At 50.7% G+C, this 452,104-nt stretch overlaps 11 protein-coding genes and 1 long non-coding RNA gene across 43 annotated transcripts; 9 read left to right on the top strand and 3 right to left on the bottom strand.

Annotated features, from left to right (window-relative positions):
* The first annotated feature begins 5,165 nt into the window (after window positions 1-5,165).
* SCUBE3 (signal peptide, CUB domain and EGF like domain containing 3) lies at window positions 5,166-108,634 on the top strand. Of its 6 annotated transcripts, none has more exons than XM_030561304.1 (23): window positions 5,166-5,744; window positions 23,214-23,336; window positions 27,110-27,235; window positions 38,944-39,078; window positions 51,398-51,520; window positions 54,240-54,356; window positions 66,818-66,865; window positions 77,687-77,803; window positions 82,049-82,171; window positions 85,664-85,780; window positions 90,961-91,083; window positions 93,010-93,126; window positions 94,211-94,303; window positions 94,409-94,525; window positions 94,678-94,839; window positions 95,803-96,006; window positions 96,268-96,429; window positions 97,353-97,520; window positions 98,841-99,002; window positions 99,393-99,590; window positions 100,631-100,783; window positions 102,579-102,658; window positions 103,607-108,634. In XM_030561304.1, exons 1-23 carry the CDS (start codon window positions 5,561-5,563, stop codon window positions 103,754-103,756), a joined length of 3,102 nt encoding a protein of 1,033 aa, XP_030417164.1. In that variant the 5' UTR covers window positions 5,166-5,560; the 3' UTR covers window positions 103,757-108,634. The 6 variants fall into 6 exon arrangements, with proteins under 6 accessions (XP_030417164.1, XP_030417163.1, XP_030417166.1 ...); XM_030561303.1 differs by having other exon boundaries at window positions 51,395-51,520; XM_030561307.1 differs by lacking the exon at window positions 5,166-5,744 and adding an exon at window positions 18,374-18,429 and having other exon boundaries at window positions 51,395-51,520.
* A 3,244-nt stretch (window positions 108,635-111,878) lies between these two features.
* Window positions 111,879-117,055, bottom strand: RPL10A (ribosomal protein L10a). Its single transcript, XM_030561302.1, has 6 exons — window positions 116,940-117,055; window positions 115,665-115,739; window positions 115,383-115,463; window positions 114,839-114,987; window positions 113,846-114,018; window positions 111,879-112,079 (listed from the first exon to the last, which is right to left on the bottom strand). The coding sequence occupies exons 1-6, from the start codon at window positions 116,942-116,944 to the stop codon at window positions 111,909-111,911; spliced, it is 654 nt and encodes a 217-aa protein (XP_030417162.1). The 5' UTR covers window positions 116,945-117,055; the 3' UTR covers window positions 111,879-111,908.
* Window positions 117,056-118,657: 1,602 nt separating this feature from the next.
* On the top strand, window positions 118,658-146,055 carry ZNF76 (zinc finger protein 76). Of its 2 annotated transcripts, XM_030561301.1 has the most exons (16): window positions 118,658-118,816; window positions 123,084-123,273; window positions 124,790-124,980; window positions 127,203-127,283; window positions 128,862-128,939; window positions 131,803-132,005; window positions 136,583-136,657; window positions 137,469-137,585; window positions 138,707-138,782; window positions 139,155-139,280; window positions 140,386-140,565; window positions 141,353-141,586; window positions 141,916-142,043; window positions 143,945-144,097; window positions 144,190-144,303; window positions 144,968-146,055. In XM_030561301.1, the coding sequence occupies exons 4-16, from the start codon at window positions 127,211-127,213 to the stop codon at window positions 145,070-145,072; spliced, it is 1,662 nt and encodes a 553-aa protein (XP_030417161.1). In that variant the 5' UTR covers window positions 118,658-118,816; window positions 123,084-123,273; window positions 124,790-124,980; window positions 127,203-127,210; the 3' UTR covers window positions 145,073-146,055. The 2 variants fall into 2 exon arrangements, with proteins under 2 accessions (XP_030417161.1, XP_030417160.1); XM_030561300.1 differs by lacking the exon at window positions 124,790-124,980 and having other exon boundaries at window positions 118,661-118,816.
* Window positions 146,056-146,145: 90 nt separating this feature from the next.
* On the top strand, window positions 146,146-182,625 carry DEF6 (DEF6 guanine nucleotide exchange factor). 4 transcript variants are annotated; one of them, XM_030561296.1, is made up of 12 exons: window positions 147,849-147,915; window positions 159,113-159,198; window positions 163,814-163,954; window positions 166,726-166,911; window positions 172,741-172,968; window positions 173,947-174,093; window positions 175,556-175,664; window positions 177,065-177,363; window positions 178,292-178,458; window positions 179,067-179,265; window positions 180,972-181,062; window positions 181,635-182,625. In XM_030561296.1, exons 3-12 carry the CDS (start codon window positions 163,922-163,924, stop codon window positions 181,844-181,846), a joined length of 1,671 nt encoding a protein of 556 aa, XP_030417156.1. In that variant the 5' UTR covers window positions 147,849-147,915; window positions 159,113-159,198; window positions 163,814-163,921; the 3' UTR covers window positions 181,847-182,625. The 4 variants fall into 4 exon arrangements, with proteins under 4 accessions (XP_030417155.1, XP_030417156.1, XP_030417157.1 ...); XM_030561297.1 differs by lacking the exon at window positions 159,113-159,198 and adding an exon at window positions 149,948-150,013 and having other exon boundaries at window positions 147,881-147,915; XM_030561295.1 differs by lacking the exon at window positions 159,113-159,198 and having other exon boundaries at window positions 146,146-147,915.
* A 4,023-nt stretch (window positions 182,626-186,648) lies between these two features.
* On the top strand, window positions 186,649-237,791 carry PPARD (peroxisome proliferator activated receptor delta). Of its 8 annotated transcripts, XM_030561288.1 has the most exons (9): window positions 191,199-191,259; window positions 193,988-194,101; window positions 196,489-196,577; window positions 216,230-216,460; window positions 217,506-217,657; window positions 219,320-219,458; window positions 221,024-221,226; window positions 224,457-224,907; window positions 225,388-230,068. In XM_030561288.1, the coding sequence occupies exons 4-9, from the start codon at window positions 216,331-216,333 to the stop codon at window positions 225,633-225,635; spliced, it is 1,323 nt and encodes a 440-aa protein (XP_030417148.1). In that variant the 5' UTR covers window positions 191,199-191,259; window positions 193,988-194,101; window positions 196,489-196,577; window positions 216,230-216,330; the 3' UTR covers window positions 225,636-230,068. The 8 variants fall into 8 exon arrangements, 7 of the variants coding, with proteins under 7 accessions (XP_030417153.1, XP_030417147.1, XP_030417148.1 ...); XR_004000230.1 differs by lacking the exons at window positions 193,988-194,101; window positions 196,489-196,577 and adding an exon at window positions 237,560-237,791 and having other exon boundaries at window positions 191,180-191,259; window positions 225,388-227,129; XM_030561290.1 differs by lacking the exon at window positions 196,489-196,577.
* Window positions 237,792-237,830: 39 nt separating this feature from the next.
* LOC115650836 (probable E3 ubiquitin-protein ligase makorin-2) lies at window positions 237,831-245,401 on the top strand. The gene is made up of 8 exons (XM_030561294.1): window positions 237,831-238,075; window positions 240,069-240,188; window positions 241,120-241,424; window positions 241,731-241,825; window positions 242,458-242,666; window positions 243,320-243,430; window positions 243,627-243,759; window positions 244,390-245,401. The coding sequence occupies exons 1-8, from the start codon at window positions 238,002-238,004 to the stop codon at window positions 244,543-244,545; spliced, it is 1,203 nt and encodes a 400-aa protein (XP_030417154.1). The 5' UTR covers window positions 237,831-238,001; the 3' UTR covers window positions 244,546-245,401.
* Window positions 245,402-250,138: 4,737 nt separating this feature from the next.
* On the top strand, window positions 250,139-264,215 carry FANCE (FA complementation group E). 3 transcript variants are annotated; one of them, XM_030561283.1, is made up of 12 exons: window positions 250,139-250,365; window positions 252,722-252,955; window positions 253,630-254,302; window positions 255,062-255,106; window positions 255,713-255,772; window positions 255,926-256,069; window positions 258,753-258,876; window positions 259,645-259,720; window positions 260,254-260,320; window positions 260,789-260,914; window positions 262,685-262,785; window positions 263,074-264,215. In XM_030561283.1, the coding sequence occupies exons 1-12, from the start codon at window positions 250,340-250,342 to the stop codon at window positions 263,075-263,077; spliced, it is 1,680 nt and encodes a 559-aa protein (XP_030417143.1). In that variant the 5' UTR covers window positions 250,139-250,339; the 3' UTR covers window positions 263,078-264,215. The 3 variants fall into 3 exon arrangements, with proteins under 3 accessions (XP_030417143.1, XP_030417144.1, XP_030417145.1); XM_030561284.1 differs by having other exon boundaries at window positions 262,685-263,014; window positions 263,131-264,215; XM_030561285.1 differs by lacking the exon at window positions 263,074-264,215 and adding an exon at window positions 261,833-261,854 and having other exon boundaries at window positions 260,789-260,930; window positions 262,685-262,762.
* Window positions 264,216-269,214: 4,999 nt separating this feature from the next.
* Window positions 269,215-275,233, top strand: LOC115650833. Of its 3 annotated transcripts, none has more exons than XR_004000228.1 (5): window positions 269,239-269,291; window positions 270,710-270,857; window positions 271,404-272,026; window positions 272,689-272,870; window positions 275,042-275,233. It is a non-coding gene; the product is annotated as an uncharacterized LOC115650833 (long non-coding RNA). The 3 variants fall into 3 exon arrangements; XR_004000229.1 differs by lacking the exon at window positions 270,710-270,857 and adding an exon at window positions 271,044-271,097 and having other exon boundaries at window positions 269,244-269,291; XR_004000227.1 differs by lacking the exon at window positions 270,710-270,857 and having other exon boundaries at window positions 269,215-269,291.
* Window positions 275,234-286,831: 11,598 nt separating this feature from the next.
* Window positions 286,832-315,096, top strand: LOC115651605 (lymphoid-restricted membrane protein-like). Of its 6 annotated transcripts, none has more exons than XM_030562692.1 (17): window positions 286,832-286,986; window positions 294,343-294,528; window positions 299,914-300,023; window positions 301,581-301,641; window positions 302,500-302,577; window positions 303,070-303,145; window positions 305,214-305,289; window positions 306,705-306,732; window positions 308,232-308,372; window positions 309,274-309,405; window positions 310,278-310,425; window positions 311,220-311,269; window positions 311,911-311,961; window positions 312,337-312,419; window positions 312,540-312,677; window positions 312,924-313,037; window positions 313,656-315,096. In XM_030562692.1, exons 4-17 carry the CDS (start codon window positions 301,636-301,638, stop codon window positions 313,813-313,815), a joined length of 1,281 nt encoding a protein of 426 aa, XP_030418552.1. In that variant the 5' UTR covers window positions 286,832-286,986; window positions 294,343-294,528; window positions 299,914-300,023; window positions 301,581-301,635; the 3' UTR covers window positions 313,816-315,096. The 6 variants fall into 6 exon arrangements, with proteins under 6 accessions (XP_030418552.1, XP_030418551.1, XP_030418549.1 ...); XM_030562691.1 differs by lacking the exon at window positions 286,832-286,986 and adding an exon at window positions 291,399-291,625 and having other exon boundaries at window positions 299,914-299,996; XM_030562689.1 differs by lacking the exon at window positions 286,832-286,986 and adding an exon at window positions 291,399-291,625.
* Window positions 315,097-318,127: 3,031 nt separating this feature from the next.
* On the top strand, window positions 318,128-360,785 carry MICAL1 (microtubule associated monooxygenase, calponin and LIM domain containing 1). Of its 2 annotated transcripts, none has more exons than XM_030561281.1 (25): window positions 318,128-318,390; window positions 331,416-331,707; window positions 333,487-333,694; window positions 334,477-334,593; window positions 335,184-335,285; window positions 336,655-336,810; window positions 337,884-337,984; window positions 338,969-339,226; window positions 340,947-341,062; window positions 344,793-344,919; window positions 345,481-345,550; window positions 346,438-346,585; window positions 347,124-347,311; window positions 348,050-348,159; window positions 348,470-348,520; window positions 349,097-349,216; window positions 350,102-350,276; window positions 354,090-354,172; window positions 354,349-355,057; window positions 355,673-355,752; window positions 356,182-356,283; window positions 357,721-357,814; window positions 358,001-358,100; window positions 358,843-358,916; window positions 359,980-360,785. In XM_030561281.1, the coding sequence occupies exons 2-25, from the start codon at window positions 331,444-331,446 to the stop codon at window positions 360,141-360,143; spliced, it is 3,717 nt and encodes a 1,238-aa protein (XP_030417141.1). In that variant the 5' UTR covers window positions 318,128-318,390; window positions 331,416-331,443; the 3' UTR covers window positions 360,144-360,785. The 2 variants fall into 2 exon arrangements, with proteins under 2 accessions (XP_030417141.1, XP_030417142.1); XM_030561282.1 differs by lacking the exon at window positions 318,128-318,390 and adding an exon at window positions 322,920-322,939.
* A 1,521-nt stretch (window positions 360,786-362,306) lies between these two features.
* On the bottom strand, window positions 362,307-381,625 carry SMPD2 (sphingomyelin phosphodiesterase 2). 2 transcript variants are annotated; one of them, XM_030561279.1, is made up of 11 exons: window positions 381,546-381,625; window positions 375,242-375,366; window positions 373,557-373,653; window positions 373,315-373,391; window positions 366,608-366,701; window positions 366,394-366,483; window positions 365,675-365,757; window positions 365,245-365,377; window positions 364,769-364,873; window positions 363,563-363,716; window positions 362,307-362,899 (listed from the first exon to the last, which is right to left on the bottom strand). In XM_030561279.1, exons 1-11 carry the CDS (start codon window positions 381,609-381,611, stop codon window positions 362,556-362,558), a joined length of 1,368 nt encoding a protein of 455 aa, XP_030417139.1. In that variant the 5' UTR covers window positions 381,612-381,625; the 3' UTR covers window positions 362,307-362,555. The 2 variants fall into 2 exon arrangements, with proteins under 2 accessions (XP_030417139.1, XP_030417140.1); XM_030561280.1 differs by having other exon boundaries at window positions 375,242-375,464; window positions 381,546-381,617.
* A 4,630-nt stretch (window positions 381,626-386,255) lies between these two features.
* Window positions 386,256-443,851, bottom strand: TEAD3 (TEA domain transcription factor 3). Of its 5 annotated transcripts, none has more exons than XM_030561276.1 (14): window positions 443,715-443,851; window positions 417,639-417,893; window positions 408,816-408,880; window positions 404,631-404,693; window positions 404,443-404,505; window positions 400,740-400,751; window positions 400,020-400,157; window positions 399,537-399,580; window positions 398,289-398,350; window positions 395,997-396,130; window positions 395,444-395,617; window positions 393,780-393,920; window positions 392,986-393,138; window positions 386,256-391,416 (listed from the first exon to the last, which is right to left on the bottom strand). In XM_030561276.1, the coding sequence occupies exons 2-14, from the start codon at window positions 417,772-417,774 to the stop codon at window positions 391,303-391,305; spliced, it is 1,299 nt and encodes a 432-aa protein (XP_030417136.1). In that variant the 5' UTR covers window positions 417,775-417,893; window positions 443,715-443,851; the 3' UTR covers window positions 386,256-391,302. The 5 variants fall into 5 exon arrangements, with proteins under 5 accessions (XP_030417136.1, XP_030417133.1, XP_030417137.1 ...); XM_030561273.1 differs by lacking the exon at window positions 443,715-443,851 and adding an exon at window positions 418,920-418,987; XM_030561277.1 differs by lacking the exon at window positions 404,443-404,505.
* Between the last annotated feature and the right edge of the window lie 8,253 nt (window positions 443,852-452,104).

Here is a 452,104-nt window from a genome sequence, read left to right as displayed (position 1 = left end):
CTAATTGTGGTGTGAATTTTGTGGTGTGGCCACCCACCAGTCAAGAACTGGACTGAGACCAGCTCATTTCACACAGGCCTCCAAACACAGTGTCCGATTTTGCACCTCCATAGTTAGAGGCTCCTTTGGGAATTGTGTATGACTCATCCATCCCATTCCCACTGAGAACTTTGCCATGGGACATAGACCCCTCCACTGGGGGAAATCAGCGAAGCTCCAACAATCTACGTCAGCTGAAGATCTGGATCAGAGGGTCAAATTCATCTCCAGTGGAATTCCATTGGCTTCACTGGGAATGAGGAATTATTTTGGGGCAGTTTTCTGGCCTGTGTTTTGTGCAGGAGGTCAAAGGAGATGATCATGGTGGTCCTTTGTGGCTTTCGAATCTAGAAAACTATGAGCCTGGCCCAGCAGCTGGCCATGCCAGTAGCACTGTCAAACCTAAATTCAGTCCTGAGCATGTTGCTAATACTTAGCTTTTCATCCAGTGTTGTGCACGAGGCCCTATGGTGTTTTGGCATTTTGATTACATGTGATGCTGTGTATTTAAGGCTGGTTTATGGGTGTTTACACTAGTGCGTAAACCTGTAATTTATAACCTCAGTGTATAAATCAACATAGTTAAAGGTCTTGTCTCTAGTGCCTTGAAGTCTGTTTCCAGATTTAGAAGACAGGTTTTGGTTTTGTTTTTGTTTTTAAATAGTGTTTAGTTTTCCTCTAGTTATGGCGCTAAAAAGATCATCTGGTTGGAGAAGGACGGGTTCTGCTCTGGGTTACAGTGTCAGCTGGGGCTTGCTGATGTCAGTGAAGCACTGGTATGAGTGAGAAGAATTTCCATTTGGACTCAGGAGTGTGGGGACAGCGACTTGTAAGAAAGTCTGGTGTTTACCCGACAAACCCACGTCTGGAGGGAAAGCCATTGCATCCTTGCAGTGGGTGTGATGTCAGTAGCTGAATGCAGGTTTAGGAGTGTACTGGGCAGAGTATTTGTACGGGCAGTGCAGTGACCTGAAAGGAGATTGGGGTCCCATTGCGCTAGTCCCTGCTCAAAGACAGCCCCAGTCCCAAGAACTTACAGTCTAAACACACAAGAAGGTGTTGGAGCTTGTTAAACACTCGAGATGTGTTAGCAGAAAAATAAAATTAGAACAAAAGCAACTAGTTTAAAATGATACCGAGAAGAGTAACTCTTAAAGGCTTGGGAAGGAGCTGACTAAAAAGCCAGAGGATGTTCCCAGCAAAGTAGTTGTTATCCAGATCTATAATACTCAGAAGTGTGTATATGCACTGCTCCTCTGTGTGTCATGGGTCCGATACGGATAGGTATTCAAGGTGCTTTGCTTTCAGCTCATACTGTGGGGGCCTAGGTTTTTGGAGCAGAGTTCTGTCCCCGCTGTTGCTGCGAAATTCCAAGTGGCCATGGTGGGCGGCACAGTGACAACTGTGAAGTTGCTCGGTAACCACAGATTTGTTACAGCTGTTGTAAACATGGCCTCCGCTAGTAAGGATTGAGAATGATGCAACTCGACCCTTCTTCTGCCTTGCTTGGAGCCATTTTTGTGTTGTTTCTGCTTTAGAGTAGCTACCCTTGGCCCTGGTGCAGAAGCACTATTCCCATGCAACATAGTCCCGTAAATTACCGGGGTAAATCACATGGGTGCAATTCCTGTTTTGCACTGTCTATATTAGTGGTTTGCACTAGTGCAAACTGCCCTATTTATACAAGTCCTTACTCTAAATACAAAGGCTGGTGGCTGCCCCACTGGTACTCGCTGACCAGTAAGGGATGACAGAGGGGTACTGGAAAGGCAAATGTCTTGGGTCCATTTGCAGCCATCAATCCAGTGAGAACTTGTACCTTTGAGTTGTGTGTTGAGCACAGCTGAACTAAATGTTTGTATTAGGCTGGGAAGGGTGAGTGTAGTAACCAGGATGTCAGTGCTGCTAATGGAAAGAAGCTTTATTCATCCATCTTCCCTCATTTTCTCGTTCCTGTGAGTGTCTTTCAGCTCTTGCTCCCCTCTTTCTCACTGGAAGGGGTTGATTTCTGGGTTTATTGAAGGGACATCTCCACTTCAAATGCGTATGCCCCTGTTTCCATGTCAGTGGTGGCGAGAATCTGTGGATGGAGAGGAGAGGTTACAGTTACTCATGAGTTCTCCAGCGAGGGTCTTGATTGTGGTTAGGGAGGGGAAAGGAGGGGGTCCCAGTGGCAGGTGGCTTTTCGAAGATCCATTGTGCGGTCAAGGATATCGATAGCAATTTATACACCTGCTGCCATCTTGCCCCATCCACAATATCCAAAACAACCTTTCTGCTACAAACACTCTGATCATTAGTGCCCTGATTTAGCAGCCAGGGCTCCTGCTCTTGCGTGGGGGTTGAGGTTGTTCTGTACCTATCTTGCAGGACAGGTCCAGAATCCCCATATAGGGTATAGTAGTTCCTCTGTCATTCCCTGCCCTAGGTTAAATCCCTGATTGCCAGTACCTGGGAACAGAGAATTGCCATACTGGATCACACAAGGAGTCCATCTAGTCAAGATCCCGGTTCCAACAGTGGCCACCACCAGCTGCTTCCAAGGAAAGAGTAAGAAACCCTAAAGGAAGCAGTGATAGGATAACCTGCTTTTGGGGTCAATTTCTTCCTGACCCTCAATAGATAGTGGTTGGCTTATGCCCTGAAGCATGAGGGCTTAGATCCCTCCCAAACCCCTTTATTTATTTTCAGATTTATTGTTTTAACTTGGGTTAGCTTTGTTAGCCATCTCAGTGGATAACATTCAGTTTTGATTCCGAATGGACAGGGGACTAGACAGATTCTTGGATCTTCCAGGGGTTTGCTGGGTGATCTTGGGCAAGTCACTTCCTCTCTCTGCACCTCATTAGCTGTAAAATGTGGATGATGTTTTGAGATCTCCAGATGAAAAGCACTAAGAACTGGCTATTATTACTAAGCTCTTGGCCGCGGTGGTATCTTAAGGCAAATCATGGCTTGTGTGAAAGATGTCTTTCCTTTTATTGGTCTGGAATGCTGGGATATTTGTTTAGCCAGCCAGCACTGTTTTGCACAACTGATCTAATTTCAAAAGAGTTTTGCTCATAAAACGTGCCACAAAGCTTTTCCACCCTCACACATTGACCGAGCTGTCCCCCAAAACCGATACTGTCCATTTCCTGCTAGGTTCAGGCAAGCTGCCCCTCCTTTCACTGCATCTCACACTCCATCTCTCCCTCCTGCCAGATGCCTGGCTGGTCCCATCCAATTCCGCAGGATCACACGAGTGCGTTGCTGAGTCTCTTTCATTTCTTCGTCAAGGATGGCAAAAACAATTGCAGGTTTGCTCATGTCCTGCATCACTGTTCCCTGAGTAGGGAGAAAGGGTAGCTGCTTCTAGCGGTGTGGTCTAGCAGCAAGAGCACTAGACTGGGATTTAGGACCTGACTTAGGTGTTAGGCTTGACAGCTGCAAGCATTCAAAAATCGTTAGACTGGCTTAAAAATCTGAGCTTTCACAAAATAATGAAGTGGGGCTCTTTGTATTTAGCTACTAGTTTAGGAGCTTTGGGGGTGATGTCTCAGGATTTTCTCTGCAACCCAGAGGGCTAGAAACTTACTTCAAAGACAAGAAAAATGAAATTCTGCCCACATCATTTGTCTCCAGGAACTGAAGTTTAAGAAAGATGCTAAATATCACGGGACTTGGACTAGAACTGCCAGAGTTGGCAGCATTGGGGTTCTATCCCTTGCTCTGCTACCAACTTGCAGAGTGACCCTGGGGAAGTTTCTTCTTCTCAGTTTCTTGCCTCTTTCTCCCCCCCCACCCTTTGTGTGTCTTGTCTATTTATACTTTGGGGTAGGGACGGTCTCTTACCACGTGTGTACAGTGCCCAAGTCACTAGGGCCCTGATCTCATATGGAGTCTGTAGACCCAACTGTCATGCAAACAGCCGTTACTAATGCGTGGTAGTGGGAGTGCTTGAGATGAGTGATTTGCAGGGATGTGTGTCGGGATAAAGCCCTTAAAGGAAAGTCCTCCCTGCTGAATGTCATTGAAAACACATTGCCTTGGGTACAGAATGTCCGTGCTAAGAGCTTCTAAAGTACCTTTCATCTAGGGAGCTACAAACAGGAATTATCATTCCACGACCCCTTCCCCACCATTTCTGTGCGGGATTTACGATGACCCCTATTTTACTGATGGAGAAACTGAGGCACAGAGCGGTTGAGCTGATTTGCCTACATTCACACAGTGGAGTCTGTGCCTGACAGAGAGAGGGACTAGGACCCTGGATTCCTGCCTCCACGCTCTAAGCACTAGGTAGCACTGCCTCCCAAAACTGGGAATGGAACCCAGGGTTTTTCTTGCTCTAACCATGCTTTCCTGGAGATGGAACTAGTCCTGGCTCGTAGTCCCTGGTGCTAATGGTTAGCCACACTTCCTCCCAGAAAATTGGCTCTTCAGAGGTATCTTGAATAATTCAGGGAGAGAGAGACCCTTGGGCTAAGATGGTTCACGCAGCGAAGGGGATGGATCTCACCAGGGTAAGGCAGAGTCCCCACCACGCATCGTATATTCGTACACGAAGTGGCGGGGACTGGAACTGAGGAGAAGGGGGAAGCTGCTCAAATGCAGCAAAGATTCTAGATCATTTGCCTACCAATTCTTTTGCTATTTCCAATTCTCCCTCTCCCTGCCTACCCCTCCCCTACACCTACACAGCAAAGAGAAGAGAGCATATTCTTTGATCGGGAGTTTCCATTGATCCACAGAGTGAGGGTGCATAACATGCTCTCTTGTCTTGAGACCAGGCACCAAAGAGATGTGCTGCAAATCATGGGATCTGTAAACTGGTTTCTTTAATTCCCTTTTCTGAACACTCTATCCCTACCCCCCAACCCCATACACCTGCCCAACCCCCCCCCATTCCTTCTGAACATGGCAAAAAGGGATGTGGGAGGGGGGAGAGTGCACAGTGCTTGTTGGGTCTGGAGGTTGCGTGGGAGTCTTGCATTGATCCATTGATTGCACATGGTCTCTTGCCTGACCTCCTTGCTCCCAGGGAAGCTGTCTCCATGGCTACTGGCCCTGCTCCCCCAGTGGCAGACTGTAAATTCCTGCAGGCAGAGCAGAGCCTGGGGATGGGGGGTGTGTGGAATCAAAGAAGGAGTAGCCAAAGCCAAATAGAAAGAAAGGAAGAAAGGGCGTTGCTTGGATGGATCTCTCCTTTCCACTCCCCTTTCTCAGGTCCCCAGCTCTAGACCAAGGCTCCTTGTTTCCCCCTTTCATTGCTGCTGCTGCTGCTCTCTTGCAAAACTGGAATTGGCTGGGATTATTTAAAAAAAAAAATCGGAGGCAGCAGCCGGGAGAGCGATCAAGTCCACTTTCTTCAAACTGCCCTGGGTCTCCTTCTCTCACACTCGCTTCTCTTTAGAATCAAAAGCCTCAAGCTAAACCCAGAGCAGCGTTTTCCATCAGTTCAGTTCCCTTCCCTCCCCCAGTCCCTCTCACAGCTAGACGAGAGCTCCTTATTCCCCCCCCCTTTTTTTTTCTTTCTTGCATGTTTTGGCTGTTGTTGAAAAGCATCAGAAAATTCCCCCCCACCAACCATCCCGTAGCCTTCATACACACATACACACACACACACACGCAGACTGCAATGGGGGCTTTGCAGATTGCTGGATTTTGCATTCTCTTCTTTCTCCTCCACTCTGGAAACACGTTGGCAAATAAAGCTAGCCAAGGTAAGAAGAATCTTCCCTGTTCTAAGGTTTACTGTTCTGTCTGCATGCAGGCGACTTGTACCTTTCCTTTGGGTTTTTAATTCCGCCTGCCGTCTGAGAATTGAGCAGCATTTACAATAAATTGTGGAGTTGTTTGCAAGGTTGATCACAAAATTATCCTGCTCTCCCTTTAGTTTTTAGCCCTTTAATGAATGCGGTGTTCGTGTCTTAGAGCTTGGTTTAGACTTCCTTTGAGAGGCAAAAGGGGAAATAATTGGGTGGGAAAAGTTTTTGTTGTTGGTTTGTGGCTTTATTTTGTTTTTTAGCCCTAGAATCAGAAAGAGGAAGAAGAGAGCAGTTTTCTTCAGTGTCTCTATCTGTAAAATGGGAAGAAGATTACCTACTCCCATGTGGGTTGGGAAGACTAATTAGCTAATGGGTTTAGAGTTAATAAGTGATGCTGAGAGAGACAAAAAAGAGTTGATGTTGGTAATGATGGACGGTGTAAAGTCCATATTAATATTTATTTTTGTGTATATTCAAGTTTATTTAACCTTGGAAACATTTAGTTACTCCTTTGGTGATGGATGGTAGAGACAAACTTAAGGTAGATGATGTATAGTGCTTTGGATATATATATATATATATATATATATATATGCAGGCTACTTGTACCTTTTATTTGAGTTTTTAATTCAAAAGCCAAAACTGTGTGTGTGTAGCCAAAGCACTGTGTGTGTGTAAGTACTTTATCTGACTCAGGTTTTTCCATATCACCACTTCTATATTTACCTTGACTTTTTCTATATACACACATTTAGCTTTCTGCGTGGTTTATCTGTATTTTAATTTTTTATAGCACTTCTATATTTTGCTTAGACTTTTACACACACACACGCACACACACGCATGTGTGCATACACACACACACGGATATGTGTGGTCTGGCTAGCTATATCTTTTTTTTTCTATAGCACTGCTATCGGTATCAGTCTGTTTTTTCTATACACACACACACTTTTCTCTTTTTCTGTAAGTATAGATCATCTATATAAATCTGTCATGGCTTTTTTTTTATACTAGTATCTAAGCACCTATGGACATGCTGAGATTAAATAGTGAGTAGGAGAAATACGGGGTCAGTAGGGGACGTTTCTAAAGAGCATTAATGATAATCATAGTTCAGCCAAGGGTATTCTCCCTCTCATCCCCATCCTCTGCAAGGTTAGAAGGAATTTCAAGGCTATTGTCTTATCTCTTTTAAAGTGTTTTTAAAACAATAGAAGACTTTATGGGAGGACTGTCTGGGCAAGCGGATATTTTCCAGGGTTTGGAAAGAGAAAGTCCAGCTTAATGTAAAGCTTTATGATTTAGGCTCGGAAAGGAATGTTTCGGTTTTTATCCCGCCTCAAATTATCTTTGGTGTATACATTGCTTTCATTTCTTATCATAATATTTATTTATTAAGGCCTTTTGGTTTCCAGTTCCATTTAAGCCAGGCCCAGAATTGCATTAAAATAGCAAAGTAAAATTCCATCCTGCAGAGACTTGACAGATCCCTTCAGGGGAAGAAGGAGGAGGGGTGGGGAGAGACAAAACACTGAGCTAGATTCTCCACTGAGGTAAATCCAGAGATTTACCCCAGTTGATGATCTACCCTCTCCCCATTTTAATTAAAAGAACCTTTCTGATCCAATGAGCTGATAAATTGAATTATTCTTGCAACTGTAGATTAGCAGGCAACTCTTACAATCAATTAATTCTGTAGCATACAATAGTAGCTGTTCTCAGTGAGGACATTTCCAGTGAATTGTGAGTGAAGAGTAGCTGTGAAAAAGTTTGAACTTCAGGATTAGATCCTTCTGTATCACTGGAAAGACCCGAGGTTTTGAACTAAATGGTATGGAGAGAGGGAGAGACAGGAAAAATGTTGAACTTGGAAAGCATGGAGTATAAATTGCATATCACAGAGAAAATGTATCCTCATTGGGAATCCAGTATCCATTGGCTTTCAGAATGAACAAGTCACTGTAGGTCTCTGGGAAACTGACCTGTAAAAATTAGGGTGGTTAAGGCACATTTTACTGAGAGGTTTTGAAAAACAATGGGCCAGATCCGTGGCTGGTGTAAATCTATGAAGCTATGCTGTTTTACACCGGCTGAGGACATGGCTGTGTATAAAATATTTCCTTTTTTTCCTTTTTTTTTTAAAAGGGCTCTTTAAAAATCTGCTAACTTTGAAGCTTTTATCCTTCTACCACCCAGGCAACTGTCTTGAAAGCTGGAGGCAGTTCATCTCCATATTATGGGTTTGCCTTCATTTTAATAAACAATCTCAGCATTTGTAGGGCTTGCTGACTTATTCATAACTTTGAATTATCCGTTGGAAGTTTAGTCTGAAAGAAAGAAACAAATTTAGTACAATCATCCTCCAGGCCTCACTTAAGTGGAGCCAGTGTCTGGAAGAGCTTTGGCCCTCTGGGGAACTTGTCAGGTCTGTTTAGGCAGGGAAAGGCAGGGGAATTAATAGAAAACCAAATAATCTGGGTTTAATTAAGAGACAGACAAAAGAAGATGCTGGCAAGCCAAGAATTATATGTACCAAGTTGCTAGTGAGGTCTGCGTTCTTCCCATAAACCCCTGGATAAACTGGTCAAAGAGTATATTTCAGGATACTTTGGAAGCCAGAGCTATATGTCAAGTCTCCTTTTGTACTGAAAAGCTGATAAATTCACCCATTCTTGTTTATTCCTTTGTCTACCTGTTAAACCATTTTACAATCCATAAGAGCATGACATGGAAGCCACCTGCTATACTGCAGGGCTTCACTCTTGTAAATAAGCCACAAGTGCAAGCCAACCTCTAACTACTGGGGATCAGGAGAACATACGAATGGCCCTACTGGGTCAGACCAAAGGTCCCTCTATCCCAGTATCCTGTCTTCTGACAGTGGCCAGTGCCAGGTGCCCCAGAGAGAATGAACAGAACAGGTAATCATCAAGTGTCGCCCATTTCCGGCTTCTTTCTCCCAGGAAATCTTTCCTCGGGAGCAGATCATCCCATCACTGCCTCCTGCAGGGTGTCTTGCAGCTTCCTCTGAGGCAGCTGGTGCCAGCCTCTCTGAGACGGAATTCTGAGCCAGATGTGGACCCATTGTCTGATCCAGTCTGGCAATTCCTCTGGTCCTAGATAATCATGCTTCTCCTTTAGATCCTTCCTTAAGTCACTGAGCTGCAGACTCCACATTTTCAGAAGCAATGCAAAATTGCATTTGCCCTTTGATGGGAAAAATTCAGAAAGAAAATAAGGCAGGGGAGGGGTGAATATAGCATCTATCAAAGGATTCTGCTGCTTCGTTCTTAATACCAGGGTTGCAAACACTAGGTAGTGCAAAGTCTAATACAGACCCTGTGCAAATGCAGTAAAGCAAAATGAGATTTAAAATCTCGTGTGTGTGTGAACGCGAACGCGTGCATGCACATGTGTATTAAATAGAGACAGAATGCATAGCCTAAATAATTATTAATCTACAAGTAAAAGCATTAATTAGCCTCCTTTCTTAAATATCTATAAAGACATAATACTTTCCTGGCTCCAGTTTGCACTAGAAGGAAAAGATCTTTCAGCCTCCCATCAAGAATCTTCGCTATCTGCCCAGAGGCATTAATTTCCAGTGTTATTACGAAGATGCTGATTGCAAATGGGTTTCTGGAGTAATGGGTTGGGTTCTCTTTTAATGGGAGTGCACCTGCAGGGCCCACAGCATGGGGAATTTTCAAGAATATAATTTATATGATTGCAGAGAAAAGACGCTCCCCTCCCATCTCAGTGTAACCTTTTCCCCCCACTCCTCCTCTTTCCTCCTCCCCCTGCTTATGCCCTGGAAAAGCCAGAGTATTATAATCACGCTCCCCCTGCCGCCACGCTAAAATATGAAATATAAAACTGTAAACATTTCAACATGCAGCAGTTCAAAGGAGATCTTTGATTGAGGGCATCTAACATGCCTGTACTTAGATTTAATAAAAAGGGGGGTAAGAGAGAGGGAAGATGACTTTTTTTTTTTAACTGACGACTGGAGTATAAATATCCAGACACCTTGAATCTTCCTGTGCTGAGGTGCATTGCTGTCTCCAAACGGTAGAGGATTTTTATTTATTTATTTTTCTGAGCAGAAAGTCACACTGGAGTAATCTATTTAGGAAAAAATATGCATGAATAACTTTACCCTTCACTTTCGAAATTACAAGTCTCTAGACAGGCGTTCGGAAAAGCTTGTGATGATAAAGAAGGTTTGCTCTGTCTCACAATGTGAAACTAGCCCCAGTGCACCATCCAGACTGACTTTTAGTTAAGGCCCTTTTCCCTTCTGGAGATCATGTGATCATCAGTTTCTAAACATAAAATTTTTTAAAAGGAAGTTTGATTAGTTTAAAAAATCCACTGTCCAAACTGGGAGGGAACAAAAACCAAAACAAAAAACCCGTAGTAACGAACACTCTTATTTTCTTAAAGAATTAAGGGCTGGTGCACTTTAGAATAGTTGCATCTAAATGGATTTAAAATCGGTCTGTTAAATTGGTGCAAAACCCTCCTGGTGTAGACTGAATTGGAAGTAGAAGTGGGTTTAAATCGGCACAGCTTTTCCAATGCTGATCAACCCACAGGGACTGAGTGATCTCCTGCATGCTGGTGTGAGATTGGTATGAAGGAGAGGACCCAAACAATGATTAACGTTTGCCATCCTCTCCAGAGCAGAGCAAATTATTTAAAAAATAGCTTGGGGGTGTTGTAACATCTTAAAGAAACAAACCTATGGGGGGAGACAAGCACAAAAACCACAAAGAAATTTACAAAAGAAAGACCAGCTTGTAGCGAGGCATTTGAGATTGTACAGCACAAACTGTGGGGCCAGAATGGCATGGGGAACCATGGAGCCACAGGCTGATTATAAAAAGCCATGAGAACTCGTCAGCAATAATACAGAAGAGTCAGCAAGGTGTAATGGTGGAAAAACCTGATGAAAGGCCCAGCACTGACTCTTACCCCGACCATTGAGTAAGGGAGCCCAAGATTGGCCCTCACATGGGTATTATGGGGATCAACTGATGGCCCACTTGAAATCAGTCTGTAAAATTGTTGCCTTGTGGCCAAATTCAGCTCTGTTACATGGAGTTATCAAGCCATAATGCTGTCAAAACCACTCTGTAACTGAGAGCGGAATTTGCCCATTCATTGTCGCAAGTTACCCTCATAGGAACCTGCACACAAAAGAAGTAGCAGTGTACCATAAACATGGCATACAGGAGCTTTGCTGCCCCAACGTCGTCATTGAATAGTCTCTCTTATTTACATAAGGGGAGGTGTTATTGAGGAGGAAACATGGCTAGTAGATAGGATCCTGGACTAGGCTGCAGGAGACCTGGGTTCAAATCCTGCCAGTGCATCCTTGAGCAAGTCACTTAATCTCTCTTTGCTGACTGTAAAATGGGGGATAACCCCTCCTAGGGCTCTGTGAGAAGACAATCCCTTATTGATTGTGAGGTGCTAAGATGTGGGGATGAGAGTCACATGCTGTGAGATGGCTCCTTAGGTGTGATGAGAAAGCTGCTGCTGCCGCCCTGGGATTGGCTGACCACGGTGAATTCACCCTCCCTTCTGTGGCAGAGGCCAGGTAGTGGTGGAGAGCAGCCAGGGAGGAGAGGAGCACATGGCAGCATACATGCTAGCCAGCAAAGGGCCTGGTTTTGCTCAAGGGCAGATGTTAGGAATTCTGCCCACCTGCTGCATAAAATAGTGCTTACAACAAGCCTGTTACTCCTGTTCTCCAGTGGTGGCTTCAGTGGGTACGTCTACACAGTAGCTTAGTGGGTGTATTCCAGTGTAGGTAGAAAGACAAGCAGTATGAGCACAGTGGCACGGGTGGGCAGGCCCATCTGATCCCCAGGGTCCATCCTCGGGTGGTTAGCCCATGCTGCCATGGCTGCTCTGCTCTTTTTAATGCACTAGCTTGCGCAGAGCTAGCGTGTCTGTCTGCCCACACTGGGAAGCGCCCGGCCAGCTGCTGTGTAGACATACCCTATGGACCGACTCCTGATTTATGCCAGGGAAAGGGAAAGGGCCGTCAGGCCCAGAGCATCTCTGCGCTCTCACTCCCTTCCCCCGGTAGCACAACCAAGGATTTTGTCCTTAGAGATTGTGTCTGAGACTTTCATGGCCCTTTAATTTTAATGGGAACTGGGTGTCCAAACTGGAGGGCTTTGGGAATCTCAGCCTAGCAACAAGGGTACTTTCAAAGCGGTGCAGCCCCTTCTGATTGGTGTGGCAGGACAGTCTTGTGGGTAGAGCACAGGACTAGGAGTCAGGATACCTGAGTTCTGCCCTGACTTGCTGTTCAGCTGTAGGCAAATCACTCTTTGCCTCCACATGCTTCAAGTTCCCCTATCTGTGAAATGGGGATAATACCCCATCGGGGGGGGAAGGGAGAGGGGGTATGAAAGCATGAGTAGTGCTTTGAGCCACGGGCAAGGAAGGCCATTGCGAAGGCGACTGGCTTGTTGTCATCTATTGGAAGTGCACATAAATGCCTGCTCCATCTGCCAGATTTTCAGATGAGCTCAGAATGTTGGATGCTGGTCACTTGACAATCTGGCTCTATGCGTCTACTTGAGTCTCCAAATGCAGGGCCTGGCTAATACTGGAAAGTCCTGGGGGTAGTGTTTGAGATTTGAACTCCGAGTTTTTGACTGCACATGTCCATTGCCTGTGCGTGTCTCTTCCCTTCTCTCTTAACTTTGTAACCCACTGTGGCCTCTAAGATTGCCAGTTTTGTTTGGACATATTCCTGGAGGTTTTATCATGTGACATAATCTTTGATTCCCGGAGACTCCAGGACAATCCTGGAGGGATGACAACCCTATTGTCCTCTCCCAAAAATACAAGGCTCTGTAGAGAGTTGTCTGGGGAAGCGGTGAACTCTGAGGCCTCCTGATAAACCATTCCAGTACAAAGAGACTCAGCCAGCCAGCTTCTTTAGAGATGCCTCCAGAGTACATTCTGAGCTCCTGAGGCCTGTTTCTGGAGGAAGGGGCCATGTGTTCAGGCCGTTTCATCGTCTTCCAGATGAAGCAGCGCGTTGCCCTGTGACCAGACCTTTTAAGTGCAATACAAATTGCCCTCCCGAGTCCCTCTGCTCCCTGGCTGTGCTGTGCGCCAAACAAATGATTAATAAACTGCACCGCAGTGTCTGAGGTGGTTCTTAATACCCTGGTGAAAAGGGCTCCTGAAGTTATAAAGCTTAAATTTGGCATTAAGGCTGAGTGGAAACTTAATGAGCCTGCCAACAACTACACACACAAGTGTGCATGCACACACACACACGGAAAGTCTGTTAACTGTATTTTTATATAGTATATATATTTAATTTAAAAGAAAAATCTGAAGCTCTTATAGAGAGATGAAAATTACAGCATTTTTGTTTGTATTGGAGTTGTTTTTGCCACCACCCCAGCTTTGCAAATTGATTTGGTCTTTTAACCTAGAGATAAAAACATATTGGCACTTTTTTTTTGGTCTTAACACAAAAAAGGAGGAGGAGAAAGGACCCACAGCCAGTTTTTTTTTTAAATAAAAAAAAAATAAAGCTGGTAGCACGGATAATGTGGCCTAGTGATGAAGCACTGGACTGGGATTCAGGAGACCTGTGTTTTGTTCTTGGCTCTGCTACTAGCCTGCTGGGTGACCTTGGGCAAGTAATATCTCTTTGTGACTCGGTTTTCCCATTTGTAAAATAGGGATAATAATAGTGACCTCTTTTGAAAAGTGCTTTGAGATGTGATGATGGAAAATGGCCATATAAGAGCTAGGTATTATTATGTGTATGTACGGTGGAACCCTGGAGCGTCTAGCACCACTGCAGTACAAACAGGGTGGAGGTAAGGGACCACTGGTTAGGGTATTAGCCTGGGGTGCTGGAGATCTGGATTCAGTCCTTGCTCTGCCACAGACTTTCTGTGTCCCCTTAGACAAGTCACTTAGGGTCTGGCTACACAGGGATAAAAGTCTCATGGTGGGCCTGGGTCAGCTGAGTCGATCTCATGGGGCTTGGGCTGCAGGGCTAAAAATTGCTGTGTAGCCGTTTGGGCTCAGGCTGCAGCCCGAGCTCTGGGACCCTCCCCCATCGCCAGTTATTTAGGTGCCCAGATGGAAGCCAGGCTCTCTTGAAAATCCAGCACTAAGTGGGGACGCTGAGCCCTTCTGAAAATTCTGGCCTCGGTGTTTACACTTTTCCTATCTTTGCAGTCATAAGAGAGGGCAATGCTGGTTTTGATTTTGCCGACAGTAGTCTGCATTTCCTTTGCTAACCAGGTCACTGATCCTTGCGCTCCTGTTTTTTAGGAATGCCACACATCCTTGGATCTGCCAACATGGTCCTATGGCACAGCATCCTGTCTTACCTTCCTGCTCCTGTATGAAGAGCCAAGCAGACACTCTAGCTTGCTAGGTAGCTTAGGTATTTACAGGGCAGTATCTAGGTGCCTGGCAATTTCTAATGTCATTTTCCTTTTGACAGGCCTAGAAGCTATTGTCCTTACTGTGCAGATAAGGATTTGAGGCACAGAGACATAAGGCTACATTTTAAAATGTATTTAGGTGCCAAAAGGTGAAGATAAATGCCTAAGTGCCTAACTCCCTTTGGAAAGCCCACTTGGCACTTATCTATCTGTACCTTTGGGTGCCTAAAGACCTCTAGAAATTTGGCCCTAAGTGACATATCCAAAGTCTGTGATGGAGCAGGGAATTGAGCCCAGATCTCCCAAGTTAGCACCCAGATCACTAGATGATCATTTCTTGGTCGGCAGTGCAGAGCGGGATGGGTCCAAACAGCAACCCCTAGTCATGAGCTCACTCGGGTGCTGGGAGGGAGAGGGGAATTCCCAAAGGATAAAAAACAAGATGGGGTAAGAGAGGACAGTCAGAGTGAAAGTGATGGCGGGGAGAGTAGAAATGGTCAGGAGAACGGAGAGAGAGTGGCAGCTGTGCCAGGGAGCTGGGGGAACACCTGGGTGCCAGCTCATTGCAGTGAGAGAGCTCACAGCTAACAGAGGTTGAGGCTGTGAGCCTGAATAGGAGTTGGGAGAGAGAAGAGGTGGGCTGTGTCTCAAGAGGTGTGTGAGCACAGGGGGCCTTCCCCACCCCCCTACATTTCTCACTGTATTTATTTTTGCCTTAGTGTTTTGAGGCTGTTTGCTCCAGGAACCTCTGTCCTTGGTGTTTGTTTTTGTTTCTGACTGGCAGCTACCCCTCCGGGGCCATGTCTCTGCTCCTTTGGTGGGTGCAGAGGCCCCGAGTGTCCTCGAAAATGGGGGCTGTCCCCATGGCTAGGGAGCAACCCAAATAACTTCCCCTCAGCTTTTCCTTTTGCTTCTCCACTGCCCCGTTCTCCTCCTGAGTGACACACAAAATTCCATTTGGGGCAGGCCATGCCCTGGGCATGTGCTGTGGTTGCCACTTCCCAGAACCCTTTGCTGCTGCTGCTGCTGAGTGTCCACTAGCACCTGGCCACATGAAAGAGGAGAGAGAGACAGTGAAGAAGAAATTGTATCCTCACCCTCAGGTACCCAAATGCTTCTCCCCCCCCATCCCCTTAGTGTGGCTCCAGTCTTGGACCCATCCTACTGTGGGCTTGGTAGTGACAAGTGTTAATAATTTAGTCCTTGGTCAAGATCAGCGTAGGCACGGGCACTACCCAGAGGGCCCATGGGATTCACTCTACACATGTGGGTCCAAAATAGCCTGTTGGTCTCAATCTGCTGGTAAGCTGCAAAGTCTGCCCGTGTTCAGCAGGTGTTTGAGGAGGGCTGTAGGTGGGGGTCTGTCTCTCAGGAATTTGCAGGGTGGTTGGGGGTTTTGATCTGATCTGTGAGACGTTCCAGTGACAGTGGATGGGAGGAAAATGTGCTGGTGTGATTTTTTTTTGCATTGGATTTTTAACTTCTGTGTCCAGAGCCTGGTATAGGCGGTGCCCATGTTTTCCTTGCAATCAAAATAAGGCCTGGTCTGTGCTTAAAAGTTAAGTATCAGAGGGGTAGTCATGTTAGTCTGGATCTGTAAAAAGCAACAAAGAGTCCTGTGGCACCTACCCATGCATCTGACAAAGTGGGTATTCACCCATGAAAGCTCATGCTCCAATACATCTGTTCGTCTATAAGGTGCCACAGGACTCTTTGTTGCTTAAAAGTTAGGTCAACATCACTCTGGCACTCCCTGTGTGTTGTGGCTGTGCCGATCTAACTCCCAATGTAGATGTGTCTTGGTGCACCTAACCACCACTGCTTGGAGAGGTGGATTAGCTATGGCAATGGAAGAACCCTTTCTGTCACTAGAGGAAGTGTCTACACAATAGTGACTGCAGCGGCACAGCTACAGCACCCATAGTGTAGACGTGGCCTAAGTGAAGAGTGAATTGTCTTGTAGCATGGGCTGAGCTGGCGTCCAGATGAGTTGCTGTGTTCTAATTGCCGGGACGCGGCTGGGAACGGTCACATAGTGAAAGTTTGTGTCAGCTGGTTTACCCAGCACCTGAATATATCCTAATGAGGCTGATAAGTCTGGCTTTGCCTGGCGATGGAGCTGCACAGACGAGTGTGGGGCTGCTAGGCAGAGCTCCTCTGGGAACAACACTGTATAGTCTCTCTCCTCATGCGTAGTCACTAATTCTTAGTGCCTCCATTTTTGGATGGATTTTTGAATTCATCTGGAGGTCTAACAGCTCAGCCCCATTGCAAATCAGACCCATAGGTTCTCCAGCTGGGTTCCCATAATTAGTGCCCACTTCTAATCATTTAGGTTGAAGTAGGTAGCAGTGACTCCACACAAGAACAAATGACTCCAGCCATTTCAACCCCAAAATGTTGAAATCCTTCCTCATGCTCCTAATTATGAGCCCTACTCATGGTCCAGGATCCCCTTGTGCTATATAAACAAAACAAATGTCAAATGTCAAGTGCTAGTTGTGTCAGGAACTTCCTTCACCCAGAATGCTAGAAAAAACCTACGTCTGAGCCTGGATTTGAGAGCAGTGACTAAAAGGACTTTCTTTCATCAAGGGGCAGCATCACATAGGTTGTGTCCTACATTTGAGAGAGAGAGGATTTTACAAAAGCAAATATGAACGGAAACATCAATGGGATGTTGAAAACATTCTGCTCAGGTGGTCTAATAATCAAAACCCTCCTGCCTTCCATAGTGCTGGAAATGCAAACAGCAGTGTCATGCCTAGAGCTTGTCAAAATGTTTCAACTGACATTTTTTTCCTGCAGAAAAACAGGGTTGCATTTTCATGGGAAAATATTTTTTTTTGTGAGAAATTTTTGAAAGGAAGCAGTAAAGAGTCCTGTTCGATATTTTGTGGGAAATTTTCAATGTGGTTTTTGAAAAGTGAAGATGTTGAAAATGCCCCATTTTTGGTCATCCCCCCCTTTCTTGTCATTTTTTTCTTTTTTTGCCAGTGAATCCAACATTTTGTACCCCAACCGCAGGGGTATTCCAGGGGGTCTACGGGCCCCAATGACCAACTCTTCCCCCTCCCTTCCAGCACTTCCTGCATGGGATGGGGCGCACTCGGGGGAGGGGGTGGAAAGAGGCAGGGGTTGAGCGGAGGTGGGAAGAGATGGGGTCTTGGGGGAACAGATGAAGTGGGGACGGGGCCTGGGCCTCAGTATGTGGTTTTGGGGTCTGTGAAAACTTTTAAATCAAAATGACGGTCCCCAGGTTGCTAAAGTTTGAGAACTAGAAGATCTCATTGTCTCCGCGGAGTGAAAATGAAGCAGAGTAAATTAAATTAAATATTTAGAAATTTCAAAGCTAATGTGATTTTATTATCAGCACGGGTAAAGAAGCGTCTTGCCTCAAGAGCTGTTAAGTAGAGCGTCTGGGAACTGCTCCTGGATGCCTGTCTGTGTTCTAATTCCCGTTCTGACTCCGATTCCCTCAGTTGACTGTCCACAAGTCACTTATACCAAAACTTTCCAGCTGTGGTACCTAAAATTAGGCTCTTAAATCCAGATGTAGGTGCCTATGCATAAGTGGCCTCCTTTCTGGAAGTGCTGAGTACCCACAAATCTGACTGAAGTAAGTGGAAACTGATGTTACTCAGCGCCTCTGAAAATCAGGCTGCTTTTACTTAGGTGTTTAAATGTGGATCGGGGGGCCTCAGTTTAGCCTCCTGGGTTTGTAAATTTTGGCCAAAGGTCTTTTGTTCTCTGTATAGCGCCCATGGGCTCCTGGTCTGTGACTTGCGCTCAGAAGGAGGAGGGAGGTGATCTTGTGTTTTGAAGCATCAGACTTGGAGTAAAGAGATCTGGGTGCCTGTGACGTGAACACCCTGTGAATCTTTTGGGCCAGTCATTTCCAGCACTTTCAAGCACACACAGGGGCTGCTAAAGGCAGTGGAACCCCAAGTGCTCAGCACTTCTGAAAAGCCAGACCTTTGTGTCCGTGCCTCAGTTTCCTCATCTGTAAACTGATGCTTCACTACTTCTGCAAGGCACAATCGGTTAGTGTTTGAAAAGTGCTGTGAAGATGGCAGCCGTGCTTAAGTGCTGAGTCTTGCTATTCTTAGCATCCCTTTCAATGTGATGAAAAGGTTACATAGAGTTGAATATTCCTTTGAAAGTCTAATTGCAGCTGGACGTGATGCCAAATGGTGAGTTATGGTAATTCCAGCGCTTCCTCCTGCACTGAATGGCTCTTTGAGTGAAAAGTGTTTTAGCTGCAGCCTTGTGAATCCTTCCCTTCTCCCTCGTAGCAGGCACCACGCAGGTCCCCAACTCTGTGGTACCGTCTGAGAGAGTGTTTGAAACCCGTGCCAGTGGCGGTTTGCTGGGGCACAAGACGCCCTTGTCTGTACTAAGGGGCATCTCTGGCCTTTGCATAAGACTCCGGCGTCCTGTGTCTCCCCAGGGGCAGCCTGTCAGGTCTGCGGATTGGTGTGGGCAGCAGCAAGAGCCTTGAAGCGGAAGGAAAAGGTTAGGGGGACTCTGTGTGTCCTGCAGCGACCATTGGCCTTTAACTTGGGATCCCTTCACCACAGCCTGAGCCATGGGTTCCTGGCTCTGTATACCTGAGGGGTTGGAGCCGCTCCCATACTATGGCGAGCTCTCGGAGCCCCTCGTCTCCTTTAGGAAATGTGGTCGTGGAGTTCTCTGTGTGATCCTGTGTGGAAGTCTTGGCTCTGTTCCCGAGAGCTGGGAAGTATGACTCGGGGAGGGATGAACTTTAAGCTTTTGTGGGCTTTTGCAGGTTTTTCCATCTTGTTTTTATTTGCAGACATTTTTAATTTTAAAAGTGGTGCCTGTGTATTGTTGGGTGCATGCGCCCTTGGGGGCAGGGTGAGGTGAGGAGTGGGGGTATATTTCCACAATAAAATGCCTGGCTCTACTTGGGAGGAAATTACCTTCCCCCTTTCTCCCGTAGAACTGTAAGGAACTTTGAGCCAGATCCTGAACTCAGCTACGTTTGTGTAAATCAGGAGTAATTACATTTAAATCAGTGGAATTACCCTGGAGTTACACCAGTATGACTGAAAACAGAATCTGACCCTCCTTCCCTTCCGTCTGTATCTCAGACCCCTGTGTCCTAAGGGTTCCCTGTGGTGAAGTAGATGCTAGTTCTAAGCTACAGCGTTGTCTTTGGCTCTGTGGAAGCCCTTTCATCTTCATCTATTGTTGGAGAGTCTGCGGCAGTGGCTGCCCTGTTGGAAATACACAGTTTCATAGGAATAAGGGGGTGGGGAATCCCAGGAAGGTGGAAGGTTTGGACTAGCGAGGGCTTCCCTTCCCAGAAGGGTAAGCGATAGGGATGAGCAGCAGGGCAGAGACCAGGGTGGAAAGGCAATGAGAGGAAGGATGCAGGGAGTTGGGGCTGGTGACAGCCTTGATCCCAGCTTCAGAAAGGAAGGGAGGTGAGCAGAAAGCATCCCTGGGGAAGCTGGGCAGCTTTCATTGCACACAGGCTCTTTATTGCAGCAGATCGGTGAAGTGCGCGTGGCAGCGGTCGGTGGGGTGACGGACAACGGGAGCACAGGGTAAGTCTGTAGCTGGGGAAGTCTCACTGCCAACAGCTTTAACAGTGGGGACTGGCCCCTTCCTTGTGCCCAGCCCAATGCGAGCTGTCAGCGAGGCCAAATGCGCTCAGAATGTGGCTGTCTCCATGTGGCTGTTATGAGGTAACTGCTCGGGCCTGACAGGGTTCGCTACTATCCAGAAAAGCTGTGGCACAAAAAATCTGATTTCTCTCATCGCGAGCACTCTGTGCACTGAGTGGCTGTATTAACCTCGAGCCCTAGAGGGGTTTGAGCAGAGGGCTCCCTGGTGAATTTGATCCGAGCAAGTAGAGCCTGAGGGCAGGTCTACACTAGAAGCGCTCCAGCACTGATGCAGCTGCACCGCGACTGGTGAAGACGCTCTGTGCTGACGGGAGAGCGCTCACCCATCGGTGTGATTACTCCGTCTCCATGAGAGAGCATCTCCCGGCGATATAGCACCAATGTGGACAGCACTTAGATCACTGTAACTTACATCGCTCGGGGGAGGTATGCATTTTCACACCCCTGAGTGACGTAAGTTAGATCGACTCAAGCAGTAGCGTAGACCTGCCCTGAGTCTAAGAAGGCAATCAGGTCCCACGATGGCGACGTGGAACCGTTGCATTGTGCTCTCTTCCACCCTGTCTGGAGGTGCCTCTTCCGGCAGAAAGTTGGATCCGATTTCCCCACCCCAGACTGTAAATCTTCTGTTGTCTCCAGTGTGTTGGGTGAGGTTCTAATGGGTGATTAATGACCCGGGGGTTGCAGTAGTGGCTCCCGGCCATGATTAATGTAGGATAACAAATCTGAATGCATTGTGTAAATATTTATACAGTATACATGCATGTGCCCCCTCTGTGTTGCAAGTGAAAACCTCCCAATAGCAGCTCCTATGATCTCCCTGCAAGTGTGAGAATAAGAGGCAGGGTGAGAGAGAGTAACGGGGTTTTCTCCTGCTCGACGTGGGACTCCCTCCTTGGGATAACTCCCATTAGTCACGTTCACACATCGAATGGCGGCTTCCCCCACTTGGGAGTCTGCTCAGCTGCCCTTTAGATCTCCTGAAAGCAAAGATTTCCCACGCCAGCGGAATAGTCTCCCAAGAGAAAATTGCAGCATCCCGGCCACTCTGGGCTTTCCAAGGATCTGTGGGTTTCAATCTCTTTCCACTGAGATTAGCCATTTGAGAAGGACCAAATAGTCACGACCCCCAGGCTGAGAGCCTGTGAGCTAGATGGTGTATTGCAGGGAGCAGTCCTGCTGTGGGTCAAGACCTATTTTATTATCCCCCTCTCCTATGTCTTATACTGCCCCCGTCGCTGTAGTGTCTGAGCCTCACAAATATAAATGGACCTACCCAGACAACACCCTTCCTATGATCTCCACAGTACAGATGGGACACTGAGGCACAGAGAGGTCAAGTGACTTGACCAGGGTCACAAAGGGAGTCTGTAGCAGAGACAGGAATCAAACAGAGCTCTCCTGAGCCTGAGTCCCGTGCCTCAACCCAACCAGCCCACCATTCCTCTAGCTCTGTGAAGACATCTGTACAATACCTTGCGGTAGAGAGAGATGCAGCTACTGACTCTCTCTCCTTTTACGGTCTGCATAGTCGTTACAACCCTTTTAAATGCCTGCATTATTCTGCTCATCAGCACAGCTTCTGTGCCCTTCGCTTTTGTGAGAACCGGGGGTGAAAGCCAGCCTGAGAAGGAAGCAAAAGCAGAATAAGATGCCACAATAGCTCATCAGCCAGCTTGCAGCACTCGGGGTGGGGCCTGTACCTGTCAGTCCCTGGCTGGGGCTGAAAAGTCAACCAGTCGAGCTAATTGCAGTGGTGGCACTCTAGCTGAACGAATGAGACGTGAGCCGTAGACGGGTTTGTGCCTGCTGCTGCACATGAGGACTCTGTTATTCACTTAGGGTATGTCTACACTGCCATAAAACACCCTCCCACCTCGCAGAGTCCAGAGCCTGGGCACCAGCCTGAGCCCAAACGTCTACACTGCAGTTTTACAGCCCCGCAGCCCGAGGCCACTGACATGGGCCAGCCATGGGTGTTTAATTGAACTGTAGACATACCCTTAGGGAACCACATAGTGAAAAGCCAGAAGGGAACAAGGTGAATAGCCTATTACTCATAAACCCCAGTCAAGGGCTGTCTGTTTATAAATGGCCACTGTCATTAAAACCCCCAATAACTCTGCCTCCTGCTGTGTTAAATCTTTGCAGCCAGCAGACTGCATCCTCCTGGAGCCGGGGTGGTGGGGAAGCCAGGCCTTTCCTCCACCTCCTACCTGGTGCTTGTTCCCTGCCATCGGTACATCGCCTGCCAGCGTAGCTGCTGCTGCTGCTGAATTGCAACAGGGCTGGTGGGCACCTTCTAAAGAGTGAGCGAAAAGGGAGTGAGGCAGAGAGAAGAGGGCCGTGTGAAGCAGATAGATGGAGAGAAAGGGAGGGAAAAAGAGAGTGAGGTTAAGCAGTGGGAGCTGGGAAGGGAGACCAGGTTGGTGGGCGAAGGAGGTAGAAAGGGCCGGGGGGGGCGGGGGCAGAAGAAGGGAGAGACTGGCAAGAGGAGACCAGAGGGGAGAGAGGAGGAGAAGAAGCATTCCATTCTGGAGCAAGGAGTCAAGAGGATGGGCTACAGGTAAGGTCACAGACTGGGATACAGGAGACTTAGGTTCCGTTCTCGGATCACCCACCGTCCGACCTTGGGCCAGTCACCGAGTCACTCTGTGCCTCATCTGTGCAGTGGGGATCATAGCCCGGCTCTGCCTCACGCAGGGGTTGTGAGGATAAACCCCATTGCTGAAAGGGGGTCCAGCTGGAGACCTAGGTAGAGTGGAATGTCTCCAACAGGGCTAAGAACCCGCTTCCGGAGACTAGGGGAGTTTAGTCTCTAGTCACTGGGGGGCCTTGGTGCTGTCTGGCTGTGCCGGGGAGAAGGCTGGCTGGGGAGGGAGCGGCGCTCTCTTAACTGTGTGGGGATTCCCGGATCAAGCCCAACAGCTCATGATTGAACTTGTTTGTACTGATCCTGATCCAGCTCTTGGGTAAAGTCACTGGGAGTCTTTCCAATGATGTGAGTGCCAGCTGTGTCAGGCCTGTCATTGGCAGTCTCAGCAGAGGCCAAGGGCTGGAGGAGGCCTGGAGACTGATGGCTCGCCCCTAGCGGGGCTCCCTCCATGGCTCGGCTGAGGCCCATTGATTGGGCGTGGTCAGTACACGTGGCGAGCCTGCCTTGCTGCTGCCCGTGCTTCACCTGGTCTGTGGCTACACCAAGAATTTCAGTCTCTCAGGCTGATCTTTCACCCGCAGAGCGGCAGCAGTGGGCGCAGTATTGACAGGTGGGATGTTTTTAGTGCAGAGATTCGTGACATTGCTTTCTCTCTTCCTCCCCACAGATGTTGACGAATGTGTTGAGGGGACCGACAACTGCCACATTGACGCCCTCTGCCAGAATACCCCCAAATCCTACAAGTGCATCTGCAAGTCTGGATATTCCGGGGACGGGAAGCATTGCAAAGGTAAGGAGCGCAGATCAGTCCAGCTGGGCGAAAAACCAACCCAAGCTATGAATGTGTTCTTAAAGAGTTAGCAGTTGGAAGTTTTGTGAGTGCTGGGCTGGTTGGAGTGAAGGTCGATAGGTGGCTCTTTAAAGCCAGAGAGCTTTCTGCTATGGCTGCAGTCAGTTGTGCACCTTTACAGTCCTTTCCTGCCCAAATCCAGAGTTCGTTTTGGTAAATCCGTGGCACGTTATCCGTAAATCCATGGTGCTGCTATGGAGGGGCGACAGTGAATCCAAAGTGGTTCTGTTTATACTACTGTTGCCTTGACTACTCAGGCCAAAATGAGAAGCTCCAATTCTTAACCAATGAAGCTCTACTGCAGGATTGGATGACAGTCCTAAAAACAATCCTGTCTACACTACCGCAGCTTCCAGTGTTGTTACCAGCTGTGCCATTGGGGAATTACAGGTCCCGTTTTGGCCAGCACAGGGTCAACCTGTGCAATGGGAGCTTCTGGGCCAGGAGAAGGCTGGGTCTTATTTTTAATTGAAGGGTGGAGTTTGGCTCGGAATCTAGAATTTGTAAAAACAAAGCCGTGGTGGGCATCAACCCCACACTTTTAGGAAAAGACAGATTCCCGCAATTATATCTATTTAAATTCTAGTAGGATGCACTGGATTTTGTTTTAAAGAAATCAAACTTTTCCTGCCATTTTTGCAACCCAAACACTGCAGCCTTGTGCAGAAAACATGAAAAGGACTAGAACCCAGGAGTGAAATTGACTACCCATTTGGCGCTCTGCCCAGTTACCTCAATGCTGTACCCTCTGTTCTGTGACCCCTGTGTAAAGTCCCTTCCAAAATGATTTAACTGAAATGAAGAGCAACAATAAAATGATTGGGCTGGAATTTTAATAGTCCTAGCTTTTTGTTTGATTTGAAATCATGCTCTGGGGTCAGAATAGACTGGACACAAATAGCTGATGGATTCATAGAATCATAGGACTGGAAGGGACCTCGAGAGGTCATCGAGTCCTGTCCCCTGCACTCATAGCAGAACTAAATATTAGCCCATCCCTGACAGGTGTTTATCTACATACAATCTAAGCTCAGAGATGCCTAACTGTGGAAACAGAGCGCATTAAAAATCATCTTCAGCCATTTCAGGAAATCCATTTTTGACTTCTTGTGCCAGAGACTCCATGAAGTCCGCTAGAGACTTCACTATTGCTGTTGATTCTACATGGCACAGATGCTAAGATACTGTGATGGTGGGCAGCAGGGGAAAAGCTAGAGGTAGATATTCTCTGCTCTGAGCAATTATTGCCTCGGGACTCTATAACTGCTTACAACATAGAAGAGATTCAAGTTTGATCTCTGTCCCTTCCCATCTTTTTCATCTCTCTATGTTGTTGGCACCATTCATCTTCTATGCCCCAAGCCAGGGACGCCTGGTGGAATGCTATTGTAAAGATCACGAGAAACTTTCTGCAGTCATTTCTAGGGGTCTGTAGGATAGATACTTGATCACTAACCAAAAGTTGCTCCATAAAAGATGCTGTGTAAAGTGTTATGTCTGAGCATTACTGTGGCTCCTTGGGCCTCATTGTGCTAGGGGCTGTACCTATACACCACAAGAGACAGTTCTTACCCCCAACAACTTACGATCTAAATGTAGAAGAATGGAAGTATTGTTATTCCCATTTTTTAGTTGGGTAGTGGAGGACCAGAAAAATTAAGAGACTTGCGCAAGATCACACATGGGGAGTCTCTGGCAGAATCAGGCACTGAACCCAGATCTCTGTAGTCTGAGACCAGCGTTTTTGCCACAAACCCATCTCTTCTCTAAAGATGAGGGTTCCCACCCAATCGCACCTCACTTTTAGCTGTTGTAATCGCATTTGCAGTGCAAAGCAGCCACCATTTGCCCAGATATTAGCCCCAATGCAGTCCGTTGCTGGAAACGAGATGGCATGGACTAGTAGTGGGGAACCATTGTACAAGGTTCGTTTCCTGCGCTCTGATTACATTGCCTTCTGTAACGCTTTCCTCTTGAGCACGACACCCATTCCTTTAAGCATCAGAACCAACTCACTTGTCTCTGGAATATCTCAGCTTCCACTGACATGGTGAATGGTGGAGAAACAAACAAAGAGATTAAAGAGATGACAGCCAGTCAACTGAGGTCCAAAATCTAGCTTGTGTTGTGAGGGAAAGAAGGCATTTCTACACAGCTTAATAGGAAGAGACTCGCTGTGAAGTTCAACAAAAGAAAAGAAAATGAGAACCAATTTTAAAAATGCAAATGATGCCCTATATTTCCACTACCCCACACACAGCAGCCTCAGACTGAAGCCAAGAATTTAGCAAGAGCCAGGAAAGGACTGGGTATTTACACGGATAACAAGCATATCCAGACTTATCGTAATTAATGATGACAAAATTTGGAAGGGATATGAAGCCTCATCCTTCAGGGCTCTAATTATTAGAGAACAGAATGAGATCTGTGAGGTTCTTACAACTTTCTTTGAAGCAGTTGGTTCTGGCCACTATCAGAGATGGGATACTGGGCTGAATGGACCTTGGATCTGATCCAGTACGGCAGTTCCTATTGTTCCAGCCTTAGTACAGAGGGACAAACCAGGAGAGTGAAAAACAGGCTGTAAACAGAAAGTGGAAGTGGCCAGGCTAGACTTGCTGTTGCAGCTGAGAGAGATGCAGAAAACACAAACTGCATCAGCAGCGGAAAGTTAAACTGATTTTAAGAATCCTAGATGATTTCATTGACCCAAGTAATGACTTGTGTTTTTTTAATTAGATGGGGGTGTATCCGGAGTTGTTTTTTGTACTGTGCAACCCCATGGAAGTCATAGCCATAAGCTGGCAAAGAGGTCAGCCCAGCAGTTTTGTCTGCACCATGTTGCTTTAAACGCATCCAGTTCTTTACTAGACTAGCTTACTCAGTGACGCATCCTGCCCTCTGTCCTATGGGCCCTACTGTCCCACAGCAAGAGTCCTGCTAAGGAGGTGAGGGGAAGAGAGCTCCCCATGCAGGATGTTTGCATCCCAGGCCCACCATGAAGCTGAGCTCCATGGGAGCATCCTCTTTCCCCATGCACGTGGGTTGCTGGGGCAGAGCAGGGCTACACATTCAGAGTAATGGTGCATTAGCAGCAGGGGCAGCTGCAGGATCGGCTACTCCTCTGTGGACGCCCCCTGTGTCAAGCCCAGCTATCCTGACTTGGGTGGATTTTGCTCTTGGAGCCCACAGCAAAGGTCACGCTGTCTTTGCATGGCTTGTTCTGTTGGTCATGAGCCGATTGCTTCCTTAAAACTGCGACCGTATCTGACGTTTCAATGCGTGATCTCTGTTTTGCATCCCATGCCTGCTGACTCTTGGCAGAGGCTGATAACAGGCCCGTGGTTATGGTGCTTTGCTCCTGCCTAGCTGCTTTTGGCTGGTCTCAGTGTCAATGGCATGCCCATCCTTCCCCCCATACTGTTGCCATGGTGATGCAATGGGGAAGCCCCAGAGTATCTGGCGCAAGGAGCACCAAAATGCAAGTGAGTGGCACTAGCCCACACTGGGATGTGTGATGTTAGGGGCTGTGCATGTCACTCTGACCATAGCCAGTGTGGTGACCAAGAGCATCACATGTGTAATGAGTTAGCAAGTCTCAGTGAACCCCCTCCTACCTTGGAGGCGTGTAGCTGATCTGTGGTACAGCGATGGGCCTGGGGAGGGGATTCAGGTCTCTCACCGCTCTCCTCGCTTCTCTCCCCTCTCTGCAGATGTCGATGAGTGTGAGCGGGATGACAATGCTGGTTGCGTCCACGACTGTGTCAACATCCCAGGGAATTACCGCTGCATCTGCTACGACGGCTTCCGCCTGGCACACGACGGCCACAACTGTCTGGGTAAGGGTTTGGCAAGCTGCTCGGGGTTGCAGGGTGGAGGCAGGCAGGCAGGCAGGTGTTCCCCATGAGTCTAAAGCCAGGGAATCTGCTCCTGGCTGCAGAACTGTGCTCTGGAATCTCAGTGTGCATGTTAACCATAGGATCTATCGAAATGCTGGGCTGGAAGGGCCCTCGAGAGTTCATCTAGTCCACCCCCACCCCACCCCTGTGCTGAGGCAGGACCAAGTACCCCTAGCGTGCCACTGGCTGAGTCGTCAGCAGAGATTGACCCCACAGCTTCTGGATCTAAAATTATGAGCCTGAGCTAAAGGACCAGCTCTAGTGGCTTGAAGGCAGCAGCAGGCTTATCAAACCCTTATACGTGGTCTAATCACTGTGGGATGCACATAAAGCTGGGCTGTGTTAATAGAGGTTACTATGCAAAACAGGGTGTTTCTGGCTTTCATAGTTGCAGAGAAAACGTGACTCCAGTGTAGTTGATAGCTGGATGTTTTCCTGAGTCTGCAGGCAGCCTGAAAAAAGCCTGCAAGAGGAATGGCTTGTTCCATTCATCTCATTGGGGTGTTAACCCTGAATCCTGATTCTGGGCATGAACCTGGGATGTGCTCAGTGCTTCCTATGAGTTGTTGAGAACCTTTTGCTTCCACTGATATCAGTGAGGTAGGAGGGTGGTCAGACCCTCACAAGGTCAGGCCCAGGCCCATAAGCAGCAGGCTCACATTTCTCCAATCTTGCATTGTGAGGCTGGGCGCAGCAAATCAGCTCTCGTGGCTGAGAAGTCTCTGGTGGAGCAGCCAGTCTCCGAGCCATCGTGATGGATCACCTCCCCCCTCAATGTCCTGCCTCACGCGGGTCCAAGGAGGAGTGTCTCGGAGCTGCAGGGTGATCCATGTTCCCTCCTGTGCCTCCAGACACGCAGTATGGCATTGCACACATCCTCCAGCTGTGAGATTTTACTGCAGTGTTTATTGCTGCTGTGTCCCAGAGAGGAATGCAAGCTGCTCTAAGTGGCCAGTCCAGCTAGCAAAGTTAAAGGGCCCCCCACCCTTTCTCTAGGGTCAGGCAGACACTGCTGGGTTTCTTCACTAGGGGATTTATCATGGGAAGGATTTGTTGCTGTCCTATGTCTCTTTTTAAACAGCTCCTTGAAGATCTCCATTCTCTGTCCCCTTTATCCTGGTGGCAAACAAGCTTTGATTCTGGGCTGGGGAAGGATGAAGCAGGAGCTGATGTCTGGCTCAGAGCCTCTGTGCATGTCTTATTGATGAGACAGCTACAGCTATTTTGGGCATGGACCTGCCATTTATCCTATGCCTGTACAGCACCTAGCACAAAGGGGCCCAACCTGGAAATATTGCAATATTAATGGAGAGATAATAATACATGATTATTCTTTTCCTTGGATTGAGGATGATGTACCTTCAAGGAGGCGGAGCTCTGTGTCTCCAGCTGGTGGGAGGCGCTAAGCCCTGTCAGTAGAGCAGGAGCAGCTCTTGCACATGGTGCTGGTTATACTGTCCGAAGCTGAGTTTCCTTCCTACAATCACTACATCAGGCCAGTGATTGCCAGGGGATGTTCAGGACCCATAGACCTGATAAGTGGGGAAGCTGAACACCTGCAGGATACAAGAGTTGTTTCCCCCTACCCCCCCTATCCTAGTCTAAAGGGATGAGTGTGAATCCCAGTAAGTGAACCTGGACAGCTCCTGCCCCTCTGAATCTACAATCTATATTGAGCCCCCAATGCTGGGGGTCAGTGGAACAATGTACTTCATGGCTCGTGGTGTGAATCCTGGCTGGCGGAGAACCTGCAGCATGTCTAAGTCACTGCTGTAATTTTTGCCTCCCAAGAAGCATAATCAAGATGGTGCCAAGCTGGGTAATGACCATCTGAGACCTTCCCACACCCTCTGTTTCCATCTGGAGCTCCCAGGTGTCTGGACAGTGCTTTGCAAATGATCAGGACACTGGGAGTTCGCAGGGGGAAGAGGGGCAGCCTGGTGTCCTCAGTCAATGTCAGGTATGGGTATCTTGGAGGAAGCCCGTGTCGCTCGGCTCTTCCTCGCCGAGCCAAGGTTCCTGCCTCCTGCAGAGCTGGGATCCTCAGGAGGCCTTTGTGCACCAGCAGGGGAGATTACTCTGGCTCAAGAGCTTGGTGTAAGCTTGAAAGCAGTTGGTCCAGTAAAAGATATCACCTCACCCACCTCTCCTCACTAATATCCTGCAGCCAGCACGACCACAATACTTCAAACAAAAAAGAGAAAGTGTCACCTTTCTGCAGTATGGATGGAATCCAACTGAGATGAAACAGGGCCCCGAGGATCAGGTCCAGGCAATCGCTTGATGGCTCATTTTGTGCCTTCTGAAGAATCTTTTGAGCCCAGAAAACTGGCTTTGGAAATGTCAAGAGTCCTGTTCCACTATACAAGCTTCCCAGCTGGTGTGATGCCAGCAAGGCCATGCACAAGGTCTCATGGAATGAAACAGGGGAGGAGACTCATTCAGTACAACAGCAACAGTGTGGCCCATCCCCAGCCCTTGGCGAATTCAGAACCAAAATAGTGGTTCACTTTTCTGGTGCTGTCCTAAGATCCCCCTTCCAAGGCTCGGGTGCCATTGCCATGTAATCTCCCATGTAGCTGTGCAAAGGGCTCCATGCAGACAATCTTCAGGCCAGCTCCAGTGAGTGAGCAGTACATGTGTCACAGGTTTTCCCCACTGAACTGGGAAACAGCATTCCTAGAAATTTTGCTTGTCGTCAGCAAGTCCTGGCAGGTCTGCAGCACGACCAGCCAAGAAATGGGACTCCTAGCTGCTGGGGAGTCTCGCTGAGCCACTTGTACGGGGAGCGAATCCTGGAGTGACGGAGAGAAAAGTTTTAAGAGGCATCAAAATTGGGAAAGACACAGAAAATGGAGATGCAGGAGCCAGCAGAATGGATGTGGAGGGTGTGATGAGCTGCGATCCCCGCTCTCCATCCCCACTCTGCCATGCCCCCTTCCCTTCCCAGCCTCACGGTTCTCTTGCTCACCCATTCAGCCTTGTCATGCAGCATTACAAGAGCTCCCTAACAATCTGCTATCCCCATCTTCTCTGCTCAGGTCTATCCTGGAACATTCCAGGAGCTGCTTTGGCTTTCCCATCTCCCTGCTGTGCCCTCTCCCTGGCTTAGCCTGGCTTTGCATTATTGCATTCAGTTACCCAGCTCGGTCATGCCTTCACATCTCCCCCCATTGCCATGCCCTGATCCCTGGCCGAGCCCTGCCCTGCACTAGCACTACCCCTGATTTCTCGAGTCCTGCCTGTCCTCAGCTCTGCGGCATAGAATCCAGTGTGTTAGAAACCAACGCAAAAATGTATGTTGGGGGCAGATCTTTTCTTTAAAAAACCAGTTGTTGTTGTATCTGGATGTAGCAGTAAGAACAGCAGCAACAGCTGGGAACCTTCAAAGACTCATCCGAGTTCTTTAAACACTGACATATCATCAGTGAAATGCTGACTCCCGCCCACCACCCCTGCCCCGGGACCTCATGCTGAAAGATCATAATCTCCCAGTTACGTATTGCAGACATGTTATTCGGGAAAATTGCTGACAAGAAAGACATCCAGCCCTGGATCTCATCCCTGTGGTGGTATCTGTGAGCACGGAGCTGCTCAGGAGCTCTGAACTGGCAGCACCTAGCGATCAGTCCCTGCTTGGGCCTGGGGTTATTATTTCCCACGTAGGCGGCAGTGGTGTCCTAAGGCTGTTTCTCATTCTGCGGCGGCACCCCAGGAGTGCTGGGAAGTCAGCGGATCTCCTCATGCCAGGAGAGAAGATCTGTGCTTTCCAGCCGCTCCGTCCCGTCCTGGAATCCTCGGAGGGGCCACGGGTACCAGCACTAAGGGTTCTGAGATGCAGGGACAGAGCGTGAGCCACCGCGCCGCGTCACACAAGCAGAGGCTCCTTGCCAGGGGTGCTTCCTGGGAGTGGTGGGCAGTGGGTGGAGAGCAGGGCAGGTATTGCCCTGCACCAGGCTATGCAGCTAAAAATAATGCTCATAGCCTCCTTCATCCACATGTGGCTGCACGCCATGCAAACGCTAGCTGGGTTTGTCCTCCACCATCCTCTCTACAAGACTGGTTGCCTTTACAGATGGAGAAACTGAGGCATGGGGTGGGGGTGAGAAGTGACGTGCACAGTCACACAGGCAGCCAGTGGCAGAGCTGGGGGTGGAATCCAGGAGATCAGCCAGCCAGCTCAGCCTCGTGGGGAGAGGGGAGCCCATCCCACTGAGTCACCAAGTGAGATGGTCTCTGTCTGGGAATAGCCTCGCTTGGTTGTTGTGTGGCGAGTAGCATGAGGAGTCAGGAGGGTGGCAAAAGGGCAGAAGTCCCCCACGTGAGCGCGCACACATCTGCACACCCTGTGTTTTGAGAGCTGCAGACCCCCGCTGCCAGGAGTGCGTCTGTGTCTGTGGGGGAAACCAACATGAACTGCCTCTCCCATCGGCCCTGCTGGCGTGTGGGTGTGCGTCTGGCAGGGACGTTCTGCTCTTCCCCAGCTACCCGAGAAGGGACCAGCCTCCCTCAGAGGCAGGCGCCTCAGCTGCCCATTCCCTTTGCTTGTGCTTGAGGGTCAGCCCTGCACCTGCCAAAATAGATGAGTTAATAGCAAATATGGCAGGGATGTCAATCAGCAACCAGGGTGGGTAAATAATCCCCAGGCCAAGACAAACCCTGCATCTGCCTACAAAGGGGTCGCACATCCTGTCCCCTATTGTCACAGCACTGCCTCAACAGAACTAGCAGGCCACCTGCCCCCCTGTAGCATCACCACCCCTTCCTCCATTGGCACCCTCTGTGGGAGGAGGCGGGAATAGCACTGCACCTATTAGCACCCAGAGGTGGGGTAGAGAAGCCAAGGAGATGGAGCAATTTACAGTCCTTCTCGCATCAGATCTCCGCGGAAGAGGCGGAAGCGGCCCCAAGCTGATTTCACTCTCATTAGCACCTGCAGCGGGATCGGTAGTGAGCTCATCGCTGGGGGGTTATGCGCACATACGTTGTGCATTAAGCCTCATCACCGGGATCTTGCCGTCCTCCCTGTGAATAGCAAGCCCGAGATTTACACAGCTGGAACCAGAGGCGGGAGGGGTGGCCCTGCCTTCCTTTCCCGGGAGATGATGAGCCCAAGGAAAGAAAGCAAAGCCGGGATGAAGAGCAGAGGACGTCATGTGTTTACAAAGATCCTGGCTCCAGCAGGAGGGCCGGAATTCCACAGGCAGTGCAAAGGGTGGGTAAGAAGAGGCTGCCTGCAGGAATTGAGGGCCACTGGTGGTGGAGGGTAGTTGGCTTTAGTAGGCCTTGGCCTGGGGAAGGGAGATTATTTCACTGTTTCTTTCCCCTGCTCGTGAGCGTCCGGCTTTATCTTGATTCCTCCCAGTCAGGTGCCTCAGCCCAGGAGCTGGGTGTTAGGTAATGGGGACAGGATGAGGTGGGAAGCTGAGATCCTGCCTTCTTGTGCTGCTTGGGGCTTATGGGGTAGCGACCAATGCCGTAAATGTGCCCCCTACGCGAGCCTCACCCGTCCTCTCTCATGTGCACTTGGATGGTTGTTTTTTTGGAAGGGAGTTGTGGGAAGCAATATAGCCCAGGGGATGGGGAGGAGTTTATCAGACAGAAAAAGTCCACTTCCTCCCCACACAGATCTCTCTGCCTTGTCCCTGCTGCTCACCCAGGGACCATTGCTCTTTTCTTGCCCAGTGACATTCTGTTCCCACTCACTGGGGTCTGTCAATCTGATCAGCTTCCCAGCTGCTTACATTTCAGGCCATGTTTCCTTGGTGGGGAGCCCCCTGCCAGCCAGGACAAATTCTCCTTCCCCGTGTATCAAACAAACTCCCCCCAAAGTTTTCTTGGGCACCATCTCTGGTGGCTCTATGCTCTAGAGCAACAGCGGCCTTCTTGGTGGCGTGGAGAACCTGCTTCCAACCAATCTCCACCTCCTGTGTAATTGCAGCCAAGGTCAGGGCTAGACCAATGATTGGCAATACTCACTGCTCTTGGTTTACAGATGCTAGCTGTCCTCCCAGAAGGAAGGCCAAGGATTGTTGTCTACATTTCACAGAGAGGGTGTGGGCTCACCCACACCCTCTCTGTGAAATGCAGACCTGAGACTCTTGACCTATCTGATTATTCTTCTCTTAGACCAGTGGGCAGTTCCAGGCAACCAGCTGTTGTTGGCTTCAGGAACACAACTGCTAGAAAATAATCCTAGGTTGCATGTATAAAGGCATCTTTTGAACCAGGTCATCAGCGAGTGCAGGTGCTGTAGCTACACCAGTTTACACCAACTGAGGGTCTGGCCCTTTATCCGTGGCGCTCAAAGGAGGGTAGGTCTCCATTATCCCCATTTCACAGGCAAGTAAACTGAGGCTGTGTCTTCACTGCAAAAAATAAAAAGTGGTGTTCATTCCACCTAGAGAGTTATCCTGATGTAAAATCCTAGTGGAGACAAGGCGCAGATAGTTATTACCTAGAGCTGGCAAGTTAAGGTCAAAGCTATACCCCGCACCTAGGGTTTACCTTGTCTAACTGCATCCAGGTAAAAACTCCAGTGCCTTTTTTGGCAGTGAGAACCTAACCTAAGGCACAGAGAGGCCCAGTGACTTGCTTAGGGTGTTGCAGTGAGTCAGTGGCAGAGCTGGAAATAGAACTCAAGCATCCTGACTCCCAGCTCCATGCCCTGTACTCTGGACCATGCTGCTGCTGCCAGCTCATACCTACAGCATGAGGCACAAGCCTCCATGCCAGAGCCCTCTTCACCAGGCCACTGGCTTCAGCATGTCCTCTTCAGTGCCATGGGGAGGATGTGTGCGACAGCGAGGGTGGGATCTGAGTAGCAGGCAGAGCCTGGGGTTGCTCCTTCTGGGACTTGTAGAGGATTGTCTGCAACTTAGACGTTATTAAAAGAAATTTCACATGCAACCCTGCCACCCCCAAAAAATCCTGAGTGACCTTTTGAACCAGGATAGGAATTCAAGCACTCCTCCCGCCACAGCGGCCTTTTGGCTTCTGTCTCCTTTGCATTTAATAAAATAGGCATTAGGGGCTGCGGAGACTCAATTCAGCCCTTGGGTTTGAGCCGGTGCCTTGTCGTTCTTCTGCTGAGTTTGAAGGAGAAGTCGCAGGACGTTAAGCTCTTGTTATAAGTGAGGGATTTGAAGGGAGTTATTGGCCTGTGCAGAACGCAGCTCAGCTGGGACAAAAACTCAAGCTAAGGAAACAAACCTCCTGCCGTTGAACAGGACGTCCCATTTCTGTCTTGCTGCTGGCTTTCCAAGCTGGCTACTGCCGAAAAACTGGCTGGAGCTAGCTTGGTCCATGGAACAGCAAGGGCAAAGAACATTTCTGTGAGGAAAATTATGATGTGTGGGGACAAATCCAAGTGCCTTTTCTGAGATGATGTGGTCTTTTATTTTTCTCTCTGGCTTTTATCCTTGCTCAGTCCCTGGGTCAAGCCACCTTGAGCTGTGATCTTGGTTACGCTTCCTAAGCTGAGTAAGGTTAAGTTGGAAGTGCATGGCTGGGAGACGTCCCTGGAACACCTAGGTGGGAATGTTGTCTCAGACTGTGGGGCTCCTCCTTGGGTGTCAGAGCTGAGTCCTAGCGGCAGGAGGCGCTGGGCTGGACTCTGAGTTGAAACTGAGTGGTGCGAAGGGGCCAGAAGGAAGCTGTATCCTCCCATCAGAGAATTCCCCTGGTCTAGGGGGACTCCTTGTTGCCCCTGACCTGTGCCACTCCGTGCCCAGGTCTGGTGTGGGAGACTAGGGGGAGCCTGCCAGGAGTGGGTGATGCTCAGCTGGTGCATACTTCAGAGGCAGCTGGCCTAGGTTGGAACAGGGACTCAGGAGAATGCAAGTGTGCCTTGAGACGTGTAACTGGTTCTCTTTGCTCAGCGAAGAAGCTGGGTTGCTGCCTTTTGGGTTACGTGTACAACTGAGGTACGGGTCCATATGTTCAGGGCAGATCCCTTAGCCCTTTTTCTAAAGGTAGGGATGCTAGCCACAATATCCTGGGTAAATCCCAACTTGGGAATTTATGTTCTGCTAAGTTAAATTTCCCCTGTAGTTTCAATTGGCTCTGGTCAGAAGCTGTTGGGTTCCATCCCAGAGGTGGCTGCACTGCAGTGGTGGGTGAAGGGCCTTCATAAGGGCACTGGGAAGATGAGCAGAGGAGTGCTTTGGGACCCTTGGATGAAAGCCAAGCATTTGTGTATTCTGTTTTCACATCTCTTTCTCAAAATCAGTTTTGCACCTGTGCCCTTTCAGTGAGAAACACCATACCGATAGGCCAAATGAAGAGCAAACTCCTGAAGATGGGGAAGAAAGTTACTGGCCATGGCTTTGGACTGCAGGCTGTTTTCAGGAGATAGCAAGTCCTGCAAATGCCATGGGATGCTCCCCTGCAGGAAGCCCTTCCAGGGGGCAGCCTTTCCCTCCGGCTTCTCTTGACCATTCATGACCTTCCCATAGGGGTTCCCCCCCCCCTTTGTTTCATTCAGAGAAACAAGTGATTGTCCTGGCACCTGCCAGCAAGGATTGCACAAAGGAAGCTGTTTGAGCATGGGTAACTGTCCTGGGAGAGCCTTGCTTGTCCAGGTATGGGAGGGATGTAACACCGGGTGGCTGTGTACATGGTAACTCTTTCAGCAGGGCCAGCTCCTGGTGTTTTGCCAGCTGGAGCGTAAAACATTTTCGGCACTGCACCAGCCCAGAGTGGCTGCCAGCCAATGAGGGTAGGAAAAGGGGTGTGAGGGAGCAGCACAGCGCTGTGACGCACCCCCTGACAGTTATCACTCAGGCTGACCAGCTGCCCTGCTCACCTGCCCTGTGTCTCAGCATGAGTTTGTGCTTATGTGAATCTCTGTGTAAGTATGTATGTGTCCTCAAATATGTGTGTGTGTGTCCAGCTGTCTCTGTAGGAGTGTATGTGTGAATGTATGTTTGTCTTGGCATGAGAGGGTACATGTGTGCACATATGTGTCTGTCTGTAAGAGGCCATTTGTGGACTTTGTGCATCCTTGTGTATGGGGGAGCATGTGTGTATTTTAATTAGTTGCTCAGACATTTGCTCAGGTTTTCAGGCCTGATCTGGAATTCCTTCACTCTGCAGGCTGTCATCAACCTGCTAGTCCAGCTTTTCCGGAGTCCAATCCACAGCCCCTCTGCTGATGTCCAAGGGGCTCAGCTTTCCTCTTAGCTGCTGAGTTTGAAATGCTCAAGTTCACAGGAGGTTTTCTTTGGCACTGGGCCTCTCGCCTCTCATCCTGATGCTTTCCCTGCATGTTTGGATGGAAGAGGTCTGGTCACATTTCTCCTCTGCTCTTCACGGCTTTCTAGAAGAGGGTCCAGGGCAGGAAAAATCACTGGATGGAGAAGCTGCATCGCCCCACAGACCTAAGCATTTCAAGCCAAGGTGGTAAAAGGGGATCTTCAACTCTGTGATCTCACTGCAGCCCAGTCCAGCCCCAGCCATAAGCTGGCCTGGTGTCTCAGAGACAAGATAGGCCGAGAATTCTGTGCCCAGAACTTAGTATTTATACGAGCCTGGAGATACTGGAATCACTTATCTATGGGCACAGCTACTGGCCTGTTAGGTAAGGTTCAGAATGACAGAGTGAGCGCTCTGACATCCCAGGATTCCCCTCTGACAAAGCAACCATGTGTTGATTTTGGATAGGCAAGGGGCCAACTGAGACCTCTCTCTTTCTGCTAAGCCTGGTCTATTTTGCTATCTTCTCTTGCTCACCCCACTAGTCTGTTTTGTCGCCCTGTCGCATCCTGTCTGATGCCTAGATTGGGCTGATCTCGGGCAAGTCCCTGTATCCCTCTGTGCCCGGATTCTCCATCTGTACAATGAGCATAACAGCCCTGCCTTACCCCACAGGGCATGGGAGGAGAAATAGATCCAAGATTGTGAAGCACTCAGATATTAAGGTAAGGGAGGCCAGATAAGCACCTAAGGTAGACAGTGAGTTATCCGCAACAGGAACTGTCTTCCTTGTGACTTTTCTATACAGAGCCCACGACAATGGAGCTCTTGTCTTTGACTGGTGTTCCTAGGTACTATCGCAGTGCAGACAACTAATGATGGGAATCCTCTCTACCTGCAGCTGGTCCTATTGCCATCCTTCCCCTAAAGGACTGCGTTTCTTGCAGCTAGGAAGTGGATGAGCAAGTGCAGGTCCAAGGCAAAGCTTGCAGGTTCCTATTGATCCAGCCTTCATTTTTGACCCCAGGCTAGATCTTTGATCCTTGCTGTCAGGTCATGTGGCCTGAAGAACATCTGTGTGGATCGTTCAGAAGTGCAGTTCTTCACGTGCCCATTGTGTTTGTGCACTTGTGCCCATATCAGAGGCAGCTGGGTTCATGTGCTGTCCCCAGCGGCTGCCGTTCGTGTGTGTGTGTGTGTGTGTGTGTGTGTGTGTGTGTGTGTGTGTAACTTCCACAATCTCTGCTCATGTTGTACTTCGGCTGGGGGCACTAGGGGGCTGGGGGCACTAGGGGACTCCATTCTCCAGAGGGCAATTTGGAAAGCAATTTGCCTCCTGGCCAGGTTATGGAGCAAGGGAGGCTAGAGCTCTCCTTACAGCCAGGCTGATGCTAAGCCAGACGCACTTGACGAGCAAACAGTCTTTGAGCTTTGTTTTTAGTAAACCTAAATAGGCAAGAGAGCAGCGGCGAGATTAGGCTTCTGGGGATTTGAGTCTCCTCAGAATTCATTCTCCAAGCGAGCACCGAGCTGAGGTTTCCCTGCTCTGAGTAACAAACACCTGGCATTTTCAGGCCCGTAAAAGGGCCAGAGAAGTTGGCGGGGCAGCGTTGCGGCCCAGATGTTCAAACCCAGTACCTAAAGTGAGGCTCCATAGTGCATATTCAGGCACCGGCTGTGAATAAATGGTATGACTCTTCAGAAGTGCTGAGCACCCGCAGACGTGTCAGGTACAGGGAGAGGCTTCCCAGGGATCTAGCAGACAAAAACCCAGCCACTTACATATTCAGAGGAAGGGAATTGAGCTTCAGAGCCAGTGTAGCGTCTTGCAGCTAGAACAGGAACCTGAGAGTCAGGACTCCTGGGTTCTTTTTCTACATTTGCCACAGACTTCCTGTGTGACCTTGGATAAATCATGTTGTCACTCTCTGCCTCAGTTTCCCCATGTATAGAGCAGGGATTATACCTGCTAGAGAAGTTGTAAGTCTTAATTAACCCTACTATTAACATACTTAGTGCCTGTTCTGCAGTGTTTTACACGAGAGGGTAAGTACCCCATCCCCATTTGTACAGATGGGTCAGTCAAGGCACAGAGAGAGGAAGTGACATATTCAAGGCTCCACAGTGTATTAGTGGCAGAGTCAGGAACAGAACCCAGGTGTCCTGTTTCCCAGCCCAGTGCCCTGGCCACTGAGAGATCCTGCCCCTCATGTAACCGCTATGTGCCTCAGTTTCCTCATTGATAATACTGAGATGACTTTCAGCCATTTATCTAAAGCACTGGCAGGTCCCGCTGCATGCTCCTATGGGAGTCCCTAGGGACTAGAGCACAGTGTGGTACTCTGGTGTACTAGTGCCATGCTGCAGGGGGGTTGTCCTTAGACAGAGAGTGAATGCACGGTGGTGATGGCGGTGAACGTTGCACTCATTCCCTCTCTCACTTGCCCTGGCAGATCTGGATGAGTGCTCGGAGGGGAACGGCGGTTGCCAACAGACCTGCGTCAATATGATGGGGAGCTACGAATGCCACTGCCGAGATGGCTTCTTCCTGAGTGACAACCAGCACACCTGTATCCAGCGCCCAGAAGGTTGGTCTTTAACGGCTCTCGCTCCCAGCCCAGTCACTGAGCACTTCCCCCTGCCTCCAGCATCTCCTTTACGGACTGGAGTGTGCAAGCAAGATGGGCAATCGCTTGGACAATGGTGGTGTCTCAGGCTAGAGAGGGGCCATGATCTATAGGCCTTGTCTACGCTTGGGAGTACAGCCTCCGGCATAGCTGCACCAGCGCAAAGCCCTGCTGTAGATGGGCAAAGCCACCCTTTGCCCCCTCTGGAGCTACCTCGGTGGCTGGCCATTGATTGGGAATTGGCCCTGATTCCAACAATGTAAACAAGTTCTTAGCCACGATGACTCTCGCTCATGTGCAAAGAGTTGAACTGTTCCCTAGTGCAGGGCTGGGACTGACCCCTCTGCACATCAGCTGGGATGATGGGGTCCAGTCACCGTCTTCTGAGGCCCACAATGCGAATCGGCTATTGGGACCAGGTGAGCATCTATCGCCTGTAATGACAGAGGCTGGATATTGGCGAGCCTTGGTCTTCCCATCTTGCTGGGTGTATCCTAGCCCTGGCAGAGAGTTCGTTACCCACATTGTGGCAAAAGGCATGTTGTGAGCAGCTCATGTCATTTTGCATTAGCGTACCAGATTGGGGAGACCCATCTCTCAGCATCACAGGGTTAAAGCACCATCAGCTATCCTTAAACACAGGACTTCTTGGCTATTTCCTCTGTCTAATCAGTGTTGCCAGAACAATTTTAATAGTAGGGGGGCTGTAGGCAGAAACCATGTATTTGGGCTGTTATTACTACTTCAAACCAGGGGGTGTGGCAGCACGCCTACTTCCAGCACCTGTGTCTAATTTACTTTATCTGGGGATTTATACCATGCCCATCACCATGGTACCTGGCATCATACCAAGGCATCCGCCTCCTTTATGGCTTGCATTCTTCCACCACTGGGAATGGTTGTCATGCCAGGTTGTCATGTCAAGTCAGCGGGTGGAACAGCTGTTGCAGCCTAGCATTCTAGACACTTACTAGAGCAAGACGCCTGTCGTGCTGTGCCACAGCAGATGTTGCGCATGACCAGTTCGGTTTTACACCAGTGGGGCAGTTGTTCCCAGCAGCTGCTTTGGTGGGCACATGGGCTGCTGTGTTTGGATGCTGGCTGTTGAGAAAGTTTTTGTGGAGAGTCTGGAGTCATTTGCAGACAAAACTAGACCAGCTCTTTGATCCATGTATCAAAGCCCCTGTAGGCCCTTTAATAAGGCATCTGAAACAATAATACCAAACAGAGGATGTTAATCCATATCCAGGATGTTTTATTAAAGGAAAAGGTACCAAAAAACTCTGCACGCCAATCCACAGGACTCATATTCGCTTGCCAGTACTGTATTGATCCTGCTGTCTCCTTGTCGGTTCTAATTCCCTCTTGTTCCAAGTAGCCTCTTAGGTATGCTGGAGAACGGGGGTTTTTGTTTCACTAGGTTTTGTCTTTTCTGCTTAGCAAGCATCCATTTGGGTTTGCTCTTTCTCTCCCAGCTTCCCTGGCTGCAAAAGCCCACGTAGCAGCTTTTATCCTTTGAGTTTCCATGTGAATTTCACCCACCTGGTGCCAGATTCCAAAGGAGTAATGTGGTTTAGTGGGTTGAGCCGGGACCTCCTGAGTTCTGATCCTGGTTCTGACTCAATGCGTGTCTGCGGGTTAGAGCGGAGCATTAGGAGTCGGGAGCTGCTTTTCTTTCTCCCACTGTGACTCATGGTGTGAACATGTGTGAGTCCCTTCCCTACTGTGACCAGTTGGCTGAGACGCTGTCTACCATGCTCGGCATTTCCCTTCTTCAACCTAGCAAGCCCCTTCCGGGCAGAGGCGACCTATGTGGGGAGGAAGTTTAGCGTCTGTGCGCTGGATCTGGCCACAGTGCCAGCCTCCTGTTGAAAGTGTCTGAGCCTGGCCAACTTCCTGCAGACCAAAGGCCTCCTTGTGCTGTGAGAGCTGTTGTGGGGGCTCCACGCCCTGGTGATACACATCATTGCTGAATATCAGGGGATAGCCATGTTAGTCTGTATCCACAAAAACGAGGAGTCCAGTGGCACCTTAAAGACTAACAGATTTATTTGGGCATAAGCTTTCATGGATTAAAAAACCACTTCTTCAGATGCAGGGAGTGAAAATCATAGACACAAGCATAAATATACTGGCACATGAAGAGAAGGGAGTTACCTTACAAGTGAAGAACCAGTGCTGACAAGGCCAATTCAGTCAGGGTGGCTGAGGTCCACTCCCAATAACTGATGAGGAGGTGTCAATACCAAGAGAGGGAAAATTGCTTTTGTAGTGAGCCAGCCACTCCCAGTCCCTATTCAGGCCCAATTAATGGTATTAAGTTTGCAAATGAATTGTAGTTCTGCAGCTTCTCTTTGAAGTCTGTTTCTGAAGTTTTTTTGTTGAAGGATGGCTACTTTAGAATCTGTTATTGGATGTTTCAGGGAGATTGAAGTGTTCTCCTACTGGCTTTTGTACTTTACCATTCCTGATGTCCGATTTGTGTCCATTTATCCTTTTACGTAGAGACTGTCCGGTTTGGCCAGTGTACGTGGCAGAGGGGCATTGCTGGCACATGATGGCATATATCACATTAGTAGATGTGCCGGTGAATGAGCCCCTAATGGGGGGTCCTATGATGGTGTCCCTAGAGTAGATATGGGGACAGAGTAGGCAACGGGGCTTGTTACAGGGATTGGTTCCTGGGTTGGTGTTTCTGTGGTGTGGTGTGTAGTTGCTGGTGAGTATTTGCTTCAAATTGGGGGGTTGTCTGTAACAGAGGACTGTCCTGCCACCCAGGGTCTGTGAGAGTGAAGGATTGTTTTCCAGGATAGGCTGTAGATCGCTGATGATGTGCTGGAGAGGTTTTAGCTGGGGGCTGTACACGATGGCCAGTGGTGTTCTGTTATTTTCCTTGTTGGGCCTGTCCTGTAGTAGGTGACTTCTGGGTACCCATCCCACTCTCTCAGTCTGTTTCCTCACTTCCCCAGGTGGGTATTGTAGTTTCAAGAATGCTCGATAAAGATCTTGTAGGTGTTTGTCTCTGTCTGAGGGATTGGAGCAAATGCGGTTTTATCTCAGGGCTTGGCTGTGGACAATGGATCTCGTGATGTGTCCTGGATGGAAGCTGGAGGCATGTAGGTAAGAATAGCGGTCCGTAGGTTTCCGGTATAGGGTGGTGTTTATGTGACCATCACTTATTTGCACTGTAGTGTCCAGAAAGTGGATCTCTTGTGTGGACTGGTCCAGGCTGAGGTTGATGGTGGGGTGGAAATTGTTGAAATCCAGGTGGAATTCTTCAAGGGCCTCCTTCCCGTTGGTCCATATGATGAAGATGTCATCAATGTAGCGCACGTAGAGGAGGGGCGTGGGGAGGAGGGTGAAGTGAACGTGCCCAGAATCCTCCGGCCCTGCGGGAACCTTTCCACTGGACTCGTTCCCTTCCCTCTGTTGTCTTCTCCATCTCTTCCTCTTTCTTCCTTCTCTGCTTCTCATTCTCTCCCTTCCGCTCCAGTATACTGCTCTCCACCCTCCTCTTGCTTGGGCTCACCTATCCTCACTGTTCCTGCTGCTCTTTCTGCCGGTCTCTCTCCCTCCTCGCTTGATAGCTGGACTCCCCGTGGCCAAGCTGGGTCCAGCATAGGAACCTGTTCATGGGAGTATCTTGTGTTCGGGCTCAGCCAGCACTGATTCGAAGAGGCCAGCTTGAGACGCCTGGGGCCTGATTAATTTTTTGTTTTAATTTTTTTAGCGGAGGTGCTGCGCGCTTGCTACTCCTATTGGCTTGAGTTAGAGCTGTGGGCACTCAGGGCTTCTGAAAGCCAGGTCCACAGTCTGCTTAATGCTGGGCAGCCCGTACATGGAGGTGCCTCAAATCATTGACCCCTTGGTTACAGTGCTGCGGGCTGCTGCACAAGAGCCCCTGGGTATGTCATTGGTGGAGCTTGGGTCGGTGGCACTGTTGACTTATTTGGGGAGACTGCAGCCTCCTGTCAAAGCATTGGTGTCCAGCATTGAAGACAGCTGGGGGCTCCCACCCACAGGCGGATGGAGATCACTGCAGTCAATCCCAGCCACCAGCAGAGGGGAAGATAAGGAAATGCCAAATTCTGGGGCTCCTGTGTGTCTCAGCTGGACTGAACCCCAGTGTGATAACCCAGAGGAGTAATGCAAGCCCCTGCCTTCTGCCTCAAACAAATCAGCCTTCAGACTGGGCCCCAAACCTCCTGCCTCCTGACTTATGTTGGTCTCTGATTTTCTTGGCATCTCTACACTTGCTCAGCTTCTTTTGAATGGGTGGAAAATACCCAGCAACAGCTCACAGTCTGAGTTAAATCATCATTAAAGCTGCCCTCCCCCCTTCCTTCTCCCATCTGCCTCTTTCAGCAGTGGATTTACCTTTATTATCAGCCGGAGTTGCGTGTCTATAGATAAATGGTTCAAGGGGCAGGAAACATTGGCTAAAAGAGTAGGGGATTACTCGGCTGGCAGGAAGCAGAAGGTAAGTGCAGGAACAGGCAGGTGTGAGGTTTCTGTGGCTGATCCAGAAGGAATCCTGCCTTCCTGGCAAAGCTGCGCTCCTCAGAACCCTAATCCCGCTCTGGCAACGGAGGTGCAGAAGGAATGATTAAGAAACCCTGGAAGGCGGTCTGTGCAGTACAGGATCAGAACTGGCCATTAAGTCTGCTCTCCTGCCTCCAAGTATTGGCAATACCAGGCGATTCAGTGAACAGAGAGGAAAAGCCCATAATGCACCTGGCCAGTTGGACAATGCAGATGGTGAGGAGGCGCAGGAAGAGACCATCCTGACCTTCTATGGGTGATCAACCAGTGTCCCTGCAGCATGAGGTTTAATTGTCCTCTTTTTATGAGTTGCTATTACCTCGGCACTAGAGACTGGTAGCGAGGGAAGCCATAAAGCTGTGGCTGTGGCCGAGGTGTTCTGCAGATTTAGGAGAACCAGAATCTAGACACAATAAATGCATCTTCTGCAGCGAGTGAGTTCTAGAGGTGGGGGGGCCTTCGCTGAGAGCGGAAAGTGCTTAGGGGAGGGAGAATGACGGTGAGGTGTGAGCTTCAAAGAATGGATAGAATCCAGTAAATTGGCAGTCTGCACAGGGCCCTGCTGGTTTACGTGACAGAAGAGCTGGGCCTGCTGCATTTCAGTATGGCACGCAGGATGCCAGGGGAGGGGCATGACTGTGAGCTCGCGGACAGATGGCGCAGTGCTGGTGTGACGGTGCCTTGTCTGTGTTCCCCATGGGCATGTCTTGCACAGCTGTGGACAAGGGGCCTGGTTCCAGCATGGCATGAAGGAGGGGTGCAAGTGGAGAAGGCACAAGCCAAGTGGGGCTCAACTGGGAGAGACTTGAGCAGAGAGAGTCTCTGGGAGAATCTCGGCAGGGGAGACTTTTACACAGCGGGGTGAGATTATGCTGTTCAAGAACGTGGTGCCTGCTGTGAGACCCAAGGCATTGACGGGTCAAAGGTGATGAATCGGGAGGTGAAGCAGGGCAGCTCATACTAGCTCTTCTAGTGTGAATGTGCAGCATGGCTCCCAGGAGGCACCTGTTGCCGAAGGAGATGCCAGTTGCCTGTCCTGACTTCTATTGTGGCTGCCGGAGTCTTCTGTTAATAACCCTCCACAGTAGTGTGTGTATAGTAACTTACGTTCTCTATAGTGCCAAGCATTTTATAGGCCAGATGCAGGGGAACTGCCGACTCCCCCCTGAACGCGCAGGCATCCCCGGGATGGAAGGCAGCTGCTATCTAACAGCTCAGCAGGACGCTTTAGGGGAGCGAGTGGAGAAGAATCCTACGCCCAGGTGAAATTGCCAGCTGCAGCTCTCCTAACCTGGAGCTGGGCCAGCATGCCAGAACAAAAATCCTCCTGCTCTTACATGAAATCCTAGGGCATATTTAATGACGGCACATGTCCTGAAGATGCACCATCCTTGGGCATTGCATCAGTACTGACTTGGAGGAGAGAGTCAGCAACGGGCCCTCTTGGCAGCCCTGGGGTTATTTTTGGAGGTCTCCCAACTGTGTATTAACCCAGCTTAGCTGGTGAGAGCTGCCAGGATCAGAACCCAAGGTGGTATGGCTGCAGGTTGCATAAACTATGGCTGGTAGTAAATTGAAGCAATAAAAAGCAAGACAAGCCACCGTTTGGATGAGAGGCAAAGGGCTGTGGCTGCTTTTCCCACCAACAAACAGCTCAGAAGTACTGCGTGTGCAGAGCAGATCTCAGAGGGCAGGGGCTGGCCAGGCAGGCCTGGTACTTGGTATTAAAGGAGAGATTGAGCAGTAAGACCAAAGAGCGGAATCTCACTCCAGGGACGGAATTAGGGTCATTGAAGAGAAGCTCGGTTCTCAGCACAGTGGGGGTTTTCAGAGCCAGCGCGGAGGCCAGGACTGATGTGGTTTGAACACAGGATGGTTGTAATTACGGAGAGCTTGCCTGCCACTGCAATTAGAGATGATCACCATTATCTAGAGCAGAGCTGCGCTGGATATGCCATGTAGGTGATGCAAGGACAGCATGTGTAAGGCAGACAGGGTCCAGACCTAGCTGCTTTAACCCCTTCTGCACGGACAGCCAGTGCAGCCTCTGGGGGATCCAAAGAAGTGAAACGAGAGCGCAGGGTCAAAAAACCCAAGCGACTGTACTGCAGCCAGAGCCCTGGCAGTGCAGAACCTGCCTCCCCTAAGGCTGGCAACAGGCAGCCCATCTTTCCAAAAAACAGTTTCAGTTCCCATGTCCCCCAGCCTCTCACTCAGCACCCACCTGCAACCCCAGCTAGGTTTGGAGGGGGAAGTCCCTGAGAGTGGAAGAGCATGGCACGGCAAGCTCTGGAACCCTCGGTTCATTGCCATTAATACACTGTGGGTACACTCCCGCCAGCCCCACCCGTGTCCCTGTCCCCAGCCACAGCCGGAACACTGCCCCGTGCTGTGCTCCTCCCACACAGACCTTGGTGATTTGGGACACAACCCGGGTGTGAAGCAATTGGAGTCTAGGCCCCATGGACGTTGGCACTAATATGAAAGTGACCGCACAAGCCCTTGTCAGCCATGGATTTGTAATGGGGAAATCCCAGGGGCTTCCCTGCTTGTTCTGTGACAGTGGAGAGGCCCGGGTGCGATGGCGGATGTGAACTGTCCCCGCTGCTGTACAGCCAGACCCCTGGAAGGCAGTCGCTCCATCCAGCACTGCAGCTTGTCCCATGCATGCTAGGCAGAATGCGCCTTTGGGTCTGCCCCTGCATACTCACCTCTTCTTGATGCTGGTTCTCCCACAGCCCTGCTTTGATCTACCTGGGAAAGAATTACCCTGCCCCTCCCGTTGCCCTGCTCCAGTGCATTGTACCTATCTCCGAGTGCCCACCAGTGGGAAAGACATGGGCTCAGGGCAAGAAGACGGGCTTCTGACCGTGTTACAGACCTACCCTGGCTCCCCGGAGTGACCCTGTGTTGTGCATGGGGTCCTGTTTGCCTCTGGGTGCTGGATCTGCTGGGACCTGGAAAGGAAACTGTGTAGCCCAAGTTTCTAAAGAGAGACAATTAAAATGTAGCAGTAAAAGACGAGAGAAGCAGGATGGGAGCAGGCACCGTGGCAGGGGCTTTGGCCTTTCCCTTTGAGGAGGGATGGTCAGAGCTGGCTTCGGAAAGGCCAGGACACATCTCCCTATTCTAACAAAGTCCTGGGGGTCAGAGAGGAATGCTGAGCCATTTCATAAAGGGCACAGCCTCCTGCAGCCCTGCTCTTAATGGGCAGCTGCTTAATACTGTGTGCTGCCAAGTATGTCACACCTCGGCACCTCCATGTGTGGCAAAGAAGCACCGGGCTGTTCTTGTTTGAAAAATAGGTTTAATGGAGACACCCAGAGGGCTGACACGTTGGATGAGTGGCAGAAGTGGGAATATAGCCCAGGAGCCCTGAATCCCAGCGCCCCCCTCTCCTCCTGGCTCTGATCACTAGGCATCACTCCCTCCTCAAATCAGGACTAGAACCCTGGAGTCCTGACTCCCAGCTCCCCCTGCTCTAACCGGTGGACATCACTCTCCTCCCCAGGCTAAGAACAGAACCCCAAGGCCTGACTCTACCCCACCTCCCCTCTGTGTTTTTCAGCAGGGTGCCTCTTAGCATGTGGGACATTTCACTGACCCTATTGAAGGTACTCCAACCCCCTGAGGTGCCTTCTCCCAACACCTTGCCCTTGGGATCCCCCATTTTCTTAGCTGCTGACTCATTTTCCAGCGAGTTCCCTTTGGAAAGGCTGCCGTTGCTGACACTTCTAAGCCAAGCCAGTCACCTGCCCTGCGGCACCCATAAAACGTTCACACGGTTAGTTCCCCTTTCCCCACCATAAAGCACCCCCAAAAGGCCCTGGGTTTGCAACTCTGCATTCCCCAGAGGGAGCCAGAGCCCTCCCCTTGAACTGGCCGCCTCTGTGCATCACACGGCAGGAAGACTCGTAGGGTCTGAGCACTCAGCATGGAATCTCTTCCTGGAACCGGGCTGTGCGTGTACCCACCCCAGGTCTCTGCGCTCCCCTCGGCTGGCTGTGGGTTTTGTTAAATGTTATATAAACTCCTGTCAATGCTCCATTCAGCACCCACTGGACCCAGCTTTTTGCGGCTGAGGTTACAGGTGACTTTTCCTTGTCTCCTGTCTGGCTCTAGCCGTCAGCAGCTCCTCAGCCGGGGGGGGAGGGGGGGAGCGGAGAGGAAAAGGAGACCATCCTGGGGGAAGTTGGGGGGGCAGGGGAGGGGGGGGCGCATGGCTAAGATAACAAGAGACATAACCCAGCAGCTCCCCAAAGCCTCCCCCCCCCACCCTTTCCCCTGCAGCTCCTCAGGGCAGCCAGGATGTAAATCCTGCCTTGGTTGTCAACACTTCATGCAGCTTATGGGCACAGACAGAAGTTACGTTGCCGCCCACGCCATGCTGCTGCCTTAGGAATCCCCTGGGGCACTCGTTGAAATGGGAATGCGAGCTGCCACTGCCTGGTTCCTGGCTCCTTTCTCTTCTCTCTGGGCGCTTTATTACCCAGCATAAACAATGCTCTGATTATATGTATGTGTGTGGATAGGCCTCTCATCACAACCATACCCACCGTGTTCCCATCTCTTCGCCTGTGCATGGGGCATGGCTCTGGGAAGCTTCCCTTGCAGGCAGCCCTTGCAGGGCATTCCTGCAACACTAGGGTGTCTGCCCTGGTAGGCCCAGGCCCCATATGGCCCACCCTGAGATGATGCGTTACAGTTCTATTGTCCCTTGGCCCGAGCGCTTAGGCAATATTCAAGGCCCTTGGCAGGTTGTTTCCAATAGGAGGAGAAATGGATCGTCTGAGTCAAGTATTTGTTCGGTGCAATCCTATTGCTTAAGGCACGCAAAGTCCTGGTTCCCTGAACCCAGAACGGACCAGCAACAGCAAGCAGTTTCCTTGCTTGCAATTCTCAAGCCTGCCTTGCCGGCCAGTCCTGTGCCCCAAGGAGTTCTGTGTCTGCTCCCTCTCAGGGCCATGCTCATGACTGCTTCTCAGGCTTTCTGCCTCACACACCCACACAAACAGCTGCAACCAATCAATGTCCTCACCTCCTGCATCTGTAATTGGTCCCCAGGGAACCCCCTCTTATGTTCTCCAAGTTAGTGCATGTTCTGACTTGCCCATGCAGCCCAGCGCCTTGGGCAATGGCTTCTAATATTTGTTACCTTCCTCCATAAAAGAGCTTAGTTGCTTCTTCCATTGAGCTGGAATGAAAGGTAGGTGGCAGCCCCATCAGCGTCAGTGAGGTCTGCGATGTGGATGGAAGACACGCTTGCTGGCAGCCATAAGCAACTTCCAGCATAGCAGTCCAACACGTGTTGATCACATTGGGCCAGGCCTAGTTAAGTCTGAGATGCTCCGTCTTGGCTCTGAACTGGCTGGATCTCTGCTCTCCTCAGGGGCCCAGCCTTGATGAGATTGGGGATGCATCTTGGTCAACCCCACCCTGAGTGGGGGTGGGATGGGATGAGCTGAGCTGGAAGTTGGAGCCACCTGAGGGAGAGGGACCGGGAGGTTGATTAGACCTGTTTGGTTGCTCTCGGCCTTCAGCACTGGGAGAGGCCAATGCACTAGCTCTCCGACCGGATGTAGGTTGTGTTGGAGTAAAATTTTCCTCCGGATGTTGCTTTCCCCTAGTGTGTCTCTCTCTCATGGCCAGTAAGAATCTTGCTATGGGCTAATTCCCACCAGTCACTTTACAAAGGGGACGGGGGCCAGCGTCCCTCTCCGCAGTTTTACAAATGGGGAAACTGAGGCATAGCAAAGGGAAAGGACTCCCTGTAGCCAATTCAATGAAGCATTGGCAGAGCTGGGAATAGAACCCAGAAGTTCTGGCGCCAACGCGTGTGGTTTAACAGCAGTCTTCCTCCGTGAGCTGCGGAATAAGCTGGGCTTCTGCCCTAAGGCTCCGCTGGCAAAGTCTCCAGATGGCATTTGTGCCTGGTCATTACAGAATGCCCTTTGTGGTCTCACGTGCGGCTCAAGGCTGATCTTGTACAGCCTCTCCAGGAGCCGAGGCTTCGCGAGGGGAAACCAGGCCAGGCCATGCACTGGCGCACCAGGGCCGCAGGTCAGTGGTGGCAGCCTGTGTGGAAGAGGCTATTGCATGCCACTATCTGGCAGGGACGGCTCTGCAGGTGCAGAGTCGAGCCCTCTCCCGCTCCCACTCACAGCGGCCTGCCAAGAAGAACAGCGACAGCAAAGAGCGGAAGGGACCCGCACTGCTGCCGGCAGCAGAAATCTGAACCGTGGGCCTGCAGAGGATGCTTCGTGGCTTGGCCTCTGGGGACTCTTTCCCCCATGGTGTTCCATGGCAGAGAAAGTTCCATGATGGGGACGAAGTGCTCTGTAGGTTGTGGAGAGGTGCTGTGGGCAGACAGGGTGCCATGCACACCCCACCCCTGGCCTGGCTGGGAAGTGCTGCCACCCCACATAACCTCCACCATGGCTGAATGCTGCCCTGGGGCTGGCTGCTGTTGTCAGGCTGAGGCCAGGCTGTTGGGTCAGCACTGTGACATCAGGTGCCTGCAGCTCCTCCCACTCCCTGGGGCGGCTGGAGCTGGGCTGGAGCCAACATCAAGGCACCATAGTAACCCCAGCAGCTGCCCCATACAATGTGACAGATCCACCCAGCCCTGGCAGCCCCGAGGCCGCTCCAAGTCCTACCAGCACTGTGTGTCCAGGAGGAAGTCTGGCTTCAGCTCCTGTTGATGGCAGGTGGCCAATACAGGGTGATGGATGCTGTCAGGCTGGGGACATTGCTCTACACTCAGCCTCCATGCACCAGAGCAAAAGTCAAAACAATCTAGGGTCGTGAGTCAGCAGTGCCCTGTTTAGTTTGCAGCCTGGATAGCCCAGACAGCATCAGCAGCAGCTAATGCAGCCTCTGGCACGTTGACTGCCCAGCCTTCCTAGAGCTGTCCAGCCTCTCCTAGGGAAACAGCCCTGGGCACCTTGGCACGGCTCCTTGCTGCTGAAGCCACTGGGGAGCAGAGCAGAGCAGGCAGACAGGCCAGATTCGGGGAGGATAATTGGAGGGGGGCTATGGATGGTGGCGAGCTGGCAGAGTGGGGGTAGGGAAGGGGAAGAGAGGAAGGACCCTGGGTGCAGAGGGGTGCAGTGGGGCTGTACGGTGGAGGCTGAGCATGGGGAGGAGGTTGAGGGTGGGCAAAGCGAGAATGGAGGGGAAATGGGTACTGAGGGCGGAGGGAGAGTGGGCAGTGCGGCAGGAGGAAGAAGTGATGGTCCTGTGGTTGATGGAGATGGGGAATGGGCATGCCAAGGATGGGTGGTGATGGATGGCATATGTGGGAGGGGGAAGGTGGGGCTGGGTTTCAAAAGTGGGGGAGGCACGTCCTGGCTGGATCTGTCCCAGGCTGGCAAGAGGGGTTTGAAGGGAGTCAAAGGCATTTTGGGGTGGGGATGAGATGCATGTGGGGCGAGGAGAGGGTTATAGAGGGGCTTGTGTTACTTGGCTATGTGGACAACTGTCCCCGGAGAGCCCTAGGCAGGGCTGTGGGATGCTTCCCCCAGGCACTCACAGGCAACAGAGGTTTCAGTGCAGGCGGGGCTTGGCTCTAGACTGTGCCCAGGTAATCTGGCCCCTCTGAGATAGTGACCATCTTGTATTCAATCCTAGCCAGCGTGAAGGAAACTCACCCTTCATCCCAGACCCTCCCTGGCCCTATGGCTCAAGCCCTGCAGGGGAGCGGTGGAGCTTTTATGTGTTTTCTTCTCTCTTTTAGAAGGAATGAACTGCATGAACAAGAACCACGGCTGTGCCCACATCTGCCGGGAGACCCCCAAAGGGGGCATCGCCTGCGAGTGCCGGCCGGGCTTCGAGCTCACCAAGAACCAGCGGGATTGCAAACGTAAGAGCCCGGTGCCTGGCTGCTCCTCTCCCCGCCTTTGCTTGTGGCTTCAGCCTGGGGGATACCAGCCCAGCCTTGTGTCATGAGACCCACCTTTCTCGGGGGGCTTCGGGCCTTGACGCAGCTCCATGGCAATCACCATTCCTTTGTGAAGCTAATACATGGCTCTCCAGACTGCCACCCCCTGCTCTAGGCCGCCCTCTCCACCTACCCAAGGAAATGAACCTCAGACCCCTAGTGCCCAAACTTCCCGCATTAAGCAGTAGACTCAGGAGTCCTGACACCATCTCTTCCTTCTCTGAGCACTAGACCACACTGCTCTCCCAAGTCTGGGAGCAAAACCCCAAATCCTTGACTCCCAGTCACCATGCGTTAATCTCTAGGCTTCCCAGATCCAGATAAAGAACCCAGAAGCCCTGATGCCCATTCCTCGCCTCCCGGCTCTAACCACTTAGACCACATCACCTTGCCTGCTCTGCACTTTCCTCCTACCATCTAGAAATCAAACCAGGGAGTCCTGACTCCTAATAAAAGCTTAATAACACCCAGTTCCCAAATGGGTTGATTCTCTGAGGTTTAAGGGCCGTGTTTCCAGCCAGCCTCCTTCACTGCTCTTGCAGCATCTGTTGCAGACGCCATCTGCCTGCCCAGCTTTCCAGTGGTTTGCCTATGCCATTGTGTCCGTGAGCGCAGGCCGCTCCCTGCCCAGGCTGAGGCAACCCCAGATAATGCAGAAGTAATTAAAATGGGGTCCTGACGGCTCAATATCCCCCAGTGAGATCTCTACAAAATCCCATTGCTCCCTCTTCACAGAGCTTCAGAGCTGACTCTTTTGCAGAGACAATGGGCCAGAGTCACCTCTGGTAGAACGCTGCATGGACTTCACCACTTTTCCTGGGCCGAGCCTGCTGTCTGATCAGCTTTAGTCTTAAAGTAGAAGATTATCTCACTCTAGTGATTGGCACCAGAGAACCACAAGAATCATTTGCCTGGGGACTCGCTGTTGTCAGCTCCTCTGATCTCAGGCCAGGAATTCACTGCTGCTGGCAAGATTTTAATTTTTTTTAAAAAACATTTTATTTATTTGATTGTTATTTTATTTGTTCTCAGCAGTGAGGATGAAATGGAGCTTGAATCCAGCAAACTGATTCTCACTCTGGGCTAAGTTAAAAGAGCAACTTGCCTGCTTAAGAACATCGGGTCGGATTTTCAAAGCACCTAAGTGACATAAGAGTTTTTGAAAATCCCATGCATCCCCAATAACAAATTTTTTATTACTGAATAAACATTACCATGCTGGACCAGATCAGTGGTCTTTCTAGCCCACTCTCTGACATTGGCAAGTAGTAGATGCCTATGAGAAAGAAGCAAGAAACCCCATGGCAGTCATCTGCTAAGATTTCTGCAGCGAAAGTCACAGACTTAGAAATGGCTGAGGAGGATTTTTTTTTAACCATTGTGACTGAGACTTTCCAAGTTGCCTGAGGGATTGGGAATTGGGAAGCTAAATCTACTAGGTAGAATTACATTCAGCTTAAAAATTTCTGCAAACCCTGGATTTTAAATCTTTTCATAAATTTTAAATTTAAACCATCCAAGGTCTCCCGGAGCAGTCTTGGAACTAAACCCTGTTGTTCTGTATATTTGGGACTGTCCTGTCAGTTTCTGTTCCTGTAGAGTTGAAGGCCAAATGGGACCATTGTGATTATCTAGTCTGACCTCTTGCATAACACAGGCCAGAGAATCCCACCTGCTCCAAGCTAATAATTATTATTATTTTCATTTCTGCTACTTGTGTTTCCTTGGGGTTTGCACTTGGTACCTCCAGCACTATAGGCAGGAAGCCCACCACTGGGCCATGATGCCAGCTCCCTACTTCCCCTTTGAATTGTGTAAGGTATTGTCCTCAAAGTAGTGATGAAATGGCAACAACTTTCAGTCACTACCAATTGGGGCCAAGATTTTCAAAACTGACTAGCAATTTTGAGGGCCCAACTTGAGGTACCTTAATGGGCCCTGATTTTCATGGGTGGATGTTCAGCACTTTCTGACTTTCAAGCCCCTTTAAAGTGTCTGAAGTCGAGCACCCAGAATCACTCGTCACTTCTGAAAATCTTGACCCTAGGCTGGATTTGAACTTGCAACCTAGGGTGACAGGATCTAGATCTGACTCACTCTAGAACCGCTCGTTCCTCTCACCTTACCTCGGCTGGTTTTCTCACGCGGCTCTCAGCCTTCCACCTCTAGGACACCAGTTTAAACGTGGCCCAGCTGGGTATTAACTGAAAGTTGCTACCATGGGATGGTGCATTGGCCAGTGTGAATCGAGCTGGGAAGATGAGTTCCCAGTAGGCAAGTGTCCCCATGACAAAAATTGGGAAGAAAGGCCAGAGACAGAAAGGGCCATAGGGCTAGAGCGTCTCTCTCACATCCCTAGAGATGATCTAAATAGCTTGAACATCAGATACTGGGTCAGATGGACCAGTGCCTTGCTCAGGATGCCTGACTAAATGGATCGTTTAACCTATTTCATTGTGGCAGGAGATGGGATGCTGGCATAAAGGGACTGTTTGATGTGACCGTTCCAATCTCCAGACAGCCTGCATTCCCCTGCTCGTGTGCATTCCAGATCAAGAGCGTAGGATGATGATGTTTGGAACCTGCTCCCTGCTCTAGGCTGTTGCTGACTTCTTGACTGTGGGTTCTTTGCCCCCTGCAGTGACCTGCAACTATGGAAACGGAGGATGCCAACACACGTGTGACGATACAGACCAAGGGCCCAAGTGTGGCTGCCATGTGAAGTTTGTGCTGCACGCTGATGGAAAAACGTGCATAGGTAGGTGAAAGCTGTAGCTTAGATCACACCTGTGTGTATCTGTGTGTGTGCTCTGGCTGGCCTGTGGATCTCAGTGCACTTGCACTAAGACTACTTGCTTACCAGGCTGCTGCCCCAGACTCCACTGAAGTTTACTGAATGCTCCCTCTCCTACCTGTGACACTCACCGGCCAGGGATCCAGAGCTGTACAGAGAGGGTCAACACTGCTGTGAAGATTTATTCTCTGATCTGTCTCTGTACAGCCAAACAATTGGCTCTGGATCCCACTGAAAGTACCAGCTCTTGAGGCTTCCAGACATTGTGGAGTTTTCCCCCACAAGAAATCTAGGTATTCTAAAAAGCAGCACAGGGTGTGTGTGTGTGTGTGTGTGTGTGATAGATCCAACTCAGCTGCACATCATAAGCCCTGTACTGTTGTCCAGTAATTGGAGAGTCTCCTTTAGTTCAAATGGACCAACAATAATTGGTTGATTAATAGAGCTGGACCAGAATTGGACTCACTATGTTTGAGGATGTTTCTAAGTAATTTAGCAAAGGTGGGGGAGCCTTTTGTACAGGCTTAATTAATGCACAGATCTATATATATTACATGACAGCATGTATTCTAATTGCAGACAGCTGTACGGGGTATATGTGCATTCATTCGTTTGCTCTTGTGAACATGGTCAGGTGGACAGTTGCACGTGCATGCCCAGTCCTGTTCTCACACTCACACACTTTTGAGCAGACACATGGGAAAGTTCTCTAGGAAAAGAATTAGAATGCCTTGAATAAGGAATCTGAAGCTTTGTTCTGGGCTAGCAGTTATCTTCCCTTGTATTGTTATCCTCTAGTCTTTGGGGAAGGATGAGTGGGGGAGTTAAGATTTGGACGTGAGTCTGTTCCCAGCAGAAACTTGGCACCATGAGGTCTCAGCCCACCAACAATTGTCTTGCAAAAATGAAAAAAACAGAACCCAACAACCCCCCAAATCAGCTTTTTTTTTCTCTGTGTGTTTTCAAATTGTAAAACATCAAACAGAGATAGAAGTTTTACTAGTTTCAGATGCTTGCGCAGCTTAACAGCTGATTTGATTTCAAAAAATGTTACATTTGGGAAGTGATTAAGTCCACAGATTGCTGTAAACATGTTAGCTCTTACTGAAAAATAAAAAAGGAATTAAAAGCAACTGAGAGATTTAGCTTTTCAAGCTCCTGCTGTGCAGGCACAGAAAATGCCCTGCACACGAGGCAGCTTCGTTCTACAAGCTAGCACTGGGAAATCCCATCTCATCCCTCTCCTTGGCCTGTGATTGTTCCCTGTTTCACACACGTGATCTGTCCAGTCTAACTTTACCCCTCCCAAGGAACAGGGCTCCCACCCTGCCTCCTGGGAGATAATTCCCCATCCTCAGAGATCTCACTGCCAGGAAAACTTTTCTGACATTCAGACCCCAAGTTTTCCCTTCCTTAATTTCATCACATTATGCCTAATTCTACCCCCTTTTGCCCTCCTAAATAATCTCACTCCTTCCTTGGTGTTTACAGATATGTATATCCTATTATCCTGTTCCCCCTTAGATTTCAGTGAGCCAATCTCTGTGTATTTACTTCTATTCATCTCTCCCTCTTACCCCCCACCCCCCGAACATCTGTGTTACTCTCCTGTGCACACCTGCAGTTTGTCAATATCTTTCTGGTACCAGGGTATTTACTCCCTGGTGCTCTTGCACCAGAGCCGTATAGATCCTGTTCTCACACCTGTTGAAATCAATGGCAAAGCTCCCATTAACTTCAGCGGGAGCAGGATTGACCCCATGGAGAGGAACTAGTGCCTCCCTGCTCTGGGATGTGATGCCTCTACCTAGGCAGCCCCATGCTGCTTCTGTCTTTTTGGGGGGCAATATTGAACTGCAAATGCCTGTCTAAATTATTGGCCACCATCATCACCCCTAGACGTCTTCCAGCCCTGCTGCTTCTCCAGTCTCCCCTTCCCATTGCATAGCTCTGCTTGGGAAGCCAGTGCCCCTAGGTGCGTTAGTGCTTACATTTCCTCTGAGTTGAACCTCATTGTGTTTGGGTTGTTTTCTGATCACGTTTCCAGTCACTCTGGTTCCGCTGGAATTTCTCTGTCCTCCCTGATGTTTTCAGCTCCTCCGATAGAGAATTATCTGTAAATGTAATGAATGGGCAGCTTCAGCCTTGGTTCTGCATCATTAACGAAGAGATTCAACTAGACGGATCCTAAGCTCTCTGAGACAGAGACTGGCTTTTCATTCTGTGCCTGTACAGTGCCTAGCATTATGGGCTCCTGGCCCAGCACTAGGGCTCTTAGGCACTACCACAGTACAAATGATAAATAATCATTAAGCACGCTAGTCTCTGTGGTACCTCCCCTTGCTTTGATGCTCTTTATTACCCTTTTTCCATGGCCCTTTAGCCACTTTTCGATCCTCCTACCTTCCACTTTCCAATCACAGTTGTGTTATTCTAAAAACAAAAAAAGTGCAACTGAGTGACCAGATCTAGTCTTTATAAACCATTTTTCATGTTTTCATTATCTTCCAGCAGTTGAGTGATTTTTTCCCCCACCCTCTTATTCATTGAATCATTAAACGAACGGCAGTCATGGCCAGGACCAGCCTCCTCGCCTTTCTTTGAAGTTCAGTACCGTATTTACATTTCTCCACTCTCATGGCAACATCTCAGATTTCTACCAAAAAAAACCCAAAAAAAACCAACAGTGGTATGGTAAATTGGGTTGCAGATTCCCTTGAGAGAATCTTTCTTCTACGACAGCAGTTTTTTTCTATGGTCTTAACAGGGAAAAAGACGAGGGGGCAGATTTTTCAAGGTATTTAGGTGCCTAAAGATGCAGAATGCCTAGCAGAATTAGATGTGTAATGAATGGCCACTGACTTCAATTGCACTTAGTCGCCTAACCTGCTTAGAGCTTTGTAATTCCCAGTCGGCCCCTGTTTGCATCTTTAGATGCTCAATTTCTTTGTAAATATGTTGGATTTTTCCAAATATTCCCTTGCATTCTCTGTGTACAAGTCGGTCAGGGCTCCTTCCATCCTCTAGCCTAACCATTCCTGCTGTGCCTGGGAAGTCTAGTGGTTAGAGTTGAGAACTGGGTGCTCTGGACACCTGGGTTCCACTCCTAGCTCTGCCACTGACTTACTCTGTAACCTTAGGCAAGTCATTTCAGTGATATGTGCTTCTGTTTACCCACTAGTAAAATAGGGATAATACCTACCTTCCAGGGCACCAGAGCTTTAATGTCTAGCTAGTGTTTTGAGGTCCTCATTTGAGGCTGTACAAGCCTTCAGGATAATGTTTTGATGGGGCTCAACAGTGTCTAGGGATTTAGGACATATAGCTCATGGGGCCTGATTTTTAGAGGTTTTCAGTGCTCAGACATTTAAGGTATCTCATCAAGTTGAGGCCCAAAATCACCAATCTCTTCCAAAAACCTTGGTCAAAGAATCTTCTTTCATGTTTTCCCAGCCCCTTAGAAAACATTTTCCTGTGTGATTCAGTACATGTAATTTATATTCCTGCTAACTCACCTCCATGCATGAAATTAAATACAGCCACGAAGTATTTTAGTAGTAACATTGGCCAATCCTGACTAGCCGCTGATGCTCCACTCTGGACTCATCCCAGGGGGTCTGTTCACTGCATCCACTCTGCCGCTCCTTCCTCCCGCAGCCATGTGAGTTACAGACATAGCATCCCTTTCAAACTGGGCCAGCTTCCAGCATTGCCCAGCCCTTTGTCTAATGAGCCACGCTCTGCCCTTGGCTACACCTGGCTGTGCTGATCAGTGTGAGTGAAGCCAGGATCCAGCTCGGCACGGTTGGTAGCATCGGAGTGCAGCTGAGTCCCCTAACTGCGCCCGCCTCAAACAGTGCAGGATTGTGCTGCCATCTGTGACTAACAGACAGCCAATCTTGCCTTCCCTGCAGGGATGCCCGGACGACAGATTTATAGTCAGGCAGGAGGCTTAGGTACCTGCTTGGATATTTATAACTGCTCTTTTTTGTTCTACGGCCGAGTCTCAGCAGACAGCTTCCCTTGCTCGCCCCTGCCCTCCCTCGCCCTTCTCCATTTCCTCTGAAATACTTCATAATTTCAAGGGGAATAAAGTTTCCAGGGAGGGGAGTGCAAACCTGCTCCCGAGGCCGAGAGCTTTGAAATTGAATGCGGTGTGTTTGAAGGGCCGCTGGGAGCAGGCTCCTCATGCAGGTCTCCTTCAGCTCACACCAGCCGGCAGGAAGCGGGGTGGCTTCATTTGAATGACAGTTTCATTAGGCCGCGGCTGGTGTTTTTCATTTTTCTGCTTTTTATTGCTGCTTTTAAAAATGCAGATAATGAATAACATGCCTCTGAGCAGAGCAGGGGCCAGCCCTCATGACTCCCACCCTGGCTCCAGCATCAGAGGAGGGGAGGCTGATGACCTTATGTATTCATGTTTATTCTCTAAAGCAGCCTTTTCAACAGCTCCAAAACCCACCCCGCCCTGTTGATTAAAGTGCTTTGCAGCTCTTTGGGTCAGGTCAGCCTCACACTATGGGAGGGGCTTGTTCTGTCCGCTGTTAGAGACGCCAGAGGAAAGCAGCAGGCCGCAGTTGTGCGCTCAGCCCTGGACTTGAGGCTTTGTGGTTCCATATGGAGAAAACATGTCTGTGAGATGCACTGTCACTGGTGGAGGTGTCAGTCACCCTGCTAAAGTGCTCCCCAAACAGGTGATTTATGCTCCCCAGAAATGGCAACACCGATTTATAGCACGCTCCCCAGACGCGCCAGCGCTGCCCCCGCATTGCAATATAGCATGCTCCCTAGACGCGCCAGCACTGCCTCCCCATTGCAATATAGCATGCTCCCCAGACGCGCCAGCACTGCCTCCCCATTGCGATATAGCATGCTCTCCAGACGCGCTAGCATTGCCGCCGCATTGCGATGTAGCACGCTCCCCAGACGCGTCAGCGCTGTCCCTGCATTGCGATATAGCATGCTCCCTAGACGCGCCAGTACTGCCTCCCCATTGCGATATAATGTGCTCCCCAGATGCGCCAGCATTGCCTCCCCATTGCGATATAGCATACTCCCCAGACGCGCTTGCATTGCCCCCGCATTGCGATGTATCACGCTCCCCAGACGCGCCAGCACTGCCCCTATATTGCATTATAGCACGCTCCCCAGACGCCCCAGCGCTGCCCCCACTTTGCATTATAGCATGCTCCCCAGACGCCCCAGCGCTGCCTCCCCATTGCGATATAGCATGCTCCCCAGACATGCTAGCGTTGCCCCTGCATTGCGATGTAGCACACTCACCAGACGGCCAGCACTGCCCCGGAATTGTGACGTAGCACACTCCCCAGACACGCCGGCGCTGCCCCCGCATTGCATTATAGCACACTCCCCAGATGCCCCAGCGCTGCCTCCCCATTGCGATGTAGCACGTTCCCTAGACGCACCAGTGCTGCCCCTGCATTGCAATATAGCATGCTCCCCAGACGCGCCAGCGCTGCCCCCGTATTGCAATATAGCATGCTCCCCAGATGCGCCAGCACTGCCTCCCCATTGCAATATAGCATGCTCTCCAGACGCGCTAGCATTGCCACCGCATTGCGATGTAGCACGCTCCCCAGACGTGCCAGCGCTGTCCCCGCATTGCGATATACCATGCTCCCTAGACGCGCCAGTACTGCCTCCCCATTGCGATATAGCACGCTCCCCAGATGCGCTAGCATTGTCCCCGCATTGTGATGTAACACGCTCCCCAGATGCGTGAGCGCTGCGCCCGCATTGCATTATAGCATGCTCCCCAGACGCCCCAGCGCTGCCTCCCCATTGCGATATAGCATGCTCCCCAGACACACTAGCGTTGCCCTCGCATTGCGATGTAGCACACTCACCAGACAGCCAGCACTGCCCCCCGCATTGCATCATAGCACACTTCCCAGATGCCCCAGTGCTGCCTCCCCATTGTGATGTAGCACGTTCCCCAGACACACCAGTGCTGCCCCTGCATTGCAATATAGCATGCTCCCCAGACGCGCTAGCGCTACCTCTCCATTGCGATGTAGCACGCTCCCCAGATGCCCCAGTGCTGCCCCCGCTTTGCGATATAGCTTGCTCCCCAGACGCCCAGTGCTGCCTCCCATTGTGATGCAGCACGCTCCCCAGACGCGCCAGCACTGCCTCTCCATTGCGATATAGCACGCTCCCGAGACGCACCAGCGCTGCCCCTGCATTGCGATATAGCACGCTTCCCAGACGCGCCAGCACTGCTCCTGCATTGCAATATAGCACACGTGCCAGTGTTGCCCCTGCACTGCAATATAGCACTCTCCCCAGATGCACCAATGCTACCTCCCCATTGCGATAGTGCACGCTCCTCAGACACACCAACGCTGCCCCCGCATTGTGATATAGCACGCTGCCCAGACGCGCCAGCGTTGCCTCCCCATTGCGATAAAGCTCCCCCGGTGCCAGCGCTCCTTCCCCATTGCATCCTCTCTGTATTAGGCTGTTAGTGGATGCAGGGAAAGCGGGTTTGTGTCTAGGATGGAGCATAACTCAGCTGGCAGCTTGGAAGCCGGAGCCACGAGTTAGCAGGAAACATGACTGGAGAAGGAGAACGAAAAGTAGTTTGGCCTTTAGGGCAGCGGTTCTTGAGTTTTATCATATATTGAACCACACTCAGCCACCTGCAACGGGTCCTCCTCAGATGCTCCCAGAATCCTTTGCCTTGGTCCTGTGGGCTTATGGGGGCACTCCTGGCATCAGAGGTGGACCCAGATGGGCAGAAGGACAGGGACTAGGAAAGAAAAACATGCTCTGCCCCCTTCCCAGGCACCTTGAAGAGATGCTGAAAGATCCAGAGCTACTGAGCACGTGCGTTATCGAGGGCAATTGGTCTGCAGAATGAGCCATGCGTGGGGGATTTGGAGGTTGGGAGAAAAGATGGTCTGTGAAGGAATCTTGCTCTTGCAAAACATCTACAGAATGGAAGAGCCACTGATGTGGGGTGGATTTTTGCTTTTCTCTGAAGCATGGAGCAGAGATCCGATCAGGGGTGGCACACCCTGTGTTCTCGTGTCCTCAGCTTTGTGGCTTGTGGGCAGGGGTGGCTCCAGGCAGCAGCACGCCAAGCGCGTGCTTGGAATGGCAAGCCACGGGGGGCGCTCTGCTGGTCGCTGCGAGGGCGGCAGGCAGGTTGCCTTCGGCGGTATGCGTGCAGAGAGTTCGTTGGTCCTGCCGCTTTGGCGGACCTCCCGCAGGTGTACCACTGAATCCACGGGACCGGGGACCTCCCGCAGGCAAGCTGCCAAAGACAGCCTGACTGCTGTGCTTGGGGTGGCAAAATACCTAGAGCCGCCCCTGCTTGTGGGTCACCGGGAATCCCAATGAGCGTGAGTTCCAGTATGTATCAGTTTAGTAACTGGCTCCCCCTCTCTCTGGGGGAATGCCGATGGATTGCATGCTCTGGGGTCACTGGGTGAGTTGGCCCTTTAAGGCAGCTGGGGCTCAGTGGTTTGACTCCCGATGTGGAGAGGAGGAGGGACACAGAGTCAGGTGGGTAAGAGCAGGCCTGCTGGGAACTAAGAGCAGCCTGTGGGGCTGCTGACCCAGGGACTCCAGGGAGAGGAGACTGAGAAGTCAGGGCTCTTTAACGACCAGGAGGACCGGCACTGTAGGAAGAAGATGGGGCAACTTTGGAGCGCGGGGGTTAGATAGTCTGGCTGTATCGGGTCACCAAGCCTGAAAACCCATAGTGGAGGTGGGCCTGGGCTCCCACTGTGCTGCCGTCTAGAGACCTCTGCTGCTACCAAGGGGCTGATTAGATCCCAGGTGGGCTGGAAGATTGGTGGAAGAGGACAGACCTTCAGAGGGAGGAATGAGGCCCGGGCAAAAGATCTAGGTTTGTGTTGGTTTGGATTATTTGGGGTGAACTTTGGGACTTAGCCAGCAGGCTAAGTCGCTTCAGCAACTAATAGAGCCATCGGACACGAGGAGAAACTGAGGAAGGGTCTGACATTGGATATAGATCGTCCTTGCGTTTGGTTAGCTCTCTTTCCATCTTTAATAGCACGGATCCTGTGAGCCCCTCTACCAGGCTGCTCTACCCCTTCTGCTTCTCAGTGTGAGTAGAGGGGTGCACATCATCACACAGCTTTTCTGCCCCCTGTATTATCCATGGTGTGTGGGGTCGTGCCATGCAGGGCAGCATTAATAGGGAACTAATTCAGTCACTCCTTAGTCTGCCAGCCAGCAGGCCAATTGGTGCCAACTGTGACAGTGTGCTCTATGGCATGGACCTCTGTTCATGGGCTGAGACCCACCCAACTTATTTTCCATAGGATGGGGGCACTGACCAAACTTTGGATAGCAATAACTTTTGGTCGCTTCTGGGTTCAAGGCTCCTTATCCCATTATTGATTTCCCTGAGCCACTCCCAAAACTCATTGGGCAGCCCTGAACCAGGTTGCCAGTCCCCTGCAGCTGGATTCCCCCATCCTGCCTCACCTCCTGCCCATTCTGTTGGCCATAATGGGGTCAGCATATTACAGGCAGGTCTGCCTCCCTCAGAAGGCCCGTTCTTTCCCCAAGGCTCCAGTCTGTCCCCCCTTTACCCCAACATGGGGAGTGCAGACCTATGCCCAAGATAGATATATGACGTTTGCATCAGTGCAGTTGGCTTGAGCAGCTGTAAGATGTTACATGGTGTTCTAAGGTGGGAAGGGGCATGGTGGGGCTGGGGCAGCGTTTCCTGGTGCATCTACAAGATGTCATCTTCTGCTGAGTGCCCCCACAATCACAAGAGACTGACCGTACAGGAGATACTCCCTCTTTGTTGCTGCAGAGGAAGGGAGTGAAACCCCCTGCCCGTGTGCCCTGGGGGCATCCACCACCCCCCAACCGCTGGTTTGTCCAGCATGGACATTTGGGGCAAATCCTGGTGGCAGAGTAAGGTCCCAGGTGCCAGTTAGGATTTGCCCCGTACTGAGCACTGCAGAGAGCTGAGGACCTGAGGTGTCTGGGAGCAGATCGCACTCCTCTCTCTTTTCCTTCTCACCTTCCTCCTGTCTTCGACTCCGTCCTGGCCCCTCCGCGCAGTCTCACCTGCCTCTGGAGGTTATTTCTTGTTAAGCCCTTTGCTCAGACACTCTGATTGTCTCTCGTCGCCTCACCATCCCTGGGGAATAATCAGTTCCACATGGGCCGTGCATGTATGGGGGAAGCACTGCCCAAACGCTCACCTTCTCTGTGCTGCCAGGTTCCTGGTCCTTGGGTCCAGCCCATCTGCTTGGCTCTTCCTCTGTGGAGGGTTGAGGAATTGGCTCGGGAACCCCCAGGAGGCCCAGCGCGTGGAGAAATGACTCCCCCAGCTCCTTCGCCTGCTGCTGTGGATCCATCTTACTAGGCAGGGATCCACACAGTCATATAGCAAAGCCCAAGCCTGGCTCAGGCTCGATCCTGACCCTAGTGAAGGCCCTGGGACCTCTGCCATCGATTTTAATGGGAGCAGCAGCTGGCGCTTTGTTCCTCAGCCCCCCATCTCCCCTGAGTGCAGACGGCTCCAGACGGCTCATTGCCGGTGCTGCCTAGACCTGATCCGTTACGACCTGGCTGTGACTCCTCCCTTCACCTCCTTCATGCTGGCTCAGGCACCCGTGGGCCTTGCGACCACAGTGATCCCTCTGTGAGGGCAGGGCTGAAAGTGGAGGCAGGTTCTACGCAAAGGTCCTTGTTTCAACACTGCTTCCTCCCAGGCACAAGCTCCCCCTCTCACCCCCTCACTCCAGCTCTCAGGCTCCAGCCTCCTCATCTGGTCCCCCCACCCCCTGGCCAGGCCTCAGCTTTTCCAGAGCAGCCCCACCAGCACGTGTGACACATGCATGTACCCTGGAGCCCTCAGCATTGGGCCTTGGCTTCCCTGGAACTCTCTGTACCAGGCCTCAACCTCCCTGGAGCTGCCTGTCTCACACCCCCTCTCCCTGCCCCAGGTAGCAGCATACTGCCTGCTCCTGAAGCCTCTCCTCTAGGACCTCTCTTCCTCATACTTATCTTCACCTTCTGTGACATGTCTGTCCCCCCTGAGCCCCCAGCAGCCTGGCTCAGTGGGGCTGTGTGCCCCTTCCCTTTATCTCCCAGGAACTGCTCCAGCCCCTGCCAGGCTAGTTGGGTTCATTCCACGGGTGCTTTCCATGGGATTGCCCCAGGGGGGATATTTGCCATGCAGCTCATGGCAGAATACAGCCCCTGGCCCAGCTACTGACTTGAAGCTGGTGATACAAGGGCCAGATTCCCAGGTGATGGGCAGTTACACATCAGTAGGTGGGCCCTAGGGGTCTAAATTGCTATATGGTGAAGGAGCAGAAGAGGGTATATGTTAAAGTGTGCTGGGAGTTACTTGGGCTCACTCCTCCTTACACCTCCCTCCTGCTTGCGTTTCCTGCCACGCTCTTCTTTTGCACCCACGGAGCCTGATTCTTCTTTCACACCACTTTTACACCAGAGTCGCGTCTCATTTACATCAGGGTGACTGAGGGTGGAATTGGTCCCTTAGGGCTTGTCTACATCAGAAAGTTGCAGCGCTGGTGAGGGAGTTACAGCGCTGCAACTTAGGAGGTGTACACATCTGCAGGGCACCACCAGCGCTGCAACTCCCTGTTTGCAGCGCTGGCCTTACTCCCGTTTTGTCTCAGGTGTAGAGGATCCAGCGCTGGTGATCCAGCGCTGGTAATCAAATATAGACACTTACCAGCGCTTTTCTTGACCTCCGTGGAATAAGCAGGTATCCCAGCATACCTGAGGAAGCCTCTGGTAATCAAGCTGGTCTCCTTTCCCGGTTTGTTCTCGCGTTCCCCGAACCCCGAGCAAGCAGGTCTCCTTCCCTGAGGTTTGCTGGGTGGTTCCGGGAACGCGAGAGCAAACCGCGGCAAAGCTGGTCTCCTTCCCCGGTTTGCTATCGCGTTCCCCGAACAAGCAGGTCTCCTTCCCTACGGTTTGCAGGGTGGTTCGGGGAACGCGAGAGCAAACCGCGGCGAAGCTGGTCTCCTTCTCCAGCTTGCTCTCTCGTTCCCCGAGCAAGCAGGTCTCCTTCCCTACGGTTTGCAGGGTGGTTCGGGGAACGCGAGAGCAAACCGCGGCGAAGCTGGTCTCCTTTCCCGGTTTGCTCTCTCGTTCCCCGAACCCCCGAGCAAGCAGGTCTCCTTCCCTGCGGTTTGCAGGGTGGTTCAGGGAACGCGAGAGCAAACCGGGAAAGGAGACCAGCTTCGCCGCGGTTTGCTCTCGCGTTCCCCGAACCACCCTGCAAACCGCAGGGAAGGAGACCTGCTTGCTCGGGGGTTCGGGGAACGAGAGAGCAAACCGGGAAAGGAGACCAGCTTCGCCGCGGTTTGCTCTCGCGTTCCCCGAACAAGCAGGTCTCCTTCCCTGCGGTTTGCAGGGTGGTTCGGGGAACGCGAGAGCAAACTGCGGCGAAGCTGGTCTCCTTTCCCGGTTTGCTCTCGCGTTCCCCGAACCCCCCTTGAAGCCGCCCAACAGCGCTGCAGTGTGGCCACATCTAACACCACTTGCAGCGCTGGTTGCTGTAAGTGTGGCCACTCTGCAGCGCTGGCCCTATACAGCTGTACTAATACAGCTGTAACAACCAGCGCTGCAAAATTTTAGATGTAGACATGGCCTTAGTGTGTCCATAACACTGACTGCCTTAGCCCTTGCCTTTAGCCAGAAACCTGCAGTTAAATGGATTGGAAACTGATCTAGTTAAATGAGTGAACGACCTAACAAAGACATACTTAAGCCCATTTAACCCTTGCTGAAATTGGTTTAGTTTGGTACATCACTGGATTAAGCTAAACTGATTTAAGTGCCTCTCCATTAGGAGGTCTGCACCAGTTTAACTATGTGGATTTTTAAATCAGACCAGTGCACCTTTTCTCATACAGACAAGACCGTATGGTCCCAGATCCTCGTTGCCCTTACGCTTAGACTCCCTTGCACCCATCGCATATGCCTGCTGTAGCTCACAACCCCTTACATGTCCCCTGCTAAATTTGTGTGGGTGACACTCTGCTGCCCAGATAGTGAAGAGCTAGTCTGCAATAGCATCAAACCAAACGAGGGGAGACATTCAATACTAACCAACTAACGCTACTTCTCTTTGCAACTCTTGGTCTTTCATCCTCTCACCCCCAGCCTGTAGCATGAGAATTCTGCCTCTTTGTATCAGAGGATGTGGGAGGGGACCGCCCCAGCAGTCTGCTATGGGTTGTGATGGACCGGGTGACGGAGTGGTTTGCTGATACAAGCTCAGGCCTCTGTGCCAGGCTCATTGGGGTGGGGGAAAGGGAAGAAATCTTTGCAAATCGGAGAGGCAGAGAATAAGAAATAACTGAAATTTTTAAAAGGTAGGCTTCTTGCTGGACACTGTTTCTAAATCACTTTTTTATAATGTTAAACAGGGGAGAGGCACCTCCAGCAACACGTTACCCCCCAGACGTTTTCTAATGGTAAATATTTTTGTTCTCTCTCTATCTCTTCGAGGAGTTCTAACCGTAGATGCATCTTGTCTTGGGATAAAAACCGGGCATGGGGCCTGAGCCATCCACCTAACTGCATGCCACACTTCCCGCCCTAGCGCATGTGGCTCAGGGGTCATTAATGATGCACTTTTCATCTCTGATGCTTACTAACCTCCCCCGCCATTCCTACTTCTAAACCCGCTGCAGCAAGGCCAGCCTGGGATCTGGCCGTGAGTTGTCTCTGCTACTGGAGAAAGAGAGAGAGAGACAGGGCCATCCGACAAGGAGCAGACCTTGTGCAGGATGTGGGGCTCTGAACAGCTACCTGCTTTGCTTGTGCATATGGCCAGTGCTGCTGTCAGAAGACGTAACCGGCTTTCAAACTGAGAATTAGTGTCTGTAGGAGGGGCACTGAAACTTTGCCCATCTCAGCAACCTAAGGTCCTCTCTTCAATTTCCAGGCAATGGAGCAGATCATGGTTTCTCTTGTCTCTTAGTGCAGAGCTGCAGCTACCAGTTCCAGCATGCAATGTGCCTAGCTGCCCTGGTCAAAATGGAGCATTGTATTGTGGGAATTATGGTCTCCAACTGTTCAAAATAGATGTGGGCAAAATTTTTCACTCTAATAATTTGTTTGCCCAAAAATGCAGTTTCAGGGCAACTGAAACTATTTGCCAATTCAGGTCAAATTCAGCAAATAGATTTGGCTGAATAAGAAGTAAATGAAAAACAAAAAGTTTGAAAAATTCAAAATGACATTTGAGACTTTCAGAATGAAACCTTTTGACTTTTCATTTTGAAATGATGTTGTGTTTAGAAATGTAGCTAGATTTTGTTTTTGTTTTTTAATTAAAAGGGTAATAAACATAATGCAAAAAGCAAAGCAAACAAAAAAAATTGTTTTGTTTGATACCAAACAATTTATTTTTTATATTGGTATTTTGTTTTGGTGAGAACAACTGAAAAATGTCAGTTTCGACCCAAAATGAAATTTTTTTCTGATTTTTTTTGTTTTTTTGGCTCCCAGTCTGGAAAACCAGTGATTCCCTCCGCTCTAGTTGTGATCCCCACTGTAGGCCTGGCCTAGCCAGTGGGCAAGTGATGGACTCCAGCGTGGCTTTGATTTAAGTGTGGAAAGGTGATAGAGTGATCCTGTAGTTAACTGAGATGCCACGTACCTCCTTTATGAGGAGACTGTCCCAGCCCAGAGAAGAAAGGAGTTTGCTGCATGTGGAAGGTCAGTGCCAGGACCAAAATCCAAGTCTCCGGCTTTCTAGGCAATGATGTAACTTGAGCTGAAGGGTCAGTGGTAGCTAGGTCAAGTCCCCAGAGTGTCTCTTACTTTTGCCCATGATGCTGTTTTGCTGAACTGGCTGTGAGCTTGGATGTCAGTCAGGGAGAGTGATGCCGAGAGTCTGTCTGGAAAGAGCTTTCTCTGAAGCTGCCTTCCCCTCTACAGTGGGAATTGAGGGAATGGCTGGTGTCAGTTTGAGGCAGCCAATATACAAATAGGACTTTGCAGGAAGGAAGGAAGGAAGGAAACACAAAGCCGCTGGGGTCTCTCCCAGGGCCAGCATACTGGGCAGCTTCTGCAGTAGGTGAGGGTCCCCTCTGCATTCTAACTGGTCATGGGTTCCAAAGGGTTTAGCTGTTTGGAGGACAGGGCCAGATGTCTTTTCCCACTTGGTTTGCTGAAAGGGGATAGTGCATCAGTGATGGCCAGCTCCCTCTCCTCTTACAAACAGAGAGTTCCTCCAGCCAGGCGCAGCTTTGATCCCTGTCCAGATGTTAACTGGGAGCCTGGGGCGCCTGTTCTGTCCTATATTTCATCCTCCACTTGGTAAATGTTAATGCTCTTCTGTACATTGATTGGCTTTGCTTCTGGTTTTGACTCTGGGGAACATTCTCGCTATGTGCACTCCCCGTGGACCACTCTTCTTCCCCCATGCTCTGCTTCCTGGGCCAGTGACACCAAGCTGCAGGGTGTCCTCTTCCCACCATCCTTTTCCCATTTTCTCTCTCCCCCGCTCTCCCCTTACAACCGGGAAGGTGCGTTTGTTGCAGTGAGTTGTTGAGTTGTCAATGTCCAAACCTCCCAGTGTCTGTAAAAGGAGTTTGCTTCCAATCACAAAAGATCTGGTTGGCCCAGGATCGAGCAGATAAAAGTTCCCCTAACGGTTTGCCCACACTAGGTGTTTGCTGTGACACAAGCACCGCAAATGTGGCTAACAGTCACCAGGATTCAGTTCATTAACCACCTGTGAAATAAAGCAAAAGCTCAGATTTTTTTCCAGCCAGTCCCCTGAATTTCCCCCCGAAAACCATTGTTTCGCTTGTGCAAACTGGTGTTCATACACACAGTTTTCGCACGTGCAGACTCCCTGTCTGCTTGTGCACCAAAGCACAAGTTTGAAGCGTGCAAACCTAGACACATGTGCAAATACTGTGGGTACAATAGAGGTAGCTGTTTGAAAATTTGGCTGTGTGTGTTAGACAAGTCCTTGAAACTAAGGAAACAGCTCCCCAGACATAGGCACAAGGGGAAACACAATGTTATGGCAGCTTCTCATTGGGTTTGGCAGCTTTAATTGGCCCCTCCGAATTTTTACATAGGATATTTTTCACTTAGCACCTTTCATCTGAAGACCTCAAAACACATTAGAAAGGTATATAATAGCCCCACTTTACAGGTGGAGAAACCAAGGCACATTCCAGGTGAACTGACTCGCCCAAGGCTAGAACCCAGGAATCCCCAAGCCTTATTTTTCGAGGTGCTGAGCACCAGTAGAGTTGTGGGTGCTCAGCACCTCTGAAAATCATGCCCTTCCCTTGTTCTGAGCGCTAGAGAACACTGCCTGCTGGCCTTTCAAAGCGTGTCCCAGGGCCTTGGTGGTTTGGTTATGGAGATTTGTTGTTCATTTTGTAGGTTGTAATTTTGGCGTAATAGTTGCAGTTACACAAACTGCCGTCGTGAAGGTTTGTCTTTGGAGGGATGTGATTAGAACAGCAAATGCTGCTTTTGAGGGGAGGCTCTGCAGAGCATTACCCCAATTTTTTGACCACCTTGCATTGCATCACATATTTCCTTGCATCCCAGTGATCTGCCTTTACTCCCAGGCAGGCTTCAATAGGTCTGCCTGTAAATCCCATCAGCTCAGCACTACCCTTAGATCACCCAGAAAGATCCTTGTGATGTGAGGCAAAGGACTTTCTCTTGCTGTGGAACCTGCTGCCTCCGTGGCACCTCCTGGCTTGGTAGCCAGGGCAGCACCCTACCCTGATCCGACATTAAGAAGTTTTCAGTAACGTGATTCTCGCCTTAGACAGGCTGGATTAAACGCTCTCTGTGGTTACTGTATCTCAGCAGTACAGCAATAGCAATCGGTTCAGATTATCCAATGGCTCATTGGATGAAAGTCGCAGGATTAAATCCTTCAGCATCAGGTTTCAAGGCAGGTAACAGTCGGTTCATCTTGACTGGCCAAGGGCTTATCTACACTGGTACAGACTCATAGTATGGACAGGGAAGGCAGCCATAATAATAATAACACTACCTAGCTCTTATTTAGCCCTTTTCACCCACAGATCTTATAGTGCTTTAGAAAGGAGGTCAGTACCATTATTTCCATTTTACTGATAGGTAAACTGAGGCACGGGGAGGGTAAATGACTTGTCCAATGTTGCACAGCAGAGGAACTGGAAATAGAACCCAGGTCCCCTGAAATCTAGTCCATTGCACTCTCCACTAAGCTACACTGCCTCTCCGTAAGATGCACTTGTACAAAGTGTGGCTTATTCCAATTTCAAGCAGGGCTAACCTCCATCAGTGCCAATAGCAACTTTGCCTATCTGCACAGAGGGTTTGCACCAGTGCATCTAGTCTCTTCTGGCTGGAATCATCATGGATCTGCATAGACATGGCCAGGCCTAATATCCTTTCTTGCCCGCTCTTCCTTTTAAGGTTTTTGAAGAATTATTTTGTTCCTCCTTGGATGCTTTCATTTGGCAGAGTGCGGCTACTTCTCTCTTAGCCGCTGGGCCCAGCTCTGTGATATTTTAGTTGTGGTTGGTTTCACTTTTGTACAGTGCCCAGATACATTGTAATGGGCTCAGTAGGCATTAATTAAAACAGTCCCTGATAACGAGGGTATAAACACAAAACCCCTTGACCTCCATTTATTTAAGGCAGATGAGAAATCAAGGACAGCAGCGTGGCTTCTAAGATGGTGGCCCGATTCTGTTCTCACTCTCCCTGGTGCAAATCAAGTATAGTTCCTTTGAATTCAACGGAAACACCTCAATGTAAGTCTCAGAATCGGTCCCTTTTTTTTTTTTCCTGGTCCTCGGCGTGTGCTGCAGGGAATTAACCTTTCAGTTCCGTATGAGCCAAATTTATATGGCAACATTATTAGGAGTGTGCAGTAAAAATGCAGGCAGACACAAGATGCACGGAAAGCATGATACTGTGTTAAAAGGCTATAAACCAAGGACTTTAAAGGGACCAGCTGAGGTTAAAGACCATGGGCCCGATTTTCCATTGCTGTGAACTTTGTGTTGTTATTTACCTCTTTGCAGAGTAGGTGTGAAATGCTACCAGATCAGAATAGCAACACTTTACCCCACCTTGCACTCACGTTGCATGACGGTAAATGACTGTAAGATGCAAAGTAAAGAAAATCAAGCCCCACCTACTAAAAAATAATAATACCCAACAAGTAAAGTTCCTAACCTATTTTAGGCCTGGTCCACACTACACAGTTAAATCGATTTAAACAGTGTTAAATCGATTTAACTCTGTACCCGTCCACACTACAAGGCACTTTAAATCGATTTTAAGGGCTCTTAAAATCGATTTCTGTACTCCTCCCCAACGAGAGGAGGATATATTACTATATCGATTTAGGGTTAGTGTGGACGGAAATCGAAGTTATTGGTCTCATTCCTTTAATGTAGCTACCCAGAGTGCACCGCTCCGGAAATCGATGGTAGCCTAGGACCATGGACGCACATCACCGAATTAATGTGCCCTAGTGTGGACGCATAAAATCGATTTTATAATATCAGTTTTATAAAACCGGTTTTAGTAATTTCGATTTTATGCTGTAGTGTAGACGTAGCCTTACAGAAAACAATGCAGATGTTTAAAAGTGACAGAATTTTGAAAATCTCATGTACTCTGCGCCCCTCTTGTGGCTCACTTTAAGCATTTTCTTCAGCTCAGATTATGAAAACTGAGTAATTAGTTTAATTTGTGTTCATAACTGTTGGTCAATTTCACATGCCCTAGGGCAGATTCTGTTTTTCCTTACATGGGTGTAAATTAGAAGTCAGTGGAATTACACCAATATGAAAGGAGGATTGTGAGCAAACATTAGCACAAGGCTGAAAGGTATTGGTTGCCTACACAACAGAGGAGAGTTTGTGTTTGTTTTCTTTTTTGTTTTGTTTAAAAGCAACATCTTTTCAATTGCAAGGCACAGCGTATCATGACATGCTGGAGAATTTTCTCTTGGTCTTTGTTCTTGTCAAAGCTTATTTTTACAAAACTTAGCTCTGAAGACAAATTTGACTTGACGAGGCCTCTTTAATATTGGTAGTCTGGTTTTCTTTCAAAGAGTCTTTGATTTCGAACTGAAATCTCAACATAGTCCACTCAGAGGTCGAAGAGTAACTTCTGCTGGGGTATGAGTTTCTTGAAACCTTCCCTTCTGAAACAGACATATGTCCTGAAAGCAGGTTTGGAAACTGATTTCAGATGAGACATAAAAGCACTTGCAGTTAGTAAAGGTTTCATGGCACTTGAAGAGTATGGATGTTAACCCCATCATCCTCCCTAAACATCCACACTGCCTCAAAGTTTTATTTGGATACAACAGTCTTCTTCACTTCCCATCCTAAACTGTTGTGCAGTGTTGCTTTACACTGTTAACAAGATGCCATGTTCCACTCAGAGGTGGCCGCGTTGCAGTAGGGGGTAAATGATCCATATATGTTGATCACCATGGTCCCTTCTAGCTTTCAAATCTATGCATTTTTATAATCTAGATGTTTGTTTGTTGTTGTTTATCATTGAAAGAACACCCTTCTTAAAAAAAGACTCTTGGGATCCCTTGGGGGAAGCATGTCAAATGTACATGCTGGCCCAGGGAATGCAGGAAAAGAACCCAGGGTTATCATGGTTTCCTTGCCCCGATAGTTCCAAAGGTCAGTGCAATGGGGAGCAGGGGTGCAGCCGGGCGTAAGAAAAGAGGGTAAGGAGCAGTTGTTGGCTGCCTGGATCCCGTGGAGCAGAGGGGAAAGGTAATGTCGGGGCTGGTATCTGAGTTGTTGTTTTAATGCATAAGGCTCTTTTTGTTTGTTGGTGAGCTGTGCTGATTGCAGCCTGCTCCAGCTGCTGTGTCATGGTCAGGAAGTGAGACACCGGCTTTCTGGGGGGAGGCCGCTCTTGTGTCTTTCCTCCCCCAGTGATTCAGCCGGCACTTGCCAAAACCCTGTGTGGTTCGGGTGAGTCATGTTAACACACTCCAGGCCTGGAGAGCCACATTCTCTCAGCCACCCAGGTCTGATACCACCGCAGAACAGTGGATCCCACCCCACACTGCAAGCAAATTACTGTCTCCAGAGGCCTGAGACAGGCAGGGGTGAACCCAGGCTATAATTGGGCTTTGGGTGTTTTAGGAGCTGGAGTCTTGATTTCCAAGGCCATTTGAAAGTCAATGGGACTTTGGTTCGTAAATCACTTAAGCACCTTTGAAAATGTTGCCCTTTGTCTACCCAGGAGATTTTCCCTGATTACTGCCAGCTGCACCGGTGCTAAACCACAGATAGGCAAAGCTTCCCTTTGCACTGGTGGAACTTGACACCGGGAAAGTGGCACCAGTGCCAGTCCTGGTGTGTAGCAGCTTTGCCTGTCTCCACAAGGGTCCAGGCCCAGATCCTCAAAGGTATCTAGGCTCTTGTCTTTCAGTGATGGGCCCAGGTTCTTATCTGGTGTAAATAGGTGTAACTCCATTGAAATCCGTGGAGCTAGACCTGTTTACTCCAGCTGAAGGATCTATCTTCTTGCATGCACCACTGCAACTATCCCAATAGCTCAGTCTGGCTGACTAGGTTCTTGCCTTCCTCCGTGTTAACACAGAGCATCAAGGATTCAGATATGGACAATTACATGGAGAGTAATTGTCCATCTAGCCACTCGCTCTAGGGATGAGGACTTGGAATTATTCTGTGCAGGTCCCCTTGCTGCCAGTGTTTGTGCTGCCTCATAATAAGAGATGCTCTGGGTGGGTCTGGAGGCAGCATGCCCTAGTAGATTGGGTACTAGGCTGGAAATCAGGAGAGGTGTGTTCTAGTCCTCGTTTGACCATGGATTTGCTAGGTGAGCTTGTATTAATCTGTGCCTCAGTTTCCCTTCCAGCCATTTGTCTGTTTACGGCGTACGCTCTTTGGGGCTGTGATGGTGTCTGACTGTGTGCATGTACGGCACCTAGTACAATGGGGCTCTGACCTTGGTTGAGGCCTCTAGCTTCTACTGTAATGCAACCTGATGCTCTCGGTTCTGCACAGAAAGGTTCTAGGGAGGTTGACTAATCACTTTGATGAGGGGGATGGACCAAGAGCCCTGAGGCAGCCACTAGAGAGAGAAACGTCCTCCACCTCTATCAAATGTTGTCATGCAGTATGTTTTCTCTGCTCCTCTCAAGGACGGTCACCCTGATGTCTTAGTCCTTTACGGTCGCACTATTCCTCCGCTGAGCAAAAAGGCTTTGTGGGTCTAGAACCCAATAACCCCTACCTCCCTGCTCAGGAAACCGACTCAAAGCCAGCTCTGACCACTGTGACAATCATGGCATGAGACATGTCATTTGCTCACCTCCAGCTCTTGCATAGCTGCAGTTGTCCGTAATGGTCATAAAGTTATCCAGCCCTAGTATTAGGCTATCTGTTTTCCTGCAGAGGGGAGTTTCGGTGGTTGGCTGCATGCTATGTAAGCATCTGGTTACATAGATAGGTGAAGAAATATGTCCTTAGCATTACATTTTGTAATTCTACTGGCCATTAATTTCACAGAATGGTCCCTTTGTTCTCTTGTGATGAGAGCATAAAAATAGCAGCAGCAGGACATTCACAGAATAATAATCCCAAATCCCCAGCACAGCAGACAGGGGTTAGGCATTTCAGTCAATTACACTTCATGTGGTTCCCGCAAAGAGAGACAACCTGGAATTTGCTCTTTTCCAAAGACTTTCTTCAGCGGGTTAGCACATTAGGTTCCTTGAGCCCAAATGTCTCGGTCGTCCAAGTAGCTGATGTTCTGGAAGGGAAACTATTGGTCTTCATTAATGAATTCAAAGCAATGTTCTAGTGGTTAGTACAAAAAACAAAAGATTTGGTTTCACAGGGACATTGTGCAAGATGAAAATGTTGCATTTAAAATAATGCCTCTTCCTGTTGTAACAGCAATGGCTGAGTTTGATGACAGGAAGTAATTAACATTGTAAAAAATCGAATGTGCCCTTTGCCATTACTGCAGTGTGATTTTATTTTGCAAAGCTTCATTCAGCTTGGACAGTGCAAATAGATTTGCCATTTTCATTTCATGGAGCCAATCCCACTGTCCATACCTCTGTTTACTCTGCCAGGGAACTATTCATGAAGCAAGATGCTGCTGAGCATGGGTAAGGGTGGCCGAATCTATTCCAAATTTCAGAAGAGCCCAGCACACAGGTGATGGGCTTTTCTGAAAATCTGTGCAGCAGTGCCATGGTGGGAGCCTGAGGGCTTTTGAAAATCTGATGATGAATGCCAGGTAACATTTTCAAGTATGTCTACCTAATTGAGGAAGCTAAATCCCATTGATTTCAATGGGAGTTAGCATCTAAATACCTTTGAGGATTTAACTTCAAAGTCACGTTTGAAAATGGGGCTTAGGCATTTTTGATAATTATTCTCTGCTGAGCACTTGTAAATCTGACCCCATGTTTCTAGTTAGATTCACTTCTTGTTCCCCCCTCTAGCCCAGCGCTGTGATGTGTGGGTTGAAAACACTGACTCGGCATTGTGAAATCATCCCCAGAACTCTATTTTCCTTGAATTATAATTTTCTTTAAAGGGAAAAACCATTTCTACTAGCGTTAGGGTTTGCAAACATTTTATTTCACCACTCCCTGTGCCTAGCTTTAAGCACCTGAGGAGCCCCGTGGAACTTGTCACATGCTTAAAGACAGGCACATGCGTAAGTTCCTTGCTGGATGGGGACCAGAGCAGCCTGCTCCTTTGGGAAGCCAGAACCTCTTCCAGTCACAAACAAACTCCACTTTCCCAGTGCCTGGGAGTGAGAGGTGGCCTCCTACAGGGATTTAACTGGCTCACATATGCTCCCCTGAAACCTGCCAGCAAACTGCTGTGCCTCAATCTCATCTCAAGATCCATCTCCAAACATTCCTGAGCGGCCGCTCTGGCTTTTACCTGTGTTACTGCCTGACACGTTGTTTTAATAGAGAAATCGTCTCCTGATAGAACAGACCAGTTGCCCTTTCCTGTCTGCCACACTTCAACCAAGATATTCTGATGTTATTAATGAGCAGATTCTTTGAAGGAGAGAGGGTTATCTAGGGGGTAGAGTGGGGGACTGGGCACCTGGACTCCTGGTTCTTTTTCCTGCTCTGCCATCGACACACCAGAAGACCTGGGATTAGTTACTATAACCAGGATGATAATGCCAGTGCACCCCTCAGGATGTGGGGAAGGCTCTCGAATGTTGTCAAATGACTTGAAATCCTCTGAAGAAAGGCACGATAGAAATGCAAATCATTAGGAAGGCTGTGCTCAAGTGGGATGCTGCCAAGTAGATTTACACTCCACATTTGACCTGCCTTAAAATTTCTACAAGAGTGTTTTAATTTAAGCTAGTAGCAGTTGTCCTCCAGAACCTGAGCATCTATTAAACGATTCTGTTGCTGAGACATTAAAGACAACCAGTGGCAACAGCTGTTCAGTGTTTATGTAGGACCTACTCTAAAGTTTTGCAGTCTCCTGGTTCCTTTGTCGGCCCCTCAGCAGTAGGTCACTTAGCAGGCCCTGTGTGATCGACATGTGTGATGTTGGTGCACAAACAGATGTGTGTGTCTCTCCCACCATTCCCCGGCTTTCTTGAGAAACCCTCAGGCAAAGAATCAGTGCTTTCTAGATGAAAAAGCCAAACTCCATGTTTCCTTCCAAAGGGAGGTTAAAACTAATACAGAGAGAAAAGATCCTGCAAGTTCTGAATGTGTGTGTGTGTGTGTGTGTGTGTGTGTGTGTGTGTGTGTGTGTGTGTGTGTGTGTGTGTGTGTGTGTGTGTGTGTGTGTGAGATGGTGTCACTATTAATGATTGGTTGCTCTACTGGTGAGTCAGAGAAGATTTACTCTCTGCTCCCTAAGCACAGGTAGGCATCCTCTTCTCTTGTAGAAAGCCCTGCCCTGGGTTTTGTTGCTCTGTCATTACATTCAGACCGCCACTGAGCCATGTGACTAGACTTTCAAAAGGGATGCCCAAAAAAGGGGCTGGATTTGCAGAGGGCATTCAGCTCTTTCTGGAAATCTGGCCTGTTTGGGTATGTCTAACTGCAGCTGGGGGACCAGGCTGCCCAGCCCGAGTAGTGAGATTCATACTAGCCTGCTAAAGATAGCAGTGTAGATATTTCACTTGGGATCTCAAACATGAACCCAGCATGAAGCCACCTTAGCAGCATGTTTACACCTCACTTCTTGAGTGGACATCCTTTAAAAGCATTTATTGCTAACCTCTCTCTTTTCCCCCCCATGCAGAGACCTGTGCCGTGAACAACGGGGGTTGTGACAGCAAGTGCCACGACGCAGCCACGGGTGTGCACTGCAGCTGCCCAATGGGCTTCATGCTGCAGCCAGACAGGAAAACTTGCAAAGGTAAGAGACCAGCGAGCGAGGCCCTGGCAGCTTTGAGCCCATTTTACATGCGGGAGTGTGAAAGCAGCAGCTCTCCTGTTGGGGGATTATTCTCTGCTGGGAGCAACTTTTACTCCTGGGAGAATTCTGCGCCACTGCGCATGTGCAGAATTTATATCTCCCACAGATTTCTTTGCTTCCCTGCAGAAAAATGACTTTCTGATGGGGTAACAAAGGGAAGTCACAAAAGCGGTCATGTGACCCTCCCCAGCAGTATGTTTTGGGTGCCCAGGGCATAGGGTGACGAGACAGCAAGTGTGAAAAATCGGGATGGGGGTGGGGGTGGGGTAATAGGAGCTTATATAAGAAAAAGACCCCAAAATCGGGACTGTCCTTATAAAATCAGGACATCTGGTAACCCTACCAGGGCAGCCGGCAAAGAGGTAAATCACTGTGGGGCAGGAGGCAGAACTGGGGAAGACCCAGCTGGTGGCTCCTATCCTGCGCTGGGCTCAGCTGTTAGTTCCGTTCCCCACACACTTCCTGCACCCATCACTCCTCAGCTGCAACCCCCTCGTATCCAGATCCCCTCATACACAACCTCCTGCCGTGCACGGAGAAACGTTTCAGTGGCCGTGGAACGGATGAGACAGCTGCATATGTCTCCCTGGGGAGCTATGGTTCCTGCTTTTAGCGATAAGACCCCATCTTCCTCTCTGCCCCCCCCAGTCCCTCTCTCTCCCCCATCAGCCCCACCGCAATCTGATGTGCAATGGTTCAGTAAGGATTAAATCCCATGCAGAAGAGCATTGCTGTGCCATAAGAGAGCCTAGGTCTGTCCTCACTGCCATCTCGCTGGTGTCTCTGGAGGCTTCGTGGGCCAAGCAGAGCGCTGGTTTTTAAGAGCAGAATTCTTGGTGGATGTGGACCCTTGTACTAAGTCTTCCTCGTACGTGGGGATGGTGACCTCTGGGTGCTGCGTGCTAGACCCCGTGTTTGAGGTAGATCTATACTGAGGTCCTGTGGTGATGGGTGTTACACCGGAGATCTGTGCCTAGATACTATAGTGATGAGCACTGTGGTGTGCACATAGGTTGACAGGCTGGGGCTTGAGCATCTCAGGAGACTCCAAAGAGTTTGGGCAAGGTGTACAAAGGGATTTAGGTGCCTAACGATGCAGATGGGCGTTGAGTGGGATTTACAAAAGTGCCTAAGTGCATTAGACACTGAAGTCCCATCGACTTGTCTGGGAGTTAAGCACCTAACCTGCTTAGGCACTTTGTGGACAAAAGCACTTACCTGCATCATCTGGCGCCTAAGCACCTGGCCCCCTTGACAACATGAGGTGCTCTCCTCTCCTCCCCTGCCCTCCAACAGGCCAATGTGGTTAGGCCTGAGGATGAGGGCTGACTACCAACCAGCACAGAGGCCTCTACCCAGACTGTACATCAGACTATGGGAGATGAAACGCTCTTTTTCAGTCTCTAAGGTGCCACAAGTACTCCTCTTCTTTTTGCGGATACAGACTAACACACCTGCTGCTCTGAACCCTGTCGTTGGGAAACCAGTTCACCTACAAAGGAAGGGAGCTGTGTTTCCCAGCCGAACTGTCCCTGCTCCCTGAGCTTACCTGGGAAGGTGCACCGTACCTGGGATCGCTGGCGAGGCGGACTGCACCCTGTCCCCTGGGGTGCCTTTTGGAACTTCCGTCGTTCAGAGGCATTAAAATCCCACTTCCCAGATGCTCCCCCCCAGCTCTGCCTGGGAACAGCTTCCCTGTTGTTCCGATTCCTTTTGAGCCGGGAATTGTAGCTGCTTTGTGTCAACCCCGTTCCCTGTGAAATCCAGAGGCGGGGGAAAGTTCGGTCTGGCTTCAGTTATGCAGCCTGGCAGCACAAACACTGTGGTGGGCTAGCAGTTAGAGCAGGGTTCTCAGTGCCAGAACTTCTGTATGCCAACCCCAGTGACTCACTCCTTCACCTTCAGCACCTCCTGAACCTCTCTGCCTCGGCTCCCTTCCCTGTGAAATGGGGTTGAAACATCCAAGGGGGGACTGTGGGGAAGGCTGATCTTGTGATGAAACCAGAAGACTGGGAGCTGGGGAATCTGGATTCTGCTCCTAGCTCTGCTACAGACTTCCTGGGCAAGTCACACACTGTCTCCCTGTTTGATGTCTCATCTCTAAAACGGGATAACACGGCCCTGTGTCAGGGTGTTGAGAGGCTAACTTCACTCTTTGCAACGTTGAATCATATTCTTGCCAGTGGTCATGGTTGATTCATAATGTGTGGGTGCCAAGGAAATTGACCCGTTATCCCAAAGTCAGAGTGGACATAATGTTTGTGCAGTGTTTTGAGGTTCCTGGATGGCAGATCTAGAGGTATGTATGCTATTCGTGTGGTATTACTGAATAATAACCCGTGCACACCCTTAGTACAGCAGAGTTAACGTGCGGATGGCTGCCTTGCATGGGCTGTCTGGGTCTGTTTTCAGCTGTGTTTCTTGTTTCTTGACACAACTTTCACCTGTGAAATTTGGACCTACAAAATGAATTGTAGGAACAAATAGAAGTCTCCGTGCTTGCTGGGGCTGTACTTGAAGAGAAATGCTGGCCAAACGGCCATCAATGAATCATATTTTAAATTAGCAGCAAATTCCCTACGTTATTTTAAAGAAAAGGAGGAACATTTGGAAGAATTAGAGGTAACACCAACACATGTGCATAATGTTTGTGAGTGAAAGAGACAGATCCGGTCACACGCACACTCATGCACATACGAGCTTGGGGTTCCAGACACAACCGCACTGCATGCTGTCCCTTCAACGGGAGACCCTTGACTCGGCCAGCCTCCAGGAGAGAAGGTGAAGCTCCAGAAATGGAAGGTGCCTGCATTCTGTCTTTTGGCAGCTTGGGGTCCTTGACCGTAGTTGAAAGGAAAGAACCATCCTGCTGAAAGCCATCTACCTGCCTGACCGATTCCAGACCCCTCTGGGTTTCATTATTTTTGTTCAGAACACACCACCTTTCCCATTCTGCAGTTCCAGGAAAGCATCATAACCCAGAGCCGTATCCCCTGGGTCTGGGATTTTATTACGGTTGTGAGCTGTTTTATGGCTAGTTCACTCACCATAATAAAAGAAAAGCCACAACCCCAGAGAGCCGCAGCTGTTGTCGTGGAGCTGAAGGCAACACAGAAGTGGGGGAGGGATGCAAATGGAGCTTTGAGCAAGGTCTGCCCTGAGCATTTACCTGGGATTTGTCAGCCCAGCCTCCTTCTGTTTTACAGGTAATTTCCTAGCAGTAAATTTTCTGGCGAATACAAAACCAAACCCAACCGCTTAGCAGGTTATAGAAGCTCTTTGGAAGTGTGTGTGTGTGTGTGTGTGTGTGTGTGTGTGTGTGTGTGTGTGTGTGTGTGTGTGTGTGTTGTTTAGTGTCGCTTGTTGCCTAAAAGTCAGGAGGTTTTCGAAACCTGCGTGCTTATTTTGTCTAACTCCTGTTCTTCTGAGGGTGACTTTTCCCCTTCTTGTTTTCTGCCAGTCTCTCTATTTCTAACACATGCATTCCCCAAGAGCCCTCAGCCCCACTTGCCAGTGGTCTCTGTGCAGAATCTTTGTATCTGTGTCAGAACAGATGCTTTCCACCAAGGACATCCAAGCATTTTGCAGATATTCATTCATCCTCCTTCCACGCCAGTGATCTGGGCGCATAGTCTAATCCCCACTGGACAGCTGGGGAAACTGAGATGCAGCAATTCACCCGAGGACGCAGAGCTGGGAATACAGCCCAGGTGTCTTGAGTCCCTCCTGGCCTCTGACTGTAGCGTATCATCCTGTCCCATCACTGGTAGCCGTGCTCATCAAAGTCTCCAGTCCTTCTCCCGTTAAAATCAATAGCAAAACTCCCCTTGACTTTAATATCCATCTAGCTGAGGCACTTAGATGGACGCTCTTATAACTATAATATCAGAGCGTTTCTCAATCTATGCCACATTGAGCCTGCCAACACTCTGCACGAGAAGTCAGCGCTGTTCTCCCTAGTCTTCTAATGGGGAACCGAGGCACCAGGGATATCACACAGGGCGTCTGTGACGGAGTAGAGACTTGAACTCGGGTCTCCTGATTGTCGGGCTACTGCCCTAACTGCTGGGCAGTCCTTTCTTTACTTGGCAGCTGGTTCCTTCACCTCTAACCGCACCCCCCTTGCTTGTGTCACCGGATCCAGTCAGTCTGTGTAATGGGACGTTTTATGTCTCCCTGCCCCAGATATCGATGAGTGCCGGCTGAACAATGGTGGCTGTGACCACATCTGCAGGAACACAGTGGGCAGCTTTGAGTGCAGCTGTAAGAAAGGCTACAAGCTGCTGATCAACGAAAGGACCTGCCAAGGTGAGCACCGTGTGGGGCCTGCAGCGCAGCTGGGTTTCACGTCCTGTGGAGGGCCTCCAAGGCTGATAGCTGGTCCCAGTCCCCTGGACATGACGCAGTGTTGAATGGAGTCATGGAGGGGTGCTGTGTGCCTCCCAGTGAGGAGTTAGCCACGGGGGCACTTCTGATGGCTAACGCATGCTGTGCTGACAGCATCACCCCCGAGCGCTCTTGGCTTTTCAGGTACAAAGGACTTTGTCTTAGCATCAAAAACATCCCACATCTCCAAAGCAGAGGTGGCCAGGGTTGCTCAACCGCTCAGCATTGTTCTCAGTGGGAGCGTGAGGGGGAGGGGGGGCCCCCATTGTTCTCAGTATGTGTGTGCATGTGGGGGAAGGGGGTTCCTCATTGTTCTCAATGGGGGTGTGGGCATGGGGGAGGGGGTTTTCCATTGTTCTCAATGTGTGTGTGTGCATGGGGGGGTTCCCCATTGTTCTCAGTGCGTGTGTGCACATGAGGGAGGGGGTTCTCCATTGTTCTCAGTGCATGTGTGCACGTAGGGGAGGGGATTGTCCATTGTTCTCACCGGCTGTGCGGGCATGGGGGAGAGGGTTCTCCATTGTTCTCAAAGCGTTTGTGTGCATGGGCGAGGGGGTTCTCCATTGTTCTCGGTGTGGGTGTGAGCGTGTGGGGGAGGGAGTTCTCCTTTGTATTCAGTGTAGGTGTGAGCACGTGGGGGAGAGGGTTCTCCATTGTACTCAGTGTGGGTGTGAGCGCATGAGAGAAGGGGTTCTCCATTGTTCTCAATGTGGGTGTGAGCATGTGAGGGAGGGGGTCCTCCATTGCACTCGATGTGGGTGTGCATGGGGCGGGGGTCCTCCATTATTCTCAGTGGGAGCAGTCAGAGGTCACTTTTAAAAATCTGGCCCCAATTGTGGGTTCTGAGTACTTAAAAATCTGGCCCTGGGGGACTCCCTGAGTCTCAAAGTTCAGCTCCTAGACTTCTCCCAGGCCTGAGGCCATGAGGGAGACTCAGGGGCCCAGCAGTGAAAGCAGGTTCCTGATCCAAACCTCTTCACGCTTCAAAAGTGTTTGGATTTTGGGCTCTGGTCTGGGCCCGTCTCTTGAGTCTGCTCCAGGCATGGCTTTGTCCACAGTCAGCGGGGTTACTCGGATCGTCAAGCCACCGAGGGGATGGCTGCAGGAATCGCTGGGTGAGGTTTTTTGGCTGGTGCTACGTGGGGAGTCAGGCAAGATGATCATAATGATCTCTTCTGGCCTATGAATCAACTGACAACCTCACCGAGCGTGCCAGATAACATCTTAGAGACCACAGCTTACAACCAACACACGAAAGCCTGCGGGTGTTCAGTGTTATCACACCTTGGCATGTCTTTCTGCAGAATGTGCATATCTCTGTAACAGCGAGATGCATGGCCGCACGCACAGGCGTGCTAAACCCAAGGGATCTGACGACATGAGGCACGGGATGCCCTCTGAACCTAGGGGAATGCGTGCAAGCCTCATTTGCGCATTAACATACTCAGACATGTCACTGTTTTTACAGAGCACAGCAGTTGTTTATTGCACAAGACTTTTGCAGGGAATCCAGGGGATGAGTTGACATCTCATTGGCTACGGCACACATGTGCACATTCACACATGCGCGCACACACGTACACACCTGGGCACACACATGCCAGCCATTTCTTTTTCCGAGATCTGTTCTCTTCAGAGGCAGCCAGGACTCTCAGGAACCTTAACGGGAATAATAAACAGCCTGGCCCATCCCCTCCTGCCCTGTTCCCTGGGAATTCACCTTTGCCAAGTGGCCCAGCTGGTTGGAATGAACAGGGATGGAGTTATGGCATGTGCAGTCTGGGATTGTGCTGTGGTTTGTAATCAACCATATTTTGTGTTCACCGTGGACTATAGAGGTAAGGCAGGGACTGGCTGGGTGGGCACGAAGGGGTCAAACCCTCAGTCCCTAACAGAACACTTCTGTCCTGCTGCTGCTTTCAGCTTCCTCCATGCTCATGCGACTTGATCTGCCTGGAGCAGAGAAGGGAGGCAGTGTGTTGACTACTGGTTAGAGCAGGGGACAGGGAGCCAGGACTCCTGGGTTCTCTGTTCCCAGCTGTGCCATGGGCTCACCTCTCTCTGCTTCAGTAGATTCATCTGTAAAATGGAATAACCTTTACCTCTCTCCCTGGGTGAGAGTCATGGTTTGCAATCTTCTTATGAAAGGCCCCATGGGCATGCAAAGTATTATCCGTCTGAGGCAGACCAACTCATCTCGCTTGTGAACAAGACCAGCCTTGAGCTGAAGTATGCAGGGGGGCCGGTATCTGCGCCTCCCCTTCCCCCCAATGCCAACGTTCCCAGGCCTTCCCTGAATCAGCACTTGGGCCCTTCATCGCTGGGTGAGTGTCTGAAGCCATGAGTCGCTGGGGTATGACAGAGCACAGGTGTTACCTGCTGAGTGCATGGGGCCAGGCCCTGGGGAGGTCGGCAGGGGGGGTTGCTGTGCCTTTGGCTGGCACCTCTTTCATCTCCATCCAGGTTCTACATTCTTGGAAGTTTGAGCTGATCGTGGCAATTAAGTCAACAAAGCCAATGAAATAAAAACAAAGGTGGTGGGCCAGGTTCACCCCCGCAGACTGTGCCGCCCTCCCACAGCGAGGCCCCCCACAGGGCAGTGTGGGTGATGTTGGCACCTTCCTTGGAGGAGGCTCTGCCAGGAGATCGCAGCTTTGGTTTCCATTTGGGGTGGAGGAGGGGGGAGGATGTGCTGGATCAGAACATGTCCCATGACTCTTGGCATTGGGGAGCTTGCAGCTGCTTTCCCGCCCTGCACCCCACAAGGGACTTTCCATTCCAGGCTGGCACCTTGGGATTTAACCCTTTGTCGTGCAAAGCATCTCTGTGGCAGGGTAAAGGCTGGGCTTGGACAGGGGGAGGCGCTGAGAGGCATAATCCACCCGCTGTGGAGCTCTGTCGCCCTCTAGTGGTGGCTGGGCCACTGGTGGAGGTTGATGAGCCTGGTACATCCTTTGCTAACACAGACAGGTCGTTTAGCTCCAGCCATAGAGGCTCCTGCTGGGAGGTCCCAGATTCATTGCGCATAACCCGCCGAGGGGCACAGCGTTGCATAGGCCTAGGGAGGCTCAGCGTGGCAGTGGGCTGGGAAGGGGATGTGTTCTGGGGTGCCCCCATCCCCCGTCCTATGCAGGGTAAAGGAGCAGATGTTGGCATAGACCCCATTCCCGGCTGGCTGCCTCTCTGGAGGGCTTTGGTCTTGGACCACCCCTCTGGCACAGTGGGAGAGAGCTGTGCACGGACCTCACACGGCGGGAGTATTCATTTCAGTCTTTCTGGGTGACGCTGGAGGTGGGTGGGGAAGGAATTAAACCCTTGAGAAGTCAACCAAGCCCTGGGGCTCGAGACCCATGTGGAGCCCACCCCCTGGCTTGGCTGGGCCTCACGCTCTCTGCCTTTCCCTCTTCCTCCCAGATATTGACGAGTGCTCCTTCGACAGGACCTGTGACCACGTCTGTGTCAACACTCCAGGGACCTTCCAGTGCCTGTGTCACAAGGGCTACATGCTGTACGGGCTCACCCACTGTGGAGGTATGAGAGTTCCTGTCCCATTTTCCAGCTTCCTGGCTGTGGGATCTCTCTGGCAGGGGACTTGACTCCCCTGGGAAGGGCTGGGGGGCCCATCACTTGGGCTACCTAAGACTAAACTGGACCAGGCCCTGGAGAAGGATTGTATGGAACAGTCTTGCCTTGTTTCCTGGGGGGAGGAGAGGGGCTGGGCTAGATGGAGCCCAGTAGGGTTTTTCCAGCCTTAACAAGTACAATTCAGTAGAATGCATGGCTGGGCTGTGGAACTCATTGCCACAAGTTATCACTGAGGCCAAGAGCTGAGGATTCAGAGAAGGATATAGATAAGGGTTAAATGAACAAGTGGTCTAAAGCTTTCTGTGTCAGCAAGAAGCCAGTCTCGGACTATTGGGAGACAGGAAGAAACTATCCCAGGCAGATTTTCCTGGAACTGCTCACATCAGTGTTTCTTGCACTTTCTCTGGAGCGTCTCATACTTACTGCTGTCAGAGATGAGATCCTGTACTAGATAGATTGACGCATTCTGGCCATCTCTGTGCTTCTACCAGGGATACATTTCCTGCTACCCAGCAGGAGACAGGAACCGTGTGCGTGTGTTGGGGGGTTATGCGGGTAGCATACAGGTTTTCCAAAAGAGCTAGATGAGCCATGAAAGGGACTGCCGCCCGGGTGTCCCTTGAGGAGGAGTGGATGGCAGAGAGATCTTTGGGACGCAGACACTGGGATCACGGTTGTGGGGAAGTCCCATACTGCGCTCCTCTCCGGAGCAGTTGAGTCCCTAGTTTCCCAATCCGCTCTGGGACTTTGATTGCTTCTTTCCTGACTATTCCAATGGCTTCACCTCTTCGGATAGGAAAACTGGACCCCCGCTGCCACGTTTGCCTTCCCCTGTAAGCAGCTAGGGGGCTGCCAAGGGGGGAGGGGATTTCTCTCTTTCTGACGATTCCTCAGTAGCTGGAAATGGAGCTCCATAAGCCGAGTGGGTGCAGGGAGCCAGACAGTTGTGTCTGCAACTTCAAACAAAGCGACCAGAGCGATTTGCGACTTGTCCGCTCAGGGAGAGAGAAAAAATCCCCAGAGTTCTTGGCACAAAGCTGGGGGAGGGGACTTCAAAAAGGTTTTGAGTTGAGTTTCCCGAATCAGATAACTCCTGAGCGTGAGGGAAGGGGAAGCCTGTGCCCGAGGGAATAGCAGGGAAGATGAAAAGCACAGAGAGGTTTGTTCAGGCGTGTTATGGCAGTAGTGTGGTTTGCAGCGGTAGTTTTCAGTGCAAGTTACATATGTTGAGATATCCTGGATTACCTAGATTAAGGCTGGTGCACCACACAAAGAATCCCTCACACACACAATGTATGCACCCTACTGCATGACATCCCCACCCTTCCGTGCACACACAACATACACTTGCACAGACCAGTGCAAATGCCTCTACCTGGAAACCCGTTTGATTCTGTGATGGCCTGTGATAGCAGGGGACTGCACTCGATGACTCAGGAAGTCCCTTCCCATCCTGTGTAAACACAGTCCAGACTGAAAACTCGCCTCCCACATCCAGAAAACACGAGCGCCCATGATGGGGCATATTCTCTGCCGATGTAAAGTGGTGCAGCTCCATTGACTTCAGTGGAGTCAATGTAAATGCAGTTCATAGAATCACAGAATCAGGGTTGCAAGGGACCTCAGGAGGTCATCTAGTCCAACCCCCTGCTCAAAGCAGGACCAATCCCCAACTAAATCATCCCAGCCAAGGTTTTATCAAGCCAGGCCTTAAAAACCGCTAAAGAAGGAGATTCCACCACCTCCCTAGGTAATCCATTCCAGTGCTTCACCACCCTCCTGGTGAAATAGTGTTTCCTAATATCCAGCCTAAACCTCCTCCACTGCAACTTGAGACCATTACTCCTTGTTCTGTCATCTGCCGCCACTGAGAACAGTCTAGATTCATCCTCTTTGAAACCCTCTTTCAGGTAGTTGAAAGCAGCTATGAAATCCCTCCTCACTCTTGTCTTCTGCAGACTAAATAATCCCAGTTCAGTTCAGTTAGAGGTCATTGGCATGGCACGCTGGATTAGTGTTGTCAAACTCACATACCTAAATGTTCATGAACCCTGTACCCAGGAGCCCCCCTATTAGACATATAGTTCCTGCCTGCCCCCCCAAAAATCCTGGCCCTGCTGAAGTCAATGGGAGTTTTGCTATTCACTTCAATGAAGTCAGGATTTCACCCACCGAATGCAGCTCTGCTCCATCTTTCTTGCCAGGCTGCCTCTGTTTATATAGCCAGTGAGTCCTTGCTGTGATTTCATGCCCACTTGCATGCAGACACAAACACACAAGCGGGTGAACACAGACAGGCAGCCACACTTGTCCATGAGCGCTCGCTGTGCTAATCGCGCCAGACAGGGAAGTGCTGTCCCTCCCATTGGGAGCAGAAGAGTTCCTTGAGGTAGGAGGTTTATAAAAGCTCTCGTAAAGCCAGAGGCCAGCTTAAACCGCCTGCTGGCTGCGGTTTGCAGAGAGAGTGAGGCAGGATGTCGGGAAGGGCTCTTGGTTTGTGTCACACCGCTCAGGAGCACACATGTTACTGGGCGCAGTGCGGGACTCATGGTGTGAATTTCTCTGTCCTGGTGTATAGGAGGGTCGCCAACCCTCCAGGATTGTCCTGGCGTCTCCAGAATTAAAGATGAATCTTTAGCCAAATATTATGTCATGTGATGAAATCTCCAGGAACTCATCCAAAAAAAGTTGGCAACCCTAGGGTCAGACTAGGTGAGCTAATGGTCCCTTCTGGCCTGAAGCTTGATGAATCAATGAATGTGGGGTGGCTGAAATAGACGACAAACTGGGAAGCAGAATCCATTGGGGTTGCAAATTGAGCTTTGAGAGCAAAGCTGCTAAATGGAATCTAGTTTCTAAGTCCTCTGTCTGTCTGTCTCTATGTCTGGCTGGTCCCCCATCTAGCAGAGTGATTGGTTTGTCCACTGACGGAGAGATTTCACATTGAAAACAAAAAGAAGATTCTGTCGAGCACTTCAGCTGCCCCTGCGAGGCAATCTAGACAGAGGATCTAGTCCCTATGAGCCAAATGTTTGTCACCACCTGGCTGGGCTAGTTTATTTCCTTGTGTCTAGGGGTAAAGGTGGAGCCACACAGAAATTCCAGTTGGTGGAGAAAGCAGCCACTCCTTAGTGAGAAAAACCACCCAGAACACAAGGGTGGGACAAGGGTGGTGCTGGTGATTCTGAGTCAGTCCTGCATCCAGCACCCCAGCAAAGTTTGTGCAAAGGCTGCTGTCACAGAGGAGCTGCCGTGGTTTGGGATAAGAAATAAAACCCAGGCCCCGTCCTTTGGCTCATGACAAACTGCTCCACCAGTAGCACTTGGGTCAGGAGTCGGCGCGTTAGCCGTCGCATCCTGACCAATTTCAGTTGAGAAATTCCTTCCCACCTCCCTGTGGGTCGGTCGGCTACAGTATTTGTCTTCACTTCTTGAGATGCAGTGTTGCTGTGCATTGTAACATAGCTGTCACTTTCCACCCCAGAGACGGATGCAGTTCAGTGGTGAGCCCTAATAAGATCGGCCCATTTGGGTGATCGAAAGAGCTGTGAAGAAGGGAAGGCAGAGCAGCTCCCCTGCCAGTGCCATCCACTACGGAGCTTGTGAAGCAATTGACATGGTGGGATTGGGTCAGAAAGGCCAGGTTCACATTGGCAGTGCCTTCAGCCAGGACAGAATCCTCTCGCTGGCCTTGAGCCCGAGAGGGTGGGGTGGATGGTGAGAGCAGAGTCCCTTATCCCCATCTCTGGTCTGCCTCTCCCATCTAGCTGTTCAGTCTTAGATTGCTTCAGAGCACCCATCGTCATGGGCTCTTCACCCCTGAGGTTGCTCCTGGTCATTCACCATTCCCCTACTCTCTGCTCACGTTGGATCTCTGCCCAGCCCTGCATTCCCCCTCCCCTTCCCTTTCCCTCTTGCCCAGCTGGGAGACGCTGGGTCTGGCTCTGCTTGCAGACCTCCAAGGCCATGGTTGGAGTCCCAGTGAGGTGGGGGGATTGCTCAGCTCTGAATGGAGACCCATTCCTCTGGTTGCTTTCCCCAGCCAGTGGGCGCTCTGTTGGCTTGTGGGAGGAGTGATCAGAGGACGGCTCCTGATTAATAGAAATAGCTGTTTAAATTGCTGGTTGCAGGGAGCTCTTGGGGTGGGAATGAGGATGATTACGGGGCTGTGCTCACGCCCAGCCTGGCTGTCAGCAAGGGCACAAAGGTGAGAAGAAGCTTCAGGGAGCTGAGGAGCCTTAGGGTCATGAGGAGTTTGAGCAGGGAACATCATCTACATCCTACCAGAGAAGCTGCTGGCAGTTTTTCTCCTCTGACCCTGGCTCCAGGGAGAGGCTCTGAGAAGAGGGGTCTGGCTAGTGGTTAAAGCAGTTGCCTGGGTGCCGGGGCACCTGGGTTCTCTCTCTGGCTCTGCCCTGACTTGTCATGAGACTTTGAAAAAGTCTTTTTGCCCCTCTGTAGAGTGGGGTTGGGAGATGTAATGGGTTTCTGCTCACACAGGGCTTTGAGACCTTCACAGACAGTGCTGCTGGGTACGTGCCGGGTCTTGCTCCTGTTTGTTACCCTGGAGCAGCTTCATTTTCTGCCGTCCTGTGCGCCTTTCTCCAGAGTGTCCTTCCCTAGCTGCTATCTGGAACTGTGTGCCCTTACTTTCTCCCTATGGAGAGTGCCTGGGGCAGTGCTTTCCTGAGTCACAGCTGATATGCAGCAGGGTGCTGTGAAGAGGGGACTCATGTCCCTGCACGTGTTGGACTAAATTCTCCTCTTCTTTCACGTGACCTTCCCCACTGGTGCTAATTGGAGCTGTGGGAGCCCAGCTCCTCCGAAAACCTGGCCCGAGACATCTCAGGTTGGACACCCAGAATTACAGGCCACTTTGAAAATGAGGCTTTAAGAGATTTGGTCAGGACTGCGCAGTGAGTCAGTAGCAGAGCCAGGATTAGAACCCAGAAGTCCAGGCTGCCAACCTCTGCCCCACCAGCTCTAACCACTTTAACACTCCAAGAGCTAGAAATAGAATCCAGGAGTCCTGCCCCTGCTCAGCCTACTGTAACCTTTAACAGAGCTTGCTTTATGCAGCATGGCAATTCCAGTTTTCAGTAATCGTCTCGCTTTGCTCCCTGCAGACATCGATGAATGCAGCATCAACCGAGGAGGCTGCAAATTCGGCTGCATAAACACCCCTGGCAGCTATGAGTGTACCTGTCCGGCCAGCTGCAGACTGCACTGGAACAAAAAGGACTGCATAGGTGGGTAAAGAAAGCCCATGCTGCCATCTAGTGGGTGAGCATAGGTCAGCCGGCAAAGCCAGAACAGAGATCTGCATTTTTCTGTTCGGTCCTTGCCGGGACATGGTGAATAGTCTTGATCCAGGTGGATTTTGCTGTAAAGGTTTTGTAGTATGGGGAGATGGTGCAGCAGAAAGGGTGCTGCTTATGGGATGGATTTGGCCACTGGGTGCGCATTGACCACGCACCCTGGCATATAGTGTCCTCTCTTGGTCCTAGCGTCATGCCGGGTGGAAACCTTTTCAGTCTCGGCCTAGAGCTAGACCGTGTTTATTTTTGTGCGGATTCCCATGATCCCCATGCTGCCCCAGTGTTGTACCTTCTGGCAGACACAGGGAGTTCAGGCGCCATGCCCCAGTCTGCCTTTCACCACTCTGCTGAGACTGCTAGCACAGGAGACCAGATCATGCTGCCTGTGGAGCTGGTTTTCATGCTGTGGTCTCCTGATCTAAATACCTCTTTCCTCCCCCAAACCCATCTCTCCTGGGCCGATGGACTCAAGAAAAGAGAGAGTTTGGGAAGCGGTAGAGGAAATTCTGGCACCTCACCTAGAAAAGTGTGCATCAGAAAGTGTAGTCCTTCACTTGCCGAACTTCCCTTGGCTATTTCTGACCTGGTTCAAATTCTGTTTGTTCTTTACATTGTGCTCTTCTCCCCAAGGGATCCCAAAGCACTTTACTGATAGATATACCTATAAAAATCTCTTTACCTGCCCCGGACATGCAGCAACCTCTGGGGAAGGACACAGCAGCTGTTTTAAACAGCCCGCAGCAACACTGTGATGCCCAGTTGGTTCCCTTCCATTACCAGCCAAGAGAAGGGACGGGGATAGGCTGAGCAAAGCCTCCTCAGAATGAAGGAGTGAGTGAAACCCCAGCAAGTGCCTCTTACTCCTCAAGATGATCTGCTGACTCCTGGCCCCAGGTTGAGCATGTGAGTGTAAAGTTGTGCAGGAGAACCCAGAAGACCACACGCACCCCTGTCTTGCCAGGATGGCTCATGGCAGAAGCAGGTGGCTGAGGGAGGAGGATAAATGCTGTGGCGGGAATGGAGTTGGGAGCAAGGTTAGAGTCCCACTGTTGTATTAATTTGGATAGACTAAATGGGCTTTCAGCTGCCTCTTTCTGGTCACAGGCTTCCAGCAGTGTTGCAAAATAGGCAGTCTTGGCCAGCTAAGCCAGACTCTTCTTAGCCAGAAGGAAAAAGGAGAGAAAGAGAGGAAAGAGAAGAAAGACAGTGGGGAAGGAGAAGAACACGCCTGGGAGGAGAGAAAAAGTCTCTCATCCCAGTTGGTGGTCAGGATTCAGACAGTGGAGGTGGTGATGTCATGTGACTCCCTCTCTCTCTGGCCTAGTGTGCTCAGGACATCTCTCAGGGTCAGAATGATGAAGGCCCAGGGACACAGGAGATGGTGGGGGTGGCAGCCATGATGGTGAAACTCACTGCAGTCGCTAATTTGTCTCCCGAAGTCTCTTTCTGTAAGGACCCCAGAAGCAGTGATGGGCTGAGTAGCCCATCCCCTCACTGTTTTGCCCACCAATTAGGCCTAATTTCCAACCCACCAGTTTTGATTCATTGATGTTTCAGTCTCACAGTGCAGGAACGATCATTACGCCGTCCTTGAGCGATATCACAAGGTCTTTTTGTTTCTACTAATTCAGTCTCTCTGTCTCCCTGTTGCAACTTTCCTGATCACTATTGATGCTGATAGATTATCGTGAATGAAGTTTCACTCACTTTTTTCAGTTGCGCCCACAATTGCGATAAATTTGTAAGCCCAATTATGATAACTCCCCACTCCCAGTGCCTGGAGCAGCGCCTGCTTGGCTGGTTGGCCCTGAGTCGCCCTCTGCTTGTTGTCACCACTCAATGCTTGTTGTCCTTCAGAGCTGGTGAAATGCCTGACGGGCCCCATCTCTCACCGGGCCATGCTCACCTGCAACAAGAATGGCAAGAAGGACAGCTGCTCCCTCACCTGCATCTCCAAGGCCCGTTTCTTGCCAGGTACCAACCCTTGACCCCCACATCTCCCCTGAAACCTACCTGGGGCACTGGCCTTCTCCAGTTCCTTCCGTCCCAAAGGGCTTTACAAATATGGATCTCTCCCTGCCCGTTATATAGGTGGATGCTTAACGGTGCCCCCCATCGCCGTGCAGAACACCGTGTGTCGTTGAAAGCACAGAGGGGGCTTAGGGAAGCAGGATGTCTCTGCGCAGGCTAGATTTAGGCCTGGATAATGCTGAAGTCACCACACCGTAGGGTGCACCCCCCTCGGGGTGATTAGAGGACTTTTCGGGAGCCATGACTGGGGCCCGGGCCAGCCCCCACCAGGGCCAGGGAGAAAGCGCCACACAGCTCTGCTCCTGGCTCCGCGCCTGGGGCTCTACTCCTGGCCCCACACCCAGGGCCCTGGCTGCCAGTGTTGGCCCCTGGCTGGGTCTCCACTTCACTCCTGGCCCCATCCCCAGCTATGGCCCCAGCCTTGGGTCCCTTACCCCTGTCCGGAGCCCTCCCCACAGAGCCACAGCTCTGCTCCCGGCTGGGCAGAAAGGGGGCTTGGACAGAGAAGGGGAGGCACAACCCTGAAAAGTTTGTTGACCACTGGGATAATGACTAGATCTGCCCTTGGGATCATCTTCATACTTCAGAGCCACAGCTGGGACACTTAGCAGTCCCCATTCTCCTCCTAATGGGGCCCCCATCCATTATACCTCCTGCTTCCCCTAGCTCTGGACACTGTCCCCATTGCCCCTTTGCGGAACTGGACTCTCTTCACTGGAGCTAGGCTGGTGGGGATATCATGGAGTGGGAGTGGGGAGGAGGCTGTACACAGGATCTCAGGCTTTGCAGCTGAACGGCTGAGCAGGGCCCTGGCTTTGCCTGACTCTCGGGTTGTGCTAGCAATGAACCAGTCTCTAGAGCTTCAAAGGCTGGGGTCATATCAGCACACATGGGCTTCTTAGTGCCTGATTTCTTAGGGTGCCGAGCCCCCACTGACCTCCCTGGGCGATGCAGCGGAGCAACACTTCGGAAGCTAGCTGGGAGTGAGCGCCAGGCTCTGTCTGAATCCCTCCTTTCTCCTTCACAGAATCAGACAGCAGCTACACGGTGAGCTGTGGGACGCCCATCCTGCGCCAGGGGGCCCAGCAGAGGCCTGGCAACAGCAGCCATCACTGCGTGGGTAAGGTTGCTCTCCTGGGCTGGGCCGAGCCTCCCCTACTCCCAGCTGCCATGACGGGAGGCTCAGCTGGTGCCTCTGGTGTTTAACACCTGCCTTTTCTTTTAGAGACTGTCGCTGCTCCAATCAAACAAAAGGCTTCCTTCAAGATCAAGGATTCCAAGTGCCACCTGCACCCACGTGTGAAGGGGAAGCAGGACGAGTCGGGGAAGCACGGGGCGCCAGGTGAGATATACAGCCCCCTCCCCACTCCCCAACTAGCTGTGTAAGCTCCTCTATGGCTGTGTGGAGGGAAGTGGCCCCATTGACCACCTGGTTTTGGGTTTCCCAAGGGAGCTGTGGGGAGGATCCTGACTCTCTACCCTTCACCCTTCCAGGCGGGGCAGCCCCCTGCTCGGATTGCCAGGTGACCTTTGTGAACCTCAAGTGTGACTCATCAAGGAAAGGCAAAGGCCGCCGGGCCCGCAACTCCCCCAACAAGGAGGTGACGCGCATCACCCTGGAGTTTGAGGCAGAAATCAAACCGGAAGAGGTTACAGGTGAGGGACAGGGCTGGGAGGACCAGCTTTCCCAGAGTGCACTGGGCCTGAGGCAATCCCAAGTTGGGGGATATGGGACTGGGAGGACTGTTTCTCCCAGAGTGCATTGGGCCTGAGGAGAGAGGCCTGGCTGTCCCAGAATGCACTGGAACTGAGGTGAGCCCACGTAGCAGTAGAAGCCCTGGCTTTCCCAGTGTGCACTGGGCTGAACTCTCCAATAACATCTGCTTTGTGCTCTTGATTACCTTCACACCTTGCTAGGCAGCATGTTCCACGGCCTGTGTGAAATGAGCTTGGCCGTTCTCAGACCAGCTCCTTCTGGGCGGGCGTCTGTGTCATGAAAACCACTGTCCCGGCTTGTACTAACTAGCCCCCTTACCGGCGGTCTGGCCAGAGGCCAAGGACTCAGTAAGACCATGGAAACTGAACCCCTTCTGCACCTCTAGAAGGGGCTTGCCCAAGACGTAGATGAAGCAGGCTGATGGGGTAGAGTGAGGGAAATTTGCCCTGCCACTCCTTGCTGTGGTTCTAGTTCTCTGGCCAGTGATAATGTTGCACAGAGCCTCCTGCTGTCCACAGTACCGCTTTAACAGTTACATCCAGAGCCATCCCAGGCACTGAATGAGGCACTGAAAGAGGAGGGGGGTAGAATAGGCAGAGATGTATAGTCACCCCCAGCATGTGGAAATGCAGAGGTGGGCAGCAGCCCAGGCTCGGGCATGAGGAGATGGGATGAGTAGTAGGAGGAACCCTCTAATCCAGCTGAAGATACCCCTTTGCTGAGTGAGTCGTCCCCCCTCCCCCCCCGCCCGGTCCCTGCCACCCCACTCACACCTGATAGAAGATTGGTGAGGAATCACATTGCTAGCCCCTGCAGGGATGGGGAGGGGCAGTCTAGGAGGTCATCTGCTTTTCCTTTGCTCACCCTGATAGTCTACCCCCTCCCCCATCTCTGACCTCTAGCCAGCTGCAATATTAACTGCCTGCGGCAGAGGGTGGAGAAGAAGCTGAAGTCTGCAATCAAGGCCCTGAAGAAGTCCATAAACCAGGAGCGATTCCTGATCCGCTTCGCGGGCATGGATTACGAGGTGGCGCGGAAGCTGGGCATGTCCCCGGAGAGGCAGGAGAGCTGCGGGCCAGGGCAGCAAAGGCTAGGATCCAAGTGTGGTAAGGGAACAGCTGGGGGGCTAGGGCTGTAGGCCCTAGTGCTGAACTGCAACTCCCAAGCACCAGCGCTGCCAGCTCCATGTGCTGACTGGCAGTAGGTGAAGTTACCATGTGTTCTCCCTTTAGAGGTACTGACTTGTCAATATTAGGAGCTGGGGATCCTGAGGGCCTCTCACCTGCAGCCAGAATAAGGCATGTTAGGGGATAGCTTGATGAGGGTTCTCGCTACATGTGTCCCTAACGGCTCTGCCTTTCTCTTAGTTAGCTGCCTGCAGGGAACATATTACCACGGTCAGATGGAGCAGTGTGTCCCTTGCCCCTCTGGGACTTACCAGGAGAAAGAAGGCCAGCTGTCTTGTGACCTTTGCCCTGGAAGTGATGCGTACGGCCCAGCCGGAGCAACAAACATAACAACCTGTGCAGGTACGGTGCTGGGTCAATCGGTTGCTGTTTGTGACCTCAGAGAGGCTGGCGGAGGAACCAAGAGGCACCTTACAGCTACAACGTTCTTGATCATCTCTCCTATAGGGCCCGACAAGGGCCTTTGGGTGGGCTCGGCATTGTGGGATGGGGCTAGGAGCACCCACAGAATCAGTGCAGCGTGCAGCTTCCATTCTGCGCTGCAGAGAAACCATTGTAGACCTCATCCCCGTCTTGTTCAAGGCCCGGGCGTCAGGCATGAAACAGCTCCAGGGGTTCCACACCAGCGCTCCTTGCATTGCCTGGCCGCAGACAGGCCCTTGGAGCTGCCCCCTTACTCTCCATTCAAAACAGGATGGGAGAGAAACACAAGAGGGAAGCACAAGTGCCCAGTTAGGATGCAGGTGTGGCGGCGTGACTGCAGGGGACTGCCGCTTTTGGCTGTTCTTCCTGCAGGGTAAACCTGGATGCATCCCAATCATGAGCCAAAGGGGGTGGGAGGTTGTAAGAGCAGAACCATGGGGCAATCGGAACCAGTCCATTTTATCAGAGCCCCCAGAGTTCAGGGGAGAAGGGGACAGAGACCATTTCTTTGTCCTTTTTTGTACAGCACCTAGCAAAATGGAGTCCATTGTGGGGCTCCTCGGGCTGCTGCAGTAAATAATAAAGATCTGGCTGAATGGTTCTGATCCACCTGCAGCTGTCACCAGGAGGTCACACGGCAACAAGGTGGTAATTTCCAGGCTGCTGCAAGGTCCCTGCAACCAGTGGGGCTGCCCCACGGATCTGATGAGGAGCCACAGCTGCCTGTGGCTCCCCCTGTCTGGGGTTCAGCGCCAGTGACACGCAGTGGAGCTCAGGGCACCAGGAGGCTGCGTTATTGCACGACTGACCCACATCTCTCTTTGATTTCCGAATGGCCTTAGGTCAGTGTCCCCCCGGCCATCACTCAGTGGACGGCTTCATACCCTGCCAGCCCTGTCCCCGGGGTGCCTACCAGCCCGAAGCTGGGCGAGCTCTGTGCTTCCCTTGCGGTGGGGGGCTGACCACCAAACACGAGGGAGCGTTCTCCTTCCAGGACTGCGATACCAAAGGTACGTCCAAGCCAGCAGCTCCGTCGGCATCTGGGAGGGGAACAGCCATGGGAGATCAAAGCGGCGGGGCAGCTCCAGGGAGTGTTGGGGGCTGAGTTCCCAGGACTTAGCCTGCTTCATTATTGTTACATCCCCCAAACCCACCTCTGCCTCTTCGGCTCCCCAGGCCCCGTCACAACAGCGATATGGGCAGCGAGGCGGGAAGCTTTCATTTTGCCAAGTGCCTGGTGGGGCCCTTGCGTCACTGCTTCCTTTTGGCCTGCACATCCTTCCCCAAGACTCTTGGTTTCGATCTACGCCCCGACCTTTCCCGCCCTGTCCCATGTGTCCCGCTCTCCCGTTAGACTGCAATCTCCTTGGAAGATACATGCTTGTTGAGCTGCTTTGCACCATGGCTGTACGAATCCACCAGCCCAGGCACAAAATCCGCCTGCCCACCCTTTAAATAACGCTGCCAAAACGAACGAGAATTGGTGGCATGTTTGCAGGGCTGTTCTAATGCTGCACAGATGCATTTAGTACCCCAGAAATACTCTTGCAAAAGGAACACTCCAGCGTTGTCCAGTAATGGAGTCCGACTCTGCAGGGTTGCTGTTACGAAGCTGTGTGCGGTCTTGATGTTTGTTAGGGTTAATAATAACAGTGTAATAATTGGGTGCTTATTTTTAGGCTTAGCTTTACAAGGAAATCTGGTCTGCCAAGTTTTGCAGTTAGCAGTGCAGTAATGATGTGGATGCAATTTCTCCTCTTATTAAAGGGCTGTAAAGTGTGGGGATCGTTGAAGTTAATGCAAAATCCAGAGTTCAGCATGTTGCTGCCCCGGGGGGGGAGAGAGAGAATAGCCATTCTAAACAGGAAGGTGGTGCAGCCTTAATTAACACCTTAAAGGAGCCTTGAATGTGCTTTCCCCAAATTTCGCATGGGAATACTTGTGTCACTTAAAAAAAAAAAAAGAAAAATAGTCTCTTTGCACATAGCTTCCAGGGAGTGTGAGTGGGAGCTGGGAATCGGAACTCCTGGGTTCTACTCCCAGCTCTGCCACTGACTTTCTGCTTGATCCTGGGCAGGTCACCTAACTTCTCTGTGACCATGTTTCCCCAGCTGTAAAGCAAGGAAAATACTCGCCTCTCCCCAAGGAGTAGCAGAGCTGGGAATGGGAACCAGGAGCCGGCTGCTCTGATCCCTCATGTCTGCTTAATAAAACGTCTGATCGGCTGAGCTAGGAGAGCTATGGCCCCTAGACAGCTGGGATGACTCAGTGAGCTGATACCTCCTTGCCTGATCACTGACCGTATGTTTTCCTCTCCCCTCTCACCATAGTTCAGTGCTCTCCAGGTCATTACTACAATACCAGTGTCCACCGCTGCATCCGCTGTGCCGTGGGCACCTACCAGCCAGACTTCCGCCAGAATTACTGCATCACCTGCCCCGGCAACACCACCACGGACTTCGACGGCTCCACGTCCGTGTCCCAGTGTAAAAGTACGCGCTTCAGGCAGCCCGGGTGCTGTGTCCATATGTCGCATGTGCAACACAATCTCTGCTAGTCACTGTGTTTTCCTGTTAGTGTGATGTCCAGCCAGAGGGCCCTGGCAGAAGGCCACCTCCTCTTGCTGTTTCCCTTTATGCACACCCAATCGTGCACAGACAGCTGCATCTAACCATGCACGCAGTCACATGCACACATGAATAGATGTGACCATAGGTGCATCTGTAGGCACAGATAGCCCGGTGCATAGAGGATTGGAACATCCAGGATAGCCTGATCCAATTCTTCTGCCCGCTGATCATTGCCTAGTGCCCCCATGTCAGAGAAGCATATTCTCTAAGGGGACTAATTCCCAGTGACCACTGGTCCTTGTTGCCTTACAGACCGCCAGTGCGGAGGGGAGCTGGGTGAATACACTGGCTACATCGAGTCTCCCAACTACCCCGGCAACTACCCCGCCAACATTGAGTGCACCTGGAACATCAACCCCCCCCCAAAGCGCAAGATCCTCATCGTGGTCCCAGAGATCTTCCTGCCATCCGAGGACGAGTGCGGGGACGTCTTGGTCATGCGGAAAAACTGTAGGTAACCGATTGCTGTGGTGTGGCCATGCTGTGCAATGAGGGTCCTGGGTAATCCCATGAGAGCCCGCCTCCGCCACCTCCCAGGCTATCTGGTCTGTGGACACCTCTGGGAGGAGCGGAGTCCAGTACATGATGGAGCAGGCATGTGTGGAGGAGAGGGTGACAGTGCTGCAGGTGAACTCGATGCATCCCTAAAGAGCTGCCTTCACCCCTGGCTTGGTCCCAAGTAAGCACTTAGCCTAACGGGGAAGTCTGCATCCTTGGGCTGTGCGTGGGTAACTACTACGGAGAGTGGGGTCTGCAGGGAGTGGATCCACCCCACATACCTCACTACCTGGGGCTGGCTTCCTTGCTGCAGAGCTGGGTGAATGCCCATCAGTAAAGGCTCCTGGTGGTACATCACTCATGGCACCTGGCCCCAGGCAAGGAGATGAAACCACTCTCCCAGCTGCAGATTTGTCTCCATCCAGATGTCTTCCCAAGTGTTGCCCTGGTTATAGTGAAGCCATCCTGTGGCATGCGGGAACGGTTCCTGGGGTGCTATGAGGCCTGGAAGCAGTTCCTGAGGCTTTGCCAACCTAGTCCCCAGAAGCAGTGTTTCCATATGACACTGTTGTGCTGCATCACCCAGTGCTGACGCCACATCAGAATCTCATCACTCAGTCCCGTTGGGTGAAGGGGCCCCTGCTTCATGTTTGCGAAGGTAGCCATAGAATTAATTGAACTCCATGGTGCTCAACACCTCTGAACATTGGGCCCCTGGGTGACCGATGCTGGGCATCCACAATCTGTGCCCACCTCTGAAATTTTGCACTCAGGTGCCTCAGTACCCCTACTGAATGGTGGAGGAGGAAGGTGGCCCTGGAGTAAGGAGTAGAACCAGAGCCCTACAGTCAGCTCCTGTGTTCTCGTAACACAGCCCTTCGGCAAGGAGACCCCCGCCCGCAATATTGAAACAAAAAGATGTCTGGACCTGGGTGTTTGTGTGGCTGAATGATTCCAGGCAACACCTGGTCCTGTGGTGTCCCCCTTCACAGCTTCCCCCTCCTCCATCACAACCTATGAGACGTGCCAGACGTACGAGAGGCCCATAGCCTTCACCGCCAGGTCCCGCAAGCTGTGGATCAACTTCAAAACCAGCGAGGCTAACAGCGCCAGGGGCTTCCAGATCCCCTACGTCACCTACGATGGTAAGTGGGGGCGTGCAGGACAGATGGGCATAGCAAGAGCAAGTGAGGGCATAGCAAGAGCAGGGGTAGGACTGCAGTGTACATGCTTGGCCTGCAGGACTCAGACACCTGGGTTAACGTGGTCTTGGAAATCTCCAAGTGAGCATTGTAAAGAGATTGGAATTCTATAGATGATATTACACACACAAAAGGCCAGTGTTAAGGTTGCATAGTCAAGCACTCACAAGTTAGGAAATGCCAGAATTAAGTTTGTGTGTGCAATCTTAACCCAGCCCCTTGTGCCTATGTATTACGATACAGTTTTTAAAAACAATGAGGAGTCCGGTAGCACCTTAAAAACTAACAGATTTATTTGGGCATAAGCTTTCGTGGGTGCTTGTGCCCAAATAAATCTGTTAGTCTTTAAGGTGCCACCAGACTCTGCGTTGTTTTTGTGGATACAGACTAACACGGCTACCCCCAGATATTTGATAGTCTTTAATTACATGATCATCTGCTATTTTTTCCACAAGTACCTGGGCCCAGCAGGGGTTCATTGAAAGCTCAGAAGCGACAGTCTCCCTGCAGTCTGTTCAGGTGCCCGGCCCCAGACTCAGGAGAGTCTGCAGCAGTCCAGAGCGGCATTGTAGGGCAAGTCCTGCTCAACCCCAGGGTGGAGCATGCTCAGTGTGCCCGGGATCTTTGGGAAATTTAGCTACTAGAAATAAAGAAGTCTGCACGAAGTATGTGCAAGCTGCCAGGTGTAATTTGGCCAAATTTGGGATGACGAAAGGTGACAGTGCCATCCTCCTGCCAAATTTCAAGTCCCTGCTCCAAAGCACCAGGGCACTAGAGCTTTTCAAATAAAAGGTTGCCAGATTTTTTTTAAATGGGCAAAACAATATGTTTTCCCTAATTTTGTTCTCGCACGGCGGTGGCTGAACTTGTTGGGCTAAAAATTTTCCCAAAACAATTCAGCCTGAGACAAACATCTGGCATGGGAAATTTCAGTCCAGATGCTTAGCATGGCAAAGTTATCAGCAATTGAAAACAGGGTCTTACAATGGGAAGTCTCAGGCAGTCTTAATAGGCAGGGCTACCACCCCAGCTTAGAAAGGAATAAGGTACACACATCAGGAAGTTTGCTGCCAGTGTACAGTACTCGTTGAGATGCAGTGAAAGGAACTAAGGGGTTAGAAATGAGACTTAAGAAGTGACCAGTGAGTAGATGATCATTAATACCATAAATATTTGTAAAGTGCCAAATAAATCTGCCCCTTCTCTCCCAATCCGGGTGGGCTTTCCCTCCTCTCTCCCAGGTGGTTTTGTACCTTGCTGGATGATTAACTGCCTCACCCTGGTCCCACCTGCACTCCACCCTCCTGCATCTGCCCTGTGCTCAGTTCTACTGCTAGTCCCTGGGCCTCAGGCTGAACTCATGACCTAATGTCCTGCCTCATAAGGCTTTCTTGGCCTCAGAGTTTCCTCAACACTGCCATGCACCTGTCTGGGGCATTCTAAACTAACCCAAGTGTAAAGTGTCTTGCCTTGAAACATCTGAGTATACATGATTGGTAACATCTGTGTTTTGCGAGGGGCGGGGGGAATCACTCCAGCTTTTGGGGCTCCAGCTCCAGATATGTGGGAGACAAACAATAAGTTGTGGAGTGAAGCTTTTCGGCTCATGGCGGAGTACAGTTTAGCTGCTTTCTGAAGCCCAGAATTCCATCCTTACAATAGCATCCTGTCGCTGAATTAGCTGAGCGCGTGTGCCACCTGCTTCCCCCCTGACTGCCTTTCTCGCTTGGCATTGCAGAGGATTATGAACAGCTGGTGGAGGATATTGTCCGGGATGGCAGACTGTACGCCTCTGAAAACCATCAGGAAATATTAAAGGTGAGACCATCCGTGAGCGGGCCTGGGAATCGGGACTCCTGGGTTCTGTTCCCAGCTCTGCAACTATCCAGGCGAGTCACTTCCCCTTTGTGTTACCTATCTGTACAATGGGTACTCCTCCTAGTACTGCACCGTTCTGAAGGCCTTAATGCACTCCCAGTATTCATAGGTGTGTCCTGGGAGCCACAATAAGGAGCTCAGGATTAGAATTCACCTACTGAAATACAATGGCTTATCTTGTGGTCCTGTAACTCATCGCGTGCCCAGCCCTCTATCTAGTTCTCCCACATACACTCCTTGGAGTTTCTCTGTTGCTTGTTGTTTTAAAATTGACTGACTGAGACAGCCTTGTCTAGTAGCTACAGCAGGGGTCGGCAACCTTTCAGAAGTGGTGTGCCGAGTCTTCATTTATTCACTCTAGTTTAAGGTTTCGCATGCCAGTAATACATTTTAACATTTTTAGACGGAATCTTTCTATAAGTCTATAATATATAACTAAACTATCGTTGTATGTAAAGTAAATAAGGTTTTTAAAATGTTTAAGAAGATTCATTTAAAATTAAATTAAAATGCAGAGCCCTCTGGACTGGTAGGCAAGACCCAGGCAGTTCGAGTGCCACTGAAAATCAGCTCATGTGCCACCTTTGCCACGAGTCCCATAGGTTGCCTACCCCTGAGCTAGAGCAAGGGACTTTGAGTCAGGAGATCTGGGTTCCATTCCCAACCCTGCCACTGATACCCCTTGAGGCAAGGCTTTTAGATGCTTTGTTCCTCAGTTTCCCCATCTGTAAATTAAAGCATTTGAGCTTGTTGAATCCATGCAATAAGAACACAAAGTATGATCTTTTAGACCAATCATCAGTCAGACCACCTCCATTGTGCTTTCTTTAATTGTGAGTACTAGCTTTTACCTGGAGGTGATATGACTTTGCTTTGTTCCCCTTGAAGGACAAGAAGCTGATGAAGGCTTTCTTTGACGTGCTGGCTCATCCACAGAACTACTTCAAGTACACGGAGAAACACAAGGAGATGTTACCGCGCTCTTTCATCAAACTCCTCCGCTCCAAAGTCTCCAGCTTCCTCAGGCCTTACAAATAGCCCCCAGGCATTTCCACCCGCCCCATGGGCCTCCCTCCAGCCAAGGAAACTTTCTTTTGCTCTTATTTGATGGTTTTGGGTTTTTTTTCCCTAAACAGCTTTTTAAACAAACAGAATCCCCATCTGTCACTATGCAAACGACTCTAAACAATTTCTCCTTGGCTTTCTTCAAACTCATCTCAGCGCTGACTTTGTCTCCAGCAGGGGCCGGTCTGTAATCTCAAGGCATCCCATGCTCTGTTCTTTTACTACGGAGTTGCAACCCATAACGATTACCAGTCCCAGACGGGGATGCTCTTTCTCAGCCCAAGTGGCCTCTACATGCCGAGGCAGCTGCGACCTGCTCTGTTGTATGCAACTTAAGTGTAGCCACTCTGGTTGCCTTTGTGGCCCTTTGGATAGCCCTTGATTACTACACATCTGCGTACAAATCTGTCTCTGTTCCTAGGCGCCATAAACACACCTACAGTCGCCTGCACTCCTGGGATATAGTTTGGTATTTTTGTTCCTGCTGTGGGGCTTTCTCCAGCTGCCAAAGCAAAGGAAAGTTGCTGCAGCCAGAAGGGGCTGTTCCTCAAAGAACTGAGTGCAAAGGAAGCCCTGAATGTGGAAGGTAATGCCTTATTTATCGCAGTGTTGTGGTTTAAAAAATATATATATATCAACACAGCTTTGCAGGGGGGATCGGGAAAAAAATATACTTTTTTGTTAAAAAAGAATACTTAAAAGAAAAAAAAAAGACAACGCTGAAAAGCATCACAGCAAATGGCAGTTCCAGTGGGCAGAAGGGAGATCTGCATCTCTCCAGGGAGCTGGGTTGGTCTCTCTGCACTTGAAGAAAGCATGGCCAAGCCACGTTCTTATAGAACAATGGATGAATGGGAGAAAAAAGGTAATGAACAAGAAGCCTTTCAGATGGATTTTTTTCCCCCATGGACACTTGTGCCAAGAGACCAGACTCTCTTACAAGCTCTGCCAAAGAGTAACTCGTTGACAGAAAAGCAGGCGATGTGAAGAGCAGGAGTAAATGTTTGTGCACTAGGATATCGTCCTTTCTACCTTTTTCATATGTATTAAGTGCAATCATTTGAGTCTTCTTTATATTATTTAGAGGGAAGTTTTTTCTACTAGAAACTACAATATTTATACCTGCCTGAGAAATGAGAATGTGTGTTTGTAACAAAAAACAAAAACAAAAAACAAACCAAGGCTTCAATTAACAATGACCCAAACATGATGACGTTTTCAGACTTTGGAATCTTTTCTTCTGATATTGGTCCCTGATAAGGCAAATCCACTTGATGTTCCTTTTTATCATTAATGCTTTTATTCCCTCCTCCCCCTTAAATCAGTTGAATTTTTCCCTGATGACTGGAAAGCACAAGATCTTTTCCCATCCACACGTGTCTCCAGTGTGTCAGTTTGTGCTAGATCTCCGCTATTGAATGCAGAGTTACCAGTTTACACTCGGTTGCTGGTTACACTCCTTCGCTCTGCAGCATGAATTCTAGAATCTGGAATGCTACTCAAAAGATTCTCAAAATTCTGTCATTTGGGCTAACAGATCATCTCTGTTAGCTGCAGTAGTACGGAGGCTTATCTTGTCGTCGGTAGGTCTCCAGGCATTAACAGCCTGATTCTCCTCTCATTCACCGTAGTGTAAATCAGGAGTAACTCCACTGAAGTTAATGGAGTTACATCAACATAAAAACAGCATGAGGGGAAGAATGAGGCTCCAGACATAGATCGCAACACTGGAATAGAGCAGATTCTGTCCAGTAGAGAACAGGGACGAAATATAAGACGTGGAAGCTAGTTTGTTCCAGTGGAGATTCCCTTCACACTCATCTCCTGCGTCTCAGTGAACTTCAGTTTGGTTTGTAAGCAGCCCCTGAGGCTGATCTCACCAGCTTTAGCTGTTGCCTGTTTTATACAAGTGCTTGTTTATATTTTCATGAAGAAATTGGCTAATCTGTTTCCATTTCCCAAAGAGTTGGAAGAAGCAGGACTGGATATTGAGCCTGATCCTGGAGGCATAATTCCCATTGACTTTTGTGGGAGTTCTGTGTGAATTAGGAATCGACGAATGAGGTGCAAAGAAATTCAGTGTCCCCCCCCAAACATGTTCTCATGACTGCCCATTTTGCTGGGACATTCTTGTATTAAATCGCTTGGGAACCTAATGGCCAAAGCTGCACCAGACCCTTAGTTAATTCAACCTTGAAAAGTCACCATGTCTTTGTGGGAGATGTACAAGTGCCATTGGCATCCAATGAAATGTGCTTCTAAATCCCTTAGGTGCTTTTGAAAATCTGCTGCTTCCTGCAGGGGTTCTCAAACTTAGTCACAGTGCAGGCCACATCTCACTAGGGAGATTGTCTTGTGGCCAGCTCCCCTTCCATGTGCAATCACAGAGCTTCCCAGGGCCAACTCCAGCAGTTGCTGCCATGAAAAATACTAATGTTTAAGCCAGCATTTTCAAAAGTGGCCACTGATCTTGGGAGCCTCCATTTGGAAGCCCAACATGAGACATCTTAGGCCAGCTGAGCTCCTGCTGCTCCTTTTGATCTCAATTGGGCTTTAATGGTTGCAAGTATCACCTGTCTGTTGATGTCTTGCCAATCTCCATCTCTGCCATAGCCCCACATCTCATCTGATGTCTCATCAGCCAAAACTGAATGTAGCCAAAACTTCTCTCCCATTAGCACTTCTCCTTTCCCCGTCACTCAGAGTTGCAACCTTGAGATGCTATCTGGCTCCTCACTCTCTCTTGCCCCAGGCACCCAGACCATTTCCAAATCCTGCCACTCCTTCCTTGTGAATCTCAGAGTTGTTCTTTACTTGCCATCTCCGCAGCCAGATCTGTCAGGCCCTTATTAGACATTTCCTCTGGCCTCCCGTGTCCATGCACATCACCGTGCAAAATGCGGCCACTTAACTCTTCCATGCAGATTGTACCACTTTGCTGGATCTCCATCCGCAATCATATCACCTCTTTGTCCGAGGTGCTACCTAACTCTGCCTCTTCCTTCTTATCCTCTCTTGTCTGGCTTCATGTCGCCCCCCCAACCTCCACTATTCCTGCCCCATTGTTAGCCTCTAGCATGGTCACCTTTGTGCCTTCTTCTGGGCAGCCCCCTATGCCTGGTGCAATCTCAGTGTCCACATCCTGTCCACATTTAAGTCTCTCTTTACAGACCCACTTCTACTGTGTGGTGAATTTAGTTGACTTGTGTACAGGTTTCCTATTTGTTGCTCCACTTCCCGCAGTCTCTGTCTCCTTGTGTCCTTTGACTGTGAGCAACTTGGGGCAGGGACAGTTCCTTTTTGAACATCCAGAAAACACATAGCCCACTGGAGGCACCACCACCAGCTGATTGATTATTATGCAATACACTCTCATGGCTATTAGCAGATAGAAGGGACAGGGAGCTGGGTTCTGTCTTGAGCAGATAGCAGCTGATATCCCATATTTTCTTTTCTCCCAATGTCTGACTATACAGCTTTGTTCTACTGCTGCCCCCCCGAGTTCATTTGCTGTATTGTATCATCCCACCACGCTGCTGAGGGATACTCAGTTCTGTCCCCTTCATCCTGACTGCATCTCTCATGAGGGGTTGTGCTTTTTCGTATATTTGCCCCATGTCCTCAGATAAGATGAACACCTGTGCACTGAGATGCCTGTCACATCACTGGGTCTGCAGCAGACTCCCTAGGGGAAAAGGCACACGATTTATTTTTGGGGTTCAGAATGCATGCAGCAGTGCCTAGAGTATGTAGATGTTTAAAGGGACATGATCAAATCTAAAGGCCAAATTTCAGGTATGGTTTAAATAAAGCAATCCCCAAACCTGATGTACACAGAAGTGTTTCTAGGGCTATTTAAAACCATAGAGCCTCTTACATTTCAAAATGAGACTGCAGCATTCTGACCCCAAACACCACAGCGTGTAACCACTGTGAAACCAATGGCTCTGGCTTCACTGGCCCCCAGGGGACACATTATTTAGGTTCATCAGACAAGATTTTGATAAGTGATGTGTGATCTTGGGTGATTCCTGGGACACTTTAAAAGTGCCCTGTTTTTCACACAGGGCTGTGTACCCTCCCTCTGAAAATCAGACCTCAAGCTGATGGAAGATGAGCCCTCATTGGAAGTTCTTGGCCTTTTAAAATTTTTGTTTGTATAATGTGAGGGCCTGATCTTGCAGCCTTAGTGCTATGAACAGTCCTTTGACAGCAGACCTGTTGAGGTCTACAGCCCTGATCCTGTAAAAATCATATGTGCTTCGGTAACTAGCCCTTAATGGCTTCATTGGGTCTGTTCACTAATAAGCATTTGTAGGCATGGCACTACTCCCTTGAAGGAATTGCAGGTTCAGACCATCTAGCTGTGACTTACTCCACAGGTAAATAATTATGTCTTCCATAAGCTAGAGAGTGCTATGTTAACTAGTCACTTAAACACATTTATTGCATTGGGAAATCTTGATTGTATTATGCAGCCAGCTGTTAGGCCTCAAACTGTTTGTCCATCCTAATTCCTAGAACATGCCACTGACTGATGCCCCCTTTTGGGGACTATGAGGATGATCTTACCAGATGTTCTATACACCATCAAACCCTGTGTCAGTTCCTGCCCCAAGGCAAGAAAATAGAAAAGGTTTGAAAGGCTGAAAACTGTTACCCACTTTCTGATGTACTGAATGTTTCAACGTAGTAAACAAAGGGTTGGTTTAAAAAAAAAAGGCAAAAAAAGTTGGAATATTTATATCTGTCTTTTGCAGTGGGCCACAATTTAGCATCTCCCACAGAATGATGATTAAGTGATGAAAAAAGATGTAGTTCATAAAGTTATTTGCACTTGATTAAAAAAATTGTATCTGAACTTTGTAAAAAGAAATGTTTGCATTTTGTATTGTCTTTTTAATTATTAAACTGAATTTCTTGGTGTTGTGTTGATCTTTTAGAAATTGGTTCTACTTATTTTGAAGATTTTTAACGGGGACATGAGTGTTTTCTTTCAGAGATTAGAGAAGTTTCAAAAGCACCTAAATCCCCTTGACTTTGTCAGACTAAAGCACCAATACTGCAAACACACCTAAAGTAACTTTACCACGATGAGGAGCGCCTTTGAAATCTAGTCCTATCCCCAACGCTAGCACAGGATTCTTCTTCAAGGCTTAGGGTATATCTACACTACGGGATTATTCCGATTTTACATAAACTGGTTTTATAAAACAGATGGTATAAAGTCAACTGCACACGGCCACACTAAGCACATTAATTTGGCGGTGTGCGTCCATGGTCCAAGGCTAGCGTCGATTTCTGGAGCGTTGCACTGTGGGTAGCTATTCTGTAGCTATCCCATAGTTCCTGCATATCTCCCCCACCCCTTAGAATTCTGGGTTGAGAGCCCAGTGGCTGATGGGGCAAAAATCATTGTTGCGGTTCTGGGTAAATGTCGTCAGTCATTCCTTCCTCCGGGAAAGCAACGGCAGACAATCATTTCGCGCCCTTTTTCCCTGGATTGCCCTGGCAGACGCCATAGCACGGCAACCATGGAGCCCGTTCAGCTTTTTTTTTTACAGTCACCATATGTGTACTGGATGCCGCGGACAGAGGCGATACTCCAGCACTACACAGCAGCATTCATTTGATTTTGCATGATAGCAGAGATGGTTACTAGTCGTTCTGTACCATCTGCTGCCAGTGTAATTTGGTAATGAGATGATGGTTATCTGTCCTTCTGTGCTGTCTGCTGCTATCATGGGTGCCCTTGGTTGAGATCAGCCAGGGGCGCAAAAGCAAAACTGGGAATGACTCCCTGAGTCAATCCCTCCTTTATGGTTTCTAAAAATAGTGTATCAGAGAGTACAGCTGCTTTGTGTCAGATCCCGCAGAAATGATGAGCTACATGCCATTCACAGGGGGTGCCCCTGCAACAACCCCACCCGTTGCTTCCCTCCTCCCCCAACCTTCCTGGGCTACTGTGGCAGTGTCCCCCTTTGTGTCATGAAGTAATAAAAAATGCAGGAATAAGAAACACTTGAGGTTTCAGTGACATAAAATGAGGAGAAGGTAGCCTCCCGGTGCTATGATAGTCCAGGCAGTACAGAATCTTTTCTTTTCACATGAAAGGGAGGGGGCTGATTGAAGCTCAGCACCCAGTTGCTATGATGAGGACGGTTACCAGCCGGTCTGTACCATCTATTGGGAATGACCAGGAGTCATTCCTATTTTCACCCAGGCGCCCCCCAGCCAGCCTCACCTAAAGCCAGCCAGGAGCACTCACAGCTTGATAAGGACGACGGTTACCAGTCCTACTGCACCATCTGCCACGGGGGAGGGGAGAGGAGCAGATACTTCTCTTCACTGCTGCAGCATCGCATCTACCAGCAGCATTCAGTAGACATAGGGTTACATTGAAAGAAGTCAAATTATTTCTTTCCCTTTTCTTTCACTTGGGGGGGGGGGGTGTAAATTGACAAGCTATTCCCTGAACCACGCCAGACAATGTGTTTGAACCTACAGGCATTGGGAGCTCAGCCAAGAATGCAAATACTTTTCGGATACTGCTGTGGACTGTGGGATAGCTGGAGTCCTCAGTACCCCCTTCCTCCCTCCATGAGCGTCCATTTGAGTCTCTGTCTTCCCGTTACGCTCGTCACACAGCACTGTGTAGCCTGTAGATTTTTTTTTCCAAACTCTTTGGCATTTAGTCTTCTGTAACGGAGCTTTGATAGAACAGATTTGTCTCCCCATACAGCGATCAGATTCAGTATCTCCCGTATGGTCCATGCTGGAGCTCTTTTTGGATTTGGGACTGCATTGCCACCCAATCTGATCAGAGCTCCACGCTGGGCAAACAGGAAATGAAAATCAAAATTTAGCGGGGCTTTTCCTGTTTACCTGGCCCTGCATCCGAGCTGAGACTGCTGTTCAGAGCGGTCACAGTGGTGCACTGTGGGATACCACCCGGAGGCCAATACCGTCTATTTGCGGCCACACTAACCCTAATCCGATATGGTAATACCGATTTTAGCTCTACTCCTCTCAAGGAGTAGTACAGAAACAGATTTAAAGAGCCCTTTATATCGATATAAAGGGCCTCGTAGTGTGGACGGGTACAGCGTTAAATCGGTTTAAACGCATAGTGTAGACCAGGCCTTAGATTTTGTCCATCTGCTTCCATAGCAGCTGGGAGTTCTCTGCTGCCTATGAGGTATTAGTGACTGGTATGTGCATAGGGCAGTTCATGTTGGTGCTCCAACCTCCTCCACTCCAACTCTTAATCCTCTCCAGCACTGCACTACCCCATCCTGCTGCTGCTACTGCTTAATGTGTCTAGCTCCCCTCACTCTCCATTTCCTATCCCTCATTCCTCAACCCCCCCCCATCTCATTTCCCATTGCTGATCCATCCTCACTATCCTCAAAGCCCTAGTCTTAGCCATGATCCAGTGTGACAGTATAAACTACCACAAAGTCAGTCCTCCAAGCAACAGCTGTAAATAGTAGCTACACCCAGCATGTTAGAACAAGAGGGTGGCCCAGCGGGCTCGAACTAAACATTAATGGTTGCAGAGCCTGCTGGGAGAAATCAGGGGCTATATAAATCAGGCCCAGCTCAGCACAAGGGTAGAGTTCATTTCAGGAAGGGGATGCTGTTGCTGAAGGAGCTGGTGAAAAAGCTGGAACTGCCAAGCCCAGCAGCAGGGCAGAACTGACTACTGAAAAAACAGACCAGACCCTCAGAAAGGAAGGTACTGATTAGGGAGTCTGGGTACAGGCAGGCCAGGTTCCCCTTCATTTGAATTCCCCCCTCCCACCCCAAAGGGGAAGATTTTAATTGTACTTGTGTACTGAACATGCTTAGATTTAAAAGCTTCCCCCACCATGCACCACATTTAGCTGTTCTGGGGACAGACCTAGATATCCATTTAAGGGCTGTTTGAAATCTAGTGACCATTTTAAAAATGGTTTAAATAGTTAATGTTACCTGTACCCCTGTCATCAGTTGTAGAGAAAATAAGCCAATTCCCCCTTCTTTGTGGGTCTCTCAGTAAAAGACAAACTAATTGAATTTTCCACTCAACTCAGCAGATAAGACAGACAACAACTGGATACTCAAACCATTTATTACTGCCAGTTTAGTAGAGGCGCTGTGGCTTGCCCATGGTGCTTTTAATGTACAATGCACGCACATTCTGCCAGTTCTTCTTCAGCAAGGACACCAGGAAGTTGATGGCCAGGTGAATGTTGTAGACTAGCTCATCCTCTGTCATTTTCACATGGCCAACAGCCACAGCCAGACAGAGCACCTGGGGACATAGAAAGCAGTGTCACTAGACTAATGGTGTAGACTTTGCAAGGAACTGCCTTGACTGGAAAGGAATGTGTATTAAACAAGGACAGCAGGAACAAAACTTAACCAGCAGGGTTAAAGTCTAACCGGCAGGCAATTAACGTTAAGGGCCTGGCTTCTCTTTGGAATCTCTCTCGGACTGGGTTTAAGTCACAGCATAACTTTTCTTTTTCAAAGTGATAAATCAAAGGTATGTGGTTTAAAATTCCTCTGTTTTTCTGTGACCTGTAAATGCTGCTGTATACATTCCAAGCATTTTAAAAAGCGACTGACCCAGTAAATAAAAGATCTGTAAATTCAGACATTCCAGAGCTGAATAATGATGTTTAACAGCTCAAAACCTACTCTTCCAGTTTGCATAGCAGGAGCTAAAAGGCTTAAGAGCGCATGTTAAGTTTGCCAACTGGCTTCCACACACATTAACATGCACACTCAACATCTAACTGCAATGTACATAGGTGTTTCATCTTCTGTTCAAAGTGCTCTACAAAGACAGTAAATGTCATTCCCTATTTATAAAATGAGGCTAATCTAAGGCATACAGAACCAAAGGCACACCAAGGAACAGAATCCAAGTCTAACACCTAATCACAGGCCTGATTTATCACTATAATGTCTTATACACCCTTGCCTCCACAAATACTGCCCAGCATTAACCCATGCTGCACAGATTAGCTCAACCACCCTTACCAACTGCTTAATTTTTTCATATTGTAAAATACAGAGCTGACTTGTTTTGCCCCTAATCAACGAGTCTTTCTAGTCACCAAATAAAGAACATGCATCCAGACCAAGTCTTTGATGCCAAATTTGCTGAGCTGAAGTATACAGCCAAACTACAGACTGAAGAAAAAAGGACTTATAAAAAACATGACTTAGTTTCCTTTCAAATTGTTTTAAAGCAGGTGCCCTGTTAAGGTCGATCAGGAATAGTTCTCTTCAGATGGGCTGGAGTTGATTTAGCAGAGTACTTAAATGTGTGCTTAAGCCTTAGAAACAGACTTGTTAACTGAACTGAGTCAGGTTTACACCACCATAGTGCCCAACAGATAATGAATATGCATTTGAATTAGGGCTGCTTTGATTTAAAATACGATTCTGCTCCCTATAGTGACCTTTCTTCAAAGTCAAGACAGGACAACAGTCTAGAAAGTCAAAATTCTGCACTGCAGCTGCTGTGAAATTCCCCTACACGGCCTCCGGCCCAAAGCGTACACTACCCCCAAGTACTGACTATACAGTTCAAGCCTGCTCTAATTCCTGGCTAACAAACTGAACCACATCCTCACAGTGTTAGGAGCTCATCACACAGGGTGCCCATCTCTTCCTGCAAGATGCTAAATGCCCTCAACTCCCACCCACTTACTTCAGTGAGCATTTAGGGTCCCCAGCATTCTGCAATATCAAGCTCTCCTCCACTTTCTCTTTTCAAGAAAAAGAAACAAACACACACACACACTACTGACAAGTTACATTCTCCCCTCAGGTCAGCAGCTGAATGCTCTAGTTGTGTTCCCTAAATGCACAGAACGGGACTGACCAGATATTGATCACTAGCTTTATCATTATCTTAAGAAAGAAGCTGAAGGATAGCTGCAGTTCAGCCCTGAGAATAGAAATCCACACATCATGGCAGGCAGCTAGTTGCTTCATTAAATCCCACCCCGCACAGGCCACATAACTGACTTCAGAGGTTGGAGTTTGCTTTTTTTTTTTTTTTACCTTCTTCATTTGAAATTTGATAGTAGACTTGACCTCGTCAATCTTGGCCACCATGTTCTCATTGTGGGTGAGGAGAGAGGGGAACTTGCCAGCTTTGTTCAGCCCTGGACCCAGGATACGAGGAATCTGTTTGATCAGAGACTCAGAAGCCAGGAAGGCATCATACTTCTTAGCTATGGGAGAAAAAAATGTAATGCATGTGTGATTGCAGTTTTTGCTTATTTTAATTCTGGGCTTGATTTCCTCCTCACCTAGCAGCAGTCTGCAAGTTTCTCTAAGAGCAACTAATTAAAGCAGGGGATAGGCAACCTATGGCTCACGTGCCGCAGGCGGCAGACGAGCTGATTTTCAGTGGCACTCACACTGCCCAGGTCCTGGCCACCTATCCGGAGGGCTCTGCATTTTAATTTAATTTTAAATGAAGCTTTTTAAACATTTTAAAAACCTTATTTACTTGACATCCAACAATAGTTTAGTTATGTATTATAGACTCATAGAAAGAGACCTTCTAAAAACGTTAAATTGTATTACTGGCACGTAAAACTTTAGAGTGAATAAATGAAAACTTGGCACACCACTTCTGAAAGGCTGCTGACCCCCGAATCAAAGCGTTCACACCAAAGGCTCGTTGTGTATTTACAGTCTCTTCAGAGACTCTAGAAGTCAGTCACAAGGTAGGCCAAGTCTACACTAGGGCTTTTGCCAGTATATCTGTTAGGAATGTGATTTTATGATTTGATAGAAAATGACCTAGTGTAGGTGCAGTTATACCAGAAAAGATAAGACCAGACAATATGAGTAGATGGCTCAAGCAAGCAACCATACTTCAGATCTAGTAGCCAACTTCCCCCTAACAAGACAGCGAGCAGGAGTCTGGCTGCTGGGGGAACTCCACACTGGTCACATCTGGCACTGCAGGAGTGTTAACTATCTGTGACATCCTTCCCCCCTGGAGATGTTACAGGTATACTAGCCCTTCAGAATTCTACTCACCCAGCTTTTTCACTAGCTTCTTGTTCTTGTTGAGTTTCTTCAGAGCCTCGATGTCCATGTGAGGGATATCAACCGCTTTGGCCTCATCACAGTGTTGCTGGTCCCCCAGCACGCAGACTGAAAATTTAGGGCGTGGGGTGGACTTGAGCCTGTCAGGAAGGGAAGAGGACACCACATATTGTCACTATGCACTGCCAGCACCACACACCTTGAAGGGAGCAAAGAGCCACAGCAGAGAAACCTTACCACAGTCACCTGCAATTCTTCATCCACCAGCCTTTAATCTGGCTTCTCCAATTGGTCGGTGGGATCAGCACAGAAGCCTCACCACACCTCCCCTCATGTTTTAAGACCCAGGGTAGGGGTCCGTCCAGCCACACCCATGTAGAGATCTGGGGGGTCTGAACTACCCGGGCAATTCAGCACTGCACCCTCCTGCCATTGTATCAAGCAGTCAATGTGCTGCTCACAACACGTACATTTAAAGTGCCTGGAGGGAGTGGGATGCAGGCTGAAGGCTGGGTGGGATCAGAAAATGCCGAACCTGACTGTGCCAGAGAAACGCTTGTCCTTCTGTGGATCATAGTTTTTCAGACTGATCTGCAACTCCACAGTTTCCGTAAACCTAACAAACAGAAAAAAAGAAACAGGCCAGGTCAGAATTTAAGAATCCAGTAAAACAAGATGAATAGCAATAAACATGGGAAAAAACTGTAGTAACATCTAGAAGAGCACAGAGACACTGCCACGAACCCTTCCCCCTCCCTCTCTCTTCACCACAGATTTCCAGTCATGGAGTTGGCATTTGGGGAAGCAGAGTTCTTACTTGCGTGGTTTCACTTGAGTCCCTTGCAGGACCTCCTTCACTGCTTCGTACAAGGTGTCACGGGAAACTTTGCTGCTGTAGATGTGAAAGGCACAAAGAGCAGGTCAGGCACTTGAAAGAATCAACTGAATGAATCACTCTGGACAGGTTGAAAATGTAGGTACATTAGCATCTAAAACCACCTTTAATCCTGACAACCAGGGGAGCTGTTGAGCCCACAGCATTCTGGGGGAATGAAATGAACCATTGCCCTGTAATGATGTGAACTCAAATGCAACAGTCTGGGGCCAGTGCAGCACATATAAAGATGAAACTGACATGCCCAGGTTCACTGTGCAGGCCCAAAACAGTGCAAAAATAACTGAACAGCAACAATGGTGAACTGGAAGTTAGATCCATTGTTCTTTCAGCTTCACCCTCAGGCACTCACAGCAGGGTGGCTCCATTTTTAAATACAATAACCATTTCTCTTGTCAGCCCATTTCATTCCACAGCCCCAGAGATGCTGAAGCCAGAAACGCAGCCACAGTGAAGGTTTCTTCCTTAGTGAGCCTTAACCCCACCGTGGAGGGGCCCATTCTAGGAGCAAGAGTATAAAGAGTTGATAAAACATAGCTGGGTTCAAAGAATGAGCTGAGTTCACGGACAGCAAGTCCCTCACCAGCTATTAGCCAAGATGGTCAGGGACTCAAGCCCCTGCTCCGCGTGTCCCTAACCCTCTGCCAGGAGCCGGGACTGGACAAGGGGACACCCCGCTGCGTTCTCCCTCCGCAGCAGCCCGCCCCGCTTGATCCGACCAGCCCAGCGCTGCTCATGGCCGGATGGCTGCGCGCGGGGGCGCGGCGGCTCTTCGCCCCGGGGGACCGACCCGGGATGCACCTGCAGAGGGGCCCCCAAGCCGCCCCCGGCCTGGCGGGAACAGCTGAGCACGGGCCTGGCCGGTGCAGACGGTACCCGGTGGCGCTCCCCGCTCCCCCGTGTCTTGGCCCAGCCCGCCTGGCCAAGGGGCCCCACAGGAGGCGACCCTCCCAGGGAAGGGCCCAGGCAGGTTCCCGCCCCCCACATCGCCTCCCTGACCCCCCGCCAGCCGCAGCGCGGAGGGAGCAGAGACCCTCCGGGCCCACCCGCGCCTCGCACCCCGGCTCAGCCCCTCAGCGGAGTCAGTTCCCGCGGGAGGGCCGCACCGGGCCCCCCTCTGTCTAACGCGGGAGCCGGGCCCGCCGCCGGGGTCAGATGGGGGCGGATGGCACCGGATTGAGCCCCCCGGACACGCACCTCATCTTGGCACAGGCCCTCCCCGATTCCGGGAACCGCGGGTGCCGCCGGGCAGAAAAGGGCGGGACCGGTCAAATCACGCTATAAATAGTGCATGGTCTCGCGAGAGGTAGGGGCTGTGTGGGCGCCATTTTGAGAGAGGCTGGCTGTAGGGGAGGGGGCAGCCCAGCGTCAGGGGGAGAGCTAGGTGCTGTGGTAGCGGGATGCAGTTGTGAGCAGAGCGGCCTGTGCATCTTCAGAGCGCCTTTAATTTCCTTTAGGTGCAAACCGTAGCTTGACCGTTTATTGCACACTTTTTGCATCTTTCCTAGGAGCCAGTGGCTGATTACTGAGCAGATGGGGAGGAGCTCCAGTTTAGAGCCCGGGGTTGGCGTGGTGATGGAGGGATTCAACCTGTGTGTCTGCTCTGAGCCTGTAGAGTCCTTGCTAAACTCTGGAGTGGGCTGGATGCAGATGCTTCTGCACTAGAAGGTGGGTTAGGAGCTCTGGGCAGTCTCCCATGCTAGCTGCTTCACACCAGTGTGTGCCTGGGGTCAGATTTATTCCTTGTTACGTATCAGAGGGGTAGCTGTGTTAGTCTAGATCTGTAAAAGCAGCAGAGTCCTGTGGCGCCTTATAGACTAACAAACATAGTGGAGCATGAGCTTTCATGATTGAATACCCACTTCATTGGTGCTCCAATATGTCTGTTAGTCTATAAGGTGCCATAGGACTCGCTGCTTTTCCTTATTACGTTGGTAACATAAGTGTGTACACTCCCAGTGGGGGGAGTGGCTGTAATCAGTATCTCGATGGCATCTCATGGCTTTTAAGCTCTTATTTTGGTTTCAGGTGGAGTTGAGGGTGTTTGGCACTTTGCAGAATCAGGAAGGGGCATGTGACCAGCTGTGAGTCTTTTGTGGCGTGGAGCCCTGGGGGTTCCAGTACAATTTGCCACAGGTTTGCTTTTTAAACAAATAGTTCCCAAGATTACAATTGGCAGTGCCTTCACCCACAACTAAAGATTCCCATCAAACAAAATCTAACATAAAATTGCAGTTTAGGGCATGCCTACACTGCAATAAAAGACATGTAGCTGGCCCAGGCTTCTGGACTTAGGCGCTAAGATCCTGTGAGGAGGGTGGGTCCTAGATCCTGGGCTCCAGCCCAGGCTCTAACATCTACACTGCAATTTTATAACCCTACAGCGAGAGCCCTGCAAGCCCATGTCTACTCACCCTGCTGCCAGTCTCTTAGTTCAGTGTGGACATACCCCTAGAGTCTGTGGCATCAGACCTTGTGGTGGGAAGTACATATTTATGGCTACTGAGGTATTCTCCTTCATGCCAGTCAGCGGGAGAAGCAATAAAATGTATGTTCTCTGTCCCCCACCCTAATCCCACTGTTAGCTGTATTTTGTCAAACAGTGAGTGCCACTGGATTCAGTGTTTGCTAATCTGATGGCACAGCAACAGCGTTCTTCAGCAAGTTTGTCTCCTCCCCTCTGGATCTGAGGGTCATTGACAGTCCTGGGCCCCCTCGCTGGAATCAGAGGCCTGCAGCCGTCCCCACCCTGGCTTCACACTGAGTTGCACCTTCAAGACACTATTAGCTTCCCTGGCAAAGGCTGAGGGCAGAGGCCTCACTGCTGTTAGTGCGCATGCTCTTGATTTTCGTACATGCGCATTGGTGGCACAGTTGAGTGCGTTCCGAAGGCGCTCTCGCCGTTCCTGTTCCGGGGGCGGAGTTAGCAGGCCCCGGAACGTGGATGGGCGGCGGCGAGTGGTTGGAGCCCCAGGGCAGAGGCCGGGCCATGCAGGTTGCGGGGCGGGGCTCTAGGAGCTGGGCCCGGTGCATGGCGGTCAGGCGGCGGACTCGGCCCGCTAGGGCATCCTCAGGTGGGTGGCTATAGTGGGGGCGGCCCGAGGGGGTGGAGGAGCCGGGACTAGGCGGCTGCGCCCCCCGCCCGGGCTCGGTCCTGTGGTATAGAGACCCCATTTCCCGGCACCTTACCCGCCGCCCCCGGTACATCCCCAGGCCCTGTCAACCCCCCTGCCCCACGCCAACCCACCGGGCCTTGCCACCCCCATGGCCCCCCGCTAGCCCCCCCGGCCCCTCACTACTTCCCCCCGGACCCTGCCACCCCCTGTTAACCTCCCCCCGGCCCTGTCCTAACGCCTCCTCGGGCCCTGTCCTAACACCCCCCGCTAACACCCCCGGGCCCTGTCCTAACACCCCCCGCTAACACCCCCCCGGGCCCTGTCACCCCCATGCCCCCCCGCTAGCCCCCCCGGCCCCACACTACCTCCCCCCGGACCCTGCCACCCCCCGCTAACCCCTCCCAACCCTGTCCTAACGCCTCCTCGGGCCCTGTCCTAACACCCCCCGCTAATACCCCCCCCGGCCTTGCCACCCCCATGCCCCCCCGCTAACCCCCCTGGCCCCTCACTACCTCCCCCCGGACCCTGCCACCCCCTGCTAACCCCCCCCCGGCCCTGTCCTAATGCCTCCTCGGGCCCTGTCCTAACACCCCCCGCTAACACCCCCCCGAGCCCTGTCACCCCCATGGCCCCCCGCTAACCCTCCCCGGCCCCCCACTACCTCCCCCCGGGCCCTGCCACCCCCCGCTAACCCCCCCCTGGCCCTGTCCTAACGCCTCCTCGGGCCCTGTCCTAACACCCCCCACTAACACCCCCCCGGGCCCTGTCACCCCCATGGCCCCCCGCTAACCCTCCCCGGCCCCCCACTACCTCCCCCTGGGCCCTGCCACCCCCCGCTAACTCCCCCCCGGGCCCTGTCACCCCCATGGCCCCCCGCTAACCCTCCCCGGCCCCCCACTACCTCCCCCCAGGCCCTGCCACCCCCCCGCTAACCCTCCTCGGGCCCTGTCCTAATGTCCCCCTGCTACCACCCCCCCGGGCCCTGTCACCCCCACAGCCCCCTGCTGACCCCCCCCAGGCCCTGTCCTCCCAATAGTCCCCTGCCAACTCCCCCTGGCCTCGACCCCCTGCGGTGCCCCACTACCCTCCCAGCCCTGTCACCCCCATGGCCCAACCCTCGCTGCGTCCCCCTGGCCCTGTCTCCCCCATGACCCCCGCTAACCTCCCCGGGCCCTGCCATCCCCACAGCCCCCTACTAACCCCCACAGCCATGTCACCCCCATGGCCCCCGCTAACCCCACCAGGCCCTGTCCTCCCAGCGGCCCCAGCCCCACTGAGCCCCCCGGGCCCTGTCACCCCCACGGCCCACTGCTAACCCCTGCCCCCAGGCTCTGTCCTCACCACGGCCCCCTGCCAACACCTCACCCCCCCACACACACAGCCCCCTGCTACCCCCCCCCCAGCTCCTCCACCACCATGGCCCCCTGCTACACACACACACACACACACACACACAGAGCCCGGGTCCTCTTTTTTTTTTTTTCCCTTAGCCCACCCTAATCCTTTCAGTAACCAGACCCCAATATCTCCTTCTGGAAGTCTCAGCCCCTGTACTCAATTCCTCTGTCATCCCAAATTCCTAGCTCCCTCAACACCCCGTCACTGCCAGTTCTTAACACCCTCTTGTGCCCCAAATTCTGTCATTTCCATTTCCGATCCTCTCTAGTATCCCATTACCTTGCACCCTGATTCTTCATTCCCTTAATATCCCTAAACCCCAGAATCTTGTTGCCTTATCCTTAATCCCCACAACACCATCCCTATCTTTAATAACACCCAAACTCCCTGTCTCACCAGTCCTTCTTTTTAACATTCCCAGACATCCTCAACACTCCCACACCTTACCCCTGCCATGATCCAATTCCTAGTCCATTCACACACTGTTTGCTCTTTCTGATCCCCTTCAACATCCTCTAACTCTCTATAACCTTGTTGCTAATTCCCTTAACTCCAACTCCGCCACATAATAGCCCATTCCGAATCCTCATTTGAATTCCCCCAACTATTGCATTAAACTTCTTCTTAACTGACTTTAGGCACCTTAAATGTTGTTTTTGTCCTTGTTCATCAAGGGCTTGTTTTTACTAGAACACATGTCAACAAACACATTGTCAAACACAAGTTGACACAGTGACAAGGACGGTCACATTAACCACAACCAGCTGCTAAAATAGTCAACCATAGGATTACCCATGAATGGTTGGCACAGTGTTAAATGCATTGTGGCCTTCCTGTGCTTGAAAGATCTGTCTAGATGATAAACTAACTTAATTTCAAAGACCATCTTCTTTCAACATAGTTGGAAATCCCCATTAATGACTCTTTCCCGGTATCCCTTTTCACTCTGTCCTGCACACATAGGTGCCGGAGAGAGAGGACATGAAGTACTGGGGTGGTTGGGGGTTGGATGAGACTTAAAACTGAGATCCTGACTGCTTTTGATCATTAAAAGTCTAATGGCACTTTACTCAGTTTGGGGGGGGTTAATATTCCCATTCAAGCAATTACATTCTGCCTTCTGAGATTTCCTCATATCAGCTGTGTGTAGTATTCTTCACTGTCTTTCTGAACAGTCATGTAGTGTTCTGCACTATCAAACAGTTGCTCTGCTCCAGCACAGAGGTTGTTGCACTTTGGGGGTGGATGAAATAATGTTGAGGGTGTCTGTACATTATTAATATGCTTTATAGTGGTAAGAAAGGATTATTTAATTTGATAGCACCCACAGGTTCCAATCCTATTCAGGGGTCCACTGCAGTTACGGCTGCACAAGCATAAGAAAAGACAATCCCTGCTCCTAAAAGCTTACAGGAATGTTAGAAAAGATGATATATAAACATAAGATTCTATTATTAGAGACAGACTGTGGCTTAGTGGATATAGCACTGAACTATGAATCTGGAGACCTGGGTTCTATTCCCAGCCTTGCTACTGACCTGCTGGGAAACCCTGGGCAAATCACTTTTAGTTTTCCTTGGAGATAATGATATTGACCTCACTTGTAAACCTTTGAGATCTATGTATTATAAAAGCTACAGATAAGAGGAAAGTGGTGGTAATATTGTGGTATTAGTATTAATTATTATTATTGTATTATTCTTTCAACAAAAGTTACATTCTCAAGTAGAGTTAGTGTTTTGCCCCCAGAGATCTGATAATTCACAGGTAAAATGCTAAAGTTTTAAACCTATGTGCTAAATTTTAAGTAATTTCTAATTGCACTTCCCACAAGTTTCCTCTGCCGCCCATCATCATCAGCTGCTATCTTGGCTAATGCCACATTGGAACTCTTGGCGGTTGGAAACTGCAACACAATGATGCACAGTGGCAATACAGAGCGTGCTGCCCCTCCCATTGCTGCTGATCTGTGCATCAAGGTTTGATTTACGTTGGACATACTTAGATACTACAATGAGATGCCATTGAAAACCCTAAGACATGTGATCAGTCCCTCTCATGGTAATAAAGAGCATAAACTGCCAGGCTGCCCCAGAAATAACTTTTTTTTTTTAATCGCATAAATCTAGGGTTTAAAATAATTTATTGATAGAATGTTTCCTAAAACATCATTGCAGGGGATGGACAGCTTAGGGAACTGATCCTGGGATATGGAAGACTTTTTCCTCTAGGTCGCTGGTTCATATCCAGGCCAAGTTGTTAGTGACCCAAAATTGTTAGCATTTGAAGGCTATTTGTTGGCCTTCGTATGAGATTAGGTGGGTTTCATACCATTTGCTAGCTGGTATTTTGCCCGTATCACAAAAACTACCACATACCTTGATCTTATTTGGCCCTTTTGGAGATGATCTCAGAAGATAAGTCAGCAACTGCACAGACCTTTTGCTTCTATAAGGGCTTGTCTATGCAAGAAAGTTCTTCTGGAATAAGGTAGGGTGTGAATTGAAAGCACATTTCTGCAGTAGTTCCTTCCTCATGTGGGCGCACTAGTTCTAAATTTTAAAATGAACTGTTTAATTTTTCTCTATGGGTACACTGTAATCTGCCAATTCACTTGACAGCTGAGCTTTGTTCTCCCCATTTTTGGCCACAGAACTGGGCTTTGACCCACATGTTAGCAATCCACATGACAGACACTGGAAGGATTATGCACATTATCCGATAATAACTTTTCCCCAAACTGTAGTTTGACATCCACCCATTTTTATGTGCAAGCACAAGTGTGTTTTGGGGGAAAATATAGTTTGAAATGTTCTTTTTATCTAAGATTTGTAACAAAGAAGAAAACTCCTTGCCTGTTCCAAAAAGCTACTGCTTCCAACACTCTCCAAGTGTATGCTGATTACAGTGAAATTCATGTCTGAGGAGCAGTCATCAGGACACTATGGAGAGTTTGGGCCTGCAGGCAGTGACCCTTACTGATGGGACAACAGCCTACATTCAGCAGGCCATCAAAGGTAAGAGACCCTTTGGACTACTGAGCCTGACCTCTCTGATATGTTGAGTGACACTGCAGAAAATCACACCTGTTGGCATCATACACATAATACTTACTGTTTCCCTCGTTGACTTGGGCAAGGAGCTTATGGTTGTCTGTTAGGTTTCACTGACTCATATCGAAGAGGAAACATACCACTGATCTGGAAAATAACACACAGGAGCTAAGAGAGCTACTGAAACATAAACAGAAGATAGGTTCAGAATACAGTGATTGGCTTTCTCTCTGCAGGTTAATTATAGGCTGCAACTCCTGACTCCTGTTGGAGCCAAGCTAGGTGCTTCGTCTGACTAAGGAGCATAGAATTTGGTTTATGCCAGGAGTAGGCAACCTATGGCACACGTGCCGAAGGCGGCACACGAGCTGATTTTCAGTGGCACTCACACTGCCCCGGTCTGGACCACCGGTCCGGAGGGCTCTGCATTTTAATTTAATTTTAAATGAAGCTTCTTAAACATTTTAAAAACCTTATTTACTTTACATACAATAGTTTAGTTATATATTATAGACTTATAGAAAGAAACCTTCTAAAAATGTTAAAATGTATTACTGGCACGTGAAACCTTAAATTAGAGTGACTAAATGAAGACTCGGCACAGCACTTCTGAAAGGTTGCCAACCCCTGGTTTATGCTAACACCTTTCTCACTGAAATGAGTAATGCGTTAAGTGTTGGTTAGTGAAATAAAGCTGACACGAAATGCAATGCCTATTATTTTAGTTTGGGAGTTATAAAATGCAGTCCTCATGCAGTCTCTAGGAACTTACACAAAATACACACTCCATGCAGTATTGGATCATAGAATATCAGGGAAGGGACCTCAGGAGGTCATCTAGTCCAACCCCATAGTCAAATTCATAGTCAAACCCATCCATTAGATGCTTTGTGTGTCCCATAATCTCTTCATCTTGGGCAAAAGCCTGAGGGAAAAGATGGGCCTTGTGTTGGACCCTGAATGTCAGCAGGTGTGAACTGTATCCAACCAGGGGGTAGGTAGTGGGAACCTGAGCACAGAGTTCTCCACCTGGGACACCCAGCCCCAGGCATTCATTGCTATATTGTTAGCAGGAGCACCTAGGCTCCTCTCAACTGTAGCAAGAGAGTGCAGGGAGGTAAATGGTGTGTTCATTCAGTTTGATTTGCAGCATTAGAACCTATTTTATTAATGTACTTTGTTGGCCAGGACATTAGGATTATCCACACTTTTTTCAGAAATAGCTGCAGGATGTGTGTCTTCTCCCAAAGAGCCACAAAGGATGAGTACAAGAGACCTCCGCTTAACTCTCTGATGAAACATGGCGTCTCTTTATAATATACATCATACCTGCTGCTCTGCAATGTCAGCATTGGGTTTGAATCAGATCTTTGGCCCAGAGGTAAAGGTGCTGCCCCAGATGTACACCCAGGCACCGCAATGATTATTGCAGAAAACCTTCTCTTCTCTAAAGCTATGAATAACTGTATTTTTTAGTTAGAGCAGGCACTCTGAATCAGGACTCCTGGATTCTCTTCCACTGATCTGCTGTGTGACCCCAAGCAAGTTTCCTATCTTTCTGTCCCTCGGTTCTGCCATCTGTAAATGGGGATGATAATACCTCAACCACTGGCATGTTCTGAAGCTTAACTAATTGAAATCCTCACATGAGAAGAGCTGAATGAATCCAAAGTACGATTATTTTCATTATTGCTCATGTCCTCTGACAGGCTTCCAAGGGAGGTAGTGGAATCCCCATCACTAGATTTTAAAGAACAGTTTGGATAAAGTCTGTCGGGGTGGTTTAGGTTTACTTGATCCTTCCTCAGTGCAGGGGGCTGGACTGGATGACTTCTCGGGGTCACTTCCAGCCCTACATTTCTATGATTGCATAATTTCTCTACTTATTTGAATGACAGCAGTTTATTTGAAATAATTAATATACCACCCAGCATTTCTACATTCCTGGGGAATGACTTCTGGCAGAGCATAACATTTCCTTATAGAGAAAAATTTCCTTAGTGATCCTTTGATCAGTAGGAGAAGGCAAGCCCAGTTCACATAGTCCTCCATTTCTGATTTTCCTTCATTATTAATGTGCTGCCTGGAGAACCTCATTCTGTATGTTAACTGGTCAACAAGTGTGTAGGCAGAACACAATTGGTTTCTGCTTTGATCAAATCTATAATCTAAAAACCCTATTAATAAAGAAGTAAACAAATAAGAAATATTACTTAACAGCAGGCATACATTTCTTGGTCCAAATATATAATGGCCTACAACTGGGTATGTCATTTCCACATACTTTTATAGTTCTGTTTACAGTGAACCTTCTTAAATGCAGATAGGATTAGTTCTTGTGGCAGTTTCTTTCCCTGGTCATATACTGGAGCCTGGCAATAGTCAGAAATTATTGATTGATTTAAGGTGGTTTGAGGTTCGAACGAGATACAACCCCCACCTCCCTGGTTTTTTTTAAATGCTAGAGTAATAGTTCCAAACACTATTTCTTACTGTTGTGGTACTGCAGTGTTCTGAGTGATTTTCATAGGGATTGTGTCTATATCTGTGTTTGGAGTGCTCATGTGCTAGGAGCTGTACAATCCTGACTGGGCCCTGCTTCTGGGCCCTACCTACTTTCCCCTATTAATGCCAACTGATACTTATAGCAACTTTTCTAAGGAGTTGCCTCAGTTCTGATGGAAGATTAAGAGCATTTAGTAGCTCCGTGTCATCTGTATAAATATCCCAGGCATCCAGGTGTACATCTGGGGGCCCTGAGCTACATTTTAAAAAGTCTAGGGGCCCTGACCTTTCTGCTATCTGCTAGCTTTGTGCTGAGTCAAGGTCATTGATAAAGTTTAGTTTCTCCTGTCTGAAAACATAGAAATAAGTTGTAGGAGTATTGAAGCAGAGATCTGGTATTTGCTCTTTAGACCTGCAATACAGAGGGAGTAAGGACAGCTTTAAGGTCAGAAATCTCACAATTCACAAACCAAAATTGTGAGAGAGGAATGTTCCATCGCATGGATGTGTGTCATCCTGTGGCATACAATACATGCTTATAGCTCTGGTAAACCTGGCAAATCATGTTTTCTGGTTACCATCTTGTTTTCTTTTCCACTTGGATTCATCAAGTTTCTTTCTTTATTAGATTTCAATAAATGCTAAAAAGGGGGTGCTTATCCATATACTCTAGACACCTGTGACATAACTTAAAAATACACAGGTTAGCAGTCCGTAGCTTGAGATCCCCTAGGGCTCTAGACCCAAATGCTTTGCACCCTCTGAAAGTAGCATGGGCTTCCATAGTTTACTAAAATGTCACAACTGGAAATGTATTTCAGAAGCAAGATGGTAATCCTAATTATACGATTGTAAGATTCCATTTCTCACAACCTGCCAGAGATAGACACAATTAGTGCTTCAGGACCTGTAAAGGTTTACAGGAATTGGTCCTTGACCAAGTGAAGAAAAATAAGCATTCAGTCCCTCATTTACGCCATTAAGAGGCCCCATCGGTTGCTGGTTTAAGCCCTACTGGTATTTGCTAGAGCATTTTTGTTCCCTTTACTTCTCTTTGTTCACATGGCAGAGAGCTGGCAAAAGAATCCTGTACCCTGTAAATAAGTGATGGTTGAGATTGCCTTAGACTGTTTCCTCCATTCAGACAACATAGGAAAGGGAGATTTAAACTTCTCTATGGTATTCATAAGTGTAACCATTACTATGGTTCTGAATGCAAATAGGGGTTGATAAAATAATGGCCTCATTTGGTGACTGTGATCCCATGAGATTATTTCCCATTGGGGGAAATAGCAAAGGGTTAGGAACAAAGGGGAACAGTTCTGTGTGCTGGCAGGTTCATCAGTCTTGCAGTCAGCTGTGATGATTTTCTTTTCACACTGTTGCAGGAGAGAAGATGCTTGAAGGGCAAGTGATTGAGCTTGAGGATGGGACGACAGCTTACATCCATCAAGTGACAGTCCAGAAAGGTGAGGATGAGTTGAGCTCAGGTGACATTTGGAATGTGTCCCTATTTTGGGATGTTACTGGTGTGACTCAAGGCTGACCTCCTTGACAATTAGATCCCACCTCTAAATTTCTAGCCTCAAGGATTCCATCTGTGTGTGATTTATTCCCCCTACCTATTGTTTTAGTGCTGAATGAAAATACAGTATAGATGTTTTTTCAGTAATATGTGACTTCCTGTGAAATGTGCAGTAAACTCATCTGAGGCCAAATTTGCTGTTGATGTAAACAGATGCAGGTTAAAATAGTGTTGGCCTGTGCTCTCTGTCACAGTGTGTATCTGTCTGATCACAAATCTGATAAGTTCAGTTCACTATGTGTCTTTATACATAGCCTCTATCACGGAGTGTGGGGGAGTCAGGGCCCTGCAACCCCTCACTTCCTGCAATTCACCGTGACTCTCAGCCAGCCAGTAAAACAGAAGGTTTATTAGACAACAGGAACACAGTCTAAAACAGAGCTTGTAGGTACAGAAAACAGGACCCCTCAGTCAGGTTCATCTTGAGGGATGGGGAGCCCAGACCCAGGTTCTGGGCCCATCTTCCTAGCCAGCTCCAAACTGAGACTCCTTCCAGCCCCTCCTCTACCCTTTGGTCTCTTTGTTCTCCAACACCTTCAGTTGCCACCTTTCAGGGGAGGGGGCCCAAACCATTAGTTGCCAGGAGACAAGGTGTCAGCCATTCTCTGTGCAGACAGCCCTCTAGGGCTCTGCAACAATCACGCACCCTTATCCCACCACCTAGATACTTAAGAAATGCATAGGGGAAACTGAGGCACCCACACAGTATTCAGAGAAAGCATTAAGAACATTCCTACTTTGTCACAGCCTCTGTGTCCATGTGGTTTAAAAACAACATTAGGGCACTACACGTTTATCCGTGAACAGTCAGACATGAACTCTTTGTAAACTATTAGTTATATTAGACTCTGGAATAGTCTCCCAAGAAAAGTGATAGAAACCCCATAGCTTGGGTCATCAATAGATATGTTTTCCTCTCAGATTTGAAATGGGATGGTGTTAACACAGCTGAGAGGGGAAGGGAATGGAGCTACAGAGGATAAGAACCTTGCACCAACCATGATAAGGTATTGTAAAGGAACAGAGAGAAGTTAGCTGCTAAATAAATAAACCCATCCTCTGTCTCTAATTCCCTTTATGACTGGAATGGGACTCAGGATACTGGGGCTCTATTATCTGACCTAAAACTTGTTGTATGACCTTGGGCAAGTCAGTTAATCGTGTACTTCAGTTCCCCGTTCGTAAAATGGAGATAGTTTCATTTCCCCATCTCACAGGGATTTTGGGAGAATAAATTAACTAATGGTTGAGAAGCTCATTTCCTGCAGTGATGAGTGTTGTAGAAAAGCCAGTAAAGTAGGGGGCAGCTCAGGCAAGTCCATGGCAGGTTATAAAAATGAGCAGGACATTTTTGAACTAAGCCTTATATGTGCTCTGCTGTATGGGGAATTGAGCAAATTGACTCTGAGATCCAGACATGAAATTCTTCACTCTGTTATTTATGGGTTGCGTTGATTTACAGAGTCTATAGCTTTTGAAGATGGGCAGCAAGTGGTGTTGGAAGATGGCAGCATGGCTTATATACACAGCACACCTAAAGGTAATTATTTATTTTTCCATCCTTTCCCTCAGTCAAACATCTAATGGATTAAACAAAATGTTGCAGGTTTCTAAGGGAATGTCTACACTAAGAAATTAGGTCGATTTTATAGAAGTCGATTTTTTAGAAATCGATTTTATACATTCAATTTGTTTCCCCACTGAGCGCATTAAGTCGGCGGAGTGCGTCCACAGTACCGAGGCTAGCGTCAACTTTTGAGCGTTGTACTGTGGGTAGCTATCCCACAGTTCCCACAGTCTCTGCCACCCATTGGAATTCTGGGTTTAGCTCCCAATGCCTGATGGGGCAAAAACATTGTCGCAGCTGGTTTGGGGTACATGTCGTCAGGCTTCCCTCCCTCCATGAAAGCAACGGCAAACAATCATTTCTCACCTTTTTTCCTGGGTTACCCGTGCAGACGATATACCACGGCAAGCATGGAACCTGCTCAGCTCACCATCACCATACGTCTCCTGGGTACTGCTGGCAGACGCGGTACTGCACTACTACGTAGCAGCAGCTCCTTGCCTTCGTGGCAGCAGACAGTGCAGTATGGCTGCTAGCCGTCGTCGTCGTCTCCTGGGTGCTCCTGGCCGACCTCGGTAGACATGGGTGCTCCTGGCAGACCTCAGTGAGGTCGATCAGGAGCGCCTGGACATAAATGGGAGTGACTCCAGGTGATTCTCTTCTATAAGTTTCATCTCATGGAGATGGAGTCCTGCCTGGAATATCATGCAAGCTGGAGGCTTCTGCCTCAGGCTGCTCTCCCAGCTGGCAGCACCACACAGTCACACCTACCCCAGCCTACCCCTTGCTCCCATGGCTCATGAAGTCTGGACAGTACTAAGGGGCAGTTCAACTGTAGGCTGAGCAAGTGCAGAATGGTGGTAGAATGTGCATTTGGATGTTTAAAAGCATACTGGCGCAGTTTACTGACTTGATTAGACCTGTGTGAAACCAATATTCCCATCGTTATTACTGCTTGCTGTGTTCTCCACAATATCTGTGAGAGTAAGGGGGAGACGTTAATGACAGGGTGGGAGGTTGAGGCAAATCGCTTGGCCGCTGATTACACACAGCCAGACACCAGGGCGGTTAGAAGAGCACAGCAGGGCGTGCTGCGCATCAGAGAAACTTTGAAAACCAGTTTCATGACTGGCCAGGCTATGGTGTGAAAGTTCTGTTTGTTTCTCCTTGATGAAAACCCACCCCCTTGGTTCACTCTACTTCCCGGTAAACCAACCACCCTCCTCTCCCCCCTTTGATCACCGCTTGCAGAGGCAATAAAGTCATTGTTGTTTCAAATTCATGCATTCTTTATTAATTTGTCACACAAATAGGGAGATAACTGCCAAGATAGCCCGGGAGGGATGGGTGAGGAGGGAAGCACCGGGTGGGGTGTGGTGATAGAGGAGGAGAAGAGGGAAGGACAAGGCCACACTGCACTTCAAAACTTATTGAATGCGTGCTTTCTGTTGCTTGGGCAGTCCTCTGGGATGGAGTGGTTGGATGCCCGGAGGCCTCTCCCACTGCATTCTTGGCCATCTGGGTGAGGAGGCTATGGCATTTGAGGAGGAGGGCGGTTGGTTACACGGCTGCAGCAGTGGTTTGGAGACTTTTTCAAATATTTGGGCATTTCGTCTTTTAGAACGGAGTTCTGATAGCACGAATTCCTCTCCCCATACAGCAATCAGATCCAGTACCTCCCGTTCGGTCCATGCTGGAGCTCTTTTGCAGTTCTGGGACTCCATGGTCACTCTGCTGATGAGATCTGCACAGTCACCTCTGAGCTCGCCACGCTGGCCAAACAGGAAATTCAAAAGTTTGCAGGACATTTCCTGTCTACCTGGCCAGTGCGTCTGAGTTGAGAGCGCTGTCCAGCATCGTCACAGTGGAGCACTCTGGGATAGCTCCCAGAGGCCAATACCGTCGAATCGCATCCACACTACCCTAAATTCAACCCAGCAAGGTCGATTTCAGTGCTAATCCTCTCATCGGGGAGGAGTACAGAAATCGATTTTAAGAGCCCTTTAAGTCAATAAAAATGGCTTAGTTGGGTGGATGGATGCCGATCTAATGCCGTTAAATTCAACCTAAATTCGTAGTGTAGACCAGGGCTAAGAATATAGCTCGGGTGATGTAAAGTGTAGGAAATCCAGATGTGACCGTACTAGGGTGACCAGATAGCAAGTGTGAAAAATCGGGGTGGGGGTGGGGGATAATTGGCAACTATATAAGAAAAGGCCCCAAATATCAGGACGGTCCCTATAAAATCGGGACATCTGGTCACCCTAGACCATACCATCAACAGAAACACAGCGTGAAAGCCACATTCTGGCCCCTGTTGCTACTAATAAAAATCTGTCAGGTTCACTTGGATTAACCTTCAACCAAGGATTCTTAAAACTTTCTCTGCTAACTCTGCATCTTTTTTATACATTGAGATTATTGGCTCCTGTCATCATCTCTAGCTCTGATGTGGGTTATAGTCTAACAGAAAGAAGAGCGAAGAACTGGCTCAAGACGCTTACCTTCTAGCAGAGCTTACAACACAGGGAATCGTTGGTACATGAAATAAAAAAGATCATTCTTACTATTGTGAATGACTAAATATTAATAGCAGCAGATTGATAATGGGTACTGACTGGGTAATCATGTGCCTTTTTAAGAGTGCTTGCTTTTCCTGTACAGAATAATTACACACACAAAAATTAAGCTAAAAGAGCATTAAATTTGGAAAGTCAAGCTCTCAAAGGTTAGGGAATGTCAGGATTATGTTTTCCTGTGCCAATAGGTACATAGCAATTGCTAATAAGCATTCATAGGCTTGACTACAGCGTTTGATTTTTGTGGTCCCCTCCAGAGGGTTATGATGCCAATGCCCTGGAAGAGGTCCAACTGGAGGATGGCTCCACTGCCTACATACATCGTCCTGATGTCATGCCAGCTGGCAGCACCATCCTGGCCGTGCAGGCGGAAACAGGGCTGGAGGAATTGGCTGGGGAGGAGGAAGATGAAGCCATTGATGCTGATACCATTAATGCTCTCAAGCAGTATGCCAGCAAGGTAAGGATGCAGCACTCATTTTACAGTCTGGCATCATGGCTGATTGGCGGGCAGGGAGGAGCTGATTCCCAGACCAGATTAGGACAGGGGATTAAATAGCCACAACTGCCCGTCTCTTCTGTATACCAGCTTCTCAGTGAAAGTGTGGACTTTTAGAAGAGAAATTGCAGAGTACTCTTGTGGGAATGTAGCAACTGATATTAAGATGGGTGTTTAATGGTCCCATAATACTGTTAATGAACATTTAAAGGCTCCCATTAGTATTGCAGAATACCGTTCCCCAACCTCTCTGTTAGGTGACACATGGAGGGAGGTACCTAGCTAGAGGTGTGCTGCTGCTCCTGGGTTTCCCCTGTGTGTTGAGCTATTTACATACAATTGGCTGCAAATGCAGCACCGACCAATGAAAAGCCAGATTAGGAAAAAGCTGCTTTTTATGATCTGTTACAGGATGTGTTAACCAGGGTCCCAAAACGTGAAATCATAGCAACTTGATGCAAAGGGTGGAAGTAGCAGTGAGGGTCAGACAATGATGGGATAGCTCAGTGGTTTGAGCATTGGCCTGCTAAACCCAAGGTTGTGAGCTCAATCCTTGAGGGAGATGTTTAGGGAACTGGGGTAAAGATCTGTCTGGGGATTGGTCTTGCTTGAGCAGGAGGTTGGACTAGATGACCTCCTGAGGTCCTTTCCACCCCGATATTCTGTGAAAGTTATAGGCAAGTGTGGCGGGGATTTGGACATGAACCAGAATGGTGAATGATTAGTAGAAATTTGCAGCATGAACAACCTGGTGGTAGGTGTGAATAGACAATGTTTCCTCATGAAGAAATTCATAAAGTGGCCTGAAACTCCCCAGATGGTACTACAGAAACCAGATAGATCACCTCTGCATGACAAGAACGTTTTGCAGCTCATTGACAGATAGACATGTGTGCAGGGGAGCAGATGTGAGCAGTGATCATAACCTTTGTATCGCTAAATTGAAGATCAAAGTAAAGAGGGTGGTGCAGGTTAAAAGAAGACCCAAACACAAAAAATGCCTTTTAGCTTGAACTGAAGAGCAGGTTCAGTGTTCTGATGGCATGAACTGAAGAAAACTCAGACTGATGCTCTGTGAAAACATCAGTGTGTGCTATCTAGAAAGTGCAAAGAGCTCTAATAAGGAAAGCTGAAGAGGAAGAATGTATTTGTAATGCTACTTGGGCAGCAGTGAAAAGGAGAAGTGCAAAGCAATTTGAATCATGAGATGCAGGGCCAGCTCTAGGTTTTTTGCTGCCTCAAGCAAAAAACAATTTTGGCTGCTCCCCACCCCAGCCCTGGGCTCCCCCCCGCAATCCCCTGCTGCCCAAGTGCTGGGCTCCCCTTTTCCCCCCAAGCAGTGCCTTCCCCCCACCCTCTGCTCTCCCAGCCCTGGGTCACTGGTAACTTGCTCCCAGGGCAGGTCATTCAGCAGGAATTTTGGATATGCACAGAACACAGACAGGATTGGTTCCCATATGGTTACAGAGCTGCAGTAAAGTGGGACAATTTTCGGCTTGTGTGATTGGAGGATATCTGGATGCATATTGTAAGACTGTCTTCCATAAATGAGGAAAAGTTGAGGTACCTTTATTGTTCTTTTGTTCCACTCTTTCTTTCTATGAGGAATTTGCTAATGCAATATCACTGTCTTCCTTTTAAACAAATAAAACTTAAAAACAAACAAACAAACAAACAAACAAAAAAAGGTGGCCCATGTAAATCTCCTGCCCCAAGCACCTGCTTGTTTTGCTGGTGCCTAGAGCCGGCCCTGATGAGATGTGAATAGACAAGCAAGTTGCAAGAAGACTTCAGAGCACTAGCCGGAGGGTAAAAAGGAGTGCTAAGAAGAAATAAAAGGGCAACTTGATAGAAAATGTCAAGAGTCTGAAGATGCCAACCTCATATAAGACAATAAATCAAACAACTAACCAGGAACTTGAGCAGTATTGGAAACCCTATTAAAAATGCAGACGGAAAGACTCTAAACACCGAATAACAAAGAAAAAGATAGGCTGAACATTTTCTGGCTGTTTGAAATAGACTGAAGACCTACCACTAAAGCTTGTTATTGATGTAGTGTCTATACAATGGGAAAGGTTAGAAAAGCCATCAGTAAACTCAAAAATGGGAAAGCAGCTGGAGAAGATGACATTACTGGAAAGATACTTAAAGCAAATGATGAAACAGTCCTCCAGGATCTCCTTATGTTTTTTAATAGAAGATGGAATGAAGAAAAGAACCCAACCTGTAGAAGAGAGAGAGGCTCATTGTAATATTGCCAAAGAAGGATGACCTTACATACTGCCATAACTGGAGAGGGATCACATTGCTTTCAGTGGCTGGGAAAATCATGTGCAAGATTGTCCTGGAACTTGCCAAGAACAAATGGACCTTCAATTCAGAGAGGAACAAGCAGGTTTTAGTCCGTTGTTGTTAAGTGCAGACCATATTGTTCTCAGATAGAATGGCAAGCACCTCTTGTGATTAACAAATGTTGATTTCAAGAACGTTTTTGACAACGGACACAGAAACCATCTTTAGTATATTATGGAGTATCAGCAACAAGAATTAGAATAATCCAAGCTCTATGTGATAATACCAAATGTGCAGTCAGAGGTGGTGACACCATCAGCCAACAGTTTGCAGTGACAATTGGAGTAAGTCAAGGGTGTGTTATGCCCCCACTATTGTTTGCACTGGTCATGGTATCATGACGAAAGTGACTCCAGAAGGCAACCGAGGAATTTTTGTGGACAAATGATAAAGCACAATTAGGTGACCTCATTTTTGCTTTTGAGACTGTCTTGCTTAGCTCAACACATTGTTTAATGGAAAAAAAGACCCAGCTTTTGGCAGAGAGTGAAACAAGTTGGTTTGTTCATCAACAAGGAAGGGGAAATATATTGCTATCAATTTCCTAATAATAACCTTTAGAGTAGACGAAGAAACACTGGAAAAAGTCAGTCATTTTATCTGTCTAGGACGTGAGATGTGCAGTGATGGTGACATGCTAGATTTCAAGCAACAAATATCAAAAGCAGCAAATAACTTTCAGAAACTTTTGGATAAAGATTTGTAAAAGTATCATGATAGGCACTGACACATCAGTATGAATTTTTAACACTGGCATCGTGTCTGTCATTCTTTATGGAGTTGGGTCATGGAAATCTACAACAGAAATTGATATGAAATTGATTCCAAAATCAGATTCTATTGGGAAGAGTTTCTTAGAACATCAGAAATTCTAAGTAGAGCAAACCAACCTAAAGCATTGCATCTGGTAAGAAAAAGATGGACTTAGAGAAACATTACACAGAACAATAGAGAGAGAAGCCAAATCGATCAATATGACGCTTAGAAGCCTTAACGGACTAGCACAAGACCAAGCGAGAGAGTCCACCAGTTTTCTATTTATGGACCTGAGGATGCGGAAACATAAAGATAAAGAAAAGAAATGCAGCTGCAGAGGGAGCAATGAAATGCAGTGATCTCTATACAACTTGGATTTTGTTTCATTGCTTTTGTTCTTTTCCTCTGGCCACTTGTATGTAATTTCATTCTGTCTTATCTAAATTCCTTTTATAGTTTCAATTGGATACAATATCCTTCACTTCTTGGCTGAAAATGTTGTGAGGTGTTGCTGTGTGCTGTTAAACAAATGCCATCCTCCACACTAGAAATGGCTGCATTATAGTGGCAAATGAAATGTATCGTTATAAAGCATATGTGATTCTTCTGGATGGAAAATGTTATAGAAGTATAGGATACTGCGAGAATATGTTTCTAGGACCTATGAACCTGCTTTATACTCCTGATGAGCTGCAAATTTCACCAGCAACTTAAAGCAGCTCACAGGCTCTCCAGGTCCCAGCCTTTGTTTCTGTGGTAGAATCCTGCACTCATAAGCAGACATTTAAGTTCACTGTTAACTTTTCTCTCTCCCTTCCACAAACTATAGACTTTCCTGCTTTAATTACATCAGGTGATTGAGCAATACACACTCTTAATGTTTGCCAATAGAAGTAATCAATGATGCATGTTTCTCTTCATAAAGGGATTGTTGGTTGATATGACCAACGTAGCACACCAAGATCTTTAATATGGCCGTGAGACCCGTAACATTGCTAAGTCCCAAATGTGTCTGCTTGATCCAAGTGGTTGTGGAGATTACCAGTCCCAGCATGCAGTGCTCCATCTTAATTTGTGTGGCCTTAATATGGAGCATTGAGTGAAGGGACCTGTAGTCTTCATACAGTTCACTTTTATATTAAAGATGTGAACAGCTGCAGTCAACTCCATTTTATTTTTGGGAACGGTCTTCAGGCTCCCAGCAATTTACCAAGGCAGCCTTCAGGTAGGCAAAGATTGGCTCCCCTACTGCAGACTGTGCCAATGTGCCAAGAAATTCTAGCACCAGTAACAGCAGCTGTGGTGTCTAAAAAATAGCAGCCCGGGTGCACTCTGCTGGTGTGAATGTCTCATTGCTTTGTTATGGCTCACCTGTTCTGTGCTCTGCAAACGTGCATGAGCAAATGCTACAGTCTCTCTGCTTGCAGGTCTCTGAGGAGGAAGAGAGAGTGAATAGCAGCAGCTACTTGAAGAGTGAAGTTTCTAACAATGCCCCTTCCCAGGTTTGTACTTGTCAATGAGATGTTCCTTTGAATCAGCTCAGGCTAACTTGCCAGCTCACCACTTCTCAGGTGTGGGTTGGAGAGGGAGCCCTGAGTGTGCCTTGTTTGACTTCACCAGTTACATGGCTAATCTTTTTACTAGTATGGCTATTTTTGTTGATATCACCTTCTTATAGAGCTGTTTTCTTCTGGGCTTTTTCAACATATGAATGTTGTGGATCATACATCTTGTAGACTTGCAGTTTCATCCTAAAAATATACTAGCCCAGGCACAAAATCTACTGGTCCACCCTGGGCCATGAGGGCACTGGGAGAGCTAAAGATACTAATTCCCCTTGTCAGTGAATGGCTTATGGTGGGCAAAGAGGCCAGTAGAATTTTTCAAGGCTTAAAATTAGGATTATAAACCTGACATTTTTTTTTAGTTTGAGATATGGTGGATAATCATCAGAGTAATCCTTAGCTCTCCTGTAGCATGTTTCATCTGAGATTTTCAAAGTGCTTTGCAAACTCTGGTGTAAGGCTGGTAAATATTGTGAGCCATATTTTACGTATGAGTAAACTGAGGCACAGAGCAGTGAAGGGGCCTGCTGAAGATCACCCAGTGAGCTGGGAAATGGAGCCCAGAAATCATGACTCCTGCTCCCCTTGACTGTCCTGTTTATGCGCCACTGTACAGTTGTATCCACCTGAGACATATTTTCCAATGGTATCACTGTAGAAAATGAGGGTGCAGGGGTAAATTCGTGTTGGCCTTACACGGTCTCTTGTGGTGATTCTTTAGGTTTAGCCTCGCTGTGTTTCTTGGCAGGATCTGCGGGAAGAGGAGATGTGCAGCAGCAGGAAGGGGCAGCAGGTTGGTGACAGAGCCTTCCGTTGCGGTTACAAAGGTTGCGGCCGCCTCTACACCACCGCCCACCATTTAAAGGTAAGCCAGCTGATGCACTGACACCAAAAGCTCCAGCCAGAGGATCACCCCTTGCAATAATAGCAGCTCACAGGGCTCCCACGCAGGGGATTGAGAGACTCAGACTTGGCTCCATGAGGAAAAGGCCAGGATCCCTGGAGCATAGCACTCTGCAGTGACTTACTATGGCTATTTTGTGAGGTGCATCCAACTGTGAAGAGCCAGAGGGATGGGGCTTGTCACCTGGAGGAAGGGTGGTGTCTTGAGAATATGCACATGAGAAGAGATGAGGAACCTTGAGGGGTTTAGAGGAAGGGAGACTTCATCCTGATAGTTGACTCTTGTATCTTTGGCTGCTGAGCTGCAGTGTTTTCAGAGCAGAGCTGATGGCAGTCAGTGTGTCCTTTGCAGCAATGAGAGGGATCTAGATCTATCTAAGTATTAGAAACACTTGTCCCGCTATTCAGTGTGTAGCTTGAAGTAGAACCCAGCAACTGTATAAGGTTTTATCTGGGCTAGGATAAAAGATCTTTTATTGGACCAACTTCTCTTCTTGGGATGTACAGGCTTTTGAGCAACACAGAGCTCTTCAGGCCTGAGCAAGGAAGCAGAGTGTTTGAGCTAAATATAAGCTTGGTCACATTGTTAAGAAGGATTAATGCATGTTGGAGGCAGTCACTTAAAATGAAATTACCTCGCCTACCTTGTCTCTCTCACATCCTGGGACCAACATGGCTACAACAATACTGCAAACAACGTAGGGTCAAAAGTGTATTGTAAAAACGTGTTAGCTTGTGAGTTGTATTTTTACCACGAGTTAGTTGTTTGAAGTGAACCCTAGCAGGAAGCCTAGGATTCACCCCAGCTGGCTAACGTATCTTAAAACCCAATTTATTTTGTTACCTAGGGGTTTAAAATGTCTTCACTAATCCTAGCCTAGACCAGGCCTAACAGCACACTGCTGGTACATGGCAGCTTAGCACAGGAAGAGAACCCGTGTCTAACTGATGTGAGGATGGGTGGGTTGGAATGTAGGTGGCAAAGCGGCTGGAGAGTCCCAAGTGTGCTCCTTCCCCCAGATCTCCACATCCTGCTACCTCATCTAGTCTTGGCTTCACATTCTGTCCCTTCTCCTTCTCCAGGTGCATGAGCGAGCTCACACGGGTGATCGGCCGTACAGGTGTGACTTCCCAAGCTGTGGGAAAGCATTTGCTACAGGTAATGGTTGTAGATCGTGAGCCGAAAAACTCTGTCTTGTGCACATGAATCTCACTTCTGAGGCTGCCAGTTCTGTTGTTCTGAGGAAGCTCAGTTTTTAAGGCCTCATTCCTAAGACACTCTTTCTCTCCCCTTCCTCCCCATTGTAAACTGTTTGGAACTCAGTTTATCTAACTTGGAAGGGTGAAGGACTAAATGACCCCTGCTGGGATTTGAACCTGTGTTTCCAGGCAGTCCAGGTGTTCCATCCCTTGACCTTCCAGGACACAGGATAGAGCTTGGACGATCCATGGAGTGAGACGTTGCCCATCTATTCCCATTCTACGTGCAGCAGATGGCAACACATATTTCCTGTGACCTCTTCCCTTGCAGGGTACGGGCTGAAGAGCCACGTGAGAACACACACTGGTGAGAAGCCATACAAATGCCCCGAGGACATGTGCAGCAAAGCCTTCAAAACCTCAGGGGACCTGCAGAAACACATCCGCACACACACAGGTGGGCTGCATTGCCACATAGTAAGAGGTCTGAGCTCAGTCCTTCCCAGTCTGAAGGTCTTGATGACAAGGAAGCACGTGTCCATCTTGATTATTGTTCATTAGGTGTGTTATGATAGTTCCAGGAGCTCCCGTCCTGGACCAGGACCCCATTGTGCTAGGCGCTGCACGAATAGAAAGACGGTCCCTGCCCCGGAGAGCTTACAATCTAAGTATAAGATATGAGACAGCAAGTGGATATAGACGGGCGTAAAAGGAAACAATGAGACAATACTGTCTAAGCTGGTGGTTTTCAACCTTTTTGCATTTGTATTTGCAAAAAATTGTAAATGGAGGCAAGGACCCCTTTGGAAATTTTAGACATAGGCTGCAGACCTCAGGTTGAAAACCACTGTCTAAACAGACTGGACAGACATAGGTCATGGAAAGAAGATACAAGCAATGTGAACCATGTGACACTACCAAACAGCGTGTCAGTTCACTTATTTTGTTGTTTTTCTGATTTGCGTTGCTATATGCTTACATGTGGACAAAACTTCTGTATCCTTAGATCCTTCCCTGTAGTGCTGCATTGGTGCCAAACTGAGACAGACAAAAGTACCATGAACCTCAGCTTTGCGGTCTGACGTATGATAACAAAAAACAGTGGAAGGCACTTGGGGTGTTAGCTTGTTTCCTACAGAACATGTCTGCAATTGGCAGCCTTGTCAGGGAGAACTGAATTGGCCATGGAGATTTTGCTTCCTTTCTGTGCTAAGGAGTCCCCACCTGTGCTGTCTTCTTAGCACTAAACTCACCTAGTAGAAAGAGCTTTTTGGGGCACAGACATTGTCAAGCATTGGGTTGGGGGGAATATGAAGAAGACATGTCAAAAGCATGAAGCCATTGTGTATGCCTTGCATGCAGCCCATCCTTTCTGCTTATTCTTGTGCACAGTGCAGCCTGGATTCTCTGACTGCCCTAAGGCCTTGGAATTGAGGGACTCTTCAGCGTAACAGACATGGTGGCGGGGATGTGATTGATCTCTGTTTCAAACTTCGGGGCGTTGTGGGGAGCGAAGGTCGGTCTGACTCCATACCCTGCCATTCTTCTTTTTGTTGATGAAGGTGAGCGTCCCTTCAAATGCCCGTTTGAAGGCTGTGGCCGCTCATTCACCACCTCCAACATCCGTAAGGTCCACATCCGGACACACACAGGGGAGCGCCCGTACATGTGCCCGGAGCCCAGCTGCGGGAGAGGTTTCACGAGCGCCACCAACTACAAGAACCATATGAGAATTCACACAGGTAAACTGAGGGAGAGGGTATAATTTCCCCTGTAGGAAAGACAACTGAATCCATAGCCAAGTGACAACATTGCCTGTACCTGGCTGTGCAGTTCCATAGATTTCTATCACCTGGCCAAATTTTTCCTTTCCAGATTTTGAGGGTAGGTAAGGCAGTGAAGGTCATAGGACTCGCCTTATTGGGCCAGTTTATCGTTCCATCAACTCCAGTATCCTGCTTCCCGCTGTGGTGAGCAGAGGAAGGCAAAACAACCCTCTGTGATGGACCTGCATGGTTGTACTGCAGGCGAAAAGCTCCCTTCCTGACACTGACCTGTCAATTTATGCCCGGAAGCATGGCAGCTGATCACTCTTACCTTTTAAACTCTAGTTGTTAACTGCAGCGGGGCTGAGGTTCTGTAGCCCACTGCTCCCCTGTAAAATAGACAAATAAAATGCTCCATAAAGGTAGCAAAGGCTCTACAGATTGGTGTGTCTACGAGAGAGACACACCAGGCTGTGCAGAGTGGAGGGAGATCTGCGTGGAAAATACTTCACAGAGCCCAGGACTGGGAGGCAGAACTAATGGAGTCTGTTCTTGGCTCTGCCATTGACTCACGGAGTGACCTTGGCCAAATCCTCTGGCTTCTCTGTGCTTTGGTTTCCCATATGAAAGGGGATGAATCCCTATGCCACCCCTTGGCAGGGTGAAGCTGAATGTAATGCTTATGGCGACTCCAATGTTGACAGCATGTCTAGTGCTGTTGTGGCCCCACCCGGTTGCGTGACCGCCTCTCTCCCTGTCCTAGGCGAGAAGCCGTACATGTGCACTGTGCCGAGCTGCGGGAAACGCTTTACTGAGTACTCCAGTCTGTACAAACACCACGTGGTCCACACCCACTGCAAGCCCTACACCTGCAACAACTGTGGGAAGACCTACCGCCAGACCTCCACGCTGGCCATGCACAAGCGCAGTGCCCATGGAGAGCTGGAGGCCACGGAGGAGAGTGAGCAGGCTCTCTACGAGCAGCAGCAGCTGGAAGGTGTGGGCCACGTCCTCCTGCAGCCCAGGCAGGGCTCGGATTAGACAGTGCAGCAAAGGGAGAGACTGAGCCCCCCCAGCCTGGGCCTCCAGCCCTTCCCCTCGCTCACACCCACCTCTGCAGGAAGGAGCCCCCATCCTAGGCTCGCAGCCACTCAGACTGAGCCCCACCTTCCAGACCCACCTTGTGTCATTGTCATTACGATCCCATGCTCTTATCTGTTGTGCTGTCCTATCCAGTCAGAGAGCAGGCAGATCCTAGGGTCATAGAGATAGTGCCACATCCAGATGCTGCCCGTCTCACTGGCGCTTCCTTTCTCTTTTGCCCAGCTGCCGCAGCTGCAGAACAGGCCCCCCCGCTGAAGCGCCAGCAGATTGCTTTCCTTTCGGAGGAGGAGGAGGAGGAGGATGGCATACCTACCCAGGTTTCACTTATCTCTCAGGATGGAACACAGCAGGTACCGAGACCAGGGAGAATTCGAGGTGCAGCTAACAGAGCTGGTCACTGCCTCTAACAGCCACATATTCTCCATCCTCCTGGACAGCTGTCAGGTCCTTTCCTTTACTGTTAGGTAGACATGGTCGGTCGCTCGCATTGGGGTGTGCGATGTGGGCTGGGCTTCATCTTAGCTTTGACTTTAGGGTTCATTTTTGTCTGAGTGCCATGCTGCTGAAAGATGCTGGAGAGCAGCGGGCTGTAACCATCAGTCTGGTGCAGCCTGGGCAGAACCAGTTGAAGCTTCCTCAACGCGTCCCTGTCCTCATGCGTCAGTTTTGGCATGGAGGGCAAAGGAGGTTTCAGTTTCCTTGACCTCTACTGAGAGTGCCGCTAAGAAGGTGCTTTATTTGTCCTGTAGGAGCTGCCTGAGGCTCACCAAACACATTTGCCATTGTCCACTGAGCGTTCATCTGGTGGTAGCAGCTTTCAGTCTCTGTTGGCGTTAGCTAGATTTGGATTGTATTTTGCTTGTTATTTAAATTACATTCCTGTAACCCGGGGGTTGGCAACCGACGGCATGCATGCCAAAGGTGGCATGCAAGCCGATTTTTGATGGCACATAGGGTGGGCTGAGCCGCTCAGCCCGCTGCTGCTCTGGGGTTCCCACTGCAGGCCCCTTGCCAGCCGGGTTCCCACCGCTGGCAATGGGCTGAGACCCCGGTTGGCAGGAGCTGGTGGCTGAAACCCCAGAGGGGGGCTGGCAGAGACACTCAGCCCACCCTTGAAACCCCAGAGCTGGGTGGGCTGACTCGCTCAACCTTCTGCCACTCTGGGTTCCGGCTGCTGGCCCCTTATCAGCCAGGGTCCTAATCGCAGCCCCACTCACCTTGCTTCCAGTGCAGGCCCCCTGCCAGACAAGGTCCACGCTTCTGGCCCTACTCAGCCCTACCAGCCACCAGCTTCACTCACCTCAGCTGCCAGTCTGGCGTTCCAGCCACTGACCTCCTGCCAGCCGGTTATCAGCTTATAACTCAGAAGCCTGTGTGCAGCTTAAAGTATCTAAATAGGTGCCACCTGACATTGGAAAACTCAGCAAGGATAAGGATCACACTAAACTAATAAAATCTGCATTTTAATTTAATTTTAAATAAAGCTTCTGAAACATTTTGAAAACCTTGTTTACTTTACATATAACAGTAGTTTGGTTATATATTCTAGACTTATCGAGAGATCTTCTAAAAAATGTTAAAATGTATTACTGGCATGCGAAGCCTTAAATTAGAGTGTATACATGAAGACTCGGCACAGCACTGCTGAAAGGTTGCCGATCCCTGCTGTAACCACTGGCCATGTCCCCCTCGCTGATCAAACGCAGCCTTCTGCAGCAGGGCTTGAGGGCTAAATGTGGAAGCCTGTTTCTGCAGCACAGGGCTCAGGAAGTAGCTGCTGAGAATAGCGCCTCAATTTGCTTACGAGGCTGCCGCAGAAAATTGACTAACTGCCCCTCATGAGCATGGCAGAAGATGCTTAAAGTGGGAAGGAGATGAGGTCAGATGATGAGAGCTGAGGACTGGGAGAAGGACTCTTGGGTTCTAGTTCCGATTCTGCCACTGACTATATGTCACCTTGGGCAAGTCACGTCACCTCTCTATGCATTGGGTCATGCATCTGTAACATGGAGTCATGGTCCTTCCCTTCTTCATGGGAGTTGTGCTGCCAAGCTCAGGAATTGTTTAAGGTCTTGAATGGGAAGCACTGGAGAAAAGCAAAGTGGAATACAGAAGAGGGGCAGGCAGAGAGGCAGCTGGTACCCCCTCAGTGTCTCTTTGTCCAGCAGGACAGCCCCCTTGGAAACCCACCTGGGTGCAAACTGTGCCTTGTTATCCCTTCAATGGCTGACCATTTGTTTTCTCGCCACAGGTCAGTCTGTCCCACGAGGACTTACAGGCACTGGGCAGTGCCATCAGCATGGTAACGCAGAGTGGCACCATCACAATGCCACAGGAAGACCTTGCAGCTTCTGGCACGCACACCGTCACCATGGTCAGTGCGGATGGGACTGAGACGCAGCCGGTACGGGTTTCTTTCTGCTTACTCACTCAGGACTGTTCTGGGCATGAAGAGGCCTTTTGGGCATGAACTTTATTTGGTTGTCTGTTTTCCAGGTTACAATAGTCACCGCTGGGGCAGTGATGTCTGAAGGGTCAGCCATCGCATCTCTCCATCACCAGCAAGTGGCATTGCTCGCAACTGCCTGCGGCACTCATATTGCAGTGCAGGTACCATGTGACACCTTGTCCAGGGCTGAGCTTTGCTCCTGTGCAGTCACTCTGCTCAGATTCCCTCCCCACTTACATCTATTTCAGACCTGCTCAAGGTGCTTACTTCAGCACCTTGATTTCATGACGGCCTCTGTGTCCCTCTCCTCAGTGTTCTTTCCTTTTAACTCCCAGCTGTTTTCTGTGTCCACCTGTGTACTCAGCTCCCACATGCCTTGTCCTGGTAATGCCTTTCCTTGTAATGTTTCAGTAACATCTATTGCTATTTGTTATCTGCCTTTCCCCATCACCCATTATCTTCTCCCTTTCGAGGTATTGATAGTGCGTGCCTCACTCAGCAGTCTCCTGAGCACACAGCGCTCCATTACACCCCACTGTACCCCCTTTTTCTGTGTTCCTCCTACTCTGCACCCATTGCCCACTGATTGTATTCCTCTCACCTATATATGTCTGTCCTTTCACAGCACCTGTATTCCTTCCCCTCTGCTTTGCCCCAACACTTGGTATTCCTCTATCCTCTGCACCCATGTTCCTCACTCCTTCTCTTCTACCTCACCCAGCCCTCTTGCATCTCTGCCCCTGGGCTGTCCTGGTAAAATACAGATTAACTCAGTCTGTGCGTTTGGGAGAATGATACTATTCGTTCATGTGTCTCCTCTTGTAGCTGGAAGAGCAGCAGAGCCTGGAGGAAGCCATCAGCATGGCAACAGCAGCAATTCAGCAGGAGTCTGTAACGCTCCATGCATCCGTGTCTGAGAACGGGTGCTGAGGCACTGCGCAACCCGTGGACAGGGAGGCTTGAGTAGAACAGGGATGGCAATCAAACGGCCCCTTGTGTTCAGTTGGGGGTTTCAGGTTCTGAAACAGCCCCCCCGGCTGCTGCACAGAAGACAAACTGTAATGCGTGGTACAACCCGTGAATGCAGAAGGGGAGTCCCTGATAACTGTTACGTGCATCCAGCTTGTGTGTTAGGCAGGCAGCGAGAGCAGATACAGGAGCTCTCTGGCCTGCCAGAGTGACCCTGTTTAAAGGGCTCTCCTATCGCTTACAGTGACATCTTTCTAAGAAACCTGGCTGGAGGCTTTAAAGCTTTCCTGGATCCCGGGCAGTCACTTTGCTGCCATCCAGGACTATCCTGCTCATTTTCCAGGGACACTGACTTCCCCTGAGTCTGGAGCAGGGCAGAAGCTCTTGTGTTCCTTTGTGGCCAAGAGTTGGAATTCCAAGGCAAGATGATCTGCTACACCCCGCATGGAACTGCAGAGACCGTAGCTTCATGGCACCACCGGGAGGCAGCGATCATTTTGGAGAGGCAGTTCCTGCTCTCTCACACTAGGTGCTCCAGGGATGAACACAGATGGTCTGACATCCATACACACCCTGGAAACACATACACAAGTGGCACAGAAGCAGCATATGCACAGAAGCAATAAAGCCCCATCAAAGCAACCCCAGGCTGTCCTGGTCTCGGTGTTTTGGACAACGATCACTTCTTGACGCTGGAAGTCAGAGATTATCACCGGCACAAGCTGAGGGCGGCAGGATCCACGTTAGGCTGGATGTGACAGCACTTCTCCCTTTCTCCTTACCCCCCTTCCTTTTGACTCAACAGCCAAGTTCATTTCCAGACTCAGCTGCTGTGGGGAGGGTAGAGTACTCCACCTGGGCAGGCCAGCACTTGTTGGGGCACAAGCTAGAGTTAGATGTAAATAGTGAGTTTAAATAAAACTAATTAAAGTTTGGGTTTTTTTAATATCCTTTCCTCTCTTTCAATCCCTGCAGCCCCGGGGAGGGGAGGGGAAGAAAGAGAGGGGTTGACGTGTACTTAATAAAGCTTCTGAGTTTAAATTCTTTTTCTCTTCCCTGCCCCGTCTTAGGGGCTTGGTCGCCAAACCAGTAAGGACCTAAGCAGCATCCCCTGTGCCTCAGCAATAGGCGATTGTGCCAATCAGCTGAACAGCGTCTCCCAGACGTCCCAGGAGCTTATTTCTCTTACAGGCTAATGTTAGCATTTGAATCAAGTCAGATCCTCTAGTAGACATAAAGAATCTCTCCCTAGGGGGCTGTCTCCCCTTTTCTGAGCCTGGGCTCAGCTGAAGGTGTTACAATTTGTGTGCTCACTGGTCAGTTACTAGACACCTTCCCCACTCCCATTCATTTTCTGTTTATCTAGAAACTTACATGGACCTTGTTGGTAGTGTCTGAGCACCTCATTGGTCGATTTATCCACCCCACACCCCTGTGAGGTAGATCTGGATAATTATTATTTTACAGCTGGGTGGAGTTGAGGTTTAAGGAGATGAATTGACTTGTCCAAGATCACACAGGAAACCACCCAAAAGTAAGGAGTAGTGAATGAACAAAGGCACATGTGCCGCTGGCTTCGAAATCTTCACCATGGGTATTCCCAGGAGTAGAACCCAGATCTCCTCAGTTCCTGTCCAGTGTCTTGCCATTAAACCATTTTTCTTCCCCTAGGACTTGCGTAGTCCTGTTTGTCAGTAGGTCCTCTCTATCTCTGCGGAGGTTGTAAAAGGATTAAGATCTTGCGGGGGGCAGAGCCAGGGACACAGCCTCCTCTGAGACATGCCAATAACTCCACTCATCAGACGTAGATGCCTATGCCCTTCTCTGTCACCTCCCGTGTGCGTGTGTGTGTGAGAGAGAGAGAGAGAGAGAGAGAGAGAGCGTGAGCGTGCTTGATGGGAGTTAACAGAAGTTCCTATTGGGTTGAGTTCTGCTGGACTGCACCAGGCTGTGCTGGTGCTGGGGTGACCTGTCCCCTGTATTTAAACCTGCAAATGGGAAGCTACTTCTTGAAGTAGCCGGGGAGGGATTTCTTCCTCTGCCATGGATAAAAGGTTTTGGGGTAACCCTTAGGTCTCGTGGCTGAGTTGCTGCAGAGCTGGGACACTTTGCCAACCCCTCGGCAATTCCCACTAACTGGGATTCTCGGGCCTATTTCCAAACTGAGCCAAAAGCAAAATTTGTCTGCCCTTCGAATGACATTGAAGCAGAGGTTGTCGGCAGAATACATGCAGCAGACGTATGGGTGCTGGGAATCTGGGGAGCACATGCTGAGGCTGACGGTCGGAGTCCCACTGTGAGATCATTACAATGTAACTTACCAACCAGGCTGGCTTTAGGGAGCCAGCTAGCAGATCAATGTGTTTTACAGTGCTTTGAGTATGTGCAGGCTAAGTGCTAAGTATTATCCAGTCCCAAGTCCTGTGTTGTGCCTAAAATCTGGAGGCAGGAGGCTCACGAGGAAAGGGAATGCAGAGGTGAGCACGGTGGACTAATGCCCGCTGTCGAGGGCAGAAAGGTGAGTGTTGTCATCTAGGCAGGAAGATGGAGCATCGTGGGGCCTATCCGAGGTATAGTCAAGTAGGTGGCGCTGCTGCTCCTCTATTCTAATTGCAGGTTTCTGTGGACTGTTGGAGTGAGAGAGTCAGTTTCCTGAAACCGGATCCTCCTCGCTGACAGAGCAGGCTCTGTCATCTACGCCTCTAGCCATGGACCTGAGAGCAGAGCTTTTAAAATCCATCTGGTACGCCTTCACCGCCCTGGATGTGGAGAAAAGTGGCAAAGTCTCCAAATCCCAGCTGAAAGTGAGTACAAAATGAGACCCCCGAGCAAAGGGAGGGGTTTTGGGGTTTCTGAGTCTGGATCTGCTCTCTGTTTTGCCCTTGGGTGTCACAGACATGTTGAGAGGCACGAGGCAGGGCTGGATGCTGCTTTGCAGCTCAATGGACTGCAACAGAAATAAAAAACACCCACTGCGCACTCCGGTATAGCCAGTCCCGTGGCTTATCAACAGGCTCGGGCTTTGATTCGCATTCTTCTAAGCAAGGGTCGAGCAATGGGGTCTTCACAAAAAGATTAGTTTGAAAGTAACCCTTTTTGGGGGGTGGAAATCTTCGAATTCTAGCTGCTCCACAGTGTTTCTCACCCACCTTATCCCCAGGTAAGGAAACCAAACTCTTTATTTTTCTTTCTCCTTTTGATACGCACTTGTCTGCTTCCTGTTGCATTTCACCTCCTCTCTTGAAAGGAAGAGCATTTTTAAAAAAACCGCTTCTTTAGGGTTTTGACAAAAAACATTTTTGGTTTTTTTTTTTGGTTTTATCCTGATCACCCATAAGCTTCACAAAAGGCTCCTGAGTTATAGAGAATCCAAAACCCAGCTTGCCTCATTTTAAAAAATGTTTTTTCTACCTACAGTAGAAACAATTGTCTCGTACTCTGACGAGAATTGCGGGATTTCTTCCCCAAGCGGACACCCCGTTTTGTTTTAAAAGTTACAGCTAATTTAGACTGGCCCTGGAATTTGGGTTGGAAGAACTGGTTTGTTCAGAGGTTTTGTAATCTGGAACACAACCTGCGATGTGAGCACCCAAAGGAATGTGAAATATTGCACCTGAAGGAGAAGCCCTGCTTGGCAGTGGCTGCATGTTTGTGTGATGAATTTTGACATTTCCACAGACTCGTGCATGGAAAGTAACAAATCTTGAGACTCCCTCCTTTCACCTTTTTCTCTTCCATGTTAGGGCCGATTCACCCAACAAGTGAACAGCAGGGAAATTACCTCGTTCTTTCGGGGTCAGATTCTGCCAAACTCAATGGGAATTCTGCCTGGGGACAGGCTGAGAAACAAATGAGGGTTTGGGCTCTTCATGCTGTGATGCTGCCTTTGCAGAGGAATAGTCCAGGCCCAGAATAGCCCTATTCCACATGCTTCAAAGAAACGGATCTGACACTTGGTTAGGTGTGAATTTCGCTGATGTGTGTCCACCTTTGGCCTTTGTGAAATCAGTTAAAAGAATATCCAAAAGGAATGTCTGTCTAAGGAAATTGTGGGCCAAGCGATGTTTACCTGGGACTGCTAGCTTTGTTGGGTATTGCAATCGGGTGAAGAGTAAAACGTACAGTGACGTGCGATGATGACCGCTGCATTGTGATTTCCTTGCGTTACTGTGTTGAGAGCTGTCAGTGTGCCCAGACCCTGTATACGAAGAGAGATCCAGTCCTCTCCTGGGAGAGCAAATGACATAGTAGGGGCAGATCTCTGAAAGTGACTGTTACAAAAGCCCCTTATTACCCCACAGATCTGCTCCCTGCATGTCCAGAGATTTCTCTCTTTGCTTTAGTGTCAACAATACACTGGTGTTCCTTTGTTACTCCAGTTAGCAGGGCCCAGCTGACATAAGTCAGAAAGCAGGAGCTGAGTTCTCTTCAGCCTGATGCATCGTCTAGAGAATTGTTAACCAAGACCTGGGTCTTTGTGGCAAGCACAAGGCAGAAAAAGCCCAGCTTGACTCTCAGAGCCCCAAATGAATATGCAGGGCTGGGCACTGGAAGGGGAGGAAGAGGCAAAATACCATCTTGTAAACTGGGCTGAGCTGATCTTTGAGAGACAATCATGGAACCCTCATGGTTCCATTTTTCCAGATTTCCTTGTCAGAGCAGAATCCAGGCTTCCCTCCCCCAGCCGTTGCATCTCAAGCCATTATTCCCGCAAGCTTCAGTAACAGGGTGAGAACATTTGCTGGCCAGCGAGAGCAACAGCCGATTTGCGCTTGCCATAGTATGCCTGTGTTGCCATGTGCTATAAAAGGATGTTTTCATTTTGTCCCATGCTAGATCTTGCCACTCTGAGACTTTCAACCTGACTGTAGATGGGGAAGATCAAGTCTCCCTTGGTACAAGGTATCCACTCCTTTAGGCCTAGATTTGTTTCCATCCCACACAAGCCTGCTGCTGTATTGCTGCCGGTTCCTATATGCTATTTATATCAGAAATGCAAAGCCATTAAAGCTGAGGTTAGAGGAGACTGCATCAGAGCAGAGATTCCCCGTTATCATGAACTTCCCCTGTTGTTCTGGTGTTGTCGTAGAGCGAAGTGCCATGGGGAGGTGTATGCCGTTCCTTCAGCCTCGTATGCTGCTGAAAAAAGGCTCTCGTTCCAGGGAAGAAAAGCACCCAACAGGCTTTAAAACGACTGAAGTGACTAACGGCCCTGATTCAGCCCAGGCGCACTCTCTATGGTATGGGTGGATTAGATGAAAGCTAGTGGGAGCCAGGCACCTAACTCCTTTGCCACTCCCAGCCATTGTTTTTAAGCAATTGGACAGTGAAATGTAGTAGTCTCTTACGCTGCTCTCCTCCGCCCCAAGGCCTGGCAGCTGGGGATGTGGTAAACTGTTTGGTTGAGCATAGCTCTCTTAACACAGGGGCATGTTCATGTATCTGTGCAGGAAGGAAGGGTAGTCTTGCGGTTAAGAACTGAGAGTCAAGAGATCTGGGTTCTGTTCCCAGCGCTGTCATGGAGCAGGCATGATCTTTGGACAAGGCAGTGAAACTCCCTGAGCCTCAATCTCCAGATCTGTACAAGTGGGGGTATAATTTCCTGTCTCTTTGGGTGGAGACTAAGTGAATGTTTGCAAAATGCTCTGAGATCCTCAGCCAGACTGGTGGTGTGGGTGTGGGGTAAGAACCTAGACAAGATGGATGGCACCCTGCAGGTGCAATGTGTTATATGTTCCTGTTGCCTTCATGCATGTGATTCTGCTAACATTTTCTTGCCTCCTAAACCCAATGGCCCAGGGAGAGGAGAGGAGAAAAGAAATGTGTTGCCTGGGAATTTAAATAGTTCAGGTTTATAAAGGGGCTTCCGGCTATTATGAAACCCTTGTAGACCACAGGAAAGGAGCTGAGAGATTGCAAAGGTAGCCCGGGTTTATAAAATGGGAAGGCAGAGAGACCGTGGGGATTAAAGGCTAGTTCATAATACCTACCTCTTACAACAGTGGATCTCAAAGCACTTTACAACGATGGGTTGATGGGGAAACTGAGGCACAGAGCAGGGAAGTTAACTGCCCAAGGTCACCCAACACAGGCCAATGGCAGAGCCAGGAATAGAGCCTAGGTCTCTCTAGTCCCAGTCCAGTGCTCTGTCCACTCGGCTGCAGTGGGATGATAGGGGCCTTCTTTTCAGAAGTTCTGAGCACCAATAGCTCCCGTAAGCTTTGGCTGGAGTTCTGGGGCTGCAGCGCTTCTGAAAATCAGGCCCCAAGTCAGTGGCTCCATGAGGCATTTGAAGAAAATTTGCTACTGTGCACTAAGCCAGGTCAGGTCCATAAGCTGACTTGTTGTGATTTTTGTATTAAAAGACTCACTGACACCTCCTGGAAAAGGAAACGAATGCAGGACAATTCTGCTTTGATTCAGTCAGCTTCCTCTATTGCACTCCTCCAAAGTACTGGCTTGGAAATGGGGTCTTCCTGGCTTTGGGGTTCATTTCCTCCATATGGCCAGGTTTCTATGTCCAATCCTAGGACTCTGGTCATATCCTTTTGGGCTTGCTCCTAAGAGATGCTGGACACCTTCAACCCGCATCAACTTCAGCTGTGCCATGAATTGGTAGTTTAGAGTTGGGGAAACTGAGCCACAGGGGCTGGGATTTTCAAAGCAGCCTTAGGAGGTTGGGTGACAATTCCTTTCAGCTCCTTTGATAAGCCCAGCCAGAGAGTTTAAAGCCTGACCCACAACCACACGGTCAGTCTTCACTGCACAGGTGAAGCGATGGCTCTTTAATTGGGCGTTGCCCCTAATCCCCCACTCACTGGTAGCGCCAGTGAGGACATGGTAACTCAGGTGAGATTTGCAGTTGGTAGTTCACACCCAGGTGAGGCTAGCTGAGGTGCTTAGAGCCCAGCGCAGATCAGCTGCACTAACTCTGCAGTGAAGACAGAGTTGCACCAGTTTAGCTAAAGGTGTGGGGTTGTTGGTTTTTTTAATTGATTTAGTTAAACCAGTACAAAAATCTGTGGGGGGGGCAGGGACTTGATTCAAAACACCTGGCTTTTTCCAGTTGAGTGTGCATTGGTCAACTTACAGGTACAAGCTAAACCTACACGAGGAGGTTTAGCCCTGTATGGCTCCATGGGGGGGCAGAAAAAGGGGAAGGTTGCTCCAATTTAACTCAGACCTGATCTCTACCCCATTTTTATACCAGCTGTGTCAGTTAGGGGCATGCAGTTTTACTGATATGCCTCTATAACCTTTGTGTGGGTGTAGTTATATGGGTATAAAGGTGCCTAATCCCAGTATACTCCATTCCCCTTCCAAACAGGTATCAGCTATACACATTTATACCAATATACCTGCATCTGTCCCACTTTAACTGTACCAGTAGAGCTAGAGCAGTACAATTTTTGTATGTAGACAAGACCTCAGTTGGATTATCCACTCTTTGGAGCAGAGACTCTTTGTTTTGTGTTTGTACAGCGCCTAGCGTGATGGGGTCCTGGTCTATAACTGGGGTTCTTTGGCATTCCCGTAATAGAAATAAGAAATAATTTTAGCTTAACTGGTACAACTTGTGTGTGTAGCCAAGAGTTTTTAAAAAAAAAAAAAATTAAAAAGGTCCTGTAGTGAATCAGTGACAGAACCAGGAAGAGAAATCATTTTTCCTGACTTTCTAAGCTTTGGCCAGCACTCTATAAGGACTAGGGAGGAGGGAAAGCCAAGAATAGGGGATACAGCCCGAGCTTTGTTTCTCAACAGGCTGCTCTGCAGAGTTTTTCAAGAGGCTCATTAATATCGCTCTTTGTCAAGATTATAAGCTTGGGGGAGGACAATAGACGATTCTTGATGTTGGCAAAGGCGTTCAGTACAGCTCCCCATTCCGGAGTGGTAGAGAAATGTGGTCTAGCTGCAACTCCTACAAGAAGGATGGAAAAAATGTTGCCTAAGGCCCGTGTGTCATTGCTGATCATGTGGTGTTGAGGTGGCAAAAGGTTAGCAGACTTCCACAAAAATCTGCGCCAAGAGCTTGAAATGGGAAGTGCAACAGTTGGCTTGGCTGGCAGTACGGAACCGGTAAAGAGCAGCAAGCCTTCTGAGAGATGGAATGAACACATCTCAGAAAAGCACAGAAGACTGAAATGTAAATGATTGCAGGGCAGATTGGCCCATGGAGGGAAGAAGGAATGTGATGCAGAAGTGCGGAGTGGGCTGTGTGTGTGGGGGGGTGAATTACTAGTGTAGGTTTCTCTGTTGCTTTTCAGCCTGAGAGATCAAAGCACTTGACAAAGTGACACACGCAGGGATCACAAATGCAGCCATCTCTGGGGCGAGATCCGCCGGTCTTCTGGGACAAAGCCCATGTCAGTTTCATGGGGTGGGGGATCAGTCTGCCCACAGCAGAATGAGCGAGAGGCAACTCTAAGGGGAACTTTGACATGTTTTCTGCCTTCTGTGTGGTGTTTTCCTGGATAGGGAACAATCTTGCATGTAGTTCCTTTTACATTTGCTTCTCTGCTGGGGACTTAGATTGCACTGTGGGCAGATATGGTGCCTGGCTGCTTTGTGAAGGGGGCACCGTTATAATAGATCGTGAAGCAGCAGCAGGAGGAAGCTGTGTGTCGTAGGTAGGTGCTGGTTTGGCAGCGTATGGGCTTGGCCTGCTTTTGAGAAGGATGGAGACAGGTCAGTAAATGTGATTCTCAGACAGGCGATGGGAAAGGCCCAGCCCTTGGAAGAGGGGGGTTCATTCCATGTTGGGGAGAAAATAGAAATGGACAGGGCTTGAGAGAGCATCCTGGCAGCTCTCCGGAGAGCTGCTGGCCCATCTGATCACACTGCAACAGTTAGCCCCTTCCGAGAGTTTTGTTCCTACGGCAGGCAGAGTGCGTCCATTGCGGGCTTGCTGCTGGTGTTGCCTGGGGAGCCATCTTCATCCTGTGGCACAGGAGATACAGCAGTCCCAACCAGCCACATGGAGGAGGAGGATCGCATAGTTCCTTTCCCTTGATGATCTCAAGATGCTTTGCAAACATGCACTCACTGAGCCTGACCTCATTTTGCTGGTGGGAAACCCAGGCACAGAGCAGTGAAATGATTTTTCCCAGGATCACACACTAAGTCAGTGGCAAAGTCAGGAATAAAACTCAGAACCCCTGGCTCAGGCTTTATAACCATTAGGAAACACTCCCTCCCTCTGGGCTACACTGCTTGAATCTCCCAGTCCCAGTCCTGCCACTTTGGCAACATTGTCACCTTTTAACATGCAAGACCAGTCTCCGGCTTGGAGGATCCATTCCAAAACCTAGGATTGCCCCAGGCACAGCCAACAAGGGAGAGGAAAAGGAGCTGCCATTCTCTGTTGGCATTAACTATTCCACCCCCGGCTCACACTGGCGCCTGTTGCAGCATGTGCATTTCAAGCCACCCACAGACGCTGATTGTAATTCCACATTCAACTTGGTGAAAGGAGGCCAGCCTGCTGCAGATAAAGGATGTGGTTACGCTGGCACGTAGTCTGCATTTCTATTGCCTGTGCATCAGAACGCCCATCCTGAGTCAGATCAATGGTCCTTCTAGCCCAGTATCCCATCTTCTGACAGTGACCAATGTCAAGTGCTTCAGAGGGAATGAACAGAACAGGTAATCATCAAGTGATCCATCCCCTGTCGTCCACTCCCAGCTTCTGGCAAACAGAAGCTAGGGAGACCTGGAGCATGGGGTTGCATCCCAGCCCATCTTGGCTAATAGCCGTTGATGGACCGAACCTCCAAGAACTTACCTAGTTCTTTTTTGAACCCTGTTATAGTTTTGGCCTTCACAACATCCCCTGGCAAGGAGTTCCACAGGTTGACAGTGCGTTGTGTGAAGAAGAACTGTGCAGAGGTGGATGAGCAGGGCAGTGGTGTCAGAGGATCCTCTTTCCATAACCAGGACCTGAATAAAGGGCTGTGCGAAGGCAGGGGCAGAGGATGGGAAAATCTTGGACAGAGACCTTGGGAGGCTGGACTGGATGTAGCGCCCGTCCTATGAAAACGGCTGTAGGGGGAGAGATGACAGAGATTGCTGGTTACTGCATCTCATGCAAAGGCTGCGAGCACCGGTAGAGCAGTAGGTGGTGTCAAGGTTATAAAGAGGGAAGCTAGCTCTGATACTGCTGTGCCGCTGCTCTGAATCCCACCTGGCTGGGTGGCAGCCCATCTGATGACTGTTGAGGGGCTGAGGTCAAATGAGGTTAACAAGTCTTGGTGCGTTTCACTGTGTCTACGTCACACGATTCTGGCCTACGTGGGCAGCCTCTGTGCAGGTATTGACAGACCTCCAGCCCTCCAGGTGCCAGAGGTGGTCCTGCAGTGTTAGTGCCAGTCCTGTATGGTCGAGGAGGCACCTGTGGAACAGGAAGGGGAGCTGGCTTGTTCCCCTGGGGGAAGATTTTCCAAAGCAGAGCAGTGTAGAATATTGATGGATTTAGGGCCTGATCCTCCACTGGCCACTTTGCTTTACAGTGTCACTTTGCTTTACACAGCTTTAAAGTGAGGATAAGTGTGATTTGTGCCAGAGTGGTGTCAAGTGGCCTTGGTGTGAATGAGTATCAGGCCTTTATCTCTCTGGGATAACAGAGGCGGGATTTGTTTGTTAAAACAATCCTAAACTAGCACCTGTATGTCAGTGGGAACACAGAGCAGGGGTCTGGGGTAGTGACTAGAGCAGTGAGCAGGGAATCAGGAGGGATTCTATCCCCAGCTTTGCCACTGACTCGCCCTGGGACCTTGGGCTAGTCTCTTTGCCTCTCTGTTGTGACTTACCCCTGTGTGTAAGTGGGGTTAGTGATACTGACCCACTTGGCAGGAGTATGAGAGGTGTCATGAATTAATGATTGTGAAGCATTTTTGTGATCTATCCAGATAAACAGGCGGGCATTAAAGTCAGTCTTAACCAGTTGGGAATTAGCATGTGTCTTAAGGGTGGAAGTGGGCACCGCCGTGTCCCAAGACAGAGTGAGCTCCGTGAATGAAGGCACTGAGATTTAATAGCCAGGTCTCTGATTACGATCTGTATCAATCCTGTCTGCGCTACAGAAGTAGCCACATGTCACTCCCAAACTCCTGTACATGCCTGTCCTGGGCTGGATTCTGTGGAGGCTGGTCAGGAATTTGGAGGGGCTGTTCCTAGAACAGTACTACACGTGTTTGGACCGGAAACAAAAGAGGAATGAACCCCCTGGGATGTCTGTAGTTGCTAAGCTAGTCCAGTGAGCAGCATGTCTTCTAGGGGACTGGGTGAGCAGACCTGCTGCCATGTGCAGGACTGAATGATTTTGTTCGTCCCAGCTCATCACGTAGTGCCATAGGGGGCAGATGTCCTGACAGCCCTATTCCCAAAGGGAGGTGTGCTTTCAGGAATGCCACGGCCTGATGAAAGCATCAGACGCTGAGTTGCTGACCTGTGTAAACATCTAGGAGGGAGAGGGTGTGACTGACTGGGATGAAATGGAGCGATGGAAGATTATAGGCTGAATACGGATGATAGAAGGAGGGTATGACTCCCTAACTGCGAGCAGGGCCAGCTCCAGGCACCAGCTAAAGAAGCAGGTGCTTGGGGCGGCCAATACAAAGGGGCGACAGTCCGTCTGGTATTGGGGCGGCACGTCTGGGTCTTCGGCGGGAATTCGGTGGCGGGTCCCTTAGTCCCTCTCTTCCTCTTTGAGCTGCCGCTGAAGAGGAAGGAAGGGAGTGAAGGATCTGCTGCCGAACTTCCACCGAAGAACAGAGTGGCGCGATTGAACTGCCGCTGAAGAGCCGCTGATTGGCATTTTTCTTTTTTCTTTTTTTTTTTTTTGCTGCGTGGGGCGGCAGAAACCCTGGAGCCGGCCCTGACTGCGAGACCCTTGAGTTGGTGGAAGTTCCCAAGGGAAATGATGGAAGCTCCATCGCTTGAGTCTTTTCAAATTCCCTAGTGAGATCCTGCACTGGCTCCCAGACGATGGCCTAGATGCATGCAAATATCTGCAGTTCCTAAACGTCCCTCGTTAGGTGAGACGTCCCTAATACCGGACCCACATTTACCTTTGCCCCACACAGACCTGTTGTCACTTTTCTGGATATCGCAAACTATTGATGTTCGAAATACTGAGTCATGAAACCACCACTCCAGCCAAGGTGGCTGGGCGTGTACCACACTGGTCCTGTGTTGCTCAGAGCCCGCTCTGCTGGTGCTGGTTTTCTTGTATGCATTTTGGGGGCTTGGAAGTTTCTCCTTTCAGTAGCTGCCATTGCATGCTGGGCCTGGGTACCACAGTAGGGAATGTTGTCCAGTAATGAGAACTCAGGCCTGGGATCAAGGACATTCTGGGTCTTATTTCTCATAGGCAAGTAATTTTTTCATAGCAAATATCTTGCTCTGGCAGCCATTCCAGTAGTGAGGACACTGATCTAATGCATAGAGCAGGGGAACAGGGAGTGAGGACTTCTGGGTTCTCTTTCTGGCTCGACCTCTGAGTGTCACGTGACCTGGGACAAGTCACTTGCCCCTTCTGGAAATCAATCTGGCCAGTCATACCAGGGGATGACGACAGCTTGCAATGGGGTGGAGTGGATGGGACTTTAATGTTTTTGAATGTGCTTTGAGATCTGCAGATGAAAGGTGTTGTTAACATTCCTCTTGTTCCTTCCTGCCCTCGAAGCTAGGGTCACCAGTTTTGGTTGAACATATTCCCGGAGGTTCATCACATGACATAATCTTTAATTATAGACTAATTCCTGGAGGGTTGGCAATCCTACTAGGAGCACAGGTCACTATCACTCCAATCCCCACTGCCTCTCGCTCCTACTCAGCACTAGACCTGCTTTGTCCCTCCTTTTTAGTGAACTGTGACTTGTTAGAACAGTTCTGCTCTCTGATTGACGTCTGTCCTGGCCAGTGGCTTGCTAGTATGGCATCTCCAGAGGACATATTATGCACTTAGGTAAATCCTAAGAGTTTGGAGAAGCAACCAAGCTTTGGAGGGCTAATTCTCCCCTTTCACACTGTGCTCAGGTCTCTGTCACCCCATTTTCTGTATCCCAAAAGGGGCAGCACACATTGCTACAGGAGTGAACATGGTTACTCACCTCTTCTCGTCCCCATTCTCTCTATCACTACCCACCTTCCTGATGGATGCTGCGGGTTGATGGAGAAGGAGCCAGGTGTGCTTCAGGGGATGATGTCTCAGCACCTGACCAGTGCTTTTGCCCTTGCTGTGTTGCTGTTCCAGGAAGCAGCGTCTCTAGGAGTCAGCAGCAAAGAGTCCTGTGACACCTTATAGATTAACAGACGTATTGGAGCATGAGCTTTCCTGGGTGAATACCCACTTCGTCAGATGCATGTCTAGGAATGAGTGTTTCAGGGCTGGTGGGAAGTTGAGTGGTTAGGATTGTATTAGCATTCCAGAAAGTCACAGCATCAACGAGGTTTTGTGAAGTAAGAAGATGAAAAGGCAGATAAAATGTGGAGAGAGGGTATATGAGGGTCTATGGAATAGGTGAATAAAGAGAATTGGTTGGAAAATTGTCTTTGTTCTACAGAAAATTTGGATGAAAACAAAAAATCATTGTCAAAATTTTCTGTGGATTGCAGGCACTTTTCATGAAGAGTTTTTATAATACGTTTTCAGGGACTATAATACTGTTACGGCAGGTGTCAGGAGATGGTGCTGTTACACATAGCCTTGCAAGTTTTTCTTAGTGTGCAGGCGGTGTTCAGTCTTGGAAGAAAAGCTGTATTGTTGTTTTATGATACAGTTCTTTGGAGATGCTTTTGCAAACAGCTGGAGTGTTTTCTGGATGCCTTGATCTACTAAATTCTTATGGCAGAGTAGCTTCCTGATTTGGTATTTGGGCTGAGATGTCAGAAAGAGAGGACTGCCCGTATGCTGTTTGTGACCACTTCTGTTCCAGGACTGGTGTATAGAGTGTAAATAAAAGAAACTACCCAGACTAAGCATGAATAATTTTCTTTTCCAAGGGGAAACTGACCTTCACGGCCCTGACATCCACTATAGCAGAGGGGCTATAGGGAAATATAATTGGTGATTGATAGGTCTTCAATCGGTAAGTCTATTTATAGGTTCTGTGATTCTATAACTTGAACAAATTGTCTTGCACATTAACCAGTCCTGGGTTAGATAGAGAGCAGGAAGGGGAACGATTTATATCCAAAGGGTTTATGTCCCACCTACAGGGCCTAGTTTCCTGTCCCTGCTAGTGTTTTCCTACCCCCTTGCAAGGGGAGGGGTGTACATGGAGCAATTCCTTGGGCATGCTGATGCTGAACTGCAAAAGACTTGAGTAACTGGTGACTGCACAGTTGGGGTTAGGACTCTCCTCTGGGTGCGAGTCCAGCTACAAACATCCATGACTGTCACAGAGGCTCTTGGCTCTTTGGGTTGGACATGACTTTTTGCATCAGCATACAGACGGGGACAAGACTTGGTTAGAAACGTAGGAGCCTTGCTCAGGGAGGGGGGAGGAAGCTCCTAGGGCTTGTCACGTGCTGCTTGTGGTTTGATGGAGGGTTCTGATAAATGACTTAAACGCAGCGGGGGGGAAAGAAACATGGGGAACTGAGTGAGCTGCTCTTGGAGGTAGATTTGAGCCTTCAGATACTGCAGCTTGCACATCCCAGTGAAGGACAACAGAGACCAGGATCTGTGGAGCTGTGACGCCCCAGACTCTGCCCTTGGTTCTGTACTGCCATTGCAACCTCCATCTTGTTAGTTATCAAATCGCCCTTCCCACAAACAACCAGAGATACTATATGGGCCTAGGTGCACAGACACCATATGGAGCACATGCAAGCAGAGGCATCCGTGCTCAGTAACCCAGGTACATGTGCACTCTACCGCACTCTTGTCCTATCTCTCCAGGTTCTTATCTCTTAGGCTTGGCACCTGTCATGGCAGTTTCCCAGCTCTAATACTGACAATCGGTGAGGATTCCTTGCCTTCCTCCAGCTCCTTTCATCTGCAGGCTTCACAGTACTTTCTGGGCATTAGTGAATTTAGGCTCCTAACACACCTAGGGTAGGTAAGAGGTTTTGCTTCCACCACCACCCGCAAAATGCAGCTAGCTCTAGGGTGGAGGTGGCAGCCATGTAACAGCACACAGCAACACAACCAGGTAGTTTAGAACAGGCGGGAGAAGGGTGGATCTTTAGGAAGCCAGGATCTCATTATCCAAACTAGGAGTTAGTTAGGACACTGAGGCTAATGAAGTTTTTTTTCCATTCCTGATCTGAGCCGAGTGCTGTGGCAGGTACTTGTAATATATAATCCTAGGCATCAGCATAATACTTGTAGCTGTCGCACATATACTGTGCTTAAAAGCTGGATGGAGTCAATGTGTTACTGAGAATTTGATTGGTCAAGAGAGGCTCCAAATGCTGAGCTCCCCATATAACCTCAGACTGATAATTTATTAAACAAAGCCAATTTGAAAGTGAAACTCCATCCACTGTGCCCAGCCAGCTGCGCTTTCACAGAGTGAGCAGTGCTCCTGTGAGTAGAAGGGGGGACTGTATGGCTCAGGGGACCGGTAAATGGGAAAGCATGTTCAAATTTAGTGGACAGGGCACCAGGCTGGGAGTCTGGAGGCCTGGATCTCTGCCATTGACCTTGCTCTGTGACCTTGGGAAAGTCGCTTCCCTGCTCTGTGCTTCAGTTTCCCTTCACCCTTTGTCTTGTCTGTTTTCATTGTAAACTCTTTGGGATGGTCTCTTTCTAGGTGTGTGTACAGGACCTAGTACAGTGGGGCCCTGCTCTCAGTCAGGGTCTCTGAGGGCTAGTGTACTGTGAAACGAGGTCACTGCTTCTGCCTCCATGTTGCCTATGGTGTATCCACCAGCCTTGGTGCTCTTTAATGTCTCTGGTGGCCATCTCAGCAGACAGGCCAGGGATGTCTGGATCACAGAGGTGAATGCCCACGTTTGCAGATGGGCAAGCAGCTGTCCCATCCTTGCCAAAAGGGCCAGGTGCCGTGTTGGTGGGACGCCCTTCCACAGCATGCTCACCCAGCTGTCTCAGATGGCTGTGAGGTCTCAGACCAGTCTGCATTAAGCATGTGCTTTGCTCTCTCCTGGCTGCTTTCTCTAACTCTTTTCCCCTGCCTGCTCAGCCTTTAAAGGCATATTTGAATATTAGTAATGGCTTATAAATATTACTATTGCATGTATTCCTACCCACCCCCAGTGTCTATCCGTATCTCCCTCCCCTAGGACCTTCCACATGAGGAACTCAAAGCACTTCCCACACAGCCATTAATTTAGCCTCAAGAGCTTCCTAGGAGGCAGGCAAATAAATACAATCCCGTTGCATGGATGGGGAAATTGAGGCAAAATGGTGAAGGGATTTTCCCAAGATCCCGCAATGTGAGTCACTGGTGGACCTGGGAATCAGTTCTCCTCACTCCAGGGTCTTCAGTTTCCTTCCTTGGTGAAATGATGGGCGGAGTTGTTCTGCCAGCATCTCAACCTGCAGCTCCAGGGCCTGATTTGTAAAGGTACTTAGGCACCGAGTGGGATTTCCAAAAGTATTCAAACCAATGGGGATTAGGTGCCCAGGCCCTTCGGAAACCCCTAGAGTCACCTAAATACCTTTTAAAATCTGGCCTTAAGTAACTAAGCCAGCCCCTCTCAGTACATCAATGTCTGACACCACCCCAAGGTCTGGAAATGTCCCCTCCCACCCCAGCAGTGCTCTGCAGACTGAGTCACCTTATGGTCTGGGCTCTTCTGCAGCACTTTAATCTCAGCTCTTCTGCCTTCTAGGCAGGGCTGCTGGCACCTGAGCAGTACTGACCAACGTTTCTGTGCATCCACTTTGCAAACCGTTTGGCAAACAAACCCACCCGTCCTCTGCTCACTGACTGCAGGAGCACTGGGGAGCTAGACCAGTGGGGAGACTCGCACAGGAAACTGAGTACCATGGAGTTAATTTACTCTCCAAGGGTGGGGCACTCACTGAGGCCCCAGTGGGGAACTGTGCATCAAAGGTCTGTGTTTAGGAGTCATCTGTCCCTTTTTCTTACTCTCTGCCCCATCCCTGTTGCCAGGCTGGCTAACAACCTCGGTTAATATCCAAAGCTCTTAGCCCTTCCATGAGGCCCCCCACATACTGCACACCCTGTGCATGTCCCACAACATCAGGCAAAGATATCTGGGAGTTGTCTGTAGGTGGCATGTGATTATCTAAAATGCCTCTGTTCCCCACAAAAGAGCCTGTGACTGACGCTCATCCTATAGCTCAGTTGAGTATGGTTCTTTTTTAAGGTTTGAAATTCGGAATCTGAGCTGCTTTGGTTAGTTTTGACTGGAGGCCTAAGTCACCTGGTACGTTTCCGTACCCTGATTGGTTGAGTACAATTTTTTTTGCATCAGAATATGACTTGTGGTGCAAATAGTGTCGGTTGTGAATTGGAAATTCTCCAGTTCACCGTTTCTGCATGTATTCCTGCCGGTAAATGTGATTGTTGGAACACTCACAGAAAACAAACAGATGCAAACGGACCCAAAGCCATTGAAGTGTTTTATGTCAGTTAACATCCACAGAATATATTTTGAGGCATTCACCTATGTCTGCTGCAAAGTCTGTCTACCTGGGTGTTGCTAACATGCCCATCACCATAGCATCTAGGCAGCATATACCAAATTAAGAGTAGCAGCATTATGATTCAGCCTTTCCCATCCCTCTGATATTTATTTGTATTATTATAGCACCAAGAGGGTCTCAGTGATAGACCAGGATCTCACTTTGCTAGGCAAGCGCATAACCTCATCAAAGTATCTCTGAAGAGCATACTCCCCCCCGTCCTTCGGAATGGCCAAAACCAAATTTCAAAATAAAAACTCTCAAGGGAGGAACTCCGGGTCCCCCATTTCAAATGACACCCATCAAACATCACTATCAATATGCTCAGTGTATCTTCAGGGACACGTTCTAAGCCACTCCAGCCAAGTGCTGCTCAATGTCAGTTTATTTGCTCTATGGTTCTGCGCCTCCATCCTTCACTATAGTTATGAAAATGTGATTCGCTTTACATGGGGAAATAAACTATGAGATGCCCCGGATCTTTCCTCTGCTCCTTGCAGCCTATACCTACCTTTGGAAAGTGGGAGTTTATCCCAGGCTAAACTGGGATACTTTTGGGGACTCTGTTGTTAAACAATTAGCATATCACTGACTTATTGTTAGGACATCAGGATGCCTAGATAAAATAGAGACACTTGTATTCACAGCAGATAAACAGAGAAGTTAGATAAAATTATCAATATTTGTGTTGGAAAGTTGCAACGTAACATGACTTTATCTCTTACCATTCAGAACAAAAGCACACAAGGACTAAAAACAGAGAGAGAGAAAGTGGGCTGCTCCCTAAGGCAGCGATGTCCAATACTGCTTTGTTCTAGGCTGGTTCTTACCAGGCTGTCTGTGATTGCACACATCTCTAGAGCCCCTTAGCCTGCAAACCAGGAAACGCCCTACTCTTAAAATGATAACTTGCAGTTCCAACACATTCCCCAATACACCACAGCACTCAGTCACACCTGGATAGCTAGGTCGGTGTCTGCATGTCACTGTTCATATGTGTCTATGGAGTGCTGTAGGCTCGTTGTTGACGAGTGCTGTGCCTGGAAGCTGTAGAGTGCATCTGTTTTTTCTTCCTCTGCCAGGTGCTCTCTCATAACCTGTACACGGTGCTTCATATCCCCCATGACCCAGTGGCGCTGGAGGAGCATTTCCGGGATGATGACGATGGGCCAGTATCGAGCCAGGGCTACATGCCTTACCTCAACAAATACATCCTGGATAAGGTAAGCTCCTTCACTTTCTCCTTGCCCCTTCTGTTTGGTTGCTGGTGGAATGTCATTCTCCTTTCCCTACACCAAGGCCAGTCATCCCTTTAGAGCACCCCCATCTGTGGACTTAAATGTCTTTTCCTTAAGAAAGGACCATTTGGCTGGGATTTAGGAGTCGGTGTGTCTGATGGCCACCATCTTGGCCAACACACCAGGACCTGAAATAGGCACCTCCAGAGCTAAAAGCACGAGCTGTTACAGCCTGAGTTAAAGAGGCTGTAACGGATTCATATCCTCAGAGGAGCGGACACAGAAGGGGACCTGTAACACACACTCACCATTGGGTTACACTGAGAGAGAGGACAACCAGACGCCTTAATTCACCCTGCGTTGCATCTTGTCATCACTGACACCTGGGTAAGATAAAATGCTACCCAGTCAGAACGCTCCGCTTGCCCTGCTGGTGGCATTCTGTAACCGCTTTGCACAGGCGTGAGTGCCCACCCTGTGCTAGGCCTTTGTGTCCCATTGCCTGGGGGAGGGAGAGTTCAAAAGGCAGATAAGCGCTGAACGTTAGTAGTTGCATTGGCAGCTCTTTGCAAACAAAGTCACCCCTTCCACTCTGCCAGCCCTCCCTGCATACTGTGACTCAATGTTTCCAGAAGGGGCAGTGTAGCTCTGATAGACAAGACACCCAGCGGTGGAAAACCTGACAGGAAAGCTCAGGCTTTTCTCCTTTAGTAGGAATTTTTTTCACCCCATTTGGTGGTTTATCAGGGAGGACGAAAATAGAAGTTGGCACCGCAAGGGACAGGTATTTGGGGTTTTCTTGTATCTCAAAGGCATCTTTGTTTCTTAAACTGAAACGTGGCTTGTTGCTCTCTGGGCTGCTTCCTCTGGGCATGTGGGAAAAGGAAAGGTTACTAGCAACTTTCTTCCACTGTGCCCTTTAAAGAAGGGGGCCCCATGTCTAGTGCTGGAACACGTCCCCTTCTTGTCCCCCAATTTCCGAATAGCCAGACTGCCCTGCCCTAGATTGTGCCACCAGCTGGTGGAGTAGGTTACTGCTCACGGTGGATCAGAGCAGAATGGGGGCCACAGGGGTTCCGTGTGCCAAGATGAGGTGGTTGGACTGCCCCGTGACCGCGTGCACCCTGTCTCGCCTTTCATAGGAGGTGCCTCCCGATTGCCCTAGGTTGTGCCTTGGCCCATTCAGGGCTGCAGCTAGTAAAAGAAGCCACGGTGCTTGTTTGTGCAATGCATAGCCCCATGTGTCAACATCTCACCCTAGGTAATCAATGCAGCGAAGCGTGTTGCTGGAGCTTGGTGGGTGGCATAGCGGTCAAAGCCTCTGATATTAAACGCCCCTGCTCTGCAATGTAGTCAGCTGTCCATCTGGAGAGTTCTTAGCCCAAGACTTGGGGATCTTCTGGGTAGTAACTCTAAGCAGCACAGGCTGTTAGTCCGTCAGGGAGCCAGAGAGAGCCGCAGGCTCTGGCTATGTCCAGCAGCCCCAGTGAAGGACCTTGTTTATATTCATTACAGCTAAACCTTGTTCCTTGCCTCTGCCCTGCCATAGACTCCAGGGAATCACAGGTTGGAATCCTGACTAGGCCAGCCCAGCCCATCAGAAGTAGATAAATTGAGTTTCTTGTGGGTGGGTCTTTCAGAGGAGACATTTCAAAGCCCAGGTCTTGTCTGCATGGCCATGAAAGATCCGAGAGGGCATTTTGATAAGAGTAAGTGGTTTACCCTGGTATTTACGGCCAAAAAGTTTCCCTCCCACCCTGCCCCTGGGCAGTGTGCTGTTTGGATGCTGCCCCACACCCCAGCAGTGGCTGCATTTCACTGGGGGTGGCTGCGTGCAGCTTGTAAAGTACCTTCTGGATGAAAAATACTGTAGAGCTGTGAGATCTGACTGAGCCATTATAGTCACTGTTGTGATATCCCCTGTGTGTCACGGAGTTCTGAAATAATCACTGACACACTAAACCGACCAGCTGGGAAATCTCCTGGATACGGTCATGTCCAGGTCCATGTGCTCGAGGGTTAGGCCAGCGGTTGTAGTGCCTGGCAGCTGTTGAAACATCACACATCTTGGCTGGGGTTCGGGACTGGACATAGGAGAGCTAGGCTCTATTCGTGGCTCAGCTACCGCCCGGCTGGGTGACCTGGGATGAATCACTTCCCCGCTCCATGCCTCAGTTTCCCCATCTGTAAAAGGGAGATGCTGATACCAACCCTACTGCATAAAGAGCTTTGAGACTCAGAAATGGAAATGACTCTGTAAATGCCAGGTATTGTTTATTATCTATCTTATGCTGCCTTCTGTTACTTGGATGCAATGGCAGAATTGCCAGGTCTGTCTGAGAGGGGGAGGATCATGCCTCGCTGACTTACGAGGTAGGTGTCATAACATGATGCCCTAGGTACTCCAGTGCTGGGTGCGTTAATAAGAGACCGACAGGCAGCAATTCTATATCAGAGTCCCTACAGCTCTGGGTTCATGTTAGAGTGCTCTGGGAGTAGAGCAGGGGCCTGGGAACTGGGACTCCTGGCTTCTAGCCCCAGCTCTGCTGGTGATATACTGGGTGATCTTGGGCATATCATGTGCCCTCTCTGTGCCTCAATTTCCCCAAGTGTAAAATGGGGGTGACAAGCAGTTTGGGTTTGTGGAGCTCTTTGCACTCTTGAGATGACAGGCGCTATAGCAGGCTGTTGTGTTATTCCCAGTGCTTTGTAATGCCATGGCATCACCTTCACGGGCTCCCGGGCTGTGTTTGCAGGTGGAGGAAGGGGCTTTTGTCAAGGAGGATTTTGATGAGCTCTGCTGGACGTTGACGGCAAAGAAGAATTACAAGCCCGACCGGAATGGGAACAGTGTTGTGTCCCATAAGGACGCCTTCAAGCTCTGGTGTCTCTTTAACTTCCTCTCTGAAGACAAATACCCTCTTGTCATGGTCCCAGATGAGGTAGGAGCTCCTTGTCTTGTCATTTACAGTCAGTTCCCCAGCTTCCCCCTCTCTGAGGAAAACTCTGGCCAAGTGCAAGAGACTTTTATTGGACTGACAAATAACACAGTGATCCAATACAATCTAGTGACGTATCTACCTTGTAACGTTACAGCAAGGGATAGTGCTATAGGTTGGTATGGGAAAGCGTGAACTTTTCCCCCACAGCATCGCCAGTTCAATTCCAGCCTAGATCAGTGCTAACAAAGTTGTTTGCCGGCCTGTGTGGAATTAGTTTATTTCACCTCAGACCAGTCTCAGTGGGGCCAGAGATCACATCTCAAACTCCTGCCCCCACACTATAATTGAGACTAAGTGCCAGCTTTGTTGGCAGTCCCAGTGATGAGACCAAGGGTCGAATGGGTCATGGAGACTGAATTCCCTTCTTGGGCTTAGAGGAGGGTCCCTCCAGGACGAGGCTTCTGCACCTGGGCAGGCTGGGGTGAAGGACTGTGCTCTGCTTGTCCTGTGGCTAAACAGAGGGCTGTGGTGCAGGTTTAACTAAGCCCACGCAGCCGCTCTAGTCAGGAGGGGTGACGAGGTGATGGCCGAAGGGAAGGAAGAGGAGTGAAGCTGTTACTAGCAGCGGTATGGGAAACGCTCTCTAGGCTAGGCTGTTTCCTTGCGTGGCCACCATCCCCCTCAGATCTGAGAACTGGCTGTAACTGCTTGCAGAGCCGGAAGAGGGGTGGGTCAGAACTGTGTGCCCAAGAGGAAGGGAAGTAGCCGAGGCAGAGGCAGGAGACCAGACCGTTCTGCCAGTACAGCCGTGGAACCAGCTTGCGGGAGCCAGCCGTCGTTCCCCAGGGGACTGCTCCGTAGCGAAGGTCCTTGCCCGTGGCACAGATAGCCTGATGGTGTGGAAAGAGTGCAAGGAGACAATGTGTTCTGTCGGCTGGCTTGGATAGTTTGCAGCCCTGGGTGTTGAGCTCAGCTGGCCCTACCTCCATCACGGGGGCCATGCATTTTCAATCCCTCTTTACCAAGCCATGTCTGATGCTTGCTCTCCACTCCAGCTGGCTTTCGTGGTGCGGATGCAGCTATAGCAGAGAGGGTGGGGGTACAGGGCCAGCACGCTCGCATTGCACCTGCCTGATCAGCCAGCGCCATGTGCTGGAGCTGCATGAGCAGCAAAAGCTGTCAGTTGAAAACACGGAAGCCCAAAGCCTGCTATCGCAGGTAGCTTCAAGCCCCCAGGTTTGTAACGGGGATGGAAATGGAGCTGAGACCTCAACTATGCCAGGGACTCCCAACTGCGATTGCCATTATATCCGCTCAGGGGCTGGCTGAGTGGGAGCCAGCTGCCTGTGTGGACATGCACTCTCACCCTGCAAGGCCCTCCCTAAGTTTGCCCCCCTTTTCCAAAACGAACATGGAACAATAAGCCTCTCACAACACATTTAAAGCCACACAACCCCATAAGGTCAGAGTGCTGTCGGGGGAATGTTGCTGATCATTTAGCATCCCTAATGAGCAACTTTATGGGGGTGGTTTTGTCAATAGATTCTCCTGCATCACATGAAATAGTTGGATCCAGATGGATCATTGTGTGCTGGGATATAGTCTCCATGGGTGGCTGTGGAGTGACGGAGTCCGTGTTTTAGCCAGCAGGAAAGACTCTGACCACCCCGGATATGTGTGTGCATGCCGCAGGGTTAATTAAAAGAGAGGAATCCTGGCCGCTCAGCCAAAGCGGCTAATCATAATCTCTAAATTCCACGAGGCATGTGGGAAGAAAGGGAGGTTTCTATGGTCTCCCAATGCAGAACTAAAGTTCCCATCAGGTGGTTTGCAAATCCACAGACTCATGCGGGGAAAACAAACCCATTGCCGCTGGCTCCAAAGCTAATAGCGGCCTGGCCGGCAATAAGGGGATGGTCTGGGCCTGGCCTTGCCCCTCTGACTGATGGACTGGTGAGGATGGCCTCTGTCATGCCACCATGGCTGGGTGCTCTCTGCTCCCACCAGGCAGCTGCTGCTCTTGCTCCATCTCCCCTTTAGATCAGCAAAAACCAGGGCTGTGCGGTTGCTGCATATGCACACGCACTTCCTGTTCCCCAAGAGAGGTATTTCCTGTTCCACAGACCTTGACGCACTGAATCATCTTTCTGTTTGAGTGGCGATGCCTGGGGGCTGGGCGTTCGCCTGCTTTTTATAAAGGGGGCAGGGTATTGGGGCTTTTTCCTTCTGCTTTGCACTAGGCTGTTGGGAGCGGGGGAAGGACATCCAATCCAGGGGACAGAGTCGGTACTATCCCTTGCCCTGGGTCACACCACAATTGAACCACAGTGACTTCAGCAGGGTTGCATGGATGTCAAACTCGACCCTTCATGTCTGGGCTCTGGCTCAGCTCTTGGGAGATGAAAGGTGGCCAAAACCCTCAGTTAAAATAACCAAACAAAAACCAAAACTTTCTGATGGGTTTTTTTCACTTTTTTTTTTTTTTTTTTTTTTTAAATTTCAAGGTAATTTCCTGACATTGTGACCCACTTTCTGGGAGACTGTCTCTCTCCCTTCTTACAGTAACTTGCTCTGATCTCAACAGCAGCCAGAAATCCACAGCTAACACTGCGATTATGGCACTGGTATGCGACACCTGCCTCATGCCCTAGCTCTAGCACATGTGAGGTAGTTATCCAGCCCCTGTGACAGATTCTGCAAAATCTAAACTTTTTTTAAAAGAAGTTTATAGTCTTTACTGTTGCAAAAAAAAACCTCCCAAATGCAAACTGACTGTAGACAATGCAACTCTATCTTCCTGAGGCCTGGTCTAAACTACGAGTTTATGTCGAATTTAGCAGCGTTAAATCGAATTAAACCCTGCACCCGTCCACACAATGAAGCCATTTTTGTCGACATAAAGGGCTCTTAAAATTGATTTCTGTACTCCTCCCCGACGAGGAGAGTAGCGCTGAAATCGACATTGCCATTTCGAATTAGGGTGTGGCCACATTCGACAGTATTGGCTTCTGGGAGCTATCCCACAGTGCACCATTGTGACCGCTCTGGACAGCAATCTGAACTCGGATGCACTGGCCAGGTAGACAGGAAAAGCCCCATGAACTTTTGAATTTTATTTCTTGTTTGCCCAGTGTGGAGCGCTGATCAGCACAGGTGACCATGCAGTCCCAGAATCAAAAATGAGCTCCAGCATGGACCGTACGGGAGATACTGAATCTGATCTCTGTATGGGGAGATGAATCTGTTCTATCAGAACTCTGTTCCAAAAGACGAAATGCCAAAACATTTGAAAAAATCTCCAAGGCCGTGATGGACAGAGGCCACAACAGGGACTCAACACAGTGCTGCGTGAAACTTAAGGAGCTGAGACAAGCGTACCAGAAAGCCAAAGAATGAAATGGATGCTCATGGTGGGAGGGGCGACTGATAACCGTAGCTATTCCACAGTTCCCGCACTCTCAGAAAACCATTTGAATTCTGGGCTGAGCTCCCAAAGCCTGAAGGGTCAAAAACATTGTCGCGGGTGGTTCAGGGTATATGTCGTCAGCCCCCTCCAGCCCCCTGTGAAAGCAAAGGGAAAAACACCATTTCTTGCCTTTTTTCAATGTCACCGTATGTCTCCTGGATGCTGCGGGCAGATGCGGTGTTGCAGCGCTAAACAGCAGCATCCCCTTGCCTTGCCTTGCCTTGTGGACGGCAGACGGTACAGTAGGACTGGTATCCGTCATCATCGTCCCGTGGGTGCTCCTGGCTGGCCTCGGTGAGGTCGGTTGGGGGCACCTGGGCAAAAATGGGAATGACTCCAGGTCATTCTCTTCTTTAAGTTTTGTGTAATGGAGATTTCAGTCCTGCCTGGAATATCATGCCAGCTGGAGGCTTCTGCCTCAGGCTGCTCTCCCAGTCAGCAGCACCGCACGCCTACTCCAGCCTACCCCTTGCTACCAGGATTCACAATCAGATACTTAGACCTCTACATTTGGCTGCAAATAAAAAAAATTAAGCTGCTGTTTAGAACTGTCCCCCAACATACATATCCTGGGACATTTTGTATTTTACCAGTGTCAGCCAAAGGCCCACACACACATGGAGATTCAGTCCTGCCTGTGCTTCTATCCTAGTGCTTATTACAGATTCCCATTTTCAGCTATAGGCTGAGCAAGTGCAGAATGGTGGTTCACTCTACTTCGCTGTAAGCCAACCGCCCTCCCCTACCCCCTTTGACCTCTGCTTGCAGAGGCAATAAAGTCAGTGTTGTTTCTTATTCATGCATTCTTTATTACTACATGGGAGGATAACTGCCACGGTAGCCCAGGAGGGAAGCAACAGGTGGAGTTGTTGCAGGGGCACCCCCTAGAATGGCATGCAGCTCATCATTTCTGCAAGATGTCTGGGGCTCTGACCCGGAGCGGCCTTTTGCCTCTTTGGTTCTTTAGTAGGTTTGTCTGATATTCTACACAGGACTGACTCTCCATTAGACAAAACTTAAAGAAGAGAATGACCTGGAAGCCATTCACATTTTTGTCCAGGTGCCCCCGACCGACCTCACCGAGGTCGGCCAGGAGCACCCATGACAGCAGCAGACAGTACAGTATGACTGGTAACCGTCTTTGTCAACTTGCAAAGCAGCAGACGGTACAGTATGGCTGGTAATCGTCTTTGCTAACTTGCAAAGGCAAGTGGATGCTGCTGTGTAGCACTACAGCACCGCATCTGTCAGCAGCATCCAGTGGACATACGGTGACAGTGCAAAAAGGCTGAACGTGCTCCATGGTTGCCGTGCTATGGCATCTGCCCAGTCAATCTAGGGAGAAGGGTACGAAATGATTGTCTGATGTTGCTTTCACAGAGGGAGGATTGACTAATGACATTTACCCATAATCACCCGTGACAAATTTTTGGCCCCATCAGACTTTGGGATCTCAACCCAGAATTCCAATGGGCGGGAGAGACTGCGGGAACTATGGGATAGCTACCCACAGTGCAATGCTCCAGAAGTCGATGCTAGCCTCGGTACATGGACGCACACTGCCGAATTAATGTGTTTAGTGTGGCTGTGTGCATACAACTTTATAAAATCTGTTTCCAAAAATCGATTTCTGTAAAATCGGAATAATCCCATAGTGTAGACATACCCTGAGTCTGAATGCAGCCTGAAACAGCCAGATCTGAGCACTGTGAGCTTCACCCAGTCATCTGAAATTGTGTGTTTACCCTAAAACCTAATGATGGTGCTTCACAAGACAGAATTTAAAATACGTTAAGTGTATCACTGTGATTGTCAGCAGTTGTGTGTGCGTGTTGGGTCATTGCTATGTGAGTGAGGGATTGAAATAGCAACTTCATTCTTTCCCACTAAGCAAAACTGAGTGCAACAGTAACTGTGTTAAGTAAAATCATAGGCCAACACTTTCAAAACTGCTCACTGATTTTTGGTTGCTTTGAGTTTTGGGGTGGGCTACTAATGTCTGGGGGGGAGTCTCAGGTGGAAAGGAGGGTTCCCCTACTTCTTTTCAGTGAACACGGAGGTTCCCCCAGGTCCCTGGGGTGGAGGTGGGGGTGCCCCCAGCTCTCTGGAAGTTTGGGGGTGAAAGTAGTGTCTGTGGGGTGAAATAGGGTTGCTTCCAAGTCTCTGGGTGTTCTGGGGTGGAAAGGGGGCTCCCTTGGGTCCACTGGGTGGAGTGGCAGTGGCCTGAAGTCTCTGGGGTGGAAATGGCGGGTGGCTCCAGGTCTCCAGGGATCCCCAGGTTAGAAATGGGGATGGCGTAGGTCTCTGGGGGTCCCCAGGTGGAAATGGCTCTTGCTTTGCCCCCACCCCACCCCCGCCTGCAGGTGGAGTACCTGCTGAAGAAGGTCTGCACTGCCATGAACGTGGAGCTGAACTGCTGCGAGCTGGACGACTACCTCTCGCAGGATCCCCAGCACCAGAGCGGTATGACGGTCTGGCAGTTCCTGGACCTGGTGAACTCGGGAAAGCTCCTGCGGGGGATCGAGCGGGAGGCCGTCAGCATGGCCGTTGAAGAGGTGTACCAGGAGGTCATTGAGGACATGCTCAAACAGGCAAGGAGCTAGCAGGGACTCTGGGAGACAAGCTACTGGGAGAGGGGCTCAGGCTTGGTTTTGATCCCCATCAGAAATGGACTGTACCACATAATCTTGTCACTAAGCCCAGTGCTGTGGGGGCCTGCCCATCTCGGGGCAAAGCCGGGCCCTTCCCACTCACCCCAGGGACAGTGTGCCATCCCTCCTCAGTTCCATATGGACGAAGTCATAGGGCTATTACGAGATAACCCTACCTGCTGAGTTCATGGGGAGGGGTGAGGTTAGAGCTCTGGACAGGGGGGCTGACCCTCCCTCCTGCCAGAATCCTTCCTGGAAAGCTCGTGAGAATTGCATGTGCAAAGGAATTTCAAGCAGCCACCCCTAGACAACCAGGTGATGAGTCTGCCAGGCGCATCTGGCCACGAGGCAGGCTCTCAGCCCTTCTTATTAGCTACCAGGCCAGTTTTTGGACCTAAAATACTTCACTTAAGAGAACACAGACCCTCACTGGCAGCCAGCATCTCTGATTGTTTGTCTATAGTGACAGCGGCTCTAGCCGTGGCTTGTGGCCATGCCCGCCACGGCTGATGTGCAGTTGGTAACGTGGCAGTGCTGTTGGCTGACACCGTGTTTGGCACGCTGTGGATAGGGCCCCCGGCCTGTGCTTGTCGAACTGGTTTGGCAGGTCCTTCTTGCTCCCAGCAAGCTGTGTGCAGTATGACACCTTGGGGCACATTGCTCCATGCATGTCTGCTGGGCACTCCGTCCTTTCTGAGGCAATACGGGACGGGGGCCCAGCAGCTTTCCCAGCATGCACCAATACGTGCACAAGTAGGAAGCACGGTAGGTGCGGATGCACCGAGATGGTTCTGTTGCCTGGGCACAAACTGAGACAACCCGGGTGGGAGCCAGGTGCAAAACCCGCCTTGGACTCATAGCGCAGGGGCTCTCTGGCACAGCCCCTGGATTGAGACACCCGCTTCTGTCTGGGCGCAGGGCTACCTCTGGAAGAAGGGCCAGCTGAGGCGAAACTGGTCCGAGCGATGGTTCACACTAAAGCCCAGCGCCCTGTCCTACTACATGAGCGAGGAGCGGAAGGAGAAGAAAGGCAGCATTGCCTTGGACAAACACTGCTGCGTGGAGGTAACTGTGCCAGGCTCCAGCAGAGAGGGGCTGTGCTGGGCCATCGGCGTAATAACAGCTCCTCCCTTTCTCCCCAGGGGGTGTGCGCACCCCAAGTGCTACTGTTCCAGTGGGTGATAGACCCCAGGCAGTGCCTGTGGAAAGAGAGTAGGGGACATACAGTCAGACCGATTTCACCTTCGTTAACACAGGAGCCCCATGGCAACTCGAGGCTAGAAAAGCTCCCCAGATGCCATGGTGACGGGCGCTGTTCGAGAACCAGAACCAACCAGATTTTCACAAGCTAGGGCACAAGGGTGGCTTCTGGGTTGTCTCCACTCAGCATGCTGCAAAAAACTGATGTGTTCTTAGCTCGGGTTAAACCAGCAGGGCAGATGCAGCACTTGGCTTTTAACTTGGGTCAGCAGTGCAAGCTCCAGCCCATAGGGCAGCCTTGAACTGCTAACCCGAGTTCAAGGCCTCGTTGCTGTCTCTTAGTTGCTATTTTAACCCGAGTTCGCTAACACGTGCTAAGAAAACCCCTTTTGCAGTGCACTTACCCCTATGTGACATGAGCTTGCTCGTTCTCAGCCCAGCTTCCAGCCAGCCGGCCTCCCCGACCGAAAAATCACTGCTACAATTGGCGCTAATTAGCAGTCTGCAGAATGGGCCCTAGAGAGTGAGCTCTCTTGATCAGATCAGATGCCTATTGGGCAGGGGCGTGTTTGGGGGAAGTTTGTCCTGTCAAGCCCTGTACGTGGGATGGATGGAGGACTTGGCTCTCCCGGGCTGTCAGTCCAGCACCTTTCACCAGCGCTAAATCCACACCAGGTTTCAGTCAGTTTTACTGCTGGCTTCTCCACTCCAGCATTGCTGGCTGCTGCAGGGTCCCCCAGGGGGGTGCAGTGACATCACTGACACACAGGGCTATGCTCGAGGGTCATCTGATGTGACAGCCCTGGCGTATGAAGCAGCAGGAGACCTGTTAACCAGCTGTGTGCTGCCTGACATTCCACCTGCCGCATGCCTTTGTCAGTGTGGGTGGGGACTCACATCCATTGCTGGTACCTGGCCTAGCAATATCAGCTGGGTACCAGGCTGCCCTTCATCAGCATGCCGCCCCAAAGGCTTCCGTCCAGCAAAGGAGGAGTTAATACCAGGCCCCGATTTGTACAGGGACAGGGAGAGGCTGAACATAGGCGGGGAAGGAAAGAAACGTTTCTTTTCCTTGTAATTCCTGCCCCTTTATATCCAGAAGGAAAGGCCCTAGGGGAAGGGCACAGTGGGGTTTGGTGGGGAGTTGCCTGGGCCAAAGGAGGGAGGCTGGCAGGCTCGAAGTTGTGCTGTGGGAGGCTGTCCCAGACTGTATGGTAAGGGGGTGGGGGAGGGATTTGCTCCATTCCAGGAATGGGTTTGTGGGCGCAGGGGGCGATTTGTACTATTCCAGGTACAGGAGCGGTAACGCCTTCCCCTCTCCCCGTAGGTCCTGCCTGACCGGGACGGGAAAAGATGCATGTTCTGTGTGAAAACCTCTTCCCGCACGTATGAGATGAGTGCCTCGGACACCAAACAGCGGCAGGAGTGGACACTAGGTTTGTGCTGCAGCACCCACGCCAGGTTCTCATCCCGCCCACCCTCCCTGTCCGTCCTGCCTTTCTCTTGCTCCTGGGTCGCTTCAGTGGAAGGAAAAGATGAAACCCTGAGGTGGCAAAGGCAGCTTCTGCCCTTAAGCTCTGTGTACACCTCTGCATGCTCTTTCTCTGCACGCTCAGCACCCCTGGCAGGGCTGCCCCAGGCCCATAAAACAGAGACCCAGTTTCTTCCCACAGGGCAATAGCAATTCCCATTAACTTCAGTGGAGCTGGCTGCTTGTGCCCAATGCTGGGAGGAGGGGAATGCCAAGTCTGCTTCTTGGCATTCTCTCTCTCTCTTACATGTGAGGGGGTAGGACATTCCCTTGGTGTCCTTTGGAGTTCCCCTTTCCCTTGCTTGTGAGCTATGTGTCAATCAGCAGGCTCACTCCACCCCAGAGGTGGCCACATTTTGTGTTAGGTGCTGAGTGTATCTCATTGGTGAAGCACTTTGGGATGAAACTGTGAGAGATTCTTATTAACTAACCACTTAGAGCAAACTAAGTGAGGCACTACAGCCTAGTGGCTAGAGCATTGAACAGGGTCTCAGGAGACCTGGGCTCCTGGCTTGGTCACTGGCTGCTGGTTGACCTTGGGCAAGTCACTTCCCCTTGCTGGGCCTCAGTTTCCCCATCTGTAAAATGGGGATAATGTAAAGAGCTGAGCGATCTACCGATGGAAAGAGCTAGGGTTTTAGAATTAACCAGCTTTTCTTGTAAACCTCTCCCAAGATTCTGCTAGTGCCTGATCAGCTGGTACAGGTGCCCATTTCACAGAATTCAGGCCCAAACACTTTTTAAAAAATGTTTCAAGTTGTTTGGAGTTAGCATCTGGACTTTCCAAACATTGTGCTGCTGCAAACCAGGTCACTTTAATCAGCCTGACTCAGAATCTGTGGCGAACAGCCGCTCCCTCAAGAGGGCTATGTGTATAGCTGCCTTTCTTAGCACTGTACAACTGTGAAGTAATTAGCACCCTTGCAACACAGGTGAAGATTGTTGCACAGATTGAGAAACTGAGGCACAGGTTGGTCAAAGGCCTGATCCTGTTAAGTGCTAAGTGGCCACAGCTCCCATTGAAGTCAAATGGGTCTCAGCACCCTGCAGGACTGGGTCCAGAGGTCACAGTCAGTGGCATGGCCATATTAACCCTTCGGATGCTGTGGATGTATTTGACATACACATGCATCAAGAGGGGTCAAAATGCAGAACGTCGAACCCAGGAGTCCTGTCTTCCGGGCCCCCAGTCTCGTTCTCATAGGAGGCCATGCTCTAGCCATGTGGGTTGTGGCACGTTGCAGCAGCTGGATCTATGGCCCAGCCGGGTGTGGCCCTGCTGAGTTTCCTTTCCTTCCTTCCCAGCCATTCAGACAGCGATCCGGTTGCAAGCGGAGGGGAAGAAGTCCCTGCACAAGGACCTGAAGCAGAAGCGACGGGAGCAGAGAGAGCAGCGGGAGAGGCGGAAGGCCGCCAAGGAGGAGGAGATGCAGCGCCTCAAGCAGCTGCAGGAGGAGAAGGAGCGGAAGCTGCAGGAGTTGGAGCTGCTCAAGGAGGCCCAGCGGCAGGCAGAGCTGCTGCTGCAGGAGGAAGAGCAGCGGCGCCGGCTGCAGCACGAGGAGATGCAGAAGACCTTGGAGATCCAGCTGAAGGAGGCTGAGCAGGTTGGCGGGGAGGAAGGGGAGGTGGTGTCCATGCTAGGAGGTTTCCATTAGAGCAGGACACAGTTTCTCTCTTGGTCTCCCTTGTAACTCACCGGAGACCCCGAAGTTAGTAGCAATCTGTGTCGCTACTGTTGCAGCCTCCTGGGTCTTTCAGCTGGCAAACTCCAGACCTCTGTGCGCATCAGCTCCTGGTTTCTGACACAGACGGTCCCAGGCAAAGGCCCCTCAGCAGCACTGCATCCTGTTGAGGCTGCACTGGGGCTCTTCCTGCTTTTCAAGTCCAGCACAATACTTCCTCCCTTGCTTGGCTAGTGTTTTCCTAGCCCCAGACTGCTGAGCAGTTCTCAGACCCAGGGCTACAGGGCACCCCTTCATTTTTCCCATCGGAAGGGGCTCAGTTTGCAGTTTCACCGTGCATCTTCACATTGGCTGATTGAAATTCAAGCGCCTCAAAAGCCAGCTGGCTGGGGAAACACAGGGCTTCGATTTCACAGTCCCGTGCAGTCCGGGGCGCTATCGTGGCGTAGCTGGGACATCCAAGTGGCAACGGGGACAGTCTCCTGCAGCCCAGTTTATTCCCAATTCAGCAGGAAGACCTGCTCGGCGGCAGTGTCACATCTTTGGGGAGCAGGCTGAGGTCCCTGTTGCCTATTCCTGCATTTGCTGGTTAGCTGCTGCAGAGGGTTCAGGTGTATAGGCACCCCCCCCACACAAGCAGCTAGGGACAGGGCCAGTGAATGCGTCTCTCAGCGCCCCGTAGAACCGCAAGCCAGCTGCTAAGGGACGTCCATGACGGGGAATACGTTCAGCTGCATCTTCCTGGCAGTACAGAGAGGAGAGGCTGGATTCGGGTGGGGGCTGGGGACCCAGCACTTGGCTGTGTGCTGCCCATGCTGATCACCGTCTCCTCCCCGCCCCACGGCTCCAGGCTCGCGCCTCCATGCAGGCTGAGATGGTGCTGAAGGAGGCGGAGGCCGAGCGGCAGCGGAAGCGGATCGTGGAGCTGGAGGAGATGCAGGAGCGGCTCCAGGAGGCCCTGCATCAGGAGGTGAAGGCACGGCAGGACGAGGAGTCTGTGAGATACGCCCAGGCCAGGTATAACCAGGAAATACCATTCTTCCTACTGACTCCTCAGTGGACAATGCTCTAAAAACTGGCTACAGCTCAGCTGGGACTAGAACAGCTGGGAGCTCCCTCACAGCCACTCACTGGGATGCTTTTCCTTGCCTAGTGGTGGCTGGGTCACATAGAGAGGTTGATGTGCCTGCTACAGCCTTGGCTAACAGAGCTGGGTCCCTTAGGTCCAACAGTCGAGGCTCCTGCTTTTAGATCCAGAGGTCGCAGGTTTAATTCCCACTGCTGCTGACCCACTGGGGTGTGGTGTTACTCCAGCACTCCTCCACTATTCCCCACCGTGCCCCTCGCTGGAAGAGACGGCGACAGGGGAAACTGAGCACTTCTTTCAGGACCAGTGTTCCTACACCGTTCCTCATAGTGCCCAGCCTTCCCAGCCGGGACCCTTTCCCAGCCAGTGCGTTTACGCCATTCCGTACAGCAGTTCCCACTGGAGGAGATCAGAAGTGGAGCCCATCCCCCGGCATTCTTGCTGGGTCTGGAATAGCTCCAAGCCCCGCCACAGCAAGGTTGGGCGTGTTGGTCACTTGGAGGGTGGGGTGTAGCCGCCTCTCGCTCTTTCTCGGCAGGTTGCTGGCTGAGGAGGAGGAGAAGCTGAAGGAGCTAATGAAGCTGAAGGAGGAGCAGGAGGAATACATCATCCAAACCCAGCGGGAGAAGCAGGTCCTTAAGCAGGAGATGGAAAACAAGAGCAAATATTTGGAAGAGGCCCAAAAGCAGCTGGAAGAAGTGAGAGAGAACAGGCAGAGGGTAGACCAGGATGTCATGGTGAGCATCGTATCAGCCCTACTTCCCAGTCTGCCCCCCACCCCCACCCCGCCCAAGAGAGATTTACCAAGCCCATCTCCTGGAAAGAAATAGGATGGCTTTACTATCCTGGAGATCGGGGTTTCCTCTCAGGAAAGATCACGTAATTTACTTTTAGCATGTGATTCTCCTTAATACTAGAGGAGTGGGGCCCGATCCTGTTCTCACATGCCCTGCTGTAAATGTGGCGTAGCTGCATTGAAGTAGACGGCATTACACCTGTGTAAACACTGGTAAATCAAGGACATCGGGCCGATGGATTTCAACGGAAAAGAACTCCCCTATCTAAGCATGTAGAAATATACCCATCGCCATAGCCTCTAGGTGCTCACATTTCTTGCTAAAGGCACTGTTGGTGAATGACTGGCAGCTGCTCTGATGGGCAGAGTTGCATACTCTTCCGCAGGAGTGCTATGTTCTCCTCTGTATACGAGGGAGCAGTTTACTTTAGCTTTACGGTAGCTTTGTTTGCAGCAGCAGTAGTAGCCTCTGGGTGGCAGACCAGCCAGTAGAGTGGGAGATCACGGGGGTGGGCTCTCTGTGCTAACAGCTATTGGCAAGTCTTTCTTCTCCCTGCCAGCCAGGTAATTTGCATCAACACAAACACCAGCTTTTAACTTCTTAGCTGCTGCCCATTCCAATGCTGGACTCTGTTTTAAAGAGAGACCACACAAATCCAAAGGGTCTGAGGGTGAGAGTTTGCTTGCTTTCCCCTGCATCCTCAAGCATTCGGCCATAAAACTGTTTTGCTCTCTAGTAACCAAATCTGTCCTTAGACCCTGAAGCACAGACTGCTCACTCACAGAATCAGCATGGAGACATTCCTGTTCCAACACCATTGTCTTTCCAACAAGCTGGCCACACACAGCCTTTTGGTTATAGGGCTGCTCAACTTTCTTAACAGCTTTTACTTCATCTGAGACCTTCACTGAATGTTTTCTTCCATATGTTAAGAACAGGTTCCCAGAGAATATTGGTGGGAGGGGAGGAAGTGGTGGTTTGAGTGATGAGCAGTGGTTGTAAGTTTCAAGTCCACCGGGCTCGGCTGGCAAACTCTATTGTGGGAAATCTGCTGGAATGGCATCCCTAAGGGTGGGTCGCCAAACCACTGAGATGGGATTCCCTCGCTACCATGTTGTATATTGATTCATTTATTATCTGTCCGGCAGCATGTGCATAGGTGGGGCACTTTGTGGTGGTCATTTGAGGCCAGACTCCTGCCTTGAGGGTGACAATGGAACGTTTGCGGGTAGCAAAGGCATCAAGGCGTGGGGATGGAGGGATTAGGGCCGTGAGAAAGCAGAGCCGGGGTGGCAAAGAGCAGTCTGATTAGGAAGATGTTGGTAGCTGAGCACTGTTCTGGCTGTAGCAGACCCCATGCAAAATTCAGGACTGTCACACAAATCAAAGTGCCCCTCTGGCCCATGGGGCTTGGAGTCCCCAAAGCTGGCTCTGGTTTCCAGGCTGGTGCTGGTTCAAAGCCCTGCCAGAGCAGAGCCCAGGATAGGTCCGATCAATCTCCATTCTTCAAGGCAACATAAGGGCGAGGCCCAGTTTCTGTGCTGAGGAGATGGGAACTTTCTGCAGTTGGTCCAGGGCATGTGGCTCTGCACTAGGTGGATTGGCCGGCTGTGTGCATGTTACCTGCCTGTTCCTGTTCATTTCAGGCAGCCCAGAGGAAACTCCGACAGGCCAGCACCAATGTCAAGCACTGGAACGTCCAGATGAATCGACTGATGCACCCCATTGGGCCAGGAGGTGAGAGGTGGGGCTAGGACTTCGGGGCAAAAATATTCCTTAATGTGAGAGCTCATTATTTTGCAGCCATTCTGCCTTGGGATCCTTTCATATCTCACAAGCTAAACAAAGTTGGGCCTGGTCTTTACTTGGATGGGAGACTTCCAAGGAATATACATGATACTTGGAAACACTGGGCAGTTGGAGGCGCTCTCTTCCACACCAAATGTAAATACAAGATCCTAACCACTTGTGGTTATTAAATATTCCATTGTGTCCCTTTTCGCTGGGTTAGGGGGTGTTAAACCAAGTCTCCTAGCCAAACAACAGGGAGAGCAACTGCATCCTGACTCTTCTTTCACTTCCTGTCTTCAGTTGCCTAGTGTTGCTCTGTGCTGTTTAACAGCTGCCAGGCTGCACTCCAGAAGTAGCTGCATTTCAGGAGCAGGTGAAGTGAGAATATACAGCCAAGTTGGTGAAGTGCTTTGGGATGAATGGCCATTACATGACACTGAGAGGCTTATGACTGTGCTGCTTCTGTCTGAAACTGCACGTGCAATGGGAAATAATCCTCTGTTTACATCTGTTCCCAGAGAAGCGTATGACAGCGTGTGGAGGATTCCCCAGCATCCCGCCTGTGCTCCTCACTAGAAGGGAGTCGTCCCTCAAGCTCAGGCAGAGATTAGAAGATAAGAACTATGATCTTGAGAGGGAAGACAGCAAGAAGAACGTGAACAACAGCGAGACCAGGAGGCTGTCGCTATCTCCTGATATGGACACCACGGCCACAGAACCCTCCAACTAGCCTCAGCAGCATGGCAGAGCCCAGTGCAGAACTGTGTGCACCTCGGGAGTTCAGACTAGCAAGAGTAGTCAATGTGGTGATCTCTTTAGGGAGACAAGCTGTATGTAGACACATGCCAGAGAGAAGTACAGATTCTATAGGAGATGTATATAATTCATCTAGGGCAGCGGTGCTTCCACTTTATGCAACTAAAGTTTGGTTGCCCCAAGAGTCACACCTGCCTTGCGGAGATACTGCAGCTTCTACCATCTGAGTTGCATAGGTGCAGCCCTTGAAAACTACAACTCCCAGCATGCTGTGCTCCGTTTTGACCTGAGCACCCTGCCGCCTTCCATAGTAAAGCTGAGAGTGGCTGTGAATTGCCTTGTAGAATCCTGCAGACTGTTTGGCCCATGGACCCTGGTCTGGCTACCTCCTCGTGTTAGGATTTCCCAGTTGCTATTGCAACCACAGCTGTCTCGCACGCCGAGATGTAAAGTGCATGGCTCATGTCAAGGTGACATCCAAAAGAGACTTCAAAAATTGAGCTGTGCCCTATTTTGCTTATTTTATAAAGATGGCCAAGAAGGTGTTTGGGATTTTTTACCTTAAATATCGGCAATGTCAAATCTTCCCTACTTTTCCAGAAGGAGCCCTGGGTATGGTGTGCCTTTGCACCTTTATAGAGGGAGTGGGGAGGGGCTCGTTAACAAAGATGTGCTTTCTCTAAGGCAGGGGTTCTCAAACTGGGGATTGGGACCCCTCAGGGTTGTGATGGTATTACATGGGGGATCGCAAGCTGTCGGCCTCCACCCCAAACCCCGCTTTGCCTCCAGCATTTATAATGGTGTTAAATATATTAAAAAGTGTTTTTAATGCGTAAGGGGGGTCGCTCTCAGAGGCTTGCTGTGTGAAAGGGGTCACCACTAAAAAAGTCTAAGAACCTCTGCTCTTAAGGTCTTCATTAGTCACTGGAGTCAAATAGATGCTAACAAAAAGGAACCAGAAATAAAGCTTTTTAAAACAATGCGACTGTAAATCTCCTTCCCATCGGAACTGCTGCACTTCCTCTCTCCTCTTGACCCGTGCGATGTCCTACTTTCACTAGTTCTCCTTTCTCTGTAGAGTCTTCCTGAGCAGGCAAGTCTGAACTTCTAATGCAGGGAACAATCCATTTTAAAATAAATCCTCAGGTTTCTTTATCCATCGTCAAGACCTGAGAAATGGCATGAGCTGGTCATCTGTTCCTTTTGCGCGGGCCCTGTATCGAGGGCAAGAGTTCATAGAAAATCAGGGTTGGAAGGGACCTCAGGAGTCATCTAATCCAACCCCCTGCTCAAAGCAGGACCAATTCTCATCTAAATCAACCAATCCCCAACTAAATCAGTTGAGTGGGGATGCCATGGAAGAGTTCAGAGGTGAAGTCACCAGTGGAAACTTTGCTCTTGGCCCTGATGGGAGATGAATTACGTACATTTCAGGATGTTCTTCTGGCTGGAGCTGCATGTGAAAGACACATTCTAGTGTGGATCTTGCTGCTGCTGCATGGGATTGCTTCAGCAGGCGAATGGTTTCAGGTCTTCACAGGCAGACGTATGCAAACACCAGCCTGTCACCACAACAGGTGCCTAGGCCAGAAAGAACATGCAAGCCCATCATAGTATTGGCCAAGACCTCTTGATTACTAGTGTGTAATTCAGAAGATGCTGTCTGTCCTTTATGCAAACAGCATCAGGGCATCCAGAGTTGTCTGGTTTTATTTGGGAGCTGAGCAGAGGGAGCTAATGCTAGGACATGCTGGGAAAGGTGTAAAGATGATCAAAGGAAGATGCTGGGGCATAATTTCCCTGGAGAGAACCTTTAGTGTTGAACAAGATTCCACGTTCCACTCTGCTCTGCAGCGTCTCAAGCTGAATAAAGTGGGGGAGTGATAAGAGATTGTCTGTCTGGGAGGAGGCTGGGACATGCACCAGGGAACAGATGAACAAGCCGCAGCAAGGTGCTGGATGTTCGGCAGCCATCCCCCACCGCCTCTGAAGAATCCCGCTTGCCATTCCCAGACTATGTGGGTCAGCCCAGGGACTCCTGCTCTGGAAGTGCTGCCTGCAGTGACAAAAGAGTGGCTGATTTCATCCTCTGACTGCTGTGGGGAAGATTTGGGTTTGCCCCTTGAGTCCCCCAGTGATTTTTGTCCCTCTGGGTTTCATTCTGAGACATGGTTCATAGCCAGGGTAGCTAAGCTGGGCCTCCTAAAACGCATCTGCTTCAGGGCAGCTTTTAGAAATAAACCCCCTTTAAAATGAATATTAAATAGAAAAGTTCTGCCTGTTTAAGAAAAGTCTTGTTATTGGGAATTCCTGGGCATCTGCAGTGTATTGGTCGGTCTTCTGCCTCTTGCATACAGCCCTGGCTTCTCCTGGTGTGATCCTTTCCGGGGTGTCTTCCTTCCACAAGGGCCTTAACTGTGCTCAGAACAGAGTCAAGAAACTGTAACCAGCCCACATTGCCTCTGGCATTCCCAGCCATCAGCTACTTGGCATATCATGGCTTGTGATACTGACCTCCTTTTGTAAAGCGCTTGAAGATGTAAAGCTATATAAGAGCAGGGTATCATTATTCCACAACCACTGTGCTTTGAAAATACCGACCTCTCTCTTTTGAGCTCAAGGAGAACCCCCGTTCACTGCAGCAGGAGCAGCAGAAGGGCTTATGGCCTCTCTAGACAAGAAGCCCTTGGAGCGTGCAGAGAGAGACGCGCAAGTCTAACAGTCCATCTGGAGCAGGGTAGCAGCCACGTGTAATGAATGGGTCATGGGGGCTGAATTCCCCTCTCTGCCCTGTGGGGGAATTCCCCTCTGGGTTTGGATGGCGGGCATGGTGGTGGGCCCCGCTCAGGGAAGCCTGACCTGCCACTGCCTGTGGTGTACCTAATTTAAAGATAGAGGCGGGAAGGATGGCTCAGTGGTTAGGATGTTAGCCAGAGACCTGGCTTCGAGCCCCTATCGTGCCCCGCACTGTATGACCATGGTGGGTAAGTCTCTTGGTCCCAGATCCAATTAGGCTCTTGACTGAAAACAATGGAATTTAGGAGCCGAAATACTTTTGTGGATCTGGGCCTTAGCTTCTCTGTGCTTTAGTGCCCTATCTGTACCATGGGACTAACTGCCCTGCCTGCATCTCAGGAGTGCCGCGCGAATAAACACATTAATGATTGAGGTGCTCAGATACTACAGTAATGGAGGCATCTACATAGCTTCAGTATCTGCCTAGCTTTATAGGTCCTCTGTCTCCAGGACTGTCCAGGCATCCTCATTTCAGGGCCGGGCTCTGTCTACTTAGGGGGCGAGCCAATGCTCACTGAAGGCAAAGAAAAGCCTCCCATTGACTTCAGTGGGTGTCTGTGTTGCAAGCTCAGGAGCAGGTGCACCTGCTGAGACTTTAAAAGCTTTTGCCCGCATGTTGTCTATATCATCTCATTTCCTCCCTGGAAGATTAAGAACACGAGCCAAGGTCATGAAAGTGCCAACGCCAGCATCACTTTTTCCAAGCACCTCTGTTTAAATATAGTTCTACTAGCCTGTGGTTTGGGGCGCTTTATTACATTGGGCACAGGGCGTCCCCTCCAATAAAGAACATTTTGAAAGCTGGTGCGGATAGAAAATCATGCTGTAAAAGGCTAGGTCAGAGTGAGCGCCGAGGAGCTCTGCACAGCTTGGCAATAAAACTCCAATCTCTTTCCTACCTTGAGCTGCTCTGGGCAGCTCCCCACAGAACTCTGTATTTTAACGCCGTTCCTTTACTATGATGTTTTAATTAAACCGAGCGCGAGGGAAGCCATTGGCTGCGGCAGGTTTGTTTATGCTGGTTTGGGGCCACACAGATGTTCTTGAATAAAGAGACTGTGTGTGTCAGTGTCAGTGCTGATTTTTGCTGAGTGGCCCCTCTGTAAAAACACCACAGACCCACACTCGATACAAAAGCACCTCAGATGGAAGAGGATTTGTCTGCCCTGCATTTCTCCTGACCGCACAAAATAACCACGCTCATGTGATGTCAAGGGGCTGTCCACCTTTTCCAAACCTGGAGTCCTCTCCCATCCAGCAGCCCAGAGCCCACCTGCTCCTGTTTAGAAAGGACAGGGTGGTCATGACACATCCCCTGGCTCATGACTACCAGCTTGAGAACCCCAAAGAGGATGAGAACTGACCACCAAGGGATTGTGGAGTAGTGGATGTGGATCAGCTGGTAAGCCAGAGACACTGAAGCAAGGCATGCTGAATCCCTTGAGTCTTTCACACAGAAGGTGCTGGGGAGAGAAGAATGCTCTGATTAGTGGGTAAAGAAACATCCCTGTCACAGAGGAGCACTGGGGCCTGGTGATTGGACTCAGCTCGCTGACAGAGACTGGATTTTGTTCAAACGCCTCCTGGAGACAAGGGGCAACCGCTCTTTGTAGTGGCTGGTCTCTTGCAAAGGGAAATGCGCAGCAGTGCCGTAATGGGAGGTTACTTTTTCTGACCTGGCCGATGACGTGATGGCCTCAGTTGGGAGGCCAGTGGGAGTGAATGGTTCTCAAGCAGGGACTTATCTTTGCACCCAGAGAGGGTCTCCTCTGTTGGAGGATGGGTTTCTTAACCCTGGAAAGTGACAGGCCATTGACTCTGGGAAATCTTTACACTAGGGGCTTTCCTGGATAAGTCGCACTCTGCCTGAAAACAACAGGGAAGGGGACAAGCTTCAACCTCCACTGGAAATTCAGGGACTGGAGCCACAAGTCGTCTCCATCAGCCGCATTACGTGCTATCTATGCACTGATCTGCATTTTCCAGGCCTCCGTCATCGGGGTAAGTAGGGGCCGTACCCCACCACACCCGTGCTCTAAATTCCTGAGAGTCCTCCCCAGTGCAGGAGGAAAAGGTAGCTGTCAGCCCACATAGGGATTCACCTCCCCATTAGTTGGGAGCAGTAGCCATGATGCAACTGACTAGCTCGTGATTTACATCCTACAAAAGCGAGCCCTAAAAACCCAGATGGAATATCTGCCTCAAACCCCTTTTCTTTCCCCAGCAGAGGGGCTGCCCCCTGGATTATTTTTTTAAAATAGGTGTCATTTTTCACTTAATTCCTCTCCCATGCAGCACAAGAGGTTGGCATGTTAATTTCTTCAAGTGAGAACAGGCATTGAGTAAATAGACAGCTCTTGTGTCAGCACTTTCCTTTGATCAGTGGCTGACTTCAGATGCGTCTTGGTTGTGCTGCCTCCAACACAGAGCGGAAAGAACTTTGACTGCTGGCCGAGTCAGCAATTTTGGAGCCCTGATCAGCTACTGCAGAGACTTGAACTAAGAATAGTGTAGAACGCAAGGATCACAAGTGAGAAATCAGGTGAAAAACCATGGGTCTTCTGCATTTAAACATACCCTGCTGTTTCAACACACACAGACATCAGTTATTTTGCTGGGTCTCATCTTGTCTTAGTTGGATCCATGTCCCAAGCTGTGATCCTTAGTCCACTTTCCAGTGGGTTGCAGAATGCTGGCGGCCAGCCACGTGGGTGCTGGCCCTACTCCTTGCTTCTACCTGCTTGGATTGCATCACTGATAGTATTGTCCTAATGTTACTTTGCCAGGTCAGCAGTTACTGTTGCTGCTATGAGGCAGAGCATCCTGCTGTCCCCGCTGGGAGAGGCAGCGTTCAGAGGCTCATCGCTGTATGGGGACATGGGCCATGCTATGGGAAAATACAAGAGCTGCTGAAGTCGGCCCTGATCCTGGAAGCTCTTAGGCATCTGAGTAACTTTATGCCCATGTGGGCTCCTGTGTGAAACACCCTTTGTGTTCAAAGGAGGGGAAGTTGCTTCTGTGCATAAAGGTTTGCAGACTCAGAGCCTTGGCATGGAAACTCCTTAGGACAGTGGTGGTGGTCCTGATTCTGCCTCTGTTTTACTGGTGTAAATCAGAAAGACTGAAGCCAGTGGAGTTAGAACGAGCCCTTTGTGTTTTGCATCATGCTACCTGAATTGCTGCCTGGAATGCACCCTCTTCTGTTCTAGTTGCCCCCACACACACCTTTTTGGGCCAGGTTCTGAACTTGGTTACACCAATGTAAATCACGAGTGACTCCTCTTCATTTACACTGGGGTAGCCGACAGCAGGATCAGGCCCGACGTTTGTCATTTTTCCATCCACGACCTCACATCTCTGATCAGCAATCATTAGTACGTCCAGGAGGCCACAGAGGTAGGTAACGTGGCACTGTACAGCTGTTAATCTAGATCAGTCCAAGAGCAGAAATCAAAGCCTGAAGGAGGTCAGAATTTAGTTCAGCGCAAGGATGGGGCAGCTTGTGGCCATTCAGGGAATGGAAATGTGAGTTAGGAGACTGCTGGAGGCTGAGAATGGTAGCTGGGAATCAGTTCCAGAGCCTCCATGGTGGCCCTGCAGCTCCTGTTGAAGTTTAAATCTGTGGGAGGGGTGAGCGCACAGCTGAGTAGCTTCTAGGATCCATTCCAGAGTCAGGAATGGGCCTAGGAGTCAATGGGGCGTGCTCAGGAGAGGAGGAGTGTCAGGAGAGAGAGGGAGGCATGGGGTGACAGAGGTAGAGGCAGGAGCAATGCAGAGGCTCTGGAGTGGAGGCAGAGAAGCTGGTATTGCAGAAGCAGGGAAATGAATACAGTGATCCAAGACCACACCGAGGTGAGGACAGAAGAGACATCTGCATTGCATGCTAAGGCTCCATCTTTCGTTGTCTTGGGCAGGTAATTGTCTCACTATTAAGTATCTTCCAAGTGCCAGTACAGAGGGGCACGGAGCATGTATCTGATTGGTCAGAGCAGGGACTTGGTAACCAGGACTCCCAGCTTCTATTTCTTCTTCTGGTGGGAATGTGGTCCAGGGATTAGAGCAGGAGATGGGATGCCAGGACCCCTGGCTTCAATTCCTGGTTCTGCCACTGATGCACTGCATGACCTTCAACAAGTCACTTTCCTTTCTCCCTCGTTAGAGGGGGGAAATACCTGTCTTATGGGGCTTATATAGACACTGGCTGAAAAGTGGTTTGAGATCCTCCACTGCAAGCTGCTGTCCAGGCACAGAGTCCTAGTTTTAACAATACAATCAGCACAGCCCAAAAGCAAATTCACAAAGCAGGAGTCCTGCTGCAGGATCCTATAAAGATAGATAAGAAGCAGTACACTGCAGGGTCAGTTCAGAAGCAAGGGGCTACCCTTAGAACTAAGCAATTCAGGAGCCTTTGTAACACTTATCAGGGTTAGTGCTGATTGTTGAGCCTGTAAATTTCTTGAGACAAGGTCTGTTTATCCTTTTTGTTCTGCCTAATCTACAGCGTATTTACAGGGCTCCCAGCACCACAGTCCATCAGCACTAAACCTTCCAGTGCCCAGAATGCTGCTACTGCTCAGTAAATAATTTGTCACCATTAATAATTTCATGGCCTAAGATCAGCAGCAGCAGCTTGTATCATTTGGTCATATTCTTATTCTCATTCTCATACCAGTGCTGGTTGTGAGTGTGACCAACTCGCCCAGTAACCCCACTGGCCGGTCTCCAGTCTGTTGTGAGTGGAACCAGTAGCGCCAGAATTTCTTAATCACAGTGACTTTACTGATCAAATGCTCACCCGTTACAGATCTCGGAACAAACAGCAAAAGTCCAGATCTGCCCCATGCTCTCATCTGAGCTCGCCTTGTCTGGAGGCCGCGGTTTGTCAGCATTTCAGGCTGGGCCGAGTCCCTCCTGCCCCCTCTGCCCTGCACATCCTCCTTATATGTCTGAGGGCTGGCTCCCCTCCATGCAGCAATTCCTGACTCTGAGGGGCTTTAGCCCTTACCGGTCTTGTGGGTCCCCCCCTGTGTAGAGACTAGGTTCAGGTGGCTGGGCCAGCAGCTGAGGCAATATCAAAGTGGCTGGCCCCAGATCACTCTGTGAGGGCATAGGGACTGTCCATTGCTGAACTGCCTGCAATGCTCTTGGGCAGGTCCAGGCTTGTGCATCACAGCACCCTGTATTTCCCCATCTAGTATAAGAACAAGACAGCGTTCGGAGCTTGACACAGCCCCATCCCATGCTGTCACCGAGGGCTCAGGCCCTGATCCTCCATTGCTCACTGTCCCACAACCTGCTCAGCCAGCACTCCCTGCAGAAGCAGGGGCATAGACTTCCCTCAGAGAACCCACAGTGCACACGCTCTCTTTAGTCACTCACACTAGCCCTTTTAAAGAGCCAGTCTGCCCATGTGCGGCTGGCTCAGGCAAGAAATTCACAGGTTAACACACAATGGACTAGATCCCTCACTTGAGCCACTGCTGCAGACTCAGGTTTGCCAGACATCCGGGGGCGGTGCTGTCATCTGCTTAAAAGCATCGAAAGCTCATGCTCCAATATGTTTGTTAGTCTATAAGGTGCCATGGGACTCTTTGCCACTTTGACTTTCTCATGTTTCCCATATAATTATAAAATAAATCGACTGGAATATAAGTATTGTACTTACATATCAGTGTGTGGTATAAAGAGCAGTATAAACAAGTCATTGTCTGTATGACGTTAGTCTGTACTGACTTGGTTAGTGCTTTTTCTGTAGCCTGTTGTAAAACTAGGTAACTATCTCAATGAGCTGAGGTCCCCCCTGGGAGACCTCTGCGCAGGACCAGCGCTAGGGGTTTGAGCGCCCGAGGCGCACGACAATTTTGCCGCCCCGTGCGCTGGTCCCGCGGCTCCAGTGGAGCTGCCGCAGTGGTGCCTGCAGGAGGTCCACCGGAGCCGCGTGAGCAGCCGACCGTCCGCAGGCACCACTGCAGCAGCTCCACCGGAGCCACGGACCAGCGGACCCTCCGCAGGCACCACTGCGGCAGCTCCACCGGAGCCGCCTGCCGCCCCCTCCAGCAAAACGGCGCCCACCATTTATTCTGGCGCCCTAGGTGATTGCCTAGGCGGCCTGAATGGTAGCGCCAGCCCTGCCTCTGCGCACCCCAGGGGTACACGTACTCTGGCTGAGAGTGAGAACTGCTGCTCTAACAGACTCATTGCACACCCACTCCAGCAGGCCTTCCCTACCCAGCAGGCTTTGCTAACAGCCTACAAGTCCCATGAACCTCCTGGCAGAGTTTCCCCGCCCTCTCCCTCCCGCCGGCTTTTCCGGCTTCGCATTGTCCTGAGCGCCCGCCAGGGGGCGCCGGGCCCTGCTGAGGGCCGTGCCTCGTCCTGCGAGGGAAGGGAGTGAGGGAATGGGCTTGGGCCGTTGCTGTGGCGATATTCTAATATAGCCCAGGCGCTGCTGATTGGCGAGTTGGGGATGGGCACGCGGTGGCGTCAGGGCGGATGCGTGTGACGTTTTCGCGGGGGGGCGTGGTTAGGGGGAAAAGTTCTGGGCTGAGCTGGAGCGTGAGGGGGGGTCGGAGCCTCCGCGTCCGGCAGCAGGTGAGGGGGGGGAGAAGGGCCCCCAGCCCCCCCCGGGACCTCTCTGTCCTGAGCCCCACTTCGGGGAGGGGGATCCCTCTGCCCGGCACCCCAAGCCCCTCTCCGCATCCCCCAGCCCCTTCCGGGGGGACCCCTCTGCCCAAACCCCCAGCCCTGTCTGCGTGGGGGGGCTCTTCCGGGCGGGGGATCCCTCTGCCTGACACCCCCAAACCCTCCTCCGCATCCCCTAGCTCCTCTGCCCAACCCCCCAGCCCTGTCTGCGGGGGGGCCCTTCCCGGCGGGGGATCCCTCTGCCTGACACCCCCAAACACCCCCTCTGCATCCCCCAGCCCCTTCCCGGGGGGGACCCTTCTGCCAGCTGCCCCCAGTCTTCTCTCCTGGGGGGACCCTTCTGCCCCTAGCCCTCTGGGGGATCTCTCAGCTCAAACCCCCCAACCCTGTCTGTGGGGGGATCCCTCTGTCACCAGCCTCTACCGAGGGGGACCCCTCTGCTTGACACCTGCAGCTCTCTCCGGGGGGGACCCCTCTGCCTCCAGCCCTCTCTGCAATCTCTAGCTCTCTTTCCAGGGAGGATCCTTCTGCCTGACACCCTCTGTCCTCTCTGCCGCGGAACCCATCTGCCAGCCGCCCGCAGTCCTCTCTCCCGGGGGGACCCTTCTGCCCCTAGCCCTCTCTCTGGGGGATCTCTCAGCCCAAGCCCCTCTGCCCCCAGCCCTCTATGTGGGGGGACCCCTCTGCCCCCAGCCCCTTCCTGGGGGGACCCCTCTATCCTCAGCCCTCTGGGGGGGGCTGCTGTGCCAGCAGCCCCCAGTTTCCTCTGGGGGGAACCCCTGTGCCTGCAGCCGTCCCCCCTGGAGTAGTGGGAAAGGGGGAACACCTCTGCCTGCAGCTGACCTCCCCCTGTGATTAAGGGGGAGGGGGAACCCTTCTGCCTGCAGCTGCCGACCCCAGAGTAGGGAGGAGGGGGAGCCTCTCTGCCCACAGCTCCCAGCATTCTCCTCCTGCTCTATCTGAAGGAGGAGTGTGAGGGAAGTGGGACTGGCTCCGGTAATGGGGTGTTGAAAGGCAAGTGGAGGGTCTGAAGCGAGTGTCATCAGGTACAAGATTCTAGGGGGAGAGGTGTAACCATGGAGGGATTAGTGGTCAGAGCAGGGCATGGGAGAGAGAGGATGCCTGAGTTCTATCCCAGCTCTGGGGCAAGGGTGTGATCTTGTGGCTTGAGCAGTCGACTGTGGACATAGTGCAACCTACCAGTCCTATCTGTCTTAGTGACCTACCACAAATCTCATTTCCTCTCTGTGCCTTGGTTTTCCTGTCTATAATATGACGGTGACTCTTCCTTGTCTCTCTAGTGTAGTCTCAACACCCTTTAGAACTATATAGAGAGATCACACGGCCCACCTAGGAAATACAGCCATGTCTGGAGCGGGATCCAGTAGAAATATAACAACTGTGCATCAGTGCTGCACAGATGTTTAGGACAGCAAGTAAAGAAACTGGTATCTAGACAAAACTGCTTGTAGGTGAGGGCAGAAAAACAGCCCTTGCTTACTTCACAGTTAGGCTGCAAGTTTTAATTAATTGATTAATTATATGTTAAGTGCTTGGAGATTCTTGCATTGAAGGCAAAGGAATGTAAAGACACAAGACAGCCACCCAGCGTCCTAGGTTAGAGACTAGTTTCTTTCACCCCTCACCTCCTTACTCATGTATTGACTTAGTCTTGTTGCATCTTTTTTATTCCACACTGATCAGCTCCCAACTCTTTGCTGCAACAGCTGACTCCTTTGTATTACAGTGGTTGGCTCTACCTCGGAACTAGGGAGCTTTCCCCATCCAAGTGTACTGTAACAGCTGCTTTCCCTAGCAGGATTCCTCCTGCCTGTCTGCAGTGGAAAGGGATGGTCAATCTGCCGTCCTGAGCTTGCTGCTCTTTCGACAGCTGGTGCTGGGTGATTGCCCCTCAGATCATACAAAACTGCCCTCCTCATTTTCAATGTGAGGATCTCAAAGCACTTCAGACAGTAGAGAATTAAGCCTTGTAACCTTGATGTAGGTGTGTAGTACTGTCTATTTTATAGATGGAGGAACTGGGACATAGAGAGGTGAAACGGCCGGCGTCACCGTTAGTAGTAGAGCAGGGGCTAGAACCTGCATCTCTTGATTCCAATCCTGTGCTTTGTGCACAACTGTTTTTCCTCATTCTTATTATTAATAAATCCTGTCTTATTATTTTGTACGACTGTAGTTTAGTAGCTGAATTGCCTGCATTGACTTAGTCTACCATGGTAGACTAAAACAATGTAGAGTGACCCTTTAACAGCCCATCTTGTCTGATCAGACAGGCACATATCTTCCCCTCCAACTGCCGTGTCATGGGCAGAGCCCTTGTGAAAGGGGCTAGCTAGATAGCCATGGATGCTGAAGAGCTCTACTGTACCATAGAGCAGGTACAAGAGGGGCAGTGGCACAGCAGACTCTCCCCCACTCTCAGGTTACCATCAACGTACATCAGCGCTGATCTGGAGGGATCGTCTTAGCATGGAAAGGGAATTCAAGTATCTCTTAGTCCCTTGTTGGTAGGGAGGCCACTGGTGATTGTTCTTGTCACCAGACCCCTGTCCTTTAGAGGCTGGTCTGAGACCAACCAGTTTCATTTCCCATTGGCCTCTGGACGACTGTCAGATAGTAATGATTTCTGGCCGTTCCCCACCTGGATTTTGAATAGGTGACCCTGATGCGACCCTCCATATCCTGTTTCCAATTGCTGGAACCGACTCAAACTCATCCTCCTCTCAACACCCGGTTGAAGGCCTCCAGATCCAGATGTACTGAAAGCTAGGTGAGTTTCTTCCTTAACAGAGCCTGTCAACCTGGAAGAATAGAGGAAGCTTTGGGGAGGAGCTGGGATGTTTGTTGGGCTTTCTTTCATGCTCTGTTGAGTTGGTGCAAGTATCGCCTTGCACCAAGTGCCGACGGGGCATGTCCTGACATTTGGCTGAGAGCAGAGCAAGGTGAACTAATGACTTAATATTGGTTTTCAAATTTGTCTGTCTCTGTTGGCAGTCGGAGCTTGGACGGTGACATAAGGTGTGTGCAGTCAGGGTGTGACTTGCATTCTGATTGGCACTGTCTGTGCTGGGTCTCCTGCAGAGCTTTGTGTTACAGGGTCTGGGAAGGTTTTTACTGGTAGCGGAGATGAAGGAAGTGTGCTTGGGTTCAAGGCACCTGGGTGTGTGTTTATTTTACTACCCAGGAATAATAAAATGTGCAGACTTGGACTTACAGTACAATTGCTTTCCCTTTTAGGAGAAAGCGGGAGGAATATTCTGCAACCCTAATGTCTTGTTTACAAAGGCAATTCATTTTACTTAATTTTTAGAATAGTTGCTACAGCAGAGGATTGAGAATCAAGAATCCTGGATTCTCTTCATTGTTCTGCCACTGACTCACTCAGCCACCAAAGAGCAAATTATAAGACTACAGAAATGTAGATCTGGCAGGGACCTTGAGGTCACCTTGAAAAGTGAAATGATTCACAGAGAGAACGTTCATTTCACCTCTCTGTGCCTCAGTTTCCCCACCTGTAAGATGGGGATAATACTTACAGGGAGACTTTGAGTCTTAATAACTTAGAGTGAAGTACATTGAGATCCTTGCCTGGAGTCAGAACTACTGAGCTGCCTATTTAATGCCCTGTGCTGCTAATAGTTGATGGTGATTCTCCTTTAGGGGTCTATACTTTAGGAAGACCTGAGGATTGTCCCTGCTGTTGTTATGCAGTTCCAAGTGGTCATAAACTGCAGCATAGTGACAGCCATGAAGCTGTAGGTGGCTACAGATTTGTGACCGTATTAGGTATCATTCAAAGGTCTTTCAGACCTGACCAAGCAATTGCTAGTTTTCCTCTTTAAGCCAGCTCTCTCTAGTGCCTAGTCTACCCTGGGGTGGGGTATCGATCTAAGATATGCAACTTCAGCTATGATAATAGCATAGCTGCAGTTGACATCTTAGATCGACTTACCTCCCGTCCTCAAGGCGCGGGATCAACAGCCACAGCTCCTCCGTCGACTCTGCTTCCGCCTCTCGCCCTGGTGGAGTTCCAGAGTCAACTGGGAGCGCGTTTGGGGATCGATTTATCACGTCTAGACAAGACACGATAAATCGATCCCTGGTAGATCGATCATTACCCACCAATTCGGTGGGTAGTGTGGACCTACCCTTGATAACTGAACTGGTTTATTTGCAGGTACTCAGCTAGCTTGCGACACTTCTAATACTGAAAGATGTATTACTCTGAAATGGGGGCTTTCTTATTGGCGCGAAGGAGCAGCTGAGCCCATATAATACTGGGAAGGGAACAAAGGTTCAAGACGCATCTGTGTTCTCAACATCTTTGTTTAATCTCAGTGTTGGTTATGAAACCCAGTTATTCTGATGTGTTTAAAAATACGCCCTATTTTCTCTAAGTTCCCTAGTTGTGAATTGTTTGTTAGCTGTTTTCTCCAGAACCTGGTAGCTTGTTGCTCCACTCTTCTATGCTTGGAGTGGTTTCCCTGTGTTACGATACTATTTTCCAGGTCATCAGAGAAGCCCCTAGGTGCCGTTTCTCTATTGAATCTGTGAGTTTAAAGTTTAGTTTAACTTGGTTGCTCTAAATAGTCACCTGAAGAGTAAGATTAAGTATCGTTCTAATGCATACATCTTCTCACATCCAGTACTGAGAGGACACTCCTCAGCACCTGGGCTAAGGGACGGACGGACGGACACACGCACCCCTCTTCATGCCTAACATTTCTAAGAAGCATCAGTATCTTTAATACCAACTCTCTATGTTATCGTCAAGGTCCAATGTGTTCAGCCTGTAGTTTCTTATGGTGTAAGTCAGTGATGAGGATCTTCTAACATTACACCTGATCTTGGACCAATGACCAGTTGATATTTCAGCTATGATCTTATGACTTCCGTTGATGGCAGCTATAGTACAGTCCATAAAAACCATGAAAAAGTCTTTAATAAACATCTGCAACTGCTGAACAGTTCTGTTCGTCTCAGGCTTTTGCCTTCCGCAAGACCGGGGGCATTATCCTAGAGTACAGTCTGAGCATGCAATAAGGGTCAATATAAACTTCAGAGTCGTAGTTCGTTCTGCTCCTGTTTTTCCTGTAGCACAGAAATAGCTGGACTTCATGCACATCAGTGGTGATTTTGTGTTGTGTTCTCTTGCAGTTTTCTTCAATTTGCAGCTCTTTGTGCTGGTATAGTAACTACATGGTAGCTTTCACCAACAGGCAAACAGGGACAGCTGTTCCAAAGAGGTAACCCTTCCCTTTGTGTGCATGTGGTTTACAAAAACTTCTGCTCTATCGTGTTTTTAAGAAAACTCAGTGTGGGGTAAGTGTGTGAATTATCTTTAAGATCTGTTCCATGCTTTTTGGAGGTGGTCTTAGTGTCCGCAGAATTTAAGCTTTCCCTATTTCTTGAAGTCAGCTTCCATCCTTATGTTTATATAATTTTCTGACTGTTAACTTTATGGAGCTGCATAGACAGAATGACGTGCTCTGAGTGACATAGCCTGTTCCCACTCATCTCTGATGTATAATGAAGACAGGCTAAAAATGATTGTTAGCTGTTTCCAGTGACTGGAAGTTGAAACTAGACAAATTCAGACTGGAAATGAGATGTACATTTTAAACATGAGCGTAATTAACCATTGGAACAGTTTGCCTAGGCTTGTGGTAAGTTCTCCATCACTTGCCATTTTTAAATAAAGCTTGGATGCTTTTCTAAAAGATGTGCTCTAGTTAAGCAGTAATTATTTAGAGGAAGTTCTCTGGCCTGTATTATGCAGAAGAGTAGACTGGCTAATCACAATGGGCCTGTTTGTCCTTAGAATCTATGAATTTCACTGCATTTTAACAGAAACATCAGCTGTTCGGAGATTGTGGGTCGGACCTGGGGTTGTAGAAAGAGCTTAGATAAACTGCTATGACTATTTTTCCATCACTCTGCCTACTGCATCTGCAGCATGTGTTCTTATGTAACTGCCTCCTTTACATGAGACAAAAACAACTGAGTTAACTGCGGAGATGAAATGAGGTTTGTTAGGACATCATGGGACATGTGCTTTGAGAACTGTTGTTTTTTTTCCCCCTAGGCTTTTGAGTTGGCTCACAAAGTACAATGCAGTCACATGGCAACCAAAACATTGTGTGTAGGCTTGATTTCTTTCTGCCACAGCACACATCATGGTAACTTAGCTGAACGGGCTGCAGTTTGCTCGTGTAAAACAAAATGTGAGTTTTCCTAAAGCGTGTGCATCTGTTTCTGCTGGGTATTTTTAAGTATTCAAGACATGAGCCTCTAAAAATGTTTATGGCACGTGGAAAGGATTTTGTAATGATCCTGTATGAGGCTTTGATCATAAAGCCATTGTTATACAAAATAGCTTACCGCTGTTCACTGGTATCCTTTTTCTAGGATGCTGCTTGGGATTTCTTGTTGACAAAGCTGTGTTTATACAGTACAGCTGTTGTGCTATGGGCTTTTGAATTATGGATTGGAAATCTGCTTTCTTAGAAACCAAGTGACTAGCAGTAAAGGAGATAAGTGGAGGCCTTTACTCAGTAGATCCAACTGCAGTTAGCTTCTCTGTGAAATCCTTTAAATTAGGAAGGAGGAGGTCCCCACATTCAGGACTGAGAGATCATTCTGCTGCCAGTAAAACTCTGCCTTGCTCTGAATGCAGAGCTGTGAGGGGCTTGGTTTGATTTGTGATTTGGATTGTTGTCTACCCAGGTCACAGCAGAGACAAGCTTGCTAAAGTTCATGCCGCAGGTGGGAGGGATTCTTGGCTAGGTATGCAGCCAATTCATTGTAATGTACTTAGCAGCAGTGTGCTTTTCTACAAATTAAATGTTCAAAAATTACTTGCCCTTCTTGCAATAAGCTGTTTAAATCTTTTAAGTCATGGAAGAGTAGTAACGACTTCCAGAGTTAAGGATTAGCAAAGATGTCTGTTTAAGAGCTGATTTTTTTATTTATTTATCCCCCCCCCCCCAAAAAAAAAAAAAAGTTCTAAAATGCACTGGTAGATTACTTTGAAAATCCCTGTGCCACATCAGGATTCTGGGTAGAGTTAGTGGTGCAAATTTGGGGCCTTTGGGTCAAGGGACTATGAAATACACCTCCCTCAATGACTTGATTGTAATGTGGGTCTGTGCAGCACTGCTGAGAGCACGAAACAGATTGTGAGGCAGAGATGGGGGAGGCTAGAAGAGCATGTCAGTTTCAAGACCACTTTTCAAAATGCCGTAAAACTTACAGGTGCATGAAAAGTGGCTGGGAATGTGGTATGCCACTTGAGGGCCTGTAGAACAGTTTGTGGGATGAACTTGAGGCTGGTTTGGTCAGGCATGTTCTTGAGGTACAGCATCTCCCAACCCCCTCCAAATCGTTTTGTCAGTAAGATACTGAACCACATGCTGTACCAGTAACAGATGTCTGGAAGTTAATTGCTGGTGGCACAGTAAGGGAAGGGCAAGAGGCCTGCCGTGTATCATAATGTGTCTCTAGATACCGTGTTATGCCCGTGTGTCACGTTTCCTGAGTAGTGATAACTGAGTGGGGTGGCTGTATTATGTGGAAAGTATCACCTTAGTTCTGCGTGTTCTCGCTTGCCAATGTTTGTGTTTTGGCAACTCTCACGTTCTTGAGGAGACCAGGGCAATGCTGGAACTCCAAGTTAACAAAGCTTTTTCTAGGTGTGATGGGGATGGTTTGTGGAGATTTTCGCCTCTTGTCTGTTGTGTGCATTTGGCTCAGGTTGTGAGAGCATGAAAGCTGTTACCACCTGGTGACCGACATGTGATGCAAGTCAAATGAGTATGTGGATTTACTGTCCTTCTAGTAGATGCCGACAGAACAGTTGGCATTAATTGATATCCTTGTTGGCATTAGCGTCTTTGAGGGAGATTTATTGTCTGATGGCTTGAACTCTGAGCCATGCCACTGAATCACTATATGACCTTGGGCAGGGCACTTAACAGCTCTGTGCCTCCATTTCCCCATCTCCAGAATGGGGATAATACCTAAGTTGCAGAGATGTTGTGTGAGGTTTTACCAAGTGCTCTGTGCTTCTGGAAGGTATCATAGAAATGCAAACTGTCAGGAATGTACACAGCTGTGAGAATGATGTTATGTGACTGTTCTGATTGCCAAAGCTGCTTTTGCAGGAACAAGTTAACAGAAGAGTCTGAAACTGGTCAAACGAAACCTACTTCCCTGTTTAAAAATAGGGGAAGATCCCACTCCCCCAGACAGTGTTTGGAGAGAGACAGCAAGAAAACTGCCTTACCTTCAAGCTCCCTGAGAGAGGTTTTACACTAGTGCATATAACAAAGTAGTTAAAAACCCTCTCAGGAAATTTTTCTAATTGACTATATCCATATCCTTATGGCAAACATTAATGTGCTTTTTCTCTCCTGTGGTTTGAATGGAGACTAAATGAACACTGTGGTTTTGTTCTAACAATTTCAGTCTGTACATTCCCTAGCCCCACTAAATCATCTTTCTTTGAGTACAGGCATAATCAATCTCTGGGCTTGTCTACATCAGAAAGTTGCAGCGCTGGTGAGGGAGTTACAGCGCTGCAACTTTGAAGGTGTACACATCTGCAGGGCATCACCAGCGCTGCAACTCCCTGTTTGCAGCGCTGGCCATACTCCCGTTTTGTCTCGGGTGTAGAGGATCCAGCGCTGGTGATCCAGCGCTGGTAATCCAATGTAGACACTTACCAGCGCTTTTCTTGACCTCCGTGGAAGGAGGAAGCCTCTGGTAATCAAGCTGGTCTCCTTCCCCGGCTTGCTCTCGCGTTCCCGGAACCCCGAGCAAGCAGGTCTCCTTCCCTGCGGTTTGCAGGGCGGTTTGGGGAACGCGAGAGCAAACCGCGGCGAAGCTGGTCTCCTTTCCCGGTTTGCTCTCTCGTTCCCGGAACCCCGAGCAAGCAGGTCTCCTTCCCTGCGGTTTGCAGGGTGGTTCGGGGAACGCGAGAGCAAACCGCGGCGAAGCTGGTCTCCTTTCCCGGTTTGCTCTCTCGTTCCCGGAACCCCGAGCAAGCAGGTCTCCTTCCCTGCGGTTTGCAGGGTGGTTCGGGGAACGCGAGAGCAAACCGCGGCGAAGCTGGTCTCCTTTCCCGGTTTGCTCTCGCGTTCCCGGAACCCCGAGCAAGCAGGTCTCCTTCCCTGCGGTTTGCAGGGTGGTTCGGGGAACGCAAGAGCAAACCGCGGCGAAGCTGGTCTCCTTTCCCGGTTGCTCTCGCGTTCCCGGAACCCCCCTTGAAGCCGCCCAACAGCGCTGCAGTGTGGCCACATCTAACACCACTTGCAGTGCTGGTTGCTGTAAGTGTGGCCACTCTGCAGCGCTGGCCCTATACAGCTGTACTAATACAGCTGTAACAACCAGCGCTGCAAAATTTTAGATGTAGACATGGCCTCTGTCAGCAAAACCCTGAGAATGGGGTTTAACTGCTGCTGCACAGAATATTTTGGTAGTATCTACAAAATCAGCAGCCTTTTTTTGGTGAGATGTGTAATCTCAATAAAATCTACAGTCTGATTTCCTCATTTGTTAATGAGTGCCTAGGACCTAAAATGGGGACTGTTAGGTTAGCTGCTGCAGCAGAGGCCATGAGGGAGGGGCATATATGGAGGAAGAGAAAAGAAGTCGCCTTACCTTACAGGATTTTGTTGGGCCACACAACAATCGTGACTGTTAGGGCAAATGCCTTTGGGACTTGCTGGCGAGTGGATAAAATTGCCTGGTTTGCTCATGTAACTAATGGAACCAGTTCAGCAAGGTCAAAAATATACAGTCTCAAAGCTCTTAAAATGGTGACTGTCTTGGGCTTTGTGAACTAGTTTTTAGCTGTTACGGGGCCTGATCCTGAGAGTCGCTGTCCATCTACAGGCCTAGGGAAATGCCGGTACTCAACCCCCTCAGGATGACGCATGTGTTTAGAGAGGAAGAATGGGAGTCAGGACTCCTCGTGTGTTCTATTCTCAGCTCTGCTGCTTTGGCTTAGTCTCTTGTCTGCAGCTCAGTTACCCCCATCTGCAAAATGGGGATAATGTGGAGCTAAGACTTAAGAGGCTCTTTGAGATCCTTGGATGAGAGGGTTCGGAAATGCAGTGTGTGATTGCTATTGCCCAGCACTTGCTGTGGATGAGTTAGCGAGGGCAGTGCTCTAAGTCTGACCCTAACTGTGGTACCTCGCATTGCAATCTTTCACTCCTCACTCCCCAGCTTTTCCATTCAACTTCCTGCGCTCGTCATGCTCTGAATCCCCTGTTTGCCTCAAGAAATGTTGCGGCTTTGCTTACTAATGCCTCTCTGTCTTGTTCTATAATTACTGGTCTTGAAACCAGATCCTTCCGTGGGGTCCATTCAGATCTGTGAGGACAAGAGGATTGTAAGCATGCCAGTGCCTCGGATTAACACATGAGGAGCCTGCAGGAACTTCAGAAAGTTTGTTTGGTTCAAAATACCAGTTTTGTTGTATTCCTGGAGCCCCTTAGCACCCCCTCTTCCTTTCACCTCTCTAAGACTTTAGGAAGAGGCACGCATATGGTCCTCAACAGGTCTCATTGTTGCCCTCTCAAAGAGGACTATATCTTAAAGTATGGCTGCTAAAATTTGTAAAGCACTTTAAATATGTAAAAAACACCATAAATGTGAAATATCATTATAATTGGGGCTGGGGGGTTATGTGGATAGGTGAAGGAGAGGCAGAGGCTTGCCTTTGTCTAGTGGTCTAAGCAGAGGGCTGGGAACCAGGAACCCGTGAATTCTAATCCCATTGCTCTCACTAACACCTTCTGTAGCCTCTAGAGGCAAATCACTGAAGGTTTCTGTATCATGCTCCACTTTCCCCCTTCTTAGGAGTGAGGGGAGGGCTCATTGACATTTGCAAAGTGCTACATATAAAGTTGTGAATGTCTTATTCTTGAGGGTGTTGTAAAACTGCTGTCACTGGGAGCTCTGTGGGATGCTAGCCCTGTGACAGTGAGCTCAGTTCCATATTGCCTAAGTCGTCATCGAGTCCAGTGGGGAGGGCATGTTGCTTTTTTTGACTCGCTGACTAACACTGTTGGTCATACGCAGTGTGGGGTGTACGTCAGTTTGTCAGCAGAGGCTGTAGAGAAGTTCTCTGCCTCGCTGCTAGCGCTGTAGTTGGTTGAACGAATAGGAAGCACTGGAGAGACTGTGCAACCGGCTGGATCACTTGGCTGCCTGTGCGTTCCAGCACCTCTGACTAGACAGGAGCTGCCTGACCATGCCATGGAATTACTAGGGGACTGTGCCATCAGCACAGTTAATTAAGATCTTCTACAACATTGATATTTCTCTTTTATTTTCAAACACTGTTAAGAACCTTTGGTGCCGCTAGTCCAGGGGTTCTCAACCCTTTTCTCTCTGAGGCCCCCCTCAACATGCTGTAAAAACTCCAGGGCCCAGTGGGGCCTCGGGTAGGGGCCTTGGACATAGGCGTAGTTTGACTTCTATTGGTGTGGGGGGGTGAGGACAGGGGCCAGTGGGTGGCGGGGTCCAGGGAGGGAGTGCCACCTCCACCCCGGCTCACCTCAGCAGGCCACCCAGTCTCTGTGTTGGGGCGGGGAGGAGAGGAGGCGCGCAACCAAAAACTATAACTCAAAGGTGCTTAGCTCAGAGAGTTTGAAAACAGCTTAGGGCGCAGGGAGGGGGTAGTTAGGGGCTGTGTGCAGTCACGGGGGTAGCTCAGAGTGTAGGGAGAGGGTTATTAAGGGCTGTGCGCTGGGAGGATTCCCCTGCGGTCCCTGTTCCCAGAGGGGCCTGCCAGCCACAGAGCTGGATCTCCCAACCCAAAGGGATTCTTACCGGTTGCCTCTGCGGGAGCACAGGGGGCCGGGAGCTGAGGAGCAGCTTTAACCTTAGGCACTAGCAGGAGAAGAGGGCACACTGCTGCTGTCTGCTCCATGACACCAGCCAGAGCAACAGCTTCCCCGTGCTGCCCAGTTCCTGCTTCAACCTCCGATCTGGCCAGGGGACGGGAGAGGAGATGGCGGGGTGGAACTGTCCCTGGGACTGCCATGATCTTGCGCTGGCATTTTGATGATGAGACAGGAGGGGAGGGATGCCCTCCATGTCCCCGACACTGCCCATGGGCTCAGGACTTCTGCCCCACAAGGCATACCAGGTCTTGGGGCTTCAGCCCTGTGGGGGGCGCCGGAGATTAAGATTTCAGTCGCGGGGCCCTGTGGCCCCCTTGAATGGGCCGTGGGTCCCCAGTTGAGAACCGCTGTTCTAGTCAAATGCCTCTCCTTGGCAATGCCTCTCTTATTCTGGATATTCATTCTCTATTCCACCAAGACAGAACTGCCCAAACTTTCCCTCCCACCCCTTTCGCGCTGACTGCTCATGTGGTCACGCTCCTCATTGTGAGCAATGTTGTCAAGCACAAATACAAGAAGCAGCGAGGCTACTATTGAAACTGTATAACTGCTAACAGTGGCCCAAGAAACACTACTCTGTGTTTATAAAGAGGGAGGAGACTGTGTTGCTGGCGTTGCTGTCTACAACGATTTGGATATGATTTACCCCCTTGCACTTTCAAAACTGTGCCACTATTAACTAACCCTCACCTCTCTGCAGCGGAGCAGCGTTATCCTCACTCTTCACACACACACAAGTGAAGTGAAGTGACTTGCTTTTGAGCCCTGCACCAAGAAGTTGGATAAGGATTTGGAAGTGCTGGATTTCTCACTTTTTGCTTGCTTCATTCGCCCACAATGCCCCTCTGATACCACTCTTTGTAACAGGGGTGTTGTGAAGCTCGGTTTGTTATTGACTGGAAAGTGTTTAGAGATGGACGAGGGGAAATATTAGACTTTTCTAGTAACCGCCGTCTCAGGTTCTCACAGTACTTTATACTCCTACATTACCCCTCCCTAGGGTTAATTTATTATGATTTCACAATTGCAGTGGGGACTTCTAGCCTTGGCTGTACCGAGGGAATGCTTGGACTGCCAAGGCTCTTCTAACCACAAGGCAAAAAAGTAATTTCTGGCAAGCAGTGCAGTGGAATGTGTTTCTCGTGTCTGGGATCGTGGGTCCAAGAAGTCTTCTCTCTCCTCCTGCCAGCCCAGAAAACTCATTCAAGGGCAGAGAGCCCTTTCAGGAAGCTGTCCACTAGCTTCTCTCAGCCTAGAGGGAAATGCAGTGTCAGGGCCTTGGTGCCCATGTCAGTACCACTGTGAAGGAGGAGAGGGTCCAGTGTGTTTCACAACTTTTCAAAGTCTTTCAGGAAGTGGGTGAAATTTAAATAAAATAAAGCAAAACATACATCAGGTCTGTGACTCATTCTGGGGAGTATCTGCTCTGAATGAGTGAGGAAAGCTTCCCATGCCCCATCATCAAATGTGTCTTAACAATTGACAGTAACATGATCATTGCAATGTAGGCAGCTTCCTGCTTCTTCCTGTCTGGGCTCGTGCTTCACGACAACCAATATAAACATATCATAAAGCTGTACTGGGGAGAAGGTCAAAGAACTTGAGTGCACTTGTGGATGGAGAAGTGACTTTGCAGTTTCTTTGACCCCTCCCCAGTCTGTATGCGCTCTTGGCAGATTGCACTGGTGTTCGCCGTCTGCAGAGGAACAGATTCGAACACAAACTCTCGTGCTCTTCTGAAACCCCTTCGACATCTGGGCATAAATGTAGCGAGTTACGGGCAGAGTGAGAGCTCTGCTACTGATTCTCTTCATTAGCTGAGCATGTGACAAATGCTGCATGTTTTTGGGATTTGTTTTTTTTTTTTTTCCTTTTTACAGTAACATTAAAGGGAGACGAGTGTGGAGATTTCTGGCACAAATCTCTCTTGTGCACATAGTTGGATTTCTGCAGAGACGGTGTTGTCTGGAAATTGGAACAGGTGACTGAGCGTTGCGGGCTGGGGCTCAAATATCAGCTGTTAGTGCATGGTGTAAACTCCAGAAAGAGCTTGGAGCAGGGAGTTGGGAATTTCCTGAGTTCTAACTCTGCCAACTTACTCAGACTTGCGCAAGTCACGTGCAGGGATTTCTTTGGAAAGGCACTGAGCCCCCGTGGTGCTCATTGAAAGCAGTGAGAGTTATCCATGCTTGGGGCCTCTGAACAATAGACCATTAACCCTCCTGTGCACCGATCTGCCCATCTATCAGATGGGATAACGCTGACCTACTTCCCAGAGGTCTGGTGAAACTCACCTCCGTAATGTTTGTAAATTGCTTTGAGATTCCCTCAAGAAAAAACACCATATGAATGTAAAGAATTATTTTTCTTGATGGGCTACATTTGGATGGGGGGAGACGCCAGCAACCTCCTAGTATGTTATGCTGCCATTGGTAGGGTGGAGATGTCAGCAGTTTACAATGTTTGTGCTTGATGTACAACAAAGTTCACTGCAGATTTTCAGCCACTTGTCATGTCCAGTCCGTCTTTTTAAATATCAGTGGTGTTATGAGCAAGAGAAAACACCCAAAACTAGAATAACTTGGCTCTTACAACTTAAAATGTCCCAACAGATTCTTTTAAAGACTGAAAACTTGACATGCCAAGTAAGCTTCGTCTCTAGAGAGGGCTGTATAATAGAAATGCTGATGGAAGGAACAGTTCTAGTGACTGCTACTTAAGTGCCCTCTGTTGCAATGTGCAGCTTGCATGCCAGTGACTTCCAAGCAGGTGAAAGGGGTGACACATGCTAGACTCTGTTGAGAATTCATTAGATAATGAAGGTGGTGTTCTGGGCTTTCAGGACTGAAAGCCAACATACAGCAGTTTTGTGTTTGCACCTTAGTTACGTGTCCTGAGTCACCCTGTTAGCTTAAGGGAGTTTGTTTATTTGGATTTTACAACTCTGTGTGCAGAGAGGCAGGACATGTTAGCATGGTGTAAAGGTTTTATCAGCCTGGGATAGGCACCTTATTCAGTGGACTTCAAATCATCATTAACGAGTGCCAGCCAAACCCTTTTTATTCCACCACACGCCATTATGGACTCAGTACGTGCCATGTGTTGCAGAAACAGCTGTCTTATAGACGTTTCAGAAAAACCAAATGGCACACACTACGTGTGTCGTTATTGTCTTATCCTAGCACCTCAAAGCCCCAGTCCTGGACCAAGGCCCCACTGTGCTTGGTTGTGTGCAGACAGAGGTGGCCTCTGCCCCCAGAGAGCTTACATCTAAGTACACATGAGCTCTTTATGACTCTGTGTGGGATCTTGCTAATGGGTTTTGTTTGATTCAGATAAACAAAAGTGCCCAGCACTGGTTGGCTTCCATTTTAAACATGGATTCATCATATAACTCCTGGGTTGCTCCTTAGTGTCATGGAAGGAAATCTCTGCTGGAGAAGGGGAGCTTTCCTGCTGGCTCTGCTACCCTGCAGGAGGAGGTTGGGGTCTGACGTTGTCACCGGGCTGTGACTGGAGCCCCACATCTGTGGGGAATGGGGATAAGGAGGGACTTGGCTCTGACATGAAAAGCAGTAACAGGGTGACTTGCCAGGCATTGCATCTAACTTAGGTATGCATTCTGTAAATGTCTGAATTTAAAATAAATGCACACACCTTTAGGCTTACCCTCCTGGATGGAAACTTGTTTGTGTTGGGGTCTGCCTCAGTGAGTGCAGAGAAATTGCCCGTTGGTCGAGTTCATCAGCAACAAAACGGTATTGGGAGGACCTGAGTCATTAATTGTCTTTTAAATTTTCAGATGACGTTGTCATTATTAGTAGCCCTTCCTTGCCCCCATTGCTATGTCCGTCGACCCTCTGGCTTCCAACACTTTATATGTACGTGCCTGTATGCATGTACCTTTCTCATGATGACTTGCAGCTTATTTATTGGTTTACTGTTGGAAAGAAACTTGGACGTCACTCAATTCTTCCTCCTACGCTAGGACACAAGTGACATGGGCACTTCCTCATTGAACTTCCAGCTCCTGTGAACCTAGCCACAAGATCTGGATGCTAGTGAACTGGGACTAGCCTTAAGCCCACGTTTGTGAGCTGCAATTACTAACTACCGAGGTGAGAGCTTAATCCAGTTTCAAGTCAATGACAGTTTTGCCATTCACTACAGCAGGGTCAGGATTTCACTCTGGGTATTGGAAACTGCTTCCTCTACGTTGGAGCCCCCTCAGACCTTTCTGAATAGCTTATTACTCTTTGGAGGTGGAGCCCCCCTTTGATGGGTGGCCAGCTGTGCATCAGCGTCTGCGTTCCATGCCGTGGGCACAGCTGCATCAGGCTGTCTTTCTGCACATTTACTCTCCCGTTACCTGGCTCTGTTCCCTGTTCCTATGTTTGTTTGTTTCCTCGGTTTGCCCCCTGGTTTACCCTTTTGTCTTGTGCCTCCCTCTCCGTGCCCTGTACTGTTTGCAGTGTCATAGGGGGGTCCATGGGTGAGTTTGCATGCGCTGTTGCAGCTTAGTTGAGAGCAGCAAGAGCTCAGGAGAGACCCGTGGATCAGCAGGCTTGTACTTGAGCCCGCAGCCTTGTACAAATAGGAGGTGCTCCTGTAGCTGACTGCTTCAGGGGCTGCTGTGAAAACAGGAGAGAGGGTGGGTGGCTTTTGAGAATCCACGTGCTGCTTCAACTACAGCTACAGGAGCATATTTGAATTTGTGGGGTGGGGGGGGAAGAGGCGTGGCAGATCAGGAGTCATGTGACTTTTTCACCCTTTGCTATTTTAACTGTGGGTTTGTGCCCCCCCCAACTCATCCCACAGGCTAAGAAACAGCTTTAAGAGGAGTCTGATTTCCCAGAGAGGCTCAGGGAAGATTAAGAAGGAGTCTGTGACCTTCTCATAACCCCCGCCCCCCATTTTAGTACCGTGCCCTTGTTTAGTTGTTTATGTAAAATGGGTTTGTTCTCATGGAGGGGGATCTTCCCCCGACTGTGCCATACCCACCTCCCAGGCCTAGAATCCCCATCTGCTGGTCGTGATACTGCAATGGGAGCATATTAGGGCCCCGCCCTTGTTACCTCTTGTTGTCCCACAAACATACACAGGATCGTTTTAGGGGTTAAGACAAAGATGCCACATTTATTATTAATTCATAACTATTAGCAAATACCTTAATGCTTATACACATACACTCACACACACACACACACCAAAATGTTGTGCAGCTGCTGGATAGTTACCAGTCCTGATTGCAGTTTGAGTTCGCAGCTTGGGATCGGAGCTCGTGGCAGCTAACTGGCCAGGAAAGCTGAGCACGAGGAGGAGCCGGGTCTCTGTCGGGCGCGCACCGATGCTCCTTGACGTTGATAGCAGAACGTTACCCAAAGTCTCTCATCTCACCCTTCCTTTTTTATAGGAGTTTAGTTTGGATTCAAAGTTCCTAGGTCTCTCTGTGTCACGCCGCCTCTGGTTGATCACCCGTCAATTGCAGGCGTGACTGTCAGCCTGGGACCTGGCTTTGATCTTCCTTCTGTTGTTTCTTTTTAGGGTGGATGCTTCTTGCTTGAGTTAGGGCTGTTGTCTAGTTCTTCAGCCGCTGGTATTTGAACTTTATCTCATCAGGACGGGCTGGTGCTGGAGGTTGATTCTATCACCCATGCATACCTCATTCACACATCTTAACTAGACTAATAAAATTACAGTATGGCTTGCAAAAATGGGGGCTGCAGCACAAGCCTTCTACAAAATGGAGTCAGCATTTTAAAATGGGTTTTGAGTTACAATATTGCACAGAAGTTACAATGTAGGCAAAATGGCAAGTGTAATGAAATGGTGAACAGAAGTTACAATGGTACAGTGACTAACTAAAAACAATTTCATTCACATTGGTTCTACACTCTCACCCCCAAGTTCTTTCCGGTTGTGCTCTGCGTGCTCAGAAGCTAGACAGACACTAGCTTGACTGGGTGTCCCTTGTATGTAACTTTCTCCCTGGCTTTAATCCTTCCCCCTGGGAATAAACAAACTCAAGGGATCTGGTCAGGGGATGACCAGCCTGTTACAGGTTCCCTACTTAGCCTGGGCGGTGAAAAGCATGATAAAGTATCAGTGTTGCAGAAGTGAGCTGTTGATGTGGCACTCGTCTCTATCCAGGCAGGGAAGCGGAAGAGAGGTCCGGTTTCTGTGTTGCACTGAAGCCAGGTAAAACTTCCTCAAAGCCTGAACCTAAACTGCAGTTCTTGGAGAGAGTAACTTGTGCTGGAAAGAATCTGGAAGATGTGGGGGAGTAACTAGATTTTATTTGTTTATAATCTTTGTAATCCTAAACCAACAGTCCTATCAGCCAATACCATCCTTTGTGCTTTGAAGGGATTGTGGATTAGGACTTCATTCTGATTGTCCTACTGCCATGGGACCGTCTACAGAAAACATCTTTGGGGATGGAAACAATTGTCATCAGCTTGCTGGGTATTAAGGCTGCAAATTAACTTTCGGTGTGCGGTGGAAGATTCCAGTGCTCTGAGAAATCGAGAAGCTTGCTACTTTTCTCAATTAATTTAAGCAGACTTTGGCATTTTTTGCATGGAACTTCAAACCTTGTGTCTGAACCTTTCAAACTTGAGTGCCTAAAGTTAGGCATCTAAATCTGTATGTAGGTACCTAAATAAAAGTGACCTGAGTCTTCAGAGATGCCAAGCACCTGCACTGGGACTCATGGCTGCTCAGCATCTCTGAAAACCAGGTGACTTATTTGGGTGTTCTACGTAAGGTACCTGCATCTAGGAAAAAATTGGGCTGTGATTCTTTAAAGCTGGATGGAGAGGCAATTGAAAGGAGATTTGTGGTTTGTGTAGTAGTGCTTAGGGACCTTGATTGGGATTGGGGCCCCATTATGTTAGGGGCTGTACAAACGTAGAAAATGACTGTCCCTGCTCCAAAGAATTTACCTCAAGTTTTCCGTTGCTCAAATAAGTGAAACTCTGTGGATTTTACCCCCTCCCTTGAGAGGTTATTCCATGGAAGGAGTAAAAGATTATTAAGATTAGGCCCTGTGTAATCAACAACACATACCGAATGTGAATCGTCTGAGCAGGGCAAGCTCTGGGCACCTGTGCAGTGTAGAGGCAGCTTTTGAAGCATCGTCACGTTTGTTTCTTAAGTCACTTGTGACGAACACGCTTAAATATTTTAATGAAGCAACCTCTTCCTTAACGGATTGGATGCTGTGGCTTCTACTTAGTGGGAATGTATCCCACTGATGGCACTCTGACCATGGGACAGGTACAGTATAGGCAGCGGCACAGCAAGCTGCCCACGCTAACACATGACCTCTGGTTTTTGTTGCACCATCTCTAGAGATGAAAGGGGACCTCAGCATCTTGATGGTTAGTTAGCCATCTAAGCTGTGTGATGTCGACACAATCCCCTGGGAACTATGTAATCCAAGTCTTTCTTTATCCTCATCACACCCCTGTGAGGCAGGGCAGTGCTATTATCCCTGTTGTACAGATGGGGAACTGAGGCACAAAGACACTCAGGGTATGTCTACACTGCAGCAAAACACCCAGGGCTGGCCAATGTCAGCTGACTTGGACTCCGGCTGCAGAGGTATAAAATTGCAGCGTAGATGTTTAGGTTGGAGCTTGAGCCCTGGAACCCCACCATGGGGGAGGGTCAGCCTGAGTCAGCTGACATTGGCGAGCCACAGGTGTGTTGTTGCAGTGTAGATGTATACCCTAAGAGGGACTTGCCCAAGGTCACAAAGAGAGTCTGTGGTGGAGCAGAGAATTAAACCAGGGTTCCCGGAGTCCCCGGGTAGCATCCCAACCAGTAGGCCAACCACTATCACTAGCCTGAGCCTCACCAGTTCATTTCGTAGAGGCCACCAAACAGCCAGTCCCCCACTAACCGCACAGCGATGTAGAAGTCGGTTTTTCTATGTTGTTGTGCTCTGTGCGCCGATCATTCAAAACGTTTCACAGCTCTCTCTATCTTTGTGCCCCTGCTCCCCTCCACGTCCGTCACTCTGTATTGATTGCTTCTCTGTTAACAGCTGCTTTCCTACTTACCGCGTTAGCTTTCCTTTGGATGCTGTTTGGCTTTACTTTCAGCCAGTGAAATTGCTGAGGTTCATAAGTGCATCCTCCTTCCAGTAAGAAATTAATCTCTATTTTTATCTCCCTCGGTAATTGTTTAGAATGCAGGGAAAGGATGACGAGAAAATACAGGAGTATAAATAATTCTGGGGCACTTCCATTGATTAGGTTAAAGAGCTCCTGGCTTTTGCTGATGGGCTATAATAATACCATAATATTACATAACACTCATATAGGCATTTTCAGTCTATATGAATGTCAAAGCACTCTTCAGGGGGTGGGGCAGGAACGTTGGACCCATTTTACAGATTGAGGACATGAGGCATAGAGAAGAGAAGTGACATCCCAAGGTCACACAGCAGGTTATTGGCAGAGCGGGGCCTAGAAACCAGGTTGTCTTAGATCACTAAGCACATTACTGGGAATAATTTACAACTTCCCCATACGTTTCACCTCTACACTGGGCGTTCATATCCAGCCCTGACTGATAATGACCAAAAATTATTCTCAGCTCATCCGTGGCCTTTATGAAAATGGTTTCATGGGTCTCAGGGGCTGGGTCCATCTTACAAAAGCTGCCATTGCAACTGGCATTAATTGGCGGCAGAGAGACCAAGAACAGCATGGGCTGTGGAGACTGATCTATCTTCAAACCTAAAGAGATGGTGTCCCTCCCAGATGCAAAGTCCTGTAGAGAAGCAATGTGGGGTGAAGCTTGTAATATCGTTCTCTCTGCGTTTCCTGTGCTGTGGTTAAATAGTGGACTTCAGGCTTGTCAGTTCAACCCCTTTCACTATCCTAACATTCACCCCCCGAAACCTCCAGAAAATGAGCCTGGCCTATGTTGCTCTAGGCAAAACTGGCCCACTTAAAGCAATGGGTGAAGACGATGCTGTCCCTGATTCAGAGTCTAGGCAATGCCTACCCAGAGCAGCCAGCTGTCAGTCACGTACAATATTATTTTACAGCCTGCCAGAAGGTGTGAATTACTGCACGCCTAAAATCCATCTGGAGGAATGTGGCAGTGTTATTCCAATGGCAGCGTACTGTGAAGATGATGAAGCTAATGGGAACTACATAGACACTCGGTTTAAAATAAGTCCTCTATGCTTGCCCTCCCATATGGATCCCAGAGACAAAAGGTAGCTAATCAGAGGCTGAACAATGTGCTTGGGTGGGGGTTCCACTGTAGACTATTTGCTTCTCCTACACAGACTTTTCCTCCCAGTCCCTCACCAGATGTTCCAGGCAACAGGATTTTCCTGAAGCTTGTGCATTCATTTATTGAATAGATTTTGGGGGGAGGGGTGTGTGTGTGTGTGTGTGTGTGTATATATATATAATATATATATATATATATATATATATATGATACACACACACACACACACACATATATAATGCGTGTGGAGAGAGAGAGAGATAGGTATTAAAAAAAACAACAACAATTCAGCTCCTTACACACACACACTACAGTGAATAGTTTTCCCTCCGCGTGTACCACATCCTACCAGGCGGGTGTGCCAACAATAACACCGCATGTGAATGATCCCTCAGTATTCTTGAGGAGGCACTGAAAGGGAGCTCTCTGCACTTGTTTAAGACTGTACAGTATTCTGCCTCTCTGCCTGGCTCCACTGGAAACGAAAACAGGGTAGTTATGCTCACCAGGAGCCTGGAATGTACCTTGCCCAGACGCTTGAAATGTGTCAGTGCATAGTACTAAATCCCTGGGGAGGGAGAGTTCAGACTTTGCAATCAAAGCTCTCCTGCCTTCAGTGTCTTGCAATTCATAGATATGGGGAACTCTCACTGAACAGGCTCTGTGGGGTCTGGGACTTGTGCTCCAAGTGCTGGCTCTCTACGTGATTCGGACATAGAGCTTGATGTGCATTTGCCTTCATGCTCTAGTTTGACTTGTGATCTCTCAACACCATTTTGGGCTTTCTCTGTCTCGCAGAACTTTCTCCTTGCACGTGAGCTGTGACCTGCCCTGTGCTGCAAGCTCCCATGTAAATAAAAGGACTGGGATGCAATCTAAGTGCTCCAGCAGTGGAAGAAGGGTAGTGTTCATGGACATAGGCACATCTCCCAGGCATGTGGGATGCGGTGAGCTAAGAGGACTAGCAGAAGGAGGGTGAGGACAGGACTGTCTTGTTTCCTTCCTCTAAATGAATAATATGCCCAAGGCAATGACAGCATGGACCATATACAGCATAGGCAGTGTCAGGGCAAGTTTTGCTTCTACTGCCCTGCCAGTGTGTCTAATTCTGCTCTGGGAGGGTCACCGCTGCAGGGAAGGGGAGGTTCAGGCTCAATGGTCTGTCTAGGCTTCTCTGCCAAAGCTCTCGGCAAGGGGGGCTGATTAGTGCCAATTCCAGTGATGGGCCTTTGTGGTATGGCCGTCTAGGACCTGGGCTGAGATCCACCAGCTCACTTCCTGGAGGCCACCCTGCTGCCAGCAGATGACAGCCCACTTTCAGGGCTTGTCTGTGCACCAGAGTAGCACTGGTTTAACTTGAATGGGTTTAAAAACCAATGTAGTTCAAGTGATGCGAAGCACTCTGGGGACACTTTAAGGGATGTAAATGGTTCTATGGTTTAACTTATGCATGTAAAGTTACCCATTCAGGCCAATCTGAGGTAAGGTTTTGATTGACTTGGGAGAGCCTACATCCTGAGTCGCACCAGTGTAACACAGGCGGTTTGAAAAGGACACCTTAGTTGAACGGTGCAACTTTTCAGGTAGACCAGGCCTCTGTGGGTGCGCCTATGCTGCAATAAGAAACCGGTGATGCTGAGTCTCTGAATGTGGGTCCATTTACTCACTGTGTAGCCGCTCAGGCTAGAGCCCGGGCTCTGGGACCCTGCCCCCTCATTGGGTCTCCAAGCCCGAGCTCCAGCCCCACAGCCCAAGTCAGTTGTCCCTGGCTAGCCATGGCCCTTGCATGAAGCTTTGATTGCAACGTAGACATACCCTGTCAATGCTGACCTGGGCTGGAGGGTGAATGCGTTTGGGATATGGAGCCTATGTCCTGAACCGTCAGGGCTCAAGTCGGTTTTGACTTTGAAATCTAGCACTTGACAAGAGATGGGGAGTGGTGTTTGTGCACAGCTGTTAAAAACCTGCCTAGCCAAGGGGGCAAAGTATCCACACCTTAGCTACTGGGCTGGTGATGGAAGAGGTACCTGACTTACTCTTTGTATAACTTTTGTGACTGAGATTCATGTGACTAAAGGAAATCTTAGCCCTTTCCCCAGAGTGTCTTGGGGAGGAGATGGTGGCGTCAGAGGGAAGGGGAGGCAAGAGGCTAGTTTGCTAATCCTCCCAAAGGAAGACCGCGATTAAGACACTAGCTGGACTGTACAGCAGATTTTGTCGCTATTAGACTTTGTGGTGGAGTGCGGCTCGGCAGCTGCATGGAGCAATAGGAAACTATTTAAATGACTGATTTTTGGCAGAGCAAGGGGGGCTAGTTACAACATAAAGGAATAAAAAGAAACATGCAGCCATAGCAATGCTGTAACTTCTTGCAGCATGATTGAAACCAGTGTGATCCCAGAGGCCCACAGGAGGCTGTCACCCTAGCAAGTAGTCAGCAGAGAGACCTGCAGTATCTAGCCAGCCACTAGGTTTAGTGCTATTGCATTCAGCCTTTGTCTGGCAGTGTCTGTTGCATGGGACGCAACATTTGTTTCCCTGTTCCTCTCCTAGTAACATCATTAAAGCTGTCAGTTTAGTGGGTGTGGAAGGATCAGGCCTAATGAGTGGAATATAATATGTTCAGACAGACCTTGTGGTTCAGTGGACAGGGCATGGAATTCCCAGCCCTGCCATAAGCTCCCTGGGCAAGTCGCTGCATTTCTCCATGCCTCAGTTTCAGTCTCTGTTAAATGGGATTTGTGAGCCTGGCCTTCCCCTGTGAAGTGTTTTGAGAGCCTTGGAAGGAAAGTGCAATATAATCCAGAGTAGTGGTGACCTATTGTACGCCTTCCTATTTTCCTCCGGCCTCATCTGTGTTTGCACCTGCCTGTAAATATTAACAAACTAGGCAGTAGCTCCGGTGTAATTCCTCCATCTTGGCTGCTCTCTGTCCCCGGCTTCCACAATGTTGTTCTGGAAAGACCCAACGTGATGATATGCCCAGCTTCTGCCCTCCAGCTTTGGATAGGATTCTGCAGAAACGTGGATTGCTCTGGCCTATTCTCGTGCCTGATTTGGACAGATGTACAGACCAACAAATGTATAATTACCCTGAAGGATTCTGGTTTACTTTCCCCTTTCTTCTTTCACCCTCATCACACTATCGTTTTTCCAATGGAAAGTGATTAGCTACAGCTCCTTAGCCACCAACAGTGGTAGCTTCCTTGTGACATCAGACCCTCCGACTCTGAATTATAGTGGGACATTCCTTGTACCTGCAGTTCTGCAAATGGAGGGACGGGGCCAGCATCTTGGACTCCGGTCCCCTCTGCTGTGTTGCAGTGTGAGTTACCTCTGGGTCAGCATGCAGTCTGGATCCTTGCATCTATTGGGCTCTAAATGGGGACTGACCTAGATGACTTTGTGTGGATTTTAGAGTGGAAAAAATCAGCGCTTTCTGAATGAACTACATGAAAATGGACTGTTTGTACTGGAAGCTGGTAAAAATCAGGGTATGGAGAAAGAGAGAGAAGCATCTTTCGAAGGAGGAAGTAGGTGTCTTGGCCACAGCAATAACCTGCCAAAAGCCTTGCTTCCTTTTCTGGATAGACATAGAAGCCAGAGTGGGACTAGCAGGGTTATTGTCCCTCTCTCTCCTTCTCAGCTGCTGTGTGATAAAGTGGCAGTGGTGTACAAGCCCAGTACAAAAGCTGCTGATAACCTCTATTTCCCCATCTTTCCCATAGGCTAGCAGGAACAGCCTGGTAGGGGTCCATCTCCGGACAGACGCGGATGATGCCAGAGCTATGACAGGGGCTGCAGTCTTGGCACTGAGGGGTGATCAGTTATGGAACAGCTACAGAAGGAAGTACTTGAAGTCAAGACGGAGGAAAAGGAAGAGGCAGTGATAGCAGCAGGTGAAACCTCAGATCCAAGTGGAGGACCAGATTGTTCGCTGCCTTCTAGCAGCTATACAGGTAAGTGGGAAGGGTGCAGCTGGGCATCAAGCAGGTGTATCCAATGAACAATGGATGCTGGCTTAACAGGATGGAAACCATTTTTCCAAAGGAAAATGCCTGCATAAAGAAACCAATCTTGCAGCGTGCAGGGGAGCCAGAGTGGTACAGCCCTGTCAGGAGTAAGTTCCATAGCTCCAGGCTTTCAGCCGAGAGCGCTCAAAGAGGCAGAAAGTGACTAGATGTTTGTATAACTAAGAATAGAATTTTTAGCTTAGTGAGAGGAATCTTGCCCTGTGCCACAGCTTGTCTCAAGTAAGAAAGGAATTTTCTGCCCCATGGACAGTGATGTGAATGAAGTGCTGCAGGAAGCTTGCCTCCCTCTGAAGCAGCAGCTGTTGGCTCCTGCCAGATGTTCCGGACACTGGTCTGTTCCTATGTGCTGAGCTGCACAGGGACTTGCGTGTGAATGGAGTCTGGCTTGTTTTAATCTTTTCTTCTGAACTGATTCATTGGCAGCCAAGCTCCTGAAAGCCTTAATCATTTCACTAAAAGGAAGGTGATTCGCTCTGCTCAGCCATTCACTGAGAGTCAGAAGACAAAAATTAAAGGGACACTCAAGTAATTTTAGGCCCAGAATTTAGTATGTGGGTTTTAGTGGCAGGAGGGAAAGCTTGCTGTGAAGCAAATATTTTGTTGTTGCTTAAATCTTTCCCCTGCAGTCCTGAGGAGCCCAGCACAACAGCATTGGGCTACTGCCTAAGAACTGGGAATATGGAATTTACCCATTGGGGTTCATTGTCCAGCCTGAATCCAAATGCCAAAATGAAGAAAACAATGTAAATAAATGAAATTGTTACAATATGAAAACTCTTGTTTCCCATCAATAATGTGCAGAAGCCAGTAGCTTGACCCGTAGAGTGCTTCTGTCCTGGCTTCTGATGACCTGGAGAAGAGGTGCGATCTTCTCTGTTCGATCACTCTTCTGTAGGACTGTTAAATGCCCACATGCAACCTGCTTCAGCCTAGAAACACCTTTTTCCGTTTCCTCTTTGTATCCCTTTAGACCTCTCCCAGAGCTCTTCTCCATCCCTGTCAGACCAACTCCAGATGGGCTGCGAGGAGACATCTGCTGCAAGTCTAAATGTGGAATGCAGGGTCTGTGGGGATATAGCATCAGGATTTCATTACGGAGTGCATGCATGCGAGGGCTGCAAGGTACGGAGTGCATGCAATAGACACTGTCCATTGCAAAGGCATCAGAGCCAGGCTTTGGGCCCTTCTCTGATACCCTGGAGAACTAAAACTGAAACTCACTGAGTTCCTGATAGCCTGGGCATCTGATCTTGGCTTAACTCTGTGGGTCTGTGGTGTTAATGGATCATGATTGTGGGGAAGTGGAACGACAGACAGTAACAGAAAGGGCAGAGGCTCTGTCCTGGGAGAGGCAGGAGCTGCCGGGGGGGGGGGGGGGGGGAGGTGTCCTACGTCATGCAGGAGTTGAGCTCCGCAGGGCAAGTGCCTTTCCCAGCTGCACAGCAACATAGCTCTGTTCTTCTCCCTCACTGCGTTTCACATAGCAAAACTCCGGGACCACCGGCCTTGCTTCTGAAGAGGCTCCTTGGCTGATCTCTGCTGCAAGCCAGCAGTGGACCTGTGTTCTTATCGCCCTGTGAGCATGTGGCCCTTGCTTTAATGAGGCTATAAAATTCCTTCCCCCACAGCAGATGCTGGAGGGGCTGCGTTAGCAAGCTCCTGGGTCCTGCCAAACATTCCTCAGGGCTAGCAAATGCTGGAGTTGACAGCGAGGGAGTTGGGAAGTTAGAACTTGTTTTTTGGTCTCTCCCTGCTGGCTCCGTGTGGTATTGCAACCGCCTGGTTTCTCAGCTTGTGTACATAACAGCAAGGCCTTCCCTGGCCCTTGGCCAGGGCTGGTGCAAGGATGTTTCGCGCCCTAGGCAAAACTTCCACCTTGCGCCCTCCCCCGCCCCCCACTTCCCTGCTCTGAAGTGTTCCCCCCACGGCAGCTCCCCCCCTCTGCCCTGAGGTGCCCCCCTTGTGGCAGCTCCCCACCCTCTCCCCTGAGGCACCCCCCCTGCCCCAGCTCACCCCTGCTCTGCGCATGTGCACCCCGAGCACGCCGTGGCTGCTTCACTTCTCCTGCCTTCCAGGCTGGCGGCGCGTAAGCTGATTGGCGCTGCCAGCCTGGAGGTGGGAGAAGTGAAGCAGTTCACCCCTGCCCCGCCTCCTCCCCGAGCACACTGTGGCTGCTTCACTTCTCTCGCCTCCTAGGCTTGCGGCGCCTAAGCTGAATGGAGCCGCAAGCCTGGGAGGCAGGAGAAGTGAAGCCAAGGTGTGCTTGGGGAGAAGGTGGGGCAGGGTGAGCTGGGGCGAGGAGTTCCCCTGCGCACCGCTCCCACCTCTCACTTGCTGCAGGTGGCCCTCCCCACGCTCCCCTGCCCCAGCTTTCTCTGCCTAAATGCCAGCGACCACCGGGGCAGCCAAAGAGCCGGCCGCCGCAGTCACTGCCGAACAAAATGGCGCCCTCCAAATCCTAGTGCGGTCGCCTAAATGGTTGCACCGGCCCTGCCCTCAGCAATGCCTTCTGCATCGTCCCCCTTGTGATAGAGGCTCTGCTCGTTCCAAGAGGAATGAGTGGAAAGTTGTCTCTTTGTTTGGCAGCTTTTCTGCTTGCTACTGGTACCTCCTTTCCACCCCGAGTGAACCTTTAAGAGGGTCAGAGCAGCACGAAGCCTGGAGCACTGCAGGCAGTTTTTTGCAGGCATCAGCTGATGCTGTTCTGAGGCACTGTTAGTAAAGCTGTTTTTTTTTTCTCTCCTGGCTCCCTCTGCCACACACTTCCCCACCCACCGGCCACAGGGTTTCTTCCGTCGGACGATCCGCATGAAGCTGGAGTATGAGAAGTGTGACCGGAACTGTAAAATCCAGAGGAAGAACCGGAACAAGTGCCAGTATTGTCGCTTCCAGAAATGCCTCTCGCTGGGCATGTCGCACAATGGTGAGGGACGTGGGTGGCACTGGGAAGCCTGGTGATTGTGCATGCGGTACCCCATGTTATCAGAAAGGATTGGGGGCACCCAATTGTGACACCGCAGGGGGGCCTGGTTTCAAGAGGCCAGGTGCCTGGCACATTCTGACAATTGGTGCCCCTTTAAAACGTCTCAAGCTGAGCACTCAAAATCACTAGACCCTTGTGCAAATAGAAATTGTCCTGCCTGGCCAGACCTCAGCCAGGTCTGTACAGTGGTGCAGACAGAGGCAGTCTCATTCCTGAATGAAGCCACGCAACTGCGATGGTGCCTTCAAGTGACAACAAAGCAAAAGGGCATCCAGAGGAAAAATAGCAAACAGTATTTTACCTTCCTGAAGCGCCTTTCACCACAAAGGCTGTGTATGCACAGTGCTGCAGTGCAGCATCTTCTGGGGGGGAGTGGCAGCTGGGTGCACAGAATGCTGCACGGGGGGGTGGCGTGTGAGGTAGAGGGAGTCAGGAAAACTTTGAAAGGGGAAAAAACCACCAGAGTAAATCCTCTGCTCTCTCAAAGTTCCCTGGGACACAAAGGGCCAGATCCTTGTTTGCCTCAGCGACGTTGGATGTACTGGGAAGGGGCATGAGTGGGTGTAAGTGCTTTTCTGCCATATTTCTATCCTGAGAGGGGCTGGAGGCCAGTTCAAACCCAGAAGCAAATCAGAGCAGCTTCAAGGTTGCCTCAACCACACCCCTAGCATGTCCACCATGTCAGAGGGGACCAGGAGTGGGGGGCAAAGAACTGTCTCTGCCCCCTTTACACCACTCAGGGTTCTCCTGTGCATAGGGCCTCTTCACATCTCTGGAGCAGCACAAAGGGAATGGTGCGGAGGCCAGCATGTGGTTCAGAGTTGACTCACAGCAGAGAGGACCCACACAGTGTGCTGTATGCGACTCACTTTATCCTAAGGGCTGAATTGTCTCTGGATTCAGGCCTGTAGCTCTGGGCATCTAGTTTGTTCCAAACTCAGTGCTTGGTCTCAACTTTCCCCTTGGTCTCATTTGTCCATAGCAGCACAGGCTGTGGGCTGAGTGCCAAGCAACTACCTCTTATTGCTGTGTGTTCCTGGAATGTGTAGTGTGCATAGGAACGGACAGTGCACAGCTCTTGTGCTTTTATCCAAAACACAGTAGTTTAAAGCCTAACAATCCTCTGATTGAACAAAGAGCGGTGCCTGTCTGAGGAGTGGGTCTCTGTCTCTTGAAGGCCCAAATTACCACAGTGGAGAACTCGCACTGGAGACCTAAACTGAATCTTCATTGGAACATGAGGTTATAATGACCTCACACTGATGCACTAGGGCCGTGCTTAGCCCGGAGGAGCTCTGCACCATGGTGCCTTGGTGGTTCTGTCTCACTGAAGGCTTTAAACCAGAGGTTCCCATGGGAGCCAGGGTCCTGTACGCACAGAGTGCTTACTGTCAGGAGCTGGTTATTGATGCCAGTGCAGATGTGTGTGTCCTCTCAGGAGCATCCCTAGCCTCTTGTGGTTTCTCCCAGGACTTGTTGATCATGCCCGCTTTGTTATGTAACAGCAATTCGTTTTGGCCGCATGCCAGAAGCAGAGAAGAGGAAGTTGGTAGCGGGTCTGACGGCGAGCGAGATCAGCTGCCAGAACCCACAGGTGGCTGACCTGAAAGCTTTCTCCAAGCACATCTACGATGCCTACCTGAAAAACTTCAACATGACCAAAAAGAAGGCAAGAGGCATCCTCACTGGGAAGACCGGCAGCACTCCGGTGAGTGCTCCTCGCAGATGGGCAGACCAGAGGGCTAATAACAGCGCTGAGTACTAGCGTTTATTTCCAGGGCAGGGCATTTTGCTAGGGAAAGAACAGGTTAAAGAATATTTGGATAAGTTACATGTATTCATGTCAGCAGGATCTGAACTTCACACTACGGTACTTGAAGCAATCTCAGAACCATTAGCAATTGTCTTTGAACTCATGAAGGATGGGTGTGGACTGCAGGTGGGCAAATATAATATCGTTAAAAAGGGGAACAAAGAGGACCTGGGAAACTATAGAGCAGTCAGCCTAACTTTGATATTTGGAACAAATTATGAAACAATCAGTTTGTAAGCACCTAGTAATTATAGGGTTATAAGTAATAGCCAGCAAAGATTTGTCAAGAACGAATCATGCGAAATCAGCTCATTTTCTTCTTTGACGGGGTTTTTGGTCTAGTAGATGGGGGAAATCTGTAAACTTGATATCTTGATTTTTAGTAAGGCTTATGATGCAGTCCTGTGTCATTCTCATAAAGGAACAAGAGAAACCTGGTCTAGATCAGTGGTTCTCAACCAAGGGTATGCAGAGGTCTTCCGGAGGGTATGTGTAGCCCAGTGAGCCAGCTTACCTGTATTATATTCATTGCTTTATCCTGCTTTATTATATTTAGTAGTAATGCAAGGAACCTACAGGCTTTTATCCTGTAAGATTTGGCTTTAGTAGACAGTAGGAGGCTTGAGGCCTATAACCTTTGGCATAGATGAACTTAAGTAACTCATATGTTATAGGGAACTGAAAGTGGTATGCCAGAGGGGAGATTTTGTCCAGAATCCTGACATCAGCCACCCACAGAACATTGCTGACCCCAGCATCCGGAAGGTTCTACACACAACCTCCAATCACAAAGGTGCCATGACAACAAATACATATACTAACCTATAGAAAACAGACACCTTAAGGGGAGGAAATACAAATAAGGACCTCTGTTGAATAGGCATTGGTCATGGCAGCGTCAGCATAACTGACTATAAAAGTAACATCCCAGGGGCTGCAGATGGGTTGGAGAGATGTAGACCTTGGGAGGGGCCAGAATGATGGTCCCAGGGATGATGACGGTGATGAGAAAGAGATAAGGGTGTAAGTATGGACGTCCAAATGTACTTTCTGTATTATCTCTATTTGCCTTGTTGCGTTTGTGTGTGTATTTGCTAAATTATTAATAAATATATATTTGTGTGTGTGTAGCGAGAGGGAGAGTTCCTATGGTGTGAGTGTTGCACCTGTGCACACCGGGGGTTCCCAAATTGTATGATGATTTTACAATAATCTTACTGGGCTAGATCTTGGGACAAGAACCTGTTAATCCTCAATTTACAATTATATATACCTAGGCTGCATATGTCAACTCATCTAGATATTTGCCTAGTCTTACAACAGGCTACATGAAAAGCACTAGCAAGTCAGTACAGACTAAAATTTCATACAGACAATGACTTGTTTATACTGCTTTATATACCATATCAGTGTTTCTCAACCAGGGGTTGCGATTTGTTTTATAATTATATGGTTAAAAATGAGAAAGTCAGCAATTTTTCAGTACTAGTAGCTGTGACACTTTCTTGTGTTTGTCTGACTTTGTAAGCTGGTAGTTTTTAAGTGAGGTGAAGCTTGGGGATCCACAAGGCAAATTAGCCTCTTGAAAGGGGGACAGGAGTCTGGAAAGGTTGAGAGCCACTGGTCTAGATGAAATTGCTAAAAGGGGTCCACACCTGGTTGAAAGACTACTCAGAGTAGTTATCAGTGGTTTGTTGACAAAGTGGGATGACCTACTTAGACTGATAAGTCTTCAGATATGTTAAGGGGTGTTATAAAGAGAATGGGGATCAGTTGTTCCCTGTCCACTGAAGGACAAGCAGTAATCTGCAGCAGTGGAATTTCAGGTTATGTGGTAGGAAAAACTCACTAACAATATGAGTAGTTAAGCTCTGGGACAGGCTTCCAAGGGAGGTTGTGGAATCCCTGTCACTGGGGGGTTTTTAAGAACAGGTTAACCAGTGGTAAATTAATAACACTGACTATCAAGTGCATTCACACTAGTGATTTCTAGCACGTCCATTGCTGGCAATTGACGTCTTTCGGAGAATCTGAATCCTGATGCCAAGGAGTTAATGGTTTGCATATGCCCAAAAGGAATGTCTTTCTGAAATAGACAGTAACTATCGGGAATCATCTCGCTATACTTCTTCCTGCCTCAGTGCAGGGGCCTGGACTAGGTGACCTCTCCAGGTCCCTTCCCAGCGCCACATTTCTACTATCCTATCAAGTATTTGACATTGTTGATGAATTTCTTCATTACTTTTTCTTTTTGCAGGGTGGGGGGTAGGGGGGTTGTATTGGGGAAACGTCTTTCTAAGATAGATCCCCCAGCCTTGTTCATTGGGATGCAGTGGGGTTCCCTGTGGGGAAGCCCCCAGTTTAGAAGTGCTTTGCCATTCAGAGATGTTGTTATATCCCTGCACCAACACTCTATCTTCTGTTGCGAAGAACTGCAGCAGTTCCATTTGAAACCAGCTGGGGAATTCACTCTCTTCTCCTCCTTTCCCTGCTGACTTGACTCATGTACAGCACCATGCTCCCACCGTTCAAGGTTCCTGACACGCTGCAAAGGTTTCTCCAACAGCCAGGGCTAAAAGTAACTTAGACAGAGGAGTGATAGTTGCACTCAGCTTCCTGACGTGCTGCAGACCTCCTCTCGCTGTTGCAGTTCAACAGGCTTCTGGTGGCAGCAGCCCAGTGCAGCATAAAATGCAAACTCGCCAGGTGGAAGCTTGCCACAGCAGACAACTGATGTGCTGTTAATGTCTCTGATCTGGTGACTGTCTGGTGAGCTTTACTGCACTCAGCCTTGCTGCTGATGAAATAGGAGTGGAGGTGGCTTCAGGATCAGAAATGGAGGCCTTGATGCTTCCAGGCTTCCCCTGACCTGCTAGTAAGCACACAACCTTGGTTGCTCTCCAGTGCTTGCTGCTGGATTTCCAGGGCATAGTTACAGACTTCTTGCAGTTGGGAGGCCCAGAGCTGCATCTGCCACAAAATGGAAGGGAAGGTTGGGGACACATGGAGGGTTTTGAATGATCTTCTTCCACACCAGGGACAGGTAAAAGCGCAGTTGCTCAGTACAGCCGGCAGGTCGAGTCCCCATTGCAGAGATCCTAACTGTTCTCTTCTCTTCTATGCAGCCGTTCGTGATCCATGACATGGACACCCTGTGGCAGGCAGAAAAGGGGCTGGTCTGGAAGCAGCTTGTGAACGGGATCCCTCCATACAAGGAGATTGGGGTCCACGTCTTCTACCGCTGTCAGTGCACCACGGTGGAGACAGTGCGGGAGCTCACCGAGTTCGCCAAGAGCATTCCCAGCTTCCTCGGCCTCTACCTGAATGACCAGGTGACTCTGCTGAAGTACGGGGTTCATGAAGCCATCTTCGCCATGCTGGCCTCTATCATGAACAAGGACGGGCTTCTGGTGGCCAACGGGAACGGGTTTGTCACACGTGAGTTTCTGCGCAGCCTGCGCAAGCCCTTCAGCGAGATCATGGAGCCTAAGTTTGAGTTTGCCATAAAGTTCAATGCCCTGGAGCTGGACGACAGCGACCTCTCTCTCTTCGTGGCTGCCATTATCCTGTGTGGGGGTGAGTTGGGGCCCACCAATCATACGCACATTAAGAAGGTTGGGCGTAGGGTGTGGGTTGGGGAGAGTTGGTCTGAGGTCATTCCTGCTGGGGAACAGGGGCAGTGCACTCCAGAGTGGGTGCCCTGCTTCCTGGGGCTAGCAACCAGTGGATTAATAGGGGGAAGAATAGCGTACATCTGAAACCAAAGCCTTCTAGTGACTCCCAAGATCTGTGTGTTCCCTGGCATCACTGTGTGGTTGGGCCATAACAAACAAAGACAACAGACAGGGAAGGTGGAGGTGGAACCTCCCCCCCACCAAAAAAAAATGCCCAGTGAAGGGAGTTACCTGAACGCAGGGCTAGGGACCATGAACTTCTGATTCACTGCATGGCCTGGGGCAAGTTGCTCAGAAGCAGTGGTCTGTTTCCCTCCGGGTAGCACACAACAAGGAAGTGGTGTGGATAGTACTCTGACTCGTGTTAATCCTCTCCCTGTAGACCGCCCTGGCCTGATGGACGTGAAGCAGGTGGAGGGGATACAGGACAACATCCTCCAGGCCCTGGAGTTCCACCTGCAGGCCAACCACCCGGATGCTCAGTACCTCTTCCCCAAGCTGCTCCAGAAGATGGCTGACCTGCGGCAGCTGGTGACCGAGCACGCGCAGCTGGTGCAGAAGATTAAAAAGACAGAGACAGAGACCTCATTGCACCCACTCCTGCAGGAAATCTACAAGGACATGTACTGAGGAGCTTTAAAGCCATGGATCCTGAGCAAAACACTTTGTATGATGACCGAGAAGCCTCCCCCGCCCTCCCTCCACAACGTCTTCCATTTCTTCTACTTGGAACGATTTTCTAGATGACCTCTACCTATGGTACATAGGCCTATCTGCCATGAGATTTCGTGGCTACTGTGTGCTAAGCCCGGGCTTCCGTTAACGGACACTTATCAACCTCAAAGGCAAAACAAGCGAAGCTTCTGTTGCCACAGCCCAGCTGTCACGCCGCTCCCTTCTGCCTTCCAAGCTACCCACGTGTTTACGTGCATTGCAGAGAAGGTGGGATTACGGCACCAGCAGAGTAACAAGGGTATGGTCTGATGTAACGAGACCATTCAGTACCTTGATTATCCGACAGGTCCAGGAACAGCACTTAATCACTTGTTCATTGTGCATTGGTTTTGTATTGCACTTGGAAGACTCTTAGGCCTGCACTGTAAAGCCTAGGACATTGGAACAAAAGGAAGTGTATCTCTCTCTCGATGGATGGATGTGTCTCCCAAAGAAAGGCCTGACTGTGTGATGAAGGGTACTGATGCTTCATTGGGAGAGAGACCATGAGTTAGTCCCCTGGATTCACAAGACAGGCATGCCTTCCTCGAGAGATGTGCATTCTCCTCTGCCTTATGAAACACTCCTGTGGGTTGTAACATGGAATCCTATGTCTGACCCCCTGCCGGGGTGGAGCTGGTCCTTCTTAGCCCCTAGATTTCAAAGGGGAAGGCTACTTTTCCTCTCCCTCCTATATTTGCTTAAAAAATGGAGTGGGGAGATGGGCAGCAGTGGGCAGTAACTCTCTTTAAAAACCAGCTTAGTCTTCAGAGCAGATGCTAAAACCACAGTTGCTCGCAGTCTTTGATCCAGGGTGTCCAGAGGAGACTTGAAGTGTCGGAATGACAAGTTGCTGCTGATCTAGGAGGATGAAGGGTTGGCTGTGCTGTGAAGGGGACAGTAGTGAGCAGAGCAGGGTGAGGCAAGGGTGTCACAGAAACCAGTAATAGTAATTTCTCTGTCTTGCTGTTTCCTTTCCCACCCCATTGGTCAACCCGCTGCAGCTTGTGGCATAGCCAGAGGAGGCCTCTCAGTGTGAGGCCAACAATGGTGCCTTCCCCATCAACACACAGTATAATACACTGGTGTCCTCCGATCCCTGGGGTCCCTCCTCTTTCTCCTGTGGCTGGTTGCATCTGCACAGTTGGCGTCGGCAATGGCCAGAGCCATCACTAAGCTACACTGCAACATCTCTCCATCGAACTCTCCTGGCATGGGCTGCTGGGGTGACCCGGAGCCAAGTGTGACCCATGACTTACTCGTTTTGGGGGCTTAATTCATCAGACTGAGGCCATCCAGATCAGCCCAGCTGAGGGGCTGCTTTGGTAATTTGCCGAGAGCCTAAGGTCCACTGCTGCAGGTCCCACTATGCCACACTCCAGCTTGGTCAGAGCAGCTGTTGAAGGATGGGTAAGTGGCCTTTGGCCCCCAGGTCAGCTGCTCAGATCCAGCCCCGGTCTGTAGCGAGCAGGAAATCCGAAGGCTTTTGAGTGGCCTATATGCAATGAGTTGGTGATTCTCAATCCAGTTCCTAGCGGACAAGTGTCCACCTCACTACTCTCCCTGGCACTAATTGGCACTTTCGTCAGCAGTCTCAGCAGGGATGCCACGGCTTGACTGAGCTGTGGAGACAGAACTCACCTAGTGGGACGAAGGGCATGACCCCTCCCTGCTCAGAGCTGAGGCATGTTAATGAAACAGTACAGGGGAAGTTTACCCAGCCACCACCTGGGCTGTCCCTGCTCTGTGAACACGACTTCAGTCTCTGGTGCAGCCTAGACTCTAGCCAGCACTAAATTCACTTTGACTCTAGCTTCAGGTGCTGGTGGCGTGTGTAAAGCTCTCCACTTGCACCAGTCTGCTGAGATGGGATGGGTGTGCGCAGGGGCGGATCTCTCTTGGCAGGTGAGACCTTTGGAGGGATTAGGGCAGGTGGGTCATGAGGAGATCCTTTGCTTGCCAAGTGGTCTGCAGAATGAAACTGCTGGGGAGTCATTGGCATAGGGCAAAATGTAGCACCCTGCAGCTGTGCCATTCACTGAGCTCCGGTGGGGGCTGCAAGGCCTGTTCTCTTTGCAAAGTAAAGGGCAGCTGGGGAATGGGAAAAGCCTTAGTGAATGCACAGCTTGAAGCATGACTCCTGCTCTGCAGATCATAGAGTGCCTCCAGCCTGTGGGAAGGGACTAGAGCAGCATGGGGAGAGTCTCGTGGCAGCCAGGCCGATGCACAAGATGTGTGACCTGTTAGGTCTCTTCCATGTCGGATTTCTAGGAGAGCGGCAGGCACTGAAGCTGCAGTGTTAGGGAAACCTGCTGCTGGAGAGTGACTAGTGCTGGTCTGAGATGCCTGAACTCTTTGATCCTAATCCTGGCTATGCCGCGGTCTCTGTTTGGCCTTAGGGGAGTCAAACCGCTCTGCCTCAATTTCCCCATCTGTAAAATGGGACTAATAGTTGACTCTCCCTTGCAGGGGGGCTGTGAAGGTTAACTAGTTAGCATTTGTAAAAAGCATTCAAGCTGTAAAGTGTGATATAAATATCAAGTATTATTTATTTTGGGAGATGGGGAGCAAAAACGCTGCATTTATCATGGTGACAAACGGGTTTATGATGGGGTGGAGAGAGAAGCCTGTTCGAAGAGCCCAAGCAAGGCACAAAGCAGCTGGACCCAACCTAATGCTGCCTAGCGGTTCTCTGTTCATTGATGCCACGTTGGCAACTGCGAGTACCAGTTTAGCTTTCAGGCTTTGTGGTCTGACAGAAAAGGCCGGGCACCCTAATGAGCGATCTCACATCATGACTTTCTCGCAGCCTGGGGTTCCGCCTGCCTCTCCACAATGGAAGTCTCGTGTTCCCTCACTTCGTGTCCCCAGCGGATCGGGGCTGAGTCAGGTTTTCTGGCTGGGACGGTAGCAGCTGACCCAAGGTCCCGTCTGCATGCAGCACTTAACACTCCATCTGTGGCTTTTGGAGTCTGTCTGGTCTCAACATGAGACAGTTGGACCAAAGCCACCGAGCTCCAACTCAGGAACAGTAAAGGGAAGGATGAAAGGAAGAACGCTGCCTGCCCAGCAGTGGGGGAGGAGATTGTCCTGGTGTTTATAGAGCTCCCATCTGACCATGGCACTGAGGCCGCCTTGTGGCGGTGCTATTAGCACAACAGTTCTTAAGTCTTTGGTGCTCCTCTCCAGCTTTCTCTGTGTATCGGGGGCAGAGGGAGGCCTGGAAGCTCAGATGGCAGCCTGGATCTCTATCTTTGTGTCTCACGGATCCCAGAAAAAATGGGCTCAGCTTGACAAGTGAAGACCAGGTGGCTATGAAAGGACTGGACAGGGCACATCTGGTGTCCTGAGCAGGCTCGCTAACGGACCTGGATTACACTCCTTCCCTGCCCCTTTGGGGTAATGGGTTACCCTGGTGCAATAATGTCTTACAAATCTGAGGCAGAGGAATAATCTGCTTCCCTTCCATAACTGCTTGGTAATCCCACTGCTTCTGTCCTCCCTAGTAAGCACCCATATCAGAAGTTGGGACTGGTATAGATCCCCACCCGTCATTACACCAAAACTGCAGCCTATCCCACCCTTATGCTTGTTGTCTTCCCCCCCACGCGCACACTCCCCACAGGGGCGATACCCCTCCTAGGTATGGTTCATGGCTGCACATACTAGTACTGAGCAATGTACATTTAATTGAAGGAGGGTTGTGTAGTGCAGCAGTTCCCAAACTTCACTGGTTCCCTTAGCACCACCTGTAAAGATCATGGTGAAGTGAACAAATAGTCCATCAAGCTCACAATCTGCTGTTTGAAAACCCCTGGTCTAGTGGCTAATGCATGAAGAGGCTCCAGGTTGAGACCTTTGTGGCCTGTTCCCAGCTCTTTGCCAGCTTGCTGCGCTCCTTTGGCAAGTCACGCCTCCCCTCTTGCCTCAGTTTCCCCATCTGTCTCATCTGCCTAGTCTTTTTCCTTCCCTATGTCACAGGGGTGTCGAGGCCCATTTGTAAAGCACTTTGAAGTCCTCTTGTGAAAGGAGCCAGAGAAGTGTGAATGACGGACTGATGGGTTTGTGATTGGTACCTTTCCAAAGTATCTATACTGACCCTGTGGCCCCTGCTCTGGAGCGCTCCGAGGCTGTGAACGGAGAGGCTGCTGTGACTCCCGGCCAGCCCTGGCCCCCAGGAGATGCTAGGCTCATGTTCTCTTCATCGCTTGAGGAACTTTTGCTTGTTGTCAATGTAACAAGCCTCAAACTGAAATGTATATTTTTGCTAGAAGTACAAACCTCCAAGTGTTTTTAATATAAACAGTGTCGCAGACTGACTTACCTTTAAAATAAATCTGACCTAAATATTTAAGAATTTTTTAGCGCATTGCCATGCTTTCTTCAACGCTTTGTAGTATCTCCCAGCCCTGCCTGGGGGCAAAGTTTAAACAGCTCTTTCATTAGATGAGTCACAGGGACTTGCCGTTTTTGGGGGAGCTTTGCGGGGGTCTCTCAGAGCTGGATCCTTCCATTTGCAATGCATGGAGGGGTCCTTGCACCCACATCAGTAGGAACTCTGTGCAGGGGCAGTAGTCATCCACGCAAAGCTTGTCGCAGGACTGGGGCTTTGGGCGCCTATTATGTGAACACTTACTTGCTCAAGTAACTTTACTCCCACAGCTAGTCCCATTTCAGTAGGACTGTTTGCATGTATAAAGTTCAGCAGCTGGCTTGAGTTTGTGTTTCATAGAATCATAGACTATCAGGGTTGGAAGGGACCTCAGGAGGTCACCTAGTCCAACCCCCTGCTCAAAGCAGGACCAGTCTCCAACTAAATCATCCCAGCCAGGGCTTTGTCAAGCCAGGCCTTAAAAACCTCTAAGGATGGAGAGTCCACTACCTCCCTAGGTAACCCATTCCAGTGCTTCTCCACCCTCCTAGTGAAATAGTTTTCCCTAATATCCAACCTAGACCTTCCCCACTGCAACTTGAGACCATTGCTCCTTGTTCTGTCATCTGCCACCGCTGAGAACAGCCTAGATCCATCCTCTTTGGAACCCCCCTTCAGGTAGTTGAAGGCTGCTATCAAAACCTCCTCACTCTTCTCTTCTGCAAACTAAAGCCCAATTCCCTCAGCCTCTCCTCTGGAGGAGCAGGGATCTGATTTATTTTACCGTAGCATGTAGGAGCCCAAGTCATGGACTAGGCCCCCTTTGTGCTAGCAGCTGTAGGGAATTACTTCGTAATCAATTTTTTTCAAGCCTGTCCCTTGGTAGTTGCGGGACCCCAGTTGTGCTGAGGACAGTGCTCAGGAAAACCGACCACCTGCCGAAGAACTGTGTTCAAACTGTGTGCAAATAATATCTATCTCCACCCTGGGGATGTTGGGTAGGAGCAAATTTGCTGTGTTAGTGTAAATTGTGCCAACATGAGAGGCTTCCTGTGCTACTCTCCTTCTTCCAACTGTGCACAAATACAGGGTTGTGATGTTCCATTTTGTGTTGGGTTTTGATGGTTTAGTGACCAGGTATTTTGTGGAATTTTTTTAAAACCCTCTTTTTAAGAGAGAACTTGGAGCATCACCACGCACTCTACCCTAGGCGTTCCCTGAAAGAGCTGTGCCAATCTAAAATAACCTTAACTCATCTTGCCGGTGTAGCACCTCCGTCTGTTCGGTTCACAGGCTCCTTGAAGAAGAAAGTTCCTGAGCAAAAGGAAAATCCTCTGCTGTGTTTTCTCCTCACGGGCAGAAACCTCACGTGAGAAATGTTCATCCGCTTTCAAAAATATTTCTTATGGCAAGAATTCTTTCCATTCTGCACATACAAGAGGCCCTTAAAACTAACTCTGCAGGAGTCCCAAACACTCCCCTTTGCACAAAAGCTCCTGTTGACTTACGAGCCTGATCCTGAGCCTGTTGTGAGTGATCCCGTCTCCCACTGAGGTAATGGGAATGAAGGGTGCACAGCAGCTTGCAGAACTTGGCCCTTTACTACGCAGCTGGAAGAGCCCATGGGGAAATGCCCATTCAAACAAAGGGTGCTAATGGCCAGAGCTGTTGTAATAAACCAACAAGAGTGTCTGTCTGTCTCTTTTGAATGGAATTAGAGCTGGCTGCTCTGCTGTGTTACACGCCCCTGTGCTGCTGCTATCAGCGATTCTTTGTTACAGTGGTTACAGAGGCCTCTCTTTTGGAGCAAGAAGAACTGCGTTCCGTGTGTGGCCCTGGTACGTACGTACAGTGATGGCTAGGAAGGCCAAGGGCACCATGGGTTTGTTACTGTGCTGTGTAAACTTCTCACTTTAAGCAAGAGCATGGCAAAAACCCTCCCACTTTCCACGTTTGCTCTTCCACTCAGCACAACCAGACCCATTGCTAGTTGTGCTGTAACGAGCAGGGCACTTGCACAGCTCACAAGGCTTTTAGCCAAAGGGGGGGGAGTGGGTGTAAGCAACCCCATAAATCTTCAGCCAGGGCCCAATCCTGCTCCTGTCAATAATTCCTCTCTCTCTGGGCTCAGCTGTGCCCTATGGACGTTTTACTGTTGATTAAACTAGGAACAGGGGCAGGTTCATGTTTGGAGCAGATCCTCTGATTTCACTAAATAGTTTTGTCATTGAAACCAAGGAGGGAGAGAACGAGGAGTCCTTGTGGCACCTTAGAGACTAACAGATTTATCCGAGCATAAGCATCTGTGGGCTAGAACCCACTTCATTGGAAGCATGCAGTGGAAAATACAGCAGGAAGAGAGAGAGATGCAGAGAACATGAAAAAATGGGTGTTGCCATACCAACTCTAACGAGACTAATCAATTAAGGTGGGCTGTTATCAGCAGGAGAAAAAATAAACTTTTGTAGTGATAATCAAGTTTTCCAACAGTTGACAAGAAGGTGTGAGTAACAATAGGGGAAAAATTAGCATAGGGAAATAGTTTTTTGTGCTGCAGGCTTGAGCCTGACCTATGCAGATATCTGCCTGAGGCTGCAAAGAGCCTGAAACAATAGTTCTGTGTGAACTGCCCCATTCGTTCCAGTGGGTGCTAATGCCAATGTTAACCAGGAGTCTGAATGGCAACCTTTTTTCACTGCTCATCAGGGCATGTGGGAAAGGGGAGGAAGTGTCATACTGTATCTCGATGATCTGAAAATACAGGTAAGCCTCTAGGGGCTAAAAAGGGCACAATTGGCTTCATTTCCCTGAAGTTGAATTTTACATAGCACAGTAACAAACCTGTGGCGCCCTTGGCCTAAATGAAAGTCAGGGCTCGTCTACAGCGTGAGTTATTGCAGGGTAAGCCAAGGGCTGAAAACTACAGCATACTGGTATGCCATGCAGTAACGTCCCGCGTGGTCGCTGCTACAGCTAGTGAAAGTCCAACATGTGAAAATCCACAGAGACAGGTACTGTGCACTATGAAGAGGAGCTCTCGGCTTTGAAAAGTTTGGGAAGTGCTAACTGAAGGGATCTGTCTGTGTCTCTTCTATGGTGTTCCAGGGGAATGGGCTCTCTGTGGGGTACATGAGCTGATGGCAACAGCACCACCCCATCTGCAAAAAAAAAAAAAAAAGCCCTGAGCAGTGTTTTATGTTGCTAAAGGTAACTTAGGTAACTTTCAATCATTATGTAGCACTTGGCATTCGTATAGGTTTTGCAAATGCAAACTAATGAATCCTCCCAACAACCCTGTGCACTGGGGAACTTCTTAGACCCATTATAGAGTCTGGGAAAACTCAGGTAAAAGAGGTGAAATGACTTGCCCAAAGTCACCCTGGGAGAGTCAGTGGCAGGGGTGTTACACCTCCAGGCTCATTTCACTAGCTCGTGATGCCTCACTGAAGTTTTAGAAACCAGCACAACACTGTCAAAAGACAAGCCTGGGAACTTAAATTCACAGCTTTGCTAGGCACTAAAAATCAAGGACTGAATAAAGACACTGGATTTATGGCCTAGTGTAACAATCTGTAATCCACTAAAAACACGCATCACTATTTTTTCTTTTCTTCCATTTCTTCCTCTCCCCATGACTGGAGAGGTGTTAACAGGCCACTCCGCTTCCCCCTGCACCATTCCTTGAAAGGTGCTAACTACGTATGTTAATCTATTTCACCTTGTATTTAGCTAAGATCTGAAGAAGGGCTCTGTGTAAGCTCAAAAGCTCGTCTCATCCCTGCAGAAGTTGGTCCAACAAATGGTATTTATTCCCTTGTCTCCCTAAAGTTTTTAGAACTCAGTTTTTAGAACCTAGATCCTCAAAGTTATTTCTATTAATTTTGATGGACATTTGGTACCTAAATCCCTTTCAGGATCTAGGGTGCTGTGAATGGTTTAATGTATGGCCCTACTGGAGGTTGAGTGCCAGTTAACTTGGGGTATGGCTACACTTGAAATTTCAGAGCGCTGCCGCGGCAGCGCTTTGAAGTGTGAGTGTAGTCGGAGCGCCAGCGCTGGGAGAGAGCTCTCCCAGCGCTGCACGTAAACCACATCCCTTACAGGTGTAGCTTGCAGCGCTGGGAGCTGTGCTCCCAGCGCTGCAGCACTGATTACGCTGAGGCTTTACAGCCCTGAGCATGATAGTTGCAGCGCTGTAAAGTGCCAGTGTAGCCATGGCATTTAGCTAGGACGCGGTACGTTCAAAGTGCTTACAATCAAGGCCCTGCTTTTGCAAACACTTCCGGGGCATGCTTCAGTGCAAGCAGATGACTAGTACCATCAAAGTCAGTGGAGGGGGCTTGTAATTCCCTTAGGCCCTTTGGCACTACTTATGTGATAAGGTTAAGCAAACGTCTAAGGCCCGGATCCTCAAGGTATTTAAGGGCCTAACGCTCACTGAAATCAATGGGCGTTAGGCACCTAACGACCTTGGAGGATCTGGGCCTAAGGGTTTGCTGAACTAGGGCCTGGCTAATTTTCAGTAGTAGCAAACAGGCAGGAATAAAGTGCATGGGTCCTACCAGGCTGCAGCTTCAGGGATACACATACAATGTGCCTAGCTTCATTTTAATACACACAGTCATGCCTGTGATACGATGCAAGAATCTGAGGGCATTGCTGAGAATGCACAGATTGTAATGCAAGGTGTTGTGTCATGTTTTGCTTTGTGCCAGACCTGGGCTATTCCCTTCACAGACTAGTAGCCATCCTCTTACCCCCCGCCCCTCAAGCCACAGGGTTTTATGCCTACATAAATAAATGGGGACAAATAGCAAGTCTGATCTGAAAGGGTTTGGGGAGATAGAACTATAATGGTCAGGACAGCTGGGGCCCAAGGGCAGCTGCTAACAGATTACAGAACGGAGCAGAGAAAAGGACAGAGCCGAGTGTTCTTCACTGGTCTGTCCCTGGAAGCCATTATCCCATTTCCTTGCATTTACTCTGCTTTGTGTGCAGAAAAGGTGTGAAGCAGGAAGTGGCAGGGGCTAGAACTCTGCTCTATGTAGCCCCTTCCTTTGTGCTGTTGAAAATTCCAGGTTTCAGAGTGGTGACCGTGTTAGTCTGTATCAGCAAAAAGACCGAGGAGTACTTGTGGCACCTTAGAGACTAACACATTTATTTGGGCATAAGCTTTCGTGGATTAAAACCCACTTCATTGGATGCATGCAGTGGAAAATACTCCAACAAAAAAACTTCAGAAACACGCTCCAATGAGAAACTGCTGAATTGGAATTAATTTGCAAACCGGACACCATTAAATTAGGCTTGAATAAAGACTGGGAGTGGATGGGTCTTTACACAAAGTAAAACTATTTCCCCATGCTAATTTTTCCCTTATTGTTACTAGGGTGACCAGACAGCAAATGTGAAAAATCGGGGGGGGGGGGGGTAATAGGAGCCTATATAAGAAAAAGACCCAAAAATCAGGACTGTCTCTATAAAATCGGGACAGCTGGTCACCCTATTACTCACACCTTCTTGTCAACTGTTGGAAATGAGCCATCCTGATTATCACTCTGTTAGGTAAATAAAGCAAGTCCTCACTCACCTCTCCAGCACCCAAGTTCGTGCGGAGTTGGTATGGGGCACACAGTTCTGTCAGAGACCAGACACCAATGCGTTGATCAACGGGCTCACACTATCCTTAGCTCTAAAAGCTTTAGATTAAGTGTGGCCCCTTTATTAGGGGTGAGCATCAATATTTATACACAGAAGTAAACAAAGTGATTAACAAAAGATAATGGTCATGCATAATCAAGATTTTACAGGAAAAGCAAGTTAACAAGTAAATGCATAGAGATAAAGGCTAATGGCTACTTGAGAAAGGGGGTGTCATGAGTAGTTTGCAGGTCAGTGTTTTGTTCAAAAGGGTTCAGGAAGGATTATCCAGAGACAGCCAGTCTGGGTGTGTTTTGGCTCTCCAAAGTTCACCAAAAGTTTAGACCCAACAACTCCAAAGGTTTTTTTTCTTCTGCTGATAATAGCCCACTTTCATTGATTTGTCTCATAGCTGGTATTGCAACAACCATTTTTTTCATGTTCTCTGTGTATATATATTTTTCTACTGTATTTTCCATTGCATGCATCCCATGAAGTGGGTTTTAGCCCACGAAAGCTTATGCCCAAATAAATTTGTTAGTCTCTAAGGTGCCACAAGTACTCCTCAGTCTTTTTGAAAATTCCAGGGCTTCATATCAGTGAAACTGAAACTCAGGCTCTGTCTACATGTGAAAAAGCCTCCCTGAATGACGCAAGTTACACTGACCTAAGCGAAGCGCCGGTGTGAACAGTGCTGTGTTGGCAGGAGAGCTTCTGGGGCTGGAGTAGTTAAGCCAACGGGAGAGCTCTTTCCCGGTTTACAGTGATTACGTTAGAGAGCGTACAGTGGTGCAGCTGCAGCTCCTCTGCTGTAAACTTTCTTCTGTAGCCGTAGCCCCATTGAAATGCTTTCAGTTTATTTCAGTCCAACCTGCCTCTCTCCCCACCCAATAGACACTGTCACGGAGTCCCTGCCCAGATTAGGCAGCAAAGACTTGCAGGCTAGTCTGAGAACAGCATCCAGCCAAAACTGGGGGGAGGGATAGCTCAGTGGTTTGAGCACTGGCCTGTTAAACCTAGGGTTGTGAGTTCAGCCCTTGAGGGGGCCATTTAGAGAACTGGGGTAAAAATCTGGGGATTGGTCCTGCTTTGAGCAGCGGGTTGGACTAGGTGACCTCCTGAGGTCTCTTCCAGCCTTGATATTCTGTATTCTATGAAACCATTGTAAGACACTTGGAGTATGCACCACCTCACTCCTACCCAGCCCTGGGGTTTTATTACTGTATAGAGGCCAAGAGTGCTAGGTGCTGTACATACAGGGTGTTCCTGCCCCAAAGAGCTTACTGCCTAAACAGACAAAAGAAATATGAGAGATTAAGACCCAGCTCCTCAAATATATTTAGGCTCCCACTGATGGATTTCACTGGAAGTTAGGAACCTAAATTCCTTTGAGGAGCTGGGCCCAAGTGATTTGCCCTCAGTCAGAGTAAGGTATCTGTGGTCAAGGCAGAAATGGAACTTAGAGCTCCTGACTCCCAGCCCAGTGCTTTAGCCACAAGACCACCCTGTGATGATGCCTCAGGATCAGCATCCCCTGCCAGGATGGGGACACCCATGGTTGCTCAGCAGAAGATTCTGTCTTCGTTCCATTCTGTCCAACTTTTTGGTTGGATGCTGTTCTTGGACCGGCCCGGGCTCCTCAGTCTGTTTATGTCTATTTCACACACGTCCGCTGGGACATCAATTATTTTTTCAGTCCTTTTTTGTCTCCCTTTAATGCCAGTGTCAAGAGGGCTAGACATCCATGGCCCTGGTCTCGGTGTCAGTTGCAGTTTGAGGTACTAATAGACTCTGCAGGCTTTGGTTTTACAAGGATCTATTTTTACAGGGACATCAATAACATGTTGGATGGGGCCGCGGGGAGACCATCCTGCTTTCTGCAAGCATTGATTGTATGTACCAGCTGTCTGCAATGCCTGAGATGAGGCGGTCTTTCCCTCTGGGCTGGCTCTGGCTGCACTAGTTTGAATCAACATAAACCAAGTTCCAACCTCTCCAAGCACAGCAACGAAGGGGTTAAGCCTTGCGCGCTCGCCCATTGGCTCCGTCCTGTGCACCTACCGCAGGTAGCTGATCAGTGGAGGGGTAGGTGGGTGGGGAACATTCTTTACTCCAAACTAGTGGGCAGCTGGGTGTGTCCTAACCTCTCTGTCTTGCCAGTGGGCTAGGCCTTGGGGAAGGCTGGTTTAAACCCCTCCCCTTCCATAAAGAGCTCTGGAGGGGGGTGTGGGGGAGGGGAAGAGGCACTTTGATTCTGTGTTTGGGCGAGGATGGAGCCTGGCTCGCTGGTTGCAGCTGGAGGGGGTCAGCCAAACAGGGGCCCCTGCTCCAGGGTCCTGTGCAGGTAGGGTTTGGGGAAGGGGGTGGCCGCAGGTCAGCTCTGCAGGGGCAGAGAGCGATCCCTGAGCTGGGTCTTAGGGCCCAGGAAGGTTTGCGGTACTGCCCCTGCAGCCCCACCCAGACAAACGCCCGGGTGTGGAGGGAGGGCTGCAAACTGCTCTCCCCGATCCCCTTTTTGTGCTATGGGGCGGGAGTGGGCAGCAGGCGATTCTCCTGGATGGCTGCTCTGAAATGGCCCCCATACAGGCTCTGAAGGTAACACCTCGTGGGGAGAGATGAAAGGGGCCTGTGGGCAGAGCCACCATTGTCTGGCTGGGGCAGGCTCTTTGCAGCCCTGGAGGGATCCTCTGGTTGCCTGGAGTGGCAAAGGCCAGGACCCTGGATCTTACAAGCTGATTCTGCAGAGGCAGCAAAACCTACAGCAACTGCTGCGTCTGCTTTTCCTCCCCTTTGGGTTTCCCCACTGACCTGACTTCCCTTTGTAGTGAAACTTCTTGTGCTAATTTCAGGCACAACCTAGCTTTGCATCAGGCTCTCTGGATGGTGTCGTAAATAGCTCCATCTTCAAGCCAATCACGGGTAAAAAAAAAAAGAAAAAACAACCACCACCTTGTTTCCTGAACTTGTTTAACAGCCAAACTTCCTGGAGTGCTTCTCTGAAACTTCGGCGTTCCTTGCTCCCCACCTGAGAGGGGCTCATCCCTGGGGGAGGTCTGACCGGCTGCTGATTTTTTAAAATGATCAAAGCTCCATGTTACACCTTCCCCAAATGCTTATCATGTGCATTCCCAGCTCTCCTGATACCTTAATGCTCTTGTTACTGGAGTAAGCATGTGTGAGACTGGGACTCTCCATGGGAAAATGCTCTTGTGGGGTTCCCCTGCTGCCTCACCCAGCCTTAGGGTGACCAGATGTACCGATTTCATAGGGACAGTTCTGATTTTGGGGTCTTTTTCTTATATTGGATCTGATTACTCCCCCGACCTGATTTTTCACACTTGCTGTCTGGTCGCCCTACCCAGCCTGGCCATGCTTCTGCTCCCTGAATCAGATCTGCTGGGCAGTGGCCTTTCTCCAGCGCCCCTGCAGGTTTCCACCTGTCCCCTGCTCTTCCTCTGGGGGCTCTCTGACTCCCTAGCCGTCTTCCTCTACCCAGGTTTGGTTGGCAGTGGGTTCTCAGCACACACAGTGCTCTCTGTGTGCGTTGAGATGGGCTGTAGGCTGGGGAATGCCTCTGCTTGCTGTCAGTCATGGCATGTAACCGCACACCCAGATCAGTCAGGCTGCTGTACCATAGCTCTTTTCCCCAGGCTATGTGATGTCCCTATGGGACATGTCCACCCTCTGGGTTTCCAGTGCTCCTGAGCTGAGCTGCTGTCCCAGCCTTCTGCATCTCACTAGTGGTGGCTGCTGGCCCTGTTCTCTCACCCCTGCTGGGCCCTCACCCATGGGCTTCTCCTCAATGCACCCCAGACTGTGCAGCAGGCTCCAAGGCTGGGCGTCTCATGGGAGCCCAGGGGAGTTAAGTGCTCAAATTCTACTGAATTACAATGGGAATTGGGTGCCCAGTCCCTGTCGGCTCCCTTACAAATCCCAGCACCATGTTCGAGCTTCGCTGATGTGTGCAGAACGGCAGAACGGGGGAGCCGCTCCGCTCCCCCATGGCATGAGAGCCTGGCATTTGCTGCCCAACACTAGGGCATCTCACAAGGCTGAAATGAAGACCAACAGAGTCAATCTTGCTGCCAGTGTGGCCTCCGCTGAGCAATCATTTCTCCCCCCCCCAGGAAACGACCTATAGTTTGAGCAGCCTCCCTGGTTAGTGGGCTGAGCTGGGGGAAGGTGCTGAACTCCTGGGAAGTAAGGGAGTGTCAGGATGAGCAGGTGGACTAGTGGGAACTGTATCCATTGAGGTCCATAGGAAGCTGGTGTGCAGCCGGAGAGATGGTGGAGAGGTGGCAGCCTGTGAGTCCGTATGGATTCTGTTCTTCCTGCAGGAACTTTGCCCGTGGAGCCTGCAGATGGGGTCAGAATTGCCGGTTCTCACATGACCGGAAGTCAGCTCAGATCTGCAGGTATTTCCAGAATGGGTTCTGCGGCTATGGAGACCGTTGTAGGTAAGGACGTTGCCTGGGATGCTGCAGATCTGGGCTAGAGACCAAGGTGATGGACCCCTTAGAAATACCCTAGACCGGGGCAGTCAATTACTATTTATTTTTTTTGTCATGGTCCAGACTCTACGGCCCGTGGGCTGCATCAGGCCCCAGTTTGCCCAGCCCTGGTCTAAAGCAGTGGGGTGGGAGGTAGGGATGGAATCTCTAGAGCCTAGTCTAAAATGGAAACCATAATTCTCCGATAGGCTGGAGATTTGGTTAGGTAAGATGGGCGGGAAAACGCCTGAGCCCTGTTTCCCCAGGGGAGCTGCATGGGCAGAGGAATACAGGGTCCACTTCTGCTGCTGTAGATGTAGAAACATTCGCAGCCAAGAGGTGCAAGACCACTGTAGTGAGCCAGAGCTTGGAGATTGTAGCTTGTCAACTGCTGGAAGGCCTAGGTTGAGGTGCTTAGCCGTGCCAGTCTAGGTCTTTGTCGAGTGGGGACATGGGGGAAACAAACACTTCCTGGTGCTGAAGCTATGCTGATAAAACCCCCAGAAAAGTGCTAATGTGGTTCGGGGAGACGGTGTGCCTACACAGACAAAAAAATCTGCTGGCATATGTGGCGTGTACACTAAGGTTGTGCGAGCATAGGCTTTGTAGGGTAGATGTAGCCGGAGACTTCCAAAGCAGTGGAGGGGCTTTAGACACCGCTGCCATGAACTTTAATGGAAGAGATGTCTAAATCCTTTAGACTTGTTCTGAAAATCTCCGTTGTCATGGCTACAGCTGAGATGAGCTGTTCCCTGGTGTGTCTCTGTCTTGGCAAAGCTTCGGACACTGCAGTGGCATGAGATTCTGAGCGGAAAGGGGTGATCCAGTGACCTAACCGTTAGGAATGTTTCTCATCCCTGGGCCTCCCTGTGTAGCCTGTAACCTTTGACTCCTCCAGCTACCAGCACATCCAAGACCCTCCAGCCCCTGCTTGGAGCAGATGCGGCTCACAGCCTGCCTTATCGCTGAGCCGTCGGGGCTCGGAGCCAGCTGTCCGGCCAGAAGCAGCAGCTGGGAGCTGGGGAGGAGCCAGGCGTGGGTCAGAGCCCTCTGTCCCTAGTATGACACAGCTGCAACTGAACTTCAGACAGCTGAGCACAGAGTTCGAGGAGGAAGAGGAAGATAAAGAGACGGTCCCTATCCCCACGTATCCCCCAAACGGGGCCGTCGGCAGAGAGTTTGTCCCCAGGCAGGTCCAGCGTGGTAAGTGCTGCTGGCATGTTAACAGTGTTGAGAGGGAGGCTGGGACTGGCTGGGTGGGCGTGCCGTACGGCGCTCTAGCGTGGGTGGGGAGTGCTTCTGTCCAATGCACCTTACGTTTCTTCCAGCTGACTAGTCCTCCTGCTTGGAGAAGGTTGCATTTGCTCAGGCAGCTCTTGATGGGTCCCATTGGGGAGATGATATATGGAGCCAGGATCCTGCCCCAAGGGGCAGATTGGCTGTGCTTTTGTGGAAGGCCCTTTGCCCTGTGAAAATGCATCTCATACTAACTGTTGTGTTGCTGGTCAGGGTCCCGACCATGGGATCTGAGATTGCAGAGAACTTCCTTGGCACCAGAGGCTGCATCTAACAAGGCGATTGTCCCGGCACCTCAAACCCTAGAGGTGGGTGAGACTCTCGGGGTGGGGGAGAATATATTGCTATTCAGACATTCTCAACGGGATGCTCTTACAGTGTCTGTCTATTGTGCTTACCTGGCCCCCGTCACCATGGCATCTGAGCACCTCTCCATCCTTAATGCATTTATCCTCCCAATCCCTGTCAGGCCGGGCACTGCTATTGTCCCCATTTCACAGATGGAGAACTGAGGCACCGAGAGGCTAAGTGTCTTGCCCCAAAGTCACCCGGGGAGTCTGTGGCAAAGCAGGGAATTGATCCCAGGTCTCTTGAATAGGCTAATACACTAGGACCATCCTTCCTGTGAGTCCTCCCCCAGACACCCTACAGTAGATGGCTGCGAGCAGTTGTTTCTGTAAAGCAAAGCCGGTGCGATCCTCCCCCTCCTCTGTCTATGGGCCTGTTTGTTGCCTGGCAGGGGTCTGCAGAACACCGGCTCTTCCCATGTCCAGAGCTGAGATGCTGGCCCTCTGCAAAGCAGGGTGGCTATTCAGCCAGCCCAGAGCTGAGCACCGGGTTTTACTGAGGAGCCCAGCCTGGGGAAGATGAGGCAGCACAGCTCTGTGGAAGGAAGAGGGCTCTGTCTCTGAGTGCTCACTGACTATATTGCTCCATGCAGGCAGCTGGTGGGCTGGGAGCAGCTGCTGCTTCGGTGGGGGAGCTGCGGAGCGAGGACGTGGTGTGCGGCATCTGTATGGACAAGGTCTATGAGAAGGCCTTGCCTGAGGAGCGCATATTCGGCATCCTCCCCAACTGCAGCCACGCCTACTGCGTCGGCTGCATCCGCAAGTGGCGCAAGAGCCGAGAGTTCCAGAACGCGGTGATCAAGTACGATTACGGTATTTTTATTACATTGTGAAAATGGCAACGCTCTTCCAAGATCTTCGTAGCTTGTATCGCTTAGAATAAGCCTGTTAGAAGACAAGGCTCCTGTGTTTCATCAAGGAGTATCAGATGTGAAACCGCAGGAAGGGATTTAAGAAGCCAACTAAAAGAGTTCCTCCTACACAAGCATTCGGGTCTTGAGCAGTCCAAGCAAACAACACACGTTACAACAAAGCTTAAACTTGTTCTTCATAATTTAAAAACAGCAAAACAAAATCCACCTCCCTTTCCATTTCTTATAAGGAGTCTTGACATTTCCATCTCCTCAGTGTGATAGATATTCTTGCTTTGATCTGCTTAGCTCTTGGAAGTCCAGGGGCTCCAGGCCCTGCGCAGCCCAGGGTCCCTAGGGACAGCTCTGTCCACCATTAGGGACTCTTTTTCCCAAGTCCCCCTGTAACATTTCACGAATCCCAGTTTGGGAACCACTGGTCTAGAAGGAGGTAGCAGTGTTAACTGCTGAGGGGTTGGCCTGGAGTCGCTGATCCCTGGAGCTGGTGCTCTGCCAGACTGGCGGAACCCCCTCCTCTGCCCCACCCTCTCATTCACTCCTGTTGGCCGCAAATGGCCCATGCACACCGTGTCTTTGCCCACAGGGCCTGCCCCGAGTGTCGGGTCACGTCCAGCTACTTCATCCCCCACAAATACTGGATCTCTGACACGGACGAGAAGGAGAAGCTGATAGAAACCTTCAAGGCGCGGACAGGGTAGGTGGCTGGCTCTTCCGCTTGCTAGGATGGGGTTTGTGTGATGGGCTTTGCTGTTCAAAGTGCTCCCTTACAGGGATGGCCCTTGCTAGAAGGGTGAGAGGCTGGCTCTCTGGGTCTAGTGTTGGCAGGTACGTGCAGGAAGAATTCACCCCTGAATTTCCATCTGAGTTTAACATAACTCTAACTCTCCTAGGAAAATAAGATGCAAGTTCTTTGCCCGCGGCCGTGGCCGCTGTCCCTTTAAATCGGAGTGCATCTACCTTCATGAGGTCCCGGCCAGGGTGCGGCCCCCTCGACAGAGACGTCCACGTGGGACAGGCCCGGTGGTAAGCAAAAGCAGCTTGAATCTCTCCTAAGTTGACAGCTGTTGGCACTCGCCAGCGTGGGGTCGGGGGGAGACGCTGAATCCCGCCAGGCTAGCATTATGTTCTAGTTAAAACATAAACCAATGGTGCTACCGAGGTTTTGCTCTGGGGCCCTGATTCAGCAAGATCCTTAGGCATGTGCCCAACTTCCAGCACCCGCTCACTTCCACTGAAGTCAATGCGACTCAGTACTTAGCTGGATCCCCTGATCCAGCCGTGACTGTCCAGCCACTGAGCGCTTGGAGGCCAGTCCTGCGTGCAGCAAAGCAACTGCTGCACGTGCCCTGAGGAAGCGGCAGCCTCCTTACCAGGGGGATGGGTGGGTGAGCAGCTCTTGGCTGTTGCTCCTTACGGTTAATCTTTCCTGGCTGGTCCTCCCTCAACACCACGATGTCTGTCTCCTGCTAGTGGCTGTCAGGAAACCCTAGTTCCCCAGGGCAGATCTGTGGGAGATAAAACCTCCGTCCAAGTCCTGGCTGGTGAATAGGAAATACCACACGTGTGGCCATACCTTGCAGGGGGTGGAGTCGGTTCTCATCTTCCCCAGCTGGGCTAAGGGATAAGCATGTTGTTGTTGTTGTCCTGTTGCAGGCATTCAATCCCTCTCCCTCTGAGAGCTCTGAGGAGGACGACGATGACGTGTGCTTGTTCCAATGGGCTCTCACCTTTGCGCTGCTGCGGGGGGATATCGACGATCCAGACTACTGCCATGAGATTTTCCTCTTGGATTCCAGTGACTCGGACTAGAAATTCCACTGGTCCGGGCTTGACTCAATGGAATCGGGGTCACTCCATGGCTTGTGAACCTATGTCTTTTGGGGGAGGGGGGTGGGGGAAAACAATTGACTTTTTAAAATTTGTCTAGTTGTGTGTCTGGCAGGACTTCTAGTGACCAAAACCACTCTGCACAAGCTGGGAGAATGAAGCGCCGACAGTGGGAAGCTCTCCCATTCCACATGGTGGTGGGATGCAGTTACCATTGCCATGCTGCTCTTTCATCCATTCTGGGGCTGATGGGACTGACAGCTGACACATCGCGTCACTTTTCCACTTCCCTCCCTCCCCTCCGAAACGGCACCTCTCTCTATCTCCACGGGTTCCTCACCACCATGGCTTCCCAGCCTGGGATCTGGTGGTGTCCCCAGTCCTATGGTCTCTCAGCTGTCTTGTTGTAGGAGTAGGCTGTACGCCAGGTTTCGTGGTGGTCCTGCAGTCTCGGTGTTGTGGTCAGAGGCAGAGCGTGCTTGCTGCTGAGGCTGCTCTGTCGTGAAGGAGAGTCGGTTGAGCAGTGCTATTGGCCACAGCAGCAGGCAGTGTCTGCGTCTTGGCAGGTTGCTCTAGTATTGATTGCAGTGCTGCCAGGCATCCATAGCAGGCTTAAAAGGGGGAGCAGTCTGGGATTAGTGGGTGGGGGTGTTTGGCTTTTTTTATTGATACAGGCATCTGTCTCGGAGGTTTCATGGTGTAAGCAGGGAGCCCCGGCTCCGTGGGAGCTGGAAGTGTTGCTGCCTGGTTGTGAAGCTGCCTGTGCACATACTTACCAAACCTTTTAACTCTTTCAGAAGATGGAGACCATGAAATAAAAATCAGCTTTAAAAACTAATAGGCCAAGTCTCTTCTTCACAAACCGACAATGCTGGCTCTTCATTCCCTCCTCTGTCTCCTTCCTACCAAGAACCAGGCTGTTGCTAGCACCCATGGCAAGTAATGAGCTAGGGTAAGTGGCCCCTAACTACCCTGGAGCCCAGCACTTGAGCAGAGTGGCAGGGCTGCTGTCAAAGGGGGATGTAAGGCGGGGAGGTGGGGGCAGGGAGGAGTCTCTGCTTTCCCTTCTGCTTTACCCACCTTCCAAAGTAATACACATTGGAAAACATAATCCCAGGGATACACATAAAACAATGGGGTCTAATATTAGTTGTTACCACTCAAGAAAGGTCTTGGAGGTGTTGTGTATAGTTCTCTGCTCAATGTGCAGCGGCAGTCAAAAAAGAATGTTGGGAATCATTAGGAATGGGATAGAGAGAGAGAGAGAGAGTGTGTGTGTGTGTGTACACACACAATCCATGGTGTGCTCACATCTGGAACACTGTGTACAAATGTGGATGCCCCATCTCAAAAAAGATATATTGGAAAAGGTTCAGAGAAGGGCAACAAAAATTCTGAGGGGTATAGAACAGCTTCCATATAAGGAGAGATTAATAAAAGGGGGATTTCTCAGCTTGGAAAAGAGTTGACTAAGGGAGGATCTGATGGTCTATACAGTCATGACTGTTCTGGAGAAAGTAAATAAGGAAGTGTTATTTATTCCTCAGACCACAAGAAGCAGGAGTCACCAAAGGAAATTAATAGGCCGGAGGTTTAAAACAAACAAAAGGAAGTGTTTCTTCACACAATGGGCCGTCAACCTGTGGAATTCTTTGCCACGGATGTTGTGAAGACCAAGACACCTAAGGGTTCAAAAAAGAACTAGATACATTCCTGGGGGATAGGTCTATCAATGGCTATTAGCCAGGATGAGAGGGAGGGTGTCTCTAGCCTCTGTTTGCCAGAGGCTGGGAGTGGATGACGGGGGATGGATCACTTGAGGATTCCCTGTTATGTTCATTCCTTCTAGGGCACCTGGCATTGGCCACTGTTGGAAGACAGGATACTGGGCTAGATGGACCTTTGGTCTGACCCAATATGGCCGTTCTTATGTATGTTCACACTTCACATGGGAGCGTGGTTCCCAGGCTCAGGAGACATGGGCTAGTTCTGCTTGTGCAAGTGCACTAAACACCTGCCTGAATGTACGCAGGGGGCCTGGCTGGGTTTGTGCTGGGGGGCTTGGCCAAGCTGCCGACTGTGTGACTGCTGGTTACACTGCTAGATTTAGCATGCTAGCTTGAGCAGAACTAGCTCTTGTCTTATAAAGCTGGGAAGCTCTCTCCCCTCAGCCTCCACCTGGAAGGCCTGTGTATGTCCAGACAGTCCAGGCATCACTCCACTCACATATACTTAAGGAGCCCAGCCTGGCCTGTATTTCTGATGGTGGGACATCTAAGGCTAGTGTCTCACCACTGAAAGTTACTGGGATCCAGGACAGACTCTCCTGTCCCTCTCATGCCATGAGAAAAAGGTTATTAAAACAACCCCTGCTCTTGCCAGGGGGTCTGATGAGAAGTCTGTGCACAAGGCAATTGATTGTGAGCATGAACTGAGTTTGCTTGTCCCGTGCAGTCCATTTCATCCCCTAGGGGACAGGATCAACAGTGGCTGTGTCCCAGCCTTCAATAAAGTATGAAATGATCCGCCTTGCCCGTCTTCGCTGGAGCAGTTGGCAGAGCCATAAACACGTATCTATATGGCACAGAGTCCAGGTCCAGAGCCTCTGTAAAGGCAAAGGGAGTGGAAAGATAATGCTCCAAATCGCAAGTTTTGTGTGTGTGTGTGTGTGTGTGTGTGTGAGAGAGAGAGAGAGAAAGAAGTGGTAAATTACCTCCTATCCCCTTTAAACTGAGTGTGCTGAAGTAAGGCATGTTTCATTACGGTACCTCATGGGTTGGGCCATTGTATCCTACCAGGGCTGCTGTACCTATAAATACTAACTGCAGGGGTGAGCTACTCACTCATGACTAGAAAATGCACACACTTCATCTACAGCTGGCTTTGAAATGCTAAAGGGGAGCCATTCTTCCTTCAGGGCGTGGGCCTGTGCTCTTCTCTCCTGTTTGAACTGCAAACATGCCTCTCCCAGCACGGCTTGCAGGGAGCACTGGGCCAAGCTTACAGCTGCTCTACGAAGATGTAGCAGACGCTGCCCTAGCAGCTCTGAACCCAGCGAGAGCAGACAAAGTAAAAACCATCTGCCCCCTAACCACTACACAGACCAGGCCCTTCAAAGTTAAGGTTAAATATAAAAGCGATCAAAAGCTGGCACCAAATCATTGTAACTTCCTCATGGTGCTGTTATACGGGTGTTTTGGGCCCTGCTTACATAAAACCAATTTCTGAGGTGTGTCACTACAGGCTGGCGTTACAGTATTTCGCTGGGGAGGCCCATGTAGCCTTTGGAGGGAGGCATTCAGGGGATGGATCTTTCCTCCCTGCTGTGGGGGAACCAGAGTCTTTGGTATATTTGGAGGTTACAGGGATGGGATGGATCCCACTGATTCGTGTGTGGGTTGAGGGGAGGCTGCTGAGTCTAATGTTTGTGGCACTTCAGTGGAGAGAGAGAGAGAGCGAGCGTGTGTGTGTGTGTAGAAATTATCATGAAAAATGGGCTGAAACACACCACCTTTAAAATAAGGTCTCCCCCGTGCCAAGCAGTACCAGATGTCAGGCCAACTTCCTACTGGAGGACAAATTGGTGAGGTAGAACCTGAGTATATTTTAAGTGCAATTTATTTACCCTCTATACTCCAGCCTTAGCCCAGAGGTGCCCACAAACAGCACCCCAGCAATCCTCTCTGCCAGAACTCTCAGCCAGCCTCCCAAGACCTGTTAGCAGGCCCCTACTCCATTCTGGGAGATGATGTCAGAGCGCAAGCGTTCTTGTTGCTTGCCACAGCTCCTGCTGAAAAAATAAGTCCACCTCTACACCCCCAAACAAACTACACCACAGCACTATCTTCCAAACCGAAATCCTTCTCCTGCAAAGAAAAAGAACTGAGTGCATGTAACAGTGCCACCTGGTGACTTCTGTTCTATCAGTCGTCACGTTCAGCGCATCTGTTAAGTAACACAGCAGAGAAAGCAAGCCTGTCATTTAGATCAGTGGGTCTCAAAACTTTTTTACTGGTGACCCCTTTCACATCGCAAGCCTCTGAGTGCGACCCCCCCCCCCAAATAAGTTAAACATACTGTTTAATATAATTAACACCATTATAAATGCTGGAGGCAAGCAGGGTTTGAGGTGGAGGTTGACAGCTCCTGACCCCCCATGTAATGACCTTGCAACCCCCTGAGGGGTCCCAACCCCCCGTTTGAGAACCCCTGATTTAGACGGTAAGCTCTTGGTGGGTAAGGATTGTCTTTTTGTTCGGTTTGTACAGCACCCAGCGCAACGGGGTATAGTCCATGACAGGGGCAGTGATGTGCAGTGTGATACAAGTGCTGAATTTGTAACTGCTGGAATAAGGGCGATTTCAGACAATTGTGGGTGAGCTTGGAAATGTTTCATTGAAGTGCCGGGGGCCAAATCCTCCCCCCCAAGAGCCTTAAAGTCAAAGGTACTTAAACTCATGCACTGTGCAGATTACTAGCAGGGCCTGCGATTGCTGGAAGGGAAATATTTCTAAACGTCACCTTTCCTTTTTGGCGCCTTTGCTGCCCTGCAGTCAGCTTGGCCAATTCATGGTTATTCATTTTGCAGCAATGCCCCGAGCCGCCAGTCGAGATCAGTGCTCCAATGGGCTGGGCGCTGTACACGTATTAAAACAAGGCTCTGGCCCTAGATAAAGTGTTTCACAGCTACTCCCCTCTCTTTTCCTGCAACACCACACCTAGGGAGTGGGAGAAGAGGACCTGGCTGCTCCCCCAAGCCCTGGGAGCAGGGAGGTGAATAACCTCTGGAGCGGGAAAAAGGAGCAGGGGTGGAGCTGGGGCAGTGGGAATCGATGCAGAGGCTGGGATATAAAAAAAATTGGACATCCAGGAAGAGCCTGAGCCCAGAACGCTAGGCAGCTGGGCATGTGCACTGATCATCCTTACGGATTTCCCAGGCCAGCGGCCTCAACAAAGGGACGATTCTGAGAAAATCTGAACAGGTGGCAATGGGGGAGAGAGGGGATAAATAATTGCTGCATGGGGAGGGAGACTGATGTGGAGTTAGGCGGGCCATGGACTGAACGAATTATAATATGGGGGTTGGAGAGAGGCTGGAAGCGCCGACCCATCAGGAGGCAGCTGGGGCCAGACTGGCGTCACTATAAATTTGGGTGAATTCAAGCTGGCAAAGTCCGTGTGTGTTGCAGATGCGATTTTCAGAAATCAAGCAACCCTCCAACAAACACAATAGCAGTGCCAAACAGGTCTCAAGATTTGGGGGAGGGAAGGAAAGATCAGATTGTGGGCTCTGATTCTGGGTGGGCCATATGGCCCCTTTCCTGCTTGCCCCTGAAACCCCTTGATCTAAGGATGTAACGCTGGCAAGCAAGCAAAGGTTTCGTGTCCTCCCCTGGCATTTCAGCAAATGACGGTGAGTGATTGTGGGTGGGCAGGGGAGCAGGGACAGGGGTCTGCGTGTTGGGGGCATGGGATGTTTTGGGGTGTGCGGCAGAGGGTCACTGCTCCTTTAAGGGTGGAAGGAAAAGAGAGGGTTTGTGAACCAGGAAGTGGAACACGCCGTCCCAGTGGGAGCTGGGCCCTGGCAGAGATGGGGGCTGTGCAGAGCGGATGCTGAAGCTGACTTCGCTTCCAGGGCCCCGCTAGGGGGGAAATCAGCCCTCTGGCAGCTACCCCCCGCTGGCTGCAGCTTCTCTCTGGGGCCTCCCTGGCGTGCTGAGCGGGATTCACACAGCAGGCTGCTAAATCCGGAGTCAGTGGCCTGAGGGTCAGCGCTATGATGGAGGCTAATAGGAGCCGCAGGTACTCAGTGTCTTAGGGCAGCGGTGGGGCTCAACCTTTCCAGGCTCCTGTCCCCCTTTCAGGAGGCTGATTTGTCTTGTGCACCCCCAGTTTCACCTCACTTAAAAACTACTTGCTTTCAGAATCAGACCTAATCAGCCACTAGTTCTGAGAAATGGCCGATTTCCTCATGTTTACCGTATAATTATAAAATAAATTGATCAGAATATAAATCTTGTACTTACATTTCAGTGTATGGTATACAGAGGAGTATAAACAAGTCATTGTCTGTATGAAATGTTAGTCTGTATTGACTTCGCTAGTGCTTTCCATGTAGCCCGTTGTAAAACTAGGCAAATATCTAGATGTGTTGATGTACCCCCTGGAAGACCTGTGTGTACCCCTGGTTGAGAACCGCTGCCTTACAGAATCAGGCCTCTTCTGTGGTGGAGCCTAGCTATGGATTTAGACCTGCAGACTCTCTGGATTGAACATTTTGGTTTGAGATTTCCCCCTTGGGCACAGTCCGGGCTAGGATTTGGAAGGTGCTGGCAAATATGTGTACAAGGGACTGTGCCTTTAGCATGCATAATCCAGGTTGAGATGGCAATTCTTAGCTGCTAACACATTAGCCCACGCCTTTGAAATCCTAGTCTAGACAAAGCCTGGGGTCCCCTGTGTCTGCCCCCAGTTCCATTTTGCAATTGTGGGGGCCGGGATAAAAATTGACATTGTGTGGTCTGAAATCGTGACTAATCTCTCCCAGGCATACTGGGCCGTGCCTCATCCCGCTGGTCTCTTTGGAGTTATGCTGGGTGAATTTTGATGGCCGTGCGGCTGGAGAGCTGACATCTCATTCGTGGGCTGTCAGGACAGCACCTATCTCCCTGTTTCATTTGTGGGTTTAGTCTCCGGGGCTAGGGGCTCTGTGGTATCCACAGCTATGGCACCTGCACTGCCCAAGAGTCCTGAGATTTTAGAGGCTTCCTTGGGGGCCTAGGAGCTCCCCTAGAAGCCATTCCCAGCACAAAACCTGCTTAGGGCCACATTTTTCCTCCTGTACTCTGTGCGCACCACAGCAGCATGGTCTAGTGGGTGGAACAGAGCGGACTTGGATTTTAGTGACCTGGTTTCTATGTATTACTAAAACCCTGCAAACAAGGCCTCTGCAGATTCTGTGGGTGCATTTCTGGGTTCTTATTTGTAAAGCAAATAAACCACTTGGCCCCAAATGTGGCCCCACAGGTGGAATATTTTTGTTATGCATTAGATCAAGGGTTCTCAAATTGGGGATCGGGACCCCTCGGGGTCGTGAGGTTATTACATGGGGGGTCGCAAGTTGTCAGCCTTCACCCCAAACCCTGCTTTGCCTCCAGCATTTATAATGGTGTTAAATATATAAAAAAGGGTTTTTAATATATAAGGGGGGTTGCACTCAGAGGCTTGCTGTGTGAAAGGGGTCACCAGTACAAAAGTCTGCGAACCCCTGCATTAGATGTTCCGTGAACCATGTTTGCAATGTGAAGGTTGCCTCTAGGCTCCAGTAACTGCCCTGCTTGACCATGGGTGCCATGCTCAGCAGCTCCCTGCTCCTACCTCCAAGCCAGTGTGGAAAACAGCCGTCCAGGGCTTTGTGGAGTTCACTGTCTGCTAAAGTGTTGTGTGCCAGGCACCTGGTAGGGCATATCTCTTCAGCCCTGTCTTGGGGGTAGCTGAGGGGTGCTGTGCGTGACAAGGGCTGTCTACACAAAATGAATTTGCTTTTCATCTTTTGTGTTAGCTCGTGAGCTGCTGCTGCTCCTCTCCCTTGTGTCACAGCTACAGGAAGTCACTGAGGCAAATGCAGTAGCTTGATTTTAAAAGGGGCTGCATGATTTAATGACCAATAATAATTAGGGGACCTAGGAAAAGGCTAATCCAATAAGTGCTCCAGGGCAGACGCCAACTGCAGCAGGTCAGGAAGGAATTTCTGCCCTTCCCCAGGCAGCGTTCTGCAATAGGCTAAGTCCGTCATGGGATGTTTTCACCTTGCTCTGAAGCTTTTCTGGGAGATGGGAGATCTTACTAGGCAGACCAGTGGTCTCATCTGTCTCCTGGGGTATCTTACTATCTCAGCTGGTACATGGAAGGAGACAAGGTGATTGGATCCACTATGGCAGGAGATGGGGTACCGGGCTAGACAACCCAGTGGTCTGATCTGGATGCTGGGTACCATACTAGATATACTAATTGTCTCCTATGCACCCCTTTTATGGCCTGAGCCAATATATGGCAAATTCTATTTTTCCCTCACCTCTCCTGGCTGCTCTTGGGGTTTTATTGCATCGCCGGGGGGCCTTGGAATGTGCCCCATCAACACTGGATGTGTCCCTTGCAGGGCTGATGAGATGGAAGCTCCCCCAGCTCCCTGGCTGCAGAGGTTTGACAAGCCTTCCCGTCTCCTCCTCCACACGCTGACGTCCAGGCCATGCGGGGCGCTGGCTGCCTTCCGAGCCCTCCAGCGCATCCGGGCCTGCAACGCGCCGGGGCAGGCGTTCCATTGGCAGATCTTCACCGAGACCTTGTGTGCTGAAGAGCCTGTGCTGCGAGGGCCCGAGAGGACCCTAACCCTGTGAGTCGCATACGTTGTCTATTTAGCAAACCCACAATAACTTCTCCTTCCAGCAGTTGCTTTGGCCCGTTAAGGGCCCAATCCTTCACAGTGCTGATTGCCCTTAATTCCCATTCAAGCCCATGGGACATGAGGCAGCTCAGTATCATTCAGGACCAGCCCTGGAGTGCCAAACCTCTTGCTCATGTACTGCACTGGGAGTGTGGGTTGAGTAAAGAGGGCAGGCTTGGCCCTGAGTGTGGAGTAGAAGCAACGTGCTGGTCTGTATATTAATAATGCTTTGCACACACTTGTCTGCATAACTAACTGCTGCAGTGCCCATGGGAGGCAGGGGGGTTCCCTGTGTCACGCAGGGGAAGGTGAGGCAGGCAGACAGACAGAAAGTGCCCAGTTCCAGAGCGGGGCCGTCTTGTGGTCAGCACGTTGGGGATCCTTCAGGTCAAGAGGGGGCCGAGACCAGATCTTTTTTTCTATAAATGCTCTATCTGACCCTGTCAGACTCCCGGGCGGCCCATCTCTGCTCCTCTGCCTGCTCCTTTTCCCCGCAGCGGACGGTGAGTTAGGACTTCTGGAGGTAGCACCCGGCACCTGACCCTTTCCCTGGAGCAAATCTACAAGCGAATTTCATTCATTCTTTTTTTTTTCTCCTCCCCCTCCTTCTGCCCCCTGCTCAGGAGACCAATACTGCTGCTACTTCCCGTGCTGTGCCAGAGAAATCTCTTCTCCTTGCTACACATGGTGCAGGGCAGTGTGCCAAAGGCCTGCCTCAGCCAGCTGCTTCAGGCTACCAGGAAAGATCCCAGCCCAGACCTTTGGGTGCAGGCCCTGCGGGATCTACTTCAGAGGGGGCTGAGAGAAGAGAGGAGCTGTTGGACACCAGTTCCGCTGACAGACACGTGCCGGCAGCAGCTTAAAACTCTGTGCCATAAGATTGTGGGTGGCACTCAAAGCAAACTGGACTTGGAAAGGAAATGGAGCTGGTTCATTCAGGAGCATCCAAGCCCTGAACTCTGGCTGGCTGGGGATGCCACCAGCTCAGCATCTCAGCTTAGGAAGCGCAAGCAAGTAGCTGAGGAAAGTCTGGACCCCGAGCGGGAGAGGCAGAGGAAAAGGTCCCGGTTGGCAGAGGAGGAGTTAGACCCGGAACCTCTGGCAGGAGGCGCCTTTGTGAAAGGAGTTGGTGCTAGGGAGAATGAGATTGGTATAGAGGCATCTGGACATGGGTCCATTCACAGTCAAACCAGGGGGGCCAATGAAAATACCCAGCCGGACGCCATCACGGAGACAAGAGAGGCCAGTCAGGGTTCCCAGCAGGATGCAGCAGCAAAAGTCCCTGATTTTATGCAGGTACCAGCTAGTGTTTGAATTCCTTCTAAGTGAGTTATCTCACTGCAAGTGCAGAACGCAGAACCCAGCCTTTCCGATATCCAAAGCAGTCTGGCCGGGAGAGCTCCCTTTTCTCTCCTCTCTGCGCCTCGCCTGGTGACGCTGTATCCCCTGTCCGATGAACTGCAGCACTGAACAGCTGACACTTGTCCTGTTCCATAAAGGCTACCAAAATTGGGCTTTGTGGAGCGACATGGGCAGGAGTGGGGCCTAGAGCCGAGGGCCTGGTCTTTGGGAATAAACAGTGTAGGTGTGAAAGGGATATTCTTGTAACTCCAGTTTCTCAGCCATTTTTCAGCAGCTGACTCTCTTTCCAGAGGTGGCTGCTACTAATGGCTGCCTTTAAGTGGAATAATGGCTACCATTGATATACCTCCTCCCACCCACAGATCCCAAAGGGCTCTGCTGACTGATTGCAAACTACTTGTGGCATTTTAGGGGTCCTGCCGCCCGCTACTGAAATGCAGCTGCTTCTGGGATGAAGCATAGCAGCCCTTTAACAGCACACAGCAACTTAACAGCACAATTCAGAACAGGAGAATGAAGGAAATGGCCCAGAGCACTGAGATTTGATTCTCTGCCTTCCCTTGTCCCATCCCAGAAACCAAAGGGGAAGTAAAATGGGCTGGGGAATTATCTGGCTGGCTTTGAGAATTTTGCCTCCTTCCTGGGGGTTTTGTTCTTTCTAGGTTTTAACTGTTTTTAAAATGTTTTTCCCAGATGCACCTGCCTAAGCTGAAGATGCTGCTAGAGATGGAGTCAAATGTAAGTATTCGCATCTGCCTTCCCACTAGGAGCACTTGGTCTAAACCAGCTTGCACCAGGGGCTCCAGAAAGGGAATGCGTTTGATCCAAGGAGACAGGCTTTTCAGGAAGAGGTGGAGGGAGTGACCTGTACTGGGAAAAGGGCAGCCCTGCTGCTACATCAGGGGTGGGCAAACGTTTTAGCCCGAGGGCCACATTGGGGTTACAAAACTGTATGGAGGGCTGGGTAAGGAAGGCTGTGCCTCCCCAATCAGCCTCGTCCCTGCCCCCTATCCGTCCCCTCCCACTTCCCGCCCCCTGATTGCCCCCCTAAGAACTGCCAACCCATCCAATCCCCCCTGCTCCTCCAGCAGTTACCTGATTAACCCCTGACACCTGAGAATTGATTCCCTTTCTAAGTTTTCATCTGAGCTGATGTTACTGCAGATGCTGCTCTTCTTCCTATGTGTGAAGTTGAACATCTTGTGGCTTTGCTGTGCTCTGAACCTGGGTCTGTCCAAACTTCTGTGTTAAGCAGCAGAGAATGGTTTCTTTTGAAACCAACTGGGGGAATGGGGATAGAACCTGTTATTCGAATGGCCTGTTTGATCTCCTGTTTCTCTTTAGCAAACAGATGGGACTGCCCCTCCTGAACTGCAGATCCTGAACGAATGCACCCCTGGCCAGGTGAGCTGGCAATGGTAACACGGGAAGGGATGCTGATTGCAGCCCGTATAAAAATCATCCCAAGGGAACCAGCCTCTAATCCCTCTCCCTGTTCTTCGGTGCTTGGGAAATGTCCCGCTGCCATCTGTAATGCTTGTATGGCCTCTCTTCCAGCTGGAGGGTCTGTGCTCATTACTCCAGCTCTCGGAGCATCCGGAACACGTCCTCGTACATTTCTGCACCTGGCTGCTGGCTCTCACGCCCAAGCTCAGCTACACTAATGCCGCGGTGCTGACGGAGCAGCTCTTCCTCCAGCGGGTAGGTACCGATGGCCCCCAGAGACAGCGTCCTCCAGGATCCATTCTCCTGATTGATAGGGGAGAGAAGGGGTTGTATGTTGTGTTTCATGCTGGTGAATCCCTGGAGACTGAAGTCCTGCCTGTACAGAACAGGTGCAGCACTGTGCAGTGATAGGGTAAACTTTCTCCCCCTGGTTCTGTCAATATGGGCGGGAGAGAAGCTCAGGCTCCGTAACCTGTTCAATGCTTGACCTCTCTAAGCCTTGAGCCAGCTCCCAAGGCCAGTGCTATGGATTTGGTACCATTGGCACCTGCTTACTAGGAACCGCGCTAAGACACCAGCTCACTGCTTGTGGGGTTACAGATAACAACTCCTTTTTGTGACTGCTGCCTTGGGCTGGAACCAACAACTTTCTGGTGAGCAGTGCTAGCGCTCATCCCCAATCTCCTGAGCCACCCAGGCCCACAGTTACAAAGGTATTGACGGCTGTAACTTGGGGGTCTGTGCTGAGCTGTGTTCCTGCTGTTGACAGAACCATCCCCTAGGAACCATTCTTATAAACCAATTATTGAATGCTGCAAATTTACACAGCCCTTTGCTAAATCTTTTAAAACGTTACGGGCCCTGCCCCAGGGGCTTATAGCCTGAGATAGAGCCAAGAGCTGGAACCGGTGCTGAGCCCAGGGCAAGCGTGGGCACAGAAGGGATTCACAGCAGAAGTGGATTAGAAGGAGGAGGCAGTGAGACCATCCTTGGTGGATAAGAAGAGGGTAAAGGTTTACAGACATGCGCCACAATCCTGCAAAGAAGCATGTACATGCTAAACACATGCATCAGACTTTGCTGACTCAGTGCCATCGGGAGCAACCTGATAGGCTCTGGGTGAAGAATGGGAAGGAGAGAGAAAGGGACAGAGAGAGCTGAAGAAGTCAAGAAGCCAAGACGATGGGTTGGAGCGTAAGGAGTAAGAGGAAGTGAGTGGAGATGGGGACGAAGTCATGTGCGGCCTTTGACATGAACCAAAGAGCATGAATATGTTCCAGTAAGAGCCAGAAAGCCAGTGAAAGGAATCACAAAAAACCCAGCCATACTGGGTCAGACCAATGGTCCATCTAGCCCAGTATCGTGTCTTCCAACAGTGGCTGGTGCCAGATGCTGGAGTGAATGGAAGGAACAGGGCAATTAGCGAGTGATCCATCCCCTGTCATCCAGTCCCAGCTTCTGGCACTGAGAGGCTTAGGGACACCCAGAGCATGGGGGTTGCGTCCCTGACCACCTTAGCTAATAGCCATCGAAGGATCTATCCTCCATGAACTTATCTAGTTCTGTTTTGGAACCCAGTTGTACTTTTGGCCATCGCAATGTCCCCTGGCAACGAGTTCCACAGGTTGACTCTGCGCTGTGTGAAGAAATACTTCCTTTTGTTTGTTTTAAACCTGCTGCCTATTCACTTCATTGGGTAACCCCTAGTTCTTGTGTTCTGTGAAGGGGTAAATAACACTTCCCTAGTCACCTTCTCCACACCAGTCATGATTTTATAGCCCTGTATCATATCGTCTGCCTCAGTTGTCTCTTTTCCAAGCTGAACGGTCCGTCTTTTTAATATCTCCTTATACAGAAATTATTCCATTCCCCTAATAATTTTTGTTTCCCTTCTATGTACTTTTTCCAGTTCTAATATACACTTCTACCCTGATATAATGTGACCCGATGTAACATGAATCGGATATAATGCAGTAAAGCAGTGCTCCAGGGGTGGGGGGCTGCGTGCTCTGGCAGATCACAGCAAGTTCGATATAATGCAGTTTCACCTATAATGTGGTAAGATTTTTGGGCTCCCGAGGACAGCGTTATATCGGGGTAGAGGTGTATCTTTTTTGAGAAGCAGCCACCAGAACAGCACTCGGGTATTCAAAGTGTGGGCAAACCATGGGTCTATATATTGTGGCATTATGATATTTACTGTCGTCTTATCTATCCCTTTCCTAATGATTCCCAACATTTGGCTAGTTTTTTTCTTTTTTTTCCTGCTGCTGCATATTGAGTGGATGTTTTCAGAGGACTATCTGCAATGACTCCAAGATCTCTTTTCTGAGTGGTAACAGCTAATTTAGACCCCATCACTTTTTCTGTATAGTTGGGATTATGTTTTCCAATGTGCATTACTTTGCACTTATCAGCACTCAACTTCTTTTGCCATATTGTTGCCCAGTCACCCAGTTTTGTGAGATCCTTTTATAACTCTTTGCAGTCACTCAGATGATGTGGTCGGAGGAGTGCATGGGGTCTCCAGTAGGGGTGTCAAGCCTGGATCTGAGATCATTGCCCATGGCACTGGCTGGGTGTTGCTCTGTGAGCTCACTGGTTGCCAACAGTACCAAAGGGCCTGAGCAGCAGAGAAAGGGACCTCGGCCTGGCTGGAGAAGAGTCTGTGCCCTGTGCCCAAGACATCCCCTAACTTTAGAGAATAGAGCAAAACGCCACGGAACGGGTGCTGGTTCCTTTTATCTCCCTTCCCCTTCAGCAGGGGAGACTATGCCCTTTCTAAATGGTATGCGCTAGACTTGGTAACATTCCCCCCCATAGGCCCCTTAAACACCCGGGCTTCACTGACCGGCCCAGGGATGGAAAGGGTCCAGGCGACAGGGCCTGCATTTCCATGCTAAGCTGTATTTGTTCTGCATCTTCTTCCATGCCCCAGGTTCTCTCGCTGGCCCAGCCGGCCTCCCGTCATCTCATGGCTGCGCTGACCTCATTCTGTTCCAAGTACGCTCGCCCAGTCTGCTGTGCCTTGCTCACTCCAGCCCTGCGGACCTTGGGGGCAGGTGAGTTCACAGCTCGTCCTACAGGGAGAAGGGCCCCTCTGCGGCCGGATGTATGTGGCATGCGGCCAACTTGCTCTCACTGCACCGGAGAGCTGCGTTACCTGATCTGTGGGTCACCAGTCATTGTCTTTTATGGTCAGAGACCACAGATCTGCTCCTGTTCGCTATCTCTAATGCAACCAGCCTGCTAAGTCACCTAAGAGTTAGGACTCCTCAGTGCCCAGGAAAGCCCTGTCAAGCATTGACTAGCATCTCCTTCCAAATTGCCCATGCAACAGGCACTGTGTATTCCAGAGTGAACAAAGCAGTCTGGTTGTGAGTGGTTGTTGGCGGCCCAGGGCGTGCGAATGCCTGAGAACTCCTGATCCAGACTGAGTGGGAGAAGGAGCCCCTGCCCCAGAACACCGGTTCCAAGGGATGAGCTCTGCCCTGGTGTAAGGTGGCACTACTCCAACCTGAGAGGAACAGTGCCCTCTGACACCAGGCCCTGAGTGGCATGTCTGGAGTGAGACACAACAGCCCCTACCTGGACTCTTTGGATGTGAGACTCTCTCTGACTGGGACTGGTATCAGTTATTCTATCCATGTGGCCAGGGGGAAGCTAGACTCTCTCCAGCATGGCAGACAAGGCCTTTGCGCTGCAGCAGGTCAAGGAGCCAGGGCTGTGAGGACATGCCCAGTGTGCGGTGGTGGAGCTGACTGTGGGGGAGGGCGGAAGGGGATGGAATGTGATTGCTTGTGGCCAACGCTGCCATCTTGTCGTTGCAGGCCCTGAGCGGACAAAGCTAGTGTGCGAGCTGATAGAGGACAGCCTGGAGCCAGAGTACGTGAGGCTGGTACTCAGGTAAATGCTTATAGAAGGGGAGGAATTTCTACCCACTGTGTCCCCTCGCACAGGAATGACTAGGATATGATATCGCCCACTGGTTCAGACAGGCAGTCCTCGCTCACCCCAGACTGAGGGCCAGGTACTGTCCTGGATGCACACAATCCACTCCATTGCACACATGGGAACTGTGGGGCCAGCATGAGGGCCATATACTCTGGAGAATTCTGTGCGAGCAGAGGCAGGCAGTTAGCACTGATCTATTCCAAACAGTGCTCACAGTTCAGCCATGTCGCCTTCTGAGGCATAGACGACACTAGAAAGGGTTTGCTGGTCTAGCTAGTCCAGCAAACTGCCCCTAGTGCAGACATAGCTTCTACTGGCAAAAGAATTCCCTTATCGGCATAGCTTATACCAGGTCCTCTAACAAAGTAAGAGGTAAAACTCTGTCTGCACTGGTATAAACATGTCACCATTATTCACACCCCTACCCAACGTTATTATACCGGCCAGAGTTTCTCTTGTAGCCCTGGCTTTATTCTCCTCTCCAGCCAGGTTCTTGAGATGCCATGGTCAGAGGAGCTTATCACTGTTGTGCAGACATTGCTGGGAAGGCAGGTGAGCAAACACATTCTCTCCTGATTTATTTAAATGACTCTTTTGAAAAACCTGTGTGTGAATTTAGTAGTGACGAAAGGTGCCGACTTGATGTCCTGGAGTCCTCTCTCCCCCCAGAGCAGGACTCCACTTTGACCCAAGCTACCACAGTTATTATCCACTGCCCATGCTACCATGTCTAGGCTGTGCAGCTTGAGATGGAGCATTGCATGCTGCGACCAGTAGTCTTCATGGGCAGTTCCTCCATATTACAGATGAGGGCAGCTGCAGTCTGTGTCCCTCCCATGCCGCCTTCAGGCACCTGGCAATTTCCCAGGGTATTTGGGTGCCCTTGCTGTTGGTGGGTGCTGACTGCTCTTTAGTTCAATTAATCCAGAACCTGCAGTGAGCCAGTCTAGGACATTTGGTGTCTGAGATGGCCCTTATTCCTTATATTCTCCTTGCTCCATGTCCACATCTCTCTTTCAGGTGGAGCTGGCCCCTGAGCTCTTTAACCTCCTGGTCCTGAAACTATGCCGGCTGGCCCAGGAATTTGCCAAGTCAATGAATTACACCAAGCTGATGATGGCTGTGCTGACCATATACAGCAGCAACGTGAGTCCAGACTGAGGGCTTGTCTACATCAGAAAGTTGCAGCGCTGGTGAGGGAGTTACAGCGCTGCAACTTAGGAGGTGTACACATCTGCAGGGCACCACCAGCGCTGCAACTCCCTGTTTGCAGCGCTGGCCGTACTCCCGTTTTGTCTCGGGTGTAGAGGATCCAGCGCTGGTGATCCAGCGCTGGTAATCAAGTATAGACACTTACCAGCGCTTTTCTTGACCTCCGTGGAATAAGCAGGTATCCCAGCATACCTGAGGAAGCCTCTGGTCTCCTTCCCCAGCTTGCTCTCGCGTTCCCCGAACCCCGAGCAAGCAGGTCTCCTTCCCTACGGTTTGCAGGGTGGTTCGGGGAACGCGAGAGCAAACCGCGGCGAAGCTGGTCTCCTTTCCCGGTTTGCTCTCTCGTTCCCCGAACCCCCGAGCAAGCAGGTCTCCTTCCCTGCGGTTTGCAGGGTGGTTCGGGGAACGCGAGAGCAAACCGGGAAAGGAGACCAGCTTCGCCGCGGTTTGCTCTCGCGTTCCCCGAACCACCCTGCAAACCGCAGGGAAGGAGACCTGCTTGCTCGGGGGTTCGGGGAACGAGAGAGCAAACCGGGAAAGGAGACCAGCTTCGCCGCGGTTTGCTCTCGCGTTCCCCGAACAAGCAGGTCTCCTTCCCTGCGGTTTGCAGGGTGGTTCGGGGAACGCGAGAGCAAACCGCGGCGAAGCTGGTCTCCTTTCCCGGTTTGCTCTCGCGTTCCCCAAACCCCCCTTGAAGCCGCCCAACAGCGCTGCAGTGTGGCCACATCTAACACCACTTGCAGCGCTGGTTGCTGTAAGTGTGGCCACTCTGCAGCGCTGGCCCTATACAGCTGTACTAATACAGCTGTAACAACCAGCGCTGCAAAATTTTAGATGTAGACATGGCCTGAGAGCTGAGAGTCCCGGGGGAAGGGTGAGTGGTGGGTGTCTTGCTTTTATGTGCACAGGGCCAAGAGGAAATTGCACAAACATGAGCTCCGCTTAGGGTGTCCATTGCGCCATCTCGTTGGTGAAAGGGATCTCAGTGTAAATACCTTTCAGTTGGATGGGATTTTCTTCTTCACTTTCTGTCTTAATTGACTGTACACCATGCATCTGGAATTCCTGAGTTCTGATCCACCTGGAACTTGGAAAGAGTCACTTAAATCCTGATTTTTCAAAGGAGCTGAGCACCCACAATTCAGCACCTCTGGAAAACCAGGCCCAAGGCCCAAAATGAGTCACCCCTTCTGGACAATGGACTCAGTGGTTTAAGCACCAGGTTTAGAACTGCTGGAATGCCTGGAACCTCAGCAAGTAGATGCATTGAGTTCTATGCAGTGTATTCAGGCTGGGCCTTTTGGCTGAGACCTTTCTGAGGTCCTGCCTGCTGGAGGGGCATGGAAAGGACATTTTGAAAAGTGGCCCCTGCTTTTGAATGTTGCCATTTTGGGGAGCTCTGCGTCAGACACCAAGGGCCTCATTTTTCAGAGGCATTGAGTATTTCTTGGATGGAAGGTGCTGCAGAACAACACCCTCCACAGCTCCAATGGAAATCAGTGGGTGCTGCAGTTGCTCAGCCCCTCTGAAAATCAGGCCCAGTGCGTCTCGAGTTGGGCTCCCAATTCAGGCTATTAACACAGGGTAACGTAGCTCAGTGAAACTCGGTTGTTGATGAGAAAGAAACTAACTCTTACCAGCTACCGTTCCTTTGAATCAAAGCCAGAGAGGCCTAAACAGCTTCTTTTCCCTCTTCCTTCACAGATCACTCCTGCCCATCGGAGGCATTTGTCTGGTGCTCTGGATCTCAACCACACAGCTCTCCGGAAATCTCTGCAGGTTGCCCTGGAACAAATGGCTCCCAGGTGAAATAACAAGTCCGTCCCCTAAGTTCCATGGGAATGGGAGAGCTTCATGGTCACCTGCCCCAGCCAGGAACACCACAGGCTGCCCGGGAGGGCATGTGAGAAGACAGTTCTGAGCTCTTGCATTCCTAGTGTCGGTGTGATGGAAATGGGTGGAGATACCCTGAGATGCTGACATACGCGGGAGTGGAAACTGCACTGACGTCTTGCTTTAGCTATTACTCCATGTGTAAGTTTCCCTGTCCCTCAGCGTTTTTGAGTCCTTCTTTCTCTCTTTCTTCCTCCCAGGTGAAGTAGCCCATCCTAATGGAACAGAGTAGTATAAATGTCTGTCTGCCTTCTCAGACTCCAGCCACCAAGGGTCTGTGTATGGCCCTTCATACCACCAGTGACTGTGATGAGCCCCCTCTGGCACAGGAGAAGGACGGCTTCCAGAGCTAGAATTAGAGCCAGCGTAACGGAGCCTTGGAGAACAGGTCGTGCCAAGTAACGTCAGACTGGTGCCTGCAGAATACTCCTGAAACAGACATCTGTTGAATGACTGTAACGGCGAAACCTGGATGCCCCTTCAACTAAAGATTCTGTGTATGGAAAATCCCACAGCTGAGGAAGATCTAAAATTCTAGGAGAATTCCCAGTGTAACTCTCCTTATTAATACCCCACCTGCTCCAGGTACCCCTGCGTTCCCACTTGGGCTGTTTTCTTGCATAAAAACCCTTCAGACATGAGGGCTCACTCTGTATTTTTGGATCTCCCAACGTGGAGGATTTTCCTGGCTAAGCTAGCTCAGAGTTGAGCGAACATCCTCTCTTTAGACCTAGTGAAACTAGTTTGGATTAAATAACTTCCTCTCCCTCAGAATGTGAACTGGACCTTCCTTGAGGTTCAAAGATGACTCGGCCTTTTCACTTTCCTTCCTGCGGCTGCCTCCACATTCTCCTTGGAAGTGCCAAAATATCTGATGAGACCGGACTACAAGCAAGTGGCACTAAGTCTCTTCTCATGAAACTTGCAGCCCAGTTTTGAAGGCAGATGGTTTTGGTAAGCTTGTGATCTCCGGGGTGTTTGTGACCTGGAGATGTTATTAGTTATCCCATAAGTACAGTTTATAAAGTGAGGAATTAAATGCTTGGGGCTGGTGTTCTGAAGTGTCCGTTCCCCCACTGCCCTCCGGAAAGGACTTTAACCTGTGTTATCTCGGTAAAGGAGACACCTTGCCTCTGCGTGTCTTCGGGATTCCATCTTGTCCCATGTGCTCACCTTTGGGTTCATTAAACATCCCAAGTGCTATTAATTGCTCACAAAAGCATTTGTACCTGGTGTGTCTGTCTAAAACCTGAAGGAAAATACATTTGTATTCTTTCTACTTGGGTGTATTGTCTTTTTTCCTTTGTCAGAGCAGTACAATAAAACAGATCATTTCATAACCCACCCGTATTCCTGATGCTGTTCTCTCTGTGTTATACCTCTGGGCCTGAGCCTGCCTAAGCCTGATGAGTCCTCCCTGAGCCGGCCTGCAGAGACAATTACCATTCCACCAGGGTTCAGCCATTCCGCAGGTGGGGACCCACCCAGGTGATCCCAAGGCAGGTATATAGGTTGCTAAGGGAAGCAGTCTCTGCGCGGTGTCACTTCCTGGCTCGGAGCATTCCCCTTCCAAGTAGTTTTAACAAGCTGCCCTTGTTCCTGCTCTAGCCAGTGTCTCTTTCCACGCTAGCCGGCCTCAGCTGGCTGCCTAGTGATTGATGGGGAGAGGACCTGAAGAACTCTTGTGCGTTGCTCAAAAGCTTGTCTCACTTGGCAGAGAAGTGGGTCCAATAAAAGCTATTACCTCACCTGTCTTGCCTCTAATATCCTGGGCCCAATATGGCTACACTAACACTGCCCGACTCTGTCACTTTGTCCATCCCCTGACTCCCTATTCTGCCAGAGGCTGGGGCAGGGCTGAGTTAATAAATGTAGTCTTGAGACCCTGGTCACAGTTCAGTGTGGTATGATCTCAATGGACTGATGCACATCACATAGCAATAGCGATGGGAGTGCAAAATCATGGAGCTGCTCAGTCCCTCTCTACAGAGGACGTGATGGGAAATGGGCCTGTGGGTCTTAAGTGTCGGTAAGCATTTTCTCCCAAAGCACAGACTTCAGATCTATTTTGACTTGATGCTGTCCCTTTAATGCTGCAATTAATGTAGGTAGAGACAGTGTGTTTAAATCAGAGGTCCCCAAACTGTGGGGGGCGGCAGGGCCTGAGGTAGCCCATGTTGGGAGTGGCACCTGCTCTGACCCTGGCCCTCACCCCAGCTCCAGTCTTGGCCACGGCTTCTACTCCTGGTTCCACTCCTAGCCCCTGCTCCAGTCCTGCCCCTCCTGCCTTGGCCCCAGCTGCAGCTCTGTTCCGGGTCCAGACCTGGCCCCCTTACTAGGGTTGCCAACCCTCCAGTATTGGCCTGGAGTCTCCAGGAATTAAAGATTAATCTTTAATTAAAGATTATCATGTGATTTAAATCTCCAGGAATACATCCAACCAAAATTGGCAATGCTACCTCTTAGCCCCCCTGTCCATGTTTCTTCCCCACTAAGGAGCCAGGGCCCCGCTCCCAGCTCTGGGGCATAGGGGATGGGCATGGACAGGGTTAGGCAAGGGGGCATGATTGAAAGTTTGGGGACCACTGGTTTAAACGCAGCAGTTCACACACGGCTCATTGTACAGATGGCCTCTTCCCAGAATTTGCCATTGCTGCTGTTAATACATTCGCTCCAAACCCATTTCATCCTTAGCTGTTTTTAGTTTTATGTAGCTGCTACCAATGCTGGGGAGAGTTCACACACGACGCATAGCTCGCCATGCTGGGCAGAAAAGGAGGCGCTGCAGAAGCAGGGTGGATTTATTTTCAGGGCTAAGAATCTTGGGGGCTCTTTGGGTCAGGGTGTCCCTCTTTCTCCTTGTCCCAGCTGCAGATATCTGTATAGTGGCTGAACTTCTAGGGCATCACTTCCTGAAGTGGATCATCAAGGCAAATATACTTGTGTCACGGATCCACAAGATTGGTGCTATGCCCCCAGCTTTGGAACAGTCTCTAGGAGGCCTTCACCTGTGCCCAACCCTCCTAGGATCCCATTCTTCCTCCAGGGTAACCCATGTTTCTTCTCCACTCCCTTAGACTGGACCTCTAGGCCTTCAGCATGCCTGCTTCACACCACAAGCTCTGTTTGGCGAGTCCACCAGAGAGAGAGAGACTCCTGATGGAGATTTGTACACTCTTCAGGGATTAATGCATCTCAGTAAGCATTTGCAGTGACGCTCGGACAGCATTGTCAAAAGTCAGGTTTATTAGTCAACTGGGACACAGCACAGGAAGGCCTTAGGTTAGCACAGAGACATGACGGTCAAAGCATCACCCATTCTGCTTAGCCCAGCGTCCAGCCAAGCTGCAGTGAGCCCCGTGATCAAGCTCTATGTGTCTCTTAGTCCAACGTCCTTGGTCAGACTCCAGGTGAGAGTCCCAATCCGTTCAGCAGCCAATTCTTTTGTTCTGGTGCTGGGGAATGTTGCCCAGCTTCCCTACTGAGAGGTGGGTGTGACATTCCCCTCTGGTGTTATCTGGACCGGTGATCTGCTAGGCCACACTAATCCTTGACTCTGGGAGCCAGCCTTACCCTGCTCTGCTGTGAGAGCCCCCACCCCTGGGCCATTCATGCACAGCCTCTGGCATGTCAGCTGCTCCCAGCTACTTGCAAGCGAATGACACTAGCCAATATCTCCGGTCCCAGACACAACCCTAGGAACCTCCGTCTTGCAGTGTCCAGTTATGCCCACTGGATGCTGCAGCTTATATAAATTCATTGATTTAACAAAGACATTGATATGTACCAGGGTTATTATTCCAAGGGGAGCCTCTGACACTCTGCATACCAAACACACTGCTTCAGGTCGACTTAACAAACAGATTTATTAACTATAAAGATAGATTTTAAATGATTATGCGTCAAAGCACAAGTCAGATTTGGTCAAATTAAATAAAAACAAAACACATTCTAAGCTGATCTAAACACTTTCAATGGCCTTAAAAACATAGATGTGTCTCACCACAGACTGGCTACACTACCTATGCCAAAGGGAGGGCGTCCCTCATCAGCCTCTGCCTCCCCAGCAGGCGGTTGCTGGCTTGACAGAAAAGGTTTTCTGTAAACCTAGCGCTGCCTTTGTGGGGGCTGAGATTGGCTGAACTATGCCGCTCAGGGTATGAGTGGATTTTTCACACCCTGAGAGATGTAGTTATGTCGACCTAATTTTCTACTGTAGACCTGGCCTCAGAAAGCCAGGTGCCATTAATACCTGTATCTCTTAGCCAGCCTCGAGCACAAACAGGCCTTTTCCACCTGCTGAATAACAATGCAGCGTATAGTGGAACTGAGGATCACATAGGATTCATACACATATTACAGAAAATTTCCACTTCATCACAACTGGATCTTATTAGTTAAGCTTGTACAAGTCACATAATCATGTGTCCATCTGATGGCCCCATGGAGTTGGTGGTTAGCAATTAGCTTTCAGGGAGGAGAGTTCTGATCATGAACCCATATCCCATCTATGCTTTAAAACCAAGCCTGTTGGGTTGTGGGGGCAGACGGTGGCACTGTCCATGTGGATTTAATCAGCTGTTGTGCGTAATATATTTAGGGAAATCCACTGCTGGGGCTTTCCTCCTTAATCCTCTTAAGCCCAGGAATGCCCCAAAATTTAGTTTATACTTAAAGTGAAAATAACTGACCAAGGAAATGCCTGCTGGGTCATAAGTGTAAAACCCTTTAGCACTAAGTGATCAAAGCTGCTCATCTGTTCCCCACTGGCTGGCGTTGAGGGGCAAGGCTGAGGAAGGCGCAAAACATTTACCACTCACATGCAGTGTCATGGATGAGAATTTGATCCTTTTACTAAGTTTTTAGGCAGTTCTGATGTTCCTCTAGTCTAACGTGCCTTGTTGCAGCTAGTTTTGCATCTGAGTAACTTGTCAAATATACATGCGGAAGGACCTACTTTGCTTGTGACTCCTGAGCACATAAGATAGTTTTGGCCTTTAAATTATACTGCAGTGCTTCTAACGCCGACCATTTGAAATCTCAAGCATGAAAAGAGTGGGACTATTTAAAAAACAAGACACATTTGAAACTCTGTCTGTACTCCCTTGAAAAGTCCCAACTTCAGGATTCCCTGCTGGCAATATCCTAGAACAGTTTTCCTGCCCTGTTTCAGGTAGGTGTGCCATCACAACCGCTGGTAGGGGAAATGTAGAATCCTATATTAATGTAGGCTATTAACCCATATTTAAAACTTGTTTACAACTTGTTGCCATTCACCTTAACTCACTATTATCGGGATTTAGTGTTGTATGAACACGTAATCCTCTAGCATTAGCACACAAAGTGATAGCTTGGAAATACATCCCATTACTGAACATAGCTCCTAATGTTTAGGCTGCATGTCTTCAGGCGTGATAGAAGCTGTTGGTGTCTGACAGATGGGAACCAGGTTACCTGTCACAAGTCACTCGGTAACACTCATCACACTGTTGTGGTTCAACCTGAAAACTAACACTCTCCCCCCAGTGCTGCTGCTGTTTGCCTTTATGAGAGTTGTTGGGCTGTTTTGACTAAGGCAACATGCCTCTGATTAGAGCATTTTAATAATTTGTTGAAATAAGGAAGCGCTTAAGTGAGATGTAAAGTCTTGCTTGTCATGTCTCATCTGGGCGATGTCTCTGTATGTGCTTAGCACCACTCTGGCTTTATGGTCTATGGGCTCTCTTCCCTCAGAGATCTCAGGCAGTTAATAAGCCTCCCTGTCCTCCTCTAGCACCATTACTTCAGCGAGGACATTGCCACAAGGCAACGCCATGCCAGGCTCTGGGTATTCACAGTGCGGGGTGAGTTTGGGCAGTCAGGGTGGACCCCACACCCCATGTATTCTGGGAAATCCCAGCAGGCTGTGTACCCTGGCCCACACATGTTTTTTTTTTTGCTGGCTCTGACAAAGCAGCCTGGGCTTCAAAGCCAAGCATCGAGCCAACTTCCCAACTTGCTAAATCCCCAGCCAGTATGAAAGCGCGGGGCAGAGCCGCACACGCACTGCTCTGCTTCTGCTGAGCTTGGCCTGTCGCTGGAACCAGGGGTGCTAGTTTGGTCCAATGGATCTCAGCACCCTGCTCTGGCCCCCACCCCCCGGGCGCGTGGCACGTGGCCTCCCGGCTCTCCCGCTATCAGAACATCCAGCAGCGCGTACACAAGGAAATCACTGCGCGCAGGCTGCCCTGCGCACCAATCTGCCTCTCCCAAGATGGCGCCCACACAAAGCCATTTTCCATTTCCCTCCGCCTCTACCAAAATGGCGTCCCGTTGGCGCCAACGCCCAACTCTCGCGAGAGCAGGCCCTTCTTCATCAGGAGCAACTGGCAAAGCTCGCGCCCCCACGGCTGTCTCAGGCTGGCGGCCCGACAGGGCGGTGCGTGTCGGGGGGGCTGAAGGTTGATTAGGTGCCGCCCGGCGGCGGGTCCGGCTCCTGCACTGGGCGCGGCCCTCCCGGGGAATTGGCTCTGCCTTGGGCTGGGCCGGCCACCAGCAGGGCCGGGCCTCCCCTGGGATCTGTTGTGGGGCCGCTTCGCTTCAGTATCAGTGATGTGGAGACTGGTGTAGCCAGCACGTACCATGTTTGCGGAAGATACTAAGCGGGGCGGGGGGCGTGCAAGTGCTTGGCGGATGGGATTAAAATTCAAGCCACACACACACGTCTCTGTTTAGGAAGGAACAGCGAGTTTTGCGCGCACCCACGCACGCGCACACACACACACACCCCCCCTCTGTCTAAAGGGACCCGGGCGTCAGGGGGGACCACAAGCTAAATGAGTCAACAGTGTAGCACTGTTGCAACAAAAGCAAACATCCTTCTGGGATGTATTAGAAGCAGTGTTGTAAGCAAGACACAAGAAGTAATTCTTCCCGAATACTCTGCACTGATTAGGCCTCAAATGGAGTATTGTGTCCAGTTCTGGGTGCTACAGTTCAGAAAAGATGTGGACCAATTGGAGACAGTCCAGGGCAATGCAATAAAAAGGGCTAGAAAAAATGACCTAGGAGGGAAGATTGAAAAAATTGGGTTTGTTTAGTTTGCAAAAGAGATGACTGAGAGGGATCATAAGTTTTCAAGTATGTAAAAGGTTGTTAGGAGGAGGAAGAAAAATTGCTCTTAACCTCTGAGGATAGGACAAGAAGCAATGGGCTTAAATTGCAGGAAGGACGCTTTACGTTCGATATTAGGAGAAACTTCTTAACTGTCAGGGTGGTTAAGCACTGGAACAAATTGCTTTGGGAGGTTGTGGAATCTCCATCATTGGAGATTTTTAAGAGCAGGTTAGACAAATGCTTGTCAGGAATGGTCTAGATAACTAATCCTGCCATGAGTGCAGGAGACTGGATTAGATGACTTCTCAAGGTCCCTTCCAGTCCAATGACTCTAGTCCCAGCTCCTGACAGAGGCTTAGTGACATGCAGAATATGGGGTTGTGTACCTGACTGTTTTGGCTAATAGCCATTGCTGGACCTGCCCTCCATGACTTTAGCTAGTTCTTTTGTGAATCCAGCTATATTTTATAAACTCTTTGAGGAAGAAACCATCACTGTGGCTGCTTTTCTCATTTGGGTTTTGTGGCTTCAGCATCACTGGGGCTGTGGAATGAAATGGGCTGAAAAGAGAAATTGTTACTATATTGAAAAACAGGGATTCCCTGTGCTCTGAGCCCCTGAGATTATTGAAGATAAAAGAACAAAGGATCTCATTTACAATTCACCATTGTCGCTGTCACTTCCATTTTTATTACTGCTGCACTAGCCCCTGTTGTATTCTTTAATGTTTAATTCCCCCAGAATGCTGCAGGCTAACCGACTACCCTGGTTGGTGGGATAAAAGGTGGTTTTAGGTGCTAGTGTACCTGCAGTTGCATCCTGTCCAGAGTGATTAATTCAGCTGATCCCTTCAAGTTTCTGATCTGCTCTGTCTTTCAAATCCCCAGCAGTAAGTTTCATGTTTCACCCTGTATGATGCAGTGCTGTAGAGCCTTTTTTTTTTTTTTTTAGGTTTCCTTTTACTTTATTATTTGTGATGACAACCTCACAATTGCATGTATATAACATGATTTGGGCAAAGATCACAAATTATTTTACAACAATGGATATGCATTATTCATATTTTTTTAAACAGATGAGGAAACTGAGGCACACACAAGCTGAACGAAAGAGGTTGCACAACACGTCAGTGAGTGTAATTCTGACTCTCACTCCTGTGTTGTATCTTAGACCACTGCAAGGGATTCAAGTGAAACCACGCAAGAAAGAACTCTCCTCTGTGTTGTGGGTAGTGCCTTTCTCTAAATGCCAACTCCATAACTGGAAATCTCTGGTGAAGAGAGAATAGGATTTGTGGCAGAGTATCCATGCTCTAACTATCATCACAGCTTTTTCTATGCATATTGATATTCATCTTGTTTTACTGGGTTCTTAAATTCTAACTTTGGGTGAATCTGCAGTTACTTGAAGCTTCTTTTGTTTATTCTGTCTTCAGGTTTGCGGAAACTGTGGAGCTGCTGATCAGCCTGAAAAACTATGACCCACAGAAGGACAGACATTTCTGGCACAGTCAGGCTTGGCGCCTCTCTGATTCCACCCAGCCTTTGGCCTGCAACCTTCTCCCTCCAGGCACTTTGAATGTACATGTGGTTGGCAACACATTGACTGCTTGATATAATGGCAGGAGGGTGCAGTGCTGAATTGCCTGGGTAGTTCATACACATACACACCCAGTCTGCAAGTGGTATGGCTGGACAGACCCCTATCCTGGGTCTTAAAATGTGAGAGGAGATGTGGTGAGGCTCCTGTGCTGATCCCTCTGACCAGCTGGAGAAGCCAGATTAGAGGCAGGTGGATAAAGATTCACAGGTGATTGTTGTAAGGTTTCTGGGCTGTAGCACTGTCTACTCCCTCAGGGTGTGTGGTACTGACAGTGCAGAAGGACAGTGTGGTGGTGTCATCTTCCCTTCCTGACAGGCTCAAGTCCTTCCTGTGCCCTAAATTCTCACTCTGCATGTTGGAGGTCCAGTGACACTGATGAAGCCAAAGCAGTCAAATATCCCTCATGTGGACATCAAGGCTCTGAAGAAACTCAAGAACAAGAAGCTAGTGAAAAAGGTGAGTAGAACTATGCTACCAATAGTCCTGTAATTTGTGTGGATAGAGGTTACCTGGAAATACCAGGTAATGTAATGCAGACAGTGGCTGGTATAAACTCCAAGAGATGGAGGAGAAATGCTACTGCTAAAATGTGATAGAAACTTGCCATAAGGGAAGATTATGTCTCCTGAAGGTGTCAGACTTTACATAGATCTTAATTAATTAGCCTCTTAGCATCTGAGGAATGCATCTGAGGAAGTGGGTATTCACCCACGAAAGCTCATGCTCCAAAACCTCTGTTAGTCTATAAGGTGCCACAGGATTCTTTGCTAGCCTCTTAGAGTTGGTTGGGCAACTCCCACCTTTTCATGTTCTCTGTATGTGTATATATCTCCTCACTATATGTTCCATTCTATGCGTCCGATGAAGTGGGCTGTAGTCCACGAAAGCTAGTCTCTAAGGTGCCACAAGTACGCCTGTTCTTTTTGCGGATACAGACTAACACAGCTGCTACTTTGAAACCTGTAAATATACAAAGAGCCTTTGTTGCTAAGAACCATTAAGTGCTCACAACAGTTTGCAGGTTTCTGTAAGTGAGGTGTAAATCAAGCCCTGTATTAAAATAGGTGTGAGCAGAACTGCAGTGTTCTATGCATTAATCTCTTTTGTTTTTTCCATAGCTAAGAAGTACAGTGCCTGTCTGGCTTCAGAGTCCCTCCCTTCAGAATCCTGATCAGATCGTCTCACCTTGGGTCAGGGTCTGAACAAAGCTGCCAAGTTCCCCTCCCTCTTCGCTCACAATGAAAACATGGTGGCCAAGGTCAATGAAATCCAGTCTATCATCAAATTTCAAATGAAAAAGGTAAACAATAAATGCAGAACACTAGACCTCAGAAGTCAGTTACACAGCATGTGACGGGAGTCAGGACTATAATGAAGCTATTGGCTGCCTGCCATTATACGTGGATTTGCACTGTCAGGGCTGGACTGCAGTTTTCCTCCAGTGTTGTTAAGGCAGCTGCTAGTGGAAAATATCTTGTCAATCTCAGTTTGTGTGTTTAGGGAACACAGAGCATTCAGATGCTAACCTGAGGATGGAGGGAATTTACAATTTGTTTTAAACTACAGATGCACGTTAAGGGGCCTGAACTTGGAAAATGCTGAGGGCTCTTGACCCTCACTGAAGTCAGTGGGAATTAAGGACGTACACAGCACCTGGCATGACTGGCTCCTGCAGTTAGCCAGGAATTAGCATAATAGGTTTGTATTATATAGATGTATGTAGTAGCTGAAGCTTTATACTTAATACTGTGTAAATGAACTTCAGTCTTACAGGTGAAACAGTGAGTTTCGAGTAGTGTTTTCTTGTATTTGCTTTAAAAGTTTAACTTTCAAGAAAGTTAATATAGAGGACGGAACCAGAGTTTTAAATGAACACAGCCCTAATTCAAATGCTTAATCTTCATGTCTGGCATCATGATGGCTGAAACATGACTCAGCAAATATTGCTTGACTGAGTGTCACGGAGTGTGGGGGAGTCCAGCCCTGCACCCCTCTTCCTGGGACCCACAGTGACTCTTGGCCAGCCAGTAAAACAGAAGGTTTATTGGACAACAGGAACACAGGTTACAGCAGAGCTTGCAGGCACAGTCAGGACCCCTCCACCGAGTCCTTCTGGGCTTTCAGGGTGCTTGGATCCTAGCTAGGATACCCTGAATTCCGCCCATCCAGCCCCAAGCCCAAACTCAAACTGCTTCCCTCTTGCCACTCCCTTCCTTTGTCCCCTTCCCGGGCAAAGGTGTTGACCTTTTCCCCTCCCTTACCTAGCTCAGGTTACAGGCTCTGGCATCATCCATCCCCTAAAGTCCTCCTCTGCTCTCCCACTCCCCACACAGACAGTCCCTACTGCATCACACTGAGTATTCCCCATCAAGCTTAATTGGCCACTTGATTTAAAAACAACTTGAATGAACCAAGAGCAAAAGTGGTGGTCTTTGAACATAGCAATCTTTCACTAAACAACTTGAGCTACTGAATTCCTGGCACTGCAGCACTGATCTATTGTTTCCATTTTAAACTTTTCAGTCTGTAATCTGGCTATATATCATAGATTTGAGCACATTTAGTACCTGGGGGTGGTGTTTACAGAAGGAAGAGCAAAGCTTGGTGGTTGAAATGCAAAAAAGCAGAAATAATATGATCCTAATGATTTTTCTAATATGAAATATAAACAACAGATTATTGTAAAACAAATATTCTGTGCAGCATGGATTAGTGATTTTGTGAAACCTGTTGATTGGGGAGGGGAGATTTATCTTTGAAAATTTTTACTGCATAGCGTAGGGGGGAGAGTGTATTGGACTGAGTATTGATAAATTTCAGTTCTCTTCCCTAGTATGTCATTGATCTTGTGGTCTAGAGCAAGTCACTTAACTTCTGCCTCAAGTTTCTGATCTACAAAACAAGAAGAATCGTACTTACAACCTCTTTTAAAGCACTTTGAGATCTTCTAATAAAAGTACTGTATAATTAGCTGACTAGTTTAATCATCAGCAAAGATTGCACCCAGTTTTTTAGCATACATGTTTAGTTACAGCATGTGGAAGCCAGTGGCAAAGTTATGTCTGGTTTTTTGATAAAGGAACTGAAAAAATTAGGTTGAGCGTGGTCGAATGTAAAGCTGTTCAGATCTAAATTTCACAAATGGTGCATTTAATGGAGTCTTCAAATATCAAACTCTGGAAACTTTGGAATTCCATAAAGCATTTCCAGGCTGTGGAGGAATTGTTGTAATTGGGGAATTGTAAACCCTGTAGTACAACATTTTATCTTTTAAAAAAAGATTTATGGGAAGACTTAATTGCAGCCTACACGTAAATTCCACAGATTTAAATCAGCCCCTTAATCTAATTATGTACATATTTTGATGACTGAATCTACTTAACCTATTTTATGGTTACTTTTAAACTGACTGTACTATAAAGTCTGTATCACTGGAGCTGAACGATGACATTGTCCTTCTCCCTGCCCCAGGTGCTTTGTCTGGCAGTGGCCGTTGGCATGTGAAAATGACTGAAGATGAGCTAGTCTACAACTTTCACCTGGCCATTGACTTTCTGGTGTTCTTGCTGAAGAACTATCAGAATGTGCATGTTGTACATCAAGAGCACCATGGGGAAACCACAGCGCCTCTACTAAACTGGCAGTAATAAATGTTTCAGAGCACCCAGTCTCCTCTGCGTCTCTCTCCTCAGAGTTTTCACTCACGTGAGGACTCTTGCTCCCAATCATTTTGGGTAGCTGTCTCATTCTGTCAGACTGAGACCTGTGCTGTACCTTGCCATTGTCAGTCACCTCCTGCGTACTTGTTTGTAACTTAACCTATATTGGAGCTGCTTGTGATTCAGCATTTTAGAGCAGTGATTCTCACCCCAGGGATGCACATACCCCCTCTAGCTATTTGCTTAGTGTTACGACAGGTTACATGAAATGCACTAGCCAAGTCAATACAAACTAAACTTTCATACAGACAATGACTTGTTTATATTGCTCTATGTACTTACATTTCAGTGTATAGTACAATATTTATATTCCAATTGATTTATTTTATAATTATATGGTAAAAATCAGAGTAAGCAATTTTTCAATTGTACTAGTCTGCTGTGACACTTTTCTGTTTTTGTCTGACTTTGTAACAAGTAGTTTAAGTGAGGTGAAACTTGGGGGTACGCAAGACAAATCAGCCTCCTGAAAGGGGGACAGTCTCAAAAGGTTGAGAACCACTGTTAGAGCAGCCCTTATGCCACTGAGGCCACGTCCAGACTACGCGCTGTATCGGCGGGTTAAAATCGATCCCCGAGCGCGCTTATATCGATTCCGGAACTCCATCAACCCCAATGGAGTTCCAGAATCGACATGGAGAGCTGCGAACATCGATCCCGCACCGTCTGGAGTTGCATATCTAAGATCGATTCCCCCCCCAGTCTGGACCAGCCCAGAGAGTACCTAAAGTTAAATGAGGAGCAGCCACAGTTAAACAGCAGGCAGGCTTGCTCATAAAGATGAGCTGCAAAGCCAGATGAGTTGAGCAGATTCCCATCCTGAAGGCTCTCACCAGCTAGTCAGGAAACCTTTTCTTTGAAACCTTTTTTTAAGCCCTTCTTAGAATATGATGTCTTCACAGAATTTTATAAACCCTGCACCCCCCCTCCCCGCCACCCAGTCAGTTTTAAAATCCAACCAGGAGTGTGTGCTTTTTAAAAAAACAACAACAAACAACAAAACTCCAAAGAAGAGGAGTATTTTATAGCTCAGCAAAGCCTTAGCATGAATAGACCCTTAACTAGCCTTTATCTTGAATACTGAGAAGTAGGCACGTGTTTGAATTAATGGTATGGTTCATAGAGACACCATGAAGAGAAATATTAAATCTGCGTGAATTTTGTTGTCTTCCGATAACATTTAGGACAAAACTCTAAGATATTAGAAGGGAAAATATTTCTTTCAGTTGGTTTACTTCCTATATTTGACAACGTGTATAGTCAGTTACCTCTTGTGGGTCTAAGTCACAGGGCTTGTCTACATCACAAAGTTGCAGCGCTGGTGAGGGGGTTACAGCGCTGCAACTTAGGAGGTGTACACATCTGCAGGGCATCACCAGCGCTGCAACTCCCTGTTTGCAGCGCTGGCCGTACTCCTGTTTTGTCTCGGGTGTAGAGGTTCCAGCGCTGGTGATCCAGCGCTGGTAATCAAGTGTAGACACTTACCAGCGCTTTTCTTGACCTCCGTGGAATAAGCAGGTATCCCAGCATACCTGAGGAAGCCTCTGGTAATCAAGCTGGTCTCCTTCCCCGGTTTGCTCTCGCGTTCCCCGAACCCCGAGCAAGCAGGTCTCCTTCCCTGCGGTTTGCAGAGTGGTTCGGGGAACGCGAGAGCAAACCGCGGCAAAGCTGGTCTCCTTCCCCGGTTTGCTCTCGCGTTCCCCGAACCCCCCTTGAAGCCGCCCAACAGCGTTGCAGTGTGGCCACATCTAACACCACTTGCAGCGCTGGTTGCTGTAAGTGTGGCCACTCTGCAGCGCTGGCCCTATACAGCTGTACTAATACAGCTGTAACAACCAGCGCTGCAAAATTTTAGATGTAGACATACCCACAGTAAGATTGACAGAAACATCCTAAAAGAGTGTAATTGTAAAATCTCAAATTTGTTAAGGGTCTGAAACTACTTCTAACTAACATCTTGGAAAAGACATGCATTTGACTGTCCCTCTAATGGAAATATACATAGCAGGTTATATTTCTTTGCCAGTGAAAACTCAGTGGGAGCGGCAAACTTGTCAGTCTGCCTGTGTGAAATGGGGAGGTACCTCATTGTTATAGAAGAAAGAAAAATGCTTGGAAAGCTGTTTTACTGTACTTCCTTCTAAAAGGATAGAAAAATGAGGTTTAAATACAGTAACATCAATGCTTGCTGTTAGTGGAGTTTCAAACCACACTGACTAGTCTTGGCAGACATTTTCTGATTCATTGAAATCCTCCCATGGTGTCATTGCTCTTTAAATGCTTTTTAGCAGGTTTCTGGGTTACTAGGGATCACTGGATATATTTGAATTCAAAACTGCACCTCCAATTTCACTGGCCTGTCACCTGCTTTGTTCCAAGGAAAAAGGGTGCAGAGAATCCCTGTCTGTGGATGATTTGAAACAATGTTACCTTTCTAATGAGCTCAGTAGGAGAGAGATGGCAGCTAGCCCTACACTGTATATCCACAGAGAACAGGACCAGAAGGGCTAGTCAAAGAAGATTCCCTTTAGCTGGCTCTGCCAGTTAGTTTGAACTTTGGAGGAGACCTCATGTACAGATGGTAAAAGTCAGTTGGACTCACTCTTTCACCTTGGCTGAGACTGCTAACAAGGGGGTTAATTACTCCAGACTTTCATTGGCTTTTATAATGGTACTTGTTTACTTAAAACTTGACTTAGCACAGTTCTGCAGGCTACTGAGCAACAGTTAGTTTTTGAGAACCTGATCCCTACTGTCATAAACAGATAGTTAAGGGTTAATCAGTGCACCTAGCCTAGCTGACACCTGACCAGAGGAACCAATGGGGGAACAAGATGTTCCAAAGGGAAGGAGGGAAGTTTTCCTTTGTTTAGAGTTTCAGTTTCAGCCTGAGTAAAAAAGATCAAGGAACCGGCCTCTTATCAGAGTAGTAAGTTTTAGAAAGGGATAAATAGGTTTGTGTTTATTTTCTTTGTAACTTGTCTTGGTACCATTAAGGGAATTATCAAATTTGGGTATTGTGTGTATTAAGATTTTTACCCAGGAGAACGTCCTCTGTGTTTTGAATCTGTTGTCTGTGAGAGTAGCTGGTATGCTAATCTCTCCCAGAGGGTTTTCTTTTACCTTTCTTTTCTTTAATTAAAAGCCTTTTTAAATACCCGATTGATTTTTTCCGTGTTTTTAGATCCAAGGGGGTTGGATCTGGATCCACCAGGAGTTGGTGGGAGAAAGGAGGGGGGATGGTTAATTTCTCCTTGTTTTAAGATCCAAGGAGTTTGGATCTGTGTTCACCAGGAAATTAGTGAAGTCTCTCAAGACTACCCAGGGAAGAAAAGTAGTGCTTGGGGGTGGTGGCAGCAGTACCAGATCTAAGCTGGTAATTAAGCTTAGAAGTGTCCATGCAGGTCCCCACATCTGTACCCTAAAGTTCAGAGTGAGGAAGGAACCTTGACATGGTGAGCAGTGGTGAGGGATTTTTCAGGAACCAAAAGCCAGATTTTTTTTCTCTCCTCCTTTGAGATGCTGGGGAAGCAGTGAAGGAGAGATACCCTGAAGGCAAACAGATAAGAGATTCTAACAGAGGGCTTTTTGTTAGAAGGGAAGCTCCAGCTGTGATCACTGGAGTGTCATTAACATATTGCCAAGGCAAGTAACAACCTGTTTTACTTCTTTTTTTTTTTTTCCTGAAGAGTCACATTACAGTAACCAAAGATTCCAAGCTGTTTCCCCACCCTCCCCTCAGATAGCTAAGGTGGACCAGGGGGAAAATGTCAGGCAAAGAAAAAAAAACAAAAAACACACCATCCAACAGCAGCTGCAATTAGCCAAACTCCAGGCTGAGGAGAGCCAAAAGGAACATGAGAGACAGATGGCCAGGGCTGAGGCTGCCCACAAAAAAAGCTATGGAGGAGAAACAAAAAGAGAGAGAGGCGAGGGAAAGAGAGAGAAAGCATGAACTGGAATTAGCAAGGGCTAAGTAGGATGTACCAGCCAACCCTAACAACCCTTCTCCAGGTACTGTTTCCCATCCCAGAAAATTCCCCACCTACAAGGCAGGTGATGATACTGAGGCCTTCTTGGAAAATTTTGAGAGGGCCTGCCTTGGGTACAGCATCTCTACAGACCAATACATGATAGAGCTGAGGCCACAGCTCAGTGGACCCTTAGCAGAGGTGGCAGCTGAAATGCCTAAGGAATGCATGAACAATTATAAACTTTTTCAAACCAAGGCCAGAATCAGAATGGGGCTAACACCTGAGCATGCCCATCGGCAGTTCAGAGCCCTAAGCTGGAAACCAGATGTGTCATTTACCCGACACGCCTACCACATTGGAAAGAATTGGGATACCTGGATATCAGGAGAAAGTGCTGAATCTCTGTCCTTTCTAATGCAAATGGAGCAGTTCTTAGAGGGTGTTCCTGAGAAAATAGAAAGGTACATCCTAGATGGGAAGCCCAAAACTGTAACCGAGGTGGGGGAGATTGGAGCCAAATGGGTGGAAGTGGCAGAGAAGAAAAAAACTACTAGCAATTAGAATGAATATCAGAGGGGGCAAACTGAAACCAAACCTTATCACCGGGGGCAACCCAAGGACCCACCTACAACCCAAGGAAAGCCCCAGACACCTTATTGTCCCACCTCACCAGTCTCCAGCAACCCACCTTGGCCCAGTGACCAGTCAGATGGGCGATGTTTTAAATGTAATGAACTGGGACATATAAAGGCCCACTGCCCCAAGAACCCCAACCGATTACAGTTCATTACACCACAATCACACCAAAGATCCCCAGGCCCAGATGCCTCTCAAATACCCTCGGAGCGAAGGAAAACCTTGAGAGTGGGTGGAAAAAAGGTTATCGCGTGGAGAGATACCGGGGCACAAGTTTCAGCTATCCACTAATCCTTAGTGAACCCCAAATTCATCAACCCAGAGGCCCAAGTGACAATTCACCCATTCATGTCAAAATCTTTACACTTGCCTACAGCTGAGTTGCCTGTCCAGTACAAGGGCTGGTCAGGAATGTGGACTTTTGCAGTCTATGACAATTATCCCATCCCCATGCTACTGGGGGAAGACCTGGCCAAGAGGGTGGGAACGGTCACACACAGCCAGGGCAAGCAAGCTTCCACACCCATCCCTGTTCCTGAGCCGTCCACCAGGGCCCCGTCTGTGTTACCAGAGACCCAGACAGAGGTGGTAGAACAGGATCTTCTACTCATGAATGCTACAGCCGTAGTGAATCCAGTCCCAGAACCGGAACTGGCAAAGCAACCAGCACCAGAACCGTTGCCAGCCCTTGCAAACCCATCTACAACTCCAAACACCAGAGGACCTGAACTGGCAGAAGCAGCAGACAAACCTACCCCAGAGGCTCAGCCAGAGCCTGAAATATCACATAGTGCACCAGCGGAGAGTGGTTCACAATCAGCGAAAACAACCCCATCACCTACATTGCTTCCACAGGGACCAAGCCCAAGTCCACAGTCTAAGGAGGAACTGATGTCTCCAGCATCAAGGGAACAGTTCCAGACTGAGCAGGAAGCAGATGACAGCCTTCAGAAAGCTTGGGGTGGTGGCACGGAGCACCCCACTGCCTCTCAGCTCTTCTAACCGATCCCGGTTTGTTGTAGAACAAGGACTTTTATACAAGGAGACTCTTTCTGGTGGACACCAGGAAGACTGGCGTCCTCAAAGACAGTTGGTAGTTCCAACTAAGTACTGGGTAAAGTGCTTAAGCTTAGCCCATGATCATCCCAGTGGCCATTCTGGGGTGAACAGAACCAAAGACAGGTTGGGGAAGTCCTTCCACTGGGAGGGAATGGGCAAGGATGTTGCTAATTATGTCCGGTCTTGTGAGGTGTGCCAACGAGTGAGAAAGCCCCAAGACCAGGTCAAAGCCCCTCTCCAGCCACTCCCCATAATTGAGGTCCCATTTCAGCAAGTAGCTGTGGATAGTCTGGGTCCTTTCCCAAAGAAGACCCCCAGAGGAAAGCAATACATACTGACTTTCATGGATTTTGCTACCCGATGGCTGGAAGCAGTAGCTCTAAGCAACACCAGGGCTAAAAGTGTGTGCCAGGCCTTAGCAGACATTTTTGCCAGGGTAGGTTGGCCCTCCAACATCCTTACAGATTCGGGAACTAACTTCCTGGCAGGGTCAATAAAAAAACCTGTGGGAAGCTCATGGAGTGAATCACTTGGTTGCCACCCCTTACCACCATCAAGCCAATGGCCTGGTGGAGAGGTTTAATGGAACTTTGGGGGCCATGATACATAAATTTGTAAATGAACACTCCAATGATTGGGACCTAGTGTTGCAGCAGTTGCTTTTTGCCTACAGGGCTGTACCACATCCCAGTTCAGGGTTTTCACCATTTGAACTTGTGTATGGCTGTGAGGTTAAGGGACCATTACAGTTGGTGAAGCAGCAATGGGAGGGGTTTACGCCTTCTCCAGGCACTAACATTCTAGACTTTGTAAGCAACCTACAAAGTACCCTCCGAGACTCTTTAGCCCTTGCTAAAGAAAACCTAAAGGACGCTCAGGAAAAGCAAAAGGCCTGGTATGATAAACATACCAGAGAGCGTTCCTTCAAAGTAGGGGCCAGGTTATGGTCTTAAAGGCGCTACAGACCCACAAGATGGAAGCGTCATGGGAAGGGCTATTCACGGAAGAGCGCCTGGGAGCTCTCAACTATCTCATAGCATTCCCCACCTCAACCCTAAAGTGTACCATGTTAATTCTCTAAAGCCCTTTTATTCCAGAGACTTAAAGGTTTGTCAGTTTACAGCCCAGGGAGGAGATGACACTGAGTGGCCTGAAGGTGTCTACTACGAAGGAAAAAGTGACAGTGGCGTGGAAGAGGTGAACCTCTCCGCGACCCTTGGACGTCTGCAGCGACAGCAGATCAAGGAGCTGTGCACTAGTTTTGCGCCAATGTTCTCAGCCACCCCAGGATGGACCGAACGGGCATACCACTCCATTGACACAGGTAATGCTCACCCAATTAGAACCCCGCCCTACTGGGTGTCTCCTCATGCCCAAGCTGCCCAAACTAAAAATGGGAGAGCCAAAGCATGCTACAGATGGGTATAATCCGCCCCTCTAACAGTGCATGGGCATCTCCAGTGGTTCTAGTTCCTAAACCAGATGGGGAAATACACTTTTGCGTGGACTACCGTAAGCTAAATGCTGTAACTTGTCCCAACAACTGTCCAATGCCACGCACCGATGAATTATTGGAAAAATTGTGATGTGCCCAGTTCATCTCTACATTAGACTTAACCAGGGGGTATTGGCAAGTACCGCTAGATGAACCCATCAAGGAAAGGTCAGCCTTCATCACCTATGCAGGGGTGTATGAATTTAATGTGCTTCCTTTCAGGCTGCAAAATGCACTCGCCACCTTCCAAAGACTTGTAGATGGTCTTCTAGCAGGATTGGGAGAATCTGCAGTTGCCTGCCTTGATGATGTGGCCATTTTTTCCAATTCATGGGCAGAACATCTGGAGCACCTGGAGAAAGTCTTCAAGCGCATCTGGCAGGCAGGACTAACTATTAAGGCTAAAAAGTGTCAAATAGGCCAAAACAGAGTGATTTACCTGGGGCACCAGGTGGGTCAAGGAACAATAAATCCCCTACAGGCCAAGGTAGATGCTATCCAAAAGTGGCCTGTCCCAAAGTCAAAGAAACAGGTCCAATCCTTCTTAGGCTTGGCCGGATATTACAGGTGATTTGTACCACACTACAGCCAAATCGCTGCCCCACTGACAGACCTGACCAGAAAGACACAGCCAAATGCAGTTAAGTGGACTGATGAGTGTCAGAAGGCCTTTAACTAGCTTAAGGCGACACTCATGTCTGACCCTGTGCTAAGGGCCCCAGACTTTGACAAACCATTCCTAGTAACTACAGATGCATCTGAGCGTGGTGTAGGAGCAGTTTTAATGCAGGAAGGACTGGATCAAGAATTCCATCCTGTCGTGTTTCTCAGCAAGAAACTGTCTGAGAGGGAAAGCCACTGGTCAATCAGTGAAAAAGAATGCTATGCCCTGGAAAAGCTATGCCCATATGTTTGGGGGCAGTGTTTCCAGCTACAAACCAACCATGCTGCGCTAAAGTGGCTTCATACTGCCAAGGGAAACAACAAAAAACTTCTTCGATGGAGTTTAGCTCTCCAAAATTTTGATTTAAGTTCAACACATTTCAGGAGCTTCTAATAAAGTAGCTGATGCCGTGAAAGTTTCCCAGAGTTAACTGGTTAAAATTGTCCTTAAAATTAGTAGTATATGTAAAGGTGCATGCATTTTATTAATCTGTTTATTCTAAAGTTCTAGGAAGAAATCACCGCCAGTGTGGTTCAACACTGTCTGAGATTTGGGGAGCGTGTCATAAATATATAGTTAAGGGTTAATGCCTCTTTTACCTGTAAAGGGTTAATCACTTCACCTAGCCTAGCTGACACCTGACCAGAGGAACCAATGGGGGAACAAGAGGTTTCAAAAGGAAGGAGGGAAGTTTTCCTTTGTTTAGAGTTTCAGTTTCAGCCAGAGTAAAAAAGATCAAGGAACCAGCCTCTTATCAGAGTAGTAAGTTTTAGAAAGGGATAAATAGGTTTGTGTTTATTTTCTTTGTAACTTGTCTTGGTACCATTAAGGGAATTATCAAATTTGGGTATTTTGTGTGTATTAAGATTTTTTTACCCAGGGGAACATCCTCTGTGTTTTGAATCTGTTGTCTGAGAGAGTAGCTGGTATGCTAATCTCTCCCAGAGGGTTTTCTTTTACCTTTCCTTTCTTTAATTAAAAGCCTTCTTTTTAAATACCTGCTGGATTTTTTCCATGTTTTTAGATCCAAGGGGGTTGGATCTGGATCCACCAGGAGTTGGTGGGAGAAAGGAGGGGGCATGGTTAATTTCTCCTTGTTTTAAGATCCAAGGAGTTTGGATCTGTGTTCACCAGGAAATTAGTGAAGTCTCTCAAGACTACCCAGGGAAGAAAAGTAGTGCTTGGGGGTGGTGGCAGTGATACCTGATCTAAGCTAGTAATTAAGCTTAGAAAGTGTCCGTGCAGGTCCCCACATCTGTACCCTAAAGTTCAGAGTGGGGAAGGAACCTTGACACTTACCAACCTGTACTTTGGAAAAAGGTGAGTAGAAACCCACAAGTGAAGTCTTCATGTTCTATCACCAAGTCCCTGAGCAATCCCCTTTCCTGGGATCTGTACTCTGCTTTCTCTGTTCAGCAGGTCAGTAATAAACCTTCACCTTCATTTCCAGAATGTACTGAGGCACCATCAAGGGAACAAAATGCCTTATTCACTGTTTGAGTTTCAGGGGGAGAATCACTGTTTGCCAAACATGCAAAAAAGAGAGATTGAGCTTTCCAGGTGGTATGGTAACATTCTCAGGAGTGTGTCTCTAACTTTAGAAGAGTTAGTGAGCAGGATGTACAGCATCATGCTGACAGAGGGAAGAGGTACCCATTCTCCAGCTCTCTATTGCTGATATATAGGTAATTCCTTTATTTTAAAAGGACAGACATCAGATCCTGCTTAGTAATATTTACTCCAATCTCCTGGAGCCAACACAATATGCCTTCTAGTAAGAGCTATGTGATAGCTTCAGAAATCCTTTAGTGGCTTCAGTGGGGCAGCTAGTGGCCTGAACTGAGCCACTAACATCCTATGAGCTTTTCATGCTCAAAGAAAACATGGCGATAGCCACGGTGAGCTGTCTCCCATGGCGATTTGGGATTATCCTTAGGCAAGGTAACAGGCTGGCATCACCTTGACACAGTTAATGTAGTGTGCCACTGCCTATTGTTCCTGTAGGGCTTTTTAGTTGTAGCCTAGAAAAAGGATATAGGACTACAGCTGTGTCACTGTGGCTGGTGATCCTGTCTTCGCACCAAAGGGTTAAAAGTTTTAGCTCCATTATACTGGCCAAGCTTGAATTTGGGTGTTCATTCTGTCTACCTCAATTCCCCCTTCATTTTAGACAGTATTGGTCACTTCTTGCTCCAAAATGTTAAAACAGCTGCCCTATTCCTACCTGGCAGGGGCTGCTTTTCAGTGGCAAGTAGTCACTCAGGTATGCTTTATGCTCCTGTCATGGTCTATTTCCCCAGTCTGAACCTTAGAGTCCAAAAAAAATGGGTACCAGTATGAATTCCTCTAAGCTTAATTGCCAGCTTAGATTTGATAAGCTGCCACCACCCAAAAAATATATGTAGTGTTTTGGGGCACTCTGGTCCCCCCAAAAGCCTTCCCTGTGGATCCCAAGGCCCAAATTCCTTGAGTCTTACAACAAAGGGGAATAAACCATCCCCCCCCCTTTTCCTTTCTTCCTCCCAGATCTTTCCCACCCTGGCTACACTAGGAGATTACTGTGATTCAAACTCCTTGAATCACAACACAGAGAAATCAGTTCCCCCCCCACTTCTCTCCCCCTCCCAGGCATTCCCTCCCTGGGCTATCCTGGAGACATAGACAGATTCAAGCTCTGTGAATTTAAACAAAGGGATTCTACCCTTTTCCCCCTCCCAGTCTCTCACCAATTTCCTGGTAAGTACAGACTCAATTCCCTTGAGCCTCAACAAGGGAAGAAAAAAAAAACGAAAACAGGTCCTAAAAAGCTAAACTTTTAAAGAAAAAGAAAGAAAAAAAGTAAAAGTTGTCTCTAATTTAAATGGTAAAAGTTACAGGGTCTTTCAGCTTATAGACACTAGAGAGAAGCCTCCCCCCAGCAAAATACAATTTAAAGTACTCCCAGCAAACTACACATTTGCAAATACAGAAAACAAACAAAAGACTAAACTAGCCTTTTCCTAGTACTTACTAAAATTAGAACAGAAGAGATTTTTTTCAGAAAGATTGGAGGAATCTGCTTACATGTCTGGTTCTTCTCAGAATCCAGAGAGAACAAAGCCAAACCCAAAAAACACAAACAAAGGCTTCCCTCCACCTAGATTTTAAAGTATCTTGTTTCCTGATTGGTCCTCTGGTCAGGTGTTTTTGGTTTACTGTTTGTTAACCCTTTACAGCTAAAAGAGACATTAACCCTTAACTATCTGTTTATGACAGCTCCTGTAACTCAGGTTCAGGTTTTGTGTCAGAATTGTGTAGCATCTGCAGTCGTGTGAAATCAGGTAGAGCTTAGATGTTTTGATGAATTTTTGAGCTGAGATTTTGTTCAGGCCTGAAATTCCAAGCAAGAGCAAAGAGAATGGGTACATTTCCTATGGCTTTGCTAGGAGCCTTCTTAATCCTAAAATTCTCTCTCGTCCTGGCACCTTGTTTTATGGGTGCTGTTGCTGAAGGTCTGATGGCTAATAGATAGTTGCCAGCTGGGGAAGTTGGGGCCACAGTAAGGTGCATTGGCTTGTTTCTTGCTTGTTGCTGAGCCTTGCCCTACACACAGACATAACCAATCATGCCTGCAGCATCAGCAGCCACTATCATCTGAGCAACTTGCTTTGCAAGCAAAGGACTGGATAATCCCCCATCATCACAGTTGTTCCTGTTTGAAAGCAGGTTAAGGAAGCTTTGAAGGGAGCCTGGGAAGATGTGGCTGTAGTAGGCTGCATCAGTTAAGGGGGTGGTAGATCTCACAGCAGAGCACAAGGCGTGTAAGCCCAGAATCCAGAAAAAGCAGCTGCTGCTCGCATCTGAAGAAGCCTGTGGAAATCTTCTATCAGGTTATTACTTTGTCTCTCAGTTAATGATGCTTAGCTGGAATGTGTCTCTGCATGGGGTGCTTTAATGCTTTCACTTTGTGCAGGCTACGTTATGTTTAGATTTAAAGCAAGGTTTAAAGGGAAATCTTTATTACCAGACCAAAGAACAGAGTACAGAGAGAACAGAGTACAGAGGCTTGTGAGAACAGAGTACAGAGGCTTGGTCTATAAGGTCTCAATCAGCCAGCAGAGCTGGTACTGATCAAGCAGGAACATCTCTTGTTAATTTCAATGCTGGGCTTTGTAAATCCTCAGAGGCAGCTAGAGCAAATGCCTCCCTTCATGCCCACGCCACACTGATTACTAGGCTGTAAGCTTGGGGGCAGCGTTTGTGTCTGATGCATCTTCTAGGTGATGGAAAAAATAACATTTGACTCTTCCAGCAGGGCAAGCAACTCAGCTCATGGATGGAGCATAGTATTGGAGAGTTCATGGTCTGCTTTAGATCTGCTTTAACAGGCATATAATTAAAACAGCAGCTGATGTGCATTAACTCGGATTCTCCCCTTTTGGCTTCTTGCTCACAGCTAGGGGCCCCTTACACAAACAGTTTGGGTAAGGCCTGATCCAACAACCTTAATAGCAAAGGTGCTGTCTCTGGGGGATGGACTGCATGGAACAGAACCCTCTTCCCCCCCAGCTCCCCCCATAAGTTTGCTCAGGAATCAATAGGTTAAGGTATGTGGATGTTTGGCCTCTTGTCCTCCAGTATGGGGGTGTGTCTGCACCTCTGTGGCATTGGGGTGTGTGGGGTAGCAGGCTCTTGTGCCAGGTCCCTGTGCTGCTCTGAGCCCTGTGGAAGCAACAGCTGGAGGCAGCAGTGCCACTGTGGGGTGGGTGGCGGAGAGAGGATGGAAGGGAGGTTGTCTCTATTATCAGCTGGAGGAGAGAAGCTCTGAACCACTTCAGTGGGTATCCTATCTTGTGTTTGTGGCAGTTATCCATGCAAATTTCTGATCTGCCCAAAGTGGTTAACAGTAGCAATGAGTTCCACAACACTATACATTGAAGAAAAAGCCACAATCTATAGGAGGGTGTCCTATTTACTTTCCCCAAACCATCTATTTTATATATTTTGGTCATGTCCCCTCTTTGAAAAGCCTGACCTTTCAGTTTAATCTCGCCATGCTGGTGTATCTGTCATTGTTACCCTTAGCTGACCTCCTATTTCTGTCTAATTCTTTAAGATTATCTATTTACTTGTTGCTCTTCCTCCACGTTGGATCATGAAAACAAGCCCTTCCCTAGTATGTACTGTTTTGGTTGCAACTTCTAAGGGAAAGAATATTTAAGTTTTTTATGTAAATAAAATTGTACTACACCCTTTTTTGGCTAAATCTTACCTTTTGTGTCTAACCTATCTCACTGTGTTGCTAATGGATTAGAGAAGACAGAATTCAGCAGAGAAGGAGCCAGATGGGTGGTCTGGACTCCTGGGTTCTGTTCTCTAGTTTTGTTACTGACTTCTCAGTAATTGACTTGATCTCTCTGTACTGCCATTTCTCCATTTTAAAATGGGGATAATGATATTGACCAATCTTTGGAAAGAGCTTTAAAACAGCCAGACATTAGATTTTAAAGATGGATGTTTAATGCCCATTGCATAGAAGCCAACTGGAAAATGCTGAGAGCTACAGGTAGAACTCACTACACAGGTGTGAAAGTATTTCTCAAGAGTGACGCTGCTCCATTTTATTGCTTATTAATTGCACCTGTGACTTAGCTTCTGCCTTTTGCAGATCTTGGGACTCTAACTGAGGTACTTGGTTCCTCTCACTCTAATGTCTGAGTATCTTTCTTGTATTTGTCCTTGAAACATGCCTGTGAGGGAAGGCTGGGCTATTTCCATTGTACATGGTGGGAGCTGAGGCACGCAGAGGCTAAGTGACTTGCCTACGGTTGCCAGGAGTTGGTTGCAAGGCAGGGACTTGAACTGAGGACTTCCAAATCACTAGGCCACCTTTTCTCTCACCCACTAGTCTAACGCAGCTCAGTCCTGAACTGCAGACCCTTCCCCTGCTTGCTATTGTGTGCCCACGCTAGTGCCCTAACCCCTGGATGATCTGGCATCTGTCAGATGTTTCCTGCCTTTGCCTCCAGTTTCTCCAAAAGCTTGATGATGACCAAGGAATGCTGTATTAAAAGGGCTTATTTTCTTTCTTGGGGCTGGCTTGCTCTCTGAACTGTACAGTGGACTAGTGCAGAGATGGCGTGACCCTAAGGCACCAAAATCGAAAGAAATGAGAGAGAGAGAACAGGGAGGGGGTTGGGGAGAAATCTTGCTCTCAATAAAGACTTTAGAGTATGAAAAGAAGGGGGTGAAACTTGACAGTTATGCCTTGCAAAATGTCCAGGCAAGATCTCAGTCCACCCACAGTAATTATACTTAGCTCTCATATAGCTCTGCTCAGCTCTCAAACATCTAAAAAATGTTTACTTAGTTCTAATTGTGATGATCCCTTATTATTGATCCTAAGCTTTTATTACTAATTACTAGTATTAATGTGGCCCCCAACAATGACCAGTGCCCAGGTGTGCTAGGGGCTGTACAGACAATCCAATCCTGGAAGGGTTAACAGGCCTTTTGAAGGCCATGATCTTGCAGATAAGTTAGTGGGCCTATTCCCAGTGCATAAAAGTAGGTCTTTTTATGAGTAGAGCCTTAAACATTTCTGGGGTTACTGCCTCTAAGAGAACTCAGTATGTTCTGGCAGTTCTACTTTTCAAGGTGGGGGTGTGTGGAGTTTAAGCAGTAACCACCTCACCCCAAAACTTTGGGGATGTTGTGAAACATCAATACAGGTCTGAGCATTGAGGTTGTTTTGGAAGCCTGATCCAAATTTCAGGTAGCTTCTGGGGCATGGAGAGCACGTGGAAAGTGAGTAGGTAGAAGATACAGGTACAGGAAATTGTGGAATAGGCGTTGGAGGACTGTGTAAATGGGAGCCCAGCTACCTGTGCTTTTCCTGCCTCCCCATTGCAAAATGGTCAGGTAGGGATGTGGGCACAGCTCAACAAGCTCTCTGCCCCAAACCCCGCTGCCGAGCACGCCAGCGTGGGTTCAGTGCATGTGTGGGTTCTGCATGCGGATGTCTGGCAGTAACACACCAAGCCTACGGTACTATTTGCAGCACTGGGACAGGTGGGTCTAGGTGTGTCCAAAACGAAAGGCCCGGCCCCTCTAAAGAGAGAGGAACTGCCCAGTCCAGGCTGCAACTGAGTACTGGGGACAACAAAGGAGAAAACAGGAATGAGTGAGGCCCAAAGGTTAAAACTCAGGGAACCAGAAGGGGACACTGAGCAGGGAACCCCAGGCAGTGCCCACTGCTGCTCAAAGGCACTTAGGGACTTGGTGGATGCCACCCAGAGGACCTCAGCTTGGAGGCATGATACGAGGGAGCAGACACAGGCCCCACAGCTGCAGAGCACCCCCTGTCCAGCTTCCTCCTCCTGCAGTGCTGGATGGATGTCTTGGCCAGCTGAGAAGGTGCCACAACATTGCGAGGCCGTGGCTGGGGCGTGCCTAGATCAGGAGGTGCAGCCAGAACTTGTGAGCGTTTCCAGAGGAGCCAGAAGAGGGGGCTGAGCCTGCCATGCGGACACACTGCCAAACAGCCTGATCTTTCTGCGTACTTCTTGGCTGCTCATCCAGGGAGCCTTTGGCTGTTTCTTCCCCTGCAGCAGCACCAGGAGGGTTGAGTGTTACCACTTTAGGATTTCAGTAGCAAGCCTCAAAAAAGGCAGAGTCACTACTTCCTTGGGCCTGGAGGCTTGGGTGACTGTGTGTTCTAGAGCTGTATCTGCTCTGAGACTGCATGGGTCTCTCTCCTGCCTGGGGGTAGCTGCTCATCTTTAGCTCCTAAGGCCATCGCCCGACTGCAGCTTTAATCTTATTAAGGGAACAAGCTGCTTTATGGGCTGCAATGCGATTTGATCAGTAGGGGCAGCTGCATTATGCTGTTGGCAAGAGAGCGGGGGTCACAGGGAGGGTGATGCAGTGCTGGGGGAAAGGAAATCAGGGGCCTGTTGTGGCAGGGAATAGGGGAAAATGGGGTGGGAGGGTGGGCTAGGCCTGTACATTGGGGGCAGTGGTCGTGCAATACTGGGGGGAAGATAGCTGCCGTATAAACATCTTGACTTATGCTAATGAAATCCTTGAGAGATAAACATCAAGTTTTCTGGAGACAGCAGGGGGCTTCCTTCACCATTTCCATGCTGGGTCAGTACCACGTCTCCCCCCGACCTGGCAGCAGTGCCTCACCTTCCCAGGTGTGGAGCTTTACCCACTCTCCCCTTCCACGTACCAGGGGTAGCTCTTTCCTGAAGGGCTTTGAGCTCTGCTGGCAACGGGCTGGAAGGAGCCGAAAGCATTGCAAGCGCGCAGTGTTTACAAGGCGGCAACGCAGCTTATAAACAAGGGGCTTCTTTAACGGCTGGGAGCAGGGAAAGCACATTCCAGGGAGAGCGCGCCTGCTGGGAGATCAGCTTCCTGGAGCAGCCTGGCCTGACTAGAAGACAAGACACAGCATCTTCACGAATGCTTAATCCTTGACCTCAAAGCACGCTCCAAGCACGAATGCATCCTCGGGGCTCCTGGGAGGTAGGTGCGTCTCGTTAGCCAGATGGGGGAGGTGAGGTGCAGAGATGAAGGGATTCGCCCAAGGCCAGAGACAATCGCTGGCAGAGCCACTGGGCCATCATACTTGGTAGCAAGCAGAACAGCACTGAGAGTCTATTGGGTGTGGTGGGAGGAGAGCCCAAGGAGGTAGAGGAGGAGCCCTGTTGACATTTCCCTGCCTGAGCTCCCCCCACCTGCTTGCTGCCTGGAGCCCCCTCATCTTGATACAGTGCCACAGAATGGCATTGCACCAAACGCTTGGCCACGGAAAAGGATGATACCTTGGCCTTCTCCAGCGTCTTCTGTGGGAAGACTGGAAAGGGCCTCAGTGAATGAAGATTCATGTCAGTCCTGTGAGGCTGGGCCATTGTATATTTTACATTGTAAGTTCCTTGGGGCAGGGGCTGGCACTGACTATACTGCACCTATCATAACGGTACCCTGATTTTGCCTCCAGTAGAAATTTGTTGGTAAGTTTTACATCTGGGGAAACAGGCCCAGAGAGGGAAAGGGACTTGCCCAGGTCTCCTGGGTCCCAGTCGAGCACTTGATCCCCTAGCTCACCCTCCCCTGTAATGAACAATAGCCAGGATGAGAGACGTTAGAGGCAAGGGTGTAAGGTGGAGTTTTCAGTTGAGCTTTGAAACCAGATGGACCGCTGAGGCGAAAGAGGGAAACAGGGAGGTCACAGGCTGCATGGCAGGAGCTGCAGGGGAGAGTCTCGCCCTGGTGGTGGAGAGGAGCGAGCTGGGATCAGATGAGGCCAAGGTCCATGAGACTCTCTCATATACCCCAAGAGAGACCCAATGGTGCAGGGGAATAGGGTTACTTGGGAGCGTGTGTGTGTGACAATATTGTATTTCTCTCGATGCCTGAGACTCAGAGGAGTTTGATTCCTTGTGGTGGGAGCAAAGGGCTAACAGCAAAGCTGGGTTTGATTCCCGTCTCTGCCACTGACTTAGAATGGAAGTGACTTGTCCAGGGTCATGTAGTGTGCCTCAGTTTCCCCAGTTGTCAGAAATGGATCAGTTGGCTCACTCCCGGGGGTGGGAGAAGGGAGTGTTGTCAGGCTTAGTTCATTAGTTTGCCAAGTGATTGGAGATCAGTGGATGGAAGGGGCTAGGGGGATATTAGCCTGCCTAGCGCCCTGCCTGCCTCCTGCCTTGGGCTTGTGGGCTTGGCAGGGGAGGGGGCAGCGTGGCAGTGAGCTTTGTGTATATAACTGAGAAAAAGTCAGGCTGTGGGAAGGGAGCTGCCGTAAACAGATGCTCCGACAGCAGAAGAATGTCCCACTGGGCACAGCGCTGCCGCAGCACGGAGCTCTCTCTGGGCCCACCCTCTCCATTGCCTGCTTCTCCAAAGCCGCGTCCTAGGGGAGGGTCTCTCCTCCCAGAGCCAAAGACTTGTCGAAGGTAGGCGAGGAGGAGAGGCTGGGGGCAGGGCTCTGTGGGGAGGGCTACTTGGAGGCAGGGAGTTATCTGCCCTGCACACCCAGGGCCTGCCTTGCAGCTCCAGGCTTCCAGGGAGTCTCTGGCAGGGCAGCTCACAGGGGCACCCCAAAGCTCAGGACTTCTCCGGCCTCTGCTGGAAACAAGGGGCAGGGCTGGGCTTGGGTCCCTTCAGAGTGCCAGCTCTGTCTCAGGCTGGTCTCCCCTCCCCTGCAGGGTTTATCCATTGCGGAGGGTAGAGTGGCTCATTGTGCCCAGCCTTGTCATGCAGCCCTGGAGGACTCTGCCCTGGGTGTGCCAGCACTCTGGCAGGGGAATGGCGGGGCCAGGGATGGCCTTAGAAGAGACCCTGACAGGCCACGTCAGGGTACAGACAGCTCTGGACAGGAGCAAGGGGGCTCAGAGGAACGTGCTTGTTCTCCAGTGCTGGGAAGGGATGGTGAATTGGCATCCTCACCCAGGCTGCCCTGTATGTCTTCCTGGCAACAGAGACCACAGGGAGCAGGTGTAATGAGCATGGACAGAGAACTGGTCACTCCCCAGCTGGTCCAGAGAGGATCAGTAGGGCGCAAACCACAAAAGGGGGGCTGTGGAGAGGCCCAGAGTGGGCATGGGGTCTGGGTTAGCACAAGGAGGGCAGAGTTCCAGGTGTGGTGTGAAATGGGGTGTCTGTCACAGGATCCCAGGGCCACAGAGATTCAGGAAATGCTACAGATCACAGTGCATCGCCCCACAGTTTCATGGGATGCCCCCCTGAAACGATGCGTGAGGCCTTTGTCCATAGCCCCATCAGCCTTGATGGAGGTGGGAGTGCCTGTGTGTTTGACTGGGTTGTAGTGGAGGCTGCTCAGAGGGGCCCTGTGTAACCCTTATTTGGGGAGCATGAGTCCTTACCTCGCCGCTGCTTGCAGCTGATGGATGTAGTTCTCTAGCTCCAGCAGGAGGAACCATTTGGAGGTGACTCCTGACTCGTCCCTTCCCTCCATTAGCTGCCCACTCCAAGGCTGGCTGGGGCTGAATTGAGTTCTTGGTCTGGCCCTGAGATCCCACTGGGGTTCTGCAGTGAGGGAACGGCATGACAAACCCAGAATCTCTGCCTCTCTGGGACAAGGGGGAACCCCTCCTAAAGGAACCCCCAGATCAGCACATTCCCTGCCTGTTCTGTTTCAAATGCTGACTTCTTCTGAAGTGAAGAATTCTGCTGCCTGTCCGTGGTGGTGTTGCCCCTCTGACTGTTTCTCTCACCCGCAGGGCCGCTCAGCATACCCCATGAGCTCCAGAGAGTGTTGCCATCCCTCTGCAGCATTCCTTCTCTTTCTTTGTCTTCAGCTTCCCACCTCACTCCACTGACAGATCCCCGGCAGTCTGGAGTTCAGAGATCAAAGTGGGGTCACCCCACAAAATCTACGTATTGATCCTTCCAGCAGGCTCACACAGGTAAGTACCCAGGGAGATATTTGCTAGTCACTGAACTGATAGATATCTGGAGGAGAGATTTAGGTCTTACAGATGTATTACTCTCTGCCTCAGTTTCCCCATCTGTAAAATGTGGATAATGATACTGCTCTTCGTAAAGCACTTTGAGATCTACTAATGAAAAGCACTAGATAGGAGCTGGGTATTATTTATTAGGTTGTAAGCTCTTTGGGGCAGGACCATCTATCTGTTCTGTGTCTGTATAGCACCTTGCACCGTAAGATCCTGGGCCATGACTGGGGCTCCTGGGTGCTACCACAATGAAAATAGTAAGAATAGGCGATTGGCACATTTCTGATCATACTCTATTGTACCAGCTTTGCATATGGGCATATGACTTGTATGCAGGTCATGGTGTAACATACCATTACGTTGTTCTGCATTGACTGTTAGATTTACATGGGCTTTTTTATTTCCTTTTTCACTGTGTTTAAACCAGCATGAAACAAATTTCCTTAACTCACATGCCCAAGCTATACCTTATAAAGAGGCTTGGCGGAGTTCAATTTTTTATATAATTTCAATTGATAAGGTCTATTTTAAAACATTTTTCTGTTTTTTTTGTTTTTTGTTTTTTTTTAACCTTCACAATTGTGGGAAACTATGGGGTTGAGTGGATCAGGCAATTATTTAATGACAGTAGATGCTGCAATTCAATAAGTGAAAGCTTTATAACTGTTAAAACAAATTGTCAACATCACATGTCAAAATATACAAGTTCAATATCCTTAAACTCCAAGTTCTCAAGCATCATTTTTTCCTATCCGTAAACTTTTGATTTTTTTCATGGAAATATTTTGTAGCTGGTTGTGTGTGTATGGTGAAATTGATGGTTACTGACAATTACTGATAGATCTAATCCTTCCAAGCCCACTTATAAAACGTACACCAGAAATCTCACTTATCTATTCTAACAGTGGCAGAATGCTCAGCAATGCACAATATTCACAGATCACATCTTTCCAGAATATACAACAATCATACACACAAACCATTCCGCTCTGCGCCAGGCACCCTTCTCCCCCACCCCGTGGATCTAGTTGCAGGATTGGGGCCTTAACTTGAGTCCTGTTTCACATCAGTAGGACGATTCATGTTTATAAAGTTTAAAGTGGGGCCCTAGTGGAGAATAACGATACTTGGCACTTGCCAAGCATCATTCCTCTGGAAAGGAAACTTTACAAAGCAGGTTAGGGTCATTATCCCCCTTTTATGGATGGAGAAACCGAGGCACAGAAGTATCACATATTCGTTCATTATTAAACTTTAGTATCTTCCATCCATAGTTCCCAAAGTTCTTTCCAAAGATGATTAAATGGCTTCATATAAAGAGCCATAGCCCTATAATGAAAGCAATAACCTGGTTACAAAGGAAACAATATCAACCGTAATCTGATAAATACGGGGTCTGTATCTTCTTACAAGTCCCTGGGTGTCCTCCTGTGCCAATGCTTCCTTCCTTTAATCCTCTCTAATATTGAAGTGGCAGAGTCCTTTATCCAACTCTTGTTGCGTAAGTCCTGGCTGCTGACAACTGTGATTCCCATACATCTGCTCTGCGGTATTGGGTGCATGATTTAAACCCAACCATTGGGATTAAATTAACCCCAAAGCTCCCAGGTGTTCTTGCATCAACGCAATATTGTTTGAGCAAACTGCTGCAGTGGTTTCCTGTGGGATTTTCAGTCCTGCTCAATGAGTGCTGGATGCCTGGAGCTGGCCAGCGCAGTACTGTTAACTCTGCCTGCCACACCTGGGATGAGCTGTGAGGTTTAATCAGATTTCAGAACCAGCTGGGTACGGAGGAGAGGGGTTCCCCTGTAAAGGGCAGCAGGAAGCTGCAGAGGGAGGGGGAAGCTTGGGAGGCTGTGGGGAGACTGCAAAGCGAGAGAGGTCCTGCAGGGAAGACCCTGAAACTAGGGGAGTTGCTGGGAGTAGCCTGCTCAGGCAGAAAGAACCCGACAGGGGAGTTTGGGACGATGCACAGCTTATGGCTGGAGGGGAGATTTTTCTGCTTAATTTAGAGCTGTAAGTTACTAAACAAGACCCTAAGAAGGGCTGTTGTGGCTGGATTTGTAAAAGCCTCTTTTGCGTTTGAGGAGCCAAGAGGGGAAACTGAGTCAAGGGACTGCATTCAGGGCTGCCCTGAGGGGGCACCTGGGAGGAGGCCACTCCTTCGCAACCTCCCTTGCCAGATCATGAATAGACATATTAAACACCACAGGGCCTAGTGTGGATCCTTGAGGCCCCCGCAGATAGCCGTTCACCATGATAAAGATCAACCACTTAATCCTACTCTTGGCCCCCTGTCTCTTGTCCTGGGGTTGTTCCACCCCAATACTTGCCCAGTGTTCCCATGACTAAATGTCCCTAATAGCCTTTGAAAGCCTAAGGGTGCGTCTACACTGCAGTTCCAGGGTGACTGCGGCTTGTGGTATAGATGTACTTGAGCTGGTTTTAATTTAGTGATCTCTGGTGCCAGGGCAGCGAAGCAGTGGTAGGACAGGCTTCAGGGTGGGCTGTCCAAACCCTCCCAGAACTGTGGGTCGTTACTAGGGTGGCTAGCCACACTGATGCCCATGCTGCCCTGGCTTACTCTGCTCTGTAACCTCGCTAGCTCAGGTACAAGGTCTACATGAGCTGCAACCACACCCCATGATTGCAGTGTAGACATAGTCTTAAGAAATACATGGCTGGAAGGGGCCTCGAGACGTCATCTAGTTCATCTTGCTGTGCCAAAGCAGGACCAAGTATGTAAATGTATCCTTTGTAAGCTACGTCAGCTCATTCTCCTGTATCTGCTAGGTTAGGGACACCTCCAAAGAGCCCTAATAGCTTAGCGAGACACGATTTTCGTTTGCAGGAGCCTTGTTGGGTAGATCCTAGGTCAGGCTCTTCCAGATGTTTTCTTAGTCTATTTTTAATGATCATTTTGGCCAATTATTCCCCTTTGACTGCGTTCCCCCTTGATACTGTAGTCCTCCAGGTGTACCATGTTCCTCTCCCTAACAATTCTATGCCCATCACACTGGCTTATTTATCTCTGTGACCCTTTAACAAAGCAGAGGGCTGATGTAAACCCTCAGCCGCTTCAGTGGGATGATGAAATAGCTGCAGGGAATGCTATTAACGATAATAATGCTAATAAAACACCATGAAGACCTTTGGCTCCCTTCTGTACAATACAGATTAACTCTTTCCTCACTGTCAAGTCTTACTACCTGTTTATACCTACCCATTTACCTCCATATATACACTTATCTATCTCCGTCTTTTTCTCTTTCGCCATTGGTCTAGCCAACCATCCACGGATTCTCTCTATTGGTTCATCAGTATATCTAGCCACCCGTCTTCATACATACTTATCTAATGTATCTACCCTGTGCCCATCCCTGGGGTATCTGGGCTCCTGCTGCATTCTCACCTCACTGCAGAATGTGACCCTTTTTTTTCCCAGTGCCAGGAAATGCGTCTGTCAGTGAGACCCACTTAGGGGTAAACAGCTTCACTTTCCCCTTTGCCAAGGCAAAAGGGAGGGTGCAAAGTCACCAGCTGTAGTGGCTGCTTGGAAAACACACGTGCTGGGTTCAGACGCTGCTGTAGGCACTGTTCCTTTTGGAGCTGGATCCTTGAGAGTGGCTGGCAAGGGGATGCGGCACCTGTTCCCTCTGCAGTGGCAGTATGAATCCAGCCCAGGTTAGCGCAGAGAAAGTTGTTCCTGTGTGATGGGGGCTCGGTGTAATGAGTCAGGTGGGTCTCAGCTCCCAGTAGACGGGTTCATGCTGCCATACCCACCACCACAGGGGCACTGATACCTCCCCTTGTTGGCAGTCTCAGCTGATGGGGTGGGGGCTGTCCCAGAGACTGAGCTCCCTTCCTGTCTCAAGGGAGAGGGTCTCTCCTAGCCCTGATTAAGGCACAGGGCAGAGGTGCATTAGGAGCTTGCCTGGTCACAGGCCAGGCTGTCCGTGTTGTGGACAGACAGAGGAAGCAGGGCTGTCAGTCTGCCACCTTTCTGTCAGCACCAGATCTGTTGATTTGAAAAAAAAAATCCTCCAATAATTAAAGCTTTATGATTAAGCTGGAGCCATAAAGTAGACAGGACAGTAGGTAGCTGGGACACACACAAGTATCTTCTATTAGATGACTCAAAGCCATTAATCCTCTCAACCTCTCTGTAAGAGAAGTATCATTACCCCACCCCCAGGGGAAACTGAGGCACACAGAGGGTGAGCAGCTGAAGAAGGCCACAATTTAAAGGAGCCCAAATTATCCATGGTTGGTGGGGTCTCTGGGATCTTTTTTGGGTAGAGTCTCTGAGGCAGGCGGCTGGCTGGTGATTTCAGTAGGGGAATTAAACAGCAGGATGGTGAGAATGGGGCCACTGAGGGGAAACTGGCATCAGAGCGGTGCAGAAATCTCCCTCATCTTTTTTCCTGGCCGTGTCAGTAATGAATTCCTCCCTGAGTACCAGTGTGAAGCCAAACAGCAAAGCAACAGCATCCTGAATCCAAACATCCCTCACTGCCTCCTTCTCCACTGACGCCTCCGTGCTAAGCAGAGAAGCAGGGAGTCATTGCTGGGTGAGACACCGCTTTAAAAATATCACATTTGAGAGGCATTCTCCCTTCTGCATACAGCAGAGATGTCGCTTTTGTGTAGGCGCCATTTGTCCATAGATCTCAAGAGTCCCCTTTGTAAAGAGGGAAACTGAGGCACAGAGAGGACTGTGGCTTGCCCCAGGTCATGCACTAGTTGGTAGGATGCAACCCAGGAGCCTTGCTTTGCAGACCTATATTTAAATGATTCACTCTCCCCCTCCCCCCCACAGATGGACATGGAGCTGCTCTGTTGACCAAGTTATTGGGAAGTTACTGTCTGAATAGGTTCATTCCATTTATAGGGGTCTGTCTGGAAAAACAAGCAGGCAGGAAAAAGCCACCCCTCAGCAAATGGCTGAGGATTTTTAAAGGGACAAGGGCAGAGCCACTGGCTCTGGGGACTCAGGCTTGATCGTGTGTGCGTGTGTGTGTGCGTGTGTGTGTGTGTGTGTGTGTGTGTGTGTGTGTGTGTGTGTGTGTCCAGATGTGTCAAAGCCCAGGAATAGTAGGGTGGGGAATGACACTATAGCAGGGCTTAAAAGGGGCATGTGCTCTCAAGAGTGGTGTGGGGGGGGGGCGGGGGAGAAAGTTGTTGAACCAAACTGAGCCACAGGCACCTGCTGCGGGTTTCTGAAGATGTCAGGCCTGCCCCAGTTGCCATCGGGGACAGTAAGCCGTTGGCTAAGACAGACCTGCATTAGCCTGTTGTTCTAAAATCCTCTAACTGCTTTGTTTCTACTGCTAGGATAAGCAATACGTGGGTTTGAGGAGTCTGCCTGGTTGCTCTGCTCTCCGCTGATCCCAGACTCCTGAAGAGAAGAACTGCAGGTGCTTGAATCCATTTGGACCGGCTGGGTATGTGTAGTTGATATGCAGGGTGCTGTAGTCTGTAGCCCCAGGACCTAGCCTCAGAGTGGGAAAACTCGGGAGAGGTAAAGGCACGAGGGGTACACTCAGGATGGGGTCACCCACTTCTTCCCTGAGCCAGGAATAAAACCCAGGAGATCCTGGCTCTCCTTGCTAGGCATCACCTCTGCCATGGCCAGTTCTCGAACCCGTGGCTTGATAAGACCCTGCACTGGGGTCTGAACATGCCCATGCGAGAGCCTCCTTTGAGCAAACGCCTTTCGGTACCTTTGTCCTTCTCTCACTGGTGACGAGGGATGGGTGGGTAAGGCAAGGCAGCGAGGTATGTGTATGACTTCCCTCCGGGGCCTAGAGATTGTCTATTATACCAGGTTGGCAGCCTTGCAATGGCAGGTATGCTGAGCAGTACCTGTGCGAGAGAGAGAGAGAAACTCTCTCCTGTATGTTTGAACATCAGTCTGCACAGTTTATCAACTCCTTTGGGCTCTTCGCCTCCTTGCCCCAAGGCAGTGAGCAGGAGCGGTGCCAGGGTTTCTGACGCCCTAGGCGGATGGCCATTTCGCCGCCCCCTGCGGGTCCGGTGCACTACCGCAGTTATGCCGGCGTACGGTCCGCTGCTGGAAAGGCTCCGGTGGAGCTGCTGCAGTGATGCCGGCAGGCGGTCCGCTGGTCTAAAGGCTCCGGTGGACCTGCCGCAGGTCCACCGGAGCCTTTAGACCAGCACACCGTCCGCTGAAATGACTGTGGCAGCTCCACCGGAGCCTTTCCAGCAGCGGACCGTCCGCCGGCATAACTGCGGTAGTCCACCAGACCTGTGTGCTGCCCCCCCCCGCAAAATAGCGCCCCCCCAAAATTCTGGCGCCCTAGGCCATTGCCTAGGTCGCCTAAATGGTAGTGCCGGCCCTGGCACTGAGGCCTCTGTCTAGGAAGCAAGAACATACCTGGGGGGAGATGCCGGCAGTGTGGCAGCTTTCCCATTAGATGGCGCTCTTGCTCTATCAGCAGCTGGGTTGTTTTCATGCCTCCTGGAAGGGCACTGGCTCTTAAGTAGCCAGGGGATGCTAGGTCCCTTTGGCAGCTGGGTGAAAAGCGATGAATGTGAACGCCGCCCCGGGCCGGTGACTCATTCCTTTTTGGAAATGGCTTTGGAGAGTGTCTCTGTGCCCAGCTTAGTGGGGTCATAAGCAAGGAGTCCACGGCACCTGCTGCAGCGGGTGTGAAACGGTGACATTGAAAGGGTAAGGACTGCAAAGCACATGCCAGGCGAATGGTGTCAGCGGAGTGGGCTGGAGAGGGGTTAGCCTCAGGCTTGCTGAGAGGTGGAGGATCTAGGACTGTCTCTCCCCGCCACCACCCCCATGGCATAGTGCTGCAGAACTAGGTTCACGATGGGGATGCCTTCTGCCTGGCTCCGGGCATAGGTCTGTGCTGTGAGTTGGGCTCACGGAAGGGCAGCTGTGGAGAGAATCTATCACTGGGCCTTAAGGGCTTATCGCTGCTGGTGGAGTGTCTTGCTCGTTAACCTGAACACCCCCTTCCTTTCAGCAAAGAGCAACTGAGGCAGCTGCGGCAGAGCCAGCCAGACTTGCGCAACCTTCTCATGCAGGTAACAGGTTGGCAGCAGGGGTCTGCAGCCTGTGCTGGGGAGAAGCAGAGAGCTGTTACACTTTTCCAGGGCAACTCCTGCCATACCCCGCTGGTTGTGCCAAGCATGAGCTGCTCCCGCATTCTGGGTGCCCCCAGGCTCAGTAGGAGGCTGATTGGCGCAGATCCAGTGACCTGCCATACCCTTGGTTTTGGCAGGCTGGGTGTTTAACCCAGAAGGACGTTTGGGCCTCTCTGTGCTCCCCAGAAGTGCCCTAAGCCGCTCCCATTGGCCCCATCAACTGTTTTCAGTGACTCTGCCCTTGTTAGCAGTAGTTCACAGCTCCCCTCCCCAATAGGGGGCACTGTGGTACATCAACTTTCCTGTGCCAACAATGGGTATCTCTGCTTTCGCCAGCAGGGGGCAGTATAGTTGGCTTGTTCACCAGAGATTTTGTTTATTCCAGTGGCATCTGAGGGTGAGGGGTTTAGTCTCCTTCCCTCCTGCCTTGGTCAGGTTGGACACCTGGTGCAACTTGAAATGAGTGCCACCCAGCCAGCATGATGAGCTGGGTTAACTCCCATCGCTCACTCTGTCTCATAACACCAGTCAATACATTTTAATAATGCACCAACTCTGGATTTCTCCAGCCACCTTCACCTCAAAGGATCCCAAAGCACAGGAGTGTTTATTTCTGTCCGGGGATCGCTCTCCCCTGGCAACGTGAGGCCTGTGCATTACTGAGGGCTCTTCATTGCCTTGCTGGTTTCTGGGGTTGGGTTTAGTAGGAAACGCGCTGCACGAGTTTCTCTGTTCCACCCCGGGATAGAGGTGAACTCCTTCATGTTCTCATGGGCCTGGCTTCTGCCTTCTCTCTAGGAACAAATGAGCCATTCCCAGGAAGGCTCTGGAAGGTTTTTGGCTGCGAAAAGGCAGAGCACAGAGCATACAGATGAGGTGAGAGAGGTGGTGGTGGGATATGAATCCCCCCCTTGGAAGGGATTTCACTTACCTACCCAATGTATGCTTACCTGCCTCCTTTGAATTTAGGGCCAAATCCTGCTCCCTGCTAAAACAGATGCATAATGGAATTCCTCCCTTATGTGGAAAGGTGCAAGTGCTCTGCTCGCCAGTAGCCCTGCCCATTTCTCTGCTGCCCTTTCTTTTGGCAGAGCATGGTGCTGGAATAACCAGGAGCTCTGCTGCCCTGCTCCCTCCAGCACCATCTCTGGACTACTCCACTCTGAGACCATGCATCTGCCACGCTCCCTCCAGGGCTGCCTCCTGGGAGTAGCTGGCAGCCTCCTCAACTGTGCCCCTCTTGTGGCCTCCTGAGATGTGGCCTCGCTGCCCCAGCTTGTTCACTTACAGCCTCCCCTGCGGGTGTGGGGCAGGAGGCCAGGTTACTCCTTGGCCCATGATGTTAATGGGTGTTTTCCTGCTCCCCAGGAGCGAGGCCAGGTGGCTGGTTCTAGAAGAAGGGAGCTGAGCGCGCAGTTTGGGGACAGTGGCGAGAGTGATGAAGGTTGGTGAGTGAGTCTCAGTCTTTGCTGCTGCCATTCCCCTCCCCTCGCAGAGCCCTGTCTTTCTGTCCTTTCGTCTCCCTCCTTGATCCTTTTTCCCTGTCTTCTGATCTCTCTCCTCCTTTCCCTCTTCACTCTTTTCTCTTTCCTTTCTCTCTCTGTTCCCCTCCTCCTTTCCTGGGCCACTGGGTCCCATTCCTTTCCGTGCCCTGCAGAGCTTGGGGTGCCAATGGGGCAGGTGCCCATGTGCTGCAGGCTGCTGGGAACATCCATTGCACTGGGCTGTGGCGTGAAGGGTCTGAACTTGGTTACATTCCTTTCTAGCCAGCGTGGAACCTGGTCTGGACCCTCTGTCCGACACTCCCCCTCTTTAAGGCAGTGGGTGGATTAATCCACAGCTCCCACCCAATGAAGGACCACGCTCTTCCCAATAACTCTCCCCTTTGCCCACCACGTTATCTGTGCTTGGAGCAGATGCAGGTGTTTAAAGGTGTCTCTTGGGGCATGGACTGAACCCCTTCGAGCCAGAAGAATGGGTTGACTTTCCAAGATGTCCCAAACCACACCATTCTGGCCCCACCCCGGCATTCATGGGGCTTTTGACCAAGCTACCTGCCTGGATTCTTGAATTCCTTCCTTGGGGGTCAATCCTGCCAGGCCTTTGTTGCTTTCTCCCTGCGTCCCCTCTGGGTCCTGCGTACATACGCATGTGAAGGAAAATCATCTCATGCGGCATTTCCAAGTGTGGTGGGACCCGAGGCTGCATCATCAGAGGCTCTCCGCTCCCTAGTCCAGAGCGAGGCCTCTGCACACAGTGCCTGATATAGCATGATTCTAACTGGATTAGGATTAGCACCGGTTGTTGGGTGGGATAATCTTTGGGTAAGAAGAGATCAGATGTGAGAGGGGTCACACAGGGGGATCTCAGAGTTCAGATAAAGCTTGGGAAAGGAGTCTCACACTTAGGGATAGTTTCAGTGAGGAGGACGGGCTATGCCCCCAACTACCAGCACCCCTTCTCCCTCCCCAACAATGGGGCCATCCACCAGGTCCAGAAAGCCCCCTGGACTCAGAGGGAGGGAGGGAGGGAGGTGGGAACGGTTGCCTGGAGGATCCTGTCGCCTTGAGAAGAAGGGGAATGGGCTATGTAAGAGAGTCAGAGGAGAGGAGCCTCAACAAGCTTTGGAGGGGGTATTACTTGTCTGAACGGGGCTTCCTGGGCTTGGGTCCCGCCCTTGTGTGGGAGCCAGTGTGCACCATGGTCCTTGGAGCTCTTGGCTGTGACATCTCACCAGCTGTTAGCCAGTGGCCAGGCCATTGAGGGGTGGAAGCCTAGAGTGACCCTCAACAAGGAAGGGTGGGATCTATCCCAGTGATGCAAATGGATGGGCCCTTCTCCATCCGCTGCTGGGTAATTTGCTACCTGGGGCTGCTTTGCAGTCTAGGATACTTCTGCGGCCTCCGTTACCATAGCATCCCCTCTGAGGCAGGGCTTTTATCCCATTGTTACCACAGCATCAGAGCACCTCCGTCTTTATCCCCGTGGTGGGGCATGTTATCCCATGGTACAGATGGGGGAACTGATGCACCAAGAGGCTAAAGGACAAATCCAGGGCCAGACGGGGAGTTGGTGGTAGAGCAGGGAACTGAACCTGGGTCTCCTGAGTCCCAGGCCAGTGTCCAAACTACTGTGGTCCTTAGGGTCTGTCTATGCTGCAATGGGGGGTGTGGGGAAATAAGTGCAGCCTGTGCAGACATGCTACAGCAAGCACTACTCTAGCCGGCGTGAATACCAGTAGCAGTGAGGCTGTGATAGTATGAGCTTCGATGCAGGCTGGCTGCCCCTGGAATTACCCAGCATCCAGGGTAGGCTAGTCCATCCTGCGCTGAAGCCCTGGCTGCCGCGGTCTCACTACTCCGGCACCCAAGCTCTGGTCACGTCCCCTGATTGCAGTGTGCAGACGCTGAGTGACATGGCCCCGTAGACACCGCCAGGGAGTTAGTGTTTCTCCTCCCTCCAGCTCCTCCTGTCATGCTCTCTGGGTTAACTGTGGCCCTTTTCCTTCCCAGATCCTGACCCTCCCGAAGACCCACTGCTGAACTCTCTGCCTGAGCTCTCGGTGCTGGAGCGGCTGGGCCTGCACAGGTAGGACTCCTACCCTTCCTCCTCCTATGGGGTTAAATTCTGCTGCGTGCCCAAGACACTGGAAGGTTTCAAGCTGTAGGTGAAGTGACAGTGAGCTGGTGGCCGTAAGAATAGCCAAGGTGGCTATGGGGTATACATCCTTTTACCTATGGGTTGCTGGTTCAAATCCAGCGCAGGGGCCCCCTTCTCCTCCCGCAGCAGATGGGAGTTGCTTATATCCTGCAGGAGGCAGAATCAGGCAGTCCCCATTTCAGGGCAGTTCGGCCCTGGGGCGGGATGTTCCCAGCAGACAGGTTGCCATGATGGGGCATGAATTGCAGGAGGTGGCTGGCTGGCTGGTCTATTTCATGGCCACTTCAGAGGGTTTTCAACTTGGTTCTAGTTGGAATGAAATCCAAACCTTTGGAGCCCTCTTGTGGAGACAGGACTGTGCCATGGGTGAGGTGTGTCCGCATCAGTCACTTTATAGCCTGCTGGATACGGCCCTGGCCAGGGATGAGGTGAACCCAGGTTCAGGTCCCTGCTGTGCCTGATTGAATTCTTCCCAGATGACTCCAAATCAGGCAGAGTTGGCATGTGAACATGATCTTGCAGGCAGGGCCGGCTCCAGGCACTTGCCCAGTAAGCAGGTGCTCGGGTGGCCATGGGGAAGGGGTGACATGTCGGGCTCTTCGGCGGCAATTCGGCGCCAGGTCCCTCGGTCCCTCTCGGAGCGAAGGACCAGCTGCCGAATTGCCGCCGAAGACTGAAGCGGCGGCGGTAGAGCTCCCGCAGATTGCGATCACGGCTTTTTTTTTCTGCTTGGGGCGGCAAAAACCCTGGAACCGGCCCTGCTTGCAGGCTGGGGCCCTAACCACACAGCTATAATGTCAACCACTCTCTCTTCCTCTTTCCCAGTCCCCAAAAACCTTTCTGAGGAGAGACAACTGATGCATCTCTGCGATATGACACTGAGGTGCAAATGTCTCAGCCAGATCTGCTCCTGCCCTGACACTCAGCAGAGAGGCTAAGGAAAGACTCCTCCCTCAGCCCTAGAAGGGGTCCCTCCAGGGCAAGTCTGGCCCCCCACTGGTGGGCCTGGGGAAGCTTTCCTGACTGGCGCCTGCTGTGTTTGTAAACACAGGACTTCTGTCAAGCCAGCCCGACCCGTGTATCCTGAACCATGCCAAGCTCCCCTGAGTACGCCTGGATCTACTCACTCCTAGGCTGTGCTAGACTCTCTGGGGACACAGGGTGCACAGGGCTCATTGGCAAACCATGCCCCAGAAGAAAAGGGCACTTCTGGGAACTGCCCTCCACCTGCTGGGCACTGCCAGGCCATGGGCGCTGACTGGGTGTTAGGATGTAAATGCTGGGTGTTACGGTTCACTGAGTCACCTGCGTCACTGACGGCCATATGTGCTCTTCCTTTGCAGAGTGGCTTTAACTGAGCAGGACGTGGAGGTAAGCTCTGCCCTTCAGCCGATCAGCCATGGCAATGAGAGACCGATGCACCCGAGAACTGTCCCCTCTAGCTGCGTCTAGGGGCTTTCATCACCTGGGCTGCCTCGTGCATCTCCCCCTCCAACCCAGACTGTGTGGTGCAATCTCATGAGGCCAATGGCGACAGTGAATGGGTTAAAACCAGGGTCCCCACGTGCTGCGTGAAATAGGGTTACAGCTTGGAACAGCCCCCCATGGTCAGTGCCAGCATTTGGGACATCAAGCCAGTATAGGAGGCCACTGGCCAGAGTGGTGCTGAAGTTTAGCAATGCTCACCTCTAGGTCACACGTCAAATCCAGCAGTGACCAGAATTGGTTTTTATGGCCATTTGAAGGTGGTTGGAGTTGCGCTGACCCAGGAAACCCCTTTTTTGCAGACTCGCCAATTCACAATCTCAGTAGAGACACCAAGGATTGGGTGGTCTATATTTTACAGATGAGGAAAGTGAGGCACGAGAGGGGAAGCAACCTGCCCAGGGTCCCAGAGCCAGGAACAGAACCTAGAGTTCCTGACTCACTGTCCTGGCCCAAACCCACAAGTTCATTCTTTCTCCTTTCGTTCTTACCTGAATTCCCCTAGCCGTTCAACCACAGACGGAAATGCTTCACTTCCCTTCCTCCAAACAGTGGCCTTGACGCATGCATTTAAACTACTGCTGAGTTCCAGCCTCGAGCTGGCTGCATTTTAGTCCTAAATGAAGTGATCCTTCTGTGCACATCGACAGTACTTGGTAATGCTATCAAGTGCTCTGAGCCTTGCAAAAGGCACCACTAAATCAGTAGACGAGGAAGATCCCTGTCTCCTGAGTGCCAGGGCAGTCTGGGGCTTTGCTTCCCAGTTGGCAGCTGCTCAGGTCTCGGTTAATGAGGATGAGTGTGTCTCTGGCTTGTGCTCTCTGCAGGGGAGGAGCTGCCAGCCTCCAGCAGGGCTTCCAGTGCTCAGCTGCTAGCTCAGCAGAAGACCACCTACCCCCCGTTAGAACTTAGAAAACCACCCTTCCAGCAATGTACACACGGTCCAGGATCCCAGCTGTGTGAGCAGTCCTAGTGGCACTGATGCTGGTTAAAGGGCCCCATTCCCCCCTCCCTTTACGCCAGTGTAAACCCACCAGTGTGAGACGATAGTCGGGCACATGCAGAACAGAGCGGGCTGCACAAACTGCTCCCAGTGCTTCCCGTTGCCTGCTGGAGCAGAGCAGGAGGGGTAAGCGCTGAGGGGTGGAGCTGTCCAGGAGGAGTCGGTGGGATTGAGGGACGCACCTGGAAATGGGCTGGGGTGAAAGGAGAGGAGCGGCTTCCCCTGGCTCTACGAAAGGAATCAAACCAAACCTATTCTTTTCCCTGTGCCCAGAATCACCTGCCCAGCTCTGCCCCGCTCCTGGTCACGGACGATGTCCCTGTCCTTTATGGACGTGGATCAGAGATGACCTCTGACCCCTGCCCTGTTCTCCCCTCTGTAGGCAGCGTTCACGCACTTAGCACTGGCCTTCCGCTGTGACATGTTCACTCTGCGGCGGCGGGTGCAGGTGGAGGAGCGGGCACGGGATGTGGCAGAGGAGAACATTCAGCAGGAGCTGGAGGAGTGCCGGGCAGCACTGCAGGTCAGTGGGGCTGGGTTCTGGGCATCTTGCTGGGCAGGGTGATCCTGGCTGCGTGTGCCCTATGGACAGCCCGGTGCTCGATTCTGATCTGATCCCAGCTCTGTTGCCCAGTCTCCCAAGTGGGGAGCAGGCGAGGTCACTCGTTGCCCCACAGGTGCTGATGACGCAGATTCTCTTGGCAGTTTTAAGGCTCCCCCTGGGGGGTGTTTCTTTCACTGGGAGAGGTGCTGACTCCTGCATGGCCGTCACTGTCTCGTCCTGCACTCCGGATCTCCCCGGCTTTGGATGTGACCGCCAGTGCGTTCCAGGGCAGAGGGAGTCATCTCCGGCCTGGGGAGTTGGCTGGCTCATGCCACTGGCAATGGGATCCCAAGCCTTTTGCTTCAAGGCTTTTGGTTCGAATCCCGCCCCGCCAAGCGCAGCTCACTGGGTCTTTGGTGGCCGGTGTGCGATGTAGCCTGTGGATCCCAGCTCAGTTCCTACTGGCGAGTTGTCCACATCCTAGCACCTTCCTTCAACATTGGCAACTTCAGCAGAGAGGCTTGAACGCTTCCACCCGAGGACATCCCACTGGGGCAGGTTCTCAGCTGCTGTGAATTGTTGAGCTTCCATTGCAGCTGTGGTGACTCCCGCTGGCCTCAGCAGTGATCTGGCTCAGTGGCGGGAGCTGGTTCTGCTGCTGCCCGGGCTGTCCTGTTCCATGGATAGGGGACATGAGGCTCTCCTCTGGCCACATTCACCAGCACTGGATCAACAGCTGGGTTGTTGGTGTGGAACTGGCTGGACGTGGTGTCCTAGCCTGGCTGGGGCATCTCCTGGGCTGCTGCTATTCTAGTCCAGTGAGGAAGGGGCCTGGTTCCTGTGCAGATCATGCAGAGAGGCTGCTGGTTCCACCCTACAGAGGCTGGGCCTGTCCTGCGTCGACCCCAAGCGCAAGGAGCTGGTCAGGCAGTTGCAGCAAAGCCTGACGGTGCTGGCAGGGTCTGTTGAGCGGGCGATGAACGCGGCAGAGAAGCTGGGGGCCGTCCATCAGGTGGGTCCAGCAGCTCCAAGAGCCCAGGGTGGGAGGGTGTCCAGGCAGCTCCCCCAGCCCAGTAGTGAAAGCCCCATCAATGGAGAGCATGGTACAGGGGACCAATGCTGCACCGATCCACGGGAGCAGGGAGATTCAGCACCACGAGGCCAACCCAGAGCACTCACATGCTGAGCTCTCCAGAACCTGCTCTTGGACTGGCTCCACGGACCCTGGTCCCCACCCTCCTCAGCTAGCCAGCAGATCCACCCCTGGGCTAGCCGGCATTAATGACAGCTCCTCTCCTAGACTGGCCAGCCTGGGGGCAGATGCTAACCAGGTACCAACTGGTCTGTTACCTTGCATCCTCCTGGCTCCTGCCCCAGCTCCCACCTCGCTTTGTCTTCTTGCTGCTCGCTCCTGGGTCCCAGATCCTCCTCCTTGTGCCTGAATCCAGCTGCCCAGAGCAATGGAATCCTGCCTTCCTCTGCCCCTGGCTGTTGGGGAAGCAGGAAGGGGCTAATCTGAACATCAGCTGGCCCACGGGAAGCACTTGGGAGTCCTCAAGATGACGATGCAGCGGTGGATGTTCATGTTCAAGGAGCCGGTGATGGGGAATGCCAAGGGGGAGGAAGCCCCTGGGAAGCCTTTGGGCTGTTTGAACAGCACTGCTTTGGGCTCTGTTGGTTGGCTAACAGGTCTGCTCCCATTAAAGTCCGTGCCCTCATCAGAGCTCTGCGTGAGCTCTGACGCTGTGGTGATGGGCATGGTCTAAGAATCTGAATAGAACCACAAAGGGTGGCAGCTGCCCCAGTCTCCCCGGGGAGTGGCTCAGGCTTTGTAGCACTGGCTGTGCCTGGCGGCCTGATCCCGCTCCCCACTCTCTGCTCCAGGAGGCACGGATGAGCCGGGCGGCAGAGGTGATGGTGCAGCACGTGGAGAACCTGAAGAGGCATCACTTGCGGGAACACACGGAGCTGGAGGAAATGAAGCGGCTGATCCAGCAGAACTCCCGCAACCGGCAGCTGGCTGAGAACAGGGGTGCAGTGGGCATGGGTGCTGGGGAGGGAGCATGGCCTAATGGTTAAAGCGCAAGGCTGGGCATCTGGACTCTTGGGTTCTGTTCCTGGTGCTGCCACTGACTCCTTGGGTGGGTCACTTGGTCTCCAACGGTCTGAGTCCATTTCAGCCAAGGGAGGCACACGCTAGAGTCATTTGCCCCCCCTTGCACCAGGAGTCCACCTGGTCCCTGGTATCCACGTGCCGCTGGTGACAGCTGTTGGCAGTGGTCACAGGACCACATGCAAAAATCAAAGAAGGGCCCTATCGGGGGGGCCTACCTTTGACCTCCAGCTCTGAGTGCCTGCGAGTCCCCAGTCCTGGCCGCAGAAGGCACGCAGGTAGCAAAGCTGGGAATGCAGCAGCGTGTGGAGTCAGTGCTACAGGCCTCATGGCCCAGAGGCAGGGGGTGCAATGCATCCGCTGTCTCCTCCTCCGCTTCCACTCCCCAGGCCCTTGTGTGGGAGGCTCTCAGATTCCCTGGATGAGCAGCTCTCTGCCTTGTGAGTTACTGGGGCTGCAACCATCCAACCAAACGGACCTTTCGGACAACAGCCCGATGTCTGTCCCTGCTCCATCAGCACTGAGCTTCTCTGCTGGGCAAATTCCCGCATAAGCCACTGGGGAGACACAAGTCTACAGAGCTCAGGAGGAGAGCGGGGCACTGGGCAGGCCTGGGTGGTTGGTATGTGGGTGGGAGAATGGAGCTAGTTGCCCAAGGTGTAAGAAGCTATCAGGCCACCTCTGGAGCCACCCCCTCCCCTTTGTCTCCATAGATGACAGTGAGCAGAGACTGAAACTGCCCCTGATGCGAACGTTCCAGCAGGTAACGAGTGCCCCTGCCCATGGCTTTATGGCCCCGTCTCAGGCAGGGCTATCCAGCTCCAGTATCCAGAGTGAGAGGCAGAGATTTGGCTAGAAGGAGGTGGTTCTCTGGCAATAGTTTGAACATAATAGCGATATCCCCTGCAGCTCAAGGTTGGGTGTGTGTGTGACAGGCACTGGGCCAGCCCAGGCTGGATGGCAGCCTCCACAGGTTAGTGTAGGGAGGTAGAGTGGGGCAGTTACAAAGCCTTTCCTGAGGTTATAGGTGTGGGGGATGGTCATGGGCTTCTGCCTGGCCTTTGATCTTCTCTTAGGGGTAGGGCAAGCTTTGCCCTTGCAGCTGAAAATCCAAGGCCCATTAGTGGCCCCACAGTGAGCCCAGAGGAGGGTTGGCCTGGACCGACTCTTGCACCCACAGCATCAGGGATGGTACGGGTGACATCCCCCCTCCCATAATGCAGTGCCACTCCCGCTGGCAAGCAGGGTGGAGTTAAGGAGAAGGTGGCAGGGAGACGAGGGTGGCAGGACCCTTGAGTGGGAGCTGTGCCCTATGGGGGAGTTAGCGCCCATGGTCCATTTGGCTGCCTGGAGCAGAACAGGGGGGACTCGGCACTAACTGAGCTTCCCCTCCCTCCATCCCAGGTGTCGTCACGTCGGAGAGTCAGCATCGCTGTCATTCCCAAACAGCTCACGGTAAGGAATCCCCCTGCACGCCAACCGGGGCAGAGCCGTGCATGGGATCGCGCCTGCTCAACTTGTACCTCCGGGCACTGTCACATTACGTGCCAGAGACACGTCCTGTACCATCAGCCCACTGCATGCATGTTCATGAACGCTCAGACTGGACAAGCTCGCAGGCTCACTGCCACGTACTGTCACGCAGCCATGTGCTCCTCCCTGACATTCTCACGCGTGCACACAGACACCAGCTGTATTGGCATGTTACACAGCCATGCGTTCCTGCCTGACCACTTCCACCCGCCCCTCCTTGACACCTTGTGCATGCACAGCTCTGGGCTCCTCTCCTGTTCTGGTTTGCTCATGCTGTACCTTGGGTTTTGTCTGCAGCTGTTTCCCAGCCCCGAAAGTGGGCGAGCACCGGAGGGGGAGGCAGCCAAGGCGGCATGGGAGAGCAGTCCTAGCACCGAGAGGTAATGTGTGATCATTAACAATAGATGTAGGGACATGTGGGGAGTCCAGAGCCCTCCACTCTCACACACTGGCAGAGGCTGGTCAGCCCAGGGCGTCACTGGATCCCCTCTCCTCCCCAGGGAAACCTTCTGCCTCCAGGAGGACTCCACCGATGGATACTTCATCCTGCGCTCAGACTCCTCCAACTCCTTGCACCAAAGCCATCCACAGGCAGACAGAACTGAGTGTGAGGGGGACAGAGGCTGCTACGCAGACGGGTAAGGGTGTGTCAAGTGCTCCGTCAGACCAGATCCCTCCTGAGGTCAGGAGGGAGCTCTTGCCCTGATGGGGCTGTGCCACACACCTCAATGTGCTCTGGGCTTCAGTTTTCCTCTGAAGTTTTCCACCTGATGTCAGTGGAGGCCAGAGAGGGGATCCTGCACTGGATGGACCACTGGCCTCTGAGGCTTGGGGAGGGGCAGGGACACTCGTGGTAACACATCCCTGCTGCGTTTCCTCCCCAGGAACGAGCAGGAGCTGTGGAGAAGGGGAAGCACCAGCAAGCCCATGAAGGAGGAACCTGATGGGGCATCAGACAGCAGCGGGCTGACAGAGGAGCTGCAGCAGCTTAGACTGAGGTGAGCTAATGCCATCTCAGACCCACATAGGGCCAAGCCCCTCTCCTTGGACTCCAAAGCCCTTCCCCCATGATGTACTGTATACAGAGAAACTCCTGCATGTGCATCTCTGACCTCAGGAGACCCTTTGCATTTCAAACATTTGAGAGAGAGAAAGAAAAGAAGAAATTAAAGGGATGCAGATGACAGCCGGCAATCTAGTCAGTTTCAAAAACAGAATTAAAAGCAGTGTCAGGTCCTATCCTAGTCCCTCTATCCTTTTGACAATTGGGCCGTTGTACAGTTGCCTTGTCTTATTCCTTAAAATCTTGTTCTCCTGGTGCTGTGAGACCCTCACCAACTGCTAATGGAAACAGCACAACTGACTTCACAGCAGGTCATGTACAGGTCAGAAGAAAAGAAATTCCTCTAATATCTTTCATATACTGTAAGCTTAGGTGTTACTGCTACAGGAGTAGCAAGACGGGCGTGTGGTCTATTTAAATACCAGCTGGAAGTAAGCCCCACTTTTGTACTCTGTGGCCAGCTGCTTGGTGTTCCGGGGTGGGGTGGGGTGGGAAGTCTGTCCATCTGGTCTGCACCTTGGGATGATAAATGTCCTAATCTCATTCCTGGCAGCTCCCCAGCACCCGAGAAAGAGATCCCCTGGCTGTGGGTTTTCCTGCCCCAGCACTACTGGCTTTTCCTGTGGCTGCTTTTCCTGGGCCTCACTTGCCTGGGTCTGATGTGGATTCTGGAACTGCAGAAACAGCAGCCAGCACCACCCCCCAACTCCTAGCATGAAAGAGGAAGAGGACTCAGCCTGAGATACAACATGCCACCCAGCGCTTACTTTTAAAAATAAAATAATAAAAATTGGACGGGGAAAAAGGGGTTTAGATGTTTGGGGAAACACAAAATCTCCCTCCTAGAAGCCCAAGGGTGCCTGCAGGAGACTTAGTGCTGTGAAAGGAGCTGTGGGTGCCCTGAGGTGTGATGGGGCCATTGCCCTAACTTGTACCTATGCGAGTGGGGCTCAGCAGTACCAGATTGTCCCTTGTCAGTCTAATCTTGGTCTGGTGCAAGGATCCCTTGTACTAGGATGGGGAAAGGGCATGTGTGATAGTGGAGGGGTGGGAAGCTGGGGGTGCCTCCACCAACTCCTTTCCTCCTCTCCTTGCCCTTCTTGCGTAGCTGCGGGCACTGCTGCCTCCTCCATTGCATCTCCTCCTGGGCAAGGAGCCAGGGGCCCAAGTACCACTTTTACTTACACACTCTAGGTGAGGGGGATTCTTGCTTCCTCTTAATTGGGGTGGGGAGGAGGAAGAAGGAAAAGAGAGACAGCTGCCAAGGAGATGCTTTAACATATAGACTCCTCTAAACAAACTGCTGTGCTGCCTTGAGTGCTCTTTGGAGCTATTGTTTGGTTGCTATTAAAATGCTCAGGTGGATTTGCACAAGGGTCCCATACTTGTAACTAAGCAGATGTAAGGTTTATGCACATCAGCTGCATGTTTGGGGTACGCTCTGCCTCCTATGTCTGTCCAGGAGCTTCCCCACTACCATGCTTGACTCCAGGGCTCAGCTGCTGGAAGGAACAATGTTATTTTGGCAGCACCCAGGAAGGTACTGGGTGCACTGCCCAGAGACAGATGCTCTCCCTCCCCTACCGCTTACACTTGAGTAAACAGTGGAGTGGGCATTTTCTCTAGCTGCTTGTGGAATTAAGAAAACCCCAGCGAGGAAACGAATGAGTTGCCCAGGCTTTGTCTGGCTCAGCACAACCCAGGCCCCTGCGCTCTGCTCTCTGCCTTTGATATGGTCATAAGGAGGAGATCTCGGATCACCTGATTTGCCAGCCAGCCTCAGCTCTGTGTTTCGACTCCCCGGTGATTGCCCCCACCTGCGGGAGGTCATCCGCTGCCGGGGGGCTAGCAGCAGCTCCGGGGCCGAGGGAGGTTCTCCCTGCTGGGGTGGAAGGGCTAATGGAGCTCAGAAGAGGATTTCAGGGACAGATTTATCTACAAGCTGTAAGTCTATTTCCTGGCCGTGCATTCTGCATCTCTGGGAAGCACGTGGCGGGATCTCCCCCGGGGAGGGGCGGGGCGCGGTCAGACATTCAGAAACACACACAGCCGAGTTCTACACAAATATAACACACCTCCCCCACCCCACCCCGTAACCTATGCAAATAAGCAGACAAAGGAAGAGTCCCTGCCTCCTTCCCTCCCCTCCCACCCCGGCTCTGTAAACAACCGCCTTAAAGTGTGTGCACAGTGTACATATAAAAACGTAGAGGCGCTGCTGGAGACAGGGCTAGGAGCCCAGGGAATAGGGGACCCCCCCCTGCTTTTTTGCAGCTTCGTTTCTGTAATGAAACCCTAATGAGCACCGTGTGTGGGGCTCCCTCTGGGGGCCAGGGAGGGGCCCACAGGACTTGGTGATTCTTGTTAAATTGTGTGTGTGTGAGACAGAGACATAAATGTGTCTGTGTTTTACAACTAGATGGGCCATCTCCCTTCTGCCAAAGCGTATAACCCGGTAGCTCTGAGCCTTTCCAGACAACTGTACCCCCTTCAGGAGCCTCATTTGTCTTGTGTACCCCCAAGTTTCACCTCGCTGAAAAATGACTTGCTTACAAAGCTGGACATAAAAATACAAGTGTCACAGCCACTAGTTCTGAGAAATGGCTGACTTCCTCATGTTTACCATCTAATTATAAAATACATGGATTAGACTATAAATCTTGTACTTACATTTCAGTGTATGGTATACAGAGCAGTATAAACACATCATTGTCTGTATGAGATTGTTTGTACTGACTTCACTAGTGCTTTTCATGTAGCCTGTTGTAAAACGAGGCAACTATTGAGATGAGTTGAGGTGCCCCCTGGAAGATCTCTGCACACCCCTGGGGTACATGTACTGGTGATTTAGAACCACTGGTCTAAACTAGTCAGATGAACACAAGCCAGGAGCAGGGAGGGCTGTGGTAGAGTGGGGCAGACAGCGCTGCTCAATGGACAGAACACTGGGCTGGGAGTCAGTAAGGCTGTTTTGTGTGAGCTGTTGGGCACGCAGCTGCCCCTTCCCGTGCCTCTGTTTCCCCGCCCAGCTTTTGACCCCGTTTATCCATTTGGAACAGAAGCTCTATGGGGAAGGGTTGTCCGATCCCAGTTGGAGCCCTCTGGTGCTACTGTAATATAACCAATAATAAAGGAGAGGCAGGCTTTAAGGAGGGATGTGAAAGGGGGGTGCATGGCAAGGGAGAGGTCAGGAATCAGGCTAGGCAGAGCAGGGAGGCTAGAGTAAGAGAGATGAAGGATGGGGCTGGGAGGAGGTAGGTGGGGGATGCTAGCGGGTCTCTGTTCCCTAGGAAATACCATGCTCCAAAGCTGTGTTTGCTGGTTCACCCTTGGCCTCACCCACGAGGAGGCATGTGGGGTACCACATTGGATGGTGCCCTGCACCCTGCCCAGAATCACCCCCTTTCTGTGGTCTGCCTGACTGGTGGGTGCCTCATTTCATGTGGCATATGGCTGCCCTCTTCTTAGCTACTGCTTGATCCCACAACATGCAATAGAGGGGGTGCCTATGGGCCTCAGCCGGACTGCTCCCAGCCTCCCATTGAGTTCAATGGGGCCAGTCCTGGCCCCACAGCAGGGGGAGAGGGCTTGAGAGCACCACAACAAAGGGGCCTCTATGAAGTCTCAAATGGATAAAACCCCGTGGATCCAAAGAGGGGCTCTGAGCACAAGGGGAGGGTTAAATATGGCACACAGCTAGTCAGGGAGCAAAGGACGAGGGGGTCCTGCTGTAGGAGGCTTCCAGATTTCTGCATGTTCTGCTCACTTTGCCTGAGGGATAGGCTGGGGAGCAGCTCTCCCATGCAAGGGGGTGTCTGCCCTGGTGTGTGAATGGGGGCAATGGCGCCAGCAGCAGACTCTCCCTGAAGTCAGAGGGGCTGTAACTAGGGGTGGTGCTGCACCTCCTGGCTTGATGTGGTGTCCATCACAGATGGGGTTGACAGTTTGGTTCAATGGCTCTCAGCATCCCCACTCTACACATGGTTCCTGCATCCCTGCCGGAAGCCCGGAGACTAGAAGGGAGGGGCAGATAAAGGATCAGCCCCAAGCAGCAGCATCCTGGGCCCTGGGCTTTGCATGGTCTCATTTGCCTCCTACAGGTGGGGCACCCTATTCCTCCAGGGGACCCTGTTCTCTTCATCCTGGGACCCTCACCACTCCCAGGGCCGATGGAGCTGTGGTATTGACACCAGCTGAGGAGCTCACCCCCACAGTGAACACTTGAGGAGGGTTATCCTTAGAGCCTTGTAAAAAGTACAGGCTGAGTAACAGTGACAGGGGCTAACTTAAAGGGCAGAAGGCTAGAGCAGGAGTCTGGGAGTCAGGACTCCTGGGTTCTATGCCCAGCTCTGGGAGGAAGTGGTGGCTAATAGAGCAGTCTGAGTGCCCAGCTGGGACTAGAACTAGCCAGATAGTTTCAAACACATTTTTCTCCCCCACCCCAAACAATTGCCAAAAAAAATGCAGAAATCTGTTGTCTCTGGGGGTCGGTTGGGGTGGGGGGGAAGAACTGTGATATTGTTTGGAACATTGTGTGACCAAATGATTAGAGAAACAGTTCTCAAAAGTTTTTGTGTGTTGAAAGCTGAGTTATCTGCAAGCCAAGAATAGGTTCAGTAACAATTCTGGTTTGTTTTTTTTTAAATGGGAGTCGGTCCATTCTGAACGCTGCAGAGCAGACACGCTTTTGGAAAAATGTTGGCAACTCTTAAATAACTTTTTCCAGCCAGTTCTAGCCCCAAACCTTGGGTTTCACCCCCAGCTCTGGGCAGGGAATGAGGTCTCATAGTCCAGAAGGGGATAGGGACTCAGGACGCCTGGGTTCTACGCCCAGCTCTGGGCAGCGAGTAACAGCCCCTTGGAGGCAGGCTGGGCTAATCCTGCAGCTTTTCCATCCTGCATCGCAAGGATGCTCCTGGCAGTGGCTTCGCTGTCTCAGCTCCTCCCCACCTCCCTGGGGGCCGGGTCTCTGAGCAGCTGGCTTCTCCTCCCGCCCCCCATTAGCCCTGGGGGCTCTCAGCAGGAGCAGCTGCACAGCTCGCTGCCGCATCGAGCAGGAAACGGAGAGCGGTTTTAATTTCAATTTCCTGCTTTCTCATCGGGACTCCTGCACATTCACACTCAGCTGCCTGCTACGCAGCGCTGCCCTGTCCAGCCGCTGCAGGCAGGAAGCGAGCTCAGGGCTGACCCTGGGGGCCGGGATCTCCAAGCCAACCCATGCGCCTCCTCTGCCCCACAGGCGGGCCAGTGGCAGACCGGGGCTTCCAGCTCTCCAGCCACCGCTGCATGTAAGTCGACTTTGTGGTTTGGGCTTTAAGGTGGGGCCCGCCCCTGCCGGCGTCTCCCCCGGCCACCTGCAGTGGGGAGAGATCCTGGCAGCTCCTGGCACTACAGGAGCCTCGTGGGTGGCTGCAGGGTCGGGGTGGGGGGTGGTGGTGTGGCTACTGGCCAAGTGATACTGAGAAGAGCTGGAGCAGGGTTCTCCGAAACCATTTGTACGGGGGGGCGCTGAGAGCCATTGAACTAAACTGTATATGATGGAAACCATGTCAGGCCGGGGGCGGCAGCACTCCTCCTTCCAGCAGCTCTGTGCTGAGTGCCTGCAGCCCCTGGGGAGTCCTGGGCCTGATTCTGCCCTGCACCTTGCGGGGCCCTGCAAAAGGCTAGCGGGTCCGCGCAGCAGCAGTCAAGGCCGACGGGGCTCCTAGCGCTGACTGCGCTTGGAGGAGTCAGGAGTGCGCCGCGCCTCCCTGGTCCAGATCTGGCCCCGCGTTTGTCGCTGCAGTAAAGTCTGACACTTCCCTGGAGGCGCCGCTGTGTGGCTAGAGCCTGGAGGAATGTGGCAAGGTGGCTCAGGGACTCCTCGCTGTCCCCCGGGGACATGGCCTAGCAGCCTGGGCAATGACTGATGGGGCTTTGGAGGCTGAGGCTGCCAGCCCAGGGCCTTTAAGAGGCACTCGGCCCAGCTCTTTGCAGCAGTAAGGACTGAGATGCGGGGAGGCCAAGAGCTCCCAAAGACACTGGGCTGGGACCAGGGGGAGCCTTTCTTGTCACCTCACCTGAACCTCCAGCTCCGGCCTGTTTCCCCTGCTCTGGAGAATGACTGGCTGGTTTGTCGGACTCCCTAGAACCCCGCCTGGCTGGGGCCAGGAGCCCCAGGGTGTGTGTCAAGGCACGGACACACTCTGCCATCACCCCCTCGTGGGGAAGGGCGGGTGGGGGAGGAACATCAGGGCCGGGCTGATGAATCTTTTGGAAAGCTGATGTTCAGCTGTTCATCTGCCTGGACTCTGCCCACGGGCTGACACCCACATGATCTGGGGGAGCCTTTCCCCAGCCAGGCTGCCCTTTGTCTCTGCCTGTCTTTGGAGGGTAACCCTGTGGGGTCCCGGCTTCCACAGGGCAGTGCTCCCTTCCCTTTGCCAGGAACCAGCCTTGCTCTCCTATGGGCACTTGGGGGAGAATAGCTTCAAGGTCCCACACACATACTCTGTGGCCCCACCCCCTGTGAGGTGGATCCTCCCTCTCTCAGGGAACTAAACCTGTCCTTGGTGGAGTAGGACCCACAGCATCACCCTTCACTTTGCCCCCTGAACGGGCCACGATCCTCTCCCCACTCTTGTTCCATGCTGTATGTGTGGGGGAGGGGTTCTTGCCAGCCTCACCCCACCTGCCTCCCCTCTTCTGCCAGCTGAAGGGGCATTTGCCCCCCTTCTCACGTGCTGCCTGTCTCAGCTCCCTTGGGAAAAAGGGGATATTCTCCCCATGGAGAGGACGAGCCCCTTGCCTCCACTTCTCAGGACTGAAAGGTCGTTTCCCCTCCCCCACAAACGCACCCAGCGCTGAGGTGGGGGGGCTATTCCTCCCTTCCCTCCCCCCCTCTCCTTGGAGCTCATTCCAGGGGCCTGTTCCTAGGAGGCCGCTCCTCTCCCATTGGCTTTAATGGGCTGAGGGAGCAGGTGCGGGCTGGGGTCGGGGCTCCTGTCTCTCTCTAGCCCAGGTGAGGAGCTGTGTTCGCCACTTTCGCTTCGCCCAGCCCCAGAGGCTGCGGGCTGGACTTTGCCCTGCCACACTGATAACGCTGCCTCCTTCCTGGCACGTAGCTGGGCTGGGGTCGCCAGGGGCCAGGCAGACCGTCCCCGGTATCATGCGCACCCAGTGATTCGGCGCCCTGACCCGCTGGGATTGCTGTGGGCCGTGGTAAGGATTCCTCTGTTGCCATAAAGCGCGGGTCCACCTGCTGCTGTTTCACCAGCTAGAGCGAGCCCTGGGAGGGCGCGCCTGCCGTGGCTCCAACCGAGAAATGGGTCAGAGGGCTGAGCCGGCTCCTGCCTGGGTCTGACAGTGAGGGATGGAGGGACAGGTTCTGGGAAAGGGGGATACGGGACTGGCCTTTGCTGCACATCACATTCCTCCGGGAGCTCGTGGGGGGAAAAGGAAATAGGTGCGAGAAAGCACCGGTTTTGTGGCGTTCAAGGTAGTGCAGCCGCCCGGAGCTGCTGAGTGTATGCAGGTATGAAATATTAATGTGGGCTGCAAGCCACAGGGTATCTCCAGCTCCCAGCAGCCTGGAGGCGGCCCATGAGGCAGACAGGCCCCCACATTTTTACGTCCATGTGACGAGTGTCTTGTGATTAAAACGCCATTGGGAACAATTGATCGAGGGAGAACTGCAGGTCTCCCTGCTCCAGGCCCACGTCACTTGTGTCCCTGCTGCTCAATGGGGGTGGATGGGGGGCACCTCTCATGCGACCTGTTGGTTTCTCTGGGGCTCTCCAGTCCTTGAGGTTCTGGTGGGTGCGTGCGGTGGGGCAGGAGGCATATAGACTTTGTGAGTTGTTGCCACTTGGGACTGGATTGGGAAAGGGTCATGGCTGCATTGACTCGAGGCTGCCTGTTTCATTAGCAAAGTGCTGTGGCAGGCAGGCAGAGCTGTAGGAAAGAGATCTATACTGAGCGTGCAGAGAGGCCAGGGTTACCAATAGCCACCAGCTTGCACTCCTGAGCTGCAGGTGTCACCTCAAACTAGATCCCTCCTGAAACTTCTGGCTTCTCTTCTCCAGTCCCATACACCCACGTGAGCTCAGTCAAGTTCCCAGGGCGCCCACTTCCTCCCAGGCCACCAGCCCAGTTGCTACAGTCTCAGCAGGAAGACTTAGAATTAAATGGGTCATGGAAACTGAACTCCTCTGTCATCCCCTGAAAGTGTGATCGCTCCAGAGCCGGATAAGAGGCCCCATTGATGATGCAGGATGGTGCTTGCAGTGTTCTGGGCATATATTGGGAGATGCCATTAGAGACAAGCATGAGCCTCAGAGCCTGGATTCAGATGGAAAGATCTGGGCGTCCAGAGCCAGGTGTTTGGGTCAGCCCATTGAGACAGCTGCTGAATTAGGCTTTGGACCTTACCTTCCCCAAAGATCAGAGGGAGTTTGGACAAGGAGTTTGTTGGAGCCCGTACCTCTCTCTAGCTATAGCTACTTCACAAGGGTAACGGGCATCTCTAGCCGCATCACAAGAGCTAACTTATCTTGTCCTGATGCTCAATGGTGGCTGGTTGCACAGAGCAGGAAAGAAAGCAGCTAGTTTCTGGCTGCCTGGTTAGTGCCCACAGGAGGAAATACTGAAGGGGAAGAAGAACCAGCGGGGGAGGAAATGAGGAAAATATCACAAAGCTCAGTCACGCTGAGTTCCCCTAAAATTTTGTAATATGTAGAAACTCCTACGTGGTCCCTTTTGTAGTCTCTTCTTCTTAGACCATCCTCAATGTCCTCTAGTTCCAGAGCCAGGTGCTGGTCAGTCGCATCATATATAATTCACATACAAGCTATGTTAAAATAACTTTATTAAGGTTGCAAAGTCAAGCACTCAAAAATTTTCTTGGCCAGCTAGTCTCAGCTTCCCTCTCTTACCCTGTGCCCTTTCCAGTCCCCGGGCCAGCTCCAGTCTCAGACACCCCCCATCCCCCGCCCCAATTCTTGCCCCAATCTACGGCTGTCCTTTGCCCCCCACTTTCCCAGAGTAAGCACTTGTTCCCTATGCATTCGTGTCAGGCACGCCTCCTCCACACTGCAGGACAGACAGGCTCCTTGCTTGCAGTTTAAGTGTCCAGATACAAACCTGACCTGGCTCACCAAAACCCAGAACTGCAATTGCTGAGAAAGTCCTTTTCAGTCCAGGGTTGGAGCATGCTCAGTTTGTGCAGAATCTTCAGGGAATTAAGCTACTAAAATCTAAGAAGTCTGTACTGAGCATGTGTGAACTGATTTTTCAAAAGCTTATAACTGGGTCAAATTTGGGCAGATTTTCACATGGCCAGCAAAAGGTAATCCCTGGCACGCAGGCCACCCCTCTGCCAAATTGCAAGACCCTGTGCCAAAGTATCAAGAAGAAAAGGTCACCAGAATTTTTTAACATGAGCAAAACAATGTATTTGTCCTTAGCCTTGTTCTTGGATATGGCCACACTGATTTGACTGAGATTTTCCGAAAAGATTCAGCTGAAGCAGATACCTGGCATAGAAAATTTCTGTCCAAATGGTTGAAGTTTGGCATGGGGATATGCAACTGAAAACAGGGTCTTATAATGGGAGGCGTTGGGCAACCTTGATTGTAGGCGGTCCTACCAGCCCTGCTTATCACATAGAACTTCCGAATTCATAACTTAGGTATATCTTCACTACCCGCCGGATGGGCGGCTAGCGATTGGTTTATCGGGGATCGATATATCGATCCTCGAATGCACTCCTGTTGTCTCCGGAACTCCACCAGAGTGAGCGGCGGTAGTGGAGTCGACGGGGGAGCCACGGCTGTCGATCCCGGTCTGTGAGGACGGGAGGTAAGTCGAAATAAGATACTTTGACTTCAGCTACGCTATTCACATAGCTGAAGTTGCGTATCTTACATCGTCCCCGCCCCCTAGTGTAGACCAGGCCTTGGTGGGAGAGTCAATGTGTCATGTGGGAGACAACGCCATCTAGTGGTTAATGCACAGGCCTGTCAAGTCAGGACTCCTGGGTTCCATTACTGGCACCTGCTCTGTGGATTTGGGCAAGGCCTGTCTCTCTCACTTTTCCCATCTGTGAAATGGAGATAGAAAGATGGAGGGACAGTGCCTTGAAGCCCCTGCATTCTGTTCCTGACTCTGATAGTCCTGAGGATCCACTCCCCTTTTCTCCTCCAAGACTCAGCGTTAAACCGATTCTTTCTTTTTTTCCAAGCTGAACGGAGAGGAACCACAGGGAGTTCTCTGCTGAACTTCAGCGTGGTGTTATTGTGGACTCCAACCCAGACTGAGGGTTTCCGTACAAACCTAGAGGAATGACAGTGGTTTTGCTCTGAACTGCTTGTAAACTCAATAGATTAGACAGACATAGGGTATGTCTACATTGGAGCTGGGGGTGTATTTCCTGCTTGGGTAGATGTACGTCTGCCAGCTTTGATCGGGCTAAGACGATAAAAGGAGAAGTGTAGCTGCAGTGGGATGGGCTAGCTATCCAAGTCAGTGCCTAGGTTCCCTGGGCAGGACTGTATTCAGGCAGCCAGCACTCACACTGCCGTAGAGACACGTCTGTTCTCAGCGCGTTAGCGTGCAGCTGCCCGTGCTGGAAATTATGCCTCCGGCCAGCATGCAAATGTGCCCAAGGAGTCGGGGGAAGGCGTGCCCACATCCTGGCAAAACGCTGGGTTGTCAGAAATGCCCCCTGGTTTTAAGTAACCTCATGTGGAATGACAGGGAAACGCCCCCATGAGCACTGCCCTGGGAAGGAGAGTGATGTCTTTTTGTCCAGTTTTACACAGCAGAGCTGTAGATTTGAACGCACTTTTCTGCCTGGGTCACTCAGAGCCCACGTCCTCAGTATGGGGTTTCCTGGCCTCTTCCACCATCAAATTATCGTTTCTGCCTCTCATCAGTTATTTATTGCTCCCTGGGCCGGTCTGACAAACCACGATGCTTTCGCCATCAGATCCCAGCTGAAGACTCGGGGCCTGGTGTTCAGAGGTGTGGATTGTTACAGACGGCAGTGTTTCCCAACCTTTTCGATCCCAGGGACCGGCTTGCTGCCTTCCTAGACTGTGTCAGGGAGATCTCAGGGACCAGCGCTGGTCCACGGACTGGTCTTTGAGAAACACAGACTTTGAGGGCCCCAGCCAAGGTCAGAGTCCCGTGGTGCTAGGTGTTGTACAAACACCCAGGACAGGACACGCCCTGCTCTACATAGACAAGATAGATGAAGGGCAGGACAAGGTAATTGGCAGGGCTGGGATTAGAAGATGTCTTTCTTGGGTCCTGCTGCAGTGCCCTCCCCCCTGGACCACACTGCCTTTCATCCTGAGCCTCTGAAAGTCTAAGGGCCTGATCCAAAGGCCAGCGAAAACAGTGAATGCTGTGTGTGTCCAGCATCTCTGAAAAACCTTTCACAATTTCTTCCATCAGGCCTAAGAGAAATGAGTCAAGGCTGGTGGTAAAAATCCGAGTCATTCCCTATTTGAGGCTTGCCAGAACGGTCCGTTCTCTGTGTTTATTGTCATAACCACAGCAAAACCAGAGGGTGATAGACACCCAACACGGCCTTGAATCACAGCTCTGTCTGACGGCGACTCACGCCGTTGAGGGGGCGGAAAGGGAAAAGCAAAGCAGTGGCAAATGAAAGGAACTGTTGCCCTGTGTAACCCAGCTTGCTTTCCATTGGGGTGGGGAGTTTGAGGCTGGTGACTTCGATCCAGTGCTGTTCGCTGTTCACACTGGGCTTCGCAGCACACTCACCGAACTCGTTTAAAATTCCGTCTCCACACGGTTCAGGCCTGTCCACAGTATGTGGTAAACCTGTTTGGAAACTATTAGAAGGATTTTGGTCTCAGTAGCGGTGGTGTGAATCTGGAGTAACTGAGCAGAGTTGTTGAGACCAGAATCTGACTCAAACCTTACACGCTCAGGGCCAGATGTTCAGCAGTTCGGTTGCCCCCGCAGTGGGGGGGCCAGATTTTCACAAGAGCTCACCACCCTCTTGAAAAATCTGGACCGTTATTGGGGTGCTGAACTCTTGGGACAGTGTGGCCCAGGGGTAGGTCTTGAGATCATATGAAATGGTGGCCCTACGATTCTAAAATGCTTTATACTGACCCTGACCCTCCTTGGGAAAACTCCTTGAGATCGACAAGTGAAATTCGCTGTCTCAGCACGAGGTTGTATGAGAATGCGATTTGGCCCCATTTGTATTTCCCAGCCAAATCCGTGCTCCATACTGGGTTCGCTGCTGGAGAAGAGTTTAAAGCCAGTTCCAGTGTAGACAGAGGCCCAGATCCACTTGCAATGCTTGGTGTCATGGCACTTTACTTTTAGGCGCCTAACAAATCACAGGAACACTGAGATCCACAAAGCGGAGCTGGGCACCGAGGCCCCCTGTACAATGAGCTAGGGCGAGTGAGGTGCATCCGAATGCAGTCCACAAGGGCCAGCACACTAAGCGGCGGGTGGAGTGTATGTGTATGTTGAAGCTGGCCAGTGGGAGATGCCGACCAGAGGGAGACCCTATTCCAAGTACCTAGCTCTGCTGGGGGAGAAAGGATTTGAACAGGGGTCTCTCCAGTGTGCCCTGAGCTTAGGGTGACCAGACAGCAAGTGTGAAAAATCAGGACGGGGGTGGGGGGTAATAGGAGCCTATATAAGAAAAAGTCCCCAAAATTGGGACTGTCCCTATAAAATTGAGACATCTGGTCATCCTACCTGAGCTAGGGAATGGTCTGATGTGGTGATCCTCAGGGTACGTCCAGACTACCCGCCGTATCAGCGGGTAGCGATCGTTTTATCGGGGATCAATATATTGTGACTCATCTAGCCGTGATATATCGATCCCCGAACACGCTCCCCGTTGACTCCGGAACTCCACCGGAGCGAGCGGCCGTAGCGGAGTTGACAGGGGAGCCCCGGACGTTGATCCCGCGCCGTGAGGACGGGAGGTAAGTTGGAATAAGATACGTCGACTTCAGCTACGGTATTCCCATAGCTGAAGTTGCGTATCTTACATCGACACCCCCCCATCCCGAGTGTAGACCAGGCCTTAGTCTCGCTTGCTGAAGCTGTTCCACTGTGGCTAAATAATGAAATGATTTGGCGTGGACCAGACTGGGAGGGAATTAACCCTGACTCTCTTACTTCCCTGGTGAGTGCTCTAGCCACCAGGGATAAGACTTAGAAGGTGGGTGGCCCCACCAGGTCGTCCCTGGCTGGATTTTGAATGGGACCCAACCCAATCTGGGATGCAGCCTCTGAGCACACCTTTTGGATCAGGCTGCACACGCAACGTAGATTAACCGAACACCTGTCTTCCCCTGGTTTGTGAATCGCTCTGGGGCTTAGGTGGGAGCTAGGTCCCAGGTGCCTAAGGGAGGCAGCAGTGCCCATGCCCAAAGGCTGAACCTTAGGCATCTACAGGGTTTGGTGGGTGTTATGTGGATCGCAGCGGAGCCAAACCTGGGACCTCTGTGGATCTGGGCCAGAGGCCATAATGTCCAACTGACCTTTTCCATTGTGCTTTTCTTATATATTGTATTGTCCCATTGTATTGTTCAGCATTCACAGCCGCTCATTTCCTGACTCTTACTGTCTGGTTGAGCGGAGCGGATGGGCAGAGACATGGATGGGAACTAGCTAGCCCCAAATAGCCCTTAATCTCCAGAAAATGCCGTGTGCTGTTTGTTCCAAGCTGAAGAGAAGGAGGAATAGCACCATTGCCTGACTATTGAATGGTTGATGCAGTGGTGCTGGAATTAGGGGTGCTTCCACACCCCCTGGCTTGAACTGGGAATAACAAACACCAAATACATGATTTCCATCATCAGCAGCCCCATTACAAAAATTGTTCCAGCCCGCCTGGGTTGATGTGGTTTTAATTGGGCTGTAGATGGCCCTGAGTGATTCAGGTATCCCCAGTCACCTCTCAGTGGCGAATTTGTTCTATTTTTGTGTGTGCTGTAAATTACATTTCATAACAGCATGAACCACAGCAGGAAGTGTGTCTCAAGGCAATTACTGAGCATGTTGGCTAGCTGCTCACTCTGCCTTTGGCCCCGTGACACCGTGCCCCCGGGGAGAGGATATAATTGCTCAAGTATGTGCTGCCTGACGCTACAGAGGCTAGAGGGCATGCTCCTTGGGGCAAGACTTTCTCTGTACAGCGCTGAACACACTGCTCGGTCCCAGTTTATGGTAATGTTCTATTGCTTAAAAGCCCTATTGCATGGGGGAGGGGGGATGATGCTGGGGCACTGGGCTAGGAACCCAGTGAGAACCAGGGTTCAATTCCTAGCTCTGCCACAGGCTTCCTGCACAATCTTAATTTCTCTGTGCCTCAGTTTCCCCATTGGTAAAATGTTTCCTGACCTCACAGAGCACAGCACCTTGGGCAGAACGCCGATTCTGTGGCCCTGATATTTCAGAGATCAGGGACACACACCACTCCAGTTGAGAAACAAGTCCGAAGCTTAATAGGCATCTAGGTGGTGCTCATTCTGGCAACAGATTGATTGGGGATGTGGGAGACAAGCCAGGGCAAAGATCTGCCCCAAATGCGTATATTACACTGAGACAGTGGTAATGCTAAGGGATGATTGTGCCTCCCTGGTATGTTTCCTCCATCTTTGGCCGCAATCGCTTGGATACTCTGTGGAAGGCTTTGGCATCTTGACATTTCCTTCTGCAACTTGCTGTGGGCCTTTCACCAGACACTTCTGTGCTGAGGGGGACCCTGGACAGGTATCTGACATGCTGTAGGGCTTTACAGCCAGGAGCACCCTTGACCTACCTGCTTCTTCATTGGGAGTGGCTTAATGTAGAGACTTAGAGGAAACTGATCTCCCTCCAGGGAAGAAGCTGTGAACATTCGTAGCTCTCCCATGGGTTACTCTCCATTCTGGAGGCAGGTGAGACTCAACCTCACAGCTGCATTGCTCAACCCAAGTACTGCTGCAGTGTTGGTCTCTAAGGTGCCACAAGGACTCCTCGTTGTACATGCTAACCAATTACCCCATTGCCTCTGGAGGCTGATTGCCTTGCAAAACTGTTGCTGATGCAAGGAAAACATGGAAAACTGCATTGTATTTTTTCGGTGCCTTTCCTCAAGAGCTCCCAGTGCTCTACAAATAGCAATTAATTACATTGCATGAGATCCTGGGCTCAAAAAAATGAATAGAGAGCACCTCATTACTGTTGGCGTTTGATAACCTCCATAATGACTTAAAAGCTCCCCTGTAAACATGGTACCTTCACTGGATCCTGAATTCTGTCCCTCCTCCAAAGTTTTGTGCCATGTTGCATTGCGCTGTTAAGCAATTGCTGTGTTTCACCCCTGAGACACTTGCATTTTACACTGTAAGTTCTTTGGAGTAGGGACTATCACTTATTATTTGTACAGGACCTAGCACAATGGAGGCTGTAGGCATTACTGCGAAATAAGTGTTTAAATAATAATAATTTAAAGAGATGAGACCTTTTACTCCCTAAACTCAATGGAGAGGAGTGAGGACAGTGGAAGGGTCTTGAGGCAATCCCTGCTAAGCCTCTTCCTTTGAGGAGTCCCCAAATTTGTATCCTATCCCTTGTCAGTTCCATTCCAGTCTGTGTAATTTGCAAATCAAATACAGGCATTCCCTGTCTGGAACCCTAGCAGGAGAGCAGGGAACACTGCTGTGTGCTTTGTGCTTCTTGTCTCACCTGCGATAAAGATCCTGGAATTGGAGCTTGCCTGGCAGTGATTTGGTGTCCGAGGTAGGAGAGAACACGAAACGGGCTGGGGTTTGCAGCTCTACCCAGTGTTGTCTATTGAGGACTGTGTTGGAATTGCAAGCTATCATTTTAAGAGCGGGGAGGGGTGTTCCATTAGCTTGTAGGCTAGAGGCCGGGGCTCAGTGGCAAAGAGCATGGGATCAGAGTCAGACATTGGAGTCAGTTTGCAGCCAGCCAAGTGAGGTGAGTTGTGCCTTGATGTTTAGGGAGCAGCCTACTTTGTTTCTCTCTGTTTGGGGTTCTTGTGTGTTCTGGATCAGTGGCTCTCAACTTTTCCAGACTACTGTACCCCTTTCATGAGTCTGATTTGTTTTGAGTACCCCCAAGTTTCAACCCACTTAAAAACTACTTGCTTACAAAATCAGACACAAAAATACGAAAGTGACCCAGTCACTATTACTGAATTGCTGAGTTTCTTATTTTTACCATATAATTATAAAATAAATCCACTGGAATATAAATATTGTACTTACATTTCAGTGCATGGTATATAGAGCAGTATACATTTATGTATCTAGGAAATTTTAGTTTGTACTGACTTCGCTAGTGCTTTTTCTGTAGCCTGTTGTAAAACTGGGCAAATATCTAGATGAGTCAATGTGTTCCCTGGAAGACCTCTGCGTACCCCCAGGGGCATGCGTACCCCCAGGGGCATGTGTACCTCTGGTTGAGAACCACTGTTCTGGATTCTGAGAAATAAAGCAGTGTTACGTTGCAAGCTCCTAGCAGGAGTGTGAAATGTTTTTTATCCAGATAAGACCCAGAGCAGCAATTAATTCTAAACAAAGGCCTTGGGGGCTTGCTGAGGTTCCTGCACAAATGCAGTCAGGCAAAGGTGCTATTCATGCCAGCAGAGTTCCGCCCCTGCTTGAAACCAGGGGAAGCTGCACCATTGCAAACTGCGACTCAGAGCCCGTCTACTCTGGGGATTTGCACCAGTGCAGCTAAACTGGTGGTGGACTCTCACATATGGACACGGGCTAAACAGAAGGTGCTGGAGGAGCGGGTAAGATTCCTGATCCCATTGAAGTCAATGACCAAACTCCCACTGATGCCAGGGGAGAGGGGGTGCAGAGGAGTTGGGCTGTACTGGTTAGATGTGGGCCGCGCAAAAAGGCAAGTTATACAAAGTCATTTACTCTAACCACCAGCTGCCACCCACTTCAGGTAGATTCCAGACACCTCTGCTGCTTTCTGGGGAGCTTTTGCAAGGCTGCTGAATTCTGGGGCTGCGGCTGGTCCCAGCTCACATCTGGCCCGCTTACGGTAGCCCTGGCTCCCTCTCTGGTAGGGAAACCTCCTGCCCTCCCGAAACTGGATGGGTGATAAAGAGGAAGGAAGAATGGTCTCTGCTGATGCCACAGGAAAAGACACTGAAACTCCACAGCACAGTGCACATAGGAAATTGCCCAGCAGTGAAGCTGACTTCTGGCCTGCCTGCCTGATGTCACACTTGCACAAGGGTACAATTGCTACAATTATTGGGCCAGGCCACACTTGGCTCCTAAATCCCAGAGGGGATATCCAGATGTGCTGAGCATCTGCAGCTGCTAAGGAGGTTGGTGGGGTTTTTGGGTCGCTTGGATTCAGGTGCCTAAATGTGGCCATGGGAGCCTTGCTCTGTGCACCAGATCTGAACACTCTGCCTAGAGCTCTTTAGCCCACACGCTCTCTGCTCCTACTTTAGCTGGTGCTAGCACAGGATAATAAACCTGGTACATATCAATGTCTTGGTTAAGTTGATGAACTCATTTAAGCTTGCAGTGTCCAGTGGGCATAACTGGACAGTGCAAGATGGAGATTCCTAGGGTTGTGTCTGGGACCGGCGCTATTGGCTAGGGTCATTCGGTTGCACAGTCCAAGCCCCAGCTGGCCAAAAGTGCTCACTCACGTAGCTGGGAGCAGCTGACATGCCAGAGGCTGTGTGTGAACAGCCCAGGAGTGGGGGTTCTCACAGCGGAGCAGGGTAAGGCTGGCTCCCAGAGACGAGGGCTGGAGCGACCTAGCAGATCGCCGGTCCAGATAACACCAGGGGAACCTCGCAGTGTTATCTTTGCGGATCCTAAGAATAAAAACAGAGTTGTGTCGCAGTCTCCCAGCAGAGTATTTCATGTTTCTAGCCAGCATCTTTGCGTGTAAGCTGTGAAGTGTAACATATCTGAAGGCTGTCTTGGGTCTTAATCTATTGGCGCAAGCAGTAGACGCTCATACTTTTAACTCTGAAGCTCTTGGGTTCAAATCCTGCTGTTGCTCTAAGTGGGCTCTGTTTTAATTGGACAATTAGCTTGACACATGGTGGGTTTTGGTGTGTGTATGTGTATGTGTCCTCCTCTGCAGCATTGGGTGTTGGCCAGCTAGTGGCAGGAGACTGGGCTACGTGGTCCGATCTGCTAGAGTGATCTCACGGGTCTGGTTTCCCTTCCCCTGTGTCATGCCTTGGGGTAACATCCATGAAATGGGGGTTATTTGAGGAGTGGCTTCTCTGCAGTGCCTCCTCCGCTCAGTCTGTGGTTCGCTCCCTCTTTTCCAGACTCCCTTCTTGACCCCGAGTGCCCAGGATGAACACTCAGGATGGGAAGCAGGGTAACCCGGCTCACTCCCTTTTCGAAACCTTCCTCCGTGCCAACCACTGCGAGGAGGTGCTGGGCAGCTTCCAGGCCTTGTGCGGGCAGCTGGCTCTGGAGCACAAGGGCCAACTGCAGTTCTACCACAAGCTCAAGTTCTGCCTTAATTACTGGAGTGCCAAGGCCCTGTGGGGCAAGCTGGATAAGAAGGCTGGACACACAGACTATGACCAGGGAAAGGCATGTGCCAACACCAAGGTAAGAAGGGAGGGCATGACTGGTATAATCAGGGAAGGGCCTATGCTGAGAGCAAGGGGGAGGCATTACACATGTTGACTGTGTCATTTGCCTCCTCCTAGTGGCTGGTCCAAGTAACTGTAACAATCTACTGCTAAGTTATAGCTAATGGAGCTGCTCTTTTACCTCAGGTGGTGGGGGCTTGTGCTTCCAGTAAGGGGAGTCGTGGGTTCGAATCCTCACCGTCAGCTGTGGTTTTTGTCTGTAGGCAGCAGTGGTTTGTTGCACTGAGACTGGGAGTGGGGTGGGGTGCATTGCAGGTGCGGGGTGAGCCCAGAGCTAGCTAATGACAACGCTCTCTTCAGGGATGAATGATTTGTTTTCTCCAGGCAGGGCTGAGTGGATCAGAGAGAGTATCTGAGCGCCCTGTGTCACTCCTGTTAGGATGTGCAGTGGCTTGTGGTGTTGACACTGTGAATAAACAGGTCTTGGCAGTTCAACAACCCCACCTGTGATGCAAATTGAGCCCCTTGCTGGAAGGGCAGGCGCGGTGCAGCTTCCTGATGAGCTCTGCCTGTGCTAGTATGTTTCGGGAAATTTACTTGGGCCCTGTCTCCACTAGTGCTCCAGGCGGGAGTGTTCCCGAAACCATGCTGGTCAGGCTGGGGGACCTACTGCGTGTCTGCTCTGTCCAAGAGGCACTTACAGGCCCCAGGGCATGCAGGAGGGGTGGGGGGCAAGGAGCCAGGAACTCTCACGCGCCAACACCGCTGGGCCGGTCACTTTAGCTCTCTGCTTGTGTCCCCTTGTGGAGAACGGGGAGTTAATGGCTTCCTAGCAGACAGTGTCAGTGCTGGGGGAGAGTCGGGGGCGGTGCTGTTCACTCTAACTCGGCTTGGGAGAGAGATTAGATCCCTCATTATCTATCCTTGGATGAGAACAACTGGGACCGACACTAAAACACATTGTTTTGAAAGGTGTAACAGTTCAGCTTGCTGAATTCACCACAGAGGGAAAGTGGGGCATTCTTGTGTACTCTGAGGAATTCAGCCATCAGTGTGTGGTATTGGCAGAGCTGTGCCTTCAAGGGCTGAGCTTCCCAGGCAGAGTCTGCAAAGGGCACTGAGTGTTCATTGAACACCCCCAGCATAGCTGCACTTATGCAAACCCACAGGACTGACACACCAAGCGGCTGCTTGTGCTGGGGACAGCTCACTCCTGCTCGAATCTGGGGCTAGCTGCACAGGTGCAAATCATGGCAGCTAGAGGCTTTGCCGATCCCCAGTGCAAGGGCTGTAACCAGGACAAATCCCCAGTGCAGCCAAGGCCTGAGTTTTCAGCAGATCACCCTGATTCTGGCCCAGTGAAAATGAGGTGGAGTTGGATCCGATATGGGAAGAGGAGGAGACCAGAGCTGGAGGCCTTTCTGGCCTGGGGCTTGTATGCGCTCCCCTCCCAGTGGTGTGACTCATGCCCTGTGTCAAAGGGGGTTGGATTGATTTCCTGACTCCATCAACTCGGCCACAGTCACCTGGCTGCTGCGGTGTAGACCCCCTGCTCCCTCCTGTCTGCAATCCGCTCACATCACCTCAGTTCTCAGCCCTGCCAGGCCTTGAGATCCCAGCCAGGCCTAGTCTCCCCTCCCTCAGCTAGTCAGGCCCTTCTGCCCCCCAGGGGGACAGACGCGCCCGTCTCAAGAGATCAGCACTGGGGTATCTGGTGGTCTTATTCCCAGCCATAAACAAGGAGCCTCCTGCGTTCTGCACTCAGGGCACTCAGCTCTGTCACTGCTCCTTCCAGTGCCTGGTCATCGGGGCCGGCCCCTGCGGGCTCCGCACCGCCATCGAGCTGGCCTTCCTGGGAGCCCGCGTCGTGCTGGTGGAGAAGAGAGACTCCTTCTCCCGCAACAACGTGCTGCACCTCTGGCCTTTCACCATCCACGACCTGCGGGCGCTGGGTGCCAAGAAGTTCTACGGGCGCTTCTGCACTGGGGCCTTGGACCACATCAGTGAGTGGGGCCGGGGAAGCAGGGCAGGCACAGCTCTGGGGTCAGAGCAAAATGTGGCTAGAGGGGGTTGGGAGACAGGACAGTGCCCGGCGCGCTGTGGCTGGGGTTGATTGTGTGTGGGAGTGGACAGGGCTGGGCCAGAGGCATGTTGCGGCTTATCGGGATTGTGGCAGTGACCAATGTGCCCTGCCACTGTGGCTGGGCAGGTGAGGGGCGGGGGGGCAATGCATGGGGCACTGCAGCTGGGATTGTCGGGGAGGCTGGTGCAATGGCCAAGGTACCCTGTGGTTGTGGCTGGGTGAGTTGGGGTCAGAGGCCCTGCTGTCCCGAAAGGAGCCCCATTCCAGCATGCCCCTGGAGGATTTCAGCTCCCCCCACACTCCATTTTGCACCTAAGGCAGCTTTGCTCCCAGCCTGCACAATAAACACAGATGGCACCTGCCTTCTGGGGCTGAGACCCACCTCCCATGCTCTTCGAGCTGGGTCTGCACATTGGAGGGGTCCCCCCACCACAGCGCCGTTTCACGGGATTCTGCAGTACCAGCTGCCCTCCCTGCTAAAGCAGCCTGCGCCCATGGCGGGGAGAGGTCCAGACCCCAAGTCTGTAGCTGGCAGGCAAGTAGCTAGGGAGCTGCCTTGGGTCAGATAGCAGGGAGCTGTCAGAGTCTGTGACTCACAAGGCAGGGGTGCAGGGTAGGAGATGGACTCAAATGGGCTTTGTCTGCGACTGATCTCCGGGGAGCTTTGATTTCTGCTCCATCACTCTGTCTGTCTCTCTCCAGGTATCCGTCAGTTACAGCTGATCCTCCTGAAGGTCGCCTTGCTCCTGGGGGTTGAAATTCACGTCAACGTGCAGTTTAAGGGGCTCATCCCCCCAGCAGCGAAGGGGAGTGGACGGGGTAGGGAAGCTGGAGCCTTGTGGCCCGGACTCATTCCAGCCGTCGCTGGCTGAAATCCAGTCTGTGCCGTGTCGACGGTGCTGGCCCCCTCGCCTAGGGCCAGTTTGTTCCCTGGAGAAAGTTCAAGGAGGGGTTGGGGAATTCATCCCCTTTTCCTACTAACTGCTGCTGACCAAGACTGAAGTCTCTGCAGAGGACTAACACACTCGTGACATAGTTTTGAGCTGTGGGTCTGCCCCTGAGGTTTTTGTTTTATTTTAAATAACAGTACCGGTGCCTCCATAAATGCTAATCCAGATTCACAAACTCCTCCCCTCTTTAGGGGATGGGCCAGTACCATTATCCCCATTGTTCAGATGGGGAAACTGAGGCACAGACCAGGAATGAGACTCACCCAAAGTCATGCAGTGAATTATTGGTAGAGCTAGGTTTAGAATCCAGAACTCCTGACGCCAAGCCACAAGCTCAAACCACTAGACCACCCCCCCCTTATGTATAAACGTTCCTGACAGGGGGATGGGAGAGTTTTCGTATTGGAGTGTCGATCAGGCCCCCTCTGACACCCCCTTCTCCGTTGTCTTTCTCTGCAGGTGGTGGCTGGAAGGCTGCACTCCAGCCCAGCTCCTCTCCCGTGGGGCAGTATGAATTTGACGTCCTCATCTCAGCCGGAGGAGGCAAATTTGTGCCTGAAGGTGAGGGCTCACTTGTGAGCTACAGCTCATGTGTCCCCCTCCCCTCCCAGCCTAGGGTGGGAGGGTGCATGAGGCTGCTGAGCGTAGCCTGGCTAGCGGGGCTGGGAGCGCTCCATCTCCTCTGTAGCTTGATGTTCCTTCTCCTCTACCATGGGGGCACGTACAGTCCCTACAGGGCTCGGGGACTGACGGGGACCCTTCTCAGGCCGGACGCACCCCCATTACCCAGAGGCTGGCCAGCAGCATTGGCCTAGGAGGGGCCAGTGCTCTCCACCCTTCTCAGGGTGGCCAGGCTAAGGGGAGGCAGTGGTGCTTCTGGTTGCGTCAGCTGGGCCGATGGGTCCCGGGACCCTGATCAAGTCTCTTCTCGCGGGTGAGGATAGCAGAGAGAGAGGCTGAAGGGCTGGCGTAGGAGTGGGTGGGGGTCGTTCTCTTTCTGCTCAGTTCTTGTGGGTCCCCACCCAGTGGGGCTGGAGTCTGTCGGCAGGATATGGAGTCCTGGTCTGAGGCGGGGTGGGGGCGGGGGGGGACGACGAGATGCAGTGTTCTCTGGAGCAGGGCATTTGCGTGAGCCAGGCAGCTTGGCGCTGTGGCTTGTACTGTGAAGGGCCTGGGGCGGGAGACTGCGGAGTGGGAGAAGAGGCCTTGAGACAGCTCGGCTCCTGATAGCCGGCGCCGGTCACGCCACCTGCTGAGGCTTGCCCCGAACATCTGCAGGGCCGCAGGGGTGGCCAGCTGCTACCTTAACATGCATGTAGTGTCATGCAGCGGGGTGTTCCCAGTGCTTATGCAGGGGCCTCTACAGCCCAGAACCGCCCGGCCTCCAGGCCCGCCTCCTCCCTGTGAAAACCAAACAGTGGGGACCTCCCTTCCTGGGCCACTGTTTCCCCAGGCCGCTAATGGTGCTTCCCTCTCTCCCCAGCGTCTGTGCTGGGCTGGGACCACCTGGGGGCAGGGAGCGATTCCCCCTCAGTGCTCAGTAATCGGTACGTGGTCCTGCCTTCTGGCTGTGTACTGCCAGCTTGGCGCTGGTCCACAATGGTTGAAGGGTTCAGAGCTGGGGCTTGGTCCAGGCCCTTCTCAAACCCCGCTCCTACCACCACTGACACCTTGGTACTTGCTGCAGACAGAGCACCCTGCAAGTCAGGCGGTGTAGTTCTTGGAGCTGCTGAATAGCAGACAAGGACGCTGCACCCCTGAGGGTATGTTCTGGCCCTCGCCAGTCTGATTCGGTCTGCACCCCTCTTCTTTGCCTCCACTGCCTACCCCCAAACAGGCTTTTCCCTGCACTGCCAATGCCCCCTTTCCTGTGGGCTAGGAAGGGCCCCGGCAGGCATGACCGACGTGGTGTCTGTGTGTCTGTCCCCAGGGTTCAGGCGGAAGGAGATGCGTGGGAAGCTGGCCATCGGCATCACTACCAACTTCATCAACCGCCATAGCCGGGCCGAGGTGGAGGTGGCTGAGATCAGCGGTGTGGCCCGCATCTACAACCAGCAGTTCTTCCAGAACCTCTACAACAAAACGGGTCTGCAGGGCCTTCCCCCGTCAGCTAACCCCTTCCCCTGTGCATCCCTCGTCTTCCAGGGCTCCATCAACCCACCCCTGTTGTGCGATGGGGCCGGGGGGCGGGGGTGGGGGCATTCAACAGGCAGCAGGGGTCGCTCCTCAGCAGAGGATGTGCTCGGAGAAGGGGACTTCAGCACTGAGATCAGGGGCTGCTGATGTTGGTTATTTGATTTGTGGTAGCACATGGGAGCCCCAGTCATGGCCCAGCCTCCCACAGTGCCAGGTAATGTACAAACACAGAACAAAGAGACGGTCCCTCCCTCCCCCCGCCATGGGCTTCAGACAATTGGGGCCATTTGCCGTCAGCCTAAGCTGGGAAGATGGAAGGCTACCAGAGGGGAAGTATATAACCTAGCCAACTGCAGAGAGGACATTAATGGGACACCTCTGTTGACCCTGTGTCATACCACAAGAACAAGGGACCCTCAGTGAAATTAAAAATGAACCTACTTAAAACTGAGAAAAGGAAGTTCTCTTTCATGTGATGCTTCATTCGCCTGTGGGACTCACTGCCACTAGATAGCACTGAAACCAGAGGGTTATATGGAGCCTGGACTGGGCCAGAAGTTTATATGGAGGATGGATTAGATGACTTCTTGAGGTCCCTTCGAGCTGCACATTTTTGTGATATACACAGTAAGAGCATCAAAAGTGATGTTACATTTGGATACTTATGTTCTTATATACATATAAAACAGATATAAACTCTCATGCATCAGGGCACATGCCAACTACTAACAGCCTGGGGTCAGGAAGAAACTTCCCTATGGCATGTGTCTGTTGTGGGGGTTTTATCTCCTTCTGTGAAGTAGCTGGTACTGGCCACTGTTGGAGACCCCTACCCAGAGAGTAGATAGTTCCCTGGCCTCAGCTGGGATGGTGGTTGCTGCGTTCCTTCTGGCCCTTGTGCCTGTCTGTCTGTCGATGGAGCAGGTTGTGGGGCAGCTGCCTATCCTCGGATGGCATTCTCACGCCAGCTGTCTTGGCCCAGCTCCAGCTCAACCTTTTCTTTGTGCCTTTGCCCCATGCCAGGTATCGACTTGGAGAACATTGTCTACTACAAAGACGACACCCACTATTTTGTCATGACAGCCAAAAAACAGAGCCTGCTCAAAAAGGGGGTCATTGTGCAGGTGAGAGGGCTCGTGGAGCCCAGTGCAGGCGTGGGAAGGAGACTGGCAGTCGTGGGCAGGGCTGTGGGTAGTTAGTTTGTTGCGGACTGAGCTCTGGGAATCTGAATTCCAGTCACTTCCCTTCTTCTAGTCGTAATAGCAGGGTGGGAGAGATGGGACCAAACAGCTGAGTTCACCAGGGCATGGGCCTGGGTTGCATGCTCCCAGTATATTGGAACATGTACATGGAGGCGTGGGGCATTGTGCTACCATCCTGGCAGCATTTGCAAGGGCTGGGGTCAGTGTCTGACTGGGCGGCCTTCAGAGGACACAGAAATGGTGCCGGGGATTCGCTGAGAGGCACTTCTCTCTCTCTAGGGTACGTCTAGCCCACGAGCACTGGGTGTGGCTGCCGTTCCGGCTGGCGTACCCAAGCTAGCGTTAATGTGGGTCGCTCAGGTCCTGGCTGGCGGAGCTGCTTCAGTGTGTGAAGGTCCAGGTGGGTTTGGGCAGCTCGTACTGCCATGGCTTCATGGCTCCAGTACCTAGATTAAAGCTAGCATGGCTACTACTGCAGCTCAAGGTGCAGTCACACTCGAGGGCTGCAGTGTAGACGTACCCTGGGCCAATGCACCAGTCTGGCGCTAGGAGCAAAGTGCTGTTGGAAAGACCATTTTCTGGATGAGACTTAAAATGGAAGGGGCCAACCACTAAAGCTCTGTGGCGCTCCTTGCCAGAGTGCATGTGTCATGGCAAATTTCCAGACGAGTGTTACATCCTGCTGACCTGCATCGCTCCTTGTGGTTTCGGTGGGATATATTCTAACTTTATATTTCCTGCCCATGCCTGTTGCTGTGTACTCTTATTCAGGTGCCGTGTTCCACCTCAGAGGTGGCTGCATCTTGATAGGTGGTGGCGTGATCCCTTTGCTTTACAAACAAATACGCTTTCGGGCACATGTGCCAGGAATCCCCCTTTGAGTAAACCCTCACCCTATTCCTGCAGGACAAAGCGGACATAGAGAGCCTGCTGTCTGCTGAGAACGTCAATCAAGAGGCCCTCCTCAGCTATGCCAAGGAAGCCGCCAACTTCTCCACCAACTACCAGCTGCCTGACTTGCAGTTCGCTCTGAACCACCGGAACCGCCCGGATGTCGACATGTTTGACTTCACCTGCATGAACCGCTCGGAGAACGCGGCCCTGGTGCGCGAGTGCCATGGGACCCGGCTGCTCATTGGTCTGGTGGGAGACTGTCTGGTGGAGGTCAGTGCCCCACTAATGAGAGACGAACAAGTGTGGGGGCAGGGGGATTGAGCTCTGGCCGGGATCCCTTTGCAGCCTTAGCTTGCAAGGCTGGAGGGCTCTCCTTCCGTGCAAGTGTCCCCTTGGCAGCACGGCCAGCCCAGGGGCAGACTTTATGCAAACCCTAATTCTCCCCGTTGGGCAGCAGACTGACCAGCCGCACTCCTCACTCCCGTTCAGGGCAATGCCCATGTTTCCCAGCTGTGGTGATTCTTCCTCTAACCCAAGACAGCATCTTTAAACACGTGCTGTAGCAATTGGGGCAGTTTTGGTGTCATGCCAGGAGCCCAAGAGCAGCTCCTGGTACACGTCTACACCACGAGCTAGCGGTGGGATTCCCCTGCATGTGTCCAAGTACTGGTGCTAGCTTTTGTCGAGCTAGTGCCAGCATAAAGAGCAGTGCAGCCGCAGTAGCAGGGGTAGCGGCAGGGGAGGTGTGGCTTAGCCGGGCCCAGTATGTAGTCACCGGTTTCACACAGGTTTATGCTGGGCCTGTGCTCTGCTGCTGCTACCCACGCTATCGTGACTGTGCTGTGATTAATACTCACGCTAGCTCGATGAAAGCTAGTGTGAGTGTGTGCACACGGAAGGGGGACTCCCACCCCTCGCTCGTAGTGAAGATGGAGCCTTATATAGCATGGAGCCAGCTAGTAGTTTGAGCAAGGGCTGAGCGTCAGCACTTTTGGTTCCATTCCTGACACCGACTCACTATGGAACATTCACCCCTGTGTGCCTCGGTTTCCCTCTCTGTTGAACTGGGATAACGACCACCCTGTGAGGCTGAGCAGGTTCATTAACGTGTGCGGGGCTGAGAGATCCCTAGCAAAAAGCACTGTCCATGTGCAAAAGATGACAGGCAGTGGGCACCAAAGTGCTGAGACTACCGGTCCCAGTGCCGGGCAGGGTTCTGTGTTGCCCAGCCACTCGAATCAAGTGCACACTGGAGCCTGGGTTCCCTGCAAGCTGCATCTGAGCCACGTGGCAGAGCCAGCACAGGGTTTGGAAATTGTCCAGGCCTCATTTAACGAGGCAGCTTCACACAGAGCTGTGTGCCTGTGTCTCCAGTAAGCTTTCCTTCTCTGAGCCGTGCCCCGCCCAGAGCTCCAGGCTCCTCTGAGTCTCTGGGCTGAATGCTGTCTCTGGCTTGTGTGGGCCGAGGGTCATCCTTCCAGCCAACCAGGGAGAGAGCTGACTCTCCTCTAATCTCTCCCCTTTGTTTATTTTATAGCCCGGGGTCTCATGGCTCTGTCTCGAGCACACCCTCCACTAGCAGCCTTTTGTTTGGGAGAGCTCAGCTTCCCAGCTGACACCGAGGCTCTGGTTTTTCAGAGGTCAGGGGTGGAAGTAAGGAGGGGAGAGGCTTGAAGCAGGAGCTCCCCAGATGAGTGCTCCCCTCTGCTGACATGCAGCTCTGACTTCTTCCACTGGCAGCTACCCAGGAGGGCAGCAGCTGTGTAAGTGCAGAGCACTGTGTGAGAACCAGCCTGGGGTGGCTCCCAGTCACAGCACCCGCCTTCCAGACCTCAAGAGCAGGTTGCTTTTTGTGCGTGCAATTGCACTTGAAGCCAGAGGCTGTTGTGTTCCAGGGACCTCAGCCAAGACTCTGAAAATCCTCCCCTAGGGTTACTGAACACATGTGCAGATCCCACCCCCTCTGCTCTCTCTGTCTCTTGTTTTATAGCCATTCTGGCCGTTGGGCACCGGCGTGGCGCGGGGTTTTTTGGCTGCCTTTGATGCTGCCTGGATGGTGAAAAGATGGGCGGCAGGAACCTCCCCGCTGGACCTTCTGGCTGAGAGGTGAGGACTCTACTCCTGCAAAGGTGGATGTGTGTGTCTGTGGGTTCCCGGTTGTGTGTGTTTGCTTGGTGAAGTACAAGAGCTATCAACCCTCATGCATCAGGGCACAAGCCAATCTCTAACGATAGAGGGTCAGGAGGAAGCTTCCCCTGGGGGCAGATAATCCCATAACTTCAGGGTGCTTGCACCTTCCTCTGAAGCAGCAGATGCTGGCCACTGTTGGAGCCAGGATACCAGTCTAGATGAACCCCTAATCTGAGCCAGTCTGGCAATCCCCTGTTCCTAAATGTAAGGACAATCCCTCCTGTGGAGAACTTGATGCCTTTGTACAGCAGGTAGGATACAGCACATCAGGTGCTCAGAGCACGAGGCGTCCTTAGATCCATGTGCATCAGATCTTTTCAGGCCCCTGCAAGGGAGAGGCTTAGGTAGCATGGCTGCTGCGAGGGGCTCTGCTGAGAACCAAGTGGTGCATGGCTTGTTTGGATTGGCAGTGGTGCCAAGTTGCTGTCTGACTCTGCCTCCCCAGCTGACTTTGCTGCCATGGCTCACCGCAGCAGGGCGTCCCCTCCCCGAGGGCATGGCTCAGAGCTGCTTTGGCAACCTTGTGGGCACGTGGGGGACTGGCTGGCTCAGGGCAATGTGGAGCCTTTCACTTCCAGTTCATCCCCTGGAATCCAGCCCAGGGCAGTAATGGTGGCTCTCTGGTGCCCTGTCTGAATTGAGTTTGGGTCTCAGTCTAGTTCCTAGTGGACAAGTGTCTGTTGCACAACCAGCCATCACATGCACAACTGGGAGTCTCAGCAGAGAGGGCAAGGAATGACTGAGCTCCCTTCTGGCTCCTCAAGGGGTCCCTGCATGGTAGGGCTCAGGTGTGGGGGAAGTCTGCACTGTCAAGCTGGCACCTTTGCTTAGCACTAAATTCAGCCCTTCTCAAGATTATTGACTGCCAGGAAGCGCCTGATTGCAGGCTGCGTTGTTATAGCTGTGGTGTCTGCCTAGATCACTCGCACTCTGAGCTCTTAAGGACGGCCAGAATGGGTCAGACCAATGGTCCATCTAGCCAGTATCCTGTCGTCTCACAGTGGCCAGTTCCAGGTGCGTCAGAGGGAATGAACAGAATAGGACAATTTTGATTGATCCATACCCTGTTATCCACTCCCAGCTTCTGAGAGCTGCAGGTTTAGGGACACCCTGACCATCTTGGCTAACAGCCATTGATGGACCGATCCTCCATGAACTTATCTAATTCTGTTTTGAGCCCAGTTATACTTTTGGTCTTCACACCATCCCCTGGCAATGAGTTCCACAGGTTGACTGTGCATTGGGTGAAGAAATACTTCATTATATTTGTTTTAATCTCACTGCCTATTCATTTCATCGGGAGACCATAGTTCTTCTGTTATGTGAAGGAATAAACAACACTTTCCTCTTCACTTTCTCCACACCATCCATGATTTTATAGACCTCTATCATATCCCGCCCCCCCCCCAGTTATCTTTTTTCTAAGATGAACTGTCCCAGTCTTTTTAATTTCTCCTTGTATGGAGCTATTCCATTCCCTTATTCATTTTTGTTGCCCTTCTTTGTACCTTTTCCAATTCTAATACATCTTTTCTGAGATGGAGTGACCAGAACTGCAGGCAGTATTCCAGGTGTGGGTGTACCATTGCTTTGTATAGTGGCCTTATGATATTTTCTGTTTTATTACCTATCCCTTTCGTTATAGCTCCTAACATTCTGTTCTCTTGTTTGACTGCCGCTGCCTGTTGAGCAAATGTTTTCAGAGAACTACCCGCAATGACTCCGAGATCTCTTTCTTGAGTGGTAACAGCTAATTTAGACCCCATCATTTTATGTGTATAGTTGGGATTATGTTTTCCACTGTGCATTACTTGGTATTTATCAACATTGAATTTCATCTGCTATTTTGTTGCCCAGTCACCCAGTTTAGTGAAATCCCTTTGTAACTCTTCACAGTTAGCTTTGGACTAGCTTGAGTAATTTTATATTGTCTGCAAATTTTGCCACCTCACTGTTTACCCGCTTTTCCAGAGCATTTATGAATATGTTGAACAGCACAGGTCCCAGTACAGATCCTTGTGGGACATCGCTATTTACTTTGTTCCATTGTGAAAAGTAACCATTTATTCCTACCGTTTGTTTTCTGTCTTTTAACCAGTTACTGGTCCATGATAGGACCTTCCCTCTAACCCCATGACTGCTTAATTTGTTTAAGAGCCTTTGGTGAGGGACTTTGTCAAAGGCTTTCTGAAAGTCCAGGTACACTATATCCACTGGATCACCCCGTCCATATGTTTGTTGACCCCCTCAAAGAATTCTAATAGATTGGTGAGGCATGATTTCCCTTTACAAAAAGCGGTCTTCACTCTTCCCCAGACATCTTTTTGGGATGTATTATCAGAAGTAAGTAAGCAAGACACAAGAAGTAATTCTTCTGCTCTACTCCACACTTATTAGGCCTCAGCTGGAGTATTGTGTCCAGTTCTAGGTGCCACATTTCAGGAAAGATGTGGACAAATTGGAGAAAGTCCAGAGAAGAGCAACAAAAGTGATTAAAGGTCTAGAAAACATGGCCTATGAGGGAAAATTGAAAAAATTAGGTTTGTTTTAGTGTGAAGAAGAGAAGACTGAGAGGGGACATAATAGTCTTCAAGTACATAAAGTTTGTTACAAGGAGGAGGAAGGTAAATTGTTCTCCTAACCCTCTGAGGATAGGACAAGAAGCAATGGGTTTAAATTGCAGCAAGGACGATTTAGGTTGGACATTAGGAAAAACTTCCTAACTGTCAGGGTAGTTAAGCACTGGAATAAATTGTCTAGGGAGGTTGTGGAATCTCCGTCATTGGAGATTTTTAAGAGCAGCTTAGACAAACACCTGTCAGTGATGGTGTAGATAGTACTCAGTCCTGCCATGAGTGCAGGGAACTGGACTCGATCCCTCTTGAGGTCTGTTCCAGTCTTATGATTCTGTATAGTGTTCATCTGTGTGTCTGATAATTGTGTTCTTTACTATAGTTTCAGCCAATTTGCCTGGTACTGAAGTTATGCTTACTGGCTGTAGTTCCTGGGATTGCCCCTGGAGCATTTTGAAAAAATTGGCTTTACATGAGCTATCCTGCAGTCATCTGATGCAGAGGCTGATTTAAGCGAGAGGCTACATACCACAGGCAGTAGTTCTGCCATCAGATTTGAATTGCTTCAGAAGTCTTGAGTGAATCCCAACTGGTCCTGTGCATTTATTACTGATTAATGTATCAGTTTATTCCAAAACCTGCTTAATCTGCAACAGTTCTTCAGATTTGTCTCCTAAAAGGAATGGCTCAGGTGTGGGAATCTCACCCACATCCTCTGCGGTGAAGGCTGGTGCAAAGAATTCATTTCACTTGTGTACAACGGCCTTGTCTTCCTCGAGTGCTTCTTTAGCACCTGGACCGTCCAGTGGCCCCACTGACTGTTTGGCAGGCTTCCTGCTTTTGATGTACTTAAAAAAAATGTGCTGTTGATTTTTGTGTCTTTAGCTACTTGCCCTTCAAACCCTCTCCTGGCCTGCCTAACTACGCCTTTACACTTGACTTGCCAAAGTTTATGCTTCTTTCTATTTTCCTCCCTATTTTCCTCTTCTGAACCCTTGGTTCTTTATCTTCCTCACTTTTGAGATCAGCTGCGCAGGAACAGCCGTGTAACCTGGCTCATTTCCTCTGCACAGGGAGAGCATCTACCAGCAGCTGTCTCAAACATCCCCTGACAACACCAATAAAAACATCAGCCAGTACAGCATTGACCCTACCACTCGCTACCGCAACATCAACCTCCAAGCCATAAAGCCCAACCAGGTAACTCCTCCAGGCCACGCGGCGATCTTGCCCTGCCGGGGCTCCTTGTGGCGGGTGTCACAAGCACCAGCCCCAGGTCCTAAAGCCATTTCTCTCTCCCTGCCTGGTTTGTTACTTCCAGCAAGGGATAATTGCATCCACTTGACGCTGCCTTTGCATTCCTGGGAGCTGAGTACCGAGCGAGGTCTCTGCCCTGTTTTCGTAGGAGTGATGGGATAGTCCAAATTGTAACCGCCCACCCATACTGATTCCACCTGGCTGCTGCCCTTTGCCCCAGGGACGGGTGTACATCTGCACAGCTTGAGAGCCAGTGGGTAATACAGGAATGAACCGCAAATTCACGATGCAGCTGACTGTGCACAGGCTCAGTAAGCAAGCGAATGCAGCCAGCTCTGGGGAAGAGCCAGGGGTGAGCTGCACAGGTTGCTAGCCAGCTTGGTCTCAGAAGGAGAGAGGGCATGGCTGGGTACTCTGTCAGAGGGCCGCACGCTCCTTGTGTTCCCTCTCCTGGGGTTTTGGCTCTTAGGGTGAGTAGAGTTCTCGGGGTGTCTCTCTCTGCAGGTCCGTGACCTGTATGTAGTGGGGACGATTGAGATCGACCGTAAGAAGAGAGACAGTCGCAACAGCAGAGGCAAGTCTGGGGGCCCACCCTGGGTGTCCAGCTGCACGGATCCCCCCGCAGACCTGCCTTCCACCCTGTGCATGTGCCACCCTCCTCACCCTGTAGAAGCAGCGGCTGGTGGAAGCTTCCCCCCCTCACCCAGCATCATTGCTGGGTGCCTGCCTGATTTTGCTCCCATCAGAGCCCCTTTCTCTCTGGCTTTGCACCCCTCTCGCTACCTTCCCAGTGCCTTTTCTCCATGTGCCCGCTTACACCTAAGCAGTGTGCGTTTGGCTGAGAGCAGTGGAGCTCGGTGCCCTTGGGGTGGGACCCTCTGGCTCCTCTTTTAGATCCTCTCCCATCTTCTCCTCCCCAGGGCTCTTCCTCCTGCCCCACTTCCGCTCACCCCAGGAGCGTCCCAGGAGCCTTCGGGGGCCAGAGTGTCCGAGTGCTGCAGAGGGGTGGGGAGTTGGGCCTGGGGATTGTGGCTCCCTCCCTGGAGGGGGCATGAGCAGTTCTTCCCTCGGTTTTTGGAAGGTGGTCTTGGGAGCCACTTGTTCCCTGATGGCTGGCATGTCACCATGGGAACCTGTCCTAGGCTGGGCTGGCAGGCTGCGTCTGGAGGTGCTGTCACCTTAGAGGCAGCTAACAGGAGACATGGTCTCCCCGTCTTCTCCGTGAGCCGCATGCTGTTGCTCCCATGGTCTGCAGCCCAAGGAAGCGACCCACCTGCTGGACAGAAATGTGGCTGCCCAGAGGCCCAGGCCGGGCCTGCCCCCTGTACCCGAAGGCCCTCGATGGAGATGATTGTAGGTTTCCCAGTACTGATCCCCTGGCTGCTCCCTTTTACAGCCGTGCCCCTGCAGTCCCAAACTGGTCCCTGCATCCAGCCTCATGCCTTGTGCTCTCTCCTCTAGACGTCGGCAGGGCCTACGAGGAGCTCCTGAGCTGGTGCCAGACCCACACGGCGGGTTACCGCGGTGTCATGGTGACGGATTTCACGCACTCCTGGAAAAGCGGCCTGGCCCTGTGCGCCCTCATCCACCGCTTCCGGCCCAACCTCCTGTAAGTCTCCACCCTGCCCCAATGGCTTGGGGACAGGAGGACAACCCCGGCTGGGCTGCCGTAAAAGACTTGGCCCCAGGCTGGGAATGTGTGTTTGCCCCGGCGGTGCAGGCAGGGTGACTGCTGCTGGGAATTCCTAGGTGCTGGTTTGCAGGGGAGTGATCTGTGTTTCGTGGTGACTGGATGGTGCCTCCTACTACCCCACCCTGCACCCCCAAGGCTCTAGTTCCCCCCAACCTGACCTTTGCTCCCCCACCTTTGCTGAATGTTGCAGTATTTGATCCAATGGATGATCCCCCGTGTGCTGCCCAGTGCTGAGGGGTGCTTCTTCCACGGAGGCTGCTTCCTGCATCGCCAGCGTGGGGGGCATGGGGCAGGCATGCAGCTGCCTGACTCATGTGCTTAGTTTCGTCCTTCACTGGACGAGGAGGGGAGATCTAAGCCGGGTTAGCCAGGTGCTCATGCTCCTGAGCAGAGTCTGATGCAACAGCACCAGCTTTCCTGTCCCCTAAGCCTGATGCCCTTTTTCTGTCCCTAGAGATTTCAACTCCCTGGACCAGCACAGTCCCATCAAGAACAACCAGATGGCCTTGGACATAGCCGAGCAGGAGCTAGGCATCCCGCCGGTCCTCTCCAGCACCGAAATGGCTGCTGGGGCAGAGCCCAACCAGCTCGGACTCATCACCTACCTGAGCCAATTCTATGAAGCCTTCAAGCCTTCTGCAGGTGAGGACCCTCCGGGGCAGGGCTGGATCTCGGGAGGTATCAGCTCCCAGCCCTGCATTTGCTCTCCCTCAGCCATGGTTTGGATAGTCAGGGTGGGAAGGACTGGGGGACGCCAGGTCAGACTCTGGAGTTGGCTGCTGAGCAGTTCCCTTTGCAGGGGACTCTCTGGTTTAAAATGGACAGTGGGGATCATGGAGTTAGTTTTCCCCATCTCGATTTGAGTTTCACCCCTACCCCGATGACTTATGTGACCTGTGGGGCAGGCTGTGCACCCTGCCCTACGCAGATAAGGAGGAGCCATTGGGGACTGGGTGGAGGGGTCCTTCTGCCTTGCTCTGGCAACCTAGTCCAGGCCCTGTGAGGTGCAAGTCTCTTGTGGCTGGAGCGGGCTGTGAGCCAGCCAGGCACGTCCCGGTATCCTGCAGATTTAGCTCCCTGGGGCAGGTGTGCCTGCCATCCTCAGGAGTTAGAGCCGGATTTGAGCCCTGGTCTCCCATGTGCTGGCAGGGAGCCCAGCTGTCAAACACAGAACACGCAGCTCCCACATCTGGATGCTGAAATTCACAACCCTAGGGAGGCCTGAAGGTTGCCCCACTCCTCTGCTGGCTGGAGGGATTGCGGCTGAGATGGCACATGCTCCCTTTCCACAGCATCCTGCCGAGGAATGCAGCTGGCCTGTGCACTAGCTGCCAGGCTGGGCCTGGACCCCGTCACGAGCCTGTTTTCTCTCCCTTGCAGAACCAGAGGAGAGAACGAGGAAGCTGCTGGCTCCTCCCGGCACCCGGGGAGCTGTCCTGTTCCTCAGCAAGCTCCAGAAGACTCTGAGTCTAACTCGCAAGCGCAACCAGGTAAATGGTCTGAGTGTCTCCCACTGTGCAACGGGTGCTGGGAGCCAGGAATGTGCCCTGTCTATGGCCCAGGTGCTCATGAGGACCTGGACAACGTGTCTGGCACCCTGAGCCAACCCGCTCCCTGGTAACACAAATGCCTGCTGCTGGCTCTGGTGAGCTGGCGCCGTTCCCTCCCTGAGCTGCTCTGGGTGTGCTGGCAGACCCTACTGGTGTGCAGGGAGCGGAGGAATGTACGCGGCTCTACCATAGGCCCAGACCGTCCTGCTGCCGCAGCTTCTCGCTCAGGGAGCCCTGTCTGTGATTTCAGGACAGTGCCCAGAAGGATGCTGAGACCAAGAGGACGAGGAGAGAAGCAGGGGTGAGTTTCCCTGTTCTCTTAAGTATATGTGGCCTGGGCCAGTTTAGGAGCTAGGACACGGGGGATGTCTGCAGGACCTGGGCCCCTGGCCTTGTCACGCTGTTAGGGCAGCAGGCTGCGTCTCAGGGAAGGGAACACTTTGTGTTGCTCAGCAGCGACCTCTCTGGTTGCCTTGAGTGATGGGAACCAGTGCTGGAGGGAATTTTATTATGGAGAGAGTGGAGAGGGTGATGGGGGGTGCCATGGGAGCCTTGCCCCGTGTCCAAGCACTGGCCCGTGATCTGACATCTAGACACTGAAATCTGCGTCCGTTAATCTCTTCGCCCTCTCTGGAGCCATTGTCCCATATTCCAGAAGGGCACGTGGATGTCTGTTGCAGTGTGTGGGTGAGCATGAGGCTCTGAGGCCCGTGGCTGTGCAAGGAACACGTGTGCAATGTGGAGACCACAAGCCCCTTCTGGCCCAAGGCCACGCATGTATGGGTGCGGGCTCCTGTAACAGTCACTGCAGAAGCTGCTGGCCTGCTCGCTGGCCACAGTCATGTGTTTCGATTTCCCCTGTTGGGTTGCTGTATAGCTGGAATCAGGGGTGGAAGGCGACATGTTCATCGCTGACCTTGGCTGGGGGACTAATCACCAGGAGCAACCTCAACCCACGGGAGTCAACCCTTCCAATTCCATGATGGGCAGGCGGCAGGTTAGTCTCTGCTTCCCGGGAACCGTCTCTATCACACCAGCCGGGGTGGCTGGGCGGCCGGCCAGACGTCTCCTGCGTTTGCTGTGACGGGGCGGGGGCCTTGTGAGGGAAATCTCAGCTCAGTTTAAAGAGCTCCCAGGGTGGGTATTGAGGCAAGGACCCATCTCCCTGTGCCACCGGTTTAAATCCAGGCCAGACTGGTGGTGGTTGGAGTATTTAGAGGAGCGGAGCCTAGTGGCTTTAGCATTGCTGTGTGCGAGGGGACATCTACGCTGAAGATGTGAATTCCAGGTCGAGGAGATGTACCCGCTCCAGCTGTGGTCGAGCTCGCATGCTATAAATAGAGTACAGGTGCATACGCAGCAGGAGAGGCTGGCCGCATGAGGCTGTGCCGAGAGGCTCAGAGGGGAACGTACCTGGGGAGGGGGAGCCTGTTGGCCCAGCGGGGCTATGTTCTAGTATTAGCGCTAGCCTGAGTATGTCTCCTCGAGCTGGAATTTACACCTGCCGCCCCAGTGCCGATGGACCCTTAGTGCTAGGCCCTGGGGACTATACTAGGTAGGGTTGGGGGGATGGGGCTGTGCAAAGCAATGCTTGTAGGGACCCCTCTAAGCTCCTCCCCATCAGTGACTAGTCATTTCCATCCCCCGGCCTGTGTTCCTAGGCCGGGTTCTGCTATCCCCACTCGGGAGCTATCACAACCCCCCTCGAGGTTCTGGCAAGCAGGGGCTGGAGCCCGACTCCAAGCTCAAGAACAGGGAGCACAGCACAGTTAGGGCCTCGCGGGTGGCTGGCAGTCGGGTGGGCCAATCAGGGTTACGCGTGAGTATTGCAGGGCAGCTGTGTAGGTGGCCCGGCCCCAAGGCTGTCTGGCTTCCTCCGCAGAGCTCGCTCGCCTCCCCCACGGAGAGCAGCGACGCCTGTTACTTCTGCGGCAAGCGGGTGTACATCCTGGAGCGGGTCAGCGCCGAGGGGCACTTCTTCCACCGAGGCTGCTTCCAGTGTCATCAATGTGGAACCACACTGCGTCTGGGAGACTTCGCCTTGGACGAGGATGACGGTGGGTCCCAGGAACGGGGCTGGGTTCAGAGAGAAGCCCTGAGAAACTACAGGCCAGGGGCAGTCTGGGCTTTGTAATCCAGCCAGGCAGCTCCCAGAGCTGCCTCGTATCAGGCCCTGCCAGTCTTGAGTCGGCCGAGTCCACTGATCCCAACGGAAAGGCTCCTCATCTGAGCTCCATGCGGCTGAGTACGTGAGAGCCACAAACTAAGGCCCTTTGTGCTCTGCGCAAGGGTCTGTGCCAGTGTCTTGACTGGGATTTCCCACCCTCTCTCCATTGTGTGCCCTGTGCCAGCCGGCTGCTGGGATGTAGGTAGGGTTATTTTTGAGACGGGCAGGGTCATAGAAACAGTAGATTGTTATTCAGTGCCCTGTTTGCCTGGATTTTTCTCTTTATCTCTTTCAACACCCTCCCATTCAAATGGAGAGGTCTAGCTCTGTGTGTGTGTGTGTGTGCGGGTGCGTGCGTGCGTGCGCACTGACCAGGAGCCAGCCCCCACCCTCCACACTGTTGTGATGCAGCAGTGAAGGATGCTCACAACCCCCACAGGCGGAGCTGTATTCATGGGAGGCAGAGGAGGGAAGGTGTTGTTTTTAAATAAAACGATACCTCTTCCCTCTAATTTGCTGCCTACTTTAAAATTCCAGGGAATAGGTCTAGTACTCACTGAGTTTTATAAACTCACTAAATTATTCATCATGGCAGAGCACCAGCAGTTCCATGTAGGATATTCTGTATGGCACCTCCTCTAATGCAAAATGCCCTAATGCATCAGAGCAAAAATACCCGTGACTGGCAGTGATCAGCTGTAGGGAGGAAGGTCTGAGTTAAAGACCCGGGTAGCGACCAGTAAGAAATGCAGGACTTCAGTCTCCCGGTTCCATTAAGTTTACAACCTGCTTTAAAGGAACAGTGTCAACTTAAAATCATGTGATTAACCAACGTTAATCTTCACCCACATTACTGAGAAGAGAACTGTAAAATCCAGTCTGCCCAGAGCCGGTGCAACCACTTAGGCAAACGAGGCGGCTGCCTAGGGCGCCTAAAAGCCCGCTCAGGCGAGGAGGTGGAGTGGAGGTGAACTGGGGCAGAGGGGACTACGGAGGGGGGGGCATGGGGAGGGCCACCCGCAGTAACGGTGGGGGAGGCGCACAGGGGAACTGCTCCCCGCCCCAGATCACCTCTGCTCTGCCTCCTCCGCTGAGCACACAGCCCCTGCTCTAAGTCTCCTCCAATCCGTGCCGCAAGCCTGGGAGGGGAGGAGAATTAGAGCAACACTGGTGTGCTCAGTGGAGGAGGCGGAGCTGAGGTGAGCTGGGGCAGGCTACTCAGGCGGGGTTAGCTGCTGCGGGGGGGTGGGTGGGGTGCGTCTCCCCAGGCGGGGTTGGCTGCTGCGGAGGGGTGGGTGGGGTGCGTCTCCCCAGGCGGGGTTGGCTGCTGCGGGGGGGGGGGTGGGGTGCGTCTCCCCAGGCGGGGTTGGCTGCTGCGGGGGGGTGGGTGGGGTGCGTCTCCCCAGGCGGGGTTGGCTGCTGCGGGGGGGTGGGTGGGGTGCGTCTCCCCAGGCGGGGTTGGCTGCTGCGGGGGGGCGGGTGGGGTGCGTCTCCCCAGGCGGGGTTGGCTGCTGCGGGGGGCGGGTGGGGTGCGTCTCCCAGGCGGGGTTGGCTGCTGCGGGGGGGCGGGTGGGGTGCGTCTCCCCAGGCGGGGTTGGCTGCTGCGGGGGGGCGGGTGGGGTGCGTCTCCCCAGGCGGGGTTGGCTGCTGCGGAGGGGCGGGTGGGGGTGCGTCTCCCCAGGCGGGGTTGGCTGCTGCGGAGGGGCGGGTGGGGTGCGTCTCCCCAGGCGGGGTTGGCTGCTGCGGAGGGGCGGGTGGGGTGCGTCCCCCCAGGCGGGGTTGGCTGCTGCGGAGGGGCGGGTGGGGTGCGTCCCCCCAGGCGGGGTTGGCTGCTGCGGAGGGGCGGGTGGGGTGCGTCCCCCCAGGCGGGGTTGGCTGCTGCGGAGGGGCGGGTGGGGTGCGTCCCCCCAGGCGGGGTTGGCTGCTGCGGAGGGGCGGGTGGGGTGTCTCCCCCCAGGCGGGGTTGGCTGCTGCGGAGGGGCGGGTGGGGTGTCTCCCCCCAGGCGGGGTTGGCTGCTGCGGAGGGGCGGGTGGGGTGCGTCTCCCCAGGCGGGGTTGGCTGCTGCGGAGGGGCGGGTGGGGTGCGTCTCCCCAGGCGGGGTTGGCTGCTGCGGAGGGGCGGGTGGGGTGCGTCTCCCCAGGCGGGGTTGGCTGCTGCGGAGGGGCGGGTGGGGTGCGTCTCCCCAGGCGGGGTTGGCTGCTGCGGAGGGGCGGGTGGGGTGCGTCTCCCCAGGCGGGGTTGGCTGCTGCGGAGGGGCGGGTGGGGTGCGTCTCCCCAGGCGGGGTTGGCTGCCGCAGAGCAGGGGGTCCCCGGCTGGGGTTAGCTTCCGTGTGGGGGGGAGTCTCCACGGGCGGGGTTAGTGCTGTGGAGGGGAGCTCCACGGGCGGGGTTAGTTGCAGAGGGGGGTAGCTGCTGCGGAGGGGCTCCCTGGGCGGGGGGCGACGGGCTCCCCGGGAGGGGGGCTGGGTTAGCTGCCTTGGGGGGGGGCATCCTCTGGTTGGGGAGAGCGGGGGGGCGTGGTTAGCTGGGTGTGGAGGTGGCACAAGGTGGAAGTTTTGCCTAGGGCGCGAAACTTCCTTGCACCGGCCCTGAGTCTACCTGTCACTATTCCTCCTGTTTGCTTTCCTCTTGGCATTTCTTCCAGCCTGGCCAAGGAAAACCAGCCAATGTCAGTTTCCTTTTTGGTTTAGGGTAGGTCTGTATTAAACAAAAGGGGTGTGCTTTAATTTGGGCTAAAATAGCAGTGAAGACGCAGCAGCTTGGCTGCTCACTCGGGTTAGCAGCTCAGGGTAAAGCCCATAGGGCCGCCTGGCATTGGACTCAAGCTGCGTAGACAAACCATTCGTCAGTTTCCTCCCCAGGTTTTTAGCCCTGGGGGACGTTTGCTTAAAAACCACTGTTTTCAGTAGACAATAGTTTAAGAACCAGCCACATGGGAACATTTCTGCTGGCTGTAGGGTTTGTAAAAGCTGCTTTTGTGTGTTTAATGTTACTGTTGGGATAATCAGAATCGCTGAAAGGACACATTGTTTTCTTCCCTAAAGATTGAGACAGTAACAAAGATAGAGGAATACAGCAGAGCTGATGCAGTGTAGGAGGGGAGCTGCTGTAAGCAGATGAACCCCGATTAGAAAAGCTGTGTGACTGATGCATAATATTTATATATTTAATCCATTTCAACCCATTTTTGCCACCTTCGCTCAGGTTCTTCTGTTAATCTAATACAGGCAGGAGGTTGCTCCATTTCCCTTAATTCTTTTATTCTGATCCACTCCAGGAAGAGTTATTACTGCAACCTAGATCTGGACCCTACCCTACCCTTACCCCTCAGCTTTGATTATTTCTTATTTGCATGGCCGTAGTGCCCAGGAGCAGTCATGCCTCGTTGTGCTAGGGGCTGTATAAACACAGAGCAGAGAGACAGATTGTAAGCTCCTTGGGGCAGGGGCTCAGTATAAGACAAGACAGGGACATCAGACGGGGGAGTACAAGGGAACAATGAGACGCTGTTGGCCATTGTGGACGGCGATGGTATCTGACCACTAAGTCGGCCCGTTGAAATCAGTGTTGCTGCTACCTGTGGTAAAGGCGAGGGAGGGTATTGGAGGAATCTGATCCATAGTGATGAGAGCGTGGGACTGAATATGAGTTGGCAGCATCCCCACGAGTCCTTCTATGACGCTGTCTGGTTTCCCTCCCCAGGACACTTCTACTGCATGCTGCACTATTCCAGCCCCTGCAGCGTGGAGGTACCGGACAGTGTGTCCCACGCCGCACCACAGGAGGTAGGTGGAGATGTGTCCAGCACTGGCCAGCTGGGCCTGTTCGTGCAGATTTAGCCCTGTCCAGTAGCAAAGCAGTAAATGGACTCTGGGCTGATCTGGTAACCAGCTAGCAAATGTAGTTCCCCATGGCTGCTTCCCAGCTGCAGTTCTAACCCTCTGCATTTGGCCCCTGCTAGGATCCCTCCAAGGGCACCCGATTCTGCTCTCCCTCCGACGCCAGTAGCCTGGGCTTGGCCACTGGGGCGGCGAAGCTGAGAGTGGATTCTGATGGGCAGGGCCCGCCTGGGAGCCCGTCCTCCTTCCCGAAACAGCTGGCAGCGGCTCAGCCGTCAGAGCCGTGGGAGGGAGCTGGGGAGGGTGCCGTTCCAGCCAGAGAGGACAGAGGCTCTGGCACGGCAGACATGCAGCAACCTGCAGCTCAGCCCCGCACTGTGCTGGAGGAGAACGTGGGAAGGCCCATCTCCTCCTATGTGGCAGGCAGGGCCCAGCCTCAGGAGCCTGGTGCTGGCCTAGGATATCGGGCCAACGGCTGGTCTCAGCAGGAGGAACAGAGTCTCCGGGAACGCGGTCACTTGGGCACAGCGCTGCGGCAACCCAGCCCAGAGCCTCGGCCTCCAGAAAAGGGGCCCACAGTCCCCGACTTCAGGCAGGCCGAGGAGGAGGGGGAAGACACCAGGAAGAGGAAGAAAATTCAGCTGTCGCCCTTGGAAAAGCTCAAGCTGTCCACGCTCAGCCTGGACTCTGAGACAGAGAGCCAGGGAGGTTCTGGGAAGCACCAGACAGGCTGGGAGCCGTTCCGAAGCGCCGCCTCGGCGAAGGGCCAGGGTGCTCTGGAGAGAGGGCAGGTCTCCTGGGTCGAGCCTGGATTCAGCAAGGAGGCCGAAGGTAATTGCAGTCTCTGAGTCTCTGGTGCAGCTGAGTGCTCAGTTACCTAGCCAGGCTGTGAACTCCCCTCCTGCCTTTCCTCCAGCACCATGTATTTAGATGCTTTCTCCCTCCCCCCCAAAGCACCCGTGGGTGCCCCCGTGACTTACAGGGCAGAAAGCTGCCGTGGTGGTGGCTGATCTCCCTGTGCCTGCAACAATACTGCCCAAGGCTGTAACTGAGGCCCAGGAATTTTGGTGGTCCCAGAGTGGACTGTGAAGGCTTCTTCCCCTGCTGCCACTGTCCAAGCTGCTGTGTGAGACGAGGGATGTGGGTCACAACCCAGTTCATAGTGGACAGGTGCCCAGCTCACAAAACCCACCATCACGCTTTGGTTCCAGCTGGCTCCCCAGCCAGCAGACCCGGGCCCTGAATGAGCCATGGAGAAGCCTGGCCAAATGAGACCGAACGTGCTGTTCCCATTGCCAGCCAGTTCCCTCCCTCTGAGCCCTGGAGCTCTGGATATCTCATAGCTGGGTCCACCAGAGATTTACAGCTGTGAAGGCGAGTTGTACCACTGATTGCCAGAGGACCTGCCCAGGGCTAGTCCTAAATCAACTGCTCTTCTCTGCACAGACGTAGAGGAGACTGACAGTGATGACGAAGAGGAGGAGAAAGATGAGGAGAGCCAAGACCTTGGGTACTTAACAGAGAACGTGAGTGTGATGAGTCTGAAGTCCACAGAGGTGTTAATGCAACAGACTAATACTAATGTAGCTACGTGGGTGTGACTGTGGGGCTAAGAGGACTTGCACAGGGGCCCTGTCTACACCCCAAGGTTTAGCTTGCAGTAAATGGGTCCCAGATTCTCTCTCGCCCTCCTGCGTTGATCACTTTTCATTCTGCCCTAAACTTCACCTGGTCTAACTAGATTGTAGGCTCCCTGGGGCAGAACCCTGCCTCATGCTCATTAGTAAAGGGCTGGCCAGTGGGTGGTGCTTCAGGACAATAAAGAATAATCAAGGCTTATTCAATCAGCCCCAGGCCAAGGCCAACCCTAGTTTCTCAGGGCGTTGTGACTGCTCTGTTGAGCCCTATGAGAGGCATGCCCCCTTCTGACCCTGCCTCTTGTGCTGTGCTTCCAGCGTCTCCTAAGTTTGGGCGAAAAGGAAAAATATCCCACCTGGAAGAGAACATTGACCCGCCGCGCCAAAGAGGAAGAGATGAAGAGGTTCTGCAAAGCCCAGGTAATGCCCATTCCCTGGTGCTGGGGGTGGGGCCTGGGGCTCTACCCACCGCCTGTCCTAGTAAGGAATAGCAGGGGTGGGAGAATCTCCAAGAGTCACTGCAGCCAGTGGGCTGGGAAAGCTCTCAATAGGCTAGTTCAGCGCTTCCTCAATGCCAGCCCATCATACTCTTAGGGATTTTCTCAGTCTGGTCTTCTGTTGCTGTCTACTCCAGTGGCTAGAGCCAGGAACGTAGACATGGCTGCATGAGAACAGACCAATGGTTCATTGATCTAGTCCCGGTGAGTAACGCTGGATGTTTCAGGGGGAGATGAACAACTCACCATCCCCACTGATAGTGTATGCAGTTGTGCATCATCTGTTTACCACGTTGGGTTAACTCCTGAAGTGTCTCGCGAACATTCCTCCCCCCACCATTATTCACTCACTCTCTTGGGCATTGATTTGGAGAATGGACTGGAGAGGATGCTTATAAAATTTGCAGATGATACCACACTGGGAGGGGTTGCAAGCACTTTAGAGGCCAGGATTAGAATTCAAAACGACCTTGACAAATTGGAGAAATGGTCTGAAATCAACAAGACAAAGACAAGTGCAAAGTACTTCATTTGGGAAGGAAAAATCAATGCACCGGGGTTTAGGAAAGATGTGGACAAATTGGAAAGAGTCCAGAGGAGAGCAACAAAAATGCTCAAAGGCTTAGAAAACCTGACCTGTGAGGGAAGGTTAAAAAAATTGGCATGTTTAGTCATGCAGAGGGATCTGATAATAGTCTTCAGAGATGCTAAGGGCGGTTATGAGGAGGACGGTGATCAATTGTTCTCCATGACCACTGAAGGTAAGACAGGAAGTAATGGGCTTCATCTGCAGCAAGGGAGATTTAGGTTGGATATTAGGAAAAACTTTCTAACTATCAGGATAGTTACACTCTGGAACAGGCTTCCAAGGCGGGTTGTGGAATCCCCATCGTTGGTGGTTTTTAAGAACAGGTTGGACAAACCCCTGTCAGGGATGCTCTAGGTTTACGTGTTCCTGCCTCAGCGCAGGGGGCTGGACTCAATGACGCCTCGTGATCCCTTCCAGCCCTGCATTTCTATGATTCTATGACAGGGCTTTTGGGCTCTGTTCCCAGCTCTCTGGCTGACTTGCTGTGATCCTGGACAAATCCCTGCACTCTGTGCCTTGGCCAGCCGCAGTTTACAGACAGGGAAAGTTAACGCCTGCCTCCCAGGGGTGCTGAGCTTAGGCGATGATAGTGCGTGGATTAAAGGTGCCGTACAAGGGTGACATTATTATTAGTTCCTGAGAATTGGTCCTTGGCATCCTGTCCCCCTTGCCAGCAGCTGGAGAGGCCATAATTTGACCCTTCCCCGGAGGTTAGAGATGCTAGGAAAGGAAGACAAAGTATCCAAGTGACCTTTCTCTGGTGCATTCCAGTCCATCCAGAGGCGTCTGGAGGAGATTGAGGTGACGTTCCGGAAGCTGGAGGAGAAGGGGATACAGCTGGAGAGGTCACTGCGGGGCGAAGGAGGTAGGAGGAATCCCAATGTACCAGTGCCTGCAGACAGGCACCACTAGGATGTACTGTCTCAGTGTCCCACAGGGACAGGTATCATCACCCTAACTCCCATTCACCAGCCCTTGTCTCCGGGTCAGTGACATCTCTGGGGCACCTTTATGTCCTACCCACACAGTCTCCCCTCTTCCCGCCCCTTAGGGACCCAGTCTGAGCTGAAGACTCAGTGGATGAACAAGTTACTCTCTCTGGTGCAGAAGAAGAACAGCCTGGTTTCCGAGGAGTCGGACCTCATGATTGAGTAAGACGCGGTTGTGTGTGTATAGCGGTGTGGGGAGGTGCACTGGGATTCATGATATCAGTGCTCCTTCAATAGCCCCACCTGTGCTCTGCCCCTCACCTGCCTCAGCCAGGACTGTCTCTAACTGTCCCAGCAGCTGTCCTTTTAAACAAAACTGAAGAGAAATTCTTCCTCCTCCACTAAAATTCAGTAGCCTGCAATGCGGCTGTCCCACACCAGTGGCATGGTCTGATGCCCCCACAGTGGGAGTGAGAGCAGCTCTATTCACTAGAAAGGCCAGGGCTGCTCCTTGCCGGGGGATTGCCAGATTCGAGACTGAACCTTCAAATCCCAGCAACCTATCACAGTGGCCTAAAATGGCTGTTTCTATTTTCCAGCGTGCAGCTGGCCCCCTGCTCACATCTCCTCAGCCAGCAGAGGGTGACATGAGCTCCCAATACAACTCTGAGCCTTTTGTGCGCAAAGCTGTTACACGTACACTGTGCGAAACATGCCTTCGGTATTGCCCAGTTCCAGCCACCCCAATGTCCTGCCAATCCATCCCCCTACCCAGGCGTGTTACCATGTCCTTAAACACACCTGCTGCCTCAGAGAGACAGACACGGGGCAGAGGACTTCCTTCAGTGTCTTGCTCTGGGGAGTGGAGATCTGCCCAGCACTGAAGGCCCACAGGGCAGAAGCCCTGGGCTGCTGCTGTCCCGGCTCCGGGGTCTGACACGGGTCTTATTTTCTCGCCCTGCAGGGTGCAAGAGCTGAAGCTGGAGGAGAAGCAGTGCCAGCTGGACCAGGAACTGCGGCGATACATGAACATGGAAGGTAAGAGGGAGCACGCCCCTCATGGCCTTGCAGCTTCCTTTTGCTGCCGGGCTGGTCACATGCACAGGCGCCTGGGGGGACGGAGGCAACCTGCAGCACGGCCCCTCCCTGCCCCGCCAGTTGAAATGGGAAGGTGGCACAAGCAATTGGAATGACTGTACATTATTCTGGGCATCCTCCGCAGTCTGTCTCTCCGTGCACTAATGCTTTATGGCTCTGAGTGGCTCTCTGCAGTGCGAACCTTTCCCGCGTTACAGATGGAGGCTCCAGCCAACATTCTGTGCCAGCACCGGTCACTAATTTGGGGGGCTTCAGATTCCCCACCCGCCCAGCAAGGCACTGGGCATCTATTGAACTCCCTAGGAGCAGGGAGCACTCAGCAACCCTGCAGGGATCAGACCCCAGCATGCTTTGGGAATTGTGGGCCTGATTTACCCACTGTCAGCAGTGCCAAGAGCTTCCTCACCCTCCTGCTGAGCTCTAGGGGTGCTGGGCGGGCACAGGCTACTTACCTATATTACGCCTGCTATTGACGTGCTGCTTCGGGATTATCTGGAGGAGTCTGTCCTCCCACGGGGCGGTCTGGTGACCTCTTGTCCTTCAGGGAGATCGGCGTTCTGCACCCGTGGATGGACTGAAGCTGTCTCCTCTCTGCCCCAGAAGGGGAGTGGGGGGGCAGAAATGTGATTTTACAGCCAGGGGAAACTGAGGTGACTTTCACGTAGCCAGAAGTAGAACCCAGGCGGCCAGTCTCTGATCACTGCTTCCCTTGTCCTCATTGGGAAGCAGGAGACTCCTAATCTCCAAGTTGATTCACTTTTCTGGAGCAGTGCGGATGAGCAGGGCAGTTCCACGCCATTCAGCCTGAATATGTATCCTGCCCCCCCTCTGGTCCAGTGTCGCTGCAGGGATGGAGGCATTTATACTAATGGGGGTGTCTCTGTAGAGGGACCGGCCTGGCACCCTGGGGCGGGAGAACCGAGCTCTAACGCTGCTAGCATGCTGTGCCAGGCGCTGGCTGCGGCAGGGCTCTAGGAACTCACTCCCTGCTCTGTTCTTGCAGAGACGCTGAAAATGCCCCAGGACAGGCTGGCGGAGAAGGAGATCCTGGCCCAGCTGGTGGAGGTGGTGAACCAGCGAAATGCCCTGATCCATGTGCTGGAGGAGAAGCGCCTTAGCGAGCTGAGTGAGGATCTCCCAGGGACAGCGCAAGGGTGGGCAGGCTGATGAGCTGCCAGCCTGCTCCCTGCTACGGACCCAGCAGGGACTGTTCCCCTACATCAGCCTGGCTCCTCGTTCTGCTAGGACACAACTGCCTGTGTCACCGACGGCCCATGAGACACTGCGGGCCTCTCCCCAGCAGCGTGAGAGCTGCCGGCACGGTCAGGTCACCCTGGGAGAGGTAAGGGAGCACGTACCGAGGCAGCGTGCGCCTGACACTGAAGTTACTGCCAAAGCCTCAATGAAGGGGATGAATCTGCTGTCTGGAGCACCAGGCTCCTCTTTCGCCTGCTCTGGCTGAATGGCAGGACCAGCCCAGTTCTTGGAACGGGGGTTTTTGTTCATGGGGCTGGGCCCCAACCCACCAGGCAGGCTTAGCAGTTTCCTCTCTTGTTTTAGTGCTTGAGCGCCGCTCCCCGGAGCGAGGGGGAGCGGATTGGGCTGTGTGGCAGCATTTGACTTCAGTAGAGAACAAGGCCGACACCGAGCTTGTAACATGTTAGAAACGCACCAGGCAGCTGTAGCATTAAGCCCGTGTTGCCAGGTGGGGGTAGAGCGTCGAGTGTTCTCACCCCTTAGCCCAGGGGTGGCCAGCCTGGGGCTCCGGAGCCACGTGGCTCCTTGTACAGGCACCGACTCCGTGGCTGGAGCTACAGGTGCCAACTTTCCAGTGTGCTGGGAGTGCTCTCTGCTCAACCCCTGGCCCTGCCCCCACTTCCCGCCCCCTCCCCTGAGCCTGCTGTGCCCTCGCTCCTCCCTCCCAGAGCCTCCTGCGTGCCACAAAACAGCTTATCGAGGTGCCGGGAGGGAGAGGGAGGTGCTGATCGGTGTGGCTGCCGACGTATTACGGTGGCTCTTCGGCAATGTACGTTGGTAAATTCTGGTTCCTCCTCAGGCTCAGGGTGGTCACTCCTGCCTTAGCTGATGGATACACGAGACTCCCCGGCAAGGTTTACTCCAGCTGCCTTGCAGTGTGGATGTTTAAGCCAAGTTAACTAACCCCTTTTCCCCCAGTGAAGATACAGCCTTGGCCTTAATGCTAAATGGGCACGATTCAGTTATTCAGGGCATGAGCTCTCAGGTTCCTTTTAAGCCTCAGGGAGTTGCTGGATTCCTTTCAGATCAGTCCTGTTAGAAACTGGTCTTAGTGTGTCCCCCAAATGTTTCCTTCTGCAACTCAGACACGGGGGCCTAGCCAGTGCCAGAGAACTAATCAAACAGCTACAGCCTGCAGTATCTGGCCAACAGTGCCTAAGCTAAGCTCCACTACCGTCACGGGGCACAGCGCCTCCTGCTGGTCCCCCTCATCACAGATTCCTGTAACTTCTCCTCTCTGATGTCGTATGCAGTGTTGTGGTAGCTATGTCGGTTCCTGGGTACTAGAGAGACAAGGTGGGTGAACTCTGTAAGCTCAATAACTTGTCACTCCCTCGCAGCAGTTGGTCCAATAAAAGATTTTACCTCACCCGCCTTGTCCCTCCTCTCTGTCAGCAGATGTCTTCAGTGTCCATGGAAACTGGTGGGACTTACTAATGCTCAGTGCAATCTCCGGGAGTCTAACAGGATCCAGCCAAAGCCAGTGAAAAAGACTAAGGAGCAGGAATTGAAGAGTAGGCGGAGAATGGCTGGGTTTTGTCACTGGGTGTGTCAGCTGGACACATGGGGTTAGTTTCCATCTACCTAGCTCCACTAGCAGGGAAGCGGTGGCTGCATGGACTAGCCACTCCAGTGCACACTCTGGGCGGGGTGGTATAGCCTGTGCTGCTCCTATGGTTGGGAGCTAGCTAGATCAATGCTAATGCCAGTATATCTACATACCCTGAGCTGGGGGGACAGGCCTTGTAACTCCAACTCCTTACGGCTTTGCCTTAGGTCAGGAGTCTGCAACCTTTCCTTCCTGGGTAATGACTCGGGTTTCACTGCTCCGGTATCTGAACTAGCTGGATTAAAGCTAGCTCCTGTATGTCTACACACGCACCTTCAGTCACGGCGGGACAAGTCTAACTGTATTACCAACAGGCCTGTCCTATCCCCGTGTGCGTCGAGGGGAACAGCAGTCTGTGTTCTTTCCTATGAAGATGTCCCTTCGAGAGATCTCCCGTAACTAACACCCCACCTCCTGTTAGCAGTGTTACAAGCACTCAGTCTCTTAAAGGAGTGAATACAAACATCTGTTCAGAAAGTTTATTTAACTCTAAAAGGCAGCAATAGAAAACCTGCTGTAATCAGTAAGATACCAAATGCTCAGTAATGCCGCTTGTTTAAAAATCAAGTTAACCATAAAAAGGTCTGTGGAGCAATCCAGTGCAAAAGAAACCCCCTGCTCTCCAGAGTAGCTGCTGCCAGCTGGTAGTGCCATCCACTGAGTGCCCAGGAACCTCTTGATCCCCTCACCCCCCTCCCAACCCCACCACTGTCCTACATGGAGCTGAGCTTGTCCTGCAGCGCCTGGAGCGCCAGCCTCATCTGCTCCTCCGTCCCCTGCAGCATCTTCACCTCGATGGTGTGAAAGACGTACACCACCATCGAGAGCAGCAGCACCACCGTAGCCAGCAAACTCAGCAGGGAGAAGGACAACTTGGGGAAGGGCTGGGGGGAGTCCCAGCCCACCAGGGAGCTCAGGCCCATGGCCGCCTGCAGGAGCAGCAGGAGCAGGGCCAGGATGGCCATGCGGCCATTGGAGTAGCGCTGGCGCTCGGCGGTGTGCAGACCCACCCGCACCTCTGTCCGGGCCTCATTCACCACGTCCACCAGCTCCGGCTCTGCAAGAGAAAACGGGGGCTTAGCCACCGCGTGGGACGGCTCCTCCCAGCCAGCCAGGCTGCCTCAGATACAGCCCCAGCCTCCCCGGGGCTCACGGTGTCTTACCCACCAGAGAGATGCACTGTGCCGATAAGGCAATCAGTGGGACTGCTAAGGCCTTGTCTATGCAGCGTGGGGGGGTTAATTTGCATTGAGTTTTTGCACACTAACTGGTGCCTGCTGTCAATGTGGTACCCAGTGTAAGCCATTTTCTGCTTCAGGACAGAGCAAGTGTGGGGCATTCTGGGCAGGTATCCCACAGTGCTTTGCTTCACTGCTAGGCTCTATGCATTCTCGGTCTTTTTCTTGCCACGTGATGTGAGATCCCTAGCGCCAGCTGGACGGAAACGATCGGGCTCTGGGATCAAACCCAGCTGTTCCCTTGATTGCTCTCTTGGGGTTTGCAAACGGCCTGCAAGGTCCATCTGCTACCGTGGCCTCGTTCCTGCAGAGCCTGGAAGAAGGAGCCCAGAAGTGGCTGCGGTCAGAGGCCCACCTAATGCCTTGGCAGGCTGACCCAGCTGGCAGAGCTCTCTCAAGATCCCAGTGCTCCAGGCCCTGGGCTGCCCTCTCTGAGCCAGCTGCGCCCCCGTTGGCGAGGTCTGAGCAGCCCAGGCACTCACCGATTGCGCTGCTCGAGCCCTTGGCCTCCTCTCGTGGCTTCACGCACAGCGTAGCCATGACAGCTTCGTGGTCCGAGTAGGGAATGCTCTTTCCGGGGGCGGTGCCCGTAGTGGTCACGAGGCTGTCACACTTCACTGCAAAGTGAGACAGTCCCTAGGGGAAGAGAAGATGGTGGGCGATGGGGTCCGGGGGCCATTCTCCCCACGGCCCCTCCTCAGCCTGTCATGGGACGTGGCCCACTTGGTGAAAGTGAAGTGTGCTGCTCCGTGGCCTAGAGACTGAAGTGGAAGCTAGGAGGCCGAGTGCCCTGCTCTAACCACACAGAAACATCTCGAGATGGGGAGTTTTTACTGGCAATATTTCCCCACTGTCCAGAAGGCTGACAGAGCTGAGCTCCACCCTCAAGTTACAGACCGAGCAGGGCAGCAATGTCGCCCAAGGCCATACAGCGAGCAAGTGGCAGGAGCTGGGGTTATAACTAAGGCCTTCCTGTGTCCCAGGCCTGCGTTCAGTCCACGGTGCCCACCTGCTCAGATGTGAAAAGCAGGAAGACTTCCACAGTGCAAGGGCTATGGATTTTGGCTAAGGGACTTCAAAACCAGCAAGATCTACTATATAATATGGGAGGCAGTGCTGCCTAATGGACAGAGCACTGGACTAGGTCTCAGGAGACTGAGGGGTCTATTCCCAACTCTGCCCTTGGCCTGCTCAGTGACCTCGGGCAAATCATCACCCCATGCCTCAGTTTCCCCATCTGTAAAATGGGGCTAATGCTATTGACCTCATTGGTAAAAGTGCTTTGAGGTCTATGGATGAAAAACGCTGTGCATAAGACCTTGGTGGCAGTAACAGCGTAACAACACTGTGCTCTACCAATGCAAAGCAGCATTTGAGCCCAACAGTCCCTGATGCAAGGGTACGTAACAGGCACAGACCTGCTCTGGAAAGGCTGCTGTCTCTGGAGCTGAGGGCTGAAGCAGCCAGGACAACAGCCTGAAGAACAGAGTGTGAGTGTGGGATGGACCAGACCCAGACAGGCCGCTTCTGCCTCTCCGGTCTGGCTCGCAGTGCTGGGAGGCAGGAGGCAATGCAGCCTGCTGGGCAGTTCCCGGCACCAGGATGCAGCCCAGGGCCCTGTTCCCAGCTCTGCCCTGGACGCAACCTGTGACCTTGGGCAGGTCACCTCCCGTCTCCGCCCCATGTACCTTGTAGAGAATGTAGTCGATGCGGATTCCCAGCGGGAAGGGCTGCAGTTCCTCCTTGTTGATGAAACAGTTGGTTGGGACCAGGGTGCAGCCGTCCTCACAGCCCTGGGAGCCAACGCAAGGTCAGTTGGTGCCCCTCCTGACGGACCAGACCCTGCCCTTCTCCCAGAGTGGGTGGGGAGCAGAGCCAGCGGCCCGCTGAGGGGCAGGGGCTCTGGACTCTTACAGGGACTGCAGCCTGGCTGGTGGCTGGGAGGGGAGGTGGAGGGGCTGGGGGACAGCAGGCCAGGGAGGGAGCTTGGGGGCACTCAGGGTGCAAAGGAGGGTCAGCAGGTGGGAGGGGAGCCCAGTTTCTGGGTTTACCTGCTGCAGGTATTTACTGTCTGTGCCCCCTGCCACGCCAGCCAGTCCTGCATGCTCGCCCATCTCCCTCGCAGCAGCTCCTCCCTGCCCAGGCCCTACAGGGAAGTCCTTACCTCGAACCTCTCTGTGTCGGGGAAGGAGTCCCGCAGCCCTGTCCAGCCTCGCAGCAGCCGGATCCCCACGTCCCCAGGGTGCATGTTCAAATCCCCACCGAGCAGCACCACGTCTGCTCCCTTTGAGGTGTGCCTGAGGGGACGGGACAGAGTCACTCGGCATGGCCAGAGAGCGAGCTAGCCCCCCCGTCATGCTCCCTATGGCACCCCCTGCTGAGAAAGCCAGGGACTAGAGTAGCTGGGGGCTTCTTCCACAGCTGATGCACCCACAGCGTTTTCTACAGCACCCCCTGCGGGGATTGGCCAAGTCTGGAGCAGTTCCGAGCTCCCCTGCTAAAGCCCCTTTGTTCCCTAGATGAGACGAGACACCGGGGTACAAACAAGGTCCCATTGGCGATAAGCCCGCGGGGGGCGTCTCTGCTTTACTCACTGTATGAACTGAGCCAACTCCCAGGCCTGCACCACTCGATGGGGGAGGTAAGCGTCCTTGTCCCGGCAGTACTCCGCATGTAGCTGGGGAAAGGGAGGACATAGGCAATGAGTCCAGGCGCTCGGGGACAGACACTGGGAACCTAGCTCTCATCCGCCCTATACCAATGCCCGGTGTGCTCCATGCTCCATGCAGTCTGGCTTTAGATATCTCCAGGCAAGGAGATGAGGCAAGAGGCACTGGATGGAGAAGGAGAGAAGGCTTTTCACCTCCAGGGCTGAATCCAGCCCTGCTGGGTAATGACCGGATATTGCTGGTTAGTGCATCGCACAGGCTCCCATCACATCTGGCACTAACGGAGCCCCTCTCGCTGGCAGTCTTTTGTTTCCAAGATCTGTGCCAGCAGGGGATGTCCGGAGCATCCAGACTTCTTTCCTGTCCCATGTCAGAACAGCAATGTTGCTGTGCGGGAGGGGTGAATGTCCGGGGGAGGGGAAGGGACTGATGGTCTAAGGGGGCTCAGCTGGGGCTAGTGGGGTGAAATTGAGCAAAAGGCAATCAGGAATCCTTTCCTGCTGGTGGAACGGTCTTCCAGGGGAAACAGTGAGAGACCCCATGGCTTGAGACATCTCAAACTAGACTGCACGCTGTTCTTCCAGTGACTCCCAGTCTGTTAGATCCTTGGCCCCCACCCCCACCTTCCCCGCAGTGATACTCACGTGGGTCACGTACACGTGGAAGATAATCCCACAGATCTTGATGACGAGGAGCCCCACGGCCTTGCCGCAGAACCAGTCCCCGTGCTGGAGCTGCCGGGACAGGAGAGGAGAGAGAGAAGGCTGGTTACAATCTGAGCGTCGCTGCAAAGGGCCCGCCCCCCGCCTGTGACTTGGCTGTTAGCAGCCCCCGTGGCGTTCGGCCCCCTGCACTCACCATGTAAGGGTAGCCGTTCAGGGAGTACTGGTACAGGAAGGTGTCCAGGATTGGGTATCTGGAGAACACGCAGAGCCCACTGCCAATCACCCCACTACGAAAGAGAAACTAAGTCACCATCTTCAGCCAGAGCAGCACCGCCTTGTCACTCTGCTCTGCCCTTGGGGGCTACTAGGTGGCATTACTGAGCAAAACTCCTGGAGGAAAGGAGTGGGGGGGGGTCTAGTAGTTACCGCAGGGGCGAGGTGTCAGGACTCCTGGGTTCTATTCCTGGCTTTGGGAGGGGAGTGGGGCTGGGATTATACAGCAGTGGAGTGGGGGTCAGCAGTCTCCCAGACAGATTTAAGAAGGGGTCTTATTAATGAGTTAGGGTAAGCGATGGGCTAGAAAAATGTCGTTGCTATCACATGTGATGCATGTATCTGCTGGGTAGCACCAAGGTGGATACAGATTCTGGAGTGGTACAGTTTTTCTATAGCACGTAAATGTTTAAACGTTGTAGGGCATTGAGGCTGAACAAAAACCCATCAAATCCCCAAAAGGGGCATAACTCGAAGAAACAGTCTTAAATTTGACCAAAATTGGCAGAAAACGTCTACGTACAATTGATCATGCAACTCTGTATGCAAAATAGTGCTGTCTGGGAAATATTTAGCACCAGGTGATATATTTGATGCATGTTCCTGTACTTTTTTTGCGTGTGGTTAAAGCAGTAGTCTGTAGTCACGCGACAGCATGAGCCTGTTTGCACCATGTAATGCGTCTAAATATTTGTCAGTATTCGTGGAAAGGACTGACTGGAGAAAAGTTTTTGTCGCTGTTTTATAGTTTATGCATATTGGCTGCCGTCCAATGCTTGCTGCACATGCTACTGATGTTAATGCAGCGTACACCTCAATGAAATACTTTCTGGGTATGTTCTCCACTCTAGGCCAGGTCTAGACTTATGATGAAGCAACCTCCTGCAAAGCACAGTTGATTAAATGGAGGACTCAAAGGGAATTTGACAATGGCTGCCTTGAGATGGAAGACATGTATCGTGCAATGAATGTCATGGGTGATGTGGGCAGTGTGATGCAGGAAAGTGGGTTTGAAGACATCCTTGTGGAAGCCATCATCTATGCTGCATCAATCATCTGCCATGCTCTAAGAGGGATGGCATATAACCCTGGCGTTAGAATCCACAAATTTATGAATGAGGCTACACATCACTGGAAGTGGATGGCACCTGGCGATCCCATGAACAACGTTCTTCCAGAAGAGGAGACAAGCTCCATCTTGGAGAAAGCTTGAGCACGCATTGAAGCGTTTGAAGATGTGGAGCCAGCACACGGAGAAAACGGCATGGAAGCACAGAATGCTCTGGCAGAGCACCCAGTCGCTCCACCAGCTCATGGATACATGTTATCCAAGGAAAAAACTGTTCAGAGACTGTCAGGACCTCAGCTGGTTCTGAGCACAGTCACCTAGCAACCTAATGAGCTTGGCTGGGCCCAATAAACCCTTACTAAGTGACTGTGCTCTCTGATTGGACAGAAGGAACAACAGGTTCCCTATTTAAGCCTGGCAGACACTGCAGCACAGCAGACGAGCTTCTTGTTCAGCCCTTGCTTCATCTCATGCCTGTTCTACTTCAGCCCTTGTCCCTGCCTTTCTCTGACTCCTAACTCTGACCACGGGCTTGTCTCCTGATCATGCCTCCAGTCTGCCCGACCCCTAGGCCAGCCTTCTACTTCGACCACCGAGTCACAGCACCTACTCTGCAGCATGTCTGCTCTGGGAGAACTATGTCACGGGATTCTCCCAACTGCTGGTGGATTATGTAGCAGCAAAGAGAGATGATAACACGTCCACGGAGCTTGAGACATTGGCAGAGATGATTCTACTTGACTTCCAGTGTGGTCATGTGAATGAGGCAAGATAGGGTTGTATAAAGGTAACAGAAGACAGACTTGTGGAGGATGAGAAGCCAGATATGTATCATGTCCCAGTTGATAGGGAACACAGTACTGGACTGCCAGACCCTTCAGTGGTGTATGGCATGACATGGCCGTCAAGCAATCTCTCAGCAAGGACTGTAGGAAGCATCAGCATCTTTGCCCAAAGGATAAGGCTCTGACCCAGTATTACCTGACTATGCATTTTAAGGCAGCTGTAGCAGTGATGATAAACAAAGGTGTAGAATGCAGCCTTCAGCAGTAGATCACCACAAAGAAGCCACTACAAAGTGCATGGCTGCTGCTGTCCAAGATAGTATAAAAGTCGTGTCTGAAAGAATGACCCTGAAACAAGCCCAGACAACAGCCAGCCACTTGTGAATGCTGCAACAGCTACTGTGGCCCCCCCTGAAACTGCAGAAAGCTTGTGCATGACCAGAGAGAATGGCACACAAGAAACAAAGCAGTTTAACTAGTAGGCTACAAAGGGGGGAGGTAGGCCTCTTTTGATCCCATAAACAGCATAATTGCAAATCATTTGGTAATCACAGTTGAACAAAAGAAGACGCAGACAGCACAAGCAGTTATTGTTGGTCAGATATCCAGCAAGCTGATAGTTATTGTCCAGTCCAGAGATGCTGATAGCCAGAGTCTGATGAAGTATGAGCTGGCACCTGCCCCACTTTCCCTCTTCAACTTGGGATGGATCTCTGAGAAATACCAAAAGAGCAACATACCCTCTTGGCTGGAGAAAAATCTGTCAATGGTTAAGCCACCTTGTATCACAGGTTGGCTGTACGTTGTGTGACAAGGTACGTCTTTATGGTTGTTCTAAACCTGCTGCCTGTTCATTTCATCGGGTAACCCCTGGTTCTTGTGTTCTGTGAATAGGTAATTTAACACTTCCCTAGTCACCTTCTCCACACCATTCCTCATTTTATAGACCTCTAGCATGTTCCCCCTCAGGTGTCTCTTTTCCAAACTGAACAATCCCAGTCTTTTTAATCTCTCCTCATATGGAAGCTATTCCATACCTTTAATCATTTTTGTTGCTTCTCTCTGTACCTGTTCCATTTCTAACATATCTTTTTGGAGGGGGAGGGGGGCGACCAGAACTGCGTGCAGTATTCAAGGCGTGGTCAGCTGCTGAACAATATCCATGGCTATTGTTGGTGACAATTATGCAAATGAAGAATCAATCAAATTTGGTGAGAGAGCCCACAGGCACAATGTCCAAATGCAAGAAGTTTGGAACCCCACTGTGCTAGCAGCATTACCAAAGCAACGCCTGATAATGATGCTATATTCAAAGACTAAATTGAACTTGAAAATTCGTGAAGTGGGAGCAGAGACAGTCAGCTGGTCATGAAGTGTACCTTGCAGGTGTGTGTCACTGCATCGAAGGAGTAGTGCCTGGTCATTACAGTACTTGAGGCAGATCCCGAGGAAGCGGATTCACAGGTGTTCTTGCACATTGCTCATGCAAAGCAAACACCCAGAGTAAACAGGCTGCTTGGACTCAGATGGGGAAGCTCCGTGCCAAAGATAACGCTCTGTTTGTGGGGCAGTTGGTGTTGGCCCAAAGAAGAGCTTCATTCCCATGCACAGGGAGGCTATGGAGCTGGGAATGGATGTGTGTCTGAGGTGGCCAAACAGTCATGCACTCAGTGGTCGTACCTCTACTTCAGCTATCAGGGGCATGGGAAAAAGAGATGGCTGCAGACAGCAGCTGAGCACCTGAGAAGGAGTTTAGAGCTTTTCTTCCCACTCTGCACAGCAGGAGTGTGGAAGTAGGGGAGCTCCAGAATGGCTCTCGCACACCCATTTGGACACCCCACTCCCCAGGCTCAGGGCGCTGTGTCTATGGCATGCATTGCGCCTGCGTGTTCTCAATTCCCCACTCGAGTCTTGGGGCTGAGGCAGGGGCCTGCACCGCTGGTGTCTATGCTTCATGCCCCACCCTGAGCTCCTGGCATTCACAAAGCATGTCCCGTCTCAGCTCGCTGGGTCTCAGGGAGGTGGCTGCCATATGGACCGAGCATGCCCGCTCCCAGCAGCCCCCTCCTCTGCTCTCTGGGCTCTATGCCTGTCACATGCCTAGGCTCAGCTCCCTTCCAGTCACAGTGCTGTTTGCCTCTAGCATGGACCAAGTCTACCCGCTCTCTGGGGAGGCAACACTCAGCACTGCCCTCCCTCACTTTGAGATGCCTAGAAAATCGGGCACAACGCCCCCCCCCCCCCCCCAAGCCTGAGTTAGGTGGTGAGGCTCCTTCCTCAGTGAACGGGGAGTGACAGGAATTAAAACTGGGCTTGTTGGACTGGTGAATCTGTTCCACTTTAACTAAGTATTATGTAGGCCAATAGATGAGTTAGAATCACTTGTTAGTCCAGTGGAGAGGGATCCCCATGCTGCCTGAGGAGGAGAAGGGCTTTGCTGCTGGTGCTCCCTTGAGCTTGCTGCTGGTCCACTTTATTAACTGGAGGGTCAAGGGTAGCCCCAGGGCTCTGCTATAGCCCAGTGGTTAAGGGGCAGACCTGGGGTGTTAGAGGCCTTGGTTCAATTCTCCCTGTGCTAGGGAGGGCCTGGGGCCTTTCCACTTGAATTAAATATTAGTTGGGCCACAGGGACCCTCCAATGTGAAAAGCTTGCTACAGGCCAGTGCTGAGGGCACTGCCTTGGGGTGCTGGTTCAAGTCCTCTCCCTACCAAAAGCAGAAAGGGATTGGGAGGGGGAGCTCCCTTACTCTTCCCTCTTGAACAGGTTCCACTTTAATTAAGGATAAGTTCTGCAAAGGCTAGCACTAGAATGACTCTACTGGTTTGACACCTGCCTGGAATGTGGGAGAACCAGGTTCATGTTCTCCCTCTGCCTGTTAAGAAGAGACTGAAACAGGGATCTCCTTCCCTCCCAGATGACTGGGCCTCATTCATAAGTTTGTGGATTCTAACACCAGGGTTATATGCTGTCTCTCTTAGAGCACGACTGATGCAGCATAGATGACAGCTTCCACAAGATTTCAGATGGATAATACATTTTAAAAATGCTTAAAATCATAATTCTGTGCAACTGTGAAATTTTAAATCAATCAAAATTGAAAAATATGCTTCACAATAAATATCAGCACTACTGGTCGAAAGGATAAACAAACCAGCGTTGAATATGGCAAATCTAAGTATCCTTTAAGCAGTCTCTTCTGGCAGAGGGAGATGGGACAGTGAGTACAGACACGGGATGGCTTTAAGGCTATTCTATCAACTCTATAAATATTATGGGAGAGTCTCCCAGGGAAAGAGGGATTCACTCATGCAAATCCCCAGGCAGGTAAACAGAAAAGGCTCAGAATCCCACCGCGCCCACCCTGGGAAATTGCACAGACTGGTTGAAGGCAGCGACCAAATAAAGAACTGAGAAGGGCAGAAAGCGGCCAGCCGGACATGGGGAAGGGGGTCACTCTCACTCAGCCCAAGAGGGGATGTGTCGCTGTGCCCAAGAGGCCCAGATCTGGTGGGGAAGGTCTAAGAGACTGTTCCCATCAGGGTGTCCATGTGGAAGGCGGGTGACACTCCATGACAATTGACTAGCCATTTATTCACACCTCAGTTAATCATGTATGAACCCCTTACAAGCATACCTTTAATATCAAGCCTGTCCCAGGCTGTATCTGAGAGGGCAGGAGACATAATGGCTGGGCTAGCACTGGAAGGGATGACCCTGCTTGTCTTTTTCCCTGACAAAGTCCGCTTGAGTGCTCCTGAGAGATGCTGTCTCAGCGAGTCGCTATCTGCTGCCTCCATCCCTTTGTGCCTGCCCATTTATGGTCATGCCACAGCTGCCTCGTGGGTGAGCTCCGCCCAGAGAACACCAAGAAACTAGTGTCACTGTCCCAGGCACTGCAAAGACAGCTGGAAAGCGTCACTGTTCCCTGCTGGGATCTCAGGGGAACCGCAAAGAGCCCCTGACAATCTCCGGAGATAGCTTGTGACATCCAGCCAATACCCTGCCCTCTGGTGATGGGGGTGGGGAGAATGTTCACCAGTCACCACCCTAAGGCTCTGTGTCAGAGGAGCAAAGGCCGCTCACCTGCCGTGGTCCCTGAGGCGGGGACACGACACGTAGCAGCCTGCTAGGGTTCAGTGCTGGCATAACAGCAGCAAACTTTGTTATGATTAAGAGGCAGTGCTTTCTGCTGAGCAAAAGAAAGGGTGTCTCCCACTTCCAGAGAATCTTTCCTCCCAGTATGCTTCACGGACCACTGCATTCATGGGTCACTGAAATGCAGCTATCTCTGGGGTGGAACGTGGCAACTGTTTAACAGTGCACCCCATCAGGTTCATGCAGCAACTGACATCTTACAGTGAGCTGTAGCTCCATAAAGCCAACCTGAACCCAGGCAAACTCCAACTGCTTCCTTCACCCAGAGCTTACACCCGTCGGCATGACCTAGCATTGCCAATCCCACTCCATGAGCTCGGCTTTGAGCTCTTTAAAAATACCTTCCAGATTATTTTTGTCTCCTGGTGTCGTAGCTGCCAGGGCTGTGTTTACAGACTTTCCTCTGCAACCATGAGAGACAGAAACCTCCCATCTTTTCTTTTAAGCTGAGAATCTCAGAGAATCGGGTCAAGGAGCTGGGACTTCAGAAAAACCATCAATGACTGCAAAGCTCCTGATAAGATCCCGCGAGTTTGCAAAATTGAGGGCTACCTGCTGCCAGGGTCCCTCTGATACACTGATAAGCAGCACTCGGGGACTCCAGCAGCTACTCTTACCTTTTGAAGTAGTGAGAGTAGGGGTAGCAGGCAGTCAGCTTCTGTTTCAGCTCACAATAGTCCCTCTCGCTCCACACCTGGAGAAGCAGGAGAGAGGCTGAGAACGGCAGGAACTTGAGTCACGGAAGAGAAGCCAGCCCAGCCCCCCCTGCTTCCATGGCCCTCGCCCTCTCCCTCCTTCACCCCCACTCCAACTCCCAGCCCTCCTCACCTCCCACACCCTGACCTCCCTGAGCCCTCACCTCCTGTAAGAGTGCCAGGTCAAACCCCTCCTGGCGAAGCGTGTCGCCAATCAGCCCAATGCGCTCCTGCCGCAGCTTGCTCAAGTAGCGAATCGCCCTGCGGGGAAGAAAGGAGAGGTTGTGATAAGCATCCTTGACAGAGGCTCACCTCCTCCTCCAACTAGCGCAGCTCAGGCCCCTAGTGCCTTGAGCAGTGACAGGGAAAGGATCTAGGGAGAGGTGCCCATGTGCTGGGAGACCCCTGAATGGCAAGGATCGCCCTCCAAACATGCAGCCGTCTAGAGCCCCAGCTCTGGCCTGCTTGAGGCAGGGATGCAAAAGGGACAGGAAGTTTCCTTCAGCCTCTTGCATGCTCACCTCAGCTTCAAAGCAAGAGAGACTCCTCTAGGGTCAGCCTGCGGGGACAGAGGGGCAAGCAGGTGGTTGCCCTGGGCACCAATTTCCGGCCTACAGGAGGATGCCAAATCGGAGGTTTGGGAGAAGGAGGAGCGCAAGGAGAACCAGGAGCAGCCAGATTTAAAATCAGACCAGACACAGGACTAGGAAGGTAGAGAGGAGAGGTGGAGGGGATTTGAATTCAATAGGGCTTCATGGCCCTGGTCACGTCTAATGCCTATGACTCCACGAAGCCATACACAAAATGAGAGCCCTTGCGGGAGGCCGTGTTTGCAGGCCTAGCCTGACTCCTGCATGGGTCCCGTAAGGTGCTTTGCATGCGTGCTTGGGAATCGGGGGCAGCGTGTACCCAACATACACTAGTGGAGCCAGTTTCCTTGCCCAACCCCAAACCCGCAATGCGCACAGTCTGCCTGCGGGCAAGAGCTGCTGGTGCATGAAACAGGAACAAAAGATTGACTATACCCAGGGAAGGGTTAGCAGGCTGGGCTGAGGAGGCTGGCACAGAGCCAACAGCCGTGCTGAGGTTCCCTGTATGGGGGGAAGAGTGGGGCTTGCTCCAGGAAGGAAGCTCATTGCAAATGGATAGGGGAGGAGGGACCAAAATGGAGATCCCAGAGCTGAGTAACTCCTGACTGCAGGGTGCAGATCAGCAGCTCAGTTGGGAGCGATGGGTTAACTGAGGCCCTGCTTTGCCTCTGGTGACAGATCCCCCCCTCCCCTCAAGACAGGGGCATCCAGCTTTGTGACACTTCACTCACACATCCCGGTGGCCTGGTTGCGAACAACGGGCACCAGGTCCCATTCCCAGGCACCTCCTCCTCGGGGAGCAGAGTGAGATTGAAAAGATCCAGAGAATGGCAGCTGCGGGGCATAGAAGTCTGGAGGGGCTCACGTATGATAAAGGACAATGCTGCCACTGCCAGCATCTCCCACCCCAGGATCTCCATACGCTTTAGCATCTCCCACCCCAGGATCTCCATACGCTTTACAATGGCAGCCCTGCTGGGAGGCGGAGGGATATATATTAGTGTCCCCACTTTACAGGAACTGAGGCACAGAGAGGCATCAAACTAGCAGCTGGGCTCCTGGCTCGCAAGTCCTCTGCTTTAACCCCTAGATGTGCTGAGATAGCTCAGAGGGACCCCCTGGCTGCATGTCATCCCTGTCCTAAGGTATGTCATGCCTCTCCTGGGTGAACCTGCACCCACTGCCCTGGAGAGTCACCCTCCACCAGTCTGCCTTGAACTCTGCTCGTCCAATGGAAGAGCAAACAAACAGCAACTTACCAGCAATTGAGGTTGAAGACGCGCAGCTGCAGTGGTGGATCTGTGTCCATCGCAGCCAGCTGGTGGGTCGCCGAGCCTTCTTGCCGTTCAAGGAGCAAGGGGCGGAAGACGAGGGGAATCCTGCTCTGATGACGAAGCCAGCGAGAAGGGGGTTGGAAGTGGTTTGAATCAGGGTCCCCCCTCAGTCCCAGGCATCTACAGGTTCTCCGTCCCCAAGGCGGAGCTGAGTGAGGAGAGAGGTGTCAGGCTTTGCCAGGTGATAGGGTAACTCAGACGGCTGCATTGACAGGTTAGCTGGAGCAGAAAAGGGGCAACTGCTGGCATTATCTCAATGCAAACACCTGTGCTTCTGTATGCATCTCTCGGCTAACTCCCCCAGGCGGCAGATGGGAGTTGACAGTAGGAGGGAAAGGTGCAGAGCTTAGAGGGGTTCAGGAATTAAAGGGACATGCACAGGTGAGACCGGGCACATTTACACTCGCTAAACGCGCACGGACACGCTGCATGGCTTCTCTTTTTCAAGGATTTCAACTGAAGCAGGTGAAGAGATGAACCCCCACCCCATCTGCGGCTGCTACCTAGACAGCACAGCGGCCGGGCAAGTGCAAGAGAGCCAGGCCCTGAAACCAACTAGGCTCCTAAGTGAAACTGACTGGCCAGGTTTTTCCCTACCAGGCTAACAGAATCAATCATGAGAAGCGTATTGGATTTTTGAAACTCTTCCTGTTTTAATCTTCTCAGAAGCAATTTGTAACGTAAGGGAGGACTTTGGTTTTTCCCCTGACAATGTCAATTTAATTGTAAATGGCACAGATAGGGTACTTCTACACAGTGATACAAGACCCATGGAAAAGTTGCAGCTGGCCCTGGGCAGATGACTTGGGCTTTTAGAGCTAAAAATAGCAGCATAGGGTACGTCTACACAGCTATTAAATACCAGCTGGCCAGGGTCAGGTGGCTTAGCCTTGCCGAGCTTGGGCTGTGGGGCTAAAAACTGCAGTAATATGTTTGGGCTTGGACTGGAGCCCGAGCTCTAGGACCCTGTGAGAGAGGGAGGTCAGGTTTACAAGGTCTTTAGGTGCCTAAAGTTGCAGATAGGCGCCAAAGTCAGCTAATGTTAATTTGTGCCTATTACCTTTCATCTGGGGGACCTGAAAGCGCTGCACAATTCCTCAAAAGCAGCAAAGAATCTTGTGGCACCTTATAGACTAACAGACGTTTTGGAGCATGAGCTTTCGTGGGTGAATACCCACTTCGTCGGATGCAACCGACGAAGTGGGTATTCATCCATGAAAGCTCATGCTCCAAAACGTCTGTTAGTCTATTAGGTGCCACAAGATTCTTTGCTGCTTTTACAGATCCAGATTAACACAGCTACCCCTCTGATACTTGGCACAATTCCTCCTCCTTCCCCATCTACACCTCTGTCACCACCAGGCAGGATTAGCACAACCTGTTCTTTTCAAGGTTCCCCTGGCCTAGCCGTTCCTGCTGAAAGTTTAGCTAGTGCATCACCCAGCGGCCTGCTTGCTTAGGGGAGCAAGGTGGAAGCAGCTCATGACACCTGTGCTCTGCACACCGCTCCGGCACGCAGGTGCCAGTCAGGGCATCAGTTTCAATCTACAAGGCGCTCTGTGGTTTGGAACCTGGCCACAGCCGAGCTATCTCTGCCCCTAAGCCCTACTGCAACTGCAGGCAGTCCCTACACATGAGCTCCCCCAGGCCCAGAACGCTCTCAAATAGATGGTTCTGTGGCACTGAATCCTGCAACCTGCGCCCAAGTTTATTCGCCTTTGGAGCTTATTGCCGGGCTCGTCTTTTCAGACAGCGCTAAGGACTTGCTTTCTTTTCCATTCCCAGTTGCTCCCCAGGTAGGGGGCTGGTTAATTGGGGGAGGCTTAAAATTTCTGCCCATTGAAAGGAAGTGAGACATACCATGAAAATGGGCAAACTATAGATTAGTCAGACAATACACACACGTGTAGGTACAGCATGTGTAAGCGCAAAACCTTACCTTAATACAATGTTGAAATTTGCACATTTAAACAAGGGCCATGCAGGGAATGAAAGAGTTAACATGAGCACAGTCACATTCATTTGGTCAACACTGAACATGCTGCATGAATTAAGGGGGAAACATTAAAAGCCTCAGTATCCATCAAAATGACAAGATACGAACAAGGAGATGGAATTAATGTTCTGAGATCCATACACAGTTTCATTTCCTGAACTGCCGGTGTTTAACTTTGCAAGCTCCACTGTGTATTAACACAGGCATTTGCATGTTTCTTCTTTAGTTGAAAGAAAGAACCAACCCGACATGTGGGACGATGGGGTTGCGTAACTGCGTATTGGTACAATTTCAAGGTTTTAACTCAGTTATCTGCAGACTCTACACTACCCCCCACAGCATTATACAACTGTGCAGTATGCAGGACCCCACTACTTCAACCACAGTAAATACTGTTAATAGTCTAAAGCGGTGTTATAAAACAGGACCTAAACTATTGCAACAAGGGTGTTGCTTTGCAGTGTGAAACAGCTTCTCTGTTCCTCCCCAGAGGTGGCTGCATTTCAGTGTCGGTTTGTGAAGCGCCTTATCTCTCTTTTTACCCACTCACTGCCCCAGAGCATTTTCAGAGCATTCTAAAAAAGAGAATCCTTTGGGCTGGAACTTTCCTAGCACTTGGCCTAAAGGTGACTATTTTCAAAGAAAGTTTGAAGTCCATATGATCTTCAGTAGGCTCGCATGCAAACATGTAACAAACCCATGGCCATTCGGAGCATCATGGTAAGGGATGTCTTCTTTAATGGTGTACCCACATTCAGCGGACACAATGTTCAACATGACATTACCTGTCCACACTGACTGCAAAGTCATGAGTTACACTGTGGTAGTTAACACAACGTAGTTTTCTAGTGTAGACAAGGCCCTAGATGGACATAACTTCCCCTGACCAACAGGACAGGCCCTCACCACTGCAGATAGGAGATTCTCCATTAGCTATAGGCAGTGGAGGCCTGATGACAGGAGTAGTGGGGCAAAAGACATATCTGGCTTAAAGACTAAGCTTGATAAGTTTATGGAGGGGATGGTATGATGAGATAGCCTAATTTTGGCAATTAATCAAAGATCAATTGCCAAATTATCAGCAGGTAAGTATGCTCAGTGGTCTGGGATGTTAGATGGGATGGGATCTGAGTTACTGCAGAGAACTCTTTCCTGGATGTTGGCTGGTGAGTCTTTCCCACATGCTCAGGGTTTAGCTGATCGCCATATTTGGGGTCAGGAAGGAATTTTCCTCCAGGGCAGATTGGCAGAGGCCCTGGAGGTTTCTCGCCTTCCTCTGCAGCATGGGGCACGGGTCACTTGCTAGAGGATTCTCTGCAGCTTGAGGTCTTCAAACCACAATTTGAGGACTTCAATAACTCAGACATAGGTTAGGGGTTTGTTATAGAAGTGGATGGGTGAGATTGTATGGCCTGCACTGTGCAGGAGGTCAGACTAGATCATCATAATGGTCCCTTCTGACCTTAAAGTCTATGAGTCTATGAGACACAGAAGTGATTAGTTCTGACTCCAGCCAGCAGCAGGCAGTGATTGCCCCTACCATTTTGTTACCATAAGAACATAGGAACGGCCCTGCTGGGTCAGACCAATGGTCCATCCAGCCCAGTATCCCGTCTCTGACAGTGGCCAATGCCAGGTGCCCTGGAGGAAATGAACAGAACAGGGAATCATCAAGTGATCCATCCCATTGCTCATTCCCAGCTTCTGGCAAACAGCGGCTAGGGACACCATCCCTGCCCATCCCGGCTAATAGCCATTGATGGACCTATCCTCCATGAACTTATTTAGTTCTTTTTTGAACCCTGTTATAGTCTTGGCCTTCACAACATCCTCTGGCAAAGAGTTCCACAGGCTGACTGTGCGTTGTGTGAAGAAATACTTCCTTTTTTTTTTTTTTTTTAAATTTTATTGTATCTTAGAGCTGGTTGAGTTATCCCTTATGGATACCATTCACTATGAATATAGTCCTGGTTTTGGTCAGTGAATCATTTAACTAACCCAACTCTCTTTTCTTGGACAGCATTTATGAATCACAAGTATTCGTGCTTTGCAAGACACCATTTGTGTTCTGCGATTGGCCATCTAAGTCACAACACATCCTGATTAGATCACAAACATTTTCAATAAGAGCATGCCACTCCATCCAGTATGGATTTTTGGGCAATTTATCCTTTGTGCTAACATGAGCAAAACATTTGAATTAATACCTACTGGTCTTCTGACACTCAAATGATGAATTATAATACGGTGGAACCACAGAGTTACGAACACCTCGGAAATGGAGATTGGCTGTAACGCTGAAATGTCTGTAACTCTGAACAAAACGTGCTGGTTGTTCTTTCAAAAGTTTACAACTGATCATTGACTTATAAAGTTTTCAAATTTTACTACGCAGAAGAAAAATGCTACTTTCCCTTTTTAAAAATAGTTTACGTTTAACACAGTCCTATATTGCATTTGGTGTGTGTGTGTGTGTGTGTGTGTTTCACTGGTCAGTACATAACTCTGGTGTTCGTAACTCTGAGGTTCTGCTATAATCATTATATATATGACAAAAGCAACTTAGTCAAAATCAAGGTCTCAATGTGCTGGGTGTTGTACATACCCCAAATAAGTGATAGTTTACAATCCAAATACCTACACAGCTTACAATCTAAATTCACAAAGGGTGGGAGAAAGGAAGTATCATTATTCCCATTTTACAGAGGCCAACTGAGGCACAGAAAGAATAGTTGACTTGCCCAAGGTCACACAGGATGCGAACTCTAACTTCCTGAATTCCAGTCTGTTGACGTAACCATCCTTTCTCCACATGACTCACGCACTGCACTGAATTAAAATGGGGGCTGTTATTAAAAAGCAAAGATGTGTCTGTGTTCCTATCTGATCAACCATACTATATATTATAAACAACATGAACATATTAAAACAAGACAGCGGGAGATGCCGTGGTTACTGCCCACCTATAACACATAAGGTCATGCAGAGTCATGGACAGGATATGAAATCCAGCTAAAAATTACTTTTTTTTTAAAGTCACGTGAATGCAGTTAACTGTGTGAGCTAGGGAAGTTCAGAGCCACTGTGTAAACACTCAGAATGGAGTGAGCTGGAATTATACGTCTCATCTGTGTAGCATTTGGTGTCTAATGAAGAGTTGAAACAACTACACGTGACATGCTTCCATAAGGACATACAGTAGGTAAAAGGGCTTTGCAGAGATTTATTAAGAATCCACCCCCGTGCGAGGAGCAGGGCTGCTTTAAAGCTGTCACAACATGATCTGTGGAAATACTGCAACTGCCAAAAGTCAGCAGGAGAGGAAGAGTATAAATGTCCCAGGCTCGTCTGCACAGAGGTTGGGTACCAGCGTAAGGGCAAGGGGTGTGATTTCGTGTTTAAAACCAAAAGAGTTCATAAATCAGTCCAAACCCTGGCATGCTTATGGAGGCATAAAGGCACTTGGTACTGGGAAAGCTTACTCCCCGTATGCATGGGAGCGCTTACAAAAGGATATTTATATGCTGCTATAGCTGCATCCACATCAAGGCTCAGTATCCCTTCAACTCCAGCACTTTGATCTGGCAGCTCTAACACACACCGAAACTTCGTTCTTGTTAGCCCCTCACGGAACCGAGTCTCTGACTCCTGGTCTAGCACGTGCAGAACCACCATGGTGCCCGCACTCTGGCACCCTTTGCAATAGCGCTCGGGTTCATTAATATGCAAGTCTCCCGGGGAACGGACGGGTAATTCAACCTGCTGCGCACCTCCCCTCCCCGAGCCTAATAGGGGCGCTGGGCCCCATAGCCGGCCCCTGAGGGTTTTCAGAAGCGGGAGGGGGGAGGCAAGTCACCCCCACCCCCACCCCCCAATAATTAAATCTTTCAGGAGCAGGGACAACACGCCTGGCGGTTTGCAGCGATTTACCATTTGCAAGCGCTAGAGACGCGAAGCGATTAATAAACTCGCTGCACGGGAGGGATCGGGGCGCGGGGGTGGGGGAAGAGAGTAGAGCCCCCCCGGCCCCGGCAGGAGAGAGACGCACTCAGGATAGAGCTTGGCAGCCAGCGGACAAAGGAAGCACCCGCGTCTCCCTGCAGCTGGGCCTGTGGCTGTGCCCTGGCGGGAGCCTGGCACTGCTGCCAAGGGGGTGCCCGCAGCCCCGCCCCGCCGGAAACACATGGGTGCGCCAGTCCCTCCCCCGGGTCGGTGGTAGGGCGGGGGTCTCACCTGCTGCCGGCACGCGCCAGCTTCCCGGGCGGCTGAGCCAGCGGCGAGGCGGGGTGCGCGGGGCATGCTGGAGTTTGGAGTCTTTCCCGGCGGCGGCCGCCTGTTGCTGGGTGGGGCTGTGAGAAGCTACTAATGCCGCGGGGTGGCGTTGCCGGCTGGGCGCGGGAACTACAAGTACCAGGGGGCTGTGCGGCTGCAGGGCGCCTGCTGCTGTATCAGCTGGAAGCGAAGCCGGGGGATGAGGGTGCTGCACAGGGGGATACACATTGTGGGGTGTACATGACTCACTCGGGGGGGTTCCCCCCCAGGCTAGGGGGATTGGAGGGATCGTGTGTGTTTGCGTTGGAGAGAATGCACAACTCTTGCGCTGGAGAACAGGGCCTGGCCTGCCAACGTGCCTACATTTCTAGAGACATGCCCTTGCAGCCACGGTCCCCCTCCACGCCCAGTTCTAAACAAGCCTCGGGACTCTGGAGAGAAGCATGCAGGCCCACTGAATATCCCTGACACAATAGGTTAGATCAGGAGACAGTGGAAATGAAAGTGAAAGATTAGGGTGCAAGGCCAGCTTTAGGAAGTGCGGGGCCCAATTCGAACATTTTCAGCAGGGCCCTGGCAGGGATGACTTAAAAAAAAAAAAGTGGAAAAAAAAGCCTTTCATTTATTTCATGTATTATTTACTTTCCATAACTATATAAATAATAAAATTATAAATTATGTACATTGCATCATATATGCTGTTGATTGGTTATTAATGACTGCTGTTTCACGTGTGGGTCCCAGCTGCTCCCTGCCCACCTCATTGAAGCAGGTGTGCAGGGTTACTGTCCTGGAACTGCAGGGCAGCAGTGGACATGGGGCTGGCTGGAGGCAGGGCAAGGGGTGCAGGGCTGGTTGGAGATGGTGTGTGGGGCGGGCTGGCTTCAGGCAGGGTCGCAGGGGGATGCAGCAGAGGTTGGCAGGGCTAGAGGCAGAGACTGACTGGCTTCAGGCAGGGGGGTGCAAAGGGTTGGCTGGAGACAGGGCAGGGTGTGCAGGGCTGGTGCGGGCAGCAGTGTGTGTGGCTGGCTGTGGGCAGGGCCATGGGTGTGTGGCAGGGGTTGACTGGAGACACGGCAGAGGGTTTGACAGGAACTGGCTGTGGTAGGGGGAGTGGGGCTGGTGTGGGCAGGGCAGGGGGTGCAGCAGAGGCAGCTGGAGCCCCAGCTCTTTAAATAGCCCCCAAGCTCCCTGCTATCCCAGGGCTTTGGGGGCTATTTAAAGGGCCCGGGGCTCCCCAGCTTCTACCCTGCCATGGACCTTTTAAATAACCGTGAGAGCCCTGGGGAATGCATGGGGGTGGCGGGGCTCTGGTGGCTATTTAAAGGACCGGGGTGGCAGAGGCAGGCAACTGGAGCCCTGACTCTTTAAATAGCCCCCAGAGCCCCACTACCCCAGGGCTCTGGAGACTATTTAAAGGCCTGGAGCTCCATCCGGGAGAGTGGTGCCTCGGGGCTTGCCGCACTCCGGCCAGGGCTCCAGCTGGGGGGAGCGGGGCTTGCTGCGCTCCGGCCAGGGCTTCGCTCAAGGGAGTGGGACCACGGAAGACCCCTGAGCAGATCGCAGCCAGGGACCCACAGTAAGTTTAAAAAAAAAAAAAAAGTCTAAGGCGCGGGGCCTGATTCCTGGGAATTGGGCGAATCGGCCTAAAGCCGGCCCTGTTAGGGTGGAGAAAGAAAGAAGACATGCTGGAGGTGGAGACAGGCAGAGAGGGGTCAGTTCAGGTTTGTTTACACACAACTTTACAGGGAGATTTAGTTCAAGGGCTGCAGACACATTTATTGATTTAAAGCGGGTTATAGCTGTTCAACTTGCACCTGTAAATTTACTGACACAAGACAAGGCTCCAATTGTAAGAACATAACAGCCATCCTAGGTCAGAGACCAATGGTCCATCTAGCCCAGTATCCTGTTTCTAACAGTGCCAGATACTTGAGGGAATTACTAGAACAGGGCAATTATCAAGTGATCCATCCCCAGGCATCCAGTTCCAGTGTCCAGCAGTCAGAGGTTTAGAGACCTCCCAGCCCATGGGGTTACATCCCTAGCCACCTTGGCTAATAGCCATTGATGGACCTATCCTCCAGGAACTTACCTAATTCTGTTTTGAGTTCAGTTATTCTTTTGGCCTACAACATCCCTTAGCAACAAGTGCCACAGGTTGACTGTGCATTGGGTGAAGAGGTACTTCCTTTTGTTTTAAACCAGTGTTTGGATGCTGAACTCGCCCAAGAGGAGATTTCACCCACACAGGCTAGTGGAAATACTAGTGGAAGGCCAGAGAAGAGCCTGCAAGGGTCTAGAAATGGGCTATTAGGCCATCCCTAGCCGAACACCAGGGAGTTTTCAGGGGGTTGTCTGCTTACCCCATCCACAGCCCATTTTATACTAGAATGATCCTAGCTCCGAAGTTCTGTGCATCTCCATGGGGGAACATGCACACAGCAAATGACCGGCTCTTTCCCACCATTGCCTTAAAGAAAGGGGTGGATGGGGTGCATACAGGATCCAAGTCTCTGATCCTGCTTCTCCTTCCCCAAGCAGCAGCAGCAGATTGTCATTAAGGGGCGATACCACTTGAAGGGTGGCATACTACATTAAGGGGCTATACCATTGTGTACAGCGCCTAGCACTGTGGGTGCTTAGGCCCCTACACTAATACAGATAAATGAAAGCAGGGACATAGGCCCAGTTCAGCTGAGATTCCCTCCCTCCAGGGTATTTCACATGGGTCTGCTCACTCCCCACTCCCTTTCCTTCTTGTCCACGGTGTCTGTCTGCTCCTCCTATACCACCACTTCTCTCCCCACCTGGCCAGTTGCCCCCCCCCCAATTGCTAGGCCCCCAATAACATTCTCCCACCCCTCACACAATAGGGTCTGCTCTCCCCACCCCCTTGTTTGATCCCACCAGTAAGTTTCCCACATGACCCCCATTCCAGTTTTTCTCCTCCTCCCCCATTTTCCCTCCAGACCTGCCCCTCTCCCCACAATACCAGTTCCCTATTCTTACCTGGACCTGTCTACCAGCAGGAGAATGAAGCAGTCGGTCCCAGAGCTCTGTTCATGTCTGGTGGGCTGCTCCTGAGATACCATGGTGGAGGGGTGAGTGCAGTGACTGCAGGGGGTACAGAGGGCTGGCAGCAGGGGTGGCTCTAGGAATTTTGCCGCCCCAAGCACAGCAGGCAGGCTGCCTTCCACGGCTTGCCTGCAGAGGGTCTGCCGGTCTGTGGGAGGTCCGCCAAAGCCACGGGACCCAGGGGTGGCTCCAGGCCCCAGCACACCAAGCGCGTGCTTGGGGCGGCAAGCCGTGGGGGGTGCTCTGCCAGCGCCACGAGGGCAGCAGGCAGGCTGCCCTCCACAGCTTGCCTGCGGAGGGTCCGCTGGTCTGCGGGAGGTCCACCGAAGCCGTGGGACCAGTGGACCCTCCGCAGGCAAGCCACGGAAGGCAGCCTGCCTGCCATGCTTGGGGCGGCAAAATTCCTAGAGCCGCTCCTGGCGGGACCAGCGGACCCTCTGCAGGCAAGCCGCGGAGGGCAGCCTGCCTGCCACCCTCGTGACGCCGGCAGAGCACCCCCCGCGACTTGCCGTCCCAAGCACACGCTTGGTGTGCTGGGGCCTGGAGCCACCCCTGGCTGGCAGCGGTGGGTATGTCTAGCTAACAGAATGTTGCCATGCGACAGGTTCTACTGCCTTTTTCAAAACCACCCTGAGATCTGTAGCATTACACACTTCCTGGATTGGCCAGTCCTCATCTATTCACCGGCCTGGCATTGGCATGGATGTATGCATGGTGATTGTGTGCACTGGATTTATCTACACTGTCTGTCTCACTCGATCTGCATCCATGGAGCCTAAATAAAAAAGATCTCTCAGTCCAGGGCGATAGTATCTTTTCTGAGGAGGCCTCTCCCGCAGGATTCCAGGGCCAGCAACTTGGTAGCCTGTCTCCAGTAGACTCAATGCAGATGGGGATGCTCTTAGCTCCACTTAAGGTTCTTAATTTTCAAAGGGGGGTGGTAGGTGGGAACGAACAAGCAGACAGACTCTCAGACTTCTGACATTCATGGTCAAAAATGGAAAGACTCCCTCTGACATTCAGAACGTGAGTACCAATACATACACTGCTGGCTTGGTTGCGGTCTCCTGAAGTAAATGATGACCCAAGATTTTGTAAGAAAAACACTTCTCTGATCAATAGGTCTTGATATTCATTTAAACAGTGATCTGCTTTTTCTCTCCCATCTTACAGTTGGGGAAATCAAGGCAAGGAATATGTAAGTGCCTTGCCTCTTGAGGATGACGGATGGATTGTAGTGGATTAACAACAAAAAAGCACCCCTTACCCAACAAAACCCCATCACCAGCAAGCCAAGAGGTTATAGAAAATAGCAGGGTGATAATGGCGTTAGACTGGATCCATATCTGGGTTCACTCCTGGCTCAGACACAGACTCTCTGTGTGACTTTGAGAAAGGAACTTCCTCTCACAACCCCCACCCATTTGTAAAATGAGAACAAAGATAGTCCCTTTGGACTTTAGGCTCTTTATAAGGCTCTCTCTTTCTTTGTATACGTACAGCACCTAACGTAATGGGGTTTGATCTCAGGGCCTCTAGTCAATGCAATGATACAAAACAACAGACAATAAAAATACCAGCTCAGGAACTGTGTTGAGCCAACCCATGAACAAATAATTTTAATGGTTTTCAGCAGACCCATAGTTTTGTAGGAGCTCCACTGTCTCATCTCGCTGAAGTTGGACAGATACAGTAAACACAACAAATATATGATACAACCCATCACAGCTGGATTAAAAAAATACACAAAAAATATAATACATAAAAAATGGTTTTACATTGTGGACTGACACAGCTCTACAAATGGTGACCATAACCCTGGTAAGCTTTACAAAGTCTTTAAAAAAATAAAACAGTACTTCATGTGAAATTCATAAATATAATGGGGGCGGAAGAAAGGAAGGGGCTTGGTTATTGATTAAGAGTCTCTGGGTACCTGTTTAAGTCCCGTTACGGGAGAGCCAAGCACTTGGCATCTCTGCTGCTGTCCCTTAGGGGTGAGCGGCATCCGGGCTAACGGGCAGCACGCGTGTGTGTATTTGTGTCCGCAAACCAGAGGTCAGAGGGCGTGTGAGACCAGCCAGGGAACTAGGCAGCGGATCTACTGTATGATGCTCTGAGATTACAAGGGAGGGAAGGATGCAGACGAAGGGCTAAGAAACATAAAACAGTCCAGTTTAAGAAGAGATTCTTTCAAACGGGGCTCTGGCCCAGTGCGGGAACAGGGCAAAAACAAAAGGAGGGGTGGGGTTGGGTTGGGTTTTTATAAAGCCCAACTCGGGTACCAGAGCAAACTCCCCTCACCCTCCCCTCGGCGAGGGGACAGGAGCCTGGCTCAGGAGTGTATACAGCACCCTCTCTCGAGAAGGCAGGTTTAGGAAGGGGAAGAGCAGGGGGGCATTGTTGCGTGTCTGCATGCTGACGGGAATGCTTGGAAAAGGGGGTGGGGCAGGGGCTGAACCTCAATTCCCAGAGTTTTAGATCTGCGAGTGAAACAAACAAACATGCTACATATAATAAACCCAGCCAGGTCTCCCCACCACTGTAACACGGGCACAGAAAGGGAGAGTTGCCTGGGACTATGGGGATTCAGGATTCTCCCCCTCTCGAACTGCATAGACTGCAGCTCCCCGCGCCTCCTCCTCCCATTAGAGCTACTCCAGCTGTTCCCTACCCTGCAGCTAGAGGTGGGCCGAAGCGTCCAGACATCAGTGCGCTCGGCCTTTGAGAATCAGCCACCCATGACTGAGTCTTCTGAGGAAAGAAGCTTGTGCCACTGAGACAGCTACTCTCCCAGCACTATCACCACCACCACCCATGCCAAGGGGGACAGGGAGCCTGGGACATTTGCTCTACCCACCCAAGGGGACTGGGGACCAAGGCTCAGACTAACTCGGGGTGGAGGGATGGCAGTCTTGGGAGCCTCCAAACGCCTTCGCCCTCAATTCCACGTACCATCAGTCCTTAGAACTTCAGCGCCTGCGGTTTGCTCCCCACCGCCGCTGTGTATTCTCTGCAGTAAGGTATGTTTCCTGAGCTAGTGCACTGGGCTTTGCAGTATTACTGCTCTGGTTCCGACAGGCCGTCCCGTCAACGGTCCCAGTGGCTCCTCAGGCTCACGTGGGCACAGGAGTGTCTGTCAAGACTCCCTGGGTAGGTGTTTCCAGGACACCCATGGGTGGCACCAATTTCAATGTTACTAGAATAGTTCAATACGTTGTACTCGAAAAACTCTGACCAACAGATGGTCTCCTTCACGGGTTGGAAACCTGCTCCCTCTTCACAATTCCCTCAGTGCTCCTGACAGTTCCTCCTGTCACAGAAACCCAGGGCTGCCATATTGGATTCCCACACGGCAGCACCCAGGACCGCCATATTGGATTCAAAGGCCCATAGCTTGGCTGCCTGCCTACCTAGCTAGCTATGCAATAACTGTGCACCTGGCCACCAAGCAATGTCTGGGCATCTAGTCATCAGAACAACATGCTAATCAATCCCTAGCTTGAGTGGGGGAGATAGAAAGGAAGAAGAAATGGGTCAAAACTGAAGATTGAGCCCCTTGAAAGTGAGGCTAAGTCGGCTGGGAAAGACAGGGTATGAAGCAATGAAATGTCAGTCTCCATAACATCCCCTTCCCCTCCCTTCTGCATCCTCAACCCAGCACTGATCTTCTCACTTTCCTCCCAGGAGGGAGGGCGGAAGGCAGCAATGAAATGACAAGCCATTAACCCACCAGTTTAGGAAGCAGCACAATGCAGGAGGGCTCACATGTCTGTGAGATCCCCCTTTGTCCCCCTTCATTCGGCGCAGGCCCCCTCCTGAAGACAGAGAAAGGAAGAGAAGTCTGCAGAGTGATGGGGAGGAAGGGAGAGGATCCTAAGGACAGTTGCTCTCTTTCCACTACATCTATGCCACTTACATGCATCAAACCCTTGAGATCTGCACAATCCCCGTCCGTCTGATATGGCCAGTCTCTTCCTTCAGGCACCATCTCAAAGACCCCTGCTCTCTTTGGGTCCCTTTCCAGAGATCTGCAGTCTCCTAGGAGACGGACATTTTTCCAGCACTGGGACCTCCCCTTACAGCAGCCTCGCTGGGATCAGGCCTACAAGCTAATCTAGCTGGGCATTAAGGACCCCATGACTCCAGCCACTAGCAGGCCCATCCATTCCCCCTCTTTGTGCTAGCAATCTCTCTTGCTCCAGCCTCCGCCAACTCACTTGCCTTAGTGAGAAAAGAAGCAGGTTCCACTCCTAACTCCCTCCTGCAGTACCACCTCCTCCCTGAAACACAGCCCCAGATAGCTCTCCCCTCTTAGCAACAAAGTTCACAAAGGAAATCCCTATTTCCAGCAACAGGCTCAGAGCTCCTCAGTGGAAAAGCCACGTCCCTCAGCGGGGATTGGAAAGGGCATAGGAGAGGCAGTTCAGTGTGAAAGCATGCTGGGAAGTGCGTGAGGCTGTGGGAAGGGCAGATGGGGCAAGGGAAAAGCTTAAACCGAAAAAAAGTCAGACTGAAAATGCTAAAGAGGAAGGGATGGGAAATTTACGTATGTAAATTAGGGTAGGAAAACACAATGCTGTTGCCATTTCCCTATTACTTACTATTAAGCCACAAATGAATAATGAGAGGAACACTACTGAGTAAAAACCCCTGGGCCTAAGCCTGGATGGTGCGGAGAGCCCAACCTCCTACTGACTTCAGGGGGAGAAGAGGACACTCATCTTTTATTCTGCTTTGTTTCAGTAGCACTGAGTGGCCTTAGCAGGGCCCCACTGTGCTAGGTGTTGTACAGACACACAGCGCTGGGGCCTGGATTTTTACAAAACCCCAGACAAACATCTTTCCCAGCTAATAACCCCGGAGGTCGTTCAAACCAGATTTTTCCACACTCAGATCCATTTTGCATCTTTTTGTTTTGCTAGTTGTCCTGTTCCTGCATCTGAACTGACACTATATGCGTCAGTTTCACTTTGGTTTCAGTCACTTTCACAAGGCTGGGCTGCAAATGCTGCAGGGGCAGGAGAGTTCAACCCCAATTCAAAATACACTCCCTTTTTTAAAAAATACGTATTTTAAAACCTAATTTTAAAAAAATTATGAAAAAAATGTTACCATTCAAGTTTGGGCAACTCTCCCAACTGCCCCTTTAAATTACAAATCCTAAAATTTGGATCTTCCCTACCCAACAGTGTCTCTTTAAGGGTACTCCAGCCATATCAGCACCTTCCATTTTGTCACAGTCACGTAGCCAGATTTCAGCCAATGCGACACCCCTGAAGTCCAGGGAATTGTGTGGTTTACACCACCAGTGGCTTTGACTAATGGGGATAATGGGAGGTGGGTTATAAGGTACCAGTGTGGTGGATGGGTAGACCCCACTCCATTGCCTGCAGAAAGGAACGATCAGGAAAGCAATGAGGGTTGGTAGGGAAAGTTAATACCCTGCTAAACTGATCTTCTGGCTTTGGTCTAAGCTTTTCCTGTGTCTCTGCCATGAAGTCAGATGCCAAAACATCAGCAAGAGTTGTTTAAAGCTTCCAGTCGCTTGGGATGTTTGAGAATTTCCTGGGTGATCCCATCCTTTCCCAGCCCAGGGACTTCCCCATGCAGCCCAGCTGGCACGTAGCCCTCTCAGACTGCCTGAGTACAGACATTGTACTACTGTCTCCATAGCCTCTGAGAGCTCTTTTCTCCAGCGGAGCCCCTTCCTGTCCCTCTGCTACCCTCCGGTCCTCCTTCCACCTGCTCTGACCTCCCACAAACAGCCATGCACTTAGGACCCTCTTCTCTCAACTGGCTCAACACATGCTCCAAGGTGATACACCAACACTCCCAACATCTGGGACACTGCTGTGGGACCACCGCCCTCCCGCATGAGCCATAAAGCTAGGCCTATTGTTGTGGTACCTCCATAACCACAGCTCCAGGGACAGTGTTGCAGGATCACTGCACTCCTGAAACAAATACAGCACTCAGTGCCATTGCTGTGATAACACGTTTTACAGTCACCATTCCCACTTGCAACTAACTGACGGGGACGTTCCACACAAAGACCTGACCAGCGTCTCTGGGGGCTATGCTGGCTTTGCACACAGCCCACTGCAGAGTAGGGCAGAAAAATTCTCCCTTTCCCTTGCCCGATTCCAGACCAGACCATGTCTTGTTTGATAAACCAGGCAGCATCCACCACTTTCCATCCCATTCTGAAAGGCCATTTCGGCACCACCCACTCATCAGAACGAAGCCAGGCAGAGCTGGGCCGGGGCGCACGATCATTTATATCTGAGCAAGGAGATGCATCTGGGTATTAAGAAGGGGTTGCCGGTCTATGTGGGAACATGCCGCTCCAGGACGGCATGCTGGGAAAGGCACACAGGCGGTAGGCATCAGCAATGACGAAGGCCAAGTCTTTCCCCTTCCAGCTCTGGATGAGCCCTTCCTTTCGCTCTATGGTTTCTTTTTCTTCCTTTTTTTTTTAAAAAAAATTGTTCCTAAGTAGAAAACATCTTTGATTGTGAGTCAGTCTTTTTGGCTTTTCTTTTTCTCGTTTTCAAAAGACTTCCGCCGAGGCATCCTGCACGGGCAGCTTCTCCGCAAAGACCTCTCCCACCCACGCCCCGCCCATCCCACAGGGCCTCTAGTCTTTGACCAACTTGTACACGTGGTGCTGGGCGCCGTGCTCGCTGGTGGATACCTCAAAAACAAAGGCTATACAGAGCAAGGTTTCCTGGGTATCCCTATTTGTAACAACCTGGGTGGACAGGAGAGAGAGCAGAGTCAGGAGAGTCCACAGATGGGTTCTGTCAAGTATCAGAGGGGTAGCCGTGTTAGTCTGGATCTGTCAAAGGAGTAAAGAATCCTGTGGCACCTTATAGACTAACAGATGTTTTGGAGCATGAGCTTTCGTGGGTGAATACCCACTTCATCACCCACGAAAGCTCATGCTCCAAAACGTCTGTTAGTCTATAAGGTGCCACAGGATTCTTTGCTGCTTTTACAGATGGGTTCTGTGTTACCTTGTAAGGCCGTTTTACCATGTGGATGATTCATTTTACAGATTTGTATCCTCTAGCTACACACACACACACACTCTCTCTCTCTCCCTCCCCCTCCCTCCACTGGCTTGTACCTCGTGAACCCACTTATCCCAGTACAACGTAGATGAAATCTAGAGCTGGTGCAAACTCCAAACTTTTGTTTCATGGGACATTTGACACTTTGCAAAAACAAATATTTTCAAAATCTCCCATGAAACAGAAATTCTGCCCCCAAAAAGTAGTGTTGGAAAAATTTTGAAATTTTATTTCAAAGTGAAATTTTTCTTTAGAAATTTATATTATTTTAAAAATGTTTTTATATAATTTTTTTTACATTAGTTCTGATATGACATGTAAGATTCTACAATGACATGATGTCAGATTATGCTATGACTTGACATATGATGGCAGATTTTACACTACTACTACACGTCATGGAATAACGTACAAATGATAAAAATCTACAAATAAACTCATTTCAAAACAAACATTTTCAAAAGAAATTTCATTTGGAAAATAAATTTTCTGGGGGAAATGGCATTGAAATCTACATAATTTCTCAAAAATTTTCAGTTTTGTCTAAACAGTATTTGTTTTGATGGAAAACTCTTTTGAGGACTATTTGGTGACCAGCTCTAGTGAATTACATGTCACGGGGTACACAGTTGCATATATATTTATTAATATGGGTGTCTCAATAGTGTCTATTCACATTACATTTTTACTGTAATTTATACACACATGCACTTTTGAAGGATAACATTTGTGTGAATAAAAAGAGATTAACACCCTTCCGCCTCTCTCCTCAAACTCTCTCAAAATCCCTATGAGATTTTGCCTCAAACTTTCCCAAAAAGGTCACCTTGGCACAAGATGTGGCCAGTAAAAATTCTAGGTTCTAGGGAACCTGGTTTGATAAGGAAATAGCTTTGAAAAAATTAGAGCCTGTTTTCAAAATGATTTTAGGCACCAACTTAAATCACCTTAAACAAGCCTGATTTCCAGCGGGCAGGTGCTCAGCACTGTCTGACTATCAGGGTTCTTTAAGGCATCCCAATGAGTGCACCCAGAATAATGAGTCACTTCTGAAAGTTTAGGCCCTGGTCTATAATGGGGGGACATCTTCAGTCTTAACCTTGAGGGGGAGGGGATTTGCACCTATATGCAACAAAGGGTGGTCATATGACTGCAGTCATCAGCAAGTCATGCATCATTTATGCATGGTGAGCCTGGAAGTGGAGAATGGGGATGGAAGAAGGGAGGAAGGAGGCAAGGTCGGGTACCTGCAGGATGGTGAAATTCTCCAGGACGCTGTTCATCATGTACTTCTCCGGGAGATGCTTCAGTTTGTGGATGAAGTTGATCATGTATTCGCACATGGGGGACCGATGGATTCGATAGACGAACCGGCCATTCTCCAGCCGTGCATACTCTGTCTGCAGGGGAATGGATCCAGGTGCTCAGTGTTACTACACAGTTAGCACATGGCTGACATCAGAGAGTGCAAGGGAGCAGGCAGGAATAAGAGCCTGCAGGATGGAGGATGTAGGCAGCAAACACACTGGGATCTGCAGCAAGAGCCTAAGCGAACTGGGATAATATCACTGCAGAAGGCTGAAATTTACTAGCTCAGGTACTAGATGCGTCTAGATCTGTTTAAGGAACATGGTCTTCTCTAGCAGTTTTCATCCAGCTATTTCCACTCAATCGTGCCCTTAGGCTGTTAGCTCTTTAGGGCTGGATTCTGTTAGCATCTGGCACGTTTTACCTGTGACACAGCACCGCACGTTCCTATGGTAAATAATAATGGCACAGATCTCTATTATTTCAGCTTTGAAACCCCAGGGAGGTAGGTACCCTCTCCATTTTACAGATGGAGAAACTGAGGCACAGAGGGGCAATGACACAGGGAGCTAGCTGCAGAACTGGGAATGGGATGCAGGGGCACCGACTCTTAGACCCCTGCTCTTGCCAGTCTTGCTGTCTCCTGGAGCCAAGACCAGATCCCAAGGAGGCCTGACTCTCCACCTCATGCTCTAGCCACTAGCCCACACTCCCTCACAGGTGTGCGACTCACCTCTACCTTCTCGACGACTTGCTTCCCAAAGGAGCACACCTTGGTGGAGACGGTGACGGTCATGTTCTCTGCACTGCTGTACTGGCTGCTCACGCCATAGAAGGTCCCAGGACCGTCCTGGATCGTGCTGTTCAGATCCGCCTAAAGCAGAGGGAGAGGGAGGATGTTACCAGGAACTGAGCTAAGCTTTGGCTGGAGGCAGGAAGGTCCAGAATGTGAAGCTCTGGGGGACAGGGACCTGGAGGTAAAAAAAAAAATACAAAAATCACTGATTTACAGAAATACATCTTTCTCCACAGACTGAATGCACAGAGAGCACTTCAGCCCCTCCTGAGACGCAACCACGTCTGGGGAGAAAGACGGCAGCTGTTGGACAGCGTGCAGCAAGAGCGCACGCTAAGTTAGGACAGGAAGTGGAGAATACCATATAAGCTACTGCAACCCAGCAGGCTGGGCAGAGAACTGAGGCAGGATGTAGTTACCCCAGCTGGAATTTGGCCAGGACATCAGAGCTAAATACCTCTGTTCTTGCAAACACTGCTGCCGGATCTTAAAACCAAGGTCCTTACCCTTGGGGACATTCCCATCTCAGGAAGACACAGAATGGACAACTTTAAGAGGTCAGAAAGCAGGAGACAGACCAACCCACCCTGCCCCAAACCAGGAGACTTTTAAAAGTGTGTTTTGGTCAGTCTTGATTTTTGAACGCGCGCGTGTGTGTGCGCGCATGCGTGGATGCACAAGTGCAATTAGTGCTGCCAGCTCTCCCAAACATACAGAGAAAGGAGATTTTGGCCCCCTGTGGGAGATCCACTGGCATGGAGCTTCCAGCTTCTCTCAGCCTCCACTCATTAATTTCATGCCTCTCCCGTCCCCACAGCCTGCCCCTCCTCCAGCCCAGCAATTAATTTTGTGGCCCTCCTCTCTCAGCCCTCACATCAACTCTGCTCTCCCTGTGGCTCCAGAGGTTCTTCTTCTCCCTCTCCTGGGCCGGGAGGGGGGACTGGAATGGGCACCTCTTCACTCTGTTGCCAGGCTGGAAGGGGGATATGATTCCAGGGGCTCTTCACACCTCCTCTTCCCAGGCCTGGGATTGCAGGCAGGGAGGGACAGAGAGCAGCCTGACCCACTGCTTACGGGATGAGGGACTGTCTCCCTCCTGTGCACCATCGGCTGTGCCAGCTATTCCCTGCCAGAAGCACGTGGCTGGGGCTGAAATGGCAGCATTGAAGACGGTACGTCCCTGGGTTGAGCAGTGACGTAGAGGGAAGAGCCCCCTCCCAACACAGCCCCCCTCCTAGCACTGCACTGACTTGGGAGGGAAGCGGGTCCCTCTTCTGACTCATCCACACCTGTTCCTGCCATCTCTAGTGAGCCTGGAAGATCTCCCACCCAAGCCTGGACCCAGCCCAAGCTGGTGTGGCTTGTAAAAGACAGGCAGGATCACCCCGCAAGTGATATGGCTGATAAAAGCCCCTGCATGTCTGTCCACAGCTGCCAGCTGCCAGCCTGGCTTCTGGTGGGGAGCAAGCTTCTTCTGGCTTGACTCAAATCATCGTACAAACAGGGCTGCCGGCTCCTGCCCGTCACGGTGTGCGGGAGCATTTGGGAGGGGCTCCAGAGGCACAGCTGGGCATTGGCAGGGGTGTGTGCACTGTTCTTACCCAGAACTTGACAAGGAAGAAGGAGTTCTGGGGTCCTCTCTCGTAGAGCTCCTTCAGGCCCCCCTTCTTTTCGGGGAACTTGTCATAGATCTGGCGGATGTCCACAGCCTCCAGCAGGGGGTCACTGTACGAGGGGTTCGTCTGCCCGATGTGCACGAAGAGGTGTTTGCTATACTGTAGAGGAAACAGAAAGGGTCAGCATTGTGGGAGCAGTCATCGGTCACCCTAGACGCATGCACACCACGGAATCACAGCCACCACGGTGAAGCTGTGTCAGACGCCGGGACCCAGAACCCTCCAGCCTCCCATCACCACCCGGGCTAAGAGATCACAGGGACCTAAGCTACGCCTAGAATCATTCTTCACTCCCCTCTGCTGCACAGGGGCAGCTCTGGGGGACCCCAGACATGTGCTTGGGCAACAATGCTTGGTGCTAAACAGCATAGGAACAGGGGAAATGACCCCTCTGATCTCTGGGACCCCCCTTCCCCTTAAGTCTGGTTGGAAGGGTGGGGTGGGGGTTCCGAATTCCCAGCGCCCCCCACAGGATTACCGTTTCAGCATCCCGCGGCACCTCCATGAACGCCGAGTACTCCAGGAGCCGCAGCTTGGCGGAGGCGATGGTGCGGTCCTGCCAGACGGGCACGGCCGAGGCAGCCGGTGGGAGAGGAGCCAGGGGCTCGTAACCTAGAAAGGAGATGGAAAGACCATCCAGCAAGCCATGGGATAACCCCCTATCCCTTAGAGCATCTTGGGGCAGCTCCAGGAAATCTGTGCCTGCAACGCGCACGCGGAAAACGATCTGGCGGGTCTCAGCAAGTCCAGCTGCCCTTTCTCCTAGCCGCCGCTGGCCTTGTTTCCTACATTAACACAGGTCTAGATGGCAGGTTTGCTGTGCATTGAGTTGATGCGCAGTACGTAAGCTGCAGTGGCAGCATGTGCATGGACAGTGGTTTCCATCCACATCATTGCACACACACGACAGCTTGGAGTGCCGTAAGTGCGGGGCATTCGGAGGGGACCTCCAGGCTGGCTCTAGAGGTGTCATGCAAGGGGGCTGCCAACCCCCTTCCTCGGGGGCCTAGTCCAGCACCCAGTAGGAGGTGGCAGACGCACACCTCTCTCTATGTGGTCTACCACTAGAGAGGGACACGGAGCCACACTGCGTTAGCATTGCCAGGAAGCTTCCCCTGGCATACAGCCTGGTCCGACTCTCAGCCTGCACATGCTCCCTTCGGATATGTGAGACCCACACCAGCTCCAGATCAAGTTCTGTGTGTTTAACCCCTTCGCTTTTTCTGTGAACACTGGGGGTAAACAGAGGCCTGTCCCACCAGGGACATCCTTCACTCTCCCATCCCTAACTTTTGGGGACAGGGGCTGATGGTTATTTAAATTACACAAACACACAGCACCTAACACCACGGGGCTTTGATTCCTGATTGAGGTGCATAGGCACCACAGCACTGTCAATAACAATCACCTTCCCTTCCCTATGAGTAGTGGTTCCCAACTGGGGGTACGCATGCGCCTGGGGGTACGGAGAGGTCTTCTGGGGGTACGTCACATCATCTAGCTATTTGCCTAGTTTTACAACAGGCTACAGAAAAAGCAATAGTGAAGTCAGTACCAAGTAAAATTTCATACAGACAAGGACCTGTTTATACTGCTTTATATACCATAAACTGAAATGTAATACTCCATATTCATACTCCAATGATTTATTTTTATATATATATATATATATATATATATATATATATATATATATATATATATATATATATATATATATATATATATATATATATATATATATAAAAACATGAGCAAGTCGGCCATTTCTCAGTACTAGTGGCTGTGACAATTTGGTATATTTATGTCTGTCTGATTTTGTAAGCAAGTAGTTTCTAAGTGAGGTGAAACTTGGGGATACGCAAGACAAATCAACCTCCTGAAAGGGGGACAGCAGTCTGGAAAGGTTGAGAACCAATGCCTTAGAGGATCGCTGGTCTTGGCTAACAGCCCTTCCAGGATCTGTTGTGGCTAACTGGTCTTCCTGGCTAATCAGATTATTGTTTGAGAGATGGGAGATTTCCACCTGTGTTTCTGGCTCAATATATAACAATGATGCTGGCTGGGTCACCCACGGGGATTGAAACTAGGACTTCTGGAGCCAAGATCATTCGCCTTTACTGCGTGGGCTAAAGAACAGACTCCCTTACCTTGGAAGCAGTAATAGACACACTAACCTCTACACATGGTCTAGCCACTAGGGAGCGATAAAGAGCCACGCTGTGTTAGCTGGGTTACATTTGGAAAGGTGGAAGGATCAGTGGGTGTGCTGGGAGGCTGCTCTATTTCTGAGCACACCGGGTGGCAGGCTGTTGCTGATAACAGAATTAAACAGGGCAGGTTCTCGTCCCAGCGGACTGAGGAGACTCAGGATCAGGGGCAGTCTTGGGAGCTTTGCACCCTGGTGAATTACAGACTGTGATGTGGAGGTGACACCCTAGTATCTGGGGCTTGGGGCAGGTGGGAGACCCGTTCTCCAGGACTGGTAGCTGGGGTGTCATCTCTGATGCAGAAGAGACAATTCTGCCCTCAAGTGTGAATCCCGGGGGCAGGAGATGACGGAAAGAGGAGGAAAAAGCCCCCCAGAAGTTAGCGCTCAGGTGGCCATAGCAACACGAACATGCACATGAGCAGTGAGCAGAAGCTGGGGGTGGAGCCTTCATCTGGAGGAGGAGCCACGGGCATTAAGGCAAGCAAACAAATATTTCTGTGCCTCCAAGAGGCAAGGCACTGGCAGAAATCTGGCCACCAGTGAAAGCGACCCACTTACTGGCTAGTGATGGAGGCATTGGTGGCTGGATGGGGTAGGCTGGTTGTGCAAATGGTTTAATGCTGAAAAACAAAGTGCATCGTTAGGGAAGTTAATGAGAATCTCGTTTATAAAGCGTACCCACACCCCATCTCCTCTCCGTAGGAAGCTGATGGACACTTCCTGGACAATTAAGACAAGAACATCGATACCCAAATCCATGGTGTGTGCCTGTGCGCGCACACACACACACACACACAGAGACCAGCTGCTAATTCTCAGCTCCCTACATCTGCCTGCCCCGCTCTCTCCTCTCCAAATGAAGAGGCCTTCTGCGCTCCTCCCACCACTCTCCACCACGGACTGGGATACGTCCCATCCTCCCTCTCTGACACATCCCCTTAGTATAGTACAGGGGTCAGCAACTTTTCAGAAGTGCTGTGCCGAGTCTTCATTCAATCACTCTAATTTAAGGTTTTGCGTGCCAGTAATACATTTTAATGTTTTTAGAAGGTCTCTTTCTATAAGTCTATGATATATACCTAAACTATTGTTGTATGTAAAGTAAATATGGTTTTTAAAATGTTTAAGAAACTTCATTTAAAATTAAATTAAAATGCAGAGCCCCCGGACCGGTGGCCAGGACCCGAGCAGTGTGAGTGCCACTGAAAATCAGCTAGCGTGCCATAGGTTGCCTATCCCTGGTCTAGTATAAATGCAGCTCATCTGGAGGCCCATGTTCTCAGTGCACACAGCAATCAGCCAGACACCAGCACTGGTCGGACCCCAGAGATCATCAGGACCAAGTTATTAGCAGCGAGATGTTGGTGGATCATTGCCACAGCCTCAGGCCAGAGATACAGCAGTCCTCCATCCATCAACACACTCAGCACGGGCAGTGGCCAGGCAAACATTCCCCACCCCCCACCCCAGAGGAATCCACCCCTGGTGGTAGAGGGGAGTTCTACACCCAGGTTTCGGACCCTCTCCTGACTACATGGGAGCTGGCTCTATGAATGAGGTTGTTCTCCACACGCTGCTCACATGCAGTCTTAAAAACGTGCACACCAATGATTTGCCTAAGCTGGCAGAGTTGGGCATAGGACCTAGGAGAACAGGTCCTCCGGGGTCCCTGCTCTCCCCATAACAGCACACTGCTTTCCTGATCTCTCCTGACACAAGAACTTGGGGGGAGAAAACCAAGGCATATTAAAGCATCAGCAGCCATAAATATGGTCTGATCGAGACTTGAGGTGCCTCTTTACTTACTCCTGAGAGGGTCCAGGCTGTCCTGGGATAGACCCGCTCCAAAACTGAGGAAACAAAAGCACATACGAAGGAACAGTCAGGACTTAGCCGCACATCCCAACACCCCACGACACATCCCACTGCCCCTTTGAGTGGGCTCTAAAGTTGCACAGCAAGTCTACAGCCAACCTGGACACCACGTCTTCGGCAGGAAATCTGCTAGGGGAATGCCGTAGCTGTGAGCTCCCCAAGGGCCAATTCTCCTGCCCCTTTCCTCAACAAAGCCGCCTGTCAGGAGAGCCTAGGACTGGAGTAGCTGTGAGCTCCCTTGCAGCCACCCCTCCCCTGCTGTTCCCTGTATCAACTCCCAGTGCGGCAGATGAGCCTGTGGTGGCTCGACCTCCTTCCTAGATGGCGTTCCTAGCCCATTCCATGTGGCAGATCCTGCTGGGCTGGGAACACAGGGCGAGCCTTCTTCCACCTGGGGAGAGCGGAGTCTCTTACCCTGGGGGGAGCAGAGAAGACAGCCTGAGGAAGAGGAGGAGGGGGGCTGAGTTTGTTCTGCAGGACACTGGCAGATACGATCTGTGCGGATGACATGGAGGCCATACTCTGCAGGGCCTTGTCCTTCGAGACCTGGTCCTTTGAGAGAGGAGAGGAGGAACAGAAAGCATGGTTACCAACCCAAAATCGGACAGGGATGCATACAGACCAACTGACACCGATTACCCCCTTCAGCCCAAAGGAGGCCAATGCACTTTACAAACTGGATCTATACACGCAAAGGGATCCCTTCAACTGCCCCTGCGATGCAGTCGCCTCTGGGGTGGAATGTGGCAGCTGTTTATCACTGCCATGCATTGTTACACAACAGTTTAGGATAGGAAGTCATGGAGAATAATGCAGTCAATGAAATAGCAGGGGGAACTTGGGAAGGAGAACAGAAACCACCCAGACTGGAATTTGCTCACATCAACACCCCAAGGGATTGTTGAGCACAAGTGGCCAGGGCTTTGGTTTTAAATCTCATGTGTGAGAGGGCACCCTTGGCAGCACTGGCTGGGTTCTGACTCAGAGAGAAAACACTCCCTTACCCCTGCACTGAATCACTGATACCAGGGATTTTTTCTTGGAGGGGTCTCTGTCTATGGGAGAGGGCCAGGGAATATTAAAAGGATAAAGAGATGGTTAAAGAAAGTAACTGCAAACTCAAGCACTACTTACCAAGTTCATGGCCTGTATGTAAAAGAAAGGAATAGCAATGGTTAGTATGTTTGCAACAATCCCAGAGTAGAGGCACGTCTGCACCCTTACAGGAGTCATTAACATAATGACCCTTCGAAGAACCAAGGGAAGATGGGTTTGACTTTGGAAACAAACCAAATCTAAACCTGGGGGTTTCTAATGGACCCAGTCTCCCTGTGTTTACAACCCTGCTTGGCAATCTGGGAATGTGGGACGCCAGGGTGTGAATGAGTACAACAGATCCGTGCGGGCTGGTAACCTCTTCTCAGTCAGGCACCACTGAGTAGTGCACGGGCCGCCGTGAAATACCAGAATAGGCTGCACTAGTATGTGAAGCTAAGAATAGTGAGCCAGGGGCTGACTGGGCATGAAGCACTCTTACCCAGCACACACATGTATGTGCGTGACATATGCACCAGCAGCGGAGGCACGTCCAGTTCTACACGTGCACACAGTAGAAAGGCGAGGAATGAGGAGTGCCTAGCTGTATATGAACAGCGGTGCTGGAACCATTTTTATAGTGGGGGAGGTGATGGTGGAAACCATGTATTTGGTTGTGAACCAAGTGGCTGTGCACATGTAGACCTAAGTGGAGAGAGGAGCGGGAAGAGTGCTGAGTAGAGGAGATTTAAAGGGATGCGTCTGAGGAAATGATCTTCAGCTGTTTTACGACGGATTGATTTGAGAATTTCCAGGCCTGCACATAGATCCTCATTTGGGCTAGTGGATCTTCTGGGTTTTTAATATCATCAAGTCTTTCCCATTCGCCACCTCTTACAAGTTTTAAAGCTGGCAAAGCGAAATGAGAAAACAGGCATCAAAAACAACCTCTGCTTATCATGCTCAGCTCCAGGGACACTGGGAAGGAGCCACAGCAAGGAGAGGATTAAAATCAGGAAATTGATGTGTGCATTTGTATCAGCAGCTCTTCTCTCTCTCTCTCTCTCTCTCTCTCCAAACTGCATGGACCTCAAGAGCTGAGCTCCCATTCGGGCCTCTAAGGAAGTGGCCACATTTTCAGAAGGGCTCAGTGTGGTGGGTGCACACTGGGTGTGGAGCACTAGATAATCTGTCCCTAGACATCTGTGTGTTTATATGAGGCAACTGGAAAAAGGAGCAAGGTTTCCTTTTTGCAATAACTATTTGGCTCACTCAGCAGGAACAGAGGGTTCTGCAATCTTTCCCAGCACATCTGTGGTCATCCTAGTGCAGAGGTTCTCAAACAGGGGGTCAGGACGCCTCAGGGGGTCACAAGGTTGTTACATGGGGAGGGGGGGGTTTGCAAGCTGTCAGTCTCCACCCCAAACTCTGCTCTGCCTCCAGCATTGATAATGGTGTTATATATATTTAGAAGTGTTTTTAATTTATAAGGGGGGGGGTCACACTCAGAGGCTTGCTGTGTAAAAGGGGTCACCAGTAAAAAAGTTTGAGAACCACTGTCCTAGTGTGCTTACTACGTATGCATTCCCTGATCATCAGATCAGATATTGCTTTTCCTCCTCAGAGCTTAACTTGAGGCTTGATCGGTCGATTCATTTTGAACCAGTTTTAAGAGCCCCCAGAGACTCAGGAGATGGATGTATTTTAAAAATCAATATTACACAGTTCCGTAGTGTCTAAGAGCTATATGCACGGACACGTTTGAGGCGCAGAGAGAACCGAAAAGGCAGTCGGATTTGGCTGTATTAAAAGAGGATCCCATAATGGAGATATGGCTGTTCCACACATAGGCCCTGTTGGCCTTCCAAAATTGCCCTCAAGTGCCCATCCTCTGCTTCAAGAAGAGTAAAAAGGGCTTGTTAAGTACAGCCTCTGTCTGCACCAGTTACCGAGAGTCCCCAGGGGCCAGAGGAATTATTGTCCTTATGGAAGAGTCAGATGGAATATAATAGGGATCTACAGAAATGACCCCAAACCCTATACTAGAATTTAACAACGAGCCAGATCCTCTCTCTAGGTTCTTTTGAACAATCCTATAGACTCTACAGTAGGGACAAAATTCCCTATTAAATTATACAGGGACTTGTTAAATGGGACAGGAAGACAGAGGGCACTGGAACAAACAAATGCATATGGACCAGCAGGGAGAGTTCTCTGCCACCTGGGAGTGGCCCCCGTGCCGTGCAGGCTAATCATAGTTATTGCACTATTATGGTGTGTTCTTCCCCTCTGTTCGCGGCATCCACCTGTTGTCTCTCGTCTCCTACTCAAGCTCTTCAGGGCATGGTCTTTTAGTTAAGCGTGTGCACATGTGCTGTGCCTGGCACAATGGGGCCCCAATGGTGCGGCTCCCACAATACAAAATGAACGACAACCATAAAAGGAGGAATGTCCTGATGAGAACTTTCATTTCAGTTTCAGTTGCAAAACCCCTTCCCGCACCCTGTCCTGTGACCCAAACCCACCCCATCCACATGTGCCTCTGGCACTCAGCAAACCACAATACAGAGAACACACAGTGGAAACAGTTACTGAAAGGTTAGTCAAACTCCACTTAGAAAGAGGGAAGGAGAGAAAGAAAAGCCAACCAGAGAAGAGACAACATTCCAGTTTTATCCTTGCTCTGCTCCCTTGGCTCCTGGATCCCTAGCCTGACCTCTAGGCAGCCAGAATGAACTGGAGCAGGGTCCTTATGGGAAGCCCCAAAGCTCCTGGCTGAGCACCCCTGCACTAGCAAGTATGTCCCACCATATGAGCCCTGTGGTTCAAACATCCCCCACCTGGCATCTCCCTGTGCTAGTCCCACAGCCCGACTGTTCCCCTACAGACTAGAAGCACAGGCCCCAACACGCATGTGTCTCCTTATGGGGAGGGGCGGGGGGCAGCGTCACAGCGTGTGAGCCCTGTAGCCTGAGCACCCTGACACCATCCAGCGTGGAGTTATTCCAGGTGGCCCACGCAGCCCAAGCGCACTAGAATCAGCTGGGACAGCATCACCCCTCACTGGCATTGGACCAACCCATAAGCATCGGCATCTGCTGGGGGAGCATTGCCCTGGGCCCCCAGCCTCAGGCACAGGGGTGGGCTCTGAATCTCATTCCCGCCCCTTGAGGAGGTGCCCAGCATGCTGTCCTCACCCCCTTGCTCACTAGTCTGCAGCAGCACCTGGCTAGGTTAGGCTGCAGCCTGCACTGCTCCCTCACGGTCCTGCAGTGGCCAACTTATGATACATCTCTGCAGCCAGGGAGAGGCCCTGATCCTCCGAGCTACAGGGAAACACGCAGAGCCTTGCCCAGTGCAGGAGCTTGTGGGGAGGAGGAGGAGAACTAAGGGAAAAGCCTAAGACCCTTGCTTGCTATGTTACTGCCTTTGGGATGCGCAGGCTCTGGCCAGCCCTTGCAACCTACCAACCCTGCACTCCCCGCTCCGTGCACAGCAGGTCCCAACGTGGGCACAGGGCTCACCATCCTGCAAAGATCACATGGGAGAAGGTTCTCCAGGGAAGCCTCTATCTGAGCTCAGGAGTTTCCTAGCTAGACGTCTCCAGCTGGAGAGATCCTGTTGCAGTCTCTTCCTGCCACCCCTTCCCCAAGGAGCGTCTGGTTCCAGGAACGAAGGGAGTGGGGGAAAGACATAAAAAGGAAAGAGAAAGCGGCACACCACAGAGCTGAGTGTGTTAGTCGTCAGCACAGCCACTGCTCGGGGGCAAGCGGGAGGTGGGGGGAAGCCGGGGAGCGCGTACCTTCAGCTTGGACTGAATCTCGCGAGATTTCCGTCTGGCTAGAACCTGCAAGTGGCTAGAGACCTGCAGAGAGAAAGCAGAAGGAGAGGGGAAAACAGCAGAGCCGTCAACCAGAGCAGAGGAGAGGAAGGAGAGGGGCTGTCCCATGCTCACACACCACGGACGCATGGGCAGGGTCTCCAACGTACCTTAATGCCAACCTGGTACTCCCGCACCTTCTTCCGAGCTAGAACCTGTATGTGGCTGGACACCTAGGGCCCGCCAAGCCATTCAAAAAGGAAAACACAAAGAGAATGAAGACATGATCCCACACTGCGCTGTGTGACAACAGCGCGCCGAGCGTTCGAGATACATGGGGCCAGCCCGGGGGTCAGCGGAGACTCCTGAGAACTAGCACTCCTCCTATGGAACACGAGCAACAGTGGTCAAAAATATCGGGCCAGATCCTCAGCTGGTGTAAACATTATGCCAGCGGAGGATCTGGCCCATAGAGCGGGCACGTGCCCCGTGAGTTCACCCCTCTCGTTTCACTTTGCAGTTTGGTTCTAACTCTGCAACCAATGGTGCTGTGGATGCCAAGGCTATTAGCGCTTGGTGGTTCTCTGCAAAGGGGGCCCATCTAACCAACAAAGAGATGGTTTCTCTAAGTGCCAGCCTTGCACACTCAGCCCGGGCTCCTTCCTTCTCATGCATCACCATCAGGGAGGGAGTTTGTGAAAGACAAATTTTGCCCTTCCACATGGCTGTGCCAACCCTGTGAGGCTCTGCCAGGTGGAATCTGGCCCTGCAGTTGCAGCATAGCGAATCCTTCCAGGGAAGATGCAGGAGCCAGAACAGACTCCAGCAAGCTCCCTCACATCTCTGTGAATTGTGCTGCACAAAGAGGAGGAAAAACACAGGCAAAAATTTTCAGGGCCAAGTCCACTCAAAAAAGTGAAGTCAACCAAGTTACATTGTTCAGGGCTGGGAAAAATCCATCCCCCGAGTGATGTTGTTATGCCCACCTGACCCTGGTGCAGACAGTGCTAGACAGACAGAAGAATTCTTCCATTGACCTAGCTACTGCCTCTCGGGGAGGTGGGCAGGGATGGTGTCCCTAGCCTCTGTTTGCCAGAAGCTGGGAATGGGCGATGGGGAACGGATCACTTGATGATTACCTGTTCTGCTCATTCCCTTTGGGGCACCTGGCATTGACCACTGTCAGAAGACAGGATACTGGGCTGGATGGACCTTTGGTCTGACCCAGTATGACCATTCTTATAGATTAACTATGCCGGCAGGAGAACCCCTGGCATCATTGAGTGTCTACACTGAAGTGCTGTCAAGTGTAGAAAAGCTCCAAGTCTGGGCACCTAAAGATAGGGACCTAAATAAAAGGTGGCTGGTTTCCAGAGAATCCACAACCCTCACTCAGGTCAATGAGAGCTGTAAACCTTGGAAAATCAGGTGTGTGCAGTGTCATTATAGCTGTATTGATCCCAGGGAGGTAAGGTGATATCTTTTACTGGACCAACTTCTGTTGGTGAAAGAGAGAAACTTTCGAGCCACACAGAGCTCTGATTCTGGTCTGGGAAAGGTACTCGAGCATCATAGCTAAACACAAGATGAAACAGAAACGTACTTAACATAGGTTAAAGAGACCATTCAAGGGGAAGTGAGCACTGCATATCTCTACAGTCCTAGGACAAAGGAGGCTTAGTGCGTTACAGGTTGCTCTAATGAGCCATAAATCCGGGGTCTTTATTAAATCCACCAGAGCTATGAATTTAAGTCTCCAGGCTCGTCTTTTGATGGGTGTCGTGCAGGATGTTTTCTATTCAGAACCCTGAATATGGAGTTAGGAACCTCTCTTGGGTCACCCAGAGCTGGAAATTTTGGCCTCATCTGTGTAGCAATGTGGTATCATTTCCCACATGCTCCCTTCTGACCATCAGCTGCCCCTACATCCTGCTCTCTTGCAACTAGTTCCAGCCCCTTGGCGGCTTCTCCAGTGCAGAGTCTGTCTGCTGTGCATCGAGATGCCTCGGACACATTTCTGATGGCGATCGGGTTCAGTTTGCTCTTGGGTCAAACCTCTGCCTCCAGAGGGACCCAGTGAAGACTGCATGCTCCAAAACAAAATTCCTCTCTATTCATCCATTTGAGTGGCATCTGCCCCTGCCTTCCCACCCCTACCACTAAGCCCAGATAAGTTTTCAAGGGATCATTTCAAAGCTTTAACACAGAGGAAAAGTTCTCCTGCATGAAGCCAACGTGGTCATCTGTCTATCCACATATCTAAACAGCCCTCCCGCCCACAGGATCCACGCACCTTACAATCCATCAGCCTAGCTATGGTGCTTATACTGCCTCCATCAATGCAGTAGCAATCACTGATGTATTGTATCCTTCCTAGGAGGTAGGGCAGTGCTATTATCCCCTTTTACAGATGGGGAGCTGAGGCACAAAGATAGATTAATGATTTGCACAAGGTATCTGTCTTTGAGTTGGGGATCAAACCCTTGTCTCCAAAATCCCAGTTCATTAAACTGTCCTGCCCCGCATCGCTGCTCCTCTTGCCAGCCTACTCTTGCTAGCTACCTGTTATCACAGGCCGGGGGGGGAGCAAACTGGCGAGCGGCAGTCAGATTTCCAAGATCCTTTCCCCCTCGCATTGGCAGGAACCATGCTACAAACCACAGCCAGCCACAGCACCGGTGACCTGCTGTTCTCATCCCATCACGGAGCATGCACTGGTCACAGCCAGAGGGAGTTTCAAGCATGGGGAGCAGCGAGATGGCTGTTGGCAACTGGACCTGTTGCAAATGGAAAGAGCCTCTCCATGGCTTATGGACAATCAGCTCCGTCCCTGGATTGGTCCAGAAGCACTCTCAAACACAGGCGTGGAAGTGGATACAGGATTCCTACACCCTAGGTCCCATGAGGCAGACAACATCCCAGAGCTCCCACAGCAGGTGTGATTCGCAGCCAGCTGATTTTCAATGCTGCCCTGGTGCTAGTCCCCAGTTCTGCACACCTCACCCAACACAATGCATGGGGGCAAGGAGCACAGGGCTGGCTGGAGGGAGGGGATGCAGGTGGGAACAAGGAGCTCTAGGACTCTCCCACCACAACAGTCCGCGCTTCTGATGGGGGTGGGAGAGAGCTCTGTGCCCATGCCCACGGCTGACAGGACAGTATTCTAGTGCACCTGGGTTACACAAGCACCCCCTGTCCTGGTAAAGAGTACTGGCAGAAAGGGACTCCAGAGCTGGATCTAGAAGAAGAGGGGATGAAAGACTCAGGATTTCGCTAGAGATCTCAAACATGCCAGTGACCATTCAGTGACCTGGCCTGTAGAAGGAAAGGGGCCAGGTGCCCAATCCAGATCCAGGTGCAAATCTAGAGGTGTTTGGGTTCAGGCCCAGATTCCACCAGAAGCAATAGGGCCGGGTGTGTATAAAACAGTTAGATCCCATGAGCCCTAGGCCCAAGGCCCAATCACAAGCCAAATCCCAAATCAAATGACTTTTGAAGGTTCAAATAACATTTCCCATGCCACATTCGCCATCACAGCTCCCCCGAGGAGGGGAGGCAGGCATGTCGCTGCCCCATGCAGAGGACTGCTCTTGGGATGTGGCTGGGTCCACCGGGACTCTAACGAGGCTCAGGGATGGGAGAGGCTGGGCTATGCAGGCACACACCGGAGTGCCGATCCCAACTGAATCCCAAACACCAGGTGTACTGACGCCTCACAATGGGACGACCACAGCCGGGAACCTGCTGGATCTTAGCACAGAAGCCTCTACTGCCTGAGCTAAAAGAGGCCGTTAGCCAAGACTGCAGCAGACTCTTCCCTCTCTAGCTGGCCGTGCCACACAAGGCAGGTGCAGCATACAGGAGGCTCACCCAGTCCCGCTTGCCCAGCGAGCTGAAGCCCACCGGAGGAGATAAGACGACTGTGCCAGAACAGATCAGTTCCCGGACCTTAAGCATCCGATAAGGGTGGGGTGGGGATCCTCAACAATCACTATCCCTCCCTTTGCTGGGCTATAGCAGCTCCCAGCAAGCCGTGTCCGAGCTCCATAACCCCCATTGTGACGCAGTTCAGCGTAATCCTCATTGCACGGACAGGGAAAAGGGGGCACAGCGAGGTGAAACGCAAGACGCTCAGCAAGCCAGCGGCAGAGCTGGAAGTGGAACCCAGGCATCCAGACTCTGCCCTGGGCTTTGCCTGCTAGTCCACACAGTCCTTCCTCATCCTCCCAGGGTGCGACGACAAGCCAAGCGAAGGGCGCCAGACTCCCAGCACTGTCCTTGAGGCCGAGTCTATAAGCTAAAGGTCTCGCACTTGGACCCTTTCTTCAAATAAAGTAAAGCAGGTTTTTTTTTACCTGTTTTCTCGTCCGTGTTTTCCCCGTCCGGAGCTTGATGTATCTCGCTATCAATTCATTGCGACCTAGAGCAAGTGAAAGAGTAAGAACAAAATCAAAGCAGGAGCATCTTGCCAGGTCCTTTACCTCGTCCCTGACACCCAAACACTTCTCTTCCCTAGTCCAAAAACACCCCAGCCCTGGCCTAACCAAGGTTTCTCTCCGAGCCACAGGTCAAGTGACAAGGCTTTGGCAGAAGGGGGTGCTGTCCTGGTAGCTCTCAAGGCCAGACTGAGCCAGCTGAGGGGCAGGCTGGAAGCGTCTGTGAGGGCCCCGGTGACAGGTGACAGCATTGATGGGAAGAGAGGGGCCAGGACACAATGAAATGACCACGATGGAGGGGACCGTTCCGATTGAAAGCACGCACCAAATGGTGGGCAGTCTGTGCCAACCAGAGAGCTGGGCGCAGATTTGGGACACCCAGCAACTCCTCCTTCTGCACTCGCTCCACTGGGAACCTGGCACTTTGGGATCACTGCTCTCGGAGACACCCCTCCCCTCCTCCTGGGAGGGGAACTGGCCACTCTACAGGCTGCAGCAGGAGGCCAGTGAGCCTGCGGAAATGGGCGAAGAGCACGGCACGAGATTTGGGTTCAGACGTAAGCAACATTGGCAACCCCCCAAATTTTCCCCATGGCCCAATCCGCATTTCCAGGAGCACTGGCCTTTTAAACAGCCTTGCCCAACATCCTCAGCCTAATCCGAAGCAGAAACGCTTTTGCTCCACATTTTACAGGCCAGCTGTGGCCAATCTAAATTCAAACCTCAGAGCAGCTGGGAGGTTTCTTCTCTCTCCTTCCCCCCTCCCTTTTCCCCTCCCCGATGTGGGGGTGGGGAAGCACGCCAGATTTATTTTAATGGACCAGATGGTGGTGGCTGGAGCTAGTCATAATGCCCTTGGAGCTAGTTTAGGATTTAAAAAAAAAAAAAAAAAAAAAAAGAGTAAAAAAGCCAAACAACTTTTGTCACAGTGCCGACGCCCCGTGCCTTCTGGGGGCAGGGGGAGGGGCTCTCTGAACAGGCCTCACGCTGTAAGGGAAGAAGCACAAGCTCCCCTCACCCCCTCCTCATGCCTCTGCAATTCTGCCAGCAACACGGCGACAGACAGCGCCAGGTGCTGCACTGGGTCAGCTGCATCCCATGCCTTCCGGGGAGGGCAAGAGAAGGAAGGCTCCATACGTGGGAGTAACAATGCTCCCTCCAAAAGAGCAGCTGGAGCAGGGACCATGTCCCTTGGGGGACAAAGGGAGGTGTGCAACCCCTTACGGGGGTGGAACAGACCCCCCCGCTTTGCCCCTGGAGCATGCACTCACCCAGTCCTCACTTCCCCTGTGAGGCCACTTTACAGTTGGGGAAACTGAGGCACAAAGAACGGGGCAGTGACTTGCCCAAAATCACCCAGCAGCACAGGAATAGAACTCCTGTCTTCTGAGTTTCAGTCCAGTGGCCCATCCACTCAGCCGCTCTTCCCTCACACACAGAGGCAAGCTTGCCTGGCAGTAATGGGGCTCCCCACAGGGAACAGCTGGAGTGATTCCCCGTGCCCTGGGTTAATACTGGCCCCCACAGGGGACGGCTGGACTACTTCCCCTTAGAAGGCAGCTGTAGATAATCCTGCATTCCCATAAACGCCCACAACCAGGGGCTCTGGTTTCCTAGTCTCTAGCCGCACAGAACCAGGTGGGCCGAGGCCCAGCCTGACCTGTCTGTACCTGCTGGGCTACTCCAAAGATGTGAGGGAGAAGAGGAGATTCCAGCCCTCAGCCCCTCCCCAGTCCTTCCACCCGAGACCAACAGTCTCGGGGTGCTATCTGAGTTGAGGCTGATCCCGGGGGGGGTGGGGGGGAAGGTGGCGGCGTGGCACTGTTAGATGCATTTCCCCTTGCAGCCTCTCCACTGCAAACTGCACATTAGAAATAAGCGCAGCCCAAGGAGGGTAATCAGGGGACAACTGCTAAGTACTTGGCTTGCCGCAGCCATTTCCTTCCTGTTCATCCCTGGGGTCTGAGGTCTGCTCTTCCACCCTCGCCCTGGGGCCTCTCACCCCAGGAGCTCCCCAGACACCACTTCTCTCAGCCTCTGCACCGTTCCCTTCACAGGGCGTGGATGGCGCCCAAGGCTAGCTGTACCCTGGAGAGGTGCTGTTGGAAGTACATGGCAGGTGCCCACCCAGCCTGCCTGCTCACCCTGGCAGCGTGGAACTCAATCTTGACTCCCTGGTGAGCTGTCAGAGCACAAGGGCCTAGGGGTTATAGCTAGGCCGGGACCTGGGAGACAAGAGACCTGAAGGATCCAGAGTCATGGTGGGCCCTGGCCTAGGAGGTAACAGCAAGGAGGCCTAGTGGCTTGAAGAGGCTGCACTCCCAGCAGGCCTGGCCCCACAGCATGGTGGAAGGCATTGGGGGGAAGCAGGAAAGGGGTGGCAGGGTGTGTGAGAGAGCAATGGAGATAACCCTGAAGATCCCTGGACCTGGACAGAGGGTGGCAAGGGAGGAGACGCTGAGAGAGGAGAGGGCAACGCTGAGCGTAGAGGCCCGGGGGCAAAGAGGAAAGGAAGAGGAGGGTGGAGAAAGGAGGACAAGAAAAGAAGAAAAAGTGACCGTGGTGGAGGAGAGGGGCTTCGGGATCAGTAGGTGTCCTATAGGACCCTGCTGGGAGGGGAGGACTGCAGAGTGAAGCCAGTCAATGTGAAGTGATTGTATTTCCAGCCCTCCCATTGCGGGGACACACCAACTCTCCTCCATCCCCACCTTCCTCCCAATCCTGAGCACGGCTGAAGGAACTACAAACACAGCGCGGCCATATGGGGCAGCCCACGCCCCGCAGCGGGGCATGGCGCAACCGGTGCACTATGGGCGTGGGACACTGGACTATTTTCAGCGGGTATTAACAGTGCACCCTCGGCTCTGCCGCTGCAGGGTTCCCTGCATGGTGGGAGCCTCTTTCAGCTGCTCTGGAAGTTTGCAAAAGCTTCAAGGGGTCATCATTCCCCAAGTGCTATGAGCGGGTCTCCGCCCTCTGTGTGTGTCTCTCTCACATCCTGTCCTCTCCCCTGACCTCTATTTTAACAGCATGTGTCACTTCTCCCTTGTGCCCCCGACTCCCCTGCACTCTGTGGTGAACTGGGGGTAACTCTCCTCCCTCTGAGCATAGGGGTGTGTGTGCGCGTGCACACATGCACCCTCTGCTGTACCATGGAGCTGCGTGTATCTTTCTGGTACTAGCACACACCAACCCTATTCTCTGCTCCCTGTGTGTGGTACCAGCAGGACAGCTCTGTGTGGGCCCCACTGTCTCTAGGGTACCTGCGTAGCTAAGTCTGTGTGTGTCTGTCTCTGGGAACAGCGGGAAGGCCCCCCGTGCATGCCCCCCCTCCCTGTCTCTATGGTACCAGGTAGCTAAGGGTCGTGCTCTCTCACTCTCTGGTACCAGCAGGCCTTGCAGGGCTGTCCCGCCCCGTGATTCACCAGAGGTTGTGCCATTCCCTCTAGGAGGGCACGTCCCTCCTCCAAATTACCACATTCCCCAAATTCCTCTCCCCTGACACCACCACGTGAACCAGTTGGACTGCTCTGTTAAAAATAACCTAGTGGGACAACCTTCCAGCCAATCCGCGTGCCGCAGCATACCAGCCCTGGCCGAGTCCAACTCAAGTTACACCTGCTGTCTGGGAGCAAGGCGCAGGCTCCCTGAGTTCCTGGCAACAACCCTGAGAGACAGAGACACATCCCTTGCCCGACAAGCCCCAGCCCTCCACCATGCTCATAGCCTGGCCACCATTCAAATGCTAGAGGTCAAGGCTGCCCCCCTTCCACTGCTTCCCTCAGTCCCTCTGCAATCAGAGCACCCCCACCCCTCAAGTGCAGTGCCAGAGCTACAATGCTCCGGGATCCCCCTGGAGAATTCCATCTCTAATGCCTGTCTGGATAGACAGCCATGCTGGTGGGCTGGAGAAGCCCTCGCCCATGTCAAGGGAAGCTACAGAATGCCCCACCATGTCCTGTTTTGGTCCATCACTGGCAAGAGCTCTCATCCCGTCAGAGCACAGTGGCATCCCCAAGGAAAGAACGCTACAGCAGGGGATTGCAAGCGTTTCAGGGCAGGGACCCTTTCATACTGCCTAGCACAACGCAGTCCCCGGCCTTGGCTGGGACCTCTAGGTACTACTGTAATACAGCTAACAAACAACGGCCAGCAATACCGTAAGGAGACTCATGTAAGCTGTTGGGAGGGGATGTTACTGCAGAAATCCTCAGAGAAGAAAATACTACTGAATTCTGTCATGATGGTCCACAACGTTACTGATTACAATGACGAGTCTCGGGCTCGTGCTATCGAATACTAGAGTATTCTCTTAGTGGGATACTGGAGTACTGGGAAGTAAGTAGGCTGGGCAGGAACAAAAGGCAATGGGGTAACACTAGATGAACAACACTCCCTTTTCCCAGATAAACAGTGGAGGAGGTGGGATTCCCTGGCTCTGCTGGGGTCAGTCTCCCTCTGGTCATGGCTGAGACACCCTCTGTGGCTGTGTGGCCTGGAGAACCCGTGACAGGTGTGAGCTAAGCCCTTCCCCTGCGGGGAGGACCCTGGATTCTGCACGGCCAATGACTCGTTTCCCATTGCTTCCACTATTCCAGCATGGAGATCCTCAGCTTCTCCATGGGGTTTCTCGTTAGGGGGCCACAGAGGGCATTCATACAGGCTGGAAATAATGCCCATGGAAGGGGTCAACAGCCCCACCAGGCAAATGGGGGGAGCACAAACACAGGGAGTCATTTAATGCCATGCAAATCATAGACTTGAAGGGCAGAACGGGACCACCATGATCATCTATGCTGACCTTCTGCACATTGCAGGCCACAGAATCTCGCCCACTCCCTCCTGTAATAGACCCCTCACCTCTGGCTGAGTTACTGAGGTCCTCACATCACGATTTAAAGATCAGAGGCAAGGGTCATGGTGGTTTCAATCCCTCCTCTCACAGAAGAACTAGGATTGGGGTAGGGAAGCTCACAGCCTCCCCAAGCCATGCTCCCGCTGGTGGACTTGGGTGCCCAAGGACTATGAGTTCGCCCAGCTATTTGAGCTCCCTCCCAGACCAGACACAGACCTGGGCCCACCGTATGTTCGGTTCAACAGACCCTTGCTCTCTTCTCTAGGAGGAAAACTAGGAAGGTTCCCTGCAGCCTGCCCCCAGTTCTAAACACTGCCTACAAAAGAGAGCGGGAGGGAGGGGGTGAGGCAGAGAAAAAGTGTGTGTGTGTGTGTGTGTGTGGGGAGAGACAGCGAGAGAAGGTGAAAATGAGTTTCTGTACCAAGTGCGGCAGCGTGGAAGATGAAAGCAGAATTGGGCTGCTGTCTCTTTAAGCAACTACCAAATGTCTCCCAGGGGCTGGAAAAACCAGTTTACACACTTGGGTTTGTTGAGTGGAGGCCAAGCTCCCCAGCGGCACTCCAACTATTCCCAGAGAAATCCAAAAAATGCACCCGCTTTGGAATCCCCGCGCTCCCTAGGCTCCATCCCTGAGGCCCTGGGCTAGAAGGGCCCCTGCTGGGTGGCATGAGTGGGGAGCAGGGGTGCAAGGGCTGAAAGGCTGTGTAGTGAAGCACATCCCTTTGGGTGGCCCCGAATCTTGGGAGCAGGGGTGGGGAGAAGTCGTGCTTTGCTGCAGGAAGATCTGAAAACAGGGGGAGAGGCATGGAGAGCCAGCGAGACCAGTGCAAGGGGAGGGGAGCTGTTAATGGAATGGCCAATGCTTAGGGAAGAACTTAAAAAGACAAACTCCGGCAGTGTGCTGATGACTGTCCCGCTCCTCAGAGGAGGCTACATTTCATGGGTGCTCTGTGCCCAACTGGTCAGGTGTTTTAGAGTCTTTTGCAACTAGAGAGAGAGGTAAGGCATTACCAGCTGTCTGCAATTCCCTTCAGCTCAGTGCTGATTCCCGAGGGATTGATACAAAGACACATCTGGCCAGTTCCGATTGGGTGTAAGAGCTGTGCCCAGTTTCTCAGAATATGATCAATATATAACTATCCTAAATCCTTAGCCCTTCTCTAGTATCCAACCAGGATTCCAAAGTGCTTTACAGAGACAAACACATTAAGTGTAAGGTAGGTATTCCCTGTATTATTAAGACGGCGTAACCGAGGCAGAGTTGGTGGCAGTGCTGGGAACAGAACCCAGACCTCCTGAAGCCTAGTCTTGCACTTTAACCACTATTAGACAGTGTTCCACCCCCCTACCTCCACGAGTCATCCTCTGAGGTCGTTACACAGTGTTTATAATATGACAGTCCATCCCCATGGAGACAGGTCTGAGGTCACAAACACAGAGTAGTGACATCACAGGAGCATTCAGCCTGGAGCAGGAGGAGGAGGAGACAACATGTGTTTACACATAGCCCAAGTGACCAGCAGCGAGGGAGGCAGAAAGCCCAGAACGGTTTGGGGGGGGTTAAATCTCTATTGTCCATTTCATTAGAAAGGCCCCGCTCCAGCAGCATATCCCCCCCTCTCGCATTGCGCTGCAATACTGGTGCCATTCTCACCAGCTCACTGCGTTTCCTTGGAGGTTTTTCATCCAAGCACTGAGCAAGTCCAACCTTGTGCTGAGCTGTTGGGACAGGAGAGATCTCGGCAGAGGATGCCAGAAACCGGGTCGGACTTCCTTATGGTGCTGGAGAAGAGTCCTGGACTGACATCCCTAAAGACTGACACCCTAGAGCAGGTACAGCACTGCCAGCAGCAGGGAAGGCGCGTTCCACATCTGCATTGGAAGGACCCTCTCGAGGGGAGGCGAGTTTCAATGGCCTTGCTGCTGACAACACCTGCGAAGGTGCCAATTTCGATGGGAAGTGTTGATGTGGACAATTGACCTGCCAGGAACTGGGCTCAGAGTCACCCAGCTCACTGCACAAAGACACCCCCTGCCGAACTCTTAACTGCCGGCCCGTCCTCGGCGCAGACTCACTCTCGACTCAGGCAAGCACTTGTCTAGCTGGTCACGCCAACAAAGCTATGGAAACTAGAGTGTGGGCACCGCATCCTAACCCACTGAACCGTCAATGGGTGGAGGCAGGTTCCTGTAACAACAAGGCTTCGTGCTTCCAGCTGAAGATGCTGAATGCACTGACTTGGGCCACACTTGCCTATCTTGCCACGCCAATAATGTATTTAAAGTTGAACCCAAGAGGCAATGGGCCCCAGTCCCCCAGAGCCACCCATGGGTACAGACTTCCCTCGGCCAGACTCTGCATTGACAAGGTGACCCTGTTCTAGCGGGAGACACCAGGCCAAATCCATGACTCTGTTGGATCAATGTGGCCTACTGGGTTGGAAATGGAAGTGGAGGGGCTTCTGATGGAGACATGGGGCAAGGAGAGGGCTCTGGGTGGCCCCAAAAATTCAGAGCTGGGGAAACCATCGACACGGGGGGAACTTTGAGGCCAAGCCGCGGTTTCAAAACACAGATCCAAAGGCAGTGCCGAGGGAGCCTCGGAAGTGGAAGGAAGTGTCTTGTTTGTGACCTGCACGAGAGGCCAGACACACCAGCTTTCACGCCCAGCTCCAGGCGTGTGGACTCCCTGCGCAGAGCCTCTCTCTGGCGGTAACTTCACCAAACCAGTCAGTCAGGCAAAGCAGAAAGAGGGAGGGAGTGAAAAAAAGAGGGAGGGAGCGAGAGAAGGGAAAGATGTCACAGAGGGAGGGACAGAGACTGGGAGAGTGCAAGGGAACTGTGGATCCTCAGCATGGGGAACAGAGTTCAACACTTCTCGACACGTCTGAGCCATTACAAATGGTTGCCAAACCTGTCCCAGTTTGGCTTCCCTTTCCGTGCTCCCCACAGGCCAGTAGGGACACGGCCCAGAATACTGTGCTTGAGATATTAGGTTAGTGCCCATGGTGCAGACAGTAATGGCCAAGCCTTGGAAAGTGATAGGCAGAAGGGAAGGCACTGCTCATCCAAAGAGCTCCTAATGCCTCCGTGTCAGAGATGTCTAGGCTTGGGGCATCTGGGGGCTGAGCCTGGAGGAGCAATTCCCCTTTAGAAATTCACTTTTACCTTCTCTCTCTCTGTCACCCTCCACTCCCCTCGCCAGCTAGCAGTCACCCAGATGAGGTCAGAACGCGGGGGCTGACACAGGGTGATTTCAGTCATCCACTGGATGCGAGAGATCGAAAGTCAGAGCCTCAGGTGCTGCAGAACCCACCCTATACAGCTCTCTCAAGGCACCTCAGTCCCGACCCACCCACCACATCCCCAGCTGCTCCAGCAATAAGCTCCCAGCGCAGCTCTGCCGATCAACCTCAATCTTGACTTAACTTGCTCTGCTAGTCAAGGTCTGGGCTCCCCTCATGTTTGCACTTCAAACCTGAGCCCCCAGCTTCTGCCTTCTTGGGCACCCTTAATCCCCACTCGGACTCTCACACAACACTTCCATCAGGCTACACCTGTTCTGTGATGAAAGACAGGACTTTCATTGCCAGAGCCCACCACCTCGCACTGGCAGCAAACCCAAGAAATTTACTGCTCTACTCCTGAATTGGAGTCAGAGACAAAACATAATAACCAAAGGGATGTATTCTCAATTTAATTGGACTTTGGAGTGGGAATGAAAGGGCAGAGTTTGGTTCTAAGAGAGTTGTGCGCTGCTCTTATTCATCGTAACCGGGTGTTCACTCTGAAACATAATGATGGACATTTGAACAGGCACCCCTGTAGCGTCCGTTGGGTCAAGCCTGGATCCCTTCTAAAACCAAGCATGGCCTGGTCTCACTCACCGTACATCTTGCCTTCGTCCGAGAGGATGATTTTCCGCCGGCCGCAGGGGGGGTAGATTGCCAGTGCCTCCTGGAAGCTCTGCTCGATGTCTGGACTCCACACTCCCTCGGCATCATTGTCCAGACTCTTGTCCATTCCCTCCTGTCCATCTTCTTGCCCCTCCCCGGGGCTGCCGCTAGCGTTCCAGCTGTTGGACGCTATTGTGATGGCTGCTCTGGGCTCCGACCCCGAGCCCCAAATGGCAACTCGACAACCTGAGGGGACAAAGCAAAGGTCAGCAATGGACGTCTCCTGACATCCTGCTCCCAGCTGTATGCACACTGCCTCCGACCAGCCAAGAAGAGCAGGGGGAAATAGGGGCTGGGAGGGGAAGTTCCTCCTCTGCTAGGGATACCAGCAGTGAATGTATTCCTGTCAGGTGAGACAAAGGGGTCCTAGAGCTGGCAGCAACGCCCCTATAGAAACTATTGGAGCCAGAGGAGAGATCGGTCTGAGGTACATTACAGGGCAGCCCCCAGAAACCTCCAGCCCCAAGACGGGACCACGTCCCCTGCCCCGGATCACAGCCCTGCCCTCCAGGAACCTCCAGCCCCAATCCTGCATCCCTCTTCTACCCATATCAAGAGAGGAGAGCAAGGTTTTACCGGGCAATTATTGGCCCATCAGGCAAGAACCAGCTGCCAAGTGACTGGCTCTCAAGGGGTAATTGCACATGGCAGGGAGGGGCTCTCTGCCACCTTGAATGCAAAGACAGAAAATAACAGAGATGGAATATGGCAGTGGTTCTCAAATGTTTGTACTGGTGACCCCTTTCAAACAGCAAGCCTCTGATTGCACCCCCCTTATACATTAAAAACATGTTTTTATATATTTAACCCCATTATAAATGCTGGATGCAAAGCAGGGTTTGGGGTGCAGGCTGACAGCTCACAACCCCCCATGTAATAACCTCATGACCCCCTGAGGGTCCCGATCCCCAGTTTGAGAACCCCTGGAATACGGGCTGGTACAGGGATTCGCAAACTTTTTTTTTTGCTGTGATCCCCCTTGAAAATATTTCAGGCTGTGATGACCCATACCATGCCACCCTTACTTCTGCACTGCTGCTGGCGCTGCCTTCAGAGCTGGGCACCTGGCCAGCAGCTGCCGCTCTCGCAACCCCCTTTTGGGTTGGGACCCCCAGCATGAGAAACGCTCGGCTGCTACATGCTGGGCATTGGAGAAGTGGGTATTGCTCCACTGCAGCCCCTTGGTAGTTACACGACAACCCAGCTACTCACAAGCTGTGCTGCTGCCTCGGAGCTCCCTGGCCTGCTGCGTTTCGGCATCGTTATACCTCAGTGCAGGGATGCAGCACAGGCAATGCGGTGGGGAGGCCTCAGCATGGTGTCACTGCCCCCCACAGAACAACACAGAGCCTGTGTCGGCACTAGGCTCCCTCGCTGTGCAGTGCCTGAAAGTCCTGCTGGGGGCCCCTTGGGGCCCAAAGTGCAGCCTCGCCGTCAAACTCTGCCCCCACCAAAGGCTAAACTCCCCAGTGGCTTAAATGGGAAGAGTTGGACATGAAGTCTGTAGACAGGAGCAGGGTTTGAAAACCCCAGCAGAGACTTTTGGAGGCACCCAGGGGATTTGGATGCCCATTTTCTCTTGATCTGAATGGGGGCCAGGTGCCTGGATCCCAGCTCTGAAAACCTCAGCCCCTAGTTTTGCTTTGGGACTCTGGTTCAACGTGTCTATTTGGACAAGCCTGCCCCCTCCCCCGAAAGGTCACTGGGTATTGCGTGTAGGGCGCAAAGCGCCAGTGGGGGCCCCCGGGGGAAGCTCTGCTCCCCAGACAGGTTCTGCCAGACAGGCCTCAAACCAGCGCCTGCGACTTCACCTCCCCTCTTGCTCCCCCCCTTCCTGCTCAGCTCCCAGAGCATGTTTTGCAATAACATGTTTGGCGGCAGCTGCTGCTGGTGGGGAGCTGAGAACAGAGGTGTCTCCTTCAGCTAGAGGCTTCCCGGAGGGGCTGGGAGAGCACATGAGAGGTCTCCAGTACAGACATCTCCTTTTAAAGGAACTGCAGCAAGCTGCTGGTTCAAGTGCGCAGGGATTTATTATTTTTTTTTAAAGTAACTTTTTTTTTCTGTCTCTCCCCGAGCCCCGTGATGTCACCCAGTCTCTCCCGCTGCTCCCCCCTCCCCGTCCTCCACTCGCACACCCCCCTTCTTTGGGAGCAGTGTGGCCAAATAAGGAGAACAGAATTGGAGCAGTTAGCCAAAGAGAAGGGGGAGGGATGGAGAGGGAGGCTGCTGCGGCTGTTGTGTAGCTTCCCGGCTCCCCAAACACACACACACACACACACACGCGCCCAGTTGTGAGTGCTGCACTGGGATGGGGTGGGGGGACAGGGTTTTTCTGGGGACCACGGGTGTGCAAGAGCTTGCAAGGGGAGCATAGGTGCAGGCAAGAGCTGGTTAGCTCAGGAGGCAAAGGGGAACAGAGTTGAGGAGCCGTTGCTGGAGAAGGCGAACGGGGTAAAGAGCAGCAGGGTAACAGTTGAACGCCTGCCAGAGACAGACAGACACCCATGTTTCTGCATGGGGCCAGGATGCAGCAGAATTTCCTCTTCTTGCAACACATGGAGAGAATATCGAGACCCTCCCCTCCCCAACACCCTCTCCTGGAGACACCTTGCTTCCTCTCACCCCAGGAGACGCAGGAACCCCTGTGGCTGAGCACTGCAGCACGGTTGGGGGGGGTGGGGTGGAGATACACTGAAGCTTTCTGCGCAACTACTGTAGAATATCACTGGAGGGTCCTAGAAGGGAGGAAATGAGGTTTGGAAGGGATTGTGAACCCCTTTGCTTTATGGCATGGCCACTCACTACTGGGGTCAGGAGGAAGCGGTCTCTGGGAGCAGGATGTCCTTGTAACTGCAGGACCTTCCTCTGAGCCAGTTGGGACTGGTCCCTCTTGGAAACAGGATGCTGGGCTGAACAGATCCTGGGCTGATCCTGTCTGACAAGCCCTGTGTTCCCAGGAGATCCCACCCAGGACACTCTAACCAAGGGTTTGGAATCCTGCCTCCAACCAGCCATTACTGTTAATATGACAGTAGCTGCTGAAGGCCCCAAGCAGAATGGAGATGCTGTGGCACTAGGGGCTGTACAAACACACATGCAGACCTCAGGCCTGCGTTAGTGCCCAGGTCTCCCATCGCTGCTTACAGGCTGAATTAGTATCCACACGTCTTCTCCTACTGACCCCACTAGTGGGGAAACCTCGGAGATCACCCTGAGCTTTCCTTCCCATCAGGTGACGACACAATCAAAGCTCTGAGTATTTGGGGTGGGGGAGAAGGGAAGAACATAGAGCTTCCCTGCCCCACCCAACTGGGGACACAGAGAGGAAGAACCAAGGGTGGCCTGGCCATGGTGCGAGTGGCAACTACTGGGAAAACAGTGTCTTGCCAAGCCAAGAAATTCCATTTCCTGGAGGGAGGGTGCAGGCGAGCGGCGAGTCATAGCTTTGACGTACAGTGCAAGAGATGATGAATCCAAGGCTCCACCCAGCCCTTACAAAACAGCGACCACAATAACAATTGGGAAACCAGCCATGCTGGGCTTCCTTTGGAGGTGTGGGGCTGCCTAACCTGATTGGAGTTGGGGAGGGAGGCTGGAGTGAAACATGTCACCTTCCTTCTTTTACATCAGCTTGTCCTTGGGGAAGGCGGAGGGATTCCTTCACTCAAAATCAGGGCCATGGCCTGCTCCATTCCCAAATCCAGGAGGCCAGTGAGTTCCGCAGGTCCCTTGTATCAGTTCTCCAGTAATGTCAGGGGCCTCGCAGGATCAAACTCAGCTCCTGCAGCTTAGTTTGCCATCTTTATCCGCCCCCTAGTGTGGCCAGGAGATTGGCTGACCTTTGTAAGCAAGCTCTCTGGAGGACATGAGGAGCTGAAGGTTGTCACAAAGAGCTGGGGTGAGATTTTCCTTCAATGTGCAGAAAGATCTCAGATTTGACCAAGATGCAAGACCAAGACCTCTTGAGCGTTAATGTTCCCATTTCTCAGGCAGGTCCCTCCAATGGCGACCCTCTTTCCTGGAGCTCATCCAAGCCTCTCGCTGCCTCTTTGAGTGCATACAAAATGGTGACCTCACCACTCAGAACGGAGAAGATACCTTCTCCAGAACCAACGTTCTAGGGGAGTTCTCATTCTCCCAGGAGCTTCAGTACATTTCAGCAAAGCCCATAAGAACTACCTACTTCCATCACCACTCCCCACAGGGATATATTCATCCACTTTCCACCTTCCTACCGTCTCTCTTTCCTGTCGCTTCTCTCACTTTCCCCTCCCTTCCTCAACCTTCACGTTCCCTCTTAAGTAACCCACCAAACATCCCCCTCAAAACAGAGACACAGGGCCAAGAGCTTAAGTAAGGGGGAGGCGGGGAAGGCTGGGGAGCAAAGCTCCCCCATCTCTGCTCTAAGTAGAGAGGAGCTCCTGTTTCTATTTTAATCACTGCATTAGGCTGGATTCTCACCAATCTGGTGAGACCACGTTGTGCTATACCACTAGTGGACTCTGACACTAGTGCGGCATGACCTGCCCATCGTAGAGAGATCCCCTGGCAGCACAGAGCCAGCGAAGAACAACTCTCCCCTGCTGGTATTGGTGTAGCAGAGATAGGGGGTGTGACCTAAATATGCCAATCACCAGCTGTGGGGGGTCAAATTTGTGCCCCGGGCAGCCAGTGAGAGTCCGAGCAGCCTTCAGGAACCAGTCCTTAAAGACCACATCGAGATTTGGGGGTCGGGGTGCAAAGAGGGGCTTTAAGGACATTGTAGTGCAGGCACAGACGTGCACAAATACACATCTCCTGACCTGCACTCGCTGCAGAACAGCTGTCCCTCCCCAGGACCTGGGGGGGAAGAGTGCCCAGGGCTGGAAAAGCAGGGATGGTGCAGGTCAGAGCTGGTACATACAGCAATGCCAGCACAATACCTGGGCTCCAAGGGGTGTCTACAACCCACTATATCTAGCTAATCAATGCCAGCTGTTTATTTGTTAGGCTCATCACAGTCTCTCTCCCTCAGTATTTTATTTTGAGAGCAAATCTTCTTGCCTGCCTTCATTTCACTTTGGCTCCACATCTGTTCTCGTAGCCAGGCCTTAAAAATCCAGGTAAAAATCAGGACACGATACGTGGCACCACAAATTCCATCCTCAAACTCCAACACCCCATCGGCGCACACGAAGCAATACATGTGGGGTTCCAATCTCACACACGTGGCCTCCATAGATGCAGCAGTGGAGGGAGGGAATGCTTGAATTTGGGGGAGAATAAGCATAGGGGAAATGGAGGCAAGCAGAGAGTGTGATCTTACAAACACCAGGGTGACTGTAATGGAGCCAGTTCTGCCTTATAAGAGGAAAACTGGGCCCACAGAGATGGAAGGGGCCTATTTAGCTTGAGTCCACACCCCTGTACAAGGGCAGGATATGACAACACAAGAGATGCTGCATCAGATATTAAAGCAATGATGCCCTTGATCTCAGGTTGCTCAGGAGTCATAGGTTGGGAGGGAAACATGGATGGAGACAGGAGCTATAATGTGTGTCATGGAGCAAGGTCCTCAGTGGATAGAAACTGATGTAGCTCCAGTGACTTCAACAGAGCTACATGGATTTACACCAGCTCAGGGTCTGGCATCAGGAGACAGGTGTAGTGAAGGCTATTCCTGGTGGTGGGGTCAGCTTCTGCCGGCTTTACAGAGAGAGGGGAGGTGGGGACAGGAATGCAGGCCAGTGTTTGAGGAACATTAGCAAGGTGCTGCAGGACTGGGAAGCAGGAGGATGGAGGGTGAAAAATCCAAGGATGAGGTTGGAAACTAGGAGAGAGCTTTGTTCTGGAGATTCTGTAACATGGAGGAAGACAAGGACTGCCAAGGATGGGCTAGCATGCCCCTATTTACAGGCAAGGGCAAGGTTACAACAGGATACAGAATGAGATGATCTCACAGGCTCCCAAATACATGTCTCATTATTAATCTGGGGAACTCATTGTCAGAGGATGTTGTGAAGGCCAAAACTATAACAGGGTTCAAAAAAGAACTAGGTAAGTTCCTGAAAGATCAGTCCATCAATGGCTATTAACCAAAATGGGCTGGGATGCAACCCCATCTCTGAATGTCCCTAGCCTCTTGTTTGCCAGAAGCTGGGCATGGACCACAGGGGATGGAATTGCCCTGTCTGTTCATTCCCTCTGAAGCACCTGGAATTGGCCACTGTTGGAAGACAGGACACTGGGCTAGACAGACCATTGGTCTGACCCAGGATGGCCGCTCTCATGTTAAGCTGGGTCTTCTGACATATGCTCAGGTTTGTTTCAAAGTGCACTGGAGACCCTCCCACCCTGCTTGCACCAGAAGCCCCAGATGCCAGAGACAGACTATCACAGCCCTGCCTAGCAGGCAGTGCAGGGTGGCTCCTGGTTCTCCAGCATTTTGTCCAGGCTGCTTTTTAACCATCCCAAGCAGTGGTGTATTGAGAGCCTGGTCCATCTCCTGATAGAGATCATAGCATTGGAACCACTGCTTATGTGAGTGGGAGAGCCTGGGGTACTTGAACGAACGCTTATACTAGCCATTGCACCACTAAGACCATGCAGAGCTATGGTTTAATGGAAGGGCTGCAAATCAGTCTCTACAGATGAGCTAATTTCTGTTGAAGTAGCTCGGTTAGGGGATACTACAGTCAGTCTTGGGGGAGCTCTAGAGTTTCATGGAGGAGGAACTTTTCCACATAGGAAGCTGATCAAATCTTCTCTACGAATAGTTCTTCTGCGTTTTTTTACCCAAGCTAACACATCCTTATTGCGACGCTGATAGCCGATTTGAATTCCTACATCAAAGCTTCGTTGATGGGCATCCATGCTTTCTTTGTAGAGGCTGGTGATGGCGGTGGTGGCATTCCAGGCAGGCTGTCCTGACATTCAGCCTATGTTCTCCTTTCCTTATTTCCACCTTCTTACTCCCTTCTAAACAACCCGTTACCCTCCTTGGGAATTACACACTGCAGACACTTTAGAAAAGGTTATTTCAAGCCCCTTCCTCACCACTAACTCCAGCTATGCATTTAAACTCTCCTCCTGACCCTCCACTGCTGGCGCTGCCCTCCTCTGCAGTGACATCAGGGCTGAGAGCAGCCTGCATAGGTGGAGTATGGCTCAGCCAGACCCTGAATGTCTCCGGACACTGCTGTTGGGGAGAGATCTCCCAAGAAGCCTCTGCACCTAGCATCTTACTGCAGCAGAACTGGAAGGAGGATTCTCACCTGGAGCGAAGGTGAGAGGAGAGGGTTCCTGCATTCCGGAACTAACTAGGAGGATTGGCAGAAGCATCGGGAACAATAGCCTCTAGCTCCCATCCTGGTCAGATGGTCTCTCCAGCTCTGTGCCACAACATTGAAGCACACCCAGGTCTGCAATCAGGAGACTGCCCCGTGCTGCTGGGGAGAGAAGAAGGGAAGCTAGCTAAGATGTACTGGGGCAGGAGTGGAAGCACAATCTGCTCCAGGAGAGTTAGGAAGGCAGGAGGATCTGTTGACATAGGGGGTAGGAAGGGATAGCTGCCCTGTGAACTGGTTCAGCTCCTGCTCAGCTGTGGGCCCACCAGGTTGGCTGGTGCTGGGCCAGTCCTTGCTGGGCCCACATGGGAGCTCTTCTTTCCCCGGGCCCCCCGCATTTAAAGAGGATAAAAGTTCACAGACAAGCCCAGACAGGAGGCTGCTGGCTGGAAGCTAGTGCAGCGAGCTGCACCTCTCACCTGAAAGACAAAAAGTTTCAGCTTACAGCCTGGGTGTGACCTTCCCTGGTGGGGGAATCCAAGGCTGCAAGTTCCACTCCGATTTCCCCCTGCGGGGAGTTTCAGGCAAGAGCTCACACCCACCTGCTGCTCTCTGCTGAGGGAAGGGAAGGGAGGGAGATCTCTTCAGAGCAGCAGCCCTGCAGTTAGAAAGGGTCTCACACCAACAGGGTGCAGGGGGCCCCAATGTAGGGTGGGGAGGGGAGAAGGAGCACAGGCGAGAAACTGGCTTCCCTGCTCTGCGCCAAACCTGTTCACATGGCTCCAAACGCACAAACACATGGCTTTGTTGTCTAAGCACCATGTTGACTACTCCTAGGCCTGCAGAGTTCCAGGCAGCTGACATGAGGTCCTGCCTGGAGAGTATTGCCCCAACACTCACCATTGTGCAGGGCCAGCCCTTTTCCTCCCCAAAGGTGGCTGCATTCTGGGGCTGCGTATACACTGTCATATGTCCCTGTGGGATCCTTGAGGACAAGAAGTACCACACAAATGCAAACTACCATCAAGTGAAATGGGGATAGCTGGGATCAGCCCGTGCAGTAACCCACAGGGTGGGAGAGGAACAGGAGAGAGTGATGGAAGGGAATCCCCGGGGAGGGTGTATTAATCTGCCACAACCTCTTATGGGGAGAATTCTACCACGCCCCCTATGGGAGACGGTTTGGCCTGGCCACACACACACACCTGAGCAAGGAGCTGCACAAAGGGCCAGAGAAAAGAGAAGGTCACTGTGACCTTTGGGAAGGCAGAGAGATTCACTCCCCCGCCTCGCCGAGTGGCTCCCCATTCCCAGCCCCAGAGACAAGCCAAGGCCAGTGGGCAGCGTTCAGTTACCAGAGCGTCCGGGAGGTTTCACAGCTCAGCGGGACGAGCTCCCACCAGCGCTGCCTGCTCCCTCGCTCTGCGGCCCCATCCTGGGGGAGATGGCGTTGGGTGTATTTATAGCACAGGGGGAGGGATGGAATTGGATTGCCAGGTTTAAGTCTCCAGCACAGCAGCAGCCTGCTGGCCTGGCACAGCTCTCTATCAGAGGGGCCGGTGAGACAGAGTCCCGGAGAAATGATGAGAGAGAGGCCTGGGCTGGAACAGAAATCCAGAGGGGTCCAGAGCAGAATCATCATCCAAGTGTCCCCCATGTCTCCAGGGACATCGGGGTTTTAATGGGTCACATTTAGAGCTGCTAGTGTGAGCTTCCCAGCCAAAACTACAAATCTGAGGGGAGGTCTTCATGAAACACATCAAGCACCCTGTTTGTGGTGTGAAAGTTGATTTGGAGGGGGCTTGAGAAAGCCTGTATAGATCCCCCATGGTTATGGGAGAAGGCTGGGAGGGGGCCTCCAGCCCCCCATGGTCATGGGAGCTCAGCCCAGACGTGAGGGGGCGGCAATACTTACAGAACTCCCCTGGCAACACAGGCATCGACCCAGCATTGCCAGGGAGCAGACACACACTATAGATCCTGTGTGGCCACTGCAGGCTCATCACTATGGGTGTGGGGCCCTCACAAGGGCCTGGCCATTTGCGTAACTCAAGGACCATGTCCCCAGCAGCAACTCCAGTAGCAGACCGGCTGCCCAGCTTTCTCCCTGAGCGGAGCCGCAGATAGCAATTTGGGAACAGGAGGAAGCAGCCTGGTGGTCACTGGGCCCCTGCCACTCACATACCCTGCACTACCGCAGCAGAGCTCCAATCCCATCAGATGCTGCCCATGAGCCCTAGATTGCTCCACAGGCGAGCAGGGCACTGACAAAGATACAAAGATGTCCTGGCTGGGGAGAGACGGGGTCTCTGGGCAGGACAGACAGGAGTGTCTGTGCCTTGGATTACGCAGCCCAGCCTGTCCTTGTGCCGGGGTCAAGCAGGCACTTCAGGGAGCTAGGTGATATAGAGAGTGGGTAGCAGCCACTTGGGACTTTGCAATCAGCTAAAATCTGAGGGATGGGACAGGAGGGTCCCCTCTCCTAGCTGTGGGAGACTCTGCCTCATTGGAGCTCAAAAGCAAGGAGTATTTATTCAGAGACCCAGCAAAGCCAAGGTCCTGCCCACTCCATGAAGGACCCAGAATGATTCCTGCAAGAGCTGGGGCATTAACCCCAGCAACCTGGCTGCAGTTCCAGTGCGGTTACCTGAACACCACCACCTCATCATCCAGAACTCCCCATCTCACTCTTCCCTTCCCCTCCTGAGGGCTGTAGTGAAGCATTGCTGTGTGCCGCCAGACAGCTGCTGCATTCCACCCCAGAGGTGGCTGCAGTTCAGCGATGCCAAGGTACACAGCTCAAGGAGGACTTTGGGATCTTTTGAAATAGACAGCACTACTGGAATTCAGAGCCATCGGGGGTGCAAACATTTCCCTTCCAGTACAGCATGACCGTGTAACGGCCCCAAGCCATTTCACACAGCAGCTCTCCGGCCCCTCGCATGTGTTAGAGTGTTAGCCAAGAGAACGCACAGCCCCGAAAGTAGGCTCTGAACTCCAACAGGAGGAAACAATTTGCAAGCACGCAGAGGCCTTCTTTAATATGCTTCTAATTTCTGGAAGGAGAACGCTTGCCGGGGGCATTCTCCATGATGCTGCCTCTCAGCCTCTCCCCCACACCTCCCCCCACCAATCTTTTCCATGTTTGTTTTGTCTGCATGTTAATACATTTTATCCGACTGCATGCACGGGAAGGAAATGGGGGAGGGAGGCAGGGACGGGGCGGGAAAGCCAGGTTACCACCTGCAAAGCCGGGGGGCGAGGAGGTGCAGCTCAGAAGGTGGGAAGGTGGAGTGGTTTCAGGGGAGCCTGTAGGGAGAAGGGATCCCCAGATTCACAGTGCTCCATCCTACAGGGGTGGCAGGGAACAACAAGGGGGTGTCTGTGTAGGGAGGGTGCTTCTAAAATCCTCGATGGCGAGGGATGTTGGTGTAAGAAATTAAAACAGCCACAGGAATGACGTGCCAGCTGCTCTTTTTCTTTCACTGTCTCTATGGTCTGTGGGTCGGGGTAGGCCACGTCCGATGCTCTTTACAGGGCACACAATGGTCGATTCTGTCCACAGCACCATGAGAAGCATTGTTAATACCAGTTTGGGGATGGGAGAGTTGATCTGCTTGACACCCAGCATCTAACCTGGCAGCTCTCGTGAAAGGCCCCCCAACGCCACTCCTGAGCCCCTCCGCACTGTCCCAAGCATCGGCAGAGGTGCGTGGGACTGCCAGTGCTCAACTCTCCCCAAAGACAGAGTACATGGTATTGCTGTCAGCCCGGTGATCTCAGATCTTTACCCGTTGTGACTGCACCGCCTGGCCAGCCCTCACCAGGAGATCTCCACCAGCAATCACAGCCTCAGCCTGCAGGCCTATCACCAGGGCCTCTAACCTCACACGTTTGGGCTGGGGGATCCCCAGGTGGAAGCATTCCAATGATGCCACAGGCAGCGTTAGCAGCTCAACAGATGGTGCCCCAGTGGAGCACTAGGAGGTTCATTGCCTTTCAGAAATCCTGGCCATGAAAGACTTCATAGCAGTTTTTCCAAGAGCCAGGATGTTAATTCTGACATCCTGGTCAAATCGCAGGTTGGATGACCACATTCTGCAGACCCTAACCATCCCCCTTCCCTGCAGTTTCCATGGGAGTAGTTTCTGTTCTCTACTTCCCCTCCTGGAAAACACTTTCACATGCTCCACCCCAGAAGTGGTTGCCTTTCAGCAAGGAATAAAGCAATTCCTATCTTTAGCTTGAACAGTAGTATGGGATCCTGGGGGTGGAAGTGAGGGTGGAAAGCATTATATTCATCAGCAGAGCACACCACCTACGTATTTCTACCCAACAGCGCTCCCACAAGGACCAAACCTCAGAGACCGACTGATACTAATGGTTGGGGGTTTGTGCTCTTTTTCTAAACTGTTACCAAGCTGCAAGGCCCTTTGATATTTAGGGATTCCCATTGCTTGGAATCAGACTTCACTTCTACTACTTGCTACCATCAGGGTATATCCCCTTGCCAGGATCCTGCCTGCAAAAGGGACTGAGAAATCCAAGCCACTGATGTGGCACTATAGGCTGTGTAAAAGCAAAGTTTCAGAGGGAAGTGTAGCTCAATAACAAGCCAGTTAGCAAGTGCCTGTCTCTCATGTCCGCCCCTCACTGGATCCATCCTCTTTTCCTGCATTCCCACCCAACCCCATCATTCAGACAGGGGAATGGATGCCGAAGGGCCCCTGGATGGTCCAGACTCAGAAGTCCTGGGACTTTCCCAGACACCCCTCCCCCCAACTCCTGCTCCCTTGTGAGACAGCTGAGTAATTTCCTTTCCTCTATCACTTCCTGTCTTTTCCGGCCTGGCGTGGAGCTCAGGAAGCAATCAGAGCGAGGAAACCACAAGAGGCCACGTGGCTCCAAGGCCACGAGGGATGCAGCACCGATGGATGGTGGCTCCTAAAGTGACAGCAGACTGGAGAGAGGGCCTGGGACTCCCAGGCAACCACCAAGTCCATTCCGTCCCCTTTAGGTTATTGTGTCCCCAGATGTGCTGGTCACCTTCTACCCACCAGTTACAAACAAGGACACAGGCCCCAGCCTGTGCACAGCGAGGTAGACAGCCACTGACCCCATTCTAACAAAGCTGCTCCTTTTCCTCCCCAGTGACCCACAGAGGAACTTCCCTGACCAGACGCCAGCAAGGCGTGGAGATGGGACACCAGGGAACCGAGGCTCAGAAGGACTGAGACTTAGGCCTTTTCACTCAGCCCAGAAACCTCTCACAGGCTCAGGAAATGTATCTTGAATGGGTCAAACCCTGCAGGGTCCCCAGTCCCCCTTAAGTCAACGGGGATCTGCCTGGGGAAGAACCGAGCCGGTGGCCCAGTATTTTTAAAGCAAAGCAGATGTTTCTCGGAGCCTCACTGCTAGGTAACGGGGCAGCCATCTTGGTTCGAACACGACCACATAACCCAGCAGCAGGGGTGTCCCTCTTGCTTTCCATCCTGCTTAGCCAGCAGAGGCACTTCACTGATTTACATTTTAATAAAAGCTTTTAAAGCATTAATTATTTTCTAGATTATGAAACTAGTTGGAAACTGACTAAGTCTTAGACTGGCCTCCTCCAGCGTCACCAAGATGGCCACTACCAGGAATGGGATCATCTTATTTACATAGCACTTTGGGCCCAAAAGGCTTTACAAACTGTAGGCCTGTTCCCAAGAGGCCCAATACTCTCACTGGATCATCCACCAGGAATTAATGGTGCTCAGTACACCTCAGGATCAAGCTCTTACATACTGGAGTCACTTCATCCATCACTGAAACACAGCCATCTCTGGAACACAGCAGCCACTGAACAGTGCACGGTTAGGACAGGAAGTTTCCAATTGCCAGGAGAATGAGTTAGACCGGATGTAATTTAGCCAGTAGCATGCTGAGAAATATCATTACAAGTTAAACCTTTATTTCCAATTATAATTTGCTGTTTGTTGACGGTGAGAAGCAACTCTGACCTACTGAGCTTGAGAACCTGGCGATCCAAGCAGAGAAAGTGGCTTCAAGCGTTTGAATTCCCAGCATGGCTTAGAAGCAAAGCCAATTTCCCAGAGATCCCATAGGCTTCAACTGCACAAGACCCAAGGAAGAGATCTGGGAGGTTGAAGCAGAACCTGGCTGAAAGTGTTCTGGCAATCTGCTCAGCAAGCCCATGGTCTGGCCAAGGTGATTAACTACACATTCCAGTCTGAATAAATGGGGCCAGAGCTGGCTTTAGGGATTAACTGTCCTAGGTAAGATGGACAATGTCTATGTCACAGACACACACCCAACAGCCACCAGATACTTTGCTAGGACCTGGTCACAAGAAGGGGTTGGAATTCAGAGGAAAAGGCAAATCCATAAGTCATTCTCCAGCTAGAAACAACCATTTCTATAGAATCAGGAAAAAACAATAAGACAAGGAAACCAGGAACATCATGGGAGAGGTGGGAGTATCCCAGATGTTCTCAGTACGACAGATGTGAACCAGCTTAAGGTTCTCTGGCCAGCTCTTAGTCATTTTAGATGTCCTGGGAGGCAAAGGACTCCAGGCATCCACATAAAGGATTGTCCTGGTGCCACTGAATCCAAATAGGGCTTGTGCCCTAAGGCTTACCTTCCAAAGGAAGGGATTGGAGTGGCACAGTCCTTCTTCGCATCTTCTCTCCTGCTGCCCTCTCCCATATTCAGAACGGTCTCCCCTCTCCTTATCCAAGCTCTTCCTCCTTCCAAACCTGTGTTTGGGAATTCTCCATCCCAACAACTGCCCACACGCTCCCACTTCTGAGCAACTGTTCCAAGTCTCCCAGCCAGCTCTCCCTTAGGCCCAGCCTACAAACGTCATTGTATAGGTTTAACTAAGGGTGTCTTTTTAAACCGGGGTCGCTAAATCAGTGCCAACTCCTGTGTGGACTGTCAAATCAGTTTGAAAATGACCTATGTCAATTTCATTCCCTATTGACTTAGACAAGGCCTTAAATCTGTGGGGCGGGGAAAGTGTCTTATTGACTCTGTGCAAATGTACAGGCTATGTGATTTTAAAGTAACCAGTCTAAAGAGGGGCCATGAGGTGTCTATAACCCCTGTGCAAACAGGAAGGCTCCAGTTCTTTCACACCCACTCCCTCGTCCCAGACTGCCTCTCCCTTCCCTCCACCCTCGTGTAACCCAATCCTCACCAGGGAAGCAGCTGCAATCACTGCCCTCACCCTCTGCCTAGGAGACACAGCTGCCCCTGAGGCATCAGCCCTGATTCATAGCTGGGTGCTGTGGGCAATCTGAAAGCAGCAACTTACCAAACCAGAGCAGCCCTCAGCACGACCCACTGGGCTACATACGACAACCCAGCTCCAGGATGGGGAATGGCTGTAACACCTTTCTGAAGCCGAGGAAAAAGTCATTCAGTCTGGCGGAAGCCAAGCACTCCTCACCATTACAAGTCACTTTCCCCTGGCATGCTGTCCTGAGTACCATGGGAGGAATCCCTCCACATAGGTGGCATCACGAGATAAAAGTCTCTACAGGAGCCCCTTCCAGAGGGTTTCATTATCTCACACATTTGCAGAAACCGTAATGGGAGTATGTATTTCATATGCCATACACCATACATACAGGAAACAGGCAACGGGCCCTGCGTGGACAATCAACGCACTGTGCAATTCCCTGCAATGGGGCTAAACTGATGACTCAGGAATGAACGCCGCACAGAACGACCAAAGGGGAACATGCTCTGCAGAGGGCCAGCGAGGAAACTACCAAGAACCGATATCCCCACTAGGAGGCAGCTAATGCGGAAAAAGGGAATCCTGCGGGGTCATGTATATTTCTGCAGCCCAGAGCCTGGAATATGTTTACCTAGACTGACAGCCAGAGGGCTGGATCGGTGGTCTGTGTATTTCTAGGCTTCCACCATTGCGGCCTTTAGGCTTCTGGTCTGGAGTATCCAGACCCTTTTCCCAGTGAGCTTCCACCTCCCCTGTAAGTTGAGAACCATGCGGTTTCCAGTGTGCGGGTCTTTCTGATGAGACCCCAAACAGCAAGATCCAATCTGCTGAGCAGTGACACAAACATCTTAGTCCCTGGCAAAATTTACCTAGCCATGTCCTTTGTACTTTGCAGGAGTGCTGTGCACACAATTTATTAAGCTCTTGGGATCCCCCAGGATGAGCCCCATATACATTATTCTTGTGTTTCTAGAACTGAACAGTAATGCTCTTACTATTATTTATACTGCGGGAAAGACTGGGCCCCAACTGAGATCAAAGGCCCACTGTGTTCGGTGATGGCCAAACATGGTGAGAGACCATCCTGAAGAGTTTAAAGAGACAAGTCAAAGGAAGCATCATCATCCTCATTCTGCATCTGGGGAACTATGGCACAGAGATGAAGTGATTTGCCATGATCACACCGGAAGTATACAGCAGAGCTGCGAAGTGAACTCTGATCTCCTGAGTCCCAGTCCCAGACCACTGCCTTCACCACATCCTCTCCTTCTCATCTTGCTCTTCCAAGCGACTTCCACGCAACATGGGAAAACTTAGCTCAGTCCCTTCTAGTCACAGCACCATGAGCTGTGAGAATTCCTGCAGCTTTCCAATAAAAGAAGAAGCCTGCTAAGTACATACTGATTATCAGGACCCCTGCTGAAATAGAGGCATTAGGTACTTGGACCCAAACACATCTAGGTAAAACCCATCCTTTGGGCAAGCCACATAAAACCAAGAATCTGCTCAATTGCAGACATTAAAGATCCCACTGCACTGATCACAAGAGCAGGATACCTCTGGTGTTTTGGTCCACTTCCGGGGTTGATTCATTACCTCCTGGCCATCTGAACTCCCCCTTCACACTTCCAACTGGAAGCAAGCACTTCCTTCACTTCCTGCCCTAAGATTCAGCCTTGCAGCTCCGTGCTGTTAAAACAGCTGCTGCACCCCCACTGCTGAGGTGGCAGCATTTCAGTGGTGGGTGAAGCGCCTCCTGCATATAGAGAATGTAAGTTGCTAAAAATAATGAAGGTGATATTAATAATAGAGAAGGCGTTCCAGATGAGAGCACAGCCCGGTAGTTAAGCTGATCCTGAGCCAATGCATCAGCCCCCCTCACCCGCCCACAATTATCTAACCAACCCAGTAATCACAGCCTCTCTCTCCCCCCACCATTCCCTCCCTCTTTGCTCTACCACGCCAGCTTCCCAATCTGCAGGGAGTGGGCAAGCTAGAGACAGGGAGGCCTTTCTGGCCATACTGCAGCTGGTGGAGTGGTAGCTTAAGTCTCAGGTGTGCTGTGGTGAGGAAGGAATGACCCACAAATGCCCTGCTGGCCCCTGAGCGTGGCTGATCCAGGTGGGCTCTGGAGGGAGTCCTGTGGGGGCACATCTATGTTATGGTGAGGACCCAGCACAAACACAGGGGAAGCCAAAAAGGCTACATAGCCACAGGCTGCCCAGCTCTTGGGGGTTCGTTTGAGGGTAAACCTGTCTCCTTCTTGGGAGGGGGGACCCAGAGCAGAGGGCCACACGCAAGGCCTTGCTCCCCACAGGGTGGGCAGTGGAGCTATGAAGTGCTCAAACCTTCCCGCTAACAACATTAATGCTGAGTTTAACTAAAATAAAAGGACAGTTGCCTAAACGTCAGCAATATGAGCTCCCTGCCTCTGGGGGATGGGGAGAAATGGTTGGCAAGCTGGCATGAGAACTACAGCCCATCCTCCACTAACTCAGAGTTGCTCAAAGTTTACAGGCTCAGAACATCTTCTGGGGAAATTAGTGACTATTGTGAACAGCTGGATCTAATTTTACGAGGAGCTAGGAGGAGACAGTCATGAATAAATAACGCTTCATGCTCTAATCCAAGGATCTCAAAGCACGTTAAAAACTGTTACGCTTCACTACAATCTATAGAGGTAGGAGTTATGAGGCCTATTTTACAGAAAATAGGGGAAACTGAGGCACAGAGCAGTGAAGCAACTTGTTTAAGGCCAGGTGGAAAGTCTATACCAGTGGTTTTCAACCTGTGGCCAATGGGGGGGTGAGGGGGGAGGTCGGCAGACTACGTCTAAGATTTCCAAAGGGGTCCACATCTCCATTCAAAAATTTTTAGGGGTCTGCAAATGAAAAAAAGGTTGAAAACCACTGGTCTCTACCAAAGCTGAGAAAAGAACCCCAGAGTCCCAACTACTGGACTGCTGCACACATGCTATTTCAGGGCATGTCTACATGTGGATCTCCAGGAAAATCAAGCCGAATTAACTAAAGGTGTGAATTTGAAGTGGATTAGTTAAACTGCATTAAATCCCTGTGTGAGCACCCTCATTCAAAATTAAAGTGGTCTTAATTTGCTTTAGTTTAATTGTCTTAGTCATGGTCTACACTTAAAATTTAGGTAGACATAACTACAGCACCCAGGACTGAGAAAAAATACACACCCCTGAGTGCCATAGCTATGACAACCTAACCCCTAGCAGAAATACAGCTAGGCTGACAGAAGAATGCCTTTGTTCACCTAGCTACCCTTGCTCAGGGAGGTGCAGTTCCTACAGTGGCGGAAAACTCCTTTCTATAGTGATGGAAAAACACCTTCCATCATCTTAGCCTGGGTCTACACTACAGGATTAGAGCAGTATAGCTAAAGCACCGCAGCTATTCCACTACAGTGTAGACACGGACTTCCAAACTAAATTGAATTAAGGCCACTTTAATTCTGATTTACGGTGTCCACACAAGGATTTAATGAGGTTTCACTAATCCACTTCAAATTCACACCCTAGTTGATTCAGATTAATTTTCTTGGATGTTTTCATGTAGGCATGCCCTCAGATAACTAATGGGACCTCTACAAGTTTGGACTGAACTCTTGCTAGAAATGGGTCACAGGTGGAGTCCATATCTGACATTCCTTCTAGTATTTGGATCTGGGGTTCTGGTTCCAGACCCTTCTGTATACATTCAAATCACTTCTGATAATCACAGCATGTAAAGTTGTTCCTTCTGCTTCTCTCTGCCAAGCTCTGCTTCCCCCAGCTCCCCTGAAGATGATGGGAGTTTTGCCAACAAACTCTGGGTTCCGCATAGCTTTTGTGTTTAAAAGGTGGCTTTTTTATATTGCTCACATTTTATCTCTTGGGGCCATACAAAAATATTCACTGTAAACAATTTTTCACTCCTCTTTATATGGTAGATACCCGACCCCATCTCACTACAGACATGCACTAAGATCACCTCAACCAGCCCAATCATTAGACTAACTGGGATGACTGCCAGGGAACAGAGCCAATTGGTCTATTCTATGACTTTAACCTGCGGATACCTGCCATGCCTGATGCCCAGTAGTCCAGCCACAGTCATTTACACACAGGAAGGGTGATTTGCGGGCCTCGCTTTCCCAAAGTGTGGCCTTCTGCTATGCTATCAAGGCTGCAAGATGGGTCGGGCTCATGTGTTCATTACGGTTCTTCAAGCCTTTTAACACTGCCAATGATCGTGTTTATTTCATACGTTGATTTTGGTCCTGTGGTTAAGACACTGGACTGAGACTTAGGCAACCTGGGTTCAGTCACAACCCTGCCACAGACTCCCTGCATGATCTCGGAAAAGTCACCTATTCTCTCTGACACTCAGATCTGTAAAATGGTGATAATATACCTTCTTGCCTCTCACCCTGTGTCTGTCTTGCCTATTTATACTAAGCGTTAGGAGCTGGCACTGTCTCTCACTATGTGTGTACAGCCCCTAGCAAAATAGGGCCCAGCATTTGGCTGGGGCTTCTAGGTGCTACTGTAATAACTTTTAAATACATAGTATCATGCAGCACAAGGTATCCTGGAGCAGTGGCTCTCAGCCTTTCTGGACAACCGTACCCTTTTCAGGAGGCTGATTTGTCTTGTGCAACCCCAAATTTCACCTCACTTAAAAACTACTCACTTACAAAATCGGACCTAAAAATACAAAAAGTGTCACAGCCACTATTACTGACTTCCTCATTTTTACCACATAATTATAAAATAAATCCACTGGAATATAAATCTTGTATTTACATTTCAGTGTACAGTATACAGAGTAGTATAAACAAGTCATTGTCTGTATGGAAGTTTAGTTTGTACTGACTTCACCAATGCTTTTTATGTAGCCTGTTGTAAAACTAGCAAATATCTAGATGAGTTGATGTACCCCAAAAAACCTTTATGTAACACCAGGGGTATGCGTACCACTGGCTAAGAACCACTATTCTAGGGCCTGGGAGTTTCAAGACAGCTGTTAAAATGGGCTGCTTTGGTTTCTGCCCAAAGATGGGTCAGTTAAGAGGATTCACTCTTTATACCACTGGGTGGTAAATCTTTACAAATTACTGCAATCGAGTTCACTTTCATCCAAGGGGATCCCAGAGTGTTTTATCACTGTACCAATATAACACCACTGAAACGCAGCCATCTCGGGGGCAGGGTGGGGGGAAAGTAGTGGGATACTGCATTAAACAAAGAATATAGGGGAACGTGGTCAAGGACACTCAAGCAGTGAGAACTACAATATCCACAACCAGTAGACAGGCCCTCAGGCCCATGCACCTAAATACCTTTGAGGCACTAACTCCTATAAATTTCAGTGGGAGTTAGGCACCTAAATACCTTTGAATATGTGGGCCACAGTGTTAGTTAAAGGTCTCACTCAGACTTACCCACAGGAAATGGCATGGCCCCTTGGAAGAGTGAAGGCTCAGCTGATCCAAATGGGATTCAAACTCATGTTTCCAGGAAGTCTGCACAGTCTTAAAGCTAAGCCCACCAGGCTACACGAGGGACAGTAAAGACATTGTCCATGTGGCTACTGTCTTAGAATCGTGGCAGCTGCACAGGAAAGACATAGGACTGCTCCAAAGTCTGCATGGCCCAGGCGCCATTTTGGGTGCACTCTTCTGAGGAGTGCTCATGTCCCCTCTCAGAAGCTCTGGAACTTTGTTCGACTCTCTGCCCAACGTACGCACAGACAAGGCTCAAACATGGATTTACAGAGCGGAGGAACTCGGCATTTTCCTTTTCAAAACCAGGCACTACCCACCAGGTCTCACCCATCAGGAGGGAGAATCCAACATGGTGGCTGTGAAATGGCAGGGCAGGGTTTTGCAGCACCAGTGATACAGAGCCCCACATATGCTGGGTCCATAGAGGCTTCCAGAACAGCTGCCCTGAATGCACCGCCTGATGGGCTGAAAAGCACTGGGTACAAGGCAGAGAATGTCCCCACACAAGTAATTCATAAACCATCCCTCATCGACTCTGTGTGCATTATCGTGCTTTTAGAATCATGCTTCCAAAGCAATTTGCACTGCTCTGCTGTGTTCCAGCAGGGGATCACCAAGTGCTTCACAAGTATCACTGAGCAGGACCAGTATCACTTCCATTTTACAGAGGGGTAAACTGAGGCACAAAGGGGTTTAAATGACTTGCCCAAATCCAAACAGAACCCCGCTTTTTTGTGCTTTAGCAATGAGACCATCTTTCCACGTGCGGGTTACAGGCTCAGTGACAACACAGTTTACAATCCTCACCCATCATTAACTTCCCTCCTTCAGTCCAAAAAGTTTCATAAGTCAACACCAACACGTGACAGAAACACTGGGTGCTCACACACTCCAGGCACCTTCCAACACCCCAGACTTCCAGGCTAACCAACTCTCAGGAAAGGTGCTGTTCCCATAACAAAGGGAAGTTTTGCATCTATAGTCTAATGAGCCCAGAAGAGGGCACCCACACTGAATAATGCCTCTTATAAAGTCAAGGCTCAAATCCAGGACTGGGAGAGTAGAACATACTCACATTAGAGCATAGTGATCCCACGGCACAGCCAGACCTGTCTAGAGAGTCAGTTCACTGATTCTGCATGGTGGATGGCAATAATTTACCACAATACATGGGACGAGCACCAGGGGTGTCCTTGGGGTGGCTTGAGTCTGCTGCATAGTGAAGGGCATTCAGAGGGTTACAGACTACATCGTCAGTCAATCAGATGTCCTTCAGCCACCTTTCACATGCCTCTCCCAGCAAGGACTGACTGATTGACCAACGCTTAGCTCCCATTAAAGCCAGGAAGAATTTTATCACTGGGTTTAGGCTCAAGACACCCTTTTTTATTAAACACTTAAAGGAACTTCTAGGAGATTGTCAGCTTTTTGCAGATGGGGCCATCTTTCTGCTCAGTGTTTGTACAGCGCCTAGCACAACTGGGTCCTGGGCCACGCCTGGGCTCCTAGGTGCTACCATAATACAAATAATAAACAACAATCATCGTAGCAGGGCCCATGTTTGGAAGGGCAGATAATAGGGGCTCAAATCCCATGTGGTATTCCTCTGGTGCCCCAAATATCACAAGAACCTCCCACCCCAAATGTCACTCATCCCTAGCCTCCGTGGAACTAGGAACACGCAGTAAGGAGGAGGCAGAAATCCACATCTCCCCCCTACCCAGAAGGATCAGGCATAGAACAGCTCTGCTCTTCACAACAGACCCATTCTATAAGTTATTCCAGCACAAGGGATCCCCTGCAGCTGGCCTTCTGTTTGGTGTGTGTGTTCGACAGGTGTTGCGTGGTTACTTAATTTTTAATGCATTAATTATAGTTGATTGCCCACTTCCACCCTCACCTCCCACGAAGTGCAGCTTTAACCTGTTCTCACATTGGCTGAGAATCTTTTTATCCTTCCACTGTATTGCTAGTCGCGGCTTGCACCACCTCCCACTGTCAGCAGTGTGTCACAGCCTCAATTAGGCTTTCAGATGCGCCGCTCTTACTGAGTCTCCACAGGCCTGGTGCAACTGGCGGAAGCAGCAACAGTTTCCGGCTGTCACCAGAAGGAGGTGCTGCTTTCTATTCATCGCTGCTTATGGACAGTGCTATCGAAGCAAAAAGATAAACTTTGTACCTCTGATGGCTGGGAGCAAAGGGGTGGTTGGTACAATCCAACTGTAGGCTGACTGGGATTTTAAGGTACCCAGTGTAAGGCAGATGGGCAAGGTACTAAGTGATGTACCTGCTGGTAGATTCTTCTCAGCACAGCAGGGAGGGGATTGTCTGTCTGCACCCTTCCAAACAAAGCCACTGCCACTTCCTCACCTGCCAGCACCTCAGCCAAACCCCTCCTCCTTCCCTCCGCACACTCAGCTAGTCACAGACACTCAATATTTCCACAAAGAAATGCCAGGTATTTACAGAGACTCAGAGGAGCAGCTCTGCACGTGGCCTGGAGCACCAGAGTCAGACAGGCAGGGCCTAGTGACGGGTGCACCAGAAATACCCAGGACACACAGGGTGATCCCCCCCACACCCCCAATTTGTTAGTTATTTTTATTAAAGGTGTATTTGCTGCTAGCCCAACAGCCCTGGCAAAACCGAGTGGTCTCTCCACAGGACAGGTACGGCATGGGCAGTGGCAGAAGCAGCTACACACACATGCAAACCTTGAGCCCCAAAGACTCTAGTAGCTGGGAGAAGATATTCCAGTCTCCATGGCACAGCAAGTCCTTGGGCTCACTGCTACAACTGCAACTTATTTCACTAAAGCCACCGAACTGCCATCAGATGGAAGCAAGTTGTCCCTCCCTGCCAGCTTGGCTGGATAGTTAGAAGACACGGAGACCAAAGGAGCTGAATCCCTATATGCCAAGGCCCTGAATTGTCTAGTTCTCCTTTGTATCCATTCCCTTTCCCCCTCCCCCCAATCTAAGCACATCAACAAAAAGGCCTGGCCAAACCTTGCTTTCTTTTATGATCTGATCATCTTTGTCTATACGCTTAAGTTCAGATCCAGAGTTTCTTTAGGGTGAGAGTGATGCTATGAGACGATAGTTTCCTTGAAAGCATTTGGTATGAAAACTGCCAGGCTGAACGATACCTGCCCTTAGCGGTTAGAGATTATATTATAAATACAAGATATAGATATATACAAACACACCCCTTCTTATCTTTACCTAGTATTTAAAATATATCTACTTTATACTACTGATTCTTCTAGAGAAGAGTTATACTCTGGCTGCTGAGGGGTTATGAAGCATGGCACGTGCGGGAGATCCTTCCTAACACTATCCTTATGATGGTTTATTAGCATTTATCCATTTTAAGAGCTAAGAAAGGACAGACTGGTGTGTGGATAAGGCCAAGGCCCAGGAGTCCAACCTGGGTTCTACTCACAGCAGCCCATGACCTGCTCTGTGACCATGGGTAGGGTGACCAGACATCCCAACATTTGTCTGTCCCGCATCCTGACCGACATGTGCCATTTGTCCCAATATTCTGCACTCTGGCTTTTTTTGTTGTTTATTTTTTACTTCAGCGCCCTCCCTCTTCCCCCCTTCCCTCATGTGTTTCGATATTTTGTTCTGGTCATCTGGTCACCTTAACCTTGGGTAAGTCACTTCCCTCTCTTTCCCCATCTGCAAAATGGGAGTCATGGTACTGGCCTACCTCCCAAGAGGAGGAAAGGCAGAAGAGTGCCTGGAGAAAAGCATGAATGTTTTGTCACAACAGGGTTTGCACTGGGGGGAGAAACAACACAAAGGCCTTTAAATGGCACCTGAAGACAAGTAGCATATACTGTGACCCAGCTATTGCTTTCTAGAGAGGCATTCCCTGTATGGCACAAGTGCCTGCGTGTCTGGTCCTGCTTGACCGGCAATACGTCCCTACAGAGCCGTGACCAGTTATCTATAGGGGCAGCAACCTGGCTACGAGGTCTCCCCCTAAGGCAGCACCTCCATTGCAAAGTACCTCAGCCACCACCACTACAAGGTGCCTCCTTACAGCCACCTCACAAACACTCCCTCCCCACACACAAGCAGGGGGTAACAGAGATGAGAAGATGTTCTCTGTTGCAGCATTAAAAACCTTGACTCACCACAGATGGGCAGCAAGATCGGGGACAGGGCCACAGCCACTTGCCTCAAAACTATCCAATTTAGACTGACTCTCTTTTCCGGGGGAGGAATGGACCGCCACAGCTCCATCACCTATGTCCCATTGCTCTTATTTATGATAGACAAAAGGAAGCCTCACTGGAACCTCACGCTTTTCTTCCCTGCCCTCTGTGCTCACCATTTCTCTGTTTGTTAATTCATTAGCACTCTGGGTCAGCTGCCCAGAACTAATCAAGTCAAACTGGATTTTCTGTGGAGGTAGGGTGTTTTTTGGTTTTTTTGGACAAGCAATGTTGGGTGCCTCCAAAGCCATGTTTCTGGGCATCTCCCTTCCCCTCCCCCGGCACACCATCTCCAGTGCCCCAATATATTGATTTTCATGCCTGAATCCAAAATGACATTCACTGTGCCCTTTTCTGTGTATGCAACCTAGTTTACACACAAAGTTAATCCAAAACTGCCTGGTTACCTACATAAACACATACACAAATGAGCATGTTATTTTGGAGATTCATATAACTAAGTTGTTTTGCTTGGGGCTCCCCCCCCACTCCAAAAAACCAAGAGCAAGAAAAATATTGCAAATGTGATGCATGGCTGAAAATTATGCATCTAATTAATGACTCGTTAGTACTGTGACTGTGTGACTAGGCACAAAGTGTGTAATATACAGCCAGCATATTATCTTCCAGTGTATGTGTGTGATATGGATGTGTTGTACATGCATATACACAATGCAGTTGCTAAAAAGACACCCATGATGCCCTCCGGAGTCAGAAGGGGAAGAAGTTATATTTGGGGGAGCGACTGCTGCGAGTTGGAGGGAAAAGGAGGCAGCTTATATAACGTAACGTATTGGCTCTATGCACTCTATCAATGGATCATATATTGCGCACAAGACCTCTTTGGAACTGTTGCTCCAGCAATCACACGGTCAAAGCCCATAGATGCAAAGTAGAAGCAAAAAAATATATTAAAATCTATCACAGGCCATTGACTTGAAAACTTAAACTGAAGTGAGGCAGGGCAGAAAGCAAGAGCATCCGAGTGAGCAATTGGATGTTTTTAAACTGAAAACTGTTGAATTATTGGGGTGGGGAGAGAGATTCAAAAAAAATCCACTAACCAGAGGGGAAACGAGCCCCATCAGGCTGAGGGTAAACACTGACGGGGGAGGAGGCAGCAGAGGGGGCCATGGCTACCTCCTTCCACAACCAAAGGACTGCAACCGGCCACCCCAGTTAAGAGAGTGAAACCCAAACCCCCTTGCGCCCACTAGACCTCCGGGGGGGGGGAAGGCTCAAACCCACTGGGGGTGGGGAGAAGAGGCTGGGGGCAGTTCCACCTCCACATCCTCTCTAGTGTTCCAATGGGGCTGATCCCTTCCCAGGCCAGGTCCCCGCACCCAAGCAGCTCAAGTTCCCAGGCAGAGTGGGAAAGGCTGCCCCAGGCAGCTGCAGTTTCAGGGAAGTGATTGCGGGGGGGGGGGTGCGGGGGAGCGGCTCTTTCCCCACACTAATCTGAGGACAGGGCCCCCAGGACAGGCGAGCTCAGCTGGGGGTGGGGGGGGAAGTGTTGGTGGAATCTCCTCCATACACACAGAGATCAGCTGGGGGAGGGAGTGGGGGTCCTATAGCGGGATCCCCTCCCCACCCAGAGCGATCAGCTGGGGGGGAGAGTGGGGCCCCCATGGGGGAGCCCCTTCCCACCTAGAGCGATCAGCTGGGGGGAGGAAGAGTGTCGGCCCTCGGGGGGGGGGGCAAAGCGCCTTACAGCAAAGAAAGACCCTCCCGGGCTGGGGTCGGGGGGAGCTTACCTGCTCCGTGCTCCGCAGCGCTCGGCCGGCCGCGGGCGAGCTGGGGGTGCCGGAGCCGGTGGGGGTGACAAGGGCAGCAGGAATGCGGGGAGCGCGGCTGGCTCCGGAATCCGCGCACGGAGCCAGGCGCAGGGAAGGGAAAGTTTGTGCAAGGGAGGAGCAGAAAGTTGGGAGTCAATCAGGAGGCAGCTGGGCTGGGCCCTCCGCTCCCTCCCTCCCTTCACATGGCCTCCAGCCCCGGCCGGCCCTCCCCCGGCCAGGGATCGGGACAACCCCCGCTCGGACCGGCTCCGCCAGCCAGAGGAGAGGGGTTGGGCCCCCTCTTGTTGGAAGGGGGTTGGGGTATTGAGGCTCTCTGCTGGAAATGGGCTGGGATACTGGGGTTCCCTGCTGCTGGAAATGGGCTGGGATACGGGCATCCCCCTTGTTGGAACGGGGCTGGGGTATTGAAGATCGCCTTTGCTGGAAGGAGGGGACGGGGGTCCTCCTTGTTGGAAGGGGGCTGGGGTATTGGGGGTCGCCTTTGCTGGAAGGAGGGGACGGGGATCCCCCTTGTTGGAAGGGGGCTGGGTATTGGGGTTTCCCCTGCTAGAAATGGTCTGGGATACTGGGATTCCCTTCTGCTGGAAGGAGGGGATGGGGGTCCCCCTTGTTGGAAGGGTACTGAGGTATGGGGGATTGGGGTTTCCCTATGTTGGAAAGGGCTGGGGCATTGGGGGCCCCCTTGTTGGAAGTCTACTGGAATATTGGGGTTCCCCTCTGTTGGAAAGAAGCTGGGCTATTGGGGCGCCCCTCTATGGGCAGGGGAGTGAACCCTGCTAGGGGATAGGCTATAAGGGGTCTCCCCTCTGGTGAAGGCAAGGGGGATCCTCTCATGCATGGGAGGTGGGGGTTGGGGCTCTCCACGCTGGAGAAGGGACTGCTCTCCTACGGGGGGAAGTCAGGAAAGGACCCAGGGGAGTGTAAGGGGGCAGAGACCCGCCCTGCCAGCGGGTGTGGGGGGTAGCAGGCATAGCCATTGCCCCGGGGCTCCAGCAGCAGCAGAACAGCTCGCGCCTGCCCCCGAATCACAGCCTCGGACTGCGCTGCTGACGTCAGACTTGGAGCTGCGCCCGGCCCCAGTTCCCAGCCAGCGAGACTGGCTCGCTCTCCAGCCCACGCCTGCCCCGGGCTACGCCAGGGCCCGGTGCTCAGCCTCCTCCTGCAGCGCCCCCTAGCTGGAGCCTGCAGCCTTGGAGGCAGAGAGGAGTTAGGCTTTTAGCTGTTCAGTCGTTAGTTCCCACTCTCCGCCCCTTACCCAGGTTTCAGGCTGGGGGAGCTGATCCCGAGGGCCTTGTCATTTCCCCTGGCATCTGCTCTGACCGCAGCCTGCTGGCTTCCCCTTCGTTTCAAGATTAAACTCCTAGGGCCTGGCTCTCCCGAGGGCGCCTGGGCTAGGGCACCTTTGCGTATCCCATTTTGCAGCCAGTGGGCACAAGTAAATGGCACCCCAGTGTGGAACCAGATCCCTGGCTTTGTCCTCAAAACTCTGCACTGATAAGCTCCCCCCTACCTACTTAGCTGTTGGCCCCCTTCTGCTCTTCCCCACACGCCACTGAGGATAAACCCTGGTAAATTCTGTTTACCGACCCACTTCTCATTTGGGGAACATGGTGTTTGTTAGTTTACCATTACTAACATGCCGCTATGGACCCAGGTTTTCAAGGAGTGTTTGGGCCATATTGCTTAGTGCCCAGCACCCATACGTGAGGCTGGATTTTCCAGGGCCCAGCTCCCATTTAGGCACTTGAACAAAGGACCAAATTTTCAAAAGCAGGCAGTAGCTCCCACTGTGGCACTGATGGACAGATTTTTCCAAAAAGCTCAGCCCCCAGTGTGCTGGGCTCTTCTGAAAACCCAGCCACTTATTTTGGTGTCTAAATAGCAGCTCAGTTCTTTGGAAAATCCAGGGCTTCCCGGAGGATTCAAGGGGCCTGGGGTCTCTGGCAACGGGGGCCCCCGCCACCTAATTGCCGCCGAAGACTCAGCCCTTCGGCGGTGGGTCCCAGGGCGGAAGGACCCCCTGCAGCCAAATTGCTGCCAAAGACCCAGAGTGAGTGAAGGACCCTGCTCCGGGGGCCCCGAAAAACTCTCGTGGGGGCCCCTGTGGGGCCCGGGGCCTGGCGCCAATTGCCCCACTTGCCCCCCCCCCCCCCCGGCGGCCCTTGAAAAATCTGGCCTTGGTTGCAGGTGCTGAGCACTTGGAAATACAGCTCTTGTGGTCTAATTATATTGTAAGGTCTTTGGGGGCAGGGCATAGGTGCAGGAACTAGGAGTGCTGAGGGTGCTGCAGCATCCCCTGGCTTGAAGTGGTTTCTTTCACGTACAGGATTTACAGATTGGTTCAATGGTTCTCAGCACCCCCACTATATGAATTGTTCCTGCAGAGTAGGGGCCGTCTTTTTAGTCTGTATTTGTACAGCCCTTAGTACAATGGGGTCCTGGTTCATGACCGGAGCTCTAGACAGTACCAAAATACAGATAATAATTGTAAACCCCTTCCTTGTAGTTGGTAAGAATTCACAGTTAAATGACTGCTCACAGATTGCGTTTTTCAGACCATGATTTCTTGTCAGTTTATAAGACTTAGGTTTTGCTTTTTAGTTTTCATGTAGAACTTGTTTTATTTGAGTGATTCAGGACTAGATAAGCACTACCAAGGCCTGTTAAGCTACAGCCATCCCGCACATTCAGCAATCTAGCATGATGAATAAAACTGCATCAAACTCTCCTGCCCTTAGCACGCGCCTGTTGCTAAGCATCTGGCCCAAGCAGTGTAATAAAGGCCTAATCCTGCAAAATTTAAGAACCTGAGTCATGTTGTGCATGGGAGGAGCCATGGGACTGTTTTTGTGTGTAAAGTTAAACACGTGCATAACTGATTGGGAACCTTATTTTGTTTAGAGAATTAGATTGAAACTTCTGTGTCGTTTGGCTCTGCCCCTTATAGAATGAGGCAAATTCAGATGCAGTGGTTTGGTCGAGTCGTGTGTCAGAAGTCCGTAACACTTGCCGCTGCTTTTCCTCTTCCACTGGTGGGAAACAGCCGCTCCCATTTCCAAATTATAACATAAAAAAAGCTGCAAGCAATAAAGCCATAAATAATATTTCCCTATGGCTGGAACGTCCGAATCTAGGCAATGCACCAAGACTAGCTACAGCATTGTAAAAATCCCAAACTTGTCCTGAATTGATTAAAAAGATTGTATTTAAGTCAGTAACAAAACATTGGCTTCCCAGTTAGTCCTGGTAGTTCATGGCAAAGAGGAAGAGACTACTCTAATCATCCAGAAGGCCAGAGTTCCAGATTGGCTGCCAGAGGATTCCCTTCCTCCTCTAAGGATTTCAATTATAAAATATTTTAAAATAGACAAACCAGAGTGAACAACACAAGAACACAGCCACTAACGTTTAGCCCTGGTCAAAAGTATTGGAGTGAGATACCTGCTTGCTAAGAAACAGCATGGTCTAATGGGGCAGGCACTCACTGGGTGCTAAGGGGATCAGCGTTCTAATCCTGCCTTTATCACTAACCTATTGGGTGAGTTTAGTCACTCACATCTCCTCGCTGGGCTTTTGTTTCACCCTTTGTTTGTCTGATCTATTGAGACACTACATTCTTCAGAGAAGGGACTATGTGTATGTCCAGTGTCCAGCCCAAAGGTGCTACTGTAGCAGTAATAATCAAGTGCTTGTCCATTCACAGAGCAGGTACCGCTCCATCAGTGGCAGGACAAGCTTGCTCTCCCCACGTACGTAGTCCCTCTGCCCTATGCCCGTTTAACTCCATTTGTTCATTCATATATTTCCATGCAGTGGAATAACTCCCCTCCATCATGTTGAACCATTAACACAGGGAGTGCTGGATGGCATTGTGTGAGGACATTAATGCACATAGGCCTTGTGGACCAGGGTTTAACCAATGTCAGGAAGGAGCCTGACCGGTGATGATTGTGAGAAGAGGGAATAGTGTGGGAGCATCACCAAAAGGGGGCAAATGACAAGCAGGAGCCACCAGGAGAGAAGTTTGGGCAGCGCACCGTTAGAACTGAGGACCAAGATGAAGGCTGGGCAAAGCAATGAGAAAAGAGGCCTGTTCATTGTCTATGGCCCACAATATGCTGACACTGTGCAGCATCAGGACCCAGACACAGCGGCAGACCAATCACAACCAACTTTAGTGGGGGGCAGGCTGTGAGCATCAGGCCTTGAACGCATCCTCTCCTGATTACTGGTACAGCTAAAATTTGCCTGATAGGCAGAGCATCTACTGGGGACTCCAACAACAATGTTCTGGGTGATCCTGTGGCCAACTAGCTAGAAGAGCAGGATCCTTGATTAAACAGCACCTGGGAGGTAAGGCTTTACCCTACTTTAGGGTGTAATCTTTTTTTTTCCACTTTCCATTGCGTGCAACTGTCAGAGTTGTGAAACTAAAATGCATCTCCCTACTGGTTCATTGGACAAACGATGATGCTACCCACCCCTTTCCTCTGGGTTTCTAATGGGCTAAGGAGGCATGCAATTAATGTGGCTGTGAGTATTTTGCTGTGAGTGAAATCTGTAAAACCCTTTAAAAGAAAAAATATTTTAAGCCTAAACTAAGTTGATAAGATCTCTTATTTTTTGATCTTTCCCTGCAGCAAACATTCCTTTTGCCCCTCCCACTATCTTCACGCATTGGTCTTTCTTTGTATCCATCACACTCTGGGTAGCACAAAACAGATGCACATTTCAACTGCTTCAATCCATATTCTCTTCTGCTGTCTCTGGCACTAACAGCCGGAGCAAACAAAGGACCAGCTATCTCCTGCCCTACTAAATTGTTTTCAGTTGTTTCTTGTGCTGCAGTTGGTTTCAGTTTTAATTATTTGTACGTGTAACCGAGTTTGGGATTACTGCTGTATGCTTTAATTGTTGTTGGCTGCATGCATGTGGTGCTAGAATTGTGCGTACTGAAGTAATTCTGAAAGGTGCTTGTTGTTTATATACTGGGGGTTCTGTTTTTCAGTTAGCTCCGTATTTGCTCTCTGTGGTAGTGTTACAATAATTGTTTAGGCTGTGTTGGGCTGATATTTGGATTAGGTAAAACAATATTTTTCTGGGGATCAGAGGCAATAATGGGCAAAACTGAAAAGGTTCAGATGTTTGATTTGGATGGTACCCACAAAAACAAACAAAAAAACCCACCTCTAGGCAAAGTTTTGCGCCAGGCCTTTTAATGACTTTATAGGTGCCCCATTTCTGATGGACCCAAATAGCACTGAACTGCTGTTCTTGCTGTAATTTGGCTCTTCTTCCATCTATGCTCAGGTAATCAAGAAAAGCATGAAAAAACCCACCCTCAGAAGGTATCCAGACTTTTCCCAGTCTCTGCAAAGGTTTGGTTCCAGTTTGGAATCTGGGCTGAAAGATCTTACTTTCTACACTTTGATGATCCCTAATCAGAGGCTGCAGGCACAGAAGAACAGTGAATGTAATGGGGACAGAGTCTCTGATCTGGAGCAAAGGAGTCTGACCTGCCTAACACTCCACCTTTTAATCACACAAGAGGTCCTCAGCTCTCACTGTGTGGTTGTAGGAGATAAGTCTTGGATATGCCCAGTTTGCCTGGTGGTGGTAAGATGAATTATCCTCACCCTCTCCTCCATGCTTAGGCCCCACCTTTCCTGATGCAACAAGGCAACAGATGGGGACAACCCACTACATCCTGGTAAAGGGGGATGAGCTACAAAACCCTCTAGTGCCACAGACACCTGATGTGAGCTCTGCAGGATGTTCTGCAAGAGATTCCACCATCATTTAGAGAGGCTGAGACAACACACACTAGGAAATAATACTGTAAGGGGCCATTCTGCATTGGGCCCCCGGGGTCAGGATAGGGGTGCTCTATAAAGTCTTCTCCAGCTGTAACTCCCTTCCCCTCCCGCTCTGTGCCTGACTGCCAAAGAGGACCCATATGGGTCCAAGAATTCCCAGGGATCAACCCCAGAGAGCGGCTGATGGTAGCTGGTGGCCCTGCTCTCTTTGAGAACATGGGGAGAGGGTGGCCATTGTGAAAGATGGCAGTTCTTTGGGAGTTCCTCTGAAGCACACCATGAAGCAATGGTTTGGTTTTTTAATAATTTATCTTTAAAAATCAGTCGTCTGGGACCACAAACATCACTATGCATTAGTCATCATTCTTATAACTGCACAACCCCACACAGCACAAGAGGGATAGAAAGTCAGGCTGTGGTGCCTACCTACCCCTGACAATGGGTACAGTGGCTCAGCAAAGCCTGCTGTCCCCTGTGCACTATGAGCAGTAAGGAGGTACTTTATATCCCGTTACTATACTGTGTGGCTGGGTTTACTTGAAACTGCCTCCGTGCTTGGGCCTGGACTGGATGACTTCTTGAGGTACCTTCCACCCCTACATTTCTAAGATTCTATAATTAGCACTAGGTCGCTGTCTTTCTGGCTTTTCTGTGGGAGATCAGAGGCCAGGACCCATGGATCCCTGCTGGTTTTGGTGCTGCAGCTCTGGTTTCTTTCCCCACTCCCCTCCCAGTGTTCATTACCACCGGCTTATTCGTGGATTTGCTTGGGAGCCTGGCCATGGACTGCAGTCGAGTTGTCACTCCACCCAGGGAGTTTATGAAAGAGAAGGAGGGATAGAGACACCCCACCCCTCAGAACAACAACCATTAAAGGAGTGGAAAGGATGAAGGCTTAACAGTTAATAGTGACTTCTTTACTATGCCAATTTACAGAGCACCCTCCAATGCTCCTGCTACACCTACCTGCATGATTCTCTGACAGACAACAGTCACCTGATGCCTCACAGCACTGGGCAGCAGTTTAGGACAGGAAGTGAAAAATAGCATGGCAGCCAATAGAAGCAGAAAGGAGACTGTTCAGTAGGCAAAAGCTAGTTACCCAAATTAGCCCTGGTGTCTTGGCCAAATTTCAAACGTGCCTGCTCTTCCTGAAAACACCCTGGAGAGCTGAAATGAGTGGTCAGAAGGTTGGGGTAGGAGGACTTTTCAGAGAGACAAGGTCACGCCACTAGTCAATACATAAGTACTGACTCAGAAGGGAAGAGCACCACGCCTTCTGAGTCACTGCCAGCACTTCCTGTAGCACCTTGCCTTTTCCCCTTGAGGTCTCTCCTCCGAGTAAGGACCCAACCCAATCGTGCTCAACTTGTCCGGTGGAACCGGATCCCAGCCAGCAGTGGTGTGGCTACAGGCTGCACTGCCTGCTAGGCAGGGAGGCTAGAGACGGGTGGGAGTGTTTGCAATTCCTATTCATTCAATAAAGATAACTCAAGGCACAGGCTCTCTTTTAAAAGATTCCCCTCCCATTAGGAGGGGACTGACTCTGAATCTGTCCTTTGTGGAGCAGCCTGGCTGCGTTTACCTTCCACGCACTTGATGCAGGTGATTTTAAATTACTATGGCCTCATCTGGTTGCTTCAATATTTGCACCCATTGGCAAGATTTAGATACTCAAAGCAAGTGGCTCTGGGGCCATTCTCATTCAGAAAAGCCTATAGGGAGGGGAGGAGGGAGATTACATATACCATGCAGAGGGAATTTGGTGTTCCTCAAGGGCTGACTCCTTGGAGCGTAAGGAAAGGTTAATGACCTCAAAGCATCAACAGACTCCATTGCCTAGCACTTTATGTGGCACAGTGAGTGCCCGACGCCACCCAGTCACAATGGCAGCATTTTATATCGTGTTTGCGCTGCTATAAAAGACTATGCAAGACACAGGGCAATGGAGAATCAGGCCCTGGGTGTCAGAAGCAAGGCAGGAGAAGTGTCAGAGGGGCTTGGGCACCCACACCCCGTGGTCAGAGCCAATGTCAAGATCACAACTGAGGGCCAGCAGAATCCAAGGAGTTGTAGCCTAGGGTCAGAGCTGGGGCCATTAAGAACCAGGGTGACAGGATTCAGGGAGTAGATGAGGCTGAGGGCAGGAGCCAGGAACAGGGCAAGGACTGGGGACAAGACTGGAAGTCAGGTAGCAGACAGCAGAGGCTGTGGTAGCAACAAGCCAGGATCCACCTTGTTGTACAGACAACTTACTATGTCTCTTTCTAGCTTAAATAGTGTACTTGGCCGAAACAGGGACTCTGGAGCTTCTCCAATCAGGTCCCTGTGGGTGGTACCTTTAGTGGAGCATAAGTGGAGTATTATCTCAATACTCCAGTCACTAGTAGACTCATTGGGTGGTGCTGGTGTTGTGGATGTGGGCCCAGGTTCAGGGCCTGCAGATAGTCACAAGGGGCCATTTCCCAATGGGTGCACGGAGGAGATGGGAATGCATAGGTTTGGAATTAGGTCCATCTCTGCTCAGACAAA

The sequence above is a fragment of the Gopherus evgoodei genome, chromosome 4, assembly GCF_007399415.2.
Source record: "Gopherus evgoodei ecotype Sinaloan lineage chromosome 4, rGopEvg1_v1.p, whole genome shotgun sequence".
NCBI lineage: Eukaryota > Metazoa > Chordata > Testudines > Testudinidae > Gopherus > Gopherus evgoodei.
The sequence above is the reverse complement of the archived record's forward strand: the minus strand, read 5'-3'. Positions and strand labels throughout refer to the sequence as shown.

Coding starts and splice junctions, on each gene's coding strand:
- SCUBE3 (XM_030561303.1), top strand. CDS start 5,561: ATGTTTTGGCTGTTGTTGAAAAGCATCAGAAAATTCCCCCCCACCAAC. Junction 51,521..54,239: donor GAACCAGCGGGATTGCAAAC/GTAAGAGCCCGG, acceptor TGCCCCCTGCAG/TGACCTGCAACTATGGAAAC. Junction 94,304..94,408: donor CAGCAGCCATCACTGCGTGG/GTAAGGTTGCTC, acceptor CTTTTCTTTTAG/AGACTGTCGCTGCTCCAATC.
- RPL10A (XM_030561302.1), bottom strand. Junction 115,464..115,664: donor ACTCAAGTGAAACCACGCAA/GTAAGAACTCTG, acceptor TCTGTTTGTTAG/GTTTACGGAAACTGTGGAGT. Junction 112,080..113,845: donor TCAAATTTCAAATGAAGAAG/GTAAAAAAAAAA, acceptor CTATGTCCCCAG/GTGCTCTGTCTGGCTGTGGC.
- ZNF76 (XM_030561300.1), top strand. CDS start 123,201: ATGGAGAGTTTGGGCCTGCAGGCAGTGACCCTTACTGATGGGACAACA. Junction 136,658..137,468: donor CTAACAATGCCCCTTCCCAG/GTTTGTACTTGT, acceptor GTTTCTTGGCAG/GATCTGCGGGAAGAGGAGAT. Junction 139,281..140,385: donor ACACATCCGCACACACACAG/GTGGGCTGCATT, acceptor TTGTTGATGAAG/GTGAGCGTCCCTTCAAATGC.
- DEF6 (XM_030561295.1), top strand. CDS start 147,820: ATGGACCTGAGAGCAGAGCTTTTAAAATCCATCTGGTACGCCTTCACC. Junction 166,912..172,740: donor TTGTCATGGTCCCAGATGAG/GTAGGAGCTCCT, acceptor CCCCGCCTGCAG/GTGGAGTACCTGCTGAAGAA. Junction 172,969..173,946: donor TTGAGGACATGCTCAAACAG/GCAAGGAGCTAG, acceptor GTCTGGGCGCAG/GGCTACCTCTGGAAGAAGGG.
- PPARD (XM_030561293.1), top strand. CDS start 216,331: ATGGAACAGCTACAGAAGGAAGTACTTGAAGTCAAGACGGAGGAAAAG. Junction 217,658..219,319: donor ATGCATGCGAGGGCTGCAAG/GTACGGAGTGCA, acceptor CACCGGCCACAG/GGTTTCTTCCGTCGGACGAT. Junction 224,908..225,387: donor TGCCATTATCCTGTGTGGGG/GTGAGTTGGGGC, acceptor CTCTCCCTGTAG/ACCGCCCTGGCCTGATGGAC.
- LOC115650836 (XM_030561294.1), top strand. CDS start 238,002: ATGGAGCCTGGCTCGCTGGTTGCAGCTGGAGGGGGTCAGCCAAACAGG. Junction 240,189..241,119: donor GGCTATGGAGACCGTTGTAG/GTAAGGACGTTG, acceptor TGACTCCTCCAG/CTACCAGCACATCCAAGACC. Junction 241,425..241,730: donor CCCCAGGCAGGTCCAGCGTG/GTAAGTGCTGCT, acceptor GTTGCTGGTCAG/GGTCCCGACCATGGGATCTG.
- FANCE (XM_030561283.1), top strand. CDS start 250,340: ATGATGGAGGCTAATAGGAGCCGCAG. Junction 250,366..252,721: donor GAGGCTAATAGGAGCCGCAG/GTACTCAGTGTC, acceptor TGTCCCTTGCAG/GGCTGATGAGATGGAAGCTC. Junction 260,321..260,788: donor AGACATTGCTGGGAAGGCAG/GTGAGCAAACAC, acceptor TCTCTCTTTCAG/GTGGAGCTGGCCCCTGAGCT.
- LOC115651605 (XM_030562692.1), top strand. Junction 309,406..310,277: donor AGCTGGGGGCCGTCCATCAG/GTGGGTCCAGCA, acceptor TCTCTGCTCCAG/GAGGCACGGATGAGCCGGGC. Junction 312,420..312,539: donor AGCAGTCCTAGCACCGAGAG/GTAATGTGTGAT, acceptor TCTCCTCCCCAG/GGAAACCTTCTGCCTCCAGG.
- MICAL1 (XM_030561281.1), top strand. CDS start 331,444: ATGAACACTCAGGATGGGAAGCAGGGTAACCCGGCTCACTCCCTTTTC. Junction 335,286..336,654: donor AGGCAAATTTGTGCCTGAAG/GTGAGGGCTCAC, acceptor GTCTGTCCCCAG/GGTTCAGGCGGAAGGAGATG. Junction 355,753..356,181: donor TTGGGTACTTAACAGAGAAC/GTGAGTGTGATG, acceptor CTGTGCTTCCAG/CGTCTCCTAAGTTTGGGCGA.
- SMPD2 (XM_030561279.1), bottom strand. CDS start 381,611: ATGCCCCGCGCACCCCGCCTCGCCGCTGGCTCAGCCGCCCGGGAAGCT. Junction 366,702..373,314: donor TACTCTCACTACTTCAAAAG/GTAAGAGTAGCT, acceptor TCTCTTTCGTAG/TGGGGTGATTGGCAGTGGGC. Junction 365,758..366,393: donor TCCACGTGTACGTGACCCAC/GTGAGTATCACT, acceptor CCCTTTCCCCAG/CTACATGCGGAGTACTGCCG.
- TEAD3 (XM_030561276.1), bottom strand. CDS start 417,774: ATGGACAAGAGTCTGGACAATGATGCCGAGGGAGTGTGGAGTCCAGAC. Junction 395,618..395,996: donor TGCCGCGGGATGCTGAAACG/GTAATCCTGTGG, acceptor TTTCCTCTACAG/TATAGCAAACACCTCTTCGT. Junction 393,921..395,443: donor TCTTCCTTGTCAAGTTCTGG/GTAAGAACAGTG, acceptor CCTCTGCTTTAG/GCGGATCTGAACAGCACGAT.